This window comes from Hemitrygon akajei, chromosome 22, assembly GCF_048418815.1.
Source record: "Hemitrygon akajei chromosome 22, sHemAka1.3, whole genome shotgun sequence".
Taxonomy (NCBI): Eukaryota; Metazoa; Chordata; class Chondrichthyes; order Myliobatiformes; family Dasyatidae; genus Hemitrygon; species Hemitrygon akajei.
Genome location: NC_133145.1, coordinates 44682550 through 45259265, shown reverse-complemented (window position 1 = coordinate 45259265; position 576716 = coordinate 44682550). Strand labels below are relative to the sequence as shown.

Genomic DNA, 576716 nt, shown 5'->3' with positions numbered 1-576716 from the left:
AGACTCTTGTACATGATCAGAAGCTGTGCTCAAGTTTCCAAAATTCTCAGCGCCTCAGGAGATTTATCACTCAGCATAGAATTTCTATTTCATAATAATACAGACTAATGCCAGTTAATAAGGCCAACCAAATATTTCTCAGATTCTCCAATCGCCTCTCATTTATGTCTAGTTTGGACTTGAAATGGGAGTCACACATTCAGCATCAGAAGGCTTCAGATCACATCAATATCATTCTAGAAATGGCAGCACCTCCACTGACAACAGAGAGTTTCGTTAATTAGTAATTATTCAGACAGGAAGATGGTTGACAGTGGTGCTATATGGTGGTCAGTGCAAGAATAAATGTAATTGTTAGATAAGCTGAGGGCATGGATGCACAGGGTTGAATTTCAACATTTGCAGATGACACTAGACTTGGAGAGACTAACTGTAAGGATGGCATGAGAAGACATAAATGAATTGGCAAATGAACTTGAGAGAGAGGACAAGAAGATGCAGTGTGAACTAAGTGGGACAGTTCCAAAAAAATGTGGAGGAATAGAAGAACGCTGGTGTATAACATGTTTAAATTTGGGTGTTGGAAGATTCGTTAATAAAGCATGTGGGATTCTGACATCCATAGACAGAATGCATCGTTGTGAGGGCAGGGAGTCTTCAACTTCATAAACACCGTTGAAGCCACAAACAGAGATTTGTTATCTAGTTCCAGACACCACACTAGGGGAAAGATGAGAAGGTCCTAGAGAGGGTGCACTAAACAATTACTGGAAGTGTTTCGGTGTTGAGGGATTTGTGCTGTATGGTTAGATTAAAAAAGCTGAGAACAAAAATAGTTGAGAAGGTACTTGATTGGGATATTCTAAAAATGAAATAGTGAGAGCAAACCCCCTTTGTGAATGTTCCGGGGGCCAGGGAACTCAAATTTAAAGTGATGGATTAAAGATATAAGGAGGATGTGAAAGAGAGCTTATGATCTCAAGCAGTCAGTCAGAGCATTCAAAGGGAAATTTGATACGTATCTGACAGAAAATTAATGTACGCAGCAAAGAGAAAAGGTGGGGGAATGTGTCTGACTGGATTGCTCCTTCAGTACCTGTCTGGAACTCACTGAGTGGACAAGTGTTCTGGTGACGGTATGATTCTGAAGTCCTATGAAAATGAGGTTTCTTCCTTCACTGACAGAGGCCTAACGGTGAACTTCTGGAGTTGACTGGGATGTGTTTGATGGAGGAGAGTTGATGATGGGCAATAGAGCTTACGGGGGCAGATTCTGAACTGGTGCGTAATCATTTGAGTCCCTAATTTCAAGAATAATACTTCTATTATGGAGCTGGGGGTCTAATATTGCCCCAAAATACAGGTACTTGTTTTAACCCCAGAAGCAGCTGCTTGTTTGTGGAGCAATTCTCCAAATATCATTCCATCCCCTGGAGTGTTGGAAGTAATTTGGGAGCATTTCCAGGTTCATAAATTAAGAAAATCTATAACCACAGCAATTTCTAGTCTGGGTCTGGTAAAGATTGTTTCATGCGAATAAATGTTACTCATTTAAACAGAGGGAACTGGTGAACAAAGATAACATGTTATTAAGGGTATAGGATAGTAATAACATCCTTTTTAAGATGATTATGGTCATTACTGACCCTAAACTGCTGATTACTGGCCTAAGCAAAGCCAGGGATGATTTTGAGACCCTCAGGGTGCAGAATGACTATAATATCCAAATAAATCCACATCTTAAGATGATGCTGCCAAAACAGAGAGTACCACTTCAGAGTGTAAATGATTTTCTGCAGATGTTTGTACACTTACAAGGGGAAACACTTTCTGCATCATAAATGCAGGGACATAAAGACACAGAAGTTTATAAAACACTAATTCATAACCAAAAGTACGCAGCCAGCATATCTTAGAGGTGCTGATTTTTAGCCTTACTGGCAACAGTTGTTGCAAGGGGGATCTTGCAGAAGGATGAATTCAGATGACATCCAGCTCCCCTAGAGACCTTCCTTTAACATCCTTTAACCAGCTTCATAGCCAAGAAAGCCCAGAAGCATCTCTACTTGCTGCGAAGGCTGAGAAAAGTCCATCTCCCACCCCCCTCACCCTCATCACATTCTACAGGGGTTGTATTGAGAGCATCCTGAGCAGCTGCATCACTGCCTGGTTCGGAAATTGCACTGACTTGGATCACAAGACCCTGCAGTGGATAGTGAGGTCAGCTGAGAAGATCATCGGAGCCTGTCTTCCCGCTATTACAGACATTTACACCACACGCTGCACCCATAAAGCAAACAGCATTGTGAAGGACCCCACGCACCCCTCACACAAACTCTTCTCCCTCCTGCCATCTGGCAACAGGTACCGAAACATTCGGGCTCTCACGACCAGACTGTGCAACAGCTCCATCCCCCAAGCCATCAGACTCCTCAATACCCAGAGTCTAGACTGACATCAACATCATTTATCATTATATTGTAATTTGTCCTCTACTGTGCCTATTGTCTTGTTTATTAATTATTGTACTGCCCTGCACTGTTTTGTGCACTTTATGTAGTCCTGTGCAGGTCTGTAGTCTAGTGTAGTTTTTATGTTGTTTTACGTAGTCTAGTGTAGCCTTGTGCTGTCTCACATAGTCTATGGTCGGAATGACAATAACCTTGACTTGACTTGAACTTGTATACTCATTCACATAATATGGACATCAAGGGCAAGACCAAGACTTACTACCTACTCACATTTGTACTCTATTGGCGTCTCAGATGCAGATAAATGTCAACCACATTGGTAATTTTGAGATATGACTGCCAAACAAGGAAGTGCCAGATTTCCTTCCTTGAGAGAACTAGATGAGTTTTAATGACATCAAGGTTCAAAGTCCAAAGTAAATTTATTATCAAAGTGCAAATATGTCACCATTTACTACCGTGAGATTCATTTTCTTGTGGGCATACACAGTAAATACAAAGAAACACAATACAGTCAATGAAAAACTACACACAACAAAGATTAACAAACAACTAACATGCAAAAGACAACAAACTATGTAGATACAAAAAAGAAGAAAAAAACAAAAAGAATAACATCAAATAAATAAGAAATAAATATCAAGAACATGAGATTGCAGAATCTTTGAAGGTGAGTCCATACGTTTTGGGGTCAATTCAGTGATGGGGGTGAGTGAAGGCCCTTCTGGTTCAAGGGCCTGATTGCTGAGGGGTAATAATTGTTCCTGAACCTGGGGGAGTGGGACCTGAGGCTCCCGTACCTCCTTCCCGATTGCAGTAGTGAGAGCATGGCTTGGATGGTGCAGTTCTTTGGTGATGGATGCTCTTTTCCAGTGACAGTTCTTGTAGATGTGCTCAATAGTGAGGAGGGCTTTACCCATGATGGATTGGGCTGTGTCCATTAATTTTTGTAGACTTTTCATTATAAAGGGCAGAGGCAGAGGTGTTTCCATAACAGGCCACGATTCAACCAGTCAATATACTCTCCACCTCACACAGCCACCATCATGTGTTCTAGCTTTAGACCATAAGCCTGTAGGAGCAGAATTAGGCCATTTGGCCCATCATGGTCTGCTTCACCATTCCATCATGGCTGATTTATTATCCCTCTCTACCCCATTCTTCTGCCTTCTCCCCATATCTTTTGACACACTGACTAATCAAGAACCTATCAACCTCCGTTTTAAATATACCCAATGACTTGTCCTTCACAGCTGTCTGTGCCAATGAATTCCATAGATTCACCACCCTATGGCTAAAGAAATTCCTCCTCATCTCTGTACTAAAGGGACATCCTTCTTTTCTGAGGCTGTGCCCTGTGGGCTTAGACTCTGCCCTCATTCTTCTAAACTCCAGGTGACTACATGCCCAGAGACATCAAATGCTGCTCGTATGCTAACCATTTCATTCCCGGGATCTATATTCCAGACCTGCATATTCTCCTCCGGTTATTGTGCTGGATATCAAACCCATCGGCAGATGAGGATACAGACCAGTAATTTAACCATAGTGCTGTTAGATGCTCAGATTACCACCTTAACAGAGAAGCCGGGATAAGTACAGGAGCAAGAAATGGAGCAGGAAGGTTATGGTCACAAGGTGGAACAATGGAAATAGACAGGGAGGAATACTGTGAGAAGCATTAACACTCTGGTTTACTCTGCGTTGCTGGACTGTGCTACCGTAAATGTACACCTGTCCAGTGCTCTAAGCCATCATACTGGCTCTATCAAGTTGGTGCAGAACTTAAGAATTTGCTTTGTAAACGTCAATATTTGGACACAGGCGAATGGACAACAATGGATAGGTAACCTGCTAGTTCTTGCTTGGAACTGCTAACTTGCTGATTCTGGTTTGCGATGGATAGCTCGCTGGTTCTTGTTTGGCATACAAAGTGCTGCAGGAACAATATTTGTCACTGAATACATTGTAAGGAAAAAAAATCCAATGGAGTAAAAGGAGCTGCAGGGAGAGAACTTACGTATAGAGTCCACAAGACAAAAGCATCATCTGATACCTTGCTGACGAATCCATCCCCCATGCATTAGCCTGGACAATATTCCAGAAGACACAAGAGCAGAGGTAGGTTGATCGTGGTTGATCCATTTTTGCTCTCAGCCCCAATCTCCTGCCCTCTCCATGACTAGTCCCATTGTGCGTGGAATGGGCTGACAGCAACGGTGGTGGAGGCAGATGCGATAGGGTCTTTTAAAAGGCTTTTAGACAGGTACATGGAGCTTAGTAAAATAGAGGGCTATAGGTAAGCCTAGTAATTTCTAAGGTAGGGACGCATTTGGCACAAATTTGTGGGCCGAAGGGCCTGTATTGTGCCGTAGGTTTTCTATGTTTCTATGTAATTTGTAGACTACATCCTTACTACTGTTTGGGGGTCTGTATATAACTTCCATCAGGATCTTTTTACCCTTGTAGCTCTATCCACAATGATTCAACACCTTCCAACCCTATGTCACCTCTTTCTAGTGATTTAATTTCATTTTTTACCAACAGGGCCACACAACCCCCTCTGCCTTCCTGCCTATCCTTTCAATATAATGTGTATCCTTGGACATTAAGCTCCCAGATATAATCTTCTTTCAGCTATGATTCTGTGATGCCTGCAATATCATACTTGCCAGTCTGTAACTGGGCTACAAGTTCATTGACCTTATTCCATATATTGCACGCATTCAAATATAACACTTTTAGTCCTGTATTTACCCTTTTCAATTTTGTCAACCTTTTATGTTGGAACTCCTCCTGTTGACTACAATTTTACCCTATCATCAGCCTCTCCTTGCCTGAACTCTGTAAGCCAACTACCTCATCTTCAGCCTATCATTCCGGATCCCACCCCCCTGCCAAATTAGTTTAAACCCAACCAAACAACTCTAGCCAACCTGCCCACAAGGATATTGGACCACCTTGGGTTCAGGTGTAATCTGTCCCTTTTGTATAGGTCATACCTTCCCCAGAAGAGGTCCCAATGATCCATAAATCTGAACCCTGCCCCCTGCACCTGTTTCTCAGCTTTCTACTTAGCTCCCTAAAATCTCTCTGAAGGACCTCTTCACGTTGTCTACCTATGCTATTGGTACCAATATGGACCAACACTTCTGGCCCTTGAGAATGTCATGGACGCATACCGAGACATCCCTGATCCTGGCACCAGGGATGCAGCAGTCTTCAACTAAAGAATCTCCTATCAACAATGCAGTCCCCTTCGCCCCTCTGCCCTTATGAGCCACAGCATCAGACCCAGTGCCAGAGACCTGGTCGTTGTGGTGTCCCCCGGTAGGTCGTCCCCATGAATAGTATCTATATGCTTATTATTGGGGACAATGGCCACAGGTGCACTCTGCACTGGCTGTGCAATTCCCCTCCTTCTCCTGACAGTCACCCTGTTACCTGGCTCTTGTAACCTAGGGGTGACTACCCCCCGTTGCTCCTGTCTGTCACCTCCTCATTCTCCTGTATAAGCCGAAGGTCATCAAGCTGAAGCTCCAGTTCCTTAATATGTTCTCTCAGGAGCTGCAGCTCAGTGCGCCCTGAGCAGATGTTTATCTGGGAGGCTGGAGGTCTCCCGGACTTCCCAAATCCCACACAGAGTACAAAACACAGCCTCTGGAGCCATTCTCACTATGCTGTGCACTAATAGATAAGGAATGAACAAATAAGAAAACAGAGAGAATAACTTACAAAATAATCTACCACACTCAAACCTGATGAGCCAAGTCCACTCTAAAGACTGGCATGCTCACAGAATGGCCCTCCGCTTACACTTGAATTATTCTTATTGGCCCTTTCTAATGAATTCCTCTTGCCGATTGGCCACTCCTCAACTCAGAGAAACTCCGCCTTTGAAATCTCGACCGCCGCCTTGATTTAAAGGTAGCTCTTTTTACGCACTCCTGGTGTGGATTGTCAAGCCATGTGATCTTTAGGCTCTGGTAAGTGACTTCTTTAGATGTTCATTCACATGGGAACTGGTTTTAACTTTGACATATTGGTGCTTGAAAACAAGGTTAGATGGCCATGGGAGCCGCCATTTTTGATGGGGCCTGTCACTCGTTTGTTTCGAGGGTTGGCCCATTTAATTTGCCAATGAGGGTCCAATGATGTGGATAAATGGAAAGTGGCGAGAGAACACGTAGCTGACAACTGTCAACTTTAAACCGTAATTCTTAACAATATTCTCGTGGGATCTAGAATGTGCGGATCATTCTCACTCAAGCAAAAACAACCTTGCCCCTTTTATAGTACAGCACTTACTATACCGTGGACTGGACACCCCTCATGCCCAGATCCAACAAGTTGTATCAGATCTCCATTTTAGGATGAAAAGTTCATTTGTCTCCATTTAGGATGGGTATCTTGCTGGTTCCTGTTTGGGATGGATAACTTGCTGGCTCTTGTTTGGGACAGGTAGGTTCTCGTTTGGGCAGGATAGCTCACTATCTATCTTGTTTGGCACACAAAGTGCTGGAGGAGCTCAGCAGGTCAGACAGCATCTATAGAAAGGAATAAACGGTTGATGTTTCAGGCTGAAACTCTTTATTAGGTCTGGATGGTAGGTCCATGCCTGAAACATCTCCTGTTTATTCCTTTCCATAGATGCTGCCTGACTAGTTGAATTCCTCCAACATTTGGTGCGTGCTACTCTGGGTTTCCAGCATCTACAGAATTTCTTGCATTTCTGGTTCTTGCCTAGGACAGGTAACTTGCTGCTTCCAGTTCAGAACAAGCTATTTGCTGGCTATATTTAAGGAGGACCAGCTTGCCAATATTAGCTTGGGATAACAGCCTGCTGGTTATAGTTTGCAATGTGTAATGTCCACCTTATTGCTTCTCCGTTGGGGCTTTCAGCCTGCTGGTTACAGTTTGGATAGACAGGTTGCATTTGAACAACGTCCAGGCGTCAGACAGGCTCCGGTATCCTTGCCCCAGATACAGGCAGCCGGCCAGCACTCAGCACCAGTGGAAAGTTAAACTCTACCACATGGCATTCAAACATACCAGTGCAGGCCTACAAGCTACAGCTGACCGACGGCTTTGGAAAAATGTGCTGACAACTGCCAACTGGTGAAAATATGTGAAAACAATTACATCGGATATGTAACTGGAATATGTGACATTAATTCACATTGGATTGGAAGGGTAAAGCTTACGGAGTTACAAAAATCTGAAAAAGAAATCAGGATATCAAAGGGAAATTTTGGGTATGTGTTTCAGGGGAGTCAAAAAAGACTTTGGTTACCAGTGTGCAGGAAGAGCGTGTTAGCACCAGAGAGGTAAAATGGCTGCTGTCGGTGCTGGAGAATTTGAGTTATGAGAGATTGGCTAGACTGAAGATGTTTTCTTTGGAAGAAAGGAGGCTGAGAAAGAGATTTTACTGTAGCATACAACCCTGAAATAGAATGAATAGGAAGAGACCATTTTTCTTCAAAAGAGACAAAGGCTTAAAGTGACTAAAGATGGATGGAGGGGATTTTAGAATCTTTGTCATCCTAGGGATGACAGGTGTCTGGATCTAACTGTGTGCTGAATTGGTGAAAGAGAAGCCCTTGGGTGTCTGGTGTCTGCTTGATGCATTGCAATTGACAGGTCTGCAGGTCAATACCTGGGAAATGGAGTTAATTTAAATTCCCCCCCCACCCTTCCTCCGTATCCCACTCTGGCCTTTTACTTCAGCGCACCTACCTATTACTTCCCCCTGAGTTCCATCCGCCTTCCCTTTCTCCTAAGATCCACTGTCCTCCCCTGTCAAATTCTTTCCTCTCCAGCCCTTCACATTTCCCACCCACCTGGATTTACCTGTCACCTTCCAGCTATCCACCTTTTTATTCTGGGCATCTTCCCCCTTCCTTCTCATTCCTGAAGAAGGGCCTCAACACGAAATACTGACTGGCTATTCTTTTCCATAGGGGCCGCCTGACCTGCTGAGCTCCTCCAGCATTTTGTGTGCGTTGATTTGGATCCTGAGCAACTGCAGACTCTTTCTTGCGTTTGTAGCTTAAATGCCTCCCTGTTTAGCCACAGCGCGCTTTCTTCTCTGATTCTAAGTATACCCACTGAAAATTGTTTTATTAAGGTTGTCTTCTTCTTATCTCGAATGCTTGAAAAGATCAAAGTGAGCTTTATCAATGCAAGTTCTCATCCAAATAATTTTTGATCATATACTTGACTTGGTGGTGAATGCTGACAGATTACTTGATCTCAATATTTGTTGAACATCAACCCAGACACACCCATATCAAGGAACCATATCTGAAGCTGACAATTAATAGTTCCATCCGCCATATCCTACAGTTTCTGAAGATAAATACATCACCTCTTCACCCTTTACGCTAAACAGAGTTTGCCAACCAATTACATCAGAGGGAAATACAGATACACAACAGACTGCAGACGCTGGAATGGGAAGCAAAGAACAAATTGCAGGAGGGACTCAAGGTGGCAAGCAGCATCTGTGGAGACAAAGGGTTGTTCGATATTTTATGAGCCGAAAGGCAGCTTTATGCAAAACCAGTAAAATCGGACAATTAACTTGAATGAAGAAATGAAGCACCCTCACTAAGCACAAATTATTTGATTGTTGAACTTTGCTGTGCACAGATTTCCACACTTTCCTGCAATACAATGCTATCAAAGGTCCTTTATTGGATATCATGGGCAGTGCTTTCTAAACTCAAAGTGCAGAAATCACTCTGTTACACACAATAATGAGACGTTGCAGGAACACATGGAATTTGAACTCGGCTTCAGAAGTTCATTTCTTCAATGGAACTAATCTTCATGGTGATTATCACTGAAAATCCCACTCCTCCGTATCCTTTTTGGGACCCGTTCTAGTCCTTAAATAGCTATGTAGCCCACTGATATTTGCACAGAGTATCACACTGGATGCCTTGTTGGTGAGTGCAATCCCATCTAACACCCGCTGAGAGTTTGCAAGGGAACAAACTTTGATGTCTATGGCTGTGCAACGCTGATATAATGCAATCATTATAGAGCTCAATATTACAATTAATCTCCTCCTCTAATCAGACCCAGCTGAACATTCCTGCTGTTTCCAGATTAAACAAAGAATGTCGCAGCACAGTACAAGTCCTTTGGCCCACAATGTTGTAATGATCTTTTAACCTACTCTAAAATCAGTCTAGCCCTTCCCTCCTGCATAGGCCTCCATTTTCCTATCACCCACATGGCTAACTAAGAGTTTCTTAAATGCTCTTAATGGATCTGCCTCAACCACTACCCCTAGCAGGACATCCCATGTACTTACATCCCTCTGTATAAAGAACTTATCTTTGACAACCCCTGATGCTTTTCTCCATTCACCTTAAAATTATGACCCTGGTATTAGCCACCTCTGACTTGGGGGGGAAATGTCTCTGGCTATTTACTTATTCTGTGTCTCATCTTCTGGTACACCTAGATTAGTGGCCAAAAGATTTTTTATATTGTTTCTGTCACTGGACGTCCACAGGGAACTTCAGAGAAGTGCAAATTGTGCGTGCTTGAAGAGCAATGCACTCACTAACCTCTGCAGTTGTTGCAGCCACAGTTGCAACTTCAGAAGTGGACGAGCCCAGGTCATGGGGACTACGGACATTAAGGCATTGAGCTTTCCAGTCTAGAGCTGGCAGTGTGTGAAACAGTTTGCCACCTGCCACTTGCTGTTGTCTGGCAGGGGGAATCACCAATCCCATTCAAAGAATGCTGACAGCCTTTCACTCTTCTTTGCTGGAGAGCAGCAGGTGGGCCGAGCGCAAGGCCTTGCAAGGACTGTAGGCTTCCCTAAGTGAAGGGTGCCCGCGTCAACTGCGATATCATCCAAAAGGGATTCCACTCCGTCGACAACAAGCATGTAGGCAACTTTTGGTAGCAACTGTGACGACTCTCGTCCATGCCAGTCCACCATCGGTCCTGTAGTAGAGCCACCACAAGAAGCTTCTCACAAGGGGCACTACGTGACATAAGACATGCTGGTGCAGAATGTGACAGAGCAGAGCATTGCCATACTGAAGCAGTGCCCCCTGTGCTTGGACCATTTCCCATCCACTTTTCCCTCTCCCACCTTACCTCCTGGCCTGCCCATCGTCTCCCTCTGGTGCTCCTCTCCCCTCCCCTCTTTCTTTCTTCCATAGCTTTCTGCTTCTTTCATAATCAATTTCCTAGCTCTTTGCATCATCCCTCCCCTTCCAAGTCTCACCTATCTCCCAGTGTTTCTCTCTCCTCTCCCTCCATCTTTCAAATCTACTCCTCAGCTTTTTTTCTCCAGTCCTGCTGAAGGGCTTCAGCCCAAAACATTGACTGTACTTTTGTCCATCGATGCTGCCTGGACTGCTGAGTTCCTCCAGCACTTTGTATGTGTTGCAGTTTTTAACCATTGGTTCACTAGTGAGGGAGCAGCTGAGGATGAGGAGGAAGCACAGAATTAGTCTTATCAGAGAAGAATTCAGGGAACCTCGCTTTTCATTGGCTGCAACCTCAATTCCCTTTTCATACCTGCCCTAGATTGCATCCTGACTTTACCACTATGCAATGCTGCGACCATGTTAATTAGCTGTCCACATAGAGTTGCCAATTGCAAGGACTGTGAGGTTATTTCAAAGTTCAGAATTCAAAGTAAGTTTATGCATTTCAAGCCTTGCAGTCATTTTCAAAGGCTATTCAATTCAACTCTTATGAAAGCTCTTTTGAGTTCTTTTCTAACAAAGTGATCCATCATCGTGCCTCTCTGCTATCACCTACATTATGAGTATGTAGCATTCAGCAAACTTAACAAGTCTACATACGTATGGTGAATAGAATGAACAGTGTAGTGTGTCTCACACCACTCCATAACAGATGATAAACATTGCCTGCAGCTAATGGTGTCCTTACGTAAGATGGCTTCTGCAGGAGCTGAAAGAGCTACACACATGAATCATCCCCCCACTCTGTCCTCCTTAATGAACATTAGACCCCTTGTTCAAGGAGCACCCAGTGTGGGAGATGTCTCCACCCTGATTTTACAGCAACAAATGTTCTACTGGTTTTCCAAACCATGCTAAAAAGCCAGAGGGAAGGAGGGAGAGACAGACAGACACACACACACACACACACACACAGACAAAGAGAACAGACAGGCAGAGAGAGTGAGAAACAGAGACATACAGACAGAGAGAGAGAAGCAGACAGAGACAGAGACAGAGACAGAGAGAAACAGAGAGGGAGAGAAAAACAGATGGAGGGGAGAGAGAGAGAGAGAGACAGACAGACAGCGTGAGAGACAGAGACAGACAGACGGTCAGAGACAGAGAAAGAGAGAGAGAGGGAGACAACAGAGAAACAGAGACAGACAGACAGACAGACAGATATAGGCAGAGAGAAACAGACAGACAGGCAGAGAGAGAGAGAAACAGAGACAGACAGACAGAGAGAGTGAGAAAGACTGAGACAGACAGAGAGGCAGAGAGAGACAGCGAGAAAGACACAGAAATAGAGAGAGAGGAGAGAGAGAGCGGTCAAGAGCCTTTCATCAGACATAATCTCTGATAAAGTTTATCCACGGGAAGCGTTAGTCCACTAATGCTGCCTGACTAGATGAGGATCTCCAGTTTTCATTAATCATATTAGTAGATTTATCAATGTGCATTAAGTCAACACAATGCACTGAAGATGCAAATGCATTGCCTTCAAATGATCTGACTATCACATTAAAGGCAAAGAGACAAACAGGCAGAATTTCAGAAGGGACATTTCACCCACCCATACAGCCTATCTATGTGCCTAATTGCAACATGACACATCTTGCTATCCAAATATCTGTTCTTTGACTGGATGGATAGATGACTAAAATTCCTGAATGTATTGATGACATAATTTTCAAAGTACACTCACCATCAATCTCTTTAAAGAAGCTACTTCCAGGAAGAAGAGAGAAATTTAAATTCAATTAAAACCAGATTCATATTTCATCCAAGTACACTTCTGATCTCACCAGGAAATTTATTAAATCACTGCCTTCTTCCAGTGACTTTTCCTACACAGAGTCTTTATTTCAAGCACATTATCTTCAGTTGCAGCCCTGTACACTCTTAATCCATTCACCAATTACAATGGAATGAAACAGGACATGCACAATGGATGCCTGATGATTTTATACCTGCTCATAGTGTGTTATTAGTTAAAGATGTCATGATGTACGTTGAATTATGAAATGCTCTGTCAGTACCATTTGTTGGACTCCAGCCATACATACTGCTGTTTCACCTGTATACTACAATATGGGCAGCCTATCACGTATAAAATGTACATATCTTGATAATAAAATGCACTTTGAACTTTGAATTGGCAGTCCTGGATGTAATTGTCAGAATGCATGGAGCTATTTCATTTTATTTATTTATTCACTTACTTACTTATTTCCTTACCCTTTGAGCCACGCCACCCAGCAATCTCTGAATTTAACCGTAGCCCAATCACCGGATAATTTACAATGACCAATTAACCTACCGATCAGTATATCATTGATATGGAGCGGGAGGAAACCCATGCAGTTATGGGAATAAGGTACAGACTCCTTACAGGCAGCGGTGGGAATTGAACCCAAGTCGCCTGTACTGTAAAGTGTTGTGCCACAGTTTTGACACCTGCAGGCCCTTACTACAATAAGTCGTCTGAAATGCACATAAGAACATACAAAACAGGAGCAGGAGTAGGCCATCTGGCCCATTGAGCATGCTCCGCCATTCAATAAGATCATGGCTGATCTGGCCATGGACTCATCTCTACCTCCCTGCCTTTTCTCCATAACCCTCAATTCCCCTACTATGCAAAAATCTATCCAACCTTGTCATAAATATATTTACTGAGGTAGCCTCCACTGCCTCATTGGGCAGTGAATTCCACAGATTCACCACTCTCTGAGAAAAGCAGTTCTTCCTCATCTCCATCCTAATTTTATTGCTTTTTCTTTTGATAGGCAAGGTAGCCTATAGACTGAACAGAGCATAGAGCAAGGTGTTAGAAACTGCTCAGAAATTAGACATATAGCTATAAATGACCATTGCGAATCTGTGGGCAAGCTATCTTTCTACACTTATGTAACATTCCGTATCTATGGAATGGGACAGGGGTTATTGTCAAACAAGACACAGAATCAAATTAAGACAAGGACAGAGATAGGGAGGGAGTGACTGAAGCAGGAAGATCAAACACGAGGAAGTCTGCAGACGCTGGAAATTCAAACAACACACACAAAATGCTGGTGGAACACAGCAGGCCAGGCAGTATCTATAGGGAGAAGCGCTGTCGACGTTTCGGGCCGGGATTCCTTCATCGGGACTGAAGCAGGAAGATTGTTAGTATCAACTAGCTTGGAGTCCACGGAGTGAGGTAAGGTCTTGAAATTTTGGAGAAGATCAGGCAGGCGAAATAAAATCACAAGAACAAAATATTATGCTTCCCAAAACAATTGTTTCACATTAAATTTAATAAAGGGTATATGTTGCAAACATTTATTGGAATTTCCACAAAATTCAATGAAAAATAATTAAATACTTATGTTCAGGATATGTCAGAATCAGGATCAGAATCAAGTTTATGATCATCAACATATGTTGTGAAACAAAAAATTGCTCTAAGAACAAACACAAAATTTGGGAGGAACTTAACAGGCCAGGCAGCATCTATGGAGAGGAATAAATAGTCAGCACTTCAAGCAGAGACCCTTTGTTTCAGGCCAGGACCCTGAGGAAGGGTCTCAGCCTGAAAGGTCGACTGTTTATTCCCCTCCGTAGATGCCGCCTGACCTGCTGAGTTCCTCCAGCGTTTTGTGTACGTTCCTCTGGATTCCCAGCATCTGCAGAAGCTCTTGTGTTTAGGATTTACTAAATTAAAATAAAAAAATAAAATAAATACTGTAAATGATGCAGAAGAGGAATAGTGAGGTATTATTCATGGGATCATTGTCTGTTCAGAAATCAATGAGATTGTAATGTTTATCCAACTGACAATGGGGCATTTGCTGAGTGAAAGCATCTTTGGGCAGAATCAGTGCTGTGCACCAAGGCATTAACTCTGAACAGTTAATTCTCTATCTCTGTCTCTCTCCCCTCCATCTGTTTCTCCCTCTCTCTCTCTGAACAGAAGATCCTAAGCATGGGAACAAGAATGGGTCATTTAAACCCTTAAGTTGCTCTACCATTCAACAAGATCCTGGCTGGCGTGGCAAGCATTCTGAGATGCTTTCACAAAATGGAGGAAGGTTTATAGAGATTCAGTGAGATGATGAAGGAGGGTTTTGAGCACGTATTTACGTCACAGCATAAAAGAGGTTTTTGGCTGAGATTTCCAGCTCTCCCAGACAAGCATTATTTCAGTAAGGAGTAGAAAAGGGAAAGTGGAATTGGACAAAAGGCAATGAAGAATGAAACCAAAACAATGAGGCTAACGAGGCTAAAATCACAAGAGGGGCAACTACCCTGCTGCCTGGAAGCTGACACTCTAATGGGTAATAGAAACTCTCCATAACAAGAAGTATTACCAGGACCTCAGGGCTGAAGAGATTGTGCAGTTTAGTTAGACATGAAGCCCTGATAGATCTGCGAGCAAGAGCAAGAAATTTGAAGTCAAGGTGTTGTAAAGTCCGGAATGAGAGTTCAGCAAGGGTGGGAGCGAGAGGTGAGCAAAACAGATTATGCTGTGGATCCTTGAATACATAGAATAGATCTGGCAGAGAACAGCAGAATCCGGAAAAAGGCCAGAATGTTAAAACTGCTGAAGCAGTAGGAGAAAAGAGTGACACACAAAATGCTGGAGGAACTCAGTAGGTCAGGCAGCATCTATGGAAAGAAATAAAGAGTCAACCTTTTGGCTCAAGACCCTTCATCAGGACCTGCCCTGCCCTCCACTCTCTCTGCAACAGTCCTGAACCATTGTTCAGAGCTGCATTTTAAATTCAATCTACAATCTACATTCAGGTCTGAAGACTGGTTGCTGTTAAAATTAGTCTTTGGTATATACCATGACTCCAGAATATGCCCTAACATTCATTTTCAAATTATTTATACAGTCTTAAGTTGCAGCCTTGTAGCTTTCACTTAAAATATCCCGCCATTGTCCCGCACAATCCTAACCCGCTTCTGATGTTGCCAATGACCCAATTTCAATTGCACTTTGAACAGCTGGTTTTGGTATTTATCCTACATTATCTGCTGTCAGTCACTATAAATCAGGCCCTCTAATAATTTGCTTTATTCATGTTTACAGCGACTGTACTTTCCACAGGTAAAGTTATGTTTCTCATGGTGGGAGACCTGGAACTTAAACCATGCCCTAAAAAGGAGAAGGGGTGCTCTGGGTTACAATTATTTCTTCTTAAGTTATGTGAATTGCTACAGATTTCATTGTCTAGTGGAAATAAATAATGAGCTATTAAAAATAGTTAATAAGATTCAAGATTGTATACGTATACCTGTCTGGACACGCCCCTCTGCTGACTGCTCCTGTGGCTCCTCCCACAGACCTCTGTATAAAGGCGATTGGAGGCACTGCTCCTCCCTCAGTCTCCGAGATGCTGTGCTCCGTTTTGCTGCTAATAAAAGCCTATGGTTCGCCTCCCATCTCCGAGAGTTTTTGATGGTGCATCAGTTAGTGGGTGGGGATGTTGATCAGCCTTACTGCTTGGAGAAAGTAACTGTTTTTGAGTCTGGTGATCCCGGTGTGGATGTCACATATCCTCCACCCTGATGGAATTAGGACAAACGGCCCATGAGCAGGATGGGTGGTAATCTTTATGATGTGACTGTTCCTTTTCCAGCACCTTTCTGTAGATACAGTGTCCTGAAAAAGTATTTAGCCCCCACAAAACTACTTTCATAACTTACTGTCTCATTTTCTAAATTTAAAACGTATTGAAGTAGGATTTTTGAGCTAATCTACGAAACATTGTGCATCATGTCAAATCAAAAGAAAAATTCCAAAACCTGTCAACAACTTACTAAAAATTTTAAAACACAGTTGTGAGGCTGTCCAAATTCTTCTTTGTAATTACAATGCTAACTTTCCTCAGCTTCAGTATGTTGGATTATCTCACCATCTCACCCAATTAGTTGATGCAAAAAATTGGAGGATCATCTGTTTTCAGTAAATTCATAAGAATAAATACCCCCTCTCTCTGTAAGGTGCATAAGTATGGTGGATTTTCAATAGACCAAACCAAAATGAAGATGAAAGAACACTCAGCTCAAGCCAGGCAAATGATAATAGAGAAGCACAAATAGAAAACATGCAGGAGAATCTATCTCAAAAGCACTGAACATACCATAAGACCATAAAAATTAGGAGCAGAAGTAGGCCATTTGGCCCATCAAGTCTGCTCCACCATTTCAGCATGGCTGACCCAATTTTCCTCTCAGCCCCAATCTCCTGCCTTCTCCCCACCTCCTTTCATGCCCTGACCCATCAAGAATCTATCAACCTCTGCTTTAAATATACATGAAGACTTGGCCTCCACAGCTGCCTATGGCAGAGAATTCCACAACTTCACCACTCTCTGGCAAAAGAAATTCCTCCTCATCTCCGTTCTAAAAGAACTCAGAACTCGGAACACAGTGCAGTCCATTGTGAAAAAGGGGGAAAAGTATGAAACCACAGCCATGTTGCCCAGGTCCGGGTTCCCCTCTAAACTTCGATGCCGGAGAAGAATGGCACTTGTAATGGAGGCCACTGTGACGCTGACAGTCACTCTGAGTGGACTGTAGAGGTCAGTGGCGGCAACTGGAGATGATGCTCATGGCTCCACCATCTCTAGAGCTTTACACAATAAAGGTATTTATGGAAGAGTTATAAGTAAGAAGCCCTGGTTAAAATAACAGCATATCCTTGCCTGTAAAGACTTTGCAATGTGTCACTTAGAAGGTACTGTAAAAATGTGGAAGGAGGTCCTGTGGTTGGATGAGACTAAAGTGGAACACTAAGTGGTACACGTGGCAAAATCTAATACTGTGCATCAGCCAGGTAACACCATCCCTACTGTAATGTGTGGTGGGGATGCTTTTCAGCAGCAGAGTCTGGAAATCTATGTCAGGATTAACGGGAAGATGAAAGCTGCTAAGTACAGAGAGATCCCAGATAAAAAACCTGCTACACCATTGTTCTTCAGAGTTAGATCCCAGTTTCGTGACGTGGAAAACAGCGGGGAGCCGGATCAGAGTGAGGAACCCAGAGCCCAGGTGCAATCCTGCAGCATTGCTGCATTCAGAAGGCTTCCAGCTCTTTCTCAGTAGACCATTAATTATTGTATTAAATCACTTCTATCTTCTAGCCATGGGAGACATCAATCACAGTCCAAATAGTTGTCTGTGATACATTAATAAGACTCAGAATCAGGTTTAGTGTCACTGACATAAGTTGTGAAATTTGTTGCTATGTGGCAGCAGTATAGTGCATTCATGACATACTGCATGGATGTAAAATTTAAAAAATAATTAATATATAAATAATAGATAGATAGATAAATAGTGACAAACAAGTTCATGAGTTCATGGACCATTCAGAAATCTGATGGCAGGTGGAAGAAATTATTCCTAAAAGTATGAGTGTGGGTTTGGAGGTTCCTGCTCCCTGTTAGTAGTATTGAGAAGAGGGCATTTCCCATATGGTGAGGGAGCTGAAACAAAATGTGTTTTCAGTGTATATTGGGACCAACACCAATTAGTAATTGGTTGTGTCAATTCTAAGACTCTCATTACTCCTCAAGATGGTGCCATCAGAGACAAGAGGAAAGATCAATAACCAGAATCAGAATCAGAATCAGAATCAGGTTTGTTATCACCAGCATGTGATGTGAAATTTGTTAACTTAGCAGCAGCAGTTCAATGCAATACATAATCTAACAGAGAGAGAAAAAATAATGATAATAAATTAAAGCATAATAATAAGTAAACAAGTGAATCAATTTACATATACTGAATAGATTATTTTAAAATGTGCAAAAACAGAAATGCTGTATATTAAAAAAGTGAGGTAGTGTCCAAAGCTTCAATGTTCATTTTGGAATTGGATGGCAGAGGGGAAGAAGCTGTTCCTGAATCACTGAGTGTGTGCCTTCAGGCTTCTGTATCTCCTGCCTGATGGTAACAGTGAGAAAAAGACATGCCCTGGGTGCTGGAGGTCTTTAATAATAGACATTGCCTTTCTGAGACACCACTCCCTAAAGATGTTCTGGGTGCTCTGTAGGCTAGAGTCCAGGATGGAGCTGACTGAAGATTCACAACCTTCTGCAGCTTCTTTCGGTCCTGTGCAGTAGCCTCTCCAAACTAGACAGTGATGCAGCCTGTCAGAATTTTCTCCATGGTATAAATATAGAAGTTTTTGAGTGTATTTGTTGACATGCCAAATCGCTTCAAACTCCAAATAAAGTATAGCCGCTGTCTTGCCTTCTTTATGACTACATCAATATGTTGGGACCAGGTTAGATCCTCAGAGATCTTGACACCCAGGAACTTGAAGCTGCTCACTCTCTCCACTTCTGATCCCTCTACGAGGATTGGTATGTGTTCCTTCGTCTTACCTTTCCTGAAATCCACAATCAGCTCTTTCATCTTACTGACGTTGAGTGCCATGTTGTTGCTGCGGCACCACTCCACTAGTTGGCATATCTCACTCCTGTACGCCCTCTCGTCACCACCTGAGATTCTACCAACAATGGTTGTATCGTCAGCAAATTTGTAGATGATATTTGAGCTATGCCTAGCCGCACAGTCATGGGTGTATAGAGAGTAGAGCAGTGGGCTAAGCACACACCCCTGAGGTAAGCCAGTGTTGATCGTCAGTGAAGAGGATATGTTATCACCAATCCCCACAGACAGTGGTCTTCCGGTTAGGAAGTCGAGGATCCAATTACTGAAGGACACAATAATTCTATTGCACCCTCTTCAGATGATCAGAAGACCATAAGACCACAAGATATAGGATCAGAATTAGGCCATTTGGCCCATCGAGTCTGCTCCGCCATTTCATCATGGCTGATCCAAATTTCCTCTCAACCCCAGTCTCCTGCCTTCTCCCCATATCCCTTCATGCCCTGACCAATCAAGAATTTATCAAGGTCTGCCTTAAATATCCCCAATAACTTGGCCTCCACAGCCTCCTGTGGCAATGAGTTCCACAGATTCACCACTCTCTGGCTAAAGAAATTTTTCCTCATTCCACTCCAGAAGGATATACCTCTATCCTGAGGCTGTGTCCTCTGGTCTTAGACTCCCCCACCATAGGAAGCATTTTCTCCACATCCACTCTACCAAGGCGTTTCGCCATTCGATAGGTTTCAATGAGGTCACCTCTCATTCTTCTAAATTCCAGCAGGCGGAGGTCCCGAGCCATCAGTCACTCCTCGTTTGACAAGCCTTGTCATATGGGGGTGCTGTCTGATCTACTGAGCATTTCCAGCACCATCCAGTTTAATTTCTCTTTACCAGCCTCTCCAGCGTTTTCCTTATGCTGCCTTGAGCTTATTAGGTTTTGTGTACGAGCAACCAAAGAAAAAGACACAGTTCTCCCCCACCTCCACCCCCACCCTTGTACTGAGCAGCTATTCTCCACGGTATTGTCTACCGCTGTCCCCTCAGGCTCACAAACAAAGTGGATCTTTTTAAATTGCTGCTCAGACAGTTATATCCGAAGTACATTAGCCCAGCCTGAAGTTCAAATGGAAACATGGAGACAGATGTTTTAAGACATTATGCAGGACAAAGCCTTGTGTCAGGTTTTTAAGTCCTTAGAAGTCACTCTCGAGATAGTTACAGATGAGGAAGGCAATTCAACCCATTCGTACTCATTGATCAAGAGAAATCCGAAAATCCTTCTGATGTAATTCTATACAGCTTTCACATTTCTTTGGCACTATTGTTCTCTAAGGAGATTTGCTGTATACATTGGTCACTCTTTATGTAAAGAATCCCTGATATAGCCTCCATTTCCCTTTTATCGGTTGTAGCCTTTCCCTGCTCTTGAAAGTTAAATTGAATTATTCCAGGTTTCCTTTTTCTATTCCCTTCACTACTTTGCAATAAAACACCTCCCTGATGAAGTCGTCTTTCTTCAGTATAACACTGGTGTATTAGCCTTACATCTTGTACTGCTTCTTCTGAAAGAGCAAGTCGTGATATTTAAAACGGATGGCCTCAAAATTCATCTGCATAGTTTCATGTGCAATTGATTTCTTGGGAAAACTTCTGTTAAATGTCTGCAAGAAGTGGAGGATCCAGCCCAGTTCATCACAGAAAGAGCCTTCCCTTCCACCAAGCACATCTACAAAGAGCTCTGCCGCAGGAAAGCAGCATCCACTTTCGGGGGCCCCACCATCCGGGCCATGCTCTCTTCTCCCTGTTACCACTGGGCAGAGGTACAGGAGCCTTAGGTCCCATTGGGAACAGTTCTTACCCTCAGACTTCAGGCTCCTGAACCAGCATGGATAACTTTGCTCACCACAACACTAAACTGTCACTGGATAGATAGATAGATAGATAGATAGATACTTTATTCATCCCCATGGGGAAATTCAACTTTTTTCCAATGTCCCATACACTTGTTGTAGCAAAACTAATTACATACAATACTTAACTCAGTAAAAAAATATGATATGCATCTAAATCACTATCTCAAAAAGCATTAATAATAGCTTTTAAAATGTTCTTAAGTCCTGGCGGTAGAATTGTAAAGCCTAATGGCATTGGGGAGTATTGACCTCTTCATCCTGTCTGAGGAGCATTGCATCGATAGTAACCTGTCGCTGAAACTGCTTCTCTGTCTCTGGATGGTGCTATGTAGAGGATGTTCAGAGTTATCCATAATTGACCGTAGCCTACTCAGCGCCCTTCGCTCAGCTACCGATGTTAAACTCTCCAGTACTTTGCCCACGACAGAGCCCGCCTTCCTTACCAGCTTATTAAGACGTGAGGCATCCCTCTTCTTAATGCTTCCTCCCCAACACGCCACCACAAAGAAGAGGGCGCTCTCCACAACTGACCTATAGAACATCTTCAGCATCTCACTACAGACATTGAATGACGCCAACCTTCTTAGGAAGTACAGTCGACTCTGTGCCTTCCTGCACAAGGCATCTGTGTTGGCAGTCCAGTCTAGCTTCTCGTCTAACTGTACTCCCAGATACTTGTAGGTCTTAACCTGCTCCACAGATACACTGTGGACTCTTTGTCAAGGACTCTACAACTAATGCACTCAGTATTAATTAATTAATTGGTTGTTTGTTTGTTTGTTATATATTTATTATCTATTTACTATTTATTTGCTTTTGTATTTGAATTTTGTCTTCCTTTGCACTTCGGTTGCTTGTCGGTCTTTGTGTGTAGTTTTTCATTGATTCTATTGTATTTCTTTGGTCTAGTGTGACACAAGTTCCTTAAGGCGAGAGAGGTAGTGAGGATAAGCTCCCTCTACCTATTAAATGCCCCCATGTGTCTCAAATAGCCTCTGACAACAAGTCCAGCTCCTGGTCTTCATAAGCGTCTCAGCTACTAAGTCTGGCAGAACCTGTTTCCACTGACAGGAGAAGGGGAGAAGGGTTTTCTGGCACCTTACAACCAGCCACTTCGGGCAGATGGGGCTCGTCAGCCATAGTTAGCAGCTCACCTAGGAGAAAGAAAACTGATCTCAAACTTCTGCGGCCTTGCGGCTGTAGCCACTCACGGGGAAGGTATCGGGAGTAAACCCCGAGGAAAAATCCGAAGCTGGAGTCCCTAAGGCAATCCTACGTTGAATTCAATACTGACCGACAACTCCTGCGATGCCACTGGTGCCGAGCAGTATCGGACTCTGTCGCTCCTTTCGATTCACCGGCTGCCTGGAGAGGGGAGCCTGCATGGGCAACACCTTTCTCTCCATATTACACTGCCCTGGTTGTGTACAGGTTTCCATATCACATAGACAGCGGGAACACAACATCCATGGTCGAGCCCGACCAACAGGCCAACGTAAACGTACCTTTATAATAAATTAACTTTGAACTTTAAGACGAAATCAAGAATCGGCCGCTCAGTTTGCAAACTTTATATCGTTCATAAGGGCACCAACCAGAGATAGCATTCAGCAGCCCGTGGCGGGGGTCGGAACACCAGCTCCATAATCAGTTGTACGCGTGACCTCTGGGATGATGTGGGCCACTCACCCGCAGGCTTGCGTCACCATAAGTTAAAGAAGACTTGTCTGAGCGGGTCCCAGACCACAGCATCTGGCACAGGGAACAAACGTCAGATTGCCGTGCTTTAACTGATCCTTTGTAGCAACTTCCCTTGCACCTGCAGCCAACAATACCTGGGGCTTCATTTGCAGCGGCAGGTGATAGGAGAAAACATTCATTGACAAGACATAGTCACCCACCCTCCCATTGTAACACAATAATACAATTGTTCGGGTAAAACAGAACTTCTTGGCTGTGGTCTGACTAGGGTGGGAAACTAGATTGTGACTTCCTGTTGATTGTGCTCTGACACTGATCCAGTTCCACATTTTATCAGGTGTGCTGGCTGGAGAACTGCACTTACTGTCACATCTAACATCATTTCTAAAAGGTGCCTCACCTGCTTTTCTTTGCCACGCATCGTATTTCATACCCCGATGTGTTAGGTTGCACTGACATTTCTTAATGCCAGCATTTGTGTCCAGCTATTGAGAAGCTTGTGAACCATCTCTTCGGCTCCACTGGCCTCCTAGTTGGGAATCGTTTACCATTCTTGGTTGCCTTGCATTGAGATTCCAAGTCCATTTGTGCAACGTGAGATCTGATGGCGCTGCACATTTATAGGGTTCTCCACTCCAGATGAAAATTGCCCCACAAAAATAAGCATCAGACACAAGGGATTCTGCAGATGCTGGACGTCCAGAGCAACAAACACATGATGCTGGAGGAACTCAGCAGGTCAGGCAGCGCCTGCGGAGGGGAATAAACTGTTGGTGTTTGGAGTGGAGACCCTTCATTGGCACTGCAATAAAAGGGGGGGGGCACGAAGCCAGAAAGGGAACGTACGAGGGAGCAGAAGGAGCTGGTAGGTGATGGGTGAAGGGGAAGGTGTGTGGGTGGGGGAAGGGCGATCAAGTGAGAAGCTTGGAGTTGGTTGGTGGAAAAGGTGAATAGCTGAAGAAGAAGGAATCCTACAGGAGAGAAAAGGGAAGGAGGAGGGGCACCAGAGGAAGATGATGGGCAGGAGTGGAGAAGGAAAGGGGTAAAAGGGGAGCGCATACTCTGACAAGGATATTAGGACTCTGTAACCAAACAATAGAGAGTTGAGTGAGTGAGTGAGTGAAAATTTGACAAATGGAGGTTAATGTGGAACACCTACCATTAAACATATTCCAAGGCATGTGTCTGATTGAACTCCATAAGACCATCAGACATAGGAGCAGAATTAGATCATTCAGCCACAGAGCATGCTCTGCTTTTTTATCACGAATGGTTTATTTTCCCGTTCAAAACTATTCTGCCTTCTTCCTGTAACCTTTAACACTATTAGTAATCAACAACTTATCAACCTCCACCTTAAATATGACTTGACCTCCACAAGTGTCTGTAGCAATGAATTCCACAGATTCATAACCCTTTGGCTAAAGAAACTTCTCCTCATCTCTGTTCTAAAGGGGTGTCTTTCTATTCTTTTGGAATAGAGATATACTTTCTTTAGTTATTTGTGTTTAAACAATCCTATTATTCCAAGAATAAACTTCTTTTGGACTGCCTCCAGTTTGCTTGAAATGGGACCACAAGTGTACCCATTAATGGCTTCATCAGTACCCTGCAGTGATACAACACTCACAAAATGGAGGAAACCCACAGGCCAGGAAGCATCTACGGAGAAGAGTTAATGGTCTCAGCCCGAAACATCGACTGTTTACTCCTTTTCCGTAGATGCTCCCTGGCCCGCTGAGGTCCTCCAGGTGTGTGTGTGTGTGTGTGTGTGTGTGTGTGTGTGTGTGTGTGTGTGTGTGTGTGTGTGTGTGTGTGTGTGTGTGTGTGTGTGTGTGTGTGTGTGTGTGTGTGTGTGTGTGTGTGTGTGTGTGTGTGTGTGTGTTGCTTGGATTTCCAGCGTCTGCAGATTTTCTCATCCCTGCAAAATACTTTGGTCTTTTAAGCACATTTACAGTATGTCCCCACCAGCTTATGAACAGCAGACGCATGTACAGCTCATACAGACCAGCAAGTGTTTGGAAAACCTGCAAGATAGACTTCCCAACTGTAGTGGAGCTGTAGGAATCTGCTGCTGTGTGCAAATTCAGGTTATAGGTCACATTTTTGCTCAGTTCCCAGGAATCGGCCCTTGCCATTATCAGGAGAGGACCTGTACTGCTGAAAAGCTGAAGTTTTAAATTTCACCGTGAACCAAACCAAAATCTGCTTTTGAAGCTTGTTTGGTCTCTATATGTAATTGCATACAGGACATTCACCCATCACGGCTACTGTGCACAGAAGTAAAGCTCGCCTTCCTGCGGAACTACTGTGTGATCAAGGTCAAAGCATTATTAATTTGTACATTGTACTGAGATGCTTGGTGGCCCTTGAGCTCCTTATGTTGGTGATAATGTCTCTTTAAAATGGTTGAATCAATATGCCAAAACCACATATTGTAAATAAACGTCGTTGAGGAAAATTTACTAGAAAATTTTATAGCAATGCGAATCTCTTTGCATTACCCCTTTGTGGTTTTATTGTTAAGCACTTGGTTGTACTGCTTGTTGTCAAATAAAAACTGCCTTTTTCCCTCCTGTTAGGATTACCATGCATTTCCCTCTGTCTGGAGCATTGCTTTTGATTTCTACAGAAACCTCATAAAACCGCTCTGAAAGAAAGAGGAATAAAGAAACATTTTTTTAGGAAACGGCAAAACTCAATAGCCCCCAGCACAACCTTCCTCGTGGATCAAGTTGAAGTTTAAGATGAAAGACACCATCTCCTTCAGCATCTCTGATGGACAATAATTGTGGCCTAATTATAAAGGCCACTTCTTAAAAACAAACGTTTTCAAAGCTCCTCTCAGAAGCTTATTCTACTGATTCTAATATTTTAACATAGTATTTTTTGCTACTCTGTTCAATTCTTGGTAATCTGTTCCCACTAACCTTCCAGTCATTAATTTGATTCCCTACGCCACAATAAATAATTTGCCTGAAGGAAAAAATCTGTGAGTTCCCTCTGAATTATCTTAAAGTAATTAGATTTCTTGGAAATTATTTTTCCAAGGTACTTGGCTTAACTTTGCTTATTACTTACTTTTCAGATGTCCATAATCACATTTTTATTCTCCAGAAATTGTTAATGTTATAATTAGATGATTGAATGCACAGGGTAGGACTGCACATGGGCAAGAATGCAAGAGAGGAGGAAATATTTTACCATCTATGGTATTGAATCACTAATATCCCATACTTGGAAGACAATGGAGCTTGTATAATTGGCTGTGGGCATAAGTAAAGACCAATGCAGTTTACTTTTAATCCAATTTACACAAATCTGTTGAAACACTCAACAAATTGACACCCTTGAGACAGCCATTTTGGTAAACCAACTGGACTCATGCAGAATAGGTTGCTTTCTCATCTGATGAGCTGCCTGTTCCAAGGCCGGAGAATGAGAATGAAGTATCTGAATTCTCTCATTACATTGTGAACTGTTGCACCAACTCATGGGAGCTCCAGAAAGAGATAGTCGAATTGCTCTTGAAGAATTATTCTGAAAGTTTCTACAAACAGTAATGCAAACCAGGGAGCAGTAAACCACCAGAACGAGTAGTTAAAGAGAACTCTCCGTATACTTTATTGCTCCTCATTTACATAAAAGTGAAGGAACAATTATGTATATTTTTATTTACATATTTACAAATTTACAGTCTTCTCATGCTCTGGGATTCTTTCAATGTAGCCAGTGTGACTATCCAGTGTGACCAACCCATGGCTATCCAGGCCATGCATTCTTCCAGCTGCTACCATCGGGAAAGAGGTACCAGAGTCTTAGGTCCCCCACCACCAGGGTCAGGAACAGTTATTAGCCTTCAACCATCGGGATCCTGAACCAGTATGGATAACTTCACTCAACCTCAACACTGAACTGTTTCCACAATCTATGGACTCACCTTCAAGGACTCTGCAACTCATGCTCTCAGTATTATTTATTTATTATTAATATTATTATTATTATTATTTTGTATTTGCACTGTTTGTCTTTTGGACATCAGTTGTTTCTCAGACCTCCTATGTAGCTTTTAATGGATTCTATTTTATTTCTTTGTTCTACTGTGAATGCCTTCAAATGAATCGCAAGAAAGCACATGGTGACACACACATACTTTGATCATTAATTTCCTTTGATCTCCTTCTCTCTCAGTGCCTACAGACCATCGAGTTCGGGGTTCTCTACACTCATTCGTGTGCACTCAATCATTTCTCTGACTGCTCCAACCTCAAATTCAAAGGTGATGACCTATTTTCGCCTCTCTGTTTGTCTCCACTTCTCACAATTATGGCCATGCATAACATCACCCATTCAATACCATCTTGCTTCTTGCCTTGGGTGGATATGCCTACCTTCCAGCCCTTTCTCTCTACTGTGCTTTACTTCAATAGGCTGCAATTTCTTCGGTTGTGCCTTGGAAATAAATATCAGCAATTTGCTGAATGAAAATGTTTATTTTCAAAACCTGGCTTGGAATATTGATATGAAATGTGAAACTCAGATTTTTTTTAAAAAATACTCATTTAGGGGATGTGGTCACCGCCAGCTAGGCCAACATTTATTGCCCATCCGTAGCTGCCCTTGATAATGGGGGTATAACACATCCTACCCTTGTATAGTCATATATGCCATTACAAGGATGGTAGAATTCAGCCTGAAAATGTCCATCCATATGATCTGCTGCAAAGTGTGAAGAGCCATTCTGGGAGGAACATGTATGACTGGATAATGCTGAAAGCATTAGCTAATTCCTGCTTGTTGGTCTAGGCATAATACTTCTCACACTTTCTCAATGTGTGAGAAATATACACCATAGGTCGTATGTGGCACATATCCCTAACTTGAGTGATGACAGTTCCAACACTTTAACTTTGTTGGATACTTTCCATCCCCTTAGCGTGTTATAGTAGACTGGGAATGATTCATTGCTAAGTCTCACCTTACAGTATAGTAACCTTCTGTCGCTTTTCATCCCAGCATCTGTGTTCATCCTTCCTCAATAAATGGTGGAGAGGTGTTAACATCACATGCATAATGTTGCAGAACGCCAAGAAAGGCCTGTGCTCTATGATGTTTTCATGGGGCTTTGGGCCCCATGTCTAAGAAAAGATGTGCTGGCATTGGAGAAGGTCCAGATGAGGTTCATGAGAATGATCCCAGGAATGAAAGGGTTGGAGGACCATGTATGTGTGTAAGGGAGGGGTGCGGCTTGTTTTGTCATTTCTTTTTTTTTGTTATTGCTTGTTGGTTGTAAATGCAAACAACACGTTTGATGTACGTAGCTCGAATCTGTATCGGAATCTGAAAAAAAAATTGTTCTTTACTAGGTCCGCGCACAAGCCTGTGGTGTAGCGAGGAGATACTATTCCTTATACACTGCGCTCTTCAAAGAGATCTGGCAGATGGTCTTCTGAACCACCTGAAAAATGCAGGACTCCTGTTTCTTCAGCATTTCATTCATGAATCTGTGTAATATCATGGGTAATCAAACTTGCAGGAACACTGACTTAACATGCCTCAATTTTTAGCTGAGTAACATGGAAATGTGTTTATCTGTATTTTTAGATTTTATTTATTTATTTTGATAAGAGGTCCTGAAGTTATTATTTTGTCGTCCCCCCCCCCCCCCCACCTTCTTACTCTGACTCCTCACCTTTTTTTCTCCAGTCCTGATGAAGGGTCTCGGCCCAAAATGTCGACTGCTGTACACCCTTTTCCAAAGATGCTGCCCGGCCCCATGAGTTTCTTTAACATTCTGTGTGTGTTGCTTGGATTCCCAACATTTGCAGGTTTTCTCTTGTCTGAAATTATTATTATTTTCCTCATCACAGTCCAGAGACGTATGTACTATATAAATAAATTCCATTCCTTATCATCTTCATATTCATTTCAGTATTGTGTTAGATACCCTTAATGTTTGTTTCATAGATTTGATTCTTTGTCATCTGGATAAAGATGAATGGGTAGCATTTTGCAAACTCTACAGTATGTCCCACTTTGTCACAATGAAAGCAGCAGAACTATCCTGAATGGATAGAATCAAGATGAATGTTTGCCCTGTTAATGATGACAGGATTTCCTTTCATTTACATCCACATTAACCAGATGCAATGAGGAAGATGCCACCATAACCCCATTCATCAGCTTATGCACAACATGAACATTCACATCTGCTCCCATAGCAAACAGAACTCCTTCGCGTCCTTCAACATCATTGCCACAGGAAATGCAAACTTACATGCCTCATCAAATGTGAATCCTTTTGCCTGTTTATCAGTCAAGATTTTTTAGGATCCGGGCATCTTTGGCAAGGTCAGATTGCCTGTCCCACTTAGCTTTAGAAGGCAGTAGTGAGCTGCTTTTTGTGAACCAGTGTCATTTTCCTGATGTAGAGAAACCTGCAATGCAGCTCCAGAGTTTAGAAGGGTCAGTCATATGTTTTCAGCAGTGTGACTGGAGAACATGTTGGCTGAGGTTGCAGATTTCTGAAATGTCCTTGTCATTCTGTTAAGGACTGTCTACTCCCCGTCCATGGTATTCCAGCAGTGGAAGCAGTGAAGGCTTAGGCTGGTAAAAGAATGGGCTCATGGAGCTGAGCTTCTTGACCATTGTTGGACCTGTACGCATCCAAGGAGAATTCACATTCTTGGTTTGTACAGTATGGAAGAATTCTGGGATGTCAGGAGGTAGGCCACTTTCCACGGAATAGTCAACTTTGACCTTCCTTTAGAGACATGGAGTCATAGAGCACTGCAGTAAAGGAACGAGCTCTTTGGTTCATCTAGTCCTTGCTGAACTGTTATTCTGCCTAGTCCCACCGACCCACACCTGCACACCCAACCCATCGATACCTATCCAAACTTCTCTTAAGTATCGCAGTCGAACCCGCATCCACCACTTCCGCTGGCTGAACACTCGCTCTACTACTTGAATGAAGAGGTTCCCCCTCAGGTTCCCCTAATTCTTTCACCTTTCACCCTTAACCTATGATCTCTAGTTCTAGCCTAACCCAGCCCAGTGGAGAAAACCTGCTTGCTTTTTCTCTATCTATACCCCTCATAATTTTAGTACTGTATCCCTCTACCAAATCTCCCCCTCATTCTCCAAGGAATAAAGTCCAGGAATAACGACTGTAAATCCTCCATCCAAGGTATCCTGGTGGTGGCAGCTGTGAAGACTTAGGGTGGTGAAGTGGGCCCCTTTCTCCTCACGGACTTAAACTTCTTGACTATGAATGGATCTGTACACATCCAAAGAGACAACACATCTTTGATTTGTGCATTGTAAAAATGCAAGGGCCACTTACCACAGGATAGTAATCTCTGACCTGCTTTTAGAGTCACAATATTGATGTGACGTGAGTTTCTGGCCAATATTGATCGTCAGGGAGTTAACAGCTGGAACTCACTGGTAATTTCACTGAATATCTGGGGTTGATAATTAAAATTGCTTGCCGGAGACGGGCGCACCCTGGCAATTTTGTGGCTACAATGTTCTTTGTCACTTCGCAGCTCGTTTTCGAATGTCGGCTCGGTCTTGCTGTACATAGGGTTAGACTGCTTCATTTGTCAAGGAGTTAAAAGCAGCCTAAATGTGCTCAGTTTTGGCCTCACCGACAAATAAATCTCTCAGTTTAGTGTCTAGGAATATGCCAGAACTACAGGCACTTCAGTGACATAATCTCTGATTGCTTTTTTATGTTTTTGACTGCAGGTACTGAAGTTACAGCTTTCAAAAATTTTGAAGGTGCTGGGTCAAAATATTTTGATGATCTCACAGGAGGAGACAGCTATTGTCCTATAAAGCATACATAAATTAACTAGAATCAAGTAGGTATGCAACACCATTTCTACGAATATAATTTTACTCCACTCGTAAATGGTTTTGTTGTAGTCATCAGCGCTCCCCCACTACTTCTATATTAATATTCATGTTCAGAACATCTTCACTCACTCTAAATAGGTAATAAACACTCCCTGCATAGGTCCCTAATATTCCAATATATTTTGTCCATCTGATCGGCTAATTTCTCCAAACTCTGTTACAATTTAAATCGAAGCTTAAACTGATGTTCACCCTTTTTATCTTTCTGCACCTTTCTTGTAAAGATCTCTGGCACATTGAGTTTCACTTCCTTAAAGTCTTAACTTTCATTGCACTCTTTCCTTGTAGCCAATGTAGTGTCTGATTGGGCTCTCCCTTTGGCTTTAGTGTTGAAAAGCACTTAGGAGTTCAAAATAAAATGATTGCTTATTCCAATGGCTGCGTCAGTCTGACTCAAAAAACGTCTGCAAAATAAGTCTCCATACAAAGTATTCAATCGCCCGACAGGAAGATAACAGCCTTAGCGCCACCCTGTTATAACCATACCCAGTGGACAAAGATGGAAAATAGACAAAGCAAATAGGACAGCGATCCCACTTTATATTGGTACCCAACAGAAATCAGCAGATTAGACTTACAGAAAGCGATCAGTATCTACTTGCACAACACGCACCGAATGCTGGAGGAACTCAGCAGGCCAGGCAGTATCTATGGAAAAGAGTAAACAGTCGACGTCTGGTGAAGAGACTCGGCCCGAAACGGCGACGGTATTCTTTTCCATAGATGCGGCATTTTGTGTGTGTTGCTTGGATTTCCAGCGTCTGCAGGTTTTCTCATGTTTGTAAGCACCTACTCATGTCTGATGGCTTACTGACATTTGCTGTGATCACCTTGGAATGTTTGAGGAGTCTTTGATGGCTCTGGCTCTCAAATAGTGGGGGGAGGGGAGTGGGGTCTTGGACCAGAGGGTACAGCCTCATAATTAAAGGAAGTCCCTTTAGAACAGAGATGAGGAGACATTTCTTTAGCCAGAGGGTGGTGAATCTGCGGAACTCACTGTCACAGACAGCTGTGGAGGCCAAGTCAATGGGTATACTTAAAGCAGAAGTTGACAGGTTCTTGATTAGTAAGGGTGTCAAAGGTTATGGGGAAAAAGGCAGGAGAGTGAGATTGGGAGCCTTGATGAAATGGCGGAGCAGACTTGATGGGCCAAATGGCCTAATTCTGCTCCTATGACTTGTGGTCTTTCATTGGTATCTAACTGAACAGAGTAGATTGTACATACAGAAAGGGAGCAGTATCTAATATTGCTTGGTGACTTACAGGCACTTACTATGATCACCTTGCAAAGTACCACGTGCAGACAATGGAACTTTTAATCACTGAGGGGCAAAATATCAGACAACAGGGAGGAAAGGGTGACTGATACAGTAATCGAGCCTTGTCTCTCAGAAATTCAGAGTGACAACTGCAGATACTGAGGGCTTACATGCTTCACCGCTCTTCATGATTAAAACTCCCCTTTCACAGTATGGATCAAAACAAAGTAAAATGGATATTTTGGAATGTGATGTATGCATGAAGATGCTTCTTATTCTTAAAGCCTTACATCAGAACAGCAGCCTGATAGTAATATTCGCTCTGCGTTCTACTCCAGTAAAGGTTTTGAACCATTTCAAAGTGTAATTTATATAAAAAGGCTTTGATATAGATTATTCTCTACCTGCCCCAAAGCACCAATACCATAAAACAGACAAGTTTCTGACATATTTAATAATCCTAAATCATTGCTATAGAAAATTTTGCATTAAAATTATAACATTTTGCCGATATGTTAATTTTGATTTAAAGCTCCCGCAATAGAAAGTGCTGCTGCAGTGATCCAGAAAGCTCAAATTTTCTTTTGTTTCATCATGTAGAAAAAAAAGAGAATTGCAATATTTTCCCCATAAAATCCCCAGGTTTGTAGGCAGATGTGGAACAGATGTCAGTGCACAAATATGATGACATCATTGGCACCATAATGGATAAACTTCATACTCGGAACTGTCAAGAAACTGGGCAAGATGCATGCATTGTTTTGAAGCCAAAATAAATAGATCCCTGATGAATCAGTAAAAGAAAACCTTTACTTCAAGAATATGGTAAATTGCACTCAGAAAGACCACAGGCTAGTGTCATTCACAAGGAACAGTACAATGGTGATGGTAATTATGTGCAGTGACCGGGTAAAATAAAACTGACCTGAAAATATAGTGAAGTTGTCAAAAGAGGAGGGAAAAGAAATGACTATTTTGTGATAATCTCAATCCAAGCAACCAAACAGAATTTCCCAAGGATTACCTTTGAATTCCAAAACCATCCAACCAATATTCTCTGTGTGGTTACACTCGATTTGCATAATCAATCATTACATTACTGCTGACCCATCCGAAGTGACCTGTGCTTGCATGAGCAGGCATTACCAAGAGACCATATGCTGCACATTTGAAACCTGTAGCTAGCTGGAAGAATGGTGGGAGGATGGGAACAGAGTGCAAATTCACTTTCAGTATAATCACATTTTAAGACTTCAATTTGGACTAATATTTAATTACTCTAAAACTCTACTGAGATTTCAGGCAAATAGTAATGATTTATGGAAAGTTCATAACTCTCCAGGGATTTCATATTCTTTTATTTTTCCCTGTCACAGCCTTGCTACTCACTTTTCTGGGAAGCGCAGAAGCGCTTGCGGATTGATTTCATTCTGAATGTCTTTTTCTGTAATGCTTTCTTTTCCCTCGATTGTGATTGCTTCCCTTGACTGTCAACAGCACAGGCCAAAAGCATGCAAGACCTCACTCATCCTCCTCCTTTCCGCAGCATTTATGGAGAGGAATAAAGGGCCAACATTTTGGCCTGAAACCTGTCGGCCAGTTCTGATGAAGGGTCTCAGTCCGAAACATCAGCTCTTTATTCCTCTCCATAGATGCTGCCTGATCTGCTGAGTTCCTCCAGCATTTTCTATGGCTTTATGAAAAGGCAACATTCACCAGTTCTGGTGAATAAGTGTTCAAAGTGACCCCACATACATAAGGCAGGAAGCACAGTCTCCTAAAAGGGAACTGGCCAAGTATGTATTTGAAATGATACTTCTTTCAGCTCCAGGATATGGATTAAATATATTAACAATGACTTTCTGAACCTTAACCTACAGAAAAATACATTTAAAAATTCCCAGGCTTAGGTGGAATAAGTAGGTTATATTGACTGGACAGTTTTTGTTGCATTTCAAGAAAAGTTTCATTCACACAGGCCAATGAGAATGATCCTAATGCCATTTGAAGGGCACTCATGCAGAAAGTCCAAAAATTGCATGCTTGGTTTAGGATGTGATCCCAACTATAGGCCAGGAATTAATTCCACACCAGCTCAGCCTGGTCCAATTGAAAAACAGATACTGAAAACGGGAACTCTGTTGGGTTGATCGCAATTTTCACGAGTCAGTTTAGGTCAAGCCCAGGACAGAGGCGATGGATTAGGTCCAGACCTTGCTCACTGGGCGTGCTGCTCAGCCTCTCCATTCACCCGGTTTGGATCAGGTGGGCTGAACTTGCTGGCAGAGAGTGTTCACATCACATCCAGCAAAGGCCTGCAACCGTGCCAGGCCCTTGCACGATGGAATCACATCAAAGGGGCAAGTCAGTGCAAATCCCGCCCACAGAACTGCCGAGGTAAACATTGACAAACTGCAAAGAGAAAGCATTTAAGCCACTTTGAAATAAAAGCACTACCGCAAATACAGATAACTTCTAAAAAAAAAGTAGCATTTTCCAGGTAAGATCTCCTGTGTAGTTAATGTGCTTGTGGATTTGATGAAAACCATGGGTTACTTCACCAGGTTTGTGTTGTGATGAACTCCGTGCAGTGTCCAGGTCAGATTCCCCAGGTGTTTGTGACTGTTGCATTCGGATTTTACTTAACAAAAGCTATCAGCACTTTTCAATCAGACTCGACCCACCGTTAGGTACCTCACAGAGACCTGCTTCACCCTGAAATAAATCTGCAGTCATACTAAGCATCAGGACGTCAGTAGAAACCTTTTATACCAAATTTGAACATAATGTAAGAAACAGAAAAAGCATTAGAGCCTCCATTTCATCATGGCTACTCGGCCATTCAATGACATTAAGGCTGGCCTTTTACCTCGGTATCACTTCCTTTTCATTCCCTTTATTTTCAAAAATCTCACAATGCCTGTCTTGAATATAGTCAGTCACTGAGCTCTCAGTTACTAGTGAAAAATAGCAAAAGGTTCATCACGCTTAACTCGAAGAAAGTTCTCTTCTCTGCCTTAAAGGCCAAACTTTCTTTTCAGTTGTTTTAAACATTCAGGAAGATGAGACAGTACATCATCTCCGCATCCATCCTTGCGAGATCTTGCTTGCTGAATAAAACAAGTTCATTGAGGCAATTACACTCCACTTTTTAGCTAAGTGCTTAAAAGTAGCCACTGTGTTTGTTCAAACTGATTTGTGGTTGCACCAATCCTGTAAGATCAAAATCACAACATTTTTCCAAGGTCTAAAGCCAGAGAGCACAGGTTTGAGGAGAGAGGGGAAATATTTAAGATCAATGAGACAGGGAAGTTATGGTAGGATACAGGAACCATGGTGTACAAAGGCTGTAGTAAATGTAGTCAAGAAGAAAAGATTACGGAAGGTTCAGAGAGCTAGATAAATGTTAGAGATCTAGAAGATTATAAGGCTACCAGGAAGGAGCTTAAGAAGGAAATTAGGAGAGCCAGAAGGGGCCATGAGAAGGCCTTGGTGGGCAGGATTAAGGAAAATCCCAAGGCATTCTACAAGTATGTGAAGAGCAAGAGGATAAGATGTAAAAGAATAGGACCAATCAAGTGTGACAGTGGGAAAGTGTGTATGGAACCCAAGGAAATAGTAGAGGTACTTAATGAATACTTTACTTCAGTATTCACTACGGAAAAGGATCTTGGTGATTGTAGTGATGATTTGCAGTGGATTGAAAAGCTTGAGAATGTAGATATTAAGAAAGAGGATGTGCTGGAGCTTTTGGAAAGCATCAAGTTGGATAAGTCACCAGGACCGGATGTGATGTGCCCCAGGCTACTGTGGGAGGTGAGTAAGGAGATTGCTGAGCCTCTAGTGATGATCTTTGCATCATCACTGGGGACAGGAGAGGTTCCGGAGGATTGGAGAGTTGCGGATGTTGTTCCCTTATTCAAGAAAGGGAGTAGAGATAGCCCAGGAAATTATAGACAGTGAGTCTTACTTCAGTGGTTGATAAGTTGATGGAGAAGATCCTGAGAGGCAGGATTTATGAACATTTGGAGAAGTGTAATATGATTAGGAATAGTCAGCATGACTTTGTGAAAGGCAGGTCATGCCTTACGAGCCTGATTGAATTTTTTGAGGATGTGACTAAACACATTGATGAAGGTAGAGCAGTAGATGTAGTGTATATGGATTTCAGCAAGGCATTTGATAAGGTACCTCATGCAAGGCTTATTGAGAAAGTAAGGAAGCATGGGATCCAAGGGGACATTGTTTTATGGATCCAGAACTAGCTTGCCCACAGAAGGCAAAGAGTGGTTGTAGACAGGTCATATTCTGTATAGAGGTCGGTGACCAGTAGTGTGCCTCAGGGATCTGTTCTGGGACCCTTATTCTTATTATAAATGACCTGGATGAGGAAGTGGAGGGATGGGTTAGTAAGTTTGCTGATGACTCAAAGGTTGGAGCTGCTGTGTATATTGTGGAGGGCTGACAGAGGTTACAGCGGGACATCGATAGGATGAAAAACTGGGCTGAGAAGCGGCCGATGGAGTTCAACCCAGATAAGTGTGAAGTGGTTAATTTTGGTAAGTCAAATATGATGGCAGAATATAGTATTAATGGTAAGACTCTTGACAGTGTGGAGGATCAGAGGGATCTTGGGGTCCGAGTCCACAGGACGCTCAAAGCAGCTGCGCAGGTTGACTCTGTGGTGAAGAAAGCATACGGTGTATTGGCCTTCATCAATTGTGGAATTCAATTTAGGAGCCAAGAGGTAATGTTGCAACTATATAGGACCCTGGTCAGACCCCACTTGAAGTACTGTGCTCAGTTCTGGTCGCCTCACTACAGGAAGGATGTGGAAACCATAGAAAGGGTGCAGAGGGGATTTACAAGGATGTTGCCTGGTTTGGAGAGCATGCCTTATGAGAATAGGTTGGGTGAACTCGGCCTTTTCTCCTTGGAGCGACAGAGGACGAGAGATGACCTGATATAGGTGTATAACAGGCATTGATTGTGTGGATAGTCAGAGGCTTTTTCCCAGGGCTGAAATGATTGCACAAGAGGGCACAGGTTTAAGGTGCTGGGGAGTAGGTACAGAGGATATGTCAGGGGTAAGTTTTTTACTCAGAGTGGTGAATGTGTGGAATGGGTTGCCAGCAACGGTGGTGGAGGTGGATACAATAGGGTGTTTTAAGAGATTTTTGGATAGGTACATGGAACTTAGAAAAATAGAGGGCTATGGGTAACCCTAGTAATTTCTAAGGTAGGGACATGCTCGGCACAACTTTGTGGGTCGAAGGGCCTGTATTGTGCTGTAGGTTTTCTATGTTTCTATCTAAGAAGTACACAGAAGGTCGTGGGCATATTGATCAAGCTCCCAGAGGAGGTGCTAGAGGCAGGTGCAATAATGATCTCTTTGGCATTAGTGGTGGATTCAAGGAGAAAGAGAGCTTTGAATATGTCGGGGAGAAGACTTTAAAAAAGGAGCATTTTGCAGGAATCAGTGCATTAGCAGCAGACCAATCGATTCGTGATTCATTAGCAGGAGCAAATAAAAGTAAAGCAGGGTCAAAGCAGTGCGGCCATTGTGTGAGGGGACCAGTGTAGGAGTGGGACGTGAGGCTTTGGTGAGGAGGCACAGGTAATTATCAAGTAAGGCTTTTGTGGTGGTTTAATAAAAAGTCACTAAATTACAGCTAATTAAATAAAGGGTTGATGCAGGATCAGGTGATGTGCTGTAGCTACATGATGTGGGAGCTGGTGAATCTCATTGTGGTTCCTGGTGGCTACATCTGCAGAAAATATTGGCTGCTTGAGGAAGTTGATGAGCTTCAGACACTGCGGCACATCAGGGAGGGGGAGAGTTACCTGGCTTCTCTGCCACACCCGTTAGATTAGCTGCCTCAGATTCGGTCTGTGGTCAGGGCAAGAGGGTGTGACTATGAGTGAGGCGGGTAGTGGGATCCAAGGTACAGTGCTGGAGGAGCCTCAGCCCTTGAGCTTTTCCAGCAGGTGTGAGATTCCTGCTCCCTGGGTGGATGAGAGTGGGGGCTGTAGGAAGGATGAGCAACCTAACTGTGGCACCATAGTTCAGAGAGCTATTCAAGAGGAGAGAAAGAAGAGAACTGTAGTGCTAATTGGTGATAACACAGTCAGGGGAATAGACGGAGTTCTCTGTCACAAGGATAGAGTGTTCTGAAGGCTGTGTTTCCTGCCTGGTGCCCGGATTCGGGGCATCTTATCTGACCCGCAGTAGGAGGGGAAAGGTCCAGTTGTTGTGATCCATGTGGGTACCAATGACAGGTAGAATGAGGAAGGAGGTTCTGCTGAGGGAATTTGAGCAGCTAGGGACTAAATTAAAAAGCAGAAACAAAATGGTGGTAATCTCTGGATTGCTACTTGAGCCAAATTGGCACAGGGTCAAGTAGATTAGAGAGGTAAATGTTTGGCTCAAGGATTGGTGTGGGAGAAGTGGGTTTGAATTCATGGGAAATTGGCAACAGTATTAGGGAAGGAGAGAGCTGTACCAATGGGACGGGCTCCACCTGAACTGTGATGGGACCTGAATCCTAGCGAATTGGATAACTAGGGCTATGGATAGGGATTTAAAATAAATAGAAGGTGAGTGGGTTCAACAGATTGAAGAAGTATGAATAAAGTAAAAAAGAAAAAATGTGGGTAAAGATAAAGAAAATTCAAAAGGTAAAAAAGAGAAAAGTAAGAGTGGAGTGAAGAAAAATCAAGTGCAAAAGAGTAAAAGATTACAATATTTTAAAAGCACAGTGAGTGTAAGGACACTTTATTTGAATGCCCGTGGTATTCGAAACAAGGTTGGTGAACTTGTGGCTCAAATCAGTACAAAGAGGTATGATTTAGTGGCCATTACAGAAACGTGGTTGCAGGATGGAGAAGATTAGGAGTTTAATATCTAAGGATATCTGGTAATACGGAAGGATAGGCAGGAAGGTAAGGGAGGTGGGGTAGAGCTCTTAATTAAAGAAAAGATCCGGGCGATAGTGAGAGATGATATAAGACCTAGGGAGCAGAATGTTGAATCCATCATGGGTAGAGATTAGGAATAGTAAAGGGAAGAAATCACTGGTGGCAGTTGTCTATCAGCCATCGAATAATAGCATTACCCTGGCACAGGCAATAAACAGAAATACCTGAGGCATGTAAGGATGCAGTTATCATGGAATACTTTAACTTACACTTAAATTGGGTGAATCGAGTTGGTCGAGGTAGTGTTGAGGAGGACTTCATAGAATGCATCCGTGATGGCTTTCTTGACCAGCATGTTACTGTTCCTACAAGGGAACGCGTTATCTTAGATTTGATCCTGTGCAATGAGACAGGTAAAATTAGAGATCTTCTGGTTAGGGATCCTCTTGGAAAGAGTGATCACAGTATGATTGAATTTCTCATACAAATGGAGAGTGCAATAAGTCAATCTAAAACCGGTGTATTATGCCTAAACATAGGAGAATACAATGGGATGAGGGAGGATTTGGCTAGTGTAGACTGGGAACACAGGCTATATGGTGGGACAGTTGAGGAACAGAGGAAGACTTTCAAAGAGATTTTTCATGGTGCTCAACAGAAGCATATTCCAGTTAAAAGCAAGGACAGTAAGGGTGAGGAGAGCCAGCCTTGGATAACTAAGGAAATAAAAGAAGGCATCAAACTAAAAGCTCGTGCATACAGAGTCGGCAAGAGTAGTGGGAAACTGAAAGATTGGGAAAACTTTAAAAAGCAACAAACTACCAATAAGAAGCAATAAAGAGAAGTTAGATTATGAAAGTAAACTAGCACAGAATATAAAAACGGATAGTGTAAGTTCTTATAATTATATAAAGCAGAAAAGGATGTCTAAAGTGAATGTAGGTCCTTTGGCAGATGAGAAGGAGGATTTGATATTGGGAAATGAAGAAATGGCCAACGCTTTGAATGACTATTTTGTGTCAGTCTTCACAGTGGAGGTCACATCCAACATGCCAAAGAGGGATATTATGGATGTAATGGGAGGTGAGGACCTCCATACAATAGCTATCATAAAGAGGTAGTGCTGAGCAAACTTGTGGGCCTGAAGATAGACAAATCTCCTTGGTCCTGATGGAATGCATCCCAGGGTACTGAAAGAAATGGCAGAAGTTATAGTAGAGGCTTTGGTGATGATTTTCCAAAATTCTCTGTTCTCTGGGCAGGACGTAGGCAAAAGGCAGGTAACTATAGCCAGTTAGATTAACATCTGTAGTTGGGAAAATGCTTGAAGCTATCTCCAAAGAAGAAATAGCGAGGCATCTGGAAAGAAATGGATCCATCAGGCAGATGCAGCATGGATTCAGCAAAGGCAGGTCCTATTTGATAGACTTACTGGAGTTCTTTGAGGATATAATGAGCACAGTGGATAGAGGGGAACAGATGGGCGTTACTTACTTGGGTTTCCAGAAGGCATTCGATAAGGTGCCACATAAAAGACTTATCCATAAGATAAGGATGCATAGAGTTGGGGGTGATGTATTAACATTGATAAAGGATTAGTTAACTAATAGAAAGCAGAGAGTTGGGTTACGTGGGTGTTTCTCTCATTGGCAATCAGTGGTGAGGGGTATGCCACAGTGGTTGGTACTGGGCCCACAACTGTTCACGATATACATTAATGATCTGGAAGAGGGGGCTCAGTGCAGTGCATCTAAGTTTGCTGCTGATACTAAATTGAGTGGGTAAGCAAATTGTGCAGAAGATACAGAGAGTCTGCAGAGAGATATAGGTTAAGTGAGTGGGCAAGGGTCTGGCAGATGGAGTACAATGTTGGTAATCGCAAGGCCATCCACTTTGGAAGGAAAAATGAAAGAGCAGATTATTATTTAAATGGTAAAAATTTGCAGCTTTCTGCTGTGCAGAGGGACTAAGGAGTGCTTGTGCATGAATCACAAAAGGTTGGTTTGCAGGTGCAGCAGGCTATCAAGAAGGCAAATGGAATGTTGGCCCTCATTGCCAGAGGGATTGAATTTAAGAGCAGGGAGGTTATGCTGCAACTGAACAGGGTACTGGCGAGGCCACAGCTGGAGTACTGCGTGCAGTTCTGGTCTCCTTACTTGAGGAAGGATATACTGGCTTTGGAGGCAGTGCAGAGGAGGTTCACCAAGGTTGATTCCAGAGATGAGGGGGTTAGACTATGAGGAGAGATTGAATCGTCTGGGACTGTACCCACTGGAATTCAGAAGAATGAGAGGAAATCTTATAGAAACATATAAAATTATTAAAGGGATAGATATGATAGAGGCAGGAAAGTTGTTTTCACTGATAGGTGATGCTAGAACTAGGGGACATAGCCTCAAGATTCGGAGGAGTAGATTTGGGATGGAGATGAGGAGGATCTGCTTTTCCCAGAGAGCGGTGAACCTGTGGAATTCTCTGCCCAGTGAGGCAATGGAGGCCACTTCAGTAAATATATTTAAGACAAAGTTGGGTAGATTTTACATGGTAGGGGTATTAAGGGTTATGGGGAAAAGGCAGGTAGGTTGAGACAAGTCCATGGCCAGATCAGCCACGATGTTACTGAATGGCAGAGCAGGCTCGACAGGCCAGAAGGCCGACTCATGCTCCTATTTCGTATGTTCTTATGTCTCTATAACTGTTTAAAAAGCATTTGAACAGGTTAACAAGCAGAAAAAGAAATATAAATCAATTACAGGAAAATGGCATTCTTGTAGATAGACATCTTGGTCAGCATGGATGAGTTAGGCCGAAAGGCTGGTTTCCATGCTGTGTGAGTCTATAAAACTAAGTCTCACTAAAAGCATTTCCTGGCCAGACTTACTCTCGGTCAGGTCAACATGTAAAAGTAACTCAATCCAAATCGTCACACACAGAATGCTGGAGGAACTCAGCAGGCCAGGCAGCATCTATGGAAAAGAGTAAACAGTTGACTTTTCAGACCAAGACCTGGTGAAAAACGATGAGAAGCCAGAGTAAGAAATGGAGGGAGGGGCGGATTAAATACAAGGTGGCAGGTGATAGTTGAAACTAGGAGAGGGGGAGGGGTGAAGTAAAGAGCTGGGAAGTCAATTGATGAAAGCGATAAAGCGCTGGAGAAGAGGGAATCTGATAGGAGAGGACAGAAGACCATGAAAGAAAGGGAAGGGGGAGGAGCACCAGAGGGAGGTGATGGGCAAGCAAGGAGATAGGGTGAGGGAGGGGAACAGGAATGGGGAATGGTGAAGGAGAGGCGGAGGGGGATGTAATTACAGGAAGTTTGATAAATCAATGTTCATGCCATCAGAATGAAGGCCACCCAGATGGAATATAAGGTGTCGCTCTTCCACCCTGAGTGTGGCCTCATCTTGACAGTAGAGGAGCAAATGGATTGACATGTCAGAATGGGAATGGGAGTGGAATTGAAATGGGTGACCACCGGGAGATCCCATTTTTTTTCTAGTGAAGATGCTCGGCAAAGCGATCTCCCAATCTACATTGGGTCTCTCAAAAATACAGCAGCCCACGCCCGGGGCACAGTAGAGGACTCCAACAGACTCGCAGGTGAAGTATCGCCTCACCACGCAAAGCAAGACTTCTCAGTGACCACCCATTTCAATTCTATTTCCCATTCCCATTCCGACCTGTCAGCCCATTGCCAGGATGAAGCCACACGCAGGTTGGAGGATCAACACCTTGTATTCCAACTGGGTAGCCTCCAACCTGATGGCGTGAAAATTGATTTCGCGAACATTTGGTAATTGTCCTCCCCTCTCCTTCACCATTCCCCATTCCCAATTCCCTCTCTCACTTTATCTCCTTACTTGCCCATCACCTTCCTCTAATACTCCTCCCCCTTTTCCCTTCTTCCATGGCCCTTTGTCTTCTCCCATCAGATTCCACCTTCTCCAATCCTTTATCTCTTTCACCAATCAACTTTCCAGCTCTTACTCCACCCCTTCCCCTCTCCCAGTTTCACCTATCACCTACTACCTTGCACTTCTTTCACCCTTCCCTCCCCCTTCTTACTCTGACTTCTCCTCTTCCTTCCCAGTCCTGAAGAAGGGTCTCACCCTGAAACATTGACCGTTCACTCTTTTCCATAGATGCTGCCTGACCTGCTGAGTTTCTTCAACAGTTTCTCTGTGTTGCTTTGGACTTCCAGCATCTGCTTTCTTGTGTTTGTCAATCCATACCTTTCTGATGGAGAGGACACCTTTCCAGTTTTAGCGGCTTTCACTTTTGGTCATAGAAGTCAACTACGTGGTCAATGGATAAACCTACTCAACTCCTACCCACTTCCCAGCTCCTCCACCTGGTGCTCATCATTGCAATCATCATGGAGTCTTGCTGAAGATGATATACAGGCGAGCTACGTTGCGCAAAAGGAAAAGCTCCATTTAAATACCAAATGTCATTTAACCCAATGAACCTAGATCACGAGCCCAAGGCCTGGAAGCTGAATTGTTCAGCACTGATCTTTATCCGGTGGCCGAGGCATTCTTAAAATTTTTGTTTACAAATCGCAATCACACAATTGTAGCGCAGTTTGTACTATGTCAAATTGAGCAGCATAGTAAGCATGGCAGATATGCACAGGACAACACCACTGGTGATGTCAATCATCATATAATGCAGATTGGACATTAACCTGCCAAAGTAGGCTGCACAGACTCCAATTATGTGGCGTATTAGCCACACAGTGGGAGAACCCACCCCTCCCTCTCTCACCTGCATTGTTCAGTTATTCACATTTGTTGGAGGTTGACGGAGGTGAACTCACTTGGCAGATCTGTGCTGCCTGACTACCTTCCAAAGAAGGAGGAGCTTTGAGGTGAAGGATGCACCTTGGGACGCAGAGGCAGGAGCTTTAGATGTAATTCTTTTGGCCATCACTATGTCCATGAGCTGAAGAGGATTCAAAGGCAGGCCTTTGACAAGGGGAGGGGCAGGGTTCTGGCCAACGTTGATAGCCCTGTAGCCTGTTCACAAAAGAGTAATCTACACAAATATGAAGATTACCTGAGGCAGTGATCATTGTGTTCTTCTTGTCCATAAATTGGGGCCTATACTTACTGTGCCTGAGCCATCCAAAGTACTAAGGAACAATGAAGCTCTCAGCTTTATGGCCTCTGGCTTATTTTGGATAGAGGGATTAACTCTTTAAGTATGTGAATTTGATCAGATAGTAAGTTTCCTTATTGCTCAGGATGTGAAACAATTAACAATAAATTGGTTTATTATTTTCACATCTACTGAGAGATAATGAAAAACTTCTCCTGCATACCATCCATACAGGCCATTCATTACAACGGTGCATTGAGGTCATGAATGGTAACACAACAACAAAGTGCAGAATAAAGTGTTACAGTACAGAAAAATGCTCTACAGCTAGGCAGTAAGGCGTAAGTTTGCAACAAGGTGGATTGTGAGGTCAAGTGTCTGTCTAGGGAACCAATCAATGTGACATTGACTCTGGGCAGGGTTCTTGTTGAGTATACAGATCACAAGTGACCATGGCTGACAATAATGAGAATGAAGACCTTCCTCCAGGGAGCTTTTGCAACATTCACTTTCAGGCAGTCCACATCTGAGTAACAACACCCTTTATTTCAATATACCCAATGACTTGGCCTTCACAGCCAATTCCACAAATTCATCATCCTCTGGCCAAAGAAATTCCTCATCATCTCTGTTCTAAAGTGACATCCTTCTATTCTGAGCCCGTGCCCTCTGGTCCTAGACTCCCCCACTACAGGAAAGTAGTTCACACAAAATGCTGGTGGAACCAAGCTGGTCAGACATCACCTATGAAAAAGAGTAAACAGTCAACGTTTTGGGCCAAGAACCTTCATCAGGTCTCGGCCTGAAATGTCGACTGTTTTCTCACTTCCATTGATGCTGCCCGGCCTGCTGAGTTCCTCCAGCATTTTGTGTGTGTCACTTTGATTGCCAGCATCTGCAGATTTTCTCTTGTTTGTGATCCCACTACAGGAAACATCCTTTCCACATCCGTCCTGTCTCGACCTTTCTATACTTAGTAGCTTTCAATGAGATCCCCCTTCATTCTTCTAAATTCCAGTGAGTACAAGCCCAGTGCCATCAAACATTCCTCACATGTTAACCATTTCATTCCCAGAATCATTCTCGTCAACTTCCCCTGGACCTTTTCCTATGCCAGCATGTCCTTTCTTAGATAAGGGGCCCAAAACTGCTCACAATACTCTAAGTGCGGTCTGGCCAATGCCCTGTAAAGTCTAGTCATTGCATCCTTGCTTTTATATTCACTCCCAAACTCTGCTCCCACTGCAGCCCTGCTCTACTTCTGTTCTTACCATCACTGGTCTTGCTCATCAACCAACAATTCTGCCCACCCCCATTCTGTTTGGGCGCCTTCAGCCTTTGCTAAAATGGGTATGTCCTCAGGCATTTAGGTAGGAGCGGGCACCGCCCCCATATTGAGCTCAAGCCTTCACACAAATCTCTGGACATAGAACATAGAATAGTACAGCACATTACAGGTCCTTCGGCCATCAATGGCCCATATAACACCCCACCTTAAATTCCTCCGTATACCTGTCTAGTATTCTCTTAAACTTCACTAGTGTATCTGCCTCCACCACTGACTCAGGCAGTGCATTCCACGCACCAACCACTCTCTGAGTGAAAAACCTTCCTCTGATATTCCCCTTGAACTTTCCTCCCCTTACCTTAAAGCCATGTCCTCTTATACTGAGCAGTGGTGCCCTGGGAAAGAGGCACTGGCTGTCCACTCTGTCTATTCCTCTTAATATCTTGTATACCTCTATCACGTCTCCTCTCATCCTCCTTCTCTCCAAAGAGTAAAGCCCTAGCTCCCTTATCTCTGATCATAATGCATACTCTCTAAACCAGGCAGCATCCTGGTAAATCTCCTCTGTACCCTTTCCAATGCTTCCACATCCTTCCTATAGTGAGGCGACCAGAACTGGACCAGAACTCTCATGATTGGAGGTAGATTCTCCCATGCAACCCTGACGATTACTCTCTTTAGAATCAGAATCAGGTTTATTATCACCAGCATGTGATGTGAAATTTGTTAACTTAGCAGCAGTAGTTCAATGCAATTCATAATAAAGAAGAGGGGAAATTTAATTAATTAATAAGTAAATCAATTACATTATACGTATATTGAATAGAATAAAAAACATGCAAAAAACAGAAATACTGTATATTTTTAAAAAATGAGGTAGTGTCCAAGAGTTCAATGTCCATTTAGGAATCTGATGGCAGAGGGGAAGAAGCTGTTCCTGAATTGTTTCAGGCTTCTGTACCTTCTACCTGATGGCAACAGTGAGAAAAGGGCATGCCCTGGGTGCTGGAGGTCTTTAATAATGGACGCTGCCTTTCCGAGACACTTCTCCCTGAAGATGACCTGGGTACTTTATAGGTTTGTACCCAAGATGGAGCTGACTAGATATACAACCCTCTGGAGCTTATTTCAGTCCTGTGCAGTAGCCCCTTCATACCAGACAGTGATGCAGCCTGTCAGAATGCTCTCCATGGTACATCTATAGAAGTTTTTGAGTATATTTGTTGACATGCCAAATCTCTTCAAACTCCTAATGAAGTATAGCCGCTGTCTTGCCTTCTTTATAACTACATCGATATGTTGGGACCAGGTTAGATCCTCAGAGATCTTGACACCCAGGAACTTGAAGCTGCTCACTCTCTCCACTTCTGATTTCTCTATGACGATTGGTATGTGTTCCTTCGTCTTACCCTTCCTGAAGTCCACAATCAGCTCTTTCGTCTTACTGACGATGGCTCTGATGCCAAATCGGTTTTCCTCATAAAGGTGGTCACTACTTCCTTAGCTGGTTCCAGGCATTGACCCATTGTCATCAAAACAAGTTTCAGGTGAACAGAAATAAACAATTAGACAGATTTATTTCCTATGAAGTTGTCAAACTGTTAGCAAAAATTAAATAGCTTCATAATTACAAATATCCATTTTTTTGCAAGCTTGTTAAATTAGATCAGCAGATCAAGCTCTTGCTAATTGAATTGTGCGGCTAAGTGCATTTAGGTGAAAGAAAACAGCAACTTCAGGAACAACCTGTTGAACATCTACTGAAAGGTCAATACCCTGAGATATCCATTCTGTTTTCTTTCTCCGTGGTTGCTGTCTGACCTGAATACTCTTCGCATTCTTTTTGATTTAGTCACTGATGTAGAATTCTCTAAATGACGATACCATTACTCATCATGTGCCTATAATGGAGACGTCAGGATTGCTGTTGGAATTGATCAAGGCTGCTGTTGAGACAATGCTTGCAGGCATGTTAGTGGTTTCTTTCACCAGCAGCTAGACCATGGTTCAGCTGGACACACTCCCTCCCTTTGATCAGAAGGTGGTGGCTTCAAACCCATCTTGGAATGTGAGCAAATTGTGGCTATTTCAGGAAAAGGTGTATACAAGATCTTGCTGCACCAGTTCAAAGGTATAAAGTGGAGTTAACCTTAGTGCATTGGCCGTTACTTATCTCTTAATTAAATTCAGTAAAAACTGGTGAACTGATTATCATTGTAATACTATTTGAGTCTGTCATGCTCCCGACCATTAATTCCCCATTTTCTCCTAATTTCCTCTGATTGTGCCACGGTTACAACTGTTAATTCCCTGTTTTTTCCTAATTTCCTTTGATGGCGGCACATCTGGTTTTCATCAAGACCTGCAGTTTAAGAACTCTGGCTTTGCACCCACTAGTTGCCAGATCGTTGGTTTTGCCAGTGTGGTAATTAACGTTTCCCAGCCGCTTAGGATTGTTTTTTCTAAGTTCTGCTTCAGTACCAAGAATTACCTGTGAAACTCAGTCTCTCCGAGTCAAGGTAAGTTTTCTAAGTTCAACTCCAGTACCAAGGTTTACCTGTGAAACTCTTGTCTCTCTGAGTCAAGGTAAGGATTCCAAGTTTACTCCAGTACCGAGGTTTACCTGTGTAATTCCGTCTCTCCGTGCTCAGAGAAGTTTTGTCTGCTGCCTCCCTTTCCACGCTCTGTGTCAAGGTAAGTTCTGCCTGTCTCCTGCTTTCCTGCACTCTCTCCTGTTTGCCGTTCAACAGTCACACCCACGTCTGTATCCTGACTTAATCTCTGTGCCTGTGTCCTGCGTTTGGGTTCGCCTGGTTCGTTGCAACAGAGTCATCTTCTCAGCATTAATTAGATGTTGTGATTCCTACATTAGAACAAAGATTATACTTAAAAGAAAAGTGTGTTAAATGTATGTATTCTGGGAGCTCAGGGTGATACATGTGATGTGAATGCATAATTTTCTTTTTTAAAAAGTTGGCCGCAATTTTATTTCCATTTGTTTTGTCATTCTGCACAACTGTACAAGGATAAGACAGTCCTAGTGTCCAAGTCCAAGAAATGAAAAAGTAGAATGTATCGCCATACATGGGAACTTCTGCATTTAGTTAACCCTGAGACCCTTCAAACTCCAATTACCACCACAACTTCCTCTTATAAAGTATCTTTCAAAATACAGGGCCAATCCACAGAGTTCCCAGCAAAGCCTAATATGAGCAGAGATGAGAAAGGCCTTTGACCCTTACCCACAAGAGCTGCAGATCTGCATTCTTCTATGACAAATCCTGCTATGTGCCGGACAAGTTTATCTTTGATTGCCAGAAATAATCAGGAGCTGGAATAATGTACTTTTTCAGGAACTTTATATTTCATTGAAGTCAATGAATTATCTAATTTAAGTGAAAGACATAATGATTATGTCTTAAGATATAGTTATATACAATGATTAACTTGAGCTCACCACTCTCCCTCAGTGGAAACATTCCCATTCCCAACCCAGTGGAACCCATTATAAACAAAAGAAGATTATCAAGCACCCAGTGTGCAGAAAGAGGAGAAAAAACAAATCATGTGAACAATAAAAACAAGCAACCTGAACTGAACTTCACAAAGCCAGGCATGCCAGCAGCCAGTCTAGAGGTCCACTAATTGTAGCCCACAGCCTCACTCCTGCACAGAGACGAGCAAACTCCACAGAGCACCAAGTTGGATTACACCGTCCCTCACCTTTGACCCCAACACCCTGACCATTTCAATCTGGTCCAGAACTTAGATCATCCAAACCTCGTTCTTTGCCACTTCGCTATGCCTTCGGGCTCGGGCTCCACCGCTTTAATCCGGCCAGAACCTGACCTTTCCAATTCGGCTCAGCTCTTAAGTTGATCTAGCCTCGGATCGTTCCTCGACTTCACCTCGCCTCGGCACCGCCGCTTCGAGTCGCCTCCGAGTCTGCTCCAGCCAATCCGACTCGGACATGCTGCAAACATCCTGCCCCAGCGAGACGCCAGGCAGCACAGCAAAAATATCAGGCTGTACAGGCAACGCTGACAGAGAAGCCACGGTCACTGTTTGCAGTGGCCATTTACCAGAAAAAGTGTGAACAGCAAAGTATTTAGTTGTTTTTTTTGTGTCATTGGCCACCAGCAATTAGTCGCTGAACTTCAACAGTGCTATCTTAAGCTGGAAGGACCATAGATTACAATAAGAAATATATATTAAAGAAATTAAATTAAGCAGTGCAAAAAGAGAGGAAATTAAGTGTGAGGTAGTGTTCATGGGTTCACTGTCCATTCTGAAATATGATGGTTGGGGGGCAGGGGAGGAAGGGTGGAAGAAGCTGTTCCTAAAATGGTCTTGTGTCTCTTGTATCTCCTTCTTGATGATAGCAATGTGAAGAGGGTGTGCTCTGGGTGAGGGGGCTCCTTAATGATAGATGCCGCCTTCTTGAGGCATCGACCTTCGAACGTGTCCTCAGTGCTGGTGAGGCTAGTGGCCACGATGCAGCTGGATGAGTTTCCAACGTGCTGCAGCTTTTTCCGATCATGTGCAGTGCCTCCTCGTTACCACGTGGTGATGCAAACGGTAAGAATGCTCCACACGGTACAGCCGTGGCCATTTCCAACTCCTCCGTAAAATATGTTCCATTTCTGTTGATACGTGAGCTGAAATACTAACTCTGCTCCTCGTTCCACAGATGTTCCTGACCTATTCTGTAGTTTTTACTTTTTATTTCAGAGTTACAGCATCTGCAGTTTTTTTTTTTGCTTTTGGTTATCGTTATAGCTTACGTACAATTGTTTATTTATTTATTTATTTGTGGCACTACAGTGAGGAATAGGGCCTTCCCAATTTAACCAGAGCCTAACCCTGGGACAATTTACAATGACCAATTAACCTACCAACCAACATGTCTTTGGACCGTGGGAGGAAACCAGAGCACTTGGAGTAAACTCACATGGTCACAAGGAGAACGTACAATCTCCTCACAGGCATCGGCGGGAACTGAACCCAGGTCGTTGGTACTGTAAAGTGTTGTGCTACTCACTACTATAAAGAAATGTGCATCAGAAATTAAATCTAAATATATTGTTTTTAGTCCTTCTCAAATACTTGAGAGAAGTTACATGAACTGCCTCCCATCCTGCTTTCCATGGATTTAGGGCCATTATTTAAAAAGCGGACAGGCAGAGCACCACGGACCTGGAGGACTTCCTACCTGTAGGAGAAGTCAAACAGGGACAACAGCAAAATGTACAAAGCTTGGACTGAAAAGTGCACAAAGTATTAGCCAAAACTCTGGCAATTAGGTTCGTGGAGACCGTCAGATCTGGAAAATGCTGCTTATACATTTCAAAGGTCAATTAAGAAATCCTACAAAGGTTCCAGTTTAGATCCCCACTATAGGTAATAGAATAAAGACCAGCCCTCATAACACTTTCTGAATGCACTGACATAGCACAGGCAGTTGGCTCTGCTAATATCGTGCATGTTGTAGCAAAGGTATATGCTTTGAGGCTGTTCCAGTAACCTTTCACATTGATGTCCAGCTGACAGTTTGAATGATTTCGCAGGTGTAGCCAAATAAAATAAATTTGGTACTAAGTTTGGTACCAAAAGCGGAACTTCCCAGAGGGCGAATATTTTAATTCCGATTTCAATTCCCGTTCCAACATTTTTGTCCGTGGCCTCCTCTTGTGCCAAGGTGAGGCCTCCCTCAGGTTGGAGGAGTAACACCTTATATTTCATCTGGGTAGCCTCCAACCTGATGGCATGAATATTGATTTCTCCTTTCCTTCTGGTTAAAAAAAATTCCCTCACCCTCCCCCATTCTTCTATTCACCACTCTAGACTCTTACATTTTCTCGCCTGCCTATCACCTCCCCTGTGCCCCTCCTCCTTCATTTTCTCCTACTGTCCACTCTCCTCTCCATCAGATTCCTGCCTCTCCAGCCCTTGATCTTTCCCACCCACCTGGCTTCACCTGTCACTTTCAAGGTATCCTCCTTCCCCACTCTCCCTCTTCTCGCCTTCTTATCCCAGCATCTTCCCCCTTCCTTTCCAGTCCAGAGAAGGGTCTCGGCCCGAAGCGTCGACTTCCGTAGATGCTGCCTGACCTCCTGAGTTCCTCCAGCAGTCGGTGCGTGTTGCTTTGGTACTGAATGCGTTTGAACTGTAGTTTGTACACCAACCCGGTGCCACCCGCTCATCGTGCGCCTGATATGGCTCAGATGATCAGGCTCCTGTCTCCCAAAGGGTGGCCGTAGTTTGTGGCCCACATATATTAGCTGTCAAGTATAATTTTGACAATTACAATGATGGGCTACTGTTGGAATTGGTTAATTATTATTGACACATGTATTGAGGTACAGTGAAAGGCTTGTCTTGCATACTCTTCATACAGATCAATTGATTACACAGTGCATTAAGGCAGTACAAGGGGAAACAATAACATTGCAGAATAACGTGTAAGAACCACAGAAATGCAGCAACCAGACAAAAGATGCAAGATCATAATGAAACAGATTGTGAGGTCAAGAGTTGATCTAACGAGCTATTTAATAGACTCTCCTTGAGTCTGGTGGTACATGCATTTGGACTTTTGTATCTTCTGCCCGGTGGAAGAGGGAAGAAGAGAGAATGTCCAGGGTGGGCAGGAACTTTGACTACGCTGGCTGCTTTACCGAGGCACTGAGAAGTACAGACAAGGTCTCTGGGGGGGGGATCCTGGTTTCCGTCACGCGCTGAGCTGCGCCCACAGACCTCTGCAGTTTGCCGTGGTCATGCGCAGAGTAGCAGCCGCCGTAACGCGTCCAGATGGGATGCTTTCTATGGCGCAGCAATAAAAATACTAATTAAGAACTTCTGTCACATGATTCGCAACTGCAACTTTATATGCATTCTGCTTCAGACTGCATTGTGAGTCGCCTAAACACAATGCAAGGGCTTTGAGTTATATAAATATTCCCCAATACTGTACATGAAAAACCCAAAGACTCACCGGCGACATACATGGGATATAATGAGACTGTGTATTATGACTCTCATAGAAGCAGGGAGTTTGCAGAAGGACTCAGACAGATTTGGAGAATGGGCAATAAGTGACGGATGGATATAGTGTAGGGAACTGTATGGTCCTGCAAGTTGTAGAAGGAATAAAGGCATAGTCTATTTTCTAAACAGGGAGCATATTCAAAAATCAGAGGTGCAAAGGGACTTGGGAGTTCTTGGGCAGGATTTGCTAACCGTTAACTTGTAGACTGTGGCGGTGCTAAGGAAGGTTGCAACTCTACAAATCTCTGGTGAGACCGCACAGAGTATTGTGTTCAATTCTGGTCACCTCATTATAGGAAGGATGTGGAAGCTATGGAGAGGGTGCAGAGGAGATTTACGAGGATGTTGCCTGGTTTGGAGAACAAGTCATATGAAGCAAGGTTAGCAGAGCTGGGACTTTTCTCTTTGGAGCATAGAAGGATGAGAGGGGACTTGATAGAGGTCTACAAGATTATGAGAGGCATAGATAGGGTGGATAGTCAGTACCTGTTTCCCAGGGCACCAATAGCAAACACCAGAGGGCATATGTACAAAATTAAGGGAGGGAAGTTTAGGGCAGACATCAGGGGTAAGTTTTTTACAGAGGGTTGTGACTGCCTGGAATTACTTGCCAGAGATGGTGGTGGAGGCTAAAGCATTAAGGGTATTTAAGAGCCTCTTGGACAGGCACCTGGATGAAAGAAAAATGGAGGGTTATGGGATAGTGTGGGTTTAGTACTTTTTTTAAGGATTATATGGGTTGGCACAACATGGAGGGCTGAAGGGCCTGTACTGTGCTGTAGTGTTCTATGGTTCTATGGTTCTATGGTTCTATGGAAGGTAATTGCCATGTTAGCATTCATTTCGAGAGGACTAGAACCATGGTAATGCGAGCGCAATGCTTTTACAGCTTGGAGCATTCCAGAGTTCGGAGTTCAATTCCAGCAGGATTCTCTATACGTCCTCCCTGTGGAATGAGTTGGTTTTCCCTGTCTGCTCCGGTCTCCTCCCACAGTCCAAAGGTGTACAGAGTAGGTTAATTAGTCCATGATTAGGTTAGGGTTAACCAGTGTTGTAGGGGTGGCGTGGCTCAGAGGGCCAAAAGGGACTCCTCTGTGCTACATCACTAAATTAAAAATAAACAAAGCCAAGGGTGCAATGGTGAGGCTTTATAAGGCATTAGTCAAATCACACGAAGTATTGTGAGCAGTTTTGGTCCCCTTATCTAAGAAGAGATGTGCTGGCATGGGAGAAGTCCAGGGAAAGGTCATGAGAATAATCCCAGAAATGAAAGGGTTATCACATGAGGAGAGTTTGATGGCTCTGGGCCTGTTCTTGCTGGAGTTTAGAAGAATAAGGGGGATCTCACAGAAAGTTAACGAATGTTGAAAGGCCTACTTAGAGTGGATGTGGAGAGGATCTTTCCTATAGTGGGAGAGTCTGGGACCAGTGGGCACAGCCTCGAATTGACAGACGTCCATTTAGAACAAAGATAAGGAAAAATTTCATTAGCCGGAGGGTTGTGAATCCGTGAAATACTCTGTCACCGACAGTTATGGAGGCCAAGTCATTGGGTGTATTTAAAGCAGATGTTGATCGGTTCTTGATTAGTCAGGACATTAAAGGTCACGGGGAGAAGGCAGGAGAGTCGAGTTGAGAGGCGTAATAAATCAGCCATGATAGAATGGCAGAGCAGCTCGACGGGCTGAGTGGCCTAATACTGCTCCTATGCCTTATGGTCTTAATAGTTAGAGTAAAACCAGTGAGTCTGCATTTTAAAGAAAAATGGCAAAACAGGAAGCTAAATGCTTCTTACACTGAGTTTCCCGATGTACTTTGTCAGTGTCATTTCTGCCAAGGTGCCTTTAGTCCAATTTCATGTTCTAATTCGCGTCTCAGTGCTGAGGAAATGAAAAGTAACACGCCCAGCAGGGTTTAAAGTGACATGGCAGAGATAACACACACAGGGTACATTGCAAAACTCTGTAGAACGGATAGAATGAAGGAGGCAGTTGGCGTTTGGCTTTGAAGAATCGGATATGTTCTTCAAAGCCAGTAACATCATAGAAGTTACGGGTGAAGAACAAAAGCAGTAAAATAAAAGCTCTTGGTAGAGGTGATCTACAATTTGTGTGTGACTCTCTCTATCTAGTTGGAAGATAATGTCCTGCCTGAGACTGAAGAACTGAAAACGCACAGCAGACCAGTGTGGGTTTTACAGTTTTGGACAGGGTTATAGAGCAAAGCTAAAGCAGCCCACACAAAATGCTGAAGAAACTCTCCAGGTCAGGCAACATCTATAAATGAACAGTCAATGGTTCCAGACCCTTCATCGGGGCTAGAAAGAAAGAAGGCAGGTCAGAATTAAAGGGTGGGAGGAGGGGGAGAGGGAGATAGATGAATGCAGGTGAGAGGGAGAAAGGGAATGATGTGAGAAGTTGGGAGGCAAAGAACTGAAGAACGGATTTCATATGAGAGGAAAGTGGACCATGGAATAAAGGGAAGGAGAGGGAGGAAGCTGTAGATGACGGGCAGGTCATGAGGATGGGAGAGGGGAAGGAGAAGGGGTGAAAGCCCCAAAGGGATGAGGGAAAGCAAAGTTGGGGGTAGGGGATCTGTAGCAGAGGGGAGTGGTTACCTGAAGATAGAGAATTTGAACTGGATGTCATCAGTTTGGAGACTAGCCAAACAGAATATGGGGTGTTGCTCCTCTGTTCTGTGTCTGACCTCAGTGTTGCAGTAGAAGAGGCAGTGGACAGACATGACAGTGTGGGAATGGGAAGTGGAAGTAACTTAGTTGGCCACCAGGAGATCCTGGCTGTTATTAGGATGGAGGAGGATGCTCAATGATGAGATTCCTCCTATCTACGCCAGGTATCACCGACGTAGAGGAGGCCACGCCAGAGCACTAGATACAATAAAATGACCCCGAGAAGCTCACATGTGAAGAACTGTCTCAGCTGGGAGGACTGTTTAGGGCTAAGATGGTAGTGATGGAGGGGATGAAAGAGTAGGTGTAACACTTAGCACAGTGTAGGGATAAATGTCAGGAGGGCACTCTGTGCAGAGAGACAAATGGGCAAGGAAGTTATTGGAGAGAACAATCTCTGTGCCAAGTGTGGGAGGAGAGAAGGGAAGATGAGCCCGGTGATGAGATCCTGTTAGAGATAGCATATGTTGCAGAGAATGATGTGTAAAATACAGAGGCTCATGTGGTAGTAAGCAAGGATAAGGGGAACCCTCACCTTTGGTGGGGAGAATGGGGTCAGGACAGACATGGGGGAAATGGATGGGATGTGGGTGTGAGCTGCATTGACAGCAATGGAAGGAAAACACTGTTTTCTGAAAAAAAGAGGACTTCATGGATATCTTAGAATGGAAAGTCTCAACGTCAGAACAGATCCAACAAAGATGAAGGAACTGAGAGAAGGGAATAACATATCCTTACAAGTGACAGGGTGGGAAAAGATGTAGTCAAGGCAACTGAAGCAGTCAGTGGGTTTGTAAAAGGTGTCAGTAGATAATCAGTCTCTCAAGATGAAGACAGAGAATTCAAGGAAGGGGAGAGCGGCTTTGGAGATGAGCCAAGTGAATTTGAGAAAGGAGTGGAAACTGGTGGTGAGGGTGTTGAAGTTGATGAGCTTCGCATGAAAGCTAAAATACAGAATCCAAGAAATGTCACAAGAGGTTCTGGCAGATGATCCATCAATATCATCAGCATCCAGAGCAGGTCTGTGAGAAGAGCCAGTGAAATCTGCACTGCTGAGAAGATCTTAGGAGCTGTGAATGGTTGAATGGCGATAAACTTGAACTTGAGATTAGGAAATCTAGGAAATACGTGGATGTGTTACAAATGTGCATGCACTTAAGTTCCTGAAAGAAACTAAACTCTAAGTTTCTGACTGATATGTGCTAAGTTCCTAGTGTGCTTAATTTTAGGTAAATATCTTGACTTAGTTTTATTGTTCCATTTCTTTCTCTTAAAAGGACAAAGTAATGTAGAAGGTGTATGTCAGTTTGTGACATGTTTATTGTGCCCAGTATAACTGTTTCTTTTAAGTCAGTGGGATCCTCCAACAGTTTTGAAGAGAAGGGTATTTTCCCCAAAGTCCTGGCAAAATTTATCACTTAACTGAATCACAGAAGACAGTTTGTCTGGTGCAAAGTAACTGCTGTATTTCCGTAGTGATTCCACTTCTGAAGTACTTAATAAACTACATGATGCACCATCAATAACTCTCGGAGACGGGAGGCGAGAGATAGGCTTTTATTAGCTGCAAGAGACCACGATTAGCAGCAAGAGACCACCACACAACATCCTGGAGACTGAGGGAGGAGCAGTGCCTCCAATCACCTTTATACAGGGGTCTGTGGGAGGAGCCACAGAAGCAGTCAGCAGAGGGGCGTGTCCAGACAGGTATATGCAGTTCACCACACTACATTAAGATATTCTGAGACTGAGAGATCACTCTAATATGCAAATGTTTCATTACTGGGAGCTGATGTTGTGATGTACAAGACCACAGCAAATTTGAAAGAAATGAGGTTCTGGATATGGATTTCATGACTACGTATCTCTTTCATAAAGATTATCTACATTTGAAGTGGTCCCAGCAGGAGCCCTATCTTTGTGCTTCATTTATAAGTGTACCCAGTCAATAATTCTGCAAAAGCATCTTTCATCGAAAAACTTCAGAGTTCCCTGATCTGTACCGAATGAAATGTGTAAAAGAGGAAGAGTTTAGAATGGGGTTATCCTATAGAATCCATAAACACATAGGGACACCTAGTTCCAGGGATACCTGAAGAGTTACTTTTAAGATATGAGGCATTTTGCATATGTGTGAAATGTAGTAAGTATGTTGTACACTCCAAGTCGACCAGTAGAGTCCGCCCCCTTATGCAAAGCAAGAGAATCGGCAGAGAGCAGAGTGACTACAGCAAAGGTCAGAGGCGGAAACAGTTATTTCTATGGTTAACCAACTGTGATAAATTTTAATCAAGTGCAGATGTGGATGTTTAATGAACCGTTACTCGTCGCTCCCCTAAAGTTTACATTGCCCACCGGGACTAACAGTCTGTCATAATCATAAAATAATAACAGCATAAAACCAGAATAAATGCCATCTTGCTCTCTGAGGATATTGCTGACAGTTTTACGCCAAATATACAAGGATATATATATCAAACAGACTTATTGTTGTTAAAGGGAACTGACTTACGAACTACACTATTGTGTAGCTCATTTATCTATTTTTAGCCTTTGACTTCAAACATTAGAAATGTGCAGGGTAATACTACTAGGCTTCATGTGAAAGTAAAGGGACTTTGAAACTGTTGCAAAGACCTTCAGTAGTTAATGGTTGAAGAACACTCTAATGAGACCAAACGCAATCAAATGGAAGTGTTTTATGAGAGATAAAAACCAAGTAGGATTTCATGATACAGTATGCTAATCAAGCACCCTGCTGAAATGAGCAAAAACCTAGATATAAAATAAGATCAGCAGTGATCTATGTACTAAGGTCATTGTGAAGATAAAGTCAAAGGTTAAATAATTTTATCATATTTGTTGTACTTTTTAACAGGAGACTGAAAGTAATTTGCTCTTGACAATTGCCTCCTGATCTACTAGTGATATGAAACTAGATCTGTGATAGGCAGATGGTTACAATCAAAGTGATATATGTTTTGTTCAGATTTCAATTCATTTATTTATCACACGTACATCGAAACATACAGTGAAATGCATCCTTTGTGTTAACAACCAACACAACCTATACCGACTATCTTGCTGGCAAATGTGCAGTCTCTGGTGAATAAAATCGATGATCGGTGATTCAGCTTGGGTGCTGAATCAGACGGACATTAGGACCGCGTGGGTCCTTTGTTTCACGGAATCCTGGTTAACCCCTTCCGTACCGAATGCAGTGATTCAGATCGATGGGTTTACTATACGTTGTCAGGATAACTATAGAGTCTCTCAAAAGCAGAGGTGGAGTAGTATGCCTCATGATCAACTCTTCTTGGTGCACAAGAATATCAGTGCTGTCCCAATTCTGCTCACCAGACCTGGAATATTTAACAGTTAAGTGCCATCCTTTTTACCTGCCACGGGAGTTCTCCGGGGTCATTTTGGTAGCGGTTTATTTTCCACCTCAGGCCAATTTCAAGCAAGCTTTAGATGATCTGAGCAATGGGATCAACTTGCACAAAACTGCACCCTAACACATTCACCATCATTTTTGGAGATTTTAACCAGGCCAGTCTGAAAACTTCACTAAGCAATTACCATCAACAATAACAGAGGAAACAACACACTGGACCATTGCTACGCCACCATCAAGAATGCCTACCGTGCTATTCCACACCCTCACTTCGGGAAGTCTGATCACCTGGCTGTACTTCTACTCCCTGAGTATAGGCAGAGACTGAAGACTGCAGCACCAGTAGTGAGGACCAAGAAGGTTTGGACAAGGGAAGCACAGGAGCGCCTACAGGACTGCTTTGAATCGATGGACTGGACTGTATTCTGCAGTTGTTACCAACTTCATTAAAATCTGTGTGCATGAGTGTGTGCCTACAAAGACTTACCGTACATTCCCAAACCAAATGCGTGGATGAACCAGGAGGTACGGCTTCTGCTGAAGGCTAGATCTGTGGCATTCAAGTCTGGCGACCCAGGCCTGTACCAGAAAACCAGGTATGATTTGTGAAGGGCTATTTCAAGGGTGAAGAACCAAATCTGAACCAGGCTGGAGGCGACATCAGATGGCAGGGTTTGCAAGACATTGCTTCCTACAAAGTGAATCCCAATAGCATGAATGGCAGTGATGCTTCACTACCAGATGAATTCAACACCTTCTATGCCCACTTTGAAAGGGAGAATATAACTACAGCTGTGAAGATCCCTGCTGCACCTGATGACCCTGTGGGCCTCCCGATGTTAGGCTGTCTTTAAAGAGAGTGAACCCTCGCAAGGCGGAAGGTCCTGATGGAGTACCTGATAAGGCTCTGAAAACCTGTGTCAACCAACTAGCGGGAGTATTCAAGGACATTTTCAACCTCTCACTGCTACGGGCGGAAGTTCCCACTTGTTTCAAAAAGGCAACAATTATACCAGTGCTTAGGAAGAATATGAGCTGCCTTAATGACTATCGCCCGGTAGCACTCACATCGACAGTGATGAAATGCTTTGAAAGGTTGGTCAGGACTAGAATGAACTCCTGCCTCAGCAAGGACCTGGACCTGGTGACAAACAATTTGCCTGTCACCACAACAGGTCAACGGCAGATGCAGTCTCAATGGCTCTCCACACTGCTTTAGACCATCTGGACAACACAAACGCTTATGTCAGGATGCTGGTCATCAACTATAGCTCAACATTTAATACCATCACACCCACAATCCTGATTGAGAAGTTGCAGAACCTGGGCCTCTGTACCTCCTTCTGCAACTGGATCCTCGACTTCCTAACTGGAAGACTGTAATCTGTGTTGATTGGTGATAACGTGTCCTCCTTGTTGACAATCAACACTGGCACACCTCAGGGGTGTGTGCTTAGCCCACTGCTCTACTCTCTATATACACATGACTGTGTGCCTAGGCATAGCTCAAACACTGTCTATAAATTTGCTGAAGATACAACCATTGTTGGTAGAATCTCAGGTGGTGACGAGAGGGCGTACGGGAGTGAGATATGGCAACTAGTGGAGTGGTGCTGCAGCAACAACATTGCATTCACTGTCAGTAAGACGAAAGAGCTGATTGTGGACTTCAGGAAGGGTAAGACGAAGGAACACATACCAATCCTCATAGAGAGATCAGAAGTGGAGAGAGTGAGAAGCTTCAAGTTCCTGGGTGTCAAGAACTCTGAGGATCTAACCTGGTCCCAACGTATCGGTGTAGTCATAAAAAAGGCAAGACAGCAGCTATACTTCATTAGGAGTTTGAAGAGATTTGGCATGTCAACAAATGCATTTGAAAACTTCTATAGTTGTATCGTGGAGAGCATTCTGACAGGCTGCATCGCTGTCTGGTGTGGGGGGTGGGGGCTACTGCTGTGGAAGGTTGTAAATCTAGTCAGCTACATCTTGGGCACTAGCCTATAAAGGACCCAGGACACCTTCAAGGAGCGATGACTCAGAAAGACACTGTCCATTATTAAGGACCTCCAGCATCCAGGACATGCCCTTTACTCACTGTTACCATCAGGTAGGAGATACAGAAGCCTGAAGGAACACACTCAGCGATTCAGGAACAGCTTCTTCCCCTCCGCCATCCAATTCCTAAATGGACATTGAATACATATATATATAAGAAAGCCCTTAACTCCAAGTGGAGTCATCTGGACGCCTCCTTGACGGCGTTTTTTTAGCAGGCTTTCTTGTTTTTACAAGGCCGAGTTGCTAGCTCGATGCTCAACCCAGCATGGATGGAAAGCGTGCAAGGGAGCTGGCTGGATTCGAACTCAAGAGCCTTCGCTCTGGAATCTGGTGCTGATGCCACTACGCCACCAGCCAGCCATTTACATATCCTGTAATTGATTTATTTACCTGTTTTTTATTATTATTATTTTGTTTATCATTTTTTCTATATTATGTATTGCATTGAACTACTGCTGCTAAGTTAACAAATTTCATGTCACATGCCGGTGATAATAAATCTGATTCTGATTCCGAACCTAAGTGTGTGGGCTGGGGGCAGCTTGCATGTGTTGCCACTCGTTCCAGTGCCAACGCTACAAGCTCGCAATGGTCAGCAAAACGACACAAGTGACAACAACCGCAAAACAAGCCCCTTTCCTCCTACCCACCCACGCACACACAACTAACCCCAGGACAGTCCACATCCAGAATAGAGTCCTTGACCACACTGTTTAACGTTTGGTTGCAGTTTTGGTAACCGTCTGTAATGTGCATCACATACTGGAGATCGAATCATTTTATACTTTCCTCTTGCCACATGTACGTACAGTATGTGCTATGAAAATGTTCACTAACAAGGATGGGTCAGTGAGAACATCACCAACCAACCATAGCTCGGTATTAAGCCACAACTACTGGGATTATGGTTAAATCACTGAAGCACCCAAGCCAAAAATTGTTTGTTGGCTCCTGCATTCAAACACCAGTTTATGTGCAATGGGCATTGTTCATTTGAAAGTTTGAGAGAGGGGTGCATAGGTGAAAATCAACATGTGCCCTCCAATAATGACAAACTGATATAGAAAGAGATCTGAAGGTGCCAAAGGAACAGATCCTCTGTATCTTAAGTCTCCTTACAGCATTTTCTATGTTTCATGAGACTTAAATGAAAATATTTTCAAAAATTAAAGCAATGTCTAATATTACGCATCCACGTGACAACTATTCCAAATATATCAACACGTACAAACAAGCTGGAGGAACTCAGCAGGTCGGGCAGCATCCGTTGACTGCTCGCTTCAACGGATGCTGCCCGACCTGCTGAGTTCATCCAGCTTGTTTGTACGTGTTGATTTGACCACAGCATCTGCAGTGTACTTTGTGTTTACTATTCCAAATATATATTTGTCAGTCGTAATGATAAAAGTTGATTCTCCCCAAATGTTATACAAAATGAGTGAAGTCCAATTTATTCTCAAAATCAAATCGGCAGCTGTTTTGACAATGATTTTGCTAACTCATCCATTTAGTGTTAGTCAAAAGTACGTTTATGGCATGTGTCAGGTGAACAAAGTGACGTTATAACCTCAGCTGCAATATAAGAGGAACAGTAAAGCAGAACAGAGATCAGGGTCTGGTCCAAAGAGGGATGAGGCATCGGGAGGACCATTATAATGGACCATCCTCTTGAGCACCTTAAAGGGTGCGGGCAATGCCAAGGGCAGTCCCTATCTGAATGTGATGTTAGTGTAGTGCAGTGATTCCCAAAGGGGGTGGGGGTTACATGCCTAAGGAAGCATTAGGAGAAATAGAAGTTGTGGGGAGACATTCAAGATGAATGGGGGAAGCAGTAAGTGGCACCCTAACTTGAGGCACATGACCTGATTGACCGTTAGTAGAGCAGGCACTTCCAAAAAAAAGGGTGAGGCACTGGAACACAGGGAGAAAATAGCTCTGAAGGCCGTGAGCACTTGTCATCACAACGTGTCTGAAATTCGACAATCTCATACAACCTTACCAACCAAACAGATGTTATTGGGGTTGCATAAGTTAGCAGCTAGGGTGCCCAACAGTTTCACTTGACTCACAGCACAGAACCAGTTCACGCAATTTAACCCTCTCAGCTTTCCTACAGATCTATGAAAACAGGTCACGCAATAATACAGCACTGGATAGAACCAAACAGTGAAATAGAGCCAATCAATGAACCTGTCGACTGCAAGGATTTCCTCTTGAGGTGTTCAAAGCGATCTTGACCTCATAGGTGCAGTCAAAATCCATCTTTGAGGATTATGAGACCTCACGTGATTGGGCAATCAGGCTAACTGGAATAGTTTAAAGATAGCTTGCTGATCACCAGCTCTATCCCGTCTAACATTCAGATTCCAATCTGAATCCTCGTCAAGGTAATTTTTGTTGTTGTGATCATCTTCATTTTCGCCTCACGTTCCTTTGCGTGCCACTACCAGCATTCCATCCATGTCAACGTTCTCCCATTCTCAACATCCGATAGGTATTCCCAGTTGGTGTTAAATTTTTAATTTAATTTAGCCCCATTAATGATGGATAAATACACACTGTGCAATCTCTATGAGTCAGAAGGCAGTAAACCCTTGAATTCTAATCCTACTGAGAAACAAAAACTACAGAAAGTGTATCACCTGGAGTATGGTTTTATTCTGTGAGCTCAAAATGTGTATTGAGGATGAAAGCATTCTAATTAGGAACATGATTTCTTGTGCAACTAATGGAGCACCAAATATAACAGGTCACTGTGGTAACTTCTACTTTACAAAAAGACCACTCGACAACTTGATGGCCAAAAGAACATCTTTATCTGGGACGGCAAATGATATTTACAATACAGAGGTTTCCAGGTACCTCGTGCAGCCTGGGTGGAGGAACTATATACAATGCATACTGGGAGTAAAAAGAGCGGAAGTAAAGACCTCGCCAACACCAGATCCCGCCCCTCGTTACCAACAGCTTTCTGATTAGTATTAACTTACTTTTAATAATACTCACATTACTACACTTCTCCCCCTTTAAAATCCAGCATTCCCCAAATATAGAAGAACTGGGAAATAAAAACAGTGGTATCATTAGCAACAGGTTACCAATACAAAAACACCTAAAAAAAAATGGCAAATTCAACATTCAATCTAACAAAAGAAACTATCCAATCAAAGAATCAGTCTGTCAGGAGGTTTGCGAGGGCGCTGCGATCTACGCACTACCCCCGGTGACCCAGCAGGCACCGCTGGTGAGGATGTTTTGGGTGGATCTACTGTTGGGGACACAAGAGGGGTCTGTGTGTCTGCGTGAGAATGTCCGTCCTCTTCAGGGGACTTTGCCCCCTCTGCCCCCTCTGCCCCCACAGTCATTGATTTTGATGATACATTCATTCTCTTGGAGCAGGTTCTCTTTTCTTGAACGGCTGTTCTCTTCAATACCACGAATACTCAGGCCAAGGAATCTTCCACTCAGCGTAGAGTTAAAAGGCACCACATGGATTCCCAGGGGGCCACCACCTCCAGAAAATTCTAGCTTCTTTGTCAAATCACTTAGAGTGCTTTCTGAATGCTTGTCTGGTGGTCCTGGAGGCTCTGTTCTTACATCGTCTGCGGGTGCCCCGTTTGCTACTGTTACAATTGGCTTCACATGCAGGTTCCTGTTAGCGGGATCATCAGGCTGAAATGCACCTTGCTGTAACTGGGTAGGAGGTACAAGAGCTGGATCACTGCTTCACCGTACTAAAAGTGGCATGCTGGCTTTCAGTGCCAAGGGGGTAACTTCAATTGCTCCTGTAATAGGCTGAAGAGCCGCAAACTGCGCTGCGAGCTCACTCTCAAATGTGTCCGGATGATGTCTGTCACTCACATTGCCATCGGTGACTTCATCTGCACGCTGCACCTCATGCTCTTCCGTCATATGTTCATATTTAATTTCATGCCAGTTGAGCCGGATTTTGCAAAGCCAATCACAGCCCAGAAGACTGGGCCCACTGCTCTTAGCTATCACCAGCCTGGCTTCAAGCCTTCTGGCCCCCGGCCGAAATATCCACATATAACACCCCTAAATGAGGTATGGGCTGCCCCGTATAGGTCCTGAGTTGGAGCTTAGATGGTCTGATGGGAGGCAGGTTGGATCCCCATGTCCTCCTGTAGGTCTCTTCACTAATGACCGATGCAGAAGCCCCTGAATCAATCTTGAACTTAATGCCCTTTCCCTTGACAGTGACTCTGGCATAATATGGTTCAGGTGGTCCCTCATCTGTTTCCACCCCAAACATGTTGTAGGCTCACACTGCCTCTTCTTCTGCTTCTCCTAGGTGGTGTGTGGCTGCCTGAGTCTGTTGAGCTTTCCCCTGCCCAGGTTTAACCTTACCCTTTATGCTCCTGCACTTTTTAACTAAATGTCCCTTCTTGCTACAAGCATGGCAGAGAGTATCTTTGAATCTACAAACATTTGCATAGTGCGTTCCTCCACACCGAAAACATTCCACCCACTTTTCCTGCCTACCAGTCTCCCTCCTGACGTGGAGCACTGCCGCTGACTGCGACCCCCCCATATCCTTTCTGTATATCCTTGGCATTATTAGCAGCCAACTCCATGCCTTGAGCAATCTCTAGGGCCATTTTGAAAGTCAACGGTGGGGTTTCCCCCAACAAACGGCGTTGTACGGCGGCATTATTAATGCCACATACTAATCTATCACAGAACATGTCATCCAATTCGGCTCCGAAATCGCAATGCTCCGACAGCTGCCGAAGCTCGGCCACAAAATCGCCCACAGGCTGACCTGGCTTCCGGACATGGCTGTGAAACTTGAACCGTTGGACTATCACCGAAGGCTTTGGATTGTGGTGGTTCCCCACGAGCTTGACCAGTTCGTTGTATGGAATTTCTCCCGGTTTCTGCGGCATAGCTAAGTTCCGTATCAGCTTGTACGTCTTTGCCCCACACATGCTCAGGAGAATAGACTGCTTCTTAGCCTCCTCAGTAATTCCATTAGCACAGAAAAAGTGGCCCAACCTTTCCTCGTACTCCGGCCACTCCTCCATTTGCTCGTCGAACACATCGACCGTGCCGAACGTAGCCATCCGAACACAAGGTTCCTCGCCCGCTCACAGCTCCTGAACGAAAATGGGGCCGACCCATCCACAAAACCAGTTTACCTGATCGCCAAAAATATGTGGTAACTTCCACTTTACAAAAAGACCACTCGACAACTTGATGGCCAAAAGAACATCTTTATCTGGGACGGCAAATGATATTTACAATACAGAGGCTTCCAGGTACCTCGTGCAGCCTGGGTGGAGGAACTATATACAGTGCATACTGGGAGTAGAAAGAGCGGAAGTAAAGACCCCACCAACCCCGGTAGTATCAGAATCAGAATCAGAATCAGAATCAGACTTTAATCGCCAAGTACCTATGCACATACAAGGAATTTACTTCCGGTAGATGTTGTCTCTCTGCTCATAACAATAATAATGATAAATATAAATGAAAATATAAATTGTACATACAGGTAGTGCAATCCAAGTAATAGTTAGCTGACAGTTAACCGGCAGTTAACTGTTCAGCAAAGTGACCGCAGTAGGGAAAAAACTTCTCCAGTGCCTATTAGTCTTAGTCTGGAGGGATCTGAAGCGCCTACCAGACGGAAGCAGATCAAACAGTCCGTGCGCAGGATGGGAGGAGTCCTTTATGATGTTTCCCGCCCTCTTATTCAACCTGGAAGAGTACAGGTCCACAATAGAGGGCAGGGAGGCTCCAATAATGCGCTCGGCAGTCCTCACTGTGCGCTGTAGTCTGGTTCTATCCTGCTTGGTGGTGGCTCTAAACCACACAATGATGGAGGTGCACAGGACAGACTCAATGACTGCAGTGTAGAACTGCAGCAGCAATTCCTGAGGCAGCCCGTATTTCCTCAAGAGCCGCAGGAAATACATCCGCTGCTGGGCCTTCTTCAGGATGGAGCTGATGTTCTGCTCCCACTTCAGATCCTGAGAGATGGTGGTTCCCAGGAACCTGAAGTTCTCCACGGTGGACACAGGGCTGCTGAGGACTGTGAGGGGAGACATAGCGGGGGGATGTCTCCTGAAATCCACTATCATCTCCTTTGTCTTGAGCGTGTTCAGCTCCAGATTGTTCCGACTGTACCAGAGCGCCAGTTGGTCCACCTGCTGTCGATATGCAGACTCATCACTATTCTGGATGAGTCCGATGACGGTAGTGTCGTCTGCAAACTTCAAAAGCTTCACATAGGGGTTGGAGGAGGTGCAGTCATTGGTGTAGAGGGAGAACAGCAGTGGAGAGAGGACACACCCCTGGGGGGCGCCGGTGTTGGTGATTCGAATATCCGAGGTGACCTGTCCCATCCTTACCTGCTGACTTCTGTTGGTCAGGAAGCTGTAAATCCAATCGCAGAGGTCAGGTGGCACAGTAAGGTGAGACAATTTGGAGCAGAGGGTATGAGGGACGATGGTGTTAAACGCCGAACTGAAATCCACAAACAGCATCCGAGCATAGGTCCCAGGATGATCCAGATGTTGCAGGATATAGTGCAGTCCCAGGTTGACTGCATCGTCTACTGACCTATTTGCCCGGTAGGCAAACTGCAGGGGACCCAGCAGGCTGCTGGTGAGGGTCTTCAGGTGGTTCAACACCAAGCGTTCAAAGGATTTCATGACTACAGATGTCAGTGCGACAGGTCTGTAGTTGTTCAGTCCTGTGATGGTGGGTTTCTTGGGGACCGGGATGATGGTAGAGCGCTTGAAGCAAGTCGGAACCTCATTCAGCTCCAGAGATCTGTTAAAGAGCTGAGTGAAGATGGGAGCCAGCTGATCAGCACAGGCTTGTAGACAGGAGGGGGAGACCCCATCTGGGCCTGGAGATTTTCGGGTCTTAAGTCGCTGGAACAGTCGATATACTTCTCCTTCGCTGATTCTAAGCTGTGATCCAGGGGGGCTGGGCAGAGATGGTGAGGAGGTGATTGCAGTGATTGGGGGATGAGTGCCAGTGAGTGATGGTCGAGGGAAGGCAGGAAGAGAGACCGAAGAGGGGGGAGGGACAGGTGTAAGATGGACCCTCTCAAATCTACAGTAAAAGGTGTTAAGGTCGTCAGCCAAAGCTTTGTTAACCTCAGCAGGGGGGGGGGGGGCAGGGCGTATTAACTTACTTTTAATAATACTCACATTACAACAGTCACCATGCTGGCTTAGTGGCATTTATGAAAAATGAAATTCAATGTGTTTCCAATCCATTGTATAATTCATCATCAACATCTCGCAGCCAAAAACCCCAGCCAGTGACATTTTTCAAGCATGACTGTTCTAATATCTGCTATCAACAAAATTAATGCCTGTCCGTTAAATAGCAGAATGTTTTGCCAGTTACGCCAAGATAATGATGAAGAGTTTGAACACTTGCTTCTTCACATTGAAGTGTGTTGGCTGTCAAAAGGCTGCTGCTTCAAATGTTTCTTTGATATTTTTGACAATATGGTTGAATTTTTGCTCAAGGTTGACAACAGCTTGGGAAACATGATTGAACTTCTACATGGAAATTTGGCATACCTAGCTGATCTGTATGACATAAAGAGCATTCTAAATATGAAGCTGTAGGGTGAGAACTTCAACTTGATGCAGGCCAAAAGTACAGTGACCACTTTTATTGGAAAATTGGAAATATATAAACAAACCATTGGGAGAAGAATGCTCTCACAGTTACCCTGCATGGAAAGTGTGGCATTCTCTTTCACAGACGGTGATTTGCAAGAGTACTGCTTACACCAGAAGAAGGGTTTTCAGAAGTGATTCAAGGACTTGAGCCACCTGGAAATTTGGTACTTGGTAGTCAACCCATTTCTTTGCAAGTGGAAGAATAGGAAGAGAGCTTGCAAGAAGAAATTTTTGAAATTCAGAATGATGAAAAAGCAAAAATGCTTTTCAAAAATGTCAGCTTTTATGGCATGTGGCTACACTGTCATACAAATTTTCCTGGTCTTTGAAGAAGAGCCAAACTGCTCTTCATTGCATTTCTATGTTTCTACCTTGTTGAAAAAGGCTTCAGTGCAGTGAACCACACATTCACAAAGAACAGAAAGCACTTGAACATTGTTACACATGGGGACTTAAGGCTTTTTCTGTTGCAACTTTAACCAGATGTTTCAACTCTTGCTAAAAACCATCAAGTTCAAGGCTCACATTAATATCAAAGCTAAGTTTAAAGAAAAATAAAATTTAAAGCAGAATAATTTTTTTCATGTTAGCATATGGTTTTACACTATGGGGGCGTGGGAAAGTATATTGTGCCTAAGAGGGGTGTTGGCAAGTATGAAGGTGAATTAGGGGGAGCATTGGTCTAAAAATAGTTGGCAAACACTGATGTAGTATATTTAATATTTCAGTAATACTTGAGTAATATTGTAAATATATTGTTTGATTAAGCATTCTATGTATATTGACATAATTTATTTGGGTTTTATGTAAGAAATAAGTGAAAGGCATATGTCATTACACCACCAAGTCATATGTGCGCACCTCACTAAAGAGAAACTACTGCAAATAGAAAAGTTATCCAAGAGTCCTGTGTTTTTCTTTGGATTAATATCAATAGTGAAGAGGTAGCTTTAAAATGAACCTGAGTCAGCTACCTACTTGTTGAAGCAGAGTGAGCTGTACAAGTTTTAAAAAAGCGTGGCACGTGTTTCTTCAGACGAGGAGAGAGAGTCGAGTTAAAAATCGGCAGAAAATGAATGATATTCACTAGTTCATGAAAGGTGAGAACTGGTTATTAATAATAATAAAATTAAGAAAGCAGAAATGGCTGGCTATATTAGAAAGACAGACACACACGATTGCATTCTATATTGAGTTGGAGTTTATAGCTAAGCAGGGAGGAGTGTAATGTATTTAGCATTTCAGTAATATTTGACTAATATTGTAAATATATTATTTGATAAAGCATTCTTTGCTTAATAATTCATTATGGGTTATATGTAAGAAAGATTGAATGGCACACTACCACGTCATATGTGCACACCTCGCTAAAGGGAAACTAGGTAGTCAAGTTATTCAGGGCTCCTGCGTTTTTCTTTGGATTCATTCCTGAAGTTACAAAACAACACAGTTCAGATACTTTGAGCTTCAGCACACGCATAGAGTGGAGACGTTCTTTATTGTGCTTCGATATGTATGAACTAGGTGCCTTCTTCTTCATGAGTTCAACAGGAGCCATCTCTGCTCTTCAAGACTGCTTTGAGCACACTGACTGGCACATGTTCAGGGAGGCTGCAACCGATGGCGATTCCACAAACTTAGAGGAGTACACAGCATCAGTGACCAGCTACATCAACGTGCATCAATGACATCACTGCGTCCAAGACCATCACTACAAGCCATGGATGACAGCGGACGTGTGTGGGCTGCTGAGGACCCGCGACTCCGCCTTCAGAACAGGTGACAAAGCAGCCCTAACAAAAGCGAGGGCCAAACTGTCCCGGGCCATCAGAGGGGCAAAGCGTGCACACGCCCAGCGAATCCACAGCCACTTCCAGGACAGCGGCGACACGCGGCGCATGTGGAAGGGCATCCAGGACATCACCAACTACAGGACAGCATCACCTGCCTGTGCAGGTGATGCCTCCCTCCCAGATGCGTTGAACAACTTCTACGCTCGTTTCGAGGCAGAAAATGATGTGGTGGTGAGGAAGACCACTCCTCCTCCCAATGACCAGGTGCTGTGTCTTACCGTGGCCGATGTGAGGAAAACTCTATTCAGGGTCAACCCACGGAAGGCTACTGGACCAGACAATATTCCTGGTAGAGTGCTCAGAGGATGTACAGACCAACTAGCAGATGTTCTCACTGACATCTTCAACATCTCCCTGAGCAGCGCAGTCATTCCAACGTGCTTCAAGGCCGCCACCATCGTCCCCGTGCTGAAGAAGTCTTCAGTGTTCTGCCTCAACGACTACCATCCCGTTGCACTCCCATCCATCATCATGAAGTGTTTCGAGAGGCTTGTCATGAGTCACATAAGACCCTGCTGCCCCCCCTGACCCCCTGCAGTTCACGTATCATCCCAACCGCTCAACAGACGGTGCTATCACCACCTTCAACCTGGCCCTCACCTACCTGGACAAAAAAGACACATACGTTCGAATGCTGTTCATAGACTTCAGCACAGCATTCAACACAGTCATTCCTCAGCACCTGATTGGAAAGCTGAGCCTACTGGGCCTGAACACCTTCCTCTGCAACTGGATCCTAGACTTCCTGACTGGGAGACCTCAGTCAGTCCGGATTGGGAGCAGCATCTCCAACACCGTCACAGTGAGCACGGGGGCCCCCCAGGACTGTGTGCTCAGTCCACTGCTGTTCACTCTGCTGACCCACGACTGTGCTGCAACACACAGCTCGAACCATATCATCAAGTTCGCCGATGACATGACCGTGGTGGGTCTCATCAGCAAGAACGACAAGTCAGCTTACAGAGAGGAGGTGCAGCGGCTAATGGACTGGTGCAGAACCAACAACCTGTCTCTGAACAAAACAAAAGAGATGGTTGTTGACTTCAGGAGAGCACGGAGCGACCACTCTCCACTGAACATTGATGGATCCTCTGTTGAGATCGTTAAGAGCACCAAATTTTTTGGTGTTCACCTGGTGGAGAATCTCACCTGGTCCCTCAGCACCAGCTCCATAGCAAATAAAGCCCAGCAGTGTCTCTACTTTCTGCGAAGTCTGAGAAAAGTCCATCTCCCACCCCCCACCCTCATCACATTCTACAGAGGATGTATTGAGAGCATCCTGAGCAGCTGCATCACCTAGTTCGGAAATTGCACCGTCTCGGATCGCAAGACCCTGCAGCGGATAGTGAGGTCAGCTGAGAAGATCATTGGGGTCTCTCTTCCCGCTATTACAGACATTTACACCACACGATGCACCCGCAAAGCTAACAGCATTGTGAAGGACCCCACACACCCCTCACACAAACTCTTCTCCCTCCTGCCATCTGACAAAAGGTACCGACGCATTCGGGCTTTCACGACCAGACTGTGCAACAGTTTCATCCCCCAAACCATCAGACTCCTCAATACCCAGAGTCTAGACTGACACCTACATCATTTATTATTATATTGTAATTTGTCCTCTACTGTGCCTATTGTCTTGTTTATTAATTATTTTACTGCCCTGCACTGTTTGTTAGTCCTGTTTTGCAAGTTATGTAGTCCTGTGCAGGTCTGTAGTCTAGTGTAGTTTTATGTTGTTTTACGTAGTCTAGTGTAGCCTTGTGCTGTCTCAAATAGTCTAGTGTAGTTTTGTGTTGTTTCATGTAGCACTAGGGTCCTGGAGGAACGTTCTTCCGTTTTTACTGTGTACTGTACCAGCAGTTTATGGTGGAAATGACAATAAACTTGACTTGACTTGACTGCAGATTCCTTTGAATAACATCTGTTCATCTCTGGGCAGATTAAAATCGAAGGGTTTAACTGAAGGACGTGAGATGAGGTGTGAGTGTTGTGTGCCAGCTCATTCTCAGGAATTTTAAACAGAAGGCATGGTTGGAGACACCGCAAGTTGGCGGGTTTCAGCTGCTTCGCACGGATGTTGTTAAGCTGGCAGGCTGGGGTGAGTTCCTATCTGTTGAGTTTTCAGAGTGGTGGCCGCCTTGTTCCTGATTCACAGTGAAGTAATCTTCAAAGTCTCAAGTAACAGTATTGAATCGGACGATGGTTGTGGGAGCCAGCATCCTGAAAGCACTTATCCTGCTGAGTAAATGCCAATGGATCAGCCCTTTTAGATCAAGAAATGCTCTCACAGTCAATAAAAAATTAAAAAAATTTATAAGTCAGATGAGGCATCATCTTAACAGGCTCACGGCAGAAATGCATTTAGCTTTCCTGACCCTGAACCACAGTCTAATGGTGCTGATTGATCTGAGCTCAGATCAACAAAGCACTGTGGACAGAAGGGCTGAACGGCCACATCTGTGCTGTAACATTCTATGCTCTGTAAATGCAGACACAATTTTTCCTGTTTGTTCTACAGTGACTTACTCCCGACAATAACAAGAACTACTAAGACAGTTTCTAAAGCCAGAAAGTGCTAATTAGGTTGTGATGATGCCATCCCATTTGTTTTCCTTGTTGCCAGACAACAGTACCTCTGTTGGGACAAGAATTCAATAGTGACTCAACAGTCTACCAGCTAAATATTAAGCACATGATTCATGAGTTTGCAGCCATAGTTTTACTCCTGTGCATTTGCTCTGAAATGTCTCTGGAATTGTTGGCAGGAGGTACAAAAGCCTAAGGTCCCACACCACCAGGTTCAGAAACAGTGATTACCCTACAACCATCAGGCTCCTGAACCGGTATGGATAACTACACTCAGCACCACTCTGAACTGATCCTATGACCTACAGACTCATTTCCAGGACACGTTCTCAGTGACACACACAAAATGTTGGGGGATCTCAGCAGGTCAGTCGGCATCTCTGGAAAGGAACAAAGAGTTGATGTTCCAGGCCAAGTCCTGTTGAAGGGTGTTGGCCCGAAGCATTAACTCTTTATTCAATCGATGGTACTTCAGATGTTGAGCTCCTCCAGCACTTTGTGTGTATTACTCTAGATTTCCAGCATCTGCAGAAACTCTTCTGTTCATGTTCTCAGTATTATTTTTTATTTCCAGAATCTGTCTTCTTTTGCATGTTGATTATACGTCAATCTTTGTTTATGCATAGCTTTTTTGTAAATTCCAATATATTTCCTTATTTTCCTGTAAATGCCTGCAAGAAAATGAATCTAAAGATAGTATATAGTAACATATATATTGATGAAAAATTTAACTTAAACTTTGAACTGTAAATTGCTCCTAGTGTCTAGATGAATGGTGAAATCTAGAAAGTTGATGGCCATTGGCAACATATACTTTAATAATATATTTTAGAAATATTTTTATTGTTTGTTTCATTATTTTAACATTTTAATAATATATTTTACTTTGACTTTGAATATGCTGCATCCATCCTGTAACGTTGGAGGTGGATTAGAAGCAGCTATCAATTGCAATGTCTGTCGATGCTGATGGGAGCTGACCCAGGCAGAATACTTTGTCTCCTGTTTTTCACCAGGACTTCTCCCTGCCGGAGATAGCTGGGGAAAGGGGGGAGGGGGAGGGAGCTAAAAGAAAACAGATTCAGACCAAGCATACAGAATATGTTTCCTCCAACCTTGAATCCAGGGTTGATTACCTCTGCTGTAACCATGTTTTGTTGCTTAGTGCCTCGAGGCTCCTGTGCAACTGTGCCATGGAGCAGTTGGGAATGCATTATTCCACAAGGTGAAGTGGCTGCCACCAAGGAGGTGCAAAACAGAGCACATAGCTCAGGCGCTGCTTTAGAAAGGGAACAACATCAGAGGGTTAGTCACAATGGGGACACCCTCTTGAAGATCTCTAACCGGGGGTGTGTGTGTGTGTGTGTGTGTGTGTGTGTGTGTGTGTGTGTGTGTGTGTGTGTGTGTGTGTGTGTGTGTGTGTGTGTGTGTGTGTGTGTGTGTGTGTGTGTGTGTGTGTGTGTGTGTGTGTGTGTGTGTATGTGTGTGTGTGTGTGTGTGTGTGTGAGACAAAGTAAGGAGGAAAAAGTGCATCCACATTGCTTTATCTGTCAAACTGCTTGTCATTATTCAGGGAATGTGAATATTACTGGCAGAGACAGCACTTGTTGTCTCCTGAACTTTGGGAGGACAGCTCAGAAAATAGGCCATCCAGCCCACCGTATCCATGCCAACCAGTGAGTGTCTATCTGAGTTAAATGCATCTTCCAGCACTTGGCCTCAGCTTTACAATGCTGAGGTGATTCAAGTGCTCATCCAGACACTTTTTAACTGCTGTTCACAAACCTGCTTCCACTCCTCTTTCCAGCAGTGAATTCCAGGTACTCACCCCTCTCTCTGTGCAAAGGCCCCAATCAAAAGCCCTCTAAATTAATTAACCCTTACCCTGAAACTATGTCCTCTGGTATTGACCACCTCTGATTCGGAAAACATTTCCTGATGTCTCCCTTATCTATGTCCCCTCAACCTCCTCAACTCCAAGAAATGCAGGGCCAGAGTGTGCACGCTGTCCTCACAACTGAAATGTTCCATCCTGGTGAATCTCCCTCTGCATCCTCTCCAGCAGTATCACATCCTCCCAACAGTCTGGTGACCACAACTACACCCAGTACTCCAGCTGAGTTCCCACAGTCCTGATGAGGGGTCTCGGCCTGAAATGCTGACTGTTTACACCTTTCTACAGATGCTGCCTGGCCTGCTTTGCTCCTCCAGCATTTTGTGTGTATTGCTACTCCAGATGAGGTCTGTGCAGTGTTTTACAAAGTTGGAGCAAAACCTTCCTGTTTTATATTCAGTGCTGTGACTAATGAAGGCGTCCCATATGCCTTCTTAAGCATCACACACAAAATGTGGGGAAGGCATCAAATATAGACTCTTCTGCAGAGCCAACAGAGAGGCAAGCGTACCATAGCTGGGGCCCATCCGAGTGCCCATGGCAACCCCTCGAGTTTGGAGAAAGTGGGAGGAGTCAAAAGAAAAATTGTTCAGGGTGAGGGCCAGTTCTGCCAGATAGAGCACCATGGTGGTGGAGGGGGATTGGCTGGTTCATTTTTCAAGAAAGAAGTGGAGAGCTTAGAGGCCTTTTTGATGGGGGTAAAAGCATACCAGCATTTTGTTTTGGAGTTCCAGCATCTGCAGACTTCCTCATGTTGTCATATGCATTCTTAACCACATTATCCACCTGTGCTGCCATCTTTAATTATCTTTGGACTTAAACACCATGATCCCTCTGTTTCTCACACTCTCAAGGACCATACCATTCCTGGGGCAAGTCCAAGCCTCATTAGTTCACTTCACATTTATCCACATTAACCTCCATCTGCCATTTCTCAGTCATTTCAGCAACACTTCTACATCACCCTATAACATAAGACTACCCTCCACACAGTCAGCAAGTCCATCAACCTTGGTATCATTCATGAGCTTCCTAATCATGCCATCCTTTTCCACATCCACATCGTTCATGTCTATTACAAACAGCAAGGGTCCCAGCACTGATCCGTGTGCAACATCACTAGCCACAGGCATCCAATCACAAGTATAATCCTCTACCATCATTCTCAGACTTCCATTGCCAAGCCACTTTGGGATCCAAGCTACCAACTTCCCCTGGATCCTACGGGCTCTATCAACTCTGAAGTATGCAGGATTTCGCATATTTAAACAAAATGCTCTCCGATTGACACTCCCTCCACCTGACTGATTACATTCCCAAGGCAAGGTCCAGTAACAATTTTTCCCTCATCTGTCTCTCTACAAACTGTGCTAAAAATCTCTCCTGGATACACCTCAAATATTCTGCTCCTCTGAGCCTTTTGCCCTAAGGCAACCCCAGTTAATATATGGAAAATTAAAATCCCCTTATACTTTATACCTATTTTTATCATCTCTCTCTTTTCTTTGCATACTCGTCTATTAACTGTTCAAAGATCTGTGGTATCTGTAGAACAGAAAGTTTTCATTAGTGGGAGAGTCTAGGACTAAAGGGCACAGTCTCAGAATAGAAGGACATCCCTTTAGAGCAGAGATGAGGAGGAATTTCTTTAGCTAGAGGGTAGTGGATCTGTGGAATTCATTGCCGCAGATGGTTGTGGAGGCCAGGTCGCTGGGTATATTTAAAGCAGAGTTTGATAGTTTCTTGATTAGTAAGAGGGTCAAAGGTTACAGGGAGAAAGCAGGAGAATGGGATTCAGAGGGATAATAAACCAACCATGATGGAATGGTGGAACAGACTCAACGGGCAGAACGGCTTGATTCTGCTCCAGTGCCTTATTGTCTTTTGTGGTGCTCCACCTGAAAGTTGACAACACCTGGGAGGGTCTAGAATCACTTGGTCAAACTGAGTATGGTCAACAGATCTCAATCCCTGCGGCCCATTTGCGGGCAAGGTGCTTTCTGTAATGACTTAGTAGCTTCATAGCTGCTTTTCTAATTATATAATTATCAAAATCAAAACTCCCCAGACCCAGTGTTGAGACTCAAATTTGCATCTTAGGTGCCAATCTGGGACTAGAAGGGTTTTACACTACTTTAATTCCTGTTCCCATTCCATTCTGACATGTCGGTCCATGGCCACCTCTTTTGCCACTATGAGGCCACCCTCAGAGTGAAGTACAAACACCTTGTATCGCATCTAGGTAGCCTCCAACATGATGGCATGGACATCAACTTCTCCAACTTCCAGTAATTTTTTTCCTTTCTCACTTCCCTCTTCTTCTATTCCACACATTGGCCTCTTATTACCTCTTCTCCTCACTTACCTATCACCTCCCTCTGCTGCCTCTCCTTTCCTTTTTCCCCATAGTCCACACTTCTGTCCTATCAGATTCCTTCTTCTCTAGCCTTTTCCCTTTTCCACCTATCACCTCTCCCTCACCCACCTGACCCCACCTATCATTTTCTAGCTCGTCATCCTTCTGTTCCTCCCACCTTCTTATTCTGGCACATTCCCCCTTCCTTTTCAGTCATAATAAGTGTCTCAGCCAGGAACATCAATTGTTTAGCCATTTCCACAGATACTGTCTGACCTGCTGAGTTCCTCTAGCATTATGTGTGTGTTGCTCTATTCTACATTACTAACTATGGCCATGAAGAGACCAGCTAAAGACTTTCCAAATCATTTGTACACTCACTTTATTAGCTACACTTGTGCTCTTGCTCATTAATGAAAATATCTAATCAGCTAATCACGTGACAGCAACTCAATGCATTAAAACATAGAGACATGATCAAGAGGGTCAGTGGTTGTTCAGGCCAAATATCAGAATGGGGAAGAAATGCGATCTAAGTGACTTTGACCGTGGAATGTTTGTTGGTGAGATGGGCAGTTTGAGTATCTCAGAAGCTGCTGATCTCCTGGGGCTTTCATGCATAACAATCTCTCGAGTTTATAGGGAATAGTATGAGAGACAATAAAGACATCCGGTCAGCCACACAAATGCATTGTTAATGAAGAGATCAGAGGAGAACAGCCAGATTGGTCTAAGCTGACAGGAAGGCAAGAGTAACTCCAATAACCATGTGTTGCAACAGTGGTGTGCAAAAGAGCATCTTTGAATGCACAGCACGTCAAACCTTGAAGTGGATGGGCTACGGCACCAGAGCACCACTTAAGATACTTAATAAAGTGGGCACTGAGCGTATATTCTTCAATTTCACAGCAGGATCTTTAGAAAAAATAATTGCCAGAGTGACTTAGACACAGGATAACAGGCTGGGCTAGTCTCCTCAGCAGAGATCAGCAAGGGTCATGGGTATAAACCCTCCCTGGAGACTGGATTTGTCCTCTAACAGGAGCAACAGAACTACAGATCTCTAAATAAATAGTGGGGTATCAGGTTTTGGGAAGGTCCATACACACCACATTGGACTTTTGAGATCACAGAGAGATTCCTGATAAGAATAGCTTCCATCCAAGAAAGTACAGGTACAGCCGGAACATAGAACACTTGAGTTATAAAAAGAAAAAGAAAACTTTTATATCTTGGTTGCAGGGTCCTGTGGATCTCTCTCATGGTACTGAATAGATCAAGAGATATGAACATCTTGCTCCACTGTGAATTAACCATATAACCATACAACAATTACAGCACGGAAACAGGCCATCTCGGCCCTTCTAGTCCGTGCCGAACGCTTACTCTCACCTAGTCCCACTGACCTGCACTCAGCCCATAACCCTCCATTCCTTTCCTGTCCATATACCTATCCAATTTTACTTTAAATGACAATAACAAACCTGTTTCTACTACTTCTATTGGAAGCTCATTTCACACAGCTACCATTCTCTGAGTAAAGAAGTTCCCCCTCATGTTACCCCTAAACTTTTGCCCCCTAACTCTCAACTCATGTCCTCTTGTTTGAATCTTCCCTACTCTCAATAGAAAAAGCCTATCCATGTCAACTCTATCTATCCCCTCATAATTTTAAATACCTCTATCAAGTCCCCCCTCAACCTTCTACACTCCAAAGAATAAAAACCTAACTTGTTCAACCTTTCTCTGTAACTTAGATGTTGAAACCCAGGTAAAATTCTAGTAAATCTCCTCTGTACTCTCTCTATTTTGTTGACATCTTTTCTATAATTCGGTGACCAGAACTGTGCACCATACTCCAAAATTGGCCTCACCAATGCCTTGTACAATTTTAACATTACATCCCAACTCCTATACTCAATGCTCTGATTTATAAAGGTCAGCATACCAAAAGCTTTCTTCACCACCCTATCCACATGAGATTCCACCTTCAGGGAACTATGCACCATCATTCCTAGATCACCCTGTTCTGCTGCATTCCTCAATGCCCTGCCATTTACCATGTATGTCCTATTTTGATTAGTCCTACCAAAACGTAGCACCTCACACTTATGTATGAATTACATAAGGATCTCTCAGTACATTCTCCTTATTTTACCTTTCTCACCAGGTGTCAGAAACAAATGTTCCTGGTTCAGGGCACATATTGGAACTTAACTTTTATTCAAAATTGAGATCAAAACTTGGCCTACTTTCAAAAGTCTTGATGAAGGGTCTTGGCCTGTAAGGTTGACTGTTCATTCTTTTCCATGGATGCTGCCCGACCTGTTAAGTTCCTCCAGCATTTTGTGTGTTACCTTGGATTTCCAGCAGCTTCAGAATCTATTGTGTTACCCATTTTTAAGGTTGAACTTTGATTCATGGATAATGTTACCTTCAAGTAGACTTTTCTCAATGGAAATCCCATTCTGTGAAGCATCTGTGCATATATATAATATGCAGGTGAAGAGACGTGCAATTTCCAATACTCCACCAGATAAAAACATAAACTAGGGTGACACTGCTGTAACATCCACAGGAAGTGTTCCACTGTTGAAGGTGCTGTTGTTCAGATGAAACGTACTCTGTTGGTTTTATCAGTTCTCTTGGATGGGTGTGAACAAGCCTCAAGAACTTATCCCTCACTTACATTCTCCACATTGCTCCTTGTTGGAACTTGCATCGGGCAAATTGGTGACTCCATCCCCCTACTTGTATTGTGCATCAAAGTGAAGTGCTTTGCTCCTCCTGAAGAGATGTCAAGGAGGCTTCATAATTGAAAGTATTTATTTTGGTTGCACTTTGGTGGACTGAAGAACCTTCTGTGCTGTGCCACTCTGTGACTCTGTCACTATGACCTTTACAATATACTGAATGATGTGTCAGTCAGCTATTTCCACTGTCTGGACGTAGGTCGTACCTTCCAGTGCATTACACTTCAAGAAACTAAAATTGTGCAATGCCAGCTCAGATTAACCATTTCCCCCAAATTTATGAATGTGAGCTTAGTTGCAATAACACAAAATGCTGGAGGAACTCAGCAGGTCAGGCAGTATCTGTGGAAATGAAAAAAACGTCAACATTTCGGCTCAACAATCTTCAGGACTCAGCCCGAAACATCGACTCTTTATTCCTTTCCATAGATGCAGCAAAATCCTGCATATTTCAGAGTTGTTAGAGCCCATAGGATCCAGGGGAAGTTGATAGCTTGGATCCCAAAGTGGCTTGGCAATGGAAGTCTGAGAACGACTGAGAGGCTACAAATCCAGAGCAACACACAAAATGCCAGAGGACTGAGCAGGATTTGCAGCATCTGCACAATCTCAGAATCAGAATCAGGTTTAATATCACTGGCATATGTCATGAAATTTGTTGTCACGCAGCAGCAGTACAGTGCATTACATCATCATTAAAATAACTGTAAATTACAGTTAGTAGATATATATTTTTAAAAGGTAAACTAAATAAATGGTGCAAAAAGAGAAAATCAAAGCAGTGAGGTTGTGTCATGGGTTCAGCGTCCAGTCAGAAATCCTGGTGGCAGAGGGGTAGAAGCTATTCCGAAATCACTGAGCGTGTGTCTTCAGGCTCCTGTACCTCCTCCCTGAAGGTGACAATGAAAAGAGGGCCTGTCCTGGGTGGTGTAGGTTCTTAATGAAGGATGCTGCCTTTTTGAAGCATCGCTCCTTGAAGATGTCCTGGATGCTGGGGAGGCTAGTGCCCACCAGGGAGCTGATTGAGTTCACAACTTCCTGCAATTTATTTCGATCCGATGCAGTGCAGCCTCCCCATAGAAGAGCGTGATGCAGCCAGTTAGAAGGCTCTCCGCAGTGCATCTGTTGAGATTTACTAGAGTCATTGGTGACAAACCAAGTCTCCTCAGACTCCGAATGAAATGTGGCCACTATCGTGCCTTCTTTATAACTGCATCGATATGCTGAGTCCAGGATAGATCCTCAGAGGTGTTGACACCCACGAACTTGAAATTGCTCCACCTTTCCATTACTGATCCCTCTATGAGGACTGGTGTGTATGCCCTAGTCTTACCTTTTCTGAAGCACACAATCAATTCTTCGTGTTTATGTTTGTGGTCCCCTCATGCTTATATTTGCAATAATCTGTATATGTGACATTTCCATCTCATTATACGTTCAAATTGAATAAATTGAATCCTTTTCTCTTTTTCTATATGTCAAAGGAAAATTTTCATCAAAATATATTGGCATTTAAACTTTTCATTTGAAAGGGACAATAGTCAAGACAACGGTTGTGTTCACGGTAAGACCATTTAAAATAAAATTACATTGTTCTTTAAGAACACAATAACCTTCCTCTCCACCATCAACAAGCTTGTGAAAGACGTTCTGTAAACCAGGAGTCTGGTTTTTTTTGTGTGGTAGATTAAAAAATAGTCCACCTTGAAAAGCTTGAGTGCTAATCTAACAAGGAAGGGATTCTGGACTGTAATGATGAATGTGCCACGTCACGGTGAACAGTTTCATGGGGTTAGTGGCCTCATCTCTGGTGACTACACAGAGGAGAACTTGCAGGGGTGGAGGGGGAGTTAGTCACATTCAAGGTTACTGCATTCAGCTTCAAACTTGCATTTATATAGCACCTTATGCAAACACAAGACATTCCAAAACACTTCTCAGCAATGCTTAAACTTCTGAAACATCCTTTAATAAATACAACAATTTAAAGCAAACTCCCTCACAGTTCTTCAAAATAGGCCAAGGTACCTAGAGAGCAGACATCATATCAATTTAATAACTGATGTGAAGGCACAGAAACCAGCAGAGCATGTTGAGGAAGTGCTTAAGAAGTGTATTAGATTCTGAGCTTTATAAATGATGAAAAGCTTTACAAAGCTTTAGTTCAGCCACAGCTGGCATACTGTGCTCCGTTCGGGAAGCCAGAATTTAAGGATGGATGTGAAACTTTTGGAAAGGGTGTAGAAGAGATTTACTGAAATGATTCCAGGAATTAAAGATCAATGTGGATTGGAGATGGTGATGTTCTTCTTGGAATAGGAAGGCAATGAGGAAATCTGATAGAGGAGTAGATAGAGAGAGTGTATCCATTGGTGGAAAGATCAGGACTAGTGTAGAACGAACATAGAATGAATGATGAGTGAAGGAACCAAAAGGGAGAGGAGAAACTTTTTTTTAATCTGCACAGTGAGTGGTTAGAGTTACAGAGCTGGAGACAGATTTGACTGTTGTGTTCATGGGGGTTGCTGGATAAGTATGTGAAAGGAAAGAGTTTTCAGGGCTAGAGGGAATGGAGCTAGCTGGATTCCTCTTACATAAAACCAGGGCAGACTCACTGGCAGACTGATTTCCTTCTCAGCTGTAAGCATTCATAATTCTAACAGCACCTCTCAAACCACCACCAGGCTTCTGAGGTGCCAGCCGGGATTTGAATCCACAACCTTCTGACTCAACAGCAGGAGTGATAGCAGATGAGACACGCCTGCTGTTCTTGACTGCTTCTCACAGGCGCAGCAAACACTGAAGCCTCAGTTTGCCTCTGTGGTGCTTCTTTGCCTATATCTCCCCGCACACAGTGCACTTCAGCAGTCACGTATCCCTTCACGGTGAAGGTTAGAAATTGTCCTGCTTTCTTTCCTGCCGCAAAGCTGCCAAGGTCTCGAGGAGAAGAAGGTTAGCCCTGAAAACCAACAGCCATCAGCTCTGGAGAGCTGAGGTGTTCTTGTTCCACTGCAGACTTCAAATACGCAGGATGCTAAAGAAACTTAGAGGTAAGCACGAGGCTGACGGAGACAATAAAAACTGCAATAATTCTCATTTAATATTCATTAATCTCATACGGGAAATGGGAGTTTGGCTGCTGGAGGAAGAGAGTGACCAAAGTGGTGACCTCTAAACAGACAACTATAGTAGTGTAGCAGCTCCTGTGATGCTATTAGAGTTGCCGTTTGGGGTTCATTTCCCACGTCATCTGCAAGGAGCCAGTATGTTCTTCCCTTGGTATGAGTGGGTTTTCTCCAGGTGCTCCAGTTTCCTTCCACAGTCCAAAGACGTACCAGTTAGTAGGTCATTGTAACTTGTCCCGTGATTAGTTTAGAGTTAAGTTGGGGGTTGTTGAGCAATGTGGCTTGAAGGACCAGATGGATCTATTTCCACTCTGCATCTCTAAATAACCAATTCCCATGCCAATTCCTTGTCACGTACCCACGTGATCAAATGACGCTGCAGAATGTTGTTGGTGCTTGAAGTAAAGCTAATGTTTTCAAAGGAAATCAGTCCAAAAAAATGAGGAACATGTAGACAACCATTATACATAAGAGCAGGATTAGGCCATTTGATCCATTGAGTCTGATCTGCCGTTTGATCACGGCTGCTTTATTTTCCCTCTGAACCCCATAAGCCTGCCTTCTCCCTGTAACCTTTGACACTCTTATTAATGAAGAGTCTATCAACCTCCACTTTAAATATGCCTAACGACTTGCCTCCATAACCATCTGTAGCAATGAGTTCCAGAGATTCACCACCCTCTAGCTGAAGAAATTTCTCTTCCTCTCTGTTCTAAAGGGAAATCCTTATATTCTGAGGCTGTACCCTCTTTTCCTAGACTCTCTCACAAATGGAAACATTATCTCCATGTCCACTCTATCTAGGTCTTTCAATATTTGGTAGGTTTCGATACGATAGCCCCTCATTCTTCTAAACTGCAGTGAGTACAGTTTCAGAGTCATCCAACGTTCCTCATGTCATGCTTTTCATTCCTGGGAACATTCTCATAAACTCCAATACATTCTCTCTGATACGTATGGGACCAAGAATTTGTATACAATGCTCTAGATGTGGTCTGATCAATACCTTATAAAGCCCCAGATTTACATCCTTGCTTTTATATTGAAGTCCTCTCAAAATTAATCCTAACATAGTATTTGACTTCCTTACCACCTAGTGGCTATAGCCTGAGTTTATTTTATTGAGATAAATTCCATGAAAATAAAAGTAGTATTCTGGTCATACAGAACCATATCATCCTTAACATTTTCAATTTTTGTCACACAAAAGTGAATACTATTTGATGGAGGCTACTGAAAGAAAGGACATCATACAATTAAATCTGCTTTAATTATGCTCATGGTTATCAAAGCAGTGCATTGCAGAAGGCCGTATCAAAAATGCAAGTGTATATCAATGTTCTGCGTATAAGATTGTTACATTCACTGTTACATTTTAAGCCATGGTGTAAATTATATTTTACACCTGATTTATTTTTAGTTGGATTGCTATCTTAAAAGAGAAGGATGTTGAACAACAATTTACAGCATCTGTGAGTGTTTGAAGGGAAGTCAAATGCAAACGAATCTTTATTAGTTTACTGGGTTAATCCAGTAATTCACTGAGTCGTTTAGCACAGGAATGTTCCATGCACAGTTCAAAACGATCGTTTGATTTAGCCATGAAGCAACTCCAATGTTCTCGCTGCCCCAGAGTAAAGGGGTGGGGGGGGGGGGGGAAGCTGACCAGCTGGTCTGCTTCTGAATGATATCTCATTGGAGGGCAGGAGGCAGAATTGGGTCTTTTCACTCAATGTTACAACCTAAGTGCCATCGTGAATGACATAAATAGACTGAAGGGCACCTACTGGAAGTAGATGGTTCCACCAGAGTTTGGAAAGGTTGAGAAATGGACCTGCGTCATTCTACCAGCATTAAATCTGTGATAGAAATATCCTTAAGGCTCCTTGAAAAAAGAACACCAGCACAGATCTAAAGCATCTCCAGGAGACACTCCTGCATAACAATGCCCCATTTCAGACCTGTGGGCATTTGGTGTCAAACTTCCAATGTTGGTCAGTGGTTCTGATTTTCCTTCCCTGCTCAACCCAAGAAAATAGACCTTCAGAGTTGACAGCACATTATAACTTCTCACAACTACTGGGGAGTGTTGACAACGATGAATCTGTGCTGCAACGATACTGGGGGAGGGTGCTAACAAGCCAGAATCCTCCCAGACAATGGAGGGGGGGGGGGGGTAAAGCAGTGCGGGTGGGAGGCACTTTTGGAAGCCCTGCAATGCAGCTAATTACCCCTCTAGATGTGAATGCAAAAGCCAAGCTCACCAAAAACAAAAGGCTCCCCATTTTGCCAGTTGAGTTTTTTTAAATGTCTGCCATGCAGTGGTAAACAGAAACATGTAACATGCTATATGTGAGTTCTGAGACTGCATTACTGCACCTGCTTGGAGCAACATTCAAAGAAATATCCTTAGGACTGAGGATGAGGCCAGAGAAATAACAACAGTGGACAAAGAGGTGGCAGATGAACTAAATGAGTATTTTGCATCAGTCTTCACTGTGGAAGACACTGGCACTGTGCCAGGTGTTGAGGGGTGTGAAGGAAGAGAAGTGAATACAGTTTCTACTACAAGGGAGAAGGTGCTCAAAAAGCTGAAAGACGCGAAGGTACATAAGTCACCCGGACCAGAAGAACCACAACCAAGGGTTCTGAAAGAGGTAGCGGTAGAGATTAGGGAGACATTAGTAATGATCTTTCAAAAATCATTGGACCCTGGCATAGCACCAGAGGACTGGAAAATTGCAAATGTCACTCCACTTTTTAAGAAAGGAGGAAGACAGCAGAAAGGAAATTAAAGACCATTTAGCCTGACCTCAGTAGTTGGGAAGATGTTGGAGTTAATTGTTAAGGATGAGGTTATGGAGTACTTGGTGACACAGGACAAGATAGGACAAAGTTGGCAAGGTTTCCTTGAGAGGAAAATCTTGCCTGAGAAACCCGTTGGAATTCATTGAGATTATAAGTTGGATAGATAAAAGGGATGCAGTGGATGTTGTACAGTTGGGACTTTTAGAAGGCCTTTGACAAGGTGCCACACATGAGGCTGCTTTCCAAGCTAAGAGCCAATGGTATTATGGGAAATTTACTGGCAAAGTTAGAGCATTGGCTGATTGGCAGGGTGGGAATAAAAGGATCCTTTTCTGGTTGGTTGCCAGTGGCTAGTGATGTTCCGCAGGGGTCAATGTTGGGACTGCTTCTTTTTATACTGTATATCAGTATTTTAGATGATGGAATTGATGGCTTAGTTGCCAGGTTTGCAGATGATACGAAGATTGGTGGAGGGGCAGGTAGTGTTGAGGAAGCAGGTAGGCTGCAGAAGGACTTAAAACAAATTAGGAGAATGGACAAAAAAGTAGCAAATGAAATACAATGGTGGAAAATGCATGGTCATGCACTTTGGTAGAAGAAATAAATGTGCAGACTACTTTCTAAATGGGGAGAAATCTGAGATGCAAAGGGATTTAGGAGTCCTTCTTAAAGGTTAACTTGCAGGTAGAATTGGTGGTGAGGAAGGCAAATGTAATGTTTGCATTCATTTCAAGAGGTCTAGAATACAAGAGCAGGGAAGTGATTCTGTGGCTTTATAAGGCACTGGTGAGGCCTCACCTTAAGTATTGTGAACAGTTTTGGGCTCCTCATTTAAGAAAAGATGTGCTGGCATTGGAGCAGGTTCAGAGAAGGTTCACAAGGATGATTCTGGGAATGAAAGGGATATCAAACGAGGAACGTTTGATAGCTCTGGGTTTGTACTCACTGGAATTTACAAGGATCAGGGAATCTCATTGAAATCTTCCGAATGTTGAAAGGCCTAGACAGAGTAGATGTGGAAAGAATGTTTCCCATGGTGGGGGAGTCTAGGACAAAAGGGCACAGCCTCGGGATAGAGGGGCGTCCATTTAAAACAGAGATGCAGAGAAATTTCTTTCGCCAGAGGGTGGCGGATTTGTGAAATTTGTTACCACAGGCAGCTGTAGAGGACAGGTTGTTGGGTGTATTTAAGGCAGAACTTGACAGGTTCTTGATTAACCACAACATCAAAGATTATGGGGAGAATGTCGGGGAGCGGTAAAAAGGATCAGCCAGAATTGAATGGCAGAGCAGACTCGAGGTGCCAAATGGTCCTATAGACTGGGGAGGAACACTAATGGTAGGGATAAGGGCTGGATGACATGGTCCACTTGAGTCAATGACAAAAGACCAGAAGATGTAGAATCAGATTTGGTCATTTGGCCCAACGAGTGTGCTCCACCATTCCATTACTGCAGATTATCCCTCCCAACACCATTCTACTCCCTGGAACATATCTTACATATACCCTGTACAGAATCTATGGTGATGAATTCCATTGATTCACCACCCCCTAGCTAAAGAAATTCCTCCTCTTTGTTCTAAATGGATGTCCCTCAATTCTGAAGCTGTGCCTTCTGGTCCTAGACTCCCCCACTACAGGAAACATCCTTTCCACATCCACTCTATCTATACCTTTCAATGCTCTATACATTTCAATGAGATTCTTCTAAACCAGTATGCCCCACCCCCAGTTCTTCTAAACCAGTGAGTACATCAAATGCTCTTAATGTTAACCCTTTCATTCCTGGGATCACTTTCATGAACCTCCTCTGGACGGTCTCCAATACCAGCATATCCTTTCTTTGCCAGGGCTCCAAAACTGCTCACAATACTCCAAATGTGGTCTGAGCAATGTTTTATCAAGCCTCAGCATAATATCTTTGCTTTTATATTCTATACTCTCAAAATGAATGCCAATACAGTAGTTCAATTTATTTTCTCACCACACACTCAATCTGCAAGTTAACCTTTAGGGAACACTGCTCCAGGAAGTCCAAATACTTTTCCATCTCTGATTTTTGAGTTTTCTCCCAATTTAGAAAGTAGACAATACCTTTAGTCCTTCTGTCAAAGTGCATGACCAAGAACTTCTTACACTATGTTGCATGTGCCACTTCTTTGCCCATTCCCACAATTTGTCATGTCCGTTTTCAGACATCCTGCTTCCTCAACTCTACCTGCCCCTCCACCTATCTTCATGTCACCCATAAACTTGGCCTCAAAGCCATCAATTCTTTCATCCAAATCATTGAGATGTAATGAAAAAAGAAATGGTCCCAACACTAATCCCTGCAGAACACCACTAGTCACCGGTGGCCAACTAGAAAGGGCCACCTTTATTCCCGTTCTTTGCCTCCTGTCAGTCAATCTTCTATCCATGCTGGTGCCTTTCCTGTAACACCATGGGCTTTTTATGCACAGCACCTTGTCAAACACCGCCTGAAAATCCAAAAAAAAAAACGCCCACTCTCTTTTGTCTATCCTGCTTGTTACCTCCTCAAATCTTACCTGACAATATTTGTCAGGCAAGATTTCCCCTTTAAAAAATCATTCCAACTTTGGTCTATTTTATCCTTCGCAATCGACTCCAACATCTTCCTGACCAGAAGTCAGACTAACTGGCCTACAGTTTCCTTTCTTCTGCTTCTCTCCCTTCTTGAAGAGTGGAGTGACATTTGCAACTTCGCAGTTCTCCGGAACCATTCCAGAATCTGGTGACACTTGAGGGATCATTACTCCACCAGCTCTTCAGCTGCCCCTTTCCAAATCCTGGGGTACGGTCCCTCTGATCCAGGTGACTGATTGATCTTCAGACCCTTCAGCTTCCCAAGCACCTTCTCCTTCATAATAGCAATGACACTCACTCCTACTGCCTGACATTGTCACACTTCTGGCATTCTGCTGGTATCTTCCACATTGAAGACTGATGCAAAATACTCATCAAGTTCATCTGCCATTTTGTTGTCCCCTATACCACCTCTCCAGCATCATTTTCCAGCAGGCTAATATCCACTCCTGATTCTCTTTTGCTCTACAAATATCTGAAAAATACTTTTTTTTGTATCCTCTTATATCATTGGCTAGCTTACCTTCATATTTAATCTATTTTTTCTCTTTATGGCCTTTTTAGTTGTCTTCTGTTGGTTTTTAAAAGCTTCTATCTTCCTACTAATTTTTGCTATATTATATGCCTTCTCTTTTGATTTTATGCTGACTGTGACTTCCCTTATCAGCCATTGTTGCCTCATTCTCCCTTTAGAATACTTTATCTTTGGGATGTGACTTTCTTGCGCCTATCAGAAAGGGACGATGCAAACTTAACTCCTATTTTAGTTAAAGCAGGGAAAAACGATGGCGGCCCTTCATCTAATGTATGCACCACTGGTGAAAGGATGGGTGAACTAATGGCACAACTATCAGTAAATATGTTCCATTAAGAAAACCTTACAGAGCTATGTTTGCAAAATGGCCAAAGATGATAATTAAACACTCTAGGGATATTAACATTTAGAAAAGGCTGGCAAAATGGAAGGGGAAACAAATTAGCCAGGGCTTGGAAAAATCAAGAATTAGAATATCTTAGTGTTGAACTGAGAAAGATACAGGATTAACAAGTTTGGGGCGTTTTCTAGGTAGACCCTCAAACCATCTTGGTAATGGAGGACAGTGAACTAACCAGAAATTAGAAATGCAGTACAAGAATGGTGGGTGCCTTGAACCATATCCAGAAAACAAACTCATGGAATGTACACAAACTAGTTTTCCAAATCAATATATTGATAAACCAAAGAGTAATCAGACACTCTGGATCCCGTTTTGTGCGACGTGAAAAGATTAAGGCCTTTAAGGAACAGTGATCATAAAATGACAGGAAGTGTACAAACTGTAAGTGATTTAATTAAATGTGAAACCAGGCTATGGATTAAAGTAAACTGTGAAGGCATATTTTGTGTGCTAGCTCTGGTAGACTCAGAAGCTACATTAAATAAGATCACAGTGAATTACTGGAGGCTAACTTTACAAGTAACATACACTCCTTCAATTAATGATCAAGATTAGCTTTATTTGTGACATGTACATGTCAAATCAAATCAGCAAGGATTGTGCTGGGCAGCCCGCAAATGTGGCAAATTAAAGCATGCCCAAGCTCACTAACCCCAACCAAGTCTTTGGAATGTGGGGGGGGGGGAAACAGGAGCAAACAGAAGCACATGTAGCATCCGGGTGTAGAACATACAAACTCCTGACAGACAACGGCCTCTAACTTACAACTGGCATTATAAGGTGCTGCCCCCGATTGGGCGAAATTGCTGTGGATGCCTTGTAGACCAAGACAGTGGAAATTATCAGGAAGGAGGTACAGATGCCTAAAGGCACATGCTCAACGATTCCGGAGCAGCTTCTTCCCCTCTGCCATCTGATTTCTGAATGGACACTGAATCCATGAACACTACCTCACTGCTTTTTTTTTGCTTCCATTTTGCACTACTGATTTAACAGTACAGACTTACAGTAATTCATCTTTTTCTCTATTCTTATGCATTGAACTGCTGTCACAAAGTCAACAAATTTCATAACCTATAGTGGTGATATTAAAACTGATTCTGATTATATTGGGCAACAGGAAAATGGCAGAGAAATTAAACAATCATTTTACATTGGCCTTCACAATGACATAGAAACATACAGAAAATTGGTTATTGTGATTTTTATCAGTGCAACTTGTTTTAAAATCGCATTGCGCAGATAAATTTCAAAGTCTATATGTTTAAGATCAAAGAGCTTGTTATTTACACTCCAACCTACCTTTAATACATTCCCAGCACTTCAGGCCTCAAGCAGACCAGGGAAATTAAACAGAGCAGGGGTTTATCACCCTAAAACAAAGGAGTCTAGTTAGATTGTGCAATAGTTGATCAAAATAAACAGGAATTAACTTTTAAAGTTTAAAATGGTGCATCCTCAGTGGAAAATCTGCTATCTTGCATGTGCTACTGCAGTGTATATATTAGCCAACTTGCAGGATGATATGAATTACATGCTGAATTTTACACTCCACGGAGCTTTCAGATCAGCAGCATCCTCTAAACCACTGCAATCAATTCTTCCTGAGAAATCACACACCAGACAAAACCTTTTTTTAAAATATTTATTCAGAAGCCAAGTTATCTATAAAAATCTTAATACTAAAATGCTTTTACATAGAGATTGTGTCCATAAAACTTATTTTTTAGTGTTTACACAAAAACTGAGACCATAGTCATACTTTACACATTTACAATAGGGTTTTTACTACATTTAAACACTTTTATTAGAATAACAGTTCCTTCCATTCAACAAAAAAACTGAAAACAAAATAAAAAACAAAAATCAACAAGCTTAAAAAAAAGCTCTCCTGGGTTTTCAGTTTCAAAATATTTTAATATCTAGTAAATAACTCTGTAATATTGTAGTTTTTTATTGTATAATTTTTTTAAAACTTCTCCTTGTAGGATTAAAACGCTATTGAGCAAGTCTCAGACGGGCCTGCGCCATTTCTTGCCCATTTATTTTCCCATGATGCATCACAAATCCAGTCCCCAGAAGCTCTCTCTCTACAAGCAAAAACAACCCAGCCAACAGTGAGGAAGTATTGCACTCGTGTCACTGGACTGAACAAATAGGTAACAGGACGCCTAGCAGATTGGTCCAATGGTGACATCACATCAGGTACCAGATGGAACACAGCTAGACCTCCGATGGGGTTGGATAGGGTGGGGAGGAGAGGTGGGGGGGGGGATTGGGGTTTAGGTGCACCCATCTTTTCTCTACTGTGCATTCTATTTGTAAAATCTCAAATGCAAAGGCCACCCTAACTCAATCCTTCTGGCAAAGGGCTGGGTCCCCAAAGTTAGCACTGCCTTTTTAAAAATTTCTCCCTCCGACTTAAAGTACAGAATATGACAGGAAATTCTGTGATGCACAAGGGATTCTTGCATCAAGTAACAGAGCCAGTGTGGATCAGCTCAGATAATAATGGACACTAAAATCCACCTTTTTTTTAACATTACAACATATTTGTTCAAAAGTTGCATCCTGAAAGATTATGCAACTAATACATTTTACTCCAGTCACCTGTGATGAATCTACCGAACGTCTTATAAATGCACAAATATCTGACTTGCAAGCCAGAAATTCCTAACAAAGCTACTTCTTGAGTTGAGCTTTGACCTTTCCAGACAAAAGGTCAATAATAATTTTGCCCAGGAATAATATACAGTTTAAGTTAAGAAAAAAAAAGAAGAAAAACCTGTTATTTGTTCTCATGTGAAAGGTCTTCATTCTTTATATCTGAAAGAGCCCCAAGCACCATGGGAATCTGGTTCTCTTTATCTTTCAGCTGTTGCTATGGAACCAGAGTATCCCATCTTTCACTAAACCACCCAGTTGATTGATGAGCTTGACCTATTGAAAATACGGGATATGTGATTGTGATGTCACACTGCACCAGTCTATATGCAAAATGGTCACTAAGTGAAAGTTCAGATGCCAAAGGTTAGTCTCACATACAAAAAAAACACAAGCTGCAATTTATCTTAAATACATTTTTGATATATAAACAGGCAAACTCAAATAATCCTTCTGGAGGGCAGCCATGTTACATGAAACAAAAAGAAACCAAGTGATTTTCTGTAACATGGCACTGTTTAAAATGATGGTATCCCTGTGAGCCTCTGCAGGATGCTCACACAAAAGCATTTAGAAAATATAAAAGAAAAAACTCCCCAAGAACGGATTTGCAACTGTGATATAAAAAACTTTTACAACATATTAGTGTCTCAAAGCAACAGTAATGAAATATTACATTGATAACCTGCAAGAACAAACAATGGACTCAAACTTTATAACACCGTTTGTAAACTGTGGTTGTGATCATTTTGATGGAGACAGTATCCCTTTTACGATTACCACATGGGATTTAAAACAAAACAACTGTGAAGATAGAACAGAGTGCTAATTGACAAGAGTCATAATGAAACCCTTAGTTTCATTCATTCTTGGAGATGGTAAAGTACATGTGAAGAATGGTGGGTAGGGAAACCACATGGCACAATGTTAAACAGTGTTCAAGCATTCTCCCAACTTCACTCCCCTTGTTACGATGGCTTCGCTTCTTCTATTTAAAAGCCACAATGGTGTCGTCATTGACATTCAGAATAAATACTACTGCTAAAACTTTCCAAAGTTTATTCATTGCTAACAAATAGTTGTTTGAGCTATCTAGAAAAGCATTGTGACACACTGCAGAATGCATTCAAGCTGTAGTGGGGCAATTTCCTGTCCTGGGGGTGGGGGGGGGGAGGGGGGGAGACAACAACCTGTATCTGTACAATGCAGCCAAAGGGTTCTCAGCAGCAGTCACCTATTAACAATGTGACACCCTGCACAGCTAATCTTTCGAGTTTAACATTATCACTGTTATTTCCTGTTTTACAATAGACTTTGATTTCAGTTCAATATCCCAAGTTCTTTTATTGCCAGTTCGTTCCTAGCTGATACGATGGGCACAGATTTGCATATGTGAAGCCAATTGAAGATCATTCCAAGGGCTCACTTGAGTACTTCACAAGGTAAATTGCCCCTCCCAATTTCTACCATATACACTCCTGGTCTAACACTCAGCATGAATTTTCTTTCCACTTCCCGAATCCAGTTCCAGAGAGAATTGATAAAAAGACTAACCTCATGTAAACATGAAGACTTGTTCAACAATAAAATAGAAGTTATATAGGATGAAAGTTATTTAAAGAGAACCCACTTCCTCACACTTGATTGTCCTTGACTTAGTGCTGTTTCTTCCATGATTAATAGCAATGTTGAATTGTTTATTTTTATTTTATAGAAAAAAATGTTTTCTGTTCAGACTATCATTTTCTGTGGTGCTAAGTTCTATCCAAAGGGAGCTTTGATTCTTAAAGCTGTGAAATCTCTTTTTGGATCCTTTGCTTCAATCAACCCTATATTTACTTAACATCTCTTTGGTCTTTTTTTCAAAAAAAAGGACAACCCCAATAAGGATTTCAGTTGAAACAGTCAGGGGGTTAATGACAGTAAGAGTGAAAGTAAATATTAGACCAATGCAAGTGAGTAATAAGCTCCATGTAGAACAATCACAGTTCTAAAATCTTGTTATATTTCAAAGTTCTTGTAATCCTGTCCCTAATGCTGAATGAATGGTACATGATATCAAGGCCATCACCAGGTAACAAATAGGTTTGTTTTCAAGTCATCCATAAACCAATTTTGTCCATGTGTCAGAGAAAAATAAAAGTTCCTTGATACGATCACCATACGATCACTCCAAGATATTAGTAATAAATGGCATCAAAAATACGTAAGATAGGAAAGAACAATTAATAAATATATAGAAAAAGAGAGAGAGAGAGAGGAAGCTAGTTCTGTTCATAGGAACAAATATTTGAAGGTATATCAAACATTTGAATTCAATATTTTTAATGTTATGGGGAACAACCCATATGTACAGGCATCCATAGGTCATACCTTTGTAACCTGCATTCTACAGGCAGCCAAATTGTGGCTGATGTGTCAGTCTCTAAGATTCTCTGCTGCCCCTCATCTCAAGAAACCTTACTGTGGGAGGAAGAATGAAAATACAACGTTTACAGTTTTTATTTGGGGGGGAACTTGTGGCTGCTTTAAGAAGAACATGAATGGATCAGAAGTTAGTTGGAAGAATCAGGAGGATGGGGCAAACAGAATCGTTGATATGGAAGATCTTTCTATCAAGCAACCCTTAATTTATGAGCATCACAGGTGTAGTTTCAAGAACCTTTATTCAAATGCATCTTTGCTGCTGAAATGAATCTGCCTGTGTTCATAGCTTTACTGGAGTGAAGTGATGATTGAATTAATTCTGGAACGCTGGATGCATCTGGCACCCATTACATAATAATTCACCTGAGTGGACTTTTTTTCCATTTTATTAGAGTGAATAATTACCCACATGGGCAGTGATGGTCAAATTCACTTCACTGAATGAATCATTTCCAAAAAGTTCACAACTTCCTTCTTTTAATGTAAGTGATAATGAGATGAGGATTTACAAGATTTCTTGTGCAGTAGATCTGCTTTTTACCTAATTAAGAAAGTTCCTAGGCTTCTATTTGACAAACTTTTCTCTGTGAAAGCAATTTTTCAGTCAGCACTATTTGAGTCAGTGAATAACAACCACCGACAGATACTGCACACTACAGATTTCAAAGGAAGTCACAAATCATAGTCATATTAAGCTTTTAGTTACTGAGTTATTTGAGCAAGGAACTTTCTATCAAAGGACTGAAGTGTTATCATAAAAGTTGGTCTGGTACAGGCTGAAAGACAAACTGCTAAAAATGCACAAGGATTTGGTAATAATTTGAAAAGGAAAACTAGAATTGTTTTGAATATGAAATGGGAGACTTCATAGAACCGAGTATTTAAATACAATAGTTCATAAAAATCAGTGGAATTGCACGTCATGCAACTGAATAAAGATGTAAAATCAATTTCTAAGTATGACCAAATATTCAAAGTTCGCATAGTGCAGAATGGAACACTGAATCATATGCGTCTTGTGCACATGATGTACTCATATGTGTATGGCACTGGGTATGCAGTTGTGATATAATCCTCACATGATGCACATCTTATGTGGTTGCTGCAACATTAATCTTGGATATATTTCAGAATGAAATGGGTACAACAAGACAGCAGTCCTTAATGGGGCAACACCTTCTTGGGTGTTCCTACAGGACAGACACCAATTGCAGCACTGCAAGGGAGGTCTACTTTTTACAGGAGAGCTCACTTATTCTCTCCTTGTGAGTCCGCATCTGAGAAATGATGCCAATATAGCGCCAGAGAGGTGGTCTGAGTCTATCACACCCGCTTACCCCATCAGCCCACTACTTATTCAAGCCACTGAATGGGATAGACTGGGATTCCCTAATCACTTCTGAAATTACACGCTGCTATTCATGCAAAAGAGGAGTCAAAGGCTAGGGTAAATATGTACGACGAGAGCAGTGAAAAGTTTAGAAGGGATCTGCAGAATTTTCTTTTGCATCCAGAAGGCAGTTAAAATCTGCAATGAACTGGCTGGGAAGTTCATGAAGGCAGGTACTCTGGAAATTTAAGCAGCGTCTGCATGAGTATTTGAACTGCCATGGCATAGTAGCTATAGGCCAGGTGCTGGTAAACTGGATTACTATAGATAGGAACTCAATGGGCAGCATTGTCATAATGGGCTGAAGGGCCTGGTTCTGTCTGTGATTCAACACACACAAAGTCTGTGAATTACGCTGGCAGAATAATCACTCCCTCACTGGCTCTGTGTAAACTGTGACCTCCTTTTGTGCAACGATAGCAGGTATTTTTATGTAAGGTACAATTTCTAGCTTGTTGTCTGACCTGAAATGGAGACTTTTCACTCTCATTCCGACTGCAACCAACCTGCTGTGCAGCGGCTGTGGTATCTACTCCTGTCTCTGATTTCCATGGTTTCAGGTTGCGCTGCGTCTGTGATGCAGCCTTCCAGGCAGGGCTTCTGCCTCTGTGCTCGCTGCGGCATGATTTTCTGTCCATTAAAGCAAACAGGTGGAAAGTCCTGCGTTGGCGAGCACAGGAGGCAATGAGCCCAGCTGCTGCCTTTAACAGCAGTGAACTTGCCATTGTGGAATGAAGCTGCAATTAAAAATAGCAGACACATAGCCTGAAGGAAGCTTGGGTTACTTGAACAACACCTTTTCTCTCTCTTGCTTACCGCACTTAAAGCCAAAAAAATGTTGTTGTTAAAGATCTATGTCTAACTATGGACTTGATCTACTTTGGTTGCAGTTCACATCTCTAAAATCAATAATTTTATGCGAGACCTAGATGGGTTCTGCACGCATAATTATCTTAAAGAACTTACATTTGGCAATCATGATCTTGAACAGGATGGTAGGGACCACTGGTGCCTGTAATTCCTCCAACGTACGTGTATATTCCACCACAGTACAGTCACAGATGGTAAACCAACAGGACACACACCAGAGACCACCAGAATGCCTCCTCCATTGCAAACACTAAATGTGGAATACAGGAGCACCTGCAGGGCGTATTGCATCCCCTCGAATTCAATGGAATCTAATTTCAGAAGCAGAGTAAAACGATAGACACCATGTAGCACAGCTAACGCTAAACGCTAAGGTTGAATTCCTGCATTGCAGGCCTGAAGAAAGAGCGGGATTAAAATCAATCCGAGGCGGTGGTATAAAAAAGGGCAGTATTAAATTGGCTGCGCCACACACAAAATACTGGAGGAGCTCAGCAGGTAAGGCAGAAACTATAGAGAGGAATAAACAATCCACATTTCTGGCAAAGACTCCTCATCATGACTGACATGTACTCAGCAGGCAGGGCAGCTTCTATGAAGAGGAATAAATGTCGACTGTATACTCCTCTTCATAGATGCTGCCTGGCCTGCTGAGTTCCTCCAGCATTTTGTGTGTGTGTGTGTTGCTCTGGATTTCCAGCATCCACAAAATCTCTTGTGTTTATTAATTTGGCTGCCTGTTTTATGGAGTGCCCAATATTTAGCGCTTTGCAGTCAGTGGAGGCAAAAATAAAGTGTTCCAGCTACCATATGACTGATCCAATTCTGCCCATTGAAGTTAATTTCTTCCTGACCTTCTAAACTGGAACATTAAATTAGGAGTCAAACAAGTCAGGACTGCTGGTTTGTCTTCAACGATACATATTTTCAATGAGCCAATGCTGGAGTCTCTCACTGATACCAATTTAACCAAAAAAGTTTTGTATACTGAATAGATTAATTGTTCATTTCCTAATAAAACCAAAATACTTCAAGAAATCAACATAGCCTTTAGCCCTCATGGCTTAATCCTGCACCAGTATGTGTGTGTTTTTTTTAGCAAATTTGTTACTTGAGTGTTTTACCTTCCACTCTCTGCAGTTAGCATCCTCCATTGTTCAGAAAGAAGAGTTAAGTGACATGCCTGCTATAAAAACGTCTTCTCCAAAGTGGTGTTGCTCTTGGCATCAAAGCTAGAAGCCTTTATAAATACCCCAGCTCTGGCATGGACAATCCCATCTCCAGCATAGAGAACCTCAACTCTGGCATGGACAACCCCAAGCCCATCTGGAAAACAGGAGGAGGTTTGGACACGGGGATAGCAACCCCCCATTCTGTAAAAACACGCAGTTACAGAAGCTCCGAAGACCCCTTTCCTGGGAGAGGAAAGATTTTCAAAGATGGGCAACACCTGGGACTACTTGAAAGACTGGCCCAGGTTAGAGGACTTGGCAAGCAGCTGTCAGCGTCCTACACCACAGTAGAGGTGACAGGCTTAAGTAAGTATAAATACCCAACATGGTTGAATAAAAGGGACACTGTCTCTTTCAAATCTGTGCATCAGAAAGGAAACAAACATGGCTGACCATTCCCTACATGTGTGCAGAATTCTATACAATTTTTAGCAATAGGGATTATAATTCTTTTCACCAATCACTTTTCAAAAAAGGAACATTTAACCCACAGAGTGAATCACTCAACAACTGTTCAGTTAGGAGGTTAGAATTAGTCTGACAGAGTGATGCCACAATCTGTCTTGTATAACAAAGCAGTCTTCTTCAAAGTAAAAGTCTTTTTCTCCCCCCTTTCTTTTTTTTTCTTCTTCAGAAGTTCCAGCTAATAAGCAGTCTCAGCTGGGCTGAGTAATGCAGTGCATTAAAAAAAGATTCCTGGGTTTTTACAAAACTCTCCAGGAAACAAAGTAACAACAAAAACACATTAGACCTGATTCTGCTTTGCAAAGTTGAAAGCAGACAGAGGTACGGGAGTGTATGGCTTGTATGATGCTCATTTTCCTTCGTTCTCCAATCTGCACACACATACACGCACACTCACATACGCAACCACACACGCACACACACACACACACTGAAATAAACTCCATGCTGTTTGACCCCTACTCTGATCCAGGGTCAAGCTTCCATGTGACCATTCCAGCTTCCTTGATTCTCTGAGGCCCAGCTCTCACATCTCCAAATTTTGCCTTCTCCGTGGCTTGAGGCCTAGTTCTCTCATGTGCAAATTCAGCCTGGTCGACCCATTGATGCCTAGAAGTTATATGTTCCAACTCCAGCCTACCTGATGCCCTAAGGGTTCCACTTTGGTAAATCCAGTATTACTGATCCCCAGAAGGCTTAGTTCTCATGTTTCCAAGAACCATTGCTTGACCACATAAAATCTCTCCGCCAATGATTCCAGGTCCACGTGCTTGAGCCTCAAGGTGTTGTTAGCAAGTATCCAACTCCAGCCCATCGTGCATCATTTGAACAATTCATTAGGTTAATTAGATTTCTTTTAGCAGAAAGGTTTATCAATCCCTGTTACCATGGTGTAGATCCAGGCTTTATATTAATTCATACATTACGTTTTAGCAGAGACTGGGTACTCCATCTGCATTGAGGATTCTGCCTATCGTAGGGTCGTAGGTCCCAGCCAGATAATACAAGTCTTGACTGTCTTGGTGCTTCTTGGTTTTTATCAGTTGTTCGTACTGTTCCAGACTGACTACCTGACATTTATGGGAAATAGTCTGCACATCGTTTTCATCTTCATGGCAAGATTGATACAATGCTTTCTGAAATAGCAAGGGAAATTCTTATTAGGACGTGATATTAGAGTATACATACTGTGTGTGTGTACACATATACACACACACACGCGCGCACACACATCTATTTATGCACGTGCACACACACAAGCACTCAAGTTTAATTAAATATGAATTAATTAAATAAATGTAAAATTATTTTATATTTGGGAGACGTCACATCTTGAAGGTTTGGTCCACACTCATTCACACACAAATGAGGAGTAATTAAACAAAAAATAAAAATGTTACACTTGGGAGATGAAGGGTTAACGTTCCCATGTCATTACAATGAAGACAAGTTCACATGTAAGTCGTGGTACTGAAGCAGTACAATATTTTATTCAGGTCCAAGTGTACCATCACTTGCATCTGACTGGGTGTTTGTACATTACCAGAAATAATAAATTCAGTTCTTCAGAAAGCTGCTTTTTAAAGAGGAGCATAAAGTGAAAGCTTCGTCTCACCTTGCCGTCGTTGCACTTTTTGCCCAGCTTTGTTTCTTCAGGATGATAAAACCACTTCACTTTAACCACCATGTTGCTTCCCCACGATTCCCACATGCTTTCTATCCGGCCGATGTACGGAAGGTTTGGGCGACCAACAGAGAGAAACACCGCACAATCTCCAATGCAGATTGTCTCCTTCCCTCTCACAATAGCTTTGTAGTAAAGCTTCTTTGCTTTCCCTTTCATACCTCGTCTCTGTGGGAATCAACTAGACTTGGTTAACATATAGATTTGGAAACCACTGGAAGCACTCAGCAGGTGAGGTAAGCCTGTGGCTGATGATCTTTCCAGTCTTAGTTTAGGCTTTTGTACTAGTTTATAATTTACTTCACGTGGTGATAATTTGAACTGGGTGATAGTGACTTGGCTGCCGGCTTTACGCTAGGCATCATATTCTGCTCCTTCAAAAGAAAGGAAAGTGAGATGAGGTTTAACACGAGCTGTTGGCCTGCTTCTTGACTTCATATACAGAGATTCATATCACCCTTTGTGGCTCTGGACAAACACAGTCATATTCGACTTCAGGGACAACTCCGAGTTTTCCCAAATGTGCACAGAGAAGGTTTTTACTGGAAAACCCAAGTCTCTGTTTTCACCACGGCAAGTGGGATTGCAGAGAGGCAGACTGAGGAGCATTGATATGCTGACGAATTGATTCTTCAGTTATGAGACTCTTTAGTGGGTATCAGACTGTTAGGAAAAGGGGTTAGTGGGTTCGGAATGGTCAGAGTCAAACCCAGTCTCGTCCTCATCAGATTACAATAAGTATCACTTCCGTAAAGGGTTCAAAGTTCAGAGTAAATTTATTATCAATGTATATATATGTTACCATACACTAGCCTGAGATTCATCTTCTTGCAGGCATTCACAGTAAATACAATAGAACCAATGAAACACTGCACAACATAAGGAAGGGCGATCAGCCAGTGTGCAAAAGACAATGCATTGTGCAAATACCAAAAGGAAAAACAAAATTATAAATAAATAAACATTCAGATTGTGACTTGTAGAGTCCTCGAAAGTGAGGCCACTCATTGTGGAATTAACTGAGTATTGGGGTGAGCGAATTTATCCATGCTGGTTCAGGAGCCTGATATAGTAACTGCTGCTGAACCTGGTGGTGTGGGAGCCAAGGCTCCTCTACCTCCTTCCTAATGGCAAAACCAAGAAGAGGGTAGGCTTGGACGGTGGGAGTCCTCGATGATGGATGCTGCTTTCCTGTGACAGCACTCCTTGTAAATGGCTCAGCAACAATAATCAGGAATAAAACGTTTGCCAGACATCCTCCTTCCTATCCTGTGAGCACTGAATACCTAACCAAGCAGAAACTGTGGATCAAAGGATTTACATTTTTAAAGAGGACTCAACAAGGGATCAAATGATGAATTATTGCACTCACATTCAGAGGTTAAAGAAAACAAGAAAATGCTGGGATCAGAGTCTGAAATATTAAGTTTCTCTTTCTCACATGTGCCACGTCACCAGCTGAGTATTTCTAGCATATTTCATTACATACTGTTATAAATATGAATTCCGTAATCTTTTATTCTATCTGCATTTTCAGTTGTGTTTCAAATTTCTAGCCTCTGCACCACTTAGCTTTTGAGTTTCGTATTCACATGAAACTTCATCAATCTATGGCGAGGATTTAAAATGGATTGCTGCACAGAGATGAAATCCCTACCTCAAGGGAAAGGAAGCAAGGGGGAAGTGTGCTTCTCTGCGGCTCAATTCCGAAGGTTTGATTTTCAGCTCATTCAAGGACAGTGCTACTGATCCAACTGATCCTGTCCATCTGTCTCCTCGGCAAAGAGAAGATGGGGGCCAAATTGGAATGAAGATCTGCAGAGGGCTGCCTTGGCATATGACGGAGTGTCATGGCTCCAACAATCTGAGTTCAACCCTGACTGCTGGAGCTGTTTGTGTGGAGTTCGCCAGCTCTCTCTGTGACTGCCTACATTCCCTCCAGATGCTGTGCTTCCCCCTCCCAATGGAATGGGACTTGGGAAGTTACTTGACCTCTGTACAGTAGTCCTATGTGTACTTGTTTGGGAGAATCTGGGGAAAAGAATAAAATGGGATTTGTGTAAATGGGTGTTTGATGGCCAGCACAGACTTGGTGGGCCAAAGGGCCTGTTTCTGTGCTATGTGACTGTGGGATTAACGACAACATTAGAAATATCAGTGAAACCGTACCTGTGTTGGCTTCCCAGACCACTTCCACAGCTGCCGTGCTGGGAGAAAAGAGGAGATTTTAGGACGATTCCCCACAGATGGCAATCTCTGTCTCTTTGATATCTCCTTAGCCTTTTGGAGCCGTAGCTCTTCCTGCCTCTTTTGTTTCATCTTATTCGCAGAAATCACAGACTTGATTGAGAAGGAGTGCGGGGATATCTTCGTCTCTGCCTGCCGTGGGTCCGAGGAGGCCAGCATTGCGGCCACGGGCCGGGTCATGCAGGTCTGAAGCAAGAGCGTCGAGTCATCATCAGAGCTGTATGACGAATCATCATTGTCCGATGAGCACATGCTAGATGTAGAGGTAGAACCAGATGTCGAAGAGGATGAAGATCCAGAAGATGAAGACAAGACAGACAGCCTAGACATGAACCTCGACGTGACACTCTGCCGGAGGTTTCTACTTTCATCCTCATCGTCCATGTCAGAGAGCGAGCTATGGCTGTCACTGTCGCAATCCATCCCAAACTCTGACTGGCCAGTGTACTCATTGATAGCTAAGCTGATAGGAAGGTTTTGAAGTTGAGCGTGTTTTCCTTTTAGAAGCTCCATTCTTCCATTTCGCTCTTTACTTATCAAAGCTGCCTGGGAGTAGGCAGCATCAGATTTCACTCCAAACTCCTTCTCGCTCAGCAGCAAGGCCTTTCCGTTTTTTGTTTTAGGAGACATCACTCCTTCGTGATCTAACTTTACAAGGTATTCCGTTTCTGCTTTCCTCTTCCCAGCTTTTGGGATTGATATGTCGAGCTTCTCCATCTTTCTGTACTTCACTGGCTTGGGGTTTGGTATCAGGCTTGGACTACTCCCGAAGGCTCCAAATGTGCTGGCAATGCTGCCGAAAGAGTCGACCTCAAACCCACCACTAAACACTGGAGGTGGGAGGCCATGTAGGGGAAGGAACCGTTCTTTACCCTTCATCCTTCTTGTGCTTCCATTTAACTCAAACAAGTTTTCTAAAACTGCCGTATTCTTGCTGGAGATCTTTTTCTTTGTCTGTACGTTCCCTGGCCAATTTATCAGTGTGTTTGACTTTTTACTCAGTATGTGTTCCCCTTTCAGTAACGTCGATATCTCCGAATTTGAAATTCCTTTTCCTTTTTCTGAAAGAAAATAATAATCTGAATTATTTGGGAAGAGAGCAAGGTAATGAATCATCTTGCTGTACAAACTAAATTGGTACAAGTTTAAAAATGCACTGGTTACTTGTTCTTTAAAAACGTGTGACCACACATTCACAACCTTTATAGAGAAATAACTGTTAATCCAGTTACTAAATCCAGAGCTGATGTCTCTTGATAAAAAAAAATCTCGCTACAGTCTCCTTACACCATTTTCTATTCTGCTAATCATATGGATACAATGTGAGATTTAATATTGTGAGAAATCTAATATTTCATTATGACAATTTGAGAGCTGCATAAGCTCTATAAAGGGGATGTTAAATCATATTCTAGTTTCTTGGCTGCATTTAAAGGAACTAAATTCTATAACATTTGTTAGTCTGAGACTGACTTGTGTTCCATATACAGTACTTAGCACTTGCTAATGCAAACCTAAATGTGTCCCTGTGGTTATCAGCAGTAAATTTTCTGTGGAGACCAGGACATAATGATTCAAACTATGGAGAAAATAACATACTCAACTCATTCCATGACAATTAATGCACTTTTATGAGTGTACTACCTCCACTTGGCTGCTGCCTAAGCAAAGAATATGGATGGGGTTAGACTTAATGAATAAATGGATTTAGATTTAAAGAATAGTATAGTGATGATCTACCTATATATGACCTTCTTTGACACCATACTTCACCATCTTTAACAATGTTCAAATCACATTTATCAAGTTTTCATGTTCCTGGTCATAATATTTTTTAAAAACAGGAGTGAGTGCCAAATTGACAAATTCTTTAATTAGGAGGCAAAACTATTGGAGTTGGACCTGGACAGGACACCACAGACATTGGGAGCTTTCTTCTTGCAAAAAAAAATGGAAGGGTTCCAGTTAAAGTTGCCATTGCCTTGTTCCTGCCTGGAGTTGGCAGGCTTGGTCAACTGCTCTCCTAAACAGATGGCAGAAACGATTCATGATGGATGGAAACATTCTTTTCAATAGATATATCTAACCTTTCAATAACGTCATTGGAATCCAAATACAATTTTAGCATGGATGGAACTGAAAAGAAGAGGCCATGACTTTCCAATCAGGCCAACAGACAGTGAAGAGGATTGGAAGAAGAGGTCCAATAAAGTTACTTGAAATAGTGTTATTACTTAGCTTTGCATGTGGGAACAGAAGTAATCACAAGGGCATTGACAGAAAACCTTAATTATCCCATAACTGCCAATTAATCCTCATGTTTGCCCATCTAATTAACTACTGTCACACGGCATTCCAAGATCTCCATGTCCCCATCATTATACTCCCATTCAAATGATCAGTTGACAAGTACCTATTTCTACCTAAAGGTACCTATTTCTTGTGCAATAGGTACCTTTGCCACAGGCTCTGCTGATCTGCAACAGAAATCTGGCTCAACAGTTAAAACTGGGACATTTCGAAAATACTGTTACCTGAGGAGACACTTGCGTAAATATATAACATTAAAATTATAAATTGAATTGTCACAGTTCAACACGAAGTAAGTAATTCTGACATTCCAAATAATCCACATTTATTTACACTCATTTTTAGCCTTTCAATGAAAGATTAAAATAAACTTTTTTAACAACAAAAGTTCTGGAGCAGGATGCTTAACGTGAATCACAATGGGAGGGAAACACTAAATAACTAGCACGGGATTTTAATCTTGCGTTGCACAATGCACAAAGGGTACACAGCTGCACTTTGGAACTGTCTGTTGTTTTGTGATGTCATTGTAAAAGTGTTCCTATTCTAATTGCCTGACATTATTCACTGGAATCTATTGAAATTTGTTAAGTGCTCCAACTCCAGTTATAAGTCTGCAGATGATACCACTGTAGTGGGCCTTATCTCAAATGATGAAGAGTCAAAATACAGGAAAGAAATAGGGTGCTTAGTAAGATGGAGTCATCACAACCACCATACCCCCAAAGTCAGCAAAGTACAAGAGCCAGTCACTGATGTCAGGAAGCGGAGCAGTGTACTTGCTCCTATCTACGCCAACGGTGTTCAAGTTCCTAGGGGTGAACTTCACCAATAGTCAGTCCTGGTCCAACCAAACTGTCGCCAGAGCCAGGGGAGTTCACCAATGCCTCGACCTCCTCAGGAGAATGAAGAAAGGTGGCATGGCCATGTCAATCCTCAGCACATTACAGAAACCAGCCTCCTCTCCATGAGTTCTACCTATACTACTCGTTGCCCCTGCAAAGCTGCCAGCATAATCAAATAACCCACTCACTCCGGATGTTCCCTCTTCTCCCCTCTTCAATCAGGCAGAAGATACAATCTTCCTGCTAATCTACCTTCTTATCATCTTGCACCTTATTGTATTGTTTTGCTCATCCTGCCTCAATGCACTGTCTAATAATTTGATCTGTATGAACATTATTCAAGATAAGCTTTTTACTGCACTTTGGTGCATGTGACAATGATTAACCAAAGCCCATACATGCTGACTGTAACTGACAGATAATAATAAATATTTTTCACTCCTAATAGCAGTGTTCAATTAAATGCAGTAAATTCTTCAATATTTCAATTTAATTTATTCAGCTGTTTGGACACTAAAAAAAAACATTTACTGTCTTTACACAGACCTCTCACAGGCAGGACTGTTGATTCTCCCAGTCAGCTTGGCCAGAAAAAGGCACTCTAGAAGTGGCTACTTCCTTTCAAACCAAACAGTTCTTACAGCCTTAACTTAAGTTACAGTTATCTGACTGTTGAAATAGTTTTGTGGTACACAGAGAGTCAAAAGTGAAGCTTAGCAGGTCTCTCTGTGTAAACTGAACACTATTTTTCTGTGCTAGCCAATATAATGAAGCAAGTCATGCAGAGTGCCAGAAGAAAATTTGTTACTTCCTTCCCCACAATGGTTTTGTCAAGTCTGTTGTCTGATTAAATTCCACTCCATTCTAGAAAGCCCAGCATATTCCCAGCCCTTTGTTTACATTAGACGAGTTCCTGTGTGATCTGTTTCGGGTTGGCTGGTAGTAACTTCACAAAATTCAAGAACAGCCAAATTCCAGAATTGCTCAATGGGCCATTAACCAAGTCACAGTTGGCTTTATTTTAACCGTATCTATTATGTTTCCGTTCACAACTGAAAAATACAGCACTGTTACGGATTTGTAAATTGTGAATAGTGCAAGGCATTTCCTTATGCAGCTGTACGATCTCAACTTGAACAGCAAAGAAAACGGGATTTTCAAATGAATACAACTTTTTGTTCGGAGGGCTGGGTTACATTCCCCTTCTGGTGGACTTAATAGGAGAATGGATGAAATCCATGTGTCGCCTTAGAACTGGGTACAGATCTGGACTAAAACGTGAAAATCTCCAGTGAAGCCTGAGACTTTTTATTTATTCATTACGGTACACACCTTGGATTTCTTGTTCTAAGGTGACACTCAGTCTGCAATCTCAGAAGGATGAAAGGAACAGAGGTTTTCGGTGAGGAAAAGGAAACTTGTATCACCTTGTACAGACTGGTTACATCACAGCCTGGTATGGAGTCTCCAGTGTAGAGGATTGGAAGAGGATTGTCAATTCCATCATGGGCACAAATCTCCCTGCCATCAAGGGCAGGTACCTCAACAAGGTGGCATCTATCATTAAGGATTTCCCTCAACCTCTTCTCATTTTTGCCAACAAGGAGGAGGTACAGGAGCCTGAAGACGCAACAGTTTAGGAACAGCTTTTACCCCCACCCCCGCCATCAGATTTTTGAACAGTCCACAAACCCATGAATACTAGCTCTGTCCGCCAGAGAAAGATCCGCCAGGATCTCCCAGTGGCCACACATTTTAATTCCATGTCCCATTCCCATTCTGATATGTCTATCCATGGCCTCCTCTACTGTCAAGATGAAGCCACACTCAGGTTGGAGGAATAACACCTTATATACCAGCTGGGTAGCCTCCAACCTGATGGCATGAACATTGACTTCTCCAACTTCTGTTAATGCCCCTCCTCCCCTTCTTACCCCATCCCTGATATATATAGTTTTTCCCCCCCTCCCCCTTTTTTCTCTCTCTCTGCTCATCACTCTGCCTGTTCTCCATCTCCCTCTGGTGCACCCCTTCCCCTTTCTTTCTCCCTAGGCCTCCCATCCCATGATCCTTTCCCCTCTCCAGCTCTGTATCCCCTCTGCCAATCACCTTTCCAGCTCTTAGCTTCACCCCTCCCCCTCCGGTCTTCTCCTATCATTTTGCATTTCCCCCTCCCCCCACTACTTTCAAATCTCTTACTATCTTTTCTTTCAGTTAGTCCTGACGAAGGGTCTTGGGCTGAAACGTCGACAGTGCTTCTCCCTATAGATGCTGCCTGGCCTGCTGTGTTCCACCAGCGTTTTGTGTATGTTGCTTGAATATTAGCTCATTGTTCTTTCTTTTGTGCACTATTTATTTATTTTGCAATTTATAGTAATTTAATGTCTTCACACTTGAATGCTGCTGCAAAGCAACAAATTTCATGCCATATGTCAGTGAATATAAATCTGATTCTGATCGAACTTACTGGGGCTCCAGTGGGCTGGGCTCTGTACTGAAAGTCTGGCTTTAACTTAAAAGAGTACCTTTGCACCATGACAATATTTTTCATCTGGATCAACACTGATTCTAGTGAAACATCTGTTTCCATTGAGCACAGTATCGGCTGGGATAGAATCTGCAATGAGTAAAATCTCTGTTGCAGACGATCCCTCTAATTAACTTTTTTTTCTGATAAAGGTAAGATTAACTTTATTTGCCACACGTGCATTGAAACAAACAGTGAAAAGTGCTATTTGCGTCAATGACCAACATCGTCTGAGGAGACGTGCTGGGGTGTGTCACCATGTGTCTGGCGCCAACATAGCGTGCCCACAACTTACTAACCCTTACCAACTTGTACATCTATGGAACATGGGAAGAAAGTGGAGCACCATGCAGTTGTGCGGAGAATGTAAAACTCCTTACGGACAGTGGGAGAAACTGAATCCCAGTGCAGGGTCGTTACATGCAGCACTAGCCACTACACTACCGAACCATACTAGAAATCTGCTGGCAATGGATTTATCATTGCTAAGTTTTAGAACTGGTTGGTCTGCAAATTTCAATCAATCTGAAACTTTGATAACTCATGCAGCCCAAATGAAGTCATAAGGCCCTCCTGACAAACTTTCTAATTGTTCCATTGATTTGCCTAATGACAGCCTAGCCTTGGATACATCAGGTCCCACTGGGAAGACAGATAAACAACAAGTGGTAGTATGACCAGGGGCATTCATTGACCCGAGCGTTCACTTGTCAGCGTAATTGCAGCTTCAGCACTGCCTGACACCAGGCCACAATCCTTACCATTTGTGCCCTTCACCACCGGCATGCAATGACTGATAGGTTGGCCGTCTTTAAAACTCACTGCAGCACCACAGCGAGGTGTTTCTGATCGAGCCTTCCAAAACCGCAGCTCACAGCTCATATCATGCAGAGTCCAAAGGCCGCATGTACAGGGAAACGCTTTCTGCAAATTTTCCTCTCACTGACATCAGCCTCGCTTGGAAATGTATTGTCAGTCCTTCATGGTTACTGAGTTAAGTACTCTGAATCCATTTCTTATCAAACACTGTTGGAATACCTTCACTACAGTGATTAGAGAAGACCAAGAAGGCAGCCCAATCCCCTTCTCGGGCAAAGTCAGGGATGGACATTAAGTTCAAGTTTAATTATCATTCGACCATACATGGATATCCATGAATCCAGCCAAACGATGCAGCGTTCCTCCGGGGCCAAGGTGCAGAACACACAGTACCATGAGCACAAGGTACATATAGCACATATACCAGTAAACATACAGTAACACAAAAACACTATATAGCCCAAATCCCTGAGAGACATGTCCTGTAAATTGATGGTACATTGGTGTTATTGGCAAGAACAGGCAGTACTTGCAGTCCAGAAACAAATGCACACACACATGCAATTCAGCTTATTTTCCACCGAGAGAACACTGGAGATCAGGGCCAGCCTCTAATTGAGCAAAGATGCCATGCTACACTGCCTCCAGCGTCTCCTCTCCTGGGCTGCTGCGACAGGCAAGCCCACGGCTTGCGGCCTAGTCCTCATTCCAACTAAGGCCAAGCTGTTCCTTAGCCATCAGCCTCCACAATAAACAAGGGAAACAGACTTTCAGTATTTTACATTGCCAATGTCCAACAGGGTCTTAGGATCGCAAGAGAAATGCCCAAGGCTCTCTGTTAAGACTGTACACTGCCTTCGATGTCTTTCTGTAGCAGGCAGCCACACAGTCTGCAGCAAGTCCAGCTCCTCCACCAGCGACCAGCTCGGTGATGGGGTAGAACTGCAATAGTTCAAATTCTTCGTGTCCAGCATTGTCTTGCAATCATAAGAAGGACAAAAATGCTCCATCCAAACACACCACCATCTTATCAGATGTCCTTTGGAAGGGCTGTCACAGCCCATGGGTGAGTAAAGATAAATGAGTTTCCAGAGTGTTTTTGAAAAGAATAAGGCTGTTTGTTTGTCCTGGCTCATCGAAGAAACGAGATCTGCTGATATTCCAAGTTCCTAACAACCAATACTTAAGAGAAATTACTAAGACAAGGGGGTGGGGAATGAAACTTCAATTCCAAAAAATACAGCATTTAGGACCATTACCGTAACACTTCTGCACAGCACTGAATTGTCCCGTGCTGAGAATATAATTACTATATTTCAAGATAAACGTACCAGCTTTTCCTTTTAACAAAGTCTTCTTGCCAGATTTTTTGCTCAGATCTGTAGAGTTTGGTCCATCCACAGAGTGATTCTGAGTGCTCGCTGTACCTTCCCGCTTTTCCACGGGGAGTCTCCGAACCCGAAGCCTCCCATTGGATACCAGCAACGCAGGAGAAGGTTCCGTACCTGCAAAAGAACAATCAATGTTAACTGTAAAGTGAAATGTGTTTGCTTAAGTAATAATTAGAGGAATGTAATGCTTTTGAATTTGGTCCTGTTCCTTTGCCTTTCCTGAAGCTGAAAAAGGTAAGGCGCATAATTAGTTGAGAAAGAACCACTGTCCTGCCTAATGCCCATTATAATCCTTTACAAATTGATAAAACATCACGGACTATCCACAAGAAATCCAACTAAACCAACATATTAACCAGCCCAGCACCAACACTAACCCAACACCTGAAGCAATCCTACACATACACTGACCACCAGCCAAATTAACCACCACGTAAACCAATACAAAACTCAAACTAGCCAGCAAATAAACTCTGTAGAAAAACTGATCAGTAAACTACGCCACCATCTAAAATAACCCACCAGCCAAATTAATGTACCATGTAACCTTGTACAAAACACAAAGAACACAGCATGTGAATTAAATCTGCATCCAGACTAACCTGAAACCTGTTGTAAACAAACTAAACAACTCATTACCCAAACTAACTCTGCTCTCCTTTGAACTTCTGAGCACTTTGAAACCCAGTATCCAAATTATATGAGAAGTTCAATCATTACACCCCAATAGCTCAGTCTAACACAACCTGGGTTAAAATCTGTAATTTAAAAAACTCTTATCCCAGTAGGTCCCACAAGTCAGATCCACTTTTGCAGATCCCTTAGGTGTATATTTCAGAAGCCAATATGTTTCCAATCAGAATAATTCCCTAGTGAGGCTGAAACGATTGCACCTCACTGCATATCAAGGAGAATAGCCAAATGCGGATATTTAGTGAATGAACTACTATTAAATGGAATGGCCATTTGATCTTCTAGGATTACTCACACTGTATCTTATAATCGGGAGGGAGGAGACGGATGTTCAACAGAGAAATGCGTCCCACGTCACCATCATCAAACTCAACTGTGACAAAGTCATCTCTGTCCTCATCTTCTTCATCACTGGAGCTACCTGCTAAACATAAAATAGCACAAAATGACTATCATCATATGGAGGATCCAAATACTAAACTATGGCTCTATTGATTCTTAGTTGTCTCACCAGCTGCTTTCGTTCTGGTGGAGTTATATGCACCGCCAGCAAGAATGGCAACATTCATCATCATTGAACTATGAACCCATATTAATCTTCTATGCTGAACATTTCAAATTAGTCATGGGAAACAGCCATCTTAAATTGCAGGAGAAGATTTTTTTTAACAGTACATACTAAAATTCAGACAAGCAGGTTATTTAAAGCAAAAAATTCTAAACCAGTCTTTACTGAGTTGGGGAGAAAGTAGTTTAAGTAAAGATCAGCTCATACATCATGGCGGTTTTCCTGTAACTTAATATTTAATTACTATGCATATAAATATTGAAAATTCCAGATTGCAAGGTTCTGTCGCAACACCAAAACTGCATTCATTGATCCTGGAGAATACCTGAGGGAGACAGAAATTTCCTCCATGTACTGTATGTTTAAAAGACTTGTTATTCTTTAAAAAAAGTTCCAATTTCATTGCATATAGCGCACAGAAAACAAATCTGAGACTCTCCGGTTGCTTAAGTCTATCTGTGCAGCTCTCTCTCAGAATTTTGCTGCAATGCAATTTAAATAAAAGCCTAGTTTATAATGGCAATATTTTGCTGCTTTTGGAGACTTGTTTGGTGAAAGCCTTCCCTCAACCAATGAAACTGTAAATAATTATCTAATCATTAGTATACTACTGTTTGGGGGCTTGCCACGTACATGGTGGTTGCTGTAGTTCTAACAACACAACTTTGACTACAATTCAAAAGTACTTAATTGGTTGTGAAACACATTGGCTCACACCATGCAGATGAAAAACACCATACAAGCAGAAATATCTCTTTCTTTCATTGAATCACACAATATGAAATAGCTGATACAGCATCACAAAATGGATGAAGGTTCACTTGGATATGCTGAATTAGTTTGTAGCTTAGCGCTGTATAGATTTACAAGTGGTAGTCGCCCTTCTGTTGTTTCAGTGAGATTGAAGGCACTCCTGCAAGAGGAATTAAGTATTTAGAGCGTGCAGGGTAAAGCAGCACTTTTTGATTATTTGATCCGGTTGCTATTGATTGGTGATCCTATTGATTCCTTCATTGTGACTAACTACATACAGCGCAAACAATAAGTGCCATTTTCCAGGTTGCTGTACATGAAATGGCCGTATGAAAGCTGCTGTACTGCCACCCATGGATTTAAGTTGTAGCCATGATATAGACACAAAGTAGAAATGATGCACTTTGATGATGTCTTAATGGGAAGTGATCTATTGCTATGCTGTTCTTCCATAGCACATTATCTCAGTTCCCGCTGACGTCCTTTCCTGCATAAAATTTCCTTTTAAACATATCTAGGGCCTTCCTGCATAGTAAAGCAAACTGACAAGCTTGAAATAGTCAGGTTCGCCTTTGGACAAATAGTTGGTAAAAGATTACATTTAAAAAGCAGCTATACCTGAAGCTACAGATGGCAACATGAATAGAAAGAAGGAACGCACAAATTGAACTAATCTGTGAGATGCACAAATACTGTATCAATGGAAGAAAATTAATTACAATAATTAATATAATGGAGATCTTTTTTGAACGGATGTAGACTTTATTTGATTACAAAATTTGGATGTCCACACTTCAATTATTTTTTTCTACAAGATACGGAGATTGTTGCTGTTGATGAGCGCCAGAGGACTGGTTTGCATCCAATTGCACCAGCATTAGGCCATCTGTCTTTCTACCAGATGGATCTCAGCAATGACCTTTTATATAAAATGTGAGAGCAGGAGTCGACTACATCGCTTCTTGAGCCAGATCTGCCATTTAATAAATTGCGACTGACCTGTCCTTTTGCTCTACTCTAATTACCTAACTAATTCCTGTAAGTAATGTAGTTCAAGGATCTATCTCCACCTTCAACATACCAAAAGACTACGTGAATGCATTGCATCTGCCCTTGTTTACAGCACAAACTGAATCAGAGGCATGGCATTGCAGATGTTGGGATTTTATCAGGGGTTTAAACTTAATCCTAAGGCCCCTACATAGAGATCAGATGGAAGCTTGCTAATTGGAATTGATAGCTTGATAGAGAAGGCCTAACTCAGGTGCTGGGTTCTTTATTTACATATGTAGGAGTCCCCAGTTCTTAGGCAGTTGGAGTGATGCTTGAAAAATAATTCAACTCAATGTTTTTTTTCAGGCACCTTTGAGAAGACTGGAACCGGTGCACAAATTTACCCTTGTGCCCACTTCACAAGGAGGAAACTGGCATGAGGTCAGATTTCCACCTCATTATCCTTCCCAAATGATGCTTCCCAATGGCTAACAGTGTAGTTATCCACGACACAGGCCACTAGACCTATGGACTTGCTGCCTAAGCATCATTCCTAAGGAGAAAAGAAAAAACGTTGATAACGGATGAGCTATTATTTTATAAAGTTAGTCAGGTGTGAAAAAACCCACAAAAAACCTGGCTGTGCGATTCCCATCACCGCGCTCCCCCCCCCCCCCACCCCACCACCAACAAATGCTGACCGACCCACACAGAGTTCCTTCAATGGTGTGTTTCTTGTCTGAACTCTGAATTCAAGCAAAAGTCCTGAGTCAGAGGGAGTTAATAGCATAACTTCCCACTAGGCTTTGATAAATGGCATCTGGATCTTGTACTCCCCAGTCACATTCGACCTTGGAGCTCGTCAGTGACGGATATGACCAGTCTGTTCTCATCTCAAACATTCATACCGCCGGCATTTCTCTCCACTTCACTCCAATATTATCAACATCCATCACCCCTCTCTCAATGTGAGTAGCAGCATCATTTACACAGCTTGCAATATTCAGCACGCACCACAAATCCATCACCTTAATGGAGTACTAATTCAAATTTAAATGTTTGCGCAGCGTCTGTGCAAGTGGCCTTCGGTAGATAATTATATGATATTGTTTTTCTCTGCTGACAATTGTACCAGAGTCATGTAACTGACCCATGCCTCCCTTATCTCCCAGCGAAATGTTCAACCCAGAGGATTTTCTTTTCTGAGCGCTGCCCTCCTTTAATTATGGCTGATTGCGTACACACTAATCCACGTGTTCACTGGTTCATGGTCACGGCCAGTGCCCTGCAGGTGGGTATGATCAGAGAACAGAATCTGAAAACACACCTGTACACAAAGGAATCATACAATATGGGGCAAAAGATCAAGAGTGGGTCATTCAGCCCTTCTAGCCTGTTCGACCCTTCTGTAAAGATCATGGGTGACTCTACCATTTCATTTTCATTTTTCCAGACCAATTCCCCATTGGTTGATTACCCTCCTCTCAAAAATCCATCCTGTTTAAAAACCCCATTTCCAACTAAAGAGCAGTATTTGACATCACACTGTAGCAAAGTCTTATACATGGTGCAAGCAGTTATTAAAGGTAGGCTCCTACTTATACATATGTCAAGCAAAATCATTCCTCAGCCCCAGGTTCAGGATGCTTTTAAGGAATAAAAAAATAGGTACATTGAAGCAGAACTTCTCACTGTATGACTGCTTCATGCACTCAGTTGAGAATCCTGCATGTGTCATTCTATCAGTCATGAATATTTCTACTGAAAGGCACCACTGTCTTTTAGGGATGGGGAGGTTAAACATTTCAGATTTCCATTAACCTGTGGGTGAGAATGTGCTTGCTGATTTTACATCCAAATGCACCAGCTCAGATCTCTGTTGTCCTCCAGAGGAAAAGGTTCATCTGTATCAGACCGATTGTTTCAATCATTTTTTTAAAAAACTCAGTTGTTTAACACTCATTGGAATATAAATAAAAATTATGCAACCTTGCCCTCTTTAAGGTGTGGTGAATTCTGACAATTTAACACTGCACTTCTGAGGCCAATGTAACTTTTTGGGTAAGCGGTTTTACAAGTGGGAACACAAGTCCTTCAGAATGGGTCTGTGTAACACTCCCTCCAAGTGAACTATCACGTCTGAGTTATTCACTTCATTAGTTTGTTGATTTTTAATTTTAACTATGCTTTTTTTAGAGATTTGTACGTTCAAGGAATTCAAATTACTTTGCTCCTCCACAGAACATTATCTCCTGCCATTAAAGACAAATTCCAGTTTCCCTTTCTCTGATCCAAAGTGAATGACTATGCACTTATTTATACCAAAGTTTTTTTATACATTAGAATTTTGTCTACTCAATTAGCCATTGAAAATTGCTTCTTCAAACCACGTATTAAGTTGGTTATACCCTTTTGAATCCCTTCATTAAAATTATTATCTATCTAGTGAAAGGTGTAGGTCCCAATGTGATCCTTAGGGAAGACCACTTCTCATCTCCTGCTGACTCTCTGAAGTAAGAACTCAACCCTGGTTGGACAAGCTCAGTATAAATGTCACCGTACACAAAATGCAGGAGGACCTCAGCAGGCAGACTGCATCTATGGAGAGGATTGAACCGCTGACATTTCGGGCCGAGGACCTCCATCAAGACCGGAAAGTGAAGGATAATCCATGGTTATCTATGTTATAGATTATATTTAAAATGAATGACACTCAAAGATGGCAAGATTTGACTGTATCTATTATAGCAAAAAATAACCCTCGAAAAGGGGGTTATCAGGGAGTCCTATTGATTAAGACAGTGGTGAGAGACATGTTAAACTAAGGACCCCAAAGCAATCATTTGAGGAGCATAGACTGAAACCACAACCAAATCATACCACTAATGCTGAGTGGCAGAAGGACAGGAGAGCCATAAATTCCTGTGTAGATATAATTGAAAGCACAGAAGCCAGAAGATGGGTCCAAGAAGCAGATAAGCAGCACTAGTAGGAAAGAAGTATATATATCAGAGAAGTCACATGTCCTGGATGAGACAGATCTCAGGTCAACATGGACACCAGCAATGGCGACAATACTTGAAAAAGTACCAGAATAAAATGTACTCTGAATTCAGAGTGCAAATGAATTTAATGAAAATGGATGGTGTAAATAAGAGAGGCGATAAGAATATGAATACACTTAAATAGAGCATGGATCATGACTCCCATTATTCAAGATGGCTTCCATGTATAGGCAATGGAAGATCAAGGCCTGGTCAACCAGTGGATCGTAGGTCCTCGTGATATGCTGGTGTCCTGATACAGGAGGGCTGCAGCTAGAATGTCTTGATGGAGCAGACGCCCAAGCTAAATGTTTCAAAAGCAAAGGCAATAGATGGATTCAAAGGTTTTTAAAAAAAAAGTAAATGAGTGAAGCATGGTTCAGAAATTGAAAGAGAAGAATGCATATCATGATATAGGACAGCAAGCAAGAAAAGGCAAGAAGATAAAGAAAAGAAACCAAAATGGAGATAGTAAGATTGAGTTATGATATTTGGTAGTATACCAAATAAACTGTATAATGTATCCACTGAATTCATTATTTAAAATTCATACAGTTGTGTTGATCTGTATGACTTATAATGGTATCAAGTGAAAGAGATACTTATAATGATGCTACGTACAACTTCTAGTGAAACTAATGAATTGTGGAGACGCAAAAGATTGTCATTGCTGAAATCTTAAACAAAAAGCAAACTGCTGGAGCAACTTAGCGAGTCAAGTCACACTGGTGGGGGAAATTAGTCCTGATGCAGGAACTCTATCCAAACGTCGACAATACCTTCTCCCTCACACATCATGCCTAACCTGTTCAGCTCAACGGGTAGTTTGGTTTCTGACTCAGATGGTTAAATGTATAGCTATCTATCTCTGTAAAGAATTACTTCATACATTACATGATAGTTTTTTGGATAACTCTTTATTTGTATGCAGATAGTTGTCAGCACGGGTTTGTAATTTTTAAAGGGAAGCAATATACATGCGAGCGTGGAAGTACCTTGAAGAACTCTGTGATCCATGTGGTTTGACCTTGGTACATTTTTGTACCAGATTGCAGTGCTTTGCTTGGAATGACTGCTTTCAACAAAGAATATACCATTGTTAGCTCTGACTACTCAGAGTGATGGTACTTTCAGCAACTCCAAAGACACCACAGACACAACAATATGTTAATTTATATTAAAAAAAAGACTTGGCCCAATTTGAAGTATTTAAGGTGCTGTTTCCACTTATCATTAATTGAATCAGGATTGTGCTTAGCTCTTTCCAGCTGTTTAAAGGAACAATACTTAAGCCAAGTGCAGCCTGGTTTCCACTCGTGGTTGGTCACACAAGTGAGTTGCAGAGATCCATGCTGGGCCAATTACAGTTTCCTTGATTTAATGAGAATGTAGCCAATATGATTGTGCCTATCAATGTTTGTTAAACTGGTTTGCAAATCTGAATTCACTCTATTTGACAGATTGATTGAGCTGACTTATAGCTTTAGCTGAGGCCGGTAAAGCAATGCTGCTACAAAGTGGTTCCTGCAGGTTCTGTAGCTGTTCAAACGACACTTCTGACATTCACCATTTACAATCAACGGATCCCAATTCTGATGCAAACACTGAAATGTTTTTTTTTCAAACTAAAAGTGACTACTGTAATGGCCATTTATAGAACCGTATAACAATCACAGCACGGAAACAGGCCATTCCGGCCCTCCTAGTCCGTGCCGAACTCTTAATCTCACCTAGTCCCACCTACCCGCACTCAGCCCATAACCCTCCACTCCTTTCCTGTCCATATACCTATCCAATTTTACCTTAAATGACACAACTGAACTGGCCTCTACTACTTCTACAGGAAACTACAGGAATTTGTTCATTCCTATTTTCTCACTCAGCTGTAGACTCGAGTTTGTGCACTTGAAGCATTTTATGACATCTCGTTCTGCCTTATTTTGGTCCACAGAATGTTTCACGTCTTTTTAAAGTTGGGAAGGAAGGAATGCAAAGGCGAGAGTTAAGGTGAAAGTCTGCACAATATTAATAGTGAACACCGGCTCAACAGATCAATGTCAACACAATTACCTTTTTTTAAAAAATCAAATCATTTTTACTGCGCAAATTAAAATCATTGCTGCTTTTATTGGGATAGGCTGCCCAGAGAGTTGTCATTTTGTTTGCAGCTATTATAGTCTACTTCTGTTAACTAAAGGTAATTTTCTTGCTGAAAACAATTTGAGTTGATTGCAGAAGCTGCCTGTGGCGGTAAGACAGGCACTCTGTTTCATAATGGGACCTAAAGCCCAGTTTTAAAATGTCTCCAGGCTTCCTGAATGGGGTAGTTGCCTGTCCAGAACCGTCTCAAGGCCTGGAAAAATCCTCCATTTTTCCATTGCCATTTGGAGTATCGCAGTGGGTCAGAAGTATTAAAAAGATACCTGGCGTTGATCTCACATGCAATGAAATGTTTTCCCGTTGAGTCTCCCATTACTTTGCTGTATCGCCCAAGGCTGCAATTTTATTCTTCAGAAAGTATCTGGAGCAAAGATGGGTTCTGGCCTAAACAGTAACAATGAATGTACAACAACACGAATCTCGGGTCATATAAGTGATCCAAGTTAGATGCATTGTTAGATTGAGAAACCTTTGGACCAAGCTTGCAAGACTGCTGATGTCTTATGACAACAAAGAATTGCGAAGGAATGGTTTCTGCAGGTTTTCTGGTTAACATACTGCCTAACTGGAAAGCAAGATTCTGTACAGCTTTCCAAAAATTGACCTTGGTCTTCAGCTAAATGATTCCAGCAGTAATTGGGACATGTCTCGTACCCAAACATTCAAAACAGCAGCTAACCTTAGTTTTGGAAGGAACTGCTTGGATTTTTCATAAGCACAAGAGATTCTGCAGATGCAGGAAATCCAGAGTAACACACACAAAATACTGGAGGAACTCATCATGTCAGGCAGTATCTATGGTGAGGAATCAAGAGCTGCTGCTTCAGGCCAGATGATGCCTTCATCCGGGCTGATTGGCTTTCTTCTGCTTATTTTTATTATGCTTTTGCGTCTCTGTATGACAAGCAGAGAAATTGGAAACTATATTCTCAAGCTGGGGCCTATTTGATTTCCAGTTTCACCCTTCAGGTACATTTGGAAGTGGTTATATTTTCATGTTCATGAATGTTTGAGGTTCATGTCTGGCCATGCATTGACATGAATGTTAAGGCCTGTTTTGTGATATTTAAACCACTGATTTAATATTAATACAGAACATGTGAGTGCAAATTCAATCATTTGCTTCTGCAAATCATAATTGTAAAACTCTTTGGAATTGTTGCTGGAAGAATACTAGCTTCAACAGGCTAAGAGTTAATTCCAGAACAACATGCATAATACAACTGCAGGAAGTGTCAATATGGATTGGAGTGATATCCCAGGAAATTTAAAGTCAAATAGACCAGCTCAAAAACTTTAACAAAATATTTATTTATTAATCTCCAGCTCATTCTCCTTGGTGCATGCAATCAGGAAACTTCTCAATCTTGATGGAGTAATTAACAAGTTACTCTGGTGAAGTTGTGAAAAGCTGTCTGTTGGGATGGCTGAGAGAAGAGTTACAAAAAAAGAACAATTCTGCAATGCACAATTTATCGCGGACTGATGGCAACGTGAAGCTGCCTTCACGCAGCATACCTGTGGCTGCTCTGCGAAAATCTGTTGTGGACTTGCGCCTCTAAACGTGGCACAGTTAGACAGCAATCATGCAGCAGTCAGTGCTCCAAAGTTTCTGTCGTGGTCTGGTGATGAGTGGGGCTATCCACTTAATCTGTCTTTGGGAGTGATTGCAACTGACAGAAGGATGAGCATGCTGAAGGTCATGCAGGAGGGTAACTATAATAACGTGTGTGGTTTTGCACATAAACTATATCGTGCTGTCACTTCTGCACCTGACAAACACCGGCCTTCATGCAGCACTCCTGCCAGCACACTTAGCATTTGCAATTATTTCCGCAGATCAAAGAAACTGAGGAGCTCTGTGGTAGCTTTATCTCGAACAACGCTCCCCAGCATCCTACACAAAATGTTCACAGTGGTCCTCATTTTAAATTCCTGAACCAAGTAAAGCCGCATGTTGTTGTCGTGTTTCCCGACACTAAAATTTCTTTGGACAGGCTCCATATGCCTTGCCCCTTCCACCACTGCAACCTCTTTCTGGTTTAGATCTCAGTGTCTGTGCAGTTCAAGCCCTTCGACCATTCCCAACAATCTCCCAGCCAGCATTTAGCTGCCAAGACCTAAACTCTGGAATACTATCCCCAAAGTGCTTCCTCTCTCTAACTTCCTTCTTCAAGCAGCTCGTAAAACTTAACCCTCTGACTTTTGGTTTCTCAGCATTTGAGAACAGTTTCTTCTCCTCTGCCATCAGATTTCTGAAGAGTCCATGAATACTATCTCAACATTCCTCCTTTTCCCTGTTTAATTATATCTTATTGTAAATTATAGTAATTTTTAATGTCTTACACTGTACTGCCAGAAAACCACAAACTTTGTGACAAATGTCAGTGACAATATACCTGATTCTGACTGGTATCTGACATTGACAGTGATATCTCTGAAATGCATTTGGATATTCTATCATGTTACAAGCGTGATATAATGCAAGCTGTTGTTCTTCATGATCTTCATTAATTTTTTACATGAGGACGTAAGTAGATTTATTCTGAGATTTGTTAATGACATGAGAATGTGTATGAGGTTTAGACACAACAGTTATTTAGACACAAGCAATTTGATGTACACAAATAGGGGAATGGGTCCGAATACTCTTTGGTGTAAATATAAATAAGTTCTGTACATATTGGTAGTTGGGAAAGTTAAGGTGGGGATACTCCTGAGGTGGTGTTGATTAAGTTAAAAGATAAATAGGACTAACACCAGCCACTTATTAAAAGTGTATTGAGTAATTCAGGTGGCTTGTCTTTAGGCAGGATCATGCAGCAAAACTGGCCATTCGAGCCCCTGGTGCATCCTTTCATAAGGTCTTGTTTTTGGAGTAATGGTCCTCTCTTGTTTCACATTGCTCATAGCTGAGCCAGACAGAGAGCTCCCAATCTCCAGGAACACAGCAGACTCGGCTATGCCGAGTTCCATCATCCTATTCACAGGCCAAGGAATTTAGTCACATCGTGTTGCTACATGAACGAAATCAATTTGCCCTCACAGTGGAATGCAATTACAGTAGTTTCTGGGTCACATCACACTAAAGTTCAAGCTGATAGCGAATTGCATCTCGCCGGTAATGAGTTTACCAGATCAGATGCCCACATAATGAAAGGATTCTTGGGTCAGGCCCTGATAGTGCAGATGCACACAATTAATGATGACCAGACACCTTCCAGCCTTTGACAGTGGTCACTGTGGGTTCCAGTGCCTAGGGTGAGATCACCTGGTGGCAACTCGGCCGACCACTTCTCTCTGGCCAAGGACAAGTAATGTGCTTCTTCTTCTGGTTTTCACACCTACAGAATTGCCAGGATAACACAGTTATGGAGAGGGTCTTACACAATGATTGCACAAGAGACTGTTGATGAGGGAATCTGGATCAAAGAACAATCTGCTGGTAGGTAAGGCAGCAACTGTGGAGGGAAACGGACAGTCCACATTTCGGATTGAGATTATTCATCTAGATTCAAGATCATATCTACACAAATTGCTGGAGAAACTCTTGCAGGTCAGGCAGTACCGATGGAAAGGAATAAAGAGCCAATGTTTCAGGCCGAGACCCTTCATCAGGACTCAGCCTAAAACGCTGACTCTTTACTCCTCTCCAGAGGTGCTGCCTGACTTGCTCAGTTCCTCCAGCATTTTCTGTGATCTCCATCATCTACAGAATCTCTTGTGTTTGTAATATCTACAGGGCAGGTTATAAAATTTAGTCCTCCTTAGGTGAGGTAATGAATGACTTACACTTTGTCTAGTTGGAGTTCAGAAACCATGGCACCGTAAGTCATGAATATAAAATGCTTAGAAGAAAAAAAAGTACGCTGGATTTTAGGAAGTAATTATTTTCAGAGAATCACTGGGCAGAGGATAAGTGGTCAAAAGATGAACTGACCAACAATCTCACAGAAGGGGACAAGTTACCAAAAGGATATTCCTTGTTGCAGGGATTCCCTCTTGGAGTCTTCCATATTCACCAAGGGAGTCAGAGAATTTCCAAAAGTTCCTCCTGAGTTAGACATACTTGATCTCTGGCATTATCCTTCAAAGGAAATGCTTAACAGTTCAAGTCTAATTGTCATTCAAACCATACACATGTATCCAGCTAAATGAAACAGCATTCCCCAGGGCCAAGGTGCAAAATGCAGTACGTGCAGTCACACATAACATATAGCACACACACAGCTGCAAAACTCTTAGCACAAGTCAGAGAGTGGCATGGCCTTAAGATTGATGGTGCGTGGGGAGTGAGTCAGGTATCTTGCTATGGTCACGATCAGGTGAAAGATGGACCAACTTGAATGAATCCAAGTGCAAATCAGGAAGCCAACAGTGATTCGGATAGCAAATGCCGGGGACGCTACCCCATCATGTTATCAAAGAGGCAGCACTAACCTGATAGAACCATCGTCATGTATTTTACAATGCTGAGTGGCTCCAGTGCTGCTTGCAGAGTAGGGCACCACTGAGCCTTTCACTTCCTTGCTGTTTGACGTAGCTCCTTCTTCACCTGTGCATGGCAAACACCATGTGATCCCTTTCATTCTGCTGCTGCAGGTCTCGGAGAGGGTGTAAAGGGAATGAATAGCAAAACTGCTAAATGTGTGTGTTTTTGTGGAAATAATATTAAATACCTCAGCAAACTGAGCCTCCACTGTATTAACCGAACAGTACAACTTCCCACCCCAGACATAAAAGAACGTTTTTCACTGCATCAAGTTGCAACTCCACCTTCCAGCTTACTTAGCCGAGTCCTTTCAGCGTTCAAGCAAATTATAGTGATTTTACTAATATGTCACAGCGGGGTGCAATGACTTCCCATTTCTACAAAGTACTCTGGCATCTTTCCAAGCTCTGAACCCATTTACCACATTCCATGTAATTTTCTCAGTGATGTAATTCGTGTCTTTTAGCGAGTGCCAGGCCTCTTTTGTTTCTCTGAGCACACCAGTCCCCGGCTTCCCTTTCTACCTCCAAGTACATTGCTGTAAACAGAGCTCAATGATTGGACTGTGGTGGAAACTTTTTTCCAGCTTGGATTGTTGATGGTTGCTCAGCTGGTTGTAGTGTTAAGTTCAGAGATCTGCTTAACCATCAGTGCCGGTGAGCAATGTGTGTGAATAATTACATAGAAACAAAAGGTTTCCATTTCATTATTCATAGCCTGAAGTTTTCTGACCTCCCTAGGGCTAATTAACACAGAAGGCATGGAGAAGCCAGGGAAAAGCAGAAGAACGTGATAAGGGAGCTAAGAAAAGCCAAGCCTTGAGACCACCTTCAAGAAGATCATGGCCGATCTTGTTACTCAGTTCTGTATTCCTGTCCAGTTCTGAAAAACTTTTGATTCCCCCAAACAAGCCAAGGACCGCAATTCTGAATATACCTAACCTATCAGCACCCACGGCTCTCTTGTGTCAAGAACTCCAGGTATTTAAAGTACTATGGTAAGGTGACCATCGTGATAACTCTAGGGCGAAGACTGAACAGTAACTGGCACTAGCTGTCTGACAATTTTTCACACTTGTTTGCCGCCAAAGCAAAGAGCTGTAGAAATTACTGACTCCACCTACCCTCGTAGTCACCCGTTCACCAAACTGGCACCAGGGAGATGCAACAAGTCCATCACCACCAGGACCACTCATCATCTCCAAAGCTTCTTTCCTGTCGCGATCCAACTTCTCAACAAAACTCACTCAGGTGTAAGACTCTAACTGTCCCTGTACATCATCTGTTAAATGGTCTTTCCTGCTCTCCTTGTTCTGTTGATAATTATCTGTTTATGATTTTGTATTCATTTAAGTTTGCTTATTGATATTTGTGCGTGTGACCGTTCTGATAATTGCTGATTGCTCGTGGCAGTTTGCACTATTGTCTTGTGAACTGTCGGTTGCTATTACATTGTCTGTTACGGTGTTTTCCTGCGTTCTGTGCTTGGCACTGAACCACAATCAGTTCTGGTTAAGTTTCACATACTGGCACATGAAGTGATTTTGACTCTGATTCCCATTGCTCTCCATTCACCCAGCGCTCTGAGTAAAGAATCTTGCTGGTAATTCACATCTAAGTGGCTGGCCATCGTCCTGAGACTATGACCCATGAGCAGTCCAGTGGTCCAGGCTCAGTCCTGACCCCCAGGGCTCTTTGTGTGGAGATTAGAGTCATACAGTACAACACAGAGTCTGCACATTCTCCCTGTGACAACATGGACTCCCTCACATGCACTGCTTTCCCCCCGTTCCAGATACATGTGGGTTGAAAGGTTAACTGTCCACTCGAAATTGCCCCTAAATGGAAGAATCAGGGAGAGGTCGGATAGGGGGCTTGGGGAAGTCGATGGTAATGTAGGGAGAATAGATTGCAAGATAATTTAGTAGCAGAATGGTATTGCTCTGTGACCTGGAATGGACTCAACAGTGCAAATGATTTCCTTCTACGCTGTAAGGAAATATGGAACTATCCAGCAAGTAAAACAACCTCTCAGCATCTCCCCCATCAAATCCCTCCAGAATTTTTCTTCATTTCATTATGAAAGAGATTTTGCTGGTGGTTATAACATTTGCTTTTGCATTTGGCAGTTGATTAAATCAAAGTACCAGCCAGGCCATAGTCTTTCCTCCTCATGGACCAAAAATGGCAGAATATCAACATTTGGGAATCACTTGCTTCATTTGTACACAGCACCAAGTGTTTACATGCGGTATAGTCGTTTGCCTGATCCTACCTTAGGGCACCATTAAGTTGACAAAAAGAGGCCCTCTCTCTCCACAGTTCGAGTGTGTGAAGAAACGCACACGTGTATAACAGCATTGGAACTGAAATCAGTCAGCTCTACAACTCACATGGAATCAGTTACTGTTCAGTCGTAGGAAGCTCAGGAAACGTGCTAGCTCGCAAGTTATTTCGACAGGGCCGTCCGATCTCCTTTAACTTCATTTCAATACCCGCTTTCTTGCTGGCGCTGGCTCCCTGTCACAGGCTCCTCTCTCCCTCCAGCCCCGGGACCTTTTCCATTCCCCCTTTGTTAGAATCTATTTCATCAGGTTAAAGTTCACCCAACAGTTTTTGGTGCTTGAATGTTCAAAGTGACCCTGTGTGCCAGGTGATGTGTAGCTTTTAAAACGTAAATGGCTCCAGCTGCAAACTAGAGATTGCATCAACCACAGATGTGGTTGTAAATCTTTGATTCCACATTGATTAAGCACAGTAAAAATTGAGGGAAGAAGTCAATCTGTCATGCAGTCAACATAAGTTTGCAAAATCTGACCAACAGCTTCAAAATTGCTGGTCCAGCCCCCAGAAGGCTGATAATTCAAGAGTGGCTCACAGTGAAAGGCAAAAGTTCATGTGAGAACTCTTTCTCCTCCCTTCCTTCATGCTCCCACTCCCACTCAGTCAATGCCACGCTCTTTCTCGCCCACCCCGATTACAATGTTAAACTTTCGGGGCCGTCTCCCTTTCACCCAAGAAATTCCCATCTCTGCTCCCTTCTTTCATGTCACCTGCTCACCTCTTCTCTTCTTTCTCTCATTCTTTTCCATTCATTTCATTGACATCCCATTGGCTGTTCCTGCTTTCCTCTCTCCTCTTGCCTTTTAATCCAACCTGTTTCTCAGAGTGGTGCACCCCTCCTTCCCTCGCCCTTTCCCTGCCGTGTATTCCCAGATTACTCCATCCCTTCTACCAACCATTCTGGCCTCAATTTACACACTCTGAGCCACACGACTACCCTATTCATCCTATCAGTGGGGGATTTGCTGAATACAGGATGCTACAGATGAACAACTCGTCTGACAATTCTCAGATTCAGTAGATGGTGTTTAGAATGTTCTTTATCCTATGATTGGAAAGGGAGGTACTGAGCAGATTGGGTAATATTAGAAAACACAGGTTATGTAAGTAACAGATGTGGATACTTTGACGGTATCAAAACAGCAGTAGGTGATGTAACTTGTGACTGTAAAATAAAATTGCTTCCTTGACCTTATTTGCACAAGCCAATTAATTGCTTGTAGCTTTGAGCTTTGGGGCACATTTACTGAGCAAGGTGCTAGTGATGAGACAATCAGTCAAAGTGGAATTGCAGCCTGACCCCTCTCATCACTATGGAGATGCACTCTGACCCAGGTGACCAACATGAAGGAACATTCTGACCAAAATACCACCATGGAGGTGCTCTCTGATCCCGATATTCACTACATGTACATTCTGAACCTGCTTAATGCCAGGCCCTTTTGATCTTTCACCCTGAGGTCATTTTAATATTGGTTTCAATGTCCCACACCTCCAGTTTAGGGTCCAGTTTTGATGTTGCTCTCTCATAGATCTGAAAACAGCACAAATCCATTGAGCAAACACGAGGAAATCTGCAGATGCTGGAAATTCAAACAACAACACACACAAAATGCTGGTGGAACACAGCAGGCCAGGCAGCATCTCTAGGGAGAAGCACTGTCGACGTTTCGGGCCGAGACCCTTCGTCAGGACTAACTGAAAGGAAAGATACTAAGAGATTTGAAAGTAGTGGGGGAGGGGGAAATGCAAAATGATAGGAGAAGACCGGAGGGGGTGGGATGAAGCTAAGAGCTGGTAAGGTGATTGGTGAAAGTGATACAGAGCTGGAGAAGGGAAAGGATCATGGGACGGGAGGCCTCAGGAGAAAGAAAGGAGGGGGGGGAGCACCAGAGGGAGATGGAGAACAGGCAAACAACTAAATATGTCAGGGATGGGGTAAGAAGGGGAGGAGGGGCATTAACGGAAGTTAGAGAAGTCAATGTTCATGCCATCAGGTTCATCCCAACCCTTCTGGTCTTCTCCTATCATTTTGCATTTCCCCCTCCCCCCACTACTTTTAAATCTCTTACTATCTTTCCTTTCGGTTAGTCCTGACGAAGGGTCTCGGCCCGAAACGTCAACAGCGCTTCTCCCTATAGATGCTACAAATCCATTGATGTTGGATTATTGACCTTGTTTGACTAAGCGACATCCCTTGTGCCATGAAATGGTGATATATAAATTGTGTGTGTGTGTGTGTGTGTGTGTGCGCGTGCGTGCGTGCGTGTGTGTGTGTGTGTGTAAGATCAGATTTATTTACACATACACACAAGTTCAGACCAGTTGACATTGACCATGGACTTTAGTTGGTATTTCTACCTGTGTTGTCTGGTACTTACTGAAGCCTGCATATTACAGTCAATCAGCTTCTAAGCCCGAAGGCCAATCGGAGGCCTGGATTGAAACCCAGAGGACAAACAGAAGTTTTGGAGTTTGAGGCCTGATGTCTGGAGCCTGGGCCTGTTCATCTCTTGTGAGTCTGCTGGGGAAGTTAGGGCCCACTGTCTGCAAACTGACGTCCGCTGGAGGCTGGTGGCCGAAGGAAACAGCCTGTCTGTGTGTGTGGCAGGGAGGAAGGAATACGGTTTAACTCGCTGACGCTGCTTTGTTGTTTGGTATATTCTGTGTTGTTCTGTCAAGCATTGTGAGCATGCTATGTTGGCGTCAGAGAATGCGGTAACACATCCAAGGCTGCTGACACATTGCACTCTGTATTTCAAAGTAGATGTGATAAATCTAAATCTAGATCTGAACCTGAATCAGCGACTCATAAGGGGGTATGGAGCACAGCAGGTCCATGCTGATCCGTTCCCCCTCCTCCCTGTAGCACCGCTATGTCACTCCCCTTAATTCTGTTGGCAAACGCCTGGACTAAAGGTAAACACAGTAGCCAAACCAGCATGTTTTTGAGATGCGGGAGGGAACTGGAACATCTGAAAGAAAATCACATGGTCCAACAGAGGACAGGTAAGGTCAGGACTGAACCTGGGTCACCGAGCTGTGAAGGATCACCACTAACCTCTGCACCCCCAGTGCTTCTGAATGAGTGAAGAGCATCGATTACAATTCAAATCAATGCCACAGGTTTTCTCATCAGAAGGTCAATTTGCTTGACTCACAAGTATTGACGTTACTTATGTGAGGAAAAAGCCAGTAACACAGCAAAGTGAACGCAAGTTTCTTGCAACAACAAATCCACACCTTAAGAATATTTGGCATCATATCACTCAGAAATAAATGTACGTGACTTGAGTTAGTACTGTGCAAACATGGTTTTTAGGTGTTGTACAAGTGAATTTCTAGGCTTTTGTTTTACATTCAATAGTATGACTGGGAGCTATCCAGAATAATTATTGCTGGTAAATGCAATGAGGCCCGGTCTAAACAAAAATGCTCTGGGAAAGCACTGTCAACAAATACAATCAGACACACTACTCCAAAGGGAATCAAAAGCATCACAATATTGTCCAGAGAGACAATGCACTCACAGTGCAGTACAGGAAAGCAATTGAGCCAGCATTCAAATGGAAGAATAGGTTACCATTATAGAGTAGTAACATGGTATTACTATGCAGGGAATCAGTCAGTCACAAATGTCTCAGGAAGCATGACATCACAGCTGGAGATGAACTCAGTGCTTAGAATCCACAATGCTGAAGGGGGAACTCTACAAAGAGATTCCAATTTAGGAAGGGGCTTTCTGGTTTTGGAGAACTGAAATCAAAATTTGAAACCGCAAATTGGACTAATAACTGGCACGAGATAGAAGTGGTTTGCTCAAGTTACAGGAAGCCTATGAAAGAAGTTGCACAGGACAGGAGCAAGATTATATTGTGTATCAGGGAGGGACCAAACAAGACGGAGTTTCCAAAAAACACCTCTTTGTTTCTGTGCCGAAATCTTGAAAGCTTCATTCTCACATTACCACTTCACTCACCAATAGCATGCATCACATTAAACTGTCCCAGTGGCTCCCAGCTGACTGGGGAGAAATCTGTTAAATGGTGCATGAAATATCCGATTGTAAAAAAAGGTACTCATTTAACCATCTTCAGGACTGTTGTCAGCTGAGACCTTTTAATGGTGCTTTCACCATGGTGACAAAATGGATTGAATTTAATTAGTTCAATAAAAGGTGCACAATAACACAACTGGACTCTTGACAGATACAGGAAGCTGGCCAGTTATACCGGTGGGAACTCAAGATCCTTTTTTGGTCGGTTGGTTGGTTTTGGGGTGTAAGGAGCATATTCCAGTAAGTTTGTTGTCCTTCCAGCTTTTTTCAGTACTCATCTCATTTTCCAAGGCTGAATCAGATTGATTATATTAAAGCCATTTGTACTTTGACCAACCATTTACTGTCTGTTAAAACATGCATCATTTTTTATTCTTGGAATGCATAATATATTTCAGATGTCTATTCTGCACCCTGTACACTTGGGTTTTGAGTAAAGATATACCACCTACTTTGAACAATGGATCCTGGGTATAGACAGCGGGATTTCTGACTCCAATAAGCACAGACCCTGGTAGTGGGTGGCAGGAAATGTCGTGAAGGAGGTCTGACATCAAGTACCTGTGGATATATTTTTTAAATGTTTTGCAAAAAAAAACCGATCAGAATATGCCTTTAACACAAAACCAAAGTTGTTATCTATTCCAGTTTGTAAAACACAAATTCTCAACCGAAAAGAATGCTTGCAGTTGACAACGGGCAGCCTCACCCCAACCCCTCCTCCCTCCTGCCATGCTGGAAATGCACACTTGCTCTGCCCTGCCTCAGCTAAGCAGCATTAGAGAAACAAAAGCTTTCACAGCACAGAGTCAGAGAACGATGAAGGATTTACACAGAATACCTCGCATAACCTCAAACATTCCAAAACGCATTAGAAGCATTAAGGTGCTTTTATTTTGCTGTCATGGTTGCAATACAGGAACTTGGCAGTCAATATGTGCACAACAAGCTATCATGAGGGGGAATCACTTGTAGGGCTGTAAGGAACAGTTGGACTGACAGGATTGATTTATTGATCCATAAGATTCTAGACATGGAAACCGACCCTTTGGCCTAAATCGTCCAGAGTGACCAAGATGCCTATCTAAGCTAATCCCACTTGTCTGCGTCTGACCCACAATCGTGCATACCTTTCCTATCCATGCTCTTCTAGGGGCTGGGATAGACTTGAAGGGCTCTCTGTGCCATACCAATTTCATGATTATTTTTTGCGATTTTAATTGATGGTTAAATGCTGGTCAAGACTGTCTCTGGGAACATACTAGCATGTCTTGGAAACAGTGTCATTAGATCTTCCATATCCAGCTTGATAGAAAGCAGATAAGACCTCAAATTAGCATCACTTCTGACAGTCCAGTTGTTTCTGAACTCCCCATACACTATACTGGGGTAGCTGCCAACATTTTGTTCTCTGCATTGGTTTTAATTCTCTAAAACCATAAGACATAGGTGCAGAATTAAGCCATTTGGTCCATTGAGTCTGCACCACCATTTCATCATGGCTCATATATTATCCTTCTCAACCTTATTCCCCTGAATTTTTCCCATTACCTCTGATGCCCTTACTAATGAAGCGTCTATCAACCTCCGTTTTAAATATACTCAATGACCTGACCTCCACAGCCATCTGTGGCAATTAATTCCACAGGTGATAGCATTTCTATCTCAGGCATGGCTGACACTGGACAGTGGAGACATGGCTGTCCAAGCCTGTATTTATTCTATTCCCTTCTGAAAGTTAACACTGCACCTGTTTCCACCAGCTTTCCTGCCAATGAATTCCAGATCATAACAACTTGCTACATGGAAAAGTTGCCTCATCCGCTCTTTGATTCTTTTGCCAAGTAACTTTTGCAAATGAATTAAGATAGCAGGGTAGAAAATGTGAGATATTCCCACTTGAATGCACATAAATTATTCTTAATGCCACACCCTTCCCGTCCAACCTCCATACTTGCAAGACTATCTGTCTCTTCCAACTGCTAACATTAATATCATATATACAAAGCATAGGCTCAGTATGATACTCATGGTGTAATCAAATATCCATTATCTCATCTTGAATTTTAATTCCTTGGAAAAGGAGGCAGACTGGACGAGTTTTAAATTGTCTGCAGTGCGCAGTAGGGGAACGATCACAAAGGGAACTCACCGCTTCCTGCAGCAGTTGCTCCAGGGAGTAGATTCTTTGTCGGTTTCCTCTTTCTCCTTCAATCACAACACCATAGCTAGAGGAAGGCAGGGAAAGCCAGTTACAGAGACACAATGTTAATACATCCGTCGACGCATGGAAATATTTATGAATTGTGTAACCTGAGAAGATATTACAGTCAACATGAGGCAGCCCTTTAAATTGCTTCCTTAGCTTCAGGAATATGAGCTTGTAAGGCTGTGTACCATTACATAGTGCAGCTTGCCAAACACACAATTCTCCCACTGTCAGCCGCACTTGGGAATGTAAGTCGGCCTGACTTGCTCTCATTCCAGGGAGCTATGGAAAACCACTTTATCTGTGGGTCTTTGAGTGGGCTTTTGGATACAATGGCCCTGCTTCTAGTGAAGAACAGTGGAACGAGGAACTAGGGAGACGTGTACAGGAAAGCCAGTAGAACAGAGGAAACAGTCTAAAGACATTTTTAATGGAATGAAAAAAAAAAATGGAAATGCAGTTCAATTAATAGGCTGAAGAAACTGCTGACTGATTTGTATATATTTCTTGTGATTACTTGCACTTAATGAAGAAACAAATACATTTTTCTGGTGTTTTCACGAAGAATGTCCTGGCTAGTGGCTGGTGCAATGGATACATATACTGTTAGTGACCATTTTATTAGGCCTGATCGTTAATATAATTATTTATTTAGTGATAGAGCATGGAGTAGGCCCTTTGGGCCAAACCCAATTAACCTAATTATGGGACATTTTACAATGACCAATTCACCACTAACCTTCCCAGCAGGTCCTTTGTCTGTGGGAGGAAACCGGAGAACCTGGTGAAAAAAGCAGACTCCTTACAGACAGCGCTGGAACTGAACCCTGAACACAGGAATGCCCTGAGCTGTAATAGTGCCATGCTGAACGCCACGTCTCTGCGGTGTCCAATCTAACCAGCCAGTCATGTGGCAGCAACTCAATGCATAACAGCACGCAGACATGGTCAAGAAGTTCGATTGCTGTTCAGGCCAAACATCAGATTGGGGAAGAAATATGATCTAGGTGACTTTGGCCATGGAATGATTGTTGGCGCCAGATGGGGTGGCTTGAGTATCTCAGAAACTGCTGGTCTCCTGGGATTTTCATGCAGAACAGCCTCTAGAGTTTAAAGAGAATGATGCAAAAAGCAAAAAAAAAACCATCCAATTCTATGGGTGAAAATGCCTTGTTAATGAGAGCGGTCAGAGGGGAATAGCCAGACTGGCTCAAGAAGGAAGGTAACTCAAATAACGACGCATTACAACAGTATGTGCACGAGAGCATCTCTGAATGCACAACACGTCGAACCTTGAAGTGGATGGACTACACCAGCAGAAGACCACAAATATATCCCCTCATTTGTTACTTTAATATCTAATAAAGTGGCCACTGAATGTATATGATATAAAAGTGTCATTGATATTGACCTTACAAGTAGTACTTTAAATGTTAGGTTACTACTGGCTAGATGCAACTAGATGTACGCTAAAAACAGAAGAATTAGTAGTCAGTATTGCCAAGTCTGCTGATCAAGTGATGAGCGCCTTAACACCAATACAGAGAGAGCAGTATCTATCATCAAGGAACCCACCGCCTAAGTCATGGTCTTTCCTGCTGCTGTCATCAGGAAGAAGGGTAGAGGAGCCTCAGGATCCCAGCATCAAGTTCAGGAACAGTTACTACTATTAACCATTAGGGTCTTAAACCAGAGGGGAGAACATCACTTGCCCAATCACTGAACTGTTCCCACAACATATGGATTCACTTTCAAGGACACTGCAATCTCATGTTCCCTATATTTATTGTTTATTTGTTCTTTTATACTGTATTTGCACAGTCTGCTGTCTTTTGTAAATTGGTAGTCCGTCCTGTTGGCGTGCAGCTTTAATTGATTCTCTTACGTTTCATGGATTTTCTGCGCATGCCTACAACAGGGTTGTATATGGTGACACATATGTATTTTAATAATAAATTTACTTTGAGCTTTGAGAATACAGTATCCATGTTCATACACAAGGATTGCATCGCCTATCATAGTACTAAAGGGGTGGAAAAGAGGGAGCCTCACTCCCTAGTCTTTACCTTTGTACAAGTCACCAATGACCTACATCTTGACAAAATTCAGCTGCAGCCACAGTAGTGTGGAAATGTGGAGGGCTGTATGCCAATACACATCGCCATTCATTCCCCTAATTATTCCTTGCCTATAATCAACTCTCTTATATGCCCAGTTTATGAATTAATGAACAGGCAGGCTGACGGAGATCACTCTGCTCTCTGGAGTCCATACCAACCATATCAAGACTGTCTTGAGTCCAGAACCCACAAAAATACACTAAGTTCATTATATCTGTATCCACCTGTTTTATACATGGTATTAGTTTTCCTTCTTGAATTAACATGCTCTTGGCTGTGCTTACACTGCAGCTGCCCTGTTGATGTGAACCAGCGTTACTGCATTACAGGGAGCCAGGAAACCAATTCAGGTTATTTTTGTTGTAATCTTAAATATGAACCAATGTTCCTCATTTGCAAGCTGTGCTTTTTAAATGATCTTTAAGAGTTTGGAACTCTTGGAAATTAAAGATAAAGTCAAGCTGATTGTAAGCATTTAATTGGCAATATTTAGAGTACTTGTTGATCAGATCGAGATCAAACATATTTATAACAGCTCAACGCTGTAGCAAACGGTAACTGTGCTTTCAGAATCACAATTAGGTTTATTATCACAGGCATGTGACGTGAAATTTGTTAACTTAGCAGCAGCAGTTCAATGCAATACATAATATAGAAGGGAAAAAAACAAAATAATAATTATAATAAATAAATCAATTACAGTATACATATATTGAACAGATTAAAAATAGTGCAAAAAACAGGAATACTATGTATTAAAAAAAAAGTGAGGTTGTGTCCAAGGGTTCAATGTCCATTTAGGAATCTGATGGCGGAGGGGAAGAAGCTGTTCCTGAATCGCTGAGTGTGTGCCTTCAGGCTTCTGTACCTCCTTCCTGATGGCAACAGTGAGAAAAGGACATGCCTTGAGTGCTGGAGGTCCTTAATACGAGGGGTGATTGATAAGTTCGTGGCCTAAGGTAGACGGAGTCGATTTTAGAAAACCTAGCAAATTTATTTTTCAACATAGTCCCCTCCTACATTTATAAACTTAGTCCAGTGGTCGTGGAGCATACGGATCTTGGGCCTCTAGAAAGTGTCCACAGATGGGTGATTGATAAGTTTGTGGCCTAAGGTAGAAGGTGATGAGTTATACAGCTCTCGTTGCATGCACATGCAGTTCAACTCTTTGAGTGATTATGCAGAAAGTTTGAAGTTAATAACTCATCTCCTTCTACCTTAAGCCACAAACTTATCACCCCTGATGAGTTATTAACTTCAAACTTTCTGCATAATCACTCAAAGAGTTGAACTGCATGTGCATGTAACGAGAGCTGTATAACTCATCTACTTCTACCTTAGGCCACAAACTTATCAATCACTCCTGCTGCAGGTCCACGCTTTCTGGAGGTCCAAGATCTGTATGCTCCATGACCGCTGGACTAAGTGTGTAAATGTAGGAGGGGACTATGTTGAAAAATAGATGTGCTAGGTTTTCTAAAATTGACTCCTTCTACCTTAGGCCACGAACATATCAATCACCCCTCGTAATAGATGCTGCCTTTCTGAGACACTGTTCCTTGAAGATATCCAGGGTATTTTGTAGGCTGGTATACAAGATGGAGCTGACTAAATTTACAATCCTTTGCAGCTTCTTTCAGATCTATGCAGTGCCTCCCTCCCGCCCCCCATACCAGAGTGATGCAGCCTGTCAGAATGCTCTCCATGGTACATCTATAGAAGTTTTTGAGTGTATTTGTTGACATGCCAAATCTCTTCAAACTCCTAATGAAGTATAGCCACTGTCCTGCCTTCTTTATAACTGCTTTGATATGTTGGGACCAGGTTAGATCCTCAGAGATCTTGACACCCAGCAACTTGAAACTGCTCACTCTCTCCACTTCTGATCCCTCTATGAGGATTGGTATGTGTTTCTTCATCTTACCCTTCCTGAAGTCCACAATCAGCTCTTTCGTCTTACTGACGTTGAGTATCAGGTTGTTGCTGTGGCACCACTCCACTAGTTGGCATATCTCACTCCTGTACGCCCTCTCGTTACCATCTGAGATTCTACCAACAATGGTTGTATCGTAGCAAATTTACAGATGGTATTTGAGCTATGCCTAGTCACACAGTCATGGGTATATAGAGAGTAGAGCAGTAGGCTAAGCACACACCCCTGAGGTGCACCAGTGTTGACTTTCAGCAAGGAGGAGATGTTATCACCAATCCCCACAGATTGTGGTCTTTCGGTTAGGATGATGAGGATCCAATTGCAGAGGGAGGTACAGAGGCCCAGGTTCTGCAACTTCTCAATCAGGATTGTGGGAATGATAGTATTAAATGCTGAGCTATAGTCGATGAACAGCATTCTGACATAGATTTTTGTGTTGTCCAGGTGGTCTAAAGCTGTGTGGAGAGCCATTGAGATTGCATCTGCTGTTGACCTGTTGCGGCAATAGGCAAATTGCAATGGATCCAGGTCCTTGCTGAGGCAGTAATTAAGTCTAATCATGACCAACCTCTCAAAGCATTTCATCACTGTCGATGCGAGTGCTACCGGGCGATAGCTATTAAGGCAGCTCACATTATTCTTCTCAGGCACTGGTATAATTGTTGCCTTTTTGAAGCAAGTGGGAACTTACGCCTGTAGCAGTAAGAGGTTGAAAATGAGGTTCAGTACTATTTTTTTTAAGCAAGGAGCCAAAGATGGAGCTATAACATTTCAAATCCGACTCAATCCGTAGAATTCTATCATTCCAAATTCAGGACAATTTCCAACAATGATTTTCAAAAAAAACCCTTCTTGATTCAGTTCATGTATGGTCTGAACTGATATGATTTTTCCATTAACTAGGATAACTAATTGAGGTGCTTAGGATTCCTGGGTGGCAAGGGAAAACGGGATTTTAAAGAGAAACATCAAGGATTCAATTACTATGAAAGGGAGTGAAAGAGAAACTGTATCTTACATGTCAGGTGACTGAAGAACTTTAACACTTCCTGCGTACAGCAGTTTGTCTTCCTTTGGTATGAGGATTTGAAGTCCTTCTTTAAGATCTTCCTTACTGATGGCACAGGACTGAGGAACTGATAGAGAAGAACAAACAATGTAATTCTTTCCATTGTTTCTCTGTGGTTCAATGCTGAACTTTATGGTTAGTGTGGTGAATGATTTAATTCACTGGTGGTGTTTGCCGTGGAATTGTCCTTTCTGGGCTAACGTAGCTTTTGCTTTATCCATGTTTACTAAAGTAGACTGATAAGGAATTGAGTTATTCTATTTTCAAACACTGATTTCAAAAAAGGTTCGTGCCAAAAGGAAGCAAAAAAAAAATTCAAGATTATGCAGGCTCGCTTTTGACTTCCCTCTGTAGATGGAGGATCACAGCGTTTCAAGGAAACATTAGCAACATATACTGATTTGGCTGGTAAAGTCATCTTGGTGGGGTTTTTTTTAAGTGAAGTTAAATCTACATCTTCTGGAATAGGGGTGGTCTTTCAGGGACTGGTTTCTTTACTTGTGACAAAACTCTGGCAGGGTCGAGAGAAAGGGAGCCTGTATCGAGTAAGGAGTTTGAGTAAGACTGGTGAAACAGTTTGTCGTTAGAATCTGAACAATATGTGGAAACTGATATTAAATCCGCTCTAAAGGACTAGTGAACTGAACTTTTAACCAAAATAATTTTTTAAATGACAATGGGTTTCTTTATTTTTGTTGTAGCGTGCACCCAGTATTTGTTTATGTTTGTTTCATAAATTGTATTGCATTTCTTTATTTTCCTGTAAATGCCTACCAGAAAATGAATCTCAAGGCAGAATATGATGACATACTGTATATGTAGTTTGATAACAAATTTATTTTCACTTTGATCCATAAAATATTTGGTTTATTCTAGTTCTGAATGTTCAGAGAATTACAGCCCAACTATTTATTTATTATTATTTTTTTAATTTATTGAGATACAGCACACAACTGGACTTCCTGGCCCTACGAGCCACTCTGCCCAGCAATCTCACAATTTAATCTGAGGCTAATCACAGGACAATTTACAAAGACCGATTAACCTATCAACCAGTACATCTTTGGACCGTGGGAGGAAACTGGAGCACTTGGAGGAACCCCACATGGACGTGGGGAGTACGTACAAGCTCCTTAAAGGCAGCAGGGGGAATTGAACCCAGATTGCCTGTACTGTAACACGTTGTGCTAACCACTATGCTGCCCCATCTCTGTTAAGCCCCTGCTCTATACTGGAACATCAACAGTTTATGTATCACTTTTTCGGTTTACCATCTACACTGCATTTGAGAACAACAAAAAAAAAGCCCCTACCATACAATTCTGCTGAGCAGCTCACAGATGTATTCGCATCCTCCTCAGAGAAGCTGCTGTCTTCATCAAATGCAAAGTCATCCTCTGCTGCAAAACTTTCCAAGAGTTTACTGACAGCTCGACCTTTCGACTGCATGAGAAAAAGAACAGAATTCTCAAACTGCATCCTGTTTATCTCTGATTTTGTATTAGCAGAAGCCGCTCCTCTCACAGTCAGTGAAACAGTTAATATACAAGCAAGAGAAATTCTGCAGATGCTGGAAATCCGAGCAACACACACAGAATGCTGGAGGAACTCAGCCGGCCGGGCAGCGTCCGTGGAAACGAGTAAACTGTCGACGATTTTGGACCGGGACCCTTCATCAGGGCTAGGGAGAAAAGATGAGAAGTCAGTGTAAAGTTTGGGGGGGGGGCAGGGGTGGAAGAGAGGAAGAAATACAAGGTAGTAGGTGATAGGTGAAACCGGGTGAGGGGGAGGTAGAAGAAAAGAGCTAGGAAGTTGATCAGTGAAAGAGATGAAGCACTGGAGAAGAGGGAATCTGATAGGAGAGGACAGATGGCTATGGAAGAAAGGGAAGGGAAAACAGCACCAGAGGGAGGTGTTGAGCAGGTGATAAGGTGAGAGAGGGAAATGGGAATGGGTGGAATGGTAAGGTGGGGGGGGGGGGGGGTCGCATTACCGGAAGTTCGAGAAATCGATGTTCATACCATCAGGTTGGAGGCCACACAGACGGAATATAAGGTGTTGCTCCTCCAACCTGAGTGTGGCTTCATCCTGGCAGTACAGGAGGCCGTGGACTGGCATGTCAGAATGGGGATGGGAAGCAGAATTAAAATAGGTGGCCACTGGGGGCTTTCTGGCAGGTGCACGGCAAAGCGGTCTCCCAATCTACGTCGGGTGTCACTGATATACAGGAGGCCACACCACGAGCAGCGGATACAGTAGATGACTCTAACAGGCTCACAGGTTAAGTGTCGCCACAGCTGTAAGGATTGTTTGTGGCCTTGAATGGTAGTGACGGAGGAGGTGTAGAACTTGTCCTGCTTGCAAGGGTACATTGGTGGTTGTACCGTGACTGACCTACCATCACAACAGCCTCTGCATCCAGCACACAATTCTCCGCAACTTCTACCACCTCCAACAAGATCCCGCCACCAAGCACATCTTCATCTCCCCCCTCCCAACTTTCTGCTTCCCGCAGGGATTAAGTGCGATACCTGCCCCGGCACTTCCGCCCTCACTACCATCCAGGGACCCAGACAGTCCTTCCAGCGGAGGCAACATTTCACTTGTGAATCCGTTGGGATCTGGTGCTCCTGGTGCGGCCTCTTGCATATCGGTAAGACCTGATGCAAATGGGGGGACCGCTTCACCAAGCACCTACACTCTGCCTGCCAGAAAAGCGGGACCTCCCATTGGCCACCCATTTTAATTCTACTTCCCATTCCCATTCCGACAGGTCAGTCCACGTCGTCCTCTGCTGTCACAATGAGGCCACACTCAAGTTGGAGGAGCAACACCTTACATTTTGTCTGGGTGGCCTGAAACCTGATGACATTAACATTAATTTCTTGAATTTCTGGTAATTGCCCTCCCCTTTCACCATTCCCCATTCCCATTTCCCTCTCTCGCCTTATCTCCTTACCCACCCATCACCTCCCTCTGGTGCTCCTCCCCTGCTCTTTCTTCCATGGCCTTCTGTCCTCTCCTATCAGATTCCCCCTTCTCCAGCCCTTTAATGTCCTCTCCCAGTTTCACCTCTCACCTACTATCTTGTATTTCTTCCTCCCCTCCCTTGACTCTGACTTCTATTCATTTTTCTCCGGTCCTGATGAAGGGTCTCGATCCAAAATGTCGACTGCTTACTCTTTTCCATAGATGCTGCCTGCTCTACTGAGATCCTCCAGCATTTTGAGTGCGTTGCAGTCAACGTAGTGTATTCTTTGGCCATATCTAAATCATCCAAGACTCAATCATCTGTTGGCTTTCTGTTTGATGCCCTGCACTTGTTCCTAGTACAGCAATTTTAAAATGTTTGTTGTTTGCCAACATAAGTCCCAGGACTTGCATTTAATTCATTAACGATCTTTGCTCTTTAAAGAATGAGCTACCATATAGTTATTTTAGGAATAAGACTGTAACAGAAATAATTGTTCTTTAGTCTTATTTTTCCAGAACACAATTTACTTTGAAACTCATCTATCAGCTAACAGAGTCTTCGGTCGAGTAGCAAATGCTTTGCCTTTTTGATGTACAGTACAACTACCAATGTACTACATAGCATGTTTGGTATAACTTACCAGGGATGAATTTCAAGGTGCAGTGTTTTTAAGTACATGGTTTTAAAACCTTAGACATAAACCAGTAAAAAGGTACTTTAATTAATGAACAAATTTTGCTGTCCACATCAGAATCAGTTTTGTGTGTTCAGAATAATCAATTATTCAGCCCAAAATTTGATTGGAAACTACAACTTTTAGTCCTTTATTTAGTGACCATCAACAACTTCTGTGTTTTTAAATAAGCATTTTATGCAAAAAAAAAAGTTAACAGCTACTGTTTCTCCAAGCCCAGAGAATCATTTACCGAGGGAACCTGTAATAGTACCGCAGCGAGGCCTGCTCAGTCTCCTCACCTCTTTCACAGGGAGTTTGCTCTTGAGCTTGTTCAGCCTCGTTCGCTGATAATCAGTGGAGATTGTTCCTTTTTGTGAGAGGCAGAAGCCACTTGATTTCTAATATAGGAGAAACAGACGTATTGGAGTCAGTACAAGCCATTTGGAATCCAATAGAGAATAAAATCAAATTCCATTTGTAAGCCTCAAATACAGAAGGGTTGTATTCCAGAGTGGAATATACCTGTCTCTGGGCTGTTCGATACTGGTAAATGTGGATTGAATCTGTTCTGGGCTTTGACGGAGGTAATCTTAAAAACCCGTGATATAGTACACGTTCATCTTAAACTGTTGTATGCCAAGTTTGAGGCTAAGCAAGGGCATGGACTCGCCCATAAACACAAGAGGTTCTGCAGATGCTGGGATACAGAGGAACACACACAAAATGCTGGAGGAACTCAGTAGGTCAGCCAGCATCTATGGAAGGGAATAAACAGTCAACTTTTCGGGCCTAGAGCCTTCCTCAGGAGCCGTCCCCCAAATAAATGAAGTGTGCATACCTTCACACCAGAACATTCATGTACCCTTCCCTAGGAAGTATAATTTCATGAGCAAACACATAACCCAAGGAACGCAAGGATCTAAGGATTCTTGTAAAGTCTACTCTTCTGCTCTGGGAACTGAGTGAGATGGGCACTGAAGCAAAATAAAATGAACTACAGTTTGGTAGTGTGACATTCAGTCACACTGTTACAGAATATTATTGCACAGCTGGGCTTTCTTTGAGTAGTACTGAATATTTGCAATTTCTAACTGTATTTCTATGGTCTATTTTATTTTATCTGCAGAACCAATTGTGCACAAGTTCTAATAAAGAGTTGAATAGAAACAAAGAAGAGCCTTGATAGTGGGCTGAAGGAGAAAGCGGAAACTATAAAGCTATAATTTGCTAAGTTCTCCAATACTATGTTGTCCTTGCATCATTTCTGGGTCAGATCTAAATTGTAGATGGAAGCTGATTGCCATGGTTACACAAATGTTCCATTGTTGTGAGAAAAAGTAACTAGCAAGGATGGTAGTCAAACAAGATGGTCCTTGGATTTGCTGTATTGAGGAATTACAATGTGCTCATTCCTTCTATTGCAGCATTAGCAGAGCAATAAACACTAATGTAGTTCTATCATCGACCACCATTCAAATATTTTCTCAGTACTGGATAGGTTATATTCTGGTCATTTGGCTGATAGTAGTTCATTGCTCTTCATTTCTGCCGTTAACTCTCCTTTCAATGGAAGTAACAGTCAAGGTAAAGGGGTTAGTATATTTGCCATGTTGGAAATGCTATGCCTCTGAGCATATATTGGAGTCAGTATTTCTGGTAATGGGTGTGACCGATGCTGAAAACTTAGCTGCTATATCCATACAGTTCTTATCGATTGCTGCAATTTAATTTTTGAGCATTGTGATGTGAGGTGAGGACCTGAAACCAGTGCAGAGTAAGCTGACAAAATATCTGATCAGATTGACATGAAGACAAAAGTTTCATAGACCATGATGGATGCGTGGAGAGCTTCGTGTCTATGGCTGGTACGCAGGCACATTCTGAACAGTCTGACCTGCTGAGTTCCTCCTGCATTTTGTGTATTGCTCTAATCGTTTTGCACCTGTCTGGCAAAATATTGCAGATGTTGGAAATGTGAAATAAAGCAGAAAATGCTGGGCGTATACAGAACGATGAAAGGGCATGCAGCTGAAAAGTTAATTCAGGTTCTCTCTCCACAGATGCTACCTGATCTCATTTTCTGCTTTCATTCTAGTGATTTAAAAGCGTGGCACTAATAAAACTTCACTCACTATGTGACTCCCTTGTGCAGTTGTCCCTGCAGACTGATCTTCCTCCTGGAGATACTTTCCATTCAAAGTTCTCAATGACAGCCAAACTGGGAAGTTTTGGATTGATCTGTACTAATGAAGCAATTAGACATAAGACCCAAAGACATTGGAGCAGCCCATTGAGTCTAGATGATTGGGTCCTAGACACTCCTACTATAGGAAACATCCTTCACACATCCACTCTATCTAGGCCTTTCAACATTTGATAGTTTTCAATGAAATCCGCCCTCATTCTTCTAAATTCCAGTGAGTACAGGCCCAGAGCCATCAGATGCTCCTCATAAGCTTTTCAATCCCAGAATCATTTTTGTCAACTTCCTTTGAACCTTTTCCAATGCCAGCGCATTACGTCTTAGAAATGCTTTTTTAAATGGGCCTAAAACGACTCACTATCCTCCAAGTGAGGCCTCACCAGTGCTTTATAAAGACTCAGCATTACATCCTTGATTTTATATTCTAGTCCTCTCGAAATGAATGCTAACATTGTATCTGCCTTCCTCACCACTGACTCAACCTGCAAGCTATCCTTTAAGGAATGCTGCATGAAGACTCTGTACATTTGAGGAGTTTCACCTCTGTATGTCATACACTTACACATTTTCTCAATAGCGGCCATGTACATTAGCTGGACAGCCAATTGTTTAGATTTCTATACTTTCACATGGCTGTCCAGATTGTCAGCTCAGTACTTGCTGTCTTTAAAACTTATTTATTTGAGTGTAACATATTGTGAGTGAACAGAGAGTGAAGTCTACAACAAATATGTTACCACATGATTTAGTTCACTGTGACATCTCAGCTTTCTGCATATGTAGTGAGAATCTTAACCAAATAAATATTTTAATAAATTGCTGCCAAGTAAACTGCAGCCAAAGTTAAATATGTGTACAGTTATGGGCAGGATAAAGATGTTGAAGCCAACTTCCTCCTTACTGTAGACTTGACAGAGACCAATAACAACACATTTCTGTAACATAGGGCAATGCCTCAAGGCACTTGACATACATGCGAGCTACCAGAAGGTGGGACAAACATCTGGTCAATGGATGAAGGCCTCAGTGGGAGAAGAGGCAGAATGGCTTAAGGATTGCAGGACGCAGGTCACTGAATGCACAGCTACCAACAGAATGCCAAAGATAACAAAATGAAACTCAATGAATCAGAGCAACATGGAATTCAAGAGCTGAAGTTGTGGCATTCATCTGGTGTAGAAATGGCAAGCAACCCCATTTAAAGGCAAGGACAGAGAAAATAAGTTTTAAGATACATTATGGTACATACAGTACACTCCATAATCTTAACTCCTTTTTCCACAGCTTCTAACCCACCACTTATGTTAATGATTATTATGACATTATGATCTTCACGTTAATAGAGTTGGTGTGTGTTTCCCACATTTTTTCACTTGCGGAGTTGCAGGCAGGAGCCACAGCTGCTGCAGAGTGATGATTTCAGTGGCAGTGCAATGCCCAATATATCTGGAAAGCAGACACAGTTATAACTGCTGGTCTGACCTGTGGTCATAGAGTCTATGACTCTGACTGAGAACTGTCTCTAACTTGCTGGTGGAAGATGGAGGCAGCGAAGACGATGGCTCGTGGTGGCCAGAGTCAGCAAGTGAACATTCATTTTGGAAGCTCCGAACGACACTTCCTGGCTTCTTCAATCCATCGCTCCTTTGCCGGGACAGAGTTCATGGATTCTGGGATCCAACACCTCTACGAGCTCTTCCATTGCTAACTTTGATTCCACCATCAATGGTGATGTCATCCGTACTGACTTTGGAGAGATATCTAGGATAGTACGAATATCAAGCCTGGGGGCTTCAAATCCAGGGTAGGGTCTGCAAGACATGGGCCCTGATGGGGTTTTGCATCCAAAGTTTGTGTGTGTGTGTGTGTGTGTGTGTGTGTGTGTGTGTGTGTGTGTGTGTGTGTGTGTGTGTGTGTGTGTGTGTGTGTGTGTGTGTGTGTGTGTGTGTGTGTGTGTGTGTGTGTGTGTGTGTGTGTGAGAGAGAGAGAGAGAGAGAGAGAGAAAAGGAAGGGGAGTTTGTAGTCAGATGCAGACTGTGATCACAGCCCTCATTCACCGATCACAAACACTCACACATCTGTTCCCAAACAGGCAGTGGTAAAATTTTTTAAATGAGCTCTTCTTGATTTTCCATAAATTGCAGTCAGTTTTACTTTAAGGTTCTGGCAAGTAAGTACCTTAGCACAGCTTCAGTCAATATCACACAGTAGCAAACACTGGGTTTGTGCCAAAGAATCCCTGTTCTGTGAACCGCTCATTATGGTTTATGACGCAGAGCTGAGGACTGCTGTGGGAATGCTGGGAGTCAGGAAGAGTCTGAAGAATATCCGAATAGATTTTATGTCACAAGTGACACGAGGAGACTTCTGAGACAATAGGGCCAAGGATAAAAATTAACAGTGGGCTAAAATATTGACATTTCAATTCACTTTTATCTTTAGGTACCCTCACAGGTTGAATGCAGCTGGTCAAAGGTTGTGACGCCATGGTGAATCTCAGGGGAAGAGCCAGACCGACAAGCTTTGAGGAATGGATTATTGTTGGCTAACACGATGAAGAAAAGAGGCAGTGGAGGCCTGTCTGAGGTTAACATTCCTCCAGTAAAACACAAAATGCTGGAGAAATTCAGCAGGTCAGGCGGCATCTATAGAGGAGAATAAATGGTTCCATTTTTTGGGTGGAGTCCTTTCATCAGGCCTGGAAACGAAGCCAGGAATAAGAAAGCGGGGGTGGGGGGGGGGAGCTGGAAAGTGATAGGAGAAGCCAGGTGAGGAGGAAGGTCGATGAGGAGGGGAAGGGAGGGGTTGAAGTAAGAATCTGGGAGGCAATAGATGGAAAAGCCAAACTAGAAGGAATGTAACAAGAGGTTGGATTGTTTTCTCGGGAATGGCAGGGGCTGAGGGGAGTTTTGTTAGAGGTTTATATGAGTTTGAGACAGACAGTATCTTTTTTCCAGGGTTGAAATGTTTAATACCAGAGGGCATGCATTTCAGGTGAGCGACAGTAAGTTCAAAAAGGATGTGCGGGGCAGGTTGTTTTACACCGAGAGTGGTGGATGCCTGCAACATGTTGCCTAGAGTGACGGCAGGGGTAGATACATTAGGGACTTTTAAGAGACATCTAGATAGGCACATGAATGTGAGGAGAATCGAAGGATGTGGACATTGTGTAGGCAGAAGAGATCGGTTTAGTTAGCCACTGAATTGGTTCGGCACAACACTGCGGGCTGAAAGTCCTGTTCCAGTGCTGTACTGTTCTATCTTCTAAGTTCTAAGGAATCTGGCAGAAGAGGAGAGAGGACCATGAGGGAAAGGGAAGGAGGAGGGGATGGGCAGGTGGGCAGAAGGGAAGGGATGAGAGGGGAGCCAGAATGGGGAATGGAATATCTGTCGACTGAACGAGTGTGGTAGAGGAACTGGCCTGGAAGATCTTTACAGCATTGATGAGACGGCCGTTTAGCATGCTGAATCCGTGCCAGTCACAGTGCCAGAGCCCTGAGGAACCAGGCCTCTCATACCTCCCTCTCTCTACTGCAACTGTGAAGGACAAAGAAAGGAAAATATCCCATATTTTGTACAAGAGAAGAAAAGAAACCGGTGGTGATGCTGAAGCTGTTGAAAGGACAGGACTGCTCTGACGAGCGAACTGAAAAATACCAAAACCTTCAGGATCAAAACAACGAATCAGTAAAATACCTGGAGCTGCTGGGTGCTTGCTAAAGCACAGCAGATCCGGGAAAAGCATTCCACTAGGTAATGAAGGGCCATAGAGTTACTTATTCAAAACCTACCTTGAAAGTTGCCTGCAGCAATTTGCTTTTCCGGGTGACATTTTTACACCTGTTGGCTGTGGTTTTTTTGGCCTGAGTTCGGGATACCAGTTTTACAGGTACAGAGGCGTCACTGGGAATGATCCTCTCCCTGTGCAGCAGAGGCCGCAGGTCAGATTCCCGTCGGCGCCAGATGGCCACCTCTGCTCCCCCCTTTGTGCTCTTCAGCTTTTTGTTCTTCTCGCCTGTCTTCAGTCCTTTCTTCTTAATTGCTGGGGGCTTCTCGCTCTTCTTCACTGCACTGCCAGGCTCCAGGCTGTGTTTGACGGGGCGCTTTTTAATCTTCACGTCCCCATCCACGCTGGGTAATCCAAATGTACCTGGAAAGCCAAAAAGGAGAATGAACAGTTAACATATTGACTACAGTAAGAAGTAAGCCCAATGGTGTCATCTCACCTCAATCCTTGACTTACTTTAAATTCAACGAATGTATTCACCTTCATTAATCTATGGTGACATCCATCTGCATGAAACAGCCTTACCAGCTCTCCATATTTGTCAGAGATTATTTAGCTGGTCGGTGGTTGTGTAATTTGCTCTTGTATATTGACAAATGTCATGAGGACCATTCAGGGCTAATACAGAATGAGCTGCTACTTGCTCCTCTGCAGACTGGTGGAAAAAACTGTGGCTTTATAGAGGCCTCTTTCATTGTTTATAAGCAGTAATAGTTATTCGGGTAATTCGTAATGGCCATTTGAAAGCCGCGCCAGGTCATAGATTGTGTCAGCACATTTCCCATGGACTGCTTCCAACACTCCCCCTTAGAATAAATTCATAACTTGGATTGAAAATGTGTAGTTGCAATTATATGAGGCAGGTGGTCCCCATTAACAGATTTTTTTGCAAAGTACATTTACAGAGCTTTTGTTTGGGACTTTTATGGGTATTTTTGACAGTTGACGCTCATTGGTAGGTGAATGAACAGCCACAAGGAAACAAGAAGTGCAAAGAGTGCGGATTCATTCTCAGCCGAGTGTTTAAAAGTCAAGGTGCACATCCACTGACTGAGTTTGTGAATGCTGGCAGACAAAAGCTTACGTTCATGTATTCTTTAATAAGAGTGAGCTGTAAACTCCATTCACAGGACGTGGGCATAAAGTGGCAGGATAGAGCTGGAGGGTGCTCATCCATTTTGCAATTCAGCTTGTTAGGGGGCAGTTAAGACCCAGCTATGACGATGCCTCTGGAGTCATACGTGGTTCATAAGGACAGGATGTTTCCTTCCCTTAAAGATATTATTAAATAAAATCAGCTGTTCACTCCAATCTGGTAGTTTCCTGACCAGCACTTCTGACACTAGTTTTTTTATATTCTGGATATATCTAATTGACTGAATTTAAATTTCCTATTATCCATGGCCTCTGGCCTTCTTGGCCAGCAATAATGACATTCCCATTCCTAGCATCACAGCATACATTTTTAGAGGCAACGGGCAGCTTCCATGTCTAGCATCTTAGACCAGGGAGGCAAATGAAAAGAGAGACAAAAATAAAGAAGATACCTCACGAAGTCCTCATCGAGTGGTCAAACTGTTGGTCTGTATAATCACTTCATCATCAGAGTCACTAACCCAAGTTGCTCCTTGACCACATCCCAAGGATTCCAGGAGATGTTGAACAGTCTGCAGTCAGATTTCTATTTGTCCTAACTACGTGTTCCACTCAGTGGTGCAAAGATGAAGGACACAATGCATTTCGCCTCTCATTTTCCTGTGGATGTTCAGAGTAAGTAAATCTCTGGACTTTTCATCTACAAGGAGCCGAAATGTGCTTTGTGCACTGACTGATGCCACTGGTCTGTGCCTGATCCTGCCGAAGTGCTGGCCATGCTGATGTTAATCGTAATCAGGAGTGCCCAGTCCAATTTTGCAATTGGCACAATTTCACTTAGTAACGATGCTAATGCAATTTGTCCAGCTAAAATTGATGTTGAATTCCGTAGTGAGGGAAACGGCAACAAACACCTAACTTTTCAGCATTAGTAAATGGGCTTTTTTTTAAGCTGTATTGTCCTAGCACAATGAATGATTGTAATGATGGTGAAAGCAATTCTGTAAGGTACTTCCTATACCCTGGGTGATAATGTGACGGTAATACTGTCTTTAAAGGTACTTCCTAGTATTCCCAGTCCTGAAGAAGGGCCCAAATTGTCAACTGTTTACTCTTTTCCATACGTGCTGTCTGACCTGTTGAGTTCCTCCCGTATTCTGTGTGTGTTGCTGTGGATTTCCAGCATCTGCAGACTTTGTGTTTGGTTCTCCCAAATCCTGTTTTTAATCTTCACTGACTATATTATATAACCTATCATGGTCATACAAGGTCACACAACTCCGATTACCTACCCAGAAGGCCTTGCCTTTCCTTTTTTTTCTTTGCTTTCTGATTGGCTTCCAGCTTCACGACAGAGGATGGTGAGGGACCCGTCTCCGTGGCGGTGAGCGAGGTTGAGTATTCTGTGTGGAGACCAGAGCTGGAGTCTTTGATTGACAGCTCAGGAGCCTCGTCACTGCCGTCAGCACTGATATAGTTGTGCTCGTCCTCCGTCAAGTCCGGACCTGAGAAAGGTGTAAAGAATAAATTAACCAGTAGGTTTGCACGAAAGTCTACAGGCCAAAGGAGACTCTTCGATTCAATTTGTCAATACTGACCAGGATGACATCTACACTAATCCCATTCGGCTGCATTAGACCTGTCTTCCTTTACTTTTTTTTGCTGTCTAAATGCCTTTTAAACACTAATTGTACTTCTGTCGACCACTTCCTCGAGCAGCTCATTCCACATAACCACCACCCTTTGTCTGAGGAGCTTGCCCTCAGATCTCATTGTGCATGTGGCAATTTGCATAATCATTCAGCTAACACAGGGATTCAGGTCTAACGCTGTTTGTTGAAACAAATGTTCAGCAGCCTCTGTTACTGGGCAGCCCATCTGGGTTGGGATGCAACCTTGCACATTATACATCTCTGTTACCCCCATCTCAAGAATGGATGATGCCAGCTTGCAGTGGTTCTCCCACTAATGCAGGAGCTTGCTGAACTACACACTCAGGCCAGTAGCTCTCTGGGTGAGAGTGCGTCTGCTGCCTCTTGCCTTTCTGGATCATCACGGATATCTGTCCTGCAATGAAGGCAGGGAACAGATGGTGGTATCAGGCTGCCCGTGGGTGGCAGAAGCTGAGGCATCACGTACGAAGAGATTCTGAAAACAGCATACCAACATCAGAAGAGAAGCCATCACTCTCTGAGGACATCCAATCCTTTTCATTCAGCGCGGCCTGAGCTTCCTGTTTCCGCTTCTTACTGCTGCTCTTCTGCACTTTGACCCCGGCTGCCTTTCTTTTTTGTTGAACACCAGGCCTCTTTTTGATGACAGAGTTAGCCTTCGGGACCACTTTGTTTTTTGCAAAAGTAGCCTTTGTGTCCTCTTCTCCTGATTCCATTTTCAAGCCTGCAATTTGAACCAATTAATTATCATTCAATTAACAAATTATAAAGTTTACATCGTGCATTCCTGTCCAGTAATATCTGCTTCCAATTGGCACGTCTTTGTTAGTTTTCTTCGCCAATATTTCCATCATAAAATCCTCCTGCAGATTCACAGTGGGTGCTGCGTATGTTACCTTCCAGTGGTTGGCTCTCAGATTTCTTTGTTTAGTGATACAGAACAGAGTAGGCCCTCCAGCCACCTTACCCTGGCAACCCTACAGCCACAATCAACCCTAGCCCAATCACAAAACAATTTACTATGTCTATGGACTGAGGGACAAAGCCAGAGGACCCGGAGAAAACCCACACATTCCATGGGGAGGACATACAGAGACTCCTTACAGAACGGTGCCAGAATTGAACTCCAAACTCTGGAACACCTCAACCTGTAATAGCATCGAGCTAACCGCTATGCTATCATGGCACCCTTGATCTGTCTATATCTCCAGCCAATATTACAGGAGAGTTCCGTTATTCCAACCAAGTCAAGTTCTATGAGTCTGTTCGTCCAATTAAGAATGAGCTCTAGCTCTGCTTTGTCTTGCTCCCTACGTGCAAGATGATAGAAAATTACCAGGTTAATCTGAATACTTTACAAATGTGCTCCTTAAGAAACTGTGTCAGCTTTTGTCAGTGTCTTAGGCAGCTTCCTGTAAAGCAGCTATTCCTGTTCCCAATACACTATGAACAATTCCAGGCAGCCTAAACTCAACTACCTGTACAGAAGATAATCTGGATTTCCAGTATACTTAAACTCTGTAATCCATACATTTACGCTAGAACAGATACCTCAAAGTCATCAAACTAATGTAAATTTATTGCTCTGGAGAGAAACCTAGAGTAGTTTTCTGTTACAAATATACTGGATAGATACAATTGGGAGGAGAAAAATGCTGGCTTTATTTTAAATGTTGAGAACTAAATCTCAGGCACTTTCTAGTTCTAAACTCTCTTGTGATACTTTAGTCCCACACTGACAAATTTGCATAATAAAATGGCATATTTTCTTCCAGAATTGTCCTACTTCTAGGTTGTAGGAAAAGTGCAATCAACTGTCTCAGAATGCTGAAGGATTCTGATTTTTAATGAACCCTGTCTCATTTTATTTGAGATGGTGGAGATTTTAAGTATTTCAGGTTTTAAGTCCCAATGAAGTGTCTTGGCCTGAAATGTTGACTCTTTATTTCTTTTTGCAGATGCTGCCTGATCTGCTGAGTTCCTCCAGCAATTTGTGTATGTTACTCTGGATCTTAAGTACCTATTTATTTTAGTAAAATTTGAATTGTATTTTTCTAGTTACAAGATGAATACATTTCAGATGTGCAACCTTTGATGCATTTGCTGTGGGTTATCATAAACGTTTGTATTATTTCAATAAACCTAGTTCCCAAGCTGTTTATGAGACAATGGAATTGAGCATGGCTTCCGTGATTGGACACATGACCTTTTTCTGAAGAAGCTCAAAAAGACTTGTAGCATTTATATTATTCAGTGTTTTAACCTTTAGCCTTTTACCATAAGCTGAGACGGTCCAGACCTCCCTGCCTCCTTTAAAGCACGTATTTTTGATAACACAAAGCAAAGCCCAAAGACATTACATCCACTCTGAGGGAGATGCACAAATCATTCAGATCTGAGACAATTTCATAATACATGACCAGCTAATTAATTTTTGATATTGCTGATGGAAGAGTCTCAGCTAAAACACAAGAGTTCCACTTTTAATAGCTTCTTGGGAGTGTTAATTTTGAAAAAAGAGGTCGGGATGCTGTTTAGTTTCAATGTGGAAATGTGGCAGCCCCTCCAAGAGTGCAGGATTGCTTTGGTACTCATAAAATTTATGTTCCCAACATCATAAGTATATCTATATATATCTCAAAATCTGCAGATGCTGGAAATCCAAAGCAACCCATACAAAATGCTGGAGGAACTCAGCAGGCCAGGCAACATCTACGGAAAAGAGTAAACAGTCGACCTTTTGGGCCAAGACCCTACATCGGGACTATAAATAACTACATATTTCATATATTTTTATAAATTCGAATATTTATAAATTTACTGAGAAAGCTGCCTGACCTGTCACATGTTTCCTGTATTTTCTGTTTTCATTCCAGATTTCCAGCATCTGTAATTTTTTAAAAATTTTTTCAAGCGTATACTCACTCTCTGCTAATCTACTATCTATAGATCCACCTACTTGTGAGATTGGTCCCAGTGCCCATCTTGAAGCTTTTCATAGTCTTTGAGCTGCAACAAAATAATATGAAGTATCTCTAAAGGTACATTGGTCATTTATTGAGAATCATCAAAAATGTACCCACTTTCTCAATAAATGACCAAATTACCTTGATACTTTTGATTGAGAGTTTCAGTGAATAGTTTCCAGACCACTTGTGGGGGTCAGTGTGGTTTTCTGTTGTGTATCACCCTGTCCGCTATTCAAATCGGGAGAAATCTTTGTTTACGCAAAGACACTCTGTGACTTCAAACCCATCATTGCTTGTAAGAACCAATATGTTCAATGTATTTATTTATTTATTGCGTGTGTGGGGGGGAAGATCAGGGTATGAAGGATGTGATAAGTATGGGTCCATAAGAGACGCCCTGAGTGATACCAATGTTATTATTATCTGCCGTAAGTCTGTGCCCTTTCCCCTTACGCATAACAAGTGTATGATGGAGAAGGGATCAGAGGGTGAAGGTGGTTGATTTAAATGGGAAGAGGTTCAGCTGGAGCATAAATGGCCATATGAATTGGGTGAACTTTGAGAGATATTGATCAAACACAGGCAAGTGGGACTAGCTTAGATGGGCATCTTGGTTGGCATAGATGAGTTGGGCCAATAGGACCATTTCCACGCCGGATGACTCTATGAGTAGCTGAGCCGAGTTTCCAAATAATCCTAAACCATTACCAGAATGATTAATTGGGGAACAATTGTGACACTTTCAATCAATCTCTGCTGCACAGTGCTAAGTGCGACACTGCTTGCTATTCCTGGTCATATTAAGAGAATGTGGTTAGTGGGAGAGGGAATGCAGGTACCCCATAAACCTTCAAAAATGAGCACAAGTGCATTTTTGCATCTGTTCTATTTCTGTGAAAAATGCTACACGTTTCCCCTCTCCTGAGGAAGGGCTACAGTGAGAGTTATTGTCTGAGAGTTGACATTCTGTACTTGTGTATTTCTAACATTTTCCATAGCACTTCAGTTTTCGACTCCAGTCCCCAATCTTGCAATAGAACACTCACCCGTTTCGGGAGTTGCTGGAATATGCTTTGCTCTGTCCTGGTTGTGAGTCACTGGGAAAGTCTTTGGTTTTCCCAGCTGCTTCTGAATCTTGCCAGGCAGGGATGATGTTTTTCCTCGGAATGGGTTGGTGGTGTTGGCAGATTTCAGGATGGCTGCTGTGTGTGATTTATTTGTAGCTTTGGCCAGTACCTTCGGCTTTGGTCTGGAGGTGTACTTCCCCAACTTTGCCGTTATGCTGGTTTGAGGGGTGTCCTTTTTTGCTCTTGGTTTAATCTAAAAGAAAGCCATTTTTGTGCACAATGAAAAAGACATAAATACGACATATGTTACTGTTTCCTTTGAGAAATATTTCATTGTAACATCAGCAAAGCTGATCTCATACCAAGTTTCCAATTTAGCAACATTGCTTCTACAAGCCAACTAGTTTAAAGCATTAATGTTGGACAACTTAATATATTGAATTTATGTTTAGTTACACTCTAGATTTAATGGTGCCTGAGCCCCGGTGTCTAATGAATGGCTCCACTGGACTGTTAACCAATGACATTATTCCCACATGGAACCAAAGGCCTTTGTAGTCCATCCATGGCCTCTGCCTATGCTTCTCGCTGTTTCAGAAAAGCAGCCAGCATAATCAAAAACACAACCCACACCGGACATTCTTTCTTCTCCACTCTTCTATGGGGCAGAAGGTACAAAAGTCTTAAAGGACATATCACCAAGCTCAAGGACAGCTGTTATAAGACCATTAAATGGTTCCCTAATATGATAAAAACAGACTCTTGACCTCACAGTCTACCTCGTTATGATTTTGCACCTTACTGGTGACCTGCACTGAACTTTCTCTGTAGCTGTAACACTTTATTCCTCATTGTTGTTGTTTTATCTTGTTCTATCTCACTGCACTGTGTAATGATTTTATCTATATGAACAGAATATGAAACAAGCTTTTCACGGTATCTCAGTACATATTCCAATTGTAAATCAATTCCAATGCCAATTCTAATAACCACAGTAGTTGCCTCTCACGGTTCCTAAGGTTGTCATAGCCAAGGGTGGTAGTGGGAATAAGCTCCCACTACCTATAAAGTGCTCCAAATGGCGTGCACCTCTAACAGCCCCTGACAACCAAGTCCAACCCTTGGTGTGGCTCAGCTGCTAGGCCCAGCAGAACTGTCAAGAGAAGGGGCAAAGACGGACCACTGGCGCCTCAAAACCAGTTGCTTCGGGCAGGTGGACGGCAGCCTGCCTGGGAGAAGGAAAACTCTAATTTTAACCCCCACTGCCTCGTGGCCATACCCGCCCACGGGAGAGGCTTCAGGAGTAAACCCCAAGGAAGAAATCCGGAGCCGGGGTCCCTGAGGCAGTTTGATGTTGTTTACAACTTCACTCTGGCAACCTCTGTGACGACACTGGTGCCAAGCTGTATCAGCACTTGCCCTTCCCTTGGACTAGGTCAGTGACATGGAGAGGGGAGCCCGCTGCGTGGGCAACAGCCTGTTCTTCAAATCTTCCCACCCAGGCTTGCAGCCTGGAGAGGACACAGTCCACCAGAGGCGCAAACCTATGATCCCCGGGGTCAACAGCTGCCTACTACTGCCTCTCACAGGGGGAGGAGTTACTCCAGAGGGAGGGGATAAAGTGTTGGGAATCCTCTGGTCATCAAAGCATGGGGCTTGAGGGTCTTGCTGGTCATGTTGTTCCACTCCCACTGCTGCTCATGACAACATTTTGCTCATCTCTATATATCCTTCAATGTGGAACGGCAAGACATCCTCTTGAATCACTAGGGTCTGACTGTAACGGGCATTTTGAAGTTCTGAGTGAACCAGATTTTGTGATTCTGAATTCACACTTAGGCCAGTTTGGATAAGGACAACAGATTACCTTGTTGAAGGACATACAGTAAGTGAACCAAATGGGTCTCTGCAATAATCTAGGAGTTCATTGTCACTTTTATTGATGGTGACCTTATTACTCCATAATTTTTTAATTAATTTAAATTCCCTAACTGCCGGGCTAGGACTTTAACTCAGGTATTCAGATTATTAGGTCAGGCTTCTGGCATATGTGACTAATAGTTTAACTACCAGGTTACTGTTCCCAATAAGATGAAAGTCATAAAATGGCCTAAATATGATCAATAAAGTAATATCCAGAGAAAGATGGCAACTACCTTGAGCATTGAGGGAGATTTAGGGAAGGGATCTGTGATGCTCTGGAATTGCGAGACATATGTGTGGCTAGGGCACAAGATCCCTGCTTTTAATAATGATATAAACGCCAATATAGTTAATTTACTGATAAATTATATTCCACAAACATGTAAAGGAATTGGGGTGGCGGGGTGGAGATGCATCTCTACCAATGGAATTGAAAGGTACTCCTTCCCTCCGCTAGCCTGCAGGTCACCCTTGGGCAAGGTGTAGCACCTGCTTAGCTCCCCCAATCAAGGTCACATGAAGCCATGGGATCAGGTAGTGGATGGTCGTACGAGCAGCTGGCCCATATCACAAGTCCTGGTTACGCAACCACAGATGCCAGGCAGACAATCTTTGAAGAGCACCAGTAATATCTGTGGTCACGCGTCTTATGAAGACACTGCCCAGAAGAAGGTAATGGCAAACCACCACTGTAGAAAAATTTGCCAAGAACAACCATGATTGTGGAGACCATGATGACCCATGTCGTACAACACGGCACATTATGAAGATGATGATGCAAAATAATTAAATACCAAGGTAAATCAGAACTCTTTCCATTCATGAAAGGAATCTTCTTTATTAACATTATATGATGTTTCACTTTTAACTTTATCATCTGCCATTTCATGTTTTCGAAACACTTATTTCCAAGTGAACCAAGTAAATGAAGATGAACCAACAGGACTATCTCTATCGTTCTGCCCCTTACACCAATCCTAAAGTTTTCCAATTGTTAACTTACTCAATAAGCTCTGCCAACTTACCTGGACCTGGGAGCCCTATCACAAGCATTAAGCCCTCACTGCCCAACACTGTTTACAGTTGGGATCAATCTCTTTAAATCTAGTTCATTTAGGAAAGAAGAAAAAAAACGATGTCATTAAACTTACTGCTTTAGTTTGTAAAAGGGCACCTTGAATCAAAATTCCCTGCCAATGAAATTCTATTACCTCTCATTCTTCCCCTTTCCTGGAAACACCTACTTTTTGAAGGGAAGTAGTGGTTATCTGACACCATTCATTCCCTCAGATTTCCAAAACACTCAAGTTTTTAAAAATATATTTGTTATTTCTAGGCCTTGCTCGTATTATCATCCATCCATAACTTGCCTTGAAAAGGTTTTATTATCCTTGCTGTGTGATCACTATGGGGAAGTGAGGACTCACGATGATGTGTGATCACTATGGGGAAGTGAGGACTCATGATGATGTGTGATCACTACGGGGAAGTGAGGACTCACGATGATGTGTGATCACTATGGGGAAGTGAGGACTCACGATGATGTGTGATCACTATGGGGAAGTGAGGACTCACAACGGTGTGTGATCACTATGGGGAAGTGAGGACTCACGATGATGTGTGATCACTATGGGGAAGTGAGGACTCACAACGGTGTGTGATCACTATGGGGAAGTGAGGACTCACGATGATGTGTGATCACTATGGGGAAGTGAGGACTCACGACGGTGTGTGATCACTATGGGGAAGTGAGGACTCACGATGATGTGTGATCACTATGGGGAAGTGAGGACTCACAACGGTGTGTGATCACTATGGGGAAGAGAGGACTCACGACGGTGTGTGATCACTATGGGGAAGTGAGGACTCACGATGATGTGTGATCACTATGGGGAAGTGAGGACTCACGACAGTGTGTGATCACTATGGGGAAGTGAGGACTCACGACGGTGTGTGATCACTATGGGGGAGTGATGATTCACAATTATGTGTGATCACTACGGGGAAGTGAGGACTCAGGATGATGTGTGATCACTATGGGAGAGTGAGGACTCACGATGATGTGTGATCACTACGGGGAAGTGAGGACTCACGACGGTGTGTGATCACTATGGGGGAGTGATGATTCACAATTATGTGTGATCACTACGGGGAAGTGAGGACTCATGATGATGTGTGATCACTATGGGAGAGTGAGGACTCATGATGTTGTCAACCTATCAGAACTGTACTTTTTCCTACCTTCCATCTATTCTTTCTCTCCCACCCAGGCCCTTTCCATTCACACCTTCTGAGTCTTGCTGAAAGACCGCCTGCAGATGTAGCAAGCACAAGAGGGGTCAAGAAGAGTGGGGCTTTGACACCATGGCCATCCTGTATTTGCCAGCAGTTCTCAGGAAGGGTCACTGGTGGATTCTTTGAGCATTTTCTCTGTCCCAACGTGAGGATACGGAGGCTCATTTTCCCCATTTGCTGCAAAGTAGGTAGTGTTGCTGGAATAACTTCCTGCACAGGACCATTTAGCAACTGACACTCTTTCCCCTCATCAGTGACACATTCTTTCTTTAACAATCAAAGATCCATTTACTGACCTCCGAGCCAGCCTTGTTGCCTCCATCTTCCTGTTCCTTGCCTTCCCTCGCAGCAAGTTTGCACTTTTTCTTCTTGGGCTCCACTTCATTCCTCAGTTCCTCACAGAAGAGACTCAAGCCAGGCCTGATGGATCTAGAAACAAACACAGCAGAGGCTGCCCTCAATGTGCTGCATTATCCGAGGCAACTGCTCTAACAAACCGACACTGACAGGCCCAGAGTACTTCTGAGCAGCAAAAGCCCAGCTTGATGCAGTAATGCCCAAATCTCTAATTGAACTAGATCACCATTAGATGATTCGCCTTGGCTTTTGAACAGTTCAATAGATTTCTACACTGAGCCATTCAGCAATAAGTTTCTAATTGACCACTGGGACATTAAGCCTGAGGAATTTGTTCCTTTCCGAGAACCAGGTACATTTTTCATTGATTTTTTTTCCCTCCCCTCCCCCACTGCACAACTTGCTTTTCCACCAAAATACAGTGATGGATATTAAAAGATGATAAGCCAAATGTGCAGAACAGATGGCAGAAACTTTACTTTCCATATATTTCAATCACCTTTACACTGAACCAACATATTCAGTTCAGGGTCAGATTAATTATGGTGAGTAAAATCTGCTCTCTCAGCACTTGCACTCACCTCTGCTCATGAGTCAGTTCGTGCTCTGAGCAGGATTAAATTACCACCCTGATGCAAGTGTTGCAGTTTCCTTTGAAGCAGAATGCGGCAATAGGTTGGCAGGTTCAGAGGAAATAACTCTGTGGTGCTAACATTCTTTTTCACCGTGAGCCCACTGTAAAATTTTGCACACGGGGCTTTTGAAGGATTTCAAGTTTAGTGTTTGGTGTGGTGCGGTCGGAGAAAGTCAAACCTGAGCCATTTGTTTTCCCTCAGCAATAGCTCCCTTGCACTGACAGCCTGTGAAGGATCCTCAGATATGCTGACGGAATCCGAGACTTGTTGTTCTGCTGTGAAACCATAGCTGTATGATCTCATCTGGATTCTATCAGAGCAATCTCGTATAGGATAGCAGCCAACACACTAAAAAAAAAAGTCCATGATTTCAAGATTTGGGTAGGTAAGGTCAAGGAACTCAAATGTGACCTCTTGTTATTTTGATGTTGCCTTTCAACTTTCCATCTGTTTGCTATTTAGCGCATAATTTTGTTAAAACTCCTGTTCAGTTGCATGTGTTTTCTGTGCATTTTCGTAGCAAGGTTAATACACCGATTGGCAATGTCAGTGATCGCACAGGAGTAAGAGAAAAGTTAAGCAAATATAAACTATTGCCTGATGGGGAGGGAACGACTTTCAGTCAGCTCCTACAGTCTGAGGACTTGTACCCACATCACCTTAATAACACATTGCCAATGTAGAAGCTCACTTGGAATACACCAAGGATATGACCCCGGTTTTAAATCCCTCATTTACAAGCTCTCATTTTACCCACAGACCCCAGGAAGGGCATCCTCCTGATCCTCCACCTATATGCAAGAGATGATTTGGTTATTAATAAATCATGTACCTATAAGCTTCAATTGTTCCTTTAATAATTCAAACGAACAAGAATAGCAATGGGACATCATTTCTAGGAGATTATATGTTGGATAGAAAATTAGAAATGAAAGCAAAAAACACCTGAAATGTTCAGTGGGTCAAGCATCATCTGTGGAGGGAGAAACAAAATCCCAATGACCTTCATCAGTTAGTTGTTTTTACACATACATATTACTCTTCGATAGCAGGAATTATTCAGAGAAACAAAAATAGACTGCTAGTTATACAGCACGGAAACAGGCCCTTTGACCTAACTCATCCATGGCAATGAAGTTGCGTTCTTGTGCTTGTCCAATTTGCTTGCATTGGGCCCATATCCAAAACAAATGGCTCCCAATGCTCTACAAATGCTGTGACAGTGGCCATTCAGTGCCTAAGCTTCAAGTGGATAACACTGAGCTCAATGTTGAGTCCTGAAGAAAGGTCTCGGCCTGAATCGTCCACCACTTACTCTGTTCCACAGATGCTGCCTGACCTGCTGAGTTCCTCCAGCATTTTGTGTGTGTTTTCCAGTGCCGGCTTTCTAATAGCCTGTGCTAACATGAAGCCCACTCCACTGTTTCAGAATGTCTGGGGCAACCAGTCCAAATACAGCTGAGTAACTTAAGCAACTACAAATCGGCTGAAAAGTTTAAAAACAAAACAAAACATGTATTTTCAAGTATTTGCGACTGGCAAATGAACTAAGAAGTGAATGTGTTTTTTTACAAAAAGGCGAAACACAGCTTCACTAGTAAATGTGAACTGAAATGAAGGGAGATGCTCGAGAACCCGTAAGTCAACTCCGCGTATCAGTACTGGAGTGTCACTGGACCACATGCAGCAACACTCGTCCATAATGTACCGATAGTTCTTCATGGAACTGCTAACCTAAAATTAGTACTATAGCATAATTCAATCCAATCCGTGTTTCTTTCCTACAGTCACTGTTGGACCTACTAAGTATTTCCACCATTCTATTCCTTTATCTCAGATTTCACGGTAACATCATAGGGTTAACACTGGAAGGTGATAAAGAACAAACACTTAATGTGCTAACTTCTTTTAAAATGTATTTTACGAATTGAAGTATTTCAAATGTGGCACAACGTCAGAGTGCCAGATATCGAGCAGGTAATAGTTTGAAATTCTATCTTTTGTAAACTGATGCTCATTTAAACCTCTGCTGCCATCTCCTAACTAGTGCTAAAGCTAGTTCACCCATCACCCTTCGTCTTCACTCACTGACTTTACCACACGTGAGGAATGGCTTGAGTTTAAGATCCTCTTCCTCGTTTTCAAACCTCCACAATGCCTTTCCCTACCTGACATACTTGCTTCAGCTCCGTCCTCATAATCCACTCCAATTTTAGTTCTGGCAGATATTTCGGCTGCCAACATCTAAAGTGCTAGTATTCGCTCCCTAAATCTTTCCAATTCTCATTCTTCTTTAGGATCCTACTCATAGATATCTCACACTAAACTACTGGTCATCTGCCTTAACGTCATTACACAAATCAATATCAAATTTTGTTTGATGGCTTTTCTGTGAAGCACTGTGGGACGTTGTGTAAATGCAACTTATTGTTATTGGGGAAGATATACCACATGGAATAAAATGAAATTTTGCTCCCTTATATTAACCTTGAGGTTACGCAGTGAATTGGAATTGAAAACACCTGAACTGGAATTTCCATTTTTTTTTTTCCCATCCCTTTTTTTCAACCCTTCAGAACCTACAACCCTTAAGACAAATTATTGCTTAATTAAATGCCCACTCGAGCCAATAAAAAGGAACAATCTTTAAAACTCCAGCCTTTATTTATTTAATTTAGTGCATGAGCAGCCTGTAATCTGATTCAGGATGAACTGGGTCAGTTTAAACTGCACAGTCAGCATTTGTTCTGTTAGCATATCTCACATGATGGCCCTCACACTGACCTCAGGACCCGCTGACTGCACAGCGAAGTGTCACCACTGTCCTAAATTGCTCATGCATGTGATAGGGAATAGGAAGGAGACCCTTGTCCAACTACAGCAGTGTTAATTCAAAGTAATAAACTGAAAACAGCTGGTGGGACAGAAGTGGAAACTTTAAAGGGAATACGAACTGCTTGCACTTTATCCATTTTTGTTTATTCCTCATTAAGTTTTTAATCCAAATCATCCTTAGTACAAACTCAAAAGAAACGTTAGCTCTAATTAAAAGCTATATTCTTTTTTTTTTAAATGAAGCAGACTTCCCAGGCTCTTCAATGCAAAGTGTACAGTATGTACATAGGACATTGATCAACGTAGAAGTACTTAAGCTCCGTTTCACAGCTTTTACCGAACTTCTCTGCATCTTGTGCATTAAATGAAAAGCTACAAAATTTCCCATCTAGTGTTGAAGCAGCCACGAATTTCCTTTCTATCCCAAGAATTCCGTTTCCATACTGGCCAGCCGTGGCTGACAAGGAATGGCCAATGTGAGATTTAGTGCATGCAATCAATATATTGTATATAGAAACCTCATTTCATTTCAGACTAGAACCTAAAATGGTATCCTTATTAGAACAAATGATAATTCATCTATTTCACATGAACAAGATAGCTCCTTTTTTTTACACAGATTAATGACATTCATATTTTTTTTAAAAAATTGGTTGACCTTTCTACTTATTGACATAGTTCATTGTCTATTCAACTAACGTAACTCCTGCAGTATATTGCTGCAAATAATCCCAACGTTCATTATTTGGCATCACACTTCAAGCTTTGGATTACATAATACAAAGCCGTGCCAACAGTCAAATGGAGATGTTATCACTGTGTCACTACCAAGTGAAATCAGATCTTTAAATGCTTAAGATTGTGGGCCCTAAATTCACTTTAACAGATGCCAGCATCGGGCAACCGACTGTTAATGTGTGAAATACTGCGAGCAAATAATTAAGAAATTACATTTGCCTAAAGTAGGGGGTGGTCAAATAAATACATTCCGCCATGGGCTTGACTCATTCAGCTCTCCAGTAATGTTTCTTAAAGAACCGATCCAAATCCCTGAAAGTTAGGTTCATTAGAAACTTTTCAGTCATTTCATTTTAATCATTCTATCTTCAAAGGTCACTTTTTTTAGACTGCACAACACTGTAACTGTCCAATGAGTCTACACGCCCGATTACACTTGTGTGGTCAATTAACCTACTAACCTGTAAGATTTTGGAATAGGAGGAAACTAGAGCAGCTGGAGGACACACATGGTAACGGGGAGAACATACAAACTCCTTACAGACAGTAGCAGGATCACTCAAGTGGAGGAGGTGGTAGTGCGACTTTAGGAAATACGTTGGTTCCTGTTTACCATTCTTCACAGAGTGAATTGATAACGCCAATACCACCAACCCCATATTAGAGCCCAATATGAAGGCCAGAGGAACTGCTAATAATGTGTGATGAAAATGGAGATGGGCTGTAACCCTATGCACATCTCTATACCTCCCCGACAAGAGTTTTAGTTAAGCGGAGGAAGAGTAGTGAATAGCCCTTTCCAAAGTCATTAGTACTTGGCACTGAAAAGGCCCAACAGCTAACTACAAATCTCTTCCACACATGTGGTTCTAGCAAAATTCTGCGATGGGTAAGCACCTCTTCACACCCAGTTAAAGCTGGGCAGCGAAAATGAAATAAAAACAGGAAATGCTGGACTCTCTCAGGGTCTGCCTACAAAGTCAAATGAAGTTAATGTTACATCAGTTCTGAGGAAAGATCTCGGACCTGAAACACTACCTCCGCTTCTCTTTCAATGGATGCCGCTTCATCTGCTGAAGGTTTCTACCATTTTCTGTTTTATTTCTATTTTCCAATATCTGCAATATTTGTTATTTTTAATTGACCACTGAGTATTTTTTCCTCTTGATATGTAATTGGCCCATGTTGCTCATACATTGGTTGGAAGAAATACAACTATTTGCTTCCATCATTGAACCTGCGTGAAATCTTTCATACTGGTCAGTGTAAGGGCGTAGTATGTCACCAAAGGTTCTAGCAAACTTCTATCGATGTACTGCGGAGAGCGTTCTAACTGGTTACGTGACCGTCGGGTATGGATCAGAAAAAGATGCTCAAAGTTGCCAGGCCAGCCAGGTGCATCATGGGCACTAGCCTCCCTAGCAACAAGGTGATGACTCAGAAAGGTTGCACCCATCATTAGAGACCCCTGTCACCCAGGAAATGCCTTCTTCTCACTGCTACCATCAAGGAGGAGCCACAGGGGCCTGAAGACACACTCGATCGACATTTTTAGGAACAGCTTCTTTCCCTCTGCCAACTGATTTCAGAATGGACAATGAACCCGTGTACACTACTTAGCCATTTTTTTTCCTTTTTTGCCCCCTTTTTGGACTACTTAGTTAATTTATTTTTCTTACTTTATATATCTACTTATTGAAATTAGTGTTTATTATGCATTACATTGTACTGCTGCCCAAAGCAACAAATTTCACAACATATGCTAGTGATATTAAACTTGATTCTAAAGCATAGACTCTTCCTAATCCATTTGTAGTGGATCAACTGGTTTGTAACTGTTGCAGACATGTCTATAGATTTTTCAATACTGATCAGTAAAGTCTTGCTGGGGAATATGTACATTGCGGAAGGATACACCGTCTGGTATACTCGAGGTCATTAAAAATAGATTACCTTGCTGTACGACTGTAAATCAAGAATTAGTACATTTAAGTATACTCTGTGGGATTCTGTACCTTGATGAAAATCTCTTTTAATGAATGATTTAAGACTGAAATTATCTGTGAATAGTTTGTAAACAAGTTGCCATTAGCTGAAGAGAACAAGGTTGAAAAGGTAAAACTGTCTGCCAGACTATTATTAGGTAAATGATGCAGCTCAATGATTCCATTTCACAGTTTATAGATTAATTAAAGCTATCAGAAGTTCTGAAATGTAAGAGGATGTTGAGGAGATGTAGGAAATTTGTCCACTGCATTATGCCTAATGAGAAGTGTTTTGACAAATTTTCTGCACTGCTAACACGTGTTATATTCCTTTCCAAATTCACATTCTGCCTGGAGGCGAGCTAATAAAACAATAGGGAGCAGAGGCAGGCAAATTTTAAAGGGAACAGAATGCCTGCTGTTCCCTAGGAGATGAGTCATGTGACTCCCCCAAGCCTGTGAGTGGATTGAGTCACAGCAGTCTGATACTCAAATGCACACTGTGAACTCTTAATCGTCTTATGCAAAAAAAAAGTGGAACCACTATTGTTGACAGACGTAGACATTAAAATGGAGGGGGGGGGGTCACATGCAAAATATTCCCTTGCATCTTTCAGAAAATAATTAAACAAAAGGTTAACTTCCATCAGTGGAAGAGTGTCTATTTCAGCTGGTTTACCCTCTCCCTTCAACACTACTGCTCAAAGGTTGTTCCTGGAAAAGAGAGAGGCCACAGAGAGAAAAGCAGCAGGGTTTAAAGGATAACACAGTTTAGAGTGGATTACAAAGCAGTTGTACATTGCAAGGTTGAGATAATACCACAAAACTGGCAGGAAACTTGATTAGTTAAGAAACCTGATTCAACCTTTTTAAATTCAACCATTAAATATTGCTCCAGATCGACCTTAAGTTTATATTTCTACCACTGTTTATAATTCCCGAAGCTTCGGGTAATAGATCTTGTGCATGCTCTTTACACACGTGCATCTAATCTGCGTGTTTGAAAAATTTCCTTTATTAAAAAAAGAAATCACACAGTAACATTAATACAATTCTATCATTTTAACAGATGCTGGTAACACTTTCACCACGGAGTGAGGGGTTCTCAGTTTAAACTCTACTCCAGAGTCCTGAGAGAACAAGAAAAAAGCCTATGCTGACATTATATTGCAGCGTTGTTGCAAGTATTCTGAATGGATGGGATCACTCAGGTGGAGTTAAACCAAGGCCTCCTCTTTTACCTCAATAAGAGGTCTGTTACCTCAGCTCACAAAGTTGTGGAGTTAATTCTATCAGAATCAATGCCATTAAAACAAACGATGTGGTGAATTTCACGGCTGCTCGTAGGATCTTGCTGTGTGGTGACTGGGTACCAATCTGCTCACTAACCTCACAATCAAGTTCCTTGGCTGTAAAGATGACGTGAAGGGTGTTTATTTAAAGAAGTCTTTGGCAAATATGTGGGCGCCTGGCAAAGTAGGTGACCTGCCCCTTAGACATCTGGCCATTTGTATGATTTGGCTACCAATCAAATCTGCTTCACACAACTATTATCCAAATACTGGAATGAGAGAATCACCGTCAGTGAGTGCTGAATTGACATCCTTCGGTAAGATGCTATTATCTATCATGGATGTGAGATGCTAATATTTCTTTCCCGAAGCCAGTCTCCACACATTAATATCCCAAAAATGAAAAGAATGAATGAGCAATTAATTTGCCCTTCGTATATGCAGAATTCACTATTTTGTTTTTGAACGGTGCATAATATCTTTAAGTCAACCTGAGCAAATTGATGGGACTTCGGATGAATGTGACATTCCAAATGGCAATATTCCCAACAACCTCCAGTTCTGCAGTGAAGTATCAGATACAACTGGGCAGCTGACCCATGGATGTGTGGGCTAGCCACCAAAGCCAGAAGGCAACAGGACTCGAAAAAGTTAAAGCATGATTTTTGTTCAACGATTGTAAGTGCACCTCTGACTGATCAGTTCTACCCTGACACAGATTAGTCTTTCACTTGCAGATCTCTACATCATCAGCTTTTACTTCTTAAAGCCAACAGACAAAATATCAACGAGCTGATAAAGCAGGAAAAAAAGAGCAAATTTAATTCTAAATCTTCAAAGGGCAATAGGTACCATGAGTTTAGCGGATGTCTTTAACTGATACTGTTGTTTTACACTCATAGGTCAGGGAACTAGTTCATGTGTAACACAAACAAAATGCTGGAGGAGCTCAACGATGAAGTCCCAATGAAGGGTCTCAGCCTGAAAAGTCGACTCTTTATTCCTCTTCATGGAGCCTCCTGCATTTTGTATGTGTGTGTGTACTCTGGATTTCCAGCAGCTGCAGAATCTCTTGTGTTTTTAATTCATATGTGATCCCACATTATCCATTATGTTAAACTACCAACCTCCCTAGTTTCATTTAAATGAGATGGCCATTAGAGTGAAGAGCAGCAGAACTAAAATTAAAATGTTTGTAATTTCTCAATTCAGCCAATTACGCAGCTGCTGAAGACTTGCACTATGTTTACTGCAGCTTTCTGATGATTATTAAGAAATTTTCAGCTTATTGAGCCCTGGTAATGTGTAATTAGTACTTCCCATGTTACAATAAGTGGCTCTGGATATTGTCTGGGGCGGGGGGAACCTTCAGAAATTGTGTTGTGTTCTTTAGAAATCAATATGAAGGGTACATAATTTTAAAAATGAAACATTCCAGCACAAAAAAACCTATACAATTTTGCTTCGTTAGGTGCTTAGCAAAAATCAGATTGTTTGTTCAAAATGGAACCTACGGTCGACTTATCCAGGTACTAGCCCACACAGGTACTTATAGAACTCCTGCGTGGAAACTAAACTGTATAATTAATTGATAAGTAATCTTGGTCTTCACTGATAATTCCTTTGAAATTCTAAATTTATCAAAACTGACAAAAAAAACTTGCCGCAGGTTTGCTTTCCTCAGTGATACTTTGACATAGACGGAACCTCTGTCTTCAGTTTCACGGGGGATAAAAGTAATTCTGACATCCTCACTGTTTATTCGTGCAACTAAGTTAAAAGGGGATGAGGGGCTTCAGATGTGTGGAGAGACAAGGGAATCCAGCATTGTTCTTTAAAATAGAGAAGGCTGCTTCAGTGAAAGTGTTTAAATGCAGGTGTCTTTGATCAGGGAACTGTTTGGAAATTTGCATCCATTGTGCATAATTTAATGTGCAATAAAAAAGACTGGACTGCTACATAGATGTCCTGTGGACCGTGCCTTTTGCTTCACCTTCCGACATGGAGCATTGTGTTAAATAATTCACTGGAGCTCCTTTACGGATTTCACCTACTCGCGACCCGCACGCAACACTCACTGGCCTGCAGTTCAGCCTGAAGCTCACAGAGGCTGAGGCAACCTGCCGTTTATTGCATGCTGGGTCCCAGAAGCACAGGAAGTCCAGGTGGTTGACCCGATCTCCACAGCATCCTTCTCTGTTGCTGTTTTCTGGCCGCAGTGGGGAGAATTCTTGAAATGACGACTGGCTCTGAGCAGCAAGATGATGTGGCAGCAGCAGCCTCTGAACTGAGATTCCAATGGGAACTATCAGCTTCCATTTTAGTGTATGAATGTACATTCTAAATGGCGAGTTGCTTTTTTCAATAGTTTTTTTCTGAAGGAGATGGAAGTGCTGTACAATAACCTGTTTAGTGCAGCAGAGAAGGGCCTAGGTAATGTGCTGTAGCGGAGACAATGGGTGTTTGGTATGGATGTCAATGTCATAGATTTAAAGTAATTGGAAAGAGATGAGGAGGGGTTTAAGATGTTATTTTGACCGACAAATTTTAAAGTGAAGGGCAAAGGATACAGGGAATTTGTGAGGAAAGTATACTTTTATATGTCATTCACGGCTTCTGAGAGGGAAATGGACAGGCTCTTGAGGGAAAGAGATCTGCAAGGAAGGGATGGTGGGATAGGACGGAATGGACTGCTGAACAAATAGTTGCCTCAGACTCAGTAGTTGTTCCCCCTTCTGGGTGATAATGAATCTATTAATTCAATGGTCTGCCATCCACAGGCCTTAAAAGATGGTACAACACTGCAGATTCAGTGTAACTTTCAAAAGGCAATTGGATGAATGATTGGAAGACAAAATAACAGTGGGGAATTGAATGTGGAAGTTGATTAATTTGCATTCCTTGCATAGAAATGGAACAAACAGAAACGATAAAATGACCTCCTTCCATGGTGTCGGATTCAATGATCTTAAATTGGCTAAAGTCTTGATCCAAAATGGACGATCTGACTTTATACCAACTAGCTCCTGGAGCAATGTTTAATAACTGGAGTTCAAATTATTGCACACCCAGGATTTCTTTTATGTGATTAGCAGACTAAAATCTCTGCTAAGATACTTTTGATTACAGTGTGGCTAGTTTACACAGCACTATGGAAGTAAGAAAGTTCTTCAACTGCAGAAAGTAGCATTAAAAGCATATAGTTTTATTCCAACATGAATAGTTTCCCCACATCACCCCTACTCCCATACTTAACCACAATGCCGCTGATTCACACATTACTCTCTGGCCTACATAAAAATATTGTGTAATTTTTCTGCACAAAAGTGAACTATTTTTGCAAAGGCATCTGGGCTCCAAAAGCCTTGCACAAAGAAATCATGAAATTGTGCCACTTTATTAAAACTCAACTCAGAAAAGGGTCAAGCCATCATCCAAACAAATCATTTCTCCTTGTCCCACTGCACCACAGTGAAAGGGTTAGGTCACGATAAATGAACATACATTTGGCATCAAACAAAAAAAATCGCAAATAGGATTTGACTGTGCTGTCTTTTTGATTACAGAATAGAACTCCATATAGGAGCCATGACATTACTTACTGCCCAAGGGGTTTTCTTTGCGCTCATCAGCAGGAAGGAGAATGTTGTGAAGCATATATCATCCTTCCTAGAGAGCTGCCTGAAACCTCCCTTCCCACCTTCTCATGTCATTCAGTTTTCCAATTACTTTGATGCCAGCAAAGTGGGAAAAATCAGAGGGGGCACCCTCAGTGTTGCAAAGCATGGGTTTTGCCAACTGGCCACTGGATGTTCCTTTCACTGGACTCTACTGCACTATCTGACCTTTACAAAAAAACCCCATGCAGAAAAACACCATTGACTACAAGCGAATCAGGTAGTGGTATACACAGAATGTTCTTGAGGCCCGGAGGAAAAAGCAGATCCTGGACCCTGTTGGACAGCTCCCTCAGGAGACTGTTGCAACCTTTTGGTAAAAGACCTCATCACCTGAACTCTCAAACAAACACCAGGTCCATGTACGGCTGATGCTAAGAAGAGTCCTCCTCATCAGATTCTTCATGCACAGTTAGAATCTTGACGGAACGGTCAGCCGTCTCCTTTTGGAGAGTGTGTTTGCCAAGGAGGTTTAGAGAGAACTGCAGTGGTCTTGGCCGAGGCTCATTCAATGCAGCTACATAATACGGATTATGAGCTGCTCCCAGAGACAAACATCGACTACTGACCATCACCTCGGTGAAACGACACACTGTCTGAAATTTGTTCATTTTCCAGTGTGAGGAGATGCCTGTGGCAGCCAACTGGCGTATTACAAGATCCTGAAGTAAATGCCGAGGACAAACTGAAGCTCGTGATGTGAATGGAGACATGCAGAACGCATGTACAGTTTTATATATTTGCGATTTTATGAGTATGTTTTTGGGAAAAGCAGTCTATTGACCATCTATCCCAACAGTGAAACTCCTATCATTCTTATCTACAAAAGCAAACCTTCCTTCTTCAGGAACACTCATCTTAACTCAAGAGCTGATGACATGGAGTAATTAAAATCAGCTCGTCCTGAAAATGATCTCAGTACCCTTTCCATGCCACTCTCAATACTTTTTGTCTCTAATCTTTAGATCCTCGCTAACCTCCCCCTCAACCATTCTAACCCTCCTAACTGGCAGAGCAGCTACTTTGGTAGTCACAATGGTGACACTCGCGACCTCATTACAGGGTGCATCGCAGTTACACATCATCGAGGTTAGTGGTCCCGCAAGCAGTCAGCTAAAAACACCACATTGTAACGTTAGGCAAGTTAAGAATTTCCATTCCAATTTCTACTCTTGAGCCCTGATACAGCATACAAAATTTTTAATATATTTAATGTTACTTGGCAGTAATGAACATTTGGCACAAGAGTCAAAGCAAAAGAGAGCACGGAATGTGAAAAGCCTATTTGGCTTGTCAGTCCTCACCTTCCACAGATCGTGTGTGGTGCACCCGATAGTGTAAGGCTGCACCCACCAATTTAATTACCTTAAATAAACTGCACCAAAGGCAGATCTCCAGAATAATTACCCCTCCTGTACCACAGCGTTCAATCCTAATCTGCCAACCCAGGCTCACAACATAGATATACACACAGGTAATTCATCATTTCAATTTTTTTTATGATGCCTATTGTCTGTGATTCTAAGGCTATCTAAATATTTGGCAATGTTCTTTGAGTGAGCTCTCAATCAGCCTGTTGATTTTGTTTCATTCATTGGTGAGGTAAACTCTTCACTTTTGTACTTCCCACAATTAACTCTGGTGGTTCTGAGGAAAATTAATTATATTAGACAACATAAAAGAATGTTAGTGTAAAAGCGAAGTACATTTAGTCGATCGATCATGTGCCAGATTTATCAGTCCCGTTCTTCTGTTTCTTCTCAGAGCTCTGTAAATAATCTCCCTTCAAACCTATCCAATTCCTTTCAAACGTTCCTACTAAAGGGGCTTCTGTTTTAAGCGAGTTTACATTTGCGCTTTCAGGCAGTGATATCCAGAACATGGCAACTTGCTCTATAATATTTATAATCCCCACTTTTGGTTCTTTACCTGATGAATAGCAAGCTTGATGTTGGAAGTATTACAATGCTCAATACTGTTAATATTTTTTAAAAATATGACCTAAGAACCTAATTGAAAGTAACTGCTTTCATAGGCTCATTATTTTAAAAGAGTGGAAGATACAAATGGTTGAAATCATTCCATTGGGAGAGTTGGAATTTGTCACTATGTTGCTGGCAGATGGTGTCATGCCGTAGATGTGGAATGTTCGTACATATTGCATTCAGTCACCATCCAGAACTGGAAAAGAGCCTAAAGTCGGTGGTAAGCTGCTGATCTGCAAAGTCAATGGCCCTAATGGACACCTATATGTCTACGTGGTACACTGGACAGTACAGCATACCGGGCACAGGATGCGTTGGTATACACTGCATGGCATATTGGTACTATCAGTGCTCCCCTATACTTGAGAAAAGAACAATTTCTAGAGCACTGACTTCGTCGTAAGTCAGCTTAGGGGCAATGTGCGTAAATATGCCATGGCTACTAGAGCCCCTCACTCTTAATGAGAGGGGGTATATGAAGAGGCTTTTCCTCAAGTTCAAGTTGAAACCTGGCCCCAAGCTCCTGATCTACTGGCATCTGATTAGGAGGACTGAGCAGAAGACAGCCTTGCCGGTCTGCTCCTGGGTCTGGCCAAGATGGCCAATCACAGGTCCAGGCAGTGGGCCAACAATGAATTGGCGGTCCTGGAGAGGGAGCACGCAGTGTCCATTGGCTTGCTGCAAGCCTTTCAGGATTGACGCATATTGCACCACAGAGAATGGAGTGTATCCCAGGCAGCAAGCTTACGAGCGGTGATTGATAAGTTCGTGGCTAAAGTAGAAGGAATCAATTTTAGAAAACCTAGCGCATTTATTTTTCAACATAGTCCCCTCCTACATTTACACACTCAGTCCAGCAATCGTGCAGCATACGGATCTTGGACCTTCAGAAAGTGTCCACAGCAGGGGTGATTGACAAGTTCTTGGCCTAAGGTAAAAGGAGATGAATTATACAGCTCTTGTTGCATGCACATGCAGTTCAACTCTTTGAATGATTATGCAGAAAGTTTGAAGTTAATAACTCATTGGGGTGATTGATAAGTTCGTCGCCTAAGGTAGAAGGTGATGAGTTATTAACTTCAAACTTTCTGCATAATCACTCAAAGAGTTGAACTGCATGTACATGTAACGAGAGCTGTATAACTCATCTCCTTCTACCTTAGGCCACAAACTTATCAATCACCCATCTGTGGACACTTTCTGGAGGTCCAAGATCCGTATGCTCCACGACCGCTGGACTAAGTGTGTAAATGTAGGAGGGGACTATGTTGAAAAATAAATGTGCTAGGTTTTCTAAAATTGACTTCTTCTACCTTAGGCCACGAACCTATCAATCACCCCTCGTACATTTGCAGCATTTTAATCAAATAAAACTTTAAACAGAGAAAACAATACTGCAGCATCATTAGCCTGACAGGTAACATGGAGAATAATTCACTGGTCTCAGCAAATACTTTGTAATATGGTAACTCTATATTGATAAGGCAGTCGTTCTCAACTGAAACATGTTACAGGAGCCTAAAGGACAAGATTAGAGTGACTCAGGTTCAGTAACATTTATCAAACTGTGGTTTTTTTGGGAGGATGTGACTCAAAATCTCACTATTTATATTAAGAATCTGAAAAACAATTTGGAAAATAATAAAGTGATGAAGTTTTTACTTTAAGAAACACACTGGTCCTCATTGAGGAGTCAGTAGTGGAAAGGGTGAGCCACTTTAAGATCCTGGGTGTTAACATTTTAGAACAGGGGTTCCCAACCTGGCGTCCAGGGACCCCTCAGTTAGTGGTGAGTTTGTTGCACAAAAATGGTTGGGAACCTCTGTCCTGGACTCAGCACATGAGAAGGCACATCAGCGGTTTTACTTCAGTCAGAGTTGGAGATTTGATCTGTCAAAGGCTCTTACAATTTTCTACTAATGTATGCCGAAGAGCTTTCTGACTGGTTGCATCGCAGCCTGGTACGGAGCGCCAGAGCACAGCATTACAGGAGGCTGCCGAGAGCCCTAGACTCAACCAGCTCCATCTTGGACTCAACTGTCCTCACTACCCAGGACATCTTCAAGAGCCAGTGCACGAAGAAGGCAGCTTCCGTTTTTAAGAACCCTCACCAGCTGGGTCATGCCCCCTCCTAGTTACTGTCATGAGAGAGGAGGTAGAGGAGCCTAAAACCACCCCACACCCAATGATTCATGAACAGCCTCTTCCCCTCTGTCGTCATTGTTGTGAACAGTTCATGAACCCATGAACACCACCTCATTATTCACGGACCACGGCGATGCACGCTGCTCCCTGCAGATCCACCCGTTGCTTCTGTTGTTTCTTTTTTTTTGCACTATTTATTTATTTTGTACCTTATACTAATTCTATGTCTTTGCACTGTATTGGTGCCACAAAACCACACATTTTACTTCACATAAAACTGTGATAATAAACCTAATTCTAATTCTGATTCTAAACAAATAAAAACAAGCAAGTAAGCACTGCAATTCCCCAGTAGGTGGTAAATGAAATCACTGGTTAAATCTCACTAGTTATGTTGATCTGAAAGTAGACCTGCTTCAATTCAGATGCTGCAAGAATGGATCCTTTGTACATGCTGAGAGATATTTGTTTTGTTGATGAAAAGCCTTTGGCATTAAAGGAAGTTTTACTTCTCTTGAGCGATAATAGGTTCAAACTCTCTGCATAAACCAGAGCTCAGAACGATCAGCCTGAATTCAATCAATTAAATTTTAATTACTGGGTTTCGTCAAGTCCACAACCAGTAGCATTCACCAAAGCGTCTTGCCATTCTTATCTTCTTTAGCCAGGGGCCAAAGTTCAAAGCACCCTCTGTCGTACGGCTTCTAAACCAAGTCCCTCAGGAGTTCAGTCCATCAGAAGATTGGGGAGAAGATTTGAAGCCAGGCTTCTTTGTGCCTACAACACAAATTACTGCTGAAATACAACAAAGGATCGAATGCAGAAGCTCCTGGCTGGATCATCCTGTCAAGCTTTTGCTTTGGAAAGTCAGCACTGTTGCACACAAATGTTGGTTTCGATTAGTGATGGCATTCAGATAAGATTCTCAGATTGTCATATAAAGCATTTGTGCATTAATAGCCAGGGTGACAACTCCAGAGTTCATACCATTAAAAGAGCTAATAAAAGCCTTTATTATACTATACATCACAATTCAGCTCAGGGGCAGCACAGGCACATTTCTAAGCACAAAGAAGCTGATGAGCATGTGAAGGTAAAGCTCATTGTTGCCATATCTTCCCAATAAACCGGAAACACAAAAGGGAACAGCCAGAGTTTACAACAGAACAAACAGCCAAAACCTCACAACAGAAACTCCAAAGCACCATATAGATAATGAGGGGTGGTTAGAACACTGATTTCAGTCTTGGTGTGAAATCAAACTAAGTTCATTCCCTAATGTTAGGATCAAAATATTATGTACAGAATGAACTGAATTGACTTTATTTCTTATATCCTTCACATACATGAGGAGTAAAATTCTTTACGTTATGTCTCCGTCTAAATGTGCAATGTGCAATCGTAGTAATTTATAATAAATAGAACATTTAATGTAACATACTAAAATACACTCAAATCAGCGTGAATTAATCAGTCTGATGGCCTGGTGGAAGAAGCTGTCCCAGAGTCTGTTGGTCCTGGTTTTTATGCTGCGGTACCGTTTCCCGGGTGATAACAACTGGAATGATCCTACGGGCCCTTTTAACACACCTGTCTTTGTAAATGTCCTGAATAGTGGGAAGTTCACAACTACAGATGCGCTGGGCTGTCCGCACCACTCTCTGCAGAGTCCTGCGATTGAGGGAAGTACAGTTCCCATACCCGGCAGTGGTGCAGCCAGTCAGGATGCTCTCAATTGTGCCCCTGTAGAAAGTGCTTAGGATCTGGGGCCCATAACAAACATCCTCAACAGTCTGAGATGAAAGAGGCACTATTGTGACTTTTTCACCACACAGCTGGTGGGTACAGACCATGTGAGGTCCTCGGTGATGTTGATGCTGAGGAACTTAAAGCTGTTTACCCTCTCAACCCCAGATCCATTGATGTCAATAGTCAGATTATTTTAAACTTTAAACTGTGGAAAATCCTTTAATGTCTACAGAGATATATCTGGGAGCCCTCTCATATCATTTAAAATATTTTGTACAAATCTACTTTATTCCAATGCAATTTTTTGAATTTCACCAGAAATTGATCACAAGGTAGAGCAAGTAATGAATGTCCACATTTTCCAGATTCATTCTGAGAACAATCATGCTAACGGATTACTTCGGTTTGCTTTGCATGCTTATATTTTGCCTGAATTTAACCCCATTCCCTTAGCCATTCCCAGCAGTCTGAATTTTTTATGAATAATCATTAGAATACCCAGTAAATAAGTAGGTAGTATGTGCAAACGGACCCTTCCCCAACCTGTTTAAAGTGGGATGGGGGTAGGGGGATACATGTTCATGACTCATTGGATATACAATGAGGCCCTATCTCTGGTACTGTGCTCAATCTTAGTACATTCTATGAAAGAAGAGCACCACAAAATTAATCTCCTAGAAATAAGTTAAATATAAGTTCCTCTTGCTCTTCTATAGCCCAGAGGACTACAGTGGATCAATTGCCTAACACGCACATCTCCAGATATTTGGTTCCATTGATTTCAATGGGACTAAAAATTGGAAGGGTCACCACAGTGATCACTAAACTCAAGTTAATAAAATGTTTACAAGTGAGGATGAACTTCAGCTATCAAAGCAGGATAGTCACAACCATGCGTAACAAACACCAATTACTTAGCAAGAAGATATTTAAAATTATAATTCTAAACGTTTGAAAAAATATTGTAATGATTTTTATTGGGAGCTTTTGTCAGAATTACAAACTGGACCACATTCAATTTCAATAAAATTATTATTCATCAAATTCTGTAGTTCTTTATTTACTGAGGACTATTTCCTGCAAACCATTGTTTTTGACAAAGCCCCTGCTTAGAATTTCAACCATTTATTTAGGCTTTAGTGTGATTGGCCATTTTTTACAAACAGAAAAACCCTCACTGAATCAGTGAGCTTGATACACTGGCATACACCAATGACATTACCGACTGGCTTTAAGGAATTATGCAAACAAGCCTGCTGTGTTGCAGGGAGGGAGGGAAGAGAGACAATTTGTACCAGTAAAGGTCCAATTAAAGTGGGTCTTCCAGTGTGGGAATGCCATCATTTCATTGAAAATGAATGATGATGAGTCTGAGCGATAATGAGGACCACCACAGCGTAACCAATGACTTTATCTTCTGCAGCGCTGGGGGCTTTTCAATAGTTCTAAGTTGTATTAGATAGACACCAAAATAAGGGGTATGACAATAACACACTGAATTCCTAAAGAGTATGAAAAGTGCTCTATAAATAAAGTTATTATTATTACTATTAAAGAGTAAAACACTTCTTTTAGCTTGTTATGGAATGTGTTCCAAGGTTTCACCAACATGAATGCACTAAAGTGCTAAAATAATGTTGATATTATAATGAGATGAAGTAAAATGCCTTGAGACTGAATTACTGCACGTAATATATTTATTGGTATTCCTGCTAATGCTGATAGAGTATAAAGGGTATAATCATTAAATCGTTTTGTATTTTGGGATGATTGAATCATCGGACTCGAATATATAAAATAGCTTTTAGAGCCCCCTCTTTGAGGGCTAAGTCTTTTCTTTCTCCCTTTCTTATGGGAGGCAGTGCATGGACGCAATGTTAATTTTTTTTAGCCAGCAGGTATTCTTGCTGCTGAATGAGATAAATAAGAATTAATTTCTTGGTCTATGCTGCAAATCTGTGAACCTCAAGACCAATTATTTCTGTTTATGTGCTGCATTTTTAACAATGTAAAACAAGATTAGGTGCAGAGTCAGGCTAAATCCAAAGCTCTGCTACACAAGGATATCGGAACACATGACAAACAGGATGCCGAAAGACAAACAAGAGAAAATCTGCAGATGCTGGAAATCCAAGCCACACACACAAAATGCTGGAGGAGCTCAGCAGGCCAGGCAGCATCTATGGAAAAAGAATACAGTCGCTGTTTTGGGCCGAGACTAAGAGTTAGGTTTTAAGGATCCTCTTTAAGGTAAAGCACCAGCAAAGCGGGGAGGTTCAGTAATAAGTCCAGGGTTTGGGGTAATAGCAAATGGCTCAGAGATTGTCAGAAAATATCCATTAACCAGTGTATATGAGGAGCACTTCCAACCTTTATCCCAAGTATGCCTTAGATAAGGATCAAGGACTATGGATCGGAACAAGTGTTAACCCTGATATTTAGAATTAAGTTCGTGGAAATGAGTTGCACGAAGGTTCGGACCAACACCCTTGTTGTCTGGCAGCCTACATTAAATCAAACTATATCAACATACCTGGTATTTTCTTGTATTGGGTAAATACATGCAGGCTTTTTCCCCTGATATTAGGTGAGACTGGAACTAAGGACCATAGGTTTAGGGTGAAAGATGAAATATTTAAGGGGAACCTGTGGAGGAATGTCATCACTCAGAGAGTGGTGCTCCTGTAGAACGAGCTGCCAGTGGATGTGGGTTCAAATGCATCATTTAAGAGAAGTTTGGACAAGTACACGGATAAGAGGTGGCATGGATTAGATGGGCCAAAGGGTCTGCTTCTAGGCTGTAGTGCTTTATGACTCCATCCATGCCAGAAGAGAGATTCTCCAACATAGCTAAAGAGACTTGAGGCCCATCAGTCTGCAAACTTTGAGTAAAACACTTTTGCCCTGAAACTGTACTGGCAATGCAAAGGTTAATAATCTTGAACTCCACATAAACTACAGACATCATAATCAGAGGAATGCGACATTAGGTCAAAATCGTAACTATAAGAAACATGACTTCTGAAAACTGGAAACTTGGTCATTATTGTAGCAAGCTAGAATAATTATCAATGAAAGCAGCAGTACATTTGATAGCTTTGTAGTGTGATTGCATTATCCAATTAGATCAAAAGACAGGAAGCTGTGGTGAATTAGTGCACTCGATAGACAGGTGAAGATCCCCTTCTGTAATGGTAATGTAGTAAATGGCAGCCAATGTGAATTCAGATGAGTATATAATGATATGGTAATTATCAATGGACTTGTATCCAGTGGCCCAGACTATTAATTCAGTGATAGTTCAAATTCCAACACAGTAGTGGGGTGGGGGGTATAAATAAATTCAAGTAACAAAACTACCTGGTTTTAAATCCTTTAACAAGACTTGTACAAACACATCTGGTTAATCCTCAACTCTTTACTTCATCCCTTCCCCTCTCCTGGTTTCACCTATCCCCTACTACCTCGTAGTTAATCCTCCCCTCCCCCACCTTTTTACTCTGGCTTCTCATCTCTTTTTTTCCCAGTTCTGATGAAGGGTCTCAGCCCAAAACATCGACTGTTTACACTTTTCCATAGATGCTGCCTGGCCTGCTGAGTTCTTCCAGCATTTTGTGTGTGTTGCTTGGATTCCCAGCATCTCCAGATTTTCTCTCGTTAGTTAATTCTTTCTCAGCTGCCATTTGAAATGGCTCAAGAGTTAATTACCTACAGTCAATAAATGTCAGCCTTCCAAATAATGCCCGAGTTCCATGAACAAATGATATATAAAAAAAGGCAAGATACAAGATGACCAATGTCCTTGACTGCTTCATTGAAAAACCATAGCACACTATACATTATCAAAATCAAATCAGAGTGTAAGTAATAAAGCAAAAACAATAACAAAATGAGATGAAGGAGTTGTGCTCACCCAGCAAAAATAATCTGTTTTGTTTGAGCAGGCTTCACCATTAGTGCAATAGAGTCGGAGCAGTGGTTACCACAGCACATTTGATGAATTAGCTGTACATTGAGAACTTTGCTGAAATTGGCAAATTTAGTAGGCTGGATTGTAAAAAATTCTGACCGCCCAGTGTCCTAAAGAGAAATGAGTTTCTGAAAGGTTTCTATTAACCAGAAACAAATAGAGTATTTCCTGCTCTTTGCATTTAGTTGGCAGAAGCTAAGGCTTCTGCCATTGAAATTCTGGGACTGTGAGTTTTACTTGTTATAAAAATACCAGAGAGAAAGAATTGCATTTATATAGCAACTTGTACATAATTTTCAGAAAGGTACCAAGTGCTCAAATGACAATAAAAGATATTTTTTTAATGCAGTCATTGTTTTAATGGAAAAAATGTGGAAAGCAATTCTACAGAATAATCTATAAACAGCAATATAATAATGACTAATTTTTGTTTTGAAGTGCTGTCTGAAGAATAACTGCACATTCTTCTTTAGAACCTCACAGGGATACATATCATCTATCTACCTGAGAAGCATTCAAGGCCTGGGTTTAATGACAAAACCAAAAAAAACATCTTCAACACCCTCAGTATCAGCTTGGATTTTGCTTGAGATTCAGGACAGGGGTTTAAACACAGATGATTCTAATTCAAAGGGAAGAGAGCTACCAACTGTCCAAAGCTGACAGAGTTTACAGTTAACTGGAGTCCTTAATGTTATTAATGCTTATGTAGGTTCTGATTGGATTGTCCCAGAATTCCAGCTAGGGAATTTGACAAGAATTTCCCCATGTGAACTGCTTGGCATTGCCCTGGAAATACTTCAGAACAGGAATATTAAAACACGAAACAATCCACTTACTTAGCTTTCTTGCTGTCAGACTTCTCAAGTTCACTGAGTTGTCCGAGAGAAGACAGGACAGTGGAAAGGTGTTTGCGTTTTCTCGGTCGACCAGGCCCGCGTCTGGCTGGACTCCTTGAGTTTTCATCCCTTCTATTAAGCAGAAACAAATAAATCTATCACCTCGTTTTATAACATGTTTCCTTGTTATCGTTCTCACAGGTTATCTACCAGCCACTAAGCATGCACCAACAGAAGATGAACTGCCTGCACCCATAATAATTTTCACCACTATGGCATTTTGATGGTTATATTACTAGAACAGTATCGAGAAGCTTCGACTATTAATCGAGGGCATGAGTTTGATTCTGACTGCGATTAGCTCAAATTCGTTGTGGAAGCAATGGAGACCTTTAAGCTGCCGGGCTGTGGTAAAAATCCAGCTGATTCAAAAGAGGAAACCAGTTTCCTTACCTGATCTGGCCTAAGTGTGACCAATTACATGATTGACACTTAACTTCACTCTGAAACAAGCAAGCAAACCACATCCTTTAAACTATAGAGAAGGGAATTTGGGATAAACGATAAGTGCAGGCCTGGACAATATTGTCTAGATCCTAAAACTGAAGAGATAACTTTAATGGCAGTTACCTTACAGCACTATCATCGCCTGAAAATTAATCACTAAGCTCCAAGTCCTAGGCTTCAATACCTTCTTGTGCAACTGGATCCTCGATTGCCTCACCTGCAGACCCCTGTCGGTTTGGCTTGCCAACAACAATCACCATCAGCACAGATGCACCACAAGGCTGTGTGCGTAGCCCCCTGCTCCCCTCGCGTTATACACAAGACAGTGAATCTAAGTACAACTCCGATATCATATTTAAGTTTGCTAATGACGCCACTTATTGTTGGCCGAATCAAAGGTGGTGTTGAATTGGCAGAGTGGAGGGAGATTGAACATCTGGTTGAATAAGAACCTCGCTCAAAGTCAGCAAAACCAAAGAGCTAATTATTGACTACAGGAGGAAAAAACTGGGGGTCCGTGATCCAGTCCCCATTAGGAGATCAAGAGGTGGATAGGTTCCCTAACTTTAAATTCCTTGGTGTTATCATATGCGAGGATCTGTCCTGGGACCAGCAAGAAAATGCCATTTCACTTTGATAATAAATTTACTTTGAACTTTGAACTTCAACTTGGGGAAAACACTTGCTAAATTTAAACGAATTACACACATTCTCTTCAGCATGAAGTAGAACATCTTTTTATTTTGCTTTGATTTGGCTTGTCACTCGGGAACATGTGAATGAAATATTCCCAACCAAAGCAAAACTAGCGAACAGTGAAGATTAGTCATAAGACTCAAGTACAGGGCAGCAGGTCCTCAGCCACTTGCTGTAGTTGGCATGTGGTGCACACTGACAGACAAACGCAGGGTACTTTAAAATGATCCTGCAATTCAAAACTCCAAATTACTAAAGATAATGTTCACATTTTTGATAATGTCCACTTCAAGGGCATTCACTTCATGAAACGTAGCAAGCAGGTGCAGAGAAAGCCAGAGACTTTGACGTCATGCAATGAGCCAGCAGTTTCACACTAACATAATACCATAAAAGACTATAAATACTCCAATTAATACAGAGAAGATGCATCTAACTCAAGAAGCATGAAGGTCATCTGCAACTTTAGTAACAAACCCAGGATACTCATCCTGTAATAAGAGGGAAAATGCAACTGTTGTAATGGAACGAAGTCATCGGAATACAGTTCAATTAGAACCTATTCTCCAAGGGAACTTGTAGGGAAGTGCAAAGTCTCAGATCACACACAAACAAAGGTAACTTTGCAGAAAAGTATTAGAGGACAATTGGCGCATATGAAAGTAGAGTCTGACAGAAGTGATCATCTTTGGGAGGGCAAGACAGGAAATCATGAACCACTACAAAGTATATATTTTGTGATGTGCTAGACATTATGTTTTCCCAGATTTTCCCCTCTTCTCAGTCTCCATCCACTAAAAGTCATCAGGAACTGAAACAGTAGGCGACAGAAGGCTCTGGGCCAAGAAACTGAAATTTATATTATTAATAGCATTCAATGGAAAATCCTATTTGACTTTCCTCTCCTTGGATTGGCAATGAAGCTGGTTTTGATTACCCATCGTCATTTATACTGGAATAACAAATTCAGCTGCACTTTTGGATAATCCTGGTTTGTGGAGCGGATTTAATGCATTAAACTGGTGCTCCCTTAAAGGAACAACTAAAATATTTCATAAAATTTGTAAGATTATCAGTTTTAAAAATGATGTCAGATTGGCACGATAACTAGTGGCTAGCATAACACTTAATAGCGCTAGTGACACAGGTACACTTCCTGGCACTGTCTGTGTGGAGTTTGTACGTTCTCCCCGTGACCACGTGGGTTTCCTCTGGGTGCTCTGGTTTCCTCCCACATACCAAAAACATACGGATTAATAAGTTACGTTGGTGTTGGAAGCATGGTGACACTTGTGGGCTGCCACCAACACATCCTTGGACTGTGTTGGTTGTTAACTAATTTCATTGTATGTTTTGTGTACAATTAAAGCTAATGTTTATCTTTAAATTCCATTAATTACCCATATTATTAAATTGTACTATAATACTTTTCATCTGAAGGTTTTGTTTTTCCAGCTGTTTCTGATCTCCAATTTGTTGCAGCTGCTTTGATAGTTTCTCCCAATATCTCTCAGCCACGTTCTTTGAACTGCATCACGTGGGCCAATCACACTGTTGGGCACAAATTTAATTCCCTCTAATGTGCAGAGGGCCCGATGGTTGTTGCAAGCTGCTGTGAAGTCTGCGCTGTGTGCAAAGACACCACTCGGCGCAGTGCAAACACACCTGAAATTTACAAGTTGCTGAACGAGCTCATGTCGAAACCAGCAGCAGGGTCTGTGCAAACATCTGGAATGAAAAGGGTAACGAGCTGCGAGCCGAAGAAAAGGAAACTTAACAATGCGGTGGGGGGGGGGGGGCGCCACTGGAGGAGAAACTTCACTGAACCAAAGAAGTACAGATAATACGATGAAAACCTCACTAAATAATGTGAATATGCCCATTAAGGGAATAAATCGAATCTAAACATGACCACATACATGTTTACACATCCACGATACCACATACAGTACAATAAAACGTGAAAACACTCAAAAGGAACAGGGCTTGGCTTGTTGTTAGCTGTATTATTCTGTGAGCGTGGTGGGCATACTAAATTGGTACCAGAATGTGTGACGACACTCACGGCTGCTCCCAGCACATCCTTACATTGTGCTAGTTGTTAATTCAGTGACGCATTTCACCGAATGTTTCGATATACACGTGATAAATAAATGAATCCAAATCTGAAAATTAACAGGTTGTTCACTGAGGGCAATGTACTACACTCTCTGGGTTGGGATGGGAAGCTTTAAAGAGGCACCCACTCGTGATCGTGTCTCCTTTGAAGCTTAGCGAGCTCCCGTTGCTTTTCCTTGTAGCGGCGCTGTAATTCTGCAAGCCTCATCCTCATCTCCAGCTCCAATGCATCCATTCCATCAATTGCAGCTTTCAGAGGACAGACCTTGAACACAGAGAATCAGTAAAACTCAAAAAGAGAACGACAAAACTATGTCCTAGAAAAGTGAAATCATTAAATGGTGATTCTTGACATGTCATGACTGCATAAAGAATCGATATAAAATAACGAACAGTGTTGTATCAGGGCTCTTCCAGCAAATTTCACCATTCTTCAATGATTATTGTTATTTTTTAATTGTGCTGAAATCAATATAAAAAACTCCAACAGATTGTAAGAGTTTGTCCAGTAAATTAAAATGATGTATGATAATTATTGATACATGATTGGTTTCCTGTTTATCGTTTTTTTTAATATCCAAATTGAAAACGTCCTGCATAAAAAGTCTTCAAGCCATTCATAATGTGAGAATGACAAATAAAATACAGGAGATTAGTTCAAACCTAAATTCTATCTTTTAACCAGATGTTCATTTTGTTGCTGAAACAATATTTTGACTGGCAATTCAATACATTCTCATGATCCTCGGTACATCATCCCACAGTACCCAACCATTACAACTGCTCGGATCCTTCTCTGTGGGTTCCACTGTAGGAAAGCCAAATTCCTGGTCCAGGGAAAATCACGGTTGTGGTTGCAGCATCACTGGGCATCCGGGGGCTGATTTCTGCCTCTTCTCTTGAGTTAAATCGACTTTTCTCACAGAAAACTTTGCATTTGGCTTGAGGCCAATTTTTCCAAATCCACTGTGTGCAGTCTATTAAAGAATTTAACGTAGGAATTGTTTGGGATTGATGCCTTCCGGACTGAACACACTACATTTAAGATTCTGGGCTCCTGCAGTAAGACTGAGATGGATGAAAGTGGTTGGGTTGAGCTGTTTCCGATCCTGGCAATTTACTTGCAAACGTTTCATCACCATGTGAGGAGACATCATCAGCGTGCTGTTGATTGTGACGTGTCCTCTGAATGCTTGGTTTTTATATAAGAATATAAAGGCTACACAATTGTAAATTGCCAAGATTGGAGATCAACTCAACCCAACCATCAACCACCCGAGTTATACATCTTTCGAATTGTTTCCATGGATGAAAGTGTTCTGAGAGATTACCATTATCAAGGATTTTTTTTTCATCTGCCTTTTTGTGGAGGGGTGGGAATGGCAATGCAAACCAATCAATCTGGAACTTTGTGGTGCTGTACTGCACTCCCTGAAATTCGCCACCACACTCACCGTTTCCGCCTTTGGATGCCATGAGTACTTCCTTCGTAAATTCAGTACCCGCGGGATGCGAACTACATAGGATTTGCTTGGTTCTGTTTCAATATGAGGGTGACCCAATTCAATGGGTAATGCTTCAACCAATGAACGAGCAGCAGCAATTGTTGCAAGGCTTTGGAGATCATGAGTAAGCACAGCCTTGTCCTCCCCTGTGTATGAGAGACATGGTCAAGTTCTTTTAGCACTGATGCATTAACTTGATTACCCCTTTGTAATGTAATCTCACTGACACTCAATCCCAACATTAGCTCTTTCTCTCTCAAAACATTTGAAAAAGGGCACCAGTCACAAATTTTCTAAGCATATTTTTTTAAACTTACATCACCTAATCAAACATATAATTTTCATAACTACTTCTATTGATAAGGGAATGCCAACAAATTTATACACAGGAACATTAAATACAGACAATCTGAAAGGATATTCACAGCAAGATAGTTAATGGGTAAGAAAGAAGAGTCAAAAGCAAGTAAATTCTTTTACCTGAGAGAATGGAAGAGACAGATAATGATTGTAAAAGCCACAAGCAAAACAACACATTCCATTCTTTGATAATTTTTCTAACTATAAACTTTTTTTTTAGCCTGCATTTCAAACACAGCATTTTTCAGATAGTCAGTTCCTCACTCACCCCATTCCAAATATCTTGGTCAAACCCGCAAGTATCTGGCGACATGCAAAACACTAAATATCTCTTTTGACAATTCTCTGGAATTACAATCTGAACCCTGTCATTTCCCAGAAATAACTCTGCTCTTTGTTTGTATCTACTCCTTAAAAGGCATGACTTGCATTAATAGGTTTCCTTTCACCATCTCAGAACAAACCAAGAAACTCTTGTTAAAGAAAGCAAGCTTGGCAGCCAACTAACGTATTTAGTACAAGCAAAAATGATACATGCCACCAGCCAATTATATTGGTAGACAGAGTAACTTTGGTCTGGATCTTCTTTGCTTTTTTTCCTGAATTATATCACGAGATTTTTATACCCAGCTGGGAGATCAGAGATCAGTATTTTGGCCTTCAGCCTTTATTGAGTTATATCATGAGATTTTTATATCCAATTGAGAAGTCAGAGGTCAGCATTATGCCTCACCCCCATCAATAGAAAACCCTTTGAGGACCTAGGCTTCAGATTAGCAGGTAACCAACACTCAGACCAGTAAGTGTCAATGCTGATCAAAGGTGAGACTTTTTAAACTCTAAAAAGTTTAAATATTTTCCTCTATCCTGTCATGCCAGACAAGTGGCAGTTAAACACACGGACAACGTGCAGAAAACGGTGCGAAAAATGAATGTACCTTCAATATTTATACTGTAGAACGCCCTCTCAAGTTGCACTTTCTCCATTCAGGAGTTTGACCCACTACAATAATTTTCACAATAAACATAGAAACACAGAAAATAGGTGCAGGGGTAGGCCATTCGGCCCTTCTAGCCTGCACCGCCATTCAGTATGATCATGGCTGATCATCCAACTCAGAACCCTGTACCTGCTTTCTCTCCATACCCCCTGATCCCTTTAGCCACAAGGGCCATATCTAACTTCCTCTTAAATATAGCCAATGAACTGGCCTCAACTGTTACCTGTGGCAGATTCACCACTCTCTGTGTGAAGAAGATTTTCCTCATCTCGGTCCTAAAAGGCTTCCCCTTTATCCTTAAACTGTGACCCCTCATTCTGGACTTCCCCAACATTGGAAACAATCTTCCTGCATCTAGCCTGTCCAATCCCTTTAGAATTTTATACGTTTCAATAAGATCCCCCCTCAATCTTCTAAATTCCAGTGAGTATAAGCCTAGTCGATCTAGTCTTTCTTCATATGAAAGTCCTGCCATCCCAGAAATCAATCTGGTGAACCTTCTCTGTACTCCCTCTATGGCAAGAATGTCTTTCCTCAGATTAGGGGACCAAAACCTGCACACAATATTCTAGGTGCGGTCTCAACAAGGCCTTGTACAACTACAGTAGAACCTCCCTGCTCCTGTACTCAAGTCCTTTTGCTATGAATGCCAACATACCATTTGCCTTTTTCACCGCCTGCTGTACCTGCATGCCCACCTTCAATGACTGGTGTACAATGACACCCAAGTCTCGTTGCACCTCCCCTTTTCCTAATTGGCCACCGTTCAGATAATAATCTGTTTTCCTGTTCTTGCAACCAAAGTGGATAACCTCACATTTATCCGCATTAAATTGCATCTGCCATGAATTTGCCCACTCACCTAACCTATCCAAGTCACCCTGCATCCTCTTAGCATCCTCCTCACAGCTAACACCGCCGTCCAGCTTCGTGTCATCCGCAAACTTGGAGATGCTGCATTTAATTCCCTCGTCTAAATCATTAATATATATTGTAAACAACTGGGGTCCCAGCACTGAGCCTTGCGGTACCCCACTAGTCACTGCCTGCCATTCTGAAAAGGTCCCGTTTACTCCCACTCTTTGCTTCCTGTCTGCCAACCAATTCTCTATCCACATCAATACCATACCCCCAATACCATGTGCTTTAAGTTTGCACGCTAATCTCCTGTGTGGGACCTTGTCAAAAGCCTTTTGAAAATCTAAATATACCACATCCACTGGCTCTCCCCTATCCACTCTAATAGTTACATCTTCAAAAAATTCTATAAGATTTGTCAGACATGACTTTCCTTTCACAAATCCATGCTGACTTTGTCCAATGATTTCACCTCTTTCCAAATGTGCTGTTATCACATCTTTAATAACCGACTCTAGCATTTTCCCCACCACCGATGTCAGACTAACTGGTCTATAATTCCCTGGTTTCTCTCTCCCTCCTTTTTTAAAAAGTGGGGTTACATTAGCCACCCTCCAATCCTCAGGAACTAATCCAGAATCTAAGGAGTTTTGCAAAATTATCACTAATGCATCCACTATTTCTTGGACTACTTCCTTAAGCACTCTGGGATGCAGACCTTCTGGCCCTGGGGATTTATCTGCCTTTAATCCCTTCAATTTACCTAACACCACTTCCCTACTAACATGTATTTCCCTCAGTTCCTCCATCTCACTAGACCCTCGGTCCCTTACTATTTCCGGAAGATTATTTATGTCCTCTTTAGTGAAGACAGAACCAAAGTAGTTATTCAATTGGTCTGCCATGTCTTTGTTCCCTATGATCAATTCACCTGTTTCTGACTGTAAAGGACCTACATTTGTCTTGACCAATCTTTTTCTTTTCACGTATCTATAAAAGCTTTTACAGTCAGTTTTTATGTTCCCTGCCAGCTTTCTCTCATAATCTTTTTTCCCTTTCCTAATTAAGCCCTTTGTCCTCCTCTGCTGGTCTCTGAATTTCTCCCAGTCCTCAGGTGTGCCGTTTTTTTTGCTAATTTATATGTTTCTTCTTTGGACTTGATACTATCCCTAATTTCCCTTGTCAGCCACCGGTGCACTACCTTCCCTGGTTTATTCTTTTGCCAAACTGGGATGAACAATTGTTGTAGTTCATCCATGCGATCTTTAAATGCTTGCCATTGCATATCCACCGTCAACCCTTTAAGTATCATTTGCCAGTCTATCTTAGCTAATTCACACCTCATACCTTCAAAGTTACCCTTCTTTAAGTTCAGAACCTTTGTTTCTGAATTAACTATGTCACTCTGCATCTTAATGAAGAATTCCACCATATTATGGTCACTCTTACCCAAGGGGCCTCGTACGACAAGATTGCTAACTAACCCTTCCTCATTGTTCAATACCCAATCTAGAATGGCCTGCTCGCTAGTTGGTTCCTCGACATGTTGGTTCAGAAAACCATCCCGCATACATTCCAAGAAATCCTCTTCCTCAGCACCCTTACCAATTTGGTTCACCCAATCTATATGTAGATTGAAGTCACCCATTATAACTACTGTTCCTTTATTGCACGCATTTCTAATTTCCTGTTTAATGCCATCCCCAACCTCACAGCTACTGTTAGGTAGCCTGTACACAACTCCCACCAGCGTTTTCTGCCCCTTAGTGTTATGCAGCTCTACCCATATCGATTCCACATCCTCCAGGCTAATGTCCTTCCTTTCTATTGCGTTAATCTCCTCTCTAACCAGCAATGCTACCCCACCTCCTTTTCTTTCCTGTCTATCCCTCCTGAATATTGAATATCCCTGGATGTTGAGTTCCCATCCTTGGTCACCCTGGAGCCATGTCCCTGTGATCCCAACTATATCATATTCATTAATAACTATCTGCACATTCAATTCATCCAACTTGTTACGAATGCTCCTCGCATTGACACACAAAGCCTTCAGGCTTGTTTTTACAACACTCTTAGCCCTTATACAATTATGTTGAAAAGTGGCTCCTTTTGCTTTTTGCCCTGGATTTGCCTGCCTGCCACTTTTACTTTTCACCTTACTACTTTTTGCTTCTACCCTCATTTTACACCCGTCTCTCCACTTGTTCCCATCCCCCTGCCTCATTAGTTTAAAGCCTCCTGAACAGCAGTAGCAAACGCCCCCCCTAGGACATTGGTTCCAGTCCAGCCCGGGTGCAGACCATCCTGTTTATACCGGTCCTACCTCCCCCAGAACTGGTTCCAATACCCCAGAAATTTGAATCCCTCCCCCTTGCACCATTTTTCAAGCCACGTATTCATCTGAAATATCCTATTTCTACTCTGACTAGCACGTGGCACTGGTAGTAATCCAGAGATTATTACCTTTGTGGTCCTACTTTTTAGTTTATCTCCTAACTCCCTAAATTCACCTTGTAGGACCTCATCCCGTTTTTTTACCTATATCGTTGGTACCTATGTGCACCACGACCACTGGCTGTTCACCCTCCCATTCCAGAATGTCCTGCAGCCGCTCAGAGACATCCTTGACCCTTGCACCAGGGAGGCAACATACCATCCTGGAGTCTCATTTGCGGCTGCAGAAATGCCTATCTATTCCCGCAGAAATGCCTATATAAACGTTCAATGAATGCTACCATCAGCCATTTCACCTCCCATGAACGAACAACAAAACTTCCCAAGAACAACCTTGGGTGGATAATTGGAAAAACACATGTTTCATAGATTTCTCCAGATGTCTCTCTCTACTATTTATACCAAGCAAAGACCAGCACTCTTATTGGGTATAGTGACTGCCTTGGGTAAAGACTCAACTGGGCTGGTCCAGGCAGCATGCAATTTCTTTCTCAGTCTAAAGTTGCAAATTAGGTAGGAAAACAACTTTCCAAATTGTTCCAAAACTGTTACTGCAGACAGAAAGGGTTTAGGTTTTCCCTACTTCTGCTTCAACAAGGGACTTGCCAGCTGTAGTGCATGACATCCAAAAGGCAAGTTTAGTAAGGAAGATAAATGCAGTGTTAGCACAAGACATTACAGGATTGGCATTCTGTTTCTAAGTCAGCATGGTGTGTCATTTGGAAAGGAGTTTGGTGTTCCCACATGCCTGCTGCCCTTAATCTGGGCGGCAGAAGCTGCAGATTCAAGAACTGAGGAAGATTTGAGGGCGACATGGTAGCATAGTGGGATTCATTTCCCACCCAGTCTGTAAGAAATTTGTATGTTCTTCCTGTCAGCATGTGGGTTGAAGATGATCGTGATGGCTTAGCAAGGGTTAGTAAGTTGTTGGCGCTTTAGGCATGGTGACACTTGTAAGCTGCCCCCAGCACCTCCTCGGACAAAAAACGATGCATTTCACTGTATGTTTTGATTAAACAAAGCTAATCTTTAACCATGATGAGCCACTGCAAGTTGCCTATAGGTGCCACTCATTGTGTTCACTCTGGGACTTTATGGCGACGTGTTAAGTTTTGTTGCTATCATTGCCAAATTCTATTTGCTTAATTAACTAAATTTAAATTCTTTACCATGATGGGATTTGAAATGATGTCTCCAGATTGTAAACTACTGATAATTAATCAAACAGTACACTATCATTCTGTATATATTCCATCCAAAAGATGGCACCTTGGTCAATATTTCACTCCCTGATTACCAAATTCAATCTGCCTATCCAAGTCTCTAGGGTGGACTTTGAATCTATAACTGTATCACTTGAAGGCAAGAGGGCTGTTACCGAGTCAAAGCTCTGTGTGGACTGTGAAAGGAAATACACTGAACTGCAGAAGATTTGTTGATTTCAGAACCATCACATGATCCCCTAACAAGCTTTCTCTGCCTACCTTTCCAATTAGATTTTAACTCAATGAGTCATAGAAGTAGTATATAAATCTTAAAGGTCTTGGGCAAAAATAAACAAATTATGTCAACTAATCTTGAATAAGACAATCAGAATGATGTCACAAAATATCGCAACATAATGCCTGTTCTCGGATTCCCTGGTCATTCTATCAGAATTACATCACCTTTTCCCTAAAGAAGGAACGTTAATGGAGTCAATGTCCTAAGATACTCCAGGAAAGTCAACCCTTTTGGCCAGAAATTATCAATCAGCTGATAAAGGCAACACGAGTGAATCTGCAGATGCCGAAAATAAATAAAAACACAAAATGCTGGCAGAACTCAGCAGGCCAGACAGCATCTATGGGAGGAGGTAGTGACGACGTTTCGGTCCAATTTTGGCCCGAAAAGTCGTCACTACCTCCTCCCATGGATGCTGTCTGGCCTGCTGAGTTCTGCCAGCATTTTGTGTTTTTAATCAGCTGATAAAAGTTTTATTGATTAAAAAAGTAATGAGATTACAGCAATTAAATAATTTAACAGCCTATGTGTAATTGGAGTCATCGAAAACAGCGCTTTCAATGAGATAATCATTGCTTGTAACAGGTACATAATATACACAGTGGCCATTTTATTAGGTATCTCCTGTAACTATTGAAGTGGCCTCTGTCTGTATGCTGTATGCTCTGTCGCTGTAGTCCATCTACTTCAAGGTTCAAGTTGCTGTGCATTCAGGGAGGTTCTTCTGCACACCACTATTGGAACGTGTGGTTATTTGAGTTACTGCCACCTTCCTGTCAGCTTGAACCAGTCTGGCCATTCTCCTCTGACCTCTCTCATTAACGAGGCGTTTTCCCCCCACAGAACTGTCACCCGCTGGATGTTTTTTTCTGTTTTGTGCACTATTCTCTGTAAACTTTAGAGGCTGCTGTGTGTGAAAATCTCAGGAAATCAGCAGTTCACTGAATATTCGAACCACCCACAACCATTCCGTGGTCAGTCACTTCGATCATATTTCTTCTCCATTCTGATGTTTGGTCTGAACAAGTGAACCTCGTGACCATGTCTGTGTGCTTTTATGCACTGAGCTGCTGCCACACGACTGGCTAGATATATGCATTAACCAGTAGGTGTACCTAATAAAGCGACCACTAAGTATACGTTTGCAAGGTACACATTCTGTACGTGCGTGCACATTGGCCCGGACTGTTCTTCCGAAGTTAGTCTGGTGACGTACAGCGTCAATTCACCATTGGAACGTTATTCCATATCTTCCTCCTGCAGGGAAATACTGGGACAAGCCCGGGGCGATGCAGCCAGGGGCCACTGAAGGAACTCACTTTCACAGATTAATACAGCCTTACTGCCTCACTGTCATTTTTAAATGCGTTCCAGAAGTAATTAGCAAGCGATGGTGCAGCATGAATAATACGCAATAACTTTAAAAAACTGCAATAAACAAACCAAACCTCCTGGTGGCTAAAAAAAACTAACATTTTACCTTAATTTGTTTTTAATGTACCTGCACAAGGAATGACTCTAATAATTGCAAGCGACTTTAATTAATAGGCCACATGATCTCAATTTTAAGTCCCAGGGAATGCGAACCAGCTTCCTTCCTCCATGAGTCACAGACCCTTGTTAAACTCATTACTGAGCAGCATAAGATCCATAAACGTTTGCTGAAGACTGCTAATACTCAGTAGAGCAACTGCAAACGTTGCTACTAACATCTATTACAAACATACTGACTCCCATAGCTATCTCAAGTGCTCTTTGTCCCACCATGACTCCTTCAAGCACTCTGTTCCACTCCCCTCGTTCCACTGTCACCGTAAGACCATGAAACATTGGAGCAGAATTAGTCCATTCCGGTCTGCTCTGCCATTCAATCATGTCTGATTTCTCTTCCCTCTCAACCCCATTCTCCAATCTTCTCCCTGTAAACTTTGACGCCTTTATGAATCACGCACCTATCAGCCTCTGTATTCCCAATAACTTGGCTTTGACTGCCAACTGTGGCAATGAATTCCACAGATTCTCCACCCTCTGGATAAAGAAATTCCTCATAAACGTAAGCGATTCTGCAGGTGCTAAAAATTCGGAGCAGCACACACAAAAGGCTGGAGGGACAGCGGGTCAGACAGCATCTTTGGAAATGAAGCCGTTTCAGGCCAAGAAATTCCTCCTCATTTCTGTTCTAAAGGGACATCTTTGTATCCTGAGTCTGTGCCCTCTGGTCGTAGACTCCCCTACTTTTGGAAACATCCTCTCCACATCCACTCTATCTAGGCCTTTAGTGGTCAACAGGTTTCAATGAGATCTCCCTCATTCATTTGAACATCAAACACTCGTCATGTTAACCCTTCTGATTCAGGATCAATCTTGCGAGCATCTATTGCTCTATTGATGAGATATTCCAGACTGCTGCCTCTGAAACATATTTTTTTCCGTGAGTTTTGGCTTCCTTTTCGTTATTGTCAAAACAATCCTTGACTTCAAATCATCCTTTACCTGCACTCCTGTTCTCACCCCCTCTACTGCAGTACTGCACAAGGATAGCGTTCCCACAGCCCTCACCTTATACCCTACCAGCCTCTGCAGTCAACAGATCATTCTCCATAATGTATTAATTGATTGAGGTACAGCGCAGAAGAGGCCTTTCCTGCCCTTTGAGCCATGCTGCCCAGCAATACCCCGACTTAACCCTAGCCTAATCGTGGGACAGTTTACAATGATCAATTAACCTACCAACAGGTACATCTTTGGACTGTGGGAAGAAAACAGAGCACCCAGAGGAAGCCCATGTAGTCATGGGGAGAACATACAAACTCCTTACAGGCAGCAGCAGGAATTAAACTCAGGTCAAATGTACTATAAAGTGTTGTGCAAACCACCAAACCTCTCTGCTGCCCTTTCTGTGACCTTGAGAGGAGATTGCATTATGAGACACATATTCCCTTTTCCTCCTCTTCCAGTATTTCAGGCAGACTATTCCTTTCCTGACTTTTCTTATTCCTGTGGGGCTCTCAGTACCAGTAACTGTGGTGTTAACTGTTCAGGCTAACAAAATGGCTTCTCTGTATTGTTATAATGAAATGGCTTCTCTGAAATGTTACTTAATGCCGTTAAGGGTTTCTGTAGCTGGAATGTTTGGGTCATGACTGCAGATAAGGGGGGAACTAACCAATGGAGAATTGTTATGCTATCTTGTATGTGTCAGCTGAGCGGGAGTTCGTGGCCTTTTTCGGGAAGGTGAGTGAGGAGGACGGACGTGTGAGGAGCGCGCAGCGGTTCCCGGGCGGCGGATACTGGACGTCAGCGGTTCAAACGGTGGCCGAAGGCTCGGAAGGTCGTTGTGGATGGAACCGGAGGCGTGAGCTCCAACGTATTACAATATTATGTGCACAAACTGATAAACTTACTGATTTGGTGCCTTTAGGTTATCTGTGTCACTAACCCATCACTAAGAAATAACTATAAAGTTGTGATTATTTAGTCGCCTTTGGTGTATTGCCTGGTATTTGTGTTGCAAGCGTGTACTGGGGGGGGGGGCATTACACCATATTTACACCGAAGTATTGCACTGTTGGCGGGGCGACGGCAGTTCACCCTAGGCGAACGGGGGTAAATTGGGGGCAAAGATGCTACGTTCCTATGGCTCTTTCCCTGGCCAAAGCAGCTGGAGCAACACTCATACAAGGTTATCTGGCCATTGAGTGAGTAGGAGCAGACAGAGAGTGAAAACATGAACTAAAGGTTGTGGGACTTGCAAGAGTGCGGAGGCAGGAGGAAATACTAGGTGTTAGGTGTGTCTGGCTTCCACTCCCTGGGAGAGAGAGCGGGAAAAAACTACGTTAGTATTACGTGACTGGTTAATTGGTACAGACAGAAGAATCAAGTTTTGACCGCTTGACAGTCTTTCCAAGTGAAGCAATGAGCCACTGCCTCCAACCCACTGGACTGCATTCGATGTTCACAATATGGCCTCCGTTATAGTGGAGACAGGATGACAGGATGAATGCTTTCCAGAACACCGGCGTTCAGTCACAGGGGTAACCCTGAGCTTCCCATTGCAGGTCACTTTAATTCCCACCCCACTCCCTGTCCCACCTAACGTTCTGAGGCCTCTTGTGCTGTCACAGTGAGGCTTAACACACACCCGAGTCCCATACCTCTTTTTCCATCTGGGCTCACTGCAGCCTTCTGGACCAGTATTTCGAACCTGTACAACTTCTGGGGACTTGGCTTCTCAGTCTGCATCAATTAACCAGTCACGTAGTTTCAGATCAGTTTACTTTTCTCTGGGAGTGAAAGTTAGGCCCAGCCGGACCAGCCGCCATGTTCACCTGCACTTTGCAAGTCCCACATTTTTTGAGAGTGAAATCAAATGAAATAATCATTCAATTTCACTATCTGCTCCCATTTGCTCAATGACCAGGTAAATTTGATTACAGCTTATCCCCGTGGTCAGTGTAGCTTCACACCCGATCAGAGATATTTCCCCTCTCCACCCTCCCTGCAGTTTTCTGAGCTTCTTTTGTCTCCTCTTCAGTTCTGACAAAAGAAATTCAATCTAAAACACTGACATTGTTTCTCTTCTCACAGATGCAGCCTGACCTGCTGAGTTGCCCAGGGTTTCCTGTTTTGATTCCAGTATCTGCAGTTATTTTGATTTTGAGTATCACGCCCATTTGGAAAGGCAAGGGTTTTGAGGGAGTGGCTCCTCTTTTTATATAGAGACCCCTGTTAGTGATAACCAGCCGCATCGTTCACACAGATGCTGGAAATCCAGACCAACACACACAAAACACTGGAGGAACTCAGCAGGTCAGGCAGCATCTATGGAAAGAAATAAAGGCAGCATCTATGGAAAGAAATAAAGAGTCGATGCTCGGGCTGAGACCCTTCATCAGAAGCTGCATCATTCATTCACCTTTGAAATTAACCTAAGAAATATCAATTTTAAAGAAATGAGGGAAATACTTATTTTCCACCTCTGTCTAATGCTTGCCTTGAACACTGGAATTCAAAGTGTTAAATAGCTCATCGACAGCAAGGTATACTGACTAAATTACTAGATAGTAATGTAGATGCCGGAATTATTGATCCAAAGGCAGTTTATATCGCGTCACAGCAGCTGGGCAATTTGAATTCAAGTAGCTGTGCTCATTTGGAATAAGGAGCGATCATGAAACTATTGAATAGTTACAAAATTGCATCTAGCTACCAGTCTTTTAGTGACAGAAATATGCCATCTTTACTCAGTCCAGCCTATATGCAACAAATGTAATTGACTGTTAACCACCCTCTGAGATGTGATCAGTTCAGGGAGCAGGTGCTGACCTAGTCACTGACATTCGCATGGAAACACACTCTTCAAACTGGTCCATGCCGACCAAAATTTTCATTTCAGTTAGCTTCATTAGCCCGTGTTTGGCCCACATCGCTCTACAGCTTTCCCACCTGCTCAAATAACTTCTAAGCGTTGTTAATGCACCTGCGTCAGCTAACCTCTGGCAACTCATTCCAAACACTGACTACTCTGTGGGTAAAAAAGTTGCCCCTCAGTTTCCCCTCTCTTCTTCAATGGTTCAACTTAATATCAGAGAACATACACAATATACAATCTGGAATTCTTACTCTTCACAGACATCCACAAAGCTGGAAAAAATGCAAAGAATGAATGCCAGATGTCAGAACCCTGAAGCCTCCTGTTCCCCTCCCACAATCAAGGAGCAGCGAAAGCATCAACCCCACCCCCACTTGCTCCAGCGAAAGCATCAACCCCACCCCCCACCCACCATGCAAGCAACAGCAAAGTCCCCGGAAATCACGCGGTCTAGAGTGCGTCAAAAACTATTGTCCATCCAAACACGTCGACTATTCAGACAGGCTCTCTCTCTCAACAGCGAGGGAGAGAGAGATATCACTCCTGCAACAGTGAGAAGGGAGGCCAGCAGCTCGCTGTTTCAGCGTTACAATCTGTCCCGTCGCTTGTCCGAGTTCCCTGACTCGAGGACCAACAGACTCTCACTCACCATTGAGAGAGAGAGGGACCGCTCGAATGCAGAGACCTTTTCTCGACAAGAGCATACACCGCCTGCTGTCGCAATGTTTCAATCTCCCTTCTTCTTAAAACATACGCGCTTTAGTTCTTGATTCCCCAAACCTGGGAAAACAACTATGCACTTCCATCCTCTGAAATATATCTGCCCTGCTTTCGTAGTTATGTAATCCTGACACAGAATTACATTCAGTTCAACACTACGTTCTGCCGTTTGCCTCAGATAAAACTCCACACAAGCCACTGCCTAACTCAATGAACACAAAAGGGTGGAAAGCAAAAACTGGAAAGTTCTAACGAACAAGAAGACATGGATCCACATCTATTTATCTCTTCTGGGAAAGCTGGAAATATGACGCTGTCCAAGTCCCTTATGGCACCAAAAATAATTATTCATGGAAGAAGCTGGAAATAATGCCAAAGAGCACTCTACGCATTTTGTTGTTAAGTGCCAATTATGTTTGCCAGTTATAGTTTACTTTAAACTATAGACACCCTTTTCCAATTTCATAATTACAGCCAATTTCTCTGCTGAGAGTTCCCTGGTGTAATTACATTTCACCTCAAGCAATAACAGCATGAAAACCAGAAATGATCAAGAATTATAGTGGATGCCTTTTATTTTAAAGGGGGGAAGAATAGCAAGAATTGCGTAACAGCCCAAGCGTACTAGGAAAAAAGGCATGATGAAAATAATGATGTAAAATTCTTCTAAATCTTCTTCTAGTGCTTATAATTTCAAAGTTCTGATGTTGAGTCGCTTCAATCTAGGCCATTAAATACTAAACATAATGTGTACACTATCTGTTATTATGCCTCCTAATATACACCGGGAAGGATTTAAGGGTATAATCTAAGGTTGAAGTTGATTGTTTCCTGATTGGTCAAGGCATCAAAGGATATGGCAAGAAGGCAGATCTGGGGTCTGGGATCAGCAGGCTCGATGGGTTGAATGGCCTTATTCTGCTCCTACGTCTAATGGTCTTATGATTTATTCATACTGTCAACAATGTGGACATATTCTTATTATATGAAAACTTCAATGAATAATTAGTTTTTCTGTCACTGAATAGATATGTGATCATTTACATGTGAAGTGCACATTTATAGTGAGAATCATGTCTGACAGTTTATTGAATATTTTAAAACAACAAACTGGTTTTAAAAATCCTTTGCAGCAAAGCCCATTGAGTTAATTGTAAAACACTGCCAAACACATAACCTTGACATTTGTTATGTTGCAAGATATCTATTTCATGTATTCTCCAATCTTTTCAGAATGTTGATATCAGAGTTTCCAATTTTGTCTCATAGTTATACATTATAGTCCAAGAACATAGTTGGAGGAGTTCACTATTTAGTTCTTCAAGCCTGGTCCAACATTTAACGAAAATCATTATTATCTCATACCTGACTCCACAACACCAACATTTTCCATCTTTAACAAAAGCTATCAATCTCAGAAATAATTTTTAAAAATCAACTAACGATCCAACAAGAATTGCTATTTGTCAAGAAGAACTCTACTTTCCTTCCAGTCTCCTAGCCCAGTTGTATATGCTGTACTCAAAACAACAAAAAAAAATTAGCTTCTTTCTACCTACCCTTTAATATCTGGTAAATTTCAGTCAAATCACCCTGTAATCTTCTAAATGCCAGGAAGCACACCCCCGGTTTGTGTAATCTCTTCCTATAATTTAACCCTTGGAGTTCAGGCTTCAAATACACTGCTTCAAATTCCTAATGTTCCCAATGTGGTTTACACGGAAATTTGATTTATTGCAACATAACTAATACCACATTTTACCACATTCCATATTGACTGATATTTTCCATATCTGCCCAAGACACATTAATAATCTACTTAATTGAGCCCCTAAATTTTCTTCACACTCTTGCTTCTAATTAATCAAAATATTCTGATCTATTCTTTTTAGGCCCAAAGTGGATGCTCACTGTCATGACAAGAATTTGTGCCTCGAGGTCAGCAAAGCAGGAGAGATGGCCATTGACTTCAGGAAGGGGGATGATGCATGTGCTCCTTCACATTAACAGTGTCGAGGTCAAGAGGACTGAGAGAACTGTGCTGATCCAACCTTGTTGATGTCATGGCCAAGCTACCAGCATCTTTATTTCCTCAGGAGGCCAAAGATGTTCCCTTTGACTCTCGGGATTTTTTTATTGAAGCACCATAGAAAGCATGCTATATGGACACATCACAGCTTGACCAAAGGGAACTGCGGAGTGTTGCGGACACAGCTCAGCACATCATAGAAACTAACTCCCTCCCCCACCCCCAGGTCTCCGTTGATACATCTCACTGGCTCAGTAAAGTACCCAGCATAATCAGAGACCCCCACCCAACATATTCTCTCTTCTTCACACTCCAATTGGGCAGAAGATACAAGGGTATGAAAGCATGTACCACTAGGCTCAAAGACAGCTTCTATCCTACCATTATAAGATTTAAGATGGATTCTTGATCTAACAATCTACCTTGTGATGACATTGCATCCTATTGTCAACCTGCACAGTAACTTTATTCTGCACGTTATTTTACCTTGTACAATCAAAATGCATAGTTCTAATAAATGATGTATATGAACAATATGCAAGTTTTCATGTACTCCTGTACATGTGACAACAATAAACCAAGTTACCAGGCTAGCGTGTTGGTAGTTAAGTGTTAGGGTAAAGGAACTCGTTAATGGCAAGGACTCTTAATAGTATTGATGTACAGAGGGATTTCAGGGTCCAAATCCATTGCTTGCTGAAGGTGACCACAAGATTAGAAAGGGTGGTAAAGAAGGTATACAGCATGCTTGCCTTTATAGAGAATTGGGGCAGAGAATTTAAGAGTCAGGTAGTCATGATGCAATTGTACAAACATTTGGTTAGGCCGCACTTGGAGGACTGCACACAGTTCTGTACACCCCATTACAGGAAAGAAAAAGAAGCTTTGCAGAGGGCTTGGAAGAAGTTTACCAGGATTCTTCCTTAATTAGAAGTTAAGAGACATAAGGGAAACAAATATCTTGGGTTGTTTTCCCTGGAGCATCAGAGACTGAGGGGAGTTATGAATCATGCGCAGGCAGAAGGGATTGGTTTAAGTTGGCATCATGGTAGTACAGACATCATGAGCCAAAGGGCCCGTTCTTGTGCTGGGCTGTTTTATGTTCCATGTTAATATTACTTGAAGATAAAAGCCAAGCATTACACCTCAAAACAAAAGGGCTTCAAAACAAATTACACAGAAAATGCTGGGGGAACTCAGCAGGCCAGGCAGCACCGATGGAAAAGAGTGCAGTTGGCATTGCGGGCCAAGGCCCTTCATCAGCACTGGGAAAAAAAGATTAGAAGTCAGAGTAAGAAAGTGGGGAGAGGGAGAAAGAACCATAAGGTGAAAGGTGAAACTGGGAGGAGGGGAGGAAGGGGTGAAGTAAAGAGCTGGGAAGTTGATTGAGGAAAGAGATACAGGCCTGGAGAAGGGGGAATCCGATAGGAGAGGACATAAGGCCACGGAATGAAGAGTGAGGAGCTCCAGAGAGCGGTGATAGGCAGGCAAGGAGATAAGGTGGAAGAGGGAAATGGGAATAGGAAATGGTGAAGGAGAGGCGGACATCGAGCAATACCAGAAATTCGTGAAGTCGATGTTCATGCATCGGGTTAGACGCTACGCATAAGATGTTGCTCCACCAACCTGAGTTTGACCTAACTGCGACAGTAAGAAGGCCATGGACTGACATATCGGTACGGGAATGAGAAGCAAAATTAAAATGGGTGGTCACTGGGAGAACCCGCTTTTTCTGGCGGACGGAATGCAGGTGCTCGATGAAGCTGTCTTCCAATCTGCGTCGGGTCTCACTGATATACAGGAGGCCACACCAGGAGCACCAGATACAGTAGATGACCCCAACAGACTCACAGGTGAAGTGCTGCCTCACCTGGAAGGACTACTTGGAGTCTTGAATGGTAGCGAGACAGAAGGTGCAGGGGCAGGTGTGGCACTTGTTCCGCTTGCAAGGATAAGTGCCAGGAGGGAGATTAGTGGGGAGGGCCAAATTGTCAAGGGAGTCGCGTAGGGAGTGATCCCTGCGGAAAGCAGAGAGTTGGGGGGGGGGGGGGGGACGTGCTTGGTGGTTTGGATCCCGTTGGAGATGCCAGAAGTTACGGAGAATTACGTGCTGGACACGGAGGCTGGTGGGATGGTAGGTGAAGAGAAGAGGAACTCTTTCCCTGGTGGGGTGGCGGGAGAACGGGTTGAAGGCAGACGTGCGCGAGGTAGAAGAGAAATGGTTGAGGGCCGCGTTGAGGCGACACTTCACCTGTGAGTCTGTTGGGGTCAGCTACTGTATCTAGTGCTCCCGGTGTGGCTTCCTGTACATCGGTGAGACCTATTGCAGATTGAAGTACTACTTCACCGAGCATCTATCGTCTGTCCACCAGAGAAGGCAGGACCTCCCATCGGCCACCCACTTTAGTTCCACTTTCCATTCCAACATGTCAGTTCATGGCCTCCTCTACTGTCGTGATGAGGCCACACTCAGGTTGGAAGAGCAACACCATATATTTGGGCTGGGTAGCCTTCAACCTGATGGCATGATCATCGATTTCTTGAACCTCCAGTAATGTCCCTCCTCCTTCACCATTCCCCATTCCCTCCCTCACCTTATCTCCTTACCTGCTCATCACCTCCCTCCACTGCTCCTCCCCCTTTTCTTTCTTCCATGGCCTTCTGTCCCCTCCTATCAGATTTCCCCTTCTCTAGCCCTGTATCTCTTTCACCAAACAATTTCCCAGCTCTTTACTTCTTCCCTCCTCCTCCCCACTTTCTTACTCTGACTCCTCATCTCTTTTTTCCAGTCCTGATGAAGGGTCTCGGCCCGAAACGTTGACTGTGCTTTTTCGCATAGATGCCGCCTGGCCCACTGAGTTCCTCCAGCATTTTGTGTGTGTTGCTCTGGATTTCCAGCCTCTGCAGATTTTATCTTGTTTTTCAAAGCAAACGAAAAGGTTATTTACCCAGTTTGGAACTATAAAAAAATATCCAAATCCACCAAACATTTATACAGCCTGATGGCTAGTTTTGCACAATGTTAGCATATGGGATATAAATTGCTTTTCATCAGTAGGTTCCCTTAGTTAATGAACAGACACTTGTCAGTCTATAACAGTTCAATACATCTCCTAGCAAATGCTATAACAAAGAAGTGGTAAACTGCATCCAAAAGTATATCTCCGACAACCGAAAGCAGCCTCCACTGTATAAAACTTCAGTCATGTAGACAGATTTAAGAGACTACGTTACAGGTCTTCTCCTTTTGAAACAGTCCTTTGTGATTAGGATGACTTAATTCCATACAAAGTATATAGGTTCTGAAGAGGTTGATGAGGCTAAAGCAGTATCTGCAGACTTTGTTAAACTGGTGGGTACATTGGGAGGTGTTGCCCTTCTGCTATGAATTCTCAACGTCATCTGAACTGACCCTTCTTCATTTTCCGAGGTCATGGTCTAAGGATTCCCATGAGTCAGTGAGAAAGCTTTACATTTTCAAGTATGTTTTAAGAATCTTTTAGTTGTTAAATATACAGGACTGATAAATGGCTGCTGGGGTCTAGGCAATGAAAAAAATCACTCTGCTCTCATTCCTGTCTCTCTCAATCACTTATTTTGCCCAAATGCTGTCTCATTCCCTGCTAAACTTGGCTCCATTCATTAAGCCCTAATGTTCTATTTATTATATCAAGTGCTTAAATCTAAACAAACCGCTTGCATTCTCTTTTCTCAATGTTTCATTTGCAAATCAAAGGTTTTTATATCTTGTTTTGCTCAAAAAGTGTTATTTCATGGGAAAGCCACTCCCTGCATGTAACTGCCACACGAAAGCTGCAGGAAGCGAGCGGAGAATGTTTCTGCCATGCTAATGTGGGCAGGAGGAAGTGTTTGATTGTGCTGGGCCAACATCACAGTCAGTTGGCATTGTCTCCTCCCTGTGTTTTGAGACCGTAGTGAAATACAGGCCTTTGGGGAGATTCGTTTTACAAGACAAATTCTTTATCTTTTAGTAACACAAAGAGAAAAGGACTTTAGGCTCTGAAGATTTTTTTTTGGCAACAGTATGGAGGTTTTGATATCAGGAAATAAGTCATTGTTGCATTGTATCCATGTTTATGCTATAAATATCAAAAAAGAAAAGCTACAATAATTTGATCTTGTGGATCACATTCTTTTGAGAACTGTGTTGCAATAATTTTTAATGCTCTGCTTTTTAAATGAACACATTCCCAAAAGCACTAGTTATAAACCAGCTTAATTTCAAAATAAGTGTATTATTCTAGTTATCTATATCCAGTGTTTTAGCAGCTTCAGTGACTTGTAGCCCAAGTGTTTTATACAAAGGAGATGGAAGCTATTAGTCTGAAGAAGGATCCCAAACCATTCAAGCCATTCATAAAAAGATCTGCATTTTAATAGTACCTTACACAACCTTAGAATATCCCGAAGTGCTTTAAAGCTAACACAATTCTGTTGCTTTTAGTTCAAAGGGAAATTTACTCTGTGCTTAACCTCATCCCCTTCGTTTTGCTACTATTTTAAAATAAATTATAAACAACAAATAAGAATAACAAACAAAAGTTAAAAAAAGTAAAGAATATGTTCTTCTTGGTGTTTTAATTTATTGAGAAACAGCCCAGAATAGGACCTTCCGGCCCTTCAATCTGTGCCGCCCACCAGCCCGATTTAACTCTAGCCTGATCACGGGACAATTTATAATAACCAATTAACCTACAAACTGGTACATCTTTGGATGGTGGGAGGAAACTGGAGCATACAGAGAAACCCCATGTGGTCACTGGGAGACAGAAGTGGGACCTTTGATGTACTGCAGCCTCTCGGTCACAGAAAGCCTAAGATATACCAGCCAGCAGACACTATGTTCTCCCCTGTCTGAAGGCGCACAAGTGTGAACGCAACTCAGAAGATAGGCAAGCAATTAGGAGTGACGCACACCTCACCTGAGTTAAGCCTACCCACCCAGCAACTGTGCTAGCCCTTCATGATCCCTCTCAACCAGTCAACATGGCCCATGACTAGTCCACTGATGACAGTATCTATTTCACCTGAGACCTGGTGCAAAATTTCCAAATAACAGGCCTGTTAACTGCCTCTCTCTTCCTTGACCACAGGGAGACATTTGGCAGGATGTACCACAAATTAGGACTGCAGGTGCAATTTCCGTCCGTTGCCTTGGAGTGTCAGGTCAATACTAATGAGTCCTTGAGAGCCTCTCTTTTCTGTGGCATGTTGGAGATGTTCCATGTCTGAATAATTTCACTCAACCTGCAATGTAACTTTCCCTGTGCCTCCTTCCACAGGTGATGTGGATTTGGACCAGACTCGGCAAAACAGAGAGGTCATGTCCTCAGCCAATGAATGTTCCTCAGGATGATAGATCCAATTTCCCTACGGATGATCTACACATGCAATGGATTTCTGCAGGGATTGTTTGGAAGGATTGAGTGTTTAAGAGTCCTGGTGGGTCAAAACAAAGCGAAATTCTATTCCTAAAGAAACTACACTTTAGGAGGAGCTGCCTCCTCTATCTGGAACTCTACCTGAAGATCAATAAAGTGGATGCAACTAAGTTGCAAAGTAACACAATTTAAAAATGCCACAAATACTGAGCCAAACAGCCAGCATTTGTTGAGGGAGATCTGGATTTAAGGACTCAAGTTGTTGACTTTCCCTCAGAACTGAGAAAGATTTGGGAACAAGTATGTAAAAACAGTATTTCCGAATAACTTGCATAGTAATGACATTCCTCATGAAGTTTCTCCAAGAGGATTAGAAAGACCAGATATTTAGAGAGATGAACAGACGGACAGAATAGAGGGGCATCCTTTTAGAAGGGAAGTGAGGAGGAATTTCTTTAGCCAGAGAGTGGTGAATCTGTGGAATTTGTTGCCACAGGCAGCCATGGCGGCCAAGTCTTTACACATATTTGAGGCAAAGGTTGATAGATTCCTGATTGGTCAGGGCATGAAGGGATACGGGGAGAAGGCAAGAGATTGGGGCTGAGGGAGAAAATGGCAGAGCAGAATTGATGGGCTATTATGTTCCTATATATTATGGTCTTATGTCGGAAAGTGGACGTTTACAAGAGGCCTCTGAAAGTCGACAAGACTTAATGATGCATTATAGTATAAGGCAGAGAACCCAAAAAAACATCAGAGACATAAGTGGGAACTTATAGAGGATGGGAAATCTTTTAAAAATCAACAGAAAGCAACTAAAAAGGTCATTAAGAAGGTAAAGATGAAATACAAAAGTAAGTTAGGCAATAATATTAAAGAGGATACTAAAAGTTTCTTCAGATTCATTTAAGTGTAAAAGAGAGGTGAGAGTGCATATTGAACCACTGGAAAAAGATGCCAGAGAGGTAGTAATGGGAAACAACAAAACAGCAGATGAACTGAATAAGTATTTTGCATCAGCCTTCACTGTGGAAGGCATTAGCAGTTTGGCCGAAGTTCCAGAGAGTCAGGGATCATGAAATATGTGAAGTTCCCATAACTAGAGAGAAGGTTCTTGGGAAACTCAAAAGTCTGATGGTAGATCAGTTGCCTGGACCAGATGGTGTACATCCCAGAGTTCTGAAAGAGGTGGCTGAAGAGATGGTGGAGGTACTAGTAACAATCCTTCAAGAATCACTAGATTCTGGAATGGTTCTGGAAGACTGGAAAACTGCAAAATCACTCCACTCTTCAAGAAGGGAGAGAGGCAGCAGAAAGGAAACTTCAGGCCAGTTAGTCTGACCTCAGTGGTTGAAAAGATGTTGGAGTCAATTATTAAGGATGTGGCTTTGGGGTACTTGGAGGCACAGGATAAAACAGGCTTCCTCAACAGAAAATCTTGTCTGACAGATCTGTTGGAAGTCTTTGAAGAAATAACAAGCAGGATAGACAAAGGAGAATCAGTTGATGTTGTGTACTTGGATTTTCAGAAGACCTTTGACAAGGTGCCACACATGAGATTGCTTAACAAGTTACAAGCCTACGGTATTACAGGAAAGATTCTAGCGTGGATAAAGCAGAGGGCTGATTGGCAGGACACAAAAAGTGGGAATAAAGGGAACTTTTTCTGATTGGCTGCCAGTGACTAGTGGTGTTCCAAAGGGGTCTCTGTTGGGACAGATTCTTTTCATGTTATATGTCAATGATTTGAATGACGGGATTGATGGCTCTGCTGCCAAGTTTGCAGACGATATGAAAATAGGTGGAGGGACAGGTAGTTTTGAGGAAGTAGAGAGGCTACAGAAGGAGGTAGACAGATTAGGAGAATGGGCAAAGAAATGGCAGATGAAATACAGTGCTGGGAAGTGTATGGACATGCACATTTGTAGAAGAAATGAAAGAGTAGACTAGTTTCTAAATGAAGAGAAAATACAAAAACTAAGGCGCAAAAAACTTGGGAGTCCTTGTGCAGGATTCCCTAAAGGTTAATTTGCAGGTTGAGTCTGTGGTGAGGAAAGCAAACGTTAGCATTCATTTCATGAGAGCAAGATATAAAAGCAAGGATATAATGTTGAAACTTTATAAAACACTGGTGAGGCCTCGCTTGGAGTATTATGAGCAGGTTTGGGCCCCTTATCTTAGAAAGGATGTGCTGAAACTGGAGAGGGTTCAAATGAATTTCACGAAAATGATTCCAGGATTGAATGCCTTGTCGTATGAAGAGCTTTTGATGGCTCCAGGCCCGTACTCACTAGAATTCAGAAGAATGAAGGGTGACCTCATTGAAACCTATCGAATGGTGAAAGGCATTGATAGAGTGGATGTGGAGAGGATGTTTCCTATGGTGGGAGAGTGTAAGACCAGAGGACATAGCCTCAGAATAGAGGTGCATCCTGTTAGAATGGAGATGAGGAGGAATTTCTATGGCCTGCAAGTGAGGAGTCTGTGGAATTCTTTGCCACAAGCAGCAGTGGAGGCCAAGTCATTAGGTATATTTAAGACAGAGGTTGATAGGTTCTTACTTGGTCAGGGCATGAAGGGATATGGGGAGAAGACAGAGGATTGGGGCTGAGAGGAAAATGGGATCAGCCATGATGAAATGGTGGAGCAGATTCAATGGACCAAATGGCCTAATTCTGCTCCTGTATCTTATGGTTTTAAGGCTAAACCATCAAAAGAAAGGGACAGGACAGCCAGGAGAATGTTGTGCACCAGGACATGGGTCACAGAGTTTCCACTGTCAGGATGAGCACGAGGAAAGACAGCTGGGGAAACCTTTTTGGTAATGAAGTTGAGAACTTTGGGATCATTTCAGTTCATCCACCATATCCTCAAGGGTTTAATAAACAGTGAGACATACTTAACAAATTCCTTCTAAATAATACCCTCTAGTTTTAAACTAATATGTGGGATGAACAGTAGCTTTGAATTACAGATTGAATAGCCAATCTGGAAATTTGAGCATAAAAATCTAGGCAGATACTTCACTGGACCAACAGAGATATTAACTTTTTGACAAGAGAAGTTCTATCTAGTCTTTTTGGGTAAAATATAAAGTGATCTCATGCTGCTCATTTGAAGAATAGGGAGTTGAGGGATAAGTTGCCTGGAACTAACCTGGTCTCTTGGTCGGTATTTATCCCTCATCTACATGACTGAAACAGATATCTGGCCATTATCACTTTCCTGTTTGTGGGAGATTATTGTGGGCAGATTGATCACAGTTTACCTCACTGCATCAGTGAATTTTATAGCCTGGCTACAGGCTCATGCCTTTGTACCCTCCACAGCCAGAAGAAGAGACACGATGTCTCAAAAGAAATCAGCAAACATCTTCTGCACCTTTGTGTCAAATGGAAGAATAGGGACTAAAGTGATCAATTTGGTCCCACACTAATGAGACCAACATTTGGAGTATAAGCATTATTTTGCTTGTAAGGAAACAGGGTTGAAGTCTATGACATTCCAGCTCAGAGATAACAGACTTACCACCAAGCCAAAATTAACACCTGACAGCTTTGAGTAATAGCCCAATCATTTCAGTTTCTTCACAGAAATTACCTCCAGCTGAAACAGAATATTTGGTTAGAAGCAGCATTCCATTATGATGACCAGAACTACACTAATAGAACATGGAGCGGACCACAACATTCCACTAATTAGTTCCTACTGTCCCACAAATTATGCACTGGACATAGCTTCCACTTCCAGCTTCATTCTGCAAGTAGGGTGTTACTGTTAGTCTGAAGCCACAAGGGGAAAATCTTTTGAGTCTCAGAAATTTGACACTCCTCCCACCCACCAGGTTCAAGAACAGCTACTTCAACCACTTGGTTCCTGAAACAACTTTCACAACCCTAATAACCACCTCAGTATAGAAACACAATGATCACTTTGCACTACAAACAGCTTTGTTTCTATCGTTCTAATTGTGTTCTTCCTTGTAAAAATTGTGCATAATTTATGGTTAATTCATGTTTTCCTTGTGCATATGTATGTTTTTGCTGCCATGCACCAGTAAGATCTTCATTGGATCTGTGCATATATGTACTTGTGCACATGACAATAAACTTGACTTTGACTTTTTTTCCTTTAGATCAGGGATCAGGGGTTCCCAATCTTTTTATGCCATGGCCCAATACCGTTAAGCAAGAGGTCCATAGACCCCTGGTTGGGAACCCCTGTTATAGATAAGCTGCTTCCTCAATTTTTCATCAAGATTCTTCCATCTGCATCCTTGAAGATGTTTGTTAACTTGCTAAGTCATACGAACAGTGAATGGAGGATCCCTCCCCATCCTGTTCTTCATTCCCGAGCTTTAAACAGCAACACGAATGCAATCCAGACCACATGTGCACACTTCCATTGCCTCTGGATAGTAAAGGGCAGTTAATTTCTTTCCCCCTGTTTTACTTCAGACACGTTTGAGGCCAGTATACTGTCACTGCCAGTATCCTGAAAAAGATCTTCTGACCTCTGTACACCAGAGAACAGAGCACGGTAAGATGAAACTTAAATAGATCCCTGTCTGTGGACTCAAGGGGACCTTAAAGATCTTTTACTCGACATTAAAAACAAAGGCAACATTCCTCGCTTAACAATTATCACCTAAAATATGCTCATATAACTATTCCCTGTTCATGGAAGCATGTTCTGAGTGGATTGACGACATCATATGGGGTGAGATTTTATTAGGTTTGTTCTATGCCTTGATGTTCTTGCACTGTCTGACAACTTATGAGGCTGAACAACAGCTTCACTTCAAATTCCGTTATTCAGAATCATCATGTATTGCCGTCCCGCCAAATAGCAGTTCTTTCCCACGGAGTAGAGGTTTCTAATCAAAAAGAGTAATTAATGCAAGATCTGAAATATAGAGTAACATTGCACGGGCAGTGGTATTGAATTTTCATGCAAGTTAAGGAAATTACCTTGACAGGAAGCATTATAGCTCTGCTGCTCCAGTTCAGCCAATTCACTCAGCAGAGCTATGCCATGCATCCCTGAGCAGGGGTAAAAAGTCGACGTTGCAGGGCGTGAGGGTGGTATGGGGATGCTGGAAAACTCGGGCTCTAACGCAAGGAGATCTCCCATACTGAGGCCAGCTGCCACCAGGGCATTCATTCCTGCTACGCAGTCTAGCCGCCATTTGAGTACTTCGTCCCTCTCCGGGGCATCATGGCTAATTTCAGAGTCCTCATCCTGATTCTCTTGTGTGGCTTCTCCATCAGTATTGCATTCACGCTTTAAGTCAGTCTCAGGGACTGAACTCAAGTGATCAGAGTTTCTTACATCCAGTGTTTCATTGGTTAAGGTCGTGGGCTCACTGGTTGAGTGAGGTGACTCGTTTGCTGAAGTTTCTTGTCCGCATTCTTCTGTAAGCCTTCCATCAGTATCATTTCCCTGAGAAGCAATCAAATGCCTTAAGCACTCCATGTTTTCTTTCATAGACGGCTCAAGTTGCTCCACAGTTGAATTCTCTGCTGGCGAAACATTTACTGTCTCCTTTTCCTCTGTGCTGCGAAGAAGGCTGTGCTCATGTTGCTCGACAATGTCCAGGTCGCTTGCTGTGATCTGTTGTTCGCTGGGGCTTGTCCCCACTGTCAGGACTGAGTGAGTATCACAGTGAATTTTCGCACCAGGCGTAATGGTTCTTGACTGCTCTGGTTCAGCTGATGGGGTGGGGACGGGTTGCATAGTTTCAGCATCTGTGGGGTTGGCAGGGTGTACAAGAGGAGTTGGGGAGCGATAGCCCATGGTCACTGCTGTGTACGAGTAGCCAGGTGGAATCTCTGGAAGAGACAGGGAGAAGGAACATGTTTTACTGACACAGCTAATAGTCATAGAGGACTACAACACAGGAGCATTCCCTTCAGCCCATCTAGTCTATGTCGAGCTATTATTCTGCCTAGACCAATCGGCCCACAGCTAAATGATAGCCCTCTATACCCTTCCCATCCATGCACCCATCTAAACTTCTCTTAATTGTTGCAATCAAATCCACATCCACCTTTTCCGCTGGCAGCCCATTCCACACTTGCACCACCCTCTGATGAAGAAGATCACCCCCCCCCCCCCAGGTTCCCCTTAAATATTTCACCCTTAACCTACAACTCCCAGTTCCCTCCTCAATGGAAAAAGACTGCTTGAATTAACCCTATATATACCCTCATAATTTTGTAAACCTAATGCTGTGTGCGACTCTATAAGCAGAGGTGATTTCTAAAGATCCACCACGATGGAGCCCACTCAATTTGAACCTTACAGATTTTTCTGGTATATAACACCTTGTGGTGAATCCGGGATATGTGACCTGTTCTCCAGAACAGGAAATATAATTTGCAGGGCACGAAATCCAGTGCAGTTGCCATGCAGTCAACCTTAACTTATTCTGCATTTCCCTCTGATAAATTGAACATGTATGAGTGCATGAACCATGACTTATAGTGACTGTAATCATAACGCCACTCTATATCAACCTTTATGAGTGCAGTGGAAAACCTGCCTTGCCCAGGTGCCTTGTGTTCACTAACCACTACAGAGAGAAAAAAATTTATTCAGAGTCAGAAGTCAAATCACAATGGATGGAGAAATAGGGGGTTTCACTTGGAAACACTGGGCAACACTATCAATTTGCTCGTAAGGATGAAATAATTAAACCCTACACCTTGAACCCCGAACAGATTATCCGCCTGACATCAGACAGTATAGCTGACACCAAGCTCGAGCAACAAAGCTAATGTTATTACTTTGTCTTCACCAAGAACTGGGAAGGTGCCCCTGACTTTATGCCGGTTGGCAGCATCCTGACTACTTTGTCATCAACTGAGTGTAATTAATGGTATCCATCCGCTTCTCTGACATACCACCAGATGAATACATATCCTTCCACCAAAGTGTTTCATTCTCAAGGACTGCTGAAGGAGAAAAAGCTTTCTATCTGCCAGGCAGCTCAGTCACTCTCCTCCTCTTCCCTTCAACGTCAAACAAAAGAATTCCAGCTGCTGCATAACGCCTAACCTTGAAAACTGAAAGGAAATGTATTGGATTTTGCTGCATGCGTGTTGTTTTTGGCTAGGGTTTCGCAAGCCTGATTTCAACTGATTTCTGGAGGAAAAGTTGCATCGTTTCAGTACTTTGAAATTTAATCAAGCCAAGCTTGTTCCTACAGTATTTCCTTTGATAATTATTTCACCCTAGAGACATCCCGAGTCAGTCTTCCCTTCTTGTGCAGATGAGCATTTTATTCCCAATTTGTCCCATCTGAATAGACGAAAACAGGCAAATCTCGCTTGCTGAAACAAAGTCAGTTTAACATCCTGGCGTAAGGGGCAAACTTGGATGATCAGTTCAGCTGTGAATCTAATGCTCACGCTCTGAGCCAGAGGGTCGTAGGTTCAATTCAGACTACGTGGACTTGTACATAAAGGTAGATATTGGAACCCCACAAGCATTACTAAGGGAGAGCTGAATTGTCGGAAATGTTGTCTCTCAAATTATAGGTTAAACTGAAACTTTTATGTCTTCTCAGTAAAAGACCAAATGGTACTAATCAGAACGTGAGTAGGCAAGTTATCCCTGATAGGCTGACCAATATTCATCCTTAACAATGGTAACATTACAAAAATATTTAATTGGTCAAATATTCTTTGAAATATTGCAAGGTTACTCAAAGTGCTAAGTAATTGCAAATCTTTCTTTTCAGTAGTGAATATTCTTCCAATTGGAAACTGTTTGCCAATATTCTGCAAGTGTCTACAAAATGTAATAGTATGAGCATTAACAGGCATGAGCCTGTGAGCAGTTATGTTCGACCACTGTGATATCTGCTATCTCCATGATATTGAATATTTGCATCAACAATTATGTTCAGAACTCACTGCCAGCACATTCCCTCCAACAAAAAAAGAGCTGCACAAACAGAAAGTAGTTCACAGTCTTTACCCATTTGCCATTGATTTATTAATTAATCCTTTTACCATTCTCACACTGACTTTCTTCCAGCCTTTGGTACCTCCACAGCCAGAAAAGAGAAAGTGCAGCATTTCCCAGAACACAGACTTATACATCTTGACAACAGTTGTGCTCTTTCATTCCAGTAAATATTAAACAGACTTTCTTTTTAGTTTTGTACTAATACTGGCCATAGAATTATCCACAGAACGAAGACACAATTGGTTTTTGAACTTACAGAACTCAAAAAAAAAATGGAGGCTTTCAAATCCATGTGACAAATTTGGACCTTCCTTGTGGTTCTTAATCTAACGTGGACATACCTGGCTCAAAGGATTCAGGGTAGTGCTGAGAGGGCTCTCCTTCCACTCGCTTTTCCACCATCTGACTTCCTGTGGAACTCTGGGAAGAAGGAGGACTAGCCACGGACGTCTGTGGGACAGCAGCAGGACCAGAAGTCGGACAAGAAGGCAACGGACAGACTGCGGTGGGCTGGGGGGTGGGGCATCCCGACTTGGGTGTTAATGAAGGAGAATGACGACACGGTGAGAGTTTGGCAGAACACATGCCAGATGGCAGTATGACCGGAGAAGAAAGATTCTTGGGAGAGTTTAAGGCAACTGTTTTGTGTGATCTCCTGTTCCTCTCTAGAGTGTGCTCTTCTGCCTCTATTCGAGATTCCTCTGCCTTACGTTGATCCTGAAGAAAAGATAGGATTCAGGAGGTAAATTGAAATTGTTAAACCCAAAGAGTTCAGCCCAGTTCCATTTTACTACATTGCAATTCTGCTCACCAAACCTAAACATTTAAGTAATCCAGGATTATGGGAGCAGAAGGAATCCATTCATCATCCTGTTCATTTAAGTAATGCTTGATGAACATCATAACCTCCATCTATCTATCTTGGTTCCAAAATGCTTAACACCCTTCCTAAACAGTTATAGTTAAACTTCTAATTGGTAACAGAGAGAGACAATGGCCAAATTAAATTGCCCACATCGTTTCCATTCAGGACCCCGAACAGTCCTTCCAGGTGAGGCGACACTTCACCTGTAAATCTGCTGGGTTCACCTACAGTATCCGGTGCTCCCATTGTGGCCTCCTGTAATTTCGGTGAGACCCGAGGTAGATTGAGAGTCCACTTCGTCGAGAACCTTTGCTCTGTCCGCCATAAATAGCAGGATTTCCCAGAGGCCACCCATTTCAATTCTACTTCCTATTCCCATTCCGACATGTCAGTCCATGGCCTCCTGTACTGTCACAATGAGGCCACACTCAGGTTGAAGGAGCAACACCTTACATTCTGTCTGGGTGGCCTTCAACCTAATGGTGTGAACACTGATTTCTTGAACTTACTGTAATTACAACCCCCCCACCACCTCACCGATTCCCACTCATTTCCCTCTCACACGTTCTCTCCTTACCTGCCCATCACCTTTCTCTGGTGCTCCTTCCCGTTATCTTTCTTCCATGGTCTTCTGTTCTCCGCTATTAGATTCCCCCTTCTCCAGATCTTTATCTCTTCCACCAATCGACTCCCCAGCTCCTTACTTCTCCGCTCCCCTTTCCCAGTTTCACCTATCACCTTGTACTTCTTCCCCCCCACCACCTTCTTGTTCTGGCTTCTTCCCCCTTCCTTTCCAGTCCTGATGAAGGGTCTTGGCCCGAAACATCAACTGTTTACTCCCGTCCATAGAAGCTGTCTGACCTGCTGAGCTCCTCCACCACACTGTGTGTATTGCTCTAGATCCCCAGCATCTGCAGTACCTCCTGGGTCTATTCTTTCCAACTCATGTCTTATTAGTTCCATTAGGGGCTTTGGCGTTCAATTCACTATTGTCCTGTCAAAAGTTACTCGTGCATACTGGATGCTTTCAGGATACAAGCAGTTAGACGTTGACAGGATGAAAGAGGACAAGATGGCAAGTATGAACATCTAGCACAGATTAAGAAAGTCATGGGAAGTTACCAAACTGCACCTTTAACTATATTTCTCTCTCTATGGATGCTGCACGACTTGATGAGCATTTCCTTTTCTAAACATCAATTTTCCAATATCTGCAGTAATTTATTTTGTGCCAGTGACTGAAAATCAGTGGTTCTCAATTTGACTGAGACATTGGACAATCCTGTTCTCAGTAATAAGTGCTTGGTTCTCGTATAAAGATACAGGCCAGCCGAATAAAGGACTTTGAACAAAGAGCATCCTGACAAGTTGCATCTCCATCTGCTATGGGAGCAGTCGAGCATCGGACCTGAAATCCCTACAAAGGCCTGTGAGAACGGCTGAGAGGATCATAGGGGTCTCCCTACCATCCATCGTGGACATTTATCAGGAGCGCTGCATACGCAGGGCCCTTGGTATTATCAAGGATCCCACCCATCCAACCAGCATTCCCTTTGACTTTCTACCATCCGGCACGAGACTCCAACGCATGAAAGCAAGAACGGTCAGGATGAGAAACCGTTTCTTTCCCCAGGCCATTGGGCTTCTGGACTCCTGGCTGCATCGTATCCGAAATGTCACTGATTAATCTAGTCTGTACCTTACAATATTTAATATTAATACACTTTAATTTGTTACTTATGTGTGATTCAAATGTAGATTTTATCCTTATCGTGTGTTATGTGCTTTACATCCTGGTTCGAAGAAACGTCGTCTTGTTACTATATACGAGGGGTGATTGATAAGTTCATGGCCTAAGGTAGAAGGAGTCAATTTTAGAAAACCTAGCACATTTATTTTTCAACATAGTCCCCTCCTACATTTACACACTTAGTCCAGCGGTCGTGGAGCATACGGATCTTGGACCTCCAGAAAGTGTCCACAGCAGGGGTGATTGATAAGTTTGTGGCCTAAGGTAGAAAGAGATGAGTTATTAACTTCAAATTTTCTGCATTTTCACTGGAAGAGTTGACCTGCACGTGCATGTAATGAGAGCTGTATAACTCATCTCCTTCTACCTTAGGCCATGAACTTATCAATCACCCCTGCTTATGGACCACTTCTACAAAGAAGGGATCTGTATGCTCCACCACCCCTGGACTAAGTGTGTAAATGTAGGAGGGGACTATGTTGAAAAATAAATGTGCTAGGTTTTCTAAAATTGACTCCTTCCACCCTAGGCCACGAACTTATCAAAGACCCTTTGTACATTATATATACGTATGTAGTTAAACGACAATAAACTTCACTTGATTGGTTGAGAAGTGGGAATTAAGACAGCCATTTCTGTTTTTTCTGGATCTGTGAAAAACGTGGCCATGAAGGAAATGGAGAACCAAACGTTAGTCGCCCAGAGGGAGATGTTCTGGAGGCAAAGCCTTGCCGATGCATGGTTCCCTCACCGTGAGCTGTGAGTGCCGCTGGAGTTGAAGAGCTTGCGCTCGCTGCTGCTGTTGTTGGTGCTGCTGCTGCTGTTGGTGCTGCTGATGTTGTTGCTGCAGCATGTAGAGCTCCTGCTGGCGGAGAAGCTGTGAGCGCGGATAAACAGAGAGCTGGCCTGGATGCTGCATGTGTGAGGCAGGGGCTCGGGCTGGATAGATGGGTGGCCAGAGGGAGTGAGCAGGATCGATCACCTCAGCTGGAAGAACCGGCAAAGAAAGAAGAGGTTAGATAATACCCCAACATGAACTTCACTAAGCAAAGACACCCCATTGTTCCAACATAATGCAGCATTCACATTTTACCACCAATAATAAGATTATCTAACTGCATCACTTAATGTAAAATTGACTAAATACAGTTTGTTGTAGCTCAGTGAAGGAAGTTAGGAGATCCAAGTACCATAAATTAACATGAACGTTGATAGAAGATTGGGCGGGGTTAAGCTCTGGTCCCATGAATGTAAAACAGAATCATCAGCAGAAACGGGTAGAATTTCAATTAAAATTGTATGAGCGGAGTCAAAATTTTACAAAATAGAAGCTCAGCTCAGAGCCAAGGACTTTTCCAATCTCAACTCAGCCTTCTGAAGGTAAGTAAAGCAGGATGGGGCACTTGTGAGCGATTCTGGTCGTTTACGTCAACCGTTATTACTGAATTACCGGTTCTTTAGAGATTGAAATGATGTGTCAGCGAACGATGTTTCCTTTACTGGGAGACTGAAATAAGGGATCAACGCCCCTTGGAGTGGCGAGCCCATCATGAAAATTTCAATGCTGAATTGGTTAGATATTAGGGATACAACTTAACAGGCTCTTCTGGCCCAACAAGGCCATGTCATCCAATTACACCCATTAACCAATCAACCTAAATGACCTATACATCTTTGCAATGTGGAAGGAAACCTACGTCTTCACAGGAAGAACCCCTTACAGATGGCAGTGGAATTGAACCTGGGTTGCTGCCATTATGCTAACTACTACACGGCCGTGTAAAAGTCTCAAGACTGGGACATGCTGAGCAAAGCATTGGAGATGAGTTATCCCTATCCAGTGTCACTTGCCCAGCGAACTGGGGCTGGGAGCAACGTTAAGTGTTGGATTTTGTAGTCCAAATCCATTTGAAGCTCTGATCTCTTGTGTTTAGAGGTTTATTATCCGATTCCACCTCTCCCCCTCTCCTTGCACTCTCTTTGTCGCAATCCTTCAATATTCTGAATATCAGTCACTGTGTACTACTGTCTCTCACCATCCAACCAGACCCGTGTACGTAAATAGATAGCCTTTTTCTAGATCATTCTACCTATCCTACGGTTGACAGCTCATCCTCTGTTCCTATCGACCCACGAGCTCTCTCGTGCCCAGTGGGATATTTTGGTCACTGATCTCCTGAACATTTCCTCTTTGGTTTGTCTACACTGAAATTATATTGTCATCCACCTTGTTCTATTATTCTGCATGGAATTACAATGGATGAAACACAAAGCTTGGCAGCAGAAATGAATGGAATTTTTCCTGCTTCCCCGGGTCTCTCCCTTAATCTACAGCCTTCCAGTTGTCCAAACCTAGACTCGGAACCGACAAATAAATCTTAATAATTAACCACGGTTGTGCACTGCACCATGGGCCTTGCTCCCTCACTTCAATCTCCAGTGAAGGAAAAAAAATCCTTCACGGACATAGCATTACAAATCTCAAAAAGAACTGGTTCAAGTAATACTTTGGCAATAATGGGAAGTCACTGTTAAGTTTGTGGTTCAGGGCCATTATGCGCGGCAAAACTAATTTCATTTAGTGCTTTTGCGGCCACCACTGTGCAAATTTCCATCTGTGTATTATGATTCACCTTGAATCCAAGTTTTAAATATAATTGGAATACCACACCACAGCAAGAACAGAGTACTTGGATTAGAGCGCGTTTCAAAGCATCAAAATAGTCAAAAGAATCCTGCCAGTGAACACAGGTGTTGCATGAACATCATCTGCAAACTACGATACAAATCAATCTGAACGTGAATTATTGCCTTGCTAAACACATGGTGTATAAACCTGTCTGACTAACAATGGGATGCTGACTGACCCAAGCTGCTGAATACTTAGTAACTATTAGGCCTTACAGGTGCCCTGCCCAACTCGGCAGAAAAACGCATTGTGCGTGCAAGATAATAAAACTCATCATTATAAAGTGTCATCTCATCTGACTTTCAAGAGTAATGCCACAGGATGTCCACTGGTACATTATAATGCTTTAGAGATAGTTATTGATAAGCTTTATATCAGCCATTACCACAACAATATAAATCATCTGCTTGGATACATTTTTAGATGGCATATATTCCAATAAATTCAGCAGTCCCACGCTCCCACCATGAGCCATTTATCAAAGGAAGTACAGGTCGGGGACAGGGCTACAGAACTGTTAGAATAACTCTCCAGTGCATACGCTTTTTGGGCATGGCTCTTCACTGAGTGTGCAGAATCATTAAGCTTCCCACTGTTTTATAAAATGCTTTGAAGAGTATGCTTGTACAATAGGGTAAAAGTTGAGAGACGGAGTATCGTTTTACCATGGTGCCTTTTCCGGCACGTACTTAACACCTGGGTCTAAACTTCCTGCAAAAGTGCTTGCTGTTCTGTTACTGCCATACACAGAAATCAAACCTTCACACAGCTGACTGCCAGGATCCCCTACCTGCTCTCAAATCCAGCAGCAGAGTGTATATCCTCCATGTTCCCCAGCACACAGACCGGATAATCTGCCCATGCTGAACCTATGCATTTGATTTGTGAAGAACCTCTCAACTATTTAAGATATGTTGCAATTTTATTTTAAAATTTCATTAATTTTAATAGATTTAATTACTTTGGGAACTTTTCGATGTTTTTGTTTTAATTTTATTAAATTCCTGGGAGTGGAGTACTTTGATTGTCCTGAATGTCAGCAATGTTCACAAGCATTCATTCTCATTGTCAGTGTAGGTGGGGCTTTCCAGATGGTCAGAGCAAATCTGAGGGTAGAACTTGCCATTTACGATAAGAAAAATCCCGCATTGCACAAGAGTTGCCCAAGGGTGTTCATGTCAGGGGAACTGCTCCGTGTTGGAGACAGTCAACAGGGAGAGGATCATTCAAAGTGGGTGGCAAGCAAGGATGGTGACTAAATCCTTGGGATTCTCACTTCTGTATTTACTTAGGCTTTCACCCAGGCTGTCTGAGTGAGATTTCATAGTTTAACTGCCTAAGTGCAGGTAATTTTGAGAAGGGTTCCTGTGGGAACTATACAGGAAGCATTGGACTATATTCTCCCAGTGAAGTCATCTTCTTTATTTGAGCTTGGATTCAAGCACAGGACTCTCAGTTGGACTGCCTTCTCTCACTGTTAATTTCCAGGAAGCAGTGTTTAGGGAACACACAGCATAAATTGAACTGCAAATCTATTTCAAATGGATAATACGAATTCAGACTTTGTGAAAAGTCACATAATTCTGTTTAATTTGTTTACACTGTTAAAAGAAATGCACTTTTGATAATAATAAATGCAAAACGTATGGACTTGATTTACGAGAGACTTCTAAATATGTCTTAGATGCATGCCATTCCAAAATGAAATGGAATTAAAAACAGTCAGAGGATAATTATTCAGAAAATCTGGGATCTGAAAGGGAATACATTTCACCTCCTCATGACATGTCAAACTAATGTAAGTAATGTCACTCTTCCAGTTCTGCTGCTCACTATACTTACCGAAACACCTCAACACAAAGGACCACGAGAAATCCAATTTACCCCAAGACAAAATAAAACTAGCATAGAAATATTAGATTTTATCAAAGTTATTAACATACTAGGGTTCACTTTATCTACAGGACTGACCTACTAACTAATCCAGACTTCATTAAATAGGCCTTTGTTTAAAACTGATTTTATTAATATAAAAAATATATGTAGGAAATAATAGGGAATTTATAATGGCATCTAATTCATATTATTAACCAATCTTTTTCACAAATATTTGAGTGTGGGTGTATGTAAGAGAGGAGGAGAATGATTGCAAGAAATAGAATGAGAGAAAGAAAAACAAAAATATCCCAAAGAATTTCACAGCTGTATTTTTTTCTATAGCAAAATAAAGCGATAAGTGACCCTTTGTAAACTGAATAAAGGTTGCAATATAAGTTTTCAGTAATAAACAGTGGTATTGCTTAAATTTAATCAATTTTATCTATCTCATTCAATCGCCATATCTAAAGCAGAGTAATTCACATATAAAATACACTATTCAGGCAGGTGTACGACCATGACCTATACACATCATGAATACACTGTATTACCGAGATGATGAGGAGTTGGGTGTGCTGCTGGTGGCTCAGTGGGAAGGATAACAAGCTGGGCTGAAGGATCTTGGGAAAGTGGAAATACTGTCTGCATGGCACTTGGCATCGATGCTGGAAAACCAGGTGGTAGATTTGAATGGAGGGCTGGGTGACCGATTCCTGTGTCAGACAAAAGCAAAATATTTGTAATTGTAGATTGACTGAAAGGACAATAACTTGTAAATATTGAGATGCACGGTTACATGAAAGGCACAGTTTTGATCATTATTTGCACTGAAATCCCTCTTTTTACAGTTCTGAGTTTGTTTACAGTATGACTGTACAAAGCAAGCAGAACAATTCTTCACCCTTGTGTCCTGGCAGAAGTACAATCACTTTCTCTTTGGCCATCAAGTCACTGGTGTGGTAACTGTTCCTCCTAAGCACATAGCTGATAAAATGATTCACAGCAGGGACACAAAAAGAAGCAAAGGAAAGGAAAGAATGTTTGATCCATCAAAGCATGCTTCCTCTGCACACCACGGGCACTCTACTCTTTCAGCTGCCTCATTTACTGTTTCATCACTGATAGAAATACATCGCTGACTTCCATTGACATTCACCTTGGCTATAAGCAAATGAGACAAGGATATTGCAATATTCCAGCAAAAACACATGGTACAATGGAACTGAAATGTGTATGAATGACATATTATACACTCTGCCACAGGAAGGTGAGCCCAATGACCCTATTCAATTTGCATCTTACAAAAATGTTATGAAGTTGCTGCCCACAAAGCTTCATTATCATCAGCGAATGCTAAGTTCTCAGAATGCTCCTCCTCCATGTCAATTTAAGCTTACTAATTTGAACAAGTTGGGAAAGGATGTAAAACCAAAAAAAAGTAAGAAGAAAGTCAAGGAGCAACAAGATCAGAATCAAATTTAGTATCACTGATGTATGTCTCTGTTTATCGGCAGAGTACAATGCAATACAAAACAAACTACAAATTACAACTGAGACATATTGGTTGGGGGCGACCATGCATATTGCATATCAGCTGTCTACACGATACCCAAGCCAGGACAGCATGATAATGGAGAGCAAGCTGCTGCCCAAGTAGCAGGCTTCCTCTCTCCACGCAGCTGATGAATCTAAAGGAATGGCAGAGACCGATACAGTTTGGCACCAGCGGCGTCACAGTGGTTGCCAGTCAGCGTTGAACCCAATTTGGAACTACCTTAGGGAATCCAGCTCCAAATTTTACCTCAGAGTTTACTCCTGAAGCCTTCCCCATGAGCTGCAAGACACCGGAGGTTTGAGATCAGAGTTTTCCTTCTCTTAGATGAGCTGCCAACCACAGCTGATGAGCCCCATCTGTCTGAAGTGACAGGTTTTAAAGCATCACTAACTCGCCTTTGCCCCTTTTCCTGTCAGTAGAAAGAGGGCGGCCAGGCTTGGTAGCTAAGCCATGCATTAAGGACAGGAGTTGGACTTGATTGTTAGGTGGGTTCGTTGTCCATTCAGAGATCTGATAGTGGAGGGGAAGAAGCTGCTCCTAAAACATTGAGTGTGTGTCTTCAGGCTCCTGTATCTCTTCCCTGATGGCAGCAATCAGAAAAGGGCACGTCCAGAGAGATAGGAGACCTTAACGATGGTGCTGCCTTTTTGAAGTATCACCTTCTGAAAATCTCCTCAATGCTAGGGAGGTTGGTATCTATGAAGCAAACGCAAAATGCTGGAGGAACTCAGTAGGCCAGGCAGCATCTATGGAAAAGAGTACAGTTGATGTTTCGGGCTGAAACCCTTCATCAGCCTCCTCAGCATCAAGAACAGTTTCAAAAGGTGGCATCCATTATTAAGGACCCCCCCCCCCCACCCCCCATCATCCAGGAATGTCCTCTTCTCATTGCTACCGTCGAGGAAGGAGGTACAGGAGCCTGAAGACACACACTCAACCATTCAGGAACAGCTTCTTCTCCCCTGCCATCAGATTTCTGAATAGTTAATGAACACATATACTCTCCCTCACTACTTTTTAAACCTCTTTTTGCACTACTTATTTAACATTTTTTTCATATTTCTTATTTGTAGTTTTATTATGTACTGCAATGTACCTTTACTGCAAAACAACAAATTTCGTGACATATGCCAATGATACCCAACCAGCTTCTGATTCTGATGGTGAATTGACAACCAGCTTCTGCTAGAATTTCAGGTGGCGATGTAAGGGCACACAGGAGCGGGATACACCAACCAGCTGAGTGGTGTCACAGCAACAACCTTGTACTCAACATCAGCAGCAAGACCAAAGAGCTGACTGTGGATTTCAGAAAGAGTAGGTCCAGGGAACACAAACCAATTCTCATAGAGGGATCAGAAGTAGACAGCGTGAGCAATTTCCAAGTTCCTGGGTGTCAATATCTCTGAGGACCTACCTAGATGCAACATATTGACGCAGCTATATTTCATTAGGAGCTTGAAGAGATTCAGTTTGTCAACTAAACGCTCAAAAACATCTACAAATGTACCTTGGAGAGCATTCCGATTGGCTGCATCACCACCTGGCATGGGGTGGGGGAGGGGCTACTACACAAGATTGAAGTAAATTGCAGAAACTTACATATGTAACTTTAACGTAAATTATTTTTTCTCTATATTTATTTACCATGCATTTCATTGTACTGCTGCCATAAAGTTAACACGTTTCATGACATATGCCGGTGATACTTTCCTTTGAGACCCTTTTGAGACTGAACTTTAAACTTCCCTCTTTAAGTGAAGCTATGGACTAGACTGGTTTAGGCTTTGGTAAGGAATTTCTACTTTAGGAATGTTTTCTAAATGCCTGCTAACGTTGCTGCAGCTAAAGCTGGATATGTGGAAAGCACAGATCCATCCAAAATCACTTCAGTCACGTTACTTCGCCAATAGTTTCGAAACTAATTTCTTTGCCTGATGAGTTTTCTTGTAAGTATTATGTGAACTGCCAGAACCTTTGGGTGGTTTCCTTGCCCAATCTAGACATTCTACAGGAAGAAAGTATTGATGATGGATGGTCTAGATGCTGAAAGCACCATAATATACCAGATGTGGGAGTAACTAGGAGGACTTACTGTAACATGAGAGACTGTGAGTACAATCGTACTGTGATGTTTTGAAGAATATGACTCAGCTTGCTAAAGCAGTATCAGTGAAAGTGTTAGGGATGTGGTCAGATAGTTGTAAAACCCACCCTGGGAAAAAAAATCTTCCATCATTACTTCACTTGGCCTTCTTCTCCCCTCCCAACTTTTGAATAGATGAGAAGTAAAACTCTTGCCAGGAATGGGCTCTTCCACAAGTAAAGAAGGGAAAATACAACAAATTTTAAAAACAAATTTTAAAAAAAAGTTAGATATTCACATAAAATCTGAGGAAAATGTTTTTAATGAAGTGCAATTGAAACCAAGGAATAAAATTATTTAAAGGAACATATTAAAATAGGAAAAACAAAACAGAGTGAATCATGCAGCTTTTTTAGGATTTATTCTATTTACAGACCAAGTTATACATAATTCTGCCCCACATTCTTTGCATCATGGTTTCTGAGAGATTAATTTGACTGTTTCATAAAATACAGCAAAGGAAAATTGAAATAACTAAAAATCCTATCCATTAAGACTACGAGTAGCTGTTAATCACTCTGGTTTAAAACAAGTGAAACCACACTTCAGCATACTAATTTTAGCCAAATCTTTCTAATATAATCACTCGGAAAACAGGTTAGTACCTAACCTGTAGAAGGAAACTGAACTTAGTAGCTTACTACCAAGAATAATAATTAGAAGGATGTGGTCGCACTTCCCCATTGAAATCTTCTGAAAATTGCTGGGTTTAGTTATAATAACACAGCTGGCCGACTTACTTTGCTGGTTTGTATAAAGATGTACAAATGTTGCTGATGTTCTGGAATGATTTTCACTTCGATGGATAATTTAAAGAGATACCGTATACATCTGTTTTCTTACTTGGGATTGCAATTCAATTACAGGCAATGCACCAAAGACATGCAGAAGAGCATGATTATGTACTTCCACATCGTAGCAAAAATCTGTAGGAATATACTTTTAATGTCTAAAATAGAGGGGCATACCTTACCTACCCAAGTCCAAAGGACATTAAGAGTCAAGGTACAGTAAGTGCAAGGATGCTGCTGAATACAGTGCAACCCCCCCCCCCCCCCTTAGCTATTTGGTCAAGACCACCTCAGCCAGTAGGGGGATGGTATGCAAAGTTAACCTACAGCAACTTGGAAGAGATCCCACCTCCCATTAGCATCTCCTTGCCTTCTTGAGCTTGGCAGCCCGTGCGCTCCACAGCACTGTCCAGTTTTGGTTTTGGACCATCACATGGCTTGATAGCTTAAACTGAAGATCTTACAGGAGACAAGCCAAAGGCTTGTCACTTCACTCATAATGCAATTACTATTGATATTTCAACCTGTTACCCGCACCAGGTAATCACACCACCCACACTTTATCGTGGGAAAGCTCAAGGACATCAAGAAAATTTAAAATGCAGTGATTTTGAAAGGCAGTGATTTTCAGTGAATAAAAAACAGAATCAGCGCCAGTATGAGATTTATTATCACTGACTGACAGATTGTGAATTTTGTTATTTTGTGGCAGAAGTACCATGAAATAATATAAAATTAAAGATCAAAGATCTTAAACATTAGCTTTATTTTTCACACGTACATTGAAACATCTTCAAACCATTTCCACAAGGCAATGCATCAAAAAGGTGGCATCCATCATTAAGGACTCCCACCACCCAGGACATGCTCCCTTCTCATTACTGCCATCAATGAAGAGGTACAGGAGCCTGCAGACACTCACTCAATGTCTTAGGAACAGCTCCACCATCATATTTATGAATGGTCAACCCACGTCAGTGATAATAAATCTGATTCTGACTCCTGGCGTACAGTGGAACACGTCATTTCCATCAAATCAAATCAGCGACATTGTGCTGGGAAGCCTGTAAGTACCGGCACATTTCTGGTGCCAATGTGGCATGCTGTGGAGCGCACGGGCTGCCAAGCTCAATGTTAAATGTGGCAGCTCACTACCCCTAACCAAACGTCTTTGGAATGTGGGAAGAAATCAGCACACCCACAGGAGACCCATGTGGTCACAGGAAGAACATGCCAACTCCTTAGAGACAATGGCGGGAACTGAACCCCCATCTTACAGCCGACATAATAGTGTTACACTAATTGCTACACTGGAAGAATTACTAAAATGAATAATGCAAAAAAAAGTGTGGGGGAATAATGAGGTAGTGTTCATGGATAGTTCCGAATCTTATGACAGAGGGGAAGAAGGCACAAACTAACGGAGATGGGAGTAGACTCTCACATGGTGGATTGGATAGTGGACTACTTGACAGATAGACCTCAGTATGTGCGGTTGGGAGACTGTAGGTCTGACACGGTGGTCAGCAGCACAGGAGCGCCGCAGGGAACCGTACTCTCTCCGGTCCTGTTCACCCTGTACACATCAGACTTCCAATATAACTCGGAGTCCTGCCATGTGCAGAAGTTCGCTGATGACACGGCCATAGAGGGGTGTGTCAGGAATGGACAGGAGGAGGAGTATAGGAAACTGATACAGGACTTTGTGATATGGTGCAACTCAAACTACCTGCGTCTCAATATCACCAAGACCAAGGAGATGGTGGTGGACTTTAGGAGATCTAGGCCTCATATGGAGCCAGTGATCATTAATGGAGAATGTGTGGAGCAGGTTAAGACCTACAAGTATCTGGGAGTACAGTTAGACGAGAAGCTAGACTGGACTGCCAACACAGATGCCTTGTGCAGGAAGGCACAGAGTCGACTGTACTTCCTTAGAAGGTTGGCATCATTCAATGTCTGTAGTGAGATGCTGAAGATGTTCTATAGGTCAGTTGTGGAGAGCGCCCTCTTCTTTGTGGTGGCGTGTTGGGGAGGAAGCATTAAGAAGAGGGACGCCTCACGTCTTAATAAGCTGGTAAGGAAGGCGGGCTCTGTCGTGGGCAAAGTACTGGAGAGTTTAACATCGGTAGCTGAGCGAAGGGCGCTGAGTAGGCTACGGTCAATTATGGAAAACTCTGAACATCCTCTACATAGCACCATCCAGAGACAGAGAAGCAGTTTCAGCGACAGGTTACTATCGATGCAATGCTCCTCAGACAGGATGAAGAGGTCAATACTCCCCAATGCCATTAGACTTTACAATTCAACCGCCAGGACTTAAGAACTTTTTAAAAGCTATTATTAATGCTTTTTGAGATAGTGATTTAGATGCATATCATATTTTTTACTGAGTTAAGTATTGTATGTAATTAGTTTTGCTACAACAAGTGTATGGGACATTGGAAAAAAAGTTGAATTTCCCCATGGGGATGAATAAAGTATCTATCTGTCTATCTATCTATCTATCTATCTTAAATAATTGCGTGTGAGTCTTCAGGCCCCTGTACTTCTTCCCCAATGGTAGTAACAGGAAGAGGGCATGTCCTGGATGGTGAGGGTCTGTAGTAAGGAATGTCGCCTTTTTGAGACACTGTCTCTTGAAGATCTCCTCATGACAGTCAGTGCACCATATCTTATCAGAAGCAGCTTCAAACGGAGTGGCTACCCACAAAGTATCAATAATTCGCAGTAAGACATAAAAATGAAAATATGATAGTTGCAGGATTAGAACATATTGTTCCTTGAACCACTATTTAGTAAAATCATGTCCCAATGAATCTTGGCCTTAGCTCTACTTCTCTGGCTTATCCTCACAACTGTTGATTAACTGTGGGCTTGCAAAGTTATTTGTATATTAAACCACATTTTGTGTTTGGATTTGATTTTTAATGGTGTTGAATTCTGGATGGTTATTAATTGATTAAGCTAGGGGAATAAGTAAGGGAATAAGTGATTTAAGAAAGGATGAAAACATTGGGGAACATATTTAGATGAAGGGTGAATGTTTTCTTTAAATTCACTGTCACCATTATCAAATCAGAGTATATAAAGTCCTATAAAAGGAAACTATATAGAATCATGGAGTCACAGAAACAGACCCTTCATCCCATTTAGTCTGTGCTGAACTATTAATCTCCCTAGTCCCATCAACCTGCACCCGGACCATTGTTCTCCTTACACCTCCCAAGCATGTACTTATCGAAATTTCACTTAAACGTTGACATCAAACCTGCAGGCAGCTCTTTCCACGATCGCACCATCCTCCAAGTGAAGAAGCTCCCCCTCAGGCTCCCCTTAAACATTTCACCCTTCATCCTTAGCCCATGACCTCAAGTCCTAGTCTCACCCAACCTCAGTGGAAAAGGCTGTCTCCACCCCTCATATAGTCGCTTGAGAAGAGGAATACGTGGAGATTGAGCAGGGGAGAAGAAGTCAGCTTTCAGTGCTTCATTCAAAGAAAAATGGGAGTGCCAACTGGATGTGTCTAAGGACCTATTTCTGTCCAATAACACTGTATGATTCTTTATACTGTGGCAAAATCCAAGACATGTTCTAATGATCTCTTTAGGATACGATTCAGACGAGAAACACAAGTAACTTTTGTGTCGGATTCATTTTAGACTTTCCAGATGCTGCATTTCCAAACTCAGTAATGAACACAAATGCCTTACTTATCTATTGTGTACTCCAGCAAAAAGGATTATCCTGCAGAACTAGTAATCAGATACTCCGCCGATTCTAATGACTGGATTACTTTGGCGGCAGATGGAGTGGGATATGAAAGGAACCATTTTGGCAAGCTAGAATTCATAGAACAGCTCAACCAAATAAAACACCCTTTTATGTTTTTCCTATGAGAATGAGATATTATTTTGATGAGTATAAATGGTGATGGGTTAGGACAGTAACTCATTTTGACAAGCTTTTCCCTTTTCTTTTTTTCTGTCATTTGTGTCTGTGTATGACAATATTGAGTCATTACATTTTAGTATGAAATGTATATGCCTGATCATTTGTGTGAGAAGGTTTCAACACCAAGTAAGGATTAAAAACACAAATACACAGTTTTGATTTTACTAGATTTTACTTCTTTTACTTTTCTTCTTCCAGTATCATTCTGCTACTAGGCTGCGTGCAATTGGAACCTGTGATTTACGTTTTGATGGTGTGTTTTTGGGCTTTGCTGTCTCTGAAGTAGCTTGTGAGGCCTGGAGTCAGGTCACGAGCCCATGATTGACTCCACTGCTTCTCTCCAATTGAGGCATCAAGTAAGGCTGAAGTTGACAAGGACAAGAGCAGAGGATGGGCGGGCGACTGGCACCGTCTGCCTGCGTTTCAATGCTCTCCCTCTCCTTCTTGCTAGCTGAAGTCGGAGGAAACTTCAAGAGTCTTGAGATCCACGTTGTAAGGATTAATAGGCGAGGCTGTGATCTTGTTTTGGGGGACTTTGAGGCTCATGTTGCATGCGTTCCTGGATTCTAGTTACTCTTTTTTTTTTGCTGCTTTTGAGAAAGACCGGTTTCGGAAAATAGAGCTTTGCATTCTACGTCCAGGTGACGTTAAAAATATTTCAGACTGCCTCCTTTCTTTGCTCTACCACCATATTTGGCTTCCACATCACCCAGCAGCATCGCTGCACACTCCTGGGGTTTCCAAAGCATAACCTCTTCTAAACCCTCTGGATCTGGGTAAATAGGGTATGGCACTCCAGATTTTTTAGTGATATGACTTGTGATTAGTTAAATCGGAACATGTATGTGTCTTGGCAACCTCTGTTGCCTGCATGGCAAATAGCAAATTTGTAGTCACAAGATGTCCTCACACCTCATTTTCAGTGGCACTAGGCAATACAGGCACTTGTACAACTGTTTCTTCTTGTGGATATTGGCCTGCATACATTCTAAACATCTGACAGTACCAAATGAACTTCCTGGTTTCCTTCACATTTATGCATTTCAAATGTAACTCCAGACTTTCGCTCGACAAAGGATGCCTTTCATTTTATGATTGAAGAATGAATAATACATTATTCACTTTCAAAATGCTGAGTTTTATTTTTGTTCCATCCTGGTTCGAATTCCCCCTAAAAGTTGTTCATCTCCTCTGCAGCTGCATCAGATGTCAGATCTCTTTTTGGCCCATTGTAACCATGCACTGTTTCTTCAGAGCCTTTGCTTTGTGACTGGTTTGTTTTATGCTTTTTATATTCTAGTCTTTAAGAATGTATTTGTATGGTAATTCTCTAGCTGAAGCCAAGCACCCACTCATTTAGAAAAGAATAGAATGGGTTGTCCATTCGATTTGTCAACTTCTTCTGTCAGTACATCGATGGTAGACTTATAAACTGGTGTATATACAAATCATATAAAATTTAAACATCAACAAGGCAGATGAATATTTCCTATTTTGGCAGTTTATGCTGAACATGAACAGTCATTATAGCATCATTATTTTCCTGACCTGTGAGGTTCTGAACCAGTTGTTGTCAATTTTTCCAGACCTTTCAAATATTAGCCATGACTGAATGGTGATGCAGACTTAACGGGCCAAGTGGTCTAATTCTGCTCCTATGTCTTATGGTCTTATTACTTAAAAACAATCTCATATAAACAAGTACAACGTTGCAAAAAGCAAATCTAATTTTGATTAAGGGTGAAAAGAAAGCATATGTAAATTAGCAGTTAATTCTTCATCAGTGTGAATGCAGTAACTGTATCCATCCCTGGCTGGCTCCAAATGTCTGCATTCTGTTTCTCTTTATACTACCTCAACTCATTTATGTAGGGCATGGTCTGATAGCACACAAACAAAAGCTTTTCATTGTATCTTAGTACATGTGGCAATAATAAACCCATACCTATACAGATTGGCCCCCGCTTTTCGAACTTTCCCTTTACGACAGCTCGCTGTTACGAAAAACCTACATTAGTACCTGTTTTCGCTAAGGAGGATTTTCACTCTTATGAAAAAAAGATGCCCACTTTATACGTGTGTTTACCCCAAGAAAGACTACCATGACCGTGAAGCCTTGTGCGGGCAGTTGTTTGCGCATGCGTGTACGTGCACACGCATGTACGTACGTATGCATGTGCGTACGTATGCGTGAACGTGCGTAGGTGTGTACATGCACATGCGTGTATGTGCCGATTTTTTTTTCTCCAAAGTGATTTTGGCTCGCTGTCTTCCCGATTTTGATAAGTGAAACTACACCGTACATACAATATTTCTATTTTATATAGGCTGTATATTTACCATATCATTCCTGCTTTTACTATATATTAGTGTTATTTTAGGTTTTCTGTGTTATTTGGTATGATTTGGTAGGTTATTTTTTGGGTCTGGGGACGCTCAAACATTTTCCCCATATAAATTAATAGTAATTACTTCTTCGCTTTACGACATTTTGGCTTACAAACGGTTTCATAGGAACGTTCTACCTTCCGATAGCGGGGGAAACCTGTACCCCAGAGGAGTCAAGATTCAGGGAATATATATAGAATGAAGACGACTGGCAAAACAACCAACATGATGTGATGACATCCTTAATAGGCAACAATTTTATAGAATCAGGAATGCATTTCCTTGGGGTTAGTGGACATAGAATTAATCACTGCTTTCAGAATGGACCAGTAACTGACAGAAAAGGGGAAATATTTGGAGGGGATGAAAAGGAGCGGTCATGGGATTGAGATTAGTGAGATTGCTTGTGGCACAAACCTGATGTACTCCATTTTTACTGTAACCTTACTTTGATGCTGTGAAAGCCTGAACCCATAAATTAGTGCATTGATATGAAATAAATAAGAGACGGCAAGACTAACCATACGAATGGCTACCCATCCACACCGAGGGGCTGCCCGTCCTTGGAAGCCAATGTGGAGTCGTAAGATGAGGATGAGCACTGGGGTCGGTGCCCAGTTGGTTGGCTTGTAACGATGACCCTCCAGTGACCATCAGGTTTGGATTCAGGTCTCCAGGACACCCGTTGGACGGACGGATTCGTGCAAGCTCCACCAGATCTTTGTTTTCCCTGAATTCAACAGGAAAGTTTCGAATTAATTCGTGACAACTGCAAAACTGCTTCAAATATGTAGTGCCTTCCTCATGTGGACTGCGATGTTTTAAGGGGAAAACTCAACAACGAATAAACAATCACTTCTGGGTTGATTGGCCTCAAAAATCAACCAAGGAAAGGTTTCCTGCCATATCCCAATGCATTTCAAACAGTAAAGTTGGGCTCAGTAATTCAAAAATTTCGGCACAGCCAAGCTGCGAATTTTGGCGGGGGGGCGGGGGTCGCAGGGAGCAACGAGTGCATGAGCAAACATTCCCCTCAGAATGCTGCCGAACTGATAGAAGGAGCAATGCCTGGACACAACAGCCCAAGCCGTGGGAAGGAGGAGGAGGAGGAGAGGAAAGAAGGGCTCAGAACATAATGTTGTAACTGCCTAGTGTGCATATTCCTTCAACTGAACCTCAGCAGGGAAAGGGACGTAAAGAGATCGAACAAAGAACATAGAGTAGAACATTGCAGCACAGCGCACTTCCTTCCGCCCACAATGTTGTACTGATATTATAGTTTACTCTAAGATCAATCTAACCCTTCCCTCCCATATAGCCTCTCCAACTTTCTATCATCCATGTGCCCATCTAAGCTAATTTTCCAAACGTACTTGTTTCTACCACCACCGATGGCAGGGCCTTCCATTCACCCACCACTCTGTGTAAAAACAACCTACATCTGACATCCCACCCTATACTTCCCTCCGATCACTTTAAAATCATGCCGCCTCCTATTGGAGGTACTCAGTGAAACCTATTAGCACCATTAGCAGAAGGGAAGAACTGCTCATTAACATGGACAACACGCTGGAGGACTCAGCAGGTTGGGCAGCACCCATGGAAATGAGCAGTCAACGTTTCGGGCCGAGAGCCTGCAGTGTCTCTGTGCAATCAACTTATTTGAGTTAATCATGGATCATGACCTTGAACCTTTTTTTGGGGGGAGGTATCAAATTTAAGTCTCATTAGACTAGGAAATCTTTCTGTCGTAGCCTTCAGTCTTCAGATATAAATTTTGCTCCCATGCAACAGGTAGTGGAGAGGTGTTAAGTTTCTGCTTTGCCTGTATTAACCTAGATTTACAAAAGTCAGGATTATTTTCCCATTTATACACTTTAATGCCCATCAGTCATTTGCTGCCAAACAAATTCCTCCACCCAGAAGATGCAGGAATGCAGCCTCTGGGGCTCTCCACAAGAATTTTCATTTCATAGTCTGGAAACTAAAAGCATGAACTTTGCAATTCAGTTTTGCCTGGTCTTTATCGTCTTGTCCCTCATGATCTGACACACATCCCAGCAGCCACGCTGAGAAGAGGCAGATCCCATTCAGCTAACGACCTTCCGGCCAAGTGTGCAATCAATTTGGAATGTAAACATTGCGGTCCGCAAGCCAAGTGCAAAGTCTGCCTTTTGAATACTCATCCTAAGGCTCCAAGAAGACAGCACAGAGGTGCAGCTGGTAGTCCCCAAGACCTGGGTTCAGTCTCGATCTCCGGTGCCTACTGTGTGGCGTTTGCACGTTCTCCCTGTGTTAATGTGGCCTTCTCACATGTTCCCTTTTTCTCTCACAATCCAGGTCATGCCTACTACCCTTCGGCAGGAGTTCCCACACCACCAGGTTCAGTAATACCTATTACCCTCAAACCATCGGGCTCCTGAACCACTCTGGAAAACTTCATTCACCACTACTCTGAACTGATTCTACGACCTACTGACTCACTTTCAAGAACTCTGTACAACTCATGTTCTCAGTGTTATTTGTTTTATTTGCAGTTCGTCTTCTTTTGCACATTGGTTGTTTGTCAGTCTTTTTTTATGTTTTCACAAATTCTATTGTATTGTTTTTCCTGTAAATGCCTGCAAGAAAATGAATCGTTGCGAGATTAATGTATATATTAATATGGTAACATATAGATGCTTTGCTAATAAACTTAAACTGGAAATTGTCCTTAGTGTGTAGCTAAATGGTGGAATCTAGAGGGAGTTGATGGAAGTGTGGTTAATGGGAACTTGATAGTTGGCATGATTCCAATGGGCTGAAGTGTCTGTTTCTATGCTGCATTAATCCATCGTTCTATACATTTTGGAATTACTCCCTGACATCAAGTCAAATTATGCCAACTGAAACAAACTAAAGTAACGCATTAATATTTCTTAATTCAGGGTTTAAAATACTGAGGTTGATCATGTAAGATATTCTGGTCAGCAATATTTGGTATCTCTGGAGCAACACATACAAAATGCCCAGAAAGTCAGGCAGCATCTATGGAGAGGAATAAACAGTCCATGTTTTGGGCTGAGACCCTTCATCAGGACTGGAAAGGAAGGGGGCAGTAGCCAGAATAAGAAGGTAGGGGAGAGGAAGGACAACAAACTGGCAAGTGATAGGTGAAACCAAATAAAGGGAAGGTGGCTTGCTGAGGGAAGGGGAGATGAAATTGGGAGATGACAGGTTGAAAAGGGAAGGAGGAGGGGCACCAGAGAGAGAGAACAGGTAGGTGAGGAAAAGAAAAGAGGAAGAGGGGAGCCAGAATGGGGAAATGAAAAGGACAGAGGGGGAAGGGAGTTAGAGCAATTAATGTTCATGCCATCAGGTTGCTCGGGGTGTTTAACATCTATAGAATGTCTTATGTTGATGTATTTGATGTTTCTGAACAAACAATAGATCAAAATGGAATTGTAAGCACCCAAGTATATGAACTGTCCTGATGGTTTGGACCCAGACCTTAGGATGAGTAATTAATAAATAATATTTAAAAACTACTGTGTATTTCATGAAAATTCAAGAAAAATCTTACCGAAGTAAATGGTCCCTTTCCCTATCCAAACGTGCCAGGCCCATTCTCTCCTCACGAAAATGATTGCCTTCTTCCTCGACCTCCAAATCAATGACATAGGCAGAACGCGATGATCCTGCCAACAATAAAGCACTGCTTGAAGCTGACTACCAACTAGGTACAGTATTGACATGAATCCTTGCCGAGAAGTATCTAGTGCTAAGATCTACTGTATGCTTCTTAGTGTGACCATCGGAAAAATGTTTGTAAAACAGTTCCACGTTCTGATAATTAAGTCAAATATTGAAATAGCATGGTGGATTAAAAAGATGATGAAAGAATACATTTCCCAATTCTATTCCTTATAGACTTTGTACGAGTCAAGCATCTGTGCAAATATAAATGCAAAAAACTAATAGTGAACTGGTAGGAGTACAGAGTGGCAAACATATGTCGAGCTTATGCTTGATTTCAAGTCATGAGGCTTTAAAAGGTTGGAACTATTTTCATCTGGACGTTTCAAGTCCCTTGCTGAGTGTTAAACTGGGTGACATTTAAAAGGGTGTACATTAGTTACCTTCTGGTGTGATTTTGGATACCTCAAGGTCAGGTTTGGCCGCATTTACAGCAATACATCCCCATCCTGAAAGTGAGATGGTCAGGGTTGAGGACACGTGTAAAATGTTGACGTTACCATGAGCCAAGAGCCAAGACTCAGCTAGGTTGAGCTGGACAATGACAAATTTTCCTACCTGCAGGTGAAATTCTTCAGTTGAATAAACTAGGTTGTGTGAAGTTGAACAATCAAAGCAAGGACATTTGAATTACAGCCTAAACTACACTTGACTGTGTAACTCTTCAGGGAATTAAACGCTGTCCTACCACATCGTTCAGTAATAAACAACCCTTTGAATAATTCCTTTAGATTTGATCACCTACACCAAAAAGAAAAGTTTCTTTTTAATTCATTCATGGGAATGAGGGCATTGCTGACAAGACCAGTGCTTATTGCCTATCCTTAATTACTCTTTAAGGTATTTTATTTAGGGAAAGGATGGTAGTGTGGTATATAAAATTCTGAGAGGGTAGAAAATCAGAAACTTTTTCTCAGAGTGGAAATGTCAAAAACTTATGTTCGAGGTGAAGGGGGGGGGGGGAATTTAAAGGCAAGATCTTGTAGACAGCAAGTGGCTGATGCCTGAAACACACTGCGGAGGGGAGGTGGTAGATGCAGATATGACAGGAAAGATTTGGAGCTGTTTAGACAGACACGTGAGAATAGAGGGATATGCAGGCAGATGGGATTAGCATAGCTTTGTGTTATAGTCATAGTGGCCAGAGAGCCTGTCCAGGTGTTGCACAACCCTGTGTTTTATGTACAAATGACAGGTTCCCATTCCAAAAGGACATTGGTGAATCAGACTGGATCCGACAACAATCCATTATTTTCATGATCACCACAAACAGAACTAGCTTCTCCTTCCAGATTTTTTTTAGCTACTTGAATCAAAATCCTGGCTACAGATCAATACTCCAACATAATAACCAGTAGACCCATTCAAAAAATATTTCTGATATAACAGCCAAGTTACAAAACCGGTTAATAAAAGGTTTTAATAAAAGCACTGCTCCGCATCTCACACGTCACGTTACCTTTTACTCCAGGAACATGTCTATGCTGGCGGCTGGACTCGCCACCACAAGGCAGCTCGTGCTTCTGGTTATCCTTCTGCCTTGCAACTGCCACCGCAATGCCAACTGGAGGCTGCCGCACCTCCCCATCGCCCTGAGATGACTCACTTTCCCTGCCTTTGGTACAATCTAGACGCTCCAAATCTAGGCTTGACTTCCCGCTTTGCAGCTTTATCTCCTGGTGGACACAACTGGCCCTGATGTTTCCTAGACCTCCAAATGGGGTCTTCTGCCCAACAATAAGGGCCTGCGTGCCCGGGGGAAAGGAGCTGCTGTACTTCAGCAGGCTCTTCATGGCCGAGACTTCATCAGCCTGACCCAACATGTCTTGGTTTAGCACAGATCCTTGTGACAGCATTGCCGCCTGCTGTAAACTTGAACTGAAAGGGTCAAGGTAGGAGTTCTTCCTGTCTTCACCCATTGGAATCTGGGCACCCTGCCAGGGAGGTATGTGGGACCCACTGTAGCTCATACAACTGAGCTCCGGTGGCCTTCTCTTCATCTCCAAACCACTTCCTATGTGCTCCACCTCAGGAAGCTTATGGTGTTGGTGCCGTATCCTGGCCACTTTTTGCCCCTGCGAGTCTTTTGAAGCTTTCTCTTGCGCGTCGCTGCCCTGCTCCCGGTCCAGCATGTAGCTGGAGTGGGTCAGTTTGGCACAGCAAGTCTCCAGCTCCCGCGAACAGAAACAATCCTGAGTCTGTGGCATAACGTAAGTGCTACCTTTCCCTGAGGGGCCCTTGGCTGCCTGAGGCGTGAACGGAATCACCATTTGTGCACCAGTGCTGCTACCACACTGTTGCTTGGACTTTATGGCTGAATTGTGAGGCCAGTCCATTCCTTTCCCATCTAGCTTCAAATGCAGGTGTGAGCCGGGCACAGTCCCAATGTCAGTCCTCTCTGTGGTTTTCTCCTGCGTCTTCTCCTTCCCCATACTTCTGCTGATCTTGCAGTCCTCCGCAGTGACCTGGAAAGGTCTACTTTTGTCACCAAAATGTCCCACTGAAGGCACGTAGGTAGGCCCAGTGACCTTGAGCTCCCTGCCAGCCTTATCTTGAGTAGGGTAAAAAAGGTCTAAGTTGGAATGAACCTGCAAACAGGGGAATGTTCCAGAGCCTGTGCTAGATGATGGAGGAATGTTGGACAGTGAAGAAGGAACTGAGTATGCAACAGAATGGTGTGGTGTTTGCCAACTGTCCGAGCATTCGATATGCATTGGTCCAGAGGGACCATTTTCTCTCAAATCCCTCTCAAACCTTAAGCTCTCTTTGGTACACCTGCCTGGAGTATGGATGTCCATTTGCCTTGGTAAAATCCCACCAATATTAGTGCAGCTTGCTAATAAAGTCTTACTGGAATCTCCATTCATAACTTTGGAGTTTGTTAAACAGCTATTGAATTGTTTATTTCTGTTTTCACACATACTATTGTGCATATTTGTTAGATCTTCCTTGCATCTAATGTCTGGCATCAGAGAGTGTACAATCTTGCGTCCATCTTTTCCATCTTCTTCTGAGTGTCTCTCCTTGTGAGTCCTTTGACTGTTCATTGTGTTGGTTTCATTTTTACTCATCCTCTCTTTGCCTGGTTCCTTTGTGGCCAGCAGTCTTTCAGTTTCCTTGACCGTCTTGTGGGAGTGGCTCATTTCTCGGTCTCGGGTGCAAGAACCAATGGGAGCCGTGCGGGAAATGGAAGGGAAGCTGTGATTGGTTGAGAGCAGGGTTGGCTGTCCAGGCAAATTCCTCAGATAGAAGCCATCTGCAAAGTTGAGAGAAATTTCATTATATTTCGTCACCATGAATAACAAGATGCCTTACAGTCTTGTTTTTCAGCAAGCTTTAGCCTAGGTTCAACTCAAAGCGAACATTTTAGGTGTATGAAACCAATTCTGTCTACAAGTTTTTACTATCATCTTTTCTCTTCTTCCCTGAAGGCACCAACTTTTGGCTAATAGTTAAATCAAGAACATCTGCCAAATTTCCCATCCAAATGGGCAATGTCCTAAAGTAAGCTCTGGCAGTAAAGGGTTGATTTCCAAATACAGGATTTTGGCAAATGATCTCATCTATTGGGGCCATGTGCTGGAAATTGATGGCCATGCTGCTCATAATTGTTTGTTCATTATCATTTGGCAGCATACCTACTTTTTCTCGTTACATGCTCCTGACAACCTGTGTTTGATAAAATCAGCCCTTAAAAATGACTATATGATTACTGCCAACATCACACACAAGCCTAACCCTGTTAGCATTAAACTGCAACACATACACAGCTTCTGCGTCAACAACAGGGCACATCAGAAGACCAGGGTAACTGCCACCCAACTAAAATCAGTTAAAACAGCATAGACTGGGATGTGTACTCGGAATTTTCCAAGGGAACAAACTGTTGTCTAATGGGAAAGGGTCTGCATAAAACTCCCACCCTTATTTTCAAAGCCATCCATGATCCTGTTGCCCCTAACTCTCTGTAGCTTCCTCCGGCTTTTTGAGCCTTCAAGATCCATTCAGCTCCCCAATTCTAATCTTGTGCGCATTCTGGATTTTATCCACTGGTGGTAATCCTGCAGCTTGTTGGTTCCTTCCACAAGTTTCTCCCTCTCTCTATCTTTTCTTATCTTTGAAGGTGCACGCATCTTATAATAGCAAAGAAGGCCATTCAGCCAATTGACTCCTTGCTAACACCCAGGTGAGCTATCCAGTAGCCCCATTCCTCTTTACTTCCTGTACCCCGACATTTCATTCTCTCACACATACCTCTTAACCCATATCTGCTACCTTTTGCCATTAATCTATACTGAAATTTGCATGAGAAAGATTTACTGTGAATAGTTAATGTAAATTAGATCCTCTGAATGATATTATATATCATAGGAATGCCTATAATCTCACACAAAGCAAGCCTGTGACCAGAGCTCCTTCAGAAGACCAGACACAGGTTGAAGGAAAGTCTCCCTTTTGCTTCAGTGTGGTAGGGTAGCCAATCAATTGAATTTGCCTAGCAACATCATTTTTGATTCTGTGGAGAAAATGAGTTATTCTGTGTAAAACATATCAAAACAGGGCACATTAATTGAGAGGTGCACTCACTAAACAGAGGAAAGCTGATTTACCGCCAGAATGGGTTGTATAATTCTTGAAGCACCCTAAGCAGGAAATGCAAATGTTGTTTTTAAGGCAGTGAGTTCTTTTGAGCTGGAAGTCACTGCCTACGGCAGTAGGAATATATTCAGGAGAAACTTTCATCAGGGATCAGACAAACGCTTGAAAAGGGAGAAATAGGTGGGGCTTTGGAACGGACTCACAATGAACCAGTACAGACACCTGGACAGAAAGGCCTCCTTCTATCCCTATTATTCTGAGGCTTCATTATTCCAATCACATGGCTTTTTGGGAAGTGTTACAAGATCAACATTAGTGCTTTTGTTTACTGCTAGTTTGCCTGTCTAAAAAAACCTCCTTTTACTTCCTGACTTTTTTTGCTCCATCTGCCTCCTCTCCCTTTCTCTCTTTGCACTCCACTACCTCCCCCCCCCCCCCCCAATTCTTCCTATCTTTTTTCTCTGCATTTGTGTCTCTCTTTGTTCTGCACCATTCCTTGTCTACGGAGTGGACAATAATCACAATGAATAATTCCATTTTGTTGTGCGCTCGCAGAGTCCTGTTTACGTTATTCATTGCCCACAGTCTCACAGAGAGGGTCTGGCATTTCACTGCTGTGGCCTGGATTCAATTCTGATCAGGGACTTCATTCATTTTGCCTCCCCTAATGGCTTGGTAGGTACAGTCTATTGTTAATACAAAGTCACTTCATTTGAATAATGTGTTCATTTGAATTTTTTTTGCACAAAAAGCCTTCAGTACTGATTCATTTACATGTCTTCAATTGAATAACAAGAACATTTAATATCTTTTAATGCAAATAACAACTTTGAATTAGCAATCTAAAACTGGCTACTGCGTCTTCTGGAGATAACCATACAGATCAAGTCTAATCCTGGTTCAGTCATGGCTTGTGTTCTTCTCAAATTAGGTGTCGCTGAAGGTACGTGGGAGCACCTAAGCTAGGGACAAAGATTTCAACTCAATGATATTTACTCAAAGGTGAATTATTTCCCAAATGTCACGTGAGACCAAGACTGGGAACTTGCCACAAAGCCCAATCCCAGACATCCAGGATAGGTGCTCAGGTAAGTTGGATCACCTCTCTCAGAAAGAGACTGAAAATCAGTCAAAACTTAAAGCAAAAGTTTGTTGCTTCCGCTGCCTTTTGTATTATGTATATTTTCTCAACATAAATTTTGTAGACTAAATTATATTCCTTATCGAAATTTTTTGTATTGAAAGTTCACTAAGGACAAAATTTCTGTAACCTGAACGCCTGTAATGTAAGCATTAGCTGTATTTCTACTTCAAAGAAGCTACATTCTTCCAAACTAAAACGGGACTCAACCTGATAAGAATTATATTATTATCCATTTTATTTCTAATGCACTGTAACAATTGCCACGATTAATTGTTAGCTCAATTAAATTGAAAGTCATCATAATTAAAACAAAAATGATACTGATGTTGCTGTTTTGTAAATTATATGCAGGCTAATTCACTTGCCTTTTTGTGAATCATAGAACCTGTGCTGCCCATAAAGTACACTGTTGCTGTTGCCGTGGTGATCTAGGTGGCTCATGGGAAGGAAAGTCGAGGCCAAACTGCTTGAAAATCTGGAATACCCTGGAACTAAAGAAAACCCAAGGTTAGAGTTGAGTAGCACAGTCGCTTAACAGCGTGCACCAATTTTTTCCCTTTCCGACTGCATTTCAGTTATCGGAGTTTAAGCAATAAAGTGGTTTCCCAACTAAAATCAAGTAATTGCAAACAGACCATGAGGAAAAGAAGCTGCTGAGTTTTCGATGCTTCTGTGTGCGATGAAAAAGAATAACAAAAGATACAATCTTTGTGTTCCCTGTATATTATTTATGATTGATGCAGTGGATTCAACTACTGAACTTGTGGAGAGATCTGGCAAGTTGCCCTTCATTTTGAGGGTCTAAAATTCTGTTTAACTGAAATGATTTTTCAAAAAGGTCGTATCCTGTTCCCTCGAATGACAACTGACATTAAATTATAATTAAAGACATGTTCAAAATCCACTGTCCATTATAATCCCTTCTTAGTGAACTCATTGCAAGTGCAGTCAGAAGTAGTCTAGGCACTGTTATTGTACAAATGCCAGCAGATTCTCTCAAGCAATCTGCTCGAACCCACATGAAAAAGCAAAAAATATGCAGATGCTGGAAGTCTGAAACAAATGAAGAAAATGCTGTAAGTACTATAGGGAGTGTCTGCGGGGAGTTAACATTTTAAGTCGATGATCTTTCTTGAGAAGTAGGAGGGGCTAGAAAGATATGTTTTACGTTGCAAAGACAGAGCATGAGAGAGGACAAAGAAAATGCCTGTGATTGAGTGGAGACCAAGAGAAACTGTGATGCAAGCAGGAGTACAAATTGAGAGAGGGCGGTGATAGTTTGTCACAAATTGATCTTCTGTCTTCAGGACATATAAAAAGCAAAAGAAAAATGAGAACGGGGGAGAAAAGGAAACAAAAAACGAATCCATTCTCCTTTTTCTTGATCATTTTGGTTTTCAAATATTTATCAAATTCCATTTTAAATTATGCTTCACAATATACATAAAGGATTCTTGGGAGAAATCGCAATCACTTGTCATCAAACTGAGAGATACCAAGGTTGAAATTCTACTGTGTTTTTGTGCTCCACGCAACAGAATTTTCACACAGGACACAAATGGTTTTTAGCATGCTTGGCAAGCGAACCCCAGAAGCACTTGGAATAGCAGTCACTCTTACAGGTTACTCGTACAGAAGGAGCCCTTCTCAACACATGAGGTCTGGTTCAATGATCACTGAAGAAACCAGAGGTCCATGAGCCAGTCCTCATCAGAGGATCGGACATGGAGAAGATCAGAAATTTTAAATTCATTGGCGCTATCATATCAGAGGATCTGAACTGGTACCAGCACACGTGTCATTACAAAGAAGGCACAACAGCACCTCTACTTTATTAGAAGTTTCCATAGGTTCGGCATGTTACCTAAAACTTTGACAAACTTTCACAGAAGCACAGTGGGGAGTATTCTAACTGGTTGCATTATGACCTGTTATAGACACAAGAATGGAAAAGTCTATAAAAAGTGGTGGATACAACCCAGTCCATCACAGGTAAATCCCTCCCCACCGTTGAGCACATCTACAAGGAGCGTTGTCGCCAGAAAGCAGCATCCATCATCAAGGAGTCCCACGCACCATCCAGACTGTGGTCTCTTCTCACTGCTGCCATCAGGAAAGAGGTATAGGAGCCTTAGGTCCCACTCCACCAGGTTCTGGAACAGTTATCCTTCAAATAGCAGGCTCCTAAATCAGTGTGGGAAAACTTCACTTATCTCAACACTGAACTGATCACTGAACACAACTCACTTTCAATGATTCTCCAATTTACTGTATGTTCTCAGTATTATTTATTTGCTTTTTTTTGTATTTGCACAGTTTGTTCAAAGATTGTCAATCTTTGTGTGTAGTTTTCCATTGATTCTATTGTTCTACTGTAGGAAAATTAATCTCAGGGTAATATATGGTGACATATGTATACTTTGATAATAATATTGAACTTTGAACAGTAATGGGAGGTCAACATGGTCAGATCTGGAGTTCATTTCCGGATCCACCTAAAGATTAATCTGTTTTGTTAGCTGCTTGTCCCACACTCGCACCCATTGACTGTTACCTCCTACTGCTTACTAGATTGGGGTCTTCTTTGGCCTCCCAGCCATCTAACTGCAACCTAATCCCTCGTCACCAAATGATCATGACCCCTCCCACTGATGTCCCAACCTGATCCCCGAGACTCCAGTTCCCAATTATTACTGAGTGGCAGAGGAGACTCGATGGGCCTCACGGCCTAATGCAGCTTCATGCGGGCCGGATCAGTCGGACGCGTGTGAACGCAGCTTTCGTTGCCTCCGTTTTTTCAGCCTGCTCTCATGTGTCTCAGTCTCTGCTATAACTACAAAGTGTTTCACTTTACAAATTCCGTTTCTTATGAAGAAGACTGCCGAGCAAGACTGCCGAATAAACACTAAAAACCCTGAAAACCTGGTACCTGAATAAACTCAGCATTAGCCATATCATACGCCATAGGCGCTTCGATTACTGGGGCCAGCTTTAATAGTAATTAGATATTATCTCGCGGGCCAAAGATAATTCCACCACGGGCCGGATTTGGCCCGCGGGCCTTGAGTTTGACATATATGGTCTGGATGCTCCAGTTTCCTCCAAGGACATATGTAAGGTCATGGGCATGCTACGTTGGCATTGGGAGTTTGGTGACACTACTGGGCTGCCCGCAGCACGAGCCTCTGTCTGTGCTGTTTCCTGACGCAAAGTGATGTACTTCACACTGTGTTTCAATGTACATGTGACAAATCAAGCTAACAAAATGACTGAACTTACTTTTGCAACCCTCCATGCTAGACCCTCACCACAACATCACACAATTTTGCAACCACCAAGCTTCTCCTCTCACCGGTGGAATAAAGTCCTCTATGGTGCTAAAGTGTGCAATGCTATGCTATGGGGCATGATGCTTTAGATCTTATGTACAACAGAAACACTGCCAGAACATGCAGCATTCACTCCCACCCACAAAGTTACACCTGACTGTTCTCTATTGTCTCCTAATCACTAATACAATCTGCCTTTCTTGGTGTAGAAAGATTTCTTGACTTTGTTTTCTACTCATGTTTCCGTGTGTCCTTTATGTCCTGCACATTATTCATCATTCTTTCAAAAATCTTAATTAATTTGCAGACATTATCAAAGTCCTTAAAATGTACCTGTATGACATCTACTGCAATACCTTATTTAACCATTCCAAAAATTTCTTCATAAAATTCAATTGTTAGTTGTTCTTAGTAAACTGATTGTCCCCAATTAGTCTGTAATCGTATAAATGATTATTCATTTCACTGGACTCGATGGCCTGCAAAGCTTGGAATTATCTTTGTGATACTTCTTGCAACTTAATAGGAAGAAAGCAGTTGGAAACGGAGGCAGGGACACCAGATGGACAAAGGAGAGATGTATCACTCTGCCCCCAAAAATGTCGCTAAGTGTTCCATTAGTCCCAAAGATCAAAGATGTGCACTCCTTGGACTCTTGCTGCATTTAGATAAGGTCAGGAGACCAGGCAATGGAGCGCACAACACTTGCTCACCGAAAGGCAATGAAGGAAAGGACTTGAAACTTCTGATACGCTGCTACAAGGCATATCAGTGATATGGCAACATGTTTAACATGAAAACTGAAAAATTATGGAGAAATATCATAAAATCACATTTGCTTAGACTTGAAGAAAAGTCATTGACCTGAAACATTCTTTTTCTCCGCTGATTTAGATTCAGATTGATTTATTCACTTATCACATGTAAGTCGAAACATACAGTGATGTGTATCATCTACATTAACAATCAACACAACATACGAACGTGCTGTGGGCAGCTCCCAATTGTCGCCATACATTCGGGCACCAACATAACATGGTCACAAATACTGTTTGGTCTGCTGAATATTTCTAAAATTTTTACTTTCATTTCTCATTTCTAGCATCTGCAGTTTTTCTTGCTTCTCTTATTAACTTTTACCTCAACTCGGACTCTGATGAAATTTGCCACTGATAATAATTTTATCCTTTCAGTACTATCAAAAGGACCTGCACTTGCCAAGGATGCCCCTTTCCTCTGCCTTTAAACGTAAAATCCTACGAAAAATAGTGGATTTGGCTCCGTACATCACTAGCAAAGTCCTCCCGCTCGTTGAGCACATCTACATGAAACATTGCAGTAGGAAAGCAGCATCCATCATCAGAGATCCCAGGTCACGCTCAGTTCTCGCTGCTGCCGTCAGGTAGAAGGTACGAGAACCCTAAGGACTTGCACCATCAGGTTCAACAACAGTTACTATGCCTCAACCATCAGGCTCTTGAACAAGAGGGGATAACTCCATTCAACTTCACCTGCCCCAACACTGAAATCTTCCCACAACTAATCATCTTACTTTAAGGACTCTATATCTCATTATCTCACGTTCTCGTTAGTTATTGCTATTTATTTATTTATATTTGCATTTGTCTTTGTACTCTGGTTGATCTTTCATTGATCCTGTTAATAGTCACTATTTCTATAGATTTGCTGAGTACATCCACAAGAAAACATATTGTGACATACTGTATGTGTACTTTGATAATAAAATTTACTTTGAACTTTGAACACCATCTTATAGCCAGGGTGACTCAGCTAAAGGATGGCTCTATATATGGTTCATAACCAAATAAGGTTTTAATTAGTAAATAAGTTTTATTTTTATTATCATTTTGCTGTTTCTGCTGCAGCACTGGTTCGTTTGTACTCCCTAGTATTGCTTCTCCTTTTCTATGAATTTTCCCTTCATTTCCTTTTTAACCTCTTACAATGTCCCATCCATGAACAAAATTAGAGATAACGTTTCCATATTCTTGTTTATCCTTACCATTTATGTCACTGCAGTAGGTCTTTCCAGCCATTAGTCAGAAAATAAAAGTTTAAACTCAGACCACACTTAATCTTTAAGTGCAAGCTATTGCAATTCCTTGAAATTCGCATAGGCTTCTGAAAATTAGTATTTGGATGGCTTCCTTCAGTGATGCAACCCTGGAAAGGAAACTGCCATTTATGGGAATTCTTCTTACTGGGAAAGTAATGGAAAATAATTGAATTCCGATTTCATTTTCACAAATGACTGTACAAGTAAAATTTGTTAGCAAAGAACTTGAGGAAATTATTGAAACAACGCTTCCTGTCTGCCACAGAAACTACTTGCATCTGGAATTTCCTGTCGTATCATCACTGGGAGAAATGTGCTTTTCAAAACCCGGGCCAACTGTTGCAGCTTCAAGCACCAGTGATGTTAGTTCGCCGGACAGAATTTAAAAAATGATTATGGTGCGAAAAGACTGTTCAGCCCACACATAGTTCAAATTTCAGCTCTGTTGCCCTTTAAAAAAATAACCACACCAAATATTGTTTACAATAACTTAATAAGATATGCAGTCAAGGTAACTATTTATGTGCTTCAGTGAGCTTATTTTCACAGTCTTCACCTCAACTCACACTCTTGTTAATTTGTACAAACACCATCCTCAGGGATTTATTTTCAGCTGGATTGATTCCAAATTTACAGTAATCTGCCTTGTTTTCACAGTTGTTCTCTTCCACTACTCCCCAAGATCACAAAAAGTTGTTTTTTTACGCAGCCATAATGGGTCATTTTTAACTCTTTCACCACCATGAATGAGTAACGCGGAGGCATTTTCACATGGGGCTGTATCTCACCTTGTCGCTGTGCTGCAATCCATTTTGCTTGACTCATCAATAAGTGTCCACTGTTTAATCTAATCTTTAATAATAAAATTTTTAGTGACCCCTCATGTACACTGACGTCCTTCATCAGTGTCTAAATGACTGGCGTAATGTGAGTTCAGAGTGACTGGCTGAGAAGATGCACAAAAACGTCACAAATGGAGGTGATAAGAACAGTGTAGACAGGCGTAAGGTTTTCATATAAGTTATTAGACATGGACACAAGGCTGGTAGAGTGTTTCTGCCTGATCCAAACAGGATTTCCAGTCGTATTTATACTCTGGGTACTTCCCTTGGATGCCACATCACTTAGCGCCAGCAAGATCAGACATGGTACTATGATGAACCAGTATACCTTCACCTGTCCGACATCCTAGTGAGTCTCGTAAGAGCCAGCATTCGAACAGTGAACCTTTGTTCCCGTCCTCCAGCCCCCAGCATGTTACACTGCAGCACAGGAGGCCAAAGAAGAAAAAGTATGTTTAATCAATGAGCTATCGGGCAGGTCTCCTGAATGTCCGGCTGATGCAGCACCTAAGAGGACAATACATTTACAGTAATTATAAACTTCATTATTTCACTGATATACCAAACACAATAGAAAGCATCCTCTTATGCAAACATCTTCAACAGGAAAAGTGACCCCTAAAACAATTGGTATCCTTCATTTGTGGCTATCCATTACCAGACATCCTCCGATTAACCTCAAAAAACCTAACTCTCGTATTTCCTTAAAAAACATCGTGACACAAAGGGACTTAAACATTGTCAGAATTACATCAGCTATTCCCTGGACAGCAGCAGCAGCAAGGGGCATTTCCTGATCAAGGTTGCTTCAGCACCATTTGAAGGTATACTTTTTCTTATGAACAACATAAGGAAATCAAAGCCAACATCATAAGCCAAAGGGTCTGTACTACTGTGCTGTAACGTTCTATATTTTATATTTAACTCTGAGACCCTAATGACTGTGAAACCACTATTTATTCTGCAATTCAGTGGAATCTGTGTTTTAAGCTACCTATTCTTCCACATGAAATAGCTACACATGCATATTAATATCTTTCAGAAATTAATGAATCAGCACCCTTTGTGCAATATAAGCAGCAAGGCAGAACTCAGTAGAAATTTTATCTTAAGCACTGATTATCATTTTTGTCACTGTGCAACATTTAACCATTTCTTTTCACATTAACTTCTCCCCAGTTAATCTAGCTGGGCCGGCCGGTGGTGTAGTGGCATCAGCGCCGGACTTCGAAGCGAAGGCTCCTGAGTTCGAATCCAGCCGACTCCCTTGCACGCTTTCCATCTGTGCTGGGTTGAGCATCGAGCTAGCAACTCGACCTCGTAAAAACAAGAAAGCCTGCTTAAAAAAATGCTGTCACAGCGGTGTCTCGATGACTCCACTTGGGGGAGTTTCTTCTTTCTTCAAGTTCATCTAGCTGACTGCGCCCTTTGAGATTTGAATAATATTACCAAAATGCAAAGAATATCATCAATTAACAAAAACATGCAAAATTTAGTTTAGAAGATGCAAACATGACCAAAATAGGACACTGTGAGGATCACCAAGGCCTTAAAGTCCACAGTTCTGAATTGACATCTTGCATCATCATTAAACAAATACTGATTACCTAAGACTCTCTCCCTCTCCTAATGGCAATGCACTACATGTTTCCATTAACTGAACATTCTTGGAATTCAATTTATGATCAGCTGAAAAATCCATTCAAAATGTTGCATACATTTTAAATTAAACATATGAATTCTTTTTAAAAATATGATCTATTTGAAAATAACAGGAGTTTATAACAGATGAGCTCAATGCCTTCCAAGCTCGCTCTGGCCATCAAAACATGGAGGAACCTTCACAAACTCCCAAAGCACTGATGACACTATCATTTCAGTGTCTGAGGCCGATGTGACAGCATCCTTCAGGAGGGTGAAGCCATGAAAAGCATTCAGCCCAGATGGGGGTACCTGGCCGGGTACTAAAAGCCTAGTGCTGATCAACTGGCAGGAGTGTTCACCAAAATATTTAAATTCTCGCTTTGGCAGTCTGATGTACCCAGCTACTGAAGCAGTCTTCACTTATACCAGTGCCTATGAAGAACGCAGTCACCTACCTCGATGACTATCATCCACTGTGATGAAGTGCTTTGAGTGGCTGGTGCTGAATTATATCAACTCCTGCCTGAGAAGTGACTTGGATCCACTCCAATTTGCCTCCCATCACAACAGATCCTCAACAGATGCCATTTCATTGGCCTTCACTCAATCCTGGAACAATTGGACAGCATACATCAGGATACTCTTTATCGATTACAACTCAGAATTCAGTACTATCATCCCCTCAAAACTAAGCAATAAGTTCCAAGACCTTGGCCTCAATATCTCCTTGTGCAGTTGATTCTTCAATCTCTTCACTTGCAAACCCCAGTCAGTTCAGATCAGCAACATCTCCTCCACAATCTCCATCAGCACAGGTGCACCACAATTCTGTGTGCTTAGCACCCTGCTCTACTCACTTTATACTTATGACTGAGAGGCTAAGCACAGCTCCCACGCCATATTTAAGTTTGCTGACAACACCACTGTCGTTGGCCAAAGATGGTGACCTATCAGGATGGAGACCGAAAATCTAGCTGAGCGGTGCCACAACAACAACCTCTAACTCGATGTCAACAAGACCAAGGAGATGATTACTGACTTCCAGAGGAGGAGACCAGACATCCATGAGCCAGTCCTTATCAGAGGATCAGAGGTGGAAAGGGTCAGCAACTAGAAACTCCTCAGTGTTATCATTCCAGAGGATCAGTCCTGGAGCCAGCACATAAGTACCATTACAAAGAAAGAACGGCAGCCCCCCCCCCCCCCCCCACTTCCTTAGGATTTAGCAAGGATTAAACATGACATCTAAAACTTTGACAAACTTCTATATATGTGTGCTTGCACCACTCCTTGGCATGGAGCACTAATGCCCTTGATGGAAAATTCCACGAAAAGTAGTGGCTACAGCTCAGTCATCAGGGGTAAGGCTCTCTCTACCATTGAGAACATCTACGCAGAGCACTATTGCAGGAAGGCAGCATCTATCATTGAGAACCCCCACTACCCAGGCCATGCTCTCTCCTCGCTACTACCATCAGGATGAAGGTACAGGAGCCTCAGGACCACCACCAGATTTAGGAACAGTTATTACCCTTCAACTATTAGGCTCTTAAACCTGGGAGAATAACATCACTTAACTTAACCTGACCATCACTGAACTGTTCCCACAACCTAAGGACTTACTTTGAGGGTCTCTTCATCTCATGTTCTTGATATTTATTGTTTGCTTGCTTGCTTGCTTATTTATCTATCTATCTATCTATCTGTCTGTCTGTCTGTCTATGTATGTATGTATGTATTTATTTATTTAGTTAGTTATTTTTATATATATATATATATAGATATAGATATATAATTATTATTTTGTATTTGCACAGTTGTTGTCTTTTGCACAGTGGTATTTTCCTGTCCTGTTGGGTGCAGTCTTTCATGGATTCCATTGTGTTTCTTGGATTTACTGTGTAGGGCCACCAGAAAATGAATCTCTGAGGTGAGTTAAGAGCACCAATGGAGCCGTGATTATAGAAAGTGAAAATCAAAAGTGCAACCTAACGGGAAATCCCATGGAGAAGGTAAAGGGTTAAGCTGTTTCTGCTGTATCAAAGCTGTCTTCTTTAATTAGAGCTGTTAAAAGTTTAACTAGTTCCGCTAAATAAGAGTCTATAAATTCCAACTGCAGATGCAAGACTCCCACTTGCTAGACTTCTCCCCCTCCAAAAGTTACTCCCATTGTGACAAATGGAGATTAAACATCTGTGCTGTTGCGTTCAATGTGCAAGGTAACAATTCCACCTCTAAGAACCAGTTGCACCATAGAACATCAACTATAATTTCCAAACTAATGCTGCAGGTCTAGCTATATGTGTGAACATTATACTTGTGGATAGGCTACCTGCACATGATCTTTGTTTAAAAAAAAGTCTGACCTGATTTTTAAAACAGTGGTGAGGAATATACTATTTCAGAAGGGATTTAATTTGTAAATGGATGTTAATTAGAAGGAGGAACAAACAATGCCTGTGTTTATTATTGAGAAACCACATTCTTCAACCTCAGCACTTTATGTTTGATATTCAAGCCCATTCGTGTATCTGAGTTGCTCTAAACTTTCAGCACCAAACTGCGCGTTGTTAAAAGATGGAAGTCAGGTGGTTGTTGTGTCTGCAGGAGAGTAATGTGATTTTGGATGGCTTGCTGATTGATGTACTTTATTGATCCACCTGCTTTATACAGCCAATGTGGACTCTTGATAAAAGGATTTCATTTCTATTGTTTAGTTGTAGGAAAGTATCTTTCTTCCTTTCCAGAACAAGGTAAAACTTGAGGGCTAAAATCTTTCATTAAAGACTTGTACAATGCTGCAGTTTACTTCAACTTCAACCGTGGTTTGGCCAATCCAAGAGAGGTGCGTGCATGCATGTGTTTATATTGTATGTGTGTGTATACCTACAACCTAATTGAAATACTTATGGTCAAATAAATGCCTGTTTTTACAATAGGCCATTTTGTAATTACAGTCATAGATCACTACAGCACAGAATCAGATCCTTCAGAACATCTAACCCACGCAGAACTATTATTCTGCATATTCATACTGACCCGCACCTGAACCATAAGCGCTCCATACCCCTCCCATCCATGTACTTATCCAAATATCTCTTAAATTTTGGAAATCGAACCCACATCTGCCACCTTCACTGGCAGCTCATTCCACACTCTCACCACCCTCCGAGTGAAAGGTTCCCTTTCATGTTCCCCTTAAACCAGGGGTTCCCATCCTTTCATCCTATGAGCCCTGGATTGGGAACCCCTGCCTTAAATAATTCACCTTTCACCCTTAAACCATGACCTCTAGTTCTAGTCATACCCAACCTCAGTGGAAAAAGCCTGCTTATGTTAAAGGGTTCAGTTGCAGAGATGGAGAATAGTTGGAAATAATACATAAATAAATAGATAGATAGATAGATAAATAAATAAATAACCCTAAATAATTTAAACAATAACGAAACTATCAAAAAAGGAATATTCAGTGTGAACACTTTCCATTGCTTCAGATAACACAAGAAGTCACATTTTAAGCTTGCCAGGATATCATAATAAAAATGGTGATTCAAACTATTGATTTACAGCGACTAAAACGAGAATAATGGCCTACAATGAACACATTTGTCATTTTAAGGTTTTCTTTCCCACGAGAGAGTACTGCAGCTTTAAGAGTGAAGAAGAATGGCAAGATACACAAGTGTGCAGGACCCTGCCAAAAACATGCTCCAATACTCACTGGCAGTCCCTAACACACCACAGAACAATGACTTCTATTTTCAAACACGGAGAATGCGAGAGAGAACAAGCCCGTATCAAAAAAAAAAATCATTTTTAATAGCAACAGCTGTCCCTGGAGCCATGACCCTCACAATATCGGAACACTGGAGCTCTTTCAAGGGGTGACAAAATAAACACCGATGCAGCTGTGCAAGGGAACTCATTTACAGTTCAGGCAGATTAACGCACATGTCCTGAATAGGAGACAAGAATTTTGATTTACAGAAGGCAAAGATTAACTCTTAGAGGTCAAAATAATTCTAACATGGATGAATAGCAACACGTAAGTGTGAAAATATCACTCAGCACATCAAGGCCGTGAACAGGAGCTTTCCCATTTAACTGATCAGTGAGATATTGAGAAGTGAGTGAGTGAGTGTGTGTGTGTGTGTGTGTGTGTGTGTGTGTGTGTGTGTGTGTGTGTGTGTGTGTGTGTGTGTGTGTGTGTGTGTGTGTGTGTGTGTGTGTGTGTGTGTGTGTGTGTGTGTGTGTGTGTCTATGTTTGGATATGAGTGCGGAAATCAACATTCACTACAGTCTCCTAATTCTGCTTCATTGTGAAATCCACCTTGGGAAGACCGGAGTATGTCCAGTTCCTGCTGAGCATTTTCAGTACTGATTGGTATTGCCAGTGATACAGTGAACACATGTAGTAAAACACCACAGAAAATGATTCTGCAGGATCAGTACACCGCAAAATCTTTAGACTTTGAAAGCTAACATAATTCAGCATGTTAATCCTATGATTAATGATGGTTCTGAATGATTTTCAAACCTGCTTGCAATCAAATGCAACCTTTCCTTGCTGTAGCACACCCCACTGATTCAAAAATTCAGATGAAGGAGGTACTCCAAAGCACAATAAGAAAATGTAGGGAGTGGCTAACAACAAACTAGATGATCCTTCCATACAATTTTCAAGCCGTACTTCTGCAACACATCACCTGTGGAACCAGAGGAGCCAACGTACTTGACCACTGTGATACCACCATCAAGAATGCTCAAAATGTCACCTCATGCCCATGCTTTGGAAAATCTGATCACTTGGCTGTACTTCTACTCCTGGCGTATAACCAAAGGTTAAGGACTACAGTACTAGTGGTGAGGACCAAGAAGTATGCTCAGTGCAGGCGATGGAGCACTTACAGGACTGCTTTGAATCAGTGGACTGGACAATATTCAGGGATTTATCTTCAAATCTGAATGAATAGGCCACAGTTGTCAATGACTTCATCAAGACCTGTGCGGATGAGTGTGTGCCTTCCAGAACGTTCCAGACATACCCAAAACAAAAGCCCTGAATAAACCAGGAGATTTGTCGTCGGCAGAGGGCTAGATTTGTGGCATTCAAGACCAGTGCTCCAGAACTAGACAAGGAACCCAGGTATGACCTACAGAAGGCTATTTTAAGAGAGATAAAACAATTCTGATCAAAGTTAGAGAGAGAGAACCACATGCACATCATCTCTGACAGGGTCTGCTGGCCATCTCTTCCTGCCATCATGAATGACTGTGATGCTTTACTTCCAGATGAGCTCAACACCTTTTACGTGTGCTTTGAAAGTGAGAATAAAATTACACCTATGTGAATCCCTATAGCATCTGGTGACCCTGTGATCTCTGTTTTGGATGCTGACGTCAGAACATCTTTCAAGAGGGTGAACCCTCACAAGGCATCAGGCTTCAACGGTGCACCTGGTAGGGCATTGAAAATCTATCCCAACCAACTGGCAGGAGAGTTCAAGGACATCTTCGATCTCTCACTGCTGTAGTCAGAGGTTCACACCTGCCTCAAAAGGGCGACGATCATTCTAGTGCCCAAGAAGAGCAGGGTGAGCTACCTCGATGACTATCACCCAGTGGCACTCACATCTACTGTGATGAAGTGCTTTGAGAGGTTGGTCATGGCCAGAATCAGCTCCTACCTAAGCAAGGACCCAGACCCACTGAAATTTGCCTATCGCCACAATAAATCTACAGCAGACGCAATCTCACTGGCTCTCCACTCGGCCTTGAATCACCTGGACAATCGCAATACCTACATCAGGCTGCTGTTTACTGATTACAGTTCAACAATCAACACAATTGTACCTTCAGTTCTAATTAACAAGCTCCAAAACCTGGGCCTCTGTACCTCCCTCTGCAACTGGATCCTTGACTTCCTCACTGGGAAACCACAGTCAGAGCAGATCGGAAATAATCTCCACTCCTCACTGATAATCAACACTGGTTCACCTCAAGGATATATGGTCAGCCCACTATGCTACCCTCTTTACACCCACAACTGTGAGGCTAGGCACAGTTCAAACGCCATCTATAAGTTTGCCTATGACACAACTATTGTTAGCTGAATTTCAGGTAGTGACGAGGAGGCGTACAGGAGCGAGACAGATCACCTGGCTGAGTGGTGTCACAAAATAAAACCTTGCATTCAACGCCATTAAGACCAAGGAATTGACTGTGCACTTCAGGAAGGGAAAGTCGAGGGAACACACACCAGTCCTCACCGAGGGATCAAAAGTGGAAAGGCTGAGCAGTTTCAAGTACCTGGGTGTCAACATCTCTGAAGATCAACCCCGGGTCCAACACATTGATGCAGTGACAAAGAAGACACAACAGTGGCTACATTGCATTAGGAGTTTGAGGAGATTTGATATGCCATCGAAGACTGTTACAGATATATCGTGGAGAATATTCTAACTGGTTGAATCTTCTTCTGGTATGGTGGGGCACAGGATCGTAACTGTTCCTTTCTGCGCCTTGTGGCACATCGGACGACAACCTTGCCAATTCTTTCAGTATTTTTGTCGGCGCTCAACCCAGCGCGGATGGAAAGTGTGCAAGGAGTCGGTTGGATTCAAACCCAGGACCACTCGCCCTGAAGTCCACTACACCACTACCGGCTAAAGGATCGTCAAGACTGCAGAATGTTGCAAACTCAGTCATCTCCATCAAGCACATGAGCTTCCCCAGCATCGAGGACACCTTCAAGAGGCGATGCCTCAAGAAGGCAGCATCCATCGCTAAGGACCCTTTCATCACTCAGGACGTGCCCTCATCTCATCGCTACCATCAAGGAAGAGGTACAGGAGCGTGAAGACACACATTCAACGATCCAGGATCAGCTTCTTCCCCTACACTATCAGATTCCAGAATGGACATCAAACCCATGAACACTACCTCGGTATTTTTTCCCCTCTGTTTTTGCACTACTTAATTTACTTTACTGTATATATATATATTATTTTTAATCTATAGTTTTAAAATGTATTATGTATTGCAATGTGCTGCCACTGCAAAATGGCAAATTTCAGAACATACACCGGTGATATTAAACTTGATTCTTAGTCTGATTTTTATTCAGTATATTAACCTGCTGGTGTTATCTTTTCTAATTGCAGCAGCATTCTGAGAACCTTTGCTCTATCCAGCGCATTGTGAACAAGATCAAGTCTGAAAACAGAATACATACATAATACTGGCTCTTCAATAGATCCAAAGCATAATTATTCTGCCTGTACTGCCAAGTCTTACTTTGCATTTTATTTGTGCTGTTGATAGTGATAGCAACCACACCAACAATCACACAGTAACCATTTTGTTCTCTCCTTGCTTCCAACTCACTTGATAAGAGATTTGATTGTAGAACAAGTTCTGTATGACAACTGTATCAGATTATCATCAAGCTTCTTGGCAATATACTCCTTTTACCCATTTAGTAAATCATATAATTACTGTGCCTTACAAGTAGGTCTTCCAAACTATATCATCCACGAACCGTTGAGAAGTCACAGCGTATTTGAAACAAAGCATGGGTATTTCTTAACCAAGAATTATTCCATGGATAGCAACAAACTGTTCCTTCAGAATTACCACCATCCCTGCTTGATATGGCTAATTACAGAATCTTGTGACAGTTTGAATGAAATCTGCTGGGCACTCCTTTACTCAGGGAGCGCCTGCACGAGTGATAGTTCCCCAGATAGCCCAGGATCCAGTCTGAGCACTTTGTGATACTGCTTCCAGGCATCCAAGATCTCTCTTTCATTACATTAACTGACAAAAAGGAAGTCTCACCCTCTCCCGCCCTCTCACCATTGTACACATTACAAAGCTATTAATTCTTCATTTACTCTTTTATTGGCCAGGCTGAAATCATGAGATGAAAAGAAAGAAATATTAAATAAAAGCAGATTAACTCTGCCTGTGACGACAGGTAACCCATTATCGGCTGGAATGCACAACTTCCCACAGAAACGATGCGATCAAAAGAAAATGCTGATTCAAACTGGGAACTGGTGCTGTGTGGGAGGGTGGGAACTGTGCCCCTGACGTTTCACCATCAGCAATGTGGAATGAAGCAATAACTGCTCTGATAAAGGTGGAGTTTAAAGTATGAGAAAACCACGCTTGGAAACTATCATTCACTTTCCATCTTCTATTGAGCAGCTTCTCGGCACTCCATTTCTGACTCACTATTTCTCCTTTACTACCCGATGAGCTCACTCCAAGTTGGAGGAGCAACACCTCATATTCCATCTGGGTAGCCTCCAACCTGAAGGCGTGAACACTGATTTCTCTAGCTTCCAGTAATTCTTCCCTCCTCTGCCTTCTCTTTTTTTACCATTCTCCATTCTGGCTCCCCTCTCATTTCTTCTCATCTCCCCACCTGCATATCACCTCTGGTGCCCCTCCTCCTTCCCCTTCTCCCATGATCCACTATCCTCTCCTAACAGATTCCTTCTTCTTCAACCCTGTAACTCTTCCACCTATCCCATCCCAGCTTCTTATTTCATCCCCCCCCCCCCCATCCACCCACCTTCTCTCTCACCAAGCTTCATGTATTACCTGCCAGCTTGTACTCTAGCCCCCCCACCCCTCCAACCTGCTTACTCTGGCTTCTTCCCCCTTCCTTTCCAGTCCTGATGAAGGTCTCGGCCCAAATTGTCGACTGTTATTCATCTCCATAGATGCTGCCTGACCTGCTGAGTTCCTCCAGTATTTTATCGTCAAGTCAAGTCACTTTTTATTGTCATTTCGACCATAACTGCTGGTACAGTACACAGTGAAAACGAGACATTTTTCAGGACCATGGTGCTACATGAAACAGTACAAAAACCACACTGAACTACGTGAAAACACAGAAAAAAAAACTACACTAGACTACAGACCTACCCACGACTGCATAAAGTGCACAAAACAGTGCAGGCATTACAATAAATAATAGACAAGACAATAAGCACAGTAGAGGGCAGGAAGTTGGTGTTGCTCTTCATTTGCGACTAGCAGCACATTCACACTTTTGGAATTGGGTTTTACTGACCATAAACCTCAATTTCAGAAGTGGTACAAATTCTACATCATTGTATCTGCAGTATAAATGAGAATTTACGTCCCATTTCACTGGGTACATGATTTTTGCAGAGTACATTGCCAAGGATTTGTTCTATGTAAGCAGAATAATGAACTTCCATGATCATCCTCCCCCTCACAAACGCAAGATCAAAGTGAATGCCTTGGCCTGGAATACTCGTCACTGCTGCAGTTATTGAGCTGTTCAGACACTCCTCGCACTACACCCTCCACAAGGTCTGCTTATAGAACGAGTGCTGTCTCAGTTGTAACGTCCTTGACAGTGTGAATAAGTGACTTCAGTCTTGCTAACCACTGTTTTATTAGAAGATTTCATGGCTGAATCATCCTCATAGAGAAGTATTCATTAAAAAGAATGTATGTATGTATGTTTTTTTCTCTTTTGCGATATTGTAAGTGTTACTTCGATGTACTCTTGTATTTTGGATAATAATAATAAAAAGATTTGAAAAGAAAGGAAGAATGTATAGAGGAACAATTTAGAATCCAAATCAGTTTAATGTCACTGGCATAAATTGTGAAATTTGTTATTATGTACATTGTAATACATAATGAAATGAACTGTGAATTACAGTAAGGAGTATATATCTATATCTGTACATATTAAAAAGTTAAATTGAATATGTAGTACAAAAAAGCTAGTGATAACCGTACACAGGAGAGATGAGGGTGGGAGAGATCACAATGGTTTGTTGGAAATTGGGACACAGGAGTATCCAGTATCGCCATGAGCTATGAAGTCTGAAAGGACTGATTATTTATTTGTTCAGAGACACGGTGTGGAACAGGCACTTCTGGCCCTACAAGCCACGCTACCCCAGCAACCCACCTATTTAACCCTAGCCTAATCACAGGACAATTTACAATGGCCTGTTGACCAGCGTCTTTGGATTGCGGGAGGAAACCGGAGCTCCCAGCTGGAAACCCACGCGGTCCTGGGGAAAACGTGCAAACTCCTTACAGATGGTGCCCGAATTGAACTCTGAACGCCAATGCTATCACTGGGAATGATAGCAGGAACACCTTCAGGGCTGTTCCTGACACTGTACCTTTTGTTGGGTTTTTATTGGTGAAGAATAGGATGATGACTCGACTCTTTAATAGAATAATTCTAGACACTGTAAGTTCCATATAGTTAAAATCCCTTTGTATAGCAGATATCCAATTATCCACTAACCAGTCAGTTTGCCAATGCCCCCCCCCCCCATCAGAATACACACCAAAGTCAATCACCTTTGCTTTAATGAAACAGATAGCCATGAGTGTGACACAGTGGAACATTTTTGAAACTGAACCTCCAAGAATAAGTTCAAACTTCAGATGAGGAAGAAAATGTTGGACGGATGTACATCAGCACCAGAGGACAACATGACTGACAAGTTTTAAAACCAAAGAATTAACCTTTTTATCTTCACTTTGTGTCACATTGTAAGTTAAATGCCTCCATAATGATTTTATTTAAAAGCCAAGCATGAACAAAAGGGAAGTCCAGTTAAAATAAGCCAGAAAAATTATAGTACGCTTTAAATTGTTCACATTGCTGGCTTTATAAGGAGTACTTTGTGAGAAATTTAACACAGGGATAGTGTGCAAGGCACTCTTCATTATGCCTTTCTCAGAAAGGCCTGTATCTCTATGTCTGCTAGTCCATAAGTGCTTCAGCATTCTTTTGCTCTGGAAAATTTAATAGCTGGAGAATTTGTTAAGAATCTTTGACTCATATATGATTAAGTTCAATAAAATTGCCTGCGTGGACCAAAGCAAGGGAGAGAAATTCATTTTTCCCCTGAGACTGAAAAATACATCCCTTTCTTAACAAAGTGCCTCCATCGTGATGTTCCAGAAAAGATTTCAGGGAAAACTGCAATTGGAGTCCGAGCACAATGATGGAATTTTATTCAAGTAACAGCTATAACCAGAAATATGAAAAGAAAAAAGTACCCATTCCCTGGGAACCAAGGAAATATCTTCTCACAGAGAAAGTGATGATTATTTCATCATCCAGGCAGATGATTATAAACTCAGGAAAGTACTAGAGCAGTGGAACAATGAAAAGTGGGTTCAGATGCTTTCTTGGACTCTGTTTTTCATGGAGAAGCAGTCTCAAAAAAACTTCCAGTATATTTTCTGATTTAACTATATGCCTGAGGAAGAAAAATAATAAAAGTTTTAAAACTGTTTTTAAATTGAAATGTCAATCTGACAGATCAGCTGGTCAGAAGTTTTTGGCCTGAACTTTGTTCAGAGAAAGCAAAATGATTCCAAATTATACACCAGAGCAACTAAGGGAAAACTAAACTATAAGACACACATATATTGTGGCGAATTAGCAATTAACCACCTCAGCTGCTTTTGCAGTGTTCCGGAACAAATTTAGCAGCTAAGCCAACATTTGTTAACGGGCTTTACACCCACTGAAACAATTGAAAAAATAAAAATGTTACAACAGAGAGTGTGGCACAAATGTTTTCTGTAATAATACTATTCATTCATTTGTTCCAGAGCCTGCTTTCGAAGGTTGTCATTACACAGCAGACTTTGGTGATAAACTAGAAACTGACAAAGTGTGATGTGCACTGGTGATAAGATCTCAATGCTCCTCTCATTTGAAACAGCAATAATAGGCCACTGGTTGCATTCACTAGTTTACCTCCTAAGAATCCAGTATGGGCAGGAGGCAATGGGAACGGAGCAATGGAAAAGGAGAAAATCGGGAGAATGCCAAGCAATGTGGCAGAGGTTGACAGGAAGAAGCACAGAGGGGAGAAAGCTGGGGTGAAAAGAGGAGTGAGGTAGAAAGAACAAGGAGAAAGTCTTAAAATGGAAGTGAAGGTTGGAGCTGAGGAAGGACTAGGCTACGAACACTCAGTTGATATTAAAAGTAATTTAAAGTATATGGTGTCCCCAGGGTGAAATGACAACACCCAGTTTTAGAAGGGGGCTGAGATAACCTGCATCCAACTAGACCTCAGAGTCTTGAAGTAAGAAGCTTCCAACGATATGATTTCAGATTGGGACTTAACCACAGAGCTTTACTTCAATACTAAAGCCCCAGTATATCTGCAGTTCTTTATTCATTTTGGAAACCTTGCCAGTATTTTTCCAACTACCTTCTTACATGTTTTCTAAGCATGTGCCTTGATATCAAGTCCAGCTGTAATTACATGTTACAGTCACGGTTATATATAGTTATGTGGCTTTATGCATTAGACGTAGTGACAAGGCCACAGTCAGGGTCATTCTCAGTCAAGTGAGTTGGAGGTCACTCGAGTAGGTGGGAAGCGGCTGACCTTTAAGACTGCTGTATGACCATTTTATTACACAATAGGATGGGGCAGCAGCTCTTCCTTCAATGAGCAGCCTTAAAGTTCATTTGGAGATTGAAGCTTTGAAGGGATTTACTAGAATATTTGGAGAACAAAGAGTAAAAATAAGATACCCAATAAGCCACATGTTCTTATTAAATTTACCCTATTTCTGGGATGGCACAAGCTGGTACCAGGTCTCCAACAGTGCCCTCGTGTCTGCTGTGAGCTCAGTGCCAGCTTGGAAACTCTATATGAGGCAGCGTTGCTCACAGGCACTAAACATGTGTAAGAGGATCATCTGCCAGTTGTACTCACCCCCAGCGTCTGGTTCCATTGAAGTCAATGAAACCCGATATGTGGAGGCCTGTGCAACTGAGGCTGAAATTCATGCACACATTTAACACCAGGAGCAAAGATGAATTTCTGCCCGAGCTGATGTTAGAGGAGAGATTCATTTTTGCTTCCTTGCCAGGTTACGTGGCAACTGGTAAATTGCCATTCTTCAAGAAAAAAAACAATAAATCACATTTGTTTCTGACGAATGAACATTTCAGACAAAATTGACTAATTTCTCCTGCAGAAAAATGCAGTTGCCTGCTGAATGTTCTTTTGATCCACAGACAATGGCCTGCCAGTCAGAAGTTAAGAAGAAATCAAGGAAACAAAGGTTTCTCTCCTCCACTCCAACCGTCACTCTTTGATCTTAATACTTGCTCCTTGGTCTTTCAACCTCACTTTCCATCTATCACCCCCTTTCTCCACCCCAGCTTTCTCCCTCCCTTTCTCTTGTCTGCTGATGCTTTCTCTCAACCTGGTAATAACTTCAATCAGGTTTGTTGCCTCTTTCTTGATTTTGCTTTGAGCAGATGAACATACAAGTCCAAGGGCATCCCTTAGTCTACTCCCATGTTCTAAATGGAAGGTCATTCTGGTTGATCCCAGCACATTCATTAGTAGGTGGGGGTGCAGGTTCATTGGGGCAGGGAAAAGGCTTATTGAGGCTCACGTCTGTTTGATGCCCATCTCCCCCAGCCAATTTGAATCCCATTCAAGTGAAGGCTCCTTCAATGCACACGTACTTCTTTGTTTGGCAGATGTCTGGCATTCATTTCAAATGGAACAAGTAAACCACTCAGTAACTCTGACTCCTGTTGAGTCTGGAAGTACTGAGTGACACATTCACCCTTCAGTCAATGGCTGGTAACCAAAATGGCTTGACAGTCCCTTCAGGAAATGCTCTCGGGGGGAGTCATCTCTGCTTTTCTGGTTTGCTCAGTTGAAGTTCCAGAGTCAGGTAAAGCAAATTCCCACTGGCAGCCCCTCAATTATTTGTACTAGTTTATAATGGAAGAAGTAGTAACACACTTGACTGAATTTGAACAGCCTTTAACATTGTACATTTTAAAATAGTGCTATATAAGTCAACAGACAGAAACATTTACTCATGAACACCTTGGAGAACTGTGGTAGGCAAACACGTGAGAATAACTCTTTCTTCATTCAGACCAATACCATACTTCTGAAGCTCTTGAACTGGCATTGGGATGACTGCAAAGCAGAAGCTGCTCTCCTGCTGTTGCAGCTGGTCTTCCATTAATCTTAAACCCTTTCAAAGGAAATCAACTTTGCCCAGGAAAATTACCTCCTCCACCAGACAATGCACTAAGACTGTTACCAAGACTGCTTGCATTGCAGAAAAGCACTTCATTTTATCACAAATATATTCTCAAGTATCACATTATTCAAACTGTTTTGACAGAAGTAACTCTTCCGGATGAAAGTGGTCCTGATGAGGGATCTTGGCCTGAAACGTTGACTGCATATTTCCCTCTGATGTTGCATGGCCTGCTGAGTTCCTCCAGCATTGTGTGTGTGCTTATCCAGAGACTCTAGCTCAGCTTACCACTGCCTCTACAGACTGCCCTGCAGTTTGACAGAACATGACATGGATGGTCCATACTGGGAAAACTCTGACTCCCTTCTGCCTCTCAAAGAAAAGGCTGTGCCTGAACTGGAATCTGATCCTGTCTGCAAAGCCTTGGGCAATCATTCTTTCTTTAATTCTAGATTAGTGACAAAGCTCTAAACAAGGGTACCCATTTATCGGGACAGGAAGGAACTTCATTTCCTGTGAAAACCAGTTTGCAATTGCCCCAAACTTCAGTGGACTCCCATTCTCATCAATGGGCAAGTAGATCTGGTAGCTCATTTTTATCTCGTATCTGTGCTTTAGACTGTATCTTAAAATAATTCTTTATTCTTTATAATTGTTGAAAGTTGTTTTTGTTGCATGTTGCACCAACACATCACAACAAATTCCTAATTCATGTAAATGTATATGGTGAATAAAGTTGATCCTTGATTATTCATCCATTAACTCTTTTCTGTACTTTAATTCTCCGCTAGATACACTAAACAAATAATAAAACAATATTAATATTAGTGGGTCTATATACTTCCAGTATAATTTTTAATCCTTGTTAGATTTTATTATGAAATTAAGAGTTATAAAAAGGAGACACAGGTTGGAAGCAAGACAATTCCATGGATGCCAGGAACTCGCGTTTGGTTGAAAATGAACAATCTATTTGACACTTCTACAAAGAACCTGTCAACAGGAAGCACTGACTCAGGAAACACATTGCAGTTTCTTACCAAACTAAGTGGAACTTGCATGAAGGACTTCCATATCTTCTTTCAAAAGATCAGTAGAGCATGGAATTCTTTGCCATGGGCTGTGGTTAAGACACGTCTTAAGGGAAAAACAGATAAGTAACTAATGCAGAGAAGAAGCAGAGATTAAGGCAGGACAGCTGGCCTTAATCTTCAGATGGTCCAATAAGGAACTCGAAATTGTAGTGATGGGGAAAATATGCTTCTGCTGTATTGTAAATTTATACGCTTTTATGGTTCCAAGATTTCAAATGCCCTGATCACTGAAACTGCTTTCAAAACAAATTAGATAACAAGCTCTGTGCAAACCAGTACAAATACATTGTTGTCAGTGTTTAAGACATCTACATCTTGAACACTCATTGGCAATTTTGCAAATTTGTTTTGAGTTGTAGAAATAAACAGACTTATTTATAGTATGATCACCTAATATTTGATATATAAACAATCATGCATCCTGGTCTCTCAAATCATTAACTCAGATTTGTAGGAACTGTCATCATTTTATTCAAGATTTACTTGCAGGCAAATGGCAATACAGTTGTAATATTCTTTGACATGCAATTGACTAACATTTTAATTGGCTGCAGAAGAAAGTTGAATTCAGTCTGTAAACCAGTGTAGGTTTATGTTGTTCCATTATGTTTTTTATTATGCTGTTTCAAGGTCTTCAGATAGTTCTTAAAGGAGAATCCTGGGTGGCAATACATCTTTACCAAAGGAGGTGTAAGACACTGCTTCTCTCCACTAGCCTGCAAGTCACCCTTGGGCAAGGTGTAGCACCTGCTTAGCCCATCCATCAGGGTCATGTGAAGTCATGGGAGCAGGTGGTGAATGGGCGTATGAGCAGCCAGTGCAATCACAAGTCCAGATGCCAGACAAACAATCTCTAAAGAGTATTGATCATGGCTAGGGTCACCGTCGTGTAAAGACACTGCCCAGCACAAGGCAATGGCAAATCACTTCTGCTGAAAAATTTGCCAAGAACAATCACAGTCACGGAAAGACCATGATCGCCCACATCATACGACACAGCACAGAACGAACAAACATGATAATACAAATAAGAAACATAAGGGGCAGGTAAGAGGTAGTCTGAGATTTGAGGTAGTCAGATGAGGAGAGATTGGGAAGAACAATCTGTGGTCTCTGGACTAATACATTGTTCATTCAGAACAATTATCGATAGGTTATTGGGTGAGGGAATCAGCATTTTAGGAATGCTGCTTCAAAATGGCATTGAGGTGAATGAAGATCAACCACAAACGTAATGAACAGTACAGTGGGTTCACAGGGCTAGATGCCTAATGCTACAACCTGCTTTTCTGAGGTGTTTGACAGGAATGTTTATTCTAGTGAACAGAGTCCAGAACGAAAGGGATAGATTGAGGGGTGTCTATTTAAAACAAAGATGAGAAGTGAAACCAACCCTCAGTTTGTGTGGATGTCTGAAATTCCCTACCCTGAGAGAACTGGAGGCGGAATCACTAAGCATACTCAAAACTAAGATAAATGTTGCATCACAATGGTTAACAGGTGTCAGGCAGGTGACAACGATGATGATGAGGCCTCCGTTGGTCAGAGGACTAGAGTTAAGGTAATGTATCAGATCAGTCCCATTGTCACCGAATGGTGCAATGGCTTGAAGTTCTGAATAACAAAATTCTGCTCCTAAAGCTAATCATTCTGTTGACAAGAAAGAATGTTCTCCCTGTCCTGAAAATATATTGCTGGGCTCTAATGAGATATACATCTAAAGATCAAATTTTCCCTTGATTCCAGCAAATGTAAAGGAGAATACTGATGAACATGCCAGAACCATAAATCATTCCAAAACCCTACTTTAGTTTGTACAAATACTTTAAAATTATTGTGCCTGAGAAATCTCTATCATCTTATTCTAAATGCACAAGCACTTTTTTTAGAATCATGCAGAAACAGGCTCTTTAGCCTATTCTCCATGTCAGCCATCATCCACCCACTTTTACACTAACCCTATGTTAAGTCAACTTTTGGTCTTCCGAGATTCTTGTCAATATTCCCCATAATCTACCCGTCAGCAACACAACAGGAACAATTTACAGTGGCCAGTTAATCTATCAACTGCATGAGCTGGGGATGTAAGAGGACACTGCAGAACCCAGAAGAAAGCAAAGCAGCAACAGGGAGAAGGTGCCCGCTCTATACACAAACAGCATCATAGGTCAGGATTGAACACAGCTCTCCGATGTCATGACGCAGCAGATCAACCCACTTTATTACTGTGCCACCCACGAGCCTTTGGAATCATCTCACCGGGCTTTGTGAGGAGATCCGTCTCAGATTCTCAGTTACCTCATCATGGTAGAATAGTAGTTAAGTCATTGGATGTTCTGATCAAAACCAGCAACAGCAATGTAAGTAATTAAATATATTAAAGCAATCTTACAGTAGAATGAGGGGAGATTTGATGGAAATATACAAAATTATGAGGTTTATTGAGAGGATGCATGCAAGCAAGCTTTCTCCACTAAGGTTGGGTGAGACTAGAACTAGTGGAGGTCATGGGTTAAGGGTGAAAGATGAAATCATTAAGGGGAACACTTCTCTCAGAGGATGATGAGAGTGTGGAACAAGCTGCCTGTGGGAGTGGTGGACGTGGGTTCGATTTCAACATTGAAGAGAAATTTGAATAGGAAAGTTATGGATGGCTATGGTCCAGGTGCAAGTCAAAGGGTCTAAGCAGGGTAATAATTCGGCACAGACAAGATGGGCCAAAGGGCCTGTTTCTGTGCTGTAGTGTTCTATGACTCTACAATTCTATTAGTAATTAGTGATTATGAAGCCCATCTGGTTCACTAATGCCAATGTGGATGGAAGCCGGGCGCCTTTCCTCCATCTGGCCAATATGTAACTCCAGACCTTCAGTGATGTTACTAACAGCTGCTCAGATGCCTTAGCAGGCCCCACAGTTTAGTAGGCAGGAGGAGTGAACAATAAATGCTAGCTTTGCCACGGGTGTCACTTCCTGCAAGGTAATAAGTACAGATTAGAAATGTGCAATAGTTAGTTGGCGACTGTGGCTAGGGATTAGCGCCAGACTGCTTGTAGCACTTTGAATGAATTCTTGCTGCTCCGTGGCCATCTTTATATTGGCATCACACAAACCAGAGAAAAGGCAAGGCCATTGTGCCCTTTTCATTTTCACAAATAATGCCAAACAGCTGTAAACTGAGAAGAAAGGTAAGATTTGCAGCTGTGCCGTAAACAGGGCTTGTGCCTTTCAGTTGGAATTAGACAGAAGATGAGTACAGCCAGTGGTCGTCGGAGGGGAAACGTGCCGTGGCATTCATGTTGGGATTGCGCTGGAGGCTCAGGCTCAGAACTCACTCTGGCAAGCCAGCAGCACTGCCTGCTCCCACTCGCAGGGCAAGATGGCTGGCATTCAACTCCGCCTCCCAGGGGACGAGCAACTTGCAGTATTTCAAAAGCAAAATACCGTGGATGCCGGAAATCTGAGGCAAAAAGAAAAAGATGCTGAGAGTTTGGGAGAGAAACCGAGTTAATATTTCAAACAGAGTGGGGAATACCATCCACTCATCAGCCCCGAGGTTGGCTGTTCCTAAGTGTAGCTTTAGCAGAGCTATCCAATCTAAACCACCCTGACCCCAGGAAATCTGCACCACACCAGTGGGCTCCTCCTGAATTTCACCAGTGCTGCAGCAATTTCTACAGTGTTCCCCAAACTCTGGCTGGGAACTCTGCCCAGGGAACCAGCTCCAGGCTAACCTGGTGCATGTGTTATAAATAGTTGTAATCAACTACATTGTAATGGTAAGGCAAGCTTTCCATCTGATTTAATTAAGTTAATTTAATTGTTTTTAAAGTGTAAATCTGTTTCTTACTGTCCCGTAATCTTCAAAAAGAGGATAATTAATTCTCTTTAAACATCAGTATTTTTTAGCAGGTCCCAAGTGATTTTAAAACAGTTAATAACACTGACAGCGCTGACAGCTGCTGAGCCTAGGGTAAGGCCTCACCAGCTGTCCAAACCTTTCTGTCCATGCAGGCAGCCAGTTGTGTAGGGCTGCACCCCACTGACCTCAGCAGTGTGCCGGGAGCTGGGTTCCCAACAGAAGACTGCACCCAAGGACATCAAGATTAAAACAGCCATTGTCACAAACTGTCCTGTTTCCCCCTTTAACATAATGCTTGCAAACGGACAATGGATGCTCGCAAGGAAAGCCACGTATTCATTGCGGCCACATCCGAGGTCTCCATGTAATTTACACCACACTATAGACTTACACACACCCAGAATCAGCTCTTCTGACAGGTTAATGAGGAATATAAAAGGCACAGAGTATCTGATGTGGAAATACAGTCATGGAGTAATACAGCACAGAAACAAGGCCTGTGGCCCAAGTCACCTGTACCAGCCTGTCTAAATTGGTCCCATTTGTCTACATTTGGCCCATATCCATCTAAACCTTTCTTAACCAGGTGCTTATCCAAATGCTGCAATTGTTTCCATGCCTATCACTGCCACTGGTTAATTCCACATACCTATCATAAACACGAAAGATTCTGCAGATGCTGGAAATCTTGAGCAAGAACCCACCCAAAATGGTGGGGGAACTCAGCAAGTCAGGCCGCACCTATGCAGGGGAATAAACAGTCAATGTTTCAGCCCGAGAACCTTTTTCCTGAAGATTTGGATAATGGAGGAGTCCTGATGAAGCACCTAGGCCCGAAATGTCCACAATTTATTCCTCTCAGCAGTCGCTGTCTGACCTGCTGAGTTCCTCCATATTTCCAGCATCTGCAGAATCTCTTGTGTGTTTATTATTGTATGACATCACAAAAAATGAGATCGTAGGCCTCAATAAAGTGGGAGGGCACAATGGTGCCAACTTTGTTAGAAGTCTCATAAGAGCAGGATCTAGAGGGATGACAATGAATTCTGGGATAATTAAGTCTCCAGGTACTAAATAATGAAAAACAACGAAGGATCAGAATGAGAATCATGCTTACTGCCACTGACAAATTGTGAAATCTGTTGTTTTTCAGCAGGACAGTAAAATACATAAAAAATTACAATAATTTACAATATATAAATCAATAAAAAGAGAGCACAGTAGTGAGGGGGTCGTTCAGAAATCTAATGGCAGAGGAAAGGCAACTGTTGCTAAAATGTTGAGTGCGATCCACGGGGTCCTGTATCCCCTCTCTGGTGGCAGTTATGATGGTGAGGGTCCTTGAAGATGGATGATGCCTTCCTGGGACAACACCTCAAAGCTGGGGAGGAGAGTGCCCATGACGGGGCTGCATGGGTCTGCAACCCTCTGCAGCTTTATTTCTCCTATCCTACGCACTGGATCATACCAGACAGCGGCACAACCAGTCAGAATCCTCACCACGGCCTATTTCTTTCCATTAATCCACTAGGTAAAGGTCTAATTTCAGTTATCCGAGATAAACTAGCAGCCTTACGACGGGCCCCTGTGGATAAAATTAAAATGGCCTGCGAGCAGGATTTAAATATCTCCTTATCCGAGGAGAGCTGGGACTCAGTTCTCAAATCGGTTAACTCAACCTCCCTTTGTGCTCGCCATTGCCTCTTACAGTTTAAGATTGTTCATAGAGCCCATATGTCTAAATCTAAACTATCTCGATTCTACCCTGGCATTAGTCCGCTCTGTGATAAATGCAAGAGGGGCGTGGCCTCTCTCATCCACATGTACTGGTTCTGTCCTAGTTTGGAGAAATTCTGGAAAGATGTCTTCACTACATTATCGGGTATTCTGAATCAGCACCTAGAACCTAACCCCTTAATTGCTCTGTTCAGTTTTTGGGGCGAGACAGATTTATGTCTGGGTCCGACCAAATGCCGAATACTATCCTTTGCCTCTCTCCTGGCGAGACGCGTGATCCTCCTTAGATGGAGAGATGTTGCCCCGCCCACTCATGCGCAATGGCTTAACGACATTATGGCCTGCTTGGACCTCGAAAAAATTTATTATTCAGTTCTTAATTCGGATCTAAAGTTCCATAAGGTCTGGGGACCTTTTATCGAGTACTTTCATAACCTTCCTCTTGACTAGGGTTTTTTTTTCTTTCTTTTTTTTTTCTTCTTTTCGGTCCCTTGCATTCAGCTCCCTTTTTTTTCTGGTAGTAGGCATTATTACCCTCTGTTACTAAGTGTATTCACAGTCTGGGAGTTTGACTGTCCGGACTTATACTCTTTATACTGTGTGGTGGTTGGTCTGGAGTTGTTGTTTTTTTCTTGTGTTGTGGGGCTTGGGGAGGACACTAAGCTCACTTGTCTTTAATTTAGGTGCTTTTTTGTTAAATTCTCTTCCTTTGTAGCATATTGCTATTGTATGCTTAATCTTGCACTGTATTAATGCTCCCCATTGGGATTTGGGGTTTTTAATTTTGTAAAATGTTTTGAAAAACTAATAAAAAAAATTTAAAAAAAAGAATCCTCTCCACGGAACATCTGTCAAAGTTTGCTCCTAATGAAGTCTCAACTCCTAATGAAGTACACCTCTCCTTACATAGAAAGATTTTAAAAATGCATATATTTGCATATGTAATACGTTCCAAAACTGTGCGTGAAACTTTGAATCTTACTCTGTCCTAATCAGAGAAATCCAATTCACCATTAATATTTTGCCATCCAGCTGACCAAATGATTTAACTTAGCTGTATTGGCCTGAATCTAACTCTCATAATCGCCCATTTTCCGCAATGATCATTTCCAAGGCACTGAGGCTATGAAGACTGGCCCGGCTGCTGTGCTCCGTGCCCGCTAATATGATGAACTGATATATCAGGCTTTGGGCCTACTCCGGGCTGTTCCAGGATTTGGATCTGAGGACTCAATTTTGGTTCAGACTGCTGTTGTTCGCCTCAATTGTTCGCATGATTTTTTTTCCTTCTTTCTCTTGCGCATCAAGTGTTGAGACTTTTACTTTTATTCCTTAATTGAGTTCTTTCAGGTTTCTTGCTTTGTGGCTACCTGTGAGCAAGCAAATCTGAAGGTTGTAAAACTCATACATTCTTTGATAATAAATGTACTTGAATGTTTAACTTCAGTGTAAAGGTTTTGAATTCTCTCTTTCTAGCTTTAACCATATGATCCCCTCCTACGATCTTCAGGAATCTAGGTGGAAACACTTCCTTCTCGTCTCTCTGCCTCTTTACTTTGCAGTATTCGCTTCCTTCCCCTGTTTGCTGAGAAATTAGTAAGCGTAATCCTGCTGTTTGATCAACGATTGCTCACTTCAACCACCGCCGATCCAGAGTTGTCCTAGTTCCTGACCACAAATCCTGAGTCCACTGCCAATCCAGAACTGCACAACCCAGAGAACTGTTTCTCATTTTATTTCTCCCCCATCTTTAACTGCAACTATTGTGTGCTTTGCCAAGTGGTGAACGCAAACAGAATTTCTGGCGCCGTTCTGGATTGAGAGATCACTGTGGCTACTCTTCCTGTGCCCCTGCCCTTTTAAGTGCCCTGCTACATGTTTGAAATTCCCGTATAAAACAAACGCAGATTTCCGGGAGTCCCTGCTTAAATCGGAAACACAAAGACCGAACAAAACCAACCCATTCTACAGGTGGCTGGTCCCAGCCTTTTCCACAACACCATTATTATGAGTATCATGGGTGTTGTTTCACACCATTCACAAGGTCCAAAATACATCATGGATCGAATTTACAAACTGATTCTGATCCAAAATGAACCTGATCCAAATTTACTGCAAAGCCACTGAACCTCCTACCAGGAAAACCTAACAAATTAATACCACATTTGAAAAGCTGTCATTCAAAACAAGTTTCTTTAAAGTCATGGCCGCACCTATTTTGGAGATCTTTAAATAGAGGAACGTTGTCTGAAGGATCCCAGCACGCTAAAAATTGTCATAACAATGTACTGGAGTAGTAATGTCTTATTATTATCACTTATGATTTTTCACAGAGCGTGTTAATGGTGTTGGAAATCCAGGAAGTGAGTGATCCAAACTGAATGGTGCAATAGGGTCAAGGCCAAAGCTCTAAAACCGTCAGCTTGAATGGTGCCAATGGTGCAAGAGATGGGAAAAATAACAGGCAGTTCTATGTGAGGAGAAGAAAGAAATTAACTCCAAATGAACTGCTCAATGGCAGCGTACAGCAGATGGAGATCATTTGCCGATACTGGGTGGAGAAATGGCAGATGGGAGTTTATGAAGTGTTGCACCTTGGTAGGTCAAACATAAAGAGACAATACATGTCTAAGGACAAGTCCCTTAACAGTGTTGATGAGCAGAGGAATCTTGAGGTCCAAGTTCCTAGCTCCCTGAAAGTGGCCACACAGGTTGTTGGGTGGTTAAGAAGGCTTATGGCATGCTTGCCGTTATTAATCCAGGCACTGGGTTCAAAAGTCAGGAAGTTATCTTGCAGCTTTATAAAACTCTAGTTAGGCCGCACCTGGAGTATTGCATACCGATTTGGCCACCCCATTATTAGGAAGGATCTTGAGGCTTTGGAGAGGGGGCAGAAGAGGTTTACCAGGATGCTACCTGGTTTAGAGAGCATGTGCTATAATGAGAGGATGGATAAACTTGGGTTGTTTTCTCTGGAGTAGGGGAGGCTGAGGGGAGACCTGATGGAGGTTTATAAGATTAAGAGAGGCATAAATAGAGGAGACAGAAAGTTCTTTTGTCCCCCAGGACTGATGTGTCTAATACTAGAAGACTTGCATTTAAGATGAGAAGGGGCAAGTTGAAAGGAGGAGTGAAGGGCAAGTATTTTATGTTTGTACTTGAGAGTGCTGGTAGAGGCTGATACTTCAGGGATTTTTAAGAGTTGTTCAGATAGGCACGTGAATGTGAGTGAAACGAAAGGATATGGACATTTTGTAGCCAGAAGGGATTAGCTGAGTTGGCCATTTGATTACTAATTTAATTGGCTGGCACAACATTGTGGGCTGAAGGGCCTTATCCTGTGCTGTACCATTCCATATTCTACATATTTAGAAGTTATCAAGTGATCTATTTCTCTTTAACCATTTCCTTATCAATTCTAAAGTAATCAGATCCATAAATATGGACTTTTCTTTTAATGCTGCTTTCATAAGATTTACTGTAATCTTAAAGGCTAATTACAAGGTGCTTTGTATCTTTAAAGGAAGGCCTGCCACTGCTCCAGGATACATTTTAATTTAAATGCCTTGGGTGAACTAACTCTGACTTGTTGCATACTGCTGTTTAATCACAATCAACTATTAAATTAAATCACTTAGAGCATGTAGTCGCTGCTTAAATTGAGCATCTAATTCATGATACATTTGTAAGAGATGGTGCAAGGGAAGCTGTAGCTTAATATTTCTACAGCTAAGATCATTAATTGGAACTGAAGTAAAATCCACACTGAGCCAGCAGGAGAAATAAGTGGCATTCAAACTCCTCCACGAACGGTTCCAAACCCAGCTGCAAAAGAAGGAGAGTTGGGGGTCGGGGTAGAACCCCATCCCGTAAAACCCCTGAATGACAGAAATTCCAACAGAAGCTCCGAAGACCTCATCCCTGGGAGAAGTAGGATCTTCACCTAGGAGATGTAGGATGGATTGCATCTGGGGACATCTTGAAAGACTGGCCCAGGACAGAGGAATCTGGCGGGCTGCTGTCAACAGCTGATACCCCAGTAAAGGTAAAGGGCTTAAGCAGAAGTAGCATTCAGATGGAAAACCTGTAACCCCATCCCACTGCCTTGTCGAAATCAAAATCCTCTGGACAAGATGAAGAGAAGAGAAAAAGGAAAATCAAATTTCAATGTTCAAATTTATTATCGAAGTATGTATACTATATACAACCTTGAGATTCATCTTCTTGCAGGCACACATAAAACAAAGAAACACAATAAAATTCACAGAAGAAACGCATATACACAACAAAGACTGCCACATATACAATTTGCAAAAGGGGACAAATCACACAAATAGTAAAAGAAAGTACCGTAAACAGAAACACATAGAACATGAACTATAGAGTCCCTGAAAGTGAGTCCACAGCCACAGACCCTGTTCAGCGTTGAGGCAAATGAAGCCCATCCGGAAGCCCGATGGCCACAGGGCAACATTGCTCCTGAACTGGGTGGCATTCGATCCAAGGCTCCTGCCCCTCCTGCCTGGCAGTAGTAACCGGGAAGAAGGGGAGCGCGGTCAAACACTGAAGAACACCTGTTCACTTTTTGCTCTCAATCTTGCCTAACGGGGCGGGGCAGGGTGGGGGGCGGGAGCCGAGCACGGGTTCGCCTTCTGCTATCAGGCCTGGGCACAGCGCCCATCACCAGCGACGGCAGTATCGGCACTCTCGGAAGTTCAGTTTGCAGAATATCCCCCAGGAGATCGCAAAAGTGCTAGTCTGTTCAGTCGGTTCAAAAGTCCATCCCTTCAAGGGAAATTACAGGCTGCAGAAAGCAGCAATCGCAGTTCAGAAGTATATCTACTTGAGTATCTAGTAATTTCGTGAGCTATCTGCAAAATGTTACCAGTGCCATCATAGTTAATTTGAATGAGACTGAAGTATCTTCTAAAAATATTCACAATAACATCAAAGATGTTAACTCCTTCAGAACCAAAGTCCCTTGGCAGACAATCCCTCACGTTTTGGTTTTTCTCCCCCAATGCTTTTTTTGTTCATTTTCCTTTTAACTCAAAATCCCGATATGCAATAGATTGGCATAGAGAAAATCTGAAACCCTTTCACAAACAGCAAATGATGCCAGATCAATTAATTTCCTAACCGCGCCTGTTTACGGGATATACTGAATACTGATGGATTCAGGGAGTAAGCAAGCCTCTGGAGTTAGGTTACAGTTCAGCCATGATCTCACTGAATAGCGGAACAGGCTTAGGTTAAATAGTCTTCTGCTGATCCTGTGTTTATTTGAGAAAGAGCAAAGATCAGGTTAAGGATGGCTTCAAAAGCAGTTGTTATTGTGAGGGGTAAAAAGGACCATGACACAGACAATAACTCAGTGCCCTAACCACAAAAATGAAGGATGTTTACCAGAGAAACACTCTGCTACTCCTGACCTCCATTTCCTGGTTCGGACACCTAAACTAAAATTTATAGCTGCTTTTCTACATGTCTATTATCCCCACAAAAGAAGGCCATGACTCAGTCTCACTGACCAGGAAGCAGTCTCTCTGACACGTGCATTTAACATGATAATCTTTGAAATGCCGATTATTCATATCTTAGATCTAATCTGGAATCGCTACTGCACCTTGGACTCTTTTAAGTGAAACAACATTTACCAACTTCTTCAGCATAAGGGACTTGGTAAGAGTTAAAATTTCAGAGAAACTATTATGCTCTTATGGGCATTACACATTCAAAGTCTTTCCCTCCCTTCACTTTCTTTGATTCCTCCAACTTGATGGTATAAACATTGATTTCTCCAACTTCTGGTAATTTCACCCCTTCTGGAGACCTCCCCCTTCCCTTTCTACCATGGTCCACTCTTCTCTCCTATCACATTCCTTCTTCTTCAGCCCTTTACCTTTTCCACCTATCACCTTCCAGCTTCATCTTCCCTCACCCACCCAGCCACCTTCCCCCTCACCTAGCTTCTGGTATTATCTGCCAGCTGGCACTCTATTCCCCTCTCCCCACCTTCTTATTCTAGCTTCTTCTAAAAAAGCCTACTATTTATTCCTCTCCATAGATGCTGACCTGACCTGCTAAGTTCGTCCTGCATTTTGTGTTTGTTGGAGAGACATGACCGCCCATGCCGAACGGCAAGGCACCTGAACTAACTAACTACTTCTGATTCCATCTCTCCCCCAAAATTAACCCTTTGTTCTCTGCACTCAACCCCCTCCCCCAACCCCACAACCTCTCTGTTGAATTTCTGGCTGAAATGCTAACTCTCTCCACAGATACTGCTCAGAATGTAGAATTTTTTTTCCTCTTGCCTTTACTTCAGGTTTCCAACATCCACACTTCTTACTCTTCATTTACGCGTTCAATGTTATTCTATTCATGTCCTGCAGTTTGTTCAGTGTACTGGCTTATTTTAATCATGGTACAATGCAGTCGAGGTCAGGCACAGCCCCACTGCATGCCCACAAAACTGCACCACTCTCTCCCACTTTTATACTCTGCCAGGCCGAAGCAACCAACAACAGTTTCTTTATTACTCTATAAATGCAAGATAAATAAACTCACAGCAAAAATGATCCAATTATATATCAAATCAAATACTTTAAACAAAGATTTTCTTTGACTGCTCCAGCAATATAGACAGTACACAGTGGTCATACATCACGGTTAGAAAGCTCAGAATTTTCCTCTGGTCGGAGATATCTTTTCACTGGTAACATTTATATCCTCTCTTAGGGCTGTAAAAGGAAAAAGCTACTCAGTATAAATTATAACTGATCTCTTGATGAAGAATAATGCTCTCGTTTCTTGAATTCAAAATGTGCAGACATCAAGTAGATGGAATATACAGTATCTTGCTCTCTTGACTTTGATCCATGATGAATAGAAATTATCTACCCCAGAGGACTTTGCTTCCGGCTTAACTCTTGACTGCACGGTGCACAAAATGAAGTTTATTGTTGATTCACTATTACTTTTTCTTTTTAGTAAATATAAAAGTTTTAGTTTATTAAATATATCTATTTAAGTGTAACCTTCAGCAGTCTGTTGATCTGCCAAGCTCTGAGATGCTTGTGATATTTCAGATCTCCACAGTGCTCAGAAAGAAAGACGCTGTATCTACCAAATGCAAGGAACCAACTTCACTTCATAATAACGGGCAGCAGGCTCTCAATTTGATACTTCTTTCTCGAATGACTTATCTTCAGTTACTATAATGCTGTGGTTGTCACACTATCTCAGTGTCAGCTCCAGTTTAAATAATGACAAAGAATAAAACGCTATACATCTAATGGGAAATTGACCAGTTCCCTATTATAAGAAGATGGACTCTTAACTGCACAATCTACTACGTCACGGTCTTGAACCTTACTGTCCACCTGTAACTGTTCTGCATTCTGTTATTGTTTTCCCACGTACTGCATTAATGCAGCGTTCCAATTAAATGATCTGTATGTCTGGCATGAAAAACAAAGTTTTTCACTGTATCTCAGTAATAAATAATAAACCAATTTACCCACGGGGTCATAATCCACAAGAATCATGTCCACTAAGTTCAAAAGTCGTGTTGCACTGTGCATTTGACACCAATCTCCTGGGAGAAGGTGGTAGCTTCACCTGGTTCTACTTCAGCATGTTGTTCTGTCAGAGAGATCAGCTGAAAATCAAGAGAATCCCTCCCAAAAATGTTGAAGTTCAAAGTAACTTTATTATTTATCCAACTTTATTATTTATATATATATATGTGTGTGTGTGTGTGTGTGTGTGTATATATATATATATATATATATATATATATGTATATGTCACCATATACTACCCTGAGATTCATTTTCTTGCAAGCATTTACAGGAAAATAAAACAAATGGAATTTATGAAACAGCTATACACAAAGACAGAAAAACAATGGGCAATAGAAGACAAATTATGCAAATAAAATAAATAAATAATATTGAGGACATGAGTTGTAGGGTTCTTGAAAGTGAGTCCATAGGTTGTGGTATCAGTTTAGTGTTGAGGTGAGTGAAGTTATCCACGCCGGTTCAGGAGCCTGACGGTTGTCAGGTAATAACTGTTCCAGAACCTGGCGGTGTGGGACCTAAGATTCCTGTACCTCCTGCCTGATGGCATTAAAATGCCAGGTTGACCTACCGACAAGTGGCCCCCGAGACTCTAAACCAACCATCAAAATACAGGTGTGCTATCAAGTTGTTTAGCTGGCTGGTGGCGTAGTGGCATCGGTGCCGGACTTCGCTCCAGTCCGAAGCTTCCAGTGAAGCTGGATTCCTGAGTTTGAATCCAGCCGGCTCCTTTGCACACTTTCCATCCGTGCTGAGTTGAGCATCGAGCTAGCAACTCGGCCTCATAAAAATAAGAAAGCCTGCTAAAAAAAACGCGTCACGACGGCGTCCCGATGACTCCACTCGGAGTTACGGGCTTTCTTCTTCTTCTTCTTCTATTAAGTTGTTTCCAACTATCCTAACCCACTGTAAAATTCCTAAGACTTAGGCTTGAAAAAAGTAAATACTGTTTACTTTTATAGCCTATTTAAGATACAGGAAACAAGCTGTAAACTTTACAACCAGCTTATGCAGACCCCATCAAACTAAAACTTCAAGTGTTTAGTTAGTTGCCATATAGGAGCAATCGTTATATTTCAGTCCTGCACTACATAGATTTCTTTAGCGCTACTAGCAATGTTATTATTTGTCATCAAAGAGTTAGATGATCAACATCATGGCCTTTAACTGCTCAGACACTCCCCTTCTGAAGTCAGTTCAGTGATAGACATAAAAACAGCAAGGCTGGCACTGTGCACTGAGCGCTGGCATCGGGCCCAAACCCAGCTTGACAATTTGCCAGCTGGCTCCTGCGTGCCAGGGCCTGCTCATACGAAGCGATCGACTGCCTAAACTGATTTAGCACAGTCCTCAATGAAACTCATTTTTCCGGAGCAGTCGAAAGTGATCGTTCTGAATGGGGCAGTCAGCGCTCTAGTGTTAACGATGACATGCTACAGTGGGGAGCAGAGGTGATTAAGATTCAGTAAAGTTCTGTACACAGGAATAGAGAAAAAGTCTTGAGACATGCAAAGAACTTGCAATAGTAAAAATGCCACTGATAAATCACACGGAATATTCAGATTATTTTTACCACCAGAATTATTTGATTAGCAAACTAATGGAGGGTCACCGAACGGTTAGGTTTAATTTGTCCAATGGGAATGAGTCAGCTGATGTGTCAGCTGCCAGTAAAGATTGCATGCACCATCACCACATGCATGCATATGGGGGTTTATTAGTCAAATGTAGTTGTAAGCATTTTGCATTAATTGCACTCAACACATGCTGACTACACCTACATCTCCGTTCTGTCAATCATCTTTCCCCAGTGTTAGGAAGTGATCCGCTGGAGTGACAGACAGACATCATTTGATTTTACACAGAAAGCAAGTCATTTATCTGCATGTCTATGAACACATACCTTATAATTCTTCTGATCTGTGATCTAATGTTAAAATGAGGCCCTGTTTATTCTCTTTTAGCGCCAGTGGCTAAATTAGCCTATAGCCTTCAGAATTGGGGAATTTGCTTTGATATATCAGCCTTTGATCTTTTCAATTGGCTTTTATTTTACTGCAAGTGAGTTAAAATTGCATAATTTTGCAGAGCACAACATTTGCCAGATGTTTTAACTTCTCTCCAAGAGAGTGAGCTTAAAGGAATATCTTTATAATAATCTTTTTTAAATCCCTCTGCTGAGATTTTATATTAAATCACAGGCTGGGTTGCAGGAGTTGCGGATAAAAACATCTCCTATGAACCTGTGCAAACTAATCCAATCCATTAGAAGTTCTATTCTCTTGTTGCCAGAAATTGCTTGACTTTACGAAATGTATCATCTGCTGGATCACCACAACAGGAAGCAAAGCCACTTTTTCCCTTCTACAGAGTACAGCACTTACATAGCACTTATCAGATCACTTCTGAGATTTGTGTTCTTATCCTGGTAGACATGCATAATGCATTTACTGATGGCTTGTTTTTTCCCCCCTGTCCACATGATACTACAAAGAGTTAATCTGGAAGGCAGAGCTGGGAAACTGAGAGCACCGCGCCTACTTTTCTATGCAGTACTACGCAGGTCTGGTAATTATAGGTGAAGTTGAGATCATTGTTTAGCTGCTGAATGCAGACGGGGCCATTTCTTTTTGTACATCCTGCAGTGTTTCATTTTGTTTTGGGTGGATTCGGTTTCCATTCTGAATGAATATAAAAAGCTGATTACTACTGTCTGCTTGTATTTTCTATTGTAGTGGCTCAAAAGCACATTGTGGAAGGGAAGGAGCAGCATCAAAGGATTACAGCAAGCAGGTGTCTGCAGCTCCCTCTGAATTCTAAAGTGATCAGCAATTCTTGTTGAACACAAGGAGTGTTTCCCTGGATTTAGGATAATGGAGCAGATTCCTTCTAAATTTAAGTCTATTACCCTTCAGGGTTGATTTCTACTTTCCTTTAATCAGGTTTGATTTTCAAATTTCATGGCATTTTCGTACTGGCTGGCGATTTGTATTTGTAGTAAGGTGACCTGCTCCTTGGTGTACGGATGATTGAATGGACTCCTTTCAGTGCTGTAAACTTCCAAAATTCATTAATCTTCCACAGCTTCACTGTTCCTTCAGCTGGCTCCGAATTTTAGCCTAGAGGTGGGCTTAGTTCAGGAGGATAGTTCAAAGCTCAAGAAACCAGGCAGAACAGGTTTCCCAAATTCCTGAAGAACAAGCCACTCATAAGGTAGGGTTCCTATTCATAAGCGGTCAGGTTATCTACCGAGCTACGCATTTACCTACCTGCCTACGTATCTACTTCTCTGTCTATTCGCTTAGAGATACAGTCCTTCTGGCTCAACAAGCCCTTGCCTTCCAATTACACCCATGTGACCAATTACCCTAAGACCCTATGTCTCTGGAATCTAGGAGGAAAGCACAGCACCCAAAAGCAGCTCACGCAGCCACAGGGAGAACGTACTAACTCCTTACAGACAGAGGAGATACCAAACCTGCCTCACTGACACTGTAATACTGTCACACTAATCACTAAGCTCTACAGCTGTGGACTAACTATTGGCCTCACTGATGGAAAGACTGCATCTGAACACTAATTTCTAAGAGGACAGGTAGGCAGGAAGTAAATGGTAGGAGTGGGACGGGATAGGAAGGAGCAGGTGAGTTGGAACTGGGGGTGACGTGAGGAAGAGGGAGAGAAATGGGCTCGGCCCAGTGCCACAGAGCGGAGGGAGGGTTTCCAATTGTGGACGTGAGTTTTGAATTACAATTTCTAATGCAACTTTCAGTTACCCTGCCTCACCAAGTGGGTTAGCAAAAACACCTTCTGGCGCATTTCAGAAATTAAATTTAAATGCACGTTACAGGGTTTCTGGTTACTCTTCCTCAAATTTCATATTAGCTTCTGACTCCCAAAACGGCCTGCATGTGGCTGCACCATATTCAGTGGGCCTCCCCTCTCCTGACAGCTCTCAGTCACCTGTATAAAGGGGAGACGCATGGCGGGGGGTTGGTATGGCTGGTAGTTTATTGGTTTTAAGGAAACCCACCTGCACCTCAGGCCCACAAACAGCACTGTAAAAGTAATTATCTCAAGGAGTGAGTCCTCTTTCAGCTGTCAGCAAGGCTGTTTTTGATTAAAGGCAGACTCACTGTTAAAATAAAGACAGGCAGCTTTTATCATTTAAATTTTCAACCTTCTTCACCAATTGAATTTGTTGCTTAATCCTCTTCCTCCTTTAAGACTAGTTGGGTTAGATATGTTTGAATTTAACCCATGACACAAATCCCACCCACAAAGGTTCCACACCTCATTTCCATTTCCTTTTCTCTGATTGAGATGTAATTATGACAATAAAAGAATGTACTTTCTCCACTTTAGGTGGAAGATACCGCCTTTCTGTTCTTCACTTTTGCAAAAACTTCTTAACGGCTAAAAGGAATCTCAGGTATTTCAAGGCACGAATCAGAACAAGCTTAAGACGAGAAGTGTGTGGGAAATCAGGCTGGACGAAAGATTACGAGACAGTATGGTTCTTAAAAAATGTGGATCTTTCTCAATTAACTTCGCCTTCATTATAAGTTTGGCTTTTCTGGAGAGAACAACTGAACTACACATAAACCCAAGAGATTCTGCAGATGCTAGAAATCCAGAGCAACACACAGCAAGTGCTGGAGGAACTCAGCAGGGCAGATAGCAGTTATGAAGGTAGATAAGCGGTCGATGTTTCTGGCTGAGGCCCTTCATCAGGAATGGAAAGGAAGGTGGAAGAAGCCGGAGGATTCTTTCTTCTTCAGCTCTTTAGCTTTTCAACATATCGCCTTGCAGCTTCTCATTTCATCCTCTCTCCCCTACCCACAAACCAACCCCCTTACCAATTATCTGCCAGCTTTCCCTCCTCCCACCTTTAAATTCTGGCTTCATCCTCTTCCTTTCTGGTCAGGATGTTCAGTATTTATTCCCCTGTGTGTGTGTTGAAAGCATAAGCGGTGCTGGGACATGCAGAGGGCAATGCTACCTTTGCAGGTTTGTAAGTTTCTTATGTTACACGGGACAGCTTAAGCTGAGTAAAGGATAAATTATACATGATGTGCTGACTGGGAACTACGGGACTGCTGAAAACTGAACAGAAAGGGAAACCTGCTCTCTCCTGATTGACCACCAAACAACCTTCAGTGCAACAGACCCGAATTACTGGAGGAACTCAGCAAGTCAGGCAGCATCTATGGAGAGGGATAAACAAACAGCTGACATTTCGAGCTTAAACCCTTCATCGGGACAAAATTCAACTGTGAGTTTTGAGTTATCCCCCCCCCCCCCCACAGTGGATTAATCAATATCTTCCGAACTGTTTCAAGGGTAGACCTACAAATAAACTTAAATTTTAAAAGTTTTTTTTTAATGTTTCTAATTATTCATTCATAGGTTTCAAAGAAGCTCCCTCCTCATTGACCCCCAACTCTGCTCTTCTAACAATAAGGGTTGTTACACTGGAGGCTTTTTTAAAATCAGCAAGTCTCATCACAAATGGCAGCTCCCCATTATCTTAAAAAATAGAGACATAGAAACATAGAAAACTTACAGCACAATACAGACTCTTCGGCCCACAAAGTTGTGCCGAACATGTCCCTACCTCAGAAATTACTAGGCTTACCCACAGCCCTCTATTTTTCTAAGCTCCATGTCTCTTAAGTCTCTTAAAAGACCCTATCGTATCCACCTCCACCACCGTTGCCGGCAGCCCATTCCAAGCACTCACCACTCTCTGAGTAAAAAAACTTACCCCTGACATCTCTTCTGTACCTACTCCCCAGCACCTTAAACCTGTGTCCTCTTGTGGCAACCATTTCAGCCCTGGGAAAAAGCCTCTGACTATCCACACGATCAATGCCTCTCATCATCTCATACACCTCTATAATTTAATAGATCAGTATTTATTTAGCACCTCTCGTGACCCCAGTTGTATCAAAGTATGTCATAGCGGATAAACTGCTTTAGAATTACAGCCACCAAAATACACAAAACCAGTCTGTGCACAGTAGGCTCCCATGGAAATTAGTCAGTAAACTCCAAGACCTGGGCCTCAATACCCCCTTGTGCAATTGGATCCTGGATTTTCTCACTTGCAGACCCCAGTCAGTTCGGATTGGTAAAACATCTCCTCCACAATCCCCATCAGCACAGCAGCACTGCAGGGATGTGTACTTAGCCCCCTGTTCTACTCGCTTTACACTTGCAACCGTGTGACTAAGTACACCATGTACAGGTTTGCTGACGACACCACTGTCGTGGGCTGTATCAAAGGGAGCGATGGATCAGCATACAGGAGCAAGACTGAAAACTTGACTGAGTGCTGTAATAACAACAATCTCTCACTCAATGTCAATAAAACCAAGGAACTCACTGTAGACTTCGGGAGAGGGAAACCAGGGACCCATCAGCGGATCAGAGGTGCAGAGGATCAATATAAATTCCCGGGTGTCACTATCACAAGAGGACTTGTCCTGGATCCATCATATGAATATAATTGCAAACAAAGCATGACAGCGCCTCTATGTTCCTCAGGAGTCTACGGAGGCTCGGCATGTCATTGAAAACCTTGGCAGACCTCTATGTGGTGGAAAGTGTGCTGACTGGCTGCATTACAGCCTCGTATGGGAACACCAATGCCTTTAAGAGTTCTACAAAAGGTAGTGGATCAGCCCAGTACATCACGAGTAAAGCCCTCTCAACCATTGAGCGCAACTACGTTGCTGTAGAAAAGCAGCATCCATCATCTTTGAACTTTTACTTTGAACTTCATCACAACTCATCCATTCTAGGAGTATAGGAAACTGATACAGGACTTTGTGATATGGTGCAACTCAAACTACCTGCGTCTCAATATCACCAAGACCAAGGAGATGGTGGTGGACTTTAGGAGATCTAGGCCTCATATGGAGCCAGTGATCATTAATGGAGAATGTGTGGAGCAGGTTAAGACCTACAAGTATCTGGGAGTACAGTTAGACGAGAAGCTAGACTGGACTGCCAACACAGATGCCTTGTGCAGGAAGGCACAGAGTCGACTGTACTTCCTAAGAAGGTTGGCGTCATTCAATGTCTGTAGTGAGATGCTGAAGATGTTCTATAGGTCAGTTGTGGAGAGCACCCTCTTCTTTGTGGTGGCGTGTTGGGGAGGAAGCATTAGCTGGTAAGGAAGGCGGGCTCTGTCGTGGGCAAAGTACTGGAGAGTTTAACATCGGTAGCTGAGCGAAGGGCGCTGAGTAGGCTACGGTCAATTATGGATAACTCTGAACATCCTCTACATAGCACCATCCAGAGACAGAGAAGCAGTTTCAGCGACAGGTTACTATCGATGCAATGCTCCTCAGACAGGATGAAGAGGTCATTACTCCCCAATGCCATTAGGCTTTACAATTCTACCGCCAGGACTTAAGAACTTTTTAAAAGCTATTATTAATGCTTTTTGAGATAGTGATGTAGATGCATATCATATTCTTTACTGAGTTAAGTATTGTATGTAATTAGTTTTCCAACAACAAGTGTATGGGACATTGGAAAAAAGTTGAATTTCCCCATGGGGATAAATAAAGTATCTATCTATCTATCTATCTATCTATCTAACCAAAATGTCCATTTAAACTAATTCCATTTGTCTGTGCTTGGCCCTTAATCCCTCTTAAACATTTCATGTCCATGTACCTGGCCGAATGTTTTTAAACACTGACTGCATGGATTTCCTCCGAGTGCTCTGGTTTCCTCCACAATCCAAAGGCATACTGGTTGGAAGGTTAGCTGATCATTGTAATTGTCCCACGATTAGGCTAAGGGTTAAATTTGAGGATTGCTGTGTGGCACGGCTCAAAGGGCTGGAAGGGCCTATTCCACGCTGTATCTCAATAAACAAAAATGAAAAAAACATAGAAACATAGAAAACCTACAGCACAATACAGGCCCTTTGGCCCACAAAGTTGTGCCAAACATGTCCTTGGCTTAGAAATCACCTAGGGTTACCCATAGCCCTCTATTTTTCTAAGCTCCACGTACCTGTCCAGGAGTCCCTTAAAAATAGAAACATAGAAAACCTACAGCACAACTGAAATTTGATCCTCGGATCTCTTCTAAAGCATTCCCCTTTTACCTTAAGCCAATGCACTCTAGCTTTAGACCTCACTGACCCGGGTGGGGGGGAAGGTCTGTGACTATCTCCTCTACCCTCATGATTTTTTAACCCTTTATAAGCTCACCCTCAGCAACATGGGTAAACAATCTCAGCCTGTACAGTCTCTCTTTATAGCCCAGGGCCTCTAAGTCCAGGCAAAATGCTTCTGAATCTTTTTCAATCCTATCTTGTTTAAACATATCCTTTCTATGGAGCTTGACAGCCAGAACTGTACACAGTCCAGGTGACTGTTACATTGTGGGAGTGTTGGGGGGCTGGGGTATGATTGCATTCTTAGAAAATATCTGTAGCACAATTTTTTGGAATGTGAAGCTGCATCATCTTGTGCATGTGTCAAGAAACACAAGAGGAAGGAAATTAGCATTTATTTATTTACTTTATTCACATTAATTCTGTAACAGTGAATTGAATTCCATATTTTAGATATCTGGGTAATGACTCACAATCTTCTAAAGAAGAAACATCCATTGCCTGAAAGGAATACTCAAAGATCGGTCTAACCAATGTAAAACACACAAAATGCTGGAGGAACTCAGCAGGCCAGGCAGCATCTACGGAACAAAGTAAACAGTCGACGTTTCAGGCCAAGACCCTTTATCAGGACTTCCTCTTGTGTCAGTCTACCCACTGCTTCGTACAACTGCTCCATTTGTAAGGTTCAAGCCTCTGGAAGATATGTTCAAGGTTAATTACTTTATCTCCTGTTTGTATCTGCAAGCTGCAGCTCTTTGTGCAATAACTTTCTAATACCGAGTATTTTTTTCAGATAATGTAAAGTGCTTTAATACTATCTTTTCTCTGCCTGAGCTAGCTACTAAAGTTTACAACTATTAATATGACTTTTTATTGAGACACAGTGTGAAATAGGCCCTTCCAACCCTTCAAGCTGCTCCGCGCAGCAGCTCCTGATTTTAACACCAGCCAATTTACAATGACCAATTAACCTACCAACCAGTAGGTCTTTGAACTGTGGGAGGAAAGCAGAGCACCCAGAGGAAACCCATGCGGACATAGGGAGAACGTACAAACTCCTTCCAGGCAGTGGCAGGAATTGAACCCGTGTTGCCAGTGACTTAGCATTTCCATTAAAGTGGTAACAAGAGATGAATCTGATGATTGCATTACAAATTCAGGCAGATGGGACTAGTTCGCTGAATAACACAGTCAGTATGGGTGTGTTGGGCCAAAGGGCTTGTTTCTATGCTCTGTGACTCTGATTCTATGAAAGTCCTTTCGACCTATATACGTATTTCAAGTGGTTATCAAAAAGTAGTGAATCGCGCTGCTGTTAATCAATGTATAAGCTTTATTCTTTTTACTAAAAATCAGAAATTAAGAAAAATAAAATGACAGCACAACTGTTACTTTAACCTTGAACAGTGTGATGTTCTCAATGCACGCAGATGCTCACGTCAGAACTGACTCAAATATAATCCAAGTTAAAGGAAACAGTGAAGGCTGATGGTTGATGTTCTATACATATGCGTGTAACAATTCCACGTAAAACTGAGACACAAAGGAAACATGAGATCAGAGTTCAAAAGGTATTTCTTACACAAAGAGTAATTAACATTTCCAAAGGACAGAACAGAAACAACTCATTTATGGGACTGCACTAAGGAGAACTGTAGATCTTTCTAAATGGATTTGCTCAAAATGATCAAGTGGGCTACCCTACCTGTATTTATCTAGTGAAGATGGATTAACAACAATGGCCATGGATTAAATATAACTACATTTTAATATCAAGCAGCTATTTATTCTGGGACTACATCAATGAAAGGGATGTAAAAGGTGTGGTGGTGAATTTGAATTACATTTGAATGCCATGGCTCCTTAAGTACATAAACTGTTCTTTCCTGGCCATTGGGTAAACAGCAAAACAAATCAAAGGAACATCTGTCAAAGGCAGTACTCATTTTAACCTGAGCAGTATAGTCCTACTAAGAGTGCATCAACAATAGATGAAAGAAAAGAGATGATTAAAAATAAACTTCAAGGGGGAAGAAGTTCAGATAAAAGGATGAGTAAGGGAAATAATAGCAAAACACCATTGGTATCAAGCAAATAAAAAGCAAAAGAAGGAATACAAGGCAAAAGAAACATGAACAAAGAGACAATATGAGGCCTGGTTACCCAAGATCAAAGGTCATGAGTTGAGTTAATCAGATGCAAGTTAGTTGGGGCATGGTGAGGTGACTTTTGAATTAGATTTTTCTGAGAAACTAAAAGACCATGGTTAAGCCGAACAATATAATCTTTATATCCACAGTGATCCTATATATTTACCAAACAAACCTGACAGGAGTTTAAAGAAAATAATGAACTATGCTTAATATGCTGAAAGGGTGAGATAACATAAACTACGTTCCTTCTTCAGATAAATCGACTGAGGTTTGCCTTAGACTTGCACAAAATGCTTTAGAAAAGTCTACCAGAGTATTTAAGCAAACTGTGTTACATTTAAAAATTAACCACCATCTGAATTGAATTTAAGAAGTGAGATGGGGAAAGTGGGGGTGGGGGTGGGGGTGGTTCACTACCTCCTCTTGCTTTGTTTTCAGCACAGTGTAGGTAGTGACTTCAGGATCGGCTTTATGGTGAAAGAAACTGTGAATTTTGAATGAAAGAAATGCATTTCAAAGTATTAAAGAATCTGCCTTCAGTGTGGTTTCCTTGATTGCATGGGTTATGTACATTTTAGCTGCACAGACTAACACTTCATTGTAAAGTATCCTGCAAGGCACAATGCATACTAATAAATACACTGTGAATAAGGAAACAATTACGAAGGATGTAACATCATTGCATCACATCTGTAATGAAAAAGATGCAGTTTAGAATAAGTCTTTAATTCGTGTTTGAAATTTTAATTAAACTGTGAGAGGACAAACAGACAAAGGGCACAATTTACTGAGATTTCCAAAAGTCATTTGATAAATAGTCTCAATTGTGAACTTTCTGGTCATTGGAATTAATGGTGACTAAGTTAAAACACATTGGTTAAGTAGGAGATGCTAAATGGAAAGGGATTTGGTGGGGCTGTCAATCCTCCACTCCACTCTTTGCTCATAAATGAGTTCAGTAAGTTTTCTGCTATTGGGCTGGACTATAGATGGACTGACTATATTGGGATGGACTGTCAGTCCTCCACACAGCTCAGAACAACCCTGGGATTTTTACTTGTGGATAATGTAATGTGGAAACTCCAAAGCTGCTATCAATGATTGAAGGTTCCACTGTTTGCAGCCTTTCCCAGCAAAACCAGGCTCTAACGAGAAACTGCTGTCAATATAGATTGGAGACAAGTAAAGGGGACTTGGGCCAATCCAAGGAGAGCATCTATAAGAAGATGAGCTGAGAACTAAGACATGCATGAGGCCAGAACAAGAAACATAAAGCAATGCAAACTGAAGCAGTAATATCCACATGCCAAATAGAGAGGACATAAATGATTTGGGTGTAAATTTTCATTGAGATTTTCCAACGAAGCTAAAACCAATGAAATATTCGAAAGAAAGGCTTGCGTTTGAATAGCCAAGCCACCTTATTCCAAAGTGCTTTGCAGCCAATAAAGTCCAAGAGAAACTGTTTCCATTCAGAGGGAAAGCCACAAAGGGAAACGGTGCTAATCACTCTGAGGTGGAAGGACATGGAATGATGTAGCTTTTATAATAAATACAAACTAGTGAAGTAAGTCAATACCTTACTTTACTCGGTTTTTCCCTAAGGGACAGGCAAGATCTGGAACAGATTCTCAGCAAACAGCAGTCAACAATGCCTTTAATTGGCTCCTTCAAACCACAGTTGATACAAAATCTACTTGAAAATGTGATGCAGGGGTGTAAGCTACATGGAAATTGAAATCATCAAACACTCCTGAGTGTGTAATGGTTCCTTCATTTCTGGTGCTAGGAAAGGGTGCTACCAGCAGAACTGAGAAACGGAGATTGGGTAGATATACTGCAGTTTTGCTTCATCAAGTCGCTCAGAACACTTTGGCAGATGAAGCAGAACCTGGTCAGAATCCACAGACAGATTATTCACTCTCTATGAAGAGAACAGACAAGAGGGACTTCATTCCATTCCACAGTGTCTCAGACTCTGAAAAAAGGTTAAGTTACAACAAGGAAACCGGCTGCGTCAAAACGTTGGCACCAGCATGACTGTATTGTGTGATTTGGTCACCGTGCATATTGTGGGGCTAATTCTGAAGCCCTAGTTCTAAACTCAGCAGGTCAGAGAGTCTAAAGCTGCAGGTTGATGTTTCAGGTTGAGATCCTACGTCAGGTCTGGGTGGAAGAGGAAAGGTTAATACTAGTGAAAGGGAAGTTTGGGACAGAGGCTTGAAGGTGGAATCAGGTGAGAGGGGAATGACGGGAAGACAGAACAGGCTGGAGGAGAGGGAGGGAGAGGAGGGAAAGGTGAATTAACCAAGGAGAAGCCTAGATATACAGCTGTCTTCACTCCTCGGCAGTTCAGATAACTAGAATACATCAATATAGTTCTTTAAAATAAGAAGACTGAGATGTGTCATTCAACAATCACTTGCAGTAAGAAACGCAGGAACAGGAGCTTCCCATTTGGCACACAGACTGTACTGCTTTTAAACAAGATCGGGGCTGTTCAGTCATCCAAATATAGATACCTGCATAATACGGCTATGTCCTTATCTGGAACAGTGATGATATTTTATGTTATTGTTTAACAGAACAATATTGGCACTGCATGCACTGAAAATTCATCCTTGGATAGCTACACGTAGTTTCCACTCTCTTTTGCCATTCCCTTTTATACAGCGACAGCACCTGTTTGCCCTTATCTAACGGGAGTTTGCAAAGAGCAGGAATGGGCATGATGGCAATGTTTTGGAAAAGAATTAATGCCATGTGGCATCCACTTGTACTGCAGTAGGCACTGGGTCCAGTGCGAGCCACAGCTGACGACGATGTAGCAGCAAACTCATGGCATGTGTTGTTTGGCTCCTTTGGCATCTGAGCTCATTGTAATTCTCCAGTTTGGCAACATCACCTTTTGAAATGAGGCTCCCATAACAGTTCACCAGCAATATAATAACGAACGGCAAACAGGAGAAAATCTGCAGATGCTGGAAATCCAAAGTCCAACAATCAACAACCACGTCTCAAAAGCTTACAACTTTTCAATTTGTTGTTTTCAGATCTGTGAGGAAATTTTTAATAGAAACGCATTCATTTATTAATTACAGTCCCGTTTTAATTTATTATGTGAGGCTTGTCACAGCTGCAACATTATACAAATCACCCTGTCAAACCAAGGCAATTAGTAAAAGACCTTAAGCAACATGAGAATGCATTGTGAAACCTTCACAGATCATGCACTTGCAAAGTACTCTGGATTTGCTTTACTATAAACCACTCCAAGAATCCACTCACTGTGTATATTGGGTGGGGTCTCTTTATTGCACTGCTAATCTAAAATTCAATCTGAAACGTCCTGTTAATGAACCTTTTCATCTTCACATTTGCTTTTGAGGAGGCAGTAATGATTTATAAAATAGTCATTCAAGTGCAGGAGAGATCCAAGAGAATGCACTTCTCTAAATGAATGTGATATTCTCCAGCAAACTTTATAAACCCAAAGATTTATGGTTTCACTTGTAAATCAGCCCAAGTGCATAGAGATCGCTACTTGGCAGAGTATAAATTTCTGATGTAAACCTTAAGCAGGGAACTCAAGCCTATTTTGAAAGATAACACATTTCATATACTCAAACAAATCTTCAGCATTGTTCAATTCAGTATGATACAACCACTTTGCTATTCCAAGAACAATACTACACACTCTATAATTTTGCCTTGCAATTTTCCAGACAGTTCTTGACTCATACAATATGAGTAAATGGGGACATTTCTCCTTGAGATTCAAAACACATCATGAAGTTTAACATGACAGAAAGGAGTTTTCCCATCCAGGCACATTACCACAATGATATCTGCAAAACACTGCAACAACTGACTGAAACATTTAGCAATGAATTATATTTGTTAGCAAACTATTAAAACGCATTATCTCACAGATCAAACCGTTCCCCTTTAAACTGACAAGGAGATTGTTGAATAAAGGGGATCATGCAAATCCCGTATCACTCACATGTTTCTTTAATCTGTTAAATGAGTTGTGCTTTGGAAAGTCGGTTGTTTTCACAGGATATAAAATGTTCTAATCAGTTTGACCAGAAGTGTTGCATGGTACATTTGAGGCACTGGCAAAGCACTGTGAATTTAACTTAATCCTGAGCCAAAAAAAATGGAAATACTACACACACATGTACTTAACCTGCATATACGTGTGCTGTATATACATGCATGCACATATACACACATAGACATACAAATATTCTTACCCACACATATGCATACAAATAGAGCTACACAGACATACAAAAACACATGCTTACACACTGAAGTGCATTCACATACATGAGTGTCTATTCAAGTGTTCTGTCTGTAAGTATTTTCTAAAACAGCGAAGGATTAAATAAAGTGTTAGGCAAAGTTTAATTACGGGGAAATAGGTCGGTGACTGACTTTACATAATGAGAATATAACGTTTAACTCACTCTTTAAGAAAGGAAGGCAAGCAGAAAGGAAATTATAGATCAGTTAGCCTGACCTCAGTGGTTGGGAAGATATTGGAGTCAATTGTTAAAGGATGAGGTTATGGAGTATTTGGTGACACTGGACAAGATAGGAAAAAGTCAGCATGGTTTCCTTCAAGGAAAATCCTGACTGACAAACATGTTGGAATTCTTTGAGAAGATTACCAAGGAGGAAAGATAAGGGGGGTGTAGTAGATGTTGTACATTTGGTTTCAGAAGGCCTTTGCTACACATGAGGCTGCTTACCAAGTTAAGAGACCATGGTAATACAGGAAAGTTATTGGCATGGTTAGAGCAATGGCTAATTGGTAGGAAGCAGCAGGTGGGAATAAAAAGATCCTTTTCTGGTTGGCTGCCAGTGACTGGGATGTTCCGCAGGGGTCGGTATTGGGACTGCTTCTTTTTATGCTGTACATCAATGATTTAGATAATGGAATAGATGGTTTTGTCACCAAGTTTGCAGAAGATACGAAGATTGGTGGAGGGGCAGGTAGTGTTGAGGAAACAGATAGAATGCAGGAGGACTTAGATTAGGAGAATGGGCAAGAGAGTGACAAATGAAATATTATGTCAGGAAATGCATGGTCATGTACTTAGGTAGTAGAAATAAATGTACAGACTATTTTCTAAGTGGGGAGAAAATCCAAAAATCTGAGGTGCAAAGGGCCTTAGGAGTCCTTGTGCAGAACACCCTAAATGTTAACTTGCATATAGAGTCAGTGGTGAGGAAGGCAAATGCGATGTTAACATTCATTTCAAGAGCCTTTCAATACAAGAGTAGGGATGTGATGCTGAGGCCTATAAGGCACTGGTGAGGCCTCACCTTGAGTACTGCAAATAGTTTTGGGCTCCTCATCTAAGAGAAGATGTGCTGGCATTGTGGAAGGTTCAGAGACGGTTCATAAGGATGATTCCGGGAATGAAAGGGTTATCATAAAAGGAATGTTTGAAAGCTCTGGGACTGTTCTCGCTGGAATATAGAAGGATAAAGGGGGATCTCATTGAAACCTTTCAAATGTTGAAAGGCCTAGAGGGAGCAGATGTGGGAAAGATATTTCTCATGACGCAGGAGTCTAGGACAAGAGAGCACAGCCTCAGAATAGAAGGGTGTCCAATTAAAACAGAGATGCAGAGATATTTCTTTAGCCAGAGGGTGATGAAATTGTGGAATTTATTACCACAGGCAGCTGTGGAGGCCAGGTCATTAGGTGTAGTTAGGGTGGAGATTGATAGGTTCTTGATTGGGCATGGCATCAAAGGTTATGAGGAGAAGGCTAAGGAATGGGGCTGAGGAGGGGCAAAAAAGATCAGCCACCATTAAATGGTGCAGCAGACTTGATGGGTCAAGTGGCCTATTTCTGCTCCTAAGTCTTATGGCCTTAATTGGCTTCTGTATTTTTAAAATGCTGACTTTAAAAATATGACTCAAAAATGGTTGATTTTTTTTTAATTGCCTGGAAAATGACAAATGCTCGATCTTGAATTCTCTTCAGTTCTAATAAAAAGATGAACAACGATCAGGATCCAACTCCAAAACTGCCACACGCCTTCCCTTTGATGTTCGGCACATCTAACCTGCTGCCCGCCACCCACGAAGCTCAGCAATGATTCCAGAGTGCACTGAGGCTGCTCTGCAAATATCATTGTGGTAACGTGCCTCGACGGGAAGCCCAGGCTCTGTGTACTTAGTGCAGCCACGTTCATTTGAATGTGATAGCAGACCTTTGTTAATAAGTTCAGAGTACTTTGATTTAATTTTATCTTTAAATTAATAATTAATCTTAAGTAGTTAAATGTACTTTAATGGCGAACACATTCTATGTTTCCTGAAGTTATTTAAACCTATCTAAACTGATTACAGGAGGCAGTTAAAAACAAGGAAAATACCTTTGTCAGTAAAAGAACTACTCAACAGAGTTCTACGGTACAGTGCGACCCATAGGTACTGCTGCAGGAATAAGTGGCTATAGGATTAGCGCACGACCATGTGAGGACAACGGGCCAAATTAAGCATCAACAGGCCTAATATACAAGTATTCTAGTGATAATGCTGCCCACAGTTACATAACTGGCAAGACTTGTGGCAGAACAGGCTATCATAAGTGACAAATATAGCCCAGGCACAGCCCTCCCGCCATTGAGTACACTTACACGGAGACAGCATTTATATTTATTGTGTTTTTTGATTATTACTGAGTTCTTTTAAGTTTATTTTTGTGCTGCACCAGATCCAGAGTAACAATTGTACTGGAAATGACATTCAACAATCTTGAATCTTGATAGTAACATCATACATTTTTGATAATAAATTTACTTTGAACTTTAAAGAGAAAATGTCATAATTCATTCACCTTAAACGTGTTATTTCAGCACAAACTGACCCTGCTTATCAATATTCCTTTGACTCACCTTAAAGAACAATGATCAGCTGTAGTGTAAATATCCATCTGACTATATATACACAGATCTTCTTCTGCAACAGTCACTCCCCCAAAGTACATACCTGCACGGTCTCTACATAATCCCATCCTGCTTTGCCAAACCTCATTCATCGATAAAGCACTCTTTTCAACTAATCGTCTCCCCCAAAGAAAATGTAGAAAGAAATGTCTAGGTGACAGCATTGATATGCAATTCTTTAATGTCCTAAATTTGCTCACTAATTAAGTTTAAATTAATGAATTATGCTTAAGCGTTAATGACAAAAACATCACAATAAATTGGTGATATTGTTGCTTTGATTAGGCGTACATTTAAACTTGGCCAACTTCAGCTTGCAAAACATTTTGTCCTTTCCTCCAAGAAGACCCAGAGATATACAGAATCATGCCAGTGCAGAAGCAGGCTGTTCCATGCTGGCCCCTCAAAGGGCAATCAGCGCAATTCCTTTCTTCTGCTCTTCTTCCTTTGCCCTGCAACTGGTTTTCCATTAACTTCCTATGCAATTCCATTTTGAAAATCCTGATTACCTGTTTCAGTGAGTACTACTCTCTGTGTAAGAAAAACTTTATCTTCTATTCCATACCTCGTCCTGCCCCTTGATTTTGGAGGGCAAATTCCCAATATTCTGGAGCTGGTTTTCAGCCACTCTATCAACAATCAACAAAACAGGGAGCTTGATTTAAACTCTTCCATTCATTCCTACCGATTGCCTTCTGCTGATGAACATCAAAGAGCCAAGAGATTAATGGGATTGGGATCAGGCAAACTTCGTCACAACCCAGCTCACTTGCAACCCTTCATATTTCTTCAATGCACAGAAATGAGAAAATAACTACCACCAAAAAGACAGACAGGAACTAACTGGCATCCCACAGACACAGTGAGGTTATTTCAATGGCAGAGCTGAGGGCACCTTCAACCTGTGGAACTCCTAAAACAGACTGCTTGCAGGATCTACCAGTTCCCAAAGTAAATTTATTTATGTGTTTTGTATCCAAGATGGTAAAAATTTCAGTCCCCTCAAGGAAGATCTGATTTCCTTCAGTCTTGATTTCCAGCCTCTCATCAGTTCATGGTCCCCGGTTCCTCCTAGTGCTCCCAGTCTTAAAACATCTTCCATCCTCATTGCTGACCACCTCCCATCTGTAGCTTTGATTCCACACAATCTTCAGCCTTCTGTCAGTTACAATTCTCCCACCACCCACCCACGCCATAAGATTCAGGAAGAATTAGGCCATTTGGCCCATCAAGTCTGCTCCGCCATTTCATTATGATTGATCCATTTCCCTTTCGGCCTCAATCTATCTTCTCCCCGTATCCCTTCATGCCCTAATCAAAAACCTATCAACTTCTGTCTTAAATATACCCAAAGACCTGGCCTCCACAGCCGCCTGTGGCAACAAATTCCACAGATTCATCGCTCTCTGGCTGAAGAAATTCCTCCTCATCTGCGTTCTAAATGGCCATTCCTCTATTCTGAGATGGGATCCTCTGGTCTTAGACTCCCCCACCATGGGAAACATCCTCTCCAAATCCACTCTGTTGAGGCCTTTCAACATTCAATAGGTTTCAATGAGATCCCCCTCCCTTCTTCTGAATTCCAGTGAGTACAGCCCCACAGCCATCAAATGCTCTTCACAAAACCCACAATTTAATGCCTCCTCCCCAACTATAGGCGTTCATGGTCCATTTGTCTGAAGGAGATCAAAAGGCAAGTGGTGATTAGTCGGGATAAGTCCAGTTAGGCTTTCAAACCTGCTCCAACGTTCAAAAGCATCATGGCTGGCCTGACACTTTCTCGTCCACTTTCCTTTCCCCAAAACCTTAGTGTGATTTGAGATCCATCCAACTCAAATATCTGACACATAACATGAGATCTTGGTTGCCATGGTTCTACATGCCAAAGAGAGTCATTACCCACTGGAACAAGAAATTCTTTCTCCTCTTACCCTTAAATGGAAATTCTGGTCCTGGACTCTCCTGTGACAGGCAACATCCTCTCAGCATTTACCATCTTGCCCACTAGGTCTTGGCCTGAAATATCGACTGTTTATTCCCCTCTATAGATGCTGCCTGACCTGCTGAGTTCCTCCACCATTTTGCATGTGCTCCATTAAGGATCTTGTGTTGTTATAAGATTACCTCTCTTTCTTCTAAACTCCAAAGAATTGATCCCCAACCTGTTTAACCTTCCTTCACAGGTCAATTCTCATGAAGCTTCTCTGAATCACCTCCAATCAACTATCTTTTTTAAAAAAAAAACAAGGTGACTGAAACTGTACTCAGTACTCTGGATGTGATTTCACAGCTACCTTGTACAGTTACAGCAGAAATTCCTTACTTTTGTGTACTAGCCCTCTTGAAATAAGAGCCAGAATTTCATGAGGCTTCCCTATTACCTGCTGTGGGTTCTCGGTTTCATGTATTTGGTCCCAAACCCACTTTAGTCTGCAGCTTTCTACAGTTTTCCCATTTAAATAACGCTTGTCCATTTTACTGCCTTCCAGAGCGACACGTCACCTATGAGTGTGTTGGGGTTAGCTACTGTATCCGGTTCTCCCCGTGTGGCCTCCTGTATATCGGTGAGACCCAACGCAGAGTGGGAGACCGCTTCACCGAGCACCTTTGCTCTGTCCACCACAATAAGGAAGATCCCACAGTGACCATCCATTTTAATTCTACTTCCCGTTCCCACGAGTGTCCATATACAGCTGTTATGAGGCCCCACTCAGAGTACAGCAGCAACACCGTATATTCCGTCTGAACAGCGTTTTCTTGAACTTCTGGTAATGCACCCTCCAACCCCTCCAACCATTCCCCATTCCTGCTTCCCTCTCTCACATTATCTCCTCCCATTACCTCCCTCTCCTCCTCCTTCCCTTTCCTCCAGGGTCTTCTATCCTCTCCTATCACATCTCTTCCACCAGTCAACTCCCCAGCTCTTGACTTCACCGCCTCCCCCTCTCCCGGTTTCACCTACCACCTAGTACTTCTTCCTCCCCTCCCCCCACTTTCTCACCCTGACCTCTCCTCTTCCTTTCCAGTCCCGATGAAGGGACAGGGCCTGAAACATCGACTGTTTACTCTTTTCTACAGATGCTGCCTGGTCTACTGAGTTCCTCCAGCATTTTCTGTGTGTTGCTCAAGATTATAAGAGGCACAGACTGAGGGTACGTCAGAATGCAAATAGTGAATACAAGGGGACATAATTTTAAGGTGTTGGGAGGAAAGTATAGGAGGGAATGTCAGGCAATTTTTTTTTATGAGAGAGTGGTACGTGTGTGGAATGTGCTGTCAGGGATGGTGGTAGAGGCCGGAGTATTAGGAAAGAGGCTCTTAGATATGCACATGGACGATGGTAAAATAGAGGCCTACATAGGAGGGAATTGTTAGATTGATCTTCGAATAGGTTAAAATGTTAGCACATCATGGGCCAAAGGGCCTGCACGGTACTACAATGCTCTACATTCATTATTCTACGCCTGCCTTCTTTCCTTTATGAATAGGAGTATTTCACAGGCAGTTTTTCAGGTACTTTTTCAAACTCTGAGGATTCTTGAATGATGACAGTCCACACAACCACCAACTCAATGGTCAATTCTTTTAGGCTCCTAGGATGCCCTTATCCCTATGAGGTTACCAAAAACTATTTTTATTATTATGGTGATGGCATTTAATTCCTTCCTGGCACTATTCATTGTTTCTGGTATCTTCCACCAGTGAACATGATTTGCCATTTCTTCATTCCCACAACTATTTCCCCAGGCTTATTCTTTAAGGATTCACATGGATCACTCTCTCCTACACACATAAAGAAGCTTCCATTGTCCCTTGTGAGTTTGCTTATTGTTTATTTTCTCCTTCTTTATATTACGATCAGCTGGACATCCAAATTGCTCATCGCTGGGATCTCTGGCCAATTTCAGACTCCCAGCGCCCTCCCTGGCTTTCTGTCAATATCAAGTCAACATGTAGAATCAATTCCATCTGACCTTAGGTAAAATACAGTTCAAAACATGACATCAGATTTTCTCCAGATTTAATTTTCACATGCCGTTGTTTCTCTGTGTATCCACGCAGGGCATCTGGTCAACATATGACTTGTTCGGAATATCTGATAAGTTTCATTTACTACATTTGATTCATCCTCATGATGATATCGCTGCACCACAATAGCCATGGGTGTGTGAAAGGGAGAATTGCTGTATGGTCACAGAAGTGACAAGGGAATAAGAAGCAAGGAGTAGGAGTAAATTATTAAATTTCAGACAGATAGAATCTGGATACTTTATGCACAAGAGATCTGTATTGAATCTCCCTCATTATTTATATAAAAAACAGGGAATTAGGTACAAGTAAGGTCATATTGTACTATAACTTAAAGGGGTCCATAAGACCATAAGATATAGGAGCAGAATTAAGCGATTTGGCCCATCGAGTCTGCTCCACCATTTCATTAATGGCTGATCCAATTTTCCTCTCAGCCCCAATCTTCTGCCTTCTCCCTGTATCCCTTCATGCCCCGACCCATCAATAATCTATCAACCTCTGCCTTAGACTCAGCCTCCACAGCTGCCTGTGGCAAAGAATTCCATAGACTCAACATTCTCTGGCTAAAGAAATTCCTCCCCATCTCCCATGTACGTAGCTACACAGGTTGATAGGCTGGTAAAGAAGATGGTAAAGGCATGCTTGCCTTTACTAGTTAAGCCATAGAGTTTAAGAGTCTGGAAGTTGTGTTGCAGCAGTATAAAACTCTGGTTAGGCTGCATCTCGAGTACTGCATTCAGTTCTAGTCATCCCATTATAGGAAAGATGAGGAGGCTATGGGTGCAGAAGAGATTTACCAGGATTCAAACTGGATTAGAGGGCATGTGTTAAAGAAGAGGTTAGATAAACTAGGATTGTTTTCTCTAGTGTGGTGGAGGCTGAGGAAGTTTATAAGATTATGAGAGGCAATAATATAGTAGCCAGACAATATTTTTTCCAGGCTCAAAATATATCACACTACTGGACATGTATTTAAGGTGAGGGAGGGTATGTTCAAAGGAGATGTGCGAGGCAAGTTTCCTTTTACACGGAGAGTGATGGAAAAAGGTGCCAGGAATGGTTATGGAGGCAAATACGATGGAGACATTTAAGATGCTTTTAAAAAGGGACGTGAACATTCAGAGACTGCAGAGTTATGGACCATATGTGCAGGCAAAAGAGATTTGGTGTCATTAGCTTAATTATTTTGGCTCAGCACTGAGGGTAAAAAGCTTGTTCCTACACTGCGCTGCATCATTCTGTGTTCCCTGGCAACACCAGCTTAAAGAATATGGCAAACCATAGGAACATGAAAGAGTTAAACAGGTTTTTTAGAGTGGAGAGTTAGTGGTGGGATAGAATTCAACACAATGCAATATGAAACACTACAAATTCTTCAGCAGGCTGGAGAAATAAGAGGAAGCAGAGATGAGACTAAAGACCAAATAGACCATAAAGAAGCTTCAACTGTGATTTTGGTCAATTCTGAGGGGAAAAGTACGTCAAGGGTCTCTTAGAATGATACCACAGAACAAGAGGTTGTTTAAAGAGAATCTTGAAGAACTACCACCAATTTCACAGGATTTGGCTTGATTGTTTTTGGGCCAAGCAGCAGTTATCAGATTTATGATGATTTCACAACTTTGAGAAGGTGAGTAATGAAATTTTGTTTCCATCAATTAGTGAATGGGTAACTGACTCAGAGTTGGAGTTAGAGATTGCCAATAGTGGTCAGTTTCCACGGTAAATTTCTGAGTAAGTCTGTCATTATGTGTAAAAGTACAGAGAGGAAATTTAAAAGCAATGTTTTCAAACCTGGAAGTACACTGAAATCGAGACAGCGCAAATTTAAAGGAGGAACTGAGTGATTATTCAAAAAGGAAATGGCCACATGTAAGGTCAGGGAAACAGAATTAAAAATAACACACTCAGCAACAGCACTGAACTACGTTTTTCGCCTGGAATAGAATTCTAAAGCCCACAATACATACAGTCGAACTAAGAAATTGTCCATGGTCAAGCCAGATCTGATGGAAAGAGATCTGGAATGATAAAAAGCAAAAAGAAAGCAGTTTAGGAAAGTTACTGGAGTAAGGAAAGAGAATTGTGTCAGAAAACAAAAGATTTCAAGAACAAAAAGGGGAAAAATGGTAATAAGACATGTGCGATCACAGTACAGAAAAATTTAAGATGCTGCATTGAAGTCAGATGAATTAATGACAGATGTACAGTAATATCATCACTACTATAGAGACATGGCAAAGAGACTGAGTCTGGGAGCTGAATTTTCAAGGAAAGTTGAAGTTTACAAAGGGAAAGGAGGTGGTCAGCAAGTGGGATTGAGATGAGGGAATCGTTCTTCACATAGACAGTGGTGAACTGGTGGACTCCAAGTGGCAGGGAAAGCCAATTCACTAAGTATAATTAAGAAGGAGTTAAGTGCATTTCTAGACCTAAAAGATATCAAGGGATATGAGGAGAGAATTGAAAATGGTATTCAGATAAATTTTCAGCCATGATTGTATGGAACGGTGGAGCAAGGCTCAAACAGCTGAATGTCCTTTCTCAGCTCCTGATTTCTATTTCTACATAACGTGCTCCACATGTTAGCAATGTGCATTACACTGTACTTCTGATGTTCACATCTACCTTTGAGACACTGTACAACATACAGCTGTTACCTCATCACACACCTCACACTTGCAGCCAAACATGGATTTCTGTTCCAATTTTTTTCTTATTTTGATCTCAGCGCTGAAGATTAATTGCCAATAGCTTTTGCTGCTGATAAATAAATTTAATCTATTTATGCACCATGAAAAGAATGGTTAACAATGGATTTACACGTGAATCTATCTCAGCCAATACAAAGTCAGGAGAACATTTTTAAATATAACGCAGCATAGAATTAATTTAATAAATATATATCGAATGCATTACACTAAATTGTCGGACTGTTCATCAAACAACGGTATCTACTGTATGGTTAACAGAAACAAACAAGCAACACACTTAAAAACAAATAGCAGCTATTCAAACTTTAATGGAATAGACAATTTTTCACCCCAGTATACTCACATAAAATCATTTACAATTGTGACTAACAGAGACAAAGCAAGGGTTCGGAAATTATGAAATAAGTACATTGTGTTTTGAAGATTGATTGCACCCAATGTAATTTCCACGCTGCTGCTCTTTCAAGAAAATAAATCTGATGCTTCAATTAGGAAATGCTACTTTTTAACCTTAGTGGGGATTGTCATTACCATATAATACTATCAACAGGTTAAGCTTACATATTCGGCATGGTTTTTGCTGATATTCTCACCGATTGTGATACAGGTGCAGATTTTGTCTCCCTGTACACAGCCGTCGATGACATGACTTCACGAAGATTCTGTGAGGAAGGGTGTGTGTAAACAAGCCAGGATTCAAAGGAGTCCACATTACAGACATGCTAAGAATAAATCTTTCAAGTGCTCTGTTTCTAGCCTCTGTTGTGAATGTGTGTGTGTGTGGGGAATCCCATGGGGAGTAATATTATTAGGCACAGGGCCACCAGCTGTCTTACCGCCCAGACGTTAACACAGTGACGCACTGTGCGGTGCTCCAGCTAAAAGTGGGAAGCTTTCTGGAGACTTAGATTCTGCAGTGAGATTTGCCGTGCCTCTCAGGATGCTTTACAACCATGCTCCTTACCTTCGTGGGAGTGGGAAAACCAGATCTGTGACGTCGCTGTGTGGGGACTTCGAAAGGCGGGCTCTGAGGGGGAAGACGTGGGTCCCGCAGGATGAGCAGATGCTGATCCCAAACTGCTGGCTAGGAAGCTTCCCATGAATGTGGCTGATGAGTTACCCATCAGTGCGTTGCCTGATGCGTCCAAAGAAAAGAGAAACAGCAATAAGGTTAGTTCCCCTGCTCACCATACACTCTCTTTCCCTACAAACCCTCTATCACAAGCAATCTTTATGCTGCTGCTCTCCCAGTGATTTGGTCACACAGAAACATCGCGAAGCTGGCTCGCGGGATCCAGTATAAGCCAGCCAAGGTGGGACACAAAAGCTGAAAACTGTAGAAGCTGGAAAACCAAAACAAAAGGAGAGACAACTGAAAGGTTTTTTTTTTGAAGAGACTGTTAGATAGGTATATGGAGCTTAGGAAAATAGAGGGTGATGCAATGGGGAAATTCTAGTCAGCTTCTAGATTAGGTTACATGGTCGGCATAACACTGTGGGCCGAAGGGCCTGTAGATTTTCTATGTTCTATGTTCTAAAAGATTGGAAATACTCAGCTGGTCAAGTAGCATCTGCAGAGAAACCATTCAGATTAATGACCTTTCTTATGAAAGTCTGATTTAATGCCATTCCCTTAAAACATTAACTTAGTGTTTCTCACCATAGATGCTGCTTGATCTGCTGTGTATTCCTAACGTACACTGTTCATCTCTAAAGCCAGACGGATTGCTAACACATATAATTCGTTACCACTTCATTCGGTTAGATAATCACCATTCTGTATGCCACAGATATAAAGCTGCTTCATTATTTGATCTGAGTCCAAGCTTCTGGGATGGAAACCAATTCTCTGCACTGACAGTTGAATTAAGTGAATTGGACACTGAATATGGTCGACAGTAGAAAACCGTCCATGTCTGGGCACAGATTTGCATTCCCATTCGGAGCAACCAAAAATGGGTCAAAGTGGTTAGGCTCATACATTGTGGTTGGGGTCAGGTTGAACATGGGGCAGGCAGAAAGGAGCTTTGCTTTGCACGTGTTTGGGTCCAGTCTGAATGACGTGAGAGCTTGTGATCTGGTAGCAACAAATTTCATTCCTTCATACTAACCTCCCTCTTTTTCTTGGTCTTGGGCCTCAGAGGGAAAAAAAACTTTGAAATAATGCATGAGCTAGGATAGATTCGAGGGTAAAAGGCAGCACTCTGTGAGTTAATCAACATAATCAGACTCTATTTGAAGGGCAAGAGTTCATGGCCCTCCCTGGCTACAGACACATCCAGTCTGGGCAACAGTACTGCCCAGATGTTTCCTCTCGACCAGGGGTGCCCAACTTGGGGTCCAGAGACCGCTTGCTTAATGGTATTTGTCCATGACATAAAAAAAGGTTGGGAACCCCGACTTTAGACCATGTTTGACACAGACCCTCAACCCAGCCTCAAGACTCTGAATAGAGACATCCCAAACCTGGATATTTCAGGCCTTTGAAATATTTGCCAATATAGCTAAATGGAAATTGCATACTTAAAAACCGGAGGGAATTTGACTTACACTCCTCTTTCCTTTATCAGAAGAGGCCCCCCCAGAGTTTAGTTAACTGTTTCGAAGAGGCTGGTGGACTAGGGCTGTGTTCGGCCTACTGATCCCAGATACACTCATGTAATTATCAAAGGAGATATTTTGGATATGTGCACTGCAAACAATGGGGTTGTTGGTTAAATAATATATTTAAATATCTCCCTTGAAAGCCAAATGTATAACCATGCAGTATTTACAAATGCAGGAAGAAACATATGGACAAGCAGCAGCAGCATTCCTGCCGCCTATTCCGCCAGAATAAAAGATCTTTTACCTCAGCATCACTTTTCTTTACAAACTCCAAATACTTCAATTCAAATTATGGTGTCTACTGTATCTTTAATTTATCCCATAACTGAGTCTCTCGGCTTTCTTGGGTAGCAAGTTCCAAAGATTCACTCCCCTCAGTCTCAGTCCTTGTTATAAGACTTGGTTCATGGCACGCAAGCCGAGGATACGTCACTCCTGCAATTGCCCTGTCAGGTCTGGTAGGAACTGCACATGCCTTCCACACCTCAGAAATGATGATTGGAAAACTGCAGATGGTAGATGTGTTGAGAACACAAGAAGGCAGAATAAAGAACAGGACTGCTGCACCTGCACATGATAAACCTCTGAACTGGTTCCGTTGACTAATTGTCAATGGGAAAATAGTTGTCTGGGGTTATCCAGCCCCAACACATTATTATCAATGTGCACCCTCACCACGGGACGTGTGTAGGTTCAATACTGACGATGGTAATGTATTCAAGGGGTGTTCCATTGCTCAAGGTGCTTCAGATAACCAAGGCACGTTGAGATGAAGAGACTCAGATGTTTAAAGAATAGCTGCCAACAAACTTCCAAACCACTTTACAGAGGCCCTTCCAGCCCTTTGAGCCACGCCGCCCAGCAAAACCCCTCCAATTTAACCCTAGCCTAATCACGAGGCATTTTGCAATGACCAATTAACCTACCAACCAGTATGTCTACGGACTGTGAGAGGAAACCAGAGTATCTGAAGGAAACCCACGTGGTTACAGGGAGAATGTACAAACTCCTTACAGACAGCGGCGGTAATTGAACCTGGGTCATCGGTACTGTAAAGCATTGTGCTAACCGACCACTATGCTACCGTGCCAACCTTTATTTATGAAGATGACCACATCTTTTATATTTAAGTCCCTCAACAACTATGAGACAGAAGGCAATTCTGTTGATTATGTTGATTTAAACAACACCAGGAAAAGACTCCTGCTCTTCCATTCTATTGGGAACATTTTATTCAGCGTCACCTCTTATCTAAAAGTTGCCTTTTGGACACACAGAGTTCTTTCAGCACTAAATGTCAGCTGAGAATATGTGCTAGAATGGGAGTTGGACACAGAATTCTATGACAGAGATCAGAGCGCTGCCAATGAATCAATGATTTTTCTAGTTCCTGACTAAAAACTCTTTCTCTCAAACCAGCTCTGGTGAAAGCAGGTCAACTGGTAATGCACACCAATGTTGCATGTGAGACAACTCAGTTATCATATTTATGATATCACAAGGCTAACTTATTGGTTGCAACTTAGTTTTGGTAATTATCACACTGTAATCAGGCACCTGATAGAATCACACTCTTCAATGCATTTTTACAATGGGAAATGACAAATAGGAAAGGATAAAAAATGAAAATAAATCTTCTTTACGAAATTATTTTAAGAGAAGTGTTTCCCTTCGCCGACAGATTTCTGAAACCATGAACACTACCTCACTGTTCCTCTTTTGCACTATTTATTTATTTTATTTTTAACATAACTTATAGTAATTTTTAATATCTTGCACTACGCTGCTGCCACAAAAAAATTTCACAGAATATGTGGATAATAAATCTTATTCTGATTCTGAGGTCGTATCGCAAGGCACTAAGGCAGCAGACACTACATGGTTAATGGACAAAATGAAGTGTAGCTGGTATCATATGTCCTACTTTTGCTGGCATCATTTCAGCATGGATACACAGGGGAAGAGTGTGTTTTGCCAGATTCAGACGTCCATTCTTCAAGTGGCCTCGGGCTAAACTTGTACTCTAAAATGCATCAGCCAGTTTTTACAACCATGCAGTATTTTAAGAATGTTCGTGGGAAGCTTGCCTTTGGGCCCCAGCAGAACCTCTTTGTATCTAGCATTTGTCAGACAGTATCTTCTCTATGCAAAGAGGCTGAGTAGGCGCTAACACGCCAAATGCTTTTATGGAAAAAATTTAAGCAATTATCATTTCACTGCAAGACTTCAAATGATTATAAATGAAAAAGAGGGTCAGCGGGTATGAGGCATGAAGGAATTCAATTCTGCCAGTCCTTAAACCCATGAGGGCTCTTGGAAGAACGCAAATGCTGAAGAACTGTGCACTGGTGCTTTCCTGTCTACTGGCACTGTGGTGGCACGCTCCGTTCTCCGTCTGGGTGAGAGCAAGCCACAGAAATAAAATGGTGACATGGAGCCAGGCCATGGGGAGGGATGTGTGACATCACTGTAGGTCTCTCAAATGATGGAACATAACCACAGACAAACGGCCTTGGCACTGACTTAAACGCTGAAGACAGAGAATGGTCACAGCATGGAAGGAGGCTATTCAAGCCATCCAGCCTATCCCACTATCTAGCTTATGTTAACATTTATCTGCCCCATTCTTCCACTGCACCTACCATTCTGCAAAACATCCCCCACACAGTTCTTTCTCTAGGCCTTCAAGTTCTGTGTCATCAGACAAGTTGGAGATTGTTCACCCAAGTCTAATTCATCAACATTAATGAAGAAAACCCGTGGCCTTACTACTGACCCCTAGGGAACACCAATGCCTATCTCCCTCTGGTCAGAGAAGCAACCTTTCACTCCATTTCCTGTTACTTGGTTAATTTTCTATCCATGTTGGCAGAGCCCCAATTAGTCCAAATCTCATATTCACCTTGGGTCGTTCACAGCCCAAAGGTATGAACAAGGAATTAAACTGAAGTTGAGGTAATTTGGTGCTCTCCTCTCACATGCACTCACCTGTCCCTCTGATTTCTTTCTCCCATTGTTCACCTTTCCCAACTCCACCTGATTCCGTCTAGGCAATGCTCTGTTGCATGCTGGGATGTGTGGCAACGCTTAGGGGATGCCTCTAGCATACCCTTAGGCTGTGTTGCTTGTTAACACAAGCGACGTCTTTCAATGTATGCTTTGATGAACATGGGATATAAAAATGAGTCTGAATCTGCTCATCATCTCCTTGCCATCTTATTCAACTTATCACCTTCTATACTCTGTCCCACCAATCCTCAACTCCCACTGGGTTCCATATGCCCATCATGCCTTTTTCTCACTGTTATCATCAGATAGGAGGTACAGAAGCCTGAAGGCACACACTCAGCGATTCAGGAACAGCTTCTTCCCATCTGCCATCCAATTCCTAAATGGACATTGAACTCTTGTACACTACCTCAATTTTTTTTAATATTCAGATGTCTGTTCTTTCCACATTTTAATCTATTCAATATACGTATACTGTGACTGATTTACTTATTTATTATTATTATTGTTTTTATTTATTATTTTTTCTTCTTCTATATTATGTATGGCATTGAACTGCTGCTGCTAATTTAACAAATTTCACGTCACATGCCAGTGATAATAAACCTGATTCTGATTCTGATTCAACCTATCACCCCAAGAGCCTGTAACCCACCCACCACACCACCACCCTCCCACACTCCTGTTCTACTATGTTCTGGCAACTTTTCCTTGGCCTCATGCAGAGTCTCAACCTGAAATGTCCACTTGTGCCTTCAGCCTTCACAGAGGCTGCTTGACCTATTGAGTTCTTCCGATGTTCTGGTTTTTTTTTGTTCATTTATTCCACTATTTTCAATCTAGGAGGAAAAGCACTTCATCAAATGCCTTTTGCAAGTCAAAATATACCACACGGACCACACTTCCCTCATCAACACTCTGCCATTCCATCAGTAACACATACGAAATGCTGGAGACCCTTCAAGGCCCTTGGTAGAAACATTGACTGTTTATGGATGTTGCCTGACCCGCAAAGTTCCTCCAGCATTTTGCGTGTGTTTCTAGCATCGACATGAATCTCTTGTGTTCAGGAAAAAAACTCCATCAGATTAGTTAGACTAGATTTGCATTTGGCACAGTCTGAACTTCTAATTCTATACCTGGTACCTGTTTATAAAACTCCCCCCCCCCCCCCCCCCACCATGACTGAGTTGGCTGGTCAATAGTTCTGAGTTAATTCCACCAACATTTTGTGTGACGCCTCAGTGCTGCAAGGATTCTGATTCCTACTTTCCATCAATTGCCCGCAGTCCTCCCCACGGTTGAATAACCAGCCAACGTTCACAGTCTAAGCCTACATATAAAGACGGATTGGTGAGCAGCTAATACTGCCACATTCAGAACGGGAGGAAACTGCATCAATCCCAGCAGATTCGCTCTGCCATTATCTGATCCCTCTGCTTTTACCTGGCAGCTGGATGAAGGTGTTAACATAATACCTCAGTGCTAAAGCTATACTCTAAATAGAATTCCTTGCCATAGATTTAATAAGATGCAATAATAATTGTGGTGTTAGAACACTGAACGGTACACCACAGGGACAGACCATTCAGCCCACAATGTTATGCCAAACTAATTAAGCCAATGACACCTAATTAAACTAATCCCTTCTGCCTGAACATGGTCTACATCTCTCCATATTCATGTGCCTAATCCAAGACCCTCTTAAATGCCCCCATTATATTTGTCCCCACCACCAGCCTTGACAACACATGCCAGGTACCCACCTCTTTGTAAAAAATCTTGCCCTGCACATCCCAATTTAACTTACTCCTTCTGCCCTTAAATGCACGTCCTCAAAAATTAGACATTTTGACCCTGGGGTGAAAGATAGCAGCTGTCTATCGATGCCCCTCATAATTTGTCAGGTCTCCCTTCGGTCTCCGCCACTCTGGGAAAAAACAAGCCTAGTTTGTCTGACTGGTCCTTATAGTGTGTGCACTCTATCCCAGGCAGCATCCTGGCAAACCATTCCTGAACCTTCCTGCAAACCTTCACAATGGGGCAACCCGAGGTGAGCAAACTACTGCAGATGCAAATGTGCTTGACATCATGCGCTCAAGAATGTTATGCATATTGTAGCCTTCCTGATCCAGGCATATTGGGTCACTGGGTGACGAACTACCCTTACAATCCACTCATTCCACAGCTGATCAGCAAGAAATGCCAGGGGAGGTTTTCTTCACAAGCAGATGACACAAAGCTTCCCACTAAACAGTGAAACTCATCATTATAATCATGTCCCGTGTTGTATGACGTAGGCACTCACGGTCCCATGACCATGACTTTTCTTGCGAAGCTTTTCTACATTGCTTTCTTCTGGGCAGTGCCTTTACAAGACGGGTGACCCCAGCCATTATCAAATACTCTTCAGAGATTGTCCACCTGGCGTCAGTGGTCGCCTATAACCAGGACTTGTGATGTGCACCATCTGCTCATCTGACCATCTACCATCTGCTCCCAAGGCTTCACATGACCCTGATTGGGGGGGTGGGTGGGATGGGGGGGTTGCTAAGCAGGTGCTACACCTTGCCCCAGGGTGACCTGCAGGCTAGCAGAGGGAAGGAGTGCCTTACACCTCCTTTGGTAGAGACGTATCTCCACTCTGCAACCCATTGTGAATAGTGAAACTATCAGGCTCATTAATGAAGTAATTAAGATCCTTCCAAGCTTTGCTCTGTACCGTTCTCATGATGGTATAGAAGTCCCTGTATCCTAGCATCTCAATGTCTTGAACATGGGCTCCAATAAAATGGGTTAAGTTACACAGAGCTATTTATCAGTTAAGAACACAACAGAACTGTGAAAGATGCATTTTAATGTAGGCAAATGTGAGGTCACCCACTGTGAACGTAAAGAAGATAGGACAGGTACTCTTTCTCTATTTACAGGACGTTTCCACTGCTGGCACAGACTTCTTTTATTGCCCATAAGATGGTGGTGGTGAGCTGCCTTCCTGTGCCAGTAATTAAGGCATTCTTCCAGTATTCTTGGGTAAAGATTTCCAGGACTTATACCCAGCCTAGATAAAGGCACAACAAAGCATTTCTAAGACAGGCTGCTGGTATGCAACTTGGAAGGGAACTTGCATGCGGTGGCGTTCCTTTCTGTGTGCTGCACTTGTTCTCCAGAGAGATACGTTCAGTGGGTTTGTGAGTTGCTACTGAAGAAGCCTGAGTGAGTTGCTGGACTTCCTAAACTGAGAAAAATAAGCAACAGTGGTGCTCCAAGCAGACGTGGGTTTATGTATACAGATCAATAAAATGTCACAAAATGAGTCAGCTAATAATCAGTAAGCCAAAAGGTGCATGTACCTGTGTATGTGTGCACTGCAGCTGAAAGTCCAGTTAGCCTCCAGCTGGACTGTTGTGTGAAATTCTGGGCATCATATTTTAAGAAGAATACGTTGGTCTTGGAAAGGAGTGTAATGCCTAGTGATATACAGATTTCAAGGGTTAAACTAAATAGAGAGGAAGATTGTACTCCCTGGAACTTAGAAGGACTGGGGGTGATTTAAATTAAATATTTGATATTTAGTGGGGATAGGCTCTCTTAAACCACAACTGTGCCCAATGCTCAAGAGGGCCAAGGGAGATACGTCTATGTGACCACCATTTCTCTGGTTGGACTTGGTGTCATAAACTTACACTTAACAATAAAGAATGTGGTTACGAAACAGTTCAAAGTAAATTTATTATCAAAGTCCATATATGTCAACATATACAAGCCTGAGATTCATTTTCTTGTGAGCGTGCTCAGTAAATCTAAGAACCATTAAAGAATCAATGAGACACCACACCCAAGAGGGCATTAGAATAACCAATGTACAAAAGGCAACAAGCTGCACAAATACAAAAGAAAGAAAGAAAACTACATACATACATACATCAGTAATAAATAAATAAGCAGTAAATATCAAGAACACGAGATGAAAAGTCCTTGAAAGTGGGTCCATAGGCTGTGGGAACAGTTTAGTGGTGGGGCAAGTGAAGTTGAGTGAAGTTATCCCCTCTGGTTCAAAAGTCAAGTAATTGTAGAAATCTGGAAATCTCTTCTCAAATCAATACTTCATTCTGCATTAATCATTCATGTTAAACCTGAAACAGATAGCTATTTTATTAGTGAAAAGTACTAACTTAGGAAAGAAATAGTACATGGAATACAACATTCACAGATCTCTCTAGATGGCAGGGACTATAAGACCACAAGACATAGGGGCAGAATTAGGCCATTTGGCACATTGAGTCTACTCCATCATTCAATTATTTCTCTCAGCCCCTGCTGTAATATACTCAGAATAGGCTTCAGGACTTAACAGCTCTTTCCTCTCCTCATGTTTGTATATTCTTTTCTAGCTCTGGTAAAGATGGTCGCACTCATGGGAGTCAGTCCAAGATGGCAGCAACACTTCAAGGTTCATCACACTGAGTACTGGTGCCCTCCCTGGGGCTGTGTGCTCGGCCTTGCTGCTGTTCACACTGCTGACTCACGACTGCACCGCCAGATTCAGCTCAAACCCCATCATCAAGTTCGCTGAGGATACCAACCGTGGGTGGTGGACTCATCACCAACAATGTGGTATGTTAGCATACCGAGAGGAGGTGGGAGAGCCTTGTCAATTTGTGTGAGCACAACAACCTGAGTCTCAATATGGGCAAGACAAAAGAGATGTTTATGGACTTCAGACCGGGTTGACCACGCGGCCCTACTGTGGAGACCGTCAAGAGCACTAAGTTCCTTAGTGTGCACATAACGGACAACTTAACCTGCACCCAACACCTCCTGATTAGTCAACATAGAAGAGCAGCATCTGCACTTTCTGAGGAGATAGAGGCACACAAGTTTACCCACCCCCCACCCCCACAATTCTAACAATTTTCTACTGGGCACCGTCAAAGGTGTCCTGTCTGGCTGTTTCATTGTGTAGCGCAGAAGCTGCATGGCATCGGACTGCAAAATCCACCAGATGATAGTAAAAACTGCCCAGAGGATCACTGGGGTCTCACTCCCCTGCCCCTATTTGCGTCATTTACCGGGAGCGATGTATTCGAAGGGCCCCAAGCATTTTTGGGGATCTCTACCATCCTTCCCACAATCTCTTTGACTCACTGCCATCAGGAAGGAGGTACAGGAGCACCAGGACTAGGACTGACATTCTCGGTAACAGCTTCTTCCCTCAGGCTGAAACTAATGAATACCCCGACACCACCGAGGTCTCGTCACTAGGACAACGAGCTGTTTACTGTTTTCCTGTGCTGCGCACTACATGCATTTTGAATTATATTTTATTAACATCTTTGTGGTGTTATTTTGTTTTATGTGCTGCATGTGATTTATGTTTTGCGGGTGCAACGAGGTCCAGAGGAACGTTGTTTCGTTTGGTTGCATTTATGTACAGTTAGATGGCAATAGACTGGAATTTGAACTTGAACTTGATTTATAAAGAATCCCTGCAAGTTCAAAAGGGAATTTAAAGAAGCCAAACCTGAACGGAACGCAGCCGAATATCTTGGAATAGAGCTGAATTGGTTTCCATGCCATTCTGAGTTTGCAGTTCAATTTGACACTTGTCCCTAACACTGTCACAACAAAGTGTAAAATGACACCCTGAGGTTTCCTGCTGCTGGCAGTTCTGATATTTCCTCATACTTGACAACAGCAGTCACATTATCTCTTTCAGGACTAAATGTAGCACCGCGCTTATCATTAGCAAGGCCGCTGCGAGCTTGCCGTGTTTTGAAACTATGTCCTCCCCTTTGCTAGACCAGGTTCCAGTGCTGTCAGTCTGCACGACGATTCTAGGTGTGAACTTGGGCAGAGAGCGTGACTGGGCTATCCCACTGTGGAAGCCTTGGCACTCACTCCTCTGCTTGGCAAACTTTCGTCAAAGAGCAGGATGCAGAGTGATTTGTCAGCTTCCAGCAACCACTACTGACTTCTTGTTGGTGGCACTGGGGTTAGCCTTAACAAACCCACCTCTCAAGCCCACCTCCTTCCCCTGCCCACCCCACCACCATACCAGCTGACTGCGGACTCAAGACAAAATCTGAAACCTCTTCGACCTGTGTACGCTCGGTACTGGACCAGACCCAGTGGAACCATTGGGGGGGGGGGGGGGGGGTAAGTACTATGACACTGTTCCGTCAGTCCACCGTTACCTACCATCCATATTTCTGTTCAGAGCAAATTAAAAGTGACAAAATCTACTGTAATATTCAGTAAATAATTAATTTCTGACTACTCCTAATTACCCTCCCATTGGGAATTTTTCTCTGCACAGTACTCTGTGGCTGCTTCAGAGTCTTCTCTTTGCTGCCTTTATCCATGTTTCCAAGTGTGAGAACTCAGTTACCCTTTGTCTATCCCACTATTCCAACCCGTTTCTTTGTTCTTGAGCCACTGGCTTTGCGCAGCAATATTCCTTTGCCCAACCTGTTTTTGTACGTCCCAAGTTCATGACCTTCATTGCCTCTCATTTGTTTCAAAGTCCCTCGGAGCTGAAGGTTACATTGCTTATAGCTGTCACCAGCCATCCACGTCCATGGAAGCATTAATCCTTTTAATTGCCTCAGTATCCCTACTATCTGGATCTCCCGTGTCTCGCCATCATTTTGGTCTGCCTCTCGGGCTTCAGCTCCTACGAACAGCAGCTTGCCTTGCAGACTGATTGGCAGAGTCCACATCAGATGGCTTAGCGTTGGATGTTTTGATGTCGGATGCTTGAGCTGATGATTTAATTAGTTACATCAGCTATTACAGCCCTGCATCTGAGCTGCTTTCTCTGAAGTTCTTTAGAGAAAGTACGAAAAAAGAGAAAGGGTGCCCCAGTGGACTATTAAATGGGAAATTCCTACCTAGCTGTTAAGAACTAGTCAAAGTGCTCCGAAGATGAAATAATTGGTTATTTGGGGAAATAAATAAATATATATATTAAAGTCATTGCGAACTCATTGGAGCATGTGGGGATCTTCCGATATCCAGGCACTCTTTCTTTTTTTTCTTTCTTTCTTTTTTTTCTATAGGGATGTTAGGGGGGAGAGGTTAAGGGGAGGGGGGAAGGGTATATATATATTTTTTATATTTTCTTTTCTTTCTGTAATTATTGAAAACTTAATAAAAAAAGTTTTTAAAAAAAGAACTAGTCAAAGTCAAAATACGTTCATTATCGAAGTATGTATACTTTATAAAACCTTGACATTTGTCTTCTTAGTCAGCTACAAAACAAAGAAACGCAATGAAACGCACTAAAACAAAAGAAGACGTCAAACACCCAGCATGCAGAGAGAGAAAAATAAAACTGTGCAAACAATAAAAGTAAGCAAATAGCATTCGGAACTGAAGCTCACTACAGTGAGTTCACACCGTGATTGATAGTTGCAGGCCACGGCCACAGTTCGGTGCAGAGACGAGTAAACCTCGCGGAGCAAAGATTTGAACTGGCCCGTGCCTCGCCTCTGCCCCTGACACCCTGTCTTTTTCAAAGTAACCCAATGCTTAAATCATCCAGGCCCCGGAGCCTGCCGCTTCGATACGCTCTCGGGCTGGTGCCCCACCACCTCAATTCAGCCCATACCCAACATTTCCAATCGCTTAAGTCGATTGGAACTACTGAAATTAGATGTAGGTGATCAGTCAAGAAGGCGCTGCCCCCTGCAGTCATATCGTCAGCCCAGTTTCTCGAGGAAACAGGAGTGCAGTGGTCATTTATTAATGCTTTCCAACATATCCACTACAGTGGTACAACGGTATTTATACAATCTGAAGAGAAACCAGAGTATTTATTTCAGGCTAATAAGGAGACTGCATAAAACATCAGCACAAAATTCGAGGTTGAAATTTATTTATCACGTGTACAGCAGAACATACAGTGAAAGGTGTCATTTGCGTTCCCATCCCGTAAGTGTCAACATATATTCTGCCGCCAACCTTTTGCTAAGCAAAGTTTTTTAAAATATAATTCTCCCAAGGACATTTCAAAATCTGACTCCGATAATTACCGAAGTTTAGATATTTACAACCTTAATCCATGTGAACATGACATTTATAGACGCCGGGAAACGTTGCTCCCCCCCAGGTTGTGTGTTTTGGTGCCAAGTGCAATTATAGTCTACTTACTGAAAGTAGACACTTAATTCTACGGTACTTTCTCTGGAGGAGTACATTCAGAAATAAAAGAAACTATGCAAATGTTTATCTATAGATTTTGTTTGCCTGATACGTTCACTGTCTGTAAAAGTCCATTTACTGTTTTCATTTTGCAGTAAATGTATAGATGGAAATGTAATTGCATTGCAGATGGTCAATTGCTATTAAATCAAAAACCTATTTAGTCATAATAAAATATATGTAGAGAGCACAAAATTCATTGCATAAAGTGTAATTTGATTATTTAACCAAATGTCAATGATGTGATATTAATCAACTCAACATTATTTCCTAAAGGAACTATAATGGAAAACCTGCCAATATTATCAAAGAACCATGTTCAGTTCTTAAACCACTGTGCCCATTCATTACAACATGCAGCCACCGTAAAACAGCACAAAAGCTTTGAATCTACAAAAAATAATTGCCACCACTTTGTTTTTATCATTCCCCATTAGGAATTATGCCTGATTTTTGATGAAAATGGAGCCTAGAACAGTACTTGAGAATCCTTTGTCACTGCTACAAGGCCATATTTTAAATTGTGCGATTTAAAAAATTCTGCAATTTATTACCACTAAACTAGAAGTATAATAGAATAATTTACAACGAAGATATTTGAGACCAAGACTCAAGGCTTTTGCAAGTCTGCACGACCTGTGAACTGTGCCTAGTAATGCTGTGCACTGTACGTACCGTAAGAAAGTAATGACTACACTATAATGAAAGAAGCCTTAATGCTGAACAGTAAAATGGTAAACATCATTGGCATTTCATTGTGTACAGCTGTGAGTGACGATACTGCCATGTACTAGTAAAGGTCAATGGTTTTTACTATTTCGCTATTTTAATGCAAAATGCTTTTTCGTTAAATTGAAAATGTGCTTGATCTGGCTACGGATACTCAGGTTAGACAAGCTCTTAATTATTTTAGTTAAAGGGAAAGATTAACAACAAAGGAATTAAGATCTTCCAAATAGTGTAGAGAACTCCGAAACTGAGTAAAACTTTTTTCAGTGTATTCTTGTTACTGTTATTTTGGCTCCTCATTATTTTAAGCCAATTCGTGTTTTTCCTAAAGCCAGGTCTTCTTCATATACCTGACACACAATATCCCAAAATACGGACTATGGAAAGGAAAGCAGCAAGCCTCAAGAATTCCGGGCTTCCCCGAATCATTGCCATTTGTTGGCTACAATTAAAGAGTAGCCTTCCGCTTTAAATATCATACTCCCAAGTTTTATGCAAAGAAATGCTAGTCATTTCATTGTTATAACTGAAGACACAAAGATAAATAAAAGCACAAAGATTTTGGTTGATTTCAAAGTTCAAAGTAAGTCTATTATCCAAATACATATACGTCACCACATACAACACGGAGACTGATTTTCTTGCTTATAATCATAGCAAATGCAAGAAGCACAAGACCACACCTAACAGGATGAAAAACAACTAATGTGCAAAAACAACCAAACTGTGTAAGTACAAAAAGAGACAGATAAAAATAAATAACAGAAATAGATAGATTGCTAGATAAATAAGCAAGCATGACAAATCGAGAAGATGAGATGAAAAATCCTTAAAAACGAGTCAAGTTGTGGGAAAAGTTCAGTGATGTGGCGAGTGAAGTTATCCCCTCTGGTTTAAGAGCCTGATAGGTGAGGGGTAATAACTGTTCCTGAACCTGGTGGTGTGAGTCCTGAGGCTCCTGTACCTTCTTTCTGATGGCAGCAGCGAGAAGAGAGCCTGACCTGGATGGTGGGGGTCTTTGATGACAGATGCTGCTTTCCTGTGACAGTGCTCCATGAGGATGTGCTCAGAGTTGGAGAGAGCTTTACCCGTGATGGACTGAGCCGTATCCACTACTTTTCCATGAAACAGCATTGGTGTTTGCATATAAGGCCGTGATTAAAATAGTCAATATACTGTACTCTCCAGCACTCGTCTATAGAAGTTTGTCAAAGTTTTAGATGACATGTTGAATCTTCACAAACTTCCAAGAAAGTAGAAGGGCTGCCATGTTTTCTTCGCAATGGCATTTGTGTGCTGGACCCAGAACAGATCCTCTGAAATGAAAACAGCAAGGAATTTAAAGTTGCTGCCTTCTCCACTTCTGATCCTACCGATGAGGACTTGCTCATGGACCTCCTGAAGTAAATGAAGTCTCCTTGGTCCTGCTGATATTAAGCGAGAGGCTATTGTTTTGGCACCACTCAGCCAGATTTTCAGTCTCCCTCCTAAATACTAATTCATCACCACCTTGATTTGGTCAACGACAGTGGTGTCATCAGCAAACTTAAATATGGCACTGGAGCTGTGCTTAGCCACACAGTCATAAGTATAAGGCAAGTAAAGCGGGGGGCTTAAGCACACAGCGTTGCGATACACCTGTGCTGAAGGAGATCCTGGAGGAGATGTTGCTGCCAATCCAAACTGGCTGGGGTCTGCAAGTGAGGAAATGGAGGATCCAGTTGCACAAGGAGGTATTGAGGCCTAAGACTTAAAGGTTATTGATTAGCTTTGAGGGGGATGATAATATTTAATGCTGATGTTTGCATCTTCATTGTCCGGATATTCCAGGGTTGAGTGAAGAGCCACTGAAATGACATCTGCTGTTGACCTGTTGTGACGGTACACAAATTGGAGGTTGCTTCTCAGACAGAAGTTGCTAAGTTTCATCACCAACCTCTCAAAGGACCTTATCACAGTGGACGTTAGTGCTACTGGACGATAGTCATTGAGGCAGGTTACCATGTTCTTCTTGGGCACCAGTATAAATGAAGCCTGCTTGAAGCAGCTGGGCACCTCAGGCTACTGAGGCGAGAGGTTAAAAATATCAGTAAACATGCCAGTCAGTTAATCAGCACAGATCTTTAGTACTCAGCCAGATACCGTCTGGACTGGATGCTTTCCTCCTGAAGAATGCTCTCACGTTGGCCTCAGAGACTGAAATCACAGGGTCATCGGGGACTATGGGAGTTTGTCAACGTGCCTCCATGATCTGATTGTCAAAGCGATATAAAGTGCATTGTGCTCACCTCAGAGCAAAGCCCCGATTTCACCTATGCTGCTCGGTTTCACTTTGTAGAAGGTGACAGCATTCAAGCCCTGACACAGCTGTACCGCATCCTTCAGTGATTCAAGACCTCAGTTCTCGGTGGAGCTTTGCACGATAAATTGTGTGTCTGTGAACGGGCCGCCGATTACCAGAGGGTGGAAAGTAATCTTTTTTTGTATTTGAAATGTAAAGCGATTCCTGATTTTCCCACATACACAGCTTATAAAATGAAAAATCACTGGCATCTGCATACCTTTGACTTGCCAAGTATGCTACACAAGCTCTTTCCTTCACATCAGCAAATTATCAGTTGACAAGACCCACAACTCCTGCAGCAGCAGATCAAGTAATTAGACTCAATCCAATTGTTACGGCAGATGGTGTCAGACACACCCCACAGTGTAACACCAGATATCAGACACACCCCGTGAGACTACCAAAGCCTGGAAATCTGATCGCTCTGCACTGTTTTCTTCAGCGCTATTCCTAGAGAGGAACCTGATTACGATGGTTTATGGATTAAATCACGCCATTCTGGATACATGACTGAGTACCTCCTGTTGCAAACTGCAAAATGGATTAATTGCTTTTGTTTTCCATGTCAGGTGTGCACACGCATTGCTCTTTTATAGCCAGAAGTTAGCTCATGTGGTTGCAAAGTATACCTGTCCTTGGGCACTAACCAGGTTTTAATGGCATGAGAGGGGACTCGCTGAGCAGATCCCAGCTGACGCAGAGAGCTCGACTGTTTGAATGTATTCACTCAGCTGCTCCCCCCCCCCCCCACTCTATAAGACCAGAGCACAAACTCATGGCTCCCATCGGAGATCTTGCCACACCATCCACCACCTTTCCCCCAGGCATGAGTAACTCAAATTCAGTTCACATATCTACACATCTCCCGTCCCCAGCCCAGCCACTGATCGCAACTAGCAGATGCACCACCATGAGGTTACCAATGCCCTGAAGTCTGATATCCACTGGTATCCAATCCACGGCCGAGGATTCACAATCCTCTCCTGCCTCTCTTGAACCCCCTGACCAGACCCCCATCCCCTTTGCACACGAAGTGGAGGACATCACCTTGAAGGTAGCTAATCAGCTTGGACCTGAATGGCAACACACACAAAATGCTGGTGGAATGCAGCAGGCCAGGTAGCATCTATAGGAAGAAGTACAGTCGACGTTTCCGGCAGAGACCCTTCTTCAGGACTAACTGAAAGAAGAAACTAGTAAGAGATTTGAAAGTGGGAGGGGAAGGGGGAGATCTGAAACGATATGACAGGAGGGGGAGGGATGAAGCTAAGAGCTGGAAAGGTGATTGGCAAAAGGGATATACAGCTGGAGAAGGGAAAGGATCATGGGACGGGAAGCCCAGGGAGAAAGAAACGGGGAGGGAAGCACCAGAGGGAGATGGAGAGCAGGCAAGGAGTGATTGTGAGAGGAACAGAGAGAAAAATGAGAGAAAACAAAAAAAGGGAAATGAATGAATGAATAAGGGATGGGGTAAGAAGAGGGGGGGGTATTAACAGAAATTAAAGAAATCAATGTTCATGCCATCAGGTTGGAGGCTACCCAGACGGAATATAAGGTGTTGTTCCTCCAACCTGAGTGTGGCTTCATCTTGACAGTAGAGGAGGCCATGGATAGACATATCAGAATGGGAATGGGATGTGGAATTAAAATGTGTGGCCACTGAGAGAGCCTAGGACCATATGAATCACGACGGACGCCCCAACTCCCTTTGCAAGCAGCTATGGATCTCAACGCCCAAACGACTGATGCACTCCACATCTGATGGATCTCTCCTTGGTTTCCCGCATATTCATATCCACATGCTTTCCAACGAAGACTGGGAATGTGAACCATGGTCTTCGTTTCTCTCCCTTGTCGTTTGGGCAGGAGATGTCTTGGGCACCTGATAAGCTGTCCCAGTGACAGCAAGTCAGTTAAGACTGGGAAGGCCCGCCAAACATGGCCGAATATCGTCTGACTGTTAAAGTAATAATGGTTAGTTTCATTTACAACATAACAGGGAGGTTATAAAAATAGCCAGCAAAGCTGAATTTATGGGACGATTTTGGTCCTGTTTGTTCCAGTTCTCATCTTCAACATTGGGAATCAGCAATTGAAGCTACCGAGGTGGGAGACCTGAGAATCCACAGGTCTCAGAGGAAACACGAGCTGCAACTGAGCTCCAAGAAATGGGCAAGCAGACATTCACTGTTTTAACACACACAAAATGCTGGAGGAACTTAGCAGGTCAGTGGAAATGGGGAAAAAAAATGACATTGCAGGCCAAGATGTTTCAGAATCAGAATCAGGTTTATTATCGTGTCATGAAATTTGTTAACTTAGCAGTAACAGTTCAATGCAATACATAATATAGAAGAAAAAAGTAAAATCAAATGAATAAGTCAATCAATTACAGAATATGTATATTGAATTGATTAATATGTATCTTGAATAGATTCATACGATTTGGTTCAAAACGTCAACTCTTTATTCCTTTCCACAGATGCTGCCTGACCTGCTGAGTTCCTCCAGCATTTTGTGTGTGCTCCTCAGGATTTCCAGCATCTGCAGAATATCTTGTGCTTATTATTACTTCATTGGAGAGGGGAGACTGCCTTTTGATCGCAGGTGGGATCGCTCTGCTGCAGAGAAAGACCTGTCCCTGGGCCTGGGCAATGTTACCCAGGTTTACTGCATTTTGGATATGGTCTCGGATGAAAGACTTCTTCTTCCAGTCTTTTAGTTTTCTATATTCTGTGTCTTTTGCCTGAACTTTCTCTTTTTTTTTGTGTGTGGGAGGGGAATTTAGGGATGGGGGGTGTTGTCTATGTGCCTGGTCCTTTTTTGTTCACTTTTGTGCGGAGAGGAGGGATTTGGGGGCTGCCATTCTTTTTTTTAAACTTTTCTTTCTTGGTTTTGTGGCTCTCTGGAGAACAAGAATTTCAGAATTGTGTACTTTAATAATAAAATGAACCTTTGAACTGTTTTAACTTCCCCCTCTAACCTTAACTCTACTTTGACATGACACACACACACACACACACACACACACACACACACACACACACACACACACACACACACACACACACACACACACACACACACACACACACACACACACACACACACACACACACACACACCTTCCTCATTCTAAGTTGGAGGAGCATGTTTTACCTCACCGATGCCACCTCGGTTCTGTGCCTGCCTTACCGTCGGTGTCGTGACGGATTTCTTCTGAGATTTATCAAAAATCAATACTATTTGACTGAGATTAGTTCTGCGGTTTGGAAAGAAGGCCGGAAAGGGATTCCCTCTCCCCAAAATCAAAGGCGTACAGTTCACCCGTCCTGCCTTGTGGACTTTGCTATAAATAAACAAAAGAATATGCCTCAACTCTCAGGGTAAACAATGGAAGATAAGCAGTGTGAGCAGACGCTGCACGACAAATGGCATGTTACCAAACACAGTCAATCCTCTCATTGTTCCCAATGGGAGAAGGGCCCTGTGCTGTTCCAGAGCCGGCTAGCAGTACAGACAAAACTGCTTTCTCTTCCACTGCATTTTGGACTCTCTCTGCGGCCAGAAATTCTATATCATGTGAAAATGTACAAAACCAAGAGCTGCAAGAGGACCCCGACATCACCAGCAGGAACACACAGATACTTCAACACACACAGAATGCTGGAGGAACTCAGCCGGCCAGGCAGCATCTATGGAAAACAGTAGGGTCGACATTTCGGGCTGAAACCCTTCAGCAAGACTGTTACAGACTGCTACCCTTCCCGCCGAAGGGTTTCAGCACGAAATGTCTATTGTACTCTTTTCCATAGACGCTGCCTGGCCTGCTGAGTTCCTCCAGCATTTTATGTGTGTGTTGATCGGATTTCCAGCATCTGCAGATTTCCGCTTGTTTGAGAGTGTTACTTCAGCCTGGATGACATGCCTGGCATTTGGATAGAAATAATGATTCAGAGACTCTGGTGTCCAACATTTCTGGAGATGCACACCAATTTGCTCAACTTATCTGAACAAGGTGCCGCCAAAGCTGGAGTCGTAAGCATTAGGCAGGCAAGGTAATGGACAGTCCATTCCTCCAGGCACTCAAATGGACATTACCATGGCAGACATAAAAACCCAGGGAGAGAAGCAGAGAGCTTGCTCATCCCACCCCCCACCCCCCAGAAAATACCCACAAAGCCCCACCTGCAACATGTTGAGAAACCTTGGCCTGCCTTTGGACACATACTGTCTTCTATAACCTACTACTCAGCAACTGTGCAAGAAAGCTCTGTCACTTTAAGGACTTCGCCTTTCTTTCCTCAGAGCCAGTTTATCTGATCTAAATCCAGACTGTTTCCACGTCACTTACTCCAGGTTCGACGTTACAACAACAATGTTGAATATGTGTTGTACGTAGGTTGATGGCATTTATATTGATTCAGTGCCATTCACGTGCAGGTAGTCAATCGCTCACAAGCACCTGATTCACAGTCACCTTACGTACTTCACGCACTAACTCTTGAACACATCTCTTCATCAATTTAGTACCTCATTTCAACCCTACAACATACAGAAAGCACGTGACAGTATTTCTAGTTTGAACTATTTTCAGTTGACGGTGACCGATCCAATGGATAAACACTGTTGTTACATTTATAACAGAGAAAAATCATTCAAGAACTTTGGATACAGATTTGAAAACTAGGTGCTGAATTGTGTCAGTTTACGAGATATTTCTTCTACAACAGAGCACTAAGGTAGATCACGCCTTCATATTACTTACTCTTCTCTCCAGCAGTGCAGATGTCAAATCCTGTGAATTTTATGCATTTGTACTCATTTAATTGCACAAGCTACACCTTTGAACTTGGACGATAAAGAAACAGCAATTATCTGCTATCTGTTTTGTCAGGTTTCGGCTGAGAAATGATTGCTCACTATTCAGAGCTCATTTCCATCCAAGAAAACTGACCCCGGCTGTCAGCAATGCCTAGATGATGTCAGCCTGGCGTATGACACAGAATGCTGCCAAGAAAAGACAGGTAAGCTTTATTTCCTTCAGAAGAGCAATACCCTAATTTGCTGGATTGTCTTTAAAACAGCTGAAGTACTTAAACTGCCTTTTGTCTTGCGATGGCTTTAAGGGAAAAAAAAACTGGGAATAAGCAGAGACCACTCAGCTCCTTCGTCCTGTGTATTCTCAGTGACCTTCCCTCTCAGCAGGCGGCCTCCCAAACACCTTTCACCAATCTTACAACTACGCAAAATATTTTTATGCAAAATAAATGTTTTCACTTGAAAGTTTATCTAACGTAACATTCAACACTAACGATGTACAGGAAGTCGTGAGTCATGGTTGCACATGATGAGGTGGGGGGTGAAGATCCACACAGCAACAGTTCTAATAAAACAATGTGGCACCCAAGCGGGCATATTTTCGCTAAAATTTGCAAAAATCCAACATTTAAGCCCCTTTGGTATCAGCAAAAGGATGGGTTCTCCCTCTCCACAGTGAGTTTTAACCTGGTAAACAGAGGCAAATGACTGTTCTTTTAAGCAATGCAATCATTGTCTTCATCTATTTAGGCTCAATGAAAAGCTATATCCCAGAGATCAGAAGTTGCTGACTCCTGCTGCAGGATTTCGTTATTGTGAATGCATATCAGAGTTAGAAGATGACTTATTGAATCCTTGTCAAATACCAAAAGGCCAAGAACATCTGAACTCAAAGGTTCGGCCAGGAAAAGAATTGTCAACATTTCAGGTTGAAATCCTGTGTCAGGGCACTAAATTACTTAGTCGTCAAGGAGCACTTGCCAGTTACACTGAAGAAATGCCACTGATTTTTTTTTAAAAAAAACAATTATTCCAGTGTTTCTATATCTACCACTGGCAAACCTGCACAGAAGTGGAAACTCATTTATCAGCAAACTCTATGGGCTCTTCACAATCTCCTGGTAAATCATGTCTTGAGCCTCATGACCCATGGGGTTGAGTGGCATATGGTGAATCTACCAATCCATCCATCGGGACCGCAGAGCAATGGTGAAATCTTCCACCATCAACATGAAACGATCCTCAGGTTGTTGTGTAGACAAACATCATTGTTTTTTCTCTTTAACTCGATGTGGGTACCTGCTCTTAATGCCTAACCATAATTGCTTTTGAACTGAGAGTACGTCCCTGACCATTTTAGATGGTAGTTATGAGTCAACTATATTATTGTCAAAAGTCACGTACAGGCCAATCACCACGGCAGATCTCCTCCAGCAAATGATTTCAGTGAACCAGACGGGGTTTACAATAATCCTGTCGTTTCATACTCACTTCTACTGATACTATTTATAATGCCAGAATTTATTTAATTAACTGAATTTAAATTCCCATCTGTCACGGTGGGATTTGAACCCTGTCTCCAGATCATCAATCCAAGTCTCTGGATTATAAATCTATTAACATCACTGTAGCCTTTGAGTTCTATATTTTATGTACATACTTAGAAAAACAAGCAGGGTAGAACAGACATATTCAAGCACCAGAAGTACTGTATCGTTGACTACTGAAATGTCCCTTCACTACAAACCTGAACTGCTTTGTGGAAGATTTGAACTCTTCTTATCAATAATGAGACTGATTTTGGCAAGCAATTACACCACTTGTTTTTCCTGAGCAGATGATGATAATTTTAAAGCTTTCTGTGTGCTGTTAAAAGATTTTTCAATACTTCTGATGGTATCGACTTCCAGTTCTGCAGAACTCTTCCCTACAAAGGACGAGAGGAAACCTCAAGAATATCAAATCTGAGATAAGAGGTTCCACCAGTGAAGATAATGTTCAAGAACAAATGTCTCAGCCTCATGACTATGCTCCTGGGGGTTAGTTCTGCAGTGATGTGGTCATAATCTTGAGGTACAGCCTCTTCCACTCTGCCATCAGATTTATGAATGGTCCATTAACCCATGAACACTAAATTCAATATTTTTCCTCTATACATTTCTTATTGTACTTTGAAGTATATATTATGTATTGTACTGTACTGCTGCTGAAAGTTTAAAAAAATCTAGTTTATATGTCAGTGATGATAAACCTGACTATGATTCTGCAGATCCCCTCTCCTGTACATCAGTAGCAACCAAGAGTTTGAGGAAACTTGTTACCCTGCAGTCAGCAGAGACCACAATCCGGGTGCCTGGACCTCCAGCAATGCCCAACCACACAGCAATAACCATTCACTGCAAGAGGGCACAGCAAGTGTGCAAAATGAAACACAGGACCAAAACAGGATCCTCACGCTCCAGAGCTTGGGGGGGGGGGGGGGGGGGAGGATTTTTGGAAGCTTTTCTCAGGGAGCTGGTCATTGTCGCACTGTTGTGATCATTTTGAACACCTGCTATGAACCAAAGCAATGTGCTAGGTGACCAATGTTTCAAAAAGGGTGGCATCCATCACTAAGGACCTCACCACCCAGGACATGCCCTCTTCTCATTACTACCATCAAGCCTGAAAGCACACACTCAACGTTTTAGGAACAATTTCTTCCCCTCTGCCATCAGATTTCTGAACCCCATAAACACTACCTCACTATTTTGCTTTTTTTTGCACTACTGTACTATTTTACATTTCTTATTGTAACTTACAGTATTTTTTCATTTTCATTTTCAATTTTTTTATTGGTTTTGAACAAAAAAAGGATACAAATCAGAGTAGAAGTTGTAACAAACACATAATGCAAAAAGTGTACAAACGACAAAAGGGATATATACTGTCAAAGTCATATAATATTCAGCTATTGTATATAAACAAGAAACCACAACTCCTCCTGGCAAATCATAGGAAAAAAAGATTGGAAATTTTTGATAAAGAAAAAAACCTCCCATTAACCTAACCTAAAGCAAAAAGAAATGAGACTAGGCAGTCCATTTGAGGATACAATTTTTTTAAAAATTTAAAAAGAGAGGGAAAAAATTAAATCAAATGAAAATATTGAATAAAAGGTCTCCAGGCTTGTTCAAAATTAAAAGATGTGTCAAACTTCTGGCTTCTAATTTTCTCCAAACTTAAGCAAGACATATTAGAGGAGAGCCAGTGAAAAACAGTAGGTGGATTAGAATCTTTCCAGTATAACAAGATAGCTCTCTTAGCCAGTAAGGTTGAAAAGGCTATCACATGTTAAGAGAAAGCAGGAACACTTCCTGTTTCCTCTGGAATAATCCCAAAAATTGCCGTAAGTGAGTACAGTATTTTTTCATGCATTCCGCTATTGCAAATCAATAAATTTCATAATGTGTCAGTGATAATAAACTTGATTCTAATTCTAATTCATTAATAGAATTCTAATTCATTAATATATCACAAAGATTTTATTAAATCTTTCCATAAAACATAGCTGATCTCAGCAAAAGCAGTAAACGCCATACTGCAATTGATCACAACTTGTCCTCACTACAGTGCAGAAGCCTCCATACTGTAGACAGCGCATTCGTAACAGTCCCATGATGAGCCCCATCATTTGCCAAGATGCTAAACCTGTTTAGTAAGTAAAAGAGGGTCATCAGTCTGGTTTAGCAGGAGTCATCACATCTAAGACAGCAGGACAGAAACCATTCTTATCCAGAATTCACACAATTTCTAAGTATAAATTAGCAAGTTCAAACCAAAATTACTTTGCACATTCATAATTTGCGTTTCTTTATCACTAAACAAGATTCAAGATTTGACTCTAATTAATCTTTAATGAACAGGATGATACACATCAATGAATTTATTTGAAATGTTGAAATTCATGATTTGCCTGTATTGTAATTTCCACAACCCTTATCTCTAAAATTCTGACCACTAAACAAATTCTGAAAGAAACACCCCCCTTCTGTGTTGTTTGCCATTTGTTGTCAATGTTATTCCAATTGAATATTTAAACATACAGTAGATTAAGTGGAAAGCTCTGACATTAGACATCCAAAGAACGCATGCTGAATAAGTTTTAGTCACAGTGGGCAATTTCCCAGATACATTCTACCGAAGGGACAAAATAAATTAGCAAATAAATGGCTTATTATTGATTTGTGTGCCTTGTTAAATTACGAATGGCGGCCCTTTTTATTCTAAGCACATCTCTGAAGATTTAGGAAGAATTAAAAATTCATTCTGAACACCTGTTTTAGCCACCTTTGTCCCTTTCGAGCAGAATCATAATATTCATTAATACTTAATGGCCTCAAGTTCACAAGTGTACCTTTCTTTATTCAGAAGCCTCCTCCTAACGTATGCATTTCATAACTGTTACCCAGCCCCTTGTCTATAATTACTGAACCACGGCATGCCATTTGTAATAGGGATGTCAGTGCCACAAGTTGTTATTAAAGTGGTAAAGACCACAAATTAAGTCAATTAAATGACTTCTACAAAACACTAATTATTAACAGGATGTTTTAAAATGCTTCTCCTTCAGCTTATGATCCTGTTGGTCGCCACGGGCATCCGAAACTGGACATTGTTATAAAAGAATATATTTTTAAAATTATTTGGAAAAATAAACAAATATGGCATTATTTGATTTACTTGAATATAATTACATCATATATTGTGCAATTATCAATCTGACTTCTGAGAATTGCCAATTTTCATAGTTCTACAAAGAGCTTAGCAAGTATTTACTAACTTAAACATCTTTTCCTTCAAGCAAATCAGGTTTTTCATGTCTGTCAAATCAAGCCAATATCACTGTCATAGTTACTCTAGTTTACAATGGTAATGATCTCAGACCACAAATATCATTACAATGGATGTATTTTCCATAGTACTCCAATATATCAGCATGTTGGCTGGGTTCTGCTCAATATTTACGTAATTAAGCCCAATAAGAGTAATATCTCAAGATGAACATAATCAATGTTTCCATGCTGTTGTACAGTATGAGCTTAGTTTTGGATATTCTTTCTTCTTTAGTTATTTGTCCATCGTTACACTATTTGCTTATATATAATCATGTTTCTATACTTCTGTATCTCAACATAACAAGAATAGCCAAAGGATTCACACTAATGATGCTACTTTTTCTCATGGAGATAAAAAAAGGTTGCTTTTTTGACTTCAGTAAGATTGCACCAAAATGATTTATTCTTAACCCATTCGTTACAGAAAGTAACGCAAGCAAAATGCTGGAGGAACTCAGCAGGTCAGGCAGCACAAATAGAAATGACATACAGTCGGACGTTTTGGGCTGAGACCCTTCTTCAAGACTGGGGGGGGGGGAAAGAGATGTCTGAGTTAAACAAGGGGGGAGGGAAAGCTAACTGGAAGGTGACAGGTGAAGCCAGGTGTGTGGGAAAGGTCAAGAGCTGAAAAAGAAAGAACTTGATAGGAGAGGAGAGTGGACAATAGGAGAAAGGGAAGGAGGAGGGAACCCAGAAAGAAGCAATAGACAGGTGAGAAACAAAATGCATCCAGCTTGTATTTAACAATTTCCATTGACAAAATGCATTTAATGTCATTAAATGTCCCAATATGCATTGGAGGACCACTAACAAATAAAAATGGTCACCTAGTTTGATCAAAGCGTTCAACTTAGTTGCTTCCATCGCAGTTACTGATCCATGATGACAGTAACTGCTTCATAACCTTGCTACCTGAATACAGACTGGGTTAGTTGTCAGTTTGTTGTTGGTTGTGAAGCAGCCTGCCATTTCATTCCATTCACCCTTCACCCCTCTGCTTTCTGACCTACAGTGGCTCCCAATCAGTAGCACAATAATATCTTTGTTTTAAAACACTTCTTCCACAATGCTCCTCCCAATCGATATAATTTCTTCCAGCAAACTGTGCTTCCCTAATTCCGGACCCTCGAACCTCCCTGAACTAAACTGCTACTCAAATGATTTTAACAGTCAAACCTCTGAATTCCTTTCCAAAACTGTTTACTTCCTCTTTGCCTCGTGACCATGAAGCACAAGGGTGATGGGTGAAGGAGATGTGGTGTGAGCTATGACACGGACGGTATAGAGCTGCAGGCTCCTTCTAAACCATAAACAAGCAGCCACGACAAACAAGATACTGGAGGAACTCAGTGGCCAGGAATTATCGGTGGAGCAAAATGGACAGACAACGTTTCAGGTCAAGACCCTTCATCTCCAATGAAAGGTAGAGGGGACATAAATAGTTTAACCGACCCAGTCTATATTCAGACACAATCGTGCGAAACAGGCACTAACAACATGGACCAGTAAATGTGACGGAAAAGACAATAACCTTGAATCCTTCCACCAAGCTGAGGAACAAGTTTTATTTAATTATGGTTCCCTGTAGAATCTTGGGATATTTTACATTCATATTCAGACTTATTAACACATATACGTTGAAACATACAGTGAAATACATCATTTGCGTTCTCAACCAACACAATCTGAGGATGTGCGGGGGCAGCCCACGAGAGCTGCCACACATTCCGTGCCAACACGGCACGCCCGCAACGCTCAGCAGGACAACACAGAGCACAATAAGCAACAAAAGAACCACAGCAGAACAAGCTATCCCCTCTGCCACACACACACACACACACACACACACACACACACACACACACACACACACACACACACACACACACACACACACACACACACACACACACACACACACACACACACACACACACACACACACTCCCCCAACTCCGAGACAGGCCTCCAGCGATCAGGCCCACCAATCGATCCTTGGGCTCCGATCCTCGGTACTGACCACCGGGCCACCTGATGACAGGACCTCAGCCTCCAGGCCTGAACCACGGGCACACCAATGCCGTGCCTCCTGGTCGCCGCTCTTTGAGTGCGGCGTGAAAGCCTGGACTGCACATGTCCCTTGTCACTCGACCTCAAATGCAGAACGCAGAGTGCGGATCAGAGACCTGACCTCTAACTCCTCAATGTCCCTATCCCTAATCTGACCTCTTACTCCCCACTCTGTTCCCTAAACCATCCCCCATCCCCACAAACTTAGATGGCTCGGTGCCATCTAGAAAAAAAAGTGTCATTTTATGACATTAAACTCACTTTATGAATGAAAATTGTTGTTGAATGCAGGCCGGACACATTTTGAATGCAAATTCCTTCCAGGCTGCAACAAATAGCAATGCAGCTGAAGAAGGTATAGCACTAATCGCTATTTTGTCCAACACATTCTCCTACTTCATTTTAAATTTCAGTCTCCCAGCCCTCTCTGGGTCACAGCAACCCACAGGAGTCCCACATTCCAGCAGTTTCATTGTTCCACATGCCACTGCAATGAAGATTAAAACTAGCTGCTTTCCCCTCTGCCATTTGAGGCAGTGCTTCTTCACCAAACATCTTCCTGATTCACCTGGCATGTGAGGAGGCAGGCCTCAATTCTTTTAATTGGAAAGTGTTACACCCAAGGAAGTACGTGTTACCAGGCCAAGCTTCTGGAATAACAGGCTCAACTGTGCAGAAGTAGAAAATCCGCCAATTCTCAGAAAAATAAAATCATACGCATTCACACATTTCTACTTTTGATAGTAAATAGACTTATAGAAAATCTGCAGATGCTGGAAATCTGAAGTAAAAGCAGAAAATGTTGGAAACACTCAGCAGGGAAGATTGAATAGGTGAGGGCTGTACTCATTAGAACGTAGAAGATTGAGAGGAGATTCGATAGAGGTATGCAAAATTATCAGGGTAAATGCTAGCGGGATTTTTCCACTGGGGTTGGGAGGGACTTCAACTAGAGGTAATGGGTTAAAGGTGAAAGGTGAGAAGTTAGGGGAACATGAGGGGAAACTTCATTCAGAGAGTCGTGAGAGGGCGGAACGAGCTGCCAGTACAAGTGGTGTTTGTGAGCTTGATTTTAACGTTTAAGAGAAGTTTGGATAGGTACATGCATAGTACGGATATGGAGGACAGGTCGATGGGAGGAGGTAGCTTAAACAGTTTTGGCCCAAAGGGCCTGTTTCTGTGCTGTACTTTGGTATGACTCTTAAGTCTCTAGGTCAGTCTGCATCTGTGGAAAGAGAAACAGAAATACTATTCCAGTTCTGACAAAGGTGATGTTAACTCCATTTCTCCTTCCACAGATGCTACCTGACCTGCTGAATGCTTCCAGAATTTTCTGTTTTATTCGTATCCAAAACTACCACTGTGGTCTTTGAAGTGTTAATTCAGCATGCACCAGTCATAGTGGGTGTTAGTAACAGCTTCCTCTGGACCCATGTGGCTTTAAGAGTCTGAGAATAATTCACTCTGGAAGTTAGGAAGTGATCTGAGTTTCGTAGACAGGCTGCCAGCCGCCGCCCACATTAGGCCTTGTGCCTGCTGAATTGTAATGAGATGATTCTACTGGATGTGGTTTACATTCCTACACCTACAGGCACAGCAGTCTCCACACCTGGCTGTGCTGTCTTCGGGCTAAAATGAGAAGGCCAGCCCTTTTCCTCCTGTGCCAGCTCCTGACAGCTCCTGGAAGCAGAGGATGACTCAGCGTTAAAAAGCTGGAAAGCAGAACTCTGCAAACAGCCTCCGCTGTTAACCACCTCACTGCTGGATCACTAGACCTCATCTGTTAAAGTTGGGTTCTTTGAAAAAGAACTGAATAGGAGGAGAATTTTGACTTTGGTTACTGATGACAAAACAAGTTCAAAGTAAATTTGTTATCAAGGTAGGTATATGTCACCATATACTACTCCGAGATTCATTTTCTTGCAGGCATTCATAATAGAACAAAGAAATACAATAGAATCAATGTAAAACTACACACAAAGAATGAAGAACAACTGATATGCGAAAGAAGGTAATCTGTTCAAATATGAAAACAAATAAATAGATGGACAGACAGATAATTCCGAGAACATACATTGTAGAGTCCTTGAAATTGAGTCCATAGGCAAAGCTGGTGAGAATATTCTATGTCGTCCTTAATCTTCATTGTAATGATTCCTCGGGCAGGCACAATGAACCAGTAATCTCGGTTTCTTATTCAACACCAGCACAGTCAGCCCCACTCATTTCTCTACAATCACATGTGAGGAGCTGCACACAATGGTTGCCTGATATTTTCACAAGCATTTACTGCTGGTGACCCCTTCCCAAGACTTTCATCTGTGCTGTCAGGAAATCAATTTAAACCCATCCCGCAAAGCCGTCTTTCTCAGCAACCAGTCAACAAGGCCCTATCCCTTAACATGGTCGGGATTAGATTGTGGATCCGAGAGAATTGACCAATTTGCTTGAGACAGCTTCCACTTCAGCTTTGCAAGCTGAAAGTCATTTTTAGAGCAACTACGTTCTCGGTGAACTGTTGACTGACTCTCTCCCTCTCCATATTATGGAAGTCTCAGCCCGCAGCCTGGGGAGAAGAGTTCATCTGGAAAATATTTCCTAGGTGATATATTTTTCAATGTGTGTAAAACTTCAGGGAATGTTGTTTGCCTGAACTGTCACTAAACCAATGACATTTCAGTAAAAAAATGTACAGCTCTACAAAACACAGGAAGCCGGTTACCCTGAGTTTGTGTGCAATTCCTCCGCAGACCACTATTCAATTCTCACCCATTAGTCGTGGGACAAATGCTGAATTCTTGCCAGCTGACTGGTCTGATTCCTATTCAAAGCAATTTGCTTAAGAAATTATTCAAACAGCCCTGTAGACCCAATAGCTGTTAATTTTTTTAAGAAAGATAGTGCAGGAAATCGAAATGATCAATTATGTCCAATGTTATTATTTTCCTGTAACCAATCTACAATCCCGCTCCACTAGAAATCAAATGCTATCAAGCACATGCCTCCACAATCCACTTTCCACACTGAGACAGCCTGGGTGCATTTATGTTATGCTTGTTCTGTGAGGAAGAATAAATGTTGTCATAATCTTTGGAAGGGCATTCCTTTGCAATACATGCCTGGAAATGACTGTGGCCAAGTGCCAGCAAGCTACCAAATGACACGGCTGCACCTCCTATTTTAACAATGGTGTCAAAACAATTAAAAATAAGGTTAATGATCTCATTAACCTGCTGGACAGGGAGAAGTCACATAAACTAGGTGCAGTAATTCTGAGGCAATATCGACCAACGTCAAGTTCAGAAATGCTACAGCGCATTCAACATAGTAAACCATCAGAATATTGGAATCAGAAGCAGAAATAGCTTTCTGGCCATTTTGAGCTGCTCTGCCGTTCACCGAGGTTCTGGTGGATCCTCTCTCAAACAGCAGTTTTCTATATACCCGATATCCCGTATCGGGTAGATGGAGCTCGTCAGCCTGGGAAGGCAGTCCATCTAAGAGAGGGAAAACTCTGATTTCAAACCTCCGCTGCCTTGCGGCCATACCCACTCATGGGAAAGGCTTCGGGAGTAAACCCTGAGGACAAATCCGGAGCTGGGGTCCCTAAGGCTGTCCGATGTTGCCTTCAACCATGCTCTGGCAACTCCTGCAACATCACTGGTGCCAAGCTGTATCGGCCCTTGCCCTTCCCTTGGACAACATCGGTGGCGTGGAGAGGGGAGACTTGTTGCTTGGGCAACTGCTGGTCTCCCATACAACCCTGCCCAGGCCTGTGTCCTGGAGAGGGCACTCCGAAGCAAGACTCCCCAGGCGCAGATCCATGGTCTCGTGAGACTAACAGATGCCAGCATCATCATCAATATCCCTTAATATACAGAAATCCAAAGATTTACCATCCTCTGCATAAAGAAGTTTCTCCTCATTTCATGGTCTGACTCTTAAGGGTCAAGAACAGTTACTACCCCTCAACCCTCAATCCCTCGAACAAAAGGGGATAGCTGCACTCATTTAAGGACTCTGTTATATTGTTATTTCATGCTCGTTATTATTGCTATTTATTTATATCCGCATTTGCATGGAGTGTTTACAGTTAACAGTTCCTGGTGTTTACAGTTTACAGCTACTGTTCTGTAGCTTTGGGAAGTATAAAAAGAGAAAGAATCTTAGGGTTGTATGTGGTGACACGCATGTACTCTGATAATAAATATTACTTTGAACTTATTCTGAGACTCCTAAACTCTAGACTTCTCTGCCAGAGGAACCTTCCTCCCTTCATCTCTCATAGAACAGTACAGCACCGTACAGGCCTTTGGCCCACAAAGCTCTGCTGACTTTTTAACACGCTCCCTTATCCAAGATCAATCTAACGCAGGGAATCCCAACCCGTCTGTTAGTGGTAAGGCTCCATGGCATAAAAAAGGTTGGGAACCCCTGCCCTAACGGTTCTCTCCCACATCGTGTCAATCATTACAAGTTTACATGAGACCCCCGCTCATCCTTCTGTAGTTCGTGCAAATCTCTTCTCACATAGCAAACCTGCCCCCCCCACTTCATTGCACCCCCTTTATACAAGCCTTTTTTCCCCCCCAGATAGAGAAAGCCAAATTGTACAAATATTCCAGGTGCTGTCTCACAAGGGTCATATGTAATTTCAACAAGAAATTTGCAAATAAGCAAATAAGGTTGTATGGCTGGAGGAGATTACAGAGGAACTGTAAATTCATGACTAAAATCATTACTCTTATATTAGAGACCAAACCCTGCCAGAATAAGATTTTATGAGGAACTTTGTAAAAGAGAGTCTGGCACTGCAGAAAATTGTTCTGTACACAGAAATAGCTTAAACTTTCATCAAAACAAGTGAGAATAACTGGATACCCCGGGCCTGTTTTAACAGGTCGAAGAAAAATGAAAGAAACTGTGTACAGAAAGAAGGAAAATAAAGAACTGGAAACTTCATTGCCAATCTGAAGATATTCTGTTAATTTGTCTTGAATTTAACACAATATACCTCTTTATGATTTCCCAGTTTTGGTTGGAGGAGGCGGGGGTTTCTTCAAGCTACACTGACAGCCTGGAAAAGAAAGCTGTCATTTTAAGTATATATAATACTTTTTCAAATGTGTACCACAAAGAATAGATCAGGTTTTTAAAAACATGAATATTGAATTCTTGACATTATTACAGTATATGTGTTCAATTACAAAATTGAAATCAGGTTTTTCTTGGGTTTAGAATTTCATGCCACAAATACTGATTCATTCACGAGTTTCTGAGAATTCCTTTTAACCTTCCATTTCCCGCATACTGCGATCCTTAAAAATACACAGAAACATATGATATAAAAATGAGTTATGCAGATTATGCAATGAATTATGGGAGAAAAATGTAACCAAGTGGCCCTCCATTTTCTAACGCACTATTTCACAAGTAGTCTGAGTTGCAGGACACGGTACTGAAGGCAGTGTAAACCATGGCTGCTGACGTTTTGTGCTGAATCTATTTCTATATCATTACCAAAGAAAAACTCTTGGCACTTGCCTTTGTTTTCAATGGACCTACTACTCTGGCAAGTGAAGTCCTTCAGTCACCATCAGGTGGGTCTTATCTTGAAGACCGTTCCTTTTGGTCGATTAATCAAAATTCTCGGGAAAGGAAAAAGTTACATTTTCCAACAGACCTTGAATCATGTCTACTCCTGGCCTAATGGGTGATCACCAGTGGTATAGTCATGGAGAAAACTAACATTTGAGGTTACTGCCAGATGGATAAGAAATAGTCTAGGAAACATTAATTAAAACATGTAATGAAAGGAGCAATTTTTCATTCCAAAATATAAGTTGTGTTACAAGATTTCAGATTCACTGGTGCCCACTGCATATTTCAATTGCAGTCCTTTTCATAGGGCTAATAATAAAGACTTTTACCTCTTTTCACTTGCCTATTACTGACCTTTTACCTCTTCTCAACTGCCGATTGCTTCCCCCTGGGTCCCCTCCTCCTCCCTTTCTCCTATGGCCCACTCTCCTTTCCTATCAGATACCTTCACCTTTCCCACCCACCTGGCTTCACCTATCGCCTTCCAGCTGGCCTCTCTCACCACATTCCCCCCTCCTCACCTTTTTATTCTGGCATCCCTTCCTTCTCAGTCCTGGAGAAGGGTCTTCGCCTAAAACGTCAACTGTTTATTCATTTCCGCAGATGCTGCCTGACCTGCTGAGTTCCTCCAGCATTTTGTGTGTGTTGCTGTGGATTTCCAGCCTCTGCAGACTTTCTCATGTTTATTATAATAAAGATGTTTGTAGTGCTCATATTAGAACTTCCTCTTATGTGCTGTCAATTTGATAAATTATCAGTAATATTTTCATTCTTCTTTAAAGCCAGTAACTGAAATAGCCTGCTCTGGAAAATTGAAAGCAATTATAGAATTTAGAATTAAGGTATATCCTTTTTTTTAGAAGAAATCATGGAGAATCCCAGAAATACTCAGCAGGTTGGCCAGTACCTGCAGAGACAATACAAAGAGTTATCATTTCAGGTCAGTGGCCTTTCAACTGAAATGATGATAGCTAAAATCAAACCAAGGGAATGTTAATAATCTTTCTGGAGGAGAGGTGAACTGAAGAAGGGAAATGAAGACAGAGGCAGAGAATGGATGAAAAAGCTAAAAAAGTTAGAATAGTGAGATACAGACTGAAAAACTAAAACACTGCAGATGTTGGAAATCTGAAATATAAACAAAAAATGCTGGAAATCGACGGCCAGTTTTATTGTTTTTTAATATAGAATTCGAGCTTGCCTGATGCATTCTTTATTATTTTCTCCAAAAAAAATAATTTGGTCCATTCATGTGTAGGTTGATTTCATACATTGACATGGATAACATTACATTCCAAAGCAAAACATCACAAAGAGAAAAAAGATTTAGATTTCATTCCATTGTGTATAATATTCTCTCACATGACACGATGATAAACAGCAACTGATGTTGGGCAGTGTTCACTGGCTAATGTAAAATCTGAAATTAATAATTAATAATAACTCAGAGTATGTATGGCCTACATGCTGTAATAAAAGAAGAGGCATTGGCAACTAATGGTCACAAACATTATGAGAATAGAGATTCCTGATGAATCACAGTATTTAAGGACCCGGAATTACTTTCACTGACGAAAACAAATGGATGAAAGGAAATGATGGACAGGGTAGGGTGAAACATAGCAGAGGAAAGACTAGAGTAGCAACACAAGCAAGTGAAGTGGGTAACAGAAGCAGGTGAGTATGGTGAATCTGAGCTTTCAAATGCAAAACGGAACTGCAAAAGGCCACAGATTAAGAGACAGTTTTCGTTTATCGCTTTAGGCATCAAAATCCAATAGATGGTTTCTTGAGATCTGGCAATACTTCCCAGCAGGGTTCGCACACTGATAGAGGAGATGGAGGCAAAACGGGCACCCGAAGGCTCATTAGACAGCTGACTGGCACTGGCCATGCCCATCAAAGCAAGTACATGCCTGCTTGAGCACTGAAGCTTCAGCTGACCACTGATTACCACTGAATGTGTCACCACACATTCTGGCACCAACACAGCATTCCCAACAAACACAACGAAACCAAGTACACCAAGCAACATCAGCAAAACAAGCCCATTCCTCCCTCACGCGCACCCATAAAATCTGTCTAGTAATGACAAATGAAAGATTAATATTGCTCAGGAATGCAAGTTACTCCATTGTTCCATCTTTAAAATGGTGCTACAGAATCTTCTGCGCTCATTTATAAAGAAAGCACTTAGGTCAGTGCACTGATGGGATCCTTTTTTGTCTGGGTGTAGGCCATCCTTCCACTGCCCGGGTTTGTAGCCCATCCTGTGACATGCGACAATTTACCAGCCGCAGTATTTTCCATCTTTTGCAGAAGTGGTGCCCACATACAGATAAGAACCGTCTCATTACGCATCTCTAAGTCATTTCAAGTCATGGGGCTCTACCAGTAAGGCCAAGTCTGTGCACTGAATCCACACATTGAAATAGCCTCTACCATGTCATAGCTTTTGAGTAAAATAGTCCCTAAACTATCCTTAAATCGAGAGGTGGGGATGTACTGCCTGAATTAGATTACTAATGACACATGGGCATTGCAGAAATGTGACCATAACTGTATGTTAAACATACAATATAATTAAGTGCGCATGCTACTTCAATGGATTGTAAATCCAGACGCGGACTTCAACACGCAAGCTATTATGTCCTGCCTTTTGGTGTTTGTGACCAGGAAGGGGGTGTTACACTTTAGATACACTGTAACTTTGCTTTCTTGCTGTCTAAAACTCAGAAAGCTTTACTGCAGGCTAGGCTGTTGATGCTGATTGTCAGTGATTCCTTCCTTCCATCCAACTATCTCTTTGACCCTTATCATCAAGCAGGAGGTACCGCAGCATTAGGCCAGGAACAGTTAGGATGCAAAACAGATTCCTCCCCTAGGCCATAAGACTACTGAAATCCCTGCCACCACCCAGGTCTCACGTTATGAAGCTCCAGTAGCATTATACTGTTTACTTTTAAATTTGAATCATATAGGCACCATACTATTTGTTAATTTATTTGTGTTAATATTACCGTGTGTTTCTCGTGTGTGTGAGTTATATGCACTGTGTTGTGCACCTTGGATGGGAGGAACGCTGTCTCAGTCGCCGGTAGATGAGTGCGTGGTTTGAATGACAGTAAGCATTCTTGCAGACGACCAGGTTCCTCGCTGATGCCACCGAGCCAAGCGTCGTGGCAGACCGAAACGTCGAGGCAGCAGGCGGCTTGTGCTGTTGTCCGAAGAAGGCCCCTCTACTCGAGCAATCCTCCCTCTCGCTCTTTTGTTGGCGAATGACAGCCTGTGGGTCCTCATTTCCGAGAAGCAATGCTGAACAGCTAAGCTGCTAGCCTCTCTCTCTCGTGGTCGCAGAAGTGACCTCTCTCTCCTCCTCACTAGCAAGATACTGAAGTGTTGGGCTGTGGACTGCAGGTTTTGATGGACTCTATATCAAGGTCTCCTTGGGGGGCATTGTTATTGTTTCCATGGTGGGGGGGGAGGGTGCAAGTGGGAACGGGAGAGGGTCAATGCTCCTACTTGAGTGTGGAGGGGAGGGGGGACGTTGGGGTTCTGATGTCATTCATTCTTTGGGCTTTCTTGTTTCGTGGATGTCTGTGAAGAGTTTGAATTTCAGGTTGTATACTACATACTCTCTCCGATATTAAATAGAACGATTTAAACCTGCTCCTGCTCTTGCTACCACTTGTGCAGACTCTTGTATGTGCATCATTTAACGAGTATGATCTAATATCTGGCCTAAACAATACGCAATGACTTAATGGTATAAAGTTATTAAGAAATTGAACAGGAAAAGATCTCTCATGGGTTGGAGGCTACAGTGGTGGGAGAATTATATGAGGAGATGGAGGGGTGGAAAAGGCAGGAATATAGTTGCACAGAGAAGGTGTGCTAAAGCTTTAGATTGAAATGTTACTCCACACTGTCGACACCCAATTCTTCACTCAAATGTTGACAAAGATGGAATATCATTTGAACCTATCAGAGTCAGAAATGATGCAGTCACGTTTTGCAATACACTATTTTACATTTGACTGGAGTAACAACACGGCTAAGCCATTCGCTGCTGTTATTAATACAGTATTACTTTTTTCTCAAGCTATACTGTATAAAACACATCACTCTTCAATGCATTTCCATGCCAGTCAGGAAGGGAATCTGACAGCATTTGCTATTGTAGAAGTCTATAAATTCATAGGGTTGTGTTTTTCCATGACAATGTCCAAGACTGCATTTCTAATGGGAACATTCACTTTGTTCAGGGAGAGTGATTCCAGATTCTTACAACAGTGAGATGTCTCAGGAAGCTCTGTTCCCACAGTGTTTAAAACCATTTAACATCAATGGAGACAGGCACAGTGAGTAGCATGCTCTTTAATGACAGTGTAGCAACCCAGCCAAACATTTATTTATTATATTACAGGAAATTTTAGGTCATTTAACAGTGGCTAGAGACTTCAGGGAATGTTTGACTTAACTAATGAACTTCACAGGTTGATACAGTATAATATTTCAGTCTGTTGGTATTCGAATATTATTTCTATCGGTTGTCCTGCCAAAAATTTGAAAGGGAATGTCTGGAGAGAGCAGAGGCAAGAACTGAATTTTGGTGATGGGGGTTGGAAACTAATCAGGGTGGAGGAGGTTTGGGAAAATGTTAATAAAGCCAATTGTGTGTATTTGTGCAAGAATGTGTCTGGTGTGGAAGCAACTGTGTGCCTGAAGTGGGAATGACCGGGGGCACAGCTGAGGAGCATGAGTGGAGGACTGTGAGTGTATATCTGGAGTCAGAAAGTGAGGGTATTTGGTGCAGGACTATGAGTCAGTCTGTGCCTGGTGTGCAGGAGTGTGTGCCCAGTATCGGGGTATTAGTATTTGTGGTGCAGGAGTGAAAGAGTGAGTGTGAGCATGTGCACAGTTTATGGTGTGCGTGTGTGTGTGTGTATGAATGAGCCATAAGGGAAACCACTGATATTTCCGTGCATTAAAGCCCCTGCCTTCATGGTGGGTTTGGAAGGAGTAGTCAGAGAAGTCTTGGCCAATATCTGCAGTAGATGGCACGCACTGCAGCCACTGTGCACTGACGGTGGAGGAACAAACAACTAGGCTAGTTTATGGGGTGTCAATCAATCAGGCTGCTCGGCCCTGGAAGCCGGCAGATTTCCTGAGAAATGTTGGCACTGCACTTTTCCAAACAAATGTACAGTATTCCATCACACCCTGAAGGGGCCTCATTGATGACGGAAAGCCCTCTCGGAACGGTAGAAAGTTTGTGTCAGTTACTGCAGGATACCCAGCCATTAACCTGCTCCTGTTGCCACACTGTCCAGTTGTGTTTCTGGTCAACAGCAAACCCTAGGACGTTAATGGCAGGAGATTTTGTGATGATAATGACTTTCCTGTTGGAGATTGCTATTGCTCAGTACGCTTGTGGTACAGACATTACTTGCTACTTCGTGGACTGTGCCTGAACAAGATCCGGGTCCTGCTGCATGCAGGCCTGTTTTCTGCATCTGATAAGGAGTTGTGAAAGGAATTAAACACTACAGAGTCATCAGAAACTTTCCCACTTCTGACCCAATAATAAAATCATTTGATTGATGAAACAGCTGAAGATATCTGGGCCAAGGACACTGCCCCAAGAGTCTCCACAGTGATATTCTGGGGCAGGGAGGGCTGACCACATTGATGCATAGTTTTCTCTTGATGTCAATGGAATTTACAAGGGATCATTCACACCACACTCAGTAAAAAATGTGCCCTTGACGTCATGGGCAGCTACTCTCACGTTGTCTATGGCAAGACCTTCAAGAGGAAACGGGGTAAATATCTGGTGAAGAAAACTTTGCAAGACTATGGAGAACGGGCTAAGGGTTGTGGAATTGGTGAGCTGTCCTTCTGGAAAGTTGGTGCAGCCAAGATGAGTTGGAAGATCTTCTTACGTAGTGTAACCATGTTGTGGTTTATGAATTGTACTATTTAAACTATGATGAGGTCTGAAGCCAAGTGAGCTAATTATTGGTGAGGATATGCTGCTTGACCATACTATTGACAACCCCTTCCATCCTCTGATGACTGAGACTGGGGGGCAATTGGGCAGACTGGATCTGACTGTATTTTTGTGAACAGAGCATACCTAGGCAATCTTTGCCAATATTTGTAACTACGTTGCAACTAGAGCAGCTTAGTCTAGACGTGGCTAATTCTGGCGCACGTTTCCTCAGGACCATAACGATAGATGTGGAGAACTACACGGAGACACAAACAAGTAGAGATGCAGGGAGCAGGAAATAAGATGAAAAACTGTTGAATGGAATGTGCTTGAGAAGGCCTTTGCATCCACCTACTTCAGCTACCCAATTTCTTCCCATTTTAACTCCTCTTCCCACCCCAACACCAACCTGTCCATTCTCTGGCTTTTATCCACTGCCAGGGTGAGGAAAGGAACCACATATTCTGTCTGGGGTATGAGCTTTGAATTTTCCCCTTTTAGGTAACTTTTATCTCCTGTCTTTCTTTCATGCTCTCCTTCCATTCCACATCCAGCCCTCCTATTTTATTTTACCGTTCCCATAACCTCCCTCCACCCTCATGTCCCTGTCCCCCACCCCCTCCGCATTCCATCCATACTTCATCCAATAGATCACATCCTCATCTGACTCCATCCACCCTTTAGATCTCCCTTAGTGGTTCCATTGCCATCTCCCCTACTTGTCACTTGTGACATCAGTGTCCCTGTCCAGCCACCATTTCCACCTTCATCTTTACCACATCCACCCTCTCTCTCTCTCCTCCCCACCCCACCCACTTGCTCCAGCTGTCCTTTTTTTCCTTGTCTGCTCCCACCTATCATCCACTTGCCTCCATCTCCCAACTCCACCTCTCCCCCCCCTTCCTCTCCGTCTGCCCATTACCCCTCACCACTTCTCGGTCCACCTGTCACCTACAAACCCATGTCTCGCCTCCTCCCTGCCTCCTCTTTATGTCTATTCCCTCCACTCTCAGTCCAGACGCAAAATCTTGATCCAAACAGTTGATAGTTCATATTGCCCAACAGATATTGCTCAACCCACCCATTATGTCCCTCCAGCAATTTGTGGGTTTTTTTGTTGTGGAATTACATTTTTGCTTGCTTAGGATTAAAAGATGAAATTGCTCTTTATGCATGGAAGTCACTGTTCAACAACTGCCCCTTACCATTGCTTTCCTCTTTCTTATCATTGAATCTTTCTCCATAGCCACCTACAGTGATTTATTTATTCATCTATTTGTGTTGCCTCTTTCTCTGCCATGAATAACATACTTCCTCTCCTGCCAAATCTTTCCTTTCATTCAGTTGCTGTGTCAACTGTTCCTTATCTCAACACCTGTTTCTTTCTTTCTTTCAACTACAGGCCAATTATACATATAGACGCGAGAGAGGTATTGAGGAAATTATTGCCAGTGTGAATTTGTGGTAACAGAGATATGAACTATGAGCAAGGTAATGGAATGTGTGAAGCAACAGATTGCTTTGGACATGATCTCTGTGGATCATTGGCAAAAGATATCACTCAATTTTTAGCTGGAATACTTATAAAATACCAGCTTCATTAACTGGGACTCAGCTGGTTGTGTCTGTGACAGCTGTTGGAGGTTCAAGGGAAATGATCAGATTTGCTCACTCCTCATTATTGAACATTAACCCATCTTAGGAGCTGGTAACTGCAAGTCAAGGTGACCATGAAGCCTTTGCCCTAGAAATGTCTTGTGTCCCCAGACAGGGTCTACTGGGTAACATGAAGAGTTGACTATGTACTGCACATCCTGTTCAAATAAAAATATTAATCCAATCTAGCCAATTATATTCTCATCAATTTACAATCAATCATTAACAAAATAATAGTGCTAAAAGCATTTCCTTGAAAGTAATGTTCCTCACTGACGCTCACGTTAGGTTCTACCAGAACTACTTGCTCTACATCATTCTCAGCTTGAACTAAACAAGGTCAAAATTGAACTGAATTCAAGGGTGAGAAGAATGTGACTGGTCCTAAGTGTTTCAAGGGTTATCAGTGGAACTTCAAATCACATAGTATTCCAGTCTGGGCATATTTTGCCACATGGTCACCATCACCGGGGGCATTTTCAGAACCTGTAGCACCTGTACCTGTAGCATGAATGCATTTGCCTGATGGCCTTCAGTCATCCAAGAAGGCAGCTTTTTGTTACCTTCAGTGTTAGCCTGTCCCACAACACTCAGATCCCATGAATGAATGAATTCCAATGGTGTACGGGCACTGAGGGGTAAATCATGCCCCTCTACAACAAAATAAAATGGGTAATACTCCTTTCACCGTGTATTTGGTCATTGCTAATCAGTAATCATTTTATTATTGTCAAATGCTCCAAGGTTTGTTTTGCAAACGATCCATAAAGATTACTTCATCAGATCAGTAAATCGAGGTAGTTCAAGGGAAAATGATGAGAAAATGCAGAATATAGTGTCAGAAGGGTCTCTCCAGATGCTGGAAATCACATACAAAATGATGGAATGACTGAGCTGGTCAGGCAGCGTCAATGGAGGGAAATAAACAGTTGACATTTCACATCAAGACCCTTCATCGGGACTGGAGAAAAAGGGGGCAGAAGCCAGAATGATCCAAGGGGGCACTACAGTAGAGTAGAGGTTAGCGCGATGCTATTACCATGTGGGGTGTTCCGGAGTTCGGAGTTCAATTCCAGCACCGTTCTGTGAGGAGTCCCTGTACATCCTCCCCATGGAGTGTGTGGGTTTCCCCGGGTGCTTCAGATTCCTTGCACCGTCCAAAGACGTACCATAGTTTAATTGATTGGGGTAAATTGTCCTGTGATTGGGCTAATCAGGGGTTTTGTGGGTTTGCTGAGGGTGGCGTCGCTTGATAGGCCAGAAGGGCCTGCCTACTCTGCGCTGTATCACTAAATAAATATATTTTAAAGCTTTACCTCTTCCACCTATCACCTCCCAGCTTATCACATCATCCCCGTCCCACCAACCCCCTGATCTCGTCTGGTCTCCAGCTTCCGTCGCTCCCCCTCCCCACATCTCCTTATTCTGGCTTCTGCCCCTCCCTTCCCACTCCTGACGAAGGAGTGGAGCGTTGACGGCTTCCTTCCCTCCAACGCTGCTGCCCGGACCACTGGGCTCCCCAGCATTTTCTGTGTGTTGTTCAGGGTATGGTACCACAGCTCAGGGAAGGTGTACTGCCAACAGACAATGAGCTGCAAAGCCATAACAAAATAGGTTATGTTAGGTGGGTTTATCTTGCCCCATTTTTATTCCACTGAAATTTCACGAATAAAACTCCACCAAGGGACTGAATGACCTTTTCTGGTCCCTGACTCCATCTGCCAACTTCCGATCGTCGGTACACCTGACTGTGCAGTGCCAAGATCTGCCCGTCCGTGGAGACGCAACTGAACCTGGCTCCGTTGCCCCTGCAGTGGAGCACATTCAGAGGAATCCGGTGCCTCGCACCAGATACGAAGGGCGTCTGAAACGAGTGCAAAGCTTCTCTGGTTCTCTCTACCAGCAAGGCACAAAGAGCAAACTGCAGAACTGAGCAGTAAAATGAGCCTGCACTGAGATGACAAGGGTTCACAACAGAGAGCGCGACCAGCAAGCGTACTGGAAGCTGGCGCTGAGACAAGAATGGTAAACCACTGTCTGGAGGAGTGTAGCCAAATCAGCACTAAATACTCGCTTTCAAAGGTTGTGACATTCGGGTGCCCCACCCGACACTCGCCACTCTCGAATGACGTTTGATTGCTCAAGCCTCTTGTCCCGTGCAGGCGGCCAACAAGTTTTGAAAAGTTGACAGCTCTGTAACAAAAGTTTCACTTCCACATGCCATAGCAATCTGGAGATAAGGAATGAAATCAGGAGGCTCATGTTAAAAATGGAAAACCTGACGGGTATATATTTAAAATGTCACTCAGATCTTCCTTGTTCTTTAAGAATTACTTTAATCTACTGAGCTACTATTACAATGAATGGCACCTTGCCTCCCAGACTTGCTGTGGGAATGGATCATTTGACATGCTATTTGTTTGGATGACAACAACCATTTACATCTGCGTGGACACATCAACAGAACCCAAGTGAACTCATTTCAACATAAACCTGAGATCAAATACAGCGTCAGAAACCCACCAGCCTACCCAAGAAATCATCCACTCTCCCTCACAAATCACACATAACAATCTGTTGCATGCAACAGCACTCAAACTCTCTTCCATTTTTTGCCTGTACCTTTATTTCTTCTTGTGCACCGCACTTCTTACCAACTGACAGAGTACCCAACTCATCTCTTTTTTTTGGACTACTGCCAATGAGACCCTACTCCATTCAGTAGAAATTTAACACACTCCATTCCATACCACATGTTTGCATTCATGTGCAGGAACCACAGTGCTTTATCAATTGCTGCATTATCTGATGGAACCACAAGTTAATGTAACATTTTGTAACACGATGACCTAATACACATTTAAAATGCACAGCCTTAATATACCGAGCTGATGTTATATGTTAGGAATAGAATACAGTACATTTTCCAGTAATTGTGCAATGATTATTCAACAAATTTAATCTTACAGTGAGAATTTCATCACCTGATAAGTGAACGAATTGCCAGAGTAGCTCTGGTGACCGTGACAGATCTGACACGAGTATTTTTAGTTCCCTTTTCTCCACCCTGCTCTCTCCTAAAGGCATTGGTGTGTGCTACAGTTTGTGTGCTTTTGCAGTCTGATGCCTTCTTCACTGAAGAGCCAAGATGAAGAGTACGCACAGTTTTTAGATTTAAAGAACTTGTCTCTGCTGTCAGCCGTACCCCATGACTGCACACTTCTTGGAAGAGTCGCTGAAAAGTTAAAAGAGCTCTGCTGATTTCTCCATTGTACAGTAAACCTGAGTAAAAAAAAAATCAGCCAGTCTGACTCAGAGATGAATCAAATCTGAGTCCTTTTCTAATCAGCTTAATGAAGAGCGGTGGCTCACGTTTCCAAGTTTAGTTATTGCAGTATGTTTTGCCCTCATCCTTGAAGCATTATCAGTATTGTTAAGCCATAATCTTTTCTCTCTTTTTGGATAATCAATTGAAAACTCAAACTGGGTGATCAATCAATTTATTATTTGCAAAGGGGCAGGTGCTGATAAATTTCAGGAAATAAAATACCCTTCACTCTAATACTGCTAATAGATTTTAGGCACTGAAGAGTCTACTGAACTACCTTTTACATGGATAAAGCAATGAAAATGGCATTGGGAATAAATACACAGGTACAACACAAATGGGCAACAGAGTGACTATAAAGGACAGTAACGCTACACTTCAACAACAATGGATATCAGGCAAAAGAGTACAGGTGGCTGAACAATAAAAGCTGGAAGCAATTGGTTAGACTAATGATTCAAGATGCAAGCAATTTTAAACAATGAATGGTGGTCCAATTATATATAGAGCAACAACGGACAGGTGTGTTTGTATGAGATATACTATTATAAAACAATGGCCTCCTCTTGTGCCAAGATAAAAACTTCCCCTCCCCATCCCCTCTTTTTCTGTTCCCTACTCTGGCCTCTTACCTCTTCTCATCAACCTATCACTTGTCCCTCCTCCTTCCTTTTCTCCTACGGTTCACTCTCTTCTCCTATCAGATTCCGTCATCTCCAGCCCTTTACTTTTCCCACCCACCTGGCTTCACCTATCACCTTCTAGCTATCCTCTCACCCTCCCCCCACCTTTCTATTATGGCATCTTCCCCCTTCCTTTCCTGTCTTGAAGAAAGATCTCGTCCTGTAACATCGACCGTTGCAGCTATATAGGACCCCGGTCAGACCCCACTTGGAGTACTGTGCTCAGTTTTGGTTGCCTCACTACAGGAAGGATGTGGAAGCCATAGAAAGGGTGCAGAGGAGATTTACAAGGATGTTGCCTGGGTTGGGGAGCATGCCTTATGAGAATAGGTTGAGTGAACTCGGCCTTTTCTCCTTGGAGTGATGGAGGATGAGAAGTGACCTGATAGAGGTGTATAAGATGATGAGAGGCATTGATCGTGTGGATAGTCAGAGGCTTTTTCCCAGGGCTGAAATGGTTGCCACAAGAGGACACAGGGTTAAGGTGCTGGGGAGTAGGTACAGAGGAGATGTCAGGGGTAAGTTTTTTACTCAGAGAGTGATGAGTGCGTGGAATGGGCTGCCAGCAACAGTGGTAGAGGCGGATACGATAGGGTCTTTTAAGAGATTTTTGGATAGGTATATGGAGCTTAGAAAAATAGAGGATGTGGGTAAGCCTAGTAATTTCTAAGGTAGGGACATGTTCGGCACAACTTTGTGGGCCAAAGGGTCTGTATTGTGCTGTAGGTTTTCTATGTTTCTATATTTCTATGAAGTCACACTGCCACATTACTGCATGGAAGATTCCTGCTGACTTCATTTAAAACAAAAGCACTCTCTACCATAGATTGTCTACCACTGTCACTGTCAGTATCGCTGTCTACCACTCACACACATGTAGATGCACAATTATGAACTACTTCAGACACTTTATGTCTGTGAATCTTTTAGTTTACAAAATAGCAAATTACAGCCAGTAAATTTTGATAAAGGAAACATAGTTTGGAAAATACATAGAAGAGAACAGCTTTATTGACGTGGCATCACATTGTTTTAAGAATCTATCTTTCTAAAAGTCCTGATCAGCAAACACATTAGTATGTCATTTAAATTCAATCAGAGAATACATTTAAAATCAATAAATCACTCTACTGCCAGGACAATGTTGCTATTACTTTTCAGTCTAAATGGCAGCAGAATGGAAACTGTCTCAAAAGGCAGGAAAATCACAATCGCCATTAATTGCAAAGAGGGCAGAACTTTGATTAGTTTCTAATGCTTTTCAGCAAGGGTAATGCTGAGAGAGGTGCACAAGTGCAAAGGTAATATTCTGGGAAGTAATTAATGCTAAAAGTTATCTGCTCCATAATTTCAAGGGTCCTTATGTTGTTTGACAAGCCCCAAAGAGTCTGCATGTAGAAAATGTTTAAAAGACATCATAATGGCAGAAGATTTATCTAACTTACACGTATTTCTAAATGCAGAGAAATAAACTTAAGTAAATTAATTTTCCTTCATTCACCAGTTAGCCTTCATGCAATTCTTTCTCAATTTGACCCAAAATCAGATTTGACTATAATTTGTAACCTACTATTTCATATTTGCTGATGATTGTTGGCAGAATCTCAGATGGAGATAAGAGGGTGTACAGGAGTGAGATATGCCAACTAGTGGAGTGGTGCTGCAGCAACAACCTGGCACTCAATGTCAGCAAGACAAAGGGGTTAATTGTGGACTTCAGGAAGGGTAAGACAAAGGAACTCACAGAGGGATGAGAAGTGGAGAGAGTGAGCAGGTTCAAGTTCCTGGGTGTCAAGATCTCGGAGGACCAAACCTGGTCCCAAGATATCATGCAAGACAACGACTACTTCATTTGGAGTTTGAAGAGATTTAGTGTATCAACAAAACCACTCAAAAACTTCTACAGATGTACCGTGGAGAGCATTCTGACAGGCTGTATCACTGTCTGATTTGGGGGGGGGGGGGGGGGGTTGCTACTGCACTGGACTGAAAGAAGCGGCAGAGGATCGTAAATTTAGTTCCCTCCATCTTGGGTACTAGCCAACAAAGTTCCCAGGACATTTTCAGGAAGTGGTGTCTCAGAAAGGCAGCGTCCTTTATTAAGGACCCCCAGCACCCAGGGCATGCCCTTTTCTCACTGTTACCATCAGGTAGGAGGTACAGAAGCCTGAAGGCACACACTCAGCGATTCAGGAACAGCTTCTTCCCCTCTGCCATCCCATTCCTAAATGGACAACGAACCCATGGACAACTACCCCACTTTTTCAATATATATTATTTCTGGTTTTTACACAATTTTTAATCTACAATATACATATACTGTAATTGATTTACTTTTTTTCTTCTATATTATGTATTGCATTGAACTGCTGCTACTAAGTTCACAAATTTCACGACACAGGCTGGTGATAATAAATATATAAATGTTTAGCAGAGTTATTAAGGATAGAAAACGCCCAAGATTTATTTTTATACAATTAAATACAAATGTAGAAAGGTTCCTTTTGGTTCTACTCTCTCCCCTGTTTACAGTGCCTTACTATGCATGTCTTGGATTGCTCAGCTGTAAGCAGTGCAGTACATACTGGTCTGTGCCAAGGAGTGGGAGGGCACAAATTAACTCCCTGAAGAATTCCCCACAAGAACATTCCTGAACCCAGCCAAACTATGATGGGGAGGTGACTGAGCAGAGGCAGTGAGCTCAAAGAAAATTCAACCTGGGATTGTATTATCTGCTCACTGGTGGCCAGCACAGTATATGACAGTGTGGTCCGGAACTGCCCCCTTTTCAGCCGGGACATGTTATGACTTTGAAGTCAGAACTGTATATCGTCTCAAGTTCTTAATTATTATTAATTTTAAACTTCATGGTGTTATTTTGATGCCTCTTTAAAAATAGACATTTTAAAAACAAATATGAACTTTTTATTCAATTTTTCTTCTATGATATTTGTGACAAGCATGGCAAGAAATCACTTTGCTAATTTTATGGCGACCTAATAATTCAAACTAAATGGTTTATGCCTTTAATGGTACAGCAGCTCCACTGAATTGTTTAAAATTTTAGTTGTTAATATTACAGATCAAAAATATTCAACACATAATCATCAATTTATTAGTGTCTCGAGTTCTTTGTACTTGTTTGACTAAATGTTCATATGGTTATTGCAAAGAAGCTGCTCCCTTCTCATCCTTTCCATCTTAGATAAACACTTAGTCATTTCAAGAATAAAGCTTGTACCTACCTTCATGCAATCAAAAATCCTCCTATCCAGTATGGATTACCCCTATGTGTCAGGTTTGATTAGGTTAGTACAGTCTTGTTAATACAGCACAGCTCATTTTAGGAATGAGTACGGCTCTATCATTCTGTCCCAAATGATTTTGACTCTGCTGAATTAATTCCAGGATTCTGGCTCTAGCCCTGAGACAAATTTCATCTGTAGTCTCTCACACTCTCTCCTGCCTCCACTGAACATCTGACTCAAACTCCTGGCACCAATCTCATTCCCAACACTCACATAACTCCAGCAGTCCAGATTTCAGTGCCAGTTTCCCATCCTCCGCAACCAATATCCTGTTTATTTTCTGCAATATTCATAACTTTTTTTTAAAAATCTGTGTGTGTGTGTGTGTGTGTGTGTGTGTGTGTGTGTGGTGTGTGTGTGTGTGTGTGTGCGTTTGTAATCTTGCAACAAAGAGAAAAGATGAAGCTTTTTAATTTTCTTCTTTTTACATATATTATTGTAATGCCACAATGAAGCAGAATTGTCTTGAGATCAGCATTTCGACATGTATGTCCACTAGTAAGAACAGGCAGAAAAATTGCCATTTTGTAAATCAGAATCAATGTACTGTCACGTCCTCCTCCTGACCACAAGGCTCTCCTCCGGGTGTTCCGGTTTCCTCCCATTTTCCAAAGACACACCAGTTAGAAGGTTAATTGGTCATTGTAAATTGTCCTGTGAATAGGCGAGGGTTAAATGGGTGGGTTGCCAGGCAGTGCGGTGAATTAGGTCGGAAGGGTCTGCTTCACGCTGTATACCTCTAAATAAATAAATAGTCCGTATTTTAACCCAGGAATCATGAATCTCCATTAGCAGCGTACAATATACACAAACTCTAATACAAACTTCAATTCTCCTCTCCATTAAGATATCACCAACAATTTTATAAATGAAATAGCACATATTAATGCTTGGAGAGCTTTGTTAATTTTTTTAATGTATGGTCGGCACATTTTAACAAAGAAAAGATTTTTAAAAAACTAGTATTACACATTTGGTTGAAAAAACACGAAATACTGCTAACGCAATTTTCTTTCAGATGGCAATTGATTTCATGATAGTTATTTTTTCCTATCTTACTTTATAACATTAAAAATCTGAAAAAAAATAACTGTGGGAAGTTAAAATAAAGCAGAAAAATTATTGCAAACATAATGTGAAAAGAACAGAACTAAAATAATGATCAGAATTAAAGGAGCTACAATAAATGGGCAGCTCTGAACCAGACGTGAAAAGAACCATCTTCTACACCAGTACAAACCAATTTCTGCCTGCAACGGCAGAAATGCAAGTCAATCAATGGAACACAGAGCCAACATGCAAGAAACCTCACCAAACTTCCAAACTGTGGGTGTCAGAATAAAATTGCTAGCACTGTCATATAATAAGATCAGAATTTTAAGCTTGCATCCCCAAACATGAAACTAACACTTCATTCATTTACTGGCATACATTAACAACATTTGTCCTTTTTTAAACAATACAATCAAAGTAGGCATCGCACAAGAATTTGCAAAGTATAAATATACTATAACAAGTATCTTTCAGGCTAGTTTTCAATTTACCAGAACATTTATTCCACACAAAGGGAAAGCAGTAACAGTTCAACTCTTCCTTTTAAATGTGGATCGTTCATAGTTCAACTCCTTTTTAAATGTGGATCGTTTAACACTCTTCCCAATGCCTCGTGCTTTGTGCTTTCAATTTTCCTATTCCTGGAATATATACAAAACACTCAATGTGGTCTCACAGCACCAATAGCAAATAATAAAATGTTCAGAACCTGTAATTAGTAGCTGCAAGGTTCTGCTTTACAATGACACATTTTCCAATGTATATATAAATAAATCTATTTGATGCTGGCTACACTGAGCTTTTTTATAAAGCTTTTCTGAGCTGGAGAAGATAATATTAATTTATTCAAATGAGGGCAGCAATACTGCCAAGACAATCATTTTTTTTATTTTTGAAACCCTCACATATTTTATTATATTTAAAAATATGCATACAATGTTTGCACACAAAGAAATGGATAAGCCAATTAGTCAAGAGCAGCTGATTTCCATTTATACCTTGCACCAAAAGAATCACAAGCTAAATAATAAAATGACAAAGATTGTGCATAAAAATAAAAGCTGTAATTTGTTTCTGAAGCATTTTATCTGAATTGCATTTGCAATGTTGCACATGCATTTATGAAATAAATATTCATCACGACTGATGATCACAGAATTGATGTAATTCCACAATGTTCATCATGAGATGCAAAACACTAAATAATCATATTTTGTTGTGATTTTACAAAAAGACCCTATTTAAAGGGTCTCATTATCTGGCCCAATATTGAACTTCAGCATATACGTTGGTGGAAATTCATGAATGTACTTAGGAATTCATGGTGAGCAGAGAAAGAAAAAGGCAGGAGCAGCATTTATTTTTCTTATTTACCTTAAAGCTCAAATTGCGAACTGCACTGACACTAATTATCATAGCTAATCACTCTGTGTGCTGAGCACCCCATGTTTCACTCAAGTACACATATTTGCTACCACGTAAAACTGGTTATTCACATCATGAAAAATATTAAAAGTTAGCACGATAGTGTGTTGGTCACAAACTTCATTAGTTTATGATATCATTTACAAGGCCGGAAAAAAATCCAGTTCATAATAAACTTCCAATCTGCTTTCAATATGAAGTACAATTTGATTGACAAACGACAGGTGTTAATAACCACTTATCACGGCAAAATCACAGTCTCCATTGTACTTCAAATCGAGGACAGTGATCATCTTTTAAAAAAACTGCACTTCCCACATTTGCTTAATTTTCTTGGTTTTAAAAGTTTAACTTCTACTCCAGATAAATAGAGCAAACACTGAACAAAATGTATATATTGTCGGCATATGTTTTATGTATAATGTGTGCATTTACAATTCAGGATACTGGATCAATCAAATTCTTCATATAAAATTGAACTAAGAGAGCAGATGAAGCGGAAACTGAGGGCACAGCAGACTTGAAGAGAACTATAGATTACAGAACATTTGGACAATAGATCTGGAAATGTTTTCTCATTTTCTCCCAATATTGTATTTTCAAAAATGGATTAAAGGATTGTAACTCAACGTTCACAATTTAAACAATTACTGACAGATAGTAATGGTCTGCAATGTTTAGGGTACTATTTTCATTCTCCCAACTATGCAGTTCCAATCCTTACCCGCTTTAAATGAGCTGACTGACAATTAGGGCAAAAGGGTGTCTATAAGTTAGTTCAAAGATTCAGCCATCAATGGGGTAAAGTGAGAAATGATTCTCACACACCAATTAGAGAGATTCATACAGTAGACAGGATAAGTCATTTTCTGAAGCTATATATTTTAAGACAGTCTAACATAAAGGGACACCATACCTTTGAAAACAAAGGGTAAATTCTATTTGTGTTTTACATCATCACATTAACAAATATGGTCATTTGCAGTTTTGTTTTGATTAAAAACTAAAATTAGCAGCATTGTTGCCAGAAATAATGACTTGTTAGACATTTTAAAATGTTTATATTTTCAGTTCTAATTATGTCATCTGTGAGACCTGTTCAAAGCCATAATTATCATTTGAAACCTGGACAAGCTTCACATCTGCTGTGGAAAGAAGCAAGCCCAAACCCGTCTTGCCTTGCTTTACTGCTCTACTGAATCACAGAATATCAAAGGCAATGCAGATGCAAAACAAAATGCAGTGCCATTAAGAATCTTCAAATATTATGACATTTCTATAAAGGAACGGATATTGTGTTAGTGCAATTTATTTACATCGCCTTTTTATCATGATGTTACAAGATTGCTAAATTCACAGGGATTTACAGTCCACCGAATATTTGCAAATTCGGTCTGTTCAAAAATTGCAAACTTTATAATTATAATTAGATTACACAATGGACAACGATCCAGGCTCCCTGGGCATAGTGAGCTTAATAAGTGACATAGATTCGGGTTTTATCTGTGCTGAGTTAGCTGTACTCAGGGCATGTTACAATTGCTCTCAGTGCCCTAGATCAGAGAAGACAGCATCAGCCTAGGTACCTGCACCTGGTCTTGATCCAGTAACCAGAGTTGTATTTGAGTATATGCAGAGTCAGACAGAAATGGTCTCTACCTTGGGGTTAAATAGACTTACTGTTAAGACTACTGCACAAGTATAAATCAGTGCCAAAGGTAAACGGCACTAATGAAACTGACCCCCAGTGCCTTCTAAAGAGCGAAAACATTTTACAAATTAAAGAAACAGGCAAAACTTTTTAAATTGCTTTGATAAACTTTATGTAATCATCTGATTCAGCAACTATATAATTAATTTTGCTGATTTAGGATGATTACGTAAAATTTAGCAATTTAATGTTGTATATCTCTCTTCCCTGCATCTGTAATTGGTATGATTCAGTAACTAATATAAAGTGTCTGAATATTGAAAAGCAGCTTAAAGAATTGTAACACTGTGTGGAACGTGCCATAATGGGTGAGCATTTAAGTACAGTATCTTCAGGAAATCCAAAGCCAACCTATTTTGCACACTGACTTAAGAGTAATTATGTCTTCAACAAAGAGGCACAAATCCATAAGAATTCACAATTAAAATAAAATCTCTTTTGTATAAAATATAATCAAGGCTAGAAATCAATGAAATTATGCTGATGATAGAATCCTAGACAACCGGGTTTGTCTCGAGCAACTTACAAACATAAATTTGATTATTAAACTTCATACAAATCAATTTGTCTTCCCACATTTGACTTCTGCAGCTGTTCACAATTGCTGAAGGCAGACTTTTTTATTTTCTAATGTGCAATTTTACATGAAAGAAAGCATTTCTGATTAATAAGAAACTTTTAAAATATGCTCAGCTTTCATTTGGATTTTCCCCCTTGATGCATTGCATTTTTCGAAAGCATAAAGCTTTCTATTTGAGTCCAGGCAGCACCAACTTTAATTTCCAGATACTCGAGGAGAACTTGATCTTTGCACAGAGCTTTTGCTATGTTTCTGAACATGAAATTAGTGTCAAAATAATTTTTTCAGTGGATTTCTTGTTGTAAATCTGCAAAGACAATACAAGATGTGTTCCCTTCATATATTACACATTTTAACTGTCAAGAATGGGCATGTAACAATTTGCTTTAACATTCAAACAATGTTTTTATCACTCAATGAACAATGAACATCTATTTCAATGCTTGTAGCTCATAGTGATCAGCAAAATATATTACAAGAGGATCGAATGGAGTCTAAAATACAAGTCCTGTTATCCCCAGCAGCTGCATATAGATGTTAAGAATTAAGATAGAGCCTTTAACGTTACATATGATATTCTCATTGAGCTTGTTAAATAAAAAACACTGGTGGAACATCATGGCAAATGAGTTATGTTTTGCATTTACAATAATTGAACATTGTGCAGAACAAACAATATATTCACAAAACTATCCTGCTTTGTAGCAAGAGATTCTTGGTGACATGAGGGTATTCACCCGAAGGTCAGGTAAAGACAAAATTCAACACCACCTATTAGGCTTCGTATTCACCCTACTCATGTTTTTGTCAGAGGTGACTCATGCATTTTCTGTAAGCTTCATTCATGAATCTTTTAAAAAAAAATAATCACAATGAGTAGCTTTACAAAGGGTAATCCTATGTTCAGTACATTTTGAACTCAACTTATTCTATATATCCCACATGAGTGCACTCTAGTATAATTCAAAATACGTTTAGCAAACAGCGATACTTTGAATATTGAGTACTCAGTTTGGATGGGACAAAAAAAAAAGCGACCTTCAATTATCAAGAGTGAAAACAAGTTTGAAGGATAAATGTTTTTCCTTGGCATTAGTTGTGCCATATCACAGCATAGAGCACAGAAATAATTCTCATTACCATCTGAAATAATATGACTTTACAGTAGTTTTGTTATGCTTAAGTATATAATAGGCAGACTTACTGATAGTTCATTGACCCAATAATTGTATTCAAATACATGACAACAATCCACTGGTCTCATACTCAGTGATTTTCAAGCCATGTCCAACAGAGAGTAACTAGACCCTTCAATTGTATTAACTCACTTGCACCCAGCTGTCACTATACACACTTCAAACTGCACCCAACTCACTACCGTACGGTTTTCACATCCTGAGTGTCAAAATGCTGAACAGTTTTTGCAAAAACAGAAGTACACTTTTTTTTTAATAAACACAGTGCAATGGAGCAAAATTCCTTTTGTTCTATGTTAATCTTCCTTTACAGAAGACTTAAACAAATAAAAGTGGCTTAAGAAGAAAGGTCGCTTTAAGAATCTCAATGTTTTCGTTAATCCTAATCGAAAGTAAACAATACTTTCCAATATATAATACTTTCCAATTTACTCCAATATATCTAAGATTTCATTTAATCCAGATAATGACTATTCATAGCAGAACATCCAATTTCACATGAAGTGAGCATTTAACCCATTAAACAAAAAGGCAAACTGTAGCCAAAACTCCTCCCATTGACCTCTCTTCACTGCACTAGTATTTTGTTATTCTTTTTCATCCCCTTAAAAAATTATTTTTGTCAAGTTCTATGCATGAGCCCATGATTTTTCAGCACCTATGGATAGACCTTCATATACAGCTCATGGACCACACATATAGACATAGACCAGATGGGCCAATGACGGTCATCTGTATGTAATGATAACGACCTTTGTAGTTGACAATGATGTTCAATGTTCTTTCATTTGGTAATATCTCTTACTTCTTTTAAATTGGTTGACCTTACTATTTTTTAAACTATTTTTAACCAATTGCATCACTCAAATATTCTTTTTTGCACAGAAAGAAAATTTATATTCTCTCAAAACCAAAACTTAAATACATCTTTAAATTTGTTCCACAATTTGGGATCAAGAAATATAAACACATCCACCCCGTCTTCCAATTGTTAACAGGACATCTGGAGCCAAGCCATCGGGCAGGTCCACCCATTAACCCACCCCACCACCACGTCAGCCCCTCCTCTCCTCAGCCCCTCAGCGCCTTTCATTCCAAACCACCCCCCCCCCCCCATACACTGCCACTCTATGCCTCCAAACTTCATACCTACACTGACACGGTCACTGTCCCACTGTGCTTTCAGATGTCCTGCTGCTACCTAGAAGAATTCCCCTTGCCCAGAGTCACTGTCACTTTATCATTTCCTGTCACTTTATGTACATACATTCAGTCAATGTATGTAAACTAATCTTATGTATATACGGCCACACTCAGCAGTTACTCGTACATTGTGTTTTAAAAGAATTGCTTTTATATTTATACTTATTGCGTTTTTTAATGCTGCATTGGATCCAGAGTACCAACCGTTTTCCTTTAAACTTGTGTACTGAAGAATGACAATAAACCATCTTGAATCTAGAACCTTTAATTTCCTTTAAAGTCCAATGTCCTTCAGTGTGCCTTATGGTTGGATAGAGGTAGATCCTTTTCTAATACTTCATGTCATATGCTCAGATCGCTCAATGTTATTACACAGAAAATGGGGCAGTAAAATAGCACAGTACAGCCCTCAAGGTTGTGTTTATCTTTTAACCTACTTTAAGATCCAACCCTTCCCTCACATTTTCCTTACATTCTTGTGCCTATCCAAGAATCTCTTAAATGTCTCTAATGCCTCTACCAAACCCCTCCCTAGAAGCACCTTCCACACCTACCTCCGAGACCCATCCTTCTACTTTCCTCCAATCCCCTTAAAATTAATCCCCATCACTCTGAGAAAGAGTCTCTGGCTGTCTACTTGTATCATCTTATACCCCTCCATCAAGACACCTCTCACCCTCCTCCACCCCAAGGGGCATGGCACTAGCTCACTCAATCTCTCCGCATAAGATACGCTCTCTAATCCAGACAGCAGCCTGGTAAATCTGCTCCGCGTCCTCTCCAAACCTTCCACATCCTTCCAGAAACGAATACAATACTCCAAGGGTCAGAGTTTTAATAGAGCTGCAGCACTACTTTGCGGCTCGAACGCAATTCTCCAACTAATGAAAGCCAACATACCGTATGCCTTCTTAACCACCCTATCAGCTTGTGTGGCAAGTCTGTCCAACACAAACAGTGAAGTACACTTACACAAACACTTCATCATTTCCTCCCTTGACTTGTATCTGAACAAGGGAAATCATCTGCCAGCAGAACAGTCCCAGAGAGCATATTGATACTGCTACTCCCAAATCCTAGACCCCACTGATGTGGAAGCACCGCTCTGCACAAACTCCTTTTGTCAGCCTCCGGCCATCCCAATGTTTCACATATTTACCATTCTTCCTGAATTTAGCTTCTATATTCACACCAATCCAACTAAAATCACTGCCTAAGAGAATGTTTTTCTGCAGGTATGTGGATTTAAAAACAGGGGAATTGTCAGCCTACACGATGACCCTTGTAAAATCTGAGGTGAGATCTTGTTGCTTTAGTGGAAACACGGGAAAATGTCATATTGGTGAGGCCCGCAGTGGGTATGGGACACATAAAACCAATAATATTACAAATAAAGTTTATTTGATCAAAGGAGAATCTTCAGGCTTTAATTCACGGAATTGAATAGTAGTCTAAAGCTCCCATCTGCTTTCTCGCTTTCACTCCTTATCACGATGGCCATTCACGCTGCGGTATAGTTCTTCTGACACCGGCAACCCTCCAGTACCTCACCCAAGAAGCCGTCCGATACAAAGAATATCAGCATTCACCAATACAATGAGTGTTTGCAATCTATTTAACAGCAAAAGGCAACCAACTGAGCTCAATTCTTCCTTCCCCCAACATCCACCCACAAGTGCTTTCCAAGAGGAGTCACCCGACAGTGATCATGAATGGGAACACTGGCAGATATCCCCCCTCTCCTAGTTTAGAGATGGTGAGGCCAACTGCATCTCCTACACCCCCACCGCCTGCTGAGAACAATTAATTCAGTGCAGACAAAAGATCAAACTGAGCCCTTCCTAATCTCTATGGCTTTGTACCATTTATCCACAAGTCATCAGAGAAGCATTACGCATCATTTATGCTGTAACTATAAATCTATGCTCTGATTTGCTAACTAGATCCCAATAAAACTCGAAGTGCAAACAGTACAGCATTATTTACTCCTGATTTGGTTTGGAATAAAAATGTCCATTTCCTGATACAAGCTTAAAACCAGCTGCAAATCAAAGTAATTCAAATCACACTCATGTAAACACTCTAAATCAAATAGTCGGTCACTCTGGCCCCCAAGGAAAACCACAGCATAATAGGTCTAACAGTATTAGGTGTTTTATGTCAATGAATACTTTATGTGCTCTACATGTCGTGTGATATGTGGTGGATGTTTATGCAATCGGTCGCCTGGGTTCCGGCAAGGTTACGGAACAGGTACCGACACAAAGATCCCAACAGAATCTCCAGCACCACTCCCAACACTGACACTAAATGCAGCTTCATAGCCACGGCCACTGACCGAGAAAACCCTAACGCAGATCCCATAATTACAATGGGGATCAGCCATGTGTAGGTATTGCACGACGTACAGTACTGCAACAACGGTTCTCAACATTCACTGCGCACACAGCTGAAAACACACTCAGGACAAACCAAAATGCTCTTCAGGTATTGACAAACCTGAATCAGAATCAGGTTTATTATCACCGGCATGTGGCGTGAAATTTGTTAACTTAGCAGCAGCAGTTCAATGCAATACGTAATATAACAATTATAGTAATATAGCAATTAGCAATACGTAATACAGAAAAAAACAAAATAAAATGATAATAAATAACTAAACCAATTACAGTATACGTATATTGAACAGATTAAAAGTTGTGCAAAAAACAGAAATACTATATATTTAAAAAGTGAGGTAGTGTCCAAGGGTTTAATGTCCATTTAGGAATCGGATGGCAGAGGGGAAGAAGCTGTTCCTGAATCACTGAGTGTGTGCCTTCAGGCTTCTGTACCTCCTACCTGATGGGTAACAGCGAGTTAGTAAAAAAAACAAGTTAAAAGAAGTTACTATAACTAGGTTGCTAATATTTGTTTCGATTAAGTTTTCAGAAAGAAAATTGTTCGATGACAATTGTCTTTCATCTCTAAAATACGAAGAGCAACTATGCAAGGAGGATTAGATCTATTTTCATATATTTTTCAAAATAACCAAATGTATTTTGTGAGCTCCTCCGTTGATAAATCAATGAATTCCCCAAGTGGTAAAGGTAGCAAAAAAATTTCACATTTTGTAATTTAATCACCAATCCCAAGAAATCAGCAGCAGTAATGACAAAAGCCAAGTGCAAGATATTTCTATTTGTGAAAATATCCTTTAAAAACAGTAAAATGTATAGCATCTTCAGCATTCACAGCACATACCCCAATGAAGAGTGCTTTCAATTAATTACTATTAATGTACAATCACAGGTGTTCAGTTGGCAAATAATGAAAGCAGCATTTCCATGGAAATGTCACTGTAAATAGAGTGTATTCAAAATATTGCATCCCCAATACGTGATCATTGCTCCAAAAAATATTCTCTTCCTCTCTGCAGACCTCCTCACAACCTGACACCACCTTCTAATACACACTCTCTTCCTGTCACATGACATGAAGAAATTTAGGCACACATAGACAATAATTAACCTTTTGAACTAAAAAAACTTAAAATACTATGATGAATGCCCAAAAAAAAACAATTAAGAAATAAGCGTCAGGCCATACTTTATTTTGAAAACTCATTTGGAAGTATTTCTGTCATAAACCATTCTCAAACCTGAGGTAACTTTTTAAACACCCTACGGATTTTATTCTGCACAATGCCTTCTGAGGAACACAGGAGCAAATTTTATTTTCTGAACATTATCTAAGTGTAAGGTAGAAACTGATTCATCCAAGTCAAAATCAAAACTGCAACGAGCCTAATATGTGTGTGGAATTTTTTAAAAAGTTAAAAAAGGGGATTTCTAAGTTTTATTGGTACAATTTACGTTTCTAATCAGAAGTGAGACTGCTGTCATTATTTTAAAAAGAGAACAAAATGGCTAAAGATTTCAAAAACTACTTTTGCCAGTTGCCTCTTGCTTCCCCTGGGAGAAGCGTTTGTGGTAGAAAGAAACCGCCCGCTGCCTTCAACTGTTGCTATCAGTTGGAGAAGTTGAGTTTCTGTCTGAACTATATGCTGACTGTGAGCGTAAAACGATAACGACCTGTAAAAATTCCACAATCATAATCGTATACATTGAACAAACCTTTCCTCCAACATAATTGTGCTTATGTTGTAAAACAATTTTGCAATTAATTTGCTAATATGGATAAGTGGATAGATTGGATTACAAATGATTAACTTCCACAGCCTCTTCTCTAAGTACATCTCTAAACATCTTGCACTGTAGAACAAGCTGGCCGCTGCATTTCCCCTCAATATCAACAAAGCTGCGAGAATGCAAGAAGAAAGTTTACGTTTTGTGACAAAATTTAAAACTGGGTATTTGTTTTAATCACTTGCTGTGTAAAAAAAAATAAGCTCCCGGCCTCGTGCGACCAGAGCTACGACGAGAATGATCGAGATTTTAAAAGGTTCTGAAAAGAGATTCACTCGAATATTCTCAGTTGGAAAGTATGTGTTTTCTTTTTAAAAAAAAATAATGCGCCGATTAAGTTGCATCGGAAGAAACCAATATTAAACTGTGCTCATTAAAGCCCCTTTAAATGAGATATATAGGGGTAGAGGGAGGTTGTTGTAAATGAGAGAGAAAATAAAACAGCCGATGCTTTTCTAAACAGACAGAGTGAATAAGATCAGCGGGAGCTGCAGAGTAAATAAATAGTAAGATTAGAGAAGGCGGGGATCTCAATTCAACCCCAGCACAATACACCAGCTCGAAAGCTTTAGCAGCCGCGGAGTCCTCACTTTTTTAAAAAAACAGAATTTTCCAAAGAAAATTCAAATTAGCACTTTGGTACATCGGCTGTCACGGCGGGATACAGCAGAAAGGCGTCTAACAGCTTTAACACGCTCGGGATTTACCTAAAAGCAGTAAAGATTTTAACAGGGAGGAGAATCCATTTCGAGTTTAACCAAGGAGGTTTTCCTTTAAATACGTACTATAATATCACTCCTTTAAAATCAGAAGCGGTTCGCGGCATCTTGAGGGGAATTCTTCTTGTTTAACAGAAGGTCCAGTTATGTAACGCTTTAAAGTTAATTTATTTAATGTTTGATTTGGTTATCCGAAGGAGAAACACAGAGTAACAGCCTTACTTACCAGCCATCACCCCGATTACGAATACGTGAGCTCAGTGAACTAGCAATTGAATCCCCTGGCGTTAGGCAGCCTCGACTGTCTAATTTCAGACAGTACCTTTCATTTAGAAGTGATATCTGCTTTATGTTTTACGCCATCATATATTTGGTCTCAGGAGTGCACGCTACATTGAAAAGCTTCGAAATCCTGGTTTAGGGAGAGGGAGAGCTGAAAGATTGTATGCTCCAACTAAGCCTCACACCGTTCTTCTAAGGAAGCAGAGTAATTGTAAATGAAAGGCATGATTAAGGGATAAATGCCGCAAGTTTCAACAATATAAAGAGAGGGCCAGTTGTAAATGCACTTTCGGAATCTCTCTTCTAATCCTTGAGTTGGATTCAAGAGCCCAGAAGAATTAAGGATGGTGGGCGTCGTTTTTTTTAAAAAAAATGTGTTTAGTTTTAGCCAACGGGGTAAAGTCGTCAAAAATAAAATCTGCTCTGCTTTAAGAATCCGGCCGCAGTTGGATGTTGTCACTGCAATGAAACGTAATCCGGGAGGCACATACTGACTGTCCCGTCTGGGCGAGGTGCTTTCAGAATTAAAATGCGTTCTGTAAACGAGGCTAAATTTGCTTCATCATTCATTTTTTTTTAGTCATACAATCTCGGCTGTTCAAGAAAGATGTCGTCAAAAGATTAAATGTGTGTTCCTGTGTTTCTGCGGTTGTTTGGTTGTTCTGTGAAGTATTTCTTGACATCTGTACATACTCTGCAAAGTGTCGCCTGGTTGCAGTCGCTTGAACAGTATCAAGTATTTTACAGCAAAATTAAATCTTCTCCAGGAAATACCTCGTTGTGCATAATAAGTGAAATGGAGCAAACAGGCACGGGCTAAATTAAGGCTTCAATGGCGGGATTTTAATTTGTAATTTTAAAAAAATTAAAAACTGAACGAAAATACTTCATTATTGGACGTTTCTTCTGCATTCCATTGCTTCTAATTCAAAAACTTCACAAACGACTGAGCTTATTTATGTCTGTACAACTGCTACAGAAACACTAGTCTTTTTAATATGTCACATTAAGACCAAAAACGCGTTCATTACCGAACGCAATCACTCACACACGAAATTGCCGAGCCTTGTCAAGCCGGCCCACTCCAGACTTTTCCAACATTGACTAGCGTTGTGTGTGTGTGTGTGTGTGTGTGTGTGTGTGTGTGTGTGTGTGTGTGTGTGTGTGTGTGTGTGTGTGTGTGTGTGTGTGTGTGTGTGTGTGTGTGTGTGTGTGTGTGTGTGTGTGTGTGTGTGTGTGTGTGTGTGTGTGTTTCAACGTGACATTTCACTCAGAAAGTGTCAAAGTACCAAATAAAATCCAAAGAAATCCCAAAACCAATTTCATTTGAAGATGTGAGGGTCGTTGGGCGCTTAAGCAAAAAAAAACCCCTCTATAAATCAGCAGCAGAGGGGGCGGGAGGACACACCTACGACAGAGGAGCGGTCGTGTCCAATCGCCCAGCTACCGAGCAAGGCTACTGGGTATAGCAAAGGAATGAAGACGAGAGAATCTAAACTCCTGGACCCATCCAGCAGCCTCGACCAACACTGGCTCGTGCGCCTGTACTGTCTTTTCCAATCGGCATTAACCATATTTGCCACATTTTAAATGTACTCAAAATTTAGACTTATCCATGGGTGCCGACTTTAAAGTAGAGTATTAATTGGCTTCATTGTGTTTCTAAGCAAATAACGTTGCGCGGATACCTTATCTCCTTTAAGAGTTTTTGCCTGTCCGTGTACATACCTGCAGCCATTGTTTCTGCTCGGTTTAAATGAAACATTCGCCATATGTACATACCTCTCTGATAGTACAACATACACTCTAACATCTGCATCTCTCCATTATCTCTTTCATCTGATAAAAAGTAATAAATCAACTCGTCTATCGACTTGTCTGACCAATAAATCTATTTGACTAATAAAACTATCTAAATATTGATCTACGTTTCTATTGACAGGCAATTTCACAAATAAAATAAGAAATCTTTACAAGCGGGCAGTATTGTAGGCCAGTAAGAAACAAAAGTAGAATATGGTGATATGGTGGGGGGGGGGGGGGGTGGGAGGGGAGGTTGTAAATGACAGGCAAACTAAAACCCCAAGAAACCAAAGGAACACGCCCGTGAAAAAAAATTAAACTCTTCATATGGACGAGGGCGACGGGAAAGATTAACACAGACCAAAGTACAGAAAGCGACAGAAGCAAAGAGAGAAACTGTATCCGGATAAAACTAACGTGAATTAAATTCCTTTTGTATGTGTTTGTCAGAGACTGAGAGTGACTGAAGCCCCGTGACTTCAGCAGAATGCTAGATTTGAAGGTTTAGATTTTACTCTTCAGAAGTACCATTTAAGTACTGAAATACCGGGATAAATTTGCAGAATGGTAGACTTGGACGGGGTAGAGCCGTGTGTCGGCGGGCCTTGTCACAAATTTCATTTTGGAGAGAACTACATGTGGACTCGTATCAGCATTTTCGCATGTTGCACCGCCAGCCCCAGAATATGGCATTACTATCCCTGCTGGTAAGTATCTGCAAAAGCCGGGCAAAAAACAAAAAAATGGCAAGCGTCCCAAGATAATTTTTTAAGGTGCTGAAAATCTATCAGGCATTTATTATATATTTTTTCATTCATTCTGCATTAGGGACGCATTCTAAAGCGGAATTGACCCAAAACAGGTAGCTGCAAATAATGCAAATAATTTGTCGGCCGACTGTGCAATCCTGGCACATCTTTCTGCTTCCTGGCTGGCTGGGATAGGGCCAGTGGTCGCATTCCTGGATACATTATAATTAATAATGGCTAATAAACTATCAAATGGAAAACGTCCCCACAGCAAGAATCGAATCCAGTTTAACGGAGTATATACCCAGCAAAGTTTTCTCAAAATAAATATTACTTGGCGTTGCGTTTCACTGTGTTTTCGTAAAACTAAATCCACTCAAAGCAGGTCGGTGGTGCTTAGCCGTGTTGGAACTTGCATACAAACAACAGAAAACAGGGATTTTGTATATAAGTATATTGGTGTGCTGATACAATTCAAATGAATTGGTCAAATTTGATGTTGCATTTTGTTAAGGTATTTACACTGAACGGCTTAGTTTTATGTAATTTGATTACTATCTATCAATACAAAGATCAATTGCTAGTTAAAGGCCCAAATAAAAAGATATTTAAAAACTATCTTTTTTTTTAAAAACTGTACATGATGTGCAATGACTGAAATAACGATGGGATATTCGGGCTCAATCAATGGGGAGCGTTGGGTCACTTTAGTAAAGATGGAGATTGCGCCTGTTTAGATTGGCTTATATTGCAGTCAGATTAATGAAACGTTTTGACTCGGTGCCAAGTGCATCAAGCGAAACGTTAGAACACCCGTATTACTGGACTCCGACTATTCAGAGTCCGTGTCGTTATTCTCAAAGACGGTCATGATTTCAATATTCCTCACAGCCTTGTCATCTTGCTGGTCAAATCCCCAATGGAGGTCTTGATTCGCATTTGGAATTCTAATCTGCGGGTCCGGCCATTTCCAAACACAATTTTACCGCCACGTTTTATAACTCGCATCAGGCGGCATTAAGTATTTTCTAACCAACAGTAATTTATCAATCCAAATGCTGGTGGACAGAAATCTTGCTATTTCATGTGACCACTGCAGTATCTACCCGGCATTGGCCTGGAAGCAAGAAGCAGTACGGGATCAAAAATGGCTTGTTTTAATGTGGGATCTATCCCCCCTTTAAATTTGCACAAGCTTTCACAGGAGCTCTGCAACTTACCCTTAGCCTGGCAGTGAAGCGATGACTAAGGTGGTGTGGGTTACCTTAATGATAGAAATTTAACAAATTTCCCCGTGTAATACACGGAGCATCCCGTCTCATCTTTTACACTGCTAAACCTTACCAAATGTATTTATTCCTCAACTTGACAGTACACGCAAAAGTAAGCGATGATTGAGCAGCCTGTTGTTTCTGGGGGAGGGGGAAAGTTTCAGTCACTGGTCTCGGCGGTGACTGAAGTGAATTTTTTCCCCACCAGAATTGCTTAGAAAACCGCCATCGCTAGCACCCCGAGAAAGGAGCTGGTGTGCATGTGTGTTTCTCTCTCTCTCTCTCTCTCTCTCTCTCTTTCTCTCTCTCTCTCTCTCTCTCTCTCTCTCTCTCTCTCTCTCTCTCTCCACTTTTTTAAAAGATGAAACTTGATCCAAACTATATACTTAGAAACCATCGCTGGGAAAAAAATAAGAAACACCGACACTCAAAACATCTGCTCTGACAAAACCAAGAACTGACAACCTCTATTATGTTACTGCTGTTACTACAGAGGAATGCCGTGAAGCAACGTTTGTGAACGAACACGATGGCTTGAATGTGAATTTTACGTAAGAGAAAGTGACTTGGAAACGTGTGCGATTCCACGGCGGTGCACTAAATAAAACCATCGATATCATTTATTTAAAAAGTGTGTAATTAGTACTTCATACCGGGGACACGACGAGGAGTTACGAACTCGACAGTCAGAGCAGACTGTTTTTGCTCCATCGCCTGTGCAGTATTTAACAGAATACCAGAAACACTTGACCAAGTTTCTGAATGCCGAGTGAACCCATTTTCACCCTCACACTTCGCAAACCATTTTAGAAACCGGATTTTCGAGCATTACACCACACCACTACACACCCGCAGACAGACATTTTGCCACTTAAGCTGAATGCTGAGCCTGACAGCGATCTCTCTCTCTTTGAAAAGCTCCATTCAATATCGTTTTGCACTATTACATTTCTGCAGAATACGCAGAACATAAGGATTTGAATCTTTCTATTATTGCATTACATTTTATCAATATACAGATCTCCGCCGACAGCCTCTTTTTTTCCAAGGTGACTATAGTCTCTATTAGATAATAGCATTTGAATATGCGTTCCCCATCCTAGGTAGACTTTTCTACAGAATGTAATACGCTTATCATTTTTAGTATAAACTCCTACTGTTCAAACTAAGCTTAATTTAGCTATTAATAAAATAAAGTGATTGCTGAACATCGCTGCTGGGTAAGAGATCTTTAACAAAAGCCTGCACGAATCTATGCTTTTTTAAAAAATCAGCTATTTTCAAAACAAAAAAAAAATCCGATCTGGCGGTCTTGACTTGCAGACAAAGATATTTACACACGTGAGTTCCCGTTGAGATCCACTAACCTGAATGTGTGGCCATGGGGAGGGGAGACGGGAAATATTTTGCAGGTTGGAAATGAGCCGGGTGCGGTGCCGTGCTGTGGCCGGTTGAGGCGATTCTTCCGACGGCTCGGTGCGCCAGGGCGCCGCGCTCCCTGGCCGCCTCCACGCCGAGTGCATGAGAGAGGAGGTGCGGAGGAGGAGCGAATTCCCTGCCGTCCATAGCGGACTGAGATCGTCCTCAACGTACAGATCCACAAAGCCGAACGAGTCTCCGGGACGGATTCAGGCGGATCCAAATTCATCTGGGCGATCTGGTTTACAGCCAGCCGAGTCTCCCATACTCTGCAACAGAGAGAGAATCGGCCATCAATCGCACATCTATTCTGGGCTTCAGATCCGGGGAAGATAAACTTTGTAAGCTCCGTCCTTCCTTTCTTGCAGCCGCCATACTGCACCAACTACAATAACATCAAATGAAAACTCATACCCTTCCCGATAATTCAAAACCACTCCGTTTTAAACTCCCTTGTAATAAAAGCCAAACCAAGAGAACAGAAAATTCAAGGCAGCCTTTCTCCAACCGAATTATTTTAACAGCAGAAGAGGAATTGCCCGGGAATATTTATAAAACGTGCAAAAGATATACGTAATTATATTTTAATTCATTCTCTTTCATCAATCACATCGATTTACCTCAACATTTGGTCGTCTCGCGAATAAAAGAAAATTAAACCAAATATCTGCACTTACAGAGCCTGCATTCAGCACACGGCTCTCAGGGACATAAATTACCCATGACACTCAGAGGATTAAACAATGAAATGTTTATTAAAGGCGGCCCCTGTTTCTAAGACGAATTGGTTTACGGGACAAAATTTGTACCGCATTTTTCTTTTAACATTTTGTCCAGTTATTTATGCAGATTTTATGCATACACGTTTTAGGCAATGGCGCAGACAGCGTGAAGAAAGCTATTTACTTTAAGACACTATCGTTCATTTGGATGCCCCAAAATGTTATCTTTTCGCTTCTCTTTTACATTTTACAAAAGCCTTCCTTCTCCTCCCTTCCTTTTTTTCTGCATTTTCACATGACATTAATATCGAGGTGATGTTTCCAAAGCAACAACACGCTAAAATTGCAGAACACTGAAATGATTTCAAATGCCACACAATTTAACATTAAGGAAATGAATTGGAAGACTCCCCCTCATCAACCAACAGTTATCTCAAATGTCGGATTTTATGTGCAAAATTGCCATGTGTGAAATACAAACATTTTGCGTGCTGCGTAAAAATAATGCATGTTACTCAATAAATTGCAATGCAAAGTAAGAGCGACAAAGATAGAACAAAAAAAATCAACCGACCACAATCTATATTTTAACGATAGCCAAAATCGGACAATGTAAAATGCTCATTTTTTTGGCATATGGGGAATTGGGTTGTCAATTTACATTTTAATATGATCACTATTTGCTTTGGTGTGCTTCTTTAATCTCCAACAAGCGTTGCTGTGCTTTTAAATTTAAACCCTCATGTTATCTGCTCGCCAACAAAACGGCGGCGTAAGTTATCACTCGGTTTTATTTTACTGGTCTTGTAAATTTAGTCTTTTTTTTTAAAATGAGACCGTCTCTCAAATTGCCGAAAAGGGATGAGGCATCCCGTATCGTTACAGTCGATAAGAAAGCTGCTAGAGCTCAGACCGCTCCCTCTGCTCACTGTCTTCTTCATAATATCCAAAACACCGCGACGCTCTCAGAGGCTTTCTACATTAATTCGGTTGTTTTTTATTCTCTCTCTCAAAAACTGGGACGCATCTGAGAGGGTGTTTCGGGTAGATGAATGGGATCTGCTCAGTACGAACTGTCCTCTCGAGTCAAGCCGGGCGAGAGAGCGCCTAGAGCGGATGCCCAACTACAGCCGCCCGCTTGGAGCTTCTGTTTCCGTTTTATGCACGGACAAAAATGGGATTTTAACAAACAAAATTCCAGAACGGTTTGTTGATTACATTGCTTTAATAACAAACACAGACCGATAAACATTAGGTTACAGCTAAAATAACAAATATTTCAATTCTTATGTTTGTATTTTGACTTTTATTGTATATATGTAGCAAAAACGTGTACTTACTGGAATTCCGAGTATACACTGCCTTATAGTGAAAAAAACAAAAAGAAAATAATTTTTAATTATCTGGACGCTATGTGACATGCTACACTTCTGAAAAGGTTGCAGTGAGCACGAGCACTAAAAGATTTCTTACTTCAACAACTTGTCTGTACAATGAGGCACGCACTGCTAGCAATCCTGGGCTCTTGTCAATCATCCTGTGTAAACAAGACTTCCATTGGCTGGCGCTTTGCCAGCTTCCTGTCAATCAACCAGTGTAAACAAGCCTCTGATTGGCTCGCGGCCAGTCCGCACCGGGCTGCATGAAAAGCAATTAGGGTGCGGCGACGGTTTCGGGGCGCCCCTGGCTGAGAGCTGCTGGAGAGAGATATAAAGGGAAGTGACGGTTTCGCGGCGGCCTCCGAAGAGACCCAAATGGCCCTTGAGCAGAAAAGGGGAAGAGTGAAAAGAGTGGAGATGTAGTGCAGGAGGAAGGTGATCTTTGCAGAGAAATGCTCATTGATGGGGGGTGAGAGGCAAGTGCGTGGAAAAATGCGGAAACCCAGGGAAAAAAAAGAGTTTCAGAACAGTGAGGAAGTGGGATAAGCAACGAGGAAGAAGAAAAGGACAGAATGCGAAAGAACTATGGAAGACAAAAAGAGGTGTCTGAAAGGAAACAGTAAAAGCGAGGCAGCAGACTTTCCAACAGCAGGAAGGAGGCACAAAGATTACTCCGACCAAACGGAATACATTGAGAAGCAACAAATGGATAGACTTCTTTAAAGTACTGGAAGGTGCATAGCGGCGAGCACGAGGAAGATACAAATGCTTTAACGTACTTCAAATGCAAGATCAGAGAGGGGGGGGGGGGAGGACCGTGAGATCTGAAGAAGTTGGAACGAGCAATTGTGCACGAAAGGGTGAAGAAATTCAATACAAGTCGCCTGGCGCGAAGAGGAAGTTTGGAAGGCAATCTGCTTGCAGTAAACTGACGATGGTGTGTGTGCTTGTATTTGCGTGGACTTCTTCGGTGCAGAGTTTCAAAAGAGGTAAATGACAAACTGAGGTGGGTTTAAACACATTTATTTGCTAATTCTATTTTCTTTATCACTTCTTCGCTACCTTCTGGGGCAACCCCAGCTCCCCGATCGTACTCATTCGCGTATAGATCTATCCACCTCGTTCTTTCATTCGCCTTTTGCTATGCTCGCGTTTTTTCACTCCCTTTCTCCCGCTCTCTCACTCACTCGCTTGCACCAACAGTGAGTGCGCACAGAGGGGCCCTGTTGAAGCCTGGAGGACCAGTGGATTGGATAATTAATGCAAAATGACTGATGGCTGTTGAAGAAGGCAAGTCCTGCAAAGAGGATTGTGCGTGATCAATGAAGCATCACTGATTGACGGTTTCCTTCGATCTTACACCCAGATCCAACTACCGGAACGAGGACTTGTCACCAGAGGCCGGAGGCTACTCTTTGCATGCTTGCGAGGCAACGCAAAACACACACACAAAAAAAAGGGAAGAGAAACAGGACGCTTCTTAAAAACGGTTTTGCAAAAAAAAAAGCGCAGGAGGGGACTATAGGTAAAAAAAACACTATTCAATTACTGCTTGAAAATTTCGTACCTGTATATTTCATTAATTTTTCAAGGATTTGCAAGCCAGTTGTGAATTGGTATAGATTAAAATAGACACGAAGCGCAGACACAAATACCCATTAAGAGTGTTAAAACCTACAGTGCCAACATCTGGCTTTCCCTTGCCGTAAGAACTGTCAGGTTTAGACGGCTATCATGCATTCAGAGCCGACCAACCGGTGATCTGTGGGCTTTGGGTCTGATTCGAAAGCATGACCGTTAGAAAAGATCTGAAATGAAATGGGAGTCCATTCTGAGAGAAAATCGCGCTCTGTAGGGAAAAGAGAACATTTAAATAGAAAGGCACCAGTCAGTTATCTTGCTGCATGATTTCAATATAGATTGTAAGAAGGAGACTGTTACTTTAATCCACAAAGCTCTGAGTGAATGTGAGAAATCTCTCTAATAGGATACAGCATCTGTGTTACATTATAAGCTGTTGAGGTCATTCTCGTAAATGGTAGAAGCTATTGGCACGGTTACTTCATTACGAGGCATTTTATTGATGAAAAACGTAAAATTAAACGGGGCTCGAAAAATCTAAAAAGCAGTCTACATGCAGTGATGCCTGGTGCGTTTTTAAATCGCCTGTTTAATTGGAATTTCAGACATTTTATACAGATCACGTACCCAAAGTGTTGCATTCTTTTTTAAAAAAAAATGGGGAAGGGCGAAGATCTGGTTTTAGCTTTTGGAACCTACCGATCGTCATAAAGAACACTTTAAAACATCAATTAAGATAAAGCGTTCCAAAGGTGAACCAGATGTCTGTTCCTACTTGGTATTACAATTTTTAAGTGACTGTAACGGAAAATCAAAGAAAACACATAAAAAGCTGAAATACCTCATAAGGTTAGACATTTCCTCTTTAGGCTTCCATAACTTTTATACAAAAAAAATTTATATACTATTTGTACAATGGACTCTTTATGCTGAGCGGCGGTCGCGTGCTATATTGTAAAGTTACTATCATTAAGGAATCTAGCCTAAATGATTGAAAATAAAGCCCATTCACGGCTGCTAGGCCTTCCCTTTTAGCGTTTTTGAACCGATTGCGTATTGAGCTTTACCGTATTTAGTTTATAAATAAATCTAAAGACACTACGATTACTAAAAACGGTGGCGGCTTCAGGAACCCGGCCAAATCTGATCGTTTTGTTTCAAGCAAGTCTGCTCGAGGAAAAGAAAGTAGTCGTGCAATGAGATAAAAATGCACAACTGATTTAATTGCGTTTTGAACGTTGCTTGGTCGAGTTAATGTACCTGTTCCAGGAGTTCACCTTCTAGTTTTGTTCTCTTTAACAGGGTTCCAAATTTAGGAATAGGGAGCACGTGGATACACCGTGGAAAGAAATCCCAAGCTCGGCTGGTGTGAAAGCGATTTCTCTACCGTTATCTTCCCCTGACAAGTGAATTTCTGCCGCTTGATTCTTGATAGCAAGAGTGTGTGAATGCTGAGCTCCGACTCTGAACCTGCTTGGGGAGCCGCCACGTACACGGCGTAATCGCCCTGATGCTTAAGTAAGCACTGTGTAATGGGAGTACAGGAACAATATAAACTGCTCGGCCGCGAGCTCTCAAATCAACTTGAGGAGATGAGATGGCCTCTCCAACAAATTCTGCGCCTATAAAAATATTAAACAAATGGCTTAGGTTCTAATCTGGATTCCTCAGTCAGACATTCCCATAGAAATATGGACACTCTCAGCTTTGTCGCTAAATTTAGCAATTGAGAGCGTCTACTTTATGGCGCGCGAGTGTATTTTATTACAAATATATGTCGTCAGTAATCAAAGAAATTGGTCTCCTTAACATCAGAATTTCACTAACATTTAACTTCACAGAGCCATATAATTTAAGTCAACAATTTCTATCGATTGTACATTTGCAGGAGAAAGATCCCCAATAACTACAGATTTAATTCCTGTTTGCTCGATAAGTTTTTTTTTAGCATTTTATTATAAATTCTAATGTTATTGCAGGGCAAAGGCGGGCTAGCTTACATTATTCGAGTAAGTTATTAGCATTTCCTTTTGTGGATATTGTTGCTTCGGTAGATTTTTAAAATGGATTTGGCAATTTCTGATTAGATCCGTCACGATCGTTCATTTACGGGAGGGCTCACGTGCCGCAAATGTATGTATGCGAGGTGCGATTAAACCTTCAACCGGAGATAAAATGTTTTGAGTTTTTCTTTTTGTATCCATGAGTAATTATTTAAACAATTGTTTAATTTGTTTTGCATTTACGCGACAAGTGAGCAGCTTATTTCTGACAATATATCAGATTTTCTTTAAAATTAACAAGACTTTTAGCCCACGCTTTTTGTCGCCTAGCCTTGCTTTCCGTTTGATATGCACGCTTTAACAGTGGAGGTTCCTGTTTCAGTGGTCGCTGGTTTAAAAGAGCAGGGGAAATAAACTCGAGCGTTCCTAACACAAAAAAAAACTTGTTGTGCTTAAACTAAAAGGATTTTATGACTTGCCGGAGTTGTTAATTATCAATTTATTGCATAGCAATATGACGAAAACACAATCGATGCTGAATATGCACGGTGGTTATTAGCAATCGCTATCTGTTGATGAATTTATGTATTGTAGTGAATTTAATTACCGATCTAAATAAATGATATACACTGCGTGCAGATGGCCATTTTAATATTGGATTGGACTGTTCCGCGTTGTGTGAACTTCCACGCCGGAGGCTCTGAAGCAGTTCTCAGAAGGAACGACGAACCGAGACTGCTTTCTACCCACCCACCCCCCTCTCCGAGATCTAAATTCCTCTTTCGGTTCGAATTGCAGCCGAGGACGGGCCGGGTGGAGGTAGCTGTGGCCTCTAGAGTGAGGCGCATTGAAACATTCAGGGGAAGAGCTCGGATTGCAAGAACCGATATTGGCGGAAGGAGCTCGAATGTAAAATCCGCATATATAAGTTTGACACCATGCGCTCGCACCGTGGGAGTCTGCTGATCTTAAAACAATCTGCTTTCAAAAAAAAAATCTTTTAAATCGACAACCTCGCCCCTCCTCTCAATTCCCTGGACCCAATACTTTCTAGGCAATTGTAAAATTAGTTGGTCTATTTTGGGAAGATGTCAGCCATCAGACACAAATTCGGTGGCAGTGTAAATCTGCGGACCGGACGGCTACACTTTTTTTTTGGCGGGCGCCGAGCAGCGCGAAATCGACTTTCGGTTTCAGATCTTATCAGTCGGAAGGCGGGGAAGGTTGTGGCTTGAAATCTGCAGTTAATCAAAGTAAAATGTGTTTATTTTACAAAATAGATTGAGAGGGAGAAAGGGGAAGGTTCAGAAAAGGGGAGAAATATGATAGAACAATCCTCGTAGGAAGAGAGACATTTGGAATGATTAGGACGGACAAAACTGATGTCAATACCCACTTGATTCGGTGAACTGAAAGGGTAGAGGGTTTTTAAATCCAAGATAATGTGATACTGAGGTGTAGGGGGAAAGTGTAACGTGTGCTGGGAGGGGGAAGTTGGATAAGAAAACCCTTGCTTTTCCATAACTAATATTTGTTCAAATAAAACAAAATAATTCTTTCTCCTATAAAATAATGTCAACAATGTAACACAATTTATTCTATTTCTGAGTCGATCAATGCGCGTCTGTCTTATAAAATTCTTGCACACACAAACGTTAAACAACAGTCTTTGCAACCTCCGGGCTCGTCTCGTGTGCTGTGTTTTGGTAAGAGCTCCCTATATTTCACAGTTTCTGGGAATTGTGCTGATGGGCCGGATTTATCTTTTGTACCATCTGTTTAAAGAGACAAAACGCGGACATGAAATGAATTGCAAAGCAGCGAATGTAAAATGGCACGAATGAAACCCCCTGTTTACAATAGAATAACACGCTGATTTACAATATAAGTATGTCCTCGTGATGGTTGATCTCACATAGCGTTTGTTTGTGGACTTCCACGTCGATTTCAATGAAGCCTGGCCGCTGCGCACTCTCTCCCCGCTCTGGGTGTGCTCCAAGGCGGCTACTCGCTGGAGAATTCCCCGATGTCACATCGGCTGCATGACTGAATCCCTGGAATAAAGTCTTAAAGCATACACATACATACAGACAGATTCGTCTCTCCATTTCATACATATATTTCAACACCAGTATTAAAACCTTGACAATGACGACGATTTTATAGCATTACGTTCCAACCTCCGGTAATATCCAAGGTAAAATTTATCACATATTTATTTATGTACGTTTATTTAATGCGGAACCGATTCCATAGGTTACTTTCTTACAACGATGGGCAGTCCGAATCCTATTGTATACAGATAACGATGGCGCCTTTTATTATCTCCAGCACAGGCGCTAAAAAAAATCAACTTCTATTGCCTTGCAAACTATCTGTTTTGTTTTAAGTGTTTTCCCCCCTTTGAATTTTAAGGAGATAATTAACAACCTTGCATCAGTCAGTAGAAAACAATAAGATAGTCGCTGATTACACTCCCTCATTACAAACAGTTCTCCAACCGCGGGGTTCCCCTTTCGAACTCCTTTCATTCCTCTTTTTGTTGTTTAAGGCACAATACGCAATAAAATAAATAGATGGAAAGGGTAAAGATGTTCTGCTTTTACAACCCGACCCCTCTTTCCCCGTGATGTCCCTGTAATCAAGACTACATTTTATTCGCCAATGTGAATCTTTTTTTAAAAGAGGACTCAGCGGATAGTGGAAGGATTACAGCGTTCTGCATGATTTCACTTCCTCCACGCCAGCCGACCTACTATCTGTCCATTGCCAAAGAAAATACTCGAATTTCTGCAATAATTTGATTAAAAAACAAAGACGTTTGAGGTTTTAAATGGCACGGTAACTCAAAAGTGTTTAATCTATTTGCTTTAAGCCTGCAAAACAAGATCTAATTGGCAACATATTTGTAATCCCGTGGTTTCTGTCAGTTTCTGTACACTTTTTAAATAATAAGATGTAACAATCAATGGGCAGGAGATCAGCACGGGTAAAATAAAACTATTCTCAAAACTCAGAGCGACAAAAGGCACTGTTAAATATATTTGTCATAAATATGGGAGAATCTGGTGAATGGCATTTTCGCCACCTCAGATTATTTTATAGTGCCACGCGTTTGATTTTGCAGCCGTTTGTTAAGGGTGCGTTTGCCTTGGGTTCAGATACACCGACAGTTTCTCGGCAGCAATAGAAACACGAAAGACAATCATTTTTTTAAAAATCTACAGGCGAAATCATCCCTTTTCAAATTAATACAACATCCACCGATAAATGAAAATTCTCTTAATTACTACATATTTTATTCTCTACCATTTGACACGTATGCTGAAGTTGGAAACAAACATTGGTCTCAGAATCTGAAGTTTAAAATGAGTATTAACGGCACTTTTAACACATTGCAAAACTGAAATAAAGGGGTCGACCATTCTCGCTGCACTATATTCCCAAACATTGATAACGAAGATATAAATAAGCCAGCGGTGTGTGAAAAATACAAATTACCTACAAATTCTGCTCATAATTGCACTTCTCTTTCTCCCCAGATTTCTAGTACACCCAAAACAACATCTTGCCCCTGTCATCACTGTTTTAAATGCGTGGATATTTTTCTTTATAAATTGGGTGCTTTGACTTGTTTAAAAGTTATTTTTAATTTAAAAATGAAAATGCAACCTTACATTCCTCTGCACGATAAAAGGCGAGTACTCCCAGTGTTAAGCTTATATTCCTTGTAACTAGGAGACCGTGCGGTCAGTGATTTTAGGGCATCTTCTTTACACCGTGTGCACATATTTTAGCTACAGTAGGCCGTTTTATTTCTGCTTTCCTTCCTCTCTCCCTCTCATACATTGTCGTGATTATCAATCAATTTGCGACGGGAAAAAATACAGCGAGATAAAAAACAAAATTAAAAGCAAAAGAACATACCGAGACGGCGCAGGCGGCAGATCGAAAATGTTTCCTAGAGAAAACTCGGTAGTAAATGTCTGGTAGGTTTATATTTGTCCCGGATTGACTCTGGTTTGCTGATAGATGGTGCTCAAACAGGATTCTACCTGTCTCCATACAGTATGAGAGGCAATGTACTCGGTCAAACAGATGCGCTCTGCGCTGCCACTCTGCTCACGAATTTATAGCTAGCTGACGTGCCTCTTCTCCCACAATGGAGCCGCTTGACATTAACCATAAAATTGATGAGAGAGAAGCGAAATCTAATCTCTTTTCCAGATCCTCTCCGCTTTTCCCCAGTCCCAGTATCTCGCTTTGGCCAGTCAGCCCGCTCCCTTTGTTACAAACACCGGCGCCCCCGCCACATTTACTTGTTTTTTTTATGGGAGGGGGTGGTGGCGGGGCGGAAATGTGTTTCCCCCAACTAAAATTCCGGATTCTATGATCCGTAGAGAACCTGCAATACTCCAAACTTCCTAAACTCGGCCATTGTTGGGTTGACAATATTCCGAAGTGTTGTTTAAGAGCAGCCCTCTCTACTGAATCACCCTCCCCCAACACCAGCGCCTTTTATAAAGACACTACGGAATAAAGGAAAGCGACACACAACGATGCTGATTCTGATTATCGTTTGCTTTCTGAAGATCATCTGTTTACTTTTTTCCTGATTTAATATCCATTATGTTCCTCGATAACAATCGTTCCCGCATTCATCTTTTTTTAGGACAGAGCCCCGAGCGCTACTTGCGGTCCTCCCCCGATTCCCCGCCCAGGACGAGAACTCCCAAGCATGTTTATTGCCCTGAACTTTCTGGCGAGGTCATGGCCCTGGGAAAAGCGTGACGTCGTCCTGGGACCCCCTGGAATGACGTCAACCCCTTTCGCGGCTCGATGGCGTCATCGGGTTGACGTCAGCCACCGCTAAATTTTCAGAACAAGCTGAGATTCGAGTAAATTATCCGTCTAGGCTAAAGCGTGTCTTCACAGAAAGAAGTTTCGCATCGTTTGAAATAATGGCTTCTTCACGAGTGCACTTATTTCGTACGAACTGATGTCTGTATTTATTGTTGGATTATTGATCGTTAGTATTGATTGGCGATACTTTACACTCTCTATCGCCTTCATCATTTGGCCACTGAAACTGCTGCCTTCAATTTTTAAGGTTCCTGCAAGTCTGGAAGCACAGCGGCATGTCTGGGTCCTCGTATCTGCGCACAGCCTGCAGAATTTTATCAGTTTTCAACTTATATCGTGGAGCAATTTTCCTGGACACGTCCAGGAAAAGTGAAAATCCCAAACGTGGGGAAATTAAACTCAAACGCACAGTGTATTGTTTACAGCTGTAAGTCAGTGCCGACACTGAACACCAATGGAGATGGAATGTTCGAACTGTTTGGCCTCAACGCACACAGCCTTTTCTAGACTAGTGACTTCCCCGGAAATATAACCAGTGGTATTTATACACAACTTTACATAGTCCGGGAGAAGGCTTTTATTAGCGTCTTCTTGAAGTTACCCTTTAAATGCATCATATAATTTTGATAGTCAACCATAAACATGTTATATTTTTATGTGAAAACAAATTGATTCTACCTATGACTTTTTCCTCAAAAGGAAACAAATCAATTCAATATTTATTCTTTCATGGTGAATCTGTCCATCCATCCTAGAATAATATTTCTCCTGTTCATCCATTATATTTGATTGTTTAATATTCTAAACTAATTCACAACGACATGAAGTGTTATTTCCACCTTTAGTTAAGTATCACTCACAAATTAAAATCACATCAGAAACTTTGGTTATTTAATACTTCGTAAGAGTCATTAAACTATAATTTTGTCGTAGTAAGAAAAACAAATGACTCCAGAACTTTTAAAACTCATTGATTATACATATGCAGCCTTAAGCTGTCATTTTATTGTCTTGCATATTACCATTTCTTCATTAACCATTTGATTGAATAGTAATTGAAATAATTTTTCTTGATAATAGTTTATAACTAACTGCTGGATTTAAAATAATAAATATTTAACAAAAATGTTCAACTTATATTGCTGGTATAAAATTGACAGGAAGGGCAGCTTTTTGAGCATTGCACTAATTTTACAGTTAATTATTGAGCCAAAGATCATTAAATATTTGCATGAAAACAGCTACAGTTTGAAAAGTTATCACTGACTTCCTTTCTTGGCTGTTCATGTGGGACAGACAGCCTTCATGGCAAGAAGTTGTCCAAAGTCTTCTTAGTCATGGTAATCTCATTTGTGGTCTCCATTACATCCATAGCCCTCAATTGCTCATTAGACGTGGAAGCCCTGAATCGTGCCTAAACTCAAATAGTCCAATGCACTCCTGGCCAACAACCATTATTTTATTATCTGTAAGTTTGATGGTGTTCTGGATTCTGCAGAAGGTTGTTGTGGGTCACAGTGGGACATTGATAGGATGCAGAGCTGGGCTGAGAAGAGGCAGATGGAGTCCTTTCTGGTGAAGTGTAAAGTGACTCACCTCAGAAAGTCGAACTTGAAGGCAGAGTACAAAGTTGATGGCAGGATTTCTAGCAGCGTTGAGGAAAACAGGGAAAGTGGACTCCATGTCCATAGACCCGTCAAGTTGTTAGGATGGTTATAGGAAGGCACATAGTGTGTTGGCCTTCATTAGTTGGGGAACTGAGTTCAAGAGCCACAAGTTTATGTTGCAGCTTTATAAAACTCTGCTTAGACCACACTTGGAGCATTGTGTTCCGTTCTGGTCACCTCATTCTAGGAGGGATGTCAGAGCTTCAGATAGAGTGCGGAGGAGATTTACCAGGATGCTGCCTGGATTGGAGAGCATGTTTTATGAGGATAGGCTAAGTGAACTAAGGCTTTCCCCTTTGGAGTGAAGAAGGATGAGGGGTGACTTGACAGAGGTGTACAGTATAAGATTATAAGAGGCATAGGTGGAATGGACAGCCAGAGACATTTTCCAGCGCGGAAGTAGCTAATGCAAGGGAAGGAAAAATAGAGGGCTTAGTGGGAGAGAAGTGTTGATCTTGGAGTAGGTTGAAAGGTTGGCATGGTGAGCCAAAGGCCCTGTACTGTTCTATGTTCTATGTTTAAGCTTGATGATATCTAAAAGTCTGCTATCTGACTCCTATTTCGAGCCGGGTTCCATTCACCTACCTTGCATGCTGACCTGATTTAGCTCCTGGTTGCCCTGTACTTCATTTTTGAAATTCCCACCCTTATTTTCAAATCGCTCAGAGAAGAGATTTCTAAACTCCCTCGTGATCTATGTAATTTCGTAACTCCCTTAAGACCTCTAAAGATGAAAGAGATTAACGATTCACTTTATTTGTCACACGTACATCAAAAGATGGAAGCACACAGCGAAATGTATCATCTTGCATCAAATCTGCAAATCTTGTTGCTGGGCATTCTGCAAATGCTGCCATGCTTCGACACCCAAGATAGTAGGCCCACAACTCACTCATCCTAACTGTACGTCTTTGCAAACTGGTGCACCCGGAGAAAGCCCATTCAGTCAGTGGGGGAACATACGAACTTCTTACCGGCAGCAGCGGGAATTGAGCACTGATCGGTGATTACTGGTGCTGTAAAGCAGTGCGCTAACCGCTACGCTTTCATGTAGCCCTCAGAAACATAGAAATCTACAGCACAACACGGGCCCCTTGACCCACAATGTTGTGTCGACTGTGTAACCTACTCTGCATCCTTCCCCTTCACAATATCCAATGTGCAATGAGTATTGGATGAAGATAGAAACCCTAGTGGCATGATTTCAGGAATATAACTTTCCTCAATATCAGCAAAACAAAAGAACTGGTCATTAACTTCAGCAAGCCAGATGAGTATATATCCAATCTGTATAAATGGTGCTGAGGTTAAGATGGTTGGAAACTTCAAGCTTCCAAGTGTAAGTACCACTAACACCTTGTCTTGTTCCAGCCATGTGGGCACTATGGCTAAGAAAGCACACCCGCCCCTCTACACCCTCAGGAGGCTAGGGGAATTCAACGTGTCCTCTATGTTCCTCACCAATGTTTACATATAAGCCACAGACAGCATACTATCTGAATGGATTACAGCCTAGTGTGGCAACTGTTCTGCCCAAGACTGCAAAAAAGTGCAGGATTGTGAACAAGCCCAGTCTATAAGAGAACCAGCCTCCCTTCTCTTGACCCAGTCTACAGCTCCTGCTGCCTTGGGAAAGCAGCCAACATAATCAAGAACCCCTTCCACCCCAGTTATTGTCTCTTCTTAAATACAAGAGGTTCTGCAGATGCTGGAAATCCAGAAGAACGCACACAAAATGCTGGTGGAACTCAGCAGGTCAAGCAGCATCAATGGAAAGGAACAAACAGCCAACATTTTGGGCCGAGGTCCTTCATTAGGACTGCAAAATAAGGGGGCTCTTTTCCAGTCCGCTTAGTTTTCAGTCCTGATGTAGTACCTTGGCATGAAACATCAACTGTTCATTCTTCTCCATAGATGCTGCCAGACATGCTGAGTTCCTCCAGCATTTTGTGTGTGTGTGTGTCATTCTCTCTTCTTCCCCTTCCCATCAGGCAGAAGATACAAAAGCCTGAAAGCACATTTCACTAGGTTCAAGGACAGTGTCCATGCTGCTGTTATAAGACTCCTGAATGGACCTGTCATGCAATAAAACTCAATATTTGATCTCTCCGTCTGCTTTGTTGTGGTTCTTGCATTTTATTTGTCTACCTGCACGTACTTTCTCGGTAACTGTACCACTATATTAGTATTCTTTTTTTGACCTTTTCCGTTTGCACTATCTTGACGTGCATAAGCACGGCATGCAAGCAATAGCTCTTCTCTATATTTCGGTACATGTGACAATAATAAACCAATTACCAAATGCCAGTTCTAGCATGTTGATCTCTGAATTTAATTGCTCCATCATTGAAAGCTGTATTTTCAGCCTCCAAGGCCCTAAGCTTTGGAATTCTTTCCTTAATTCTCTTTGGTTTCTTTCTCTCTTCCTTTAAAAGGCTTGGTAAAACCCATCATTGACTCAGTTTTTGGTCATTCTCCCAAATGCCTTCTTTGGCTTAGTGTCAAAATTTATTTGAGTGGTGCTCCTCTGAAGAGCCTTAGGCTATTTTGCTATTTTAAAATACTGCATAAAACAAATTGTTGCTATTGAGTGCTATTGCTGGCTGTTACCAACATCCTTATCAGTGCCTAGATCAATAGCTGGCTATCAGTGTAGGGATCCTCCTGCAGCAATAATGTTTGGACATAGTATTACTGGTAGAGGAAGCCTATTTGGGGACAGCAGCCATATGGACCCAAATGATTGTAAGCTGTACTGATGTTGGCAATGTACTTTGTTTACACAACAGGTCTTAATTTTGCATGGGGTCTTTACACAACATTGCCAAGATGTATCTTATGCAGAATATCTCAGACTGAGACTGCGTCAAAGCAATGAAAGGAATATATTGGCAGATGCTATGTGAGATGACAGTACAGACATTTTGGTTAAGATTTGAACAACATGGTACTGGGAAAGTGCTTCCAGAAGGTTTACCACATTATGCACAAATTAAGCGCCATAGGATATTTTCTCAAATCTCAGCTCGTTTTACAGTAGATTTCCTAAAGAGGTAAGTTCTACGTTAGACAGTCCTCTGCTGTCACAATGAAGCCTCTGTCAGGTTGGAGGAGCAACACTTCATATTCCATCTGGGTAGCCTCCAACTTGATGGCATGAACATCAATTTCTCTGACTTTCAGTAATTTTTCCCCCTCCCCTTGCTTCTTCAATTCCCCCCTCTTACCTCTTCCCCTCACCTGCCTATCACATCCCTGTGGTACTCTTCCTCCTTCCCTTTCTCCTATGGTCCACTCTCCTCTCCTATCAAAATCCTTCTTCTCCGGGCCTTTACCTTTTCCATCTATCACTTCCCAGGTTCTCACTTTATCCCCCGTTCCACCATCCACCTGGATTCACCGACCTCCTTCAAGCTTGTACTCCTCCCCCTCCCCCACCTTCTTATTCTGGCTTCTTCCCCCTGCACCCCCAGTCCTGATGAAGGGTCTTGTCCCAAAATGTCAACTGTTCATTCCTTTCCACAGATGCTGCCTGACCTGCTGAGGTCCTCCAGCATATTGTATGTTCAAAGTTCAAAGTACATTTCTTATCAAGTGTATACCTCAGATAAATACTTTGTGGAGATCTGTGATATATATGATCATATGATATATATGTACAATGTCTGAAATACATCTTCTGGAAATGTTTGTTTGATGATGAACTTCAATAAAAAAAATTACAAAAAAAAGAATGTATGATTTATACAACCTTGAGATTTGTTTCTCTACAGGCAGCCACAAAATAAGAAACCCAAAAGAACCCAATTATAAAATAAACACTGACGCCCAATGCACAAAGAAAGGGGAAAAACACAAATCATGCAAACAACACTCTGAACCAAAATGAATCCTTAGATCCGAACCCCAAGGCAGCCCAGAGAAGGCCCAAAGCCTCAGTATCCGTTGGTATCATATCAGTGGGCACAGAGCACAACAGTCAGGACACCCTTCATAGACGTAGCGCCATGGAGAGAGAGAAGTGAACATCGTGGGAGAGTGAGTAATGTCTTTCCAGTCTATCTAGGCCAGTGTTTAAATTGTCCAAACAGCATATCGTACCTCACACTAGGACCTGGGCCCCAGCGCAGGAAAATGCACCAGACCTTGACCATGCTGCGCAGTGACTCGCTCCGGGCCCAGATTTCGCCGCCCAGCTCAAAGCTGCTCTCGACTTCTCCAAATCGGCTCAGCACCCAGAATGACTGACCTTGCACCCAGGCCAGTTGTATGGGTGTTAGAACTACTCTGCCTCGACTTCTGCTCTCCAAATGGCTCACTCCATCTTCGTCGATTCTGCAACGTACCAGCACGGTTCATCTGTCAAATGTGCTTCACCTTCGTTTGCCTCTCCAACTTTTGCAGTGATAATTTACCACAATTTACTTCAGAAAAGGTGTTATTAGTAATGTTTTAAATCAAATGTCTTTTGAACTACCAGTAAACTGTTGCACGTGTTTGGTAGTGCCATTTTAAACCGGAAGTACAGTTATTACAAATATGTATTACAGCTAGACAATGCCTACTTGTTCAGAATGCCTATTTGGTTAACTCTATCAGCATGCCAGAAGAAAGACCATTCAAAATATTAACAGATTTGCCTAATAAGTAAACATTCTAAACATATTTGAAAACAATAAGAGGCATTCATTTTTCAATGTTCCAGTGATTAATTAAGAAGGAATATCATGTCAGATCTCTATGATTCAGCACATGCTACACCACAGATGGTTAGTTTCAATTTAAGTAGGATTTGACATATTTTCCAATGACAATCATCCAGTAATGAATATGACAAAGCAGAGAGCAGCGTTTCTCACCAGGGAAAAAAAGGAATAACAAGTTTAGAACACCTTTGTTGAGTAAGTCAAACCTTTAAAATCCCCAAAACACTCGGTGGCTGATTATTTCATTTGTGATCCCCTAACTTTTTGGTGGTGCTGGTCAGAGAGACCGTTGAACAGCACAGGAGAATTCCCCTGCTCTTAGAAAATCCTCAAAACACTCGGTGGCTGATTATTTCATTTGCGATCCCCTAACCTTTTTGGTGGTGCTGGTCAGAGAGACCGTTGAACAGCACAGGAGAATTCCCCTGCTCTTAGAGTCATAGAGCACTACAGCACAAAAGCAGGCCCCTCAACCCATTTAATTAATGCCAAACTGTAACTCTGCCCTGTTCCATAGATCAGCATCTGGACCATAGGCTGCCATGCCCCTCCCATTCAAACTTAACTAAAACGTTTCAATCAAATCTTCATCCACACTGGCAGCTGATTCCACACTCACACCACCCTCTTGAGTGAAGAAGTTTCCCCTTTAGGTTTCCCTTAGATATTTCAACTTTCATCCTTAACCTATGATCTCCATTTCTAGTCTCACTCAACCGATGTAGAAAAAGCCTGCTTGCATTTACCCTATCTATACCCGTTATAACTTTCTATACCTCCATCAAATTCTCCGAAGCTCCAGGGAATAAAGTTCTAACCTATTCAATTTTTTACTATAACTTGGGTCCTCAAGTCCCAGCAACATCCTTGTAAAATTTCTCTTTCTCCTTGTAAAATCTTCTTGATGTCTTTCCTGTAGGTAGGTGACCAGAATTGCACACAAAGAACTGGATAGGATTGCTGAAAGATGGCAGTTATGACATTACATGGCATCCTCCATTTTGCAATGAAAATAATGTGTTCAACAACTTTGATTGGTGCTTTAAGTGATGAATCATTGACAGAGGGTCAAGTGGCTTTAAGTGAGTGAAGGCAGCCCATTATCAGAATCCTGGGAGTAAAAGGCAGTATCCAGGTCACACGAAGAAGCTCCATTTTATTCCAAAACAATGCTTCCTATTTTGAGATTTCCCTACAAATGGAAACAACTTCTCAAAAATTTGACAAGACTCTATTTTATCAAGCCCATGGAAAATCTTCAGTGTTTCAATATTTCAAGTTTATTGCTACCATAGGCATACATGTAAAGTGTTTGAAAGCCATGAAAATGAGCATGTTACTGGACTGGCACTGTACATTACAGGACAAAGACAAGTTTAAGTTAACCTAAATTTAAATTAATGTAAATACAACTTACATTAGTGTGAAAAAAATATCAAAATAAGTGATGATCATAGTTAATTGTCAACACTTCCATCCAGCAATCAACATAGTGAACCATCCTCTAGTATGCCTAACTAGAGGACAGTTATCTAGCATCTACTCTTGCGGAATCCATCTACTTCAATGAAATCAACTTTTTCTCACTCCAGTGAAGATACTCTCTGGTGGTTGACCATCGAATCCAATGATGACAGGAAAGATCTGCAACAGAAGCCATTGCTCCAGGGTAGTTCCACTCTGTCGGCCTCAGACGTCCGGGTCCAGTGGTACGAACAAGTGTCACAAACTGGGGTCTTCCTTGGTTGCAGTGGATGGCCATGACATCTTCTGTGCCTCGTCATGCCCTTCACTCTCCATGGAGTGTTCCTAACCATTGGCTCTCACTGTAGATCTCATCCGCCTGAGCTGACTTTGCGTGCTAGGACAGGCATGTCTTTATCTCAATGGGTATGAGGCCACCGGCTACACTCGCCTGAGTCAGCCCGCCTGTCGAAGCAGTGTACCAGGGTGTGGCCTACAGCTACTTGGAGCCACAGGTGAGAGCTGAGTGTCCTGTGACGACCAAAGGTGAGTGAGCTACCCTAGAATGCACACGACAAGCTGCTTCACCAGAGGTGCTACCCGATAGGTAATGCTATTCAAATTCCTCCTATATAATCACCTCCACATTCCAGTGACCAAGGCTTTGAATTTTTGTGCACCATTTCCAGGGCAAATACATCCTTCTCTGGGTTCAGAGAACAATATGGCGCACAATGCTCTTAGTGCTTTCACCCCAAATCCATACAGATTCTAAGGAAACATTCCCAAATTTTGTAATCTAACTCTTTATAATGTAGTTCATTATAACTACAACTGGAAGAAATTTGACAAAACTGGCACTGATCTATGATATTTTAATAAACCGTAAGACAAACTGAAGGACCAATCCTTAAAGTGAACTGTATTCTTCCAGATATCATTAGCTCTCCAAAACAAAGCGTTATCTGCAATGTATTTTCCCAAGGAGTGGGAAAAATTCCAGTTCGCAGTGACAGTTTATTTCTTCGGATCGCCAATACACCAAATAGTTGGTTAATGACTAACAGCTTCATGAAGTAGTGCAGACCTACTTAGTTGTAATAGCTGATTGCCAAGTTTCTCACAGAGAAGAAACTCATTTCCAGTCTGCTATTATCAAATAATCACCCCAGAAGCCAAGTGACTCTCAAGAATCCTCTATTCTCACTCATCTTAAGAAAATAATTACTAATTGGCCTTTGGACAACTCATGTATGCAGATTTAAGCCTTGCATAGAAAACTGCAAATATATAATTTATCCATATGAACTTTTACTGAAGTCCAAGCTAACAATTCTTGTGGGTTTTGTAAGCCAGATTGCCAATTTATGTAGACTTATGAGTTTTGGGCCTCAGATCCAGGTCTAATAGGATGTGGCTTCAAACTGTTTAAAATTCATTTTATTTTAGGACCCTTAAGACTGGCAGAGGGTGAGACTCTTATCAGTTTGCTGTGTACTCAAAGACAATGAATGAACAGTGGGTTTTATCAACTAACATTTAACAAGAAGTACAGCTTTAAAACAGCTTACTCTGGAAAAAGAAATAGGATTATACCAATGACAAGAACACAGCACCAGATATTCAGGACACACCTTCAGTAAGGATTCTTTATCACTCTTGATCAGCTAATGAGGAATATACCACTTTAATCCTAAAGTGTGAAATTATTGGAGAAAACGCTGAATTGACAGGAGTTTGATTTACTAACAAGGTTCTGGAAGTGGCAGTTAGTTTCATAATGCACACATATCTATCTGGTGGGGAAAATAACCCCTAGTTCACAAAGGAAGCATAATATAATAGAGACAGGAATTGGATAAGTGTTCATCTTCATTATGATTATCTGCCTGATCGTCAATTCAAGATTGCTAAATTTGAAGCAGAGATGAATTCTGAAAGAGGATGAAACAGTAAGGCCTCAAGGATAAGATTATATTCCTGATCCCTGGTTCAAAACTAGGCAGAAGCACTCTGGAATCTTTTATTATCATGTGGTATAGCGGTTAGCACAATGCTTTATAGTGCCAGTGATAACCGATCAGGGTACCATTCCCACTGCTGTCAGTAAGGAGTTTGTATCTTTGCCTCTTAACACGTTGGTTTCCTCTGGGTGCTCTGTTTTACTCCTACATTCCACAAAGATGTATGGGTCACTGTGTTGGCAACACTTGCAGGCTGCCCCCATCGTTGGTCATTGACGCAAAATGAAGCTTTTCACTGTATGTTTGAAGTTGCGATATAGATACGACAAATAATGCTTATCTTGAATATTTTAATGTGATGCTGTAATGTGGCAACACAGAAGGCAAATGGCTAAAGGAGGTATATGCCCAAAAATGGAAACATCTTGTTTTTACCGAACATATCCAGTTTCATCTTGGGAAGGATGAAATAAGTTAGGTATCAGGCACGAAAACGGTAGGATAAAAATGTCAGAAGAGAAAGAACATAATGAAAGAGCAAAATAAACAATTCTGTTTGCCATATCATAATTTTTCAAATTCCACTGTGTTATTTGTTTAGGGTCACATTAAAAGATGAAAGAATAAATATTAGCTTTATTTGTCACATGTACATCAAAATATCAAAACATACAGTGAAATACGTCTTTTAGTGCCAATGACCAGAATAGGAAGGTCACAATTTTTGAACTTCGATATCCCATGAAGTTCATTAAATCAGAATAAGACATTATTCATTTACTCATGAAGGAAAGACTCATAATTTGTGCTTCTAAAGGGACCCAAGAAAAGGGCAGCCTCAGCTCCGTATTGATCACGTGTACAATGCATTCAGTCTTTGTGCCCACAGTCAACTTCACTTATTTATTTAGCGATGTAGGCCCTTCTGCCTTGGAGCCATGCTGCCCCCAGTAAGCCCACAAACCTGATTATCCGTAGCCTAATCATGGAACAACTCACAATGACCAATTAGCCTACCCGGTAAATCTTTGGACTTGTAAGAGGAAACCGGAGCACCTGCAGAGAACCCACGCACTCTGTGTGGATGACGCACAGAGAATTGAACTCTGAGGTATAATAAATGCGTGCTAACCACTACGCTACCGTTGCGCGAGCTGAATGCAATGATCCATAGAATAGAGTTTGCAGTGGCATTTCAGGACTCAAAAGGACGAGTAACTTATGCTTATGTATTGATAAAGTGCCATAACCCATACATGTGATATGGCATTAGCCCCACTTGAGGAAGACACCACCACAGGTAGCCAGTGCTGGAGCCCTAGATGCTGACAGTGAGCAGAAAGTAGAGGAAGACAGTGTGTATTAGTGAAGAGCTATAGTGAAAAGGTGCTGATGAGATGTCAATTGGCAGAGAGTAGAGGCCCAGGATCACATGCACCTCAACCCAGCTCGATCAGAAAATGAAGCTTATTGGGAATGTTTTCAAATGGATGCTGGGACCACATCCAGATTCTGACCATAGATTACTTGGCTCCTTACACATAATTCTGTTAAGTGGTCCGGTTATTCTCAGTAGAAATATTCACGAACCAAACATTTACTGCCATCTCTTATATAAATGATGCATTAGAGCATTGGTTTTTGCATTGCAATCTACAAATTATCTGCAAAAGAAGTATTAGTTATGCAAGCAATACAAATACTTTCATTACTCACAAATGCTCCATCTGTCACTATGAATTCTCAGTATCCAAACTTGAATATACAATCATAACCAGCTTCAGTGCCAAGAGAGACAATCCCTTAGGCAACCATTCCACTGTAGAATGTCTACTGTTCCAAGCTCATAGTTACGTGCCTTACGTAGATCAACACAAAAGCAATCTGTTGGCACTTGTAAATAAAACCCAGGGCTACCGGGAAAGGATGCAGCAACTTCATTTCGTTAATGACAGATCAGCATTTTTTGGCAAATTATCACCAGTTGAGCTTCACCAGCTCTCTTAGGCAGTGTTTCAGGAAAAGCACGTGCCCTTAATGACAACAGCAACAATAACCATCACCGTTCACGCATGTCCATCAGGATGAGTCATGGATACTCGGAGAGCCTGTGGTATCCTCCGTAGATCATCAGTTGTTACACAGCATCCATTATTCGACTATGTGAAACTTCATAGTAGGACACTTGCACAACTAACACATAGAAGATAATGACACACCGGAGGCAAATTCAGCAGGAAAGCACATTAAATCTACATCAGTAGTGCAGCACAGCCGAATAAAATTAATTCATTTTTAATAAATCGAGCAGACTGTCTACTGTGCACAAAAGATACATCAGTTGTCTAAAAGCCAAATGTACCAAATATACAACAGATAGGAAAGGCTAAATAGATGTAAACAGAAGTTCCATTGTTATAGCTATCTTCAAACACTATGAAAGCTCAAGAGATAAATTACCTGGAAAAGCAATGAAACATTGACAGAAAGGTCCTGACGAAGGGTCTCGGCCCGAAACGTCGACAGTGCTTCTCCCTATAGATGCTGCCTGGCCTGCTGTGTCCCACCAGCATTTTGTGTGTGTTGTTTGAATTTCCAGCGTCTGCAGATTTCCTCGTGTTTGCAAAGAAAGGTTTTGTCCATTTTCGAGTTTAGGAAGAGTGTCCATAACAACATTTAAGAGACTTCTGCCATAGAAGAAAATATGTCATATATGCTACTTCGAGGTTTGTTTTATTGCAGGCAGTTACAGGAAAATAAAGAAGTGAGAAGAGTACCTGGATGTTGCTTTCTTGTGGCAGCGCTCCTTGTAGATGTGCACAGTAAGGGAGAGGGCTTTGCCTGTGACGGACTGGGCTGTATCCACCACTCTCTGTTGAGTCTTCCACTCCTGGGCATTGGTGTTTCCACACCAGGCCATGATGCAACCAGTCAGGATACTCTCTACTGTGCATTTACAAGTTTGTCAAAGTTTTAGATGACATGCTGAATATATGCAAACTTTGAAGAAAGCAGAGCCACTGTCATGTCTTCTTTGTGATGGCACTTACGTACTGGTACCTGGACAGATCCTATGATGTGATAGGGCATCTTTTTGTCCTTTTAATGAACTTACATGGAACTTTTAATGCAGTGTTCTTCAACCCAACCCTACCCACTACATCTCTCAACTTGCCAGATAGAGGCTCTATCCCTTACAGTACCATTCAACTCTTGACTTGCATTACAGATCTTCCATCACCAGAACTTATTAACATAGAATTGTGGAAGTCATTCTCCACATCATTGATCATCACCAGTGATCAACGAGCTAAGAATGCATTTACCTAATTTACAACTGAGAGCTTGACATTGCTGGATGAAGGTGTCCAGATCCTTGGTGCCAAGAATCTGCTGCAAAGAAGTTCAGTGATATAAATGAGGCTCCCATGGATGATGTTGAAACAAACACCTCTGACAATAATCTTTGGTACCTATCAAAGCATGCTCTTTATCATCAGGAACATTCAGAAATGATCAACATTGTCTAAAAAGCAAATTATTAAACATTCTAAAGCTTGAATACTCAAAAATGACAATATTTAGAACAATTGAATTGAATTTAACACAATTGAAAAGATGTGAATTATCTTTAAATTCTGTATTACCATTTAGCCTATCAGATTGCTTTTACTTCAACCCCTTTACCTCTTCCACCTATCATCTGCCAGTTTGTACTCCTATCCCCCACCTTTTGTCTGGAATGCACTGCCTCAGAAGGCAGTGGAGGCCAATTCTCTGGATGCTTTCAAGAAGGAGCTAGATAGGTATCTTATGGATAGGGGAATCAAGGGATATGGGGACAAGGCAGGAACTGGGTATTGATAGTAGATGATCAGCCATGATCTCAGAATGGCGGTACAGGCTCAAAGGGCCGAATGGTCTACTTCTGCACCTATTGTCCATTGTCTATTGTCTTTTTATTCTGTCTTCTCCCATCTTCCATGTCCAATTTCTGATGAAGTGTTGCGATACAAAAAGTTGACTCTTTATTCCTCTTCATAGATGCTGCCTAACATGGCGAGTTCCTCCAGCATTCTGTGTGTGTTGTCTCTTGTTTCTGTATCTGCTATTTTAGAGGTAGATTTACTAGCATTTGTGCTGGGGAATTGTTGCAGCTTTGCTTTCTGCTGCTGGACTCCATGGAGACTGCAGCTACACAGTGCAGCAGGGAATCTGCTGGTGAAGAACACCCAGGAAGTTCGAGATTTCAGCCCTCGCACAGGCGTGTGTAGCAATCCTAGTTATGATGAACCTTACGCTGCACTTCCACTCTGAGCTAACTCCACAACCTATGGACTCACCGTCCAGGAATCTACAACTCATGTTCTTAGCATTATTTATTTACTTATTTTAAAATTATTATTATTATTATTATACACAATTTGTCTTCTTTTGCACATTGGTTGCTTGTCAGATTTTACCTATGTATAGTTTTTTCATAAATTCTATTGTATTTCTTTACTTTCCTATAAATGCCTACAAGAAAATGAATTTCAAGTTAGTATATGATAAAATATACATACTTTGATAATAAACTTACTTTGACTTTGACTTTAAATTCGACAGAACTCTTTCCCGTCAGAATTTCCCAGAACTTTTTTTTCAGTTTCCCTTTGCCATTGTTTGACCGCCTGTTATAGTTTTTATTACTTTACAGGGTGATTTTCACGTTAGAGCAGCAAATGACCTATGATGAGAAACAATTCACAGGAGGTGTAGACTTGCCAACTGGCTGCTATATTTCTTCCTGTTCTGAATGTTGGGTGGCCCTTGATTAAGCCGGCCTCTATCTGAAACAGACAAAGGCCTAATCAATGTATGTTAATCAGGGTCATATTACATTGCCAAAACTTCAACAGCAGTTTTGTTTATGTCCACAGTAATATCCCTAGTTCCCCCTCCTGCCTGCAAAAACCCACAGGTTGTAGAAGATGGGAAGTGGCTATTTCCAACACTATTAAATGGATCCACAGCTGGTTCAAGATAAAGTCATGGAAAGTTTTGGGGATATTTTGTATAGTGTTTTTTGGCTACTTACATCATTACAAAGAAGCTACACAGTATTTTGAACACTTAAGGGATTCCTGGCAAAAATAAGGTTCTTCTTGGTGGTCCTTTTGGCAATTCCACACCGGCTAAAGGAGGAAGGAGCAATTAGGAAGTGCAGCTGCAGGGAGAACAAATAGAATCCTTACTTCCCCACAAAGTTTATTGACCCAGGACAACACCCCCAGAGTTCTCCTAGGAGCCAATGTGCAAGGAAGCTGTTTTACTCCATGAAAGGGGGTCAGAGATGTTACACCTCTTGTAACTAGAACTGTGAAAACTGCCACCAGTGAAGCAGCAGAGCCAGCAACGGCCGAGCCCACTACAGCCCTGAATTTCTTTGGCTTTGATATCCATCTCACAGTTCACACCCACCAGGTGAGCAACAGATACAGTTTTACCGCACCAGGTATCTATTACCTACTCATTGCCCCTACATGACAAAAGAGAAGCTGAGTGTTCATGGACAAAGATAATATCATTTCCTGCCCCAGTGATAAATCAAGGTGCAACTCTACTTCTATTGGGTCCATGGTGTACATATGTAATATTCAGCAGATAACAGAGGTCTAAGTAAACAATACTACTCTCTGACTAATATGGTCACTTCCATGAGTGCAGATCATAAAGGAAACCTTTGTATGATGCATGTTTGCTCTGAAATGGAACCAATTTAGATGAGGACATTCTAATGACCCATCCTGATGAAGGTTCTCAGCCCAAAGCGTCGACCTGGACTAGACCTCTTCCCACCCTGTTACTTGTAAAAATGCCATTCCCTTCTTTCAATTCCTCCACCTCCACTGCATCTGCTCTCAGCATGATGTAACAAAACACACTGATGAAGGTAGAGCAATGGATATAGTGTAAATAGATTTCAGTAAGGCATTTGATAAGGTTCCCCATGCAAAGCTCATTCAGAAACTAATGAGGCATGGGATCCAAGGAGACCTTGCTTTCTGGATCCATAAGGCAAAGGTTGGTTGTAGGTGGTTCGTATTCTGCATGGAGGTTGGTGACCAGTGGTGTTCTGCAGGGATCTGTTCTGGGGCCCCTCCACTTTGTGATTTTAAAAATCACCTGGATGAGAAAATAGAAGGGTGGGTTAGTAAGCTTGCTGATGATACAAAAGTTGGGGGTGTTGTGGATAGTCTGGAGGGTTGTCAGAAGTTACAGCGGGACATTGATAGGACGCAGAACTGGGCTGAGAAGTGGCAGATGGAGTTCAACGCAGGTAGGCATGAAGTGGTTCATTTCGGTAGTTCAAATTTGAAGACAGAATATAATATTAATGGTAGACTCTTGGCAATGTGGAGGATCAGAGAGGTCTTGGGCTTTGTATTCATAGGACACAAAGCTACTGCGCAGGTTGACAATGTTGTTAAGAAGATGTATAGTATGCTGGCCTTCATCAACTGTGGGATTGAGTACAGCTATATAAGACCTTAATTCGACCCCACTTGAAGTACTGTGTTCAGTTCTAGTCACTACGCTACAGGAAGGATGTGGATACTATAGAGAGAGTGCAGAGGGGATTTACAAGGATGTTACCTGGATTGGAGAGGATGCCTTATGAGAATGGGTTGAGTGAACTTTGCCTTTTCTCCTTGGAGCAATGGAGGATGAGAGGTGACCTGAAAGAGATGGATAAGACAATGAGAGGCATTGATTGTGTGGATAGCCAGAGGCTTTTTCCCAGGGCTGAAATGGCTAACATGTGGGGGCATAGTTTTAAGGTGCTTGGAAGTAGGTACAGGGAGATGTCAGAGGTAAGTTTTTCCACACAGAGAGCTGTGGGTGCATGGAATTCATTGCCAATGACGGTGGTAGAGGTGGATACAATAGGGTATTTTAAGAGACTCTTAGATAGGTACATGGAGCCTAGAAAAATAGAGGGCTATGCAGTATGGTAATTCTGGGCAGTTTCTAGAATAGGTTACATGGTTGGCACAACATTGTGAGACGAAGGGCCTGTAATGTGGTGTAGATTTCTATGTTCTATGAGTATTTTCATTCTAGAACAAAGGAGATGTCCTCCTTCTTTAAAGAAAGGGGCTTCCCTTCCTCCATCATCAATGCTGTGCTGCCCTCAACTGCATCTTTTCTATTTTGCGCACGTCTGCCCTCAACCCCTTCCTCCTGCCACCCTACCAGGGATAGAGTTCCTCTTGCCCTCACCTACCACCCCACCAGCCTCTGCGCCCAGCACATAATTCTCCATAACTTTTGCCATCTCCAACAGGATCCCACCACCAAGCAGATCTTTCTTCCCACGCACCCCCCCCCACCAACTTTCTGCTTTCTACAAGGATCGTTCTGTATGCAACTCCCTTGTCCGTTCATCCCTCCCCACTGATCTCCCTCTGGGCATTTATCCTTGTAAGCAGAACAAATGCTACACCAGTCCTTCCAGGTGAGGCAACACTTCACCTGTGGGTCTGTTGGGGTCATTTACCGTATAGACCATAAGACCAGATTTGGGAGCAGAATTAGGCCATTTGGCCCATCGAGTCTGCTCCACCATTCAATCATGGTTGATCTTCTCACCCCTTCTCAACCCCACTCCCTGGGGTTGAGACGGGGAGAAACCTTTGATCTGTAACCTTTAACCTTTGATCCCTGTAACCTTTGATGCCATGTCCAATCAAGAACCTATCAAGCTCTGCCTTAAATAAACCCAGTGACCTGGCCTTCACAGCTGCTTGTGGTAACAAATTCCACAAATTTACCACCCTCTGGCCAAAGTTCCCTCTAATTTTTAGTAGTCAGTGTGCACAAAAATCTTATGTTGTGCAATTTTTTTTCCTGTGACAAAAGTATGTGCACACTGAATCCACACATGGCACAGTTTATGTAGGTTTACAAAATATTTGACATAAAACTGCACAGAATGACAACAAGATAACATACATATTTAAGTCAGTCAGTTATTTTTTCCCTCTCCTGTCTTTGGCATTTACCCATTCTTTGTAAACTCTTTCTAGACCAATAGAACTTCCATCCAATTGATAGTTTTCGATTCTCAGTAACATATCCAAATGGCATTCACCTAAACGGTTTCTCAGCTTGTTTTTGAGTTGATTCATTAGGCTAAAACCTCGCTCACAGTCCACACTAGATGCAAGAAAGGTTCCCCCAATGTCCATTAACTGTGCAAGGTCGCAAAACTGTTCATTTTGAAGTACAAATGCCACCATTTGAGCAAAGTTTGAAATCAGTTTGGATTTAATTTTTTCTTGCATGGAAAATTTGGAATCATTAAACTGTCTAACTATGACAGTATTTTCAGGTAGAAAATCACGATATTTTAGACGTAAGGCATTAACTTGTTCATCGCCAAATGTGACGTCACAATCTGCAATTGTGGAGAAATCAAAAACTGACCATTCTTGTACCTCATCTTCAGGAAACCTTTCTTCTCAATGAAGACAAAGATAATTTATAAAAGTCAATAGCGAACTTGTATCTACTGTGACGTTTCCTTCACGTTGTTGGCTTAGCAAAACTTTAACTTCGTCACTCCACAAAACATTGTCTCCCAGATATTGCTTTCTTATCTTAACGTGTTGAACTGAATGTGAAGAGTTATTCATTTTAACAGCTAACAACACACTGTCAATAAGAACTTTGATCTCCTCTGGGTTTGATCGTTTTTGCTCTCGCTCATCTGCAAGACGTCCGAATGCAATTTACTTGCTAAACGATACTTCAAAAAATCAGGTTTCCAAATATCATCCCACTTCTTTCCACTAGCAAATTCTCCAGCAACTTTCGCATCACGACAATACAAACAGTTAACTCCAGTTTCCAAATCATACATAAATATTTCTCATAGCTGAATGTTCATGAGCTTTCGGTATAGCAAAAATCGATTAACTAGTTAACAGAAACATTTAGCTAAATGATTATTTTTAATCAGCATAATTATTAATTACTACATTATTTTAGGCAACTAACCTTTTGTGGGCACATTAATTTCCTTTGTGCGCTTGTTGAAAAATGTGTGTGCGCACGCGCACATGCACAGCATAGAGGGAATATAGCCCCTGGCTAAAGAAATGTCTTCACATCTCTGTGTTAAGTAGGTGCTCCTCTATCCTGAGGCTATGCCCTCTTGTACTGGACTCCCCCACCATGGGAACCATCCTTTCCACATCTACTCTGTCTAGACCTTTCAACATTCAAAAGGTTTCAATGAGATCCCCCCCCCCCCCACCACCATCCTAAATTCCAGTGAATACAGACCCAGAGCTATCAAACATTCCTCATCAGATAACCCTTTCATTCCCAGAAATCACCTTTATCAATCTCCTCCGGACCCTCTCCAAAGCCAGCACATTTTTTCTTAGATGAGGAACCCAAAACTGTTCACAGTACTCAAGCTTAGGCCTCACCAGTGCCTTATAAAACCTCAGCATCACATCCCTGCTGTTGTATCCTAGACATCTTGAAATGAATGCTAATATTGCATTTGCCTTCCTCACCACTGACTATATCTGCAAGTTAACATTTAGGGTGTTCTGCACAAGGACTCCCAAGACCCCTTGCATCTCAGATTTTTGGATTTTCTTTCTATTTAGAAAATAGTTTGCACATTTATTTCTACTACCAAAGTGCATGACCATGCATTTTCCAACATTGTGTTTCATTTGCCACTTTCTTGCCCATTCTCCTAATCTGTCTAAGTCCTTCTACAGCATACCTGTTTCCTTTACACTACCTGCCCCTCCACTAATCTTCATATCATCTGCAAACTTGGCAACAAAGCCATCTATTCCATCATCTCGATCATTGATATACAGAATAAAGAAAAGCGGTCCCACACTGACCCCTGCGGAACACCACTAGTCACTGGCAGCCAATCAGACAAGGATCCTCTTATTCCTACTCCTACCAATCAGCCAATGCTCTAACCATGTTAGTAACTTTCCTGTAATACCATGGGCTTCTAACTTGGTAAGTAGCCTCATGTGTGACACCTTGTCAAAGGCATTCTGAAAGTCCAAATATATAACATCCACTGCATCCCCTTTAACTATCCTACTTGCAATCTTCTCAAAGAATTCCAACAGGTTTGTCAGGCAAGCTTTTTCTTAAGGAAACCATGCTGACTTTGTCCTATCTTGTCCAGTGTCACCAAGTACTCCAGAACATCATCCTTAACAACTGACTCCAATATCTTCCCACCACTGAGGTCAGACTAACTGGTCTATAATTTCCTTTCTGCTGCTTTCCTCATTTCTTAAAGAGTGGAGTGACATTTGCAATTTTCGAGTCCTCTAGCACCATGCCAGAGCCAATGATTTTTGAAAGATCATTGCTAATGCCTCCACAATCTATATCTAGTGCTCCTGGAGTGGCTTCCTGTATATTGATGAGAACCAATGTACGAGGGGTGATTGATAAGTTTGTGGCCTAAGGTAGAAGGAGTCAATTTTAGAAAACCTAACACATTTATTTTTCAACATAGTCCCCTCCTACATTTACACACTTAGTCCAGCGGTTGTGGAGCATACGGATCTTGGACCTTCAGAAAGTGTCCACAGCATGGGTGATTCTTAAGGTAGAAGGAGATGAATTGATAAGGTAGAAGGAGGTGGCCTAAAGTAGACGGAGATGAGTTATACAGCTCTCGTTACATGCACATGCAGTTCAACTCTTTGAGTGACTATGCAGAAAGCTTGAAGTTAATAACTCATCAGGGGTGATTGATAAGTTTGAGGCCCAAGGTAGAAGGAGATGAATTGTTATCTTCAAACTGCTTCAGTTCACTCAGAGTTGAACTGCATGTGCATATAACGAGAGCTGTATAACTCATCACCTTCTACCTTAGGCCACAAACTTATCAATCACCCATACTGCATACACTTTCTGGAGGTCCAAGATCCGTATGCTCCACAACCGCTGGACTAAGTGTGTAAATGTAGGAGGGGACTATGTTGAAAAATAAATGTGCTAGGTTTTCTAAAATGGACTCCTTCTACCTTAGGCCACTAACTTATCAATCACCCCTTGTAGTTTGGGGGACCGCTTCGCTGAGCACCTACGCTCCGTCCACCAGATAAACAGGATATCCCAGAGGCCACCCATTTTATTTCCACCCCATTCCCATTCTGACATGTCAGGCCATGGCCTCCTTTACTGTCATGATGAGGCCACACTCAGCTTGGAGGAGCAACACCTTATATTCCGTATGGGTAGCCTCCAACCTGATGGCATGAACATCGATTTCTCAAACTTCTGGTAATGCCCCCTCTCCTTCACCATTCCCATTCCCTTTTCCCTCTCTCACCTTATCTCCTTACCCACCCATCACCTTCCTCTGGTGCTCCTACACCTTCCCTTTCTTCCATGGCCTTCTATCCTCTCCCATCAGATTTCCACTTCTCCAGCCCTGTCTCTCTTTCACCAATCAACTTCCCAACTCTTTACTTCACTCTTCCTCTCCCTCCCAGTTTCACTTATCATCATGATTTTCTTCCTCCCCTCCCTTACCTTCTAACTCTGACTCCTCGCTTTTTTTCTCTCTAGTCCTGATGAAGGGTCTCAGCCCGAAACGTCGACTATACTCTTTTCCATAAATGCTGCATGGCCTGCTGAGTTCCTCCAGCATTTTGTGTGTGTGTGGCTTGGATTTCCAGCGTCTGCAGAATCGCTTGTGTTAAAGATAAGGACATTGAGTGTGATGAAGGAGAAAAAATTAAATAGGTGGAGAATAAGGGAATTTTTAAATATTCAATTCTTCAATTGTAACTCAGTCAAAATCGTACTCAGTTCTTTCATCTTTCTGCCTCAAAATTAACATATCTATGAGGACAATTAACATTGTCAAAAGGAACATAACTTTACAGCTCTGTAGAGTCATCATGCCATAGAACATGAAAACAGGTCAGTTGGTCCACCACATCTATACTGACTAGTAGACACCATTCATATTATCCCCATCTTCCACCCCTTGGCACATAAACTTCGATGCCTTGGCAATCCAAGCGCTTGTCTAGATGTGTTTCAGATGCCGTCAGTCACTCCCCTTTCACGACTCTCTTATGCAGTTATTACAAGCACACGCCAGTCTCTGAGTGAAAAGCTTCCTGCACAAAGCTCCTCAAAATCTGTTACCCCGTATGTCCTTTAGTTTTATCCACATCTGATGCGGGGAAAGATTTCCTACTGTCTACACTATCTACACCCTACAAAATTTCAAGTTCCTCAATCATGTCCCCTCATAACCTCCAAAATTCTGGGGAAGACAGACCAAAACTCTCCAGTCTCCCCTCATAACTGACATTCTCCATCCCTCATATGAAATCACAGATTCTAATTGTCACCCAGGTGCCTGTCCTCAATGGCCTCTTGTCTGCTCTGGTGCTCCACAAGATGCCACCCCAGGGGCTTAAACAGTAAGGCTGTCATGACTTAGCCAGGCGCTCTAACGTTCTGTGGTCAGTGACCTTAGGAGATGGGGGCTCAGCTGGAAGCAGCAGCCAGTTCAACCCGGGTGGCTTTCCAGTGACAGCATGGGCTTGAGGGCAGGTCATTAGGTTTAGCGACGGCTACCTGATGTCCTCCTGCTGCACAACCAAGCTGTGGTGGACCTGCCGCTGAGAAAGCAGGACTGCTATGCTTCTATTCACATCCATATTTACTCAGTATCCCATCTTACCCAAAATGGAGATCATGGTGGGGCTTCCAGCTCGCATAGGCCAGGTGTAAGCACCCAAGAGATATGTTACTACTTCCACTGTTTCCAATAACATGACCACCCACTACAGAGTGGACTGCAGTGTGATTTTAGAATCACAGAATTCTTTGGCACAGAAGAGAGCTATGCAGACCATTGTAGCTACGTCAGTGGAAAATGGTTTATGCAGGTTCATCCCACTCGCCAACTTGTGATACAGAGGCCTGCAAGTTAATCCTCTTCGAGTGCTTATCCAGCTACTTTTTAAAGATAGTGAGCGTATCACTTTGTGATGCCCTGCACTGGAACCCCAACGAACAGTGGTAATCCCATCTACACCACCACATAGTTTAAAAGCTTCCTAGTCAGTAGCCTCGTGCACAGAAAGCCCTTTCCCTTAGCAATATGGTTTCCCTAAATCTGTATTATGGTCAATTTCTCACGGGAATTTCTGGAACTCAGCTGCACTGTTAAAAAAATAAGGATTTTCCAATTTAGTATACACTCCAGATAAGGTAAATTACTTTCTCTCAGACGGTCACAAGTCTTTGGAAATCTCTAAAAGGAGTCTTGAATATTTTTAAGGCAGCGGTGGAAACATACTTAAATACTTGATAAGGAGGAAGGTGAAAGGTTACCGTGGATGAACAACAAAGCATAGTTCAGAATACGGTGAAGCAAAGCATTAAATTGTGGGGCAGGCTCGAGGAACTGAGCGGCCTACTCCTGCTCCTAATTGACGTGTTCATTGTTCAGTGTACGCTGGTAAACACCTGACTCAAACTCTGCATACATCCTGTGGAGGGAGAACCAAATTCTCGGCTGATATTTAGAAGAGTGAGACCAAGTGAGATTGCAGCGTTCCTGCCATCACTTTGTGATTTATGTTGGACCCACAAAAATGAGATGTCGGCCGTGTGCTAGTGTACAATACCAAAGTTGGGCGATGAGATAAATAAAACATGTCACTGGATTTTCCTGCTGAGATGATGAGAACAGGAAAAGGCCAAGTAGAATGTGAGTATGAAGAAGGTGTCCAGATGCCCCATGTAGGGCAACCAGAGGTCCAACAACAGGATTGTCTAATTGAGGATTCTGTTGGTGGCAATCTCCTTCATTGCTGTTGGATTGCACTCTGTTCTTGTCTTATACTTTCATCACTAGAAATGCGTTTTCTGTTGAACAGCTTTGAAGATTTCTGAACTGTGTTATTACATTTGACTTGAAAAGAAGAATCTGTAACAGAGGTAGTTGTTAGGGCAGGTATTGATGGAAACAAGGATAGGGAATTAGAGTGAAGTGTTCTAATCTGATTATTGAATTGACTTTATTTCTTACATCCTTTACATACATGAGGAGTAAAGATCTTTACATTACGTCTCCGTCTAAATGTGCAATGTACAATCATAGTAATTTATAATAAATAGAACAGTCAATGTAATGCAGAGTACACACAATTCAGCATGAGTTAATCGGTCTGATGGCCTGGTGGAAGATGCTGTCCCGGAGGCCTGTTGGTCCTGGCTTTTATGCTGTGGTACCATCTCCTGGATGGTAGCAGCTGGAATAGATTCTGGTTGGGATGACTCGGGTCCCCAATTTACATGCCTGTCCTTGTAAATGTCCTGAATCATGGGAAGTTCACAACTACAGATGCGCTGGGCTGTCCACACCACTCTCTGCAGAGTCCTGCGAATAAGGGAGGTAGAGTTCCCATACCAGGCAGTGATGCAGTCAGTCAGGATGCTCTCAATTGTGTCCTTGCAGAAAGTCCTTAGGATTTGGAAGGCCATACCAAACATCCTCAACCGTCTGAGGTGAAAGAGGTGCTGTTACACCTTTTTCACCACACAGTTGGTGTGTGCAGACCACGCGAAGTCCTTGGTGATGTGGATGCCAAGGAACTTAAAGCTTTTTACCCTCTCAACACCAGATCCATTGATGTCAATAGGGGTTAGCCTGTCTCCATTCCTCCTGTAGTCCACAACCAGCTTCTTTGTTTTGCGATATTGAAGGAGAGGTTGTTTTCTTGACACCACTGTGTCAGAGAGTTGACTTCTCCCCTGTAGGCCACCTCGTTATAGTTTGAGATAAGGCCAATCAACGTAGAGTCGTCGGCAAATTTAATTAGTAGTTTAGAGCTGTGGGTGGTGATACAGTCATGGGTGTACAGGGAGTAAAGGAGAGGACTCAATACACAGCTCTGAGGGGCTCCTGTATTGAGAATCAGAGGGTTGGAGGTGAGGGAGCCTTCTCTTACCACCTGCAGGCGATCTGACAGGAAGTCCAGGATCCAGCTGCACAGGGAAGGATCGAGGCCGAGGTCTCTGAGCTTCCTGTCGAGCCTGGATGGAACTATGGTGTTGAATGCTGAACTGTAGTCCAAGAACAGCATTCCCACATTACCATCCTTCTCCTCCAGATGTGTAGGACAGTATGTAGAGCAGTGGCTATTGCGTCACCTGTCGATCGCTTGTGTCGGTAGGTGAATTGTAGGGGTCCAGTTTGGGTGGTAGCAAGCTGCAGATGTAATCCTTGACCAGCCTCTCAAAGCATTTGCTTATTATTGAGGTGAGTGTGACAGAAGCAAAGAGATTTGAGAGTTGGTGATGGGGCAGGTGCTCAGGGTCTGCTAGTGCCACCGATTCTTTACCAGATGCTGTACTTTGATTTTTTGATCAAGATATATGATAAAGCACTGGTGAAGCCTCACTCGGAATATTGTTTTGGGCCTCTTATCTTAGAAAGGATGTGCTGAAACTGGAAAGGGTTCAAATGAGGTTCACGAAAATGATTCTGGGATTGAATGGCTTGTCATATGCAGAGCGTTTGATGGCTCTGGGCTTGTCTTCACTAGAGTTCAGAGGAATGAAGCATGGTCTCATTGAAACCTATTGAATGATGAAATGCCTTGATAGAGTGGATGTGGAGAGGGTCCTTCCTAGGGTGGGAGACTCTAAAATCCAAGGAGAAGGCCTCAGAATAGAGGGGGCATCTTTTTAGAATGGAGATGAGGAGGAACTTCTTTAGCCGGAGAGTAATGAATCTGTGGAATTCTTTGCCACAGGCAGCTGTGGAAGCCAAATCTTTATGTATATTTAAGGCAAAGTCGATATATTCTTGATTGTTCAGGGCAGGGGTGTCAAACTCATTTTAGGTCACGGGCAGGATTGAGCAAAATGCAGCTTCATGCGGGCCGGATCAGTCGGACGCGTGTGAACGCAGCTTTCGTTGCCTCCGTTTTTTCAGCCTGCTCTCATGCGTCTCAGTCTCTGCTATAACTACAAAGTGTTTCACTTTACAAATTCCGTTTCTTATGAAGAAGACTGCTGAGCAAGACTGCCGAATAAACACTAAAAACCCTGAAAACCTGGTACCTGAATAAACTCAGCATTAGCCATATCATACGCCATAGGCGCTTTGATTACTGGGGCCAGCTTTAATACGCGGATTTGGCCACGCGGGCCTTGAGTTTGACATATATGGTTCAGGGCATGATGGGATACGTGGAGAAGGCAGGAGATTGGGGCTGAGAGGAAAATTAAATCAGCCATGATGAAATGACGGAGCAGACTCAATGGACCAAATGGCCAAATTCTGCTCCTATATCTCATGATCCAGCTTATGTGAAAACGAGCCTTATCTTGGCAATCCTGGTGAGGTCATTAAACTTTTCTCACTCCTGGTTTACTGTTCCACACCTCTATTTTTAGAGACAGATTGTCTGAACACATTGATCAGCAAGGAGAACAGACTTCCAATCAGTGCATTTCTTTGTCTAGTTTCCTTGTCCATTTCCTTATCCAGCTTCCTCTGGAAGATCCAGAGGAAGCTGGACAAAGTCAAAAGACTGATTCTGTCCATCACCATTGACAAGCACACTTTGCCTTTCAGAGGCACTGGCTGTCTTTATGAAATTGCTGCCTGTTCGGTTTCTCACACTCAGGCTCTGTCTTTTGGAAGCCTGACCAATGCTGAGGGCTCACCAATTACATATTAACAAGATCTGATTCTGCTCATCTCCACCTCCAGCTGTCTGCATTGGGCATCTGGAGATTACGCTTTATCAAGTGCTACCTGATACGTATTCTACAACACAATATGTTTTTTTTTCAACATTCACTCAAATGTTTCCTAAAGCACAATAAAAGTTGTGAACCCTTCTTCATTGTGAACACTCTGATGAGTTTTCATACACTGATTGGAGGATGGTGTAAGGGAGATGTCAGAGGTAGGTTTCTCGCCCAGAGTGGTAAATATATAGAACACACTGCCGGAGGTGATGGTAGAAGCAATACATTTGAAACATTTAAGCATTTAACTCTCAGATAGGTACATGGATGATCAAAAAATGGAGAGCTACAGTATGTAGGAGGGAAAGGTTAGATTGATTTCAGAGTAGCTTAACAGTTCAGGACAATATCACGGGCCAAGGGGATGTGCTGATATTTTTGATGCTCTTTCTTTTAAATATGTTGTGGCTTACCTTCAATTTAGCCACATCCATTGGTGAGGCTTTCCAGCAACATTTCTGACAGGCAGGTGTAACTACAGCAGAATATTTACAATGCAACTTCCACTCCAAACGTGTAGAGGAATTTATAATTAGAATATAAAACTTAAAAAAAGAACATATCATTTTAAAACAGAGGTTAGGTTAAGCCTACAGGTCCCAAGGTAGCACGGCCTTTCACTTCGCTTGGCACAGTACCACACTTGGGTTGATTACCTCCATGTAGCAATGCAGACCATCAACTGGTCCCAGCAAATTAAAACTTCGAGTTTATTGTCATTTGCACAGATGTAATGTAAAACTTGCAGCAGAACACCGGCACGTAGCATCAGATACACAGCATTCACAAAAAAATACATATAAATTCAACATCAGCCATATAAAATTAAAGGAGAAAAAAAAACACAATTAGAATAGGAAGTTAAACAAAGTCCAGTGTGGTGTAAAGTGGTCAAGATGATCATGCTGTCACTATACTGAGGTAGTGGTTAGGATTGTGCAAGTTGGTCAAGATCCGAATTGTTTCAGGGAAGCAGCTGATGACGCAGGACCTCAGGAATCTGCAGATCCTACTTGATGGTAGCTGTGACATGGCCTGGAGAGTGGGAATCTTCATCCATGCTAGATGTTGCATCCTGAGGCATACTTCCAATAGAAGAAATTATTCCAGGAATTTTGAGGGTTGAGGGTTTTGGGGTTTTGATGTTTCCATGATTCATTCCTTAGGATTTCTTGTTTCATGGATGTCTGCGAAAAGCAAGAATTTCAGGTTGTTTGCTGTATACATTCTCTGTTATTAAATTGAACCACTTGAATATTCCAGTCAGATTTATTACTTAACAGCAGTCAGCATGAGTTCAGACTTGCTGATATTGTTATGAACCCCAGTTTCAACACCTGGGACGGTACGTGATATACTGGAAATCTATGTGTTATGTAGCCCAGTCTCAATTCTTGGGATGGTACGTGATGTACTGGGAATCTGTGACTTTGTTTCTGTGAGTGTCACGCGATGACCTACCCCAACAGTATTAAAGGAGCAGCGTAGATTGCTCCAGAGAGTCGAGTATGGTTTCAGTCATGGAAAGATACCAGTGAGCGGGGTCGCTGGTTTAAACTCTCCAAGTAGCCCAAAGCGGTGAGTTGAGATCGATCCAGAGTATTGATAAATGACTCTCACAGTTGCTGTAGCTGGAGGCAGTTTCAGAGAAGAGGGGAGAGAAAAGGTTTGAAACAGAAGAAACCTAGTGACAGAGCGATCACTATTTGGACTCTCTCCAAGTAGCCCGTAAGGGTGAGTTTGATTCCATTCGAATATGAGAGTGTGGTTGTCACACAGGAGTGGGTTCTCTGGCGAGGGAAAACCTTTGTGAATACCACGTGTATGTTAACCCTTGTCGGGGTGTGGTAGTTCACTGAAGGAGGCAACCCTGTGGCAAATCACTGTTGGAGTCACTTCGTATGTCGTGGAACTGGATAATCCAAACATGGATTTTTGGCACCCGCTTTGGTGAACCCCTGCAAAGTCTCGGGTGTGTGGTGACCAGTCCTGGAAAAGGGACTTCTCCTGTTAGCTACATGGTGAAACTTTCACTTTTTGGGCACTGTGTGTCTGCCGAACCGCCTTTGGAAAGGTACGGTGGCCATTCTGGCGTATCTCTGCAAGACTCACTTCTTCGCTGTATTTTGAATCTGCGTCTTCAAGATCGTCTCTCCGCTACACTTCGAATCTAAAAGTCTCTCCTATCAATTCCCCCTTGAATCCCTGAACCTTTCTGAACTGACATTCTGAGACTGTGCTCTGTTAAGAATTGTTTCTAAGTTTAACCGTTTGGGAACTATAGATGCATAGCGCTGTTAACTTCATTTTAAGTTAGTCGCTTGTTTAATTTTCTATGTTTCTGCTTGAGTGTTAATAAATTCTGTTGCTTTCCAATAATATCATTCCACATCTATTATTGTTGGTTCCACGTAACAATATAACCTAGTCACATCCAGTCATATAGTTCATAAATTAATAAACATTTGAAGGAATCCTGTTGTTAACATATCACAGAAGATGTTGAACAATTCTAAGCAAAGATCTAGGAGTCAATGAAGGAGGTGTAATGAGAATAGAGATTGATCTGGTAAAGGGCAATTGAATTGAATTGAATTGAATTGAATTGAATTTCGGTTTATTGTCAGTTAGAAACCACAACTGCAATGCAGTTAAGAAATGAAACAACATTCCTCCAGAATGATATCACAAAAGCACATAACAAAACAGACTACACCAGAAAATCCACATAACGTTTGGCAATCCCCAAATCCAGAGTCCGGAGAGGCTGCTGTGTATTAATATCGCGCTATCATCTTAGCGCGTTCCCCGGAAAGGAGCTCCAAACCCACCAGACAAAACAAGACTACCCAGACACACCAAGTCAGGAGACCAACTCTACCACCCAACAAACCAAAAACTAAAGCTACAAGACCTACACAAAACCACATAGTTAAAACATATAGTTACAACAGTGCAAACAATAGCATAATTGATAAAAAAAAACAGACCATGGGCACAGTAAGAATAGTCCAAAGATGTTAAAAGACTATAAGTTTGAAAGAAACCACGACATAGTTTCCACAAGTCCTCAGGGTCCCGATAGACTCGTCATCCCACGCAGGTGGCAGAATGGAATACCCCCGCTATGGACTCCCACAGCGCCGCCAGACACAGTCTCACAGACGCAGCACACAGTGGAAGCGCCCCGACCGCAGTGGATTCCATGTCCGTCGAACCTCCGCGTCTCCGATGAACCCCTGCGGCACAGCCTCTGAGCACCATCCTCTGCAGAGAGCACTACGACACCTGCGAATGATTGTAAGGTTAAGAGTTCTTCTTATTGTACTAGGAGCCATTCAGTTATTTTATAATAACTTGAGCCTGGAGGTATATGCTTTAAGGCTTCTGTATCTTCTGCCTGATAATATAGCAGAGAAGCGGAGATGTCCTTGGTGGGTAGGGTTTTGATTTTGCTTGTTGCTTTACTGATCCAGCAAGAAGTATAGATAGCGTCCACGGAGAGGAGGCTGGTTTTCGTTGGGTGCTGAACTGTGTCAACAACTCTGCTGTTTACTGAGGGCACATGCAGAGCATTTGCCATACCAAGCCAATGTGCACCCAGCTTGGATACTTTCTGTGACGCATCAATAAAATGTGGTGTCTCAATGTGGACATGCCCATGCCAAATTTCTTTAGCTTCCTGAGCAAGTAAATGCACCACTGAGCTGTGGTGTCTATGTAGCTGGACCAGTACAGGCTAATGGTGATGTTCACTCAAAGGAACTTTAAGCTCTTAACCCTCTCAACATCAACACCCCTGATGCTGACAAAACTATATGACCCTCCCCCTTCCTGAACTGGAATAGAATAAATTTATCCTTTCCATACCCCCATTCTACCCCTATTACCAATTATTCTCTGTTGAGTACCTAACAAATTCACTTTTGATTTAAAGGGGAACATGGAGCCAGGGAGCGAGACTAATTCTAAAAGAAAGGCAAATTGAATTGACTTTATTACTTACATCCTTCATATACATGAGAAGTAAAAATCTTTACGTCTCCGTCTAAATGTGCAATGTGCAATTTATAGTAATTTATAACAAGTAGTATCTGGTGTAGTCTATTTTGCCATGTGCTTTGTTGATATCATTCTGGAGGAACGTTGTCTCATTTTTTAACTGCATTACATTTGTGATTTTTAAATGACAATAAACTGAATCTGAATCTGAATAGGATAGTCAATATAACATAGAAGCACAGTTGTGTCAACATGAGTTAATCAGTTTGATGGCCTGGTGGCTGTTTCCCGGATGGTAGCAGCTGGAACTGTTTGTGGTTTAGGTGACTCGGGTCCCCAATGATTCTTCAGTCCCTTTTTACGCACCTGTCTTTGTAAATGTCCTGAATAGTGGGAAGTTCACATCTACAGATGCGCTGGGCTGTCTGCACCACTCTCTGCAGAGTCCTGCGATTGAGGGAAGTACAGTTTCAGGCAGTGATGCAGCCAGTCAGGATGCTCTCAATTGTACCCCAATAGAAAGTTCTAAGGATTTGGGGGCCCACACCAAACTTCTTCAACCGTCTGAGATGAAAGAGGTGCTGTTGTGCCTTTCTCACCACACTAATAAAACTAAATTAGTGATTGAGGTCAAAATTATGAGCTGAATGGAGAGAGGACTGCTGCAGAGGCTGTAGTCAGAGGAATGGAAAATTTTAAGGGTGGGCATTGTTGGCCTGGAGTGGGTCCTAACCTTCAAGCAGGAATGGATTTTCAAAGAAATAATCTTAAGCATTACAATTTTAAATTTTAGTTGCTGAGAGAAGCAATACAGTCAGAAAATATAGTACTAATGAGAATGCACGGGGTTGGGGAGAGAGAAAAAAGCCAAGAATTATGCAATTCAGTACATCCTATTCCAATCCTCATGGTCCTCTATAAAGTTCACCCCGATGCAGATATGAGGGTGGTGTGTGTGTGTGAGCAGGTGTGTCTGTCTTGCAAGTTACTGGGTATCACGTGCATTTAAACATTAGGTTACTGGGGAAGGGCAGGTTGAATAAATGTATTTATTGTTCATATGCTTCTCACAACGATGTTTTCTATTTCTTGCAAGCCCTCCCTCTGGATAAATAGATCACTCTATTTTATCTCTAAGGTAAGAGTTTATTTTACATTTTGGATTTCATTAGTTTGAAATTTTGATTTCTGATGACTTGCAGCCATTCGTGTGATCGTCCTTCAGTTCTAACTGTAGATTTTTCAGACCCCAGACCGATACTGCAACTATTGTTGAAACATTCATCTAAAGCAAAATGTTTATACCTTTTTCCCTATTGGCCTCATGGGAAGTTATACCAACTGAGCATCAATCTTCTGCTTGAATTTTATTCCCTGATACAGAATTAATCGAGCTCAAACTGTATCATGGGTCAATATTCTGATGAAATGTGGGAAATATGACTTGACTGTGGTGTTTCTAATAGAAGAATATTTAAAAACTCATGCAATCATAATGAGAAAATAACAATAAATAGTCTGAGGTAACTCCTGCCTCTGATGTAAATCCGAGTTGTTTGACAAGATTCGAATATTGGATAATGCTGATTCGCAACCAAGGAGTTGCTAGAATAATGCTTTTAGATGCACTATGAAGAGATGAGCACTAACAGGATGCTGGTTATCATTGTTGCTGAGGAAGCAGTCCACAATTAATGACATGTTTATAGCTCTATTTATATTGCCCGTAGGAAGTTGCCAAGGCCACTAGTTTCTGACGATCATACTAGGACTTCCCAGCTACAGACCATGGAGAGACTGGTAAGTTTATTCTAACACCCCCACAGAGAACTCCCAACAAGCAACATAAAAGACAGAACTGCTTTCAAGCAGAGTTGATTCTAGGATGTATTGAGGATGCTGGTAATACAAAATATCTCTCATTCGCATAGCTGAGTTGAAATCCAGACGCAACTGGAAGTAAATAACCTGCAGCAATAAGATCCAAGAAACAATATGAAAATTACCTACATCTTAGTGCTGACTTCTGATAAGTGAATTAACTCTTGCTGATGGAAATTGGCTTAATTGTTTCCCGCTGTTCATTATGCATGTTCTCATAATTTTTTTTCCCAATAAGCAATGCTTTTCCAGGTTGCTGAAACATGTTTGTAATTAGTTTTATTAGTAACTGAGCTGAAAAGTTATGTAAAATTATAATTTGATGAATATTGCCAATGCACAGACAGGCATGTATTCTGAAATCAAATTGACTGATGAATAATCTTACACTTATTTCAAGGCGATACTCTCATTTGCTTACATGCAGATATAATAATAGTGTTGTTTATGTTAAAAATAATGCAGATTCTTGCACTAATGTTATCTCTGATAGCTAAAACGCGTTATACCAAGAAAAAGGCACCTTTCAATGGGCAATAGTGAGGGAACTTCAGCAATGCATTTTGAACCATGGAATATTACATCATAATAGGATATACTGTATTTGGCCCAGTATTTTTGTCCCATTTTCTTGCTGAATCTAAACACACAGCCCATATAATAAGCCTATATTTATCAAACTTTGTCTTTGATTTAATTGTGCATGCTTCAACCATTCTTCGTGATGAAGTCTCATCCCAGTTATCACCTTCCTGCTTTAGTGACATTCTTAAACTGACACCATCAAGCACGTACTCTCTAGCCAGAAGAAATAGTATTTCTTCTTTGCTCCATCACACCTCTTTAAAATTTTAAAAACTGGCATTGCCTTTCCTACCACCCCCCCCCACCCCCCCGCAATTGCACCAGCTCACACATCACCTCAGAACTATTTCTTCCTTTCCTGGCATCATCCATTTGTAATTGTACTGCGTCTTTCATTTTTTTGTCTATAATGCAATCCCAAGCTTGTACTCTCCACTCCAAATGTGATATGAACAATGCTTTCCACAAGTACATTTCCACTGCTTTTGAATTTTAAGTTCATGCATATAAAACACAAAAGAAAATTTCCATTTTTATGATTTTATCTGCCTGCACTCATGTTTTCAGTGAGTTATTTTTTGATCTCCAAATTTTCATTGCTAATCAACATCCTTCATGTTTATTTAATATAGCATATATCCTTTGGCTTCTTTCTCCTAAACTCACAGAAATCCACATTATATTGTATCTGTTATTCCGTTTACCTGTGTGAATGCATGAAGTTCTTACCAGTCCATCACCTTAGTGTGATTAGTAAATATTAAGAATGCATTCCATATGGCAGTCATAGAATCAAAGAGTAATAGAAAATGAAAAAAGCCAAATGACCCAACATACTGACCAAACTATCCAACCAAGCCAATTACATGGATTTGGTCCAAATCCTTCTGTTCCGTTCATGAGTCCAGTTGAGAAGAAGACTAATTTCACCCTCAACTCAGTGAAAAGAGCCTTTTGGCCTGCCTGAAACTTGTTCTGCCAGCACATCAAGACATCCGTGAAGGAGCTTAGAAAAATAGAGGGCTATGTGTAAGCCTAGTAATTTCTAGGGTAGGGACATGTTCGGCGCAACTTTGTGGGCCAAAGGGCCTGTATTGTGCTGTAGGTTTTCTATGTTTCTATGAATGCTGCCTGCTGGCATTTTCCAGGTCGCAGAGAGCGTACTGAGGGACGCTGTAAAGCTTAGTGCAGCCACTGCAAGGGCTCGATGGGCAAGGACCACAGTATAGGGGGTCGTCTGATTCTGCGGAGAAAGGCCGGGTTGTGTGAGGAAGGCCCTTAACTATTGTAGTAGTATACCATCCCAGAGGGCCACATGAGTGACAACAGTACTATTGATACCAGGGAATGCAATAGCACAGATCTGTGAGTATTGACTATGAAGATAAAGAATGAAAACCAATACAGTTTATTCTTGTAAATGCTTTTATTATGAATAAAGTTTATTTTGATAAAAAATTTTGTAGTTACACAACTTGCAATGCTTCCAACAAGATCCTCTAACTCATCATTTCTTCTTCAACATTTGTTCCTATTCCATATTCTTGATGTTTTTCTAGTAAGACTCTCATGGGTCTCCTGATTGAACACCTTCGGAACATCCACGCATTCAGTTGCCACCATCTTCCTTTTGAGTTGTTGATTCTTCAACATCTTCAGATAGGCTTGGCAAAAAAAACTAGCGCTGAATGACATCTTCTTCAGAAGCGAGGAAAGAATACATCCCTGAAATAAAACATAACATCACCAAATTAGAAATCCAAATTAATGATCTGGAGGCCAGGGTTCAAATCCCACCATAGCAGCTGGAAAAGTTAAACTCAATTAACTAATTAATCAAGTAAATCTGAATTAAAATTAAAAAGCTAATATTGGTAATGGTGGCAATGACATTACTGGATTGTTATAATTCCCACTCCATCCACGAATATCCTCTGCAAGAAGGAATCTGCTGCCCTTATCTGCTCAGGCCTCTGTATAAGTCCAACCTACACATGTGACGGACTCTATTATTTTCTAAAATAGTTTGCACTGGTATGGCACAAAGTGGCAAAGTTCAATGGCAATTAAAGATGGATAATTAATGTTGCTTTACTAGCAACACCCACAACCTATAGACACATTGACATTTGAAATTTTTTACTAATGAAGTTACATTTCACTTTCTGGTACTTAATACTAATGATAGCACTCACATTGTGAGGAAGAGTGTAGACTTACTTCAGCAGCAGATTAGGACTGCCTGTCAAATTGATGCTCTTTAGAGATTTGGAGATTCTTATTGAAGGTGTAATGGGGAGGAGGCTGGTGGTGGTTACAACAATGATGTGATGGTTGGAATCTCTCTGGATCAGTAGCTGAAGCTCAGTTACATACACAATTATGCCATTTTCCTTGGGGGAATCAAACCTGATGCCTCTCTATCATTTGGATGTAGCGAAGGTACATTTGTAATATTCTGTGCCACTTTAATTGAAGTTGGCACCGAGTTTACAATTTCACCTGACATGAGTCAGCAAAGCAAGGGACAAACACTTAAGACAAACAGAAAGATATCAGACAAACACATGAGCCAAATTAGAAATTTCTTAGTACAAAACAGCAAAGGCTCAACTAAAGCAGAAGGAGGGTTAACACCAATTTATAACATTATTAATTATGTGCATTAGGCACTCACTAGTCACAGAAAGTCTCGAGCATTCCAAGGAAAGTGCCTGCAACAGCCAGCTGAAAGATTAGAGGTAATTTATAAAAATCAGTCACCTTAAACAAAGCAGTTTGATCGCTGTGTTGTGCTTTCTATGATGTTACATTCTTCCTGTAAAGAATGTTTTTGATTAAATATGTCAATGCATTTATAGCATGCCACTTTTTTGGAAAGAAGTTTTTACTTTCAAAATATTTCTGCAGTTCTTTTGCCTGGAAGCTGGGTGGTGGGGGTGTGTGTGTGTGTGTTGGGAGGGGGGAGTAGGGGACCTGGTGGTAGTGTGTAAGTGAAGGGGAGAGAAGGGAGAAAGTTGGGAGAGTGATGGGTGATAAAATCAATTATTGCTCAAACTTGAGAGTTAATAATCTGCAGATCGTGCCTAAAGAATGGGGAATATTTTATAACCTGCAGGGGATTAAAAGAGCCAATAATGAATGACATACTCTATCCTGTGTGTTCTGTTACACAATAGACCAAAACAGACCACTGTTACATTAGCTAAAATGTGGCTTTTGATATATGTGGAATTGTACAGTGGCAATTAAGCTCCTTATTAATGTCATGATTAAGCTACTGTGAAACCATATCTGCGTAATAACATCAAAAAGAAACTTACAGTTAAGACTCGCTACTCAACGGCACTTGTTATTCAATAGTTTGCATTGGCATGTCATAAAGTACATCTGTCTGCGTATAAGAGGTAGCAATTCCTGTCCCTGACAAATACTTCTACATGCCGGTGTTGTATTGTGTTGTCATCATGCCATTGGCATGTTGCTATTTATAAGACTCTGTTTCCCATTCATCATTTGAATAGGAAGCAGGGACTATTTATTTGAAATGTGACTATATCCAAAAGTAATTTGCACACTTGGAACCTAATATGGTGATTAAGACATTTTATGTCACAACCCTGCTGTTCTGGGTTTGCATTTCCCCAGCTCCGCCTGTGCATATTTACTGGCCACACTTGCAATGGGCTTTCGTCAATCGTTAGCCAGATGTTGAGGGAACCTAACACTGAAGCAGGCTCTCTTGATCTGGGGCAATTATGGCATTTATTGGCTACCCACAGTGTCATATTATCTTTGTAGTTATACCTTGAACTAGCTAAACAGGGTAATAACAACCATGTATTAAGAGCTAGTAAAATAATATACGTGCACACAATCCATGTCTAGTCTTAACCATTGACTGATAGCAATGTTCTGTGTCGGGTACCTGAAAATAATCCAACATATAATTGGATTGTCACTCATTGATTAATGCTAAAGAAATCATCATAGTGCAAGACCGTAAATTCAGTTGTTATCTTCCGAACGTGATGAGATGACCAGGAGAAAAAGATGTGGATTGATATCGAGTATTCTCATTTGTCAGAATAACCTCAAGCTGCTTCAATTAACAGATTAACTTTTCAGGCAACAACTGTTACTTTGCCAATGCAACATCTAATTTATTTAATGTGTTCAGGTCAAAACACCGAAAGAAGTCCATGACATCTGTACTGGGCAAGGTTTTGGAAAGTATTGTAAGGGACTTAAAATGAGTATTTGGATAGACAGGGATTGGTTAAGGATAGTCAACATGGCTTTGTACGTGGTCAGTCATGTCTAACCAATCTTGCAGAGTTTTTAGAGGAAGTTACCAGAAAAGTTGATGAAGCCAAGGCAGTGGATCTTGTCTACATGAACTTTAACAAGGCCCTGCAAGGGAGGTTGGTCAAGAAGGTTCAGTTGTTTGGCGTTCAGGATGAGGTAGTAAATTGGATTAGACATTGGATTTGTGGAAGAAGCTAGACAGTGGTTGCCACTCTGACTGGAGGCCTGTGACTGGTGGAATGCCGCAGGGATCGGTGCTGGGTCCATTGTTGTTTGTCATCTATATCAATGATCTGGATAATAACATGTTTAACTGGATCAGCAAATTGGTTGGTAGCATAGTGGACAGCAAGGAAAGCTATCAAAGCTTACTGTGAGATCTGGACCAGCTAGAAAAATGGATTCAAAATTTGCAGATGGAATGTAATGGAGACAAATGTGAAGTGTTCAAGTTTGTGAGAGCAAACCAGAGTAGGACTTACATGATGAGTGGTAGGGCACTGAGGAGTGTGGTAGAACAGAGGGACCTGGGATTACAGATCCATAATTCCTTGAAAATAGCATCACAGGTAGATAAGTTCGTAAAGAGAGCTTTTGGCATATTGGCCTTCGTAAATCTATGTATTGAGCACAGAAGATGGGATGTTATGTTGAAGTTGTATAAGACGTTACTGAGGCCTAATTTGGAGTATTGTGTCCATTTCTGATTACCTACCTTTAAGAAAGATAACAATAAGGTTGAAATAGTGAAGAGAAAATTTACAAGGATGTTGCCAGGACTTGAGCACCTGAGTTACAGGAAAAGTTTATTCTCTAGAGCTTGGGAAAATGAGGGGAGATCTTTTAGAGGTGTACAAAATTATAAGGAGTGTAGAAGAAATGTAAGCAGGCTTTTTCCACTGAGGTTGGGAAAGTCTAGAACTAGAGGTCATGGATTAAGGCAAAATGTTTAAGGGGAACACGAGTGGGAACTTCTTCACTCAGAAGGTGGTGAGAGCGTGGAATGAGCTGTCAACTGAAGTGGTGGATATGAGTTCAATTTCGACATTTAAGTGAAATTTGGATAGATGCATGGATGGGAAATGTATGGAGGGCTACGGTTTGGGTGCATTTGATGGGACTAGGCAGATTAATAGTTGGGCATGTTCTAGATAAGATGAAGGCCTTGATTTCTTTTCTGTAGTGTTCTATGAATCTATGACACTATGTCTTGCATTAAATAGTGCCATGGAATTCAAATAAACTGATGAAAAGTGCCATTGGGTCCTCCGATTAATGTCATCCATAGGAAGGAATCCTGAACAAGAAAAGCACTGCTCAACACAAGAGTGCCTGTCTTATCTGCACCCTAACTTACTGATTCATGATGAGAATGCTACCATACGAGACAAGCTGGCATCTGGGTCAAACGAACAACCAGACAGTGTCATCATTGTCAGACTGTGCATGTTTGAGTCTCTGTCTTTACTTCCAGTACTCGATTATCTTTGACTTATCTGAGCTCAGGGAAATGCATCAAGTTGGAACGCAGAACAAAACATTTCAAATGATGGCTCTGTCTAAGTGTAATAAAAAAGCCCAAGGCATGCACTGGCCTTCTCCTGCACTTTTGAGTATGATTCATCTGTATATTTCTGTTTTTTGCCTGATTCCCTCAACTCTCCCCGCATCTATTACATACCCTGCCCTAGCCCCACTCCTGGTCCAGACAAGCAAGGATCTGCTTGCTGCAACTTTAGATGTCTGGGCTCTGACCTATGTTCAGATATGTTTGGGAAGACAACATCTCCAGCTCGTTAATGGTTATTGTCCCTTCTAGGAAGATAACTTCCACTTTGGGCGCCATGGTAGGATAGTGGTTAGCGCAACACTTTTACAGATTGGGACGTCGGAGCTCGGAGTTTAATTCCTGTGCCTTCTATAAGCAGTTTGTATGTCCTCCCTGTGAATACGTGCTCTGGTTTCCTTCAGGTGCTCTGGTTTCTGGTTAGTAGAGGGTACTGGTTAGTAGGTTAGCTGGTCTCTGTAAACTGCCCAGTGATTAGGCTAGGGTTAAACAGGGGGGTTGCTGGGTTTGGGCGGGAAGAGTCTGTTCCATGCTAACTAAATAACAGTTTGAGAGCTGAAGGAGTATTTTATTATTGTGGAAAAAATGGAAACTAATTGAGAGTGATACTTATTTTGCTACATAGATGTGGAGCAACGTACATCCAGCAAGTTGACATTCTTGTCTAGGTTTGTTTTACAAGGCTATTATTAAAAACTTAAGAGAAAATTATTATATTGACATTAATTGGCATAAAATATATTTTTGCATTGGCAAAGGGCATTCTATTTTGAAAAGGTTAAAATATTATTAATATTCTATGCAGAAATACTAAATAGCAATAACATTTGAGCCTCCATGTATAAATCATGGCAATAAAAGCACTGAAGTATAGAAATGCCTTTCCATAATGGCCACCCAAGGGACTACCAAGAAATGATCTTTATAGACAGTTATCCATACAGATAAGATTTGTTTCTATATAAAAAATATAGTGTTGGAGATGACGAATTGTGATGCTTTCAAGCTTTACTTTTAACTCTGCTAAAACATTGTTTGCAACACAGCTATCAATTTCCTGTTAGTGTAAATGCTTGGTCGATTTAATTCCAACTGGATTTTTTATGTGCAAGGAAGGATAAACTGGACAGTGACAAAAATACCTGAAGTCTTTAAAAATCAATTTAGTCAATAATGGCTTGAACAATGTAATTGGAAAATTCTGAAGTTATTTAAAGGAAGTTGAATTTGGCCTCAGTTTCATCTGAGAGCAACAACAGTGTACTCTATAAAATCAACTCCACAAAGGAAGATGGAGCACACATTGTCAGTGGGACTCTCTGGCCTCAATTATTTTTCAGAGTTGGAAATGCAAGTTAGTTATTCCTGTACACCATGAGAAATATAAACTGCTCTCTGCTCCATCTAATGGACTCACCCTTCTTACAGAACCATACAACTACAGCATCATACAGCCTGGAAACAAGTCTGTTGGCTCACCGGATTTGTGGCAACTATTAGCCACTAAACCAAAACTATTCCTCTCTTCATTCCCAACAATTCTTGCCCTCAGAATCTACCATTCACCAAATAATATATCAACCAATTTTTGACAATCAAACTTCCTTTCTCTCCTCCTGAAGTTCTGAATCTCCTTGATTTTCAAGTAACTTTTCCAAGTGAAGGGACTTTCCTCTCCCAGTTATTTTTTCCAGAACTTAGCAGAATATGAGCATCTTTGGAATGATCTGTCTCGAGGACCTTGAACGCTCAGTATGTTCATAACTGATTTTGGTAGATTGCTGAAGGATTCAGAGATTATGGGGATTGTTTGGGAGTTGGCAATAATCCCATGGAATGGCAGGTCAAGCTTGAGGATGAGTAGCCTACCCCTGTTTGGCTTCTTTGAATTTTGATCTCCAACATATTGGTATCTGTGTTCAACAGTAATTAGTGTAATGATGACAGAAGTGAAAAATTGTCAGTAATCAATTACTACACTTCCAGTGAATAGTTAGTGATCCATCATAGGCACAGTGAAGGATGAGTATGTTGAACTATAAGGCATCTCATAGCCAAGCTTCCAGGCCCAGAATAGTGATCACTTAAAAAAATAAGATCATATTTCCATGAAATTACACAAATGAATACCTACAGTATCAAAAGGAATTCACAAAATAATTTATGGGAAGTTCTACAGAAAAAAAAACCAATAAAAGCACACAATTTAACTTTTTCCACTTCCAATAAATGGAAAATAACTCCGGACTACTTGGAGGGTGAGCTACTTTATGGAAACACTCAGAAAGATTGGTCAAAACTTAGAGAGAGGGTTTACTGTGGTGACTAGGCTTCCCATTCCATCTGAACCCCATCGTTACCAGCAGAGCTTTTGAATGGCAGGATATGTTTTCATTCCTCCCCAATTCCAGAACTATCGTACCCTCCATATTTAAAATTATTCCTGTATCTGTCTATCTATCTATACATCTGCTCACATCTTCAGTTGCTCATCAGGCAGTCCAGGCAGTGTTCCTCCTCTACTATAATTTAAAGCATATGAACATTAAAGTGTATGTATGGATAACCATGTGGGTTTTGTTAATTTTTTTGATTCCTCCCTGAAGATTAACAACTTGTCGTGGTGGAGAGACTTGTGAGTTCCTGAGTTGCTGACAGCAATGCCATCTGGTACACAGATCCTAGTTGGGTCACCCATGATCAAGGAGGAGATTCCAGACAAAGATTGATCTATTCAAGACCTCAACGTTGGAGCTGGTGAAAGACGATGGCACATCATGCCAGCGGTGAAGATGGAGGAAAGCTGCAGCAGCGAAGCACCCCAGTCATCTTGCATTCCGTGCCACTGGACCCTGACCTGTCAAGGACCTTGTGATGGGTGCCCGTGCATCAGCCTCCCCACATTAAACAAAATCATACACAGGCATTCGCCAATGAGGGAGTACAACACCTTAGGAAAATATTGTACTCAACTTGACTGACTTCACTGCATCTACTGCTATTGCTACTAAAATCACCTGAGCTGCTGCCTGCGTCCCACGTTTGCATTGACCCTACCCATGAAGAGCACTGAACGTGCTTGGCTTTATCTTTGTTGACAGTACCTTGAAGGGCTGAGGATGACCGGTTTGCGGACTGTGATACGACCACTATGGGACCGTGCCTCACGAGCGGCAGGAGAGTTTGAAAGGGATGAACAGAAGGGTAATTTGAGAGGTGGTAGCTTCTTACTGAGCTCCTGTTTATTCTCCACCAACCGACCGAGATTCTCAATGCCATCCTAAATGCTCCTTTGGTATGCTTGATTCTAGGCCAGGGATTCCCAAAGGCCAGTGGTGATAATGCGACTTTCAAGGAGGCTTTGAGAACAGCCTTAAATCTATTCCTCTTTTCACCTCGCAACCTCTTGTAGTGACAAAGCTTGCAGCAGACCACAGGTGTTCAGAGCTCCCACCAACAGTTATAAATTTATCAAGTTTACAGCATGAGGGATGTGCTACCCCTCCAAAAACATAAAAGATTTTCAGGTAAGTAAGTTCAAAACAAAATATAGTTGCTTGACTCTGAATTTAGTATTGTAGGATAATATAATTTGTATGAAAGTGCATATTTCACAACCACTCACATTGAGTTGAGGTACACTTTAAAACAGGGGTGTCAAACTCATTTTAGGTCACGGGCCGGATTGAGCAAAATGCAGCTTCATGCGGGCCGGATCAGTCGGACGCGTGCGAACGCAGCTTTCGTTGCCTCCGTTTTTTCAGCCTGCTCTCATGTGTCTCAGTCTCTGCTATAACTACAAAGTGTTTCACTTTACAAATTCCGTTTCTTATGAAGAAGACTGCTGAGCAAGACTGCCGAATAAACACTAAAAACCCTGAAAACCTGGTACCTGAATAAACTCAGCATTAGCCATATCATACACCATAGGCGCTTCGATTACTGGGGCCAGCTTTAATAGTAATTAGATATTATCTCGCGGGCCAAAGATAATTCCACCGTGGGCCGGATTTGGCCCACGGGCCTTGAGTTTGACATATATGCTTTAAAAGGTTGGTCTGACATGATGACTTTATTATGTAAAGGACTTTTAGCCTGCTTGGTGTTCCGGCTTTGAAGTCCAATAAATGTGCTGATATGGTTTTCCTTAAACTTAAAATACCTCATGTTTTATTTGTGAAAATCTGCATTGGTAACCCTGATGCCCTAGGACGATTCCAGAGTTATTGAACAGGTCGGCCAATGCAGTCATTTTGAAATTGTGGGAGTTTTGGGAGCAAAATGCCTTTGCTCGGTTTGTACGAGCCAGGGATCAATTCACAATGTGAGAAATCGCCGCTTACAGCGCCAAGTTCTAATACATGGTGGCGTCGCTCAGAAGCTCCGTGGCTGCAAGAGTAGAGAGTCTACTAGAACCCCCGCCTGAACATGATAAATATCAATCGCTGAAAGCTCACCTTTTACAGGCTTTTGGACTATCGGAGTCTGAGCACTCCAAACAGTTGCTCTCCTTGCCCGGTGTCGGCGATGCTAAGCTGTCGGAGCTAATGGACCACATGCCGTCTCCCCTGGGGAAATCACCATTTTTGTTTTATTGTTGAAGAACACTTCACGCAGCAAATACCTGATCAAGTTGGCATAACCCTCGTTAATGGTCCTGTGAAGGACTACAGGGAGCTTGCTAAAATGGCTGATCATCTACACTCAGCCAGGCAGCGGTGCATAATTCCTTCTCTTTTCCCTGCCTCAGTAAGCCCGGTCAGCAAGGCCTCCAACATAAGCACGGGAAAAGACTACTAATGAATGCTGTGGACCAGACTACACCGGGTCTGTGTTTTTAACAAGCTCACTTTGGTACCAACACTAGGAAGTGCCGACTGCCTTGCAGCTTCAACAGTGCCAGAGCATCGGGACGTCAGAGGTCTGTGAACAAGATGTTAACTGTTCGCTATGGACACCCTTTCAAGGCAGCACTTCTTATGTGACACGGGTGCTCAAGTGAGTGTGCTGCCAGCATCAGCCATTGATAAGAAGGCAAAGAATGATGAAACCTCACTGGACGGTGCCAACGGCAGCAGGATCCAGGTTTCTGGGAATGACCGGTGATGCTCTGCTACACACAGGACCTGTCCTGGCTAAAGTGGCTGGACCTCTGCTCAGTGCAGATCTCCTGTGTGCCCAAGCACTACTGGTCGATCTTAAAAACTGCCGGCTTGTGGATATCAAGGACTTTGGGTTAATACCATCAACACCGCCCCCAGTAAGTTCCCCACAATGCACGTGCAACAGTGTAAGTGAGTTTACTCGACTGCCGGGTGAATTCCCGAACCTCACCAAGCCCACATTCTCCACTGAAGCCACAGAACATGGGGCCGAGCACCACATTCCCCCAACTGGTCTGCCAGTCCGTGCCCGCACGCGTAGACTGGACCCAGAAAAGCTGGCGACCACGAAGGCTGAGTTTGTTAACATGGACAGACTTGGCATCGTACGCTGGTGGAAAAGCCCCTGGGCTTCACCCCTCCATATGGTCCCTACGTCTGATGGTGGTTGCTGCTTATGTGGCGATTACAGACGCCTTAACTGGGCCGCCACCACCTGACCCGTTACCCGATCCCACCCATCCAAGACTTTTCGGCACATTTAGCTCAAAAGTCACTCTAGTTAGAGGCTACCAGCAGATGCCTGTGTGCTCAGGGAACGTTCCTAAAATGGCTGTAATAACCTTGTTTCTGTGTGTGCCATTCGGGCTGAAAAAAGCAGCACAGAAGTTCCAATGGCTAATGGGCTCTGTAGGACTTAGATATTCTTTCTATTTACCTGGATGGCACACTTGAAATACGAGTCTCTTTGCACACTTGTCCAGCACTTTAGCCAACACGGGTTGATTATTAACCCTGCTAAGTGCCGGATTGGGTTGTCAACCATTGACTTTCTCGGCCATCGCATCTCCACAGAAGGTGTGAACCCAGTCCCATCAAAAGTAGCTACTAATTTGCATGTCCCACCACCTGCACTACTAAGAAAACGACAGAAGTTTTTAGGTATGGTGAATTTCTATCACCGCCTCATTCTGCGAGCTGCGGAACTGATGCTGCCCCTGTGTTGGTTGCCTGTTGTTTCCGATGATGATGTTTGTCTGTGCAACTCATCGTAGGTAAAGAGCTACACAGAGAAAAACCTGTGCGGCTGGAGTTTTATAGTGTGAAAAAGTCATTGCACTGGAGCAGTTCCACTCTCTTGGCCTCAGAAATCTTGGTCCAAAGGTAGGAGAAGTTGTCACGACAGGAGACTTCCTCTGCTGCAGTGGATAAACATGACGTCTTCTGTGCCTTGTCATGCTCTTCGCTCTCCGCGAAGCGTTGCAGCACTGTCATCTTGGCTGTTGGATCTTGTAGTTGACTCTACTGGCACACCCGCTCCCATGGCCATTACTACTGATGCTCCAGACTATGCTCTGGGTGCTGTGCACAAACTGTTGGTCAGAGGCGTATGGCAGCCGCTCGCCTTCTTCAGCCAGCAGCTCCGTCCCCCGTCCCCCCCCCGAAAGGAAGTACAGCACGTTTGACCGTGAGCTTCTCGGTCTCTATCTGGCTGTCCGCCATTTTTGTTTTCTTCTGGAGGGTTGCCATTTCACTGCATTCATTAACCACGAGACTCTGATGGACGCAATGGCCAAAATATCAGACTGTTGGTCCGCAGAGCAGCAATATCCAAGTTCACAACGGATATACAACACATCAGGGGGAAATATAACGCCATGGCTGATTGCCTCTCACAGCCAGCCATTGAGGGCACGCACAGAGGTGTTGACTATGCCAGCACGGCAGGCAACCAAGCTACTAACTCAGAGGTCCAGGCTTACCAAACAGCAGTCACGGGCCTGCGGTTGGCTGATATCAAGTTTGGGGAAGCTGGGGGTTTCTCTCCTGTGCAATGTCTTAATCGGTCACCTTTGCCCCAGAGTGCCCACAAACTGTTTTTAGCTCCTTACATGGCCTCTCGTGTCCAGGTCGGAAGGCCGCACAGAAACTACTTGCACTAACGTTTGTGTGGCATGGCCTTGGAAAGGACCTGTGTGATTAGAGTGCAGCCAGTGGGCTAAAAATGATCCCTCATATCCAGGCACCTGAGCAACAGCTTGACCATGTCAACGTGGAAACTGTTGGTCCTCTTCCCTCCTCCCACGACTACACTCACCTCCTTACCATGGTGGACTGTGCCACTAGAGGTTGTCCCTGTAGCATGGATGCCAGCCACAGAGCTGGTTCGGACGTTCATCAGCACCCGGGTTGCTCGGTTTGGCACCCCGTCTGATATTTCCTCTGACCACGGTCCCCGATTCATTTCAGACCTCTGGTCTGCGATGGCCCAGAACCTCAGCACTAGGTTACATGATGCCATGGCATAGCACCCGCAAACTAATGGCCTATGCGTTCACCACTTCTTATAGGCTGCTCTGATGCCTTCCTTGATGGGTGTGTTTGGCCTGATGATCTCCCGTGGGTCCTGCTGGGGCTCAGAACAGCTTGAAAAGAGGACTGGCCGTCATCTGTGGTTGAGCTGGTACACCGGAAGCCATTACGAGTGTCATGTGATGTTATTCCTGATGCGGCTTCTCAACAGCGTTCCACCTTCCTCAGTAAACTCAATTACTTTCCAACTATTCCTACATCCCATCACTCCTGGGTTCACGTTGGCCTACATTCCGCCTTGTTTATTTTCGTCTGGTATGATGCACACTGACATCTCCTTCCGTCCCCTGACCTTTTCCGCATTTTGGAATAGACAGAAAATACTTTTAGCATAGGTAAGAGGGGTAAACCTGAATGTATTTCGGTAGATCACCTGAAACCAGCCCAAACCCCACCAATATTTAGAGGATTCCGCTACCATGCCCTTGCCATCATGACAGGATCACGAGGGTGTCAACACATCTCTGAATGAGACAAAGGCAGCCACTATTCCTCCACTCATGGAATATAGAACCCAAGCCTGGCAGCTCCTCTGAGCTCTGCTTTTAGTGAATTCTGGGGGTGCCTGTATAGGGTCATATAATTGGTGGAAATGTACATAATTCACAATCACTGACATTGAGTTGGGGCTGACTTTAAGAGGCCAGTCTGACATGATGACATAATTATGTACAGGAATTTTGGTGTGCTTGCTGTTATATAAATCTGTTACAACTTTTCATAAACTTAAAAACACCTCACATCGTTTTATTTGTGAAAACCAACGGTATCAGTGATAACTGGTTATCGCTCTTCATCAATGAAAATTTTTGAGTGCAAACACACTCTAAGGAGATGAGGACACCAGAGGTCCATGAGCCAGTCCTCATTGGAGGATCAGAGATGGAGAGGGTCAGCAACTTTATATTCCTCTGTGTTGTTATTTCAGAGGGCCTGTAATATAAATGTCCAGCACATAAATGAAATTATGAAGAAAGCAGAGCAGTGCTTCTCCTTAGGAGTTTGCAAAAATTCAGCGTGATATCTAAAACTTTGACAGACTTCTATGGATGTATAGTGGAGAGTATATTGACTGGCTACATCACAGCCTGGTGTGGAAACACCAATGCCCGTGAACAGAAAATCCCACAAAAGGTAATGGATACAGAAGTCTATCATGGGTAAAGCCCTCCCTGGCATTGAGCATACCTAGACAAGGTGACGTCCCAACAAAGCAGCATCCATCATCAAGGACACCACCCCCAGGCCATGCTCTCCTCTCACTGTTGTCATCAGGAAGAAGGTGCAGGGGCTTCATGAATCACAACCCCAGGTTCAGGACTGTTATTACCCCTCAACCATCAGGCTCTTGAAACAAAGAAAATAAATTCACTCAACTTCACTTGCCCCATCATTGAAATGTTCCCACAACTATAGACTCACTTTCAAGGAATCTTCATCTCATGTTCTTGATATTTAATGCTTATTTATTATTATTGTTATTATTATTTCTTTCTGTTTTGTATTTGCACAGTTTGTGGTCTTTTGCACACTGGTTGAACACCCAAGTCAGTGTGGTCTTTCATTGATTCTATTATGGTTATTATTCTATTATGGATTTATTGAGTATGCCCGCAAGAAAATAAATCTCAGTATTGTATATGGTGACATATATGTACTTTGATAACAAATTTACTTTGAACTCTTGAACTTTGTATCTGTCTGTAAATGTCCTATAATAGGCTCATCAACAGACACTACAGAAGCCTGATTGGCAGTAACCTCTGCTGTATCCGGAAATATGAACAAATCTAGCAATGAGTCAATGTCAACTCATAACTCCGATGGGTTACTTGGTGCCAGCCAGCTTGTTTGTATGTGGATGAGGATGTTGCTCTGCTTACCAAAAACAACAATTATTATTGTTGTATCCAGAGTGATCTGACATGTTTATCTTGTTTGTTGTACCTGCAAGTAAGAGGGTGAATCTTACTTCTTTGGTGTGGGGTTGCATTATCGACTTTTGGTGGTGGTGGCACACATAGAGTAGCTTCCTCTTGCTTCTCTGATAGCAGAGCAGTGGTTTGTGAGTGTTTATTCTTGTGGTACCAGTGTTTCCACTGTGGGTTGCACATGATCATTATCATAACGTAACTGTTAAATGAATTGCTTTATCACAGTATGCTCTATTAAGCAATAAAATATCTCAAGGGTTACTGCTGCTGCATATGTTGAGACATTGGCAGGTACTTCTATGTATTGTTAAGTCACTTTAACTGATGACACTGTAGATGTATCTTTAAAATAGTATCTGAATGATTGGAGTTAGTATCTTTTCATCTTTACAGGAAAGGACTCGGCAAACATTTGCTCAGTTAAGAACTGCTTACTTCAGGTAATGGATCTTTCAAAGGTAGGATGTCCCATCTTCTTGATGTAGATTTACTCCCTGGTGGTTTATTACACATCTATTGGATACTTGTGGCTGTTTCCCTATTCCACTTTATTTGGCAGACTTTATTTATTTAAACAGTTGTTTCAGCTTTGACCATACCAAATGGAGCTGGTGTGATGGCCCGTTTCCCTTAGAGTCAAATACAGATTGCATTTATCTGTTAAGTTCAGGTTCCAGCTTCAGTAATATACTGTAGTTATGCATTAAGTTTAGCCTCAGTATTACCCTGCATGAGAGTTGAGAGAATAACATTAGACTTGTTTAGAAAGGAAAAAATACTCCTGAGTAACGGTAGCATGCTTTCAGATTCTAATTGATTAGGCGACAGAACATAGAGCTGCACACTCATAATGCTGGAGGAACTCAGCGGGTCAGGCAGCACCTTGCTTACTCCATATGTTCTTGTTTTACCTCACAGAGATGAGTCACAGGAATGGACTCACGACGAATTTATTCAGGGAACTCTCTACTGGTCTGAACCAGTTTTCCTGCCTTCGCAGAAGAATATGTCAGGGACATTAGGATTTTGTGTTTGTTACCCCGGATTTCCAGCATCTCGTGTGTTCAGAACACATAGAGTTGACCGATTCCATACCATGAGACAAAGAAAAAACTTTGAGTATTGACAAGAGATTAATGAATTCACCAACAGTTTAAAGCAAAATACCACAAAATTTCATATGAAGAAAACTGTTCTGTTCCAAAGTAAGATACCTTCTAAGTTATGACATGCATCTGCAATATACAAGGGAAGGTTCTGATTGCCTGTGTTCACTGGTCCCCTACCCATACACAGCAATATCAGAGAAGCGGACTGGAAGCTGCATTATGCCAAAGCATCAACTCATTAAGGCCGTAAAGGATAAATGTGCTTTTCCTTTATATTTACCAATGGCTACTTTGGTAGAGCCAATTGTCACTGTGTTTGGGTATAAATGACAGATTATGTCTCCCCCACATCAGTTACTAGAGGATTGTGAAGCAAGCAGAAGATAGAAACATTGATCCCAGTTGGATTTGATCTTTGGAAGGGTTCAATTTGTTTTATTTGCTGCTCACAAGCGGACATTCCCTTAGATTGGATTGCACTGAAAGCTTGCCAATGGCTCCATAAGAAGTGTAAGCTGGCTTCAGTGTGCACATTTTGCATCTGAACTCTCTGAGACTGTGACTTGAGGGGATATCTGACCTCCACCTCCATGTTAGACCCAGGACCGAGTCCAGCAACCATTCCATAAGGTACTGAGCTGAGGGGGTAGTTGCATTTCATACCTGACCCCTCATTCATTCATCAGCACAGTCTCACCCATTTGAATGGGGCCATTGTCTTTCATTTTTACAGAATACTACTGCTTTCTTGTTGAATGTGGCTTTAGATTCGTGTATTACTTCTAGTTTCATTTTGATTTTTTGATGAATATTTTAATTATTTATCCTTTAAATTATTTTCACAGTTCCTCATTTACCAGAGTTATGTCGAAACAGTGGGGAAGGCCTTCTGACTGTAACTGGGGTTCGCTGGGGTTCATAAGTCTGAAACCTAGTGAATACTGGAAGGCCCAGATAGAGTGGACATGAAGCCAATGTTTCCAATATTGGGAGGGTCAAACATCAGAGGGCAGAGCCTCAGGATAGAAGGGTGTCTCTTTAGAACAGAGATGAGGAGGGATTTCTTGAGGTAAAGGGTGATGAATCTGTGGAATTCATTACCACAGATGGCTATGGAGGAAAAGTCATTGGGTATATTTACAACGGATGGAGGTGATAGATTCTTGATTAGTAAATGCCTCAAAGGTTATGGGGAGAAGGCAGAAGAATGAAGTTGAGAGGAAAAATAAATCAGCCATGATCAATTGAATGATGGAGCAAACTCAGCGGGTTGAACAGCCTAATCTGTTCTTATGGTCCTGTCGCCAAAGGACCCCTAGGGAGGGCTGTAGGCAGAAGCCTAGATCCTTTTGCCCTGTAAACAGTGATGGCCCACTCGGCCTTGTGGAACACAGGCAGCAATGAAGCTGGCAGGGTATTCGGATACGTGTGATCATGGGCAGAGGTGAACATGAGATGATCCCTAAGTCCAGAGTCTCTTTCACTAGTGCTAAAGAAAGTTTGAAACAAAAACATGCAATATCATCAGCACTCAGCAGATCAGGCAGCATACACAGAGCGAGACACAGAGTCAACCTTTCAGAGTAATAACCCTTCAATTAGCACTGGAAAAATGAATGAACAAGTGTGGTTTAAGTTGCAGAGAGCGGTGGAGAAGGAATGCCTGGGATATGGTGCAGAATGGGGTTGTCTCGGTAGGAGCCTTGCTGTTGCAGCCTGCTGTCAGAGAGAGAAAAAAAATAAAAGTATTCGTTGAAAATGTGACATGCAGAACCCAGGTGTTGGTGGAAATCTGGAAAATAAGAATGCTGGAAATACCTAACAGCTCAGAGAGCATCGAAACAGACTCCAGTTAATTTTGTTCTGACTTGTTGCTTTTGTGTCCGTGCTGAACATGATGCCAAATTAAACTAAATCTCTTCTGCATGATCCATATGATCCAAATCCCTCTATCCCTGTATATTCATGTGTTTTTCTAAAAGCCTCCTAACACCACTATTGTATCTTCTGAATGGGCAAACAAGCTGTTCAGTTTAAGGGCATTAGGGATGGATGATAAACGCTGGCCTGCCCTGTGACGTTTGCAAATAACCAAACGCAGATGTTTCGGATGGTTCATACTGCCATATTTGAGTACCTTTGCTAATGAATATAGGAGTCTTGTATGAGGTGCACTGTTGTATATACACTCCTGTACCTAATAAAGTGGTCCCTGAGTGGATGTTCATGGTCTGCTGTTGTAGCCAATCTACTTGAAGTTTTGATGCGTTGTCCATTCAGAAAAGCTCCTGTGCACACTACTGTTGTAACACATGATCATTTGGACTACTGTCACCTTCAGCCTGAACTAGTCTGGCCATTATCCAGGCATTTTCACCCACAGAACTGCCGTTCACTGATTTTTTTTTGTTCCTTCCTCCATTCTGTGTAAACTCTGAAGCTTTTGTGCATGGAAACCTCAGAACAGCAGATTCTGAGACACTCAAACTACCCTCTCTAGCACCATCAGACAATTATTCCACTGTAAAAGTCATTTTATCATATTTCTTCCTCATTCTGATGTTTGGTCTGAATGACAACTGAGCTTCTTGACCATGTCTGCATGCTTTTATGCTTTGAGTTGCTGCCGTCTGATTGGCTGATTAGTTCTTTGCTTTAACAAGTAGGTACAGGTGTACCTAATAAAGTGTAGGTTTACTTGGTTGGGAGTACCAAAACTGAGACATCACAGTGGACTGTGGGGAAGAGAAAATGTAATTAAATCTCAGACATTTTGATTCAAATGAAATCTAAATGAACAGTGCTGGCCTAGTAAATTGTACAGATGAACGCATTACCCAACTAGGCCATGCACTTGTGTTGCAAGGCTGCCTGGCACTTTTACTCACTTGGGTGAGATCGGCTGTAGTGGTTACAAAAAGCAAGTTGCAAAGTAGGTTGTGTGTGGGGGGGGGGGGGTGGGAATTGCCGAATAATAGGAGTAATAAAGGCATTTGGAAAGAACTCAGGCTAAGCCCAGTTAGGAAAAAAAGGTAGCACTTACTTGCCATGGCTTAAGCATCCTTTGTGTTTAACAAATACTGTAACCAATTATTAAATATAACCTTGCACAAAACAATGTGGATAAGTAATACACCATTTATGCTTATAGTCATGCAGAGATCACACTGACTACGGGTCAAGACCTGAACTTAAACTGATCTCCCAGGGTACATAATTAGGGCTGCCCCAATTCAGTTCTTAGACACAATTAAGTGAATAACAGTATTGTTTATACTTGACCATGGAGCACAATTTAACATCAGATTCACAGAACATTCTGCATTTTTGGCCCTGTATGAGTAGGAAGGGTCCATGTTTCTATAGCGATATTGATTCATTACAAATGAGCACACATAAGGTTTAATTTCCTCGAGTGGCATGCTGGATAAAAAAAAAATCCATCAAATTCCTCTGTGGACTATTTTAATGTATTTCTCAATGTGTTCATTTTGGGGTGCCTAGCCTACCAGAGATGCACTTATTCAGAAGTATGTATTAATTTCAGATTTTAACTAAACAAGTAACATAGGAAGAAGCAGACTTTGTAATTAAGTAGTTTTTTTTAAAAAATGGATCAGAATTGTAGAACAATAATCCTTTCAAAATACACTCAAGCAAAATTGTAAAGAATGCAGCTGTTCATAGATGATTAATTTCTGTAATTAAACTGTGATAAAATACTTAAAATACATAAATAGGCCACTCAGCCCACCATCCAGCTTAGTGATTATGCTTCATACCAGCACTACACCCACTATGCTTTGTGTATTCAGCAATTTATCCTGTGCCTTTTTCCGTGATATTCATATAGCCGTCCTTTAAGTACATGTATGTTGGTCATGTTATGTGCTGCCTGTGCTAGTGAATTTTATAATCTAATCACTGTCTATGCAAAGGTTTTTTTCAAAATTTCCTTGTTGCTATACATATCTGGAGCCCGGATCAAAGAGACGCTGTATCTGTGTACCTACGATCAGATCCTTAAGGACTTCTATCCGCTATCTCTTTTCCAGAGAAAACAGCGCCAGACTAGAGTCATGGAGTATCAGTGCAGTTATACAGCCTGGGAACAGACTCTTCAGCTCACTGAGGTCATAGCAACCAGCAAGTACCCGTTCATACTATTTCATTCTCCCCTATATTCCCACTCCCACCCACCTTTGGGGCAATTTCTAGAGGCCAATTAACCTCAAAGTATCTTTGGTCCAGGGCTGAACCTGGGTCAGGGAGCCGGTAGCTCCACTGGCTACACAATTGCCCAGTTCGTTCAATTTTCCTTGATGAGTGCAACAGGAGATAAGGTATGATAAAATAATGGGAATTACAAAGTGTGATTAGCCATTTCTTTTGAGCTGTTGAAGACACATGGGAAGATCATACTCAGACCTCATTATCATTGTTTTGGTGGCCAGTCAACTCTAATTGTGCTATTGTTACACTTAGTACTGATTAGTGTCTGGTTCAACTCGCTCCAGTTGAGAGGTGCCTTGCAAATGAGATTGGAAGTCATTGTACAGTTGGGAGAGCATAACAGCAGAAAATGGAGGACTCTTTCTCAGAGAACGTTCCCTTCTTCTCAGCCTCTGATCTGAAGTGGAGAGAGAGAAAACACACCTCAAAGCACCAGTGGGGGGTGGGGGCGAATGTCCAGGAAATGACCAAGTTGGCCCTGTGCCAAAGTTCAGAAATGTGGACCAGGTTTAAAACTGAAGTTTGATGGCCACGTCTGCATCGTCATCTCGCCTAACTCTACATACACTATTAAATATACACACTATTCAGTGCATTGCAACCTCCAAAACTTACCAACACTCTTTCTCAAGTGATATTGGGGAGAGGTCTTCATGGTTCATTTTAGGGTAGCACCATTCATCCTTCTGCTCCAAACTGACCCTCAGTATTAGTTTGACATTATGTTTGGCCACGAGTAATTTTTCCAACAATTGTTTACAGACAGATTATTTCACTTTTAATTGACTATATCACAATTCCAGTGGGTCAGAAGTTTACAAACAAAATCAAAATAAATCAGCCAAGACCTCAGAAAAAAAACTGTGGACCTCCACAAACCTGGTTCATTCTTGGGAGGAATTTCCAAACGCCTGAAGGTACCAAGTTCATCAATAGTACACGTATAAACGCCATGGGACCACGCAGCCATCATACCGCCCAAGAAGGAGATGCATTCTGTCTCTTAGAGTATGTACTTTGGCGCAAAAAGTGCAGATCAATCCTAGAACAACAGCAAAGGACCTTGTGAAGATGCTGGAGGAAACAGGTAGACAAGTATCTATATCCTCAGTAAAATGAGTCCTATGTCGACATAACTTGAAAGGCTGCTCAGCAAGGAAGAAGCCACTGCTCCAAAACCACCATAAAAAGCCAGACTACAGTTTGCAAGTGCACATGGGAACAAAGATCTTACTTTTTGGAGAAATGTCTTCTGGTCTGATGAAACACAAATTGAACTGCTTGGCCATAATGACCATCGTTATTTTTGGAGGAAAAAAGGTGAGGCTTGAAAGCCAAAGAACACCATCCTAACCATGAAGCATGGGGGTGGCAGCATCGTGTTGTGGGGGTGCTTTGCTGCAGGAGGGACTGGTGCACTTCACAAAATAGATGGCATCATGAGGAAGGAAAATTATATGGATATAGTGAAGCAACATCTCAAGACATCAGCCAGGAAGTTAAAGCTCGGTGGCAAATGGGTCTTCCAAATGGACAATGACCCCAAGCATCCCTCCAAGGTATTGGAGTGGCCATCACAAAGCCCTGACCTCAATCCGATAGAAAATTTGTGGGCAGAACTGAAAAACAGTGCGTGAGCAAGGAGGCCTACACGCCTGACTCAGTTACACCAGTTCTGTTTGGAGAAATGGAACAAAATTCCAGCAACTTATTGTGAGAAGCTTGTGGAAGGCTACCCAACACATGTAACCCAAGTTAAACAACTTAAAGGCAATGCTACCAAATACTAACAAAGTGTATGTAAACTTCTAAACCACTGGGAATGTGATGAAAGAAATAAAAGCTGAAATAAATCATTCTCTCTACTATTATTCTGACATTTCACATTCTTAAAATAAAGCAGTGACCCTAACTGACCTAAGACAGGGTATGTTTTCTAGGATTAAATGTCAGGAATTGTGAAAAACTGAGCTTAAATGTATTTGGCCAAGGTGTATGTAAACTTCTGACTTCAACTGTATGTAAATGTTCTTATCCTTGTAAGATACCTCTTCCTATTTTTTGCCAGTCTGAGAAGACTTCTTTCACCTCAGCTCCTGCTATCTGTTTTATAGCCAATTGTTCGCCACTCCATTCCACCCCCATCTCCAAGTAGAGAAGAACTCTAGCTATAATATTATCAAAGACCCAAACATTTTATTTATTTATAGGTAGAAATTCCCCATTATCCTTAACAAAAGATTCTGTTTCTTCTTTATTCAATGATCTTCTCCTTTGAACTTCATGCAAGCCATCATATCTTCAGTTTCAACTTTATCTTTAACATATCTTAAAGTAAGGGTTCCATTATTTCTCCCACCACTGTCACTGAGGTAACTCCAGACATATTCTGTTTTGTTTTAAAATATTGTAATTAGATCACCAAGAGTACTAAAGTTACAGCACTTTCCCATAATATGTGCAGATGCAATCCATTCAGACAAAAGATTTTATCTTCAAGTTTGATTAGTCAATCAATTATTTCCAGCCCCCCTCTCCTCTACCTTAAATGTCTTGCTACCATTTTTGATTTATCCTTGTAATACATATTACATAATAAAATTATACAATATGTTTGCCATTTCGCTGTCACCACCCTTGAGTCACTTCGTGGCCCTAGCCCCATCTTGATTTTTCTTCCCTTGTCTCTGTCTGTGGAATACTTTGCCTTTTTCCTTTTTACATTTTTTTAATAATTGCATTTTGTAGATTCCCATTGCCTTCTAATTGCCTCTATGCTTTTTCATATTAATAGGATTCATGGAGGGCAAAAGGACAAAGAAGAAAGAGGTGGAAAGGACGAAAAGTTTGTGTTCAGTGTCAACTTCAACTTGAGACCAGAGCTGAATATGCACAGAGGCTTTAGATAGTTATAGGGCTGGGAAGATTAGGCGAAGATTAGAAGAGGTGAGGTGATGTAGAGACTAGAAAAATAAGAACTGTAAAAATGAGGTGTTATATAGTTCCTCTTACTATTCAATAAACACAGTGATAGGGTGATAGGTGAGTGGAATTTGATGTGGTTTAGGATAGTGGCAGTGAGATTTTACTGATTTCACGTCATGAAATTTGCCTTAAAACAGGAATGGCAGCTGAATGTTTCTGGTTATAGGGTTTTCTGACAAGATAGAGGGAAATAAGGGAGGGTGGGTTACAATGTGGTTATGCAAATAAAAATTACTGCAACTGTATGAAAGCTCAGGGTACTGGAAAGATTAATAAATAAAGGCAAATATGATAATGAGGAGCAAACACAGGGTAGTCATATTGCTGGCCCTGATCCAGAATATCAGAGAGAGCAAATATAGTATCATACAACCTGGAAACAGGTACTTCTACCCTACCAGTCCAACCCTATCTAATCTAGTCCCATTTACTTGTTTTTGGCCTGTATACCCCACCCCCCAAACATTTGCTGTCCATTACCTGTTCAAGAACTTTTTCAGTACTGTTAATACACCTGCCTCAACCATCCGGCAGCTCCATCCATATACTCTTGGTGAAAATGTTGCCCCTCCGTTTCCCATTAAATCTTTCCCCTTTCAAATTAACTCCAGGGAAAGACTGGATGGCAGAGTGAGGCAGCAGGTGGCACAGCTTCGGGAACCTGGGTTTGATCCGGTCCTCTGGTGCTGACTACGTGGAGTCTGTATGTTCTCCAGATGATCATCAGTGATTCTGCCCGATATTCCACATTAGTTGGTGTGTGCCAGGGAATGGGGGGTTGGGGGGGGGAGTGAAATGGTATGGTGGAGGAGAGTAGATCAGAGGGAACTGTGGGGAGATGGAGCCACTGAGGCTCTGTAGGCTAAATATAAAGTCCTGGTCACACACTTTGGAAGAAAGTGAAAGCAAGAGAAATTATTTGGAAAAGCATTTATGCAGATCTGTCAAATCTAGAGAATTTAGAGGATCTAGAGAATTTAGTTATAAGGGGAATTAGACTGGACTGGGATTATTTTCTTTGAAGCATGAGGGGCTGAGGGGCAATTTGATCAAGGTGAATGAATATGAAAAGCCTCAATAGGGTGAACCTATTCCCCCCAACCAATGTTGGTAGCAATTGGGGGTTTAATATTTAAGATAATAGATGGATTTGGATGAATGATGAAGAAGATTAGCTACATCTAATACATATAAGGAAGTAAGAAACAGGTGCAGATTCAAATGATTCCTGAGTCAGTTCAGCCATTTGCCAAGATCATGGCTGACCATGCTTCAATACTCTTTCATCTGGCCCCCAGAGCCATATGTTTCATCTAGAGTAATAAGGGACTGGAACCCACTGTCTGAAAGGAAATTGGAGGTAGAAACCCGCATCACATTAAAAAAAAATCTGATGAAGCATTTGTTCTTCTATAATTTACACGATGATGCGCTGAGCACTAAAAAACAAAATGAGCCTCTGTGCCTCTTTAGCAAACCAGTATGGATGACGGACAAAGTCAGCTCCTTTAGTGCAGTTTTTTTTGTTTTGTTTCTGTAATGTAAGCTTTTCACCATGCATTCAGCTCTGCTCCACCTTGTAGCAATTAGCATGTGTCGCAAGTGTCCCGGGGTTATACCCACGAGGCTTTGGTTTTGAATTGTTGCTTTGTATGACTTTGCATTTGTTACATCTTGCAGCCAACTTTCAGTGGGGTACTTAAATCTGACCTAATCTTACTTCGTTGAAACATTGTGGCTTAACACTCCAGTTTCCAGGACTTGAGTGGCTTTGCTCTTCATGCCAACCTTCTCTCTTCTGTCTTCTTTCTTGCCATTCCTTCTTGATGATCGCCAAGTCCAGGTTAGGAAAATCTCCTTACACCTCTGTTAGCTCCTTTAAATGGCCATTCCTAGTATGTGCCCCTTGATAATGTGAAGGAGCAGGTAGTTGACTGGAATGTCGAGGGATGCTGGTCAGGATGGGCAACTCATTTGAGCCCTCTTATGCATTGCATTGACATCTCTAGTACAGAACAGAAAAGGCGCATTAAATAGTTTTGCAGTTGGGATTAAGAAAGCTTAGGTCAAAGATCCCATTGTTAATAGTGACACAACAACCGGCAGGAACAATATGGAAGCAAAGTTATTACAATCTGAAGGCGGAAATAACTTTTGCACATAAATTTCCCTTATGCCCAATATACTCATGCAGTTCAAAGTGATTTTTTTTAAAACAAAGTACATATATGTCACTATATACAACCCAAAGATTCATTTTCTTGTGGTCATACTCAGCAGGTCTATAGAATAGTAACTATAACAAGATCAATGAAAGATCTACCAGAATGCAGATTTGCATAACACTGTGGGCTGAATGGCCTGTTCCTGTGCTGTACTTTTCTATATTCTTTGTTAGCAGTCAGGAGCTGGGTCAAGCCAAGCAGAGCTGGAAGTGCCGAGCAGACTCACTCAGTCACAGAATCAGCAAGACTAAGTGCTGACCACCCTTGCCAGAGCACCTCGCTCTCCCACACACTGTTTTTGTTCATTTTTGACTTTAAAACATTCCGGCTATGAACCATTCTTGGAAACAGAATCCTGGCGTAAAATGGTACTGTCCACACTGTGTGCAATTCAGGTCACCTCACTGTAGGAAGATTGTAGGGTCTTTGGAGACAGAGCAGATGAGTATTCATGAGGATATTGCCCAAATTAGAGTGTATTGGTTAGAAAGAGATGTTAAGACCATAAGACAGAGGAGCAGAATTAGGCTATTCAGCCAATCATGTCAGCTCCACCATTCAATCATGATGGATTTATTTTCCCCCTCAACCCCATTCTCCTGCCTTCTCCCCTTAATCTTTGACACGCTTACTAATCAAGAAACTATCAGCCTCCTCTTTAAATATACTCAATGACTTTGTGTCCACAGCCGTCCATGGCAAAGAATTCCACAGATTCACCTCCCACTGGCTAAAGAAATTCCTCCTCATTTCTGTTCTAAAGGGATGTCCTATTCTAAGCATGTGCCCTATGGTCCTAGGCTCTCCCACTATTGGAAACGTTCATTCTATCAAGGTCTTTTATGCATGTTTCAATATGAAACCCCCCCCCCCCCCCCCCCCGCATTCCTCTAAACTTCAGCGAGTACAGGCCCAGAGCCTTCAAATGCTCCACATCCCTTTCATCATTTCATTTTTAGTATCAGGTCTCGCATCCCAGATTATTGCTGCCTTTTGAGAGATTGCTTCCTGATATCATCTCAGAGTGGCATTGGCTTCAATGTTAAGCTTATACTCCCTTGTTTTAGTGACAAAGCTTTGCCCAGGCCATCACACAGCTGGGCTGATTGAAATTTGTTCCTATGATATAATTGTTGACTTTAGTCAACACCAACGTCCAGAGTACAAATTGATCCGTGCCAGGCAGCAGTGGCTGGGTAGTCCGATAGTTCCTCCAATGAGATGCCAGCAGTATGCTCCATGGAAAAGCAGGATGCAGTCCCTCAGCACGGACCCAAACAGATCAAGCAGGAGGGGGCCCCCCTGTAGTCAGGCCCCAGCTGTCAGTCTTACACAGGGAGGCTGCTGCTCGGGGCAGGAGACAGAGCTCTCTGTCCTTTGATTAGCTTTATTAAAGATTAGCTTCGTTTGTCACATGTTGGAAAAACTTGATTTGCTTTCCCCGCAGATCCAGAAGCCGAGGAGCAACGCAACAGATTTATACATTTTGAGAAGCATAGATAGATAGTCAGAGTCTTTGCCCAGGGTAGAACTGTCAAACATTACAGGGTATAGGTTTAAGCTGAGCTGTTGAGACGACACACACAAGTTGCTGGAGGAGCTCAGTAAGTCAGGAAGTGAATAAACAGTCAATGTTTCGGGCTATGAAGCTACTTCAGAGTTAGAAAGGAAGGGGGAAGACGCCAGAATAAACAGTCGGGGGGAGGAGGGGGGGAGAGGAACTAGCTAGAAGGTGATAGGTGAAGCCAAGTGGGTGGAAAAGGTAATATGATGCAGAAGAAAGAATCTGACAGGAGAGGAGAATGGACCATTGGAAAGGGGAGGGGGCACCAGATGAAGAAAAGAGGTAAGAGGCCAAATTGTGGACGAGAAGAAGAGGGGAGGAGGAGGGATAAAAAAGAGGAAAATAAGTTACAAAAGGGGGAATCGATGTTCATGCCATCAGGTTGGAGGCTACCTAGATGGAATATGAGGTGTTGCTTTTCCACCCTGAGAGTGGCCTCATCTTGGCACAGGAGGAGGCCACAGACTGATACGTTGAAATGGGAATTGAGGTAGGAATTAAAATGGCTGTCCTCCAGGAAATTCTACTTTTGGCAGATAGAGGGAGGTGCTTGAAAAAGCAGTTCCCCAAATTACCTCAGGTCTCACCAATGTAGGGGAGGCTGCATCGGGAGTATCAGATAAAACAGACAACAGATTTACAGGTGATGCCTCACCTGGAAGGACTTCTTGGGGTCCTGATTGGAAGTGAGGGATGAGGTGAATGGGCAGGTGTAGCATTTCTGCCAGTGGAAGGGATATGTGCCAGGTGGGAGATTAGTGGGGAGAGACTAATGGACAAGGGAATCACAGAGGGAGTGATCCCTGAGGAAAGTGGAGAAGGCATCGTAAAGATGTGTTGGGTGGCAGGATCCCGTGGAAGATGGCAGAAGTGTTGAATGTGGAAGCTTATGTGGTGGTAGCTGAGGACAAAAGGCACTCTATCCCTGTTAAAACTGCGGGAAGATGGGGTGAGCATGATATCCGGGAAATGGAGAAGATGCGGATGAGGGCAGCATCAATGGTAAAGGAAGGAAACCACGCTCTTTGACATCTCTAATGTCCTGGAAAGAAAGACCTCATCCTGGGAACAGATGTGGCACAGATGAAGATACTGAGAAAAGGGAATACCATTTTTACAGGAGACAGGGTGGGAAGAAGAGTAGTTAAGATAGTTGTGGAAATCAGTAGGTTTACAAAAGACGTTGGCAGACAGTTTATCTCCAGAGATGCAGAACAAGAGATCAAGAAAGGGGAGAGAGGTGGTGGAAATGGAGCATGTGAATTTAAGGGCAAGGGTGGAAGTTGGAGGCAAGCTGATGAACTTGACAAGCTCAGTGAGGGTGTATGATGCAGTACCACTGCAGTCATTAAAGTAGAACAGGAAGACTTGGAGAACATTACCAGAGAATGCTGGGAACTGTTCTACATACCCCCAAAAAGAGGCAGGCATAGCTGGGACCCATGTGGATACGCAGAGCCACCCCTTGAGTTTAGAGGAAGTGGGAGGAGCCACAATAGAAATGGTTGAGGATGAGTATCAGGTCCGCCAGACGGAAGGTGGTGGTTGTGGAGTGGACCTAGTTGGGTCTATTGTTGAGAATGAACTGGAGAGCTTTAAGGCCTTCTAGATGGGGGTTAGAAGTGTATAGGGACTGGACATCCGTGGAGAAAATGAAGCCGTTAGGGCCAGGAATTTGAAAGATTTTGAGGAGATTGAGAGCATGTGAAGGGCATGGATGCAGGTGGGAAGGGACTGAACCAAGGGGGATAGAATGGAGTCAAGGTAGGTGGATATGAGTTCAGTGGGGCAGGGGCAAACAAAGACAATGGGCCTACCTGGAGAGTCTGGTTTGTGGATCTTGGGTAGGAGGCAGAAACAAGCAGTGCGATGTAAGGGAGTTATGAGAATGAGCAGGATGGGTTAAGGTGAGGCAAGATTTCTTCTTGCACAAAGAATGGTAGAGGCCTGAAAAGCCCTGTAACGACCAGTGTTCACAAAAATTTTGTACTGTGCAATTGTTTACCCAGTAACAACATGTGTGCATTGAATACTTTCTTCAATTAAAACAGCTCAAAAAAGCCAATTCTAAAATCTGCAGACAATTCATCACAAACCACGTTGTCAACACCATCCACAACAGAAACTGGAAAAGGAAATGTGATTGTGTATGATTGTGAAATATACCTAACATGCCAACGAGGTAGAGGGTGAAAACATTCTGTGCGCAATTTAAATTCTGCGCTAGTAGCAAAAGATGTGTGTGTGCACACCTTAGAGGTAACATGGCTGCCAGGGGAGATTGTAAAAGCAGATACAACAGCAATGTTTAAGAGGCATTTAGACAGACACCTATGCAGACAGAAAGGATTAGTTTAGATTGGCATTACGGACAGCAGAGACTCGTGGGTTGAAGCGGCTGTTCCTGTGCTGTACTATTCTATGTTCTAAGCAGCTATTAGGTTTAAGTTTATTCCAACCTCTGGTCTCTGTCCTTGGTCTTCTACTTTGCAGCTCTATAAATGGCTATTCCAGACACTTCTCAAAATGTGATCAGGTTTCTACCAACTCCACCCTTTTAGGCAGTGAATTCAAAAATCCTTTGGATGAAAATCCTTACTTTGAACTTCCTTTATTGTTCTATAATTTTTGTGTTTTGTTCTATAATTGCTCTCCCCTCTTCTGTGCATTAATGGTGAATGTTTTTTTTAAAAATAAGAACCCAGATAGACAATGTTAGCAAGTTGTTTAAATATGAGGTTGAATCATGTTGTTATCATGACTAACTATCGCTTTCTAACAGTAGTTGCTGGATACTGAGGAAATGACAGAACCCAAACAGACTTCTCCTCTTGTCAACCAAAGTACAGGAAATAATTGTGAAGAGCAATGCAGCAGAGTTTGTTGATTTCCTTCTGCACTTTCAACCAAGCGCATTCATACCCCAAGGCTGGTTCACACAAGATTCTCAAACGCAGGGAAGCTCAGATGTTTGTTGTTGCCAGACTGCTTGTTGAAACAAGTCAGGGCAGATTTGGAGGTGCTGATAAATCAGCTGAAGAATGTTGAAGATGCCTCATGTCAAAGTAATACCATCAGATAAAACTACCCTTTTGCAGACTACATTCTACCATCAGTAGCTGAGACATACAGAGACATTCTTGCCATAGAGGGAGTACAGAGAAGGTTCACCAGATTGATTCCTGGGATGGCAGGACTTTCATATGAAGAAAGACTGGATCGACCAGGCTTATACTCACTGGAATTTAGAAGATTGAGGGGGGATCTTATTGAAACGTGTAAAATTCTAAAGGGATTGGACAGGCTATATGCAGGAAGATTGTTTCCGATGTTGGGGAAGTCCAGAACGAGGGATCACAGTTTAAGGATAAAGGGGAAGCCTTTTAGGACCGAGATGAGGAAAAACTTCTTCACACAGAGAGTGGTGAATCTGTGGAATTCTCTGCAACAGGAAACAGTGGGTATGGAGAGAAAGCAGGTACAGGGTTCTGAGTTGGATGATCAGCCATGATCATACTGAATGGCAGTGCAGGCTCGAAGGGCCGAATGGCCTACTCCTGCACCTATTTTCTATGTTTCTATGTTTCTTGACTGGGAGCCTGACTCCCTTTAATTTCCCAGGAGGAATAGTGGAAGTTTCTGGCAGATGATCACTTCTATGGGTTTCCTGCACTTATCTTCAAAAGGTGAAAAGCATCTCTTAGCAACATGGAGACCCTTTGGTGGTCGAGGTCGACCATGGACGTTGTGTCCCTAGCTTCCAGGGCAGTATGGTATGGAGAGCAAGCTGTTGCCCATGTGGCAGGCTCCCCCTCTCCATGCAGCTGATGAATCCTAAGGAATGGCGGAGACCGATACAGTTTGGCACCAGCGGCGTCACAGTGGTTGCCAGTCAGCGTTGAACCCAATGTAGGACTGCCTTATGGACTCCGGCTCTGGAATTTTCCTTGGGGTTGACTGCTGAAGACTTCCCCTTGCATGGATATAGCCACGAGGCAGTGGAGGTTTGAGATCAGCCAACCGTGACTGATAAGCCTCATCTGCTTGAAGCGACTGGTTTTAAGGCACCGTAACACTGATAGCAGTAAAAATTGGCAACAAAATAAGGAATGCCCAACATGACCTGTAAAGAAAACATTTCAGGAACGTCAAGAAGTTCTTTCCAAAAGCATAAATATTCTAATTATAAAAATACTGACCAAAGCTAGACTTGCCTGTCAATTTTGACCTGTGACTCTGCAGAGCCTGGTGATTGTTATTTATAAAAGGTAACCAGATGTTTGCACTGTCCAGAAGTATGCTGACTAAATTGGTTTTAGTGATTTACTTCACCCTGTTGTGTAGATCCAAATGACCCACAAAGCTTTCTTTGCTAAAGTAAATGTCTTTACAACAGAAATACAATTTCAGTAGAACTCCATCAATATGGCATGCTCGAGAATTCAGGGATACCAGACTAACAGCTTTTTCTAGACTAATACTCCAATATACTTAACATGCAGTTTTTCAGCTATTACACAGTATTATGATACATTTTCCAGTGAACGTAAAGAGGGCATGTGAACTGGAACCCCAGTGAAGATGGATACATCAGGATGCTCTTCAATGATTACTGCTCAGCATTCAGCAAGCATGCCTATTTCACATGCTCTCTAAAACGACAAGTGCAGTCTGACCAATGACTTACAAAGCCTCAGAATTAATCCTTGCTTTTATATTCTAGTCCTCGCAAAATGAATGCTAACATTGTACGTGATTTTCTTACAACCAGCTCAACCTGCAAGTTAACCTTCAGGGAATCCTGTAAAAGGAGTCACAAGTCCCTTTGAACCTCTGATTTCTTAATATTTTCCCGGTTTAGAAACTCTCACAGTCTATTCCTTCTACCAAAGTGCATGAGCATACATTTCCCTACACTATATTCCATCCGCCACTTCTTTGCCCATTATTCTAATGTATCAAAGTCAGAGGTTCTCAACTGTTTTTGTGCCAAGGACTCCTACCATTAGCTGAGGGGTCCATGAACCCCAGGTTGGGAACTCCTGTCCAAGTCCTTCTGCAGACTCCCTGCTTCTCCAACACTACCTGCCTCCACCCATCTTTCTTTTGTATGCAAATTTAGTCTTAGAGCCATCAATTCCATCATCCAAATCATTGACATAAAATGTGGAAAGAAGCAATCCCACCACTGACCCCGGCAGAACATCACTAGTTACCAACAACCAACCAGAAAAGACCCCTTTATTCCCATTATTTGCTGCCTGCCAGTCAGCCAATTTTCTATCCATGCTAGTATCTTCCCCTGTAACAGCATGAGTTCTTACCTTGCTAAGCAGCCTCACGTGTGGCATCTTGTCAAAGGCCTTCTGAAAATCCAAGTAAGCAACATCTACTAACTCTCCTTTGTCTATCCTGCCAGTTATTTCCTCAAAGGTTTGCCAGGCAAGATTTGCCCTTAAGGAAACCATGCTCACTTTGGCCTATTTTATCATGTGCTTCCAAGTACCCTGAAACCTCATTCTTAATAATGGACAACAACATCTTCACAACCACTGGTCAAGCTAACTGGCCTATAATTTCCATTTTTGCCTCCCTCTCATCTTAAAGAGTGGAGTGACATTTGCAATTTTCCAATCCTCAGGAGCCATTTTAGAATCTAGTGATTCTTAAAAGATTGCTTCCAATTCCTCCTCAATCTCTTCAGCTACCTCTTTCAGAACCCCGGCGTGTAGCCCATCTGGTCCAGGTGACTTATCTACCTTCAGACCTTTCTGCTTCCTAAGCCCCTTCTCCTTAGTAATGGCAATCATACTCACTTCTACCTCCTGCTGCTCTTGAATTTCGGGCATACTGCTGATGTCTTCTACAGAGAAGGCTGACACAAAATACTTATTTATGTCTATTCTGGTTCTCAGAGCAATTACATATCCCACTGATTTTTTAGTTCCTTATCCTTTCACGTATGGCCAGTATCACAGGAGCTCCACGTTTCTCCAGCCAGTGACCCAGGAACCAATTAACACAACAGACAGTATGTCTTCGTGCTACGCACACAGAATATTGGAGGAACACAGCAGGTTAGACAGCATCTATGAAAATGAATAAACAGTCCACGTTTCAGGCTGAGACCCTTCATCAAGACTGGAAAGGAAGGGAGAAGACACAAGAATAAACAGGTGGGGGAAGGGAAGTCGGACAAGCTAGAAGGTGATAGGTGAAGCCAAGTGGGTTGGAAAGTTTAAGGTCTGAAGAAGATGGAATCTGATAGCAGAGGAGAGTGGTCCATGGGACAAATGGAAAATGAAGTAGCACTAGATTGAGTTGATAGGCTGGTGAGGAGAAGAGGGAAGAGGTCAGATTGGGGACTAGAAGAGGGAAAGGGGAGGAGTTAAGAAAAATAGGGGAAAATGACTGGAAGGTGAAATTGATGTCCATGCCATCAGGTTGGAGGCTACCTAGACAGAATATGAGATGTTGCTCCTCCACCTTGAGAGTGATCTCATTGTGGCAGAAGAGGAGGACATGGACTGGCATGTTGGAACGGGAATGGAGATAGGAATTAAAATGGTTGGCCACCGGGAAATTCTGCTTTTGGCAGGTGGAGCAGAGGTGCTTGATGAAGCGGTCCCCCAATTACTATGGGCCTCAACAGTGTAGGGGAGGCTGCATTGAGATCACTGGACACAATAGGTGACTGCAGCAGATTCACAGGTGAAGCGCTGCTTCACCTGGAAGGACTGTTTGGGCCCTGAATAGAGGCGATGGAAGAGGTGAATGGGCAGGTGTAACATTCCTCTCACTTGCGGGAATATGTGTCGGGAGGGAGATTAGTGGTGAGGGATGAATGGTCAAAGGAGTCATCTCTGAAGAGCTGGGGAGACATAAAGATGTGCGTGGTGGTAGGATTCTGTTGAAGATGGTGGAAGCTGTGGAGAATGATGTGTTAGATATGGAGGCTCATGGGATGGTAGATGAGGACAAGAGGAACTCTATCCCTGTTAAGGTGGCAGGAAGATAGGGTGAGAATGGATGTCTGGGAAATGGAGGAAATTTGGGTGAGGACAGCATCAATGGTGGAGGAAGGGAAACCCCATTCTTTGAAAGAGGAGGACATCTCTGTGCCATGGGAGTAAGGCAGAAAACACAGGGAGAACATGCGAAGTCCACACAGATTCCACATAGGTCACTGGAGATGTCAGGTACCTGCCCCACTGCTGGAATACTATACTGAGAAGTCACTACTGCATCTTTTACTGCTAGAGCCTGAAGATGAATTTCTACAAAGCTATTATGCAGAAAAGGACAGCTTTTGTCTGTGGCTGAGGAGGAAGCACAGAAACTGGGGGAACGAACTAACGCCATTGGAAGCTGCAGGGGGTTGCAGTCCCTCCCACTGTTCCACCACCAGATGTACCAGGGCTAAGGGAGCAAAACATCAATGAGTGGTGGTCCCCGGCTGATGACCCTGCGGCTGACCCAAGGACACTGTTGGAGTACGGCAGGCAACAAGGCCAAGCAAGAAGCATCATCTTGTAAATCTCATTCATAGCTTCTTATAAGAGGTGAAAACACCAAGCAGACTTTTCTGCTTCTACCGCAACTCCTAAGGAGTGAAGCTGGTGTCCACCATGAATCCACGCATACCAATAACGTACACAGATGCCAGTATCCTTGTACTGAGCGATAATTAAATATCAAGATTCTTGTCAAGCAATGAAGGCCTTGTACCTTTATGGATATCCATCACCATTAACCGCTGGTTAACTAATTATTCTGAATATGGATGGAATGCACTAGTACAACAAGTCAGTCCAGAATCAACATTATAATTTGTGGTTATCTCCAGTTTAGGTTTTCTGTTTGTCCATTACAATGGCATCCAGTATTCCATTACATAATAAACAGAGCAAATCAAATAGCAGATACTCTTTTAAGATCAGTGACATTCCTGTTGAGCTTCACAAAGATTCAGATAGCGAATTTACAGTTTGTCCATTGTCAGAACTTTAGCCGCTCCACAGGAGACCAAATCAGGCACCAGATCATCATTAAACCAACGAGACCAGTACAACTCTGATAAAAAGCCACATCGTAGCTTACATTTGCTTCACAAGAGTGAACTCTGGTCCGTGTCTTTCTGAGAATTTTGCAGATCAGTGAAACAGAAAAACTCACCTTAAAAGCCAATGAAGCTGACAGGTGTTGGAATCTAAATAACATTCAGAGGTTGACACATTCCACTTAAATAACTATTATTCCAACATAGACCTAATGTTAACTTAATTACTTCTCAATTTCTTTTTGGCACATTTCATTAATTTTTCTTTTTATTCTCTAACATTAGAAACAAGGTATACAAACAGTAAGTGCCGTTTAGAGTAACACACACAAAATGCTGAAGGAACTCAGTTGGTCCGGCAGCATCAACGTAAGGTAATAAAGTGTCGACTTTTCAGCCAAGACCCATTATCGGTCTTGATGAAGGGTCTTGGCCCAAAACGCCAACTCTTTATTCCTTTCCATAGATGCTGCCTGACCCATTGAGTTCCTCCTGCATTTTGTGTGTGTTGCTCTGGATTTCCAGCATCTGTAGAATCTCTTGTGTTGGTGATGTTTAGAATTGAAGTAGAGGTAATCATACTGACAGCAGCATAGTAGGTGGGAGTGATTACAGCCCTGGTTTGAGGGTTCAGATGATTTAATTTACCATGCACTGTTATCTTTTTAAAACTATTATTAGTTTCAGCAATATATATAGTGGTAGCTTTATGAACAATATAAAAAATAAGTTAGATTTTCTGTTGCAGTTTTTCATTTGTTACCTTCATCCCTGAAAACGGTTGTCTTGGCTGGCATTGACAGACACAGGACATTCCACATAGCTGAAGTGTGGTGACATTCTCACTGAAGGAATAAATCTGTAACATCACCTCAGAGAGTACTTTCTCCATGATCAAATTATACAGTTGAAGCACGTCTCCTTTCAGAAACTTGATTTACCTTGCGCGAACATTACCTCACTAAGTTTGCTCCCTTTTTTTCACCGCTTTCTATCTGGTACCTGCTAGGGTCTCTATGAAATGGGTAGTTTTATCAGTGACATGAAATCCAAGGCGCCACACACAAAATGCTGGAGGAACTCAGCTGGTCGGGAAAGCAATTATGGAAATGAATAAACCATCAACGTTTCGGCCCAAGACCTTTCTTCAGGATTGGAAAAGAAGGGGCGGGGGAGAAGCCAGAATAAAAAGGTGAGGGGAGGGGAAGGAGGATAGCAAGAAGGTGATAGGTAAAACCAGGTGGGTAGGAAAACTAAAGGGCTGGAGAAGAAGGAATCTGATAGGAGAGGAGAATGGACCATAGGAGAAAGAAAAGGAGGAGGGAATCCAGGGGAGGTGATCGAAAGGTGAGAAGAGATAAGAGGCCAGAGTGAGGAACTGAAGAAGTAGGAAGAGGGAGGGATTTTTTTTTAGCAGAAGGAGAAATCAATATTCATGCCATCATGTTGAAAGTTACCCTGATGGAAGATGAGGTGTTTCTCCTCCCCTTGTGGGTGGCCTCATCTTGGCACAAGAGGAGGCCATGGACCAACATGTTGGAACGGGAATGGGAATTAAAATGTTTGGCTGCCAGGTAGTGCCACTTACCAGTGCATCACCAGTGAAGGTGTAAATATACCTATCTTTTAGATTGTAACTTTTAGTATATTTTATGTATTGCACTGTACTGCTGTTGCAAATTTCACAACAGACGTCAGTGATAATAAACCAGATTCTGACTCTGTACTTCTGGGCTAATGACATTACCAGGATGTAATTTTTAATAAGGTGAAACTTTTAAATGTTAGTTATTCTTATTTATCAAAATAATCTCAGAAAATTGTCCAGCAGAAAAAAATTCTGATTATTTTTATAGTCAAAGTAAATTTATTATCTAAGTACATTAATTGTAGATAGTCTTCATTTAAACTTTGTCATATTTTGCTGTATTACTCTTCTGTGTAGCACCTTGTGGTGTTATAATACTTTAAGGGTACTTTATAAATACGTAAACACGCGAAATACTGCAGATGCTGGAAATGCAAATCACCACAAACAAAATGCTGGAGGAACTCAGCAGATCAGGCAACATCTGTGGAAATGAACAAACCATCAAAATTTTGGTCCGAGACCTTTCTTCGGGACTCAAGTTATCATTGCTGTAACCTTTCATTTCTCTTCTGTATCTCTTCCAGACCCACCCTCTCTTAGTTTCTCTTACTCTCCACTGCATTCTTACTCACTGTCAAGATGTCTCATATTAGACCACAGTTCTTGATAGATTATGATTCTCCATTATCTCTCCACTTTTGGGTGATTCGATAGTTTAACGGCATGGGAAAAGTCTACTTCCAGAACTAGGCGGAACTAATTTAGTTGATCATTTATTAAGTGTACCTCATGGTGAATAGTTTATATGGAGCAAACTTCCCTTTACTTACTGAACAAAATCTATGCTGTTCTCTCTCATTGTCCACACATTGTATTGAAAGTTTATGGATATTATTGGTAATTCATTCACAAATTGTAGGTACAGTACCGTGCCAAAATCTTAGGCACTTATATATAGCTAGGGTGCCTAAGACTTTTGCACGGTACTGTATTTGTCAACGTGGAGCGGAGAGCAAGTTAGTAAATCTGGCGAGGGCAAAGGATGTTGGGAATAACGAGGGTGGAGTGCTGCGGAAGGGGTGTCGGAGAGATGACAGAGTAGGAGCACCAGGGTAGGGGGGAGACACTCCCAGCTCTGAGATACCAGGCAAGATCATTTTGCTCCAAACAATAGGTTTATTGATCATTACAGAATGTCCCTCTGGTGCTTCCCATTCCCTTACCCCCCTTCCCTTTTTCCAAAAATGATTCCCCTCTCCCTGCCCCCTTCCCACTCTCTGCCCATAACAGAGGACCATATCAGAATCAGATTTATCATCACTCACATATGCAATGAAATGTGTTTATTTTTGTAGTAACGGGTGCAATACATAAAATTACTACAGTATTGTGCCAAAGTCATAGGCACCCTAGCTACTATATATATATATACCTAAAACATTTGCACAGTACTGTATATAAATAATGAAGTATTGAATAAAGAGGATATAAAGGATTTTATTAAACATATGCCCTTATGATATGTGTAAATACTAAGGTAAGATATGCACCCAGTTATAAAGAAGAAACTGGACTGCAAAACAGACTCATTAGATTTTTGTTCTCATCCTTTAGTCATCTGGCCAAACTCTATCTGACAAGACAATGTACATGGACATTAATTATTGCTTGGGAACACAGTGCATGCCAATATAATATTCAAAGAGCTTGTGTCAACACTGGCTTTAGTGCAAATTTATTCAGGCAACAATTTAAAATATTCTATACATTTGACTTTAGTGATCTATAGCTGGACTTTCGTGAAGTCAAGTTCATTTGAATCACTAGGTCGTGACTGCCAATGAAATTTATCTGAAAGTGACAAGTGGATTGATGGACAGGAGCACCTTTCTTCTGAACAAAATCTATGCTGTTCTCTCTCATGCAGCCCGCAGATGTTCACATCAGCTCTTCAGCAATTTCAATATATTGACTCTGACACATTATGGCCTGCAGTCATTATTGATTGATTGATTGATTGATTGAGATACTGCGCAGAGTAGGCCCTTCTGGCCCTTCGAGCCGTGCTGCCCAGCAATCCTCCAATTTTTAAAAAATCCTATCCAAGTCACTGGACAACTTACAATGACCGGCTAACCTACGAGCCGGTACTTCTTCGAACCGTGGGAGGAAACCGGAGCACCGGGTGGAAGCCCACACGGTCACGGTGAGAACATACTAACTCCAGCCAGCAGTGGGAATTGAACCCAGGTCACCTCTACTGTAAAGCGTTGTGCTGGCCACTATGCTACCAAGCCACTCATCGCTAGAGAGTTGCAGTATTGGAATGATTTGGGGGCTTGGCTAACTGAGGTACTGAGTGACATTTTAGGGTAAAGGTAGCATTGAAACATTCGAGCTGACCATCTGTTTTGCACAACATCATTCAGTGAAGTGTTTACTTCCTTTTCAGGTTGCGTATTCGATCTGATCCAGCATAATTCATTCCTTGGTCATTTGCTTCCCAAGCATTTATCTTTTTAAATGGCTTCCTATCCTATTTCAAAACGTATCAAAACAGAGATTGCACAATGAATGTACTCACTCGAAAATAGCTGTGTCTGTAAATTAGAGTTCAGCCTGTTCAGTGGAACTAAATGGGTTCTGTGTTTAAAGCTAGCAGGCATTCAGGTGATCTGCATTATATCCGAAAACTGTTAGAGAGAAAAAAAAACACATGTTAATGAGTCTAGTGCAGTTTATGCCCTGAATCGTGTATAAAACGTTTTCTGATGGCAGCTGTCTGTGAGGCACCCAGGTGCCACCAACTGCTGGGAATCATGTCAACTCTGAAAGTGCACTCTTCATCGCAGCGGCAGGAAAGCAGAATAAGAGGCTACCAGAGAGAGAGTTGGGTGAGGAGAAGAGGGGAACACGGTGCTCTCCTGGGTGTTTGGGCACCTTCCCATAATACATTGCCCCTGGAGATCACGACACCACAGAATACTGCAAACCATTGTGACTTATGGACTCATCAACAGGCCGTGATGCCAAAATCGTGTACTCATGTGGGTAATATAGATTTCTGTTTGTTAGACAAAGGCAGAGCAGAGGAAAATCAATCTAGCAAAGACTATTGGCAAGACATTAATGTCCCTGTGAGGGCTCTTTAATTTGCATTTCTTTGCTGACTTGCTCCTTGTTCTACTCTGAGTGAGAACCACAGGATACGAGTTGCAGTTTAGCACCCAGCTGCTGTCGGTTAACATGGAAATGGTTGTTGCGTCTGGGATGATGTCAGTAAGTTTTCCTCTGTCGTCAGACAAACATTCAACGAGTTAATTGGCCTGAAGGTACCTGGGCCAATTGCCCAGTGATGACTAACCGACCTGAAAAAGATAGTTAAAGTAGCTGTTAATCACAAATTACTGAGAAAACACAGGCATTTCTCAGCTCTGAAGTCCAACTGTAATGAATCCATCAAAGAGCTCAGCTTGCAGTTTGAAATTTTCTACTATTGAGTTTGGAATACCACAATTTTATTTCAGTAGAAATTCTGACGTGAGCCAAAGTGTCTGTTATTTATGACCATCGAGCAGTTATAAAATTACCTTTTCCCAAAAATGCCTCCGCAGATGGTTTTTATTTTATTGCGGCAAATTTTAAAGTTGCACCAAGTTTCTCACAGTAAAATAAACATTCTGCTAAAAATACTCCATCGTCAAGACGGCACTCCATTGGACCCTGATGGGCGGAGGAAACGCAGGACACCAAAGGCAACTTGGTGCCGTACCATGGAGACGGAAATGAGGACCCCGAGCCACACCTGGGGCACAATAGAGACGATGGCCAAGGACAGACAGTGATGTAGGACCTTCATTGTTGCCCTAAACGCCAGTACCGTAACAGGTAGATTTGTTATTTGCTGTGTTGTCTGCCAAAAAATACTTCAGTTGGAATATACTGACGCAAAGTTCAAAGGATGGGAAAATAAAATGTATCCAATATTTGTGGTTCTTGTCAGCATTAAGCTCAATAACTAAAGTATGGTTCCTCAAATATGAACTAACTCTATTGTCCTAACCAGTTATCATTATTCATTTATATACAATTGGTGTGACTCTTGATGTGCATCTGGGTCACAGGGAAAATCATGCAAACTCAACCTTCATTTAATAGGTACGGGCAAACTTCCAATCGAGGGTCTGACTCTCATTCAGGGAGAAGGATACAAATCCAATTTAAACACACACACACACACACACACACACACACACACACACACACACACACACACACACACACACACACACACACACACACACACACACACACACACACACACACACACACACACACACACACACACACACACACACACACACAGTCCATGAAACTCTCAGCCTGAAACATCAATTATTTATTCCTTTCCACAGAGGCTGCCTGATCTGCTGAGTTCCTCCAGTACTTTGTATGTGTTAAACAAAGTTCTTACACTGAGCTACACACACAAAAAGCTGGAGAAGCTTGGTCGGCGGGCAGCATCTATCGAGGGCAATAAACAGTCAACACTTCAGGCCGTGACCCTTCATCAGGTCCTTTTGATTTCCCTCCATAGATGCTGCCTGACCTGCTGAGTTCCTCCAGCACTTTGTGTGTGTTACTCAAGATTTCCAGCATCTGCAGAATCTCTTGTATCATACATAAAACTAGCTGGTAAGCCAGTGGTTTTCTACACAATCTGGAGGAAATCACCTCCTGCTTTTATGGGTCCTCAAACACAAACAAGAAAATATTCACATCTACATCTATTTATCTATCTATCAATAAATGGTAGGGCATTGAAGAATGCAGTAGAACAGAGTGATCTAGGAATGATGGTGCATAGTTCCCTGAAGGTGGAATCTCATGTGGATAGGGTGGTGAAGAAAGCTTTTGGTATGCTGGCCTTTATAAATCAGAGCATTGAGTATAGGAGTTGGGATGTAATGTTAAAATTGTACAAGGCATTGGTAAGGCCAAATTTGGAGTATTGTGTACAGTTCTGGTCACCAAATTATAGGAAAGATGTCAACAAAATAGAGAGAGTACAGAGAAGATTTACTAGAATGTTACCTGGGTTTCAGCACCTAAGTTACAGGGAAAGATTGAACAAGTTAGGTCTTTATTCTTTGGAGCGTAGAAGGTTGAGGGGGGACTTGATAGAGGTATTTAAAATTATGAGGGGATAGATAGAGTTGACGTGGATAGGTTTTTTCCATTGAGAGTAGGGGAGATTCAAACAAAAGGACATGAGTTGAGAATTAGGGGGCAAAAGTTTAAGGGTAACACAAGGGGGAATTTCTTTACTCAGAGAGTGGTAGCTGTGTGGAACAAGCTTCCAGTAGAAGTGGTAGAGGCAGGTTCGGTATTGTCATTTAAAGTAAAATTGGATAGGTATATGGACAGGAAAGGAATGGAGGGTTATGGGCTGAGTGCGGGTCAGTGGGATTAGGTGAGAGTAAGCGTTCGGCATGGACTAGAAGGGCCAAGATGGCCTGTTTCCATGCTGTAATTGTTATATGGTTATATGGTTATCACTTTTATTAAGAATATCTATTCAGATTATTCGACATCTGGTAGAGCCAAATAGATGTATCACATACGCTGCTCAGTTGGATTTGAGGACCTACAGATTACTCAGTGCCCAAGTTTGTACATTTAATAAGCCTCTCTCCTGTTTCTGTCAGTACATCAGCTGACTAGAAAACACAGGAGCCATAATGGTGAAAGACTGGTTTTATCTTCAGACAGCCTTAAGCTGAAAGGTTTGTAAAGACAGGTAATCCAGCTCAAAGATGCAGTGTTTGCTTCTTGTTGCTACAGAGAAACATGCAATCATATACAAAAATAGCTTCAAAAAAGATTCAAGTCAGCCCATATGTTCAAGGAAACATTACTTCCAGTGTCTTTGAAAGAAGCCATTGGTTATTCTGATTGTTCAACCAGGAAAAAACAATTCAGCCAGCAAGTCGCACTGGCTTTTTCAAAACATAATTTCAATTTCTCCCACTCCTCTAAACTTTCCTCATATCTCTGCAATTGTTTCTATCCTTTAAGAATTAATTTATTTTAAATAATAACTGAACCGATAAAATTCATCCTGTTAGGCAGCGCATACCAAATACCAACAATTAATTCCTTTGAAAGGTTTTTGCTCATGTCACACCAGTCCCTTTTACCAGTTACTTTAAATCATTACTGCTTGTTATGAAACTTTCAGCTTTTGAAAACATTTTTTCTCTATTCATTCTATTTAAACCCTTCATGATTTTAAAGACTCTTTCAAACCACAGCTTTTGTTCATGTAACTGTGATTAGAGGGAGCCACTTGACTAAATTTCTCCTCCACCTACTCCAGCATCTTGCTGCCGTTCCTAGAATGCAAGTTATAAAGTCAATGGAACTTCAGAATGAACTTCCTCCCCATATAGTTGATAATTGTTTGTGCTCTTTTTTAATATCCTGCGCAGTGCAATTACAGCCAATTTAGAACATCCAACTCGAAACCAGCAACGAGGAATTTCATCAAATATTAGGCCCTTTAGACCGGGAAATTCATGCGGGTCAGTAGCATTAAACTGTCACATGACCATATTTCACCCACTCTCTGAAATTCATTCCAGGGATTTCAAGGCAAAGGATAATACCTATACAGGTTTATTCCCTAGCTAGGTATGCTGGTCGTAATATCTTGTGTGTGTGTTTTTTTGGTGGATGAAATTTCCTTCAGACAGATCAATGAACCCTTTGCATTAATAATCCTGAAACTGTAATGGCCCGGTAAGTATAGGCATTGCTTATGCAGAGTTGCAGAGTGCTGAGTAATGTCACCAGTCCACTTGAAGGAAAGTAATCGTGAGTTGGCACAGTTGGTTCAGCATCCACAAATGCACAAAGTGAACACAAAGGAAGCTGGGAATACTCAGCAGATTAGGTAGAGAAGTACATTTATTATCAAAGTATGTATACATTATACAACCTTGAGATTCATCTCCTCACAGGCAGCCACTAAGCAGAGAAACGGCAAAAGAACCCAGTTAAAAAAAAACTGTCAAATACCCAAAGTGCAGAGAGAGAGAAAAAAAATCATCCAAATAATAAAAGTAAGCAAATAGCATTCAGAACTGAAGTTTTACAAAAGACACGAAGCCAGGCATCACTCCCGCCGGAGCAGGCCACAGCCTCAGTTCAGGATAGAGCTGAGTAAACATTGCATTTACTGCAGAGAGAAAAAGATTATTTATGTATCAGGTCAGTGAAAGATCTCAAGGAAGGTCATCAGCATGAAATTTTAACTGTGTTCCTCTTTCCACATGTGTTTCATGACCTGCTGAGAGTTTCCAGAACGTTTAATTTCAGATTTACAGCACCTGCAGCATTTTGCTTTGGAATGTGCATGATTTTGCTGCTGGTAAATTACTAATGACCCCTTTGTACCCCTATCTTCCTCCAACCTGAGTTGGAAGTGTCTACAGGGATGAACTTTGAAACAGAATAAGAATAAATCTGGCCACTATCATTAAATGGAATGAATTTATATAAAGATTAACTTTATTTGCCTCATGTACATCCCTTGCATTGGGGATGTGCTGGGGCAGACCGCATGCACCAGCATAGCATGCCCACAGCTTACTAACCCGGACTTGTACGTATTTGGAATGTGGGAGGAAACGGGAGCATCTGGAGGAACCTTCCACGGACAAGGGGAGAACGTACAAACTCCTTGCAGACAACAGTGGGAATTGAACCTTGATCTTACAGCTGGTGTGCTGTAAAGCTCTGCGCTAACCACTTCTCTACTGTGTCATTTCACATCCTCATCGTACTTTATGGTCTATTGTAAGAAAGTACATAGATAAGTTGAATGCATCCAGGCTCCCTAAATATCAAATGAAATGAATGGCACATCATTAACTTCTATGGGGGGCAGGTTAATATTTGCCCCTAGCAACTGAAGCTATCCCTGTTCTTCTTGGAATAATACTACAATGTATTTTCCAATCACATGAGAGGACAGTCAAGCATCTCAAGCATCAACAGCAACAAAGCTTCCCAGTACCACAGCTGAGTGTCACTAGATTACATGCTCATGGCTCTGAAGTGCAGATTGAATCTATAATTCCCTGTCACATGTGCACTCCTGCTTTATAAAGGAAAGCTCAGAACTAACTTCTGTTACGTCTTGAGTGGGCAAACGTTTACCACTGAAATAGGCCATGCTGGTCATCGAACAGTCACCTACATTCCTCCTCCACCAGTCCAAATTCATTCTCCCAGCTGACCCTACCACTCAGCTACACACTAGTTCAAAGATCTCAATGATACATTTAATGTCAGGGAAATGTATACAATATACATCCTGAAATTCTTTTTCTTCACAACCATCCACAAAAATAGAGGAGTGCCCCAAAGAATGAATGACAGTTAAATGTTAGAACTCTAAAGCACCTCCCCAGCTCCCCCTCCCATGCATAAGCAGCAGCAAAGTGACAATTCACCTCCCCACCAACAAAAAAAACATCTGCACCCCTCCCCCACCGAGCACTCAAGCATGCTGCAAAGCATCAATAAAGACACAGTCTTGCAGTACCCCAAAGACTACTCATTCACCCGGTAATTCGACATACCACAGGCTCTCTCTCCCCCCCCCCCCCCCCCCCCCACAATAAGGGAAAAAGTGGTGTCCCCGTTTCACAGCGAGAGGGGAGACATAACAAAACAACTCCCTGATTTACGATGTTAAAAATCTTGTTGCGTCACTTTTTCCGAGCTCTGTGCCCAAAGAACTCGGGTCTCTGGGCACACAGCCCGCAGCCAGCTCGCTGCTTTCGATCTTCCGTCTCCCACGACACACCAGATTCTTGTGGCAGCATTGACCTCGAGTCCGCCCGCCTCCAGAGCCACGGAATCTTGGAACCCTGAAGGTGCGCTAGTCCTCTAGGCCGCATCCTTGGTATATCGAATAGCGGCCAGTCGTGAGACCCCTGAGAGTGGGTCCCATTCCCGCAAAGAACTGAAGTCAGCGTGTAACTTCAAGTCAGGGCCTTCAAAAGAATCCTGAAAGGGAAAAATAGAGATAATAAAGATAGAGATAGAGCTGTTTCCAAAGATGCAAGCAAAGGAGTTGCCATTAGGCCCCATCGTCCTCCTAAGCTCGTAAGTTGCCAATTAACTAATTGATCCACACAACTTAGGATGTTAAGTGGACACTGGAACACTAATAGAGAGAAAATAAAGTTCTTCAGTCACTGGGAGAATGTGAAGGCTTCACACAGATAGCCCTGGAGATTAGGCCCGAATGGATTTGCTGGGGTTGTGTATCAGCTATGTCACTGACCATACAGCACAATATGTCATTTAAGGTATGAAAGGGTAAAGATCTGAAATAAAATGCAAGCGTCTGCAGCAGGTGCAAATGGGGGGGGGGGGGCGGGAGGGGGGAGATGAGCGAAGTCTGGAATTACCAGAAGAGGAGAGAGAAAACGCCTGAAGCTGGAAATCTGAGATATGTAGCTGAAAAGGCTGATTACCTGAAATCACGTGTTGCATCCAGCAGCCTGGTATGTTCTTTGTCAGAAAGTAGAAAGCTGCTCCTTGAGCTGACACTGAGCTTCATTGGAGCAGTCTAACATGGGATTGTGATAAGGAATGGAAGTAATAGACAACTGGAACCTCATGGCCATCTGTGCTGACTGAATAGAAAAGTTCTGAAAAGATTATCATAATTTAGTTTCAGTTTCCCCACTTCAAGGAATCTTCCAGTTAGGCTTTGTGGACTCCTTGATGCAATGGCTTGAATGATATTCATGGCTAACCAATTGACTTCCTCTGGAACAGCTCGCCAATTGCAGAATTCATGTCACTGTAACCTAGCTCTGCTTTCTAGAGGGGAGGAATGGAACAGATTGAAGGGAGATGTGGGCTTCCCTGACATCTTGCTGCATCCCTAGATTTACCAATGAGTATGAGGGTGCTCTGAGGGGTGGAGTGGAGTCATTGTCATTGAGTTGTACAGCATGAAAGCACCCCCTTGGTGCAACTCACCCATGCCAACTCAGGTCCCATCCTGAGCTAGTCCCATTTGCCCTCTAAACCAGGGTTTCCCAAACTGGGGTCTACAGACCCCTTGGTTAACAGTAGGGGTCCAGGGTGTAAAAGAAGACTGGGAGCCCCTGGTCTAAACTGTGCCCATCCATTAACTCATCCAAATGTCTTTTAAATATTGTAATTATTTTACGACCAAACCTTTCAGATAATCATACTTTCATCTCACACTTCCATCACTCAAGACTTTTCTCTCTCCTCTTTTGGTAATTTCACATTCCATTTCTCCTGTTTACACCTTCCTCGAGATGTACTGTTTGTTATTCCCAGCTAACCACCCTGTTTCAGCTAGAACCACCACTATTTTATCATTTAATCTCCCTTGAACTTAATCCTACCCAAGACCTTTCCTTTATCCACTGCTCCTGACCATCTTTCACTGCAACTTCAAATTCGTTCTATCTATAACTTCTCTCAGTTCTGATGAAAAAAAATCAAGCTCAAACATTAGTAATGCTTATTTCTCCACTGATGTTGCCTGATCTTCTGAGTATTTCCAGTTTTTTCTGTCCTTACACCTACAAGTTGACAGCACCTTTCCTAATAACCCAATTTCACTTTATGGTAAAGGTACCAAGCAAAATGGAAGCCCTGCTGGTAGATATTAATACTCTGTACAGGAAAAAGGAAGCAGAAATATACTAAACAGTAAAATAACCTGGGAATTTTGGAAAAGGTATGCTGCTTTATTATTGAAAATACACATTGTTCCACAACTGTGAACTCAATTTCAAGGACTCTACAATTCAGGTTCTCAATATTTTATATATATATTTGTAGTTACATAGCTTGTCTTCATATACACATTGGTTGTTCCTACATCTGTTTAATATTTTTCATTTATTCTATTTGTGTTTCTTTGTATTCACTGTGAATGCCCGCAAGAAAATGAATCTCAGGGCAGTACATGGTGACATATACGTACTTTGATAACGAATTTAATTTGACCATTGTTTAGATATGATCTGGATAATTCAGTCATGGATCATTAATTTACTGAATCAACCCTTTTGTTTTGCACTTTAAGCTGTTGATATTGTGGACACCTCTTTCTCCTCAAAAACTGGAGGTCTCGATGATGGCGAATGAGAAATTAAGAATCCCACTTCCACGATTCAAATTCACAATCCCACATTCTTTATTCTGAGCTTTCTCTTGGATTTTCCCACAATATATGTTAGATATATACATGGAAACTATACAATATGATTAGATTTTTGAATATAAGGCTAACTTAGTCCATTTTGAAATAAAAAACACACTATTACCTGGGCTTCAATATCTTCCATGAGTTTTCTTCAACAGTAGTTAGTTTCATAAACGCAGAATTATATTATTGAAAAGATTAAACTATACTGCAGGAAAGTAACAAGACAGTGTATTCTCTTTTTTACTTGGGTAGAATGAATCTATTCAAACTACAAAGTGACATGCAATTATTTTAATTATATTTATTCCGTTTTACTCTACCAGAGAAGAACTACATACAAGAAATACTTATTCAGTTTGGATGCTCTTGAAACATTAGAATCATTTGTTTTTATATTTTACCACTATAGTTGACAACTACTGCCATCTAATTTGGGGGAGGCAAATCTTCCTCCCACTGAGATCAAATCCTAAGAATACTATACGGCTGAGACATACATTAAACACAAAAGTGCTGTGCTAAATAACAATTTGATAGTGCTTGTTTCATTCTGGATATCCACAGCTGCTATTCAATTCAGCAATCTTAATCCAAGGCAACAACATTCAAAAGATTTTAAATTCACCCTTATCTCATTAAAAGTTGGATCTTAAATTTTAAAAAAAAGCTACTATATATTTTTGAACTTCAGCTGATTTAGAAAGCAAAAAGATTTCTAGAATAGATTTTGTATTTTATTAATCCTTTAGAAATTTCCACAGATGTACCATGGAAAGCATTCTAACTGGCTGCCTCATTGTCTGGTATGTTGGGGAGGGGGTGGGAGTCTCCTGCACACGATCAAAGTAAGCTGCAGAGAGTTGCAAAATTAATCAGGTCCATCACGGCTGCCAGCCTCCATGGTATCGAGGACATCTTCAACGAACAATGCCTCAGATAGGCGGCATCTGTCATTAAGGACTTCCATCAGCCAGGACATGCCTCCTGCTCATGGCTACCATCAGGAAGGAGGTACAGAAGCCTGAACTCACACACTCAATGATTCAGGAACAGCTTCTTCCCCTCTGCCATCAGGAAGGAGGTACAGAAGCCTGAACTCACACACTCAATGATTCAGGAACAGCTTCTTCTCCTCTGCCATCCGATTTCTGAATGGACTTTGAATCCACTACTTCACTACTTTTTATTTCCTATTTTTTGTACTACTTAATTCATTTAACTACTTAATATTTACTGTAATTCACTGTTTTAATCTCCCTGTTATCATGTATAGTGCTGCTGATGCAAAGTTAACAAATTTCACAACATATGCCAATGTTATTAAACCTGATTCTGATTCTGATACTTAATATTGTACAGTATCTGTTTACAAATTTATTTGACGACCTTTTAACGTTATGGGGAACAAACCTTTTCACATGTTGCTATTACAATAACACCTTAAAGCTCTGAGACTTAAAGAATGGATCATGACTCCTTTTAAATTTCCTACATGTTTTTGCAAGATGACTGAAATCTCTCAATTGGGAAAAGCAAACTAATTAGATTTTTGATTAAATATTTTAGAACAATTCTACAAATTTCAAGAAAATATTAAACATCATTGCGTAACAGATTTTGCCAGAAGTATCATATTCAGTGTTGTATTACAGCACATCATAAATGCAATTACAGCAAACACTAAACACAAGCAAATAACTGCTGTAGGGATTCATCTAAAACTTGTTACTTCAGTGCGGTACTACTTAAACCTAATCGTATAAATACAACATTTTAGTTTCTTCATAGGATATGAAATTGCTCCTAATTAACTTTGTATCAATCACAAAATACATTTTACTACTTATCATGCAAAAAAATTGAATGGCTGTGATCATGAATAGTTGCTAATTTGAGAAAAATTGCTCTGTCTGAAGAAAGTGATTTTGTATTCTCTAAAAGATTAAGGAATTTTATGCAACAAATTGATTGTTTATTTTGACCACGGTTAGATTCAGGCACCACCATAATACTCTCGATTATAGTTGCATTTTTCAAGCTATAGTACAGATGGAACAAGCCAAGTCAGGGCTGGATCAACATAGTTTTAGTTGGCACTGATGCTGTGAAGTCATAACGATATCGCAGAGTTGTAACCAGACAGGCTAATTCATTGTGCACATTGAATTGGACCTGAACACCACTTCAGGAGATGACTTCTTTGTTTGTGGCTGATGTTTTCTTTCACTTTCCAAGAATCATTCCCTTGGCTGTCCTGGCAGATCTGAGGCCTTGGACCAATGTCAGCACTCCATACTTGCATTTCATAGGGATTTTTTCTTTGGAATATGTATCTTCCAGCTGGGAGAAAAAAGTGAGCCCAAATAAAACAATTATGATTTAATTGCATATATGGCACACCCCTATTGTGTGAAAGTGGGTTTTACCTGTCGTGTGGAAATAAATAATTAACTCTACTAAATAAGGAATATTACTGAAAGAAAACGCAAAGAGAAAAAGTGGCTCTGAATTTAAAATTTTGATTTCAGTACATAACAGTTACTTCCCAAATGTTTAGTTTAATTTTATTTAGAGATAAAGCACGGAAAGGACTTTACCACCCCAACGAGCCGTAGTGCCCAGCAACCCACCGACATAACCGTAGGACAATTTACAATGAACAACTAACCCACTAACCGGTCCATCTTTGGACATGGGAGGAAACTGGAGCACTCGGAGGAAACACACGCAGTCACGGGGAGAACTTACAAACTCCTTACAGATAGCACCAAATCTGAACTCCGAACTCTGACATCCTCCGAGCTGTAATGGCGCTGCCCTCACCGCTAAGCTACCAGTATAACTCCTTCATAACTTTAGAGTTTGTCGCAGTCTTTAAAATCAAATGTCAGTTCTAATAAATCTGCATGGCACTCCGTCCAGGGTCATGCCAAATGTCAGGCTGCTCTATGGATTACTGTTGCTTCCATAAGTGAAAGAAAAACAATTACCTCCTGCACAAACACTTTGAACATGTAACCGCGCAGCGAGTATCATTTCAGGATAAAGCAAGCTAAATTGGAAACACATAGAGCAGTACTTTAAAATATGTTTGTCAAGCCTCTTATTCATGCCTCTGCACAGAGAACGATCTCGTTTCATTGCCATCATTATGCCGTGACAACAACTATTCATTCTCATCGGGATGATCCCTGTGTTAAATTAAAGTTAGGACTGACAAAAATCCTGGTAAGTCCAGCACGTTACAACTCACAAATTGCAGCTTGACAAAAATTAATTGGATCCATTGCTTAATAATTAGCTAGGTGCTGTTGTTGAACAATCCATATTTTACTATCCTGTCAAGCCATGTGAGAATCTACATGGTTAGTGTTACCTAATACCTGTATCTTTAAACTAAAGCTGACTAGGCGGTGGCACAGAGGATTAAACAGTGGCTATTCATCCCTGGAATTTTGACTCACAGCCAGCTCAGGATGAACGGATGAACGTCACTCCATCTGCTGGATATAAGAGGTTCTATGTGAAATGGTTTCAGATTCTTGCAGTCCTGGGTCTGAGTGGGCCTTCAGCTCCAGTAAAAAGCTGCTCGTCCACTAGCTCTAACTGACAGGTATACTCAAAAAATATATTTTATGATTAAGTCCTTCAGTTAGAGTGTCACTGTGGCATAGCGGTTAGCGTGACGCTATTACGGCTCGGGGCGGGGGGGGGGTCGGAGTTCGGAGTTCAATTCCATCATCTTCAGTAAAGAGTCTCTGTACGTCCTCCTTCTGAAGTGCGTGTGTTTATCCCGGGTGCTGTGGTGTCCTCCCACAGTCTAAAGACGTACAGGGTAGATTAATTGGCTACTGTAAACTGCTGCGTGATTGGGTCAGGGTTAAATTGGGGTCGTCAGGAGTTGCTGGGGCAGTGCAGCCCAAAGGGCCGGAGAGGCCTAGTCCGCGCTCTATCTCTAAATAAATAAGATACTTACGGTACAAGGGTCTGGCTGAAAAAGACGGCATCCATCACTAAAGACCCTTGCCATCCACAACATGTCCCCTTCTTGTTTTATCACGCTGGGGAGGAGGTATGGGAAGCATGCACTCCACGATTCAGGAACAGCCTTTTCCCCTCCACGATCAAATTTCTGAGTGGCCTATGAAACCCATGAACACTACCTCGTTATTCATTTATTTGCATTCTTTATCTACTTTAGTAATTTATAGCAATTTTATATTTTGGACCATATTGCTGCTGCAAAATCAACACATTTTAGGATATATGAGTCAGCAATAATAAATTTAACTCTGAATTATATCCCTTTTACTTTCTGAGTTCTTCCAGCAGATACATTTAGCCATCAAAGTGATTAATTGAATATTAATCCCATCAATGAACTTCTGTGAACAGAAATGCACGAGAGGCACCTCAAATGGCTTCCCTTCTCTGTGAAGGGGAGAGTGCTCGACTATATTCCATATTCCCTTCCTCCACCTATTGAGCATGCAAAACTAAATTAGCTTTATTTGTCACATGTAAAAGTAAGCATGCGGTGAAATGTGTCAGATCAGCGAGGATTGTGCTGGGGGGCAGGGGCAAGTGTCGCCACTTCTCTAGCACCAACATATCATGCTTACAACTCACCAATCCTAACCGTACACCTTTGCAATGAGGGAGGAAACCCGAGGTATAGGAGGAAACCTGAGATCTAGGAGGGAACCTGAGGACTAGGAGGAAACTGGAGGTCTGGGAGGAAACCGGAGGTCTGGGAGGAAACTGGAGGTCTGGGAGGAAACTGGAGGTCTGGGAGGAAACCAGAGGTCTGGGAGGAAACCGGAGGTCTGAGAGGAAACTGGAGGTCTGGGAGGGAACCTGATGTCTAGGAGGGAACCGGAGGTCTGGGAGGGAACCGGAGGTCTGGGAGGAAACCAGAGGTCTGGGAGGAAACCGGAGGTCTGAGAGGAAACTGGAGGTCTGGGAGGGAACCGGAGGTCTGGGAGGGAACCTGAGGTCTAGGAGGGAACCTGAGGACTAGGAGGAAACTGGAGGTCTGGGAGGAAACCGGAGGTCTGGGAGGAAACTGGAGGTTTGGGAGGAAACTGGAGGTCTGGGAGGGAACTGGAGGTCTGGGAGGAAACCAGAGGTCTGGGAGGAAACCGGAGGTCTGAGAGGAAACTGGAGGTCTGGGAGGGAACCTGATGTCTAGGAGGGAACCGGAGGTCTGGGAGGGAACCGGAGGTCTGGGAGGAAACCAGAGGTCTGGGAGGAAACCGGAGGTCTGAGAGGAAACTGGAGGTCTGGGAGGGAACCTGATGTCTAGGAGGGAACCGGAGGTCTGGGAGGAAACTGGAGGTCTGGGAGGAAACTGGAGGTCTGGGAGGGAACCTGATGTCTAGGAGGGAACCGGAGGTCTGGGAGGGAACCGGAGGTCTGGGAGGAAACCGGAGGTCTGGGAGGAAATCGGAGGTCTGGGAGGAAACCGGAGGTCTGGGAGGAAACTGGAGGTCTGGGAGGAAACCGGAGGTCTGGGAGGGAACCGGAGGTCTGGGAGGAAACCGGAGGTCTGGGAGGGAACCGGAGGTCTGGGAGGAAACCGGAGGTCTGGGAGGAAACCAGAGGTCTGGGAGGGAACCTGATGTCTAGGAGGAAACTGGAGGTCTGGGAGGAAACCGGAGGTCTGGGAGGGAACCGGAGGTCTGGGAGGAAACCGGAGGTCTGGGAGGGAACCGGAGGTCTGGGAGGAAACCGGAGGTCTGGGAGGGAACCGGAGGTCTGGGAGGAAACCGGAGGTCTGGGAGGGAACCGGAGGTCTGGGAGGAAACCGGAGGTCTGGGAGGAAATCGGAGGTCTGGGAGGAAACCGGAGGTCTGGGAGGGAACCGGAGGTCTGGGAGGAAACCGGAGGTCTGGGAGGGAACCGGAGGTCTGGGAGGAAACCGGAGGTCTGGGAGGGAACCGGAGGTCTGGGAGGAAACCGGAGGTCTGGGAGGGAACCGGAGGTCTGGGAGGGAACCTGATGTCTAGGAGGGAACCGGAGGTCTGGGAGGGAACCGGAGGTCTGGGAGGAAACCGGAGGTCTGGGAGGGAACCGGAGGTCTGGGAGGAAACCGGAGGTCTGGGAGGAAACCAGAGGTCTGGGAGGGAACCTGATGTCTAGGAGGAAACTGGAGGTCTGGGAGGAAACTGGAGGTCTGGGAGGGAACCTGATGTCTAGGAGGAAACTGGAGGTCTGGGAGGAAATCCACAAATGTCTCAGGGAGAATAAACTTCCTACAGACAATGGCAGGAAATGAACCTGGACCTTGCAGGTGGCACTGTAAAACATTGCGCTAACCACTAGCTACCACGCCATTCACATAAGCATACACACGCACATCAAGGTGAATGAACCCATTTGGGATTCTGATGAACGTAAATTGCTAATTCTGTTTCTCCTTTCACAGATGCTCCCTGGCTTGCTGAGTACTTCCAGTATTTTCTGTTTTTATAGCATAATCACCTTGACCCACTAAAAGCACCCTTCTCTCTGAGTCTGGAGATTAGGAGTTCAAAGCACTCATGACAAAAGCTCCTTTTTCATCAGCACCTCACATCTAAAAATAGAAAACACTGGAAAAACTCGGCGGATCAGGCAATTTCTGTTGAAAGAGAAACAGAGTTAACGTTTTAAGTCAACGACCCTCTCTCAGCACAAAAACTCAAAGTCAAGAGAGCAGGAGAATGGGAAGGCCACTGCCTGCGGAGTTGCATACACACTCATCTGGAATATATAAGCCATTCCTTCATCATCACTGATTCTAAACCAAGTGGTTATTATGGGAGTACTTCCACCGCAGGGATTGCGGAAGCTCACTGCCACCTTCTCAAGGTCAATAGTGCAACTGCTTCAGTTGCAAATACAGGTTTACATTTCGATAAAACGCCGATCATATTATGCTATTCTATTTATTGCGTTTTTACCACATCTAAAGCACTAAAGATTTTAAGTAATTTGTTTGTACTCGTCTCTGCGCTGAACTGAGGCTGCGGCCTGCATCCGACGGACTCCAGGACCGGCTGCAGCAATGAACGAGCTCCGTGGCCGTGGACTCACTTTTGTGAATTTTAGTTCTAAGTGTTACTTTTTATTGTTTGCACGATTTGGTTTTTCTCGCACGTTGGTGGTTTGACGATCTTTTTTTTTCATGGGTTCTGTTGGGTTTCTTTGGTTTTTGTGGCTGCCTGTAAGAAGACGAATTTCAAGGATGCACATAGTATGCACACAATGGTAATGATGTACCCTGAACTTCGAAATGATCACAAGCCATGATCTGTCTTTTCTCACAGAGTAGCTGTGCATTCAGTATTTAGAAATCTTATTCCTGATTTCTATTGATTATCTACTGATTTCTTCATTCAGATGCTTCACTTCATTGAATTCAAAGTTCAAAGAAAGTTTATTATTAAAGAACATATACAATAAGTCACCACATACAACCCTGAAATTCATTTCCTTGCAGGCAAACACAGTAAATATAAGAAACGCAACAGAATCAATGAAAAACTACCCAACAAGATGAACAAAGAACCAGCGTGCAAAGAAAAAACCCAAACACTGCGAGAAAAAAAAAATTGAGAACATGAGATGAAGAGTCCGTGAGAGTGATTCCAAAAGGTTCTGGGAACAAGTCAGTGATGGAGCAAGTAAAGTTGAGTGAAGTTGGTTCAGGGGCCTGACAGCTGAAGGTTCCTGAACCGGAAGGGGCAGTTCCTGAGGCTCCTGTACTTTCTTTCTGATAGAAGTACGGCCCGGTTGGTGGCAGGGGTCCTCGATAATGGATGCCCCTTTCCTGTAGCGGCGCTCCTTGTAAACGTGTTCAGTGGTGGCGGGGGCTTTGTCTGTGATGGACTGGGCCACGTTCACCCCTTTCTGTAGACTTCTCCATTCCTGGGCCTTAGTGTTCGCATACCATGCCAGCCGTAAGTACATTCTCCACCACACATCTATAGAAGTTTTAGATGAAATGCCGAGTCCTGACAAAATTCTAAGAAAGTAGAGGCGGTGCTGTGCTTCCTTTGTACCGGCACTTATGTGCTGGATCCTCTGAAATGATAACAGCAAGGAATTTAAAGTTGCTGACCCTCTCCTGTGCGGATCCCCTGATGAGGGCTGACTTACATACCCCTGGTTTCCTCCTCCTGATATCCATGATCAGTTCCTAGCTCTTGCTGACATTAAGTGAGAGAGGGTGGTGTTGTGGCGTTCTCCCTCTTATATGCAGATTCGTCACCACCTTTGATTCAGCCAGTGACGGTGGTGTCAGCAGCAAACTTAAATAAGGCACTGGAGCTGTGCTTTGCCTCACAGTCATAAGTGTAAAACGTATAGACCACGGGGCTAATTGTGGTGCCGCTGTGCTGTGGGAGATTATGGAGGAGATGCTGTTGCCAATCCAAACTGACTGGGCTCTGCAAGTGAGGAAATCAAGGATCCAGTTGCACAAGGAGGTACCCACACCGAGGACTTGAAGTTTATTGATTAGTTTTGAGGGATTGATAGTATTGAATACCGAGCTGTATTCCGCGAAGAGCATCCTGATGTTGGCCATATGTTCCAGGACTGAGTGAAGAGCCAATGAAATGGCATCTGCTGTTGACCTATTGTGATCGTAACAAAATTCAAATTCTCCAAAATTTCTGGCACCCACAGAATGCTAGTAACAGAAGTCATAATCTTTTATCATTATTTGTCTCTGTTAGATTTGTAAACTCTGTAAATGCACTTTCCCCAATTAAAAACAACATTCCGACTAATATATACAAATCATTGAGTGACACGCACAAAATGCTTCATAAAGTGGTGGTTGATGGGTTCTTGAATAGTAAGATTACAGGAGAGTAGGGTTGAGAGGGTTAGTAAATCAGCCATCATGGGATGACGGAACGCCGAGCAATCGAAGGACCTATTTCTGCTCCCAAGTATTAAGGTCGTATCAGGACATGATGAAGGGTCCCGTTCAGAAACGTCGACGTTACCTCCCCTTTATACGCTGTCTGACCTACATCATTCTCTTGATTTCCAGTGCCTTGTGTTTGCACATCATTAGAAAAACAAAACTCACATCAAGGAATAAATCGTTAAGTATTCAGCAGACAGGTCAAACGCTACTGCTCATATCGGAGTTATTTTTGGAATTGCCAGCTAAATATGAGAACACGTGTTGACTCGAAAGCGAAAGAGAGGCAACTAAGAGTTAATAACATGGCACTGCATAAGGACTGAGGGAAAAGCGGACTGTAAACTGCAATCGAATGCGTGAACCGCTGTCACAGGTTTTTTTACCATGAGAATCCGATCTGATTAAAATGAATGGGCTCTGCTGTGATTGGCCGAACGGCTGATGACGCGGAATCTCGTAGTGAATGGCAGGCCGGGCGAGGGCGAGTTGATTGGTCGAGCGGCGGTTGTAGTCGGCTGAGAGCGCGGCAATCAGACCCCATTCAATGGCTCTTCTCCCTACCTCTCCCTCGCCCAGCTGAGGCTCTCCTCCGTGTTCCAGGCACCTTTCACTCCCCCCACCTCAGCTTTCCCCCTCCCAGCTTCAATGCACCGCCGGGTAATAAACGGCAGTCGGGGGGCGAGATCCGGCTCGACTCCAGTCGGCAATACATAAGTAGGGCGGGAGGGTGTGGGGGAAATCCCTGTGTCAACGCAGCGTTCTGAAATTGGAACAGGGAAATCTCTGCGGTGCACTTTTAACCCTCTCTTCTATGCTTCGCCAGCTCTCCGTGCACTTCGCGCTCAATCTGTGGCGTGTGTGAGCTGGCTGCAGCCCTAAAGCGGTTGAATATTTTTTTGGGGGGGACTCGGGGCACCGAGTTTGCTACACCATAAAAACTCCACGTGTTAGCCATAACCGCAGAATACATTCGGATGAAATGCGGCGATTACAGTCGGTCGCCCATCCCCCCCCTCCTCGCCCCACAGGTACACCAAAAGACGGCGGGAGATCAGTTAGGAACAAAATTTAAAGAATGAAAAACGAGTTTGGAATTAAATGAGAGAGAGGAAAAAAACCAAGATTTTTTTTTCTTTTTATAAAGAGAAAATGGACCGAGGACACAGCGGATGGAAACGAGCGGAAGGGTTGTCCCCAGGGCTAGAAATTCTGCAAACTCTTTAGAAAGGCGACCGGGAAGTACAAGAAGGGAAAGCGGACGAGAGCGGCGGTGTTTTGAATTAGAAAATAAAACTGGACGCCACACACGTCGAGAATGTGACCGCGGAACGGTTATAATTCGGCGAGGGAAGCGAGAAATGGTCAACATTGGATTCTTTCCACACCATACAAATCAGCCTTCTCACAGCGGCCTGTCTCTGCTGAACGGGGAGTCAGCGGCCGCCTCAGCTCCACCGTTTCTGTACAGACCAGAACAAAAGAGCACATGGCACAGACGGCAAGATACAAAAGCTCCAGGTTTAATAATCTCATCAAATTGTTATTTATTAACGCAGTGCATTGTGCGTGTTAAAACGTAATAATTAATTAAGATGGGTAGGAGAAATTAATTCTAAAACCAGGGGATATGTGTTTTGAAAAGCCTTACCGCTCTTTAGTTCATAGCTTTTTTAAATTTTGGGATGGAATCGGTTCTGCAGCCGTTGTTAAACAGCTGTAAAATATAAAATCTCTCTAAGTCAAAACTGATATTATCTTAGAGGTTCTCTGCTGCCCCACTCAGAGTATGTTATTGAAAAAGCGTTAAAGCGCGCCTAACATAAACATATTTTAAATGAAACACTATACCAGTAATTGTATCTTTAATATTTATTGGGGATTCATACGTTTTTCTTCGTATGGTCATCCAAAGTTCAGGGGAATAATTTATGAAAGTGTTCACATATGCTCTACTTCTTAAAGCCTGTTAAGTTCTCCCATTTAAAAATGGCTACTTTAACTTCGTAATTTGCCTGTTCTGTAGCACCCATTTCTCATCGGCGACCTGGATGTAAAATGTTTCAGTGCCTACTTAATGTTTAAATCAGCAGCAGAATTTCAACCGAAAGTTGCCCGTTACAGAAATGAACTGGCGGGATTTCCCCACAATACGGAGGGAATTTCAAATACAGAGCCTTTAGTGCGACAAAACGTCAGCAACATAATGCAAAATAAATCTATTTTTTATCGAGTTATTTAGCGCATCTGTAGCACTCACTAATGGCATTGGATAATCGCAAACATCTGGCGGCTAGAGTTCCCATTTTATTTGAAGTTCTGTTCTCGGATTTTTTTTTTAACTGCATCTACGTTTAAAGCGAAATATCTCGTTTCGTTTGCGATCAATTGCCATTTGAGTTGGGATTCACAAAGGAAGTAATAATAGACGCCCAATCGGCGAGTACGACTGTAACTGTGCACAAAATAAGTGTATTACCTACGCACAACATACACTTTACCTTCCAGAGTTTCCAATCGTCCACTTCTTGGAGACGGGCTCAATTTAAAAATTCTTTTCCTTAGATGCCGACTGGCCTGCTTAGTTACTCCAGCATTTTGTGTGTGTTACTCAATTTAAAGTATGTTTTAAAGATTTTAACATTGTGGCGGCTAATTTACGATAGGATTTTTTATTTAATACTTTACTCGATTGATTTTTAGGTTAAGACCAGGGATTAAAATCAGAATCTTGTCAATCCTGATCGTGCCAGACGTAGGTCAGCTCTTCCTCTTCAAAACGATCAACCTTAAACTTTTGTGCTGTGTAGATTCCAACCATCTGAAAAATGCTAGCCCAGTTTACTGGCCAGTTAAAAAAAACTGAATTGTAAAGAGACCACAGCCATAGTTTGTTAATCTCTTGTAGAAATGCAGTGGGAATTTTTGAATTTTAAAATCGTTCAGCCAGTTTTAATTTTTTTTAATGTCCAGGCAGCTTTTGATTTGTGCGTTTAGTTAATTTTGTCAACCATATTTCCAAAGGCTGGTTGTTATTTGGTAATGCATCAACTACTAGCTCCCCCCAAAAAATTATCATGCATTGAAGGTGTTTGAAAAAGTGCTTTTCCTTACGGTAGGCCTTGGATCCTCCTGAAAAAAATATATTTTTAGTAGAAAATGCATTTGGATCAATTATATCGCAAGCTTAAGATCCGAAGCCAAATTATAACTGCCTGTATAATTTCAAATTCAGAGTGTAACTCGATTTAGTAAGAATCGTTTTTAATGAGAATGTCTGTTTAATGCAAGCGTAAAGTGGCACCCCACACCGATAACGCAATTTACCCATTAACTTTTCGCATAAACCAAACGCTACTTATTTTCACAAGTTAGGAATCCGTTTTGATGCTCGAATTTCGAAAGCTCGAGGAATCGCACCTTTAAAAATGTTTATCATCAAGGAGTTTAATATTGTTGCCCAGCCACTCGCAACTTTTAGCTTAAGTACATGTGATCCAGCAGTTGTGCGGAAATTTATATTTGTGATTTTGCAGAATATTTCTAAAAGCGTTACTAAAGCATAAGTAATTGTTGACTAAAGTTAAAGAGGACTATCCTACTAGGAAACAGACGAAAAACTTTCCCAGCCTTAGGTTGGTTTTGCTAGGGTATACAACATTCCAATGAAAAAAGGCTTCAGAACCGCAAAGAAATTGCAATGTATTCATCAGGCAAAGTGCTGGAAATCGGCATAACATTATTCTTTGTCCCTCCTGAACGTCGGGGTCAGTAGAAAGAACTTGGCCGCTGGTGAAAGGTTTGCAATGTGGTGTCGAAGCCACGACGTTAGAGTGAGTCTTTGACTTTTTGCACGTTTTTACCAATGAGTAGGTGGATGTGGTTTGCAAGTTTCAGCGCTCAGCGGGCACGTTCTGTTGAGCTCTGGCACCGACGGGGTATACAAGACGCCGTCCCTGCTTTAACGTGCTGGAATATCGAGCCAAGAAGCAGTTTTTGTTTTGTTCCCGTTTCCACCTTCGTTCATCTTTGCTCTGAGAGCGTTCATTTCAGCTCGAGGAGTGCCCGGAGCACAACAGGGAGATGAATTGCGTGGGGTGACACATTTGTCTACATAAAAGATGGAGGATTTCTACATTGTTGATTTCGGAGGTTATACGTTACAATTCTCAGGACTGTGTTCACGCTGTTTATAAGCACTGTAACTTTCATGAGTCTGAGTCTACGTGAACATGCAAGCGTTGACTGAGGAGCCGTCGTCTCTTCATTTTGATCGCTGCTTTGCTCTGCCACTGTTTATTCAACGATGGTTTTACCCGAGAAAATAAAAGAAACCATTCACGTTCTTTTTTTTTGTAGTAATCTTTGTTTTCTGAAAAGTCATGTTGTGGGGGAAAGCACGTTTACAGCTGACCTTTGCTGAAAGTTCAGGTTGTAAAATAGGGGCAGATTCTTTCTTCATTTTAAATAAAACGTTCTGCTGCTCCAGCCCAGCGAAGTCAGAACAGAATTACTGCATCCTGTATATAATCTCCTACGTAGAAATGCAGAAATAATCGGTTGTTACTTAGACAAAGCAGGGGTATGAAACCTAGCTGTTGGCACATAACCTTTGTCGAGTGCATTTGAGAGTATTTTTGAGAGCAAAATTCCTTATCAGTCAGATACACACTGGGATTTCTGATGTCCGGCCGAGTAATCGTTTATATTTTTTTTTAAAAAAAAGAATAATCTCAATTTCTGCGGTTGACATTTTATCTAATTCTGAAAGTCACAAGTCGTGAAATGGTGTCCCTCGCGTCAGCGTTGAGCATGTAAAGCTGACCATTTAAACAGCAGTTTATATCTCTATCGTCAGGCAAATGATTGGTTAATATTCTAATTGGATGTTCGTTTTCTATATATTTTTAAAAAATCACAACACGGGTATTTCACGCGAGACACTTATAGTTAGTTCGGTTTTGACTTTTTAAAGTCACGCGGTGATTTCGGGACGTTGCAATGCAGAAGTTCGTGCTGTTAAACAATTTTGGAAGGAAGGGGAATTAAACAAAAAATACAAACGAGTGCTGCTCCCCCCCCCCCCCATACACACACACACACACACACACACACAGCCCACCACCCATTACAGAGCGCGGCGGAGTCATTTCCAGCAACAGCTCCCCACGTTGTAATGTGTGCTCCCTCTCTCTCTCGTAGCGCGCCCTTTCCCCCTGCGCTCAAGCCCCGAGGATTTTGCGATGCGCCACTTCCTGACGCCTGGCTGGGAGAGCAGGGTCTGGAAAGCAGCGACGGATCTCTCCGCACTCCCGCGGCCTTCTGCCCTCCCTGCAACAGACTTCTGACAACTTTTGAGGAGTAAAGAGAGAGGGCAAAAAAATAATCAGAGGCGCTCTCCCGAGGCAAAGTGCCACCCTGTCTGATCCACTGTGTAACGGCGGCGTTGGGGATATTTATGACGAGCAATTAAAAACAATTTCGTCCGTGGATGAAATTGTAAAGCAGGCGCCTGTTTAAAATTCACCTCATCCAGCTATTTACTTTTAAATTGCGCCTAGGAATAATTTTACAAATGTTAAGTGCCTTTTCCAATGAATTGTTTGCATTTTTAAAATTATTTTCAATTAAGCCGTTATAATGACACCAGACCTGAAAAGAAAAAAAAACTTCTAAGACGTTCATATTATTCATGTTTACCGGCGTTGGGTGAGTTATTTCTTCTCAGGGTTGAACTGAACGGAACCAGTATTTATGCTACTTAGGTAGCAGCTGGTAAAGTTTCACGGTGGACAAAGCAACCAGTTAGCGTGGGCTCGACACAGCGATTGACGAATGTTATCTCTGCAACATTGTCGCAGAGTGGTGTAAGAATATTAGGTACCCAGGAAACACAAATCTCCCCTTAAACAAATAGAGCCAAATAACACTTCACAGAAAGAGAAAAGAAAAACCCTCTCACGGTTTAGGAATCGAATACTACTCTGGATTAACTGCACGCATCTATTTCCAAAAACTTCATGCTGTCGTTCACTAAGTATGGACGAAGCAAAATTCTACTCGAATTCACTTTGTCCCCGATATACCCTCGTGGGACAAGTCCTTCAGGTGAAGTTAAGGCCTTGCTGTATCAAACTCGGTTTAAAACTGACTACTTCCTCCTCTTACATTTGAAATTCTACAACTTTTATTGACAGTAATTAGCAAATTCAACCAGGCCACCGAGCAAATAGATCTAAATAAAAGGGAATCTCCTTAAGTGTTTAGATTGGAGTGGTGTTATACTTTGATGGGGGAGAATGGATTTATTTTGACCAACGCTCTAGAAGTTTTCACCGAGTATTTTGGGACTAAAGAACGATTTTATTGATCTGTTAAATGAAACTGTGGCTGATAAGTCACTGCACCGTTTCCTAAAGGGGAGGAATTCAATTATGAAAATAATACATAAAACGATTTTAAATTTTGGTTGAGGAAGCAACTGGATGAAGTTGAGTTTTCAGAGCGGAAATGGAATTGATGTTACGTCCAAATCGATTCGAACATACTCCCGTTAAGGGGACTGACACGTTATTTTTTCACTGGGTGGTTTACCTCGTCAACATTTCTGGATGTGAAAATCATGACAACGCTCGCACACTCGAAGGAAGAGAAAAAGGAAACCAGATGGTGAATGGGGTAATGCTGCGGAGGCTGTTGGGATGTGTTGATAAATGAGTCCTAACTTTTAAGTGTTTGGCTCGATCGAAAGACATAAAGAAAATTACAATGCAGAAGTGTAACACTCAACGTTTTCATAAAGGAAGATGGCATACCTACAAAAAAAAACCCCAGAATAATATAAAATATAATGCTTAATGAACTTGGAGGCTGAATGTAATATTTAACAGCATGAATTCTTTTTGGGGAAAAAACAAGTTTAAAATAATGCGCTGACAAACTCAATATCCTTCTAATCACGGGATAATTATGTTTTTATTGGTGTGGCTGATAGATTTTTGTGGTGTTTTTATTCAATCAATGGAAAACAATTTCATCTTCTGCAGAGGAAAACTGTATTATTCTGAAGCAGTCGAGAGTCCCTGTGCTACGGGAGAGAGAGAGAGAGGGTGGAATTAACGCAATAAAAAGCAAGTGATAAAGCTGAAAACAACGTGTAAATTTTGATGTGTTTTGTCATGGGACTGATAACTTTTGAAATGTTTAATTTGATGACTGGCATTGGAAAGGACTCGGAGATAACCTGCTGTAATAACACATCTTAGCAACATGCTGTGGATATTACTGGGGCCTCTCAGAGCATTTTCTATACATCCTATAGTTTTGAAAGTACGACCATATATCCTTCAAACAAACCCTCCTCTATTGGTAATATTTGTACGGAAATGGACAAGGACCTTTTCCACCTGAATCTTCAATTCCTGGATCACAGAAGGTTAGGGAATTCCAAGGTAGGGATTTTGTTGATTTAGGAAAGAGCAGAGTGCAAGCAGGAAAGAATGCCAAGAGCATTTTAACACGCGTTGCGTTTTTAGGTTATTTATGTGTTTATTTTATATAGAGACAAGTTTTTTTTTGCCTTTATTTTTCTCTAAGCAATATTCTCCAAAGCTCTGAAGATGCTGACTCATTTTGTGCCTCCTTCCTCCTGAGGGATTTTCTTCTAACGCAGCACCATTTCCCATGGGAGCTTTTGACAGTGAATATCAGCGGACTGTAATTCTGCGGGGAATTCCATCAGTCATAACCAACGCTGTGCAACTCTCCATCGTAGCAGTGAAGAGCGTCACGAGTACGAAATGTATACAAATTCACCCCCTTCGAGTTGCTCGAGATCACCGAGGGTAATTTTGAAGTCAAGTTAGGGACTGGGTAGGAAGAGTATGAAATTTTTACCAACATTCATGGCTACTTTTTGTAAATAAAAAAAAATGGGCAATGGATTATTTTTTAGTTCCTGGTGTGAAATTGTGATGGTGTATGCAATCTGAACAAGCAAAATAATACTAATCTTCATAGATAAAGTACACAAAGTTGTTAGGACTTTTGGTATATCTCCTTCATTTTTCTGAAGACTTCCCCCTTTTATAAGGTTGTGTTTTAAGAGTATTTTCAAGTTTTTACAAGAGTCTAGAAGGTAATATTTTTTTTTCAGTTTATTTTTTTAATTGGGTTCTCTGGCAAGACAAGCGTTTATTACCATCCCTATGTGACCTTGAAAGCACGGCAGTGAGGCTGCCGTTTTACTGGTGAAGGAACCCCCGTGCAGCAGTAGTGCCAGTTCACAGATTTAGACTGAATTACAACAAAGGGCTGGTGATAAATTTCCAAATATATTTTGCTTGTGCATGAATCACAAAATGTTGGTTTACAGATGCAACAGGTTATCCAGAAGGCAAGTGGAATGTTGGCCTTCCTCGCCAGAGGGGTGGGATTTAAGAGGAGTGAGGTGATGCTGCAACTTTACGGGGTACCGGCAAGGCCACACTGGGAGTACTGTGCACGGTTCTGGTCTCAAGTCAAGTCACTTTTTATTGTCACTTCCACCATAACTGCTGGTACACCGTACACAGTAAAAACGAGACAACGTTTTTCAGCACCATGGTGCTACATGACTCCTTACTTGAGGAAAGATATACGGGCTTTCGAGGTGGAGCAGAGGAAGTTCACTAGGTTAATTCCAGAAATGAAGGGGTTAGCCCGTGAGGAGAGATTGATTTTCCAGGGGCTGTGCACGCTGTAATAGAGGGGCTCTTACAGGAACATATACAATTCTGAAAGGGACAGATAAGATAGAGGCAGGGAAGTTGTTTCCACTAGTAGGTGAGATGAGAACTAAGGGACATTATCTCAAGGTTTGGCAAAGAGATTTAGGACAGAGATGAGGAGGAAATGCTTTTCCTAAAGAGCAGTGAATCTGTGAAATTCTCTGCCTTGCAAGTAGCGGCTATGTCATTAAATATATTTAAGACACAGTGAGAGAGACTTCTGCGTAATAGTGGAATTAAGGATTATGGGGAAAAGGCAGGTAGGTGGAGCTGAGTCCACAGCCACAGGGCCAACAAGGAGGCAGAGTCTTGATGGAGCTAAATTGTGACTCCTACACATTCATCTTCAAAAACAGCTTAATTTCTACCTTTGATGTCTCCTTTTTCCCTTCAGGGTGGTCGAGGTTCTGTCGAAGACCTTGACATGGAGTTACACTCAAACTTTGGTTCTTTGCGGTGGTGGGACCTGCTCCTGGGGTTCCTGGCTGGCTGCCCTTCAATATCCCAAGGACGTGGCCTAGAAGATGAGCGCGCCTTTGGGGTTCCGAGGTTTCGCGGCCCTGTGGACGAGCTGATTCTGAGCTGGTGCCGCCAACTGTAGCGTCGTGGGATAGAACGGAACATCAGGGACAGCGGAGGCTGTGTACTTGGCAAGTTGTGCTCTCTCTCGTTGGTGTGTGAGAGATTGTTAGGTAGCAGACTCAGGGGAAGCGGTGCCACAGACTTTTAACACCGTATATCAGCAAGTCGTTTGTTGCCTCTCCTCTCGCTGTGAAAGGGACACCTCTTTTTCTCTTTATTAGGGAGAGAGGGCGCCTGTGGCAAGTTGAGTTGCCGAGTGAATGATTAGTTTTTGCTGCACTGCAGATCATGGTCTTTATTGGGGGCCTTGCTATTGCATACTTGGTGGGAGGAGGCTGCTGATGCATTTTGTGGAAATGGGTGGGGAAGGGAGGGTCAATGCTTTGCTGCTGCGTGTGCGTGGGAGGGGGAGTAGGGGGGATTTGACTGTCACTCATTCTATGGGATACTTCTGTTTCTGTGGATGTCTGCGAAGAAAAAGAATTTCATGATGTATATTGTATACATTCCTCTGATATTAAATGGAAGAATTGAACAGCCAGATGAACCATGATCTTACATAATGGTGGACCATGCTCAAAGGGTTAAATTGCCTTCATTTGCTCCTATTTCTTATTTTCTTAAATCAGGATGTTGAGTGACTTGGAGGGCACCCATAGGGTGCCTGCAGTCCTTGTTCTTCTTCATGGTGGAGGATGCAGGTTGGGAAAGTTACTCTCAGAGTAGCCTGGGTGAGTAACTGCAGTTCATTTTTGTAGATGTTGTACTCTGTGACCATTGTGCACCAGTGGTAGAAGATAATGACAATGTGGTCAATGGATTCACCATTTAGTGGGATGCCTCATTCTTGATGGGATCAAGCTTCTTGCACCTCTAGTACTGCATTGATCCAGGCAACTGGAAACTATCATAACTCCTGACCTGCGCCTTTTAGATGGTGGAAAGACCTTGGCATATCAGGAGGTGAATCACTTGTCACAAAATATCAATCTCCTGAAGGCATGGTATTTACTAGATATGACTGATCCAATTGAGTTTCTGGTCAATGGTAGCCCTCAAGACATTGATGGCGAAGAACCATCTCAGTATCAAGAATAGGTGGTTAGACTATTTCTGTTGTTGGAGATGGTCATTTCCTGGCATGTCTGTGGCACAAATTCTACCAACCATTGATCATCCAATGACAGAATCTTGTCCATGTCCTGCTGCATGCCAACATGATACATCTCACTTGCTCATTGATAGTGTGTGGGACTGAGTGTTACGCAATCCTGGGCAGCCGTCCTACTTCTGATCTTCTGACAGAAGGAAGGTTGCGGGTGAAACAGCCGAAGATGGCTGGCTGTACGACAGTACTCTGAGCAACTCCTGCCGTGATATTCTGTAGCTTTGATGATTGATCTCTGAAAACCATGTTGGCCTTCCTTCGTGTGAGGCATGACTCCAGCCACAGGGAGTTTCCCCTTTGCTGCACTTTGACTTCATTTTTACCAGGGCATCTTGATTACACTCTCCATTAAATCAGAATCAAAATCAGGTTTATTATCACCGGTACGTGTCGTGAAATTTGTTAACTTAGCAGCAGCAGTTCAATGCAATACATAATATAGAAGAGGGGGAAAATAATTAATAAATAAGTAAGTAAATCAATTACAGTATAGATTAAAAATCATGCGAAAAACAGAAATAATATATATTAAAAAAGTGAGGTAGTGTTCATGGGTTCAATGTCCATTTAGGAATCAGATGGCAGGGGGGAAGAAGCTGTTCCTGAATCGCTGAGTGTGTGCCTTCAGGCTTCTGTACTTCCTACCTGATGGTAACAGTGAGAAAAGGGCCTTCCCTGGGTACTGGAGGTCCTTAATACTGAACACTGACTTTCTGAGACACTGCTCCTTGAAGATGTCCTCTGTAGTTTGTCAATGCTGTTTTGATGTCAAGAACAGTCACTGTCACCTCACCTCTGAAACTTAGCTCTTTAGTCCATATTTGGATCAAGGCTGTGGCCCTGGCAAAACCCAAACTGGATGTTCGATTATTTAAAAAACTCTAAATCTAACCTAATCTTATCTGCTCATTGGTATCCATGGGGGACTACAAAATCACAGATGCCTTTATACATGAAAGCTTAACATGAAAGCTGAATATTTCAGAGAATACCGAAGTACAATGAAGAAGTTTCTTCGTCTTTTTACTCTGATTTTACAAACAATTAGTACATTTTTATCTAATTGAAGATTTCAACCATTGGAAGAATCGCAATGCTGTTAGGTATATTATCCTACCCAATACATGTTTATTACAATATATGAAATTAATTTCTGGAAGTATCCCCTGTGCTTAAATTTTGTAGTCTGTAATGGGAAATAGAGCTGAGATTGTTATTACTAAACTGGAGAAATGTTTCATTCTGGGAGGGAAATGTGTATAATTCTATTACACAAACATTCACCAGTTTATTTTTAATACCTAAAATTTACTAAGTGTCAGGCAATTTTAATAAATCTAAAATAAAACAAATTTGACTATATTGCCAAGGATATCAAAAACCCCTGCACAATAAACCTAAATAAAACCTTATTGGTCATCTGTCATTCAGACAAGATAATGTATGGATTCTTCAAGGCAATGATAAGATCTGATCTTGGAGTAAGATTGTTATATGCACAGAACATATTGTAACTTCGTTAGAATAATGTGGAGCACGTTTCTGAAGTCAAATGAGACAGATCCCGTATCTGAGGCAGTTTCCTGTGAGTCTCTTGGATCTGTCATGTAGTGACTGTGTGCCCTCTTGGTGGGAGGAAAAGCATTACAACTCTGGGAGGAGTTCTTTAGCCACAGGACCAAGGTGGTTCAGGACTTCCCTGCGGCAGGCAGCGGGGAGTCCCCTCTCTAATTATCACAAACAAACATCTCCTTTCTTGAAAATGGTTATGATTATAGTGTGAGATTGCTTGGCTAGCTCTTCTCTTCCCAGCTGAAGCTGGGGATATAAATTCGTACCAGAAGTATACGTAGCTCTATTCTGGTTTAGCTTGGGATGTCTTTCAGCTCTCCTACAGCCTGTTCAACTTCCAACCCAGGCTGGGTTGGTGTTGAAGTTGTGGCCAGGTGAATGTTGTACAAAAATCAAGGACATTTGTATCAAAGCTAAAATTGCAATTGAGGAGATTTGCAAAGTGGTCGTTCCATCAAGTGTTAGCCATCTTGCTATCTCCAGTCATGAGCATTTCTGTGGTGGGTCCTTGGCTGTTGGAGACTCAGATGGCATTGTCATTTCATTTCATCTCATGGCAGTCAGCTAATTACTGGATCTTTTATTCTGCTTTACCCTTCTGTTCTTTTGGTACCCTGTAAAACCTTGGCTTTCACATGCAAAGCATAATCTTTGCCAATGGATCAACCACAGACCCAATCCTCCATGCACAAACGGGCCAAGCAAGGCTGGGTCACCGTAACACTCAATCTTTCCTTTTGCACTGTCAACAAATTCCTCACCCTCTACAGAGTGAACAGTAAACTGTTCAGGATCTTCTCTACTCCACAACTAATCTCAGTCATCAGCTTGTAATTGGCAGATGATGCAGATCCAAATCATCACTGGTTTCAACAATAAGCAAGATAAAATTATCTTGGACTGAACATCCATAATTTAAATGTTACTTAGCAACCTTCCCCTTCTACAGAACTCTGTCTTCTGATGGTCATGATTCAAGCTCAGACCATCACTTCCCGTGTCTCGGGTACCAATAATGAAATCCACAGTCACTTCCAGTGCACCTCCATGACCTCTGGTGCTTGAGGTAAAGAATGTCCATAGACCAAGATTTTAAACAGAGCGCCAAGCAGATAGTCTGCTGGACACCACTGATTTCCCACCCTCCGGTAAATATCTGAGACATGGCCAATCTGCAGTGGGCATCTCAAATCACATCAAAGCACCACAATCACATCTCTTTTTCTTTTCTTTTTAAATCTTTTTATTAATTTTAAACAAACATAAATGAAACATGAATACAGAGAGTTTGAAAGTACATAATTAATAGGTTAAGTATACATTCATATAGATGATAATCCATATATAATAATCTCCCAAACTCATAGTAATTACGAAAAAAGGGAGTAAATAAGAAGAAAAAAAATCCCCAAAAAAGAAAAGAAAAAAAAACCTAACCAACAAGGGCCATTGCATTATGTCAAATATACACCGTAGCGTCAATAACTCAGCACCTCCATCCAAATAATTAAGGATAATAGAAGCAGGGTTTAGGAAAAGTCAGTTTAACTGATATGAAAGTGTTGGATAAATGGTCTCCAAGTTTCTTCAAATTTAACTGAAGAATCAAAGACAACACTTCTAATTTTTTCTAAGCTCGAACAAGAGGTAGTTTGAGAAAACCACTGAAATATAGTTGGAGGATTAATTTCTTTCCAGTTCAATAGGATAGATCTTCTAGCCATTAATGTAACAAATGCAATCATCTGTCGAGCTGAGGGGGATAAACAAATATTATCCACCATTGGTAAACCGAAAATTGCAGTAATAGGATACGGTTGCAATTTGATATTCAGAACTGTTGAAATAATACCAAAAATATCTTTCCAATAATTTTGCAAACAAGGGCAAGACCAAAACATGTGGGTCAATGAAGCTACTTCAGAATGACATCTGTCACAGGTTGGATACAATCACATCTCAAAACACAATACTGTCTCTGCAGAATCCTCCAAATTCACTACACGTACCAACATCCTGGGCCAATGTCACTGACACTGAGGCCCTATGTACACTTAGCCAAATTCACTGGGTAAGTCTTGTTATCTACAAGCCACATCAAGAACCCTGAAATCTGCTCCATACTCATTACAGCTAGCAATTCCCCGGAGGGCTGCAAATCCACTTCAAGGAAATCTTCAAAGCCTCTTTGAAAAAAAAATGTAACTCCATCAGCCACTGCTGGGAATCACAGCAGAGTCTTTTCAAGCCATTGAACATAAAACAGTTCAGCTCCTTCAGCCCACGATGTTGTGCTGTCCTTTGTAAACCTACCCCTCCTACAAGGATCATATCCCTCCAATTTTCTTTCCTCTGTGCCTATCTAAGGGTCCCTAATGTATCAGCCTTGACCCACCTCCCTGGCAGGGCATTCTAGGTGCTTACAACTCTGTGTAAAAAAATCTACCTCTGACACCTTCCTTACACATTGCTCCATTCTCCTTCAGATGATTTCCTCTGCTATTAGCCATTGCCACCCTGGGAAAAAGGCACTGGCTGTTCCCTCTCTCCGTGCCTCATCTCTGTTAAATCACCTCTCATCCTCCTTCACTCCAGCCCGAGCTCGCTCAAACTATCTTCATAAGACATGCTTTCTAATCTGGACAGCATCCTGGTAAATCTCCTCTGCACCCTTTCTAAAGCTTCCACACCTTCCTATACTGAGGCAGCCAGAAGTGTGGTCTAACCAGAGGTTTATAGATCTCCAACGTTAACTCATGGCTCTTGAATTCATTTCCCTAACTAATAAAAGCCAACACACCATATGTATTTTTAACCACTCTGTCAACTTGTATGGCAGCTTAGAGGTGTCTATGGTCTTGGAGTTCAAGATCCCTCCATCCCTCTATACTGCTGAAAATCCAGCTCTAACCTTGTATTCCGCCTTTGAGTTCAACTTTCCAAAATATATTACTTCATACATTCCCAGATTGAGCTCCATCTTCCACTTCTCAGCCCAGATCCACATCATGTCTATGTCCCTTTGCAACCTACAACAACCTTTTACACGCTCCACAACACCACCATCCTTTGTGTCAGTCGCAAACTTACTAACCCACTCTTCCACTTCCTCACATAAACCATTTATAAAAGTCACAAAGACAATTCCACACCAGATCCCTGTGGAATACCACGAGTCATAGACATCAAGGCAGAACACACTCCATCTTCTATCAATCATCTACTACCACCCTCTGTCTTCTATGGAAAGCCTATTCGGAATCCACATTGCAAAGCTTCCCATGCCTTGTAACCATTATGATGAGCCTACCTTGGGGAACCTTGATGAACACCTTACTAAAATTCATTGTCATATCTATCACTCTACCTTCATCAATTTGCTTTGTAACTTTCTCGAAAGAGTCAATCAAGTTCATGAGATGCAACCTGCTAACTCTCTCTAATAAGACAATGCTTCTCCAAATGCTCCTAAATCCGGTCCCTGAGAATCATCTCCATTAGTTTACCCACCACAGACATAAAACTCACTAGTCTACAATTCCCAGAATGATTCTTCTTACCTTTCTTGAACAAAGAGGCAACATTTGCCATCCTCCAGTCCTCTGATACTCTCTTTTGGCTAGTGAGGATGCAAAGATCATCATCAATGCCCCAGCACTCTCCTCGCTTCCTGTCGTAACCTGGGGAGAAAACACAAAACCTTTTGGGCCTTTCTGACATGGATACCAATGTCAATAGCAAAAAGAGCAACCTTCAAAACATCCCTCCCACCCACCCACCCCTTCAAGTTCCAGCAACCCCACCTGTTAGAGACTGCTGCCCCTGCATGGGAAATATCAACCACTCAGACTTTGTCGAGCTGAAGAGGCAAGTCATTGTTGACCTCAAAAGGCTAATGCTGTATATTTGGTAAAGTTCTCTTATCGGTATTAAATAGTCTTCTTGGCTCTCTATGTAATGTTTACCATAAATCAAGAGCAATAAGATACAACAGGGAAAGCTGATGGGCATTTATCGATTAAATATGTAGATTTTTAGCGCAGCTTTAAAGTTCTTTCATCCTTTAGCTATTAGACCAGAGAAGAATGTAACTGTACAATTTAATTATGAGATTCCAGGATGCTTTTCAATATTTGCTTCATTTTAATAGACATGCAGGACCATGAAGCTATTAGGTGGGTGCTACAGAATCCCTTCTAGATATATGTGGGAAGAGTTGCAGGTAAAGAAGTAGATTTTTAGTTTTCTTACATTTGCATGAGAGAGGTAGTTAGATAATGAGCTCAAAAGCCAGAATTAAAGGACTAACTGATCCAGTCCAATCTATTCTTGCCTTGATGTGAATGGAACAAGGGAACCTCAGGACATCAAGGCTTGGTTTTCAGAACCAGTATGCTCTTCTTGGTTTTACAAAGCTAAGACTGGGAGGGATTCCGTGGAAGAATTTTCCATTGGAACTTTGTATGCTGCCACATTGCATGTATGGGTCCCACTGAATAAAGGATACCAATTTACATGCAATCATGAGGATTCAATTCCTTGAGAAAAAAAACTCACTGAGGCAGTGGGAAACAGGAATATGATGCCAGCTCTTTACACATAAAGCTACTTTCCTTTCCCATTCACTGTCCGGATGAAATGAGTTAATATTTCCAATTTTTGCTATTAATGACAGGAACTATGGTGTGATCAGAGCAGAACCAGTCATTTTAAGGCTTACTCAAGAACAGTAAGAGAACCTATTTCATTTTAAATTCCATGAATTACCAAGGGTAAAGCAGAGATGTATTCATGCCCTACATAAGCTGCTGTGACTTTTGAACACTCCACACAGAGTTGCCAAGTTGCCAATAACTTAATAAATATGAATATAAGTCCCTGGTGTGGACAAGTGCATATGGAGAAATCCAGATGTGAGAGACCTTGCTACATTGGGGAAATGTGGTTGCAAGTTTAAGAATCAGCTACCATCAGCTGGATACCAAGGCCTCACCAATGCCAGAATGGAGCAGGTTCAACTCATTGTCTCCCTGAAATGTTTAACGTGCCCGAGGGTTTCTAAAACAGATGTCAGGCATGTACAAGTGGACAGACACTGATATTAGGGTGCTGCTTTGGACTTGATAAACAACCCCATCAAAGGCTGAGTTATGCACACATAAAGGGATTGAATATATTTCGCCATTGGCCTGATATGCAGGTTTACTCACTTAAGCATTGCTCTAGCTGAACTTCTTACGTGCTTTGGGATTACCTCAATAACTTGCTCCTGGAGTAATCAAAATCTCTGGCTGAATCTTTCAGCACATTGCTGCCACCTGTGAATTCAAGCCACTCAATATGCTAGAAATTAGCAGTTAGTTAGCTCTCCTGGACTAACCACACATCGAGAATTTAGTTTCCTCACAAATGATTCCACTGGTGTTTTATTTTGACTTATTCCTTTTCTGATTGACTGATTTCCCCTGAGATACATTTATCTGCCTTCTCCTACAATATCCCACCACCACCTAACTGAGAAGAAGTTTGGAGTTTTCACTAAGTGCAACATTTTTCTCCCATAGTATGGACTTGAAAAGTTCAAAGTAAATTTATTATCAAAGTACATGTATATCACCATCTACCACCCTGAAATTCATTTTCTTGCAGGTGTTCACAGTAAATATGAAGAAACATGATTAAAATCAATGAAAATGCACACAACAAGGGTCTTGGCCCGAAACATCGACATCGCTTCTCCCTATAGATGCTGCCTGGCCTGCTGTGTTCCACCAGCATTTTGTGTGTGTTGTAGCAATAAATAGTGGCAACTTGAGTTGTAGAGTCCTTAACAGTCAGTCTATAGGTTGTCCACAGGTTGTGGAATAAGTTTAGTGTTTGGGTGAGTGTAGTTATCGCTCTGGGTCAAGAGCCTGATTCAAAGCAGACACATATGCGGTGTCAGAGATTCAGTCTTTCAGATCAGATATCAGATTCACTCTGCAGGTGGATAGACAGGCACCACTGCATTTATTGAAGAAGGTCAAGTTTATTCCCTTTAAGGAATTGATGGTTTTGTGTCCCAGCTTGTGGACAATATGAAGACAGGTGAAGGGGCAAGTAGTGCTGAGGAAGCAGGGAGGCTGCAGGAGGACGTAGACAGATAAAAGCTACTATTTTCTAAATTGGGAGAAAATTCAGAAATCCAAGGGGCAAAGGGACTTGGGAGTCCTTGTGCAGGATTCCCTAAAGGTTCATTTGGAGGTTGAGTCAGTGGCGTGGAAGGCAAATGCAATATCAGCATTCATTTTGAGAGGACTAGAACATAAGACCATAAGATACAAGAGCAGAAGTAGGCCATTCGGCCCACCAAGTCAGCTCCGCCATTCAATCACGGGCTGATCCAATTCTTCCAGTCATCCCCATTCTCCTGCCTTCTCCCCATACCCTTTGATGCCTTGGCTAATCAAGAATCTATCTATCTCTGCCTTAAATACACCCAATGACTTGGCCTTCACAGCTGCTCGTGGCAACAAATTCCACAGATTTACCACCCTCTAACTAAAGTAATTTCTCCGCATATCTGTTCTAAATGGACGTCCTTCAATCCTGAAGTTGTGTCCTAGTATCCCCTACCATGGGAAATACCTTTGCCATATCTAATCTGTTCAGGCTTTTTAACATTTGGAATGTTTCTATGAGATTCCCCCCCACCCTCCCCCATTCTCCTGAACTCCAGGGAATACAGCCCAAGAGTTGCCAGACGTTCCTCATACAGTAACCCTTTCATTCCTGGAATCATTCTCGTGAATCTTCTCTAAATCTCCTCCAATGTCAGTGTATCCTTTCTAAAATAAGGAACCCAAAACTGCACACTATACTCCAAGTGTGGTCTCACGAGTGCCTTATAGAGCCTCACCATCACATCCATGCTCTTATATTCTATACCTCTAGATATGAATGGCTACATTGCATTCTCGTTCTTCACCCCCAACTCAACCTGGAGGTTAACCTTTAGGGTATCCTGCCCAAGGACTCCCAAGTCCTTGTGCAGCTCTGGATTTTGAATTCTCTCCCCATCTAAATAATCGTCTGCCCATTTATTTCTTCCACCAAAGTACATGACCCTACACTTTCCAATGTTGTATTTCATTTTCCACTTCTTTGCCCATTCCCCTCAACTATTTAAGTCTCTCTGCAGGCTCTCTGCTTCCTCGACTCTACCTGCTCCTCCACTTATCTTTGTATCATTGGCAAATTTAGCCACAAATCCATTAATCCTACAGTCCAAATTATTGACTCCATAATCTTATCCCTAACAATCGATTCCAACAACTTCCCAAACACTGATGTCAGGCTAACAGGTCTATAGTTTCCTTTCTGCTGCCTCCCACCCTTCTTAAATAGTAGACTAACATTTGCAATTTTCCAGTCATCTGGTAAAATGCCAGAATCTATTGATTCTTCAAAGATCATTGTTAATGCCTCTGCAATCTCTCCAGCTACTTCCTTCAGAACCCAAGGGTACATTCCATCAGGTCCAGGAGATTTATCCACCCTCAGACCATTAAGCTGCCTGAGCACCTTCTCAGTCGTAATTTTCACGCACATACTTCACTTCCCTGACATTCTTGAATGTCCGGTATACTGCAGATGTCTTCCACTGTGAAGACTGATGCAAAATACGCATTCAGTTCCTCTGCCATCTCTGCGTCTCTCATTGTGATATCTCCAGCATCATTTTCTACTGGTCCTATATCTACACTTGACTCTCTTTTACCCTTTATATACTTAAAAAAGCATTTAGTATCTTCTTTGATATTAACTAGCTTCCTTTCATAATTCATCTTTTCCTTCCTAATGACCTTTGTACCTTCTTAGTTTCCTTCTGCAAGTTTTTAAATGCTTCCCAGTCCTCTATCTTCCCATTAACTTTGGCTTCCTTGTATGCCCTTTTGCTTTTACTTTGGCTTTGACTTCACTTGTCAGCCACGGTAGTGTCCTTCTTTCATTTGAAAATTTCTTCTTATTTGGAATATATCTGTCTTACACTTCCCTCATTTTTCACAGCAACTCCTGCCATTGCTCTGTTGTCCTTTCTGCTAGTGTCCCTTTCCTGTCAACTTTGACCAGTTCTTCTCTCATGCCATTGTAATTTCCTTTATTCCACTGAAATACCGACACATTGGAATTTAGTTTCTCCTTCTCAAATTTCAAAGTGAACTCGATCATATTGTGATCACTGTTCCCTAAGGGTTCCTTAACCTTAAGCTCTCTTATCACCTCAGGTCCATTGCACAACACCTAATCCAGCACAGCCAATCCCCTAGTGGGCTCAACAACTAGCTGTTCTAAAAAGCCATCCCTTAGACATTCTACAAATTCTCTCTCTTGAACATAAAAGCAAGGATGTAATGTTGGGGCATTATAAGGCACTGGTGAGGCCTCACTTGGAGTATTGCGAGCAGTTTTGGGCCCCTAATATAAGAAAGCATGTGCTGATGTTGGAGAGGGTTCAGAGGAGATTCACGAGAATTATTCTGGGAATGAAAGGGTTACCATATGAGAAGCAAGTGATGGCTCTGGGCCTGTACTCACTGGAATTTAGATGAATGAGGTTGGGGGGGATCTAATTGACGCTGATGAAGCCTCAATAGAGTGGATGTGGAGAGGATGTTTCATATTGTAGGGAAATATAAAATGAGAAGACACAGCTTCAGAATAGACAGATATCCATTTAGAACGGAGATGAGAAGGATCTTCTTTAGCCAGGGAGTAGTGAATCTGTGGAATTAGTTGCCTCAGGTGGCTATGAAGGCCAAGTCATTGGGTATAGTTAAGACAGAGGTTGATATCTTCTTGATTATTCTGGGCATGGAGGGTTACTGGAAGAAGGAAGGAGACTGGAACTGAAAGGGAAATGGATCAGTCACGAGAAAATGGCAGAAGAGACTCGATGGGCCAAATGGCCTAATTCTGGTCCTATATCTTAAGGTCTTATGATACACAAGTCAAGAGGCTACGTCATAAAAACAGAGTATGGGGTTTTGTTGTATTTGTTAATATTTTGGGGGCAAATTGGTCACCACATTTTCCTTCATTACAACAGTTACAAAGTTCAAGATGTAAGCAATTGGCTGTAAAGTACTTTGGGTAATCGAGAGATTATGAAAGCTCCTATATCGAGGCAAGTTCTTTCCTTAAGATAAACCAAAGGAAAGAGATCTGGAACCAATGGGAAAGGTCAAAGGAAGGAAGAAAATGAAAGCAAACCTAAATTGGTTACAGAGATTGGACAGAGAAGTATGGATACAATCAAAAGGTTTGTGTGTTTTATATGGGATCTCCACGCTTACGTCAGTCTACAATTGGTCCGCACATATATTTCTGATATTCACTCATATGCTTTTATCATAATTAATAAAATTGTTTTAAAAAATAATTTTGAAGTCCAATGGGATTGGGCTCAAACAGAAGTATACAAAGGCAGAGAACAAAGTCACAGCAATGGAGACACTTATAGGACAAATGATGGCCATTCAGGACATCATGTCCATGCCAGTTGAGAAAGCTCTGAAAATAATACCAAAAGCAATCTCTGACTTTTTAAAACTTTCATAGTAGTCTATACATTCATTATTTTAAAAGTTGAAATGCTGGCACATTCTGTGCATCAAGTACCACTGCCAGACATATGGCTCACTGGAATCTTGTTTGAGAGGTTTCTATACAGGGTTTGGTCCCTCCGTGTCTTGTGGTATCAGGATATTAGACTGCACTCCTTCCCCACAAAGCCTTTGCATTGGTTGCAACAAGCTTCCTTTAGCACGTTCTCCTGCAACCTGGAATGTGTTAGTCAGCAATATTCCCTTGTACTGGAAGACAAACAAGTGTCAGTCAGAATAAAATGTGTCTTTTGCCAAGTTGATGATCTTCCAGCAGCATTTGATGTGTATCTCAGTATGCATCCCTGGGAAACAGCTGTATATTCCTCTGTTACACAGCTGTGCAGGATGAGTCTCAGCAAGAATCTTTTTCAGATCTTCTTTAAAAATGTACAGTCCACATTGAAGTGGGTGATCGTGTTCTCCTCATTGCAGCTATCCTGAGTACAGGAAGGATCCGATGAGGAGGGTCCCTCTCACTGTCAAACAATTGAGGTCTTGGTGCTCATTTGTGAAATCTACTGATTAGGCATTCTGCCAAATGTGACCAGGGAGCCATCCCACAGGTTCTTTGGTTTTGCACAAGACTTATTGCAGTCACCCATAAAGGTGGCCATTTGGACAAGGAGGATGCTATCTTCTGTTGTCGGAGAACTAATGCATTTAGGTCCATTGGATGCCTTCCATCTTTAACTGCTAGATGAAATGGAAACTGATCTGGACGACTCAGGATAGAGGAGTATGGTACGGCCCACATCTGCATCAAACACAACAATATGGAGAGCATGTTACACCTGCTGATCAGTTTCTTGCAAGTCACTGCGAGGGAGCAATGCTTTCACAGTCCACATTTTCCTTTAATCCTGCCTATCTACTAAAGCCAAATTTTGTTACAAACCAGATTCCCGGCACCTTCAGTTTGTCAGACTTGGAGGTGAAGGGGAGAGTGGACCAGTTAGGCCAGTTGCAAAAAGAGCATGGCTTCGCTCTTCCTGTGATTGGCCCTGGCCTCTCAAGGCCAACTCAAACTGGTCTCACATGCTGATCAATCTGTTGACTAACCTTTGATGTGAGCAGAAGACAGTGACGTTGTGCATGTGCAGGGCAGCTTTGATCTGAGCTCTTCATACTTATTCCACTTCCAACATTTGAGTTGTGCGTTACAGCACTTCAAGGGCTATTGCAATAATATTTTAAATGTGATGAGGGTTTCTTTCTCCACCAACTTTTCCAGCCATATGTTCCAGACCTCCTCTCCTCTTTGGTGGAAAACATATTTGCTGTCATTGTGTTTATAATCCTATTACCAATACATCCTAGTTATTGATCTTTATGCTGAGGAAAATGGGTGCTTCCTATTTACCCTACCTATATCTCTCATAATTTTATATTCTTCAATTAAATCTGCCTTCAGCATTCTCTGATCTCAATAAAACAGCCTAGCCTAATTAATCTTTCATCATGACTAAATTTTCTAGCCCGTGCAATATTCTGTCAGGAGAAGCAAAGGGAATAGGAGGCCAGTGCAGAGCACCCCTGTGGCCATTCCCCTCGATAATAAGTATACTGCTATAGGTGCTGTTGGGTTGGGGGCCACCTACCAGGGAGAAGCCGCAGCGAGCAGGTCTGGGTGGAAAGGAACGGGGGAGAGGAGGAATGCTGTAGTGATAGGGGATTCCATAGTTAGAGGAACAGACAGGAGATTCTGTAGATGTGAAAATGAAACCCAGATGGTATTTTGCCTCCCAGATGCCAGAGTCAGGGAAGTCTTGGATTGGGTCCACAGCATTCTAAAGGGGGAGGGTGAGCAGCCAGAAGTTGTGGTACCAAAGACATCGATAGGAAAAGGGAAGAAGTCCTGAAGAGACAATATAGGGAGAAAGCTGAAAAACAGAACCTCCAGGTTAGTAAACACTAGATTGCTGCCTGTGTCACACACCTGTGAGATAAAGAATAGGATAGGATGATTTATGGATGGCTGAAAATTTCTGGGTCATTAGGATCTCTTCCAGGGAAAAGGATGGGTTACACCTAAATCTGAGAGGATCAATGCCCTTTTGGGCAAGATTGTTAGAGCTTTTGGGGAGAGTTTAAACTAATTTGGCAGGGGGATATGAACTGGAATGATAGGACTGAGGATGGGGCAGTTGGCATACAAGAGATATAGTGATACTGTGAGGAAGGACAGGCAGATGACAGGAGAAAATTGCAATCAGTGGGATGAGTTGAGGTGTAACACAGGAGTAAAATTGAAAAGGGTGGTGAATATAGGACTGATGGTGTTATATGGAATAAGGTAGATTATCTTGTAGCATAATTAGAGATTGGCAAGTATGATGTGGGCATCACTGAGCCATAGCTGAAAGAAGATCATAGTTGGGAGCTTAGCATCTAAGGATACACCTTGTATTGAAAGGACAGGCAGGTTGGCGGAGGAGATGGGGTAGCTCTGTTGGTAAAAAATGAAGTCAAATCCTTGGAGGAGGTGACATAGGATCAGAAGACGTAGAATCCTTGTGGGAAGAGTTAAGAAACTGCAAGGGTAAAAAGCTCCAGATTGGAAATATATACAGGCCTCCAAATAGTAGACAGGATGTGGGATACAAATTACAATGGGACATTGAAAAGGCATGTAAAAAGGGCAATGTTATGATGTTGATGGGGGGTTCCAGTACGCAGCTAGATTGGAAGAGTTAGGTTGGTACTGGATTCCAAGAGAGAGAATTTGTAGAATGCCTATGTGATGACTTATTAGAGCAGCTGTAGTTCAACCCACCATGGAAAAGGCAATTCTAGATTGGGTGTTGTGTAACCAGCTTTAATCAGGGTGCTTAAGGTAAGGGAACGCTCAGGAGACAGTGATCATAATATGATAGAACTCACCCTGCAGTTTGAGAGGAAGAAGATAAAGTCAGATGTATCAGTATTTCAGTGGAGTAAAGGGAATTACAGAGGCATGAGAGGGGAGCTGGCATAAGTTGATTGGAAAGAGACCCTACTAAGGATAATGGCAGAACAGCAATGGCTGGAGTTTCTTGGAGCAATTCATAAGGTGTAGGACAGCTACATTCCAAAGATGATGAAGTATTCTGATGGGAGGATGAGGCAAACGTGGCTGATAAGGGAAGTTAAAGAGAGAATAAAAGGAAAAAGAAGGGCATATAATATAGCAAAAATTAATGGGAAGTTAGAGGATTGGGAACATTTTTAAAATCAATAAAAGTCAGCTAAAAAGCCATAAGGAGAGAAAAGGTGAATTATGAAGGTAAGCTAGACAATAATATAAAAGAGGATACTAAAATTTTTTTCAAATATATGAAGATAGGTGAGAGTGATATCAGACCGCTGGAAATTGACGCTGGAGAAGTAGGTATGGGGGGGGGGTAGGGTTAAAACAATGATGAATGAATTTAATAAGTATCTTGTATCATTCTTCACTGTGGAAGGCACTATGTATGCCAGAAACTCAAAAGTATCAGGGGGCAGAACTGAGTGTTGTTGCTATTACGAAGGAGAAGGTGCTTGGGAGGCTGAAAGATCTGAATGAAGGTAGATAAGTCACTTGGACCAGATGGACTGCACTCCTGGGTTCTGAAAGAGGAAACTGGAGAGATTGTGAAGGCATTAGTAATGATCTTTCAAGAACTACTAGATTCTGGAATGGTTCTGAAGGACTGAAAAATTGCTAATGTCACTCCACTCTTTAAGAAGGGAGGGAGGCAGATGAAATGAAACTATAGGCCAGTTAGTTTCATGGATTGATTCTCCATTGATATTTGTTTTTAACTTTTTACAAAAGAGATTCTCTTCATAAACATTTTCATTTTTGATAAACCGTACTTATGCCATTAGCAATGCCTCGTTGTCTCGCACAGTGGACTCATCTAGTTGCATCGCAAATTCTGTTTTTGTAGCTCTGTGAATAGTTGATACACAACATCTTCACTCATTTCATCAATACGATGAGCTACAGAGTTATTACCCAGAGGAATTGATTTTAAAATACTAGTGTCCATTTTGAGAACAGTGGTGAGCACTTCTGATACAGCAGGCATTATTAATCTTTCACCAATTGTATGAGATTTTACACATTTTGCTATCATTTTGGAAATGTTACAAGCAGCAATGAGACCACTATCGAGGTCACTTTCAGCTTTCTTGCCAAATGACTTGCGTGTGCATCTTCTGGAACTGAGTAATACCATAAGTAGCCTTTTCAGGGTGTCTTCTACAGAAGTGTTCCGACAATCTTGATGAGCTCATGGCTTCAACAGACAGTACAGTATTACAAATAAGACACATGGGGCATCACTAATCTGATGGGAATGGAATAAAACCAGACTCCTCCAGGTGATGCACTTCCCGTAGTTTCTGTTTCTTAACAGGATTAGAATTCAAGACTTCACCACGGTCGGGCTCACAGAGTGTGTAGTTTTCCATCGTTACGGGTTCAATTAAAATAAAAAGTAAACACACACTGGGATTGCCTATCGGGTGTCGACAATGGCAATGAGTTGACATGGATGGAACAATAGTAGTGGCACACAAAGGAACTCCGAGGTGAAGATGAAAACGATCACAACAGTGAATATTACGTTGATAAGGATTCAGATTGGAATCTGAATGTTAGTTGGGATCGAGCTGGTGTTCGGCAAGCTACCTTTATACTTTTCCAATTAGCGTGATTGACAAATCATATAAGGTCTCATAATCCCCAAAGGTAGTTCTTGAACACACATATGAAGCCCAAGTCACTTCGAACACCTCAAGAGGAATCCTCAGGGTAGGCAGGTTCACTGATTGGCTCTATTTCACCATTTGGTTTCGGCCAGCATTGTATCATTGCGCGACCTGTTTTCCGTAGATCTGTAGAGAAAGTTCAGAGGGTGTACTTGACTTCCCAACTGTTAAATTGCACGAACTCATTCTGTGCCGCAAGTCAAAGGGAACTTTTGGGCACCGTGGTTGCAAAGTTATGCATCCCCAATAACGTGTGTTTGTTTGGTAAGATTGGATGAGATTGCTGAGTTTCAGATGCGTTGTGACGAGTGCTCACGGCCTGCAGAGCTGTGGTTCTCCCTGTGTTCCAGTGCCTCAACCTTCTTTTTTGGAAGTACCTCCTCTCCTAAGAGTTGGTCAGGTATCGTGCCTTAAGTTAGGGTGCTGCTTACCGCCCCACTCCCCCCCACCAAGAATCTTGAACTCCCTCCGACGATTTCTATTTCCCCTGACGCTCCCTTAGAACATGTAACTGCCCTGTTAGGTGAGGTACCGCCCCCTTTGGGAATCACTGGCCTAAACCTTCTCTGTATCATTGCAAGCAGGAAATGTGGGGGCTGGGAGGGAGAACTGTTTATGAAAACATTGTTAAGATGGGTACATTTCTTGGCTTCACTGAAAGATTTAAATAAATGTCTATCTATGGCTAATTTTGCAGTAGGGTCCTTCAATGTATTCAAAAGGTCAAACACATCCTGCCAGTAAGCCTAAGCATTAGTTCCTATGAATTTCACACTAAGTCTGATATCAATGCAGACTGAACACTAATTGTTGGTTTGCCCATTGTTGCTTCCTCTGGTGTCTGGGTCAGTGCCATGAAATTGGTGCCTAACTTTGAATAATAAGACAAGATATATGGAGATATATGAAAACAAATAAAAAGTAGATTAAAACGGTCCTCTTAATGAAGTGATAATCATCCAGGGCAACCTCCAATAATTATACAAATCTTAATATAAATTCCAAATCAAATTATATTGAATTAGGTAGGTTTTCTTAGGCCAGATTATCTTCCCATTCTTTTGTTGTTAGAATGGCTTGGTCAGACAAGAATTTTCCTGAAGCAATTTTTAGCTTCGAGACAATTTTATGGATTAGCTGGCATAGACGATCTTCTTGGTCATGAAGGAAAATGGCTGGTGCAAAATATCTACTGCTTCCACTTTCTAAGTAGCTTGGATATTACCTCATGCTAAAAAATAGAGTTGCCAGATCTCACAAAAAATATAGGCATCACTAGTCCAAAACAAGAGGATCAGACTTGACTGACCTCCGGTGCCACAGCAAGCCAAAACCAGGCTGTTCCTGCCAAGGTTACAGAGATCCCGTCTATTTTGTGTGGTGTGTGAGTATTGTGAGCTTTCAAGTCAAGTATGATGTTCTGCTAAGGGGTTGCCTACTTGTTGGGTTCTCAGGTGGTTGTAGAGTCCAACCCGGGATCCACGTATTCTCGTTCTTGTGGGCAAGAGTAAGTGGTGGCTGTGGTTAGTGGTTGGGTCTTTTAGTTGTTCAGCGTCTCCTTTTGCAGCTGCCACTTGATCTCTGCAGCACAGCAGAGGTCATACTCATGTAGTACAGCTCCCTCCCTCTGGAACAGATTTCCCTCAGGTGCATCCCTTGAGAGCAACGTCTTCCCAGTTTTTAGGCATAATCTTTAATTTCTTCAGGCTGATTTTGATGTTATCTTTGAAGCATTTCATTCGCCTGCCAGGGCCTCGCCGACCTTCCTTGAGCTGGGAGTAAAGGAAATGTTTGGGTAGATATCTGGGTAACATGACCCATCTATCAGAATCCATCATCATGATGGAGATGCTGTTTAATGTGGCCTCTTCCAGTACACTGGTGTTAGTGTGTCTGTCCTTCCATCTGACCCTTAAAATCTTTCGTAAGGATCTGTGGTGGTATTGTTCTAGGCCTTTCAGGTAGGTGGTCCATACAGTAATGTAGGATGACATATTGCAGAACATTCTGAAGAAGATGTCCAATATATCCTGAGTGCCTTTATCAAGATATATAGGGCCCTGGGTCTTGTTTTGAATGTAAACAAGACACAAGTCCCATATTGGCCACTGCCCATCCTGCCATCTTCCAGCCCTCTATGAACATTGATGATATTGAGTTGAAAATGTAGACCACTTTCTCTACCTTCTCCTCAAAAGCAGACATCTTGCATAGGCTCTACTGGCATGACTCAAGCGGTGGATGATCTCTGAGATTAGCCACTGCTTGAGTCATGCTAGTGAAACCTATACAAGGTTAATGAAATGAGTCTTTGAAGATCATCATCTACAGGTCCAAACAAAACTTTTGGTATGTCAATACAGTGTCGGCAGAGATGAGAAATCAGCAAAGTCTCACGTCAGACTAGTTGAAACTGGATAACCATCTACAGCGTGTCACTGTCTGGTTGAAAATTGCCAAAATAAATACCTCCTGCCTGAAAGAAGTCTGCACAATTGCAATTCGTGATTTCCGAAAAATTAAATTAACCTTAAAGGGCAAAGAGATGTCCTATCATTACACAAGAGGTTCTGCAGATGCTGGAAATAAAGAGTAACACACACAAGATGCTGGAGGAACTCAACAGGTCAGGCAGCATTGATGGAAGGGAATTAAGAGTCAACATTCAAGCTCTTATCATTGTAAGTAGGTTTCAGCATTACTGATGCAGAGTCAGCTGATACAGGTGTATTATGTCGTTTCTGCAATCAGTGGGAGCACCCAGATAGATCCACAGATTCCCAGATGTATTCTGCACCCTAGTCAGTAGCTAGTCATTGTATATCAGTGGTGCACCCTGGCTAGAAGGTGACTAACCACACTTGAATCTGTGGTTAGAAATGGGTCTGCCAACTCAATACAGTTTAGTAATCATGGACAGCAGTCTACATACCGTATGTTGTCCTTGGCTTATCTTGAGCTTGCCTTCATATAAACATTTGTAATCCTTATTTAATGGACCTTTTGATTCTAAACAGTTACAGATGACAATGGACTGTTTCATGATGCTGTTTATTTCACAAGATTACTAAGAATGCAGGAAGTCAGTTTATCTACCCCAGTTCATTAATCCTGCAGACATCAATTGGTTATTGATCAATTGCAGTTTTCAGTCATGTATAAAATATTGTTTTTGATATAATCCCTAAATTTCACTAGCTTGAACCCGATTCATCTAATTTGTATTTAATTTTCTTATCTTAAAAATATCTTGTGAATTTACTTTCTGTCAAGCCATCTTCTCAGTATCTCCTTTATAAGGAGATGCTGAGAAGATAGCACCTTCTACAAAGAGGAAACATTGGTGACAACGAGGCTTCACTACCAGATGAGCTCAATGCCTTTTATGCTCACTTTGACCATCAAAACAAGGAGGCAACATCACAAACTCACATAGACCATGATGACACTGTGAATTCAGTCTCCGAGGTTGACACGAAAGCTTCCTCTAGTAAGCCTCCAGCCCAGATGAAGTAGCTGGCCAAGGATTAAAGACCTGTGCTAATTAATTGGCCGGTGTGTTTACTCCATTTATGTCACCTCTCACTTCAGCAGTCTGGACCCTCCAATTCCCAGTCAATTCAGAATAGCAACAACTCCTCCTCCACAATCTCCATCAGCACCGGTGCACCACAGTTCTGGGTGCTTAGCTCCCTGCTCTTCTCACTTTATACTTACGACTGAGAGGCTAAGCACAGCTCCAGAAAATTTGTTTAATTTACGTTTGATGACAGCATTGCTGTCATTAGCCCAATCAAAAGTGTTGATAAATCAACATATATGAGAGAGAGTGAAAATTTGGCTGAGTGTTTTCACAAAAACCATCTCTCCCTCAATGTCAGCAAGACCAAGAAGATGATTATTGACTTCAGGAGGAGGAAACCAGAGGTCCTTGAGCCAGTCCTTCATTGGAGGATCAGAGGTGGCGAGAGTCAGCATCTTTATGTTCCTTGGTGTTATCACTTCAGAGGCTCTGTCTTGGGTCCAGCACATAAGGGTCATTATAAAGAAAGCAAGACAATACCTCACCTTTCTTAGAAGTTTGCGAAGATTCAACACGTCATCTAAGACTTTGATGAAACTTCTATAGATGTGTGGTGGAGGGTACGTTGGCCTGGGTTGGAAACATCAATGCTCGTGTACAGAAAGGCCAGCAAAAAATAGTGATGCCCCCCAGTCCATCACGAGTAAAGCCCACCCCACCACTGAGCACCTCTACGCAGAGCACTGCTGCAGGAAAGCAGCATCCATCATCAGGGATCTGCACCATCCAGCTATGCACTGCTGCCATCAGGAGGAAGGTACAGGAGCCTCAGGACCTACATCACCAGGTTCAGGAACAGCTATTACCCCTCAATCAGAGGGGACAACTTCACTCAACTTTACTCGCCCCATCACTGAACTGTTCCCTCAACCTATGGACTCACTTTCAGGGACTCTTCATCTCATGTTCTCGATATTTATTGTTTAGCTGTTTATTTTTTTCTGAATATTGTTAGTTTCTTGTTTCCCTCTTTCTTTTTGCATTGGCTCAGTTTGCTTTCTTTTCCACATGTTGTTTGCCTGTCTTGTTGCATGAAGTCTTTCATTGATGCTTTTGTGTTTCTTGAATTTACTGTGATTGCCCGCAAGAGAATGAATCCCAGGGTGTGGATGGTGACATAAATGTACCTTAATAATAAATTTACTTTGAACTTTGAAGTTTCTTCATTTTTCCTCATTATTCAAGTTTCTGAAACTAGGAAAGACGCATCTCATATCTGCATTGCTTCCAATATTTCAGTCAATGGATACCAAGATTCAAGATTGTTTAATGTCATTTCCTGTACCTAAGTATAAAAGAGAATGAAAGAATTGTTACTTTGGATCTGATGCTGGACACATAAACCACACTAAGATAAAGAACACTATAGTAATAACATCAATAAATTTAAGTACATAAGATAGCTTATATACATAGATTGTCTGTATGTCTGTAATGTGATGCTAGGCACAGAAGTGTCTGTATATAAGGTGACTGACAGGAAATGATAAAGTAGTGGCGGTTGGGGTTGTGGAGGGTAGGGTTGGTGGGTAGAATGATCTGATCAGACCACCATAAATTTGGTCAGGACTTCCTCTGATGTAGTTTGCTTTTCTAAATGTTGAGTTCAACATTCTATTGGTGAACTACTTGGGTTGGAAATATTGACCACATGTGTCAAGTGTCTATTTCAGCTGCAGTCCGATAGGATAGTAATTATGAATTATGTGCATTTTGCAAATTGACTAATTTGCAGAGTTGCAACATGAATTCTTTATTTTTCACAAATTAAGATTTTGTGGAGGTGTCTAATAAAGTGTATTAGCATAAGTAGAAGACACATTAATGGGCAAAATATTGTAAGAATAACTGGAACATTATAGATTGACAGGCTGTTTCAGTGGGATATCGTAACAATCGGTACTGACTTTTCATCTATGGTCAATCTATATTAACGACTCAGGTGAAGTGATTAAATGTATTGCATCTGTGTTTATTGATGAAGCAATGTTAGATAGGAAAATAACTAGCAAGGACACAAATAGTCTGAAGAGGATATTGGAAGATCAATTGCGCGGACAAGGAAAGGGTTTATCACAAGAAGATGTGAGGCAAGTGTGAGGAAGAATTTGAACCAACTTACTTTCAGATGATGAAAAAGTATTAAATATTGGAGTTCAGAGGGATTTGTGTACAAAATACAGTATGCTAATGTTTAGGGATGGTAATTATGAAGGCACATGGTATGTTAGAATTTATTGTAAGTATTTAGGAAGTTTTGCTGAATCGATATAGGCCTTTGGTGAGACAGCTCCTGGAATATCAAGAGCAGTATTTTTCTAAGTAAGGAATTATCTGTTTATGGAAAGGATGGGCAGCAAAGCTTTATTAGAATAATTTCTGCAATGAAAGCCCTCTCTCCTCACATTTTGAATAGACTAGGCCTATATTGTTTGGACTTGGAAGGAAAATGGTGGCCTTATTTCTCAGAAAGATCTGCAAGATAACTGTGGATCTTTCCTTTGGCTTTAAATCTTGAGCTTGAATGAGTGAAAAAAGATAAGCATTGAATCATTTAGGACTGAGATGAGGAGCAATGTCCAAACTGCTCAACTTAAGAATCTTTTGAATTCTCCACCCCAGACATCCAAGGATGCCTGTCGTTAACTGTATTAATTGCGAACATCAATAGAATTTTGACCCGCTCGGAAATCCGAATGGATTCGGTGATTGGTCAGAGAAGTGGAGTTAAGGTCAAAGATCAGCTATGATCTTATTTAATGGCAAAGTAGGTTTGACGGACCATATGGCCTGTTCTCCTATTTCGATATTCTAAGAACTATTCTATCAATGTCACAGATAGAAATTGGAAATGGTAGCTCCTGTACATACTCTTTTTAATTTGCCCTTCTAACACAATCACTTCCACGTTTTCCATTTTCAAGATCTCTTTGTTGCAGTGTGCTTGGATCGGACACCCTCGCCTTACTGTACCATTTTTAAGACAATCTATTTTATACAAACTTCCCAGTCTTCCCTGGCAAATATAAATCAAGTGGGGGCACAGTAAGAAGCAAATCCTTCTTGTCAATTGTATCCTTGCCTGATGTGATCCCAGACTTTGGAAACAGCGACAAAATTTGAAAATACAAATTTAAAAAGAATTCATCAAGCTCTTCTGAGAAAACATCAAATGTAACTGACCTGTGTCAGGAAAGCGTTGCAGCCTTAACTGTTGCAAATTGTTTAGGCCTTCTCCATTGGAATCCAGTATCAGTTTATCCCATGTTAAACCCATGGTATTCACTAAAAGAGATAAAAAACAGAGATGAGTATCGGAATCATTTCCTGGGTTTAGGCTCTTTTTTTCCACAGCTGTACTTGGGTCATACCAAAACAAAAGAACATTAGCTGTGCAGTTTAGTGAAGAACACAATCAAGTGTTTTCTACACAACACAAAATTACAGGTCCAAATGTCTTCCAATCACAGAGGAGCACTGAAGAGATATCGACACAGAGGATCAGAAAGCAAAGGACAACTTCCTTCCTGAGTGACGAAAAAAACCTCACTAGAAGATTGGCTTTGAGAATATGCTCACAACTTACTGACCCGAAAGTCTTTGTAACGTGGGTGGAGACCGGAGCACCCGGGGGATGCCCGCACAGTCACAGGAAGAACATAAAAAGCTCTTCACAGACAGCAGCAGAAATTGAACCCTGATCGCTGGGGCTGTGAAACCATGCTGCCTTATAATAGAGTCAGGCTTGTCCGTTTTCCTGAAAGTAGTGATGTTTACAGTATCTTTGTAGTCTCCCGATATGTCCCTCTCCTTCCAGAATAACATTGTGAAGTCATCACTGAAACTGACTTTTAGAAATTTATCTGCAATACAATCTGGTCTTGAAGTCTTGCATATTTTTAATGAGATATGCCCTTTATTTTCAGTAAGTGTCAACCAACTTCCTATCTGTGATGTTCACCTCTGTTCTTTTTAAAATTTATTTAGACCATAAGACCTGAAAATATAGGAGCAGAAGTAGGCCATTCAGCCCATCGAGTCTGCTCCATCATTCAATCATGGGCTGATCCAATTCTTCCAGTCATCCCCACTCCCCTGTTTTCACTCAATACCCTTTGATGCCCTGGCTAATCAAGAACCCATCTATATTTGCCTTAAATGCACCCAATGACTTGGCCTCCACAGCCGCTCGTGGCAAAAAATTCCACAGATTTACCACCCTCTGACTAAAGTAATTTCTCTGCATCTCTGTTCTAAATGGACGTCCTTCAATCCGAAGTCATGCCCTCTTGTCCTAGAATCCCCTACCATGGGAAATAACTTTACCACATCTAATCTGTTCAAGCCTTTTAGCATTCTGAATGTTTGCATGAGATCCCCCCCTCATTCTCCTGAACTCCAGGGAATACAACCCAAGAGCTGCCAGATGTTCCTCATACAGTAACCCTTTCATTCCTGGATCGTGAACCCTTTCATTCTCATGAATCTTCTCTGAACCCTCTCCAATGTCAGTAAATCCTTTCTAAAATGAGGAGCCCAAAACTGCACACAATTGAAGGCACACAATCACAATTTATTGAGATACAGCTTGGAATAGGCCCTCCGAGCCACACTGCCCAACAACCCCTGATTTAACCCTAGCCTAATCATAGGACAATTTACAATGACCAATTAACCTACCAACTGGTATGTCTTTGGAATGAGGGAGGAAACAGGAACACTGGGAGGAAACACATGGTCACGTGGAGAACGTACAAACTCCTTACAGACAGCAGTGGGAATTGTACCCCAGTCACTGGTATTGTAAAGTGTTATGCTAACCACGATGCTACCATTCCTGACTCTGAATGGGAATGAGCTTTGGATATTTGGAGCATTCAAATACAGTTTCTACTTTAAAAAAAATTTTTCAGCAATTTTCTTATGTGTATAATATTTAGTTATACAAGTTTACAATATTAACTGAAAGTAGTATTTCACTCTGAAAATCAAAGAAATCACACTTGCTGGAAATCTGAAATAAAAACAAAAAATGTCTAGAACATCCAACAGATCAGACAGCATCTATGGAGAATGAAACAGGGTTAATATTTCAGAAAGAGGATCTTTCATCATTTATAATAGGATTTCATCTATTGATTTTTTCCCCTTTTAAGACTATACTTAATGCACTAAAAGCAAATGGCCAGATATAATCCTGAGCTCATTTTGCAATCTAATAAATTATTTAAACACAAATAAAGCTTAACTTAGCATTACAAAAGAAAAAAAAGTGGGCTAAATTCTCATTGATTTGCAAATAGTCACTATAACAATTAATTAAAACATTATAATGGTTGTTTAGATTTCAAATCACTTAAAGTGCTGGTTATTGAATTTTATACTTATTATGTTAGTGCTTCTTATCTGATTGTGTGCAACTGTCAGTCATAGTTATTATTCCAGTAATAAGGTAATTTTTAATAGACATAACTATTTAAAATTTAGACTTAAAGCCCAGTGAAGCTGAATGGAAATGCAGCTTTAGAATGCTAAACATAGCCTATGTGCGTGGTTACTTAAAACACTGAAATATATGTTTATTAGCATGAGGAAATGGATTATTTTGTTATTACACATACTGTAGATAGAAGCATTAAAGCTTTCCCATCCTTGACAACATGCAGTATATCTAAATGCACGAGGAAAACATAATGTTCTATCAGTAAAGCATCTTAATTTGCTAATGAATAATGTCATGCCAGCTCTGACATTCAGGACGATTCAGGATAAGTTACCATTGTGAACGTCAGGAAGGAGGTACAGAAGCCTGAAGGCACACACTCAGTGATTCAGGGACAGCTTCTTCCCCTCTGCCATCCGATTCCTAAATGGACATTGAACCCATGAACACTACCTCACTACATTTTTTAATTTCTATTTTTGCACTACTTATTTAATTTAACTATTATATGCTGCAGGAACGGAGGAGAGTATCAACTGAATGTTATCATCACTGACATATGGCATCCCACTCTCAAAAGCCAACATTTCAAACCATCTCAAAATATTTGTACATTTTTTATGGATAAGGAATAAAGATAATATTAGCTTTATTTCCCACAAGCAACGTTACTCTAATATTTCTTATGGTTGCACAACCAACCGTTCTCCGAGCAGAAAATTTTTACCTAGCCTAAAAAATGTGCAACATTTTAAATTAACATTATATGAAAGAAAGTTCCAGCTGCGTGGCAATGGCCATGGGGGCATTTCCGTTACTGCGTAGCCGTGCACCCCACAGCTTAGAGGGAACAGTGGTCAAACATCAAAACACACAGTGAAGCGTCAAAGATTTGCTGGGGGCAGCTCACTCATGAGCTTCCAGGACTGACACAACATGCCCACAACATACTAACCCACATATCTTTGGAATGTGGGAGGAAAGCAGAGGACCCAGAGGAAACCCACGTCTTCACGGGGTGAACATACAAATGCCTTGCAGACAGTGGCGGAAATTGAACCCCAGTCGCTGGCCCAGTAAGGCGTTGTCTTTGCTGTTATGCTATCACGCCATCCTTTCATGTTCTACCCACTATTTAAATGAATTTCTCCTCATCATTGACAGCTTTATGCCTTGTTTTTTCCTGATGATATATTCTGCCTCCATAACACTTTACAGTAATGGATGCTAGCACAATGCCTTACAGTACCAGCAACCCGATTCGCTTCCTGCTGCTGACTGTAAGGAGTTTGTACGTTCTCCCCGTGATCGTGTGGGTTTCCTTTGGGTGCTCCAGTTTCCTCCCAGAGTCCAAAGTCCTACCTTTTGGCGGATCAATTGGCCATTGTAAATCATCCCATTATTAGGCAAAGATTAAATCGGGGTTTGCAGTTGGTGCGGTTCAAAGGGCCAAAGAGCCTATTCAGCACCTGTGCCTTAATAACTAAATAAGTACAAACATTACTTCAATTACTGTTTTTCCATAGATGCTGCCTGGCCTGCTGCATTCCTCCAGCATTCTGTGTGTTTTGAATATTACTTCGATGTTTGTCCAGAGCATGGAAATGGCATTCTCAGGAACATAACTCAGCAGGGACATATCACTTAAAACATGCATCCATGTATTTATTTCAAAGGACCTTCCACCCATTGCTAAAGCTGCCTGAACCTGTAAATAAAATAATAAAGGAAACCACACAAAGTGCTGGAAGAGCTCAGCAGGTCAGGCAGCACCTATGGTAGAAATAAACAATCGCGTTTTGGGCTGAGATCCTTCTTCAAGACTGGATTGGAAAGGAAAGGAAGCTAGAATAAGTAGGTGGGGTGGGGTGGGTGTTGGAGCTCTCCAGTCCTGATGAAACTGTTTATTCCTACCATAGATGCTGCCCGACCTGCTGAGTTCCTCCAGTGCTTTGTGTGTTTTCTTCAAGATTTCCAGCATCTGCAAAACCTCGTGTTTATCACAATTGTATATCTGATTCATATTCTCAACTTTATCTCCAAATTGATTTCCAGTGGTCCCTTTTCAGAATTCCTTTTTCAGGAGAAAAAAAATGGGATTCAAAAGAAGCAGACAGAATGTGAGAAGGAAAAGTGCAATATTACACCCTTCTGCATGAAGACCAACAGTCCCAACGGACATGTCCTCAATCCCAGGCTCGACAACCAAGCAAGACCAAACAAGTTGCATCATTCTACTTTTCTCCTAATGTGTGTGGTCAGAATGCACCCGTTCATCCCTCTGATAAACATGAAGGTGTATCAAAGGATAGATATACAATGATTGAGGTACACCTTCATACGTGTGTGACTCTACAGCTATTTCTTCTCACTATCCACATTTTTCTTTCATTAATCGCAACTGCAACAAGAAGAATTCACCAAAGTCCAGTGTGCTCCAGAAAGCTTGAAGAAAGTGAAATGCTCTGAAGACTAAATTGTATTTCTTTGAAATATGTCACTTTTATTGGGAGAAGAGGGAGGCAAAGACTGCTAAAGACTCACTTAATTAGAATCCTCTGAAAACAGTAAAGGTTTGTGCATTACTTTCATTATTTAAGATATGTTTAATTGATTCTAGGCTTTCAGGTGATCGTATTTGTTGCCTTTACTTCTACTGCTCCTGAGAATCTTCTACTTCGCCTTCCACTCCTTCTAAATTATGCCACAGGTTGAACCTGGCAACACTGAGGAAATAATATTGGCAAAGTGAAATATAAATCTAAAGTTTATGCCAGGCTGAAGATGGAGGTGTATTTTCTCTATATTTTGTCATGATAGTATTGTCAATGTTTGCTTGACAAAGTCTGTCACCCTTATAGAGGAAAAGTTGGGAAAAGGTTCGAGGCTAAATTATTATGTGCTGCAGGAACTAAGGAGAGTAATCAGATGACTGTCATCATCACTGACACATGGCATCTTACCTTCAAAAGCCAACATTTCAAAACATCTCAAAGTATTTGCACATTTTTTACAGATAAGGATTAAAGACCATACTAGCCTTATTTACCACGAACAACGTTCCTTCAAATTTTTTTTGTTGTTCCGCAACCAGCCGTGCTCCGAGCGGGAAATTTTAACACAGCCTGAAAACAGCGTGGCGTTTTAAGTTAACATTATATAAAAGAAAGTTCCAGCTGGGGGGCAGTAAAGGCAATGGGCATGGGGGCATTTCCGTTACTGCGTAGCCATGCACCCACACAGCTTAGAGGGAGCAGTGGTCAAATGTCAAAACACACAGTGAAGCGCCAAGGATTTGCTGGGGGCAGCTCACGAGTGTCGCCGAACTTCCAGGACTGACACAACATGCCCACAACATACTAAGCCACATATCTTTGGAATGTGGGAGGAGACCAGAGTACCCAGAGGAAACCCACGTGGTCACGGGGTGAACATACAATTGCCTTGCCAACATCGGTGGAAATTGAACCCCAGTCACTGGCACAGTAAGGCATTATCTTCGCTGCTATGCTCTCACGCCAGCCTTTCATGTTCTACCCACTATTTAAATGAATTTCTCTTCATCATCGACAGCTTTATACCATGTTTTCCCTGATACGATGCTTGCTGTCTCCAGGATTTATTTTTAAGCAAATAGCTGAGCTACAGATTCAGTTTCCTAATTTCTCATTTTAACCAGCGATCACGTTGCAGGGACATTTTTTCCCCCTGATTTATCAACTTGCTATCAGTGCAATTAAAAGCACGCTGCAGATTTTATTACCTGACATTATAAAGCTCATGATACTCACATTCTGATCTGCTGGTTAACACCGAGGGTGTAATCCCACGATCTGACCTGTGGGCGCAGCACAACTGAAACCTGCGGATTTTGGTTTTGTGTGTATCGGTTTCATGCCACATGCTTCTTTTACCCCTGAGCCGTTGGCATCGTGCTTGCTGCAGATTTCCTTTCATGGATGTGTTTAGCAGCATGCTCTAAATTATAAACTGTACTTCAAAATCTTGATTTTTTTTGCTCCCACACAGAAAATTTGCCTTACAGATTGCATTCTAGACATGATTTCTGGTAAGCCTGGCCCCTAAATGACAACACAAAGGAAGATCCGATCTCTATTACTGTTGATATTGTTCTGAAGACATGCAATGACTGTTAGTTAACTTTTACTGTTAGGTTAATAGGGTGATTGAAGTTCCAGTTCTTCTTTGCCAGTTCACTATTTGACTAAACAAGTATGGTAGACAGATATTTACATGGCATCATTCTGTGCTCCAAGGCACACTTAAACATAAGACAGTGGAATGTGTCATTTTTAGATTATATTTCAGTTTCCCTAATGCCTCTTGGCAGAGATACTCTGAACTATATTGGTTGTTGTTACTCAGGAATTTATTAAACACGTTTACCACAAGAAATAAAAGCCACACAAACTGCAGTGCAACTTTAGAAAATATGTTTGATGCATTTTTGGCCAGAAAACTACCAATTAAAAATACTTACGGCATTTAAAAATGTTTTTGAAGTGCTTGGAATGGTCAGGTGTGAGTGACAAGTTAAAACACACTCAGGTCCATAAATCTGGTATCAGAGTCATCGTTGTTCTTGGGTCCAGACCAAGAGTAGAAGCGAAGCACAGGAACAGATTTGCAGCGACAGGACTTCTGTGCAATGAGCATGCACGCAGTGGCCACTTTATTAGGTGCACCTGTTAATCAGCCAATCAACTGGCTCGTTAATCAGCCAATCAACTGGCAGCAACTCAAAGCATCAAAGCATGCAGACGTGGTCAAGAGGTTCATTTGTTGTTCCGACTGATCAGAATGGGGAAGAAATGTGATCTAAGTGACTTTGACGGTGAAATGATTGTTGGTACCAGACAGAGTGGATTGAGTATCTCAGAAACTGCTGACCTCCTGGGATTTTCACACACAACAGTATCTAGAGCTTACAGGGAATGGTGAAACAAAAAACAAATAAAAGCTGTGAGCAGCAATTACGTATGCAAAAATGCTGTGTTAATGAGAGCGGTCAGAGGAGAATGGCCAGACTGGTCTAAGCTGAAGGAAGGTGTCAGTAACCCCAAGTAACCATGTGTTACAACAGTGGTGTGCCGAAGAGCACCTTTGAATGTAGGGCACCTCAAACCTTGAAGTGGATGGACCACAGCAGCAGAAGACCACAAAGATGCACTCAGTGGTCGCTTTATTAGGTACAGGAGGTACAGTAAAGTGGCCAGTGAGAGTACTTATTTTGGACCAATATTGGGCCAATGCGTCAGTGTATCATCAAGGTCTGTAACAAAATCATATTGAAAGGATGTTGCCTGGATTGGGGAGCATGCCTTATGAGAATAGGTTGAGTGAACTTGGCCTTTTCTCCTTGGAGTGCCGGAGGATGAGAGGTGACCTGATAGAGGTGTATAAGATGATGAGAGGCATTGATCGTGTGGATAGTCAGAGGCTTTTTTCCAGGTCTGAAATGGTTGCCACAAGAGGACACAGGGTTAAGGTGCTGGGGAGTAGGTACAGAGGAGATGCCAGGGGTAAGTTTCTTACTCAGAGAGTGGTGAGTGTGTGGAATGGGCTGCCGGCAGCGGTGGTGGAGGCGGATATGATAGGGTCTTTTAAGAGGCTTTTAGATGGGTACATGGAGCTTAGTAAGATAGAGGGCTATAGGTAAGCCTAGTAATTTCTAAGGTAAGGACTTGTTCGGCACAACTTTGTGGGCCAAAGGGCCTGTGTTGTGCTGTAGGTTTTCTATGTTTCTGTGAAATTAAGGAGTATATGTGACTGTGGGTGTGTTGGCGGGCTTGAGTAGTAAACGTGACACGATGGAGGAGCCTTGAACAGAGAAAGCACTTGAAGTATCACGCAGCATCAGGTTTCAGTGTTGAATTACAGTAATATTGATTTAATTTCATTAGCTTTATTCCATTGGTTTTATTTGTCATATACACATTAAGACATACAGTGAAAAATGCAATTGGCTTTCAAGTGATGGAAGCAGATAAAGGAAGGAAGGGGTTTAGAGAAATTTCTTACACCTCAATTCCAGTTAGATTACTTAAAGGAAGTGGAATCAGAATTTCAGACAGCCGGACGTGTCTTTGGTAGAAGATGGTCCCTTTCCCCAAAAATTCTGCTCTCTGAATATGTCATAGAACTTTAAAAAAAATCTATACCTTAACAGACCCAGTCACAACGGTCACTAATTAAAGCAGCAAGGGAGACATGATTTTGAAAAACTGGGTGGATACATCCTAGCTGGAGACATGATTTTGAAAAACTGGGTGGATACATCCTAGCTGGCAGGACAGAAGGTGACGGGCCCTTTGAAATGTTCGGCCTCAGGTTCTAGATGGGGCATCCGCACCTGCACAGTCTTTGCACTGAGCTGCTGCATAAAGCAAGCGACTGATGCTTTGCTCCTCACCTTTCTCGTTATGGATGACAGAGCAAGATGAGATGGCGTTAACCTTGATTTTCCAGAAGTTCCAACCAGCTGAGAGGCCATGCATAAACTCTATGTGTTGCAAACAACTGCCAAGCCTAATGCACAGACTGTAGAAGATTAACTTCAAACAGGGCTTGGCTTATGGGTGACCTCTGGCACAAATGGACTATTAGTGAATTTACTGAGCAGCCCAGTCTTTAATAAACATAAATTTTCATATAGGAATAACAATGACTTAACAAACTCTCAAACTGTCGTTTATGCAAGTTTCCATCTTTAATTAAAATAATTCCTGTGCCTCAAATCCACCAATATAATGCAGAAGTCAACATTTTGTAAATTGAATTTTCAAGTTTTCAATTCAGGGAAAGAAAACCATTTTCAATCAATAACTTTTGTTGACAACTAAAAAGAATTACAAAGAGACCACAGCTGTTGCTAATCACAAGTCTTGTCTAACTTAGCACTTGATAATAAAAAAGTTGCATTTTTAAAAAATGTGACCTGCCTGATATAAATCTTCCAGGATCCAAATTTCTATTTGCTTGAAAGTCTTGGAAAAACCAAAGGAACTCATAAATCCTCATAAGCTGCGAACTTACTTTGAATTGAAGAACTGTTAATGCACGTCCAGTATTTTGTAAACTGCTGTATCCACAATGCATCAATCTGATTGGAAGAGCTCTTTGCGTCTTTTCCCCTCAAACTGCGTACTTCTGGGACTGGCTGGAATCTGAATTGAAAACTCTAACTAATATATTAACTGATGTTAGAACATTCAAACTGTAACATTTATTGAGAAGGAGGTTAGGTTTACAACGTTTTCTCTTGTCTAAGATTCGACATTAGACACGATGAACTTAAATTCATTACTTTGTAGAAGTTTAAGTTCTAGAAGACTGAAAACCTTCCTTATAGTGATGATAAAGCAAGGAGCCATGAGGCACCTGAAATAGTGTGGAAGAACTTCAATGACCTCAACTCTGAAAGGATTCCACAACCTGTGGACTCACTTTCAAGGACTCTGCACTCATGTCTCAGTATTATCTATCTATCTATCTATCTATCTATCTATTTATTATTACTCCTTTGTATTTGTACACTTTGCCTTCTTTTGCACATTGGATGTTCACCATTCTTTGTATGTGGTTTTTCATCGATCTTATTGTTTTTTTTTGTTCTACTGTGGATGCCTTCAAGGAAATGAATCTCAGGGTCATATATGCTGCCATAGACCATGAGATATAGGAGCAGAATTAGACCATTTGGTCCACTGAGTCTGCTCCACCATTTCATCATGGCTGATCCAATTTTCCTCTCAGCCCCCATCTCCTGCCTTCTCCCCAAATCCATTCCTGCCCTGACCAATCAAGAATCTATCAACCTCTGCCTTAAATATACACAACATTGTGTATATTTTGTCATCCACAGCTGCCTGTGGCAAAGAATTCTATAGATTCACCCCTCTCTGGCTGAAGAAATGTCCCCTCATCTCCATTCTAATAGGACGCCCCTCTTTTCTGAGTCTGTGTCCTCTGGTCTTAGACTCTCCCATCACAGGAACCATCCTCTCCACATCCACTCTATCAAAGCCTTTCACCATTCGATAGGTTTCAATGAGGTCATCCCTCATTCTGAATTCTAGTGAATACAGGCCCAGAGCTATCAAATGCTCTTCTTATGACAAGCCATTCAATCCTGGATTTATTTTCCTGAACCTCCTTTGAAACCTCTCCAATTTCAGCACATCCTTTCTAAGCTAATCTGTTCACAATACTCCAAGTGAGGCCTCACCAGTGCTCTATAGAGATTCAACATTACATCCTTGCTTTTATATTCTAGTCCTCTTGAAATGAATGCTAACATTGCCACAGACCCAACCTGCAAATAAACCTTTCGGGAATCCTACACAAGGACTCCAAGTCCCTTTGCCTCTCAGTTTTTTGTATTTCCTCTCCACTTGGAAAGTAGTCAACGCTTTCGTTTCTTCTACCTATGTGCATGACCATACACTTCCCGACACTGTATTCCATCTGCCTCTTCTTCGCTCTTTCTCCTAATCAGTCTAAGTCCTTCTGAGGCCTCTCTACTTCCTCAAAACAACTGCCTGCCCCTCCACCTATCTTCATATCATCTGCAAACTTTGCAGCAAAGCCATCAATTCCATCATCCAAATCATTGACGTATAGCGTAAAAAGAATCGGTCCCAACACAGACCCCTGTGGAACTCCACTAGTTACCGGCAGCTCCCTTTATTCCCACTCTTTGCCTCCTGCCAATTGGTCACTGCGTTATCCATGCTGGAGTCTTTCCTCTAATACTATGTGCTTGTAGCTTGCTAAGCAGCCTCAAGCTTGACACCTTGTCAAAGGCTTTCTGAAAATCCAAATATACAACTTCAACCGATTCTCCCTCGTCTATCCTGCTTGTTTTTCTTCAAAGAATTCCGATAGATTTGTCAGGGAGGATTTTCCCTGGAGGAAACCATGCTGACTATGGCCTATTTTATTATGTACTTCCAAGTACACTGAGACCTCATCCTTAATAATCAATTCCAACATTTTCCCAACCACTGAGGTCAGACTAACTGGCCTATAGTTTTCTTTCTTGAAGTATGGAGTGACTTTTGCAATTTTCCAATTTTCTGGAACCATTCCGTAATCTATTGATTCTTGAAAGATCATTACCAATGCCTCTACAATCTTCAGCTACCTCTTTCAGAACTCCGGGGTGTTCACCATCTGTTCCAGGTGACTTATCTACCTTCAGACCTTTCAGTTTTCCAAGAACATTCTCTCTAGTTATGATAACTTCACTCACTCCTTGCCCCCTGCACCTGGAACTTCCACCATACTGCTAGTGTCTTCCACAGTGAGGACTGATGCAAAATATTTATTCAGTTTGTCAGCCATTTTGTTGTCCTCCATTGCTACCTCTCCAGCATTGTTTTCCACAGTCCGATATCCACTCTCACCTCTCTTTTACACTTTATGTATCTGAAGAGACCTTTCGTATCTTCTTTAATATTATTGGCTATACGCACATATAAGGCATATACACACTTTGATAATAAATTTGCACTTTGAACTCTGAACATAAAATTTTCAAGGCAAGAATCTATAAATTCGGGAGTATAGTGCATAGAGTGAATTCATGTCTATACCATTTGTCTGATGTATAACCTTCAGCAACAAGCTTCTGCACTGGAATTGAATCCTGCAATACTCACCTCACTGAGGCACGAAGTGACATCTTTCCCGCCTTTCAGTTTGGAAACTTTGGTTTCCACTCCAAAAGAGTGAGTGCACATCCTTCTCAGGGTCTGAATGGCTGACTATGGACAGCCCATGTGCATATGTGGGAGACCAGTGGGGAAAAAACAGGGATCGATTTGTTGGCATCCTCTGCCAGATGGGAGTGACGCATCTCCGGATGCTTTCTCTCCCCATCCACTCCAAACCACCTCAAGCTGCAACAATTGGCGACAGGGCTGAGCTCAGCGAGAGGGCAGACCCCCTCCCTAATTCACCGAGTTGGTGAGGACACTCATTCCACGCCTGCTCGCCGTCTCTGTGATCCTCTCCCAAACACTGTTTCTGCTCATTTCCGATTTATGAACTGTTCAAGTTATGGGCGGTTTTCGGGAGAAGAACCCCGTCATAATGTGAAAGCTGCCTGTATGCAAAATGAGCCAATTTTAAAGGCGCAGAAGTTGGAGGCTATGCAGTCGTAACATGTTGCATTGAGGCCACGACTGGATGTAAGTTATTCCATGGCTTATCCAAAAAGGGCAATGGAATCCTCCGGAGTCTCCTGGCAAACATTTTCCTCCCCATCATTGTTTAAATCTCGTCATTGTTCTATGTGGCACTTTGCTGAGTGTCTTAAATTATCTCCCTACTTTGCAAACGTGCCTAACTCCATGGTACTCCTTTGACTAAAATATGTGGTAAGCCACCCCAAATTGTGAAAGGACCTGCATGAATGTTGTTTCTTTTACTTCAATTCAATCGAGTCAGATTTGCAAAGGTTTTATTTTTTGTTGTACGTGCTTCGTTACATTACTTTGAATGGCTGAAATGTAGCCATACCAACATTGAACTTGCAAACAAAGACTCGGAAATCAGGAGGGAAATACACTTTGCATAATCCCTGCCCAATTTGCCCATATCTTCCTTTGGGACTTTTAATCAGTACTGAAGTGTCTGGTAGAAAATGTGCAGGGAGCTTCATTAAAGCTGAGAAGGTTTCTTAACTGAACAGAAAGCACCTGCGGATGAGATTTCTTGTTTTTGTTATCATGCATGACCTGTGTGCTTGCCAAGTTCGATAAAGTGGGTGATGGAGGCAAAACACTTACTGCCCTATAATAGTCTACTTCCTTCCAGGTATATGGGGATTTTCCTGCAGACTTCAGTAATGTATTTTCTATTATTTGTTTCTTTGCTTCTTTTCTCCATTTATGTTGATTCCTTCTGCATTGTTTTTCAGTTCCTTGCTACCTGAGGCTTGTTATTTTAGTTGTTACAAACTTAACTTGGTGGTTTGTCCTTAGATGAATCAACTTCACTATTTCCCAGCTAGGGGACATTTCACAAAAATTATTCGATGTAGTAAACACACTGACACCTGAATTAATATATTGCACAATAATAGTGCTCTCTCTCTCTCACTCTCTCTCTATCTTGCTATGTCTCAATCTCCCTCTCTCTTTTATTTCGCACACTTATTTCTTCTTTAATTATCTGATTCTATGCCTTACTTGACTCAATAAATGTTCGTTTTCTCTCTCTCTCCATCTTTTCTCTATATCACTCCACATTCTTGACCTCATTTCTTCTCCTCTCCCTCATTTCTTGGTCTCGTTCTTTTTATGGCTTTCTTTTGATTTCGTTGTCACTCACTCCTGCCTCTCTCAGTATCTTGCCCAACTTATTACAGTGAATTTATCTCCCAGACACTCTCTCTGCCTCAGTTAATCCTCTCCTGTTTATTTCTCTCTCACTTATTCTTTGGCATTGCTCAAGTTTTCTATCTGTGTCACTCATACATTTCCCTAATGCTTCTGTAACCCAGTCCCGTCCTCAATATCTATTCCTCTGTCGTTCACCCTATCTCTCTTTCTCCTTCGCACACAATTTCCATTGTTCAGTCTCATACTCTCCTTCTCTTTGCCTTTTTGTTTTGTTCTTACATTTCTCATTGTCTTGCATTTTCTTCCTTCCATTCATATAGTGTATGCATGTGTGTGTTTGTGTAGGCGTGTGTGCGCGTTGTGCATGTCTGTGTGTGCCTATGTGTGTACGTGCAAATGTGTATGATGCATCTGTGTGTCTATGTGAGTTTGTTCGTACGTGTGTGTGTGTGTGTGTGTGTGTGTGTGTGTGTGTGTGTGTGTGTGCTACTTTTCGAGTATCTCTTGTCAAATTCTGTTTCTCTATCGATGTGTGTGTACCTCTCTCTCTCTCAGCCTTGCTCCGAAGTGTCTCTCTTTCTCAGTCCCTGTCCTTTAGTGTGTGCTACTCCATCTATCTTTGCACATTCTCTCTCTTTCTCCATCTCTGTCCAGATATATCTTGTTCTTTTTGCATCCACCCCTGTCATTTTCTTTCTGCTTCTTTTCTTCTGTGCCTTTTCCTTTATCTGACCTTTATTGTTTTTTTCTTTTTTCCCTTCCCTCTTGGTTTCTCTCCAACTTCCTCACATCTCCCTATCGCCGGTAATGTCTCTAATCTGTCCTGGGGCCTGAACTCGATATTCTGTACTTTTCTTACCATCTCTCTACCCCCCCCCCCCCCGCCCCCACCGCCTCCCTCATTTTCTGCATCTCACACTCTGATTACCTGGATAAGCCTTGACAAATATTTTTCATTATTAATGAACTTGCTTTGCAATGAAATACTATTGGAATCATTTTGCAAACCACCATCAATAAAGATAAGAGGCAAACAAAAGGAAGCCAATCATAATACTGGTGAGGCCAAATTTGGAGTATAGCGTACAGTTCTGGTCACTGAATTATAGGGAAGATGTCAACAAAATAGAGCGAGTGCAGAGGAGATTTACTAGAATGTTACCTGGGTTTCAGCACCTAAGTTACGGAGAAAGGTTGAACAAGTTAGGTCTTTATTCTTTGGAGCGTAGAAGGTTGAGGGGGGACTTGATAGAGGTATTTAAAATTATGAAGGGGATAGATAGAGTTGACGTGGATAGGCATTTTCCATTGAGAGTAGGGGGGATTCAAACAAGAGGACATCAGTTGAGAGTTAGGGGGCAAAAGTTCAAGGGAAACACGAGGGGGAATTTCTTTACTCAGAGAGTGGTAGCTGTGTGGAACGAGCTTCCAGTAGAAGTGGTAGAGGCAGGTTCGGTATTGTCATTTAAAGTAAAATTGGATAGGTATATGGACAGGAAAGGAATGGAGGGTTATGGGCTGAGTGCGGGTCAGTAGGACTAGATGAGAGTAAGTGTTCGGCACGGACTAGAAGGGCCGAGATGGCCTGTTTCCGTGCCGTAATTGTTTTATGGTTATATGGTTAAACAAATAGCAACTATCTTGAGAATTGGGAAGATTCATTAAATGTGCAAAGTACAGTCAAGAAATGGATGGATTTAAAACAAAATTAGAGTAAACGACTATTATGAAAACAAATTGTAAAAGTTCAGAGAAATTGGTAAAGTGTTTAAATTAGCAACCGTAAATGTCAGTCCTGTTGGCCAGAAAGAATTCCAATCAGTGAACAGGCCTACAGGCAGGAGGCAGCCATTTTGTGAGACTGTTCTTGCAGCTCCCATTTTATGAACTGTTTGATGAACTGATTCTTCTTCTGGGATAACTTAATTAGAGCAATTGAACGTGAACACCAAGAGTTTCTGCTAATGATCTGCTAAACCTGAGACCTTTCACAGATAAGAGGCCATTTATTGTGTAAAATGGCAGGTTTACAGAAGTAATCTTGACATCTGAGCCCAGTGACGGGGTGACCTGGGTTTGACCGATTTTAACCAGTCAGAGTTGAATAGAACTAAATAAGTCACGTAAAGCGTGAAGTTGAAGATGAATATTGCTTGTAGCCCTGGGCTACATCCAGTGAGGATCTGACACGGGTCTGTCAGATGGCGTTGAGCCAATGAAATTGAAACATCCTAGAATGACCTGATAAGGAAAAGTATAAAAATAGAGGATTTTGGAAGCTCAAGCTGTGACAACTCAAGGGACCAACACTGCAGAGGTGGATGACCCCGCATCTGACAAGTGGCGATTAGACCAGGACCCCGCGAAACGCTTGGCCAGCATAAACTCCTTTTCACGGGTATTACCTTTTCTCTTCTTCGACTGTCTGCGGAGGGTCAGGGGAACTCTGTGGCTGTGCACACAGTTCGTCTCAGTGCTACAACTCCCCCCTCACCTTCATCCGGGCTCCCGGGGCAGTCCTTCCAGGTGATGCAACACTTCACCTGCGAATCTGCTGAGGCTGTCTGTTGTGTCCAGTGCTCCCAATGCGGCCTCCTCTATGTTGGTTAGACCCGTCGTAGATTGGGGGACCATCTTATCGAGCATCTCCGTTCCATCTGCCACAAGCAGGTCTTCCCGGTGGCCAAACATTTCAGTTGCCATTCCCATCCCCGTTCCAACATGTCGGTTCAAGGCCTCCTCTTGTGCCGAGACGAAGCCGCCCTCAGGGTGGAGAAGCAACACCTTATATTCAGTCTGAGTAGCTTCCAACCTGATGCTATGAATATCGATTTCTCTTTCCTGTGTTACTTCCCCCTCGATCCCCTGTTCCTTCCCTTTCTCCTATGGTCCTATCAGATTCCTTCTTCTCCAGCCTTTGACCTTTCCCACCCACCTAGCTTCACCTATCATATTCCAGCTGGCCTGCTTCCCTTCTCCCACCTTTTTGTTCTGTCATCTTCCCCCTTTCTTCTCAGTCCTGAGGAAGGTTCTCAGCCTGAAATGTCTACTATCTTTTCACTTCCATATATGCTGACTGACCTGTTCTTCCAGCTTTCCGTGTGCGTTTCACACAGTTTGTTAGTATGTAAGCCCACGTAATTGTTAGTTGAGACAATAGAGGTACTTGCCAGTAAATACAGATTATCTCTGTGTTTAACCAGTCATTATTATTGAGGGGCAATCATTGTGACAGAGTTGGTTATGTAAAGATGTCCTTTACGTTCAAAGGTTCAATTTTAATGTCAGGGAAATGTATACAATATAAACATCCTGAAATGCTTTTTCTTCACAGAACATCCACGAAAACAGAGAAGTGCCCCAAAGAATGAACGACAGTTAAACGTGAGAACACCAAAGCCCCCTTCCCCCCAGCACCCCCCCTCCCGCGCGTAACTGGCGGCGAACAACAATCCTCCCTCCCCCCACCGGCAAAACAAAAAGCACACCCGCTATTGAGCGCAAGCACGATCTAAGTGATAGTAAAGTCACAGACCTTGCAGTTATCCCAAAGACTACCGCAATTCATCTGGCAATCAGAAACCCACAGTTTCTCTTTGTCCCTAATAAGGGAGAGGGAGGAGTCCCCCATTTTCACAGCGAGCGGGAGACATAACAACAACCTGCTGGTTTACCATGTTAAAAATTCCGTTTCGTCGCTTTTTACGTAAACAAAATCAGGAAAGTTCTGATATTCATGATTGTAGATATCTTCAAATTCTTTGTAAATTCTAACCCGTTAAAGTAGTGAAATAATTTCATTTTCACTCCTGGCTATTTCTGGCCTCGCCAAGCCTCAATGCTTGAAACCACGGTGAGCAAAACAGTTCCGAATTGTCTCACTGCTTATTTCTCGCCAAATGAGTGACAAAAATCACTGCTTTCAGAACACACACGCAGTTGACATTATTTAAAAACTGATTGCTCTAAGCACGCTAGTTGGAAACTGTTCATTGTTAGAAACTATTCGAAATGTATTCAAATTATGCAGCATAGTGTCCCAAATAAACAAAACTGGGGAAAAAAACATGCTTTGTATAGTCATGTTAGAAGACACGAAAATATCCGAGAACCAAGAAATTAGGTATTATTTGGGAGTTATTCAGAATGAGGAAACTCAGGAAAGTAGGGTTCACAACAATGAAACAATTACAAATCAAATTAAAGATGATTAAATCTACTGGACTTGATGACCTATATCGTAGAAATTCAAAACCATCTCTATATAGACAATGATTCCGTTGGTTTATAAGTCACCTATTTTAGAACAGATTGTAGAATGGTCTCCTCGGACTGAAAGGTTGACAAGCTCATCCTTGTCATCCAAAGAAGGAGAAAGTGGTAAAAAAAAATATTATACACTGATTAGACTGATGTCAGTGCGAAGGAAAACACTGAATCAGGAGCCATTACTTGAGACTAACAGTGCAATTAGAGAATCAAAACATGACTGGGAAGAATCAAAATGTTTAAAAAAGTGGATTCGATAAGCTTTCATCTAAGAATTTCTTATTCATGATTAGGACTCCAGATTGAGTTTTACATTAGCATATATTGAGAACAGAATAATAGTGATTAAGTGGGGAATGAAAATTTAACTGTAATAGTGTAATTTTCACTTTGGCAGTTCATAAATAGTGTAACTGAGCCCTTGTCTGAATTTCTTCTTCGGTGTGTGTATACACACATATATACAGTGGATTCTGGTTAATTGGGCCATTGGTTAAGCGGGGCAGCTGTTTATTGGGATAACTCTAAATAACAAAAACTAAATCAAGAAAATAGGTAGGCTCCCCTTTATTTATTTGGGACACGGTGCTGTTTAATTTGGTTAAGCTTCTAATTGTTTCTAACTAGCGTCAGTCATGTGCGCTTGCTATTCACAACACTGTGCTTAGAGCAATCAGTTTTTTAAATAACGTCAACTGTGTGTGTTTGTGATTAAAAAGCAGTGAATTTTGTCACTCATTTGGTGAGAAATAAGCAGTAAGACAATTCAGAACTATTTAGCTCACTGCAGTTTCAAGTATTGAGGCTTGGAGACGCCAGAAATGGCTGGGGGTGAAAATGAATCGATTTCACTACTTTATCAGGTTAGGAATGACAGGGAATTTGAAGGTATCTACAATCATGAATATTATAATGAAAATGAAGATTTGGAGGATGCTACCATCTAAAGCATTGTATGAAAACAGTCCATTATCGGCACGAGGCGTGCACTGATTTTGTTCACTTACAGTCGATCATAAGACCACCACAGATTGGGTCGGCACAACGCCTTACAGTGCCAACATCCCGGGTTCAGTTCCCGCTGCTGCCTGTACGGAGTTTGTACGTTCAACCTGTGACCATGTGGGTTTCCTCTGGGTGCTCAGGTTTTCTCCCACAGCCCAAAGACGTACCAGTTGCTAGGTTAATTGATCATTGTAAATTGTCCCGCGATTGGGCTAGGGTTAAATTGGAGGATTGTTGGGCATTGCAGCTCTAGGGGCTGGAAGGGCCTCCTCCACTCTATATATCAATAAATAAATACAATAAAATGGATTCCTCTGCTGATTATACTTTACTTTATTGTCACCAAACAATTGATACTAGAGCGTACAATGATCACAGTGATATTTGATTCTGCGCTTCGCGCTCCCTGAAGTACAAATCAAATTAAATATAATAAAAATTTTAATTATAAATCATAATTAGAAAATAGAAAAGGGAAAGTAAGGTAGTGCAAGTCAGGTCCGGATATTTGGAAGGTACGGTCCAGATCCGGGTCAGGATCTGTTCAGCAGTCTTATCACAGTTGGAAAGAAGCTGTTCCCAAATCTGGCCGTACGAATCTTCATGCTCCTGAACCTTCTCCCGGAGGAAAGAGGGACAAAAAGTGTGTTGGCTGGGTGGGTCTTGTCCTTGATTATCCTGGCAGCACTGCTCCGACAGCGTGCAGTGTAAAGTGAGTCCAAGGATGGAAGATTGGTTTGTGTGATGTGCTGGGCTATGTTCACGATCTTCTGCAGCTTCTTCCGGTCTTGGACAGGACAACTTCCATATCAAGTTGTGATGCACCCTAGAAGAATGCTTTCTATGGTGCACCTATAAAAATTAGTGAGGGTTTTAGGGGACAGGCCAAATTTCTTCAGCTTTCTCAGGAAGTAAAGGCGCTGGTGGGAACTAATACACAATTTTGGTCGTACAATGTAGATATTGGTAGTGTTCTATTTCTTTTCTGTATTTCATTTAAATACATATATTGTTACTCATTCAAATAATTTTTCTTCATTATACCTTTTTAAGTATTTCTATGAAACTTTGGCAATTTGGAGCAGCTGCTTAATTGGGCCAAAATGTACTGATCCCAATGTGTCCTAATTAACTGGAATCCACTGTATACAGATACACACACACAGTGGATTCTGGCAAATTGCACCACCTTTTGTCCAACCCCCTTCTTGCTTCTTGTTCAGAAAAGTTAGCTCCAGCACTGCATGTTACTGACATTTAGTCAGTGGAGTTATACATGGCATCAGCCAATGTGCATTCCACTACTGGAAATTGCTCACCCTGTCGTAACATTCACTACCAAAAGTCTGCAACAAAAAGCCCCTGTGGATAATGAAAGATATTACACCTAGACCACAGGGCTCATCATCACTGCTTTCACAAAGGTTCCATTCAATCAAGATACTCTATGGCTTCACAGCAGAGAATTACACAACAATGGAAATCCTGTCATTTTATCTAGAAATTGGATTGCATTCTTTTAGTGTGCTAGAATCTCCTATAATTTGTGAAACTGAGCAACTGTACATAGGCTGTATGGCATTTTTGCAATTATGCCCTAAAACGGGACCTGTACAGTTGCCGCTGGGAGCTCACAACTGCCATGTCATTGGTGCAATGTTTATTATGACAAGTATCTGACAAAGTGTTTTCTCCCCAGCAACCACGGCTGCAGAAAAGGTAGCCGTGGATCTGAAGTAAAATGCAGCTGGGCAATTTTATATTGTGGGGCATCCCCCACAGTGATTGTCTTAATTGAGTCCAGCACCGTAAATGACCCCACGCTAATGCGGAGCGCAAGCGAGGTAACAGCGCAGTGTTCACAACGTGCAACTCTATACGATTTGCAAAAAGTTCCAAACAGTGCAGGGGCAACGCTGCAGTTTCCACTGTCCTGTCTATTTAACACCAAGGTGGGGGCTGCTATTTGCAAGTCACTGATACTTTTATATGTCAAAGTAAGTCTTCAACATTATGAATATATATAGTATATTGTATGAATGTATTATATATATAGTATATTGTATGAATGTATTATATATATAGTATATTGTATGAATAGACCCATTGTCTCAGCTCGCTCCTGTCCCACCGAACTCATTTCTGCATACCCCTTGTTCAATCCCTTCCCACCTATGTTCGTGACACTTCCCACGCTTTGAATTTTTTCAATTATTTTAAGTTCCCTGGCCCCCACCGCCTTATTTTCACCATGGACGTTCAGTCCCTATATACCTCCATCCCCCACCAGGAATGTCTGAAAGCCCTCTGCTTCTTTTTGGATTCCAGACCTAACCAATTTCCCTCTACCACCGCTCTCCTCCATCTAGTGAAATTAGTCCTTACTCTCAATATTTCTCCTTTGGCTCCTCCCACTTCCTCCAAACCAAAGGTGTAGCCATGGGCACCCGCATGGGTCCCGGTTATGCCTGCCTTTTTGTTGGCTTTGTGGAACAGTCCATGTTCCAAGCCTATACTGGTATCCATCCCCCTCTTTTCCTTCGCTACATCGATGACTGCATTGGCGCTACCTCCTGCACACATGCTGAGCTTGTTGATTTCATTAACTTTGCCTCCAACTTTCACCCTGCCCTCAAATTTACCTGGTCCATTTCTGACACCTCCCTCCCCTTTCTTGATCTTTCTGTCTCCATCTCTGGAGACGGCTTATCTACTGATATCTACTATAAGCCTACAGACTCTCACAGCTACCTGGACTATTCCTCTTCCCACCCTGTCTCTTGCAAAAATGCCATCCCCTTCTCGCAATTCCTTCGTCTCCACCGCATCTGCTCTCAGGATGAGTCTTTTCATTCCAGGACAAAGGAGATGTCTTCTTTTTTTAAACAAAGGGTCTTTCCTTTCTCCACCATCAACTCTGCTCTCAAACGCATATCTCCCATTTCATGCACATCTGCCGTCACCCCATCCACCCACCACCCCACTCGGGATAGGGTTCCCCTTGTCCTCACCTACCACTCCACCAGCCTCCGGGTCCAACGTATAATTCTCCATAACTTCCACTGCCTGCAATGGAATCCCACTACCAAGCTCATCTTTCCCTCTCCCCCTCTTTCTGCTTTCTGAAGGGATCACTCCCTACATGACTCCCTTGTCCACTCGTCCCCCCCATCCTTTCCCACCAATCATCCTCCTCCTGGCACTTATCCTTGTAAGTGGAACAAGTGCTATACCTGCCCTTACACTTCCTCCCTCACCATCATTCAGGGCCCCAGACAGTCCTTCCAGGTGAGGCAACACTTCACCTGTGAGTCGGCTGGTGTGGTATACTGCGTCCGGTGCTCCCGGTGTGGCCTTTTATTTATTGGTGAGACCCGACGCAGACTGGGAGACCGTTTCACTGAGCACTGCGCTCTGTCCGCCAGAGAAAGCAGGATCTCCCTAGGCCTCCCGTCCCATGATTCTTTCCCTTCTCCAGCTCTGTATCCCTTTTGCCAATCACTTTTCCAGCTCTTAGCTTCACCCCACCCCCTCCGGTCTACTCCTATCATTTTGGATTTCCCCCTCCCCCTCCTACTTTCAAAGCTCTTACTATCTTTTCTTTCAGTTAGTCCTGACGAAGGATCTCGGCCCAAAACGTCAACAGCGCTTCTCCTTATAGATGCTGCCTGGCCTGCTGTGTCCCACCAGCATTTTGTGTGGGTTGCTTGAATTTCCAGCATCTGCAGATTTCCTCGTGTTTACATATTTAGGGCAGACAGTTTTAAAATAGCCTCAGCTGAGTGTGCTTGCATTCAAAAAGCAGCGATTTTTTGTTTCTATTTTGTACTTTTTGAACTATTTCTATGAAACTTCAGCTTTTTGGAGCAGTCCTTTAACTGGGCCAAAAATGTATGGGTCCTGATGTGTTCTAAGTAACCAGAAAGCAGAATCCACTGTTTGTGCATATATACCATTTCCTTTTCAACATTTCAATGCAATAGAACCCTTCCCTTTTCAAGGGAACTACACATTTCCCTTTTCCATCCATTCTCCTCTCTATGCTTTCCGCTTTCCCATGCAAACCAATGATATGCAGCACTTCCCACCATCCAGGGATGCAGTCTTTTCAAGTGAAGCAGTAGCTTTAGCAGCATCTGTTTTCATCTTCGCATCACGCGCCCCTGGTTGAAATGTGAGCGGTTTGGTAAATGATCTAGGTTTCACGCAGAATCTATCTCCTAATTCATTAACAGAGGGCACGTGCTTTTGTGATGTCATCATGTGGGCGCATGACCACCGGAAAATATCAGCAGCGCAAAGGTGAATAGCATAATGAAGTGCTCGGGCGCTTCTCTCACTGGGCACAATTTCAGCTGCTCGTGCAATCTACCCTCGCACGTGATTTGCACCTGAAAAACTGTGCACATGTAGATCTACTTTTGAGGCACATTCATTCTATTTTGCTTTAATTCAAAGACCATATTTAGAAACAATGCTATTCCAGCCAAAGTGGAGCGTGGAGATGGCAGGCAGTTGCCCTGACGTCAAACTGCTTTAAACTTCTCTTGGTGACTGAGATTGATTTTATGCATGGAATTTGTATGTAACAATTATCCAGTGACTGGACCTTTCTGGAGAAATGACCCTGCCCTTTACAGCAGAAGTTGCTGTCGTTTATTTTTACTTCACTCTTGAAAATATTTTTTTTTCCTCTGTAAATTGACTTTGCCTTCAAGCACATTGGCTGACATGGTGTTGTCAGTAAGTCTCCTGAATTTTCATTTAAAGAGGCTGGATATAGGGTTGCTTCAGGCCTTCCTGAGATGGCAAAATGACAAGGTGTTTTTAACTCTGAGGCACTACAGTGGTTAAGTTACTAGACAAGCAGCTGGGGTCCTGGATCTCTGATACTGGCACCATGTGTATGAGTCTCATCACAGTGACTGGGGAATTTAAACTCGAGTAACAAAATAAGTAGAAGCTAATTTCGGCATGATGTTTGAAACCAATCTAGATCACTAATGCCCTTCAGAAAAAGATATCTGACATCATTACCCAGCCTGGCCAATATGTAACTTCATAGTTAGCGCAGGAGCAATTAAGGATAGAAATAAATGCTGTTGTTGGCAGGGACAACTACATCCTGTGAACAAATAAAAGTAGAGCTTATACTTCGAATTATTGATTCAGATTCATTTATTTATCACATGTACATTGAAACACACAGCGAAATGCGTCGTTTGCGTTAACAACCAACACGAGTGAAAGATGAGTGGGAGGCAGCCCGCAAGCGCCACCACACATTCTGGAGCGACCATAGCATGCCCGTAATGTTCAGCAGAACTACAACGGTGAACGAGCCCTTCCCTTCCTCCCATCCACCCACCCACCCACTCAAACATACAGACAGCCCTCCAATCCCAGGACAGGCATTTCAAGACTTCCACCCCCCCCATTGGACTTGCAGACTCACCGACCGCGGGCCTTCGACTTCCCCAGTGGGTCTCAGCCCAGGGCTTTGGCCACTGGGCTTCGACTTCTGGACCTCAGATCTGTCTTTGGGCTTTGATCTTCAGTATCAACCCCAGGCCTGGATTCTGGGCCTTGAACTTTGGTCTCGCCTGCTTCAGCTTCCTGAAAATACTGCAGCTGTGTTGTAGTATAAACTTAGCTAAATGGTTATTTCACAAAGCTGCTTCCAGACAATCCTCATTTTGGAGCAAGTAACTGAAGACTGCTGGCCAGCTAAAGCTGCAGGTAAAATAGAATGTGGATAGAAAGAGATTTATTTCTCTTATATCACATTCCCGTCAGGAGGAGTCATATTAATGTTTTGAAATGTAAATTAGTATGCTTTAAAGAAAACTGCTCAAGTCGAAGTATTCGGCAGAAGTATTTGTATTTATAAAGGACCAATTGGAATCCAAGGTTAACCCTCCCAAACGATTACAATGTCCATTTCAGCTAATGATGTACATTTCTTTGACAAGAAGTTTGTAATTTTACAGGTCTGCCTTCAGAGAATCCTTATTTTGCAAATTAAGAATTGTGACAATAAAATCATAAATAGCAAATTGCTCAGGACAACAATGTCATAATGCCCAGAGATTGTGATGGAACAATTGTTTCAACTTCACTTCACCTTACACCTATCATCTGGCTTTGCTCCACAGTTATTTCGTCTCCATCTTGAACATTTTCATGCCCACTCAGCCTTCGGTTACTCCAGCCATGGATTTAGCTCACACGTGCATTAGCCATTAGTGTGAGCCAACATTGAACTTTCTCATTCCATCTCCAACAAGGTACTCATTCCTCTTTCTATGCTCCTTCCATAATTGGATAATCTTCCTTTGCCACATCACAAGGCTAAGGCCACCCACTAACATTTGAATAGACTGCAACAAACAGAAAATGCTGGAAGAACTCAGCAGGTCAGGCAGCATCTACGGAAATGAATAAACAGTCAACGTTTTGGGCCAGGACTGGAAAGGAAGAGGGAAGACACCAGAATAAAAAGGTGGGGAGAGGGGAAGGAGGGTAGCTAGGGGGTGATCGGTGAAGCCAGGTGGGTAGAAAAGGCAAAGGGGCTGGAGAGGAAGGAATCTGGGCTATTAGAGAAAGGGAAGAAGGAGCCCAGGAGGAGGTGAGAAGATGAAAGAGGCCAGAGGGGGGATAGAAGAAGAGGGGAGGGGGGATAGAAGAAGAGGGGAGGGGGGAGGGATTTTTTTTTACCAGAAGCAGAAATCTATATTCATAACATCAGAGAATATTGTGAGGCAAGAGGAGGCCACGGACTGACATGTTGGCCATTAGGAAGTTTCGCTTCATAGTAAACAACGATTTACTTCCAGCTACTTCCCATTGAACTGGCATTGTTTTAAACTCATCAAACAATCTTCTTCACACTTTCTATCCTCTCTGTAGCAATGCCGTCTTCCAGGTAATTGATAGCATGTACCACTGTATTTCCCTGCTGCTGAAAATCATTGCCTGAATGCTGTTCTCACAGGTAGCTTTCATGTGCTTTTATTGAGTCTTGTTCATCTTCCCATGCAATCATCATCATTGCTGTAGACAGGCTTGCTTCTGAGATCCTCAATGTTTTGACTTCGCGGTCATGACACTGATTGCAAACTCTCTATTGGCACATCCTAACTCGTCTCAGCAGTCCTCTCCAGTTACCTGTACCTGCCTATACATTCAATTCCTTTGCCTCTGAATTTTTGCTTTACTTTAAGCAAATTTAAAAGTTGATATTTTCCCCATTAATTAATGTCTTCTTCAACACTTCTCAGCTTTCGTTTAAATGCCTCTTAACACTAGGTAGCTTTGTTTCAGGACAAATAAGTTGGCTATTTAAGATGGAGATGAAGAAGTGTTACTTCTTTGAGGTCATGGATTTTCAGGATCTTTGAGCCCAAAGAATTAAATTGTTGAGTATATATAAAGGGTGGAGTAGATTTCTGCACCATGTGGGAGTAAGGACTGTGTGGATCATATGGAGGTGAGGCCAAGATCAGGTCAGCCATATCAAATTGAATAGAGAAATAGGACCAAGGGGTCACTTGTTTCTGCATCTTATACTCAGTGGCCTCTTTATTAGGTACACTTGTACATCAGCTTGTTAATGCAAAAATCTAATCAGCCAATCATGCGGCAGAAACTCAATGCATTAAAGCATGTAGACACGGTCAAGAGGTTAATTTGTTGTTCGGACCAAACATCCGAATGGGGAAGAAATGTGATCTAAGTGACTTTGACTGTGGAATGATTGTTGGTACCAGACCTGGTTTGAGTATCTCAGGAACTGCTGATCTCCTGGGATTTTCCACACACAACGAGGTCAAAGAAGAATGGCCAGGCTTGTTCAAGCTGACAAGAATGCAAGAGTAACACAAATAGCCACATGTTACAACAGTGGTATGCAGAAGATCATCTCTGAATGCAGAACACATTGAACCTTGAAGTGGATGGGCTACAGCAGTAGAAGACCACAGGAGGTACTTAATAGAGTGGCCACTGAGTGTACGTTCTAACATTAACCAAGTTTCTGGATCTCACCAAACTCTCAATTCCAATAAAAATATTGCAGAGATCCTTTTACATGATGAGTGGAATTAAGTGTTGTTTTCTTTACTGGATATACAGTAGTTCTTCTCCACAAATTCCATTATAATCTGATTTTGGTGCTTTTAGAACTAATCCACTAAAAACAGATTTGCTGTATGTCAGACATTTCCAGAGTAAACCAAACATATGGCATTATCTCCCAAGCTATATATCAAGAGTATCAGATTTCCATATCATTATTTATACAACTAGGGAAAGATATAAAGAAATATGTGGTGTATAAGCAGTTAGTATTTCTACTGAAAACAAAATTCTGCAGTGCACAAATAAAAGGGTATTGTAACAAGCTCAGAACATTTCTACAGCTGATCAAAGGCCACTTGTTCCATTTTAACTCATCCATCCAGAGGCAGCTTAACATCCCCCAGTGCCGCATCCAATTTCCTTAAACGATTTCATGGTTTTGTTTCCACATGTCGTTGTTCCTCGTGTAAGAAAAAATTCCCAATGCCTGGCTTAGATCACCTGTAACTAATTTGAACCTGTGTCTCTGCGTTCTACCACACGGCTGAAATTGCTAGTTCTGGTTATTGCTCTCCTTGATCTTAACAGCCTTACATACCTCACTGTGATCACCCTCTGAAACACATCTTTTCCACGTAGAAAAGTTTACCCGGTCATCCATCATAACTCATACCCAAGACCGCATGATCAGCCTTGAGTTCAACTGTACAATACTGCATCTTCTTACTTATCTCTGTTGTTAACAGTCAACCAGAAATGAGTGTGTGCGCAAGCTACAATACTGCACAGCTTGATCGTGAGGGAAATCGCAGCAGTCCTCATCGAGGGATCAGCAGCGGGAAGGGTGAACAGTTTCAAGTTCCTGGGTGTCTACGCCTCTGAAGATCTACTTTGGGACCAACATATTGATGCAGTTACGAAGAAGGCACGACAGTGGCTATATTTCAATAGGAGTATGAGGAGATTGGTATGTCACCAAAGACTCTAACAGATTCCTACAGATATACCATGCATTCTAACTGGTTACGTCACTGTCTGGGATGGAGGGACCACTGCACAGGACTGGAAAAAGCTGCAGACTGTTGCTAACTCAGCCAGATCCATCATAGGCACTAGCCTCCCCAGCATCGAGAACATCTTCAAAAGGTGATATCTCAAAAACTCAGTATCCATAATTACTGATATTCCTGTTGCCTTACCAGGGACAGAGTTCCTCTCACCCTCAACTATCACTCCATAAGCCTCCACATCCAGGACATCATTCTCCACAGATTCCACCATTTTCAACAGGATCTTACTGCCAAATGCATCGTTACCTCCACCCCCCAACTCCCCTCTTTCTGCAGGATCACTCCCTCCGTGATTATCTTGTCCATTCGTTCCTGCCTGCTTACCTCCTCCTGGCACTTATACCTGCAAGCAGAAGAAGTGCTACACCTGTCCATTTGCCTCCTCTACCACTTCTGGTCAAGGCCCCAAAGTGTCCAGCTGAGGCAACACTTCACCTGCGATTCTGTTGGGATTGGCTACTGTCTCTGCTGCTCCCAACGTGGCCTCCTCTACATTGGTGAGACCGGAAGTAGACGGGGGGTCCGCTTTGTCAAGCATCTTCACTCCATCCGCCAAAAGCAGAATTTCATGCACACCAAACATTTTAATTCCTATCCCCATTCCCATTCTGACATGTCAGTCCAAGGTAGCACCACATGAAAACAACCTTCAATCTCTGCTGAGACTGAACAACCAAAAGACCTAACAACTGACCATGGACACAATTTACTCTTGCCCACACTGCACCAGAATAAGTGATCCTGGTTTGCCTCTACAGCCATCTGAAGATCCAACAATAAACAACCCCTTGGGGCAGAGTTTCCCAACCTTTTAAAGCACTTTCATACTTGCCTACAACCCTCTTAGGCACAATATATTTTTTCTGGTGCCACAATAGAGTAAAAAAAGGCTACTAAATGCTAAAACGGAAAAAATGATTCTGTTTTAAGTTTATATTTGTCTTTAAACCTAGTTTACACAGTACCTGTGCGCTGTCCAACAGCTTTGACATCAATGTGATTCTTGAGCTTGATGGTTTTTAGTAAGAGTTGAAATATCTGTTCAAGTTCTGAGGGCAAAAGCTTTAAGGCCCGATGTGTAACTATGTCCAAGTGGTTTCTGTTCTTTGTGAGTATGTGGTTCACAGCATTGTGGAGCCTCTTTCAACAAAGTAGGAGGGTGGAAATGCAATGAAGAGCAGTTTGGCTCTTCTGCAAAGACCAGGAAACTTCATATGACAGTGTAGACACATGCCACAAAAGCTGATATTTTTGAAAAGCATTTTTGCTTCTTCATCATTCTGAATTTCAATAATTTCTTCTTGCAAGCTCTCTTCCTGTTCTTTCATCTTGCAAAGAAATGGGTTAATTACCCAGTCCAGATTGTCCACGTCCTTGAATAAATTCTGAAAATCCTTCTTCAGTGACAGCAGGTGTAAGCAGTACTCTTGCAAATCACCATCTGTGAAAGAGAGTGCCATACTTACCATGCAGGGAAACTGTGAGAACATTCTTCTCCCAGTGTTTTGCTTATATGTTTCCAATTTTCTGATAAAGGTGGACACTGCACTTTTTGCCTGGATTTAACTGAAATTTTCAGCCTGCAGTTTCATATTTAGAATGTTTATTTTGTCATACAGATCAACTAGGTATGCCACATTTCCACTTAAAGGTTTAATCTTGTTTCCCAAGGTCTTCAACCACATTGTCAAAAAAAAATCAAAGAAACATTTAAAGCAGCAGCCTTTTGACAGCCAACACACTTCAGTGTGATGAAGCAAGCATTCAAACTGTTCATCGTTATCTTAGCAACTGGTGAAATATTCTGCTATTTAATGGATGAGCTTGAATTTTGTTGATAGATATTACAAGAGTCATGCTTGAAAAAAGTCTCTAGCTGAGGTCTTTGGCCACAAGATGTTGATGATGAATTACACAATGGATTGCAAATAGACTTGGAATTTCATTTCTCATAAATGCCATCAAACCAGCATGGTGACCTGTCATATATGATGCTCCATCTGTTGCACAAGAAATCATGTTCTTCATCGGAATACTTTTATCCTCAATATACATTTTGAGCTTGTCCTTGATTGATTCTCTGTTGATATTTGTTTTTAACTTTTTACAAAAGAGAATCTCTTCATAAACTTTTCCATTTTTGATAAGCCATACTTATGCCATTAACCATGCCTCATTGTCTCGCACAGTTGACTCAACCAGTTGTATCCCAAATTCTGCTTTTTGTAGCTCTGTGAATAGTTGATACACAACATCTTCACTCATTTCATCAATACGATGAGCTACAGAGTTATTACCCAGAGGAATTGATTTTAAAATGCTGGTATCCATTTTGAGAACAGTGCTGAGCACTTCTGATACAGCAGGCATTATTAATCTTTCACCAATTGTATGAGATTTTCCACACTTTGCTATCATTTTGGTAATGATATAAGATGGAATGAGACCACTATCAAGGTAATTTTTAGCTTTCTTGACAAATGACACGAGTGTGTGAAGCTTTTCAAATACTACCTTCATCTTCTGGAACTGAGTAATACAATAAGTAGCTTTTTCAGAGCATCTTTTACAGAAGTGTTCCTGCAATCTTGATGGTTCCATGGCTTCATTAGACAGTGCAGCATTACAAATAGGACACATGGGGTGTCGCTCATCTGACGGGAGAAATAAAACCATACTCCATGTGATGCACTTTGTGTAGTTTCTGTTTCTTAGCAGGATTATAATTCAAGACTTCACCACCTTCAAACGCATGGAGATCACACTGTACGTATTTATCCATCATTACAGGCAAAATTAAAATAAAAAATCAACACAAACTGGGAATGCCTATCAGATGCTGACAAAGGCAGAGCGTTGACACGGATGGACTGATGGTAGAAGCACACAAAGGAATGGCGAGGTGAAGATGAAGACGATCATAACAGTGAAGACTATGTTGGCGAGGATTCAGATTGGAATCTTAATGTTAATTGGGATAGAGCTGTTGGGTGTTTGGCAAGCTACCTCTAAACTATACCAGTTAGTACGATTGACCAATCATACCAGGCCTCATAATCCCCAAATATGGTTCTTGAACACACGTATGAAGCCAAGGTCACTTTGAACACCTCAAGAGGAATCCTCAGGGTAGGCAGGTTCACAGATCAGCTCTAATCCTCCGTTTGGTTCTGGCCATCGCTATATTGCTGCATGACCTGTTTTCCATAGATCTGTAGAGAGGGTGTACTTGACTTACCAACTGTTAAATTGCATGAACTTGTTCCACTTGGACACTGTGGTTGCTAACTCATGCATCACCAGTGAAGTCTGTTTGGTTGGTAAGGTCGGATGAGGTTGCTGAGTTTCAGACATGTTGTGACAACAAGTGCTCACTATTTGCAGATATGTGGTCCTTCCTGTCTTTCAGTGCCTACTCTGGTTTGTTGGAAGTGCCTGCTCTACTAATGGTCGGTCAGGTCTCGTGCCTCAAGTTCGGTGCCGCTTATGGCCCGCCCCCAAAAAATCATGAATGCCCCTGGTGACTTCTATTTCCCCCAACACTGCCTTAGGAGAACATCATACTGGAAGCAAGTGATTGCACTAATTCATCTGACATTGTGTGATGTTATAGCATCCAATTTGAGTTCCTTCTGTACTCCCAATAAACATTCCAATGCATAAAGCTTCCAGTGGATTGAAAATCATGCAGACGTAAACAGAATCATCAAAATACAGATCACACTCATTACTTTGATCTTCAAAAACCTCATCAAAAGCAAAGTTGAGCTGGAGTTCATGAAACTGTTTCCACAATAATAATTCCAAAATCACTGTTATTCTGTGAAATCAAAAGCATTTTCTGTAAATGTAACATCTTACACGATCGTTAAATCATCTTTGACATTTGAGGTAAACAAAATAGTTTTGTACTGTTTAAAGTTTGGATCTATGCAAAATAGCAGTTAATGTTTGCAATGGAACTACAAAATCGAATTGCAGTCTTCGTCATGAAAATGTTTATTTGTCGTCAATATAAAGTGACAAGTTGATTTTCTGCTCTTGTTTGTCGGAATAGATTGGCTAGCCGCACACAAAAGCAATGTTCTGTTGTGCATTAGTAATATGGGGGTGCCAGGAGTTTAAGAGGAAGTTTACAAGCTGGAAGTGTTCTGCAGTCAAAGCTGTACAGACATTGGTAGCTTGGCTTGAATACAGAAATATTTCTCAAGGGCTCAAAAATGATTTTGCATAAGCTCAGTGATCATCATCACCATTCCAATGGGGCTGAATACGATTTCTTATGAATTGTAGTTTTCTGATTTTTCATGCTCTGTCTACAGTGAGTAAGCAGGTTTAAAATTCCAAAGTTCAGAAGTTCAAAGTAAATTTATCATCAGCATACATCTATGTCACCATATACAATCCTGAGAAACATTTTCTTGCAGGCATGCTCGATAAATCCAATAACTACAATAGAATTAATGAAATACCTCACAACAGGGCAGATAACCAGTGTGCAGAAGGCAACAAACTGTGCACATACAATAGGAAAGAAACAAAACACGAAATAATAACAGTAAGTAAATAGGCAATAAATATCGAGAACATGAGATGAAGAGTCCTTGAAAGTAAGTCAAGGTTGTGGGAACAGTTCAGTAATGGGGCAAGTGAAGCTGAGTGAAGTTATCCTCCTTGGTTTGGAAGCCTGATCGTTGAGGGGTAATAACTGTCCCTGAATCTGGTGGTGTGAGTCCTGAGGCTCCTTTACCTTCTCCTTGATAGAAGCAGTGAGAAGAAAGCATAGGAGCAGAATTAGGCCATTCAGCCCATTGAGCCTGCTCCGTCATTCCATCATGTCTGATCCCGGATCCCACTCAACCCCATACACCTGCTTTCTTGCCATATCCTTTGATGCCCTGACTGATCAGGAAAGTATCAGCTTCTGCTTTAAATATATCTTCAGTCTGTGGCAGAGCATTTCACAGATTTTCTACTCTTCAGCTGAAAAAATTTCTCCTTACCTCTGTTCTAAAGGGTCACCCCTCAATTTTGAGGATGTGCCCTCTAGTTCTAGATATCCCCATTTTAGGAAACATTCTTTCCACATCCAGCTTATCTTGTCCTTTCAAAATTTGGTAGGTTTCAATGAGATCCTCCCCACCCCCCTGCATTTTTCTAAGTTCCAGATGGAACTTATGGCCCAAAGCTGCCAAACTCTCCTCATATGTTAACCCCTTCAGTCCCAGAATCATCCTCGTGAACCTCTTCTGGACTCTCTCCAATGACAACACACCCTTTCTGAGATATGGGGTCCAAAACTGTTGACAATACTCCAAGTGTGGCCTGACTAGGGTCTTATAAAAGCTCAGCATTATCTCCTTGCTTTTATATTCTATTCCCCCTGAAATAAATGCCAATATTGAATTTGCCTTCCTTACCACAGAAATCAACCTGTGAATTAACCTGCTGGGAGGCTTGCACGAGGACTCCTAAGTCTCTCTGCACCTCTGATGTTTGAACCCTCGCTCCATTTAGATAATAGTCCGCACTATTGTTCCCTTTACCAAAATGCACTATCATACATTTCCCTACACTGTATTCCATTTGCCACCTTTTTGCCCATTCTTCCAATTTGCCCAAGTCCTGCTGGAATCACATTGCTTCCTCGGTACTACCTACCCCTCCACTTACCTTTGTTTCATCCACAAACTTTGCTACAAATCTATCAATTCCATGATCTAAATCACTGTCAAACAATGTTAAAAGTAGCAGTCATAATACTGACCCTTAAGGAACACCAACTAGAAACAGCCTCTTTTATTCCCACTCACTGCCTCCTGCCTGCCTGCCATTCCACTATCTATGCCAGTATCTTTCCAGTAATACCACCGGATATTATCTTGTTAAGCAGCCTCATGTGTGGCACCTTATCAAATGTCTTCTGAAAATCCAAGTAAATGACATCCACTGCCTCTCCTTTGTCCACCATGCTTGTAACTTCCTTGGAGAATTCTCACAGATTTGGCAGGCAAGATTTTCCTTTACAGAAACCATGCTGAATTTGACTTAGTTTATCATTAATCTCCAAGTACCCAAAACCTCATCCTTAATAATAGACCAACACTTTCCCACCCACTGAGGTTGGGCCTATAATTTTTTTTTTTGCCTTCCTCCCTTCTTAAAGAGTGGAGTGACATTTGCAATTTTCCAGCACTCCAGGATCATGCCGGAATCAAGTGATTCTTGAAAGATCATGACCAATGCATCCATTATCTCTTTGGCAACTTCTCTCAAGACCCTGGAATGTAGTCCATCTGGTCCTGGTGACTTATCCATCTTAAGATCTTTAAATTTGCTGTGCATATTTTCCTTTGTAATAGCAATAGCACTCACCTCTGCTCATGGACCTCTGGCATGCAGCTAGTGACTGATGCAAAGCACTCATTAAGTTCATCTGCCATTTCTTTGTCCCCCATTACTACCTCACCAACATCATTTTCCAGTGGTCCAATTTCAACTCTCACCTCCCTTTTACTCTTTATTTCACTGAAAAAACCTTTACTATCCTGCTTTATATTATCGGCTACTTTGACCTCGTATTTCATCTTTTTCCTTCTTATAGCTTTTTTTTAGTTGTGTTTAGTTGGATTTTAAAAGCTTTCCAACCATCCAACTTCCCACTCACTTTTGCTACCCTATATGCCCTTTCCTTGGCTTTTATGCAGTCCTTAACTTCCATTGTCAGTCATGGTTGCCTACCCCTGCCATTTGAAAACTACTTCTTCTCTGGACATATTTATCCTGCGCTTTGTGAACTACTCCCAGAAACTTCAGCCATCTCTGCTCTGCCGTCATCCCACCAGTATCCTCCTCCAATCCATCTGGGAAATCTTCTCTCTCATGCCTCTCTAAATCCCTTTATTCCATTGTGATACTGATACATGTGACTAATGCTTCTCCTTCTCAAATTGCAGTATACAATCAAACATATTATGTCACTGTCTCCTAAGGGTTCCTTTACGTTAAGCTCCCTAATAAGATCTGGGTTATTACACAACAACCAATCTAAGATAGACTTACCCCTTGTAGGCCCAACCACAAGCTGCTCTAAAAAGCTATCTCATAGGCATTCAACAACTTCCCTCTATCGTGACCTGACACCAACCTGATTTTCCCAATCCCCTTGCTAATTGGCCTAGAAGATTAGCGCGCCTTTCGAGTTCCGGGATTTCGTGGCTCTGGAGGTGGGTGGACTCGTGGTCAGGTGCCTCTGCAGGGAATCGGTGTGTCGTGGGAGACGGAAGATCGAAAGCAGTGAGCTGGCTGCTGGCTGTGTGCCCAGAGACCCGAGTTCTTTGGGCACAGAGCTCGGAAAAAGTGACGCAACAAGATTTTTAACATCGTAGATTAGCGAGTTGTTTGTTATGTCTCCCCTCTCGCTGTGAAATAGGGACACCTCTTTTTCCCTTATTAGGGCGAGAGAGAGCCTGTGGTGTGTCGAATTACCAGGTGAACGAGTAGTCTTGGGGTACTGCAAGTCTGTGTCTTTATTGATGCTTTGCTGCAAACTTGAGTGCTCGGTGGGGGGGGGGTTGCCAATGGTTTTTTTTTGCTGGTGGGGGAGGGGGAGCTCAGGGGGCTTTGAGGGTCTAACAACTAACTGTCATTCATTCACTTGGGCACTCCTCTGTTGTGGTGGATGGTTGTGAAGAAAAATCATTTCAGGGTGTATATTGTATACATTTCTCTGACATTAAATGTACCCTTGATATTGAAGTCCCCCATTACAATTGTGACATTACCCTTATTACATGCCTTTTCTAGCTCCCTTTGCAATCTTAACCCCACATCTTGCCTAATATATGATTCCCATAATGTTTTTTTTAACCATTGCAATTTCTTAACTCCACCCACAAAGATTCAACATTCTTTGACCCTATGTCACCTCTTTCTAAAGATGTAATTCCATCTCCTACCAACAAAGCCACACCACCTGAAATGCCTTTCTGCTTGTCGTTTTCATACAAAGCATATCCTTTGATGTTAAGCTCCCAACTATGGCCTTCTTTCACCCACGACTCAGTGATGCCCACAATGTCATACCATCCAATCTCTAATTGCGCCATGAGTTCATCCACCTTATTCCGAATGAATTCTTCACCCTTTTGAACTTTGCCTCTGTGGTACAACATAACTCTTTGCTCTGTCTGCATTTGTACCCAGTCATTGGTTTGTCCTTCCTTGCGTTCATGTTACACCCATCATCTACTTGTAAACCTGCTGGCTCATTCTCAGCTCTATCATATTAGTTGCCATCCCCTGCCATATTAGTTTAAACCACTCCCAAGAGCTCTAATAAACCTGCCTGCAGGAATATTGGTCCCCCTCGGATTCAAGTGCAACCCGTCCCTTTTGTAAAGGTCACACCTGCCCCAGAAGAGGTCCCAATTATCCAGAAATCTGAATCCCTTCCCCCCCCTCCAATTCTACAGCCACACATTTATCTGCCACCTCATTCTATTCCTATACTCACTGTCGCATGGCACAGACAGCAATGCCAAGATTACTACCCTTGAGGTCCTGCTTCTCAGCTTCTTTTCTCACTCCCTGCATCTGTTTTCAGGACCTCCTCCCTTTTTCTTATCTGTGCCGTTGGTACCTTCATGTACCACGACTTCTGGCAGCTCACCCTCCAGTTTCAGGATATTGTGGATGCGTTTAGAAACACCGCGGACCCTGCCGCCTGGGAGCACCAACAAGAGAAAATCTGTAGGCGCCGGAAATCAAAGCAATGCACACAAAATGTTGGAGGAACCCAGCAGGTCAGGCAGCAAAGAGTAAACAGTCAATGCTTCGAGCCAAGACCCTTCACCAGGATTGTCTGTTTTGGAGAAGAAAGCATGACCCGGATTGTGGGGGCTCCCTGAAGATGGAGCTGCTTTCCTGCGATGACGCTCAGCAGTGGGGAGGACTTTACCCGTGATGGAATGGGCTATATTCACTACATTTTGTCAGATTTTCCATTCAAGTGCATTGGTGTTTCTGTATAAGGCTGTGATGCAGCCAGTCTATATACTCTTCAGGGTCAGAATCAGAATCAGGTTTATTATCACCGGCATGTGTCATGAAATTTGTTAACTTAGCAGCAGCAGTTCAATGCAATACATAATATTGAAGAAGAAGAAGAAGAAGAAGAAGAAGAAGAAGAAGAAAATAATAAAATAAGTAAATCAATTACAGTACACGCATATTGAATAGATTAAAAATTGTGCAAAAAACAGAAATAATATATATTAAAAAAGTGAGGTAGTGTTCACAGATTCAATGTCCATTCAGGAATCTGATGGCGGAGGTGAAGAAGCTGTTCCTGAATCGCTGAGTGTGGGTCTTCAGGCTTCTGTACCTCCTACCTGATGGTAACAGTGAGAAAAGGGCATGTCCTGGGTGCTGGAGGTCCTTAATAATGGATGCTGCTTTTCTGAGACACCGCTCCCTGAAGATGTCCTGGGTGTTTTGTAGGCTAGTACTCAAGATGGAGCCGACTAAATTTACAACCCTCTGCAGCTTCTTTTGGTCCTGTGCAGAAACTGCCCCATACCAGACAGTGATGCAGCCTGTCAGAATGCTCTCTGCGGCACGTATATAGAAGCTTTTGAGTACACATCTACAGAAGTTTGTCAAAGTTTGAGATGTCATGCCAAATCTCTGCAAACTCCTGAGGAAGTAGAGATGCTGCCGTGTTCCCATGCTCTCTTCATCTCTTGCGTGCTGGGCCCAGGGCAGGTTCTCTACAATAACACCGAGGAATTTAACATTCCTGACCCACTCCACCTCTGATCTCGCGACGAGGACTGGCTCATGGAGTTTTAAATGAGCAGTCGCTGCCTGATAAACAGTGACAATGTCTGTCATTCAGAATCATTTATATGTTTAAAACAACTACAGTATATTCTGGGGAAAGAAAGAATAGGGTGCAGTTTCTAGGCACTACAGCACTGTTTGGGAACACATTGTGCCTTCATGTAAATTGATCAGATGTGCGCTGTCTTTACCTGGCAACTTGGTGCATTGAACTGGATACAATGACAGAAAACTGTTACATTATTTAGAGAGACAGCGCCGTGCTATTTTGATGTAAAGTGTAATGTACTCTGGACTGGGACAAGTCAGCTTTTTTTATTTCTTTATTTACTCATTGCAGCAGCTAAGCACCAATTCCGTACAATAAGATTTAATCATTAATTTACAAGTTTCAAATAGAGGAACATGCATGACAGAATCCAATGAACAATACTTAAAGGGTTAGGCAGATGCAGCATTCAATTTTATTAGTGCTTCAAGGGCATGAATGCCTCCCCTTTAACATAAGGTCTCTCTTGGGACCAATGTATTTCTCACATGGGTAGACACTGTCGACATTCAGCTGTGCGCACATAATATTTAGTTTAAAACAGCTACAAGCTGCACAGTGCAGAGAAGCCTTAAAGAGCTGAAGAAATTGGCTGCTCTCGGAATGCTTCCACTAATTCTATGGCAGTGCTTCAAAATCATACGATTCGTCTGTCTCACTAACTTCAGCCCCCAGACAAAACAGTTATTTTTTTTTAATTGATGGTGTGACTGAGGACAACACAGATGACCTTAATGAGGCCTGGAACCAAGCACACATTTAACCCTAATTCACCGGGGTATTTTTGGACAAGGTAGAATCTTAAAGAATAGTACTTTATACAAAGCAGAACACAATCACTTCAAGCGTGCTGTTGTTCTTTATTCACATGCTCTGCTCAATGAATTTAGCAAAGAAGTAGATTTTAGTATAGACTAAAATGCTCGACAAAAAAGCGGTGGGTGGATGTAAGGAAGATTAAAGTCTATGTTTAGGGAATCACAGTTTTTAATGAATCACAATGAATCTTTTTCTTACTGCCTCAAAATATTCCACATCATGTGATTTATACCACGGGGGTGTTCTACAAGGCAAAAGGTGGACCTGGGACAAAGCTTACTGTTGCTATCTCTTGTCTTAAGTATTGCAGGAGATTTGATCATGTGACATTTGATGCCGTGACATCTAATCACATGACACTATTCACGCAACGTTGAATCATGTGGCACCGGACCATATGATGTCTGTCCACTGCTCGCAAATATTATTCTGTCTAATTTAAATGAATCTCATCATATCACTGAGCTCCAGGTGAAATATTTGAGTTGTTTCATGTTAAAGTGAGTTGAAATGTATTCTTAAAAACATCAGGGAGAAGATAAAATGAAATAAAAGTAAATATTAAAAGGAAAAAGATCCTTCAGCAACATTGACCACAATGAAAACCAACAAATCAATGCCAGTGATACGACTGATCTGATGGGATAGTTTATGACAGTTTTAACAATACTCTTACAGATAAAAATGGCAACAAAATCAAAGCAAATTCTTTTTCTATTAGTTTAATAGTGTTTTTATCTCTCAAACATTGTGCTTCCCTCTATATGTGAAAGTCTCTCTTTCCCTTGTAGACCGTTTCTCTCTCTCTCTCCCAGTTTTTGTTTCGCTTTATCCCTCAGTATCTATCTCTGTATTGCACAGTGTGTCTCTCTCTTCACTCTTCCCTCTGAGAGTTGGCTTTCACACTCTCCCACTGTTCGTTTCTCTCTCTTCCGCCCTCTCCGCCTTTCTCTCCCTCTCTTTGTTGCTTTTCTCTTGCAGTTACTCTCACCACTGTCATCCACATCGTGCTTCTCTCCACTGTTTTGATCTCCCTCGTCCCACAGTGTATCTCACCTTTCCAATTACTTGTGTTTTGCTCTCTCCCTTTCTCTCCCATTGAGTGTCACACACAATGTTTCGCTCTTTCTTGAGATAGCATTTGCTCTCTCTTTCTGAAATTAGTGTTTTCCTTTCTCCTTATTTCTCTCTCTCTTGCTTTCTCTTTTAATTCTCCCTCTCCTTCTCCCAATAGTGTTTTCTCTCCCTTGGTTTGCTCTCTCTCCACTACAGTTAGTTTACACCCCCTTCCCCAACCCCCTTGCACATGTTGTCAACTTCTCTCTTCCTCTCCCAAAGATTGTGTTTCTCTTTTCTCTTCACTCTGCCAGTTCATTTTTGTTTCTGTAACTGCTTTTCAGTTTGTCTTTCAGCTTCTCTCTCCATCTTACATTTCTCCCTATCTCTTACTTTCATCTTCTTGTTTCTCACCCCCTCTTGATGAAATGTTCCACCCTCTCACACTGTTGCTGTCACTCTCTCTTTCACGTTTTGCAATCTATTCCTTCTCAGGCTGTTCCCCATTATCTTTCACCCACAGATTTTGTTTAACTCTCTCAGACAGATGCTCTCTCTCTCTCTCTCTGATGCTCTCACTCCCCCTCTCTCTTTTTCTCTCACACTCTCTCTCTGTCTCCACCCCCCCCCACCCCCCACAGTGTCTTTCTCATTGGTCTCATAGATTCAACTTTCATTCCTGGAATCGCTCTCCTGAACCTCCTCTAGAGCACTTCTATTCTTCAATAAGGGGCCCAAAACTGCTCACAGTACTGAAGAAGCAACACACAAAACACTGGAGGAACTCAGCAGGCCAGGCAGCATCTATGAAAAAAGTACAGTCGACGTGTCGGGCGGGACTGGCGGGAGAAAAAAGATGAGGAGTAGATGACTAATATTAAAGATTACAATATTAAAGACATAGGTCATGCATATACACAATCAACATTATTAAAGTTTGTTTCTGCCTTGATGCCTGCAACAGACCTTATAACAGCAGCTACCTATTCTAGTGTATGAAGGGGATCTCTACTGTTAGGTAGAAGCTCTGATTTTATTTACATATTCTCTGTATTTTGATAATATACAGCACCTAAGACTAATGCATACAACTTGCAATCATGTCTCAAAACTGGCCAGATGTATTGCTGACCTGCCATGCTCCTGCAATATAGAGTACAGAGGAGAACCCCTTGAATGCCATTAAACTTAGAAAATGCGGAAGGAAAATGAAAAGAATAGGAACGACAGGAGGATTACGAGTGGGAAGCATCTGATAAAACCAATGCTGCAAACCAGTAAAAAAAAGAGTCAAAAGAGGGATAGAAATTATTTGCAATGCAAAGGAAATACTTGAGGTAAGGAAAGGGTAACAAAGGTAAAAAGTATTTTTCCAGTTTCACAGAGTACAATGTGATGAATGAGTGCTTTTAAAATATAATAAGAATATTCAGTTGGATAACCTGACAGGGGCAATCATTCCAAACAAAACCATGGTGTCTTCAAAAGCTTAGGAAGGTCAGAAAGGAAATGACAGAGCCTGGGATTCTGATATTCAATATACCTTTGGACATGGGAGAACACGTCAGGGATTTGGAGGACTGTTAATGCAACATCTCTGCTCTAACAGGAAGTGAAAAAGCAAACAGTGACTTATCTGTCTACCTGATATAAGTACTGAGTTGAGCTAGAGGACATATTAAAGAATAAATATTCTTCATAGTGAAGTGTACCTGAATATAGTGTTACGAGATACTCCCAACTCCGCCAGCTTCCTGAATTTATACGCTCTAACTCCCCGGCGTTTGGATAGCTGGCATGGCCCCTGTGAGGGTTGAGGATGGTCCCGCTAATTGGCAAACGTGTTTTGGGTGCCGAGAATCGAGTATCTAAGGAACACCTGAAGTGCTCATTTGTAAGCCTACTAGTGATATTGACTCACATTTGTTTTGTTCCCAGATGCAGTATAGAACCTTGTTTTGGAAACCCCAGCATTTGGCCCCAAACCCTCATCAAGGACTCGTCACATATAGGGGAGTCAAAATAAATTCATAAAAGCAAAATATCTTAAACAATTTCATTGGATTCTTTGAAAAGAGCACAGGAAACATATTGTAAATGATCTGCTAGCTATAATGTCTTTGAATTTTTAAAATTTCTTTTCATAGGGTGCTACGGAGCACACTTGGTCATAAAATTAAGGCAAAGGATGAAGGCATTATCTGCCAAGTGCTTTTTTAAGATTCTGCACTATCATTGGCTGAAAGGTTCCATTTAATATCAGAGAATGTATACAATATACAAGCTGAAATTCTTACTCTTCACAGACATCCTCGAAACAGAAACCCCCCCCCCAAAGAATGAATGACTGAAAATAACCGTAAGAACCCCAAAGCCCCCACCCCCTCCTGTGCACAAGCAGCATCAATACTCCCCCTCCCCCACTTATTCTGGCATAAAGCGTCAACATTCCCACCAAGCAACAGCAAAGCTGCCAAAGAGCGAACGTGGTCTGCAGTGCGTCAAAAACTAACTCTTCATTCCAACGTTTCGCCGTCCCTCACGTTTTCTCTCTCTCTCTCTCTCTCACTGACAAGGGAGAGACAGAAATCGCTCCCTCCGCGGCGAGGGGGGAGACGAGCAGTCGCTGTTTCGATGCTACAGTCACAGTCTGAAGCGTTACTTTTTATTTCGAGCTCTCTACTGGAATGTTTGAATCATTCAAGCTGGCTCCTTCTTAACATAAAGCACAGAACAGTACAGCGCAGGAACAGGCCCTTTCTTGTGGTGCCCAGCTAATTAAGTGAATGACACCTAATTAGTCTAATCACTTCTGCCTTTACATGATCCATATCCTTCTATTCTCTGCATATTCATGTGCCTACTTAAGAGCCTCTTAAACACTTCTATCGTATCTGCCTTCCCCACCACCTCTGACAGTGCACTCTACTTTTTGAGCCACTTTACAACCACTCAGACTCAGAATTGAACTCGACAGTATTAGACCTTAGCTGTCACTCTTCGTATCCAGAGAGGAGAAGCTGGTAGTGATTCTGTTATCGTTGTTTACGGCTCCTCAACACCCATCTTTCTTTATATTTAATTGTTCTTGATTCATACTTATTTGTCTTACACCATCAAATCTTCTGCTATTTAATAACCTGCCATCATTATTTTTCTCAGGTGGCCGTAAGACACTATGGCTCAAGTTCTGAAGCAGTGAAGGGAATGATTCCCAGTGTATTAGCCGATATTTATGGCCAAACCAATGTCACAAAAACAGATGACAAGCTCAACATTATTTTCGCAAACACGAGGAAATCTGCAGATGCCAGAAATTCAAGCAACGCGCACAAAATGCCGGTGGAACGCAGCAGGCCAGGCAGCATCTACAGGAAGAAGTACAGACGACGTTTCGGGCCGAGACGTTGACTGTACTTCTTCCTATAGATGCTGCCTGTCCTGCTGCGTTCCACCGGCACCTTGTGTGTGTTGCTTGTCATCATTATTTTACTGTTTTTGGGAGCTTGATCTGCATTTATTCCATTACAACAGTCACTAGCTCAAGAGCAGTTAATTGTAGTACAATTTGGGGCACCCCAAGGTCATATTTTCTTTATTTTCCGGTGTTCAGAGGTAATTGAATTTAAGTTTTACCCGCTCTCTCTAACTGTGGAAGACACGTAAATCATCTTGGAGTTTTTATATTTATGTATTTGCATTTCACATTGTGTCGGTGCACAACAGGTTGAACGGTTTTAGAAAATCAAGAGGAACGTTTAGTATACATTCTTTGGAGAGGCTTCCTTAGGGATAAGTAACAGAACTATTGCTCCTTGCTACCTCAGCACACTTTTAAAATATGCACATGATACCAATGCCGGTAGCGCATTCATTCCAAAAATATGTCTATGTAAGTAACAGTGAGAAGACTTAGACAAATTATAAGACCATAAGACATAGGAGCAGAATTAGGCCATTTAGCCCATCGAGTCTGCTCTGCCAATCAATCATGGCTGATCCTTTTCTCCCCTCCACAGCCCCACTCCCCGGCTTTTCCCCGTAACCTTTGATGCCATGTCCAACCAAGAACCTATCAATCTCTGCCTTAAATACACCCAATGACCTGTCCTCCAAAGCTGCCTGTGGTAACAAATTCCAGAAGTTCTGGCTAAAGAAATTTCTCTGCATCTCTGTTTTAAATGATCGCCCCTCGATCCCGAGGCTGTCACCTCTTGTCCCAGACTTTCCCACCACAGGGAACATCCTTTCCACGTCTATTCAGCAGGACCTTTCAACATTCAAAAGGTTCCAATGAGATCCCCCCCTCATCCTTCTAAATTCCAGTGAGTACAGACCCAGAGCCATCAAAAGTTCAGTATCATACTCAATCAACATACTGTGGGAAAATTTGTTAGGTTAATTTGTTCAGAGAAGTGTGAGGTGTCAGGTGCAAAAAGAAAACATATGCATAAAATGCTTAAAAAGAATGGAGCAGTAGAAAGAGATTGATAAAATTCCTAAAACTGCATTGAGTACTCGACTCTGTGAATGGACATACTAAGTACCAAAGCTAAACCCCTGTCAATCATCAGCAGACTATAATACCTATTAGCCATCTAATTCAAGAGAAGAAGTAATGTCAATGGAATAAAGACTCACAGATGTTTTTCAGAATGGGAAATCTTAATTATGAATGGACTGGAGTTCCTTCATGAAAACAAAGAAGGTTAAGAGCAGCTCCACATTGTTTATATTTATTCTGAGTAAATAAAGTATAAATATTTCTCTGTTCCTGAGATAACAATTAGAAGGTATATATGTATATACATATTTAAAAGAAATGCCAAAAATCGGAACTGAGGTGAAAAAGGATGTTGTTACACAGATGATTGCTTAGATGTTGAATGCAAGAAAATGAATTTCAGGGTTTTTCTATGGTGACATGCTGTATATGTACTTTTATAACAAATTTACTTTGTACTTTGATCAAAATCAAATGGAACTCTTTGACCCAAACCTGAAGATGTGGGTGGGGTGGGGGGTCGTGGTAGCATAGCGGCTAGCACAACGCTTTACAGTACAGGCGACCCATAATCATTTCCCATTTTTCCTGTAAGGAGTGTGTACGTTCTCCTGTGACTGTGTGGGTTTTATCTGGGTGCTCCAGTTTCAAAGTCCAAAGTCCTCCAATTTGTAATTTAATTGATCATTGTAAATGGTCTCGTAATTAGGCTCAGATTAAATAAGGGGATTGTTGGGTGGTGTAGATCGAAGGCACAAAAGGGCCTATTCCATGCTGTATCTCAATAAATAAATAAATAGAATTTATATTAGCTTCTAAAATGAACATAGATTCATACCAAAGAATATTTTGTAACACTAAAATGAAGACATCCAATTAGATTTTTTTTTCAGGTCAGTCTGCAGTATCAATTTAGTGATCAGTTTCCTATATTTCTTTGAATGATGGATCTAATGTTTGAACATCGGAAAAGTATGGTTGTCCTTGAGTTCCATTTTGGTCATTTTGGTATAATAGTTCAATCTTTCTAAGCAATAATTGTTCTGGGGATCAACTGTCTGAACTCTGAAGAATGATGAGAAAATTGGCATTTCAGTTGATGGAGAACTGAAAGAGATTGCAAGTAAGTGGTTTGGGGTATGTTGAAGTAATATAGACTCAGATAAAGCATGGAAAGACATCCAACTTGGCAAGGTCTAGATTGAAAATATCAAGCGGCAGGAAGTACTTATGGCTGATGTAATGGGAGGAAATGTTGGGTGGATGAATTTGACAGCCTGAGTGACCTTTCTCATTCATGTTACATTTTGATCTTGTGAAGTGTTTTTTGTACGACCAGCAGAGCACCACTAAGTCATCTAACTTCCTCCATTATATAAGGTACAAAATAAAAGGACGTAACCAACAGAAGAAATCCCAAGACCCTTACCAAATAAACAAAATAGAGTTCTATCAGGGCTGTGTTAATAGAAGCAACATCATACCCTTTAATGCTGTAATTCCCAAAAGATTATGAGTTAAGCTTCTGGAAGAGGTGACAGTGCTTGAGGTGTTCACCGTAATGTTTTACATGACAGCCTGTTAATGTGGCTAATGGCATTATTGATGTCGGAGAAAGGGAAGAAGAAGATGGAAAGTCGCTTGGAATTGCTCTGATTTAATGGCCAGTTCATACTGCTGAATTGCTTTAGGAAATGGTTTAGCAATAACAACTCAGATCCTGGACGCTGATGCAACCACCTTATTTGGGATGCCGCAGGAACAGTTTACAGCCACAGGAACAATTATTTTGTGGAAGCATTTTGCAAATTGTTAAAGGTTCTGGAATTTTGATTTTGATCCATTTGTGATTAAACTTGTAATTGAGATAACCAGCGGCAGTAATACCCCTCTTTCTCCCTTCTTGGATGTTTGGAGGAAGGACCTACAAGGAGAGGTGAAATGTTGAGGGAATGAGCTGCCAGCAAACATGGTGGATACAGGTTTGATCTCAACATTTATGGGGAAGTAGGTACATGGATGGGAGGTGTATGGAGGGTTATTGCCTGGGTGCAAATCAATGGGACTAGGCAGATTAATAGTTTGGCATGGACTAGATGGGCTGAATGGCTTGTTTTTGTGCTGTAGTGTTTTATGACTCTATGACATGAACAGGAGAACAAAATGACTGCAGGTTTCAGCCTATGGCATTACAACCCTTCTTTTAACCTTTCTATTTAATGGACAATTTTGGAATGGCTCCATTATGATGCAGACATCGAGACCGCAGATGCTGGAATCTGGAGCAACACAAAAATTGCTGAAGGAACTCAGCAGGTCTTCCTGCATCTCTGGAAGGAAATGGGCAGTCAACGATTCTGATCAAGACCCTTCATCTAGACTGGAAAGGAAAAGGAGAGAAGCGCAGTATAAAAAGATGTGAAAAGGAGTGAAGCAAGAGCAGGCAGGTGATGGGTGAATCCAGGTGTGGGGAGGGGGTTGACAGGTGGGTGAGGGAGGGAATGATGACACCTCCCACCTTCTGACATAATTCTTGCTCTCATCTGCACATCAGCCTCCTCTCACCTGAATCCACCTATCGCTTGCCGGCTCCTACTCCGTCCCCTTCCTTCTACTGTTTTCTACTGGCTGCCTCTCTCTTTATTTCCCATCCAGATGAAGCGTCTCAACACAAAACATTGACTGTCTCTCCCTTGTGATGGATTTCTATGAGTATAACCTTCTTTTCAAAGTAGCAGTACTGCTTGACCATCCTGTCCTGGGTGGAATCTGTCATCAGCAAAGGATTCCCACTACAGTCATCAATTCCAAATATGCTATGGCTATTCTTAGTGCAGGTTTCACATAAGACCATAACGTATTCACCAAAGATTATAACATACTAGACAACCAGGTGACCCATTGGGGCACCCTTTGAGAGAAAGGTAGTGCAGTCTGATATGATGTGCTTAGGAAATTAAAGAAGTAAAACTCAGTTTATTAAAGAATAAAGATGTGTAGCAAGACAAATATGAAGTGTCCTCGTTTAACGAAGGACACTTTTGATGGCAAGATTTCTGGTTGATCTGCTGCCCTTCAAGAAACATTTTCATTTCTTTTTCCCTGTCTTAAAGCCACGTACAGCTGACCATGCTGGAATACCGGTTTCTCCAGATAAATCAACATATTCTCCATGGTTTGGCCTTGCGCCTTATGTATAGTCATAGCAAAGCATGACTGTATCGGGAACTGGCTCCGCTGAAGAGGGACATCTTCCGCTTCTGATAAATTGAGAGTAATTCTTTGGATTATGACAATGTCATTATTGAACACACCAATGTTTATCTTCGCTACGATGAGATTGTCGTGCAGTTCTTCCACCATCATTCGCGTTCCATTGCAAAGCCTTGGTGGATCCAAGTTCCTCATTGAAATGATGGGAGATCCCCTCTTCAACTTCAGTTTACGTGGCAGCAATCCAGAGAGTTCGACCGAATCAAGGAATTCTGCTGGAAAATGAGTGGCGTTAGCTCCTTCACTTACGGCATTGAAGGAACAGTATACTTTCATGATTCCAGGGAAACATCTAATGTATGTGAAGTTTATTTTTCGCGTCATTTCATTGAGAGGAACCAAGGTAGAATTCCTCGAGAACAGTTCTGCAGGATTGTTGAATGTCAGGTAGATGAAATCAATACATTCTTCCATAGTTTTTGCTGGCAGAATCATATCTTCAGGTAATTCGATTTCATCATTTTCATTTTTCTCAATCTTGTCTTCTCCAACATCCAATAAGAACTCACAATATTGTCCTTCTCCCTCACTCAATCACATGTTTCTCTTCAATTGAAACTTGATGAAGTTTCTCCATAAGTAAGATTTTTTTATGCATGAGTTCTCACATCAGCATCATTTCTGCATTTCACAACTGGTAGAAGCTGACAGAAATCGCCACAGCAAATGGCTAAAATACCCCCCGAAGGCCTCATTCTTGCCGCATACACCACGAAGAGTCCAGTCCATGGCTTCGAAGATCTCCCTCCTAATCATGGGGCACTCATCCCAGACAATAAGCCTCGCATTTTGGAGTAAATTTGCAGTATTGGTGTTATTATCGATGTTACAAAGGGCATCTTCATTTACTTTGAGGGGTATTTTGAATCTTGAATATGCTGTCCTACCACCAGGCATCAATGTTGCTGCAATACCTGATGATGCTACAGCAATAGCAACACCTCCATCTCCCTTAACTTTAGTGAAGATCAAGTTGATGATAAATGTCTTGCCTGTTCCTCTTGGTGCATCAATGAAAATCATTGAAGAGAGATTCCTTTCCAGGCAGCCGCACACATATTCATATACTTCTCTTTGCTCAATAGGAGCTCCTTCTGTGAAACAAATTCTTGCTGTTCATCTCTGTTGTATTGCAGTTCATGCAATCATTCCAGATTGCCAGCACTTTGAGTAATTGTACCATTTTTTGGTGTTGGCAAGTGTTTTGCCCAAGTTCTCAAGTTTCTCTTGGAAATACAGAAGAGCTTGTCCATGATGCCTCTCATCAATCATGACATTAGGATCATTGATAGTTCTCCTCTCCATTTGTAAGAAATCTTCAGACATTGCATTCTTGAACCGGTTCCATAATTGCTGCAGATTGTTGATTTCAGTGTTAGCAAGACAACAAACAAATCTCTCATTGCTCTGGGCATTCTTGTTCTCTCTGCTTCTTCCATAGTTTGCTGCCAATGATCGTCAGCTTGCAACAATCCTCTCTCTCTGCAGATGTCTTTGAATGATGGAAGGATATCTCCAACATGTGCTTTCAATGATTTGAAAGATACTGGTCCCTTTATGTGATGAAGAAGAAGTCTCAAATAGTAGAGGTCACCACGTCATAGAGAAACAGTATACACTTGACACAGAACGTTTGCTTCAAAAATCCCTGAGTACTCCTCCACTCTTTTCCCCATTCTCCTTCTTTCCCATCTCTTATTAGTCCAAGTGTAGAATCTGGGAATATCCGCATAGTACAGGGTTCTTGCAAATGGATCGTGAGTGCAAAGGTCCATGAATTCCGTTAAAGTGGTTCTTGCCGTATCATTATCCAGTTGCACAGCAGCATTATCTCGAAAGAATACTTGATGCTGTTGGGGAAGGTGCACTTGAAGGCGAACAACGGCTGGTTCCCGCTCATGAATTGGAAATCCAAGTATCGATCCGACAGCTTCAGGGGGCCCGATATATCTGCCTGTCAAATACTGTGTGGTTTCGTCTTCTCTACTCACTGCAAAAATTGCCCGACCACTCAAAGGTGGAATCGGCTCGGTGAGCATCGTGAGGCGCTGCTGAGGCTGGCCGTGCGCATGCGTCGTGGTGTCGCGTCCTGATTTCCATGATGGAGGATCAGCTCTCGGGTGAAAATAGGGCAGATAATTTTGACGAATGAACAATTTTATACAAATATATAACCCTGAACTTTGCCTGCATTCTGTAAGTTAGCGCATTTTTAGTCGATTTAGCCAAAAATAGTGGCACTGTAATGCACCGTTTGCGCTAACTGGAGGTCACAAACAGACAGACAGAGCATGAGAGTTTTAATATTATATAGATATGAGAAGAATTAGGCCATTTAGCCCATCAAGACTGCTCTGCCATTCAATCATACCTGATTTACTTTCAACCCAATTCTCCCACTTCCTCCTCGTAATCCTTAACCCTGTTACCAATCAATCACCTTAATCACTTTAAGTTACCAATCAAGAAACTTAAATATACTCACTTCAAATACACCCAATTACTTGGCCTGCATAGCCCTCAAATTTGATAGATTCACCACACTGTAGCTGAAGAAACTTCTCTTCAATTCGGTTCTAAAGGGACATTCCACTATCCTGGGGCTGTGCCCTCAGATCCTGGTAATGGAAACAACCTAGAGGAAATCAACAGATAAACGGGAGATTTTTCTCCAGTTCTGATGAAGTGTCTCAGCCTGAAAGCTCGACTGTTTACTTTTTTCCATAGATGCTGCCTGGCTTGCTGAGTTACTCCAGCATTTTGTGTGTGTTGAATGGAGACAACCTCTTCACGTCCATTGTATCCAGGTCTACCACCTCCCAACACAACCCACCCCACTCTGACAACATACTCCATCTCTCTTGGGCTGCGTATGTCTGACTGTCCCTAAATTGTAGACAATTAGCTTCTGCAACTACTCATAAATTTATTGTGCTTTCCTTATACGGCTGTCAATGGAGTGACCCAATGAGAAATTTGTGTACTTAACATCCTGCCCCAGGCAGATGGAGCCAGGTTCATTGAATCTTGATTCATCCATTCTTCTCCACCCCGTTCATTACCATTCTCAAAGGCTAACAAATTGGATTTCATATGAAAACTTGGAGTCAAAAGTGGATGAATGGACCCAGAGCTGATGGAGACACAGGCTATTTACTTATTTTGAGCTAATTATCCAAGTACAATGCGAGATGTTACAATGCTCCAATCCATAACTGCCTGCTGAAGACATTGCTTGATGATATGCGAGAAGAAATAATTATTTTTAATAGTTTACAAGACAGATTACTTAATACAATGTAATTAATCACTCCAATTAAGAATATAATTTATATGTAAAAGGGAAGAGAGGAAATTGACAGAAAGCCTCTTTGCCCTACACTGTCTCTTGCCAGTTTCTAATATTTGGAACTGACGTTAGAAACCTGACAGGCTCTGGCATCTCAGCATTCAAACTGCTGTCAAGAACAGTGACCAAAAGATGTTTAGGTTCAAGAATCCATCTGCTTCAGACTTAACTTCCACATGCTTGGGTTTTGCAGGTGATCTTCTCAAACCCAACAACTGCATTTTATCTGGACACTTCTTTAAATGGTCACCATCAGATTGATAATATAAAGAACAGCTTTGAGAGATTCCACCCATCTCTGGGGCACACTGTCCCTGCCTCGAACAACTTACTGCCATCTTTTCAAGGGTAATAATAGACAGGTGTAAATGCTATTGATCCCTAAAGTTCAAAGTTCAAAGTAAATTTTATTATCAAATTGAAGGTGTGCACCGCTTAACGTCCATTCAAACAACATCCGATTGTATATACGTCCGTAGTCCAGATCGGAGAACGTGACGTAGCGGATGTAACCAATCTCATGCGCGTCTCTTGAGTGTAGTAGCATTATTTCTCTGTTTAATTTTCTTTCGAAAATATTACCGTAAAGTGCATCATGGCTTCCAAACGCAGCAAAACCACTCCTAGCGTTACCACATACAACACTGAGGTTAATTTTCATGTGGATATACTCAACAAATCTATAGAATAACAGAATCAATGAAAGGTGCCCAACCAGGGCATTCAACCAGAATGCAGAAGACAACAAACTGTGCAAGTGCAAAAAGAAGAAACAATAGTATAAATAAATAAACAATAAATATCAAGAACATAAGATGAAGTCATTGAAAGTGAGTCCATTGGTTGTGGGAGCATTTCAACGATGGGACAAGTGAATTTGAGTGAAGTTATCCCCTTTGTTCAAGAGCCTGATGGTTGAGGGGTAGTTACTGTTCCTGAACCTGGTGGTGTGAGTCCTGAGGCTCCTGTAACTTCTTTCTGATGGCAGCAATAAGAAGAGAGCAGGTCCTGGCTGGTGGAAGTCCCCAGTGCTGGATGCTGCTTTCCTGTGACAGCATTTCATCTAGATGTGCTCAATGGTTGGGAAGGCTTTACATGTGGTCGTCTGGGCCATATCCACTACTTTCTGTAGGATTTTCCATTCAAGGGCCCAGGTGTTTCCATACCAGGCTGTGATACAGCCAGTCAACATACTCTCCACTACACATCTATTGAAGTTTGTCAAAGCTTTAGATATCATGCCGAATCTCCTCAAACTCCTAAGAAAGTAGAGGCACTTCATAATTGCAATTACGTGCTGGGCCCATGATAGTTCCTCCAAAATAGTGACACCTAGGAATTAGAAGTTGTTAACCCTCTCCTCCTCTGATCCTCTGATGAGGACTGGCTCTTGGACTTCGGTTTCCTTCTCCTGAAGTCTACAATCAGTTCCTTGGTCTTGCTGACTTTGAGTGAGAGGTTGTTATGACACCACTCAGCCAGATTTTCAATCTGCCTCCTATATGCTGATTCTGTAGATGAACAAAAGAAATGGGCCTGGACCTGATATAGAGTCATAGAAAGTTCAAAGTCCATTTATTATCAATGTATACATTGTTAATCCTTGAGATTCGTCTCCTTACAGGCAGCCACAAAACAAAGAATCCCAAAAAAAGACCATCGAGCACCCACTGTGCAGAGAGAGAAAAAACAAATTGCGCAAGCAATAAGCGTAAGCAAATAGCATTCGAAACAAAAGTGAGTCCACAGACACGAAGCCCGACCAGGCAACAGCTCAAAGCAGAGCCGAGTAAACGTTGTAAAGCAGCAAGCAGACCCGGCCTGACTCTCACCTCTGGTCCCAACAATCTGCCCCTCAACTCGGCTGGCGTTTAAATCATCCAAATATCAGGCTGCTTCATGCTCTGGGACCTGGGCCCTGTCGCTTTGATACGCTCTGGACCTAGACCCTGTCTTTTTTTTGCCCATTCCCGACCTTTCCAAATCGACGATGAGCTTAGATCGATCAAGTCTTTCCTCGCTCTTGGTTTAGGTGGACGGTTCTTGACTCTTCCTTGCCTCCACTCACCCGACCTTGCCTCGCTGCCACTCACCTCAAAGTACGGCACAGGACAGGCCCTTCTGTCCATCCAGTCTGTGCCAAACTATTTAAGCTGCCTGCTCCCATCAACCTGCTTTGGTACTATATTCCTCCATATCCCTACCATCCAAAGCTTTCTTAAATGTTGAAATCGAGCTCACATTTCACTCTGTCATGACTTTCTGATGAAGAAGTTTCCCCTCATGTTCCCCTTAAACTTTTCATCTTTCACCCTTAACCCATGACCTCTAGTCCCCCCAGTGGAAAAAAGCCTGCATATATTTACCCTATCTATATGTCCCATGATTTTGTATACCTCTATCAAATCTCCTCTCAATCTTCTACATTCCAAGGAATAAAGTCCTAACCTATTCAATCTTTCCTTCTAAATCAAGTCCTCCGGTCCCGGCAAAACCCTTGTAATTTTTCTCTGTACCCTTTCAACCGTATTTACATCTTTTCTGTAATTTGGTGATCAAAACTGCACACAATACTTCAAATTAGGCCTCAACAATATCTTATACATCACCAACATAACATCATTTCTCTTGTACTCAACACATTGATTTTTGAAGGCCAGTGTGCCAAAAGCTTTCTTTACAACCCTATCTACCTGTGCTGCCACTTTCAATGTATTATGAACCTGTATTCACAGAGCCCTTTGTTCTACCGTGTTCCTCACTGCCCTTCCATTCACTGTGTAAGACTCTCCCTGGTTGGTCCTACTGAAGTGCAAAACCTCACACTTAACTACGTTAAATTCCATTTGCCATTTCTCAGACCACTTTTCCAGCTGGTCCAGATTCCGCTACAAGCTCTGATAGTCTTCCTCACTGTCCACTACATCCCCAAATTTGGAGTCAGTCGCAAAACGGCTGATCCAGTTAACCACATTATCATCCAAATTATCAATATGGATGACAAACAACAGTGGACCCACCACCAATCCCTGCGGCACTTCACTATTCATAGGCCTCCAGTCAGAGGGGCAACCCTCTATTACCACTCTGGCTTCTCCCACAAAACCAATGTCTAATCCAATTTACCATCTCATCTTGAATGCCAAGCGATTAAACCTTCTTGACTAGCCTCCTATGCGGGACTTTCTCAAACACCTTGCTAAAGTCCATGCAGGCAACATCCACTGCCTTGTCTTCATCAATTTTCCTGGTAATTTGCATGAAAAGTTCTATAAGATTGGTTAGGTACCACCTACCATGCATGAAGCCATGCTGACTATCCTGAATTAGTCCGTGTCTATCCAAATATTTATATGTCCGGTCCCTTAGAATACCTTCCAATAACTTTCCCGCTACTGATGTCAGCCTCACTAGCCTATAATTTCCTGGTTTATTTTTAGATCCTTTCTTAAACAGCAGAACATCGTTAGCTATTCTCCAATATTTCAGCAGGGTCCGAGGGAACACTTTATCCACACTAATTTGCCTCTGGATAGCAAACACCTCCTCCTCCATAATCTGTACAGGGTCCATGATCTCGTTGATACTTTGCCTCATTTCTATAGATTCTGTGCCACCATCTCGTGAGTAAATACAGATGCAAAAAAGTCCATTTAAGATCTCCCCCATCTCTTTTGGCTCCATAGATAGGTTATCCTTCTGATCTTCCAGGGGACCAATTCTGTCCCTTGCAAACTTTTTGCTCTTAACATATCTGTAGAATCCCTTAGAATTCTCCTTCACCTTGTCTGCCAGGGCAACCTTGTGCCTTCTTTTAGCCCTCCTGATTTCTTTCTTGGATTTCTTACACTCCATAAGTACCTCATTTGTTCCTACCTGCCTATACCTGCCACGCACCTCCTTCTTTTTTCTATACTCGGGCCTCAATATCTCTTGAAAACCAAGGTTCCCTAAACCTGTTATCTTTACCTTTTTTCCTGACAGGCACATACAAGCTTTGTACTCTCAATATTTCACTTTTTGAAGGCCTCCCACTTGCTAAGAAAACAGCCCGTCTCAATCCACACTGGTCAGATCCTTTCTGACACCACCTAAAATTCCAGGAAACTCTAATAAAGGCACTCTGGAGTCAAAATCTATGCTTCTTGATCCTGTGCTTATGAAATGGGAATTAATACTGACGTTGTCACATGTACTGAGATACAGTGGAAACTGTGTCTAGCCATCTAGACAGATCATTCCATATATAATTACATCAAGGCAGTAGAAAGAAAACAGAATGCAGAATAGAGTGTTGTAACTACAGAGAAAGCATGTGCAGGTAAAGAAATGAAATGCAAAGGCCACGACAATGTAGATTAGGAGAACAAGAATTCAAGAGTTTATACTTGAGGTTCATTCTAAAGTTCCATTCAAGTTTCTGATAACTTATCATATGTAAAAAGAAGGAGAATTGAAACTGTGTTATCATTAAACATTATTTTAGTTAATCATGTGTTACATACAAATAAACCAACACTCTTTTTACAGAAGAGCAAATTAAATGGGAACAGGGGAGTCTACCATGATCCCTCTCTGCCTTTCAATAAGTTCATGAATACCCCAGAAATCACATGGCCTCCTTCTATAATTCTGTATTTCTCTGAGCCAGGTTTATTTTCCCACATGAATAGGCACGGCTTCACAGCAAGTCCAACAATAGCAGGCTTCGCTTGTAGATAAATTTATTCCGTATATAGATCTTTGACTTCATGGCACAAATTATGCAAAGCTGCTTCATTCATAATTACATGTTTCTTCTAGTGACAGTGTGTAAACCATGATATAAAGTGACCATGTACCTTTAAGTTACTCATTGAAAAGAGTTGGAGTCAAGCCTGTGGCATGTGAAGCTCATTATAAATTCCCAATGAATAGTACTTTTGTCAGAAAATCCTATTTTGTTGTAAGAAATACCAGGCGAACTCTGACTTAAAGGAACTGCTCTCAAGCGCAGGTAAAGGGTAACTATCAAAGGAATAAAATTCATTCTTCATTATGTGAGTGTTCAGTGTTAATGCTGTATGCATAAAAGATAGTTTCCATGAAAAGTCTTATGCTCAGCACATGTAGACTTACATGTATATTTAATTACATAACAGGGCACAGTGATCTGAAGTCTGCAATTCAGAGTTCGGATAAGCTATTTAATCTGGCCAATAACAGTTCCCAGACTGCATGCCTTATTTTGAACCCCATATAATTAGTAGTGTTAATAAAAGCACAGGTAAATGAATATAATTATAGTAATGTGACCTTTGATATCCATGTGTTTATTACCAATCTTAACTACTGTAGTAAGGCATCACATCGCACAGAAGCCAGGCATTTCCTTTTGGAGAATAAAAGAAAAAAAAACTATCTTGGAGACACAAGAGACTGCAGATGCTGTAATCTGCTGCAAACAAGAAAATGCTGGAGCAACTCAACAATTCAGGCAGTATCTATGGGGACCTCATGTCAAGACCCTGCACTGGGGTCCTCTTGCTTGCTCTCCACCCAGCCCCCCTGGGACCTTATATCATTCCCCTCCCCAACCTGGTTCCATCTGCCTATCTCCCACACCCTCTACCCACTCTTCCCCCACCTCACACCACTGCTCTGTAGACACCCCCTCCCCCATATGGTTTCACCCATCACTCCTCTTTCAGATTAGATTCCACAACTGCAGCCATTTTTTCCTCCACCAATTACCTCTCAGCATCTCTCACTATCTCGACTTCCCCCTTCCCCATCTGCCCATCAACTCCTTCTCACCTGGATCCACCTATCACCTGGTACAGTCCACCGTTTCACCGGTTTATACTGGCTGTCCTCTCTTTGCAAAGTGAGTAACTGGAACTCTGATCAGTATCTGATGGGCTTCTTCAGTTTCCTACAGATACAGCTATTGAGGCAACTGGTGGCTATTCCAACACATTCTTGATAATAAGCATTGGGAACAACAATGAGCCATCATTAAGCAGGGCACCGATTGCAAGGCACCCTGACTCTTCCCTGTCCTAGTTGTCACTAAAAGTCTTCAGAACAAATTGGAATTCAATAAATTTTAATACTAATAAAAATCCATGTAATCTGTATGTGGAGCCAGGGGATACGTGTGAGGCCCTAAATGAGTACTTCCCACAGAAATTCACCAGAGAAGAAGATGCAGAGCCTGGAGTGTTAAGCGAGGTGGTTGTTGTTCCTTTTCACATCTTATAGACAATAGGTGCAGAAGTAGACCATTCGGCCCTTCGAACCTGCACCACCATCCTGAGATCATGGCTGATCATCTACTATCGATACCCGGTTCCTGCCTTGTCCCCATATCCCTTGATTCCGCTATCCATAAGATACCTATCTAGCTCCTTCTTGAAAGCATCCAGAGAATTGGCCTCCACTGCCTTCTGAGGCAGTGCATTCCACACCCCCACAACTCTCTGGGAGAAGAAGTTTTTCCTTAACTCTGATCTAAAAGACCTACCCCTTATTCTCAAACCATGCCCTCTGGTACTGGACTCTCCCAGCATCTGGAACATATTTCCTGCCTCTATCTTGTCCAATCCCTTAATAATCTTATATGTTGCAATCAGATCCCCTCTCAATCTCCTTAATTCCAACGTGTACAAGCCCAGTCTCTCTAATCTCTCTGCATAAGACAGTCTGGACATCCCAGGAATTAACCTCGTGAATCTACGCTGCACCTCCTCTACAGCCAAGATGTCCTTCCTTAACCCTGGAGACCAAAACTGTACACAATACTCCAGGTGTGGTCTCACCAGGGCCCTGTACAAATGCAAAAGGATTTCCTTGCTCGTGTACTCAATTCCCTTTGTAATAAAGGCCAACATTCCATTAGCCTTCTTCACTGCCTGCTGCACTTGCTCATTCACCTTCAGTGACTGATGAACAAGGACTCCGAGATCTCTTTGTATTTCTCCCTTACCTAACTCTACACCGTTCAGATAATAATCTGCCTTCCTGTTCTTACTCCCAAAGTGGATAACCTCACACTTATTCACATTAAACGTCATCTGCCAAGTATCTGCCCACTCACTCAGCCTATCCAAGTCACCCTGAATTCTCCTAACATCCTCATCACATGTCACACTGCCACCCAGCTTAGTATCATCAGCAAACTTGCTGATGTTATTCTCAATGCCTTCATCTAAATCGTTGATGTAAATCGTAAACAGCTGTGGTCCCAATACCGAGCCCTGTGGCACCCCACTAGTCACCACCTGCCATTCTGAGAAACACCCATTCATTGTTACCCTTTGCTTTCTATCCGCCAACCAGTTTTCTATCCATGTCAATATCTTCCCCCCAATGCCATGAGCTCTGATTTTACCCACCAATCTCCTATGTGGGACCTTATCAAATGCCTTCTGAAAATCGAGGTACACTACATCCACTGGATCTCCCTTGTCTAACTTCCTGGTTACATCCTCAAAAAACTCCAATAGATTAGTCAAGCATGATTTGCCCTTTGGTAAATCCATGCTGGCTCGGCCCAATCCTATCACTGCTATCTAGATATGCCACTATTTCATCTTAAATAATGGACTCTAGCATCTTCCCCACTACTGATGTTAGGCTAACAGGATGATAGTTCTCTGTTTTCTCCTTCCCTCCTTTCTTAAAAAGTGGGATAACATTAGCCATTCTCCAATCCTCAGGAACTGATCCTGAATCTAAGGAACATTGGAAAATGATTACCAATGCATCCACAATTTCCAGGGCCACCTCCTTTAGTACTGTAGGATGCAGACCATCTGGACCTGGGGATTTGTCAGCCTTCAGTCCCATCAGTCTACTCATCACCGTTTCCTTCCTAATGTCAATCTGTTTCATTTCCTCTGTTACCCTATGTCCTTGGCCCATCCATACATCTGGAAGATTGCTTGTGTCTTCCCTAGTGAAGACAGATCTAAAGTACTTATTAAATTCTTCCGCCGTTTCTCTATTTCCCATAACAATTTCACTCAATTCATCAGGCGACATTTTGCCATTTCTTTAGCATTTGTCTGTTTTTTACGAGAACGAGTTGCTACCTTGATGTTCAACCCAACTCTCTTTCTTTCAGGATAGCACCTCTGACCCTGCAGACTGGCATCAGCTTTGGCAGGTGTCTTGTCAAAGACAACTTTCTCTGTTGCAGATGTCACGTTGGTGTTGGTGACATGATCATCACTGAGAGGTAAGTCCAGTGGGTGTAATGTGTCCGTCTTGTTGGATGCAGTCAACTCAGGTGCGATCTTCAGCTGAGCATCCAGTATCTGGTCCACATGACATCTCCACATATGGTCTCCAAAATCCACTGTGTATGTTAGTGGTCCATTTCCTGCACCTTTCCTACCAGGTGTCCACTTAACTTCTCCGCAATCTTGTGCTGGGACTTTCTGCCCAACCTCAAAGCTCCTTACTGATTTAGTTGGCAACTTGCTGAACTGATTATGCACTTATCTCCATAGATCTGGTTTCAGGAGGTCTACATGAGATCTCAGATTCCTGCTCATGAACAGCATTGCAGGTGTTTGATTTGTCATTGCATGAACAGAGTTCTGATACACAAAAAGGAAGTTATCCACCTTGTGCTGATGAGAAATGTCCTCCTTGCTCATCACTTTAATGGACTTCTTGAAGGTTTGGATAAACCTTTCAGCTGGCCCATTTGTTGCTGAGTGGTGAGGAGCTGGCTTGAAATGTTTGATGCCATTTTATTTCATGAACATTCAGAATTCTTCTGACGTGTATTGTGGTCTGTTGTCACTCACAATTTGTTCTGGTAAACCATTTCTGGAGGAGATCATCCTTAGAGCAGAAACAGTCTTTTCTGATGTTGTTGACTTCATTGGTATGACCTCCAGCCACTTCAAATGAACAGCCACACCAACCAGAAAAATGGATTTCATGAAGGGCCCAGCAAAGTCAATGTGCACTCTTTGCCACGGTGATGACAGCCACTCCTACGGTTGTAACGGTGCCTGTGGGAGTGCATTTTGAACTTTGTGGCATCCCAAACAGCTTTTGGTCAAGTCTGCAATCTGTCTATCTATGCCTGGCCACCACACATAGCTCCGGCATGACTCTTCATCTTGACTGTACCCAGATGTCCTTCAAGCAGATGTTCTAACACTCTGGTGCACAGTTTAGAGGGAACCACAACACAAGATCCACATATATGGGTTATTTGACGTACAAACAGTTGGTCTCACCTCACTGAGAACTCTGGAAACTTAAGATTACCATGAGCTGGTGATGTTGGGTCATGCCTTGTTGCTCTTTGTATTTCAGAATTTGTTACTGGCAGCTGGTCCACGAATGCTGTGTGGAACACTTTTGCTGGGTCACAGAATGAAGACTTTCCTTATTCATTGGTCAACAGCAGAAGACATGACAAGCCATCAGTGTTGTTGTGTTGCTTGGTACCCTTGAACTCTATGTCATAAGAGTGGGCCCCTAAGAATAGTGCCCAACATTGTAATCTGGTAGCAGTCACCACTGGAATTCCCTTCCTGGGATTGAAAATGGACACAAGGGGCTGGGGATCTGTCACTAGTGTAAACTTTTGTAAGTAGGTGGAACTTCTTTACTCCCCGCACAAGAGCAAGGGCCTCTCGGTCAAGCTGTGCATCAATGCATTCTGTGCTCATCAAAATTTTTTGAAGCAAATGCAATTGGACTTTCAGATTCATCTTTAATAGTGCGTGACAAAATGACACCAATGCCATCAGGGGATGCATCACATGCCAGTCTGATGGGCAGAGATGGGACATAATGAGTGAGCAATTGATCAAATGTTATGAGTCTCTTTGTTTATTTGAATGCTCATTTACATCTTTCTGACCATTCCCACTTTGCTCACGTCTGTAACAGTGCATTCAATGGCTCAGCACTGTAGCAAGATCTGGGAGAAAGCTGTGGTAGTAGTGTTACAAGACCCAAGTATGACCTGAATTGTTACACATTTTCTGGGTTGGGTTTCTGCAGCACTGTTTCAATCTTCTCTTGTGACTTATGTAAGCCACGCTTAATACGCCCAGAATATGAGATTTCATTCTTGAAAAGCTCACATTTGTCTCTCTTTGTATGCAGACCATATTCACTCTGCCTGGTAAGCATTTTACCAAGATTCTGGAGGTGATTTTCATCATTCTTACCAGGCACAATGATGTCATCAAGGTAACATTGTGTTCCTGGGATATCTTGGAGCATCTGGACCATTGTTCTTTGCCAAATTGTTGGAATCGATGCCACTCCAAAGACGAGATGACTCTACTGGAACAGTCCCTCGTGAGTGTTGAATGTGAGGAACTTCCTGCTTGACTCCTCAATCTCCATTTGCAGATAGGCTTGTGACGAGTCAACCTTTGAAAACATCTCCCCGCCTGCCAAAGATGCAAAAATGTCTTCTGGTCATGACAAGGGATATTGCAGAGTACATTGGACAGGATTGATACTCACTTTGAAGTCCCCACATATGCAAACAGCTCCAGCCTTCCCTTCCTTGATCACCGGGACAATGGGTGTGTCCCAAATGATCCACTCAACCTTGGAGAGAATGCCAGGCATCTCCAAGCTCTGAAATGCAGTGCCCACTTTAGGACATAGTGCTAGTGCGTAAGGCACTGGACACACTTCATGGAATCTTGGTGTTGCTGCTTCTTCCAGTTCAATTCTGGCCTTCATGCCTTTGAGTTTACCAATCCCCTCCTCAAGCACCTTCTCATTAGCATTAAGCAGATGTGCCAGTCTCTGGTTAGTGCTAACATTTGGGCTGCAGTTGACACATTCAAAGCTTTGTTTGTGTGCCAGTCTAGTTGGATTTTTCTCAGACATTCACATCCAAAAAGTGCTGGCCCTCTACTTTTCAACACATAAAGCACTAACTGCTCTGTTTTGCCTCCATATGTCACATTCACTTTCAGTTTGCCTTTAGAAGAATTTTTTTTGCCTGTATAGGTCTTTAGCATCACCAAGGTCTTTTCTGAAGGTAGCTTAGAAAGCAGTCTGTTGTAGTCAGCCTCTGAAATTATAGATAAAGCTGACCTTGTATCCAGCTGCAGTTTCATTTTTACACCAGACACATCTGTTGTGATGCATGTGATTTTGTGATGGGTCCTATTATGCAGTTCACCTTTGTCAGACTCTGTGTGATCCGATTCAGTTTCACATTCAGTCACTTTTTGCATTTGTTCAGTTTTGTGTTTGAATCTTTTCACTCTATGTGTTTTTCATCTTTGATTGTGCTTTTTGTCTGACTTGCACACTCTGTCTATGTCACCTTGTCTGTGACACTTTCTGCAAACCTTTTCTCTGAAGCAAGCAACAGACATTTGGATTTGCCACATCAATAACATTTTTGGCTTTTTGCACCATTCAGGGACATTTTGTTTATTTCACATTCTAACCTCTTTTTCTGTAGTTCTGAATGATGTTGCAATGGTCAATGCCCGTTCTAACATTAGTTTTCTTTCTGACAGTAGTCTCTTTTGAGTGCTTTGCCTATACATGCCAAATATGGCTGTCCCTTAATGCATCAAAAAGTCCATCTCTAAAGTCACAGTACTGGGAGAGTTTGCACAGCTCTGCAATGTATTCAGAAATGCTTTCATCCTTTGACTGGTTCCTTTTGTGAAATCTAAATTGCTCAGCTATTTGCTAGTGGTTTTGGGCTCAAGTGATTTTGCAAAGTTGCAACAATTTTCGTCTAACTTTTTGCTTGCTGGCTTTTCAGGAGTTACTAAGTTGCATAAGAGACTGTATGTTTTAGCACCCATTAAGCTAAGAAGTGTGAAGACTTTCCTTACGTTATCCACATTGTTAGCATTGCAATATGGTTCAACTCTCAACGTACAATTCCCAGTCCCTGTTAGTGCTATCAAATTTGTCACCTTTCCTGACTAAGCCCATCGTCATATTATTTTTACTTTAGCTTTGCTTGTTGTGTGTCTCGCACTGTGTACTATGCACTGTGTACTGATGCAGCCTTTTCTAGCATCTGTGACCACCTTCTCCATATTGGTTCCTTCTCCCCTCTCGCTGTCTCTCCCTTCCTCCAAGTTCTGTCATCTTGTAACTATCATTCCAGTTGGTAATGTTTGCTGACATTCAGGTTCGTACTCATCACCAATTTGTTGTGTCTGTACAACTACATAGGAAATAAATACAAACACACGCTCTGACAAGTTAATGTGTATTTTCACTTTGAAAGAGAGCATCAAATCAATGCACATATGTAAGTTATCAATAAATAATTAGTGCTAAGGGGAGTCACTGTGCTAAAAAAATAGATCCATAAATTACAGATAGGTTCTTGGTTAGTCAGGGCATCAGAAGTTACAGGGAGTAGGCAGGAAAATGGGATTGAGAGGGATAAAATATCAGCCACGACTGAATTGAGGAGCAGACTTAATGGGCTGAGTGGCCTCACTCTATTCTTATGTTTGACTGTATATACATGTATACAAAGCAATTACGTATACAATCTTAGTGTTTGGGCAATATCCTCCCACATTTCCCCTTCCGCTTATACATTTCAATGGAGATGCAACATAAAGATTTTTACTCCCTTGGATGTAAGAAATAAAATTTTCTATTTCTATTATGTTCTTATCATCTTATGGAGATCTGAGGGTTCTACTTCTCACTCAGCAGGTTATCTAGAACAAGATGCCAGAGGAGGTTGTGGAGGCAGGTACAATTACAGCGCCCGAAAGGCATTTGGATGGTAACTTACGAAGGAACAGTGTAGGACGATAGGGCAAATGTAGGCCAATGGGACGAGCATAGTTAATTGTCGCTTGGAGAAAGAGGGCTGGAAGGACACATGTGAGTGTTTATGATTCTACCATTCTATATCTCAGTGTTCGGTCTTTCTTCCTAGAACAGGGACTGTAAGGTTTCAAAGGATTCAACGTTCATTTATTATCGAAGTATGTACTGTATGCAACATACAACTCTGAGATTCATCTTCTCCACAGACAACCACGAAACAAAGAGAACCATAGACCCCATTCAAAGAAAATATCAACCCCTCCCATGTGCAAAAACAAACCAAATTGCGCAAACAGCACCAGGAAAGAGCGAGCGTGAAGACAGAACATAAAACACAAAATCGAAGGAGTCCACATTCAGTACAGCTCGGTGTTCATTATCTGTAGGCTGCCCGATTCAAAGTTGCCCAAAATAGCAATGGAAAAAGGAGCAGCTACAGTCCAGACCACAAACCGCAGACCCAGAACGTTGGTAAAATCTTTCAGCAGCATCAAGGGAGGGAAAGACCATTCAAATGCAGGGACCTTTCCTCGGGAGCAGTGAGTGAGAGGGAGAGAGAGAAACCGTCTCACGCAGACTCCTGTCTCCGGCAGTAGCAAGCGAGAGGCTGGTAGATGGTGCTGAACACTCGCTCACCTTCCGTGCCTGCCTCAACGTTTCAATCTTCCTCAGCGCTTTCATCAGCAAGATCGGTGAGAGATTGAGTTGCTCACGGGCTCGCGCCCGGTCTCTAGGCTTCTTGGCCTTGAGGCTGCTCGCCTCCCAGAACCTTCTCGGAGACAGCAAAGCACCAGATTGCTCAATCGGCCCAAAAGACACACCATCAAACTATAGATCACAGGCTCCACCATGCCAGAATCACATTTAAAAGGAAAAAAAAGGTAAAAGAAGTGAAAAAAACCAGCTTTGTGGGCCATCCAGAGGCCAACAAGGCCCGCTGTAGCCTTGTTCCTGGTGCCATCTTCTTCCCTGCATTCATCTCTAATGCAGGTACATTTTCATTTTGTCTGCCAATATCCAGTTTTGCTTTCTTCATGTTGGAAGGAATAGCAAAAAAGAACAAATATCTGCTGCAAAATATGCATCCGGGGCACCTTCTGCTCATCTCAAGGACTCCTCAGCATTTTTAGAAGTGTAGTCACTACCCAGCAAGTTCCCACAGCCAACGCAATGAAAATGATCACGTTGTTGCTTAGAAGTACATCCACTTCAGTATCTACAATGTCAGATTACCTCTGTATATTCTGTCCTGGAGATTAAATCCCTTGACTTCAATTAAGTGAATTCAAAAGGCACTGCACAGCATACCGCCATGACCAAGGGGTGATGAATTTTCGGCAAATCGGCTTCCGTGAGGCTGGATGGGAGTTAAAAGTGATCAAGAGCTGGAGAATGCCCATCCGTGTTCAAAATTGCACCTTGGGATCTTTTACGTGCCTTCAGTTGAGTTTAACATCTCATCCAAGAGGCAGTACTCCTTCAGTAGTGTACTGAATTGATAGTTTATATTACAGAAACTCAAGTCTCTGGCGCAGGGACTTGAACCTATAAGCCTTTGATACAAAGACAAGAGTGAAACCCACAGATCCATGGCGGACAGATGGAGCAGAACAAGCAAACCTTCAGAGTCCTCTGCTGCCAGGATCTCCTGGCACCGTTGACTACTTTGATTGTCTATCATTCACAAGAACACCATTCAGTGCATTAACTTTATTGAATCTGATATCGTTTTATGTGAAGTAAGGAACTTCTTTAATCTGAAATAACCATTTGATTAGTTTCAGGTGTCTGGGATGCCTGTGGTTTTACCCTTTATAATATCAAGGACAATAGAATTAAAACCAAATGCAAAATATTTCTCTAAACAGTTTTGGATGCATTCCACAGATGATTTTGATTTTTAAATGAATTGCACCCTTTCATACTCATCAACTGTTAGTTCATATCCACATAATTCAACTGAGGGGAAATCACAAACACATTGATAAATGTGTTACTTCTTCTTCTTTAGATCTTCACTATCTACTGTGATTTGGCATTCTAAGCAGGAAAACTGTGAGGGAAAGAGCTTTGTATCAGAAGGTCCTAGGTTTACGTATCTGCCAAGTAAGAATGAACAAATTTAACTCAACTAAGGCAACAGGTAGAGCATTGTGACTGGTCCCAGCAGTTCCAGACAAGGGAATGCAGTTACAGCTTTTATCTAAATGCTGAACAAAGTACAAAGTTCCAAATAAATTTATTATAATTGAAAGGATACAGTACATCTCACAGTACTCTGAACACACCATCAGTGATGTAACCTGGGGTCATCGGATGTTTCGGGTCTTTTCAACATCAGACACCCTCACTCAGGTGACCCAGCCGTGGCTGATCAAGCCACAGTTTGTGTTCAGGTAGCACGTGCTGCAGACCCTCATGGACTTGCTCTCTTCACTCAGAGCCATCGTGAGGCTTTCTCTGCGGTCTCTGTGATGTTGCCGATGGCTTGCTGCCTCCTTGTACCAGCGGTAGCCGATGCTCTGAGGGCTGAGGGCTCTGTGAACGAGACGGTCCACCGAAGACCCGGCAGCCCACCTCAACAAGCACGCACTTTGCCTTCCCTCCCTGCCACCGACACTCGCTGACCGGTTCCTCGTATCTGGCAAGCTTCCTCACGTGGCATCTTTCAAATGCTCCAGCAGACTGATGTATTTTGCTGCCTCGGAGACCAGGAGGAAGTCTGGTCTCAAGCTGGTCCTGACGATGTGCTGTGGGAACTTTAGCTGGTTTCACCACGTCAGTCGTGAGCGGGTGCCAGAACCCTAATGGGTGGCTTAACTCTTGCTTCTGGTTTCTCTTCAGCTCTCATAAAGATGATGGTTCGATTGCAGGGTTGAGTTCATTTGCTGTTACTTATATGTCACTGTATAGTTCCCTACAGTTTATATTTTTGCAGGCATTCACAGTAGATCAAAGAAATGCAATAGAATCAAAGCAAAACTACATGCAAGCAAAGATTGATTGACAATCAATGTGTAAAAGATGCCAAATTGTGCAGATACAAAATAATGCTAATAATACGGGGGGGGGGGGGGTGATTGATAGGTTTGTGGCCTAAGGTAGAAGGAGATGAGTTATACAGCTCTCGTTACATGCACATGCAGTTCAACTCTTTGAGTGATTATGCAGAAAGTTTGAAGTTAATAACTCATCAGTTAATAACTCATCAGGGTGATTGATAAGTTTGTGGCCCAAGGTAAAAGGAGATGTTATTAACTTCAAACTTTCTGCATAATTATTCAAAGAGTTGACCTAATGTGCATGTAACGAGAGCTGTATAACTCATCTCCTTCTACCTTAGACCACAAACTTATCAATCACCCATCTGTGGACACTTTCTGGAGGTCCAAGATCCGTATGCTCCACGACCGCTGGACTAAGTGTGTAAATGTAGGAGGGGACTATGTTGAAAAATAGATGTGATAGGTTTCCTAAAATTGACTCCTTCTACCTTAGGCCACAAACTTATCAATCACCCCTCGTAATAATCACCATCATCATCAAATAAATAGACAGTTTATACTGAGACCATTAGTTGTAGTTGTAGATAGATTGTGGAATCAGTTCAGAATTGAGGTAGAATAAGAGAAGTTATCCACATTGGTTCAGGAGCCTGACGGTTGAAGCGTATTTGCAGCAGGGAAGAGCATGCCCTGGACGGTGAGGGTCCTTGGTGATGATGGGTCCTGCGAATCCTGCTGGAGAGATTAGATACTTCTATCTCAAGGGTGGCACACAGAGTGCAGCAGTTAGTGCTGCTGACTCACAGCTCCAGACTTCCGGGTTCAGTCTTGACCTCTAATGCTGTTTGCATTGAGTTTGAACGTTCTCCCACTCACTGCACGGCATTTCCCAGATGCTCCATCCTTCTCAGACATTCAAAAGAATCATAGTAACTGAAAGTAATATAGCAAAGAAGCAGATCCATCGGTCCAAATTACCCATGCTGACCAAGATCTATCTAAATTGGTCCCATTTCCCAGCATGTTGGTTATTAAACTGATGAATGTAAATTGTCATGGGTTAGGGGGATGCGGAGTATTGCGGAGAGAGGAGTGATCAGTCCCAAGGGAGAACCATGGTTCAAATAGTTTGAGTGTACTTCTTGCCTGAAGTCAAGCTGATCAATTGGCTGAGGGAACAATGAGATGATGAGATCTTAACCAGCATCTTGAGAGATGCAAAAGAAAACATTGAAATACTTTGGAAATACTCCGCAACTGAGGCTACTTCCATGGGAAAGGAAACAGAGCTAGCATTTTAGATTGGAGATCCCTCGTCAGTTTTGGGAAGGAGATAAAAGAAGCTTGCAGGGAGGGTGGGGGCAGCAGATGCAAACCCAGAGTGACCGCAGGGATAATCTGTTAACGAGGTTATATTGTCAATGTGTGAATGGGAGCAGTTAGAGAGTGGGAACGAGGATAGTTTTGCTCCGTCCTCCACAACTGCTGGGATCTCCCAGTGGCCACACATTTTAATTCTACCTCCCATTGCCATTCCGACATGACGGTCCATGGCCTCCTCTATTGTCATGAAAAGGCCGCTCTCAGGTTGTAGGAGCAACATCTCATATTCCACCTGGGTAGCCTCCAACCTGACAGCTTGAACATTAAATTCTCTCTTTTTCCATTCCCCATTCTGGCTCCCCTCTTAACCCCGCCTTCTCCTCACCAGTCTATCACCTCCATATGGTGCCCTTCCTCCTTCCCTTTTCCCATGATCCACTTTCCTCTCCTATCAGGCTCCTTCTTCTTAAGCCGTTTACCTTTTCCACCTATCACCTCGTAGCTTCTCACTTCATCTCCCCTCACCCAACACCTGGCTTCCTCTATCTTCTGTCAGCTTTTACTCCTTCTGCGACCCTCCCCCCCCCACCTTCTTATTCTTGTTTCTTCCCCCCTCCTTTTCAGTCGATGAAGAGTCTCAGCCTGAAAAGTCGACTGTTTATTCTTCTCCATAGATGCTGCCTGGGCTGTTGAGTTCCTCCAGCATTCTCTGTGTGTTGCTCCAGATGTCCACCATTTGCAGAATCTCTTGTGTTAATGCGTTGATGGTCAAACGAATGCTGGAGTTGCAAACTGCAGAGGGAGGAGGACCTGCCTGGTAGGTCAGAATATACATGTTTCACATTACCTTCCCACAGACGCTGCTTGACGTGTTGAATATTGCCAGCATTTCCTGTTTTTATTTTAAATTTTCAACATCTGCCGATTTTTGAACATGCAGGACATGCACTCTTCTCACTGCTGCCATCGGGTCAGAGATACAGGAGCCTTTGGTCCCATGCCACTAAGTTCAGGAGGGCTATTACCCTTCAACCAATGTGGCGTGCTTCACTCCACACTGAACTGATTCCACAATCTATCGACTCACTTTCAAGGACTCTAAAACTCATGTTCAAAGGATTATTTATTTACTTATTTTTTTGTGTATTTGCACAGTTTGTATTCTTTTGCACATTAATTGTTTGTCGGTCTTAGCGTGTAGTTTTTCATTAATTGTATTATAATTCTTGTTTCTGCTATGAATGCCTGCAAGAAGATGAATCTCAGAATAGTATATGGTCACACACTTTGATAATAAATTTACTTTGAATCTTGAGTTATAGCAATCAAAACAATATTTTGATATAAAAGTCAAAACAGAAGATTGGTTGGAAAATGGCAGAGTTTACTACACGTAATAGTTACCACAATTTGAAGGGGCATATCAACTATGTGCCTTTCAAAATAGTCAGCTGAGAGTAACTGGGGATATTGGCACCGGAGAGATTGTTAGTTCCTCTAACCTTCCGCTGAATTTGTTGGAGTTTGCAAATAAAGTGTTGGTGGTATTTTTCTAATGCCTTGAGATGTCTGCTGTAGGTAGCTCAGATCTCAGAAACAGAAGGGAGGAGTTGCTTTAAGACCATATGCGCATGTTGCAAAACCACAAAGGTGTATACTCCTCCTCAGAAGACTCCTACAAACTGGCTCGGCTTCGCCAGAGTCAGTGTATATTGGACAGTTCCCTTCCCCACATACTCATATTAAACTATCAGGGGATAAAAGGCCTCTCAAACACCAGATGCTTTTTATAAGATTTTTAAAGTAACTATTCAATGTCCATGTATACTATAGTTGCAAAATAGTCACTAAGAAAATTGAAAAAAAAATCAGATTTGACTAACAGTGATGAACAAAAATCTCAAAAGAAGTAGAAAACTTACCTTGTTTGTTGCTAGGTGTTAGCTGGGCCATTACTGAATACTGCTTAGACCGCTTAAGATTGGTACAATTCGGATTAGTCCTGGCTCTGCCGCACTAATACGTAGTCAAGGTCTCAGGGCCCAGCTTGCTTAGTTTGGTGTCTGCTTAATAGCTTGCCTGGGAATTGAACCAGAGAGATAAGTAAGTGTCGAAGTCACGCTTCACATCTTTCTCCAGAGGCTGTGTAAGCTAAAGACAGACAGCTAGCAGTTGAAGATCCCTCCCAGGTCAACGTGAGGTGAGGCACATTGCAGCTCCAACTCTGTGCTGGCCTACTTATTGTAATATAAATGTGGTGGATGATTTACTCATAGCTTGCTCTCCATAAAATATTAATCGGTTTGAACAAGTGCAGCGCAGTGGTTTAACAGGTTAGTAAGGGTTCAAGGCAGCATTATGGTGCATGATGTAGTGATGTTGCCTCACTCTTTCACTGACCCTGGATTAGAAGCTAACCTCTGGAGTTGTCACGTAGACTACGTGGATTTCCCTTGTTATCTCCACTGGTTCAAGAGCCTAATGGTTGAAGGGAAAGAACTGCTCCTGAACCTGGTGGTCTAAGTAATGGGCAGTGGCAGTAATCCCCAGGTAACATGACATCTGCTTATAATAGAAAACAATGATACTGAACTCAAGTGAAAGCTCATAAAAATCCAAAATTAAAATAGAAACATGGAAGAGCCCAGTTAAAAAATGATGTATTAAAGAGCCTAAAATAATACAATTTGTTACAAGGCTGGTTAACATTTGAGCTCAAAGCATCAATAGCTAATCAAAGTACAAATGAGCTCAGTCTTCTCGTTCAGCTATTAAACTTCCATTAATTTCCTCAAAAGAATTCAAAGTACCGTCAATGGGCAACACTGCTTATTGGCGTCACTTAGTGCATCCACATTTCATTCCTACTTGGTCATCAGCAACAAAACCAACGAAGTTCTTGACATGGAAGTCAATAGCACAGAAGATTGGATCTTGATTTCCAAACTGGGATTTGAGCCAATCAGTCATCGCTGAACTATGTCGTGTTCCAAATTCATTGTACATCAGTATGTTTATAGCAATTCCTCGGGCACTATTGAATCAGTGAATGAGCATTGCCCGAGGAATTTTTGAGCAATGCTGATAGTTCAAAGCAAATGGAAACAGTATGCCAGAGGAACTCAGGGGGCCAGGCAGCATGAGTGGAGGCAAAGGGCTGAGATCCTGCATCGGGATTGATGGGGGAAGACAGTCATAGCAGATTCAGAAACAGAATCAGCTTTATTATCTCTGACATTTGCTGTGAAATGTGTTGTTCTGCAGCAGCAGTGCAGTGCAATACATAAAATATACTATGAATTGCAATAAGCAGCAATAGTTCTTGGTGGGACAGCCAGTGCCCCTGATGTAGCTGGCTGTGTTTACAGCTCTCAGCTGCATTCATCAAGATGGCGCCAGTGAACTATGGTGACGTTCTGCAGGCTACATACAATACTTCTAAATATACCTTTTTTTAATTACTCCCACTGCAATCTGCAGCATGTGATCTCCCTTTAACCTGTGAACTTTAAAATCAGCTTAATGATCTACAGACTTCACGATCTCCTGAATGACTCGCTGGACTGAACAGGTATGATACCTTTAAGTGGATGAAGGTTCATCGCCATGGCTAGAAGTGAGGTGGGGAGGGGGGAATGCAGACCAGGCTAAAACACAAGGCGATGAGGTGCCCTTGACCCAGCATCTTGTTAGCAAATGTGCAGTCACTGGAGAACAAAACTAAGGACCTGAGAGCAAGATTGCTGTATCAGAGGGAAATGAGGGATTGTTGTGTTCTGTGTCTGAGTGAGACATAGCTTTCTCCCAGTACTCCAGAAACAGTGATCAGCCTGACGGCTTCTTGGTTTACAGAATGGACTGAACTGCTGATTTGGAAAAGGTAAAAAGTGGAGGTGTGTGTTTCATGATAAACTCTGGTTGGTACTCTGATGGGATGTTTTTGTTGAACTCATGTTTCCCCACCCTTTAGCACCTAATGGTTAAATGCCATCTGTTCTATTTACGTAGGGAGTTCTCTGTCATAATCCTGACCACTGTTTACATTCCGCCAGCAGCGCAATTATGGAAAACCCTGAACATCCTCTACATAGCACCATCCAGAGACAGAGAAGCAGCTTCAGCGACAGGTTGCTATCGATGCAATGCTCCTCAGACAGGATGAAGAGGTCAATACTCCCCAATGCCATTAGGCTTTACAATTCAACCGCCAGGAGTAAGATATGTTAAAGTGCCAGGGTTGATTGTATTTAATGTATTTAAGTAAGCGACTTAAGAACTTTTTAAAAGCTATTATTAATGCTTTTGGAGAGAGTGATTTAGATGCATATCATATTTTTACTGAGTTAAGTATTGTATGTAATTAGTTTTGCTACAATAAGTGTATGGGACATTGGAAAAAATGTTGAATTTCCACATGGGGATGAATAAAGTATCTATCTATCTATCTATCTATCTATCTATGATGCTGTCTTGAAACAAGAAAGAGTCCACCCCAACACATTTCAAGTCATAGTCAGGAACTCCAACCAGCCTTGTTTGATGAAAACTCTGCCCAATTACCATAACCTGTAGTATCAGAGATCCCAACACACTAGACCACTGCTATACTATGATAAGGGATGCCTACCGTTCCATGCCCAGAATGCATGTTGTTAATCTGATCACTTGACTATCCATTTCCTACCTGTATATAGGCAGAGACTAAAGAGCAAACTTTCAGAGATTAGGACAACAAAGAGGTGGTCATGCGAGGCAGAGGAGTGGCTACGGGTCGATGGACTGGGACACGTTCAAAGACTCATCTATGGATCTGAATGAATGCAACATGATTGTCCGGACTTTATTAAAACAGTTGTGGTGTGTCCCCACAAAATCATTCCGAGTCTTCCCCAACCAGAAACCCTGGCCGACCCCATGAGATCCAAAATCTGCCGGGAACCACATCAGAGGCATTCAAGTCTGGTGATCAAAAAGTTACAAGAGATCCAGGTATGATCTCCAGAAAACCATCTCATGGGTGAAGTGGCAATTCTGGACTAAACGAATCAATGAGGGATGCTCGACAGGGCTTGAATACTGTCACCTCTTACAGAGAAATCAATTGACATAGGCAATATCAGGGCTTCACTTCCAGATGAGCTCAAAGCCTTCCATGCTTATTCAGACTGCCAAAAATGGAGGGATTTTCATGGACTTCAACAGCCCTGGTGATCCAGTAATTTCAATGTGTGAGCAGCCTTCAGGAGTATTGAACCCATGGAAAGCATCAGGCCCAGATGGGGTACCTGGCCAAATTCTAAAACATACGGTGATGAACTGGCTGGAGTGTTCACTGAAATCTTTACCCTCTTGCTTCAGCAGTCTGAGGTACTCAACTGCTTCATGCAGGCTTCAGTTATACAGGTGCCTGAGAAGACCGTGGTAGCCTGCCTCAGTGACTACCATCCAGTCACACTTACTTCCACATCAGTGAAGTGCTTTGAAGGTTGGTGATGAAACATATCAAATCACGCCTTTGAAGCAACTTGGATCCATTCCAATTTGCATACTGGAGCAATAGGTCCACAGCAGATGCTATTTCATTGGCCTTCACTTAACCCTGGAAAACCTGGACAGTAAAGATCCATACTTCAGGATGCTCTTAAACAATTTCATCTCCATCATCCCCTCAAAACTAAGCTTCAAGACCTTGACCTGAATACCTCCTTGTGCAATTGGATCCTTGAATGCCTAACTTGCAGACCCAGTAATTTCAGATTTGCAACAATATCTCCACCATATCTCCATCACTACACGTGCAACACAAGGCTACGTGCTTAGCCCACTGCTCAATTCGCTTTACACTTACAACTCTGTTGCTAAGTGCAGCTCCAATACCATATTCAAGCTTGCTGATGACACCACTGTTGCAGGCCGAATCAAAGATGGTGACAATCAGCATATAGGAAGGAGATTGAAAATCTGGCTAAGTGATGCCACAATAACCTCTCACTCGATGTCAGCAATAGCAAGGAGCTGATTATTGACTTCAGGAGGAGGAAAGCATACATCGACAAGCCATTTCTCATCAGAGGATCAGAAGTGGAGAGGGTCAGCAACTTTAAAATCCTCAGTGTTATCATTTCGGAGGACCTGTCCTGGGCCCAGCACGTAAGTGCAATTACAAAGAAAACACAGGACGCCTCTACTTCACTACCACCACCACCTAGCTCATGCTCTCTTCTCGCTGCTGCCATCAGGAAGAAGTTACAGTCGCCTCAGGACTCAGGCCACCAGGTTCAGAAACAGTTACAACTCCTCAACCATCAGGCTCTTGAACCAAAGGGGATAACTTCACTCAACTTCACTTGCCCCATCATTGAAATGTTTCCACAATCTATGGACTCCCTTTAAAGGACTCTTCATCTCATGTTCTCAACATTTATTGCTTAGTTATGTATTATTGTTATTTCTTACTTTTTGTCTTTGCACAGTTTTTTGTCTTTTGCACTCTGATTGAATGCCCAAGTTGGTGCGCTCTTTCGTAGATTCTGTTATGGTTATTATTCTATCATGAATTTGTTAATTATGCCCATAAGAAAATGAATCTCAGAGTTGTATATGGTGACATATCTGTACATTGATAATAAATTTACTTTGAACTTTGAACATTTTTCAGCTCTGTGTATTGGTGTCCCCATACCAGATGGTGATGCAACCAATCAGTACATCTGCAGAAATTTGCTTGTGTCTTTGGTGACATACGAAGTCCCCTTAAACTCCTAATGAAACATAGCAGCTGCCATGCCTTCTGTGTAATTGCATCAAAATGTTGGACACAGGATAGACCTTCAGAGATGTTGACACCCAGGAACTTGAAGCTCCATTCTGGCTAAGTTCCCTCCACATCCTGATGCGGGCCCAAAACGTTGACTAGCCCTTTGCGCCAATAAATGATGCTTGACCAGCTGAGTTCAACTAGTGGTTTGACTTCTTTTTCACTCTGGACACCAGTATCTGCAGTCTCTCGTGTCTCCAATTCTGACAGTTCATTCTTATCATCCTAACCTTTTAACATACATTTCCTTTCCGAGGCTCTTAGATACATCAATGCCTTAGTCCAAGTGCATCTGGTGCGCGGTATCATGAGGAGCATATTTTGGCTTTGGTGTGTGTGCAGCTGAGATTTACAATGTGATAGTGAAATGATCTGAATCTGTGGACTAAATCTGGGATTTTCTTGTACAAAGTTCCTTTCCTGTTTTTTTTGAGTGGAATGCCAAATCATAGTAGACAGAGAAAACTTAAAGATGAGCAAGTAATTAATTTGTCCATATGTTTGTGACTTTTCCCTTCAACTGAATTTTGATAAAATAAGCTAACAGTTAAAAATACGGAAGAGTACAACAAATGATTGTTAAATTATAAACGTAGATCTTCACATACAAATGTCTGAAAGGTGAAAACTACAGAAACGCTGCAGATTCTAGAAATCTGAAATAAAATTTCAGGAAGTCCATAAGACCATAAGACCATAGATATAAGACCAGAATTAGGCCATTTGGCTCATCAAGTCTGCTCTGCTATTTCATCATGGCTGATCCAATTTTCCTCTCTACTCCAATTCTTGGCTTCTCCCGGTATTCCTTCATGCCCTCATTAGGAGTTTAAGAGGACATAAAGACTTGGCCTCCATAACTGCCTGTGGTAAAGAATTCCACAGATTCATAACTCACTGGCTATAGTAATTCCTCCTCATCTCCATTCTAAAAGGACACCCCTCTATTCTGAGGCTGTGTCCTCTAGTCTTAGACTCTCCCACCATAGGAAGCATCCTCTCCACATCCACTCTATCAAGACCTTTCACCTTTTGATAGGTTTCAAAGAGGTCACCATTCATTCTTCTGATATCTAGTGAATTTAGGCCCAGACGAATCTAATGCTCTTCATATGACAAGCCATTCAATCCTGGAATCATTTTCAAAAACCTCCTTCGAACCCTCTCAAGTTTCAGCACATCCTCTCTAAGACATGGGCCCAAAACTGCTCACAATACTCCAAGTGAGGCCTCAACAGTGCTTTATAAAGCCTCAGCATTACATCCTTGCTTTTATATACAAGTCCTCTTGAAATGAATGCTAACATTGCATTTGCTTTCCACACCACAGACTCAACCTGTAAATTAACTTTCAGGGAGTCCTGCACAAGGACTCCCAAGTCCCCTTGCACCTCCCTCAGTTTTTTTAGTATTTTCTCTCCATTTTGAAAATAGTCAACCCTTTCATTTCTTCCACCAAAGTGCATGACCA

General features: G+C 42.0%; 1 protein-coding gene and 2 long non-coding RNA genes across 9 annotated transcripts; 2 read left to right on the top strand and 1 right to left on the bottom strand.

Annotated features, from left to right (window-relative positions):
* Window positions 1–98166: 98166 nt before the first annotated feature.
* On the bottom strand, window positions 98167–389085 carry bahcc1b (BAH domain and coiled-coil containing 1b). 6 transcript variants are annotated; one of them, XM_073026130.1, is made up of 29 exons: window positions 389020–389085; window positions 366159–366479; window positions 300344–300514; window positions 239502–239627; window positions 234853–236649; window positions 233221–233335; window positions 230180–230388; window positions 219376–219537; window positions 215009–215244; window positions 211984–212359; window positions 208639–209499; window positions 183920–184116; window positions 182594–182730; window positions 179145–179276; window positions 157234–157366; window positions 152699–152972; window positions 149174–149407; window positions 148303–148515; window positions 145920–146278; window positions 140225–140323; window positions 137589–137718; window positions 136225–136342; window positions 131097–131172; window positions 129397–129505; window positions 110831–110959; window positions 109783–109956; window positions 101873–103011; window positions 99635–99871; window positions 98167–99155 (listed from the first exon to the last, which is right to left on the bottom strand). In XM_073026130.1, the coding sequence occupies exons 2-29, from the start codon at window positions 366355–366357 to the stop codon at window positions 98949–98951; spliced, it is 8349 nt and encodes a 2782-aa protein (XP_072882231.1). In that variant the 5' UTR covers window positions 366358–366479; window positions 389020–389085; the 3' UTR covers window positions 98167–98948. The 6 variants fall into 6 exon arrangements, with proteins under 6 accessions (XP_072882231.1, XP_072882230.1, XP_072882229.1 ...); XM_073026129.1 differs by lacking the exon at window positions 389020–389085 and adding an exon at window positions 375823–376529; XM_073026128.1 differs by lacking the exon at window positions 389020–389085 and adding an exon at window positions 368273–368423.
* On the top strand, window positions 368613–372529 carry LOC140714677 (uncharacterized). Of its 2 annotated transcripts, none has more exons than XR_012095972.1 (3): window positions 368613–369300; window positions 369515–369836; window positions 371195–372529. It is a non-coding gene; the product is annotated as an uncharacterized lncRNA (long non-coding RNA). The 2 variants fall into 2 exon arrangements; XR_012095971.1 differs by having other exon boundaries at window positions 368614–369317.
* Window positions 389086–467395: 78310 nt separating the features above from the next.
* On the top strand, window positions 467396–569447 carry LOC140714676 (uncharacterized). The gene is made up of 3 exons (XR_012095970.1): window positions 467396–468635; window positions 559407–559520; window positions 569103–569447. It is a non-coding gene; the product is annotated as an uncharacterized lncRNA (long non-coding RNA).
* The last annotated feature ends 7269 nt before the right edge of the window (window positions 569448–576716 follow it).

What these genes read in the sequence shown, in the direction of transcription:
- bahcc1b (XM_073026130.1), bottom strand. Translation starts at nt 366,357, where the DNA reads ATGGACGGCAGGGAATTCGCTCCTCCTCCGCACCTCCTCTCTCATGCA. An exon ending in CTATAATGCTTCCTGTCAAG is followed by an intron (nt 184,117 to 208,638) that starts GTAATTTCCTTA and finishes TCTCATACACAG; the next exon opens with GGGAGGACAAGGCTGTGCTT. An exon ending in GGTCTGGGAAGCCAACACAG is followed by an intron (nt 99,872 to 101,872) that starts GTACGGTTTCAC and finishes TGATTCCCACAG; the next exon opens with AGACGAGGTATGAAAGGGAA.